The 576716-nt window shown below is 46.3% G+C and overlaps 2 protein-coding genes across 5 annotated transcripts; both read left to right on the forward strand.

The window, feature by feature from the left end:
* Nucleotides 1–110488: 110488 nt before the first annotated feature.
* E2F4 (E2F transcription factor 4) lies at nucleotides 110489–392427 on the forward strand. Its single transcript, XM_069217276.1, has 10 exons — nucleotides 110489–110840; nucleotides 132149–132258; nucleotides 176350–176511; nucleotides 212833–212876; nucleotides 213344–213405; nucleotides 221935–222235; nucleotides 336347–336553; nucleotides 389530–389577; nucleotides 389894–389938; nucleotides 390940–392427. The coding sequence occupies exons 1-10, from the start codon at nucleotides 110715–110717 to the stop codon at nucleotides 391053–391055; spliced, it is 1221 nt and encodes a 406-aa protein (XP_069073377.1). The 5' UTR covers nucleotides 110489–110714; the 3' UTR covers nucleotides 391056–392427.
* A 22526-nt stretch (nucleotides 392428–414953) lies between these two features.
* LOC138267976 (uncharacterized) lies at nucleotides 414954–430732 on the forward strand. Of its 4 annotated transcripts, XM_069217279.1 has the most exons (7): nucleotides 414954–416816; nucleotides 421157–421208; nucleotides 421291–421354; nucleotides 424450–424512; nucleotides 424596–424659; nucleotides 424746–424786; nucleotides 425037–430732. In XM_069217279.1, exons 5-7 carry the CDS (start codon nucleotides 424635–424637, stop codon nucleotides 425760–425762), a joined length of 792 nt encoding a protein of 263 aa, XP_069073380.1. In that variant the 5' UTR covers nucleotides 414954–416816; nucleotides 421157–421208; nucleotides 421291–421354; nucleotides 424450–424512; nucleotides 424596–424634; the 3' UTR covers nucleotides 425763–430732. The 4 variants fall into 4 exon arrangements, 3 of the variants coding, with proteins under 3 accessions (XP_069073380.1, XP_069073378.1, XP_069073379.1); XM_069217277.1 differs by having other exon boundaries at nucleotides 421157–421354; XR_011199898.1 differs by having other exon boundaries at nucleotides 415145–416816; nucleotides 421157–421354; nucleotides 424746–424809.
* The last annotated feature ends 145984 nt before the right edge of the window (nucleotides 430733–576716 follow it).

Here is a 576716-nt window from a genome sequence, read left to right on the forward strand (position 1 = left end):
CAAGGAGGGGTGACTTGCAGGGCTCGGACCAGGTTCTGTTACCCAGAATCCTTTGCAAACCTCAAAATTTGGCTAAAAAAACACATGTTTCTCACATTTCTGTGGCAGAAAGTTCTGGAATCTGAGAGGAGCTACAAATTTCCTTCCACCCAGCGTTCCCCCAAGTCTCCCGATAAAAATGATACCTCACTTGCGTGGGTAGGCCTAGCGCCGGCGACAGGAAACACCCCAAAGCGCAACGTGGACACATCCTAAATTTTGGAAAAAAACAGAGGTGTTTTTTGCGAAGTGCCTACCCGTAGATTTTGGCCTCTAGCTCAGCCGGTACCTAGGGAAACTTACCAAACCTGTGCATTTCTGAAAACTAGAGACCTAGGGGAATCCAAGGAGGGGTGACTTGCGGAGCTCGGACCAGGTTCTGTTACCCAGAATCCTTTGCAAACCTCAAAATTTGGCTAAAAAAACACATGTTCCTCACATTTCTGTGGCAGAAAGTTCTGGAATCTGAGAGGAGCTACAAATTTCCTTCCACCCAGCGTTCCCCCAAGTCTCCCGATAAAAATGATACCTCACTTGCGTGGGTAGGCCTAGCGCCGGCGACAGGAAACACCCCAAAGCGCAACGTGGACACATCCTAAATTTTGGAAAAAAACAGAGGTGTTTTTTGCGAAGTGCCTACCCGTAGATTTTGGCCTCTAGCTCAGCCGGTACCTAGGGAAACCTACCAAACCTGTGCATTTCTGAAAACTAGAGACCTAGGGGAATCCAAGAAGGGGTGACTTGCGGAGCTCGGACCAGGTTCTGTTACCCAGAATCCTTTGCAAACCTCAAAATTTGGCTAAAAAAACACATGTTCCTCACATTTCTGTGGCAGAAAGTTCTGGAATCTGAGAGGAGCTACAAATTTCCTTCCACCCAGCGTTCCCCCAAGTCTCCCGATAAAAATGATACCTCACTTGCGTGGGTAGGCCTAGCGCTGGTGACAGGAAACACCCCAAAGCGCAACGTGGACACATCCTAAATTTTGGAAAAAAACAGAGGTGTTTTTTGCGAAGTGCCTACCTGTAGATTTTGGCCTCTAGCTCAGCCGGCACCTAGGGAAACCTACCAAACCTGTGCATTTCTGAAAACTAGAGACCTAGGGGAATCCAAGGAGGGGTGACTTGCGGGGCTCGGACCAGGTTCTGTTACCCAGAATCCTTTGCAAACCTCAAAATTTGGCTAAAAAAACACATGTTCCTCACATTTCTGTGGCAGAAAGTTCTGGAATCTGAGAGGAGCTACGAATTTCCTTCCACCCAGCGTTCCTCCAAGTCTCCCGATAAAAATGATACCTCACTTGTGTGGGTAGGCCTAGCGCCGGCGACAGGAAACACCCCAAAGCGCAACGTGGACACATCCTAAATTTTGGAAAAAAACAGAGGTGTTTTTTGCGAAGTGCCTACCTGTAGATTTTGGCCTCTAGCTCAGCCGGCACCTAGGGAAACCTACCAAACCTGTGCATTTCTGAAAACTAGAGACCTAGGGGAATCCAAGGAGGGGTGACTTGCGGGGGTCAGACCAGGTTCTGTTACCCAGAATCCTTTGCAAACCTCAAAATTTGGCTAAAAAAACACATGTTCCTCACATTTCTGTGGCAGAAAGTTCTGGAATCTGAGAGGAGCTACAAATTTCCTTCCACCCAGCGTTCCCCCAAGTCTCCCGATAAAAATGATACCTCACTTGCATGGGTAGGCCTAGCGCCGGCGACAGGAAACACCCCAAAGCGCAACGTGGACACATCCTAAATTTTGGGAGAAAACAGAGGTGTTTTTGCGAAGTGCCTACCTGTAGATTTTGGCCTCTAGCTCAGCCGGCACCTAGGGAAACCTACCAAACCTGTGCATTTCTGAAAACTAGAGACCTAGGGGAATCCAAGGAGGGGTGACTTGCGGGGCTCGGACCAGGTTCTGTTACCCAGAATCCTTTGCAAACCTCAAAATTTGGCTAAAAAAACACATGTTCCTCACATTTCTGTGGCAGAAAGTTCTGGAATCTGAGAGGAGCTACAAATTTCCCTCCACCCAGCGTTCCCCCAAGTCTCCCGATAAAAATGATACCTCACTTGCGTGGGTAGGCCTAGCGCCGGCGACAGGAAACACCCCAAAGCGCAACGTGGACACATCCTAAATTTTGGAAAAAAACAGAGGTGTTTTTTGCGAAGTGCCTACCTGTAGATTTTGGCCTCTAGCTCAGCCGGCACCTAGGGAAACCTACCAAACCTGTGCATTTCTGAAAACTAGAGACCTAGGGGAATCCAAGGAGGGGTGACTTGCGGGGCTCAGACCAGGTTCTGTTACCCAGAATCCTTTGCAAACCTCAAAATTTGGCTAAAAAAACACATGTTCCTCACATTTCTGTGGCAGAAAGTTCTGGAATCTGAGAGGAGCTACAAATTTCCTTCCACCCAGCGTTCCCCCAAGTCTCCCGATAAAAATGATACCTCACTTGCATGGGTAGGCCTAGCGCCGGCGACAGGTAACACCCCAAAGCGCAACGTGGACACATCCTAAATTTTGGGAGAAAACAGAGGTGTTTTTGCGAAGTGCCTACCTGTAGATTTTGGCCTCTAGCTCAGCCGGCACCTAGGGAAACCTACCAAACCTGTGCATTTCTGAAAACTAGAGACCTAGGGGAATCCAAGGAGGGGTGACTTGCGGGGCTCGGACCAGGTTCTGTTACCCAGAATCCTTTGCAAACCTCAAAATTTGGCTAAAAAAACACATGTTCCTCACATTTCTGTGGCAGAAAGTTCTGGAATCTGAGAGGAGCTACAAATTTCCCTCCACCCAGCGTTCCTCCAAGTCTCCCGATAAAAATGATACCTCACTTGTGTGGGTAGGCCTAGCGCCGGCGACAGGAAACACCCCAAAGCGCAACGTGGACACATCCTAAATTTTGGAAAAAAACAGAGGTGTTTTTTGCGAAGTGCCTACCTGTAGATTTTGGCCTCTAGCTCAGCCGGCACCTAGGGAAACCTACCAAACCTGTGCATTTCTGAAAACTAGAGACCTAGGGGAATCCAAGGAGGGGTGACTTGCGGGGCTCAGACCAGGTTCTGTTACCCAGAATCCTTTGCAAACCTCAAAATTTGGCTAAAAAAACACATGTTCCTCACATTTCTGTGGCAGAAAGTTCTGGAATCTGAGAGGAGCTACAAATTTCCTTCCACCCAGCGTTCCCCCAAGTCTCCCGATAAAAATGATACCTCACTTGCATGGGTAGGCCTAGCGCCGGCGACAGGAAACACCCCAAAGCGCAACGTGGACACATCCTAAATTTTGGGAGAAAACAGAGGTGTTTTTGCGAAGTGCCTACCTGTAGATTTTGGCCTCTAGCTCAGCCGGCACCTAGGGAAACCTACCAAACCTGTGCATTTCTGAAAACTAGAGACCTAGGGGAATCCAAGGAGGGGTGACTTGCGGGGCTCGGACCAGGTTCTGTTACCCAGAATCCTTTGCAAACCTCAAAATTTGGCTAAAAAAACACATGTTCCTCACATTTCTGTGGCAGAAAGTTCTGGAATCTGAGAGGAGCTACAAATTTCCCTCCACCCAGCGTTCCCCCAAGTCTCCCGATAAAAATGATACCTCACTTGCGTGGGTAGGCCTAGCGCCGGCGACAGGAAACACCCCAAAGCGCAACGTGGACACATCCTAAATTTTGGAAAAAAACAGAGGTGTTTTTTGCGAAGTGCCTACCTGTAGATTTTGGCCTCTAGCTCAGCCGGCACCTAGGGAAACCTACCAAACCTGTGCATTTCTGAAAACTAGAGACCTAGGGGAATCCAAGGAGGGGTGACTTGCGGGGCTCAGACCAGGTTCTGTTACCCAGAATCCTTTGCAAACCTCAAAATTTGGCTAAAAAAACACATGTTCCTCACATTTCTGTGGCAGAAAGTTCTGAAATCTGAGAGGAGCTACAAATTTCCTTCCACCCAGCGTTCCCCCAAGTCTCCCGATAAAAATGATACCTCACTTGCGTGGGTAGGCCTAGCGCCGGCGACAGGAAACACCCCAAAGCGCAACGTGGACACATCCTAAATTTTGGAAAAAAACAGAGGTGTTTTTTGCGAAGTGCCTACCTGTAGATTTTGGCCTCTAGCTCAGCCGGCACCTAGGGAAACCTACCAAACCTGTGCATTTCTGAAAACTAGAGACCTAGGGGAATCCAAGGAGGGGTGACTTGCGGGGCTCGGACCAGGTTCTGTTACCCAGAATCCTTTGCAAACCTCAAAATTTGGCTAAAAAAACACATGTTCCTCACATTTCTGTGGCAGAAAGTTCTGGAATCTGAGAGGAGCTACAAATTTCCTTCCACCCAGCGTTCCCCCAAGTCTCCCGATAAAAATGATACCTCACTTGCGTGGGTAGGGCTAGCGCCGGCGACAGGAAACACCCCAAAGCGCAACGTGGACACATCCTAAATTTTGGGAGAAAACAGAGGTGTTTTTGCGAAGTGCCTACCTGTAGATTTTGGCCTCTAGCTCAGCCGGCACCTAGGGAAACCTACCAAACCTGTGCATTTCTGAAAACTAGAGACCTAGGGGAATCCAAGGAGGGGTGACTTGCGGGGCTCGGACCAGGTTCTGTTACCCAGAATCCTTTGCAAACCTCAAAATTTGGCTAAAAAAACACATGTTCCTCACATTTCTGTGGCAGAAAGTTCTGGAATCTGAGAGGAGCTACAAATTTCCTTCCACCCAGCGTTCCCCCAAGTCTCCCGATCAAAATGATACCTCACTTGCGTGGGTAGGCCTAGCGCCGGCTACAGGAAACACCCCAAAGCGCAACGTGGACACATCCTAAATTTTGGAAAAAAACAGAGGGGTTTTTTGCGAAGTGCCTACCCGTAGATTTTGGCCTCTAGCTCAGCCGGCACCTAGGGAAACCTACCAAACCTGTGCATTTCTGAAAACTAGAGACCTAGGGGAATCCAAGGAGGGGTGACTTGCAGGGCTCGGACCAGGTTCTGTTACCCAGAATCCTTTGCAAACCTCAAAATTTGGCTAAAAAAACACATGTTTCTCACATTTCTGTGGCAGAAAGTTCTGGAATCTGAGAGGAGCTACAAATTTCCTTCCACCCAGCGTTCCCCCAAGTCTCCCGATAAAAATGATACCTCACTTGCGTGGGTAGGCCTAGCGCCGGCGACAGGAAACACCCCAAAGCGCAACGTGGACACATCCTAAATTTTGGAAAAAAACAGAGGTGTTTTTTGCGAAGTGCCTACCCGTAGATTTTGGCCTCTAGCTCAGCCGGTACCTAGGAAAACCTACCAAACCTGTGCATTTCTGAAAACTAGAGACCTAGGGGAATCCAAGGAGGGGTGACTTGCGGAGCTCGGACCAGGTTCTGTTACCCAGAATCCTTTGCAAACCTCAAAATTTGGCTAAAAAAACACATGTTCCTCACATTTCTGTGGCAGAAAGTTCTGGAATCTGAGAGGAGCTACAAATTTCCTTCCACCCAGCGTTCCCCCAAGTCTCCCGATAAAAATGATACCTCACTTGCGTGGGTAGGCCTAGCGCTGGCGACAGGAAACACCCCAAAGCGCAACGTGGACACATCCTAAATTTTGGAAAAAAACAGAGGTGTTTTTTGCGAAGTGCCTACCTGTAGATTTTGGCCTCTAGCTCAGCCGGCACCTAGGGAAACCTACCAAACCTGTGCATTTCTGAAAACTAGAGACCTAGGGGAATCCAAGGAGGGGTGACTTGCGGGGCTCGGACCAGGTTCTGTTACCCAGAATCCTTTGCAAACCTCAAAATTTGGCTAAAAAAACACATGTTCCTCACATTTCTGTGGCAGAAAGTTCTGGAATCTGAGAGGAGCTACAAATTTCCTTCCACCCAGCGTTCCCCCAAGTCTCCCGATAAAAATGATACCTCACTTGCGTGGGTAGGCCTAGCGCCGGCGACAGGAAACACCCCAAAGCGCAACGTGGACACATCCTAAATTTTGGGAGAAAACAGAGGTGTTTTTGCGAAGTGCCTACCTGTAGATTTTGGCCTCTAGCTCAGCCGGCACCTAGGGAAACCTACCAAACCTGTGCATTTCTGAAAACTAGAGACCTAGGGGAATCCAAGGAGGGGTGACTTGCGGGGCTCGGACCAGGTTCTGTTACCCAGAATCCTTTGCAAACCTCAAAATTTGGCTAAAAAAACACATGTTCCTCACATTTCTGTGGCAGAAAGTTCTGGAATCTGAGAGGAGCTACAAATTTCCTTCCACCCAGCGTTCCCCCAAGTCTCCCGATCAAAATGATACCTCACTTGCGTGGGTAGGCCTAGCGCCGGCTACAGGAAACACCCCAAAGCGCAACGTGGACACATCCTAAATTTTGGAAAAAAACAGAGGTGTTTTTTGCGAAGTGCCTACCCGTAGATTTTGGCCTCTAGCTCAGCCGGCACCTAGGGAAACCTACCAAACCTGTGCATTTCTGAAAACTAGAGACCTAGAGGAATCCAAGGAGGGGTGACTTGCAGGGCTCGGACCAGGTTCTGTTACCCAGAATCCTTTGCAAACCTCAAAATTTGGCTAAAAAAACACATGTTTCTCACATTTCTGTGGCAGAAAGTTCTGGAATCTGAGAGGAGCTACAAATTTCCTTCCACCCAGCGTTCCCCCAAGTCTCCCGATAAAAATGATACCTCACTTGCGTGGGTAGGCCTAGCGCCGGCGACAGGAAACACCCCAAAGCGCAACGTGGACACATCCTAAATTTTGGGAGAAAACAGAGGTGTTTTTTGCGAAGTGCCTACCTGTAGATTTTGGCCTCTAGCTCAGCCGGCACCTAGGGAAACCTACCAAACCTGTGCATTTCTGAAAACTAGAGACCTAGGGGAATCCAAGGAGGGGTGACTTGCGGGGCTCGGACCAGGTTCTGTTACCCAGAATCCTTTGCAAACCTCAAAATTTGGCTAAAAAAACACATGTTCCTCACATTTCTGTGGCAGAAAGTTCTGGAATCTGAGAGGAGGTACAAATTTCCTTCCACCCAGCGTTCCCCCAAGTCTCCCGATAAAAATGATACCTCACTTGCGTGGGTAGGCCTAGCGCTGGCGACAGGAAACACCCCAAAGCGCAACGTGGACACATCCTAAATTTTGGAAAAAAACAGAGGTGTTTTTGGCGAAGTGCCTACCTGTAGATTTTGGCCTCTAGCTCAGCCGGCACCTAGGGAAACCTACCAAACCTGTGCATTTCTGAAAACTAGAGACCTAGGGGAATCCAAGGAGGGGTGACTTGCGGGGCTCGGACCAGGTTCTGTTACCCAGAATCCTTTGCAAACCTCAAAATTTGGCTAAAAAAACACATTTTCCTCACATTTCTGTGGCAGAAAGTTCTGGAATCTGAGAGGAGCTACAAATTTCCTTCCACCCAGCGTTCCCCCAAGTCTCCCGATAAAAATGATACCTCACTTGCGTGGGTAGGCCTAGCGCCGGCGACAGGAAACACCCCAAAGCGCAACGTGGACACATCCTAAATTTTGGAAAAAAACAGAGGTGTTTTTTGCGAAGTGCCTACCCGTAGATTTTGGCCTCTAGCTCAGCCGGTACCTAGGGAAACCTACCAAACCTGTGCATTTCTGAAAACTAGAGACCTAGGGGAATCCAAGGAGGGGTGACTTGCGGAGCTCGGACCAGGTTCTGTTACCCAGAATCCTTTGCAAACCTCAAAATTTGGCTAAAAAAACACATGTTCCTCACATTTCTGTGGCAGAAAGTTCTGGAATCTGAGAGGAGCTACAAATTTCCTTCCACCCAGCGTTCCCCCAAGTCTCCCGATAAAAATGATACCTCACTTGCGTGGGTAGGCCTAGCGCTGGTGACAGGAAACACCCCAAAGCGCAACGTGGACACATCCTAAATTTTGGAAAAAAACAGAGGTGTTTTTTGCGAAGTGCCTACCTGTAGATTTTGGCCTCTAGCTCAGCCGGCACCTAGGGAAACCTACCAAACCTGTGCATTTCTGAAAACTAGAGACCTAGGGGAATCCAAGGAGGGGTGACTTGCGGGGCTCGGACCAGGTTCTGTTACCCAGAATCCTTTGCAAACCTCAAAATTTGGCTAAAAAAACACATGTCCCTCACATTTCTGTGGCAGAAAGTTCTGGAATCTGAGAGGAGCTACAAATTTCCTTCCACCCAGCGTTCCCCCAAGTCTCCCGATAAAAATGATACCTCACTTGCGTGGGTAGGCCTAGCGCCGGCGACAGGAAACACCCCAAAGCGCAACGTGGACACATCCTAAATTTTGGAAAAAAACAGAGGTGTTTTTTGCGAAGTGCCTACCTGTAGATTTTGGCCTCTAGCTCAGCCGGCACCTAGGGAAACCTACCAAACCTGTGCATTTCTGAAAACTAGAGACCTAGGGGAATCCAAGGAGGGGTGACTTGCGGGGCTCGGACCAGGTTCTGTTACCCAGAATCCTTTGCAAACCTCAAAATTTGGCTAAAAAAACACATGTTCCTCACATTTCTGTGGCAGAAAGTTCTGGAATCTGAGAGGAGCTACAAATTTCCTTCCACCCAGCGTTCCCCCAAGTCTCCCGATAAAAATGATACCTCACTTGCGTGGGTAGGCCTAGCGCCGGCGACAGGAAACACCCCAAAGCGCAACGTGGACACATCCTAAATTTTGGAAAAAAACAGAGGTGTTTTTTGCGAAGTGCCTACCTGTAGACTTTGGCCTCTAGCTCAGCCGGCACCTAGGGAAATGTGACCGGGTCGGCCCGATCTCCGCCGAGGCGCCTGCAGGACAAGAGTCGATTCCGCGTTCCCATGTTGCCATGGGAACGCTTTCACTGCGAGGCCGGCGTTCGGAGGTTGCCTCGGCAACCTCCGATGACGATGACTCCTCGGATTGGCCGGCGGGAGGCCAAATGCCAGGAAATCTCCCAGAGAGAGGAGGAGCAGGGCGAGAGGAGGACGGCGGCGGCAACAGCGGGAGAAGCAGAGAGTGGAAAGCGAGCAGAAAGGAACCCCGGGAAGGAGAGGAGAAAGGCGGCGGCGGCGGTCGGAAAGGGCAGCCACACCATCCTGACGGCAACCTCGTGGACGGAGGGCAGCCCCAGTGGTCAGAATCCTACGGAGACAACGCCAGGAGGAACAGAGCTGCACAGGAATCCAAGGGGACCAGACCAGACGACAACAGGACAGGAAACCAACGAGAGGACCTCCACAGAGCCAGCCACGGCCCCGGAGGGTCGTGGCTCGGGAAGGTACGGTCCTTGTGGACAAACCGAGGGGCACTGTAAAGGGAGACAAGCTGGGGAAGGGAGGGAGGCAGGGCGAGGGGAGGACAGGGAGGTAATCAGAGGGCACAACAAAGACAGGAGCACGTAAAAAGCACCAAAAGCAAGCACATTTAGTATATAAAGTAATAGGCACATAGCCCACAGTCCTCACTGGCACCCCCCCCCCCTCCTTAACCCATTCCTCAGTATTTCAAATAATTAAGGGACGTATGTAAAGACCTTCATTCCACTCACCCGCGGTATTTGTTCCCTCTTTTCCTATATGGTACCCGGGACCCCATGAGGAAGATCCAAAACGACACCTAAAGGAAGAAGAAGAGGGATACCCATTAGGAAGAAGAAGCTCACCACTCAAAGAAGAAATAGACTCTAAACCGTTTTGAGGATCCGATACATCATTCCTTTGAAATTAACAAATAAATACTTACCTTAATAATCCAAACCTACCTCTACTGTGTGTCTATACTGTGGGGACTGCTACAGTGGTGTCAGAAGTGGGATTTCGTTAACCCCCCCCCCCATTTGCAGTCCAAACAGTATCCACAATGAGTGAAAGTCCGTCATTAGAGACCATGGTCAAGCAGCTAGCAGAAGGGCAAAGACACTTACAGCTGGTATGGGAGGCCCAACAGCGAGAAGCCAAAGAAGACCAAGAGGCCCTACAATCCGCACTGAAGAGTCAGGCGACCATACTGGCGAATAACCAGCTAGTCCATGAAAGCGCGATGAAAAAACTAACTGAGACTATTGCCGCTAGTAAGGTACATCCGAATGTACCTAGTTCGGTACTACAGAAATATCAGGAGGGAGAGGATCCAGAGTCCTTTTTTACCAATTTTGAAAGAGTGGCTTCCTCCGCCCTGTGGCCGGAAGATAAGTGGGGGCAGTATGTTGCTCCCTTGCTCACAGGTATCTTACAATCAGCATATCAAGCAGCCAACCCGGGCGGTGTCACCCCTTATCAAGACATAAAAACTAGTATACTAGAAAGGGTGGGCCACGACACAGAATATTACCGGGTTAAATTCCGTAAAATCAAATGGGGCGTCAATGAAGATCCCAGAACCTTTTATTTTCGAGTAAAGGATTTGGCATTGAAGTGGTTAGGCCATGTTGGAAATAGTCGGGAGGAGGTTATCAAAACCATCATACTAGAACAATATCTAGACTGTCTACCCCCATCCACAAAACACTGGATCAGGCAACACCCAAAGGTAGACACTGAGACGGCCATTGATCTCGCCTGTGCTTTCCATCGGTCTACCGATGTCAGGAACCCTCCAACGCGAAACACCCTTAAACCGATTCTTCCGAATCAAAAGCCTTTTTTTAAAAATCCACCAGACCACATAGTACCACAAAGATTTCCGGAAGGCCCACCCACAATGGGACCCCAATGCTATAATTGTGGCGAATGGGGACACATTGCACATATGTGTCCCCAAAAACAAGATATCGGGGAACCAATGGAGATAGGAATGACAAAACGAAGGGTACTATGTACGGGAAAGGGTGCCCTCAAATTTAAACTAATGATAACCGTTAACGGGAAAAGGGTGTATGCCCTGGTTGATTCCGGCTGTAGCCAATCGGTAATCAGAAAAGACTTGATGCATGATGACACAGAAGAGAAACAATGGGTATCTATATGTTGTATACATGGAGATAAGGCCCAGTATCCTATAAAGGTGCTCCAGATCGTGTGGGGACCCTATCGGGATTTCCTGCCAGTGGGAATAATGCCCCAATTAATCGAGGAGTGTATCATCGGGACAGACTATATCCACTTCCAAGAGTTGTTGGATCCCGTCAGAGATAACAAGGTAGTCAAAGATTGGTGGAGAGAGGCTCCTTTTGCAGAGAGTTTCATTGAGTGTCCAGCTGATCGTAGAAAATTGTCACGAAGAGAAAAATGACATGAGAGGGAGGAATATCGGAAAAGTACAGGTGGAAATTCTTGCGGAGAAATAGTCGCAGAACTCCATGAAGCTCCTAGTAGTTTTAGCCAACAACAGAGAGAGGACCCCTCCCTTACCCATGCTTGGAGGTCGGCCGTACCAGAGGAGACTGAGGAGGTGGGTCCCTACTTTGTAGTACATAAAAACTTATTGTATCGGGTAACTACCACCCGGCTGGGTGTACGTAAACTCCAACTTCTAGTACCTACCGACTATCGGGATCATGTCCTCACACTAGCACATAATCACCCAGGGGGAGGACACTTTGGGAGAGAGAAAACCGAAGAATATTTGCTCAGAAAATTTTACTGGCCTGGGGTATACGCCCACATACGAAGGTATTGCGCCCAATGTCCCCGATGTCAGTTAACCGAACCTGGTAGGCCTAGGAAGGCACCTCTTTTACCCCTTCCCATTATAGACATTCCCTTCAAAAGAATAGGGATGGACTTGGTCGGACCCCTAATTCCTTCATCAAAAGGACATACCTACATCCTAGTCATTGTGGACTATGCCACACGATACCCCGAGGCTATTCCCCTGACGAGTATGACGACCAAGACTGTTGCCCAAGCAATGATTAATGTCTTTGCTCGACTTGGGTTTCCCCATGAAATCCTTACAGACCAGGGTACCCCTTTTATGTCCACCCTAATGAAACAAGTGTGCAAAACATTGGGGATAGCTCAGATCAGAACCTCCGTATACCATCCTCAAACAGACGGACTAGTAGAACGATATAATCGAACCATTAAAACGCTACTTAGAAAAATTGTCAATGAGACAGGGAAAGATTGGGATCAAAAGTTGCCACTCGTTCTGTACGCCATACGAACACACGAGCAAGCATCCACTGGGCATAGCCCATTTGAGTTGGTGTTTGGACGCCAACCTCGCTCCCTGCTAGACATGGCGGTAGAAACCTGGGAGGCTGAGGCTGAAGAAGGGGGAACTCCTTTGTTAGAATATGCTCAAAAATTGAGAAAACACCTACACAGCTTATGGGCCGACGTACATGCGAACATGGAACAGGCCCAACAAACTCAGAAGGTCCAATATGACAAAGGAAGCAAACTACGAGTTTTCCAACCCGAGGACCAGGTCCTAATAATGAGGCCCACCTCCGAACACAAACTCCTCGCCAAGTGGCAAGGGCCACATCGAATAATCAAAGCAGTTTCCTCCGTCACCTACCTTATTGAAATATCCTCCCATCCGAGGAAAACACAAATATACCATGTAAACCTGCTAAAAAAATGGGAGACACCCGAACAGCCTGACCGTACCGTAGAAATGGGTCAGTTTATGTGTCCCAACAAGACATTAGATATCGAGTTTTACCCTACCACCCCATCCACGGAGGTTACTCTACCCTCAGTGGACGATACTTTATCTGAGGGGCAAAAACAACAAGCACATAAAATATTAAAACAGTGGCAACCGTTGTTTTCGGAAAAACCGGGAAAAACTTTCCTAATCCACCATAACATACGAACAAATCCCGGTATTATCACTAGAGAGCGTCCATATCGCGTTCCAGAAGCTAGAAAACAATTAATTGAGGAGGAAATCAAAAAGATGTTAACCTTAGGAGTCATCGAACCGTCCAATAGTCCCTGGTGTTCACCAGTAGTCCTAGAACCAAAACCTGACGGTAGTGTCAGGTTCTGTATCGATTTCCGCAAACTTAACGCGAGCTCCCTGTTCGACACCTATCCCATCCCGAGGGTAGACGACGTTCTCGAAAAACTAGGAAGAGCAAAATACATGTCCACTATCGATTTAACAAAAGGATATTGGCAGATTCCCCTAGCTGCTCAGGATAAAGAAAAAACAGCCTTTTCCACCCAGTCAGGGTTGTATCAATTCACAGTACTGCCGTTTGGGCTTCATGGAGCACCAGCAACCTTTCAGAGGTTGATGGATAGGATCTTAAAACCCTATCCTACATTCTCCGCCGCATATCTAGACGATGTAGTCATTTTTAGCGAATCATGGGACGACCATTTAGTACACCTACAGAAAATATTCCACGCCCTTAAAACAGCCGGCTTAACAGCCAATCCCAAGAAATGTATCATAGGTAAGACAGACATCTCCTATCTGGGTTATCGGATTAATCAGGGTACACTCCAACCTCAAAATCCGAAAGTGGATGCTATTTTGCATGCCCCTCTTCCGCACACTAAAAAGGATTTACGCTCATTTTTAGGATTAGTGGGCTATTATCGACGTTTCGTTCCGCATTACTCCACCATAGCAGCCCCTCTTATGGACCTCCTCGCTAAACACCATCCCAATCGGCTTTTGCCTTTTTCGGAGACACAAAGTGCGAGTTTTGAACAACTAAGGAACTCCTTAACCTCTAACCCCATCCTACGCTGCCCGGATTTTACAAAACCCTTCCACCTTTACACCGACGCCTCGGATGTTGGGCTTGGAGGGGTTCTAACGCAACCTGATGATGAGGGGCATGACCACCCCGTAGTCTACATCAGCAGGAAGCTATTTCCTCGAGAACGTAATTACCCAGTTATTGAGAGGGAATGTTTAGCTATAAAATGGGCCATCGACTGTTTACAATACTACCTCCTGGGTCGGCCTTTTATACTATTCACGGATCACGCTCCTCTTACGTGGTTAGCTGCACATAAGGATACAAACTCCAGAATACTCCGCTGGTTCCTTGAACTCCAACCATTCTCTTTTCAGGTCCGCCACGTACCCGGATCTCGCCAGGCCCCCGCAGATTATCTATCTCGGTTTCCCCTGTCTGCAACTGTCCTAGAGTAGGACAGTTCTTGGGGAAGGGTGTGTGACCGGGTCAGCCCGATCTCCGCCGAGGCGCCTGCAGGACAAGAGTCGATTCCGCGTTCCCATGTTGCCATGGGAACGCTTTCACTGCGAGGCCGGCGTTCGGAGGTTGCCTCGGCAACCTCCGATGATGATGACTCCGCGGATTGGCCGGCGGGAGGCCAAATGCCGGGAAATCTCCCAGAGAGAGGAGGAGCAGGGCGAGAGGATGACGGCGGCGGCAACAGCGGGAGAAGCAGAGAGTGGAAAGCGAGCAGAAAGGAACCCCGGGAAGGAGAGGAGAAAGGCGGCGGCGGCGGTCGGAAAGGGCAGCCACACCATCCTGACGGCAACCTCGTGGACGGAGGGCAGCCCCAGTGGTCAGAATCCTACGGAGACAACGCCAGGAGGAACAGAGCTGCACAGGAATCCAAGGGGACCAGACCAGACGACAACAGGACAGGAGACCAACGAGAGGACCTCCACAGAGCCAGCCACGGCCCGGAGGGTCGTGGCTCGGGAAGGTACGGTCCTTGTGGACAAACCGAGGGGCACTGTAAAGGGAGACAAGCTGGGGAAGGGAGGGAGGCAGGGCGAGGGGAGGACAGGGAGGTAATCAGAGGGCACAACAAAGACAGGAGCACGTAAAAAGCACCAAAAGCAAGCACATTTAGTATATAAAGTAATAGGCACATAGCCCACAGTCCTCACTGGCACCCCCCCCTCCTTAACCCATTCCTCAGTATTTCAAATAATTAAGGGACGTATGTAAAGACCTTCATTCCACTCACCCGCGGTATTTGTTCCCTCTTTTCCTATATGGTACCCGGGACCCCCATGAGGAAGATCCAAAACGACACCTAAAGGAAGAAGAAGAGGGATACCCATTAGGAAGAAGAAGCTCACCACTCAAAGAAGAAATAGACTCTAAACCGTTTTGAGGATCTGATACATCATTCCTTTGAAATTAACAAATAAATACTTACCTTAATAATCCAAACCTACCTCTACTGTGTGTCTATACTGTGGGGACTGCTACAGGAAACCTACCAAACCTGTGCATTTCTGAAAACTAGAGACCTAGGGGAATCCAAGGAGGGGTGACTTGCGGGGCTCGGACCAGGTTCTGTTACCCAGAATCCTTTGCAAACCTCAAAATTTGGCTAAAAAAACACATGTTCCTCACATTTCTGTGGCAGAAAGTTCTGGAATCTGAGAGGAGCTACAAATTTCCTTCCACCCAGCGTTCCCCCAAGTCTCCCGATAAAAATGATACCTCACTTGTGTGGGTAGGCCTAGCGCCGGCGACAGGAAACACCCCAAAGCGCAACGTGGACACATCCTAAATTTTGGAAAAAAACAGAGGTGTTTTTTTGCGAAGTGCCTACCTGTAGATTTTGGCCTCTAGCTCAGCCGGCACCTAGGGAAACCTACCAAACCTGTGCATTTCTGAAAACTAGAGACCTAGGGGAATCCAAGGAGGGGTGACTTGCGGGGCTCGGACCAGGTTCTGTTACCCAGAATCCTTTGCAAACCTCAAAATTTGGCTAAAAAAACACATGCTCCTCACATTTTTGTGGCAGAAAGTTCTGGAATCTGAGAGGAGCTACAAATTTCCTTCCACCCAGCGTTCCCCCAAGTCTCCCGATAAAAATGATACCTCACTTGCGTGGGTAGGCCTAGCGCCCGCAACAGGAAACGCCCCAAAACGCAACGTGGACACATCCCATTTTTTGAAAGAAAACAGTGCCTACCTGTGCATTTTGGCCTGTAGCTCACCCGGCACCTAGGGAAACCTACCAAACCTGTGCATTTCTGAAAACTAGAGACCTAGGGGAATCCAAGATGGGGTGACTTGCGGGGCTCGGACCAGGTTCTGTTACCCAGAATCCTTTGCAAACCTCAAAATGTGGCTAAAAAAACACATGTTCCTCACATTTCTGTGGCAGAAAGTTCTGGAATCTGAGAGGAGCCACAAATTTCCTTCCACCCAGCGTTCCCCTAAGTCTCTCAATAAAAATGGTACCTCACTTCTGTGGGTAGGCCTAGCGCCCACGAAAGGAAATGGCCCAAAACACAACGTGGACAGAACATATTTTTTCACAGAAAACAGAGGTGTTTTTTGCAAAGTGCCTACCTGTGGAGTTTGGCCTCTAGCTCAGCCGGCCCCGGGAGGGGGGGGGCAGAAATGCCCTAAAATAAATGTGCCCCCCCCAGCCCCCACCCGGAGCGACCCTTGCCCTGGTGCCTAGAGGGTTCTGCCCCCCCTGGGGGCAGTTCGGCCTAATAATAGGCCGATCTGCCCCCAGGGGGGGCAGAAATGGCCTAAAAAAAAAAATCCCCCCCCCCGGGAGCGACCCTTGCCTACGGGGTCGCTCCCCCTGCGTGACATTGGCGCCAAAAAACAAATCCCCGGTGCCTAGTGGTTTCTGCCCCCTTGGGGGCAGATTGACCTAAAATCGGCCAATATGCCCCCAAGGGGGGCAGAAATGGCCTAAATACAATTTGCCCCCCAGGGGAACGACCCTTGCCTGATGGGTCGCTCCCCATCTCGAAAAAAACAAACAAACAAAAAAAAAAAACACAACAAAAAAATTTGCCCTGGTGCCTAGAGGGTTCTGCCCCCCCTGGGGGCAGTTCGGCCTAATAATAGGCCGATCTGCCCCCAGGGGGGGCAGAAATGGCCTAAAATAAATTTGCCCCCCCCCAGCCCCCACCCCCCCCCGGAGCAACCCTTGCCTACGGGGTCGCTTCCCCTGCGTGACATTGGCGCCAAAAAACAAATCCCCGGTGCCTAGTGGTTTCTGCCCCCTTGGGGGCAGATTGACCTAAAATCGGCCAATATGCCCCCAAGGGGGGCAGAAATAGCCTAAATACAATTTGCCCCCCAGGGGAGCGACCCTTGCCTGATGGGTCGCTCCCCATCTCGAAAAAAACAAACAAACAAAAAAAAAACAACACAACAAAAAAAAATTCTCTGGTGCCTAGAGGGTCCTGCCCTCCCTGGGGGCAGAAATGGCCTAAAATAAATTTGCCCCCCCCAGAATACCAACCCCCCCCCCCCCGGGAGCGACCCTTGCCTACGGGGTCGCTCCCCCGCGTGACATTGGCGCCAAAAAACAAATCCCCGGTGCCTAGTGGTTTCTGCCCCCTTGGGGGCAGATTGACCAAAAATCGGCCAATCTGCCCCCAAGGGGGGCAGAAATGGCCTAAATACAATTTGCCCCCCAGGGGAGCGACCCTTGCCTGATGGGTCGCTCCCCATCTCGAAAAAAACAAAAAAAATAAAAAAACACAACAAAAAAATTTGCCCTGGTGCCCTGAGGGTTCTGCCCCCCCCTGGGGGCAGTTCGGCCTAATAATAGGCCGATCTGCTCCCAGGGGGGGCAGAAATGGCCTAAAATAAATTTGCCCCCCCCAGCCCCCACCCCCCCGGGAGCGACCCTTGCCTACAGGGTCGCTCCCCCTGCATGACATTGGCGCCAAAAACCAAATCCCCGGTGCCTAGTGGTTTCTGCCCCCTTGGCGGCAGATTGACCTAAAATCGGCCAATCTGCCCCCAAGGGGGGCAGAAATGGCCTAAATACAATTTGCCCCCCAGGGGAGCGACCCTTGCCTGATGGGTCGCTCCCCATCTCGAAAAAAACAAACAAACAAAAAAAAAACACAACAAAAAAATTTGCCCTGGTGCCTAGAGGGTTCTGCCCCCCCGGGGGGCAGAAATGGCCTAAAATACATTTGCCCCCCCCAGCCCCCACCCCCCCCAGGAGCGACCCTTGCCTACGGGGTCGCTCCCCCTGCGTGACATTGGCGCCAAAAAACAAATCCCCGGTGCCTAGTGGTTTCTGCCCCCTTGGGGGCAGATTGACCTAAAATCGGCCAATCTGCCCCCAAGGGGGGCAGAAATGGCCTAAATACAATTTGCCCCCCAGGGGAGCGACCCTTGCCTGATAGGTCGCTCCCCATCTCGAAAAAAACAAACAAACAAAAAAAAAACAACACAAAAAAAAAAAATCCCTGGTGCCTAGAGGGTTCTGCCCCCCCGGGGGCAGTTCGGCCTAATAATAGGCCGATCTGCCCCCAGGGGGGGCAGAAATGGCCTAAAATAAATTTGCCCCCCCCAGCCCCCACCCCCCCCCCCGGGAGCGACCCTTGCCTACGGGGTCGCTCCCCCTGCGTGACATTGGCGCCAAAAACCAAATCCCCGGTGCCTAGTGGATTTCTGCCCCCTTGGGGGCAGATTGACCTAAAATCGGCCAATCTGCCCCCAAGGGGGGCAGAAATGGCCTAAATACAATTTGCCCCCCAGGGGAGCGACCCTTGCCTGATGGGTCGCTCCCCATCTCGAAAAAAACAAACAAACAAAAAAAAAAACACAACAAAAAAATTTGCCCTGGTGACCTGAGGGTTCTGCCCCCCCCTGGGGGCAGTTCGGCCTAATATTAGGCCGATCTGCCCCCGGGGGGGCAGAAATGGCCTAAAATAAATTTGTCCCCCCCCCGGCCCCCACCCCCCCCGGGAGCGACCCTTGCCTACGGGGTCGCTCCCCCTGCGTGACATTGGCGCCAAAAAACAAATCCCCGGTGCCTAGTGGTTTCTGCCCCCTTGGGGGCAGATTGACCTAAAATCGGCCAATCTGCCCCCAGGGGGGCAGAAATGGCCTAAATACAATTTGCCCCCCAAGGGGAGCGACCCTTGCCTGATGGGTCGCTCCCCATCTCTAAAAAAACAAACAAACAAACAAAAAAAAAATTGCCCTGGCGCCTAGAGGTTTCTGCCCCCCCGGGGGCAGATCAGCCTAATATTAGGCCGATCTGCCCCCGGGGGGGCAGAAATGGCCTAAAATAAATTTGCCCCCCCCAACCCCCACCCCACCCGGGAGCGACCCTTGCCTACGGGGTCGCTCCCCCTGCGTGACATTGGCGCCACAAAACAAATCCCCGGTGCCTAGTGGTTTCTGCCCCCTTGGGGGCAGATTGACCTAAAATCGTCCAATCTGCCCCCAGGGGGGCAGAAATGGTCTAAATACAATTTGCCCCCCAGGGGAGCGACCCTTGCCTGATGGGTCGCTCCCCATCTCTAAAAAAAGAAGAAAAAAAAAAAAAAACACAACAAAAAAAAATTGCCCTGGCGCCTAGAGGTTTCTGCCCCCCCTGGGGGCAGATCGGCCTAATAATAGGCCGATCTGCCCCCAGGGGGGGCAGAAATGGCCTAAAATAAATTGCCCTCCCCCCCAGGGAGCGACCCTTGCCTAAGGGGTCGCTCCCTTTGCGTGAAATTCACGCAAAGAAAAAATTCCCTGGTGTCTAGTGGTTTCTACCCCCCTTGGGGGCAGATTGGCCTCATCAAAATAGGCCAATCTGCCCCCAAGGGGGGCAGAAATGGCCAAAATATAATTTTCCCCCAAGGGGAGCGACCCTTGCCTAAGGGGTCGCTCCCCACCCAAAAAAAAAGAAATGAAACATAAAAAAAAAAAAAGGCAGAAAAGGCCTTCTCAAAAAAATGCCCCCCCTGGGAGCGACCCTTGCCCAAGGGGTCGCTCCCTTTTGTCTGTTTCAATAAAAATAAAAAAAATCCCTGGTGTCTAGTGGGGTTTCAAAAGCCGGATTGCAAGCAATCCGGCTTTTGAAACCCTCGGAGGGACTTCAAAGGGAAGGAAATACTTTTCCTTCCCTTTGAAGCCCCTCCGGGCCTCCCAAGTGATTGAAAAAGAAATGCTTTTGCATTTCTTTTTCAATCGCGCTGGAAGCAGAGCTTCCAGCGCGACTAGGGAGGCCCCTGTGACAAATCAGCACGCGCTCGCGCGCTGACGTCACAGGGGGGGGTGGGGGGGGGGTCGGGGGTGGAAGGGGAAGGTCTTCCCCTTCCATCCTGACTTGGGGGGGGGGAAGGGGGGTGCACGGGGGGCGCGCTAGCGCGCCCCCAAGTTCCCCTGTGCCTAGGACGAGATGATCTCGTCCAAGGCACAGGGGAACTGTAGCCTTGGACGAGATCATCTCGTCCAAGGCACAGAAGGGGTTAATATTACTATTCTAGAAATGCCACTTTTAGAAAGTGAGCATTTCTTTGCACTTAAATCTTTCTGTGCCTTACAATCCACGTCTGGCTGGGCTTAGTTGACAGCTCCTTGTGCATTCACTCAGACCCACCCCAAACACAGGGTACTCAGCCTCACTTGCATACATCTGCATTTTGAATGGGTCTTCCTGGGCTGGGAGGGTGGAGGGCCTGCTCTCACACAAATGACTGCCACACCCCCTACTGGGACCCTGGCAGACAGGATTGAACTGAAAGGGGACCTGGTGCACTTCTTAGCCACTCTTTGAAGTCTCCCCGACTTCAAAGGCACATTTGGGTATAAAACAGGGCCTCTCCCCTACCTCATCAGACACTTGCTGGAGAAGAAATCTGAACCAGAAACTACATCCTGACAAGAAGAACTGCCTGGCTGCTCAAAGGACTCACCTGTCTGCTTTCTACAAAGGACTGTTGCCTTGCTGTTGGCCTGCTGCCTTGCTGAACTCTTGCCTGGCTGTGAAAGTGCTCTCCAAGGGCTTGGATAGAGCTTGCCTCCTGTTCCCTGAAGTCTCAGGACCAAAACGACTTCTCTTTTTCACTTGGACGCTTCGTACGGCGAAATTTTCGACGCACAGCTTGTTCCGCGGCGAGAAAAACGCCGCACACCGACGCTGATCGACGCGACCCCTGTGGGACAACCGGAACTTCGACGCACGGCCTCGCAAGGACAACGCCGCCCGACCTCCAGAGGAGAAATCTACGCGACGCCTGCCGTGAGAGCGAAACTTCGACGCGCAGCCCCGCAGAACGACGCGCAGCCGGAAAACAAGCAGGAGAATCCACGCACAGACCCGGGACATCTGGTAATCCCCGCGATCCACAGAAAGAGACTGTCCGCGCGCCGGAAAACAACGCACGACTTCCCCACGTGAAAAATAACGACGCAAGTCCGTGTGTGCTGGGGAGAAATTGACGCACGCACCATTTTTCCACGTATCTCTTCTTCTGTGGCCCTCTGAGGAGATTTTCCACTCCAAACCAGGTACTTTGTGCTTGAAAGAGACTTTTTTTGCTTTTTAAAGACTTAAGACACTATGGCCCTCATTCCGACCCTGGCGGTTTCAAACCACCAGGGTGGAGGACCGCGGGAGCACCGCCGACAGGCCGGCGGTGCTCCAATGGGCATTCCGACCGCGGCGGTAAAGCCGCGGTCGGACCGGCAACACTGGCGGTCTCCCGCCAGTGTACCGCCGCCCATAGGAATCCTCCAAGGTGGCGCAGCTAGCTGCGCCGCCGAGGGGATTCCGACCCCCCCTACCGCCATCCAGTTCCCGGCGGTTCTCCCGCCGGGAACCGGATGGCGGTAGGGGGGGGTCGCGGGGCCCCTGGGGGCCCCTGCAGTGCCCATGCCACTGGCATGGGCACTGCAGGGGCCCCCGTAAGAGGGCCCCTAAATGTATTTCACTGTCTGCTTCGCAGACAGTGAAATACGCGACGGGTGCAACTGCACCCGTCGCACAGCTTCCACTCCGCCGGCTCGATTCCGAGCCGGCTTCATCGTGGAAGCCTCTTTCCCACTGGGCTGGCGGGCGGCCTGAAGGCGGCCGCCCGCCAGCCCAGCGGGAAAGTCAGAATCACCGCCGCGGTCTTTCGACCGCGGAACGGTATTCTGGCGGCCCCCGACAGGCCGGCGGCGACCGCCGCCGGCCAATGTCGGAATGAGGGCCTATATATCACTTTTCAGTGATATCTCTACAAATTCACATTGCAACTTTATTCGTCTTGACCTACAATTATCCTGATAAATATTATATATTTTTCTAAACACTGTGTGGTGTATTTTTGTGGTGCTATATGGTGGTATTGTATGATTTATTGCACAAATACTTTACACATTGCCTTCTAAGTTAAGCCTGACTGCTTGGGCCAAACTACCAGAGGGTGGGCACAGGATAATCTTGGATTGTGTATGATTTACCCTGACTAGAGTGAGGGCTTTTGCTTGGACAGGGGGTAACCTGACTGCCAACCAAAAACCGCATTTCTAACAGAATGGAACTGATATGTAACTTTAACAATGTCTCCTCAACAATACTCAGTAACATTAAAGGGGAAGCAGTAGTGTTGGCTATACACAGCTGGAACAGGAGCGTCAACTACTGAAGATTATTACCGAAACCTATAATAGTATAGGATGGGATAGTTTGGAAATCAAGCCAAAGAAGTATGAAATTCAAAATACCACCTGCAAGGAGAGTACTAAACAAGCACAGGAGGGTTCTAAAACAATGCTGGGATAAACAAAAACAAAATAAAGATAGAAGAAGTCAGAGAGCAAACTCTCTGCATCCAGAGAGCTCCTAAAGGAGATATAATCTCAGAAATATAGAAACTTTAAAGGCTCCTGACAGATATACTGGTACATGTCCCTCTCGTTCCTTTCAGGACATGCCAGAGAGACAGAGTGAGAGAGTGGGCCGGTCAGAGCAACGCACTGACTATGTGAAACAGAAGAAAGACTCACAGCATTCCTCAGACAAGAAGGAGGACAAATCCCCACAACAAAAGCCACAATTCAGAAAGATGAAGGTAGCAGCGATTTCAATAACACATGCCTATAAACTTGAGAACATTGCTGAGGAACAAGGCGTGGGCATTGACCCTCCTGAACAGTGAGGCACAAGTCACAATATGTCACCAGAGAATGAAAGATTATCTTGATGTGACAGCAACTAACGACTTTCTTGTAGTCAAGACAGCGGACGGGTGCAATTTAAATATCCAAATTGAAGGAGACATAGAGCGCCCTATTGGTTTTATTTTTTGGGAAGAACTTAATTGTGATATCCTATAGGCAGAAAAAGATTGGCCACCTGAGTACGTCCCCAAGCTCCCACATGAGGAAGATGTAATTTTGCCTTCTTTCTCAGATCTTGTTCTGAATGCAGTAAAAGAAGTCGGTGCTGTTGACTGGGCTTTGGCGCAACCACGCAGGGTGAGATAAGAATTCCCCCTACCATGTAATAACTATCAGGTCTAAACCCCAGTCTTAGCCCCAATATCCTGTCAAACATGAGGATAAAGCCCCAATGAGAGAGATCCTCACTCAACTCAAGTACTGGGGAGTAAGGGAGCCCTGGGTCTCTGCAATGAATAAACAGTTATTCCCTGTTACAAAACCAGACCATTCATATAGAATAGTCTTAGATTACAGGCACTTAATTACACATGCACATACACAATACAAAATGCACAGAGCACTGCACTAATTAACAACGTAGTGCATAAAAAATACAAAACAACCTTGGATATTTCCAACGTTTTTTTTCTACCAAAACTTAGCGTATGAAAGTCAGAACCTGAGTGCATTCTCATTTGGCTCACAAAAATGTTTTTGTTGTTTGCCCCAGGGCTATAAGTAAAGCCCAGGACTGTTTTCTGCCTGTGTAAGATCAATATTACATGATATTGATCCTGAGGCGTTGTCTTATGTGGGTGACAATCTCACAGATGCCGACCTCAACATTCATCTCGCCAAGGTCATTCGGATCGTCTTAGGATTCGCCACCTTGGGTTACAAATTCAATTTTAAGAAAACTAAAATAGGTTTTCTCAGTGTATTGTTCCTGGGATACAAGCTATCAGGTGAGGAAAAGAGCCTGGCCTGCACTTTTTTTCAGAAAAATGCGCTTAACTTCAACCACCAAATACCATCAAGAAACTAAGTACTTACTTGGTTTCTTTAACTTTGGCAGGACTTACATTTCAGATTATGCACAACACATAAAACGACTGTATGATTTATTACCCCCAGATTTCTCAAGCAGAAACTGGAGAGTTGAACACAAGCACATCCTTAGAGGATTGCAGCAAGACATGCTAGAAGCAAAACATTAACACACATGTGACAACAAAAATGTGGTCATCAGAATAATTGCTGGTGCCATCGGTTCACCTCTGTCACCTTTAATGAGGGCGACACAGTTCCCATAGCATACAAATCACATTTGTACTCAAACACAGAACAATGCTCTGCAGCCACAGAAATGATTCAAACTGCCATACAGATGGCTGTCATTAAGCAGAGGCCACTTGTGCAAGGGAAACACATTTTTGACGTTACCCCGGTGGCGGCCCGAGAGGCTTTCACCAACGCAAGCATTCCTAATGCTAAAGCATTACATCCATGTTCAATTCAATAGGTAACCTCCCTGACTGCCACTGATGTTGACTACATCTTTGACCCAAACCTTTAAACACAAGAACTTCTCCAATACGAACAGGAGTACCCAGCACCTACTAACATCTTTTCACTTGACAGCTATCAACTATTTACACTGATGTTATGTACAACCAGCTGTAAGTACAAAACATCTATACCCAGCTGCTTGTGCAGCTGTGAGCAGAGTCATAAAGGATGGTGTATTCCACCCTCAACATACATACCTACACGCAGACCCTGGGGGACTGCACCACTTAGTTGGCTGAGCTTAAAACTCTTATCCTGGCACTGGAACATACAGATTCAGAACATCTCACATTGATTGTGTGTGATTCGCACTACTGTGTTCAGTCCTACAATGATTATCTCAATCACTGGAGGTTGAACAGGTTAAGAGACACAAAGGAGAACACCATAAAACACAGAACTCTGTGGGGGATGGTGGCTGATCTAAAGGATATGCTTCCAAATGCTCATGTAGTACATACACTGGGCCATCAACGTGTAGAAGTACACGTAGGAAACACTTTGGCTGATGGAGCGGCCAAATCCGCAGTAGCTACGGCTTCTGCTCCTGTAATGACTCGTTCCAATACGACATTGAATAATGAGATTCAGGCTGCCATAAAAGCTACGGCTGAAGGCAACCTCTTTCCAAAAGCATACCCTACAAAATATTCCCACCATAACAGTGCAAAGAATGTTGCCTTTGTGACAATTCCTGGGCTAGGAGATCGAGTGGTCCCCATCGAAGACCAGAGATTAGATCTCATCAAAGCAGCGTATGAGTGTGTTCCATCTGCTTGAGCTAGTGTGGCAGCCACAATATCACTCTTACAGAAACACTTCTGGTGGCTGGGTCTATAAAACAGACCAAGAAATATGTCCTTTGTTGTGCCATTTTCCAGCAAATAAAGGGCTCCAACATCAAACACCCACTGTAGACATCTCTCTTGGTGTCCAATAGGCCACTACAATGTGTGTACCAGGACCATTGTGGTCCCATACAACCTGATGGTGCATACAAACACATCTTAGTCGCTGCTGATTCTTGTTCTAGATTCCTGTGGGTATGGCCACAGCGGTCAGCTGACACTCCAACTGTTATAAAAGACTTGCTAGTCTTTATCGGTACATATGCGGTTGGAGCGTTCCACTCGGACCAGGTCCCTGCTTTTGCCTCCAGGGCATTCAGGGACACCATGAAGACGATGGGTGCTGAACTCCATTACTCTTCCCCATATCACCCTGGGAAATTCTGTTGAGAAGAGGAGAAATTGTGACCTAAAGTAGTCTTTTAACAGCAAGAGTATTTGGTTCAGACCGCAGCTGGCTTCATCACATATATATGGTTCAGAGACCGCATAATAATATGCCAAGACGGTCCTTGGGGGGTCACACTCCTTATGAGGTCCTTTATGGGATACCTATGTATGTCCCAGATCTAGATGGCCCTGGTATGGTGGCGGCAGACACACCTTTTGACATACATAAGCATCTCACTGTCCTGCATGAACTTCAACAATTTAGTGATGATAATTCATCTGCCAGTGCCGCCACCTTAATGATAAGGGATTTGCCAACAACTTCTACAGGCTGGATTCCTAAAGTTGGGGATCTGGTTTGTGAGAAGATTGCTGTGAAAAAGGAATTCAGCCCATCTTACAGAGCATCACTCCTAGTCCTGGGGAATCAAGGGACCAGAACTGTCATTCTACCATCGCTGCAAGATTCCAAAGGGAACAGATTTGTCTCAATTGACAACATCAAATTTCACATTGTGGCTGATCCTGCACAGTAGTCCCTTGGGTAGTTCCTGGTCCCCTCTCATTACCCAACAGGGTATACCTCTTCAAAGAAGAAACAACAAATCTTCTGAATATACCAGCATGTACAACAATGCACCAAATGCCTCCTCGAGCACAGACAGGGTAGGGAATGAGCTTCTGCTAATTCCTGCTACCACTTCACTGACAAGAACTGTCCAAGATATGGCTGTTTATTTCCCCAATGCAACACAAATGGACAACATCGTCTACTATGAACATCCACGGGAAGTGGATCCATCCACCAGCAAACACAGTTCCTGTGTTTGAACATACTGCTTCTGGTTACTTCATCGACCAAGATGACTTTTCTTCAAATTCATCTACATCTGCATCTGAAAGTATGTCAAAGAGACATAAATTGTATATATGTTTTAAAAATAACTATTTGGTCTATCTATGGCATTATCTGTGGATACTGTTTACATTGATTGCCTTTCTGTTATGGATTGGTTTTGTGACTGTTTTCTTTCCCTTGATAAATGGCCATTAACTTCCTGAACGCTCTTCTGTCTAGCCAGTGGATGAAGTTCTAACACCATATCTCGTCTCATATAAGGTCCGAAGAGACTTGTCCCTTGTGAACATTTCAGCAGTACCAATTTTGGATGGGATTGTCTGGGATAAAGTACCATTTGATATATATGGGCCTACTGAGGGTATCCAAATTCCCTATGTATTTAAATTTCAATGACTGATGTAATTACACCTGGTGTTGCTTCTGATGACGGGGATGTTAGAACAGTTGATTCTATGCTGTCTGAACTGCAGGATGTTAATGTATTTGAAAGTGAAGATGAGCACAGCGAATTATGGGGAAATATTCTGTTATCATCATTGGGGGGATTACTTTCTGCACCTAGCAACTAGACATAGAGCAGTGTTTAATTACACAAAATGGTGAGCCCCAGAACATATGTAGACAAATTCACATATTTTCTGGGCATGACACTACAAATCAGTCATATTATTTAAAATTAACACCTTCTGAAATGTGGAAAATGTTGCTAACCAACACCAAAAGAATCTATTCAGATTCCTTTGTTTCCCGGCTTGTGTTGAAGGTTATGAATACTGGAAGAGCACTATAGATATGAAAAGAGTATGGAGAACACAAGACTGGCAAATTCAGGTTAGAGAGGCTTTGTTTAGAGCATGCCTTATTCCTGTACAAATGATATTTTTAAATGACACAGCTCAGCAAACTTTCTGCTTAGGGTTAGTAAAAATAAAAGAAATTAATGTGCCCAATAGCCCTACAAATAAATCAAAAGGGTACACTGTTCCACAAAGACAGAAATCCACTGGGCACTTCGTAAACTAGAAGCATAACCCTCACACATCCATTAGGATGTCAAGCTTCATCATAGGTTATGCTACGCATCAGACTGATATACAGTAAGCATTCGGGAAATGTGGCCGGCGTATAGGTTCCCTGCTGTGGAATCTCACCCTTAACTAGGCAAAGCCAGTCCTGGGCTGGCATTATCTTATGGAGCACTGTCCCAAATTGAGGATGGCACACATCGACTTAGATTTTTAGGTGTGTAGCTCTAAGAGTAAGTTATTTATTTTCATTCCTCCAGTACACATTTTTGCAATTAGCATAATGTATGAGTCCACTATTTTTGGTTTCTGATTTTTTTGATTTTGGTCCTAAAGAAACACCATCTGATTCGTAAGAACATCTTAGGCGTGAAACACGTTGACCTTCTTTGGTGATTGAAGAAAGTTTTCCTTCTCACCCTCATATTTCGGTTGAGTGGTGGAACATTATTTCCTACCCACTCCCCATTACATTTTTAACCTTGACAAAGACCCTCAACAATCAATAAATTTGGGTTTGTGAGGTTCTTGAGCCAATTGTAATACTTTTTTTTTTACTGTAGGTCTAAGATTACTCCTACTAATCTTTGATCATGGCACGCATGACCAGATAAGATCTCCGGCAAAGAGCCCCCGAGGGGCCCGTCAGATATTGCAGTGCCAGTCTGACGAGGAGCATACCCAATGATAAAGCATGACATTCTAATGGATGTGTGAGGGTTGTGCTTCTGGTTTATGAAGTACCCAGTGGGTTTCTGTCTTTGTGGAACAGTGTACATTTTTGATTTATATGTTACATTGGGAGACTGTACAATGGGCCAAATAAACCTCCCTGTCCCTCTTATGGTTAGGTATTCTTGCCCAGTATCCCTACACCAGCCAAATTCACCAATTGGCACCGAGGAAGAACTAAATGCTTGGGTTCAGAATGGTACCTTTAATTCCACACTTTCAAGTCCTTGTGGGTGGCTATTGTGGCCTTTGGACACAAATGGGTATCAGACATGTTTTCTTAATTACTTAGGGGGGTTCAAGATTAGCCGACCAGACCCTTGCTTTGTCTTGAGTCAACGCTGGTATAGTTGCATCATACAGTGTGGGAAAACTGTGTCAACAATGGGTACGCACTAATTCCTTACTAGCAGTTAAAGAACATCTTAGTCTCCTATCAGAGGAAGCAGACTTGCAGGACTTCTTGTTAGGTCCTAGGAAACCTTGCTCGAAACGATGCCCATATGCCTAATACAATGAGATCTGGAAGCTTTCTCAAACGAAAGCAGCTGCACGTTTAAGGCAGATAGATAAAGAAAATATAGAAAAGGCTTTAGCTGCTGTCGATAATGGCATGAACACTCTGTCCAATAGAATATATACACTCAATAATATTGTGGCATCTATGATTGACATAATTCGAATGGCATGTCCCTTTTACAACATGGGTAAAGTCAGCTGCATTCCATTATGCAGTTGGGTTGGACACTGCAGATTCTGAAAAATGGCCACGTCCCTCGGGAACACATAAACAGTAGTGACTTGTTTGCTGCTTTTAATTTATCCAGGGAGCAACAGATAATGGCTAAGAAGGAAGCAAGTTACACCATGCTATTGCGTTGGCTCTCATTATACTAGTGAGGCTGCTGGATTTAGGTGACAGCATCACCTGACTTGTAGGTAACTGAGTCCATTCTCATACCATGTGACAACTGTCAGCCTAATCTGTTTTTTGCCAGCCAGCAGCGCCTCATCTTTGCCCAACAGCAGAGATGATGTGTGGCAACCGGGTGCATGACATTATGGCTTCTCAGGGAAATCGTGGTAAATCTCATCCTTTTCTCTCAGTTACTTTAGTCTCACGCACGTAAAGACAAACAGAGACAGACAATCGTTCAATACGATTTATTGAATCAACTCTGTCTTAGGTAAAATGGCATGAAGTGCAATAATAAGAATGATGAAACATACTAGAAGTAAAATAATGGCAAGAAAAGTGAAACACAAGAAAAGTCCAACCATATCGTCACTATGCACAATATATGCAATTCCTACCTAAACTATTTTTAGAGCACAGCAGGATAAGCCCTAATCCGCCTTTCAGGATTCCCCCCGGTAAGCCATTATCTCCCATACCTGATGAAAGAGTGAAGAGGCCTGTTATCTAAAGAGATACCATCCCCATGTGGGTCAGGGAACTAGTGGTCTCAGCAAGCAGCAGAAACAAAGTCAGACAGCACGCAGTCATGGTCATCTGGCTGGAACCTCCCTCTAACGTGCAAGAGACAGGGAAATATTTTGATAATAAAACAATTGATGTTCTGAGAAAATGTCCTCTCGTAAAAATACAAATGTTTCTGTGAAAGTTAGAGATGCAGTGTACCACTTGTGCTGGCAATCCTATCTTGCTGCAGCCTTGAGGAAAGCACAGTCAAAAAATGTTGTGCTAAGAAATGTAATGCTTTCCTAGGCGAAAGGACAACTAGATAAAGAAAATTAAACATCACCACAAATGTGGGTGAATCTTAAATAATAAAATTAAGTAAAATAAAATTTTACTAGGCTAAAGGGCACAAGCAGCAGGCCTAGTTATTAAAATAATGTGCCCAGAGACATCACTAAAATAGCTCTACAACAATGCTTAACTTTGAAAAGTTAGAAAAGCTGCCTTTCACCGTAGCAGAGACACCATCAACAGTATGGCTCGTATATGGGTATATAAATCTGCCAATTTTCACCTCTCGTTTCACAAAATGATTGAAACAATTTGCTGTGGGAAGATACAAGCGTCTAGGAGATAGCTATATTAAGGAAGAGTGGGAGTTGCCTTTTGAGTTCAATGTCTGAATGGCGAAACAGAGGTCTTTCTGAGTGGAACCGAATATGAGACTCCTGTTAGTCATTCAATGATTTGTAAGCAGGTGTCCCTTGATGGCTTCTGCAATACGGAGGTCACAAACTTCGCATGCTTTCTAAAGGGTACTCCTGTCCCTTTCATTTGCCAAGTATTTCATATACTTTCAAATGTAAACTATGTGGTTCTGAATTATCAGAATTGCTGCAGAATGAGACCAGGAATTGCCTGCGCAATTTCAGTTTCTCAAATTGTAACTTGTTGTGGACATGTTTTAGTCCCCCCCACACAAGAGATTAGAGTAGCAAAAAATGTGGCCTCACATTGATACTAGTAATGTACATTTTAACAAGTTGAGCAGGCCAAAGGTGCTACTATTCCAAAAACAAGTGACGTTGACATCAGCCAAGGAGAAGTACACTCTCCGGATTGCGAGATCCTCAGCCAAGATACAAGCCTTATTAAATACCAACTTCCCAAAACACTTTGGAGAGCTGGTCTGCAGAATTTTCAATGCCTCAAGCACTGCAGGGATTGTACACTTCTTTAAGGCTGTTGGGTCTGGATTTGTTTCCACCTTTCAGACCATCTTCGGAGTCCTTCCTTCAGCTATCCATTCATTCACTTCAAATGTGTTTGGCAGATTTCCTTTAATTTTGGCGCCGTTTGGCAGACTATTGCTACTGCTATTCCTAATACACAGTGGTTGTGCTTTCTCAGCTAAGCGAAGTGATGGTGCTACCACCAGCCCAGCTGTGTCATGACTGCATGCCGCAGTACTTTGGTGCTACGTTGCTGGGTGAATTGGAGCATGATTGGTCATTGTCATTCCGACCAGTCCTGTGGTGTGTGCAACCTGTCTTTCATTGCACCTGATGCCTCTTTGAGTGTCTCCGGTTGGTGTGTCTTGCTATACAGCCAGTGCCTCCTGTGGACGAGGAACTGTTAATGTTCCTGATGAGGGTGTATTCACGGTCATGCCCAATGAGACAGAAGTTGATTCCCAAGACCACTTATGAGCCACTGCTTGTGGATTACTTGGCTCCAATGACATCTGGCAGTATGGATGGTTCTGCCTATGCGGGTGATCCTGCGTCTGAGGCATATGTGCACTTCTGCTTTGTGGATTATTCTGCTAATCCTGTGATCAATCTGACATCTGCCAAAGTGGAGTCTTTACTGGACGCACTCTCATTTGATGAGTTCATAGATATTCTACAAGACTATGCCTATTGTTGAATAAATTCGATCATTGGCTTTTTCAAAACATAAAATGTAATACAAAATCGCTTTTCTATTCGGCCTGTATTTGGCCTGCCTTGCCTGTCATATTTGACAATGTATTTCGTATGTATGTATTTAGCTTAGTTTTTAATTAGATTTAAGACTTTTAGCTCAGAGCATTTTAAGTTCTGGACTCATGCACCCCTGCTAGTGAGTTAGCATCCTTGTTTCGACAAATGGGGAGGGTGTGGTGAATCCTTTTTAGTATCCACATGGGACACAGGAGTCATCTTAGCCTGTGCTTGCAGGCCTGTGCCCCCGTCACCTAGTGAGCTTTTAGCTACTTAGCATGCTATGTCTTGTTTCATTTATTGTATTATTTTTTTAAGCTTTTGCCATGTGCTTAAATTTTATAAGAAATCTTTTGATTTTCATTCAGTGCCATTCTGAGAAGGCGTCATTATCAGTGATACACGTAGGTATTCTCATCATGTCCATTTTTCACTTAGGTGTGATAGGAAAATCATGCACACTTGTTAGGGATTGTTTATGCAATTGCCAACACAAGTCGCCACATTATCAATTGTTTAGGAACTTACCTACTCCAGGGATCCTACATGATCTGTATAAATACACCTCATACGGACAAGGTCATTAGAGGGGTACCTTCCAGATGCCATCTACTGCTCGTCACCTTGCTACGGAACTCAGCCTTTGTGTCACCACAGAGTCTGACCGCTAGACCTCATTACAAGGTAACAAGTTTTGGAGGCACTTCTCATGGACATGGTACAGGTAGATTAGGTTTATCATATCTAGCTCTTACCAGGGTAGAGAATTAGGCTTCCCTGGTTATGAATTTTTTATCACATTTTATTGTAAGTTGGGGGGGTTTATATTTACAATTCTCTTCTTCACAATTCTGCTTTTATTTCTGTTCATTATCCTAATCATTGCAGCACATGCGTTTTATTGCAGATTGCAGTCTTTTCAATAAATATATTGAAAATTCTCCTGCATCACCTTAATTGCCTATGTGTGTATAATACTTGTTGATAACGAGAGAAAAGGGTTACTTCCATTCCACCACGACTTCCCTGAGAGGTCTTATTTAGAGTCCATGCGTAAAAGCTGACAGAAATCACCTTTGCTGTCTACGTTTTGGTGAGCTACTGCTTGTGAGCCAGGAGGGTTGGGCCAACAGTTGCGGCTTGTTTGTAGGAGTGACTCAGTCGCTTACAAAGGTGCTGTTATCCCCAAACGAGAAGTCTCGCTAAGGAGTGAGAGTCCAACTATGACAGTGGCAATTGTGAATATCAGAATTACCCTAGGGCAGTTTTCCACACACTGTGTCGCTTCCCCGATTTTTGATAGGTTGGGAAAGTGCAAGCAACATATAACAATGTCTTTAAATTCTGTGTTTATCTTGCCACATTTGCCGGTATTTCAATGACAGAAGTCAAATGACAGACCATGTCTCCTGACAAATTGCAAGTTATTCTTTTAAAGTGGTTTTAACTTTTCTTTTTCTGACTGCAAAGTGAGAGGAGTTTCTAAAGTGAATTATGTGGAGGGGTGCAGGTTGGCAACAGAGTAGCAGCTTCTCTTCTGAACTACGTGCCCAGCCTCACATCCAAAGGTATTGCTTCCCCAGCGGCGTGCAGGAGAAACTGCCCTGACCTCATGGAAAGGGGCAACTGAGGCACCCCCTCCCATCCGAGGCAAATAGTGCTGTGAAACGTTCATCACTTACACTGAGCTTCTGGCATGATAGTCGATCGTGAGCCGAAAGAGTGCAGCGGCTGAGGGACTGGTTGCAGTCTACCAAAGGGGCCTCTCAGCCACACAAATGTGACTGCACAAGGGACAGTCCCAGCCCACAGACTTGAAGAGGGACAGTCTGCTGTGGACCTGCGCTGAGGCAGGTGTGCCCCCAGTGACACTGAGGGCATTGGAGGCCTCATTCTGCAACAATCAACACAAGTGACACAAGAGAGGGTTTGGAGGCCCGGTGAGGGTGGCATGCTCCCTGGAGAGAGAGCAGTACAAGCCTGGCAGGGGATCCCAGAGTTGATTTACAAGAGAAAGGGCCAAGGTGCATGCTGCGAAGCCTGAAACGGGAACTGGCCCAGGCGATGAAAGGGAAGACATAGCCTGTCCAAATGGAGAGACTTTGATCCGGGCCCTCTGGACTTCTGCCCTAACCCGCACATCTGCTTCTTGGGTGGATGAGAGTGACTAAACACCGGAGGACATTGAGGGCCTGGCTATCATTGGTGACGCCCCAGGCCTAAGAAGATATTGGCGCTCTGGCACCGGAGCCTGTGCGACATATCAGAGAGACTAGACACCACAGATGGGAAGCCATCAGAAGCACACACTGTGCATGTAGGAAACTGGCCTGGTGTGTGGTGGGTACCTAAGGTACTTACACTTTATACCACGTCCAGGTATCCCCTATTAGTGACATGTAGGCAGTGTCTAGAAGCCAGGCTCTGTACAGGTAGCTGTGGATGAGCAGACAAGGCTTATATAGGAGACATGCAAAACCACTGTGGCCACACAGCACTTACACACATGAAAGAAACACTAAGTTGTACAAAAATAAAGGTAATTTAATTTAGGTCACACAATACCACAAAATACTAGAGAGGCAAACGTCCAATAGGAGGTAAGTAATACAGTAATTATATACCATAATAAACAGTAATAGGCACAGAAAAGGATAGAAAACAGTGCAAATAGAAATAACCAAAAATGACCCTAGGGGGAGCCCAAACCATATAATAAATACATGGAATGTGAACACAGGACATGCACCTATGTAAGTAGAATGTGTAGAGAGGAGAGTACTAGAAAACCACAGAGGTAACACAGTACCCCCAGCAACCAGGAAAGCAGGAGTAAATCACTGGAATTTCCCCAAACCACCCAAAAGGAAGGAAAATAAGAAAAGACTGCAAGAAACCAGTAGTGGATTCCTTGAAAGTAAGACCTGTGGAGAGAGCGGACCAAGTCCAAGAGTCACAGTGGAGTCCAGAAGGAGTAGGAGCTACTACCCACCCAGTTGTACTTGCAGGAGTTGGTCGACAGTGAGGAAGAAAAGGTCAGTACTCCAGCCCTGGAGCCGGAGAAGAGTTCCTGAGGGATGCAGAAGATGTCCCATGCTCGAATGAAGATTGCAGATGGGTGTCGGTGCAGAAATTTCACCAACAAGTCTTGGCAAGGGCAAATTTGTGGTCAGTGGAAAAGTGGAGGTGCTGGGGACCAGCAAGGCCCAGGAGGACTCAACCCAGGAGGGGGAGTCAGAGGTGACCCTCAGCAACACAGAGAGCCCAAAGGAGCAAAGGCAGCACCCACAGAAGACCCACAGGACGGGGACACAGAAGTCACAGAAGGAGCCCATACAGCACTACAGAAAGGGATCCCATACCGCAGGAGAACCACGCAGAGGGTTGTGCGTCACAAGAAGGAGTGCTGAGGGCTGGAGCTGCACGTAGCCTAAAGGTCCCTTGGAGGAAATGCAAACAAGCCTTGGCAGCTGCAAGAGACGCAGTGCACGGGGGTACTGTCCTGCAAGGGAAGGCAAGGACTTACCTCCCCCAAAGTTGGATAGCTGGCAGAGAGGACCAAGAGGACTTCTCCGGACCACCACCCGTGATGCAGGATCCACGCAGCTGAAGATGAGGGGAGATCCATGCAGCCAGTCATCATTGCAGTAGGTGCCTGTGGATGCAGGGGAGTGACTCCTTCACTCCAAGAGAGATTCCTTCTTCCTGCTCGTGCAGACTGAAGACTTGCCACCCTCAGAGGATACACACCTGGGGAAATGTTGAAGAAGAAAGGAGCCGTGGAAACAATGTTGCAAGAAGAGTCTTCTTTGTGGATGCAGACTGTCGGTTCCTGGAGGGTCCAGTCGCAGTTCTAGTGGGTAGAAATTGAAGTGGAGTTTGCAGAGGAGTCCTGCTGGGGTCTTGCAAGCTGAATCTGAGGACCCACCCCAGAGGAAGACCCTAAATAGCCCTAAGAGTGGGCTTCGTCACCAAGGTGACCACCTCTCAGGAGGTGCCTCTGTCGTCACCTGCCTGGCCTGGCCATTCAGGTGCTCCCAGATTTCCCTGCCAACCTTGGAAACAAGATAGCAGAACTCACGGACCTTCTGGGGGAGCTCTGAGCACCACCCCTGGGGTGGTGATGGATAGGGGAGTGGTCACTCCCCTTTCCATTGTCCAATTTCGTGTGCCAGGGCAGGGACTGAGGGTTCCTGAACAAGTGTGCACTGGTTTATGCACAGAGGTCACTAAATGTGCCCTTCAAATCATACGAGGTAGATACTGTATCCACCAGAAAAAGCTTTACCAAAGTTAAGTAACTTGTTCTTCTTATGGATACATTTACCTGTGGCTTCCTCACCTTCTGAATAGAGTCCAGAAGCAGTCCCGCACTCAGAGGTGGGTGCCTGTCTGCCTATACCAAGAAATCCTATAGCAGTGAAAGGGCAAAGTGGCCGTTTCTCCTAATTTCTGAGTCCAAGCAGTAATGTTTTGTGGAGAGAAGCCCAGGTTGCTGCCTTGCAAATGTCAACAACTGGTACACCTCTAGCCAAATCTGAAGAAGTAGCCTTTGCTCTGGTGGAATGAGCCCTAATGCCCTCAGTAGGATCTTTCTTTGCCAGCACATAACGTGGTTAATGCAAAGGATGGCCCAACTTGACAACATTCTTTTGTGGACGACTTTGCCCTTCATTTTGCCCAAGTATCCGACGAACAGCTGATCGTCCGTCCTGTCCATGTAGAAGCTCAACTCTCTCTTTGGGTCCAGAGTATACAGCCTCCTCCTCCTTAGAGGGGTGGGCAGGAGGGTAAAAAAACAGAAGGGTGATGGACACCCCTAAATGAAAAGCAGTCACTACCTTTGGCAGGAAAGCCGCCCTGGTTCTCAAAACCACCTTGCTCGCATGGGAAGTGGTAAATGGGGATTTTACACTCAGAACTTGCAACTCACTAACACGTCGAGCCAACATGATTGCTATGAGAAAAACAGCTTTAAACGTAAGGAGCCTCAACGGGCAACTATGTAACTGTTCAAATGGTGTACCCATCAGGTACATTGCAACTAAATTTAAATCCCACTGAGGAATTATAAATGGAGTGGGAGGAAACTTATTAGTCAAACCCTTACAAAACCTTGAAACTACAAGGGACTTAAACAATGAGGGTTGGTTAGGTAAACAAATAAATTCAGACAGTGCAGAGAGATAGCCCTTCAATGTTGCAACTGCACAACCTTGCTGTGCCAGGAAAAGAGCAAGCTGCAAACACTCGATAAGTGGGGCCTTGAAGGGTCCACGTGTATGTCCTCACACCATTTCCCAAACTTGGCCCATCTACCAGCCTAGACAGTTTTGGTGGAATGTCGCCCGCCAGATAAAATAACATCCACCACTTCAGGAGGGAGAGAAAATGAATTCAGGTTGCCCCATTCAATCTCAGCCATGTAGCTGCAGGCTCTGCGGGTGGGGTTGTAGAACCTCCCCCGTGACAGCGAGAGGAGGTGTGCCCTGTGAGGGAGACTGAGTGGAGGGCACAGTGTGTGAGCTGGAGGCGGTCCATGTACCACACCCTTTTTGGCCAACCTGGAGCTATCAATATGACTTGGACCTGGTCTTGGTGAATCTTCCTGAGAACTCGAGGAATCAAGGGTATGGGGGAGAAAAGCGTAAAGCAGCCGGTTGCTCCAGCTCAACTGAAACGCATCCCCCAGTGTTCCCTGTAGAACAATGAGCAGTGTGCGATCTCATGAGCAGGGCAGCTCCTCCATTTGGGCGGAGAAGTGTCCCCCGCCAGCAGTGGCAGCTGCTAAGCCTTTTAAAGAAAGCCATAATAAAACCCTCCCTCCCCTTCCCCCCCAAGCCTCCCTGCCCCTTCTGCTACCCGCTACTGCTCATGAGTGGCAAACAGGTCTATCTGATGTGTCCCCTATAACTGGAAGACATGAAGAACCACCTCCGGATAAAGTCGCCACTCGCGTTCGGCTGAAAAGTCCCGGCTGAGACTGTCCGCACATACATGCAGAACTCAAGCCAAATGGTTTGCTGCTATGCAAATCCGATGGTCCTGATCCCAGGACCAGAGTTGAAGAGACTTTCTGCAGAAAAGATACAACCCTACTCCTCCCTGTTTGCAGATGTACCACATCGCTGTAGTGTCTTCCGTCAAAACCTGTACCGACTGACTACGAATGGAAGGGAGGAAGGCCAGATATATCACCCACAACTCCAACAGATTGATATGTAACATCTGTTCTTCCGGAGACCAAAGAGCCTTGATCTCCAGATCCTCCAGATGAGCTCCCCACCCTAGAGTGGAAGCATCCGTTACCACTGTGGTAACTGGAGGTGGTAGGTAAAATGGCCTCCCTTGAGTCAGGTTGCCGTCCACAGTCCACTATTGAAGATCTGTCGCTGTGCTTCTGGAGATCATTATAGACTCTTTGAGATCTCTGTTTTATTGAAACCACTGCTTGCAGAAGCACCACAGGAGTGCCCTCATGTGCCAGCATGCATGAGTGACCAACAGAATGCAGGAAGCAAACAGACCAAGCAGACCATATGACCCTTAGGAATGGAACAAACGCCCCATTCTGAAACATTGGAATCATAGCCCAAATGTCCTGAATCCTTTGTGGAGGAGGAATGGCACAATTCACTGTGGTGTCCAGAACTCCCCCTGTGAAAAGGATGCGCCGAGAGAGCTCCAGGTGAGATTTGGGGATACTGATTGAAAACCCCAGATTGAACAACAGATGCGTTGTCACTTGCAAATGATGCTGCACCAACTTTGGAGACTTGGCTTTTAGCAACCAATTGTCTAGGTAAACGAATACTGGTATTCCCCACCTTCTGAGATGTGCTGCAACCATTGCTATCACCCTTTGTGAAGACTTGAAGTGGGGAAGTAAGACCAAAAGGAAGGACAGCAAACTGGTAGTGTTGCGTTCCTACAGTGAACCTACTTCCTGTGTGACTGCAGAATGGGGATGTGAAAATACGCATCCTGCAAGTCGATGGAAACCATCCAGTCTTCCTTGTCCAGCACAAGAAGCACCTGTGCTAAGGTCACCATTTTGAATTTCTCCTGTTTGAAGAACCAATTCAAAATCCTCAGGTCCAGGGTTGAGGCGCAAACGCCCATCCTTTTTGGGGATCAGGAAATATCTTGAATAACATCCCTGACCCCTTTCCCGCTCTGGAACTAACTCCACTGACCCCTTTAAAAGAAAAGCACATTTTGTATTTCCTGCTGAAGCAGCAGCAGATGTCTCCCGAACACAAATTTTGCTGGGGAGTGAAGGGAGGAGGAAACTCCTGAAAGGGAGGGGCATACCCATTTCCTACAATGTCTAACATCCAACTGTCTGTTGTTATTGACTCACACTTTTGGAGGAAATAAATTAGCCTCCCTCCTACAGGTAACACATGCTCTTGAAAGGAGGGAGAACTAGGGTTTCTTCCCTGAAAGGTTTCTGGTAGAGAAGGAGGTAGGCTGATAGACTGTACCACGCTGACTGGGTCTTTCACGACCTCTATAGCATTTATTAAGGAGGTTGGCAGACTGCTGACGTTGGAATTGCTTCTGCCTCCCGTGAAAGGAGGAGCAGTGAAGCAGTGGCCGAACCCCCTAAACCTACGGAAAGGTCTGTAGGTCGAGGAGAGTGTCTGAAGGCCTAGAGACTTAGCTGTGGCATTACTCTCGATAAAATGACCCTGCACATCCTGCAGCAGTTTGAGGATAACCTCTTTGGCCTAATCCATCCGTGCATGGCTATACCTGCCCAAAGACATGTAGCATTCACTCAATCTGACGCCATACTTCCTGACAAAAAGATCTTCTTCGCCCACTGCTCCATGCGTTTCAACTCCCTGTCTGCAGGAGACGTGGGGAAGGAACCAAGTGTAGCTTTAGATGAACAAGAAGCCTGCACCACCAGGCTTTTAGTTGTTGGATGCTGTCTCAGAAATTGTGGGTTACCTTGTGCAGCTCCATACATCCTGGCAACAAACTAAGAAACTCTGGGAGTAGTAACAGGTTTCTGCCACAGATCCAAGACTGGATCCGACAAAGCCTCATTAAATGGCAGGAGAGGCTCTGCTGCAGCAGAAGAAGGGTGAAGAACCTTGGCTAGAATTATTGATTTTTATTTCCGTAGTGGGCTGTTGTAAATCCAGAAGTTCTGCTGCCTTCCTGATTACCCCATGATATAAGGTAACCTCTGGAGGTGGTATATATACAGGGGACAACAGTTCCTACTCAGGAGAAGTGTCCAACCCACTTGCTACCTCAATACCTTCAAATTTGTCTGAAGACAAATGAATCTCTCCTTCCTCAAGGTCCTGCTGCTCTTCCAAGTACTGTTGTTCCTCCAAGAGCCTCAAGGTTTCCCTCCTCAACCTTAACCTGGATTCTAGCCGCAGAGTGAATGTGTCAACATCAAGGAAGCCTGCTGTGGTGCCGGGAACTTACTCCTGGCAAGTATAAATTGACCTGATGGCAGATGAGATCTGCCCGACAGCAGAATTGGTGCCAGCGGCGCCGACATCCCCGAAGGAGATGGTATTGTTGTCTGCACCGTCCCCGACCACTGAAATGGAGTCGTAGGTAAGGAAGGCATGAAAGGAGACTGCCTATACGGTGCCATGAAGCTCCATTTTTAAAGATAAAAGGACCAGTGGGGCCTGCAGGTGCACCAGATGGGGCCATCGCTGTATTAAAAATGCTATACTTAGTGTTGGAAATGGGATCTCTAGTTGGCAAAGGTATATACCCTTGTCCAAGCAGTGACCACAATCCTAGTCAGGGTAAGACACAAACAATCCAAATTATCCTGTGCCAACCCCCTGATAGCTTGGCACTGAGCAGTCAGTGTTAATGTAGAAGGCAATGTGTAAAGTATTTGTGCAATAAATCATGCAACACCACAAAAAGACACCACACAGGTTTAGAAAAATATAAGATATGTATTTATCTGATTAAATTAAGGTCAAGGTGTGTGTCGGATTACCCGACGCGGCACAGACGATGTATTGCTTCTTCCCATGCTGAAAGGGCTTTGAATCGATTTCCAGCATGCTGTCTTGGATCCTTACTGTGATGCAGGGTCTTTGGATGCCCAGGGACGATGCGTGGAAATCCTGGGCGTGCAGGACGAAGTCAGAGGTGTCGTGTCGATCCGGTGGGCAGTGCAGAGTTTCTGTCACATGATCGGCACTGCGTTGATCCTTCACTCAGGAAGTCGGGCTGCGTCATTCCGGCTCGGCTGTGCTTCGATCCAGTATGGCTGTGCGTGGAAGTTCCGGTCGCAACACAGGTGCTGCGTCAATCTCCACTTGGGGAGCGAGGCTGCAACATTCTGGTTCGGCGATGCAGCGGTTTTCTCATTGCTGGGCAGGCTGTGCATCGTTTCCGGCAGGCTGTGCATTGATTTTTGCCGCACAAGGAATTTCCTTGAAGAGAGGAAGTCTTTTTGGCCCTGAAGTGTCTGATTTGGTGGTGTCAGGGACCAAGTTTATATACCCAAAAATTACTTTGAAGTGGATGAGACTTCAAAGAGTGGTTTTGAAGTGCACAAGGTCCACATTCAGCACAGGTCTGTCTTCCAGGGTCCCAGTAGGGGGTTTGGCAGTCCATTGTGTGAGGGCAAGCCACTAGCCTTTGAAATGTGTCAGGCCCCTTCACCCTTGCAGCCCAGGAAGACCTATTCAGTATGCAGATGCGTGCAGGTGTGACTGAGTATCCTGTGTTTGTGGTTGCCTGGGTGAAATGCACAAGGGAGCTGTCAACCAGCCCAACCCAGACTTGGATTGGAGACAGGTTGATATTCTATTACAATTCTGGCCATATTAAACAGGACTTGTTTACCCCTTTCTGATCAGAATCTACCACTCAAACAGTATATGAGGGTAGCCCTAATGTTATCCTGTGAAAGGAGCAGGTCTCACAGAAGTGGAAAATTTATTTAGGAGTTTTCCACTACCAGGACAAATAAAACACACATTTTTACCTACATTGCACCCCCTATGGGTTACCTAGGACATACCTTAGGGGTGACTTATATGTAGAAAAAGGGATGTTTAAGGCTTGGCAAGCACTTTCAAATGCCAAGTCGAAGTGGCAGAGAAACTGCACACACAGGCCTTGCAATGGCAGGCCTGAGACATGGTTAAGGGTCTACTTCTGTGGGTGGCGCAATCAGTGCTGCAGGGCCACTAGTAGCATTCAATTTAAAGGCCCTGGGCACATGTAGTGCACTTTACTAGGGACTTACAAATGGATCAAATATGCCAATTGGGTATGAACCAATGTTACCATGTTTAAGGGAGATAGCATATGCACTTTAGCACTGATTAGCAGTGGTAAAGTGTGCAGAGTCCTAAAACCATCAAAACAGTGCCAGAAAAGTGGTGATGGCAGGCAAAAAGTTGGGGGATGACCACCCTAATGCTATCAGGTCTAACACATAGCATTTAAGAAGTTGGATGGGTCCATCCCCAGGGCCGGAAAGATAGGATACTCCTGTTCCTGTTGTGGAAGCTGGACCTGACCTGTCATCTGTTCTTCCATCTCCTGAGCTGACGGAGCTACAGGAGAAAACTGTGCCACAGGACTCGAGTGCGACGCCGAGATTTCCACCAAAGAAGGCACCGGTGACATCTCTGGTGACTTTGGTTGAGGAGGAGATAGAGTAGGACTCACTTCCCAAGTCGAACGGTACCAAGACTTTGAAAATGGAGACAAAGACCGTGGGCTGGTATCTGAGTATGAGCGAGGCCGTGAGGTATGGCGACGCCGCTTCTTGTGTGACCTCAAAGACCTGTAGGAAGATAGCTCCTCTTGAGGTCTGGAACTTCAACGGCCCGCTTCTCCTTCTTAGCTTTCACCAGGAGCAGCTCTGCCTCCCTTTCTTTAAGTGCCTTTGGGTTCATGCTTTGGCAAGAAGAGCATCCCCAGACGTCATGGTCCAAACGTAGGCACCAGAGACAGTTTTCGTGAGGGTCAGTAACTGACATGTGACTTCCACACTCTCTACAAGGCTTAAAGCCTGACTTCTTGGGCAGAGACATTGTCGCACTCGACATAGAAGCTCTTTGATACAGTGTAACCACCTGGAGAGGCAAGAAAACCATTAGCGTTGAAGGTGCAGAAAACAGGGAACTGACATCAGCACGCCAGGAGAACTTCTTATGGCTCCAATGACGTCAGAAGGAGTCGTGTGCCGAGCCGTTCCATTGTGAGGTCCTCGTCGAACTGGAGAGCTAGAAAGAAAACATTTCTGTTGATTTCTGGCAGTATTCAAAAGGTGAGGAATCACCAGGTAGATGTATCCATCAGAAAAGAAGGGTAGGGTGGTGATTCAACTAGCTAATAAATTTAAGAGTAAAATAATATCTCAGGTTGCTGAAATCCCAGGTAGGATACTGGCGATACAAATACTGCATCAAACATATCCTTTTACTCTCTGAAACGCCCCCAAAGTTAACCAGAAGGGCTTCCTCTATGAGGCCGTCTCACTGTCTCTGAGAACCCCCAATGCTGCAGTGCTCATAGGAGGGGACATTAATATGATAATGGACTCTGATCTTGACTGCTCAGCACAACGAGTGGGACTGAAGGGGGCGATGTCAGACACAGGGAAAGCATGGCTTCAAGACCTGTTGCTAGTGGATATTTGGTGGGTACATCACTCCACGGAGAGAGATTACACATCAGATATATGCCAACTGGACTACTACCTAGGCACATCTCACCCCACAGCAAAGATAGAACAGTTCGACATTGGAGTCATCTCCCTCTCAGATCATGCCCCTGTACTCCTGACACTTCGAGACTCTCATGATTTACTATGACAGACACATTGGCGACTCAATGATAATCTCTTTAAAAGTCCAGATGTGTGGAATCCATTCGCACCTGTATCACCAGTTATCCGTGGGACAACCAAAGGCCATTTTCCCAGTTGTTTACTCTCTGGGATGCTCTTAATGTGGTTATACGATGGAGCTTATACCTAATGTGGCTAAACTATGCAGAAAAGAGGGGGAAATGGGAAGAGCCTAAGGGGAATCTGCGTGCCCTTACGAGCCTACACAAGCTCACAGGCTCCTGTAAAATTTGGTGCCGGCTCACAACAGCCAGACAACAGCTTAAAGCAACAGACTAGAAGGTCTCAGAATATGTTCTGCTGTGCTTGAAACAGAGATGCTATATTGAGGGGGTAGGGGACAAGGTAGGCAAACTGCTGGCATGCAAATTCCAGGGTAAGCAGCAGAGCGCCACTGTAGCTTCTATCACTACTTCCACAGGAATGTCGACAAGTACCCAAGAAGGGATAGCAGAGGCATTCCAACTTTACTACAGTACACTTTACGCTGTGGACTCATCTTCCATTAGCATGATCCAGAGCTATCTGGACTCAGTACCACTCCGATGCATTACACCACAAATACCAGACACACTAGAGAGCAATATCACTGTGCAGGAAGTAATAACAAGCATACCTTGCTTGCCAATTAGGAAAACACCTGGCCCAGAGGGGTTTACCTCCGTCTTCTATAAGACTTTCTGTGCACAATTGGCCACTAAACTGACAAAGCTATATAACTCTTTTGCTTACACTGCAACACTTACTCCCTTGATACAAGTGGTGGTAATTGAAGTCAAGCCCAAACCAGGTTAAGACCCATCAGCCGGCACATTATACCACGCCATCTCTCTCCTGAAAACAGACAGGAAGATCTTCACGACCACCCTAGCCTGATGCTTAGCTCCATATATGCAAGATCTAGTGGGACCGGACCAAACAAAGTTAATTCCAGAAAGGGTGCGCCTCAATAACAGAAAATGCATACTTCACATTATGAACAAAATAACACAACTCGAATTCCAACTTTTTTTTACTATCTATTGATGTAGAGAATTAATTCGATAGACCTCACTGCCCTTACTTTCGAGCAGTCCTTAATAAGAGTGGAGTGGGGTACTAATTCCAGAAATTGGTATTTTGCATGTATCAGAAACCCGAGGAGAGGATACAGGTGAATGGCACAACCTCTGTCCCCATCTACATACAACGGGGAACAGGACAGGGGTGCCCCTGTCACCTCTCGTTTGCCCTATATATGCAAACCCTTGGCTGAGGCAATTTGCAGAAACCCCCAGATTACCGGGGGTCACGTTTGGCAGGACAGAACACAAAAAGCACTCTATGCGGATGATGTTCTATTGACAGTGACAAATCCACTGACCACCTTTCCAATCTTGCTCTGGGAGCTAGAGGAAGTTGGCTCACACTCAGGGTTCAAGTTGAACACACAGAAATCACAGGTCTTGGTGCCCCTAGAGATCATCAAATCATTATCCAGACACCATCTCTATTCTTCTGGGCACAACGCCATATCACATACCTTGGGGTTAACCTTTGCACAACAATAGAAGGTATGGCCAAGCAGAACTATACTGATATTCTCTGCACAGCATGTAGTGATCTGCAGACCTAGCAGATTGGGGGGGGAGGGGTGCTTTTGTACTTGGGTCACGTAGCAGCTATAAAGACAACGTTAAGTCTGAGATTATAAGGGGTATCTTTCAAGTATGTGGAGAACTGGATTAATTGTTCAACGTATCCATCCCATCATATAGCCAAATGTGTCTTTTTAGTTTCTCCAATCTAAAGATTTTTCTTTTAGACCTTAAATAATTCCGCTGCCATCCTTTCCCTGTCATCCAATGTAGTATCCATTATAATTTTGGTATTTGCTGCTAATCACTATTTGAATCAATAAGTAATAGGGTGGCTAGAGCTTAGATCAGCGAAACACACCACACACACACTTCAATATTTAAGTTATCAGCTGTTGTAATCTCAGAGTGCTTAATGCAGATAATAGAGGGATGTCACCCCAGTACCTTCCAATGTCCAGGAAAATCCCCAAACTCAGTCTGGAATGTTGAAGATTGCTGAACAAAACATATGTTCGCTAGCTGATGGTGAGGAAGAAAAATAAAAAAAGGAGCTGTTTGACACAGTGAAAAGGCCTTTATGTGTGATGCCTGATTGAGCTCACATGGTTACCCACATATATAAAGAATCCCTGTTCACAAAGGAAATACCTTCTGGGGTCTAAAACTATAGGCACATTCCTTTGATCCTTCCACACCAATAACAAGAGGCACTTTTGTGGAACATAAATTTGCAGCAGTATATCTATTATACTCTGTGCAACAGTCCTGAATTAACCACATTTGTCAATAGATTTGTCACTGTATCCCTTCGACTAACAGCTGAAGAAAGTAACTTCTTTCTCAATTTTGCTCTAAACCTACTTTCCTAGGCCTTTTCTACAACAATGGTGGTCCAAGTCAAACTTTATTGTCTATAGCTAAAATCCATAACAACATTAAAATATACATATAAAAATCATAAAAATAATAGCACCACTTAATAACAAGACATTCATAAAAGAGTTAAATATTACATTACTCTTTACATCACAATTCAAATACAAATTATTTTCTCAAACTATAATTGTCCATGTGGCCCAGATTTAAGAAGCCACAGCCCTATAAATTAACTCCATATTGGACCTATAGCACAGGGCCTAAACAGCAGTATACCGTTCTAGTTCATATTTCTTAAAAAGGGGCACCAGCCACCTTTTGCGGATAGACATTGTTTTAGAGCAGATCGTAACATTTTCAATAGTATTTTTGCCCTCAAAAGTAAACATAGGCCATTTTAGTAAACTGCTGGGTAACATTTAACCAAATATTCTCAAGTAGGTAATATTCTAACCAACATTTAAGGTAGAGAGTGTGATGAGCTTGCAGGTAGATTTGTTCAGATATTGCTTGCCATCCAAACATTTTCATAAGTAAGGTAGCAAGTTGTCATTAGCCCATGATCTACTTAGTTAAGAAGCTTATATGCTTATTATGCCAAGATTTGTTCTTCAGCTTTTGAATAAAATAGGATTTTGCTCTGGAGGGGTTAGACCAAAGGTCCTCAAAAGTCATTTCACTCAGGTCAGAATCAAACTGCTGAAACCAAGATTTTCTATTAGCTTTGAAGCTAAGCCATCTCAAGCATGAGTTAATACTGAGCCCATGGGAAAATATAGTTAGGGGGTACCTTGACATAAGATAAGCAGTGTTCTTTGAAAGATGTTCTCCACTCTTTCTCCTGTTCTGAAATCAGGAGTCCATCAAGCTACCATGCTTCCTGGAAAATAATATAATATCTGAAAAAATATCATCAAATGAGAAAAGGTTGGGTTATGGGAATATTTGTAGATGACAAAACATGTCATTTTCAAGTCAGTCAAGTCTTCTTACTGATAAACCACAGTTGCCTCTAAAATCTAAACAGAAGTGTTTTAAAATGTAGCATTAGTACATACTACAACACTCCGTCAAAGGACACACTTGTTTACAGCATTCCCTCAGTGATTCGAAAACTGAATGCACTAGTTAAGCATCGCATGCAACTTTGCTATGTCTCTGTGAGAAGGATGTTGGTGAAATGTGGTGCAACATGCTTACCAATGGCACACAATGGATGTGTTTAATCCACAGCAATTGTGGGTCCAAGGGGAATATATATTCCAGCATGTCTAAAGGCAACATGTGATGGTTTACCATTTTCTATTGTCTCTGTAGGTTGTATATCTATTCTGAGTGCCAACTACTAAGACAGCAAAATCACACTTTATACCTCTGCCCTGCTCTAGCTCAACAAAATGTATAATTGTTTTCCGAGATACCACCAAGGTCACCACAAAGGTCACCAGGTCAATGGTCAGTTGTGCCTGGTCAAAACCCAGTCAGTTCGCATGTGCACTTGCTTTCTGTGGCCATGAATCTGATGGATGAGGACAGGACAAGAACACAATAGTCTGAAACGCACAATGCTTGCAGCCAAAAACATTTCTTCAACACAAAAATAGACATAAAAGGAAGAGACTGAGTACAAATGTGTGCAACTTTTGCAGATTTGTTGGCTTTCCTAACAAGGGCTGCAAAGTAGCCTGGTAGACACAGACTTATAAGGAGGATGCGGGGAAGGACTAAGGAGTTCTCCAAGGAAGTATATAGGCCTGTTTGTGCACCGTGGGAGAGCTTTGGATCTTGCTTTATGTAGCAGTGATGCTCTCAATAAACCTGATCAGGATACTTTGAACCTCTGAGAGTGTTTGCCTTCATTCAGGAATCTCTATCTATTGTGCTTCACATTACTGAAAGGCGCAGACTTATAGTCCAGTCGGACATTTGGTGGCAATTTAACTGACTCTAAGAATCATCCTGATAAAAATTTGAGCAGTCCCCTGTGAGGAATCCAGACAAGGTCTGTTGAGAGACCAGGGTTGGTGTATGGTGGTAAGCAGTGTGTAAATCTGTCACCTGTGAGCACAGTCTATGAAGACAGCATCCCAAGCAGACATCTAAGGTTTGCATTGCTTTGTGTTTTGTTGTCTTAAAGAGTCAACAGCCTTGTGTGACTCAGGGGGCACTTTGCCCTCAGATCATGGAAAAAACAAGACATTGTGCAAAAACGTTTAGATAGCTTGGGTGTTCCAGTCGCATGGATAGATGTGAAGTCTGTTCCCAAAACGTCAGTGAAAGCATGCATGAAAATATTATATACCACTTACTCAACTTTTAAAAAGAAACAGAAAGGTCCAATGATCTTTCAGGCACTAAGGTGTTTAGCCTAGTGCCTAGAAGGTGTAAAACAAGAATTGGCACTAACTGCAAGCCAAGTACTACAGAATATAGATTTGTGTGCAGAGTCAGATGCAGCTGTTTAGTCATGCACACTAGTGCTTTAAAAGGGCAGGTACTGCCCAGTACTGAGTACCTGAACTTCTTTAATAAGAAAGGGAGAGTACCTGCACTTCTCAGCACTGCTACAATACATTTAATGTGAGAGTACCAGCACTTTTTTTTAGAAGCAAAACAGGTACTCTGGATTGTGAGTACCAGAACTTCGGTATTTCCAATTAGTCATGTGTCAGAAGCCAGATATGTCCTACAGATTGCTGTACCTTTATACTAAACAGCTCTAGTATCGCCTAAGCAACCTCCTCCATATAACCCAAAAGCCCAGACACATCCACAGATACCTTATACCGCACAGACCAGTGGTGGAAAAGATCAAACATACATAGATTTAGAGGATATTAAGGAGGCCCTACATAAAGGGGCAAAAGCACGCCGAACTAGTAATATCTTAAAATTACAAAAGGCATTAGCATGTACACAAAAACATTAGGACTGGCAAGCTACACCATGAATAATCCACCACGAATTTCTGAACTACACTAAGTACACCCTTTAAATAAGTACCATATAACAACAGACCACTACCATGCTAGCATATCTAAGGCTATCAGGTCCAGCCACAGTGCTTACACATCTCCTGCCCACCAGACACATTCACGTCCAGTACACAAACACAACATATTAAGCACGTACAATCGAATAATGGATAATGAGAAGGTTTGCCAACTTCTGACAAAGCAAACGAAAGATACATATAATGGGCTCACCATCATGCTGCATGACATATACAATATATTAAATGAAAAGAACTTAAACAGAGAGGAGGAAGCCTCATTATTGATGAAAGCCATAAACACACACAAACAGTACATGCCAGGATTAACCAAGCTCCAGATTACTGATATTAGACCTCCAGGCATGGCGAACAACCCTATACCGCCACATCCTATGTGGTGGATACACAATGATAGTCTCAAACTTATGGCAAAAATAAAATACCAGATCCTCATCACAGCAGACATAGGGCCTCATTACAACATTGGCGGGCGGCAAGCACCGCGCGCCAAGTTGTAACCGCTGGGCGGCCGCCAATGCGGCCGCACTCCTGCGGTGCCCATTTTGACATCCCCGCTGGGCCAGCGGGCGGAAACCAAGTTTATGCCCGCCGGCCCAGCGGGGATGTGGGCCGCAGCATGGGAGCCGGCTCCATATGAAGCCGGCGGTGTTGCGGCCGTACGACGGGTGCAGTTGCAACAATATAACAGTAGGAAAAGAGGCAGAGAAGCGGCTGAAGTAGGGGAGACCGAAAAATTCCTTAAAGAAAAGATGATAGGATAACCCCAGGGAAATGTTGAGATGTAGAAAATAATACTTTCATGGTCATAACTGCACAGGGTACCATCAAACCATGGTAGGATAACCAGTATCAAGCATCAAAGGATGCAGAAGAAGCCCTAGTCAGCGTTCAGAATTACAAAAGGTAATACATTAAGAGCAGTACCAGTGGCTGTCTTTAACTCTGTAGACAATGAGAACTTCATGGACCCTTACGTCCCAAAGGGAGAATCAGAAGTAGCAGACTAACATAGTAATAAGTTACCCTTGCCCCAAGTGTTAATCAAAATGGCAACGGGATGACACAAACTTTGCTAGTGGCAAAGCATATGAGGCAGCACCACTGTGTTATAGATATGTCCAATATGATCCTATAACAGTGGCCACAGGGGACACAGTCAGACCTACTTATACTGCCATTATAACCTCAGATACAGATGATTGCATCTACTCAACCCACTCTCACAACCACTATGAAAATAAGTTACTTACCTGTAACTGCAGTTCTCCAGTATTGGTATCTTTCATAGATTCACATGCTTAAATCATTCCCGTCGTCGAGATGGGAGTCCCCGATAACTTAATAAAGCAGTAGATTATATATATATATATATATATATATATATGTGTGTATATATATATATATATATATATATATATATATATATATATATATATACCACTATTATAGGCTGGAATGGCAATGAAAAGGTCAGTTTAATAGCCCATCCATGTCCTTTTTCAAAAAAGGACCAAACTTGAACTATAACCAATCAGGCGACAGCACACTCTAGAACACTTCCAACAGAGGCTGAGTCCCTCAGATTTTCAAGCACAAGTGGGAATAGATAATCCTAACCTATGAGGGAAGCCTGTCTGGGAAAGAGGGTGGGTTGCATGTGAATCTATGAAATATACCAATACTGGAGAACTGCAGTTACAGGTAAGTAACTTATTTTCTTCGCCAGTATTGGATCTTTCATAGATTCACATGCTTGAATCAGAATAGCAAGCAGTTACTGTATTTGTATATCTTACAGTATTAGAGCAAATAGTGGATGGTGGATAGAAAATATATACATAACATTCATATGCAATATAATAAATGTATGTGTGTGTATATATATATATATATATATATATATATATATACACCTCCTACATTAAAATCTGCATGAATACATAAACACATGGATCAAAAGAGGCTCCCCTTAATAAAATAAGTGGTAAAGTAAAACCAAACCAAACGCTGTATGAAAATTGAGATCTTTGGATTGATGGAATTTAGGAGCTGTGCGCCTAAGAGGAGAAAAGTCAGGTCAGGATGAAGGGCCTGGCCTTAGTTTATCATCAAAGGTTTACAGAATGTTGGTAGGTGAATGTGGTTGTATTCTGATAGCAGGAGAAGCTCAGTGAACCAATGCTGAACTAGCCACCTGGGGGCTACCAGGACAAGAGAACACTGTTTTGTTTTCCTCTTGGTGAGAATCTTTGGTATTAAAGGTATTGTGGAAAAGGGTAGATATAGATCCTGGAGCATCTCTCAAAAGGCATTCCACCAAGATCCTGGATGTGGATGCCAACTTGCAAAGAACTGGAGTAGAGACCACTTTCCTCGAATTAGAGGTTCTGTAGATGACTGCCCCAGCTTTCCAGGAAAGTACTTGTTGTCTGAGACTGCCAGACTATAGCTTCCATCACCTATGTGAAAATTCATCAGGCCCTGAAATGATTTGTTTGATTGAATCTATTGTTTTGTAGCTGCTTCTGTAAGGCATTCATTTTCAGGCGTACAAGAGGGATCCTATTGATCAGTGAGGACCTGACACCCAAAAGATAATCAAACAGAAAGTATCTTCTTTGATGGAGGAGTTTATTATCTCTGATAATTCACAAGGAGACAGCCTGTGAAACAACTTTAGGCAAGCCTCTGTGGCCTTGGATGCTTGAAATGCCGTTGGTGCTTTTATCAACGAATGGTCGAAGTTGGGGAAACTCTTCCTGAAAAAGCTGATCTGAAGCCAAATGGAAGAACTCTGATGAGTGGGAATGCAAAAACAAAAATATATATCCTGTGCTGAAGGAGACTATATAAAAGGATTGTTTCCGGAAATACTTGTTAATTTTTGGAGATGTATGGTGGATGGACACTCTGCTGTTTTCTGGTTTATGAGGCAAAACCAAGAATAGAAGCCTCTTTCTTGCTGAGAATGTGGCTTTCTCTCTATGGACCCTTTGGTCAGAGTAGCTAGCACTTCCTTCAGAAGGTAGATGGCGGAATCTGGGTGAACTGCAACATATATGTGTATGTGACGAGATCCTGGACTTATTTGTCCGATGCTATTTTCTGCCATGGATGACAACATTTTTGGAATTGTTTTTCCTACTGGATGGTGTAATCAGCAGTTAGTTTAGTTTAGTTTAGTTTTATGGACTTACAAAGCGCGTAGCTACCCTAGGGCATCCCAGCGCTAAAGGTACACAACAACTCTCGAGAAGACCAAAGAGAACAGATTAACTACAAAAAAGGATAGTTTTCAGCTTCTTCCTAAAAAGAAGTTCTGATGGTTCGTGGCGAAGTTCAGAGGGCAGGGCATTCCAGAGACGGGCAGCCTTGATGGTAATAGAGTTACCTCCCCATGATCTCTTGACACAAGGTATATAAATCTGCCGAGTAGAAAGTGATCTCAAGCGTCTAGAGGGGACATAAATAAAGATCCGTCTTCCAAAGAAAAGCGGGCCCCTATCATGTAAGGCTCTATGGGTAATGCACATAGATTTAAAATGAATACGCTGTTTAATTGGAAGCCAATGAAGTGCTACAAGAGCCGGTTTGGCAGAGAGGTGCCTGGGGGAGTTAGTAAGAAGTCTAGCTGCCGCATTCTGCACAATCTGCAACCTCCTTATTACGTACTCTGGGGAACTGAGATAAAGAGAGTTCCCATAGTCCAGGCGGGAAAGAATCAACGCTTGGATAAGAATTCTTCTAGCTGTAAAGGGTAGAAGATTAAAAATCTTCCTAAGAGCTCTGATAAGACCGAAACAGACAGAAGAGATTCTTTTTACTTGCAATTCCATCGTCAAACGAGGGTCAAGAAAAAAAACTAGGCTTTTTACCTGCGCCTTTGGAGGAGGCAGACTATTAAAGGCCTCCGAATGCAGTGCCAAAGGAGAGGCAGGGGGGCCGTTGCCTACAATCAGTACTTCAGATTTACCATCATTAAATTTAAGTTTAGACTGGGTCATCCAGTCACCAATATCCTTCCTACAACAGGCCAGATTAGCAGAAAAAGAATCCCCAGTACTAGAAAGGGATACCACTAACTGGGTGTCGTCAGCATAGGTGACCATTGAAAGCTTATGGGGAGTGACCACTTTAGCCAAAGACGATAAATAAATATTAAAAAGAGTTGGGCTCAGGGAGGAGCCCTGAGGGACTCCGCAAGTCAGAGGGACAGTATCAGACAAAAAAGAACGATCCAAAACTTGGAAAGATCTTCCTATGAGGAAAAAGGAAAGCCAGGAAAGAGCCATGCCTCCTAACCCTATCTTAGAGAGTCTGTTGCAGAGGAGACTGTGATCAACAGTATCGAAGGCTGCACTAAGTTCAAGAAGGATGATAGCAGCATGACCCCCTTGATCTAAAAGTTAACGAGCAGACTCAGTCACAGTAAGGAGCGCCAACTCCGTGTTGTGTTGAGCTCTGAAGCCCATTTGAGTGGGATGTAAGAGCTCATGGCTCTCAAGATAGCTGGTCAGTTGCAAGTTTACATGTTTCTCCAGGATCTTAGCTAAAATAGGAAGAAGAGCGATAGGTCTGTAGTTATCCAAAAAGGAGGGATCGAGCTTTGGCTTTTTCAGAAGGGGTTTTATAATAGCATGCACCAGAACGTTGTCACTGTAGGTAAGCTAGCCTAAGTGCTATTGAGCGGGTTGCTAAGTCAGATACTTAGCAATGGATAATTGTATTTTTTGAGTCCCTCTAATGATTGTTTCATTTCAAATTGTAATGCCCTAAAAGATGATGCAATGTCAAGAGTTACTGTCGACTGCTTCCAAGTAGTCGTCAAGATGCATACAGAGCATCGGCATGGTGCTATAAAATATTAGGTATATTTGTACCTCAAATTTTTTTATGTTGTGGCCTTGATCCATAATATCCAAGGACCACTGACCCTGCCAGTTGTGGGAATACTATTGAAGTTTATCTAGAGCACAGTCTATACTGACATCTCACTCCACTACAGCAGCATTTTTTATTGTTTTTCCAATCTTCTGACAAACATTTTATTTATGTGGCGTTGTCTGACCACATCTGGTGGCTATACTTCCCCCGTATTACCAGTGAATTGGCAGCTCGTATAGTAGTCTGGACCTAGATGAAAACGTGTCCTGGCTGGTTAGGCGGAATTATGAATGACAGGGTTTTCCATGATTGTAATTCCTCCTGGATATTTGAGAAATTGGAATAGGTTTTACAGCTTTCCTATTTAAATTCCTAAAGAAAAAGCAAACTCATTTCTTGTTTGCTATAGGAAACTGGAAGTGTTTGGTTGCTCGCTCCAAAGTGTATGGAAACCACCAAAATAAATCTGGTGAGGAAATCCACCAGTTGCGGCTGTAATATGCTCTGAAGCTCTAGTATGAGATACCTGGACCTGACCCATGCTCTGCATTTGGAGGCGGAGTGGTGTAATTGCTCCATATATTGCCGCTCAATATATTGATTGTTGAAGACATGCTCATATTGGTACCTCAATGCTTGACACTAAATTATTCTGGATTATGTGTGCTTTGCTCTTGTTGACACTAAAGTGTTTTCGTCTTAATTTGTATTGTGATCAAGTTCAATGAGGCGGATGTAAACGACTAGGCTCATGTGGACAATGTGTGTTGTTGATAAGGCCTTCACCGCAGATGAGGCCTTCGTAGAGGATGCAGTCATAGACAAGGCTGTCATCGACAAAGCATACAGAGAGAAGACCATCGTAGATGTGGTTCCGTAGACTAGGTCATTGTAGGCAAGGTCGTAGTAGTAGACAACCATCAGAAGAGGCTGTCGCAGATGAACATCGTAGATGAGACTATTACAGATGACTATCATAGAAGAGGCAGTTGTATATGATCGTCGTAGAGGACCATCGTAGATGAGGTTGTCATAGACTAGCATCATAGATGAGGTCACCGTAGATGACCATTGTAGATGATATTGCCATCATATATGAGGCTGTCATAGACGGCCATCATAGATGAGGCTGTTGTAGATGGCCACCATAGATGAGGCTGTCATATAGAACCATCATAGATGAGGATGTCAGACAACCATCATAGATGAGGATGTCATAGATAACTGTCATAGATGAGGATGTCATAGACAACTATCATAGATGAGGATGTTAGAGACAAACATCATCATTAATGAGGCTGTTGTGGATGACTGTCGTAGATGAGCATCGTAGATGAGGCCATCGTAAGCGACCATCATAGATGAGGCTTTCGTCGATGACCATCGTAGACGACCGTCGTCGATGACCACCCTAGGTGACAGTCATCTATGACCACCGTAGATGACACCGCAGACGAGCGTCATCGACGACCACCATAGACGAGCGTCGACGACGACCATCGTAGACGACCGTCGTCGACGACCACTGTAGATGACTGTCGTAGACGATCGTCATGGATGAGGCCATAGTAGACGACCATCGTAGATGAGGCCACTGTACATGAAGCCCTTCGTAGATGAGGCCATCATAGACCACTGTAGATGACTGTCATAGACGACCACTGTAGATGAGTGTGGTAGACGACCATCATAAATGAGGCCATAGTAGATGACCATCGTAGATGAGGCCACCATAGATGAGGCCCTTCGTAGATGAGGACTGTAGATGACCATTGTAGATGATCACTGTAGATGACCGTCGTAGACGATCACTGTAGATGACTGTCGTAGACGACTGTCATAGATGAGGCCGTCATAGATGACCATCGTAGATGAGGCCATCGTTGACAAGGCCATTCGTAGATAAGGCCATCGTAGACGAGGCCCTTCGTAGATGAGGTAATAATAGTCAACAGTGTCATCAACCACCTCAAAGTAATTCCTGTGATTTAGAGGCGGTTTTCAGACACCCCACTGAAAGGTTATGAGGGTCTCTCTGATGTATGTTCAGAGTTGGGGATCTTTTTCAATTTTTTTTTTCTTTCTCTCTGTGAGAGTGCCTTATGAAGACTCACGGTAAGTCTTTTTATGGCTTTTCTGCATGCCTTTTGGAGAGCCTGGTGCAACATCTCCCTCTGACCTCTCCTGTGAGGTGAAGGAATCCTCACTGTCCTAATTATTAGTGACAGATTTAAGATTTTGTAATCCCAGCCAGCAATAGCCTCATCTCTCAGAACGTGAGAGTTTTTGAGGAAAATGTTAGACATATTAATGTAGTCTTTTACCTTGTTTACTGCTACTCTGACATGTTAGTGCCAGGGTTAGAGAAATGAAACAGGAAATACAATCTTGAATGATCCAAAAAGAAGTAAAAGCTGAAGAACTGAGTAGACCTCAGGGAGACTCCCTTCACATGACGTGTGGTAGAAAATCTGAGGGACTCGGCCTCTGTTGGGAGTGTTCTAGAGGGTGCTGTTGCCTGATTGGTTACAGCTCAAGTTTGGTCCTTTTTTTAAAAGGACATGGATGGGCTAATAAACGGACCTTTTCATTGCCATTATAGCCTATAATAGTGATATATATATATAGAGCTTTATTAAGTTACCGGGGGCATCCATCTCGACGGCGGGGAATGATTCAAGCATGTGAATCTATGAAAGATCCAATACTGGAGAAAGACCAGCAATTCCAAAACACCCTTACACCATGTAGCCTGATTATGAGTACAAACAAAATGAGCGAAGGCAAGATAAATGTATAGACAGAGATTAAAATAATGAGAGATCCATTGCAAAAGAGGAGTACCCCATTCCTAGAGACAGCATACCCAGCATTAGTGCAGTAACTACTGCAGCATAATGTGATTGCACTCGCACCTACACAGGTGATCTTCTACGCCAGCTGCTGGCCAGTAACAAAAAAGAAAAAGACTAATGTAGAGCACGATTCCTCTTATATGTAGATTCCCTGGATCTAAATAATTGTCTAGCCTCTATGGCACAGCTAGCGGCCGCTTTTCTTGAACGCATTGCAAAGATTAGCCCAAGCCACAATATGCTCTTCAATGGACGTAAGAAATGGGTTTTGGAATTACCCCCTCATTGAAAGTAGCAGAGAGTATACCGCCTTCCAATTCTGCAGTAATCTGTATTTCTAAAATGTGCTTCTCCGAGTCTGACAACATTACTGACCATTTCCCACAGAATAATAGCAGAGATCCTTGCAAATATCACCAGCCATGAAAACGTTGTACAGTATGAGGGTGACATACTTACTGCCAGTGGAAATGAAGTGCAATACCTGTTTGACATGCTGAGGTGCCTGGTTGTCCACCAGGGTGGGCTATTGATGCATAAACACTAGTGCTAACCAGACACTAGCAAGCCCATCAATAAAGGTTTTGCATCCCACAATACACCAGAAATGGAGATCCACTACACAAGACAGGGTGCATGCTATAATGGCGCTGCCCCTGACCACATGTTAGTGAGTCCCTGTTAGGAAAATTAGGGTTTTTCAAAAACATTCACAGCTTTGTTGGTATACTATGCTAATCTCTTGTATGGCCCATTACATGCTAAGACATGGATGTAGATACAATCACATACCAATGCAGCTTCTAAATTAAAGCACTGCTTAGAGGATGCACCAGCATTAGTCAGCCCCAACTCTGAATTCCTATATAGGTTATGGCCCATTTCAACTACTGACTGTATGCCAATGATGATATCACAATTACTGGGAGACAAACGTGTTACAATATGATTTGTTTCTAAATACTATCCGCAGTAGAACAGAGCAACACCAGCTGTGAGCGGAAAGCTTTAACTGTGTATTGGGCATTGGCCAAGTTCCACTGCATTACTGGGAACCAATTAATTATTAAGGCCCCTCACACACCACTGAAAGTTCTAATATCAGGGAAGTTGAATCTAAGGAATGTCAGCAGCGTCAGAATAGTCAAATGGACAGCTGCTTTACACAGCAGAGACATCAAGTGTTTTCTAGTCATCCCTTCCGATTCCGTCCTGACTGGCATCTCATTGCAGGGCACTCATCACAAATGCACCGAAGAAGTCCTATTATTTTGCATGTGTCATTGGAACCATAGTCGGCCCAAGAGACAAAACGGTAAAGATATGTTCCTAAACCTCAGGTAGTGCCCTCATTGGCGAAGGATCTACAGAGTTATAATTAACATTTGTTCATCCTGCTTAAGACATGAACAAACACACAAGAGGAAAGGTCCCCTACAACAGCGACCAGACCACCAGCAGATGAACCGTAGCAAGTAATATATATTACCTTCATAGGCCCTTAACCAAGAACTAAGCAAGGATATACATCTTAGTTATGATAGGCAGCTTCACCAGGTGGACAAAGGCTATCCCTACTGTAGACTGCTCTGCACTCACAACATGCACAGTGATGATGAAGGATATATTCTGCAGGTTCAGATTGGCCCTTTGCATTTCGACAGCCAATGGGTCCCACTGCAAGTCCAAAACTAATGAAATCTTTTGTCAAGTGTTGGGGATAGAACACGAACTTCACATCCCCATAGAATAGAATGCAAAGGCAAAGTAGAGAGACTGAATTCTGAACTGAAAAGAGGGATGAAAAAAGGAAGTGATTCAAAAGGAGCTTGATGGGAAGAGGCGCTACCACACATTCTGCAACAACTGTGCAGACAAAGGCCCTCAAATTAGAATAGTGAGCCCATGTAAAGCATTATTTGAAAAAAAAACATGCCAGGGTGGGATAACTGGCACAAGCCACCCAAAAAACACAACAGAAAAGGAGTTTGAGATAGTCTGAGATGAGAATGTCAAGAAAGTCATGCAAATAATAGAAGAGATGCACGTGCACAAGGTACAGTGTGATGAAAGTCAGCAAACCATAATGAAGCAATACTTCAATAAGCACAGTTACAGGAAAGAAATGCAGGTTGGTGGCGTGTATAATCCGTAGGCAAGAACATCACCTCCCCTTCCTGGCAGCTGTCTGGGAGCGTCCTCTCACAACAACAGATAAATTGTCACTCTTTATGTACGAGGGACACGTTGGGGACTGAGATACTGATATGTCCATATGTCACAGATAAAGTCTATCACAATAAGGAAAGTTAAAAATGCACCTCAAACTTATAAGCAGGTCAAAGAGGAGAAAAATCAGCAAGGCCGACAGAATAGGCAGAACAAAAAGCAATAAAAGGGCTTGAAAATGGAAAAAATAATGATCGGTGCGGTAGACCTCAAAACATTTCTCCTTCCTATTCATAGGATTCATTTGGCCAGCAACACTGACTCTGCAGCCATCACAAGGAATGCCAAGCATCAACACAATTCATCAGCCAACAGCACAAGCATCGCAGGCAACAACAGCCATGGAACACATCACAATGCCAGGACAAGTCCAAAGACTATGGCCCTCATTCTGACCTTGGCGGGCGGCGGAGGCCGCCCGCCAAAGTCCCGCCGTCAGGTTACCGTTCCGCGGTCGAAAGACCGCGGCGGTAATTCTGACTTTCCCGCTGGGCTGGCGGGCGGTCGCCTTCAGACCGCCAGCCAGCCCAGCGGGAAAGAGGCTTCCACGAGGAAGCCGGCTCGGAATCGAGCCGGCGGAGTGGAAGCTGTGCGACGGGTGCAGTTGCACCCGTCGCGTATTTCACTGTCTGCGCAGCAGACAGTGAAATACTTGTAGGGGCCCTCTTACGGGGGCCCCTGCAATGCCCATGCCAGTGGCATGGGCACTGCAGGGGCCCCCAGGGGCCCCGCGACCCCCCCTACCGCCATCCGGATCTCGGCGGTCCGACCGCCGGGATCTGGATGGCGGTAGGGGGGGTCGGAATCCCCGCGGCGGTGCAGCAAGCTGCGCCGCCGCGGAGGATTCAATGGGGCCGCGGTACACTGGCGGGACCCCGCCAGTGGTGCCGGTCCGACCGCGGCTTTACCGCCGCGGTCGGAATCCCCATTGGAGCACCGCCGGCCTGTCGGCGGTGCTCCCGCGGTCCTCCGCCCTGGCGGTCAAAGACCGCCAGGGTCAGAATGACCACCAAAGTACCAACATCAACCATACACTAGAAAAGTTATATGTTACAAACCAATATTGATTCTTGTATATCTGGTATACGTCACTGATATTTTCAAAGTTTGCGCCAACCAGGCAGAGCTAAGGAGAGGGAACTATGACTGTTCACCATCTTCATTTGGAGGAAAAAGGCTGGTCTTTGCCTTAGACTCATATTAGCGTAAAGGGGGTTGAACTGTACAAGTTTCCTTGTTGTACTAAGGGTAAATGCAACAATTTGTAGGAATCCAATAGTAATGATAGTTGACTTCACCTCTCGCTCACAGCTACTGGTCACACACAGATCAATGCAGCACTGCTTTTTTTCAGACGGCAGTTGAGCTGGTACCCATGGCTAAAGTAAATGATGGAAGATGACACATTTTATGAAAAATATGCAGCTAATTATGACAAGGGAGGGTATATACTCATCACCTTCAGAGCTCAACTACCTGATAAGGAACAAGAACTGTCAGTATTTGAAAATAGCTATAAATGTGCTGTGAACTGCCCTAAACCAGTACCACCTCAGATTGATGAAAAAGGAAAAACTGGAATACAAAATAATGTTACCATAAAATTATGCTTCCACCCTGCCTCGAGCTGCAAGGTCACACAACTTCTGGCAGCCACTCCGGACTTAACCTGCTGCCACAGACACTGGTTAAAGCCTGCATTGGTGTGATTTTTATCCTACTGTTGATATAATGTCCTCTTGCCTTGACCAACTGATTATTTGAATGGAATGTGCTGTGTCTTGCTGGATGTTACGTATGATGGCAATTGCATTGCTGTCTATTCAACTTGCCGATGTTTGCCTCATTATCCGTCTATGCACAGCGTATTTGTGCCATTAATTGCTGATGTACTTGCAAATCTTTGATTACATCTGATTGTAGTGTTCTGTCCTACTCTGCCTGATTTCTAAATAAAGTGTTAAGAAATTACTGATACCACTACAAATGCATATGTCGTGGCTGAACGGCCAAAGAACAACCCAATCAGTTTAAGGGAACAGACATGCGTATATTTTAACACTGGTTATCTGCAAACACCTGTAGAATTCAATTTCTCTATGTATAATAGGCCTGATAAATGTAGACATTTACAAGGAATTTGGGAAGCTACATGTATTGTTTAATAAAATACCTAAAACTATACAATGACACTGGGAAAGGCAAAAGGGATTTGTGGAACTTACTCACTACAGGAGGAGGGACTGGCAACTCAACAGCTCTCATAACTGTAAATTAAAGATTAAACAATTTGGTACAAGGAGTAGGTAAAGCAGTAGACCATCAAATGTCTGCAAACTACCTATAACTAGATCAACCTCAATTAACTGTTAATGCTTTTCATGAAATACTATACAACATAATACAAATACAACAAAGCATAGCCAGCAACGATACTAATCTAAGGGTGGGAAGTAGCAGAATTAACAGATATGAACTGCCTCTTGACTCCTTTATCATATCATGGTATGGCAACATGGGTGAGTGCAAAGGTAAGGAGGATTGCTTTGGGCAGGAGTGATGCCATTGCCAATGCCTCTGCCTTCCTGCAATGGATGCATCACATGGGCACACCAATAAATGCGGACCAGTTATGCTTAGCTACTATTGATTCACCCGTGTATGCATCAGATGGTTGGCTGACTGCAGCCACTCCAACAGTCCTGGCACGGGAGGGTGGAGCAGATAAAGACATAATGGTCTGATATCTCGCCACATGGATACACAACTGCTCAATCTCTTCGAGACATGTTCCAGCAGTAAAACATTTTGACAGGCCTCTGAAAGGAGAATTGAACCGGAACGTTGCAACCAAAAAGAGGGTATATGGCTGAGGTACTGTACTACCAAAAGACTTAACTGAATGGGCACATGCTCATAGCAACCAAAATCTCAAAGGGTATTGTCAAGGTGAACAACCCATTATACATACATGGACACAGAGCACCAAAGGCCAGCTCAGAGGAAAAGAAAGGGCCAGAGATCATCGTTTTGCACAATTTGATAGTCAATGGAGAAGACAGTTTCATATAAGCACGCACTAATGCTTTCAGAGGGGTACAGGACATCCAGGAACTTTACACTGAGAGTGAAAATCAACAACTGTTACTGAAGGCATTCAAAGAGAATTTGTTTGAGCAACCTCATAATACTGTGATACATGCATCTTGAGAGAGACAAGTAATCAATAATTTGATATTTCAAGCGAGGCACCTTTTGGGTCACGCCAAGAACATTTACGACAACACTGTCCAGAAAGCATTAAAAAACGTATAAAGCTTATAAAACCCATCACTTCGACACCCCTTATGAGTAAATTAAAATGTTCAAATCCATTTTTCTTTATAGTACACATCTGTACTTTAGTTCTGTGTATTTTTACCTGAATGTCATGATAAGAAGCAGACACAAGATGTAAGTTAAGAAAAAAGAAATAAAAATGAAAACAATTATCATTGAGAAAAGAATAGCTTCATATAAAAAATGTTTTCATGTGGATGGAAGGAGTTTATAGACGTCAGTAAATGTAAGGGCAATACATGATGTTTTACCATGTTCTATTTTCACTGTAAGCTCTATATTTACTCTGCGTGCCAACTGCGATAATAGCAAAATCATGCAATGTACCTCTGCCCTGTAATAGAGCAACAAAGGGGGTCATTACAACATTGGCGGTAAAAGGCGATTACCGCCGTGCAGAAGACCGCCAATACACCGCCGCTGCGGCGGTATTCCGCCACAGCTATTATGACACACATCTTGGAATCCGCCGAAATTCAGACACCCACACAACACCGCCACACCAAAGGTCAGTGATAAACTGGCAGAAACAAATCCTCCACCTCCACGCCAACAGAAACACGCCCATGCTATTACGACCCACGAATCCACGCGGCAGTCTTTCAACCGCGGTATTCCAATGGCGGTACACACCGCCGCGCTCAAAATACACACACATCTCCAAAACACCGCCACATTGGACAATTCCAAATACACACACCTGATACACATACAACAAACACTCCCACACACCCAACGCAATATAAAACACATCACCCACAAACCCCTACGACCAAAAAATCACAAACGAAGGCCAGAGAGAGAGCACAGAATAGACAACCCCATCACACAGAGGCACACAACACCATCACCCACACAACATCCACGCACAAAACACCACTACACTCACCACACTCATCACCACATACACCACCCCACACATCACCCACACCACCCCATGTCACGCCAAAGACACCCCCGCTTCTCCGAGGAGGAGCTGAGGGTCATGGTGGAGGAAATTGTCCGGGCAGAGCCACAGCTATTTGGCTCACAGGTACAGCACACATCAATAGCCAGGAAGATGGAGTTATGGCGCAGAATATTGGACAGGGTGAACGCCGTGGGACAGCACCCAAGAAATAGGGAGGACATCAGGAAGAGGTGGAACGACCTACGGGGAAGGTGCGTTCAACGGTCTCCAGGCACAACATCGCGGTACAGAGGACTGGCGGCGGACCCCCACCTCCTCCCCCACAACTAACAACATGGGAGGAGCAAGTCTTGACCATCATGCATCCAGAGGGCCTCGGAGGAGTCGGTGGAGGATGTGACACCTGGTAAGTCAAATCTTAACTATCAAATCCCCCACCCTACCTGCATGCTATCACACACCCCCACCCTCACATCCTCCCCTATCACTCCAAATCCTCACTAATCTACCCATAACACAAACTACCCATCCCAACACCAAGCCCTGCATGACACAACTAAGCATGGACACCCCTCACTAAAGCGTGCCCACTGCACATACCCAGAACACCCCCCCAACCATCATCACACAAACCCACACACAGGAATGCTTGCACTGGGGTACACAAACACCCACCCATTGCACACCATTACACACACAAATGCAATAATCATGCTCTTATGCCCCTGCAGGAACACGAAGGACCGTCACCACACCAGAGGGTCCAGACAACACCACTCCACCCCCAGAAGAGGCCCACAGTGAGGAGAGCAGCTCTGCCCTACTGGATCCTGATGACCAGCCCGGACCATCGTGGGCCTCGGGACAGTCGGTTCCCCTTGCACAGGCACAGCCCAACACCGACCTTCCACCCTCTGGTAACACCAGCACAGAACCCACCCAGCGGGCCCAAACCTCCCTACCCAGGACAGGTCAATCAGCGGTGTGTCCACCACTACAGGGAACCCAGGATAACCCGCCACCCCAACAGCAACAGGGACCTGGGGGCAGTGGTAGTGGGCACACGGTCCAGGGAACGGAGGCACTGGAACACAGGGGAACTGGGAGGGCTGCTGTGCGACAGGGGGCGGACAGGCCAAAGGAACCCACTCTCCACGAGGCCCTATCCTCCATCATGGGAGCATACCACCACTCCCAGGAGACAATGGCCACGGTCCTGGACAAGTTGCAGGAGACCCTGCGCCTGCCGGACAAACTGTATTTGGGTTTCAGGAAGGAGCTCAGAACCATCAGCTCCGCCCTAGGCACCATCGTAGGGGTGCTGAAGGACATCCAGCAGACCTTAAGGGACACCGTGGCACTCCAAGGGGCCCCTGACACTAGCCAGGACGATGAACTGCCCACCACCTCCGCCGGCGCTAGCGGACAGGACGCCCCGCCACAGGACCAACACACCAGCACCCCACCCCCTGCAGACGGACAACCACCACGCAAGCGGGCCCTGAGATCCAGGAACAGGACAGAGCAAGATGGCAAGACCCCCGCCAGGAAATGAGACCACCCTGATTGTCACCCCACTGTCCCACTTTGTTACCCTGTCCATACTTAAACTGCACCAGCTCCACTTCCTATGCCCAGATGGGCAGTGCACCTGTGAGACTAATAGACTGGACTCTGCCATGGACATTCCTCCGCCATCACCCATCCTCATTTTACAAACCCCTCACATTTCAGAGCACTTCAATAAACACCCTTGAAACACAAAACAATCTGGAGTCAGTCTGTGATTTAGTAAATATGTATTATCAATGACAGTGTCATAATGGGTTTACCATTGTAAGGCTAACATACCTATGTCACACATCACAAGCACTTGAAGGATGCAAGCAGTTGACACATAGGTAACCACACCTGTGAAACCGTAATGGAAGGGTACAACTCAGTTTCCAAATAGTGATTTAAATCGAGAAAGAGGATAGAGGTAGACGTGTGAAAGTTCATGTAATGCTAAAAATGAAAATGTTCTCACCTGTGTCTCACTGGAAATATTGCTGTATGACTGACTCCCTGTTGTCGTTGTCTTCTTCCTCAGCTTCATCCTCATCACTGTCCACAGGCTCCACAGACTCCACAGCTGCTACAACACCGTCATCTGGATCATCCTCCTGCAGAAAAGGCACCTGGCGTCGCAAAGCCAAATTATGGAGCATGGAGCAGGCGATGATGATGTTGCACACCTTCTTCGGTGAGTAGAATAGGGATCCACCTGTCATATGGAGGCACCTGAACCTGGCCTTCAGGTGGCCGAAGGTGCGTTCGATCACCCTCCTAGTCCGCCCATGGGCCTCATTGTACCGTTCCTCTGCCCTGGTCCTGGGATTCCTCACTGGGGTCAATAGCCAGGAAAGGTTGGGGTAACCAGAGTCCCCCAATAGCCATACACGGTGCCTGTGGAGTTGACCCATCATATCAGGGATGCTGCTATTCCGCAGGATGCAGGCGTCATGCACTGAGCCAGGGAACACAGCATTTACCTGCGAGATGTACTGGTCTGCCAAACAGACCATCTGGACATTCATGGAATGATAACTCTTCCTGTTCCTGTACACCTGTTCACTCCTGTGGGGGGGGACCAGAGCTACATGGGTGCCATCAATGGCACTGATGACGTTGGGGATATGTCCAAGGGCATAGAAGTCACCTTTCACTGTAGGCAAATCCTCCTCCTGAGGGAAAATGATGTATCTCCTTACGTGTTTCAGCAGGGCAGACAACACTCTGGACAACACGTTGGAAAACATAGGCTGGGCCATCCCTGATGCCTGATGCCATGGCCACTGTTGTCTGAAAAGACCCACTTGCAAGGAAATGGAGCACTGACAGCACCTGCACGTCAGGGGGGATTCCAGTCGAATGGCGGATTGGTGACATCAGGTCTGGCTCCAACTGGGTACATAGTTCCTGGATTGTGGCACGGTCAAACCGGTAGGTGACGATGACATGTCTCTCTTCCATTGTCAACAGGTCCACCAGCGGTCGGTACACCGGAGGATTCTGCCATCTTTTCATATGTCCCAGCTGACGGTGCCTACGAAGGACAACAGCGAAGAACCAGTCATTATTCCTCCAGGTATGTACCCACAGTTACACATAAGACTACACCACTCACAAAACCCTTCCTGTATGTGTGTTGAGTGTAGGCCTAGCTATGTGTGACGCAGTAGTAAATGAAGCCATGTGGGCCCCTGAAATGGCGGCTGCCTGACCTCTAAACTGGGACAATGGGATTGTGGGGTAACAGCACTGGCGTTGCACACCGTCGCAGTAGGCGGTCGTAGACCGCGGCGCAATGCTGCATTGGTTAACATTGGACCCTATGGGTCCAAGGAGCCAATGAACAGGTGCGCCGGCGGTGATGATGCGCCCCACCGCGGACGTCACCACCGCGGACGTGACCGCCATTTTCTGTCTGTTCAATCACTAGATACCTGACCTTCGACAGGAGAGGACCTACACTGCAAGTGCTGCTGTGATCTCGGTCTGGAAGCGACGATGGCTGCTGCGTCTGGGGAAAGGGCCCCTGCCTTCACTGCACAGGAGTTGGAGAAACTGGTAGACGGGGTCCTCCCCCAGTACACGCTACTCTACGGTCCTCCAAACCAACAGGTTAGTACACAGGGAGCACGTTGTATGGGCTAGGCCTGGGTGGAGAGGGCTGGTTGGAAGAGGGAAGGGGGCAGAGTTCATAGAACAACAATGCATGGGAATGAATGGACCACATGGCCAGAGTAGGGAGGGGGCCACTCACAACGACGGTGCAGTTGTGAATGACTGTTCCTCTTCCCTTGTGCATGTCATGTAGGTCAGGGCCCACCAGAAGAGGGACATTTGGCGTGCCATCGCCAAGGAGGTCCGGACCCTGGGGGGCCACCAGAGACGGGGCACCCACTGCCGTAAGAGATGGGAGAACATTCGCCGCTGCAGCAAGAAGATGGCGGAGGCTCAGCTGGGGATGGCCTCCCAACGTGGGAGGGGTGTCTGTCGCACCATGACCCCCCTGATGTTCCGGATCCTGGCGGTGGCCTACCCGGAGTTGGATGGGCGCTTGAGGGCATCACAGCAGACACAAGGGGGTGAGTACAACCTCATTCTGCTGACTTTGCGCGTAGTGGAGGGGTCTGGGTGGGGGAGGTGGGCTGTGGGTGTCCCTAGGCCATGGCGAGTTAGGTAGGCAAGGCCCCTCCGTAATGTAGGCCATGTGGCACTCTACCCCACCTCAGCAGAGTGCCAAGTCGAGGTACAGTTGTCCCTGTGGCATACATGTGCGCAGATGTCCACCATTGCCATGTAGGCCATATCCCAGAAATTGCATGTGCAGAGGGCAGGAGCACGGTGTAATGCAGGGGGCTGCTGCGTCTGTCTTGTCCGCCAACGGTAGCGGTAATCCATGCACTAAAACTCTCTTTCTTCTGTCTCCCCCCCTTTTTCTGCTCTCCCTGTCCTTTTGTACATCAGCATCAACAGGCGGAGGTACAGTGGCACCGGAGCACGAGGGAGCTGCATCCCACATGGCCATGGAGGGCCACACCACAGACTCTGAATGCACCAGTGGGACGGAGGGCGAGGGGAGCTTCACGTCGGCCACCGGATCACCAAGCAGCGACATGGACTCGTCCGCCGATGGGGGCTCCCTTGTGGTGGCGGCACCATCTGTGCCCCCCACCTCTACAGGTACAGCCGCCACCTCCCCTACCAGCCCCGCCCTCCCAGCAGCCCCTCAGCGTTCGCCCCGTGCCCGCTCACCCAGGAGGGTGGGCATCATCTTCGCCCCAGGCACCTCAGGCCCTGCCCCAGTCACCCCTGCTGCCCTCAGTGAGGAGGCCATTGACCTCCTCAGGTCACTCACTGTTGGGCAGTCTACCATTGTGAATGCCATCCAGGGTGTAGAACGAGAGTTGCAACACGGTAATGCATTCCTGGAGGGCATTCATTCTGGTCAGGCTGTCCTTCAGCGAACGCTGCAATCTCTGGCCTCAGCACTGATGGCAGCCATTGTCCCTGTCTCTAGCCTCCCCCCTCCAACTTCCTCCACCCAGACACAATCTCCTGTACCCCAGCCCATCCCAAGCACACCTACAGACCAGCATGCACACAAGTCAACACACACAAGTAGCTCAAGCAAACATAGGCACCACACACACCACAGGCACTCACGCAAGCCTTACCCACGTACAGACACAGCAACATCCACTGCCTCCACTGTGTCCCCCTCCTCCTCTTCTCCCTCCTCCCTCCCAGTCTCGTCTACACACACACCTGCATGCACCACATCTACAGGCACCATGAATCGCACAAGGACACCCAGCACCACAAGTCGCTCACCTGCACTCACCACCTCCACTGCCATTTACACGTCCCCTGTGTCCTCTCCCAGTGTGTCTGTGACGCCCCCTCCCAAAGTACACAAACGCCGGCAATCACTCACCCAACATCCATCCACCTCACGACAGCCTCCACTACCTGCACCCAAAACACCTAAAGTGACACCTCCGACAACCACCTCCTCTTCCTCCACTCTCAGACCCCCTCCAACTACCCATCCCAGTGTTCGGCAGAAACTGTCCCTCTGTAAAGTTGACCTTTTTGCCCCCACCCCACCCCCTCCAATTCATCAGTCCCGTCGTAGCGCCTCAGCCAAAAAGTCTCCAATACCAGTGGTGCCTGTTCAAGGTTTGTGGAGTGCACCGGCCACCAGGGCAGGCAGTAGGACCCGGAGCCAAGGCACTGGCAGCCCACCCCCTGTAAAGGCTCTAAAATTGGAGAGTGGACGACGGGACTGTGTTAAGACTCCTGGTGGGAAAACAACTGACATGGATTCCAAGGGGATTGGAGAGTCAGCTGTGACTCCACCAAAGGTGGGGAAGGGCCAGAGGAAGTCTGCCCAGCCTGTTGTGAGTGTCACGGCGGAGAAGTGCGCCATCATTTCTGGTGGTCGACACACAACCGCCAGCACCGTCGTCACTGGTCAGGAGACCACCGCCGGAGTCACAGCCCAGGAGGGCCCAAGTATCGTCACTGGTCCAGAGACCACCGCCAGAGTCACAGCCCAGGAGGGCCCAAATATCGTCACTGGTCAGGAGACCACCGCCGGAGTCACAGCCCAGGAGGGCCCAAGTATCGTCACTGGTCCAGTGACCACCGCCAGAGTCACAGCCCAGGAGGGCCCAAGTATCGTCACTGGTCCAGAGACCACCGCCAGAGTCACAGCCCAGGAGGGCCCAAGTATCGTCACTGGTCCAAAGACCACCGCCAGAGTCACAGCCCAGGAGGGCCCAAGTATCATCACTGGTCAGGAGACCACCGCCAGAGTCACAGCCCAGGAGGGCCCAATTATCGTCACTGGTCCAGAGACCACCGCCAGAGTCACAGCTCAGGAGGGCCCAAGTATCGTCACTGGTCAGGAGACCACCGCCAGAGTCACAGCCCAGGAGGGCCCAAGTATCGTCACTGGTCCAGAGACCACCGCCGGAGTCACAGCCCAGGAGGGCACAAGTATCGTCACTGGTCCAGAGACCACCGCCGGAGTCAGTGCCCTGGAGGGCCCCGGCTGCCACAGCCCCGCTGGGCAATGATGGAATGTCATGCCACACACCAATGCCCAGTGTAGAGAACGTCATGCCACACACCAATGCCCAGTGTAGAGAACGTCATGCCACACACCAATGTCCGTAGCAGAACCGCCATGTCAAAGCACCACTGAACAGGCCGGAACCGCCATGGCAAAGCACCGCTGAACAGGGCAAAGACCGCCATGGCAACGCACCGCTGAACAGTCCGGAACCGCCATGGCAAAGCACCGCTGAACAGGGCAAAGACCGCCATGGCAAAGCACCGCTGAACATGGCAAAGACCGCCATGTCAAAGCACCGCTGAACAGTCCGGAACCGCCATGGCAAAGCACCACTGAACAGGGCAAAGAACGCCATGGCAAAGCACCGCTGAACAGTCCGGAACCGCCATGGCAAAGCACCGCTGAACAGGGCAAAGACCGCCATGGCAAAGCACTGCTGAACAGGGCAAAGACCGCCATGTCAAAGCACCGCTGAACAGTCCGGAACCGCCATGGCAAAGCACCGCTGAACAGGGCAAAGACCGCCATGGCAAAGCACCGCTGAAAAGGGCAAGCACCGGGTAGGAATGAATGGCCCGCCACATCAGGCATCCTTATCCCATGTGCAGCTGGGACAATGACAGGACAGGAACTTTCACGGAGAGACTCATCCAGTCTGGGCACCAGTCCCCCCCAGTAACACTAGAGACCTGCATCTACTTGAGTGACTTTGCACTCCCCAGGATGGTAGAGTGGGCAACCCACCCACTGTAGAGACTTGAGAGACTGTGGCTTTGCACTCCCCAGGATGGCACAGTGGGCAAGCCACCCACTGTAGAGACTTGAGAGACTGTGGCTTTGCACTTCCCAGGATGGCACAGTGGGCACCCCACCCACTGTAGAGACTTGAGAGACTGTGGCTTTGCACTCCCCAGGATGGTAGAGTGGGCACCCCACCCACTGTAGAGACTTGAGAGACTGTGGCTTTGCACTCCCCAGGATGGCACAGTGGGCAAGCCACCCACTGTAGAGACTGTGGCTTTGCACTCCCCAGGATGGCACAGTGGGCACCACACCCACTGTAGAGACTTGAGAGACTGTGGCTTTGCACTCCCCAGGATGGTAGAGTGGGCACCCCACCCACTGTAGAGACTTGAGAGACTGTGGCTTTACACTCCCCAGGATGGCACAGTGGGCAAGCCACCCAATGTAGAGACTGGAGAGACTGTGGCTTTGCACTCCCCAGGATGGCACAGTGGGCACCACACCCACTGTAGAGACTTGAGAGACTGTGGCTTTGCACTCCCCAGGATACATCAATGGGCATGGAGCCCCGTCGTGGATCTGGCTTTGCAGTCATCCGGCTGAGGTGCCCCCCCTTCCCTTCCCCCTGAGGGGCCTGTAGTATTTCTGTCTGATGCCCCGGCAGTGTTCTCTCCGATTGTGGTCAGGTATCCTTTGTGGGCCTCGCCCATGCATTTTTGGATTGTTGGTGCACGGACATTGTTATTTACATATCTGCACTACTTCTCGTATTGTATATAATTATGACTGATTTTCAAATATATATCTGTATATTTTTGTATGACATGTATATTGCCACATTACAATGTTTGACCGAATTTCGCATTGTCTTTTCATTCTTCCGGGGGGATTGTGGGTTGTTACTGTGATTTTTGTGAATTGATTGGTGTGTATGTTGTAATATGCGAGGGTGGGGGTGTTTGGTGGGTGTCCCCCTAACTTTTGCCTCCCCTATGTCGTAGGTGCAGTACTCACCGTTGTCTTCTGCGCCTACGTAGCTGTTGGTCATAGAGGAGCAGAAACACGAGGGCAGGTAGTATTTGGAGTTCCGGCTCCATGGAGTCCTCGTTCCTCGTGGGATGTGTTCAGGTGAGCGTTTTCCCATAGCAAAAGCTGTTTCTGCCGTGTTTTTATCCACGGAGAATCCGTCCCGGAAAAGGTGGCGGATTGGCGGGTTGTAATACTGTGGGCGGTACATTGTCTCCCGCCTGTCTGTTGGCGGTGACCGCCGCGCTGCTTGTTTGCACCGCTGTGGCGGGTGGTGTGTTAAAGTGGCTGTCTTTGTTGGCGGTTTCCGCCAGGGTCATAATTCCCTTTTTTTGTCCGCCGGCCTGTTTGCGGTATTTCCGCAGCTTTAACACCGTCTGCCAGGGTTGTAATGACCACCAAAATGTATTCTTGGTTTCACATATACTTCAAAGGGTACCATGTCAACTGTCAGCTGTGTCTGGTCAAAACTCAGTTCATAAATACACTTGCCTTCCTCAACCTGTGCTCATAAATCTAACAAGAACACAAAGTCAGCCTGAACACATAATCCTTGCAGCTAACATTTCTGGGACACGAAAAGAGCATAAAAAGAACAGATTTGTTAGATTTGGCTTTCCTAACAAGGATTTCAATGAAGCCTGGAAATAGAGACAGACTTAGAAGAATGTTGGAGAGGGCTAAGGAGTTCTCCTGAACATGTATATAAAACTGCTGTTTGTGCACCATGGAGAGGTTTGGCTCTTGCATGTTGCAGCACTGATGCTCTCATTAAACCTGATCTGGATACTTTGAACCTCTGAGAGTGTTTGTTTTCATTAGGGAAGCTGTGTCTACTGGGCTTCACATTAACACCAGCCGCTGACTTATAGTCCAGTGAGACCTTTGGCAGCAATTGAACCGACGCTAAGAGTCAACCTGCTGGATTCCGAATTTGTGCAGTACCATGCAGGGAATCAAAAGGAAGTCTCTTGAGAGGCAAAGCTTGATGGCAATTATTAATTGCTTAATAAAACACGCCAGGCTTGTGTGCTCCACTGAAATACTGATGGGTAATGCAGCTGAAGATTCTGCATGCTCATAGGTGCATTATATCTTCTGAATTATAACATTTCAGTATTACAGAGCTCTCATTCCTAGAATGGTTTCTTAAACCATATATTACTTCACAAGACAGTCTGCTACACTGAACATAAATTCCCAACTGACTGGGTTTATCATCCTATTTAGGGAAACTTGGCAAGGCTGTTCCCAGCTCACAAATGAAAAGCAGCCACTTCACAGTGGCATTATTCACCCTTGATAATTTATATTACCTCACAAACCCTGCTCAATCTGTTCTGCACTACTAGACTCAGGGTTCAAAAAAATCTTTAAAAAGCTATAGAGAAGATAGTGATGGGGAAGGATGCACCTATGTATCTCCTTCCCGATCTGCAGGAAATAAACGCTAGTCTCCCCACCATTCACCATTCTGCAAAATCTCAGAACCCCAAACATCCCGCTTGCCCGCAGTGGGTGAACGGCCCAAAACGTCCATGACTAGTGTTCCAGCAAATCTGGGACGTGGATCGTGAGCCTCAGTTCCCGTACATAAAATGGCAGCCTGCACCAGGGACTAGCAAGCAGAGCCTGCTGATGTGGACCGCCCTGATTCGTGCTCCCAGAGCTGCATCACAGAAAGGAAGCTGAGGCAGCTAAAACAAATTGTTGGTTCCACTGCCTATGATGCTGACGTGTAGTAACATATTACTGTGGTCTGGCGACTAGAACGGACCTTGTGCCAAGGCAACATACTCCAGAGGCGCACCAATGTCCTTGCTGGCCCAAAGCCTCCTCATACCCCCTGGCTTTGAGCACATAAGAGGAGGAGCCTGGCCATGGAGACCCTGTCTTAGGCACTCCACTACCCTGAGCAGCACTGAAAGCTCTAGAGACCAGGATCAGATGGTGATAAGCTGGGAGGGAGGTGCATAGGTGCAGCGGGACTCGAGTGGCCTAGAGACCCTGAAGACATTTAAGACAGTGGAAAAGTCCTCAGCAGAGGTGACGGTTCTCACCAGCGTGATCCCTTCTACCTTGCCTCTTACTGCTGCCCGTGCACGGACTTGAGGTGCGAAGACTTGAAACACCTTGGGGACAGGAGGTCTGAAGCACCTCTCTGCTGTAGGAAAACCCTTTTGGGGGCGTCCCGGACACCTAGCTTACCTCAACAATTAGGTTTACTCATTCCCGCACTCAGATTTACTTTGAAAGCCATGGCATCCAGCAAAGGAAGGAATGAGTTGATTATCAAAGTTAGCTATCTAAACCTCACAGCTCTAAACAGGACCTGCCAACACATTCGCCAGACCCTGCCATGGACGAGACGCTAATATGGGCCAGCCGCTCCGGCAGAGACCCGACTGACACAGGCATTTATGGAACACCTTTTCGGTGCTTGAGAGTGGACTTCTCAACTTTGAAAGAGGAACTGAGATCAGACATCCAATAACTAATAAAGAATATGAAGTAGATAGGCAACAGTGCAGACACATTGGAAGCGTTGTGTGATGCTAGAGAGGAGAAAACTGCATTTTTGAAGTAAGAACTTCTCATCCTTAAAGACCGTATGGAAAACCTGCAGGCCCACATGCAAAACAATGAAAATCGCTCTTGGCGACATAACATCAGTCTCGGTCAGCAGAGAGAAAGACTCAGAGGCTCTGTGAATAAAGACTTTTTAGGCAGATACTTCCTAGCCTGGCTGAGAGAGACATCATCCTGGACCGCATATATCGTGCCACCTCACGCCCCACAGAGCAAAGCTGTACCCTAATATTCTGACCTGTCTCCACCATTTTCTCCAAATAGAGAACATCATGGAAGCAGAAAGAAACTTAGATAAGATTGTGTTTAAAGGACATACTCTAGAGTTATACCATGATTTGTCAATGCTCACTTTGCAAAAAAGACATGAATTTCGCCCAGCTATGGAATCCTTAAATTCCAAAGGTGTTCACTACAGTTGGGGACGAACACTGAGATTGACCTTCACGTGGAAAGGCCCTGTCTACCAGCTGAGATCACTGAAAGAAACTTACCAAATCCTGTGGTTGGATGACCATCAGAAGATGACAATGCCTACTACATGGCCCTGGTCGAAGACACTTGAACGCCCCCCTACAGCTGGCCGCAATTGATAAAAAAAAAAAAACTTTCGAAGCCCCCAGCAGACATCACCATCTTCTCAGCTTTCAGGAACATGCAGAGATTAACCAAAAAAACATTTTTTTTACCACAGTTCTGGAATTTTTCTAAGAGGTATCCTATTTTCAATATATTTTTTGCTCTCAACCTACTTCCAGTTTGTGGTGGAAACGAGACCCATGGGTAATCTAGAAAAGCTCTAGATTTCTGAAAGAAGACAAAATTTCAAATTCAGCAAGGGGTCATATGTGTCGATCCTTCAAGGTTTTCCCAAGAAAAATAACTGTTGAAATAAAGAAATATTGAAAATGAGTAGGAAAAAAACGTGCATTTGTGGCAACATTTTCATCTGTAACTTTTTGTCACAATGACCGCTTGACAAAAGCAAATTACCATTACATCTGCTAGACCATTCTGGTTGTGGGGATATAAAGGTTTTGTAGGTTCTCCAAGAGCCTAGGTACCTACAGCAAACAAATGAGTTGCACCGTACAAAGGTTTTTCATTGAGTACCGAGTATAGACCAATTCTTATAGCAAAATAGGCAGTGAAAAATGGGCACCAAGGAAACTTATGTATTTCCAAAATGGGAAAAAGATATAGAGTTTAGAAGCAGTGGTTATTTCTACATCTCTAAATTTGTGGGTACCCGTACTAGCGTATAATTTGGAAGATATTTTTCAAAATGTCATCTTTCTTATCCTCTGGCTTACATTTGAAAGGCACGAATGCAGCAAAATCCACTTGGTATTAACAAATGTTCTACTATTTTATGCTCCTACAAGTCTCCTGATAAAAAATGGTACCTCAATTGTGTGGGTAGACTTAGTGCCCATGACAGGAAGCGGCTCAAAACTCAACATGGACACAGCACATTTTCCCACCGAAAACTGGCTGTCTTTTTCTGATGTGGGTAGCTCAAGATTTTGGATCTCAGCTCAGCTGGCAACTAAAGAAATGTAGCCAACCTGTACGCTTTTGAAAACTAGATACCTAGGAATATCCAGGGTTGGCTAACTAATGTTGCTCGCCACATTTTTTTGTTACCCAGAATCCCCAGCAAGCCTCAAACATTGACTACAAAAAACACATTTCCTCACATTTCTGTGATGGAAAGTTCTGGCAACTGCGGACAGCCACAAATTTTTTTCAACATAACATTCTCCCAAGTCTTCCAATAAAAATGTAACCTCACTTGTGTGGGTAGACCTAGTGCCCGCAAAAGGAAACGGCCCAAAACACAACATAGAGGCAGGACATTTTTCCCCTGAAAACTCACCTTTTTCCGAAGTGGGTAGCTCTAGATTTTGGACTCTAGCTCTGTGGTCCTAGGGAAACCTAGTCAATCTGTACATTTTTTTAAACTAGACTTATGTGGATCCCATTAGGTTTTTATTTACCCACAATGCCCTGCAAACCTCAAACTTCTCCTGAAATCACACATTTTCCTCATATTTTTCTGATGGAAACTCCCGGAATCCACAGGCATCCACAAAGTTCCTACCACCCAGCATTGCCCCACTTGTGACAATAAAAATGCTGCCCCATTTGTGTGGCTGAGTCTACTGCTGCAACAGGAACCCATCAAAACAAAAAGACTTCGGCCTTCATTTATTTGGGTTGGGGGTATGGCCATGCCCATAGTGGGCAGCCCCCACCCCTCTTTTATGAAAAGAAAAAATTATTACCTTGTGTTCAGTGGGCTTTCTGCACCCCCCCTTCGGGGCAAAATCAAGGGTAATTACCCCCATCTACCACCCGGGGATGCAGAAATCCTGTGCCCATTTGTTTTTTGGGGAAGAGGGACATTAGCATGCCCGTTCTAAGCAGTCTCCATTCCCTACACTACCAAACAAATAGTCCTTGGTGCCTAGAGAGCTTTCTGCTCATCAAATATTGGCACAGAATGAGCTCCAGGTGGGTCCTGCAGCAGTACTTCTAAAAACCCTAAGAAAAAAGTAGGAGTGGCAATTCTATTAACACACACATTTAAGTGGAGCATGCAGAATATTGTCTTGGATACTAGTGGGAGGGCTTTGGCTTTAAGCCTGTCCTTAGAAGATTACACATTCACAGTAGCATCCTTCTATGTTTCTAACAATGATCAGGAACAATTCCTTAGGGCAGCGATTATGCACATTGTGAAATCACCTTACCCAAATATTGTCATTGGGGGAGGGGGGAGGACACCTCCATCTTTTGATGAGTAACAAGCAGGATAGATTTATGCAATGGGAGAGACAGGTGGGTGCAATCTCGCCAAAACTGAGGGCTTGGCTCCAAGGGATGGGATTGCATAATATGTGGCAACACTTTCACCCTTACAAATGAGATTACACACGCTTCTCAGTAGCTCATAAATCCTACATAGGGCTTGTTCACTCTCTGGGTACCTCTACAATGCTAAACCTGCTAGACGATTAGAGATAGAAGCATCAGCACTGCATGACCACGGTTGAGAATGAGTAATGCCCCGGTGTACAGGCCCCTAGTCGACCTTTCCACCCAGGAGGAGCATCACATCATATAGACCTATCACCAGAACCATGTGACCATAGTGGAACTAGTGGCCCAGTTGAAGCCAGATCTGTTGCTTGCCATTCTATGTCCCAATGCCATCTCACCCACAGTACAGGTGTTGTCAGTCCTCCACTACCTTGCCTCTGGCTCCTTCCAAGTCACAGTGGGCCTCACAAGTGGGATGTCGCAGCCTATATTCAGCAACGTCCTGAGGGATGTACTGTGTGCCCTGATAAAACATATGGCCAGCTACATCCGGTTCCCCCGACATGCAGAATTGCCCACTTTCAAGGCTGCGTTCTACAATGTGGCACACGTCCCACGTCATTGGTGTTGTTGTTGGCACACACATTGTTCTGGTGCCACCCAGGAGGAATGAACAGGTGTACTTAAACCGCAAAAACTTTCATTCGGTCAATGTGCAGGTGATTTGTCTTGCTGACACGTACATCTCCCAGGTGACGGCCAAGGATGTGGGCCACTGTGTCCTGGGTGTGCTGGTATACACCCAGGACTTGGTTGAGGCCCTCCTGGGCAGTCAATTGGCGTGGCTGCGCCGAACCTTGGGTCACGGTTCCCCTCCCACTAGCCCCCTGTGCCTTTGCCCCTGGCACAGTATGACCACTCCCAGGATCAGCAGGGCCATCATCTTCTAGGGTGGGTACCCTTGACCCTGGCTGCTGTACTACGGGGCACACCTCTGATTGTTGGGTCCCTGGGGCACAAGTTTGGGGCTCAGGGTCTGGCTGTGGTGTTGTTGCCACATTGGTAGGGTCTTCCAGTGTGTCTAGGGTGGATGTGCCGTTGGTGGACTGCCCAGTGGCCCCAGTTGGCCCAGGCAAGTAGTCCTCATCCAGACATCCAGTTGGGCCTTCATCCTGGGGGGGCTGTCTAAGCCTGGCATCCTCTGCAGGGTGTCAGTGGCAAGGGTACCTGTAGATGGATAATGTAGATGTTAGTGTTGTTGTGTCCCTGTTGTGATGCATGCAGTGGCTCAACTTGTTACCCAGTGATCGCAATGACAGCTGCTGCACTGCAGACATGGGTTTGGATTGGATTTTGGGAGTTGTGATTCTTCCACATTGTGCTTGACATCCCTGCATTCAGGGTGTGTGAGTGAGGATGGTGGGAGTGGGGTGGTGTAGCATGCAGATGAAGGGCATGGGGGGTTTGGGACAGGGTCAGTGGTGTAGGTTGCATTGGGTTGGAGAGTGGTGGGGAGGCATGCTGGGCAATGGGTGGTTGGTGCTTGTAGGGTTTTGCTGACTTACCAGAGCGAGCCCTCCACTGATGCCAATCAGGCTCTCAGGATACATGATGTCAAGGACCTTCTCCTCCCAGGTTGTCAGCTGGAGGGGAGGAGGTGGGGGCCCACCGCCGGTCTTTTTACTGGCTATCCTACGCCTGGACGCCATGGCCGGGACCTTCCCCCTGAGGTCGTTCCACCTCTTTCTGATTTCCTCCCTTGTGCATGGGTATGTTCGACTGCACTGACTCTGTCGACGAACCTCTGCCATAACTCCGTCTTTCTGGCTATTGATGTTTGTTGTACCTGGACTCCCATGAGCTGTGGCTCTACTCTGATTATCTCATCCACCAAGACTTGCCACTCATTGTCCGTGAATCGTGGGTGCCTCTGGCATGACATGTTATGGGGTGGGTATGTGAAGTGCGTGTTGGGTGAAGTACCGGGTGTGTGGTGAAATGGGGGTGTTTGGCTGTGTGTACTGGTGGGCTGCAGTGTTGAGTTGTGCAATGTGTGCAATGTGATGTTTGTTAGCTGTGTTTGGGTTATGCTTGTTCTAGGGTTTGGCTGTGGTTGCCTGGTTCTGATGCAGTCGATTGTTTGTCGGGGGGCTTATATGGTGGTGTGGTTAGTTGTCCATGGTGTGAGTATGGTTATCAGGTGTGTGTTATGTGAACTGGCCAATGTGGTGTTGGGTACTTTCCGTGGTGCCTTTTTGTTCCACTGTAGTGAGAACTGCCAGCATTTTCTGCCGTGCATGTTCGGCTGTGTTGGTGGTTGCCTCATAAAATGGCGGTCGGAAAGGTGTCTGTGTGGCAGGGCCAGCGGTTTATCAGTCACTCTTTCGTCGTGGGTTGACCTGGCGGTGTTGATTTTGTGTCTGTATTTGGGCGGTTTGTGTTTTGGGACTCGTAATATGGTGGTCTCTTTACCGCCACCACTGCCGGTATGGTGGCAACATTTTGCATGGTGGTCTTGCCCGGAGCCCGCCAAACTCGTAATTTGGGCCTGAGTGTCTATGCGGATGATGTCTTACTGACTTAATCCAACCCAGAGTTATCCTTCTCAGCAGTACTCTTTGAGCCTTACTGCTCTGGAGAGGTCTCAGGCTTTAAACCAATACCCATAAAATCCCAGCTGCTTGGCCTGGCTCTACCAAGAGGCTGTAATCACAGCTCTTGCTCCCATCTGCGCAAGATAGTATATGCTAAATAGGGATACACATAACCACTACCATTCAAAAGTAGCCGGGGATAACTATGACAGATTGGTCTGCAAGCTGAAATCTGGTGTAACGGAGTGGCTACAGAACGCACGGAGAAAGTCAACCATACGACGAGTAACTCTTCAAGTTACCCCGGGGCACCACGAAGAGCCCGCGAGACGGAAGCGAGGAGCAGTGCTTCCAGGGTAGAACAGGGAGAAAAGAGGCAGAGGAGAATGACAGCGCGACGTGGGAAGGAAAAGGAGACAGAGAAGAAGCGGGACCCGAAATGTAAGAGGACGACAACACCTGCTAGGATGACACAGACGCCGGAAAGCAGCAAGACCCAGCGTGAAGGACCCAGACGCGGAGGAGACCCTGTCCGAGAGTGAAGCGGTCGCAATACCGAGAGGAGGTGAAACTTCCAATACCGAGCCACACTCCTGGTGGAGCGTGGCTACACAAGGTACGGTTGTACTTCAGGTGGGGCAACGGATTAGGGGAATTAAACAGGAAGGGGTGCGAGTGGGGCAGAGAGAAGGGAAAAGGGGGAAGGCTTACAGCACCTTCAAGAGCACGGTGGTGGAGCATGATGGCAATGCATGCTGGACACCACTAATTACCCTGTACCCATGGTTGAAGGCCTTCTTTTCTCTCACGAGCACCCCTACTTTCTTTTCTCTAAAAGAAACCCTTTGAGACAAACTCGTGCTTGACAACGTATATGTCCCTTTTTCCCCGAGCTGGGCTGACGCCAGCCCAGCAGCTCCAGGGAGATGACGCCAACCCCAGGGTACAGAGAATCCGGCATGAGAAAACACAGAAGTACTGGAAGGGAATCCCAGAGAGAGAAGAAAGGACGGACATGAAATCTGGCCTCGCAGACAGGGAATTGGAAAAGACCAGAAACTTAATAATAATAAAGGGAAGGAGCAATCCAAAACGCTGGCTGATGACTCTTCTTATATAGGGAAACCCGCCACATCTGACTTCCAGGCTTGGCATGGCACTGGCCTGTCATGGTTGGGGCATATTGCTGCAGCCAAGATTACAGTTTTGCCACGTTTTCTATTCCTGGCCCAATCAACACCTTTGGTCCTGTCTAAAAGCACGCTGACCTATGTCCAACAACTCTTTAATAATTTAATCCGGGCCGGGAAACACTCCAGACTTGCTGCTAGACAAATGTTCTGATTGATATATCATCCCTCATCATCCCCCCTATCACCAATTACACCTCTAAATTATGCTATGCATTAGACTGACATAGGAAGGAAAGTGAAAAACACTGGTATTTCATGGACCAATCTATTGCCAGAATGCATATATGGAAACCTCTATGGCTTCCTAAATGACAGCAGTCATGGGGCCTGGAGTCCTCCGTGGTCATGCATGCAACAGCAGCAGCTTGGGACAGGGGCATAGTGAAAAAAGGCCTGGCCACGATGCACTTTCCAATCACTCCAATATTTCACAACCCCAATTTTACCCCAGGCCTCAAAGAGGCAGTCGTTGCGCGTAGAGCTGGCTATTAAAGGATTGGTGACCCCATTTCACCTTAGGTGGCTTAAGTATTTTGAGCAAGTAAGGAATGATTATTGAGTGCTCGAAGGGGAGAGGTTCCGGTATTGTCCAATCCAACACTGGGACACCAACCTTGCAATTAAATTAGCGGCCAACCGCTTGCTGCTCCCAATAGAACAATAAGTTGTTTTCATAATTTAAGGGCAAGCACATCCTTTCCGACATATATAAGCACCTCACACACTGAAGGGTATTTTGGATGACGACTGGCCGGTTGCAGTTGGAGAGACGGATTTGGGTACAAGAGCGGAGGAAAAGTCTTCCAATGAATAAAAACAACAGCAGGTGCAGCTATTAAGGTAACCTTAATTTCCTACTGGTATTACACCCAGGAGCAGTTAAGTGCATGGAACACCACTAAGGTTAGTGCTTGCTAGGGAGGCTGTGGGAACACGGGGTCACTGTTACATTTGCTGTAGCACTGCCCGAAACCTACTAAGAATTAGAATGAGGTATTAAAAGACATGGATGCTGTGTTTGACAACAAGAACTAAAGCTTCCAGAATACATAATCCTTGTGGCTGATGACAGCTTTTCTTACCCTCTACAATCTCTGAGAGGTAAGCTGAAAAAATTCTTCTGTGTGCAGCCAAGCAAGTGATTCCAGGTAATAGGGGAACTGTCAATATACCAGATCACAGGCAATTGTATAAGATATGGGATCTAGTGGGCATGGGAAAAAACTTTCCATGACATCTGAGCAAAAGGGATGTGACATTGCAAAGTACTGGAAACCTTGTCTGGAATTACTCTCCTCTGAGTTTTGAGAACTAACCTGCCCCGCTCCATTAGGGTTCTCAGACTGGCCATACATGAGGATGTGAGGAACAGTGCTGATCACTTAAAACATGACAAAAGCGATGGGACAGCAGGAGATGACAGACTTCCCAGAAACAGGAATGGGGGAAAGGGCCACTGGTTGGGAGAGATGGTCGAGGTGGGGTAGGGAAAGAGAGTTAAGTTTCCTTTACGGATTTTTGTTTTCTTTTCTCTCTTTCCCGCTTTTTTTGACAAGGCAGCCAGGTGGTTGTTAACGGTGTATGCTGTATCTCTATTGCAGAATAAAACCCAATAAAACAAAATTGATTTTAAAAATCTAGAGGGGTGTGAGTGATGGTTAAGCTATAAGACACCGAGAGGAACAATATTTAATAATGGATAGGGTGGGTGGCTTGTGTATCTGGAAATGACAGTCATGTAGCCTCGACAAAATTGCTAAAGGTAACACTAGTTGGTTACTGGATTTGCTATGTAAAAGATTTACAGCATTGGAGGAAGTTAGGAATACTTTAAAAAGGCAGAATAAATTGTATAAATTGTACTGACACTTCTATTTGTGGCATGGATAATACCTTTTTATTTTCCAGATGACAGCCTTAAGGTGATACAAAACAAGCTCATGGTATTCACATGGGCAAGTAAAACTCTATATATCACATTTTTTAAAGTCACCGTAAAAGTGCGGATTAGAGGTTCCACACACTGTTATATTTTAGATGTGCAACTACAGCCTGCAATATTGGATCTGTGAACCTCTAGGTAAGCTTGATACGGTGTGGAGCAACCACATACACTCTATTTTTGTAATCTGGTTTGGGGTTTTTATTGTTTGACATTATGAATTTATTACTGTATTGGTACTGCATAAATACTTTGCATATTGCTCTAAAGCAGGGGTCTTAAAACTGGGGGGCAAACCTCCCTAGGGGGACATCAAGTAATCCCAGGGGGGCCAAAAGAAACATTATGCAGTGCTTTGTTTTAAGCAGAATAATGTATTGCATTTTTAGAAAGGTAACAGAACTTAACTGCAATGTTTAAATAAGTCTAAACATATTTAAACATTGCCAACTTAATAGAATAATTGTGAAAAATTCTGAGGAGGGCCTATGATGTGTTTTTTCCCCACTGGGAGGGTGCAGCGTTAAAAAGTTTGTCAACCACTGCTATAAGGTAAGCCTGTCAGCTCAAGCTATTGAGCTCAGGTCAATTTATTGACTTGGAGAATTCCCCTTGACAAGGGTTGTGATTATTCCTTGAACTGGGCAGATGCCAACCCCAAATAACAATCCATTTTCTTACAGTGAGTCACTAAAGGGTTGACCCAGATGTTTGGATCTGACATGACTGAATGCCCACTCTGACTCCCAGGCCACAGATGAGCTGAGCTGTCTTGGGGCCACTGCCTCCTTTCCACATTATTCCTCAAGCCCATGGGTGCCGCAGAGCAGAGGCTGGCCGACTACATGGGCTCTTTGCATTTTCATTATGGGATACTCAAAATGCACACAGCCTTGTAGTTCTGGCCAGCTCACTCTCTATGGTACCCAAGGAGGCCCAGCCCAGCACGGCATACATCCTGCAGTTCTTGTCTAACACAGGAAGAAACAAAGCAGGCCGTGTATTGCTTCTCCAGTGATAGACATACTGTTTCCAGTGCTGCTGTGCTAAAGACTGCAGCCGCTATAAAAATAGTATAACTTTTTATTTATTATTTTTTACAGTTCATGGCTCAGAGGTGCCTCTGATTCTCAGGGAGCAGAAGAAAGATGGAGAGACAAGAAGAGTGAGATACAGTAAAAAGTGATAACAGGGTGTGTGAAAGGAAAAAAGCAAGTACGGGAGAGAGGAGACATAAAGCGAGAGAGAGATTTAGAGGAACAGTGGAGACAGAGAATAGAAAATGGATGAAAGAGAGAGAAGCATAGAGAGTGGCCTTAACTTAGAGAGAGTAACCAAGAGTAAAAGAAGCAAATGTGCACGGGGGTTGTGTATAAGGCAGAAATGGAGCACACTTCATATAACCTAGAAAGTCTTCACTTTTTTTGTTAGCTTGTAGAGCCATTCCAGACCACTGGCTTGGCTGTGGTTCTTCCTGTTAATTCTCTGGCTTGCCCACCTCCACACAAACATTACACATAAGCACAAACATAAGCCCTGCCATCTACAGTTAGTGAAATACTTATTGGAGACACACCCCACTTGGTTGCCCTCCCGGATCCCACAAACTCAGACCACCCCAGTTAATATATATGGAAGAATTGAGGCCGCAGTTTATTTAGGCAATTTCCAAATTACAAAGGATCCTTACACACTATTTAGTTTCCTTACTCACTGAGCCTGTGCCTTTCTGAACATACCCGCAAGCACTGTGCCCTACATTCAGTGTCCTTACCATACCCATAAGCAATGTCCTACATTCAGTGCTCTCTATTGCTTCAGCCCTTGTGCCCTGGGCAAGCATATTATCTGCTTCCAGCCCAGCCGGATAACCTTTTTACCTTCTACTTGTGGGCAAGCATATGCTTCCAGCCTGCCGGTGACCATTCACTCAGTATACTATTTTATCTTTTCCTTCCTGTCAAGCGTCTGATTCCAGTATACCGGGTAACCATTCACTTCCGCTGTACCATTTTATTTTCTACTTCCAGCAGGCATCTACTTCCAGCCTACTTGGTGACCATTCACTTCCAGTGTAACATTCACCTACTTCTGGGCAAGCATCTGCTTCCAGCCCGCCGGGTGACCATTCACTTTTGGCATAACCTTTTAACTTCTACTTCCATGCAAGCGTTTGCGTCCAACCCGTTGAGTGACCTAGTCATCTATGTACCAAATTCTTCTGGGCCACAGGCTCCAAAAGTTAGAATTAACTTCTGGTTCAAAACTGTAAGCCCTTGCAGTATACTGCAGTATATTGCCAGTATCCCATTGGCTCTGACCATTACATGCTGCACCATGTTTCCCTTCGACTGCCTGTCTCTTTTCTTATGATCATTTTGCAAGAACCGCCATGCATTGATGGCTGCTTTTGCCATCAGCAACGCCCCCACCATAGCTGCGCCACAATTCTTCTAACCTCTACCCAAAGATGCACTCCATCAGAACTGTAAATTGTTGAGTGCCACAAATTAATTAAGATATGCTTATCCCAACCTAGGTCTGTGCCCAAGTGGAATTTAGCCAGAGGCATATAGCTTCTGCACCCTAAGGCAGTTAGGGATTTCTTCCCAGATTAAAAAACAAACCACCATTACCTTTGGTACAAAGTCTATTCCACACCATCAATCGAAAACCAGGACAATTGTGTTATTGGCCCTATCAAGTAACTTCTCAAATTTGTCCCCACCGCTACCATGACACCCGTAATGAATCCACCCATGTGCCTTGGCACAGGAACACCGGACTCCCCCACTCTTGCCAAGTTTTTCCGCCGCCCTGAACACAAAGAAGTGCCTGGTGACCTTCACAGTTTTGCTTTCAGATTTGTTGTTTTACTTTAATGGGTCTAGTGTGGGAGCCTGCTCCGGATAATATTTTAAATTTCTGACCTCTAACAGAGCAACGGCTCCCAACTCAATTACAGTAGTCCCCTTCAGCATAACCCGTTTCCTCTCCTTGCTTTTTTTCACCGGATTAGTGCAACTCCTGTTGTCTGCTTACCTGCGAATCTATTCCAATAGCGTGAAAATAATTATACATTTTCTCTTCCATACTCCTTATTTGACTTCTAAAAGAATATGCCATGCCAGTGTGTGCCTCCCGCTCAATCTCAATAACTATCCTTTGCATTCCAGAGTAGTATTTTCACTAAGGACTCCTGCCTTTGTGGCTGCGGGGTGGGGGGTGGAAGAGAGGCCTTCACTGAATGTATTGGGCTTCCCAATCTCATCCCTACTACTTTTCCTTGATTTTCCACCACCTTCGGTTCCCTTCACCAATCTCACAAACTTCATTAGGAGTCCCACCTTTTTTCCAATCTGACAGCCTCCACTGGCTGCACTTTTAGCTTTCACAACGTATTTGCCATTGTGCCAGGAAACTTACCCAATTAATTGACTTTTAACTCTACTCTGTATTGGAGGGGGAGCCTCTGGCTACAGTACCCTTTGTGTGTGATATTCCTTTCCTACTCCCATGGTCAGAACTATAACTGATGAACAAGACTAAGAGGGTCTGTATTTCTGTTCCTTTTAGCCCCAGCCACCACCATGAATTTCCAATGGTTTTGAATTATTTTTCACAGTCGGGCCGTACCTCCAGGTCGGTGCCCCTCTTGCCGATATCCACTTGGTTCTTTCATTGGCAAGGAGAAAGTCTATTGCAGCCTCTGTTCTTTGAATGTCCACTCTCATGTGAGGGTTTGGGTCTGACTGACTTAATGGGCTCAATCCTCTCTTGCAGCATTTTAATGTACCTTGTGGAACGGCACATTTATTCAGTGAACCTGCCATACGACCCTACCCCTGTTGGACTGTGAACTCAGCTGCCCATTTATGATTTGGTGTAACTGTCACCCATCCTGCAGTGCAAACATTTGGAAAACATTACTTAGCTGTTGACTAGGCACTCCCAATACCAGCTGTCATCTTGCCATCTCAAACATTTGTTGCTGGGCCTGCACCACCAAATGTTTGCTGCTGTGCCAAACCTATCCAAGCATGGTGTTGCCCCTGGCCCCCTAAAGAAGGATAATGGCTTAGCCCCATCCTAGATCCTTGCCACAGAGAACCCCCCTCCCTCCAAGGGTTGAGAGGCTGCCACAAGATTGAAGGTTGTGTTTGAACCTAACCTGCCTGTTGTTCCTGAAAGCCAGCAATTAACTGTTGAGCTAATCCTCAGTGAGTGCTTGCCAAAGATTGTTGGCATACCATTTACTGGCGATCCATGCCCCCATAGTGGAAAAAGGCCACTGCTGTATTCCCAATCCTGACCTATACAACTCTACTGCATATACCCCATCAGTCCCTTAGACCCGACAGTCTTAGGGTGGTCATTCCCCAACTTTTTGCCTGCCTTCCTCCATTTTTCTGACCTTGTTGCTGGTTTTAGGACTCTGCACACTTTACACTGCTGACCAGTGCTAAAGTGCACGTGCTCTCTCCCCTAAACATGGTAACATTGGTTCCTGCCCAATTTACATATTTAATGTACCTATAAATCCCTAGTAACGTGCACTGCATGTGCCCAGGGCCTGTAAATGAAATGCTACTAGTGGGCCCACAGCAGTGATTGTGCCACCCACATAAGTAATCCCTTAACCATGTCTCAGGCCTGCCATTGCAAGGCCTATGTGTGCAGTTTTGCTGCCACTTTGACTTGGCATTTAAAACAACTTGCTAAGCCTTATACTCCACTTTTTCTTCATAACATTCACACCTAAGGTAGGGCCTAGATAAACCCTAGGGCAGGGTGCTATGCAAGTAAAAGGCAGGACATGCACTTATGTGGTGTACATGTCCAGGTAGTGAAAAACTCACAAATTCATTTTCCACTACTGTGAAGCCTGCTCCTCTCGTAGACTAGCATTAGAACTGCCCTTATACACTTTTAAGTAGTAGATTCTGATCTGTAAGGAGTAGTCCTGTCATGTTTAGGATAACCAGAACGGAAATAGAAAATCCTGCTCATTGGCGAAATTGGATTTCTTATTACTATTTTAAAAAGTGTCCATTTCTCCACACTTATTGCCATCTGTGCCTTAAAGCCTGTCTCCAATCCACATCTGGTATGTGCTGGTTGACAGCTCCCTTTGTGAATTCCACCCAGACAACCATGAACACAGGACACTCAGTCACATCTGCATTCATCTGCATACTGAATGGGGCTCCCTGGGCAGGAAGGGTGGAGGGGTTCTCTCTTACATTTCAAAGGAGAGTGGCCTGCCCTCACACAAAGGACTGATAACCTCCCCACAGGGATCCTGGCAGACAGGGCCGGGCTGAAAAGGGCACTTGTGCACTTCAACAGCACACTTCAAAGGCATTTTGGGGTACGTAAACTGGGTCTCTGACCCCACCAAATCAGGCACTTCTGGACCCATACCAGGACTCTGTCAAAGAGACTGCCTGGCTGCCCAAAGGACTCATCTGGACTGTTTTGCTGAAGGATTGCTTTCCTGCTTGTTGCCCTGCTGCCTGGTGCTCCTGACTCAGCTGGAAGGACTCTGCCTTCCTAAAGTGCTCTCCAAAGGCTTGGATTGAGCTTGCCTCCTGTTTCTAAAGTCTCAGGGCCAACAAAGGCTTCACCCTTTCAGGAAATCCTTGTGCAATGGAAAATTGACCCAATGCCTGCAGAAATAACGCAGCACCTGTGTCGCGGCTAGAAAATCGCTGCACCGCTGACCAGAACGATGCAGCACCGGATTTGCAACTGGAAATCTAACACAGCGCCTGCCTCGCAGCTGAAAAATCACTGCTGTGCCTACTGGATCGACGCAGCATCTGCTCCTTTCTACCAGCGCATCCAGGATTTTCAACGCATTGTCCATGGGGGTCAAAATATCCCCGCATTGGGCGTTCACCCAATGGCACAGAAAGACACCATACTAACCACCTGATGATAAGTTTTACCTGGAGACGCTCATTGTAAGATTTTAGAGTGAGGAGGGAAGATGACGCTGGCAGTGATCACCATCTAGTGATCGCTCTTGTGAAACTGAAGCTCAGAAAAACAGATTGCAAAACATAAGGAGGACAGCACTTTGATGTGGCCAAGATAAAGGACCCCAAGGCTGAGAAGGCATTTATCATACAAATGAAAAACAAGTTCCAACTCCTGGCAGACACAGATTTGCCTGAGCCATGAGCAGACACAGTCAACAAGAAATGGGACTAAGTCTCCAGTATATGAGAAGAGCAGTGAGACAAGCCTGGGGAACAAGATAAGGAAGAGGAAAGAATGAATAAACAAGAAGCGTGACAAGCTATTGAAGACAGGAGGTCAGCAAAAAAGATACCTGTGGAGGCCAAATCTGTAAGGCTGCATGAGAACTACAAGCAGCAGTACATATACTCAAACAGAATCGTCAAAAGAATAACAAGAGCAGACAAGAAGGCTTACATGGATAACCTTGCCAGCCAAGCAGAGGAGGCAGACAGAGGAGAACTAGGAAAGATCTTCAAGATCACACAGCTAGTCAGTGGTAACCCCTGTGCAACAAATAACACTCCTACCATCAACAAGCAATGCAGGCAACTCACAACAGAGAAAGAGCAGGAAGCACGCTAGGCTGAGCACTTCAAAGAAGTCTTGAATAAACCAGTACCAATAAGTGAAGCAGACATCAACTTGCATATGAACACTGCCCCACCACTGAAAGAAGAATTTCTCACTGCCATTTGATCTAAAAAAACTGAAAAGCTCCTGGCCAAGACAATCTGAATGCAGAAATATTCAAGGCAGTCCCTGAAACATGAACCGAGATCCTACAACCAATGTTTACATGGATTTGTGAGGGAAAGAAAATACCAGATGGCTGGAACCAAGGCATCATCATCATCAATATCCCAAAGGAGGGAGCATTAATCAACTGTAACAATTGGTGTGAAATTACCCTTCTGTCAATCCTGAGTAAAATCCTGGTGAAAATCATTATACAGCACATTTCCGATGCCACGTCCAAGTGGTTAAGGAAAGAACAGGCTGGGTTCCCAAGGGCAGAGGCTATGCTGATCAGATCCTTACCCTATGTAACATCATAGAACAGTGCACTGTGTGGCACAGACAAATATATACCAACGTCATAAATTTTGAGAAAGTCTTTGAGGGTGTCCATCATGACTGCCTCTGGTGTGTACTGTAAGCCTATGGCATACCACAGCAGCTAGGCCTCCTCATCAAGAGCTTCTATGAAAAGTTTACCTGCAAGGTGGAAGATATTGAGTACATCTTCCAAATCAAGACTGGTGTGAAACAGAAAAGCATGATGTCAGTGTTGCTCTTCCACCTAGTGATGCAACACACAACTGAGGACCAGACCAGAGGAATCAGATGGAACTTATTCTCAGCACTGGTAGACCCCGACTACGTGAATGAACAGGATATGCGGGAAAAGACATCAAACCTCAACACCTCTGCACAGCAAGTGGGAAGATCAACTCATAGAAATCAGAAGTCATGCCACTCAAAATCCCAAACCCTTCAACAATCAAGGTGGATGGAGAGGACCTAGCCATAACCGAAGAGCTCACCTACTTAAGAAGTACTATCAGACATGATGGAGGTGCAGGGAGTGACATCAAGAAGGCCAGGAATGCCTTTAGGATGATGAACAATGTGTGGACGTCATTTCAGAACAGCAGCAACTCCAAGCTGAGGCTTTACCAGACCTGTGTTTTGTCCACACACTTGTATGGATCAGAATGCTGTTAGATGATAAAAAGCAACATCACCAAACTGCCAGCCTCCCACACCAGTAACCTGAGAAGAACTGTGCACACTTTCTGGCTGCATACCATCTTCAACCAGGAACTACTCACCAGATGCAAGCAAGAGAGCATGGACACCATTGTTATGAGAAAAAGATGGAGATGGATAGGACGTATCATCAGAGAACAAGACTCCATCACAAGAATAGCTCTCCATTGGACCCCAGAATGCAAACGGAAGAAAGGCAGGCCAAAGAAGACCTGTGGAAACAGAAACAAAGACCCTGAACAATAGCTGGGGCACTAGACAGAAACATGCCCAAGACATACAGAAGTGTAGGTTCTTTGTTACTGCCCTACAGTAACAAAGGACCTCCACTTCTGTATGTAGTAAAAGAAAGTAAACACAGGATGTACTGAAAAGACTATTATTAGGCAGGCAATGACTTAGATATACTGAGGGGAGCTTTCAGAAATGTGGGGAGAAAAGATACGTAAGTGGGCAACAGTGAGAGAAAAGTTGACCAGCTATCTGTAAATTAAACGGACTGTCTATAATGTCAGCTTGATATCTGTTGTTTGTTATTGAAATAATAACGGACAGCATTTGTTCATAATTTCAGCACTGTTACTTTCACAGCTTTGTGTTTTTTTGTGCACCTGTCAGCTAGTGATGCAGGTATCGGAACTGGGTTCTAGTGCAGTCTCAAAAGCTACTGAACACTGCATGGAACAGAGAACTATTTCTAACATAACAAAATAACATTGTAGGGCATTTGAAACATTAAGGGCCAGATGTAGCAAGCATTTTGCATGGTGCAAACTGCGAAAACCGTAGTTTGCGCTATGCAAAATGCCGTTTGTGATGCTCATTCACAATTTGCGAGTCGGTACCGACTCGCAATCGCAAATAGGGAGGGGTGTTCCCTTCCTATTTGCGACTCGCATCGCTATGCTAAATTGCTTTGTGACGCGAATGCGGTCGCAAAGCAATTCGCAGTTACCACCAGTGTCACACTGGTGGTAACCCATTCGCAAAAGGGAAGGGCTCCCCTTCCCCTTTGTGAATGTTGCCAAAAAGTGTTTTTCAGAGCAGGCAGTGGTCCAATGGACCACTGCCTACTCTGAAAAACCGAAACCAAAAGGTTTCGTTATTTTGTTTTATTTTGCAACTCGTTTTCCTTTAAGGAAAACGGGCTGCAAAATAAATTAAAAAAACTTCTTCATTTAAAAAGCAGTCACAGACATGGAGGTCTGCTGACTTCAGCAGGCCACCATCCCTGTGAGTGCAGGGACTAGCTATGGGGTTGCAAAATGCGACCCACCTCATTAATATTAATGAGGTGGGTCTTTGCAACCCCATAGCGACTCGCAGAAGGTGTCTAAGACACCATTCTGCATATGGTTTTGCGACTCGGAAATTGCGAGTCGCCCCGAGTCGCAATTTCCGAGTCGCAAAACCTAGTTTTGCTACATCTGGCCCTTAGACTGTTTGTTTTTGTTCCAGCTTTTATTAGTATGGAGTTCCAAATTATTGTCTTTTTTAATTTTAATCTCACATAATATGGCTTTAAGAGTATTTCTTACATAGCAGGTTTAATTTAACTTGAGCACTGTGATGTTTCTATTACTATTGTTGGAGATGGATAGGTGTTGGTAAATGGATGGATGAACAGAGGGATAGATGGATGAATAGGGGGTGGATTGATGAAGGGATGACGAATGTGGACATGAATGAAGAGGGTGTAAATGGGAGGATGTCTGAATAGATGGTTGAACTGGTGGGGCAGATGGATGGATCAATGGATGGACGAATCTTAATAGATGGATGATTCTTAATGACTTGTGAAGTAGATGGACAAATGGAAGGCGATGGGTGCATGTGTGGATGGATGGGTGGATAGAGATGGATGAATTGATTTATATGTGGATAGATGATAAGACAGGTGCTTGGGTGGCTTGATGAATGAAAATGGGTAAATGGAAGGATCTTGGTGGGTGGACTGAAGGATGGATCTTGATGACTGCAAATATGGACATGTGGAAGAATGGATGCTTGGCTTGTATGATGGATACTTTATACAAAACAATGCATCAATAAATATAGAATTATATATTACTAACATAAAAACAGTAAAACTGAAATTCTCATAAAAGACATCAAAGACTAATTGATCTCTAGTCTTCTAAGGTACTCCATTTCTTATATACCCTGTATTGCTTGTCAAAATATATTACTACGGCCGTCTCTGTGAGGGTTTTGTTAGTTCCACATAATCAGCTTATAAATCCTTAAAACCTTTTTGGCAATTAAAAACACCAGTCTGAAACATGTATGCCCCTCCTACACTACCACCAATGCTCATTCAAAGCATGGCTTCTATGTTAGCTATACAACTAGTCCACTATCGATCCTTGTAAAGTGGCAGTGCAACAACGAGCCTATCACAGGCCTTACTTTACCAAAGTCCTTCAGCCCCTTCGCATGCCCCCTCCCGAGCCAGAGACCTATCTCTTCTGATCCACACACCCAGGAGAAAACGGCTCATAGGATAGACTAAAGTCTTGCCTGTACTTGTCTTAAAGAGGCACATCGCCACTTGATAATCCCCAATCCCCAGGGATAAGCAAACTGGCCTAAGCCACCACAACCTTGAGGCTCGATGCCCAGGGCAGACAATAACAAATTGATTGACCGTTTCAGGCTTAGAATTACACAGGAGGCATAAGACAGATGGCCTATCTCCTCGCCACGAACTACAGAAAGCTTTTAAGGGCGAGCAGCCGTATCTAAATCGCAGATTATACTTTTGGCGCTCCCCAATATACTGCCAGTAAGCCACCTTAACTATCTGTTTGTCTTCACAGCGGATTTGGTTCGGCTGTTCCCAAAGTGCCTCAAGCTTCAACTTTTTAAACCATGCGAAGACAAAGCCCAGCCAAGGGACTTTCCGAGCTAGGTCTAGCCTTACCAGGTGTCTTAGACATGCACTATACATGGCCAACTCAGGGTTAGACCAAACCCATACCCAATAGAGTAGGGGTTTTAGCTGTATTTGATCAATCACCCAATTAATACCCATATCATACCTCAAGGATTTAAGCGGGGAACTAGGTGGTATGGCCACTAGCGCCCTAATAAAATTGTTTTCAGCTATCTCTATCCTATGTGAGTTCGCATACCCCCATATTTCTGCTCCAGAGGTTGCTGCATTGAGGGCCTTAGCTCGATAAGCCTCAAGCGCTGGTGAGATGGAGCGAGTGCTAGTGGCTCTGAAGAATCGAAGAATGGCGTTAGATTTATGTGCTAGTGTTAGGGAACTTCTTACTACTTGAGGGTCCCATTTTAATTTTGGGTACAAGGTGATACCTAGATAATCAAATTCTGACACCCTTTCAAGGTTGGAATCACCCACTTTTATGCTCCTCGTTCTGACTGTAGAATTTTCAAAGACCATAAACTTGGTCTTAGAGCAGTGTATCTCCATCCCCCTTTCTGTACAAAAGAACCTGAATTTTAACACCAGATTTTGCAGTCCCATTGGAGACTTGGAAATTAGCAGTGAGCCCTCTGCAAACAGAAGGATGAGGATTTTCCCCATCACAAATGGTGGGAGAATCATTTATACACTGTCCAAGATATTCGGTGATGTCATTCATATATAGAGAAAACAGCGTAGAGGCCAGCACACAACCTTGAAGAACCCCCCGGCCGATCGGAATTCTAGATGTCACTTCTCCTTGCCCACCCCAGCGGACCTGGGCGTAGTTTCCACAATGTAGTCTAATCAAGATGTCCACTAGACTACTGGAGACTCCCATCTTACTTAGAACTTGCCACAGTTTTTCACGTGGGATTAAGTCAAAAGCAGCTCGCAGATCAACAAAGGCTACATATAACCTCTGACATTGGAGGAGGACCTGTTTCCAGTACAATACTGAAAACCTAAATACCTTATCGATAGTACTTGTCTTGGGCCAAAACCCTGCCTGCAAGGGCGAGAATATCTCTATGCTAGCCGCCCAGCCCAACAGCTTGTCAAGAACCTGCCTAGCAAATATATTTGGGAGATTATCCAGCAGGCTAATAGGGCGATAGTTTTCAGGGCAGCTCTGGTTTCCTTTTCTAAACACAGGAATAATTTCGGCCTCCTTCTAGGTATCCGGCAATCTTCCCCGCTTACTATTGCATTTGAAAGAAGATTTATATACCCTGCCCACACTCGTGGATCAGACTTGTATAGGTCTCTGTAAATTCCATCCAAGCCTGGAGATTTAACGGGTTTCAGACTATCGATAGCTGCCAGCGTGTCTTCCATTGAAAAATGAAAAATTAGAAGACTATCTGCCTCACCTGCCCCACCCAAAGCTATACAAGGGTTCTCCGCTAAGGTCTACTAAGGGGCTCCCTGTGTGTTGATGTTGGGTACCATCAGAGACCTCCCCCTTAACATTTACACTCACCGAATATAAAGCACCAAAGTATTCCTCTCACTTATCTGGTGCAACGTTACAGAGCCTCAAAATACCCAATTCACCAGTTCCATCTGATATTATGGCCCAGAAGGCATGCATATATATTAGCCTCAATGCCTTAAGTAGCTTTTGCCAGCTTTCCTCATCTCTATCTTTCCTTGCCACCCTTTGAGCCTTTTTATACATTGCTTGTGCATACTTAATATCTGCTCGATTACACTCCCATATGGCGGTTACCAGTGCCCGCTTAGCCATCCTACAATCCCGATTAAACCAATGTGGATGTTTTGCTCCCTACCTATGGCTGCCTCGGTATTCACTAGAGAAAATAAATGTAAGTTTATCAAACAGTAGACCATGCGTTTGTAAAAAAGAGTTTGGGGTCTATATGCAGATCTTCAAATTCATCTAAAAACTGTACGAACCACTAATAGATCTCAGCATGTGCTTCCAGATCAGCCAGGACTCTGGGCCACGTTACTGATCACTGATTATTAGAGATACTGGGTTCTGGCAGGTCTGAAAGTCCCCAGTTGGGAGACCTAACAAATTTCCCTCCATTAAGCCATACTGCTTGCGGGCGATGGTCACTCTCAGTGGTGCCAAGTACCTCCATAGCTACCAGATCCGGCCATAATCGCACATCCAACAAGATATAATCAATCACACTCCTCTGGTGCCCCCTTCTAAAAGTGGGTGCTCATGCTTGATCCGAGTTTGGTCTCCCATTACAGGCACGTAGCCTGTGGGCCGCCACCATTGCCACTATCTGCAGGGCCATGTGGGAAAGATGACTTATTGGCCTACCTACCAGCTGTGGGACACCCCATTGCTCATCCTCTTCCCCGATTACCATGTTGAGGGCAAGACTTGGTTCAAATGAGGTATTGAAGTCTCCAGCCACTATTAGGCTAGGCTTACTTTTATAAGTTTCCACTAGCGTTTCAAACATTGCCAAAACCGAGGACTCTCTGTTTGCTGACAAACTACGTGCATACACATTTTATATAACCAAGGTTAATCCCCTTGGGAATCGTAAGCTAATGCCTATTAGGTCGGGGGAGTCTATCCTCAGTAATTCATGCCTACAGACTATGGTGGTCATTACAACCCTGGCAGACGGTGTTAAGTAAGACCGCCAACAGGCCGGCAGTAAAAAAATTGCAATTACGACCGTGGTGGAACCCGCCAACAAAGGCAGCCACTTTAACACTCCGACCGCCACGGCGGTACAAACAAACAGCGCGGCGGTCACCGCCAACAGACAGGCGGAGGGCAAAGTACCGCCCACAGTATCACAACCTATCAATCGGCCACCTTTTCCGGGGCGGATTCACCGCGGACAAAAACACGGCGGATATAGGACTTCGAAGGGAAAACGCTCACCTCTACACACCCCACGAGGAATCTGGACACCATGGAACCAGAGCTGCAGATCCTGCCAGCCCTTATCTTCTTGCTCCTCTACCAGGAGCATGAACGCCGGCGGCGAAGACAACGGTGAGTACTGCACCTACAACACAGGGGAGGGGGGAGGGGGGAGGGAAAAAACAGGGACACGCAACACCCCCACCCCGTCAACACACACACTAATATAGCATGATACATTATAGTTACACCCCCCAACCCCCCCGGGAAAAATGCAAAGACAAAAGAAAATGAGTGTAACCACTGTAATATATTAAATTCAAGTACGCAAAAATATATATATACACTATAAACAAAATATACACCAAGCTTAGTAGTCCAGGTAGTGCTCCAATGAAGTCCGTGGAACACTGGGCTCACACAGTATGGGCGAGGCCCACACAAGATCGCCGACCATGATGGAGAGAACACTGCAGGGGCATCAGAGAGCAACTAAACAGGCACCTCAGGGGGAGGGAAAGGGGGGGCACCTCATCCGGTTGATTGCACGACACCAAATCCACGAGAGGGCCACATGCCCACTGTTCCATCCTGGGGAGTGCAAAGCCACAGTCTCTCACAGTCTCTCAAGTCTCTACAGTGGGTGGTTTGCCCACTGCTTGGTCCTGGGGAGTGCAAAGCCACAGTCTCTCAAGTGGGTGGGTTGCCCACTGCTTGGTCCTGGGGAGTGCAAAGCCACAGTCTCACAAGTGGATGACAGTCTCCACTGGTTGTGGAGGGGGCATGGTGCCCAGAGTGCTTCATCCTGCTAAGGACTGAGGTAGTGGATGTGAATCTCCACTGGTTCTGGAGGGGGCATGGTGCCCAGATTGCTTCATCCTGCTAAGGACTGAGGTAGTGGATGCATCTCTCCACTGGTTCTGGAGGGGACATGGTGACGGACTCAGTAGCGTCAGTGCCATTGGCACTCATGGGCCAGCGGTGCTTGTGGCGGCGGTGCCCTGTTCAGCGGTGCATGTGGTGGTGGTGCCCTGTTCAGCGGTGCTTGTGGCGGCGGTGCCCTGTTCAGCAGTGCTTGTGGCGGCGGTGCCCTGTTCAGCGGTGCTTGTGGCGGCGGTGTCCTTTGCAGTGACTCAGTTGCTGGCGGTCCTGTCTGGCTCAGCGGGGCTGGTGCTGGCGGTCCTGTCTGGCCCAGCGGGGCTGGTGCTGGCGGTCCTGTCTGGCCCAGCGGGGCTGGTGCTGGCGGTCCTGTCTGGCCCAGTAGGGCAGGCGCTGGCGGTGGCCTCTTGAGCAGCAGGGCAGGTGCTGGCGGTGGTCTCTTGGGCAGCAGGGCAGGTGCGGACGGTGGGCTCCTGGGCAGCGGGGATGATGGCGGTGGGCTCCTGGGCAGAGGGGATGATGGCGGTCTTCTCCGCCGTGCTGCTCTTCCCAGACCTGCTGACTTTCTTGTGGCCCTTCCCCACCTTGGAAGGTGTCGCAGCTGACTCCACACTCCCACCTGTACCTCTGGGAGCGGCTTTGGTGGCTGGAGTCTTCCCCCTCTCCCGCCGGGCACTGGCCAACATTAGATGCTTCACAGGTGGGGGACTGTCCGTGCTGTGGCTCCGTGCCACACTGGCTGCCCCGGTGGCCAGTGCACTCCAGATTCCGGTGACTACAGGCACCACTGGTCCCGGAGATGTTGTGGCTGAGGTGCTAGTTTGGGACATGGAGAGTCGGGCCGTAGGAGGCGAACGGGGTGGGGGAGGTGTGGGAAAGAGGTCAAGGTTGGACAGGAAAAGTTTTTGGGAAACACTGGGACAGGTAGCTAGAGGGGGTTTGGGAGTAGAGGAAGAGGTTGTGGTTGTAGGAGGTGTTGGTTTGGTGACTTTGGGTGAAGGTGCATGCGCTGGAGGCTGTCGTGAGGTGGATGGCCGTTGGGTGGGTGTGTGCCTGCGTTTGTGTATCTTGGGAGGTGGCGTCACAGACACACTGGGAGAGGACACAGGGGAAGTGTGAATGGCAGTGGGAGTGGTGACTGCACGTGAGTGGGGTGTGGTGGCGTGTGTGCTGGTGATGGCAGTAGTGGCTGTAGATGTAGTGCATGCAGGTGTGAGTCGAGACGAGACTGGGAGGGAGGAGGGAGACGAGGAGGAGGGGGACACAGGGGAGGCAGTGGATGTTGGTGTGTCTGCATGTGTGTGATGCTTGTGTGAGTGCCTGTGGGATGTGTGGTGCTTATGTTTGCTTGAGCCTCCCTTGTGTGTTGAGGTGTGTGCATGCTGGTCTGAAGGTGTGCTTGGGATAGGCTAAGGTACACGGGGTTTGGGTCTGGGTGGAGGAAGTTGGAGGGGGGAGGCTAGAGACAGGGACAATGGCTGCCATCAGTGCTGAGGCCAGAGTCTGAAAAGCTCGCTGAAGGGCCGCCTGACCAGAATGAATGCCCTCCAGGAATGCATTTGTTGACTGGGGCAGTGCCTGAGGTGCCTGGGGTGAAGGTGATGCCCACCCTCCTGGGTGAGCGGGCACGGGGCAAAGGCTGAGGGGCTGCTGGGAGGGCAGTGCTGGTAGGGGGGGTGGCGGCTGTACCTGTAGATGCGGGGGGCACAGATGTTGCCGCCACCACAAGGGAGCTCCCATCAGAAGACGAGTCCGTGTCACTGGTGTCAGCTCCTGTCCCCACCGTGGAGCTCCCCTCGCCCTCCGTCCCACTGGTGTACTCCGACTCCGTTCTCTCGCCCTTCAGGGCCATGTGGGATGCAGCTCTCTCCTGCTCCATTGCCACTGCTCCTTCGCCTGATGAGGCTAATGCACACAAGAACAGGGAGACCACAAAAAATGGGGGACGACAGAAGGACGTTTTGAGTGCATGCATTACCGCTACCGTTGGCGGACACGACAGACACAGAAGCCCCCTGCACTACGCCGCGCACTTGGCCTCCACTGTTCAATCCCTGGGACATGGCCTACAAGGCTATGGACGACATCTGCGCACATCGATTTTACAGGAGCCTGACAAGGTGTACTTGTCACTGTACACAGGTGGGGTGCCACAAGCTCTGCCAGCACAAGGGGACCTTGCCTCCTAAACTCACCCTGGCCTAGGGAAACCCACAGCCCACCTCCCCCACCCAGACACCTCCACTGCACGCAAAATCAGCAGAATGAGAGTGTACTCATCCCCTTGTGGCTGCTGTGATGCCCCCAAGCACCCATCCAACTCTGGGTACGCCACCGCCAGGATCCTGAACATCAGGGGGGTTATGGTGTGTCGGGCACCCCTCCCAGGTTGGGAGGCCATCCCCAGCTGGGCCTCAGCCGTCTTCTTGCTCCAGCGACGAATGTCCTCCCATCTTTTACGGCAGTGGGTGCTCCGTCTGTGGTAGACCCCCAGGGTCCGGACGTCCTTGGCAATGGCACGCCAAATATCTTTTTTCTGGTTGGTGCTGACCTACGTGAATTGTACAGGGGGAAAAGAAAAGTTATTACCAAATGCACAGTCACAGGGGCCCTTTCCCCAGTCGCACGAGCCATTGTCTCTTCCAGACCGAGGTCACAGCAGCACTTGCAATGTAGGTCCTCTCCTGTCGAAGATCAGGTATCAAGAGATTGAACAGATAGAAAATGGCGGTCACGTCCGCAGCGGTGCGTACTGTCACCGCTGGCGTGCATCGTCATTGGCTCCTGGCACCCATAGGGTCCAATGTTAACCAATGCAGGATTGCGCCGCGGTCTTCGACCGCCTACCACGACGGTGTACAACGCCAGAGCAGCTACCTCACATCCCATTATCCCACTTTACAGGTCAGGCAGCCGCCATTTCGGGGGCCCACATGGCTTCATTTTTAACTGCGTCACACATACCTAGGCCTAGCCTCAACACACATACAGGCCAAATGTCGGATTATGATTCGTGTTCGGTTTAAGCTGTGTTTACGTACCTCTGAGTTGTTTGACTCTGTGCTCGCTGTTGTCCTTCAAAGGCACCGACCGCTGGGACATGTGAGGAGATGGCGGCATCCTCCAGTGTACAAACCGCTGGTGGACCTGTTGACAATGGAGGAAAGACATGTGATCATCACCTACAGGCTTGACCGTGCCACAATCCAGGAACTGTGGGCCAAGTTGGAGCCAGACCTGATGTCAGCTATCCGCCATCCCACAGGAATCCCCCCTCAAGTGCAGGTGCTGTCACTACTCCATTTCCTTGCAAGTGGGTCATTTCAAACAACAGTGGCCATAGCATCAGGGATGTCCGAGCCTATGTTTTCCAACATGTTGTCCAGAGTGTTGTCTGCCCTGCTGAAACACATGCGGAGCTACATCGTTTTCCCTCAGGTAGAGGATTTGCCTACAGTGAAAGGAGACTTCTATGCCCTGGGACATATATCCCCAACATCATAGGTGCCATTGATAAGACACATGTGGCTTTGGTACCCCCCGCAGGAGTGAACAGGTGTACAGAAACTGGAAGAGTTATCATTCCATGAATGTGCAGATGGTGTGTTTGGCAGACCAGTACATCTCCCATGTGAATGCCAAATTCCCTGGCTCAGTGCATGACGCTTACATCCTGCGAAACAGAGGCATCCCTTATGTGATGGGTCAACTCCAGAGGCACCGTGTGTGGCTATTAGGTGAGCACCTGGAAGCAAGTCAGTTGGAATGGTTGTCTGGGTCTGGGGATATCCCTAAAGGTTAGTGTGTGTCTAACAGTTGTCCCTTGCCATTTGCAGGTGACTTTGGTTACGGCAAACTGTCATGGCTACTGACCCCAGTGAGGAATCCCAGGACAAGGGCAGAGGAACGCTACAATGAGGCCCATGGGTGAACTCGGCGGATAATAGAGCGGACCTTCGGCCTCCTGAAGGCCAGGTTCAGGTGCCTCCATATGACAGGTAGATCCCTATTCTACTCACCAAAGAAGGTGTGCCAGATCATCGTGGCCTGCTGTATACTTCACAACTTAGCTTTGCGACGACAGGTGCCTTTTCTGCAGGAGGATGGTCCAGATGGCGGTGTTGTTGCAGCTGTGGAGCCTGTGGACAGTGAAGACGAGGAAGCAGAAGAAGAAGACATGGACAACAGGAACTCGGTGATCCAGCAATATTTCCAGTGAGACACAGGTAAGAATACAAACCTGCCTACTACATGTACTTTAACACTACTACCTCTCTACTGTCTGTCGTTTTTACCCAGTGTATGGTCACTGAGTTGTCACTTTCCCTTACGATTTCACAGATGTGGGTCCCACTGTGTGACATCTGCTTTGATTCCTCATGGACTACAGCTGTGTGACATAGGTATGTTGACATTACAATTGAAATAGCATTTTGCCACAGTAATTGCTAATACACTATTCCGAAATCACAGACTGACTCCAGATTGTTTTGTGCTTCAAGGGTTTTTATTTAAGTCCAGTCTATTAGTCTCACAGGTGCATTGCCCAAATGGGCATAGGAAGTATAGCTGGGGCAGTTTAAGGATGGACAGGGTGACAAAGTGGGACAGAAGGATGACATTCAGGGTGGTCTCATTTCTTGGCGGGGGTCTTGGCATCGTTCTCTGTCTTTGTCCTGGATCTCAGGGACCGTTTGCTGGGTGGTTCTCCCTCTGCAGGGGGTAGTGTGCTGGTATGGTGGTCCTGTGGCGGTGCCTCCTGTCCACTAGCACCGGCGGAGGTGGTGGACAGTTCATCATCCATGCTAGTGTCAGGGGCCCCTTGTAGTGCCACAGTGTCCCTCCTGGTGTTGAGTACTTCCTTCAGCACCCCTACGATGGTGCCCAGGGTGGAATTGATGGTTCCGAGTTCCTCCCTGAAGCCCAAATACTGTTCCTCCTGCAGGCGCTGGGTCACCTGAAACTTGGCCAGTACCGTTGCCACCGTCTCCTGGGAGTGGTGGTAGGCTCCCATGATGGAGGAGAGGGCCTCGTTGGAGAGTGGGTTCCCGGGGCCTGTCCTCCCCCTGTCGCACAGCAGCCCCCCCCAGTTCCCCTGTGTTCCTGGGCCTCCGTCCCCTGGACTGTGTGCCCACTACCACTGCCCCAGGTCCCTGTTGTTGTTGGGGTGGTGGGTTAGCCTGGGTTCCCTCTAGTGGTGGACACACTGCTGATTGATATGTCCTGGGGACAGCGGGATGGGCCCGCTGGGTGGGTGCTGTGCTGGTGTTTCCAGAGGGGGAAGCTCTGTGGTGGCCTGTGACTCTGTGAGGGGAACCAACTGTCCAGAGGTCCCCGATGGGCCGGGCTGGTCATCTAGATCCAGTTGGACAGAACTGCTGTCATCACTGTGGGCCTCTTCTGTTGGTGGTGTGGACTTGTGTGGACCCTCCTGTCCGGTGAGGTTGGGTAGGGGTCCTGCAGGGGTATAAAAGGATGTTTATTACATCTGTGTGTGCCATGGTGTGCAATGGGTGGGTGTCCGTGTACCCCAGTGCTTGCATTCCTGTGTAGGACCTTGTGTGATTATGGTTTAGGGGGGTGTATGGGTATGTGCAGTGGCCATGCTTTGTTGTTGCATGCAGGGCTTGGTGTTGGGATGTGTGGGTTGTGATAGTGGAACATTTGTGAGGAGTAGGAGTGGTGAGGGTGAGGGTGGGGGTATGAGAAGGCATGCAGCTAGGGTGGGGGATGTAATAGTTAAGATTTGACTTACCAGAGTCCATTCCTCCATCTACTCCTTCGAGGCCCTCAGGATGCAGAATCGCCAAGACCTGCTCCTCCCATGTTGTTAGTTGTGGGGGAGGAGGTGGGGGTCTGCCGCCAGTCCGCTGAACCGCTATGTGGTGTCTTGAGACCACGGAACGCACCTTCCCCCGTAGGCCGTTCCACCTCTTCCTGATGTCATCCCGATTTCTTGGGTGCTGTCCCACTGCTTTGACCCTGTCCACGATTCTTCGCCATAGCTCCATCTTCCTAGCAATGGAGGTGTGCTGCACCTGTGATCCGAATAGCTGTGGCTCTACCCGGACGATTTCCTCCACCATGACCCTGAGTTCCTCCTCCGAGAACCTGGGATGTCTTTGCCGTGCCATGGGGTGGTGTGGGTGATGTGTGGGGTGATGTGTGTGGTGATAGGTGGGGTGATATTTAGTGGTGTGTTGTGTGAGGTGCGTGGAAGTTCTGTGGGTGATGGCATTGTGTGCCTGTGGATGCTTGGTAGCTGTTTGTGGTGTCTCTCTCTGGCCTTCGTTCGGGATTATTGGTCATAGGGGTTTGTGGGTGATGTCGGTGTGTGTTTTATATTGTATTGAGTGTGTGGGCGTGGTGTATGTATGTGTATCAGGTGTGTGTATTTGGAGCTGTCCAATGTGGCTGTGTTTTGTATATGTGTGTGTATTTTGAGCGCGGCGGTGTGTACCGCCAATGAAATACCACGGTTGAAAGACCCCTGCGTGGATTCGTGTGTCGTGACAGTGTGGGCGTATTTCTGTTGGCGTGGCGGTGGACGTTTTGTTATCGCCAGTTTATCACTGACCTTTGGTGCGGCGGACTTGTGTGGGTGTCTGAACTTAGGTGGATTCCGTGCTGTGGGTCATAATAGCTGTGGCGGGGTTCCGCAGCTGCGGCGGTGTGTTGGCGGTTTTCGGCACGGCGGTAAGCGGCTTTTACCGCCAATGTTGTAATGAGGGCCTATGTCATTTCTGACCAAGATCGTAAGTCCCCCCATTGCCCGGCCCATTTTCCTTGGTGGCAGGGCCTCAACGCTATAAGAGGTAAATCCTTTGACAAAGACCTTGTTAACAGCCGATGTTTCTTGGAACACACAGACATGATATTTCCCTATAAGGGAGTTCCATGCTTTGTCAGCTACCTTAGGGTTCACCCCGCCACATTCCAGGAGATTAGTGATAAGTTTGTCCTGTATTCAGCCACCTTTTCAGGAGGATCACCCCTTTCTCCATCGCCCATCGATATACAAGATGCCCCCCCCCTAATGGGAGCCTCCAGGGTTGATTTGGTGTCCTTCCGTAACCCCAAAGGACCTAATCAGTCTAACTGGTCTAGTGTGGATAGTGGGTAGTAATGGTTCTGAATAGGTACCTTAAAGGTAGTATGTGGTACACACCCGGTTTGTAGTGATCGATGTTGGTCAGACACTATATTCCCAAAACCCCTTGCTACTGGGGGATAAAAACCAAAGGGTAACACTCTAATACCCCCATTCACTTGGTTTTTAGCACAAAATCATATTTAACAGGGATTGGACACTGCTAGGTGACTTGAGGTTCACAATTATACAGTCCCCATGTGAAGCTTTTGGCGTAGGACCCACCCACGCCACCCTTCGGGTAGTGAGAATTTGCTCACAGAGGACCTGTGGCCAGCCTGACTCTTTCCGTAACCAGTGTGCAACTTTATTTAGTAATTGTAGGAGGCTGGCCTGGCTTGTAGTGGGTACCAAGGGGTACTTACACCTTGCACCAGGTCCAGGTATCCCTTATTAGTGTAGAGGGGTGTCTAGCAGCTTAGGCTGATTAAAAAGGTAGCTTAGCAGAGCAGCTTAGGCTGAACTAGGAGACGAGTGAAGCTCCTACAGTACCACTAGTGTCATAGGCACAATATCATAAGAAAACACAATACACAGATATACTAAAAATAAAGGTACTTTATTTTTATGACAATATGCCAAAGTATCTCAGTGAGTACCCTCAGTATGAGGATAGCAAATATACACAAGATATATGTACAGAATACCAAAATATGCAGTAATAGCAATAGAAAACAGTGCAAACAATGTATAGTCACAATAGAATGCAATGGGGGCACATAGGGATAGGGGCAACACAAACCATATACTCTAGAAGTGGAATGCGAACCAAGAATGGACCCCAAACCTATGTGACCTTGTAGAGGGTCGCTGGGACTGTAAGGAAACAGTGAGGGTTAGAAAAATAGCCCACCCCAAGACCCTGAAAGGTGGGTGCAAAGTGCACCTAAGTTCCCCAGAGAGCACAGAAGTCGTGATAGGGGAATTCTGCAAGAAAGACCAACACCAGCAATGCAACAACAATGGATTTCCAGGCGAGAGTACCTGTGGAACAAGGGGACCAAGTCCAAGAGTCACGATCAAGTCGGGAGTGGGCAGATGCCCAGGAAATGCCAGCTGTGGGTGCAAAGAAGCTGCCACCGGATGGTAGAAGCTGTGGATTCTGCAAGAACGAAGAGGGCTAGAAACTTCCCCTTTGGAGGATGGATGTCCCACGTCGTGAAGAAGCTTGCAGAGGTGTTTTCGTGCAAAAAGACCGCCAACAAGCCTTGCTAGTTGCAAGGGTCGCGATTAGGGTTTTTGGATGCTGCTGTGGCCAGGAGGGACCAGGATGTCGCCAATTGCGTGAGGAGACAGAGGGGGCGTTCAGCGAGACAAAGAGCCCACTCAGAAGCAAGCAGCACCCGCAGAAGTGCCGGAACAGGCACTACGAAGTGGAGTGAACCGGAGCTCACCCGAAGTCACAAAGGAAGGTCCCACGACGCCAGAGGTCGTGCACTGCAGGTTAGAGTGTCGGGGACCCAGGCTTGGCTGTGCACAAAGGAAATCCTGGAAGAGTGCACAGGAGCCGGAGCAGCTGCCAATCACGCGGTACCCAGCAATGCAGTCTAGCGTGGGGAGGCAAGGACTTACCTCCACCAAACTTGGACTGAAGAGTCACTGGACTGTGGGAGTCACTTGGACAGAGTTGCTGAGTTCAAGGGACCTCACTCGTTGTGCTGAGAGGAGACCCAGAGGACCGTTGATGCAGTCTTTTGGTGCCTGCGGTTGCAGGGGGAAGATTCCGTCGACCCACAGGAGATTTCTTCGGAGCTTCTAGTGCAGAGAGGAGGCAGACTACCCCCACAGCATGCACCACCAGGAAAACAGTCGAGAAGGCGGCCGGATCAGCGTTACAAGGTCGCAGTAGTCGTCTTTGCTACTTTGTTGCAGTTTTGCAGGCTTCCAGAGCAGTCAGCGGTCGATTCCGTGGCAGAAGGTGAAGAGAGAGATGCAGAGGAACTCTGATGAGCTCTTGCATTCGTTATCTAAAGAATTCCCCAAAGCAGAGACCCTAAATAGCCAGAAAAGGAGGTTTGGCTATTTAGGAGAGAGGATAGGCTAGCAACCTCTGGAGGAGCCTATCAGAAGGAGTCTCTGACGTCACCTGCTGGCACTGGCCACTCAGAGCAGTCCAGTGTGCCAGCAGCACCTCTGTTTCCAAGATGGCAGAGGTCTGGAGCACACTGGAGGAGCTCTGGGCACCTCCCAGGGGAGGTGCAGGTCAGGGGAGTGGTCACTCCCCTTTCCTTTGTCCAGTTTCGCGCCAGAGCAGGGCTGGGGGATCCCTGAACTGGTGTAGTCTGGCTTATGCAGAGATGGGCACCATCTGTGCCCATCAAAGCATTTCTAGAGGCTGGGGGAGGCTACTCCTCCCCAGCCCTGACACCTTTTTCCAAAGGGAGAGGGTGTAACACCCTCTCTCTGAGGAAGTCCTTTGTTCTGCCTTCCTGGGCCAAGCCTGGCTGGACCCCAGGAGGGCAGAAACCTGTGTGAGGGGTTGGCAGCAGCAGCGGCTGCAGTGAAACCCCGGGAAAGGTAGTTTGGCAGTACCCGGGTCTGTGCTAGAGACTCTGGGGATCATGGAATTGTCTCCCCAATCCCAGAATAGCATTGGGGTGACAATTCCATGATCTTAGACATGTTACATGGCCATGTTCGGAGTTACCATTGTGACGCCATACATATGTCGTGACATATGTATAGTGCACGCGTGAAATGGTGTCCCCGCACTCGCAAAGTCCGGGGAATTTGCCCTGAACAATGTGGGAGCACCTTGGCTAGTGCCAGGGTGCCCACACACTAAGTAACTTAGCACCCAACCTTTACCATGTAAAGGTTAGACATATAGGTGACTTATAAGTTACTTAAGTGCAGTGGTAACTGGCTGTGAAATAACGTGGACGTTATTTCACTCAGGCTGCAAGGGCAGGCCTGTGTAAGAATTGTCAGAGCTCCCTATGGGTGGCAAAAGAAATGCTGCAGCCCATAGGGATCTCCTGGAACCCCAATACCCTGAGTACCTCAGTACCATATACTAGGGAATTATAAGGGTGTTCCAGTATGCCAATGTAAATTGGTGAAATTGGTCACTAGCCTGTTAGTGACAATTTGGAAAGAAATGAGCCTCAGAACCTCATAACCACTGAGGTTCTGGATAGCAGAGCCTCAGTGAGACAGTTAGTCATAACACAGGTAACACATACAGGGCACACTTATGAGCACTGGGGCCCTGGCTGGCAGGGTCCCAGTGACACATACAACTAAAACAACATATATACAGTGAAATATGGGGGAAACATGCCAGGCAAGATGGTACTTTCCTACAGTAATGAGTTATGCGACTCACTTGTTCCTCTAGGTAACAGAGGAACATTCTCTAGGATAATAATGTAGGGGGTATACTCCGGAGGAATGCTAGGTCGTATATCAAAGGTGTCAGTACGCAAACACACAGACCCAGCTTCCTCAGATCCGCTGCCACAGTCTCCTACCTCTTCCTCATTACCCACACTGTGTACACTACTTGGGCATTGGAAAAGTCCCTTAGGGGGTTCATTAAATACAGGTGGACCTCTTCCTTTACTTGTTGCTTGGTGGATCAACTATTCTTCTCCGTTCCCTCTCAGGCGTACTCTCTGGGTGTCAGGAATTCCACCTGGCTCATGGGTCCTGCCACAACCTTCTTCCCTAGGCTTGGTAAAGGGATCTCTGTTGTTGTGGCTAAACTCAAATTGTTTAATCATAGCCTCTATTGAGTTGAGACGCTCGATTAGAGGCTGCAAGTCAAAGATGCTACATAATTTTAATTCCATCTGTACAAACATCTCCCCCTGAGCCTGCCCTCGCCCCTGCCCCTTCCCATTACCTGCCCCCTCTTTTTTTTAGAATGGATGGAGCATTGGGCTGCCCCATCTTTTTTTAAAGGAACAGAGCGTTGGACTGCCAACAGGATACTACCACAACTTAAGCGATTATCATTCCTCTTCTCTCTTGTTACCAGCTCATCACCTGTATTATTAGTGGGAACTAAATCCAGGACTCCAAACTCAAGGGGATCATACTCCTGCCTCTGAGCCTGATCTGGCTTGCCCATGCTCCCCTGAATCTTAACTGCCACATGATCATCACAGGGCATCACCTCACTACTACCTCCCCTCCCAACCAGCTCTTCATCATTAGAAGCTCCTATTAATGAGGCCCTCAGCACCCCCAGGGGCGGGGAACATAGGAAGGATACAGAAAGCCGACGCTCTGCCAGGTCAATTTCCTTATCGATTATCCCACCAGCCCTTATTATAAATTTGTCCATACTCAACTTGCAGGGACTTACTTGACCTATAGAGTTCATAGGCCCGGGGGCAGCCTTACTAGTTGTCTTACGACAAGATGTCTTAGCTCTAGGCTTGCTGCGAGATTAAAGTAAGGGGCCCCACAAGCACAAACCAGAGGTTCAAGCACTTATCTCCTAGCAAACTTCCCACTGCTCATGAGATTGCAAATAAGAATTGAAAAAGTGAGCCCAGCCCCTTCTGTGGCCCCCAACTGCAGGAAGCGGAGATCATTCAGTGCACCTAAGATCGCCGCAGGAGGCGGTATGCAGCTTCCCCTGCCGCCTGGACTGCTGTCGGATATAGTGCAGACCCTCCGTCGATTTGACAAGTTCTTAATGATGGATGTTAAAGGGGTGGCCCAGCCCAGCCTCCTTCTGGCGTCCAGCGCTGCGTATTCCCCCTGGCGCTTTATAACGCTGCTGGCGAGGTGAGTAGGGACAGCTAGTGCAGTGAGATGGCTGCCTCCTGTGGCCTAGAGCAGTATGGGACACGTAATCCCCCTTCCAATGTTCAGCGCGTCACTCACTACGTTGTCCCCCTGGTGCTTTATAGCACTGCTGGCAAGGTGATTAGGGGCAGCTGGTGCAGTGAGATGGCCGCCTCCTGGGGCCTATAGCAGTCTGGGATTCGTAGTCCCACTTCCAATGTTCAGCACGTCCCGCTCTGCATTGTCCCCCTGGCGCTTTATAGCGCTGCTGGCGAGATGATTAGGGGCAGCTGGTGCAGTGAGATGCCTGCCTCCTGGGGCCTAGAGCAGTCTGGAACTCGTAGTTCCCCTTCCAATGTTCAGCGTGTTCCCATGGACATTCTTTAGGGTTCTGAAAAAGTGGACAAGAACTGAAGGTAATTTGGAGGGCATAGCATCAAGACAAGTGTCATTGTGTTTTCAGATGCGTTATTTGAACTGTTGCTTCAACACTGGGGACAACCAGGCAGTGTGCAAGGAAGTGTTCTGTGGTACAAACGGTGTTCAGTAGCTTGGATGTGGTGTAGTCTCACAGACTGTAGTCCATTGTTCTGAGGGTGACAGAGGAGTGTACCTAAGGCTGGCGTCCACTGTGCTAAGGGTGCCCATCCACTGTTCTGTGGTAGTAGTGCATTGTGCTGTGTGTGACGGAGCACTAAGCCATTGGTGGGGTTACACTACGCAGCGGTTAAGGAATGTGGTGCAATGTTGCTAAGGGTGTAGTTGAAAGTGCTATTGGTGGAGATGCACTGTTCTGTAACTGACAGTGCCCTGCGCGATGCGGGCTGGTGCACTATGCCATTGGTTAGGGTACAAGACAAAGAGGGTAATCGTGCACTAAGAGGTGCATGGTGGTGAGCTGGTTGGCATATCCCTGCTATGATTTTGGTGAACATGTATGGGATTTTTTGACATTGTTCTTTGTGCTCCGTTTCTACATCTCGTTCAAGTTTCAAGGTTTGGTTTGACCTGTAATTGGTTCAGCCTTCTTCAATCAATATAGTATCTTCTTTGCCTCAGAAACCATCAGCTATTGACGTGAGACGTTGCCAATCATTACTTGGAGTTGACCACTGCAGTATTTTAGTTTCACATTCCTTTTATTTACTGTTTCGTGTATCCAGCTGCTCCCTGAAAAGTATACATTAATTACTTTGCGGCACAGTGTGAATCCAAACGTCACACATTTGTCAATAGAATGTCACTCACACACATGGCAGATGGTAGTTCTGTCCTGTTCCTTTGCTCTTGAACCCTACGGGCTTGTTATCTCCCCGTCTCTTGCCTGGTCTGTAGTCCTGCCTTATGTGTGTGTTTCGCTTATACCCTCACGATGCCTCTCTCTGCACTTGCGCCGCAGTCCTCGCTTGAGCTGATGTTCAAACCCTTCCCAAGCTGCAACGCGACGATAACGGCTCTTGGGGGAAGCGAGCGTGCATCTTCCACCGACCTCGTGCCCCAGTCTCTAGCGCGCCCCTCAGCGGGGGCGAGCACTCCCTCTCCCCGAACTTTTGTACCTTTTCATCCAGCGCGTGGTCCCCTTACCGACCACCTGCAGTGCCCTACTACACGGTGCGAGCACGCCCCCTTCCCCCACGCGCTCCCGTGACCCGGAAGCGCTACCGACCTGAAGATGGCGGACTCGGCTCAGCAGCTACCGGCCACCCCGAGCCGGCACGAGAAGAGTCTCGGCCTCCTAACTACCAAGTTTGTCTCCCTCCTGCAGGAAGCGAAGGATGGCGTGCTGGACCTCAAAGTGGTGAGAGGGAAAGTACGGCGTGAGGGGGCAGCATGAAGAGTGCAGATCATAAATGGTGAAGAGAGCATGGAAAGTGTTCAAAGTGTTGAGGAAAGTCCTGAACGGAGAAAGGCGAAGAGGGGGGGATGGAGATGACTAGCATCACATAAGTGAACGTAAAGCATGGCGTGTCATACGAAACACCGGAGGCTTGGGGCAGCGGGGAGTGCTGCAGTTACGGCTGTCAGGGTAGTCACTGGGAGTGATGGATTAAAAGTGAGGATTGGAGGCGAACATCTAGACCGCAAGGTGATTAGTGTAGGCACTGTCTTCTGGGGAACTGAAGCTTTGATCATACTGTAAAACAAGGAGCGAGCGAGTGGAGCATGGAACTGCTAGACCTGTTGTGATGCGAAACTGTATGGTTAGTGGCACTGAAAGTGCTGGGCATGTAGTGTGAGGCAGATATCTTTCTAGGCGCTGAACCTGTAGTGTGAGGATGTGGACGGCAGGATCTGTGGCAGTTGGAGAGACTTGTGGTGTTAAGTGGACGTGGAGAGTACTGGAAGGAGGATGTAGTGGACAAAACCTGTGGGAGCTCGCATACTCACAATCATTCTGTGACCAAAAAGGGTTGATTTGTTTTTCACGTTTTAAAAGTACTAATAAGTGTAACGGAGACACCCTTGGAAACTACATTAGACAATTTTTGGCACTGTGATAACAGCACAAGGATTCACATGTTAGGACCAGAGAAAAAAAAACACGTAGCATCTGACACATGTTGCATCAATGGACATATGCAGTGACATACATGCATGCGTTTTGTGCATGGTTTTCAGATTTATTATCACCAGCACACCTCCTAATCAACAAATATGACTGTGCAGTATTAAAAAGTCATTGCATCAGTTGACATTACTGTTGTATTGAGGAGGCTTGACCTTCCTCGGTCATTATTATTTTTTTTGTAGGTGGGGGGGGGGGGGTGCATCTATCTGAGCGAACTCTAGGAAGTTACCCAAGTCATTTTTTTGCAGCATCTAGTTATTAAGGTTAATATTGCATTGGAGCAGTCCCAACATATAGTTTTGTGTACTTCCGTGTTGCCATAGGTTATAACAAACACCTGTGTTTTGACAGCACAACTTGTGTATTGATGGCGCAAGGGTGTCATGATTGTTACATTGAATCTAAGTCATAGGTTATAAGTGGAAAAAAGTGAATAGAAGTCATACGTTTGGTGCTACCTCATGCAACTAATCAAATTCTGTGTTCCATTTTTAATTATGATAATTTTATTAGTCCCCCAATCTTATCCCACAGTTAGAATTATTTTTAAGGACTAGCGTGACTGTGCAGCTGTTGGTGACTTTATGTGAGCAACAGGAAATAGGTTTCACATGTAGTACTGGGAGAGGGACTGTGTTCCACCTACATGTTGGTTGTCTCGAGTACAGCATTTGAATAGGCAGAAAATGTTATTCTTGCCTTATGGGAAAGCTTGTGTCCAGTTTTGCAGTACTGTGTTGAGGATGGTGTAAATCAGCAATCCTAGTCCTAGTCACAAGACTGTGTATTGTGAATAGTTATAATAAAGCCAGTAGGCTTGACATATTTATTTTGTAAAACAAATGTTAATGTCAGTAAGCATTTGAGGGTGAGTTGTAATTACTCCATATTAATGAATGCAAAGAGGCATTTTGTTACATGAAATATTCAGATTACCACAGTAGGCAAGAGTTTTGATATTGGTTCCCCTGACAAACCATAAGGATAGACAATTTGGAAAGGTATAATTCTTGTTATGCCCTTTTATGAACGATAGTATTTTGCTTTGATAAATGTAGTTTTGTATAGATTTGTAATTTTGTGTCTGTATGCCTGATAGCTGCTTTGTGGGAAACTTTCTTAGTACAGTAGGCCTGATTTGTTTTATTTCTCCACTGTGAAAATTTGGCCAGTGCCATATGTCTGATCAGGTTTATTTTGAAAAGTTATGACAAAATACATTAGTTCCAGTGCATCGTGTTAAAGCCATTAGACCTTTAAAGATAGATTGTTATACTTATGTACAGGCTGTAGACAAGTATTTTGTTACATTAGTAGGGAAATATATGGTGTTTGTCTCTCCCCTCTGACAAACACAGAGTTAAGATTTTCACTATGTTAATTCTTTTTGGGACTTTTTGAGAGAGGCTGTATATTTTTTGCCAACTGTAAATTTGTTCATATTTATAATAATTGTATAACTGTATGCCTAATGGTTATGCACACCTCAGTAGGCCTGTGTTGTTTGTAGTGTCAGTCTGTTGGTAACGGCTACAGGCGATATTACTGGATTGGCAAAACTATGTCAGATTCCATAAATTGGTCTGTGCATCCTAAAAAATTGAGCCAAAGCGAATAGTTGTGACTTCCTTTGGAAAGCATGTTAAGATATAGTAAATACAAACCTGCATGTAACAATATTTAAATCCGAGCTTCGGCTATTAACTAGAATCTGTGTCAACAAAAATGATCTCAGGTACCCGAGTTCTAAAGGATCAACTCAATTTTTGAGAAGATCTCAGCAAAACACTGAAGTGTTTCCATATAGTGAAGGTCTACCCAAAGCATCATTGAGGCGAGGCAGTAGCAGTAGTAGTTTGACATATCGAAGTATATAATTTCATAGCCATACAGAAAAAATGCCAGATGTCAAAATCCAAAAAGAAAAAAACAGACATCATATAAGTGCTAGTGCAAATAAATTACCACTAACTTTGCAACAGTATGATTTTAAAATTGATTAGAATTAAAACCTTATAAAAAGAAGGGCCCTTCCAGCCTAAGGCTGGGAGTTTACCCAAATGTAAACTTTCGTGATATAACATTATGAGCATAATAGTAAAAAAAATAATGCTAAGAGGAAAGACAATTTTGGTAAATAGATTTGATTCACAACCTATTACAGCTAGCAGCTTTAAGTTACAATGGTACTAGCGCCTGTGCAGTACGGTGTGAGCAACCACAGGAGCAAAGTGCATGGTGCAATATATCGCTGAAGCAAAGAATTGTAATTGTAGCCGCTGCAATTACTTGATCAAATGAAGCCAGGTACAGCTGTTCCTAGCAAAGGCTGGAGTGCTAGCCATATGCTGAGCTTCAGAGATGGATCTTTAGGTAGTCAATGATGATAAAACAGTGATAAAAAAAATGAGATTCCTATTTACATTTCTGACCTACTAAAGTCGTCTCATGTCCCTAAGCAAATGTTGTACAGCTGAAGGTCTCTGAGCTTAAACAATCCTATCAAGATACTACGAAAGCTCCACAACATTAGAGCTAAGAACTCTTCTTCTTGTCCTGGGCCTTCCTGCCTAGTGTTGAAAGCAACCTACGGCGTATGGACCAGGCAGCTGACCGGTATTTAACCGGTTCTGTGCCAAGGACGTAATGGTTATGTCCTGCGGCACAGTGCTGCTGTGCCCAGGACGTAACCATTACGTCCTGGGCACCCAGCCCAGAGGGAGCGCTAGCGCTCCCTCTGTGGGGTCCCCCCCCCCCAAGTCAGGATGGAAGGGAAACCCTTCCCCTTCCCCCCCCTCCACCAACCCCCTGTGACGTCATCGCGCCGACAATCACAATGCCTCCTCCTTTGCGCTGGAAGCTCAGCTTCCAGCGCGATGTTTGCATTTCTCTTCCGATCACGGGGAGGAGGCAGAGAGGCTTCAAAGGGAAGGAAATGTATTTCCTTCCCTTTGAAGTCTCTCTCTGCGTTTTGGCAGCCGGATTGTAAAGCAATCCGGCTGTCAAAACTCCCACTGGACACCAGGGATGTCTTTTTTTATAAATGAAACTGACAGGAGGGAGCGACCCCTTGGGCAAGGGTTGCATCCAGGGGGGGCATTTTTTTTAAGGCCTTTTCTGCCCCCGGGGGGGGGGGGGGCGCAGAAACCTCTAGGCACCAGGGATAAAAAAAAAAAATGTTCGTTGTTATTTTTTTGTTTTTTGAGGTGGGGAGCGACCCCTTAGGCAAGGGTCGCTCCCCTAGGGGGCAAATTATATTTAGGCCATTTCTGCCCCCCTTGGGGGCAGATTGGCCTATTTTTATGAGGCCAGTCTGCCCCCAAGGGGGGCAGAAACCACTAGACACCAGGGAGTTTTTTTTTGTTTGTTTTTCACGTAAGGGGAGCGACCCCTTAGGCAAGGGTCGTTCCCCTGGGGGGCAAATTTATTTTAGGCCATTTCTGCCCCCCATGGGGGCAGATCAGCCTATTTTAATTTTTGTTTTTTGTTTTTTTAGAGATGGGGAGCGACCCCTTAGGCAAGGGTCGCTCCCCTGGAGGGGCAAATTGTATTTATTTTAGGCCCTTTCTGCCCCCCCGGGGGCAGAGCGGCCTATTGGTATTAGGCCGGTCTGCCCCCAGGGGGGGCAGTAACCTCCAGACGCCAGGGCACATTTTTTTTTTTTGATTTTGTTTTTTTAGAGATGGGGAGTGACTCATTAGGCAAGGGTAGCTCCCCTGGGGGGCAAATTGTATTTAGACCATTTCTGCCCCCCTTGGGGGCAGATTGGCCGATTTTAGGTCAATCTGCCCCCAAGGGGGCAGAAACCACTAGGCACCGGGGATTTTTTTTTTTTTGGCGCCAATGTCACGCAGGTGGAGCGACCCCATAGGCAAGGGTCGCTCCTGGGTGGGGACAAATTTATTTTAGGCCATTTCTGCCCCCCCCCTTGGGGCCGGCTGAGCCAGAGGCCAAAGTCCACAGGTAGGCACTGTTTTCTATGAAAAAATGTGATGTGTCCACGTTGTGTTTTGGGCCATTTCCTGTCGCGGGCGCTAGGCCTACCCACACAAGTGAGGTATCATTTTTATCGGGAGACTTGGGGGAACGCTGGGTGGCAGGAAATTTGTGGCTCCTCTCAGATTCTAGAACTTTCTGTCACCGAAATGTGAGGAAAACGTGTTTTTTTTTTTTAGCCACATTTTGAGATTTGCAAAGGATTCTGGGTAACAGAACCTGGTCAGAGCCCCACAAGTCACCCCATCTTGGATTCCCCTAGGTCTCTAGTTTTACAAAATGCACAGGTTTGGTAGGTTTCCCTAGGTGCCGGCTGAGCTAGAGGCCAAAATCTACAGGTAGGCACTTTGCAAAAAAACCTCTGTTTTCTGTACAAAAAAAAAAAAGAAAAAATGGGATGTGTCCACGTTGTGTTTTGGGGCATTTCCTGTCGCAGGCGCTAGGCCTACCCACAGAAGTGAGGTATCTTTTTTATCGGGAGACTTGGGGGAACATAGAATAGCAAAACAAGTGTTATTGCCCCTTGTCTTTCTCTACATTTTTTCCTTCCAAATATAAGAGAGTGTGTAAAATAGACGTCTATTTGAGAAATGCCGTGTAATTCACATGCTAGTATAGGCACCCCAGAATTCAGAGATGTGCAAATAACCACTGCTCCTCAACACCTTATCTTGTGCCCATTTTGGAAATATAAAGGTTTTCTTGATAGCTATTTATCACTCTTTATATTTCAGCAAATGAATTGCTGTATACCCGGTATAGAATGAAAACGCACTGCAGGGTGCAGCTCATTTATTGGCTCTGAGTACCTAGGGTTCTTGATGAACTTGGGGTAAAATCTGATGATAGGCTTACCTTTTGTCTTCACGGCCCTTTGTTGACTCGGTTGTGTTTTGCTGTGCTTTACACGTGAGAAAGACATTCAAATTTGTTCCAGTTGAAGCATGGAAAGCCATTGTATACACAGTTATTACCTCTAAATTGGATTTCAGGAATGTTTTATTTTTAAGTCTTTGGGTCCTATTGTATTAAACATTTGCAGGTAATTCAAAATGCAGCACCTAGGTTGATTCTGGGAGTCCCAACACGGCACTCAATAGCAGGTCATCTTCAGGAATTACACTGATGATCTTTAAGGGATTAGTGCCTGCTTATCACTCTTTTCATGGGGTGGCACCTAAGTGTATTTATAAGAGACTCTGGTGGTCATTACAACCCTGGCGGTCGGTGTTAAAGCGGCGGTAACATTTTTGCAATTACGACCATGGCTGAAACAGCCAACAAATACAGCCATTTTAACACTCCGACCGCCACGGCGGTACAAACAAACAGCGCGGCAGTCACCGCCAACAGACAGGCGGAGGACAATGTACCGCCCACACTATTATGACAGGCCAATCCGCCACCTTTTCCGGGGCGGATTCACCGCGGATAAAAACACGGCGGAAACAGGAATTTCGAAGGGAAAACGCTCACCTCTACACACTCAACGAGGACACCATGGACCCGGAACTCCAAATCCTACCTGCGATAGTCTTCCTGCTCCTGTACCAGGAGCACCAACGCCGTCGGCGAAGACCACGGTGAGTACTGCACCTACGACACAGGGGAGGGGGGAGGCAAAAAACAGGGACACACACACGCAACACCCTCACCCACTACAACACACACACACACACTAATACATATCTATACATTATAGTAACACCCCCCAACCCCCCCCGGAAGAATGCAAAGACAAAAGGAAATGAGTGTAACCATTGTAATATATTAAAATGCAGTACGCAAAAATATACATATATACACTATTAACAAAATATACACCAAGAATAGTAGTCCAGGTATTGCACCATTCATAGTCCGTGGACAACTGGGCCCAAAATGCATGGGAGAGGCCCAAACTCTATACCAGATCAAAACAGAGAGAACACTGCAGGGGCATCAGATAGAAATACAACAGGCACCTCAGGGGGAAGGGGGGGGGCGGGGCACCTCAGCCTGATGAGTGCACAACGCCAGATCCACGAGGGGGCTCTATGCCCATTGATGTATACTGGGGAGTGCAAAGCCACAGTCTCTCAAGTCTCTAAAGTCTCTACAGTGGGTGGTTTGCCCACTGTTCAATCCTGGGGAGTGCAAAGCCACAGTCTCTCAAGTCCATACAGTGGGTGGTTTGCCCACTGTTCAACCCTGGGGAGTGCAAAGCCACAGTCTCTCAAGTCCATACAGTGGGTGGTTTGCCCACTGTTCAACCCCGGGGAGTGCAAAGCCACAGTCTCAAGTCCATACACTGGGTGGTTTGCCCACTGTTCAATCCTGGGGAGTGCAAAGCCACAGTCTCTCAAGTCCATACAGTGGGTGGTTTGCCCACTGTTCAATCCTGGGGAGTGCAAAGCCACAGTCTCTCAAGTCTCTACAGTGGGTGGGTTGCCCACTGCATTACCCTGGGGAGTGCAAAGCCACAGTCTCTCAAGTGGATAACAGTCTCCACTGGTTCTGGAGGGGGACTGGTGCCCAGAGTGCTTCATCCTGTGAAGGACAGACGGTGTGGGTGCATGTCTCCACTGGTTCTGGAGGGGGACTGGTGCCCAGAGTGCTTCATCCTGTGAAGGACGGACGGAGTGGATGTAACTCTCCACTGGTTCTGGAGGGGGACTGGTGCCCAGAGTGCTTCATCCTGTGAAGGACAGACAGAGTGGATGTATGTCTCCACTGGTTCTGGAGGGGGACTGGTGCCCAGAGTGCATCACGCACCCCGTGACGGTCCCAGTTGCGTCAGTGCCCCTGCCGCTCATGGGCTAGCAGTGCTTGAGTTGGCGGTGCCCTGTTCAGCGGTGCTTGAGTTGGCGGTGCCCTGTTCAGCGGTGCTTGAGTTGGCGGTGCCCTGTTCAGCGGTGCTTGAGTTGGCGGTGCCCTGTTCAGCGGTGCTTGAGTTGGCGGTGCCCTGTTCAGCGATGCTTGAGTTGCCGGTCCTTCATTGCCAAGCTGGGCTGGGGCTGGCGGTCCTTCATTGCCAAGCTGGGCTGGGGCTGGTGGTCCTTCATTGGGCAGCTGGGCTGTGGCTGGCGGGGCCCTCCTGGGCAGCTGGGCTGTGGCTGGCGGGGCCCTCCTGGGCAGCTGGGCTGTGGCTGGCGGGGCCCTCCTGGGCAGCGAGGATGGGGCTGCCGGTGGCCTCCTGTGCAGCGAGGATGGGGCTGCCGGTGGCCTCCTGGGCAGCGGGGATGATGGCGGTCTTCTCAGCCGTGCTGCTCCTCCCAGACTTGCCGGGTTTCTTGTGGCCCTTCCCCCACCTTGGGAGGAGTCACAGCTGAGCCCACACTCCCACCGGGACCCCTGGGAGAGCGGCTTGGGTGGCTGGAGTCTTCCCCCTCTCCCGCCGGACACTGGCCAACTTCTGGTGCTTCACAGGGGGGGGACTGGCTGTGCTGTGGCTCCGAGCCACACTGGCTGTCCTGGTGGCCGGTGCACTCCACATACCTGTGACAACAGGCACCACTGGTCCCGGAGATGTTGTGGCTGAGGTGCTAGTTCGGGACCTATGAGTTGGACGGGGGGAATAGGTCAAGGCTGGACAGGAAACGTTTTTTTGGACACACTGGGACGGGTAGCTGGAGGGGGTTTGGGAGTGGAGGAAAAGGTGGTGGTTGTAGGAGGTGTACGTTTTGTGGCTTTGGGTGCAGGTGCATGCGCGGGAGGCTGTCGTGAGGTGGATGGCTGTTGGGTGGGTGTGTACCTGCGTTTGTGTATCTTGGGAGGGGGCGTCACAGACACACTGGGAGAGGACACAGGGGACGTGTGTATGGTAGTGAGGGTGGTGACTGCAGGTGAGCGGGTTGTTCTGGTGGGTGTGCTGGTGAGGGACTAGTGGCTGTAGAGGTAGTGCATGCTGGTGTGAGTGTAGACGAGACTGGGAGGGAGGAGGGAGACGACGAGGAGGGGGACACAGTGGAGGCAGTGGATGTTGGTGTGTCTGTATGTGTGTGATGCTTGCGTGAGTGCTTGTGGGATGTGTGGTGTTTATGTTTGCCTGAGCTTCCCTTGTATGGTGAGGTTTGTGCAGGCTGGTCTGATGGTGTGCTTGGGATAGGCAGAGGTACAGGGGATTGGGTCTGGGTGGAGGAAGTTTGAGGAGGGAGGCTAGACACAGGGACAATGGCTGCCATCAGTGCTGAGGCCAGAGTTTGAAAGGCTCGGTGAAGGGCCGCCTGACCAGAATGAATGCCCTCCAGGAATGCATTTGTTTGTTGCAACTGCCTTTCTACACCCTGGATGGCATTCAACATGGTAGACTGCCCAACAGTGAGGGACCTGAGGAGGTCAATGGCCTCCTCACTGAGGGCAGCAGGGGTGACTGGGGCAGACCCTGAGGTGCCTGGGGCGAAGGTGATGCCCAACCTCCTGGGTGAGCGGGCACGGGGCGAAGGCTGAGGGGCTGCTGGGAGGGCGGTGCTGGTAGGGTGGGTGGCGGCTGTACCTGTAGATGCGGGGGGCACAGATGTTGCTGCCACCACAAGGGAGCTCCCATCAGAGGACGAGTCCGTGTCGCTGGTTTTAGCTCCTGTCCCCGCCGTGGTGCTCCCCTCGCCCTCCGTCCCACTGGTGAATTCTGAGTCTGTAGTGTGGCCCTCCATGGCCATGTAGGATGCAGCTCCCTTGTGCTCCGGTGCCACTGCTCCTCCGCCTGATGATGCTAATGCACACAAGAACAGGGAGACCACAAAAAAGGGGGGGGAGGAACAGAAGAAAGACATGTTGAGTGCATGGATTACTGCTACCGTTGGCGGACAAGACAGACACAGAAGCCCCCTGCACTACGTCGCGCTCTTGGGCTCTACAGTGCAATTTATGGGAAATGGCCTTCAAGGCTATGGACGACATCTGCACACATAGATGACACAGGTGCATGAATAGCTGTACTTGGCACTCTACAGAGGTGGGGTGGGGGGGCCACAGGGCCATGCCTTATGGAGGGGCCTAGCCTACGGAACTCGCCGTGGCATAGGGAAACCCACAGCCCTCCTCCCCCACCCAGACACCTCCACTGCGCGCAAAGTCAGCTGAATGAGAGTGTACTTACCGCCTTGTGTCTGCTGTGATGCCCTCAAGCGCCCATCCAACTCCGGGTAGGCCACCGCCAGGATCCTGAACATCAGGGGGGTCATGGTTCGACGGGCACCCCTCCCACGTTGGGAGGCCATCCCCAGCTGAGCCTCCGCCGTCTTCTTGCTCCAGCGGCGAATGTCCTCCCATCTTTTCCGGCAGTGGGTGCTCCGTCTGTGGTGGACCCCCAAGGTCCGGACGTCCTTGGCGATGGCACGCCAAATATCCTTCTTCTGGTGGGCGCTGACCTACATGAAATGTACAGGGGAAGAAGAGAAGTCATTACCAACTGCGCCGTCAAAGTGAGTGGCCCCCATCCCTGCCCTTGCCATGTGGCACATGCACCCACCGTCTTTCATGCACGCAGAACTCTGCCCCCTTCCTTCTTACAACCAGCCCTCTCCACACAGGCATAGCCCATACAACATGCTCCCTGTGTACTTACCTGTTGGTCTGGAGGACCGCAGAGTAGCGTGTACTGGGGGAGGACCCCATCGACGAGCTTCTCCAACTCCTCCGATGTGAAGGCAGGGGCCCTTTCCCCAGACGCGCAAGCCATTGTCTCTTCCAGACCGAGGTCACAGCAGCACTAGCAGTGTAGGTCCTCTCCTGTCGAAGATCAGGTATCGAGTGATTATACAGATAGAAAATGGCGGTCACGTCCGCGGCGGTATATACCATCACCGCCGGCGTACATCGTCATTGGCTCCTGGGAGCCATAGGGTCCAATGTTAACCAATGCAGCATTGCGCTGCGGTCTTCGACCGCCTACCGCGACAGTGTACAACGCCAGCGCAGTTACCTCACATCCCGTTGTCCCACTTTAGAGGTCAGGCAGCTGCCATTTCAGGGGCCCACATGGCCTAATTTCCAAATGCGTCACACATACCTAGGCCTAGTCTCAACAAACATACAGGCCACATTTTGTGTATGATTGGTGTTCTGTGTAGACTGTGGGTACATACCTCTGAGTTGTTTGACTCTGTGGTCGCTGTTGTCCTTCATAGGCACCGTCTGCTGGGACATGTGAGGAGATGGCGAAATCTTCAGGTGTACCGACCGCTGGTGGACCTGTCGACAATGGATGAAAGAAATTTGATTATCACCTACAGGTTTGACCGTGCCACAATCCAGGAACTGTGTACCCAGTTGGAGCCTGACCTGATGTCAGCAATCCGCCATCCCACAGGAATCCCCCCTCAAGTGCAGGTGCTATCAGTGCTCCATTTCCTTGCAAGTGGGTCTTTTCAAACAACAGTGGCCATGGCACCAGGGATGTCCCAGCCTATGTTTTCCAACGTATTGTCCAGAGTGTTGTCTGCCCTGCTGAAAACACATGCAGAGCTACATCGTTTTTCCTCAGGTGGAGGATTTGCCTACAGTGAAAGGTGACTTGCATGCCCTTGGACATATCCCCAACATCATAGGTGCCATTGATGGGACCATGTGACTTTGCCCCCCCCCCCCCCCCCACATGAGTGAACAGGTGTACAGAAACCGGAAGAGTTATCATTCCATGAATGTACAGATGGTATGTTTGGCAGACCAGTACATCTTCCATGTGAATGCCATGTTCCCTGGCTCAGTGCATGACGACTACATCCTGCGGAATAGCAGCATCCCTTATGTGATGGGTCAACTCCAGAGGCACCGTGTGTGGCTATTACGTGACTCTGGTTACCCCAACCTGTCATGGCTACTGACCCCAGTGAGGAATCCCAGGACAAGGGCAGAGGAACGCTACAATATGGCCCATGGGCGAACTAGGAGGGTGATCAAGCGGACCTTAAGCCTCCAGAAGGCCATGTTCGGGTGTCTGCATATGACAGGTGGATCCCTATTCTACTTACCAAAGAAGGTGTGCCAGATCATTGTGGCCTGCTGTATGCTTCACAACTTGGCTTTGCGACGACAGGTGCCTTTTCTGCAGGAGGATGGTCCAGATGGCGGTGTTGTGGCGTCTGTGGACAGTGATGAGGATGAAGCAGAGGAAGAAGACATGCAGAAGAGGGACTCCGTGATCCAGCAATATTTCCAGTGAAACACAGGTGAGAGTACATTCCTCTATCCTGCCTGTCGTTTTCACCCAGTGTATGGTCACTGAGTTGACACTTTCCCTTACGGTTTCACAGATGTGGGTCCCAGCATGTGTCATCTGCTTAGATTCCTCATGGACTAGAGCTGTGTGACATAGGTATGTTGACATTACTATTTCAAGAACATTTTGTCACTGTAATTGCAAATACACTATTTCGAAGTCACAGACAGACTCCAGATCTTTTGGTGCTTTAGGTGTGTTTATTTTAATACAAAATATTGGAGGGTGAAGTTAAATGGTGAGGGGTGATGGCGGAGGAGTGTCCATGGCAGAGTCCAGTCTATTAGTCTCACAGGTGCATTGCCCATATGGGAATAGGAAGTGGAGCTGGGGCAGTTTCAATATGGACAGGGTGACAAAGTGGGACAGTGGGTTGACAATCAGGGTGGTCTCCTTTCTTGGCGGGGGTCTTGGTATCGTGCTCTGTCTTGTTCCTGGATCTCAGGGACCGTTTGCGGGGTGGTTCTCCGTCTGCAGGGGGTGGGGTGCTGGTGTGGTGGTCCTGTGGTGGTGCCTCCTGTCCACTAGCGCCGGCGGAGGTGGTGGGCAGTTCATCGTCTATGCTAGTGTCAGGGGCCCCTTGTAGTGCCACAATGTCCCTCCTGGTGTTGAGTACTTCCTTCAGCACGCCTAGGATGGTGCCCAGGGTGGAGCTGATGGTTCTGAGTTCCTCCCTGAACCCCAAATACTGTTCCTCCTGCATCCGCTGGGTCTCCTGAAACTTGGCCAGTACTGTTGCCATTGTCTCCTTGGAGTGGTGGTAGGCTCCCATGATGGAGGAGAGGGCCTCGTGGAGAGTGGGTTCCCTTGGCCTGTCCGCCCCCTGTCGCACAGCAGCCCTCCCAGTTCCCCTGTGTTCCTGGGCCTCCGTCCCCTGGACCGTGTGCCCACTGCCCCCAGGTCCCTGGTGTTGTTGGGGTGGTGGGTTATCCTGGGTTCCCTGTAGTGGTGGACACACAGCTGATTGATGTGCCCTGGGGACGGAGGTATGGGCCCGCTGGGTGGGTGCTGTGCTGGTGTTTCGTGAGGGGGGGAAGGACTGTGGTGGCCTGTGCCTGTGTGAGGGAAACAGACTGTCCCGAGGCCCCCGATGGTCCGGGCTGGTCATCTAGATCCAGGTGGACAGAGGTGCTGTCATCACTGTGGGCCTCTTCTGTGGGTGGAGTGGACATGTCTGGACCCTCCTGTCTGGTGACGTTGTGTAGTGGTCCTGCAGGTGTGGAAAGGCATGATTATTGCATGTGTGTGGCATGGTGTGCAATGGGTAGGTGACCGTGTACCCCAGTGCTGGCATTCCTGTGTGTGAGCTTGTGTGATGATGGTTTAGGGGGGTGTAAAGGTATGTGCAGTGGGCATGCTTTAGTGATGGGTGTCCATGCGTTGTTGTTGCATGCAGGGCTTGGTGTTGGGATGTGTGGTTTGTGATATTGGTACATTTGTGGGGAGTTGGAGTGATGGGGATGAGGGTGGGGGTATGTGATGGCATGCAGGTAGGGTGGGGGATGTAATAGTTAAGATTTGACTTACCAGAGTCCATTCCTCCACCGACTCCTGCGAGGCCCTCAGGATGCAGAATCACCAAGACCTGCTCCTCCCATGTTGTTAGTTGTGGATGGGGAGGTGGGGGTCCGCCGCCAGTCCGCTGAACCACCTGGTGGTGTCTTGAGACCACGGAACGCACTTTCCCCCGTAGGTCGTTTCACCTTTTCCTGATGTCCTCCCGATTTCTTGGGTGTTGTCCCACTGCGTTGACCTTGTCGACTATTTTCGCCATAGCTCCATCTTCCTTGCAATTGTGGTGTGCTGCACCTGGGATCCAAATAGCTTTGGCTCTACCCGGACGATTTTCTCCACCATGACCCTGAGCTCCTCCTCTGAGAACCTGGGCAGTCTTTTCCGTGCCATGGGGTGGTGTAGGTGATGTGTGGGGTGGTGTGTGTGGTGTGTGTGGTGTGTGTGGTGATGAGTGTGGTGATGAGTGTGGTGATATGTAGTGGTGAGGTGTATGGAAGTTGTGTGGGTGATGGTGTTGTGTGCCTGTGGATGCTCGTTTGTAGATGGTGGTCTCTCTCTGGCCTTCGGTCGTGAATTGTGGTCGTAGGGGTTTGTGGGTGATGTGGGTGTGTGTTTTATATTGTATTGGGTGTGGTGTGTGTATGTGTATCAGGTGTGTGTATTTCAAATTGTCCAGTGTGGCTGTGTTTTGTTAGAGTGTGTGTATTTTGAGCGTGGCGGTGTGTACCGCCGATGGAATACCGCGGTTGAAAGACCGCCGCGTGGATTCGTGTGGGCGTATTTCTGTTGGCGTGACGGTGTTGGTTTTGTTATCGCCAGTTTATCACTGACCTTTGGTGTGGCAGACTTGTGTGGGTGTCTGAATTTTGGCGGATTCCGAGATATGGGTCATAATAGCTGTGGCGGAATGCCGCGGCTGTGTGTTGGCGGTCTTCTGCATGGCGATAAGCGGATTTTACCACATATGTTGTAATGACGCCCTCTTTCTTTATATTGGTGTTCACCCTCTTAGATCAAGAAATGTACTGTTACTGACAACCCCCAGGTTCTGCCGGACATCTTGGAGTATTCACTCCTTCACTTATTTGGCCTCCAAGGCCTGGAAGGAGTTGCCTCTCCTGCCTAGAGCCTCTACTGAATTGCAGTTTAGAAGACAGCTTACAACTGGGTGTCTTTGCCAGTTAAGAGTTATTTGGGTTGGCAATACTGATTGATGCTAGCTCCGGGACACCTTTTTTTTTGTAAGCTGTGCCCTTTACCAGTATTATTGTATTGTATTATATGAGAAGGAGTGGTGCTTCAACCAACCTTGAAAAAAAGATGCCTTTCCTCCATCGTGGTATCCACTGGGCCAGTATGAAATTTTTGTTCAAGTGACATTATTCTGCATAAATTCCCAGATTTTGCATAGATGTGCCAAAATGACCACCATTTTAAATATAAACTTGTGATGGTTTCCGAAGCTGGGCAATAGCAAATGAACAAAATACGTCTCATCAAGGTTGCCATTTTTGTTTTCACTCATCACAAGCCATATGCTTGGTTGCTGCTTCTGCTGGAAGGCTGTTCACACTCGCAAGCCTTTCTTTGGAAAAAATATTGCTAGGTAATTATTTCTGTTTCGCTTTCAATTTCATGTTATGACCTATATGCTTGTTCTGCTTCACTACAGACCAAGCGGTAATACTCAAACACTGAAAGGAACTTATGGAATACGACACTCTAAGTCTGAGAATTGCATTTATTAAAATGCAACTCGGGGTCTCCTTCCTGCACTGGCCACAAGTCTAGAGCCTGTTGAATTGCTTCTTTGCCTAATCAAAAGAACACTGCTGCTGCTTGCCCCATACATACTGATGTTTCTGTCTTGTCACTTTGTAGAAAGGGGTCAAGATCTGACTCAAATGATGTCTTCAAAAACCAAACAATTCAATGAATCGCTGTGTCTCTTGCTTAGTGCGGGGAGTGGCAAACAAGAGGATCTTTAGTTCCGCTTGCGGCAACACCTCTCTGTGTCCCTGATTCCACTAAATCCCTAGAAACTTCACATTTTGAGAGGATCCTTGTGTCTTGTCTGTATTAATCATCCAACCTTTGCTCTGCAAGAGTTCTACCGCCCGCTCCACCTGAGTCTGCACCTGTTCTTCTGTCTCTCCCTGAATCATCACATCATCAATGTAGTGGGTTAATTGCACAGCTGGGATGATAGATACTTCATCCAGGTGTTCTGCCACCAGCCGATGACAGATGGTGGGCTATGTAAATACCTTTGGAGGAGCTTTTGCATCCGGAATTGTGTGTCGGCATGTGAAAAGGAAAATTGTTCTTGACATTCTGGGGCCTAGGGTAAAGGCAAGAACGCATTGGCTATGTCAATAGTTGCATACCATGTCCTTTTAAGTTTCTGTATTCATTCAATCAAAGTGTTGGTGTCTGGGACTGCGGCTGTCAGAGGGGGCGTATATTTATTCAGCTTGTGGTAATCAATTGTCATTCTGTATCGCCCGTCAGATCGACAAACGGGCTAGAGGGGATTGTTCCATTAAGTGGTGGTTGGCTCTTTTACACCAGCTTCAATCATATCTTTTATAGTTTCACTTATTTCCTCGTCCCCTCCGGAAATGCAGTACTGATTCAAATAAATTACCTTAGTGGCCGGGGGCACCTTCACTGGAGATATCTTCAGATGACCTACTCTTATGGCTGCCTGTGGAATGTATCTTTTTGACCCAAACTGATGATAACCATCATCCAAATACAAAAGTAATTCCTTCTAAGATGTCAATTCCTAGTATGTATTCTAAAAGAGGCACAATCAAAACAGTATATTTTCTTTTTGGTGTTCTCCCTATTTTTATTTGCACAGTAATTTGCACAGCTGGGGTCTGTTTTCCCCCAACCCTGTGATGGTGTAACGCTGCCCTTTACTTTTCTTTGGGTTTCCATAAATTAGAGAGGCCTCCGCTCCAGTGTCCTTTAATGCTCGAACTATTTGCACATTTATGTGTCTCCAGTGTATTTCTAAATCAACATGGGGACTGTTATCTTTACGAGCCCAACCTTGTACTGGAGCTTGGCCAGTTTCCAAGTTTGATTTAAACTTGTCGACTTTTGCCCATGTGAGGTCTTGATACATGCTTCCATATTTGCGAGAAGGCTTGCTTTCGTCCCTGTTCTCAAAAGTTAACCGGTCACTGTTAAGACATTCTTCGTCTTTCTCTTGTGAATAAACATTTTTCTCTCTTTCTTTTCCTTCCTCTTGCAGATAGAGCTGGTTCTGACGTTTAATATCTTGCTTGTTTACCTTTCTGCTACCTTCCCTCTGAGCCAAACCTCTTTTATGGTACATCTCCCACAAGCTTTTGGTATCTGTTGCTGACACCATCCTTTAGTAATTCCATAAACATATCTCTCCTGGACACTCTCTTGTTATCTGTGCAGCCCTCAGAACGTGAAGCTCTCTCTGGTTTGTCCCACTGCCCTAAATCAGTTAACTCCCTGACTGCTTCAAGCACATCCTGTCTGATCAATTAGGAAAGTCATGATTGCTTGCTTATAGGCTGGGGAAGCAAGACTGGTAATTCTGTTGCCCACTGAGACCTCAAGCAGTCCGTCTAATAGATGGTGCGCATCATTCAGGAAGATAGTAGTCTTCATACCTTCCTCTTTAATTCTTTGCATACCATCTCTTAATTGGTACCAGGGGTTATCATTTGGTGGCCAATCTGATTCTGTAGGGTACTTATGGTTACACCCCTCAGATGCTAACTGCAGCAGGGTGATATGTTGTGGACCCTGATAACTTCTAAACTGTTCTTGTATAAGTGGGTCTAAGCAAAGTGTGCAGAATTTAGGGGTGCCTCCTACATCAAGCATTACCCCATGGCTCCAAAATCAAATAAACGCACCATCCAAGTAAGTACTGTTCCCCAGCCTGCTGCTTAAATCTGTCTATAAAATCGTTGACTTCTTGCTGGGTGTAATCTTCTAGGGAATGCATTTCAGTTCCTGCCGGATTCTGTGGTGTGTGTTGCAATTATCGGCTAAATAGTGGCTTTGCATAAACCACATTCTGCTCCTCTGGCTCACACTGGCCCCCACCTTTTTTTACCTTTTCATCACTAGAGTTTGAAAAATCACTGCTGTCCCAAATGTTGGTGTCCCACAAATCTGAGCTCCAGTCCAAACCAGGTTTGGCAATGGCTAAATTAACCTTTTTATGATTTTTTTTCTACCTCTGAGTTTACGTAATTTGTTCTGGGCAACTTTGACCACTGCATGCTCACCGATGGTTTGGTATGAGTCGCCTTGTCCTATCATAACTTATTCTGGCAAGACAGCATAGTTACAGTATTTTTTTTGTCAACAAGTTGTTTTTCTAATTGCTGATTTTCTTTTTCTAACTGCTTGCACTTCTCATGCATTTTCCTGTAAGCAGACAAAAGTATCCACCCCGTCTGCCCAGAACTGAAATATCATCCTTTTTTCAAACATAATAAAACATGTTGTGGCCCTGCCTCTCCTAAACATTTATCCAAACATTCCGATAGTCCAGATAAATATGAAAGCTCATTTGCTAAAACATTATAAGGTTCCCATACTCATCCAGGAATTTTGCTTTTCTCACACACGTTTTTAGAAGCATAAGGCGAGGCTGCTTTTGACTTTCTGCCAAACATATTTCACTTTTAAATCGTACACTTCCAACTATTAATCCCTTCCTCAAAACTGTCTGACTACGTTGGTCTGGTGTTTAAAGCTACATTACAGGCAAAATGGAGTCTGTAATCAGAATGAAGCTGGTGGTCACCAATGTGACTGTGTGCAGCTATGCGAAGTGGAGTCAGTGGTCAAGATGGAGCAATGATTAAATACAAATATCATTACAACACTCTAGGACTGTGCTTGCACTAAAATGATCCTCCTATACACTCTTGGTAAAAATGTAATTTGTGATTACATGCACTTTCTTGCATCCACAAGTGTCTCCTCATGAAACGTGTACAGTTAGTTACAAGTTTAGGTGACTGATCTCTTTACTACCACCAAATACACAGCATGGACCCTTCTATAGATATGTTTTTCAGAATTTGATGAAAAGCTCCAGATGGGACCTAATTAGTGATGTGTATAGTTTTTCTGCTTATGATCCCTCATAAATATCAGCATTTTCTGCCCCGCAAGGCCTTCCTAAATTACCCGGCCGCATGATACTAGCCGTAAATGAGACTGGCTGTGTTGAAACTGGAGTTTTTACTTGTTAGAACACACTAACAACTTTCTAAAGTCAAGTTTTGTTTTCCTCTTCTTCCTAGGTATGTATCCTCTAAAGATGTTCGAACAGTTGTAAATACTTTCACCTCAAATATCAGCTCCTCATGAATGTTATCCTTATATTCTCCAAGGAGCGCAGAGCTATAACATTCAGTTTATCAAGTTTTTTTTTTTTTTGCCATTTTCTCTTCCTAAATTGCCCTTGTGATACATCAATGCAGCCCTTGACCCTGCAGCCATGTTACTTCATGGTGGATTACTGATTTTCATTTTGAGTACTTTTATTTTTCGCTGCTTATACAGGACTGACTAACCTGTATTTAATGCTATTCATCATCCTTGCCCTTAGTTGAAACATGCCTCTTCATCAGCCTATCTCCTTCTTTACCCTTTGGAGGAAATTGTGTGGAATTGTTTTTGGTGGCATACCTAAAGTCCTTCAATATTTCAAGGTATTTCACAGTAGTCCATTCTTAGTCACCTTCTGGTCTGTAATGGCCAGGAATCATTTTTCCTATTTTACCCACTCTGAGGCTTTTATCTCATTTGTTTTGCTGAATCCTAAAAAACCTTCTGGGTCAACAGCCATCCTTCTCATGGTTTTCTCAGCAATGTTTTCCTTCCTTTTGTTTCTACTTCACAGCCCAGCCCTAACACTTGCCATTGCACTGGTGTATTTTAAACGTGTTATCTGCTCTACATGTTTAGGCATATTCTCTTCAAATTGCCTTTCTCCCCTGATCACTCTTCTTTTTCCTCCCTATATATACTTCTCTCTATTCTTGCTATTCGAAGTCCCGGTGTCTCCTAATGGTGTCTGTATATCTGTTGATTAGTATTATTGTTATATACCTCTTTTGGGAATTGAAACTTCAACAGCATTGTAATTTAAAACATTTTTAAACAAAACATTTTCTGCATCAAGGTTCTCCCCTTAGGGAATTCCTCGTCTTTGCAGAGTTGGCTTTTCCACAATATAGGTTAAGAAATTCCATGGACATATTAGTGCCCCAATGTGAAAGCAGGGTAGTGTAATGGGATTGCTCTGTGATGCTAGATGAATCCCTTAATTATGAAATACTTATTATTGTTGAAAATGGTCATTGATGTATACAGAGTCCCCACAGCTAGAATTACTAAAGGAAAGTAGGACACTATTAAGAAAGCCTGCTTTTGATTCTTCATCTTATTGTTTACTAAATCTGACACTGTTCTTTTTCAAGTGGACTTGTATTATTAGTTCATGATCATGACAGTTGCATTTAGGAAATGTTTCCATTTTATTTATTTTCTTCCATTATAATAGACAATGTGTTCTGAAGGACTAAAACATGAGACGGTTTTAGAGAATGGTTACAGAAAATAAAATTAAACACTTGCCTAAATGAGACAGCTTAGATTTGTTTTAAGTGCTAAGTGTTTCATGGTATGGGGACAGTTCTTCATGATGATAAATATGCCAACATAGATACCAGTATGTGAGTGACAAGTTTGAGCACCCTTATCATTGCCAGCTCCTTGGCAGACCTCTCTAGCTTTTGAAGTACCAACACTCAAACATACATTTTAAGTGTTCATCATGTAGTAAAAGCAATATTTATTCTAACCGAAATTCCCAGAGTGACATGACAAGGCCCTCATTATTATCAGCATCTCAAAAACTCTCTCCATCCCTTCAAATATCAGCACTCTACACGTTCTACCCACAAGCATTATACATTTTGTGCTTTGTCCATTCACATCCTTGCACATTTTGTTCTGACCGATAGCACAGCAACATTTGCATACCCTAATAACAAACATTTGCTCCATTTCTCAACTACCTAACCACCTACTCCTTAGTAAAATCCTTAGATGTCAGAGGCTTTCAACACTCCCTTAAACCTACCTACTTCTACCCCCAACAACACCATCCAACTCAAGAATTCCAACTGTACTTCTAGTTGCAAAATTACCCAACTTTCATTTTGGCAGCATATCTTTTCCTAACGGAACTGAAATAAAATGTGTTCAAAATGGATCACTCATTGGTTTCTACTTCTGTGTTACCTTCGGCATTACCTATGTACAAGGTAAAAACCAGATGTGCACACCTCTCATTGAAAGGTCACAGCACAGCAATTTTCAAAATAAGTATTGTGTTTTTATTTTAAATTAGTATTATTTCTTATAAGTTATAGTTTGTTTTGTGTCTTGGACAAAAATAATAATTCTAACTATGGCTCAAATATGTTTGATTCATTTAGCCAGTAACACATATGTTCACCTACATCCCAAGGCTGGTGAGGCTCAACAGTAGGAGGTGACTAACCAGGGTAGGATTGGTAAGGGGCGGGGTAGGTTGTGGGAGGGGGTGGTATTAGTCACAGAGACAGAAGGGTTGAGACATGAGTAGTCCAAATGGAGAATAATGTTAAATGTCAGTACATCATGGGGTCCAATTTATTGATCGGACTGTTGAGATCACTGTGAAGGCTTAATAACTTGTCATCATTTGAGGGTTGATGTTTTCCAGTTCCATATCTGAAAGAACTGTGCATTTGTTTTCTTACAGGCTGCTGACACTTTGGCTGTGAGGCAAAAACGACGTATTTATGATATCACAAATGTTCTCGAAGGAATTGGACTGATTGAGAAGAAATCCAAGAACAGTATACAGTGGAAGTAAGTGACTGCTGTATTAGCATCTCAACCAACAGAATGATTTCATAAAAGCTCCTGCATACTGGTTTGGTTTGTCCACTTCATATACATACAAATATCTATAAAATTATCTCTGACTACATTCTGTTAAGAAGAATACCTACAGCTGATTGATCCTCACTCATTTCTAAATTCATTTTAATGTTATTGATTTTACAGTTTGCTGTTTTCCTTTAGAATACACTCCTATTTTGAAGGGTTTAACTGAAAATCATTTTTCTTTGAAGGTACAACTGTTAGGTCGATCACATTTCAATTAATTTATACTTTAGCGCTTCGGTGAGGGGGATATCCTCGGTTGTGGTTTTGTACTTAGGGTGGCAATTGGAGTTTCGTGGTAAGATATTTGGCCCGAGGCCAATACATAAGAGTGGTGTGGAGTAGGAAATTCATCTTTTTGCTGTGAAGTTGGTGCCTCTTAAACAATTCCTCACTGTATGCACGTTTTTCTAAAACTGAAAGATGTTTTTCAATTAAATTGACATTTTTGTAAGTCACATGTAGTAAGTTTACAGAACGCACAATCTACACATAAATCAAACGCTAAATGTAATGGTAATGTAATGAAAGCTTTCTCCACATTCATTTGGGAAACCTGGGTTGAAACACAGCAACATATCAGCACAGTGTAGACCTCTGCTTAAAATAAAGTTGGTTTTGCATTAGAATGTTAAATTTACCACTACAAATTCAGCTGTAAACATGCACATATACGTTATGAACAGCTGGGGGGCGTGGCCGGCAAGATGGACGATCGGCAGCACTAGGAGAGTGCTCCCGGCTCACTTATCCTACACAATCCTGCCACCCCGGACCTGGCAGAAGGGTTCTGGAGTTCCCAGGGGCAGGGGGGAAGACACGAGGAGCTGCTGAAAAACGAAGTCTGGTGCCGCAGGGGAGCGTGTGGGAAGAGTACTTGACCCCAAGATGGCAGCCGCAAATGCAATCAGAAATTTGGCAAAAATCAACTACATGAGGCAGTGGAGCGGCGAGGTCTAGAGGAGGGCGATCCTGATGGGTGGGCCCTCATGGTGAGGAGTCTGTTGATATTTGGCGCCACCCCTCCCTTGGCCCCTTCACATCCCCCCCCACCCCGAGGACTAGTTTTTGGGGGTGTGCTCCCCGGCGATGGTGTTCTGACTGAGTGGGCTTGGGGGGTCCAGTTCCTTTAGTGCAGGACTGGCAGGATGCGAGACAGATACGTTTGGCTGAGTAAGACACTTACACTTCTCCTGCCTGTGCCGGCATTCCCCCTCCCCCCCATACCCCCCCCCCCCCCCCCCCCCCCAGGGAAAGGTTCGGTGGAGGCAGTTAGAGACCGAGCGACGTTGGGTGGCGAAGACACGGAGCTCGACTGCTGGCACTGCGCCTGGCATCTGGTATGTTCATTTGTAGCTGGTGCTCCATCAGGTGAACACCATGGGCAAAGACAGAACGAATAAGGGAACGCAGCAAACTCAGATGGACCAATACACGGCGCAGAGCTCAGGAACGAGTCTGCAAAAAGATCCCCAGGCCCTTTGGAGAAGGGAGCGGAGCCCACCGGGGCGCAAATCCTGGCTGCAGTTGAGTCATCGCGGCATGCAATGCACGCTCAGATTGTGGCCATAGCGGTCAATGTCAACCCACTGAGAGCCAATCTGAGAGTGGTGGCGGAACGATCAGTGCCCACTGAGAAAGAAGTGACTTGCCTGCAGACTGATATGGGCGCGCTGAAGACCTCTGTGGCTATCCTCAAAGCTAAAACACACAAACTGGAAGCGAGGGTCGAGGATGCGGAGGGTAGGGCGAGACGGTGTAATCTCCACATAGTAGGCTTCCCCGAAGGTGTAGAGGGGGCAAATGTTGAGGCATTCCTAGAAGACTGGGTCCGCAAAGCGTTGCCTGATGCCCCCTTGTCAGCTCTATTTTTGGTGGAGCGTGCGCACAGGGCCTTAGCAGCGCCGCTGGGAGCCCTTCCACGAACGATTATAGCCAAGGTCCTTAACTGCAGGGACCAAGATGTAATTTTGCAGGAGGTGCGCAAACATGGAGATCCTACATTTGAGAATCACACCATCCGCTTTTTTTCCTGACTACACCAGGGCAGTGCAGCTCCGAAGACAATCATATGCTGGTGTTAAACATAAGCTAAAAGAACTGGGCTATATTTATATGCTGCTGCATCCAGCCAAGTTGAAAGTTCTCCATGGGGCCGCTCGCATTTCTTTCAATCTCCTGAAGCGGAATCTGACTGGTTGGAGCAGAATGATGAGACAGGAACGCCGGACTCCCTGTATGGGGAGATTAGCGGGAGACCCCGAGGAACAGCGGAGTGCATACTGCAGCCCACAGAAGCACCAGACGCCATTGCACCGGCCAAGGAAGCAGAGTGATTATTCCCTCGGACAGAACCCTGAGTCTTGAACGTCGGAGGCAGGAGCGCAAGGAGGGTAAACTGTTGGTTCAAACTGTCACATCGGAGGCGTCCTCGCACCCTTGGTCCAACTGTGTCACGGGCTGACTGTCTCCAGAAGTAGGAACTGAGGACACCTGAGTGATTCATTGGTCCTTCTGTTGTGGCTGGAGTCAAGTACTTTAGTTTTGGATTGGTATTAGGAGTATTCCCTCTGTTGGCTTCTCTCTCTCACTCTCTCTCTCTCTCTCTCTCTCACTCTCTCTCACTCTCTCTCACTCTCTCTCACTCTCTCTCACTCTCTCTCACTCTCTCTCACTCTCTCTCACTCTCTCTCACTGTCTCTCACTCTCTCTCTGACTCTCTCCTCTCCTATTTCCTTCTGCCTTTGGTGCTGGGTGGCCGGGGTCCAGGTTGATGATTGTTCCGGGGTCTGTGGCGAAGTGGTAGGCCTGAGCTTAACCCCCTCTGTTTTTGGTTAACTTTGTGGGTACAGTGTGTGTGCGGGCCAGACGATTGGCATGTGGTGGGAGTGTTGGAGCACAGTCCGGACCTGAATCTGGCTATCGAGTGGGAACGGCGATTGCTCCCCACTTCTGGGCTATAGAGGTGATAGCCGGGTACACACACAATTGGGCAGACACTAGTTGTGGGAGGTGTTTACCCGGGGTGGGATGGGGAAATTTCATGCGGGTTCTTGTTTTAGTTGGAGTTCTGTATTTGACACTGTGAGAACTGCGGGCATTCTTCTGTTTAGGGGGCATCAACTTACCTGGTTGCGCATGCACCGGGCTGGGGGATTGTGCTGTGGGGGCTGCGTGTGGGTGGGGAGGGGACGGGCGGGAGGAGTGGAGGGGCATGTGGATTGAATCAGAGTATGGTGGGCACCCTGACTCGCATAGTTACATGGAACGTTAGAGGGTTGAACTCCTTTGTGAAGCGCTACAGAGTATGTACATATCTTAGACGGCTTGGCATACGTTTTGCTCTCCTACAGGAGACTCATTTGGTAGAGAACGAAGTGCAGAAAAAGTGGAGGGGGCAGCTTTATTCGGCGACCTATTCCTCCTACGCTAGGGGGGTTTCTATTTGGGTTGCCCCTGGGACTCCCTTTACATTAAGAAGCCTAAAAGCGGATGTGCAAGGCTGATACATATTTCTACACGTCGTACTAGATAGCCGTAAGCTCTGTCTTTTGAATATTTATGCCCCTAACACTGATGATGCAGCTCCAACATTTAATTAATATCTTACACTGGGATTCCCATTCTGTGGGCTGGCGACTTTAATTGCGTCCTAGACGGAGCACTAGATAGGGACCCACCAAAGATAAATACAAATACACATATGACTGCCAAACTGCAGAGCATTATGAGGAATCTACACTTTGTAGAAGTGTGGAGAGAAATGTACCCCACAGCTAAAGTATTTTTGTGTTATACACCCACCGGTGGGGCTTACAGCCGACTGGATTAGATTTCTCCTTGCTAATGATGGCTCACTGGACGTTCACCAGGTTGTTTACCAGGTCCAGTTTTTATCGGACCAAGCCCCCCTCCTTTTGGAATGTGTGAGACACATACCCAAGCCTGCGATTTCCCCTGTGGCATTTGCGTCTGGACTTACTTAGGCGATCCTGAATACAAAAAAGATCTTCAGGCTGTACTAGATGGTTATCTTAGTACAAATTGGGGTACAGCTACGACTCGAGGCTTAGGACGGGAGGTGCTGAAAGTAGTTATCAGAGGGGGAAGCCTTAGTAAAATATGGTATCAAGCAACACCTGGATCGGGAGTTCACACAGCAGGAGGAAGTACTGGCAGCCATACAGCGCCAAGTAGATAATGGCGATGCTTCGGAGGTGTATTCCCTTGAGGTGCGAGGTAGAATTGTGGACCTCTGGGATAGACTGGATAATTATGTTCGCCGGAACTATAGGCAGCGACTATTTCGGGAAGGGGACCGCTCGGGTGGTTGTTGGCTTGGCTCCTCCGGCGGGAGCATCCAGTCCCCATTATCCAGATGATCTGCGGTTCTTCTGGGGAAAAGATTTTAGGGCAGTTGCGGGTAAATTCGCACTTGAATGTGCACTTGGGGAATATCTATGCCTCACCATGGAGTGTGGGCGTGACCAGGATACAGGAGTACTTGGATGGCCTCCGGATACCTCACCTTACAGAGGCCCAGGTGGAGGAATTGGAGGGGGAGGTGTCATTGGAAGACCTAGTGGAGGTGTTTGGTGGTATGGCGTCCGGAAAAGCACCTGGTCCAGACGGGCTACCAGTCGAATTTTATTGAAGCTATTCCACTGGGCTTCTTCCACTGTTGTTGGAAATACTCCATGAGGCACGAAGTGAGGGTCGTCTTCCAGAGCATATACGGAAGGCTTTGAAAGTCATGCTTCCGAAGCCAGGGAAGGAGGCTGATGACCAGGTGCATACTGGGGCAATAGTGTCAGATTCCTTTATCTTCGAACGAGGCACGCAACATGGATGCCCCTTGTCATCACTGCTGTTCGCGTTGGCCACTGAGCCTCTGGCCATACAACTACGGACTGGCTTGGATAGATGGGCCATCCGGGTGGGGACGAGAACGCACATAATACCATTGTATGCAGATGACGCTCTACTGTATGTCATGGACCCTGAACGGGCGGTCCCCCTCTTGTTGGGTATGATGGACATTTTTGGGCAGATGTCGGGCCTCCGAGTTAACCGCACAAAACTGTGTTATTCCTGTTGGCAGGTCTGTCGGCGTTAGCAGCATCAGAGTTGCTCCAATTGGGTCTGTCCTGGGAGACTGAGTCCTTTTCATATTTAGGCATCCGGGTTGCGCACTCCCCGCAACTGCAATTTACTTTAAACATGGGAAGAGTACTGGAGGGCCTCCGTGCCTCTATTCAATTTTGGACCTCTCTCCCATTATCGGTTATGGGTAGAATCGCACTTAATAAAATTATCTTACTACCTCGTTGCCTGTATGTTATGTAGAATTCACTCTGTGAGCTCCCTCTTTCGATATTCTGGCAGCTTGATAAATTGCAATTATCTCTAGTCTGGGCGGGTAAAAGATGTAGAGTCCGCATGGAAGTTTTGAAGTTAGACCTGGTTATGGGAGTCCTGGGGCTGCCAGATCTATATTTATATTACTTAGCCGGGTTACTACAGTATGCAGTCCGGTGGTGTGAGGATGCTTCCATTTGGGAAAAGGATTTGTTAGCAGGCTCTGTCTGTGTAGAGCGCCTCCCGCATATACTAATGGGTGGCTCTGGGGTTCCGCAGGGTGCTCCCTACCTGGTGAAGTAGGTGTCGAGAGCTTGTGAGAGTGCGGTCAAGAGGCGAGGAGGATCAAAGCTGCTGTTTTATCCTCAGTCGAGGAGGGTTCAAATGTGGTCGGTGGCTGCAATCAGGGTAGTTTCCTTGCTGTGGAAGCCAGATTGGGAGGCGTTGAGTAGCTGGTTCTGCTCTAGGGATACAATGAGTTGCTTGTTGATGATCTTTTCCAGTACTTTCGCTGGGAATGGGAACAGAGATTGTCCAATGGTTTTTGGGTTTGCAGGGGTCGTCGTAGGGGTTTTTGACTAGTGGTCTGACTTTGGCATGTTTCCGGGCATCAGGAAATGTTGCGGAGGTGTTGAACAGGGTTGTGAGTTCCTGGCCGATTCTTTGGTTTCTAAGGTTGAAGAAGTGGTGCAGGCATTAGTCTGTGGGAGCTCCTGAGTGGATGGATTTCATGGTGAAAGTGATGTCCTGGGTGTAGAGTGCTTGAAGGTCATTTATACAATGAACCAAGTGTGTTTTTAGAGTCAAAAAGCGTAGTGGGCAACTGTGCATTGGCCCAAGAGTTGCAGAACCATATTCAAGCCCCACTGTGACTTCACAAAGGGCTCTGGTTGGAACATATATTGTAAACTTTAAAGAAAAGAAACCTCTTTACCAGAGGTGGTTTGAACAAGGAAGGCTGATCCGGCAAGCGCACAAAAAAAAAGGGCCAACCCAGTAGCCTACCAGTGTCCAGCGCCAAACCTTGCTGTGTAAAAGATAAGACAAACTACAAAATGTCTGTGCATACGACCTGTGATGGGCCTGTGTAATGGGTGCTTCACTAAATCAAAAAATTGCCCTGTATCCAGGAAGGCTTTGATGAACAGGAGCATTTGCGAAGGATTTGGGTGTATCTTCAGTCAGCAAGTTGATAGTAAACCCTAACAAGATTAGTAGTTTTACCCACATTTCGAGGTGGCCTGCAGTTGCCTCCTGAGAGCCTGCCTTCAGCTGCTAGTCCGAGTTAGAGGAAGCCTGGAGCCCCCTCCAAACTCCGCAGGTGTTTTGACTGTCATCCTATTCAGGAAAACTTAATGGGCACTGGTGACGTCAAAAGAGGTCACCACAGACTTGAAATGCTCTTGATACACTGTGAACCTCAGTGCCTCTGGATCTGCAGGACATGAATATTGAAATATTTGTCTTGCTGGTCTTATTTTGCCATCCACTCTCCAGAATCCAGGGCAGGCAGCCCCTGATTGAGCTTGAGTATCTTGATTTTGTCCTGTCACAGGAAGGCATTGCAAGGGCTGACTTCTAAAATAGGATGTCACCCCAACCTCCTTTGGCATGAGGAAGTGGCAGTAATAGCACCCAGTCCAGGCTTTCGAGGCTGGAACTCTTTCTATGCCCCTTTGGCCAAATGGGCCTGCACGGCAAAAAGGAGATGTACCATCCGTTATTCACCATGCTGTGGATGGAAGGTGCAGATAGACATATAGAATGAAAAATAGAGAGTATAGCCTCATTGGACAATTTGTACGATCCATCTGTTAGACATGGTGTCTTGCCACACCTGGAGGGGATGACAGATTTTGCCATTTTGCCTCCTACAGGGTGGCTGTGCATTTGAAAGGATACTATGAAGTGGACTTGGAGTTGTGGTTGCTGGAAGGCCCTGAGCTCTGTCTCTATCAATCTTGACCTTTAAAAGAATTAAAAGTTTGCTAAGCGGACACCGGGATCTGATGTTGACATTGTTTGAAACTGGCAGGCGAGTATCAATAGACCCAAGGAATGAGCTGTGGCGCGACTCTACATAAAGTGTTCCAGGGGCAAATCTGCCTTCTTACCAAAAAGTTGAGAGCCATCAAACGGCATATCCATTAAGGGTGCTAAGACGTCCCCTGAAAAGCCTGTGTACCTCATCTAAGCATGGTGCTGAAGCACCACACTTGTGCCAGTTGCCCTTCCTAAGCAGTCAGCTGTGGGCAGGTCAGATCGGATAGCAGATTTCATTGCATCCCAGCCACCCTGAATGGTTTTGGTTAAAGACCCTTGTAGGTCATGTGGAAATGCCAGTAAGATCTGACCGACCATGTTCCATAGTGCCTTTGTGTAGCGACCAAAGAAATATTTATCATTTACTGAACATAATGCAAGGATGGCAGAAGACAACATATGCTTGCCAAAGGTTACTATATGTTTGGATTTGCAGTCAGGTGGAGTTGTAGGGAAGAAGTTATGGTTGATTTTACTGGTGGACGCCTGAACCACCAAGCTCTCTGGTGTTGGATGCTATGTGAGTGATTCAGGGGCGTCATGAGCTGTTTTGTGGTGACAAACTACCTGCCTGTTGACCAGAACATTGTTTTGCCCTTGTGCCCAAGATGGTGTTAGCGCGTCGGTCCTTAATAAGTAAACTTACAAGGTGACGCGTATAGGTCGATGCACCTTTTGTTTCGCATGGAGCATCCTAACTATACTGTGATGAGTATACACAATTTATCCATGTACAATTCAATATCAATAATCAACACATTAGCAATTTAATAAAAAAACACAATATTAATTGACGCACCATGACCTTACAGTCATGAATAACCACACCTCAGGTTATACGTTTAGCAATTTTATTGCCCTTTGGTTACAGTTCTATGTCATAGGGTTAATTCAAACTTTATTCAATTCAATAAACACAACTAATCAATCAAAAGATGCCATGAACATAATCTAATCAAAGCTTGCATCAAGATACATTCTAGAGCATTAGCACAAATCAACAAGAAGATCGATCCCAATAACCCAGTCAGTGGCATAAGTTCAGCAGAATTTGTCCATCAATCAATGGTCAAAAACTCATGTCAAGTACCGTCATGTAGAGTGACCTTAACTAAACGAAATCAGCATTAGAATGTGGGGTGTCATGCGAAAAAAATTTAGAACACAAATTTGAAGAAAATATCTAACTGAGGTATGCTAGATAGGAAAAGCAATGCATTACAGTCACTTTGTCATAACTACCTATCCTCGGTATGGGTCTGCAACAGAGTCAGCCTTCGTCATCAATCGATCAGCATCACATCAGGCTCTCGGTCAGAGAGTCGAGCCCAATGACAAAATCTTGAGTTGAGGGGTGAAAATTAGATAAAATCTGCTCCCCTCTCCCTATCCATCTGAAGTCTTTTTCTTCAGTCACAATGTTATATCAAAGTCACCCAGACTGTCCCCTAACTCGTAATTGGCCAATTAGTCACAAGTTTAATTTCATAACCAATGGATAAAACACAACAAATCTATAGATTCTAAAATTTCATGTACCCAAGGTGTTGATTGGTTCGTCTTGCAATGTCCTCATCATCCGTCTCGTCCGGTATCGAAAATGTTGCATCTTCCTCTCCAGTCAGTGTCTCCATTGTTTGAGTCCTGGGAAAGTACATCTTGTCTGCTTTACACAGTCCTTGTTACATTTGATTCCATCGTCTCCTGTCCTTCGGTTCACCGCAGAAAAATCCTAACTAAGCAGACTTTCATTAAACAACGATCAGTTCATGGTCATTTCAGCACATTAGCTTCTCTACATTACATGATTATTCATCTTCTGCAGGAGGCCTGGCAGAACTAGGCTGCAACTTCGGTTAAGTTAGTTCTACAATATAATGCAAAACATATATTATACATCGCAATATGACATATTACTACTTCAGTATTAGGCTTTTTCAATATTTTACACATTTTAGTCACTTTAATATTATTCGTGCATCTTGGTGACCACTCTGTGGGCACATTTTCAAACGTGCACATTAATTCCCTGTTATTTGATTCTACATTATTTCCTTTATTCAAAATACATAAACATTAATATTTCTCATTACCATATCTGCTTCAGCAATCCCTCCGCTGACTAAATATACCATCACACTACTTTCATTATTGATATTTTCACAGTTCTCTCTCTTCAGTGTTTTGTCTCCTTCTCAAATGTTCTCTATAGATTCTTTCCCTGTTTCGTTCTTCCCTCCTCTGATTATTTTTAGAACTTCTCAATTTTATCTTTTGGCATAATTTGCATAATCCCCATAAGCCGAATAAACAAGCAATTGCGATTAATATTCCCTGTGTAATTGTTAAGAACACCCCATTCCATATTTAACTAAGCCAATTTCCCACTGATGCAAATCCTTTTCCATCCGTTTCCCAAACTCCTGGTTCTTTCAATTCCTTCAAATCACTACTCGAGTTAGTCAGGTTAGTAAGTAAGTCTCTTATCGCCTTACTGTTAGGGATGTACGAGCAGCAATGCCTAGAGTTAATAATTGTACAGACCCTACTGTCCTGCGCTAAAAGGATGTCTAAAGCAAGGAGATTTTGAAGCTTCATAGCTCTATCCGCAGCTAATTCAGTATCAATCAGGAGTATTGCCTCTGTAAAATTAGTCAGCATGTTATCCACAATAGTAGACAACTTTCAAATCTTGATCGAATTCAGGATGACTCCTAGTGAAGGAATCACCACACCAAATATATCTCCTACAACCGCACAAGAGGATTCCCTCCTCTGTTGCTTACAATGTAATTCAGTCAATTTTGGAAACTTTTTCAAGTCATCTATCTGGTAAATCTTCTCGACATACTCACTCAGCAAGCGATAGAACATGTTAGAAGAAAGTTATCTTTGAGCATTAGTATAATCATGCAAATACTTTTCATCTAGCTTAAGTAGTAGTCTCAAAAACAATTGTATTGTTGACATCTTTCATATCAAGAACAGACATTCCCACAATCACCACAACAAACAAAATTCCACACATACTTGCCATACCAATACTCATATATTTACAGCGCTTGAGATCTCTAACCTTATTGTTTAGCTCAGCCATGATCTGTAAAGAATCAGAAAGCAGAAGTATTGATCACTCTCAATGCAAAACTTGTACATGTATTGTCTTTTTCTGACATCAGATCCCACTTGTCCTTGAATGATATACAGTTTAATGCACAAAATTTTGCGACTTGATCTGCATATCCATTTCCCATTGAGATGTAATCCTGTGACTTTAGATGTACACTGCATTTCACCACAGCAATTTCTTCTGGCAACTGTATTGCATACAACAACTCTTATTTTCCCACCATTCCTTACTGGCGAACCAGTAGAGGTCAGGAAACCTCTCTGTGACCACAATTGACCAAAATAATGAACAATTCCAAATCCATATTGGCTGCCAGTATAGATTGTGACTCTCAGCCTTGCAGAGACATGGCACGCTCTGGTAAGAGCTACCATTTCTGCTACTTGTGCAGAATACACTCCTCGAAACCAGGAGGCTTCTAAAGTCCCTGTAATTGTCCATACAACATATCCTGCTCTCAAAGTTCCTGTACCATCTCCGAGACAAGAACCATCAACAAAGACAATTTGGTCATTTTCTTCCAATCGAATATCTCTAATGTCAGGGCTTGGATAATGCACAATTCAGTTACCTCAAGACAATCGTTCTCAATGTCTTCTTCTTTTTCAATTTCAACAGTATTACTTGGAAGTAATGTTGCCGGGTTCAGCTCTGTACATCTTTTCAATGTTACATTTGGAGCACCTAGAATGTTCGTCTCATTCCTTGTCAGTCTGGCACCAGTCAAATACTACATTTTCGTTCTTGTCAGTAAAATTTAAATTGAGTGAGGGACCATTACCATCAGGGGATATCCCATCACATTGTGAAAGGCTTTGACCAACTGCGGCTACTCCACGCAAACAACCTGGTAAAGCTGCTGAAACCGAGTCCAAGGTAGCTGAAAAATATGCTACTGGGTGATGAGCACCTCCATGGACCTGAGTCAAGACAGACAAAGAACATGCATCAAGTTCATGACAGAACAACGTGAATGGCTTTGTGTAATCAGGCATACCTAAAGCTGGAGCTCTGCACAAACTCTCTCTCAATTCAGTGAACACTTTCATCTGCTCTTCATCTAAGGTTATGGGATCAGTAACATCCTTGTGTCAATTTCTGCAATGGCTTGGAGATTTCAGCAAAATTTGGAATCCACTGTTGACAATAACCTACCATTCCCAGAAACATCCTAACATCTCTTTGTGAAGGCGGAGGACTTCTCTGCAAAATAATTGTAATCCTCTCTCTGGATATTTTCCTTGACCCTTTTTTAATTTGGTGACCCAGGTACTTTACCATTTTCTGACAGTACTGTAATTTCAATGGTGACACCTTATGGCCAAACTTTACCAATTGATTCAGTAGGGCAATCGAGTCGTACTTACACTCATCCCTTGCCCTTGAAGCAATCAATAAATCATCAATGGATTGTACCAGAGTCGATTGATATGGTAATTTCGTTGACTCCAGATTCTTTTTCAAGATCTGATTAAACAAGGATGGTGTCTCGGTGTACTCTTGAGGAAGCCTGCACCAGCTGTAGACTCTGTCTAGGAACTTGAAACTGAAAAGACAATATCCTCTTGAAAAGGCACAGAAAAGAAAGCTTGTGACAAGTCATCCACTGTGAACCATTCTGCATTGCATGGTATCTGACACATTATTACCTCTGGCACTACGGGACAACACTTCACCACCATGTCGTGTACTTTCCCACACGGCTTCTTCAAACCCTTATCAGTGAATTACATGGGCTGCTCAACACTTCTTTTAAAACTCCCTGCGTTACGAAGTCTCCAATTATCTCTGCCACTTTCATCAGTACATCTTGTGCCATGTTGTATTGGGGAAGCCGCGGAAATACCACATTTGGCTTCAAAGTGATTTTAATTGGTTCTACTCCTTTGATCAAACCTGCTTCTTTTCCTGTCAGATCCCTCACATTTTCCTGTACTGTTCCCTGTAAATATGCATTTAGTACTTTCACTGTGAACACAGGGAAAAACTCAATCAATGGATATTCCTCATTTGTCCCTTCACATTCTGTTTCAGGAGCTGTGTCCTCACTATTTGTCTGAATTTCAATTCCATCTGTTGAACAAGAGATTGATAATCTCATTTTACACAACAAGTCCCTTCCCAGTAGGGATACCAGACTTGAGTCGCAAACCACAAACTTGCGCAACCCCTGGAAATAGCCATTTTCAACTTGTACTCGGTCTGTAATCGAATTGATCAGTTGCTTAATTGCTACTCCGATCACATGAACTGTTCTTCCCGAAAGAGGTAAATTCGGCACTTCTGCACTTCTGACAGTTGAGCGTGTAGCTCCTGTATACACTAAGAATAAAACCTTGTGGCCCATTACTTTTCCCTTCACATAAGGTCCTCGCTGATCTACTTCTAAGGAGGCTGCAAGCATACATGTCTCCTTATCTGAACTATCACTCATCCATTCTCCGATTATTTCATTCTCACTGTGTAACGGGAATTGGTGTTCTGTGTCTTGTCTCTGACCCGTGACTTGTGGAGTAAGTATTATCTGTTGCTGTGCCATCGGGGCTTGAGGTATCTGCATTTGCTGTCTAGGTACCATTGGAACCTGCTGCTGCACTGGTTGTAACTGTGTTATCTGTGCTCTTGGCACTTTCATTTGCTGCATCAGCTGTACATTTTTAATCTGCTTCATATTATTCTGAACATTTTGATTAACACCTCTCATTCTGGGCATTCTGACATTTTGCAATTTATATGTTTTATTGTATGAGCACGGTTTTGTTTACGTTTTATGTAGAAGGATTACTTTTATGGTTTTAAATAACTAATAAAATAAACAACCACCTTTGCATTGTATTGACATCACCACTCTGCTGAAAAACACCTTCTTGTACCGCCAACGGATACTCCCGCTTCCAGTGTCCCACGTTTCCCCAAAGATGACACAGTAACAACTTCTTCATCCCTTGCACATCATTTTGAGCCACCACAGTACTCAAATCGGGACCACGATTCACATTAATTCCACATCCCCTACCTCTCATTTATGGCTGAAACATAACAGTTCCCTGTTCCTGAGGTATCTGCTGCACAAAAGTTCCCTGTACTCCTGTTTGGGCTGCCTTAATCTGCATAGTCATTGCCTTTTCCTTTAACGTCTTCGGCTTAAATTCAATCGCGTCACTACAGTATTTCGCATACTGCAATACCTCATCAATTGGCTTTGCTTGCCAACAAATCAAATGACTTCTAATCATCCGACCTATTTCAGGTCTCAGTCCTTTCACGAACCTGAACACAAAGTGCAACATGTCTTTCGTCTCAAACGCTTCCTTGCCGCTGTACTCCTTCAAGCTTTTAGCAATCTCTCATAGTGCGCATGTATCGACTCTTTTACCTCCTGTACTGTCCTGTCAATTCTCTGTAAATATTTTGAGGCGAAATTCTCTTTTTCAGGAACTCAGTCACCTTATAATGCTTCATTACTTCAGGTGATGGTGCACCTGTAGTCCTGTCTCTTTTTGGTTCACTTGTTGGACAATCTACTGCTCTTTTACATTCGACCCATAAATCAGCTGGAACCACTATTTCCAATAAATTGCTCAAATCTTCCGAAAGGCATTTCGAGAGCTTCACAAACCTGTCTGTCTGCTGATACCACTCAACTGGTTTCTCCCTTAGTTTTGGATAATCATTCGTAAAGGACAGAATATCACTCCTGTAAGGAAATGGCTCCCTGTTGCAGTTACCCCCCACTTTTTGCCTGATACTGATGCTGACTTGACTGAGAAGTGTGCTGGGACCCTGCTAACCAGGCCCCAGCACCAGTGTTCTTTCACCTAAAATGTACCATTGTTTCCACAATTGGCACACCCCTGGCACACAGATAAGTCCCTTGTAAAAGGTACCAGTGGTACCAAGGGCCCTGTGACCAGGGAAGGTCCCTAAGGGCTGCAGCATATGTTGTGCCACCCTCAGGGACCCCTCGCCTAACACATGCACACAGCCATTGCAGATTGTTTGTGTTGGTGGGGAGAAAAAGGCAAAGTCGATATGGCATCCCCCTCAGGATGCCATGCACACAAAATACTGCCTGTGGCATAGGTAAGTCACCCCTCTAGCAGGCCTTACAGCCCTAAGGCAGGGTGCACTATACCACAGGTGAGGGCATAGCTGCATGAGCAATATGCCCCTACAGTGTCTAAATATATTCTTAGACATTGTAAGTACAGTTGTGTCCATATTAAGTATATGGTCTGGGAGTTTGTCAGAAACGAACTCCACAGCTCCATAATGGCTACACTGAATACTGGGAAGTTTGGTATCAAACTTCTCAGAATAATAAACCCACACTGATGCCAGTGTTGGATTTATTAAAAAATCCACACAGAGAGCATCTTAGAGATGCCCCCTGTATTTTACCCAATTGTTCAGTGCAGGACTGACTGGTCTGTGCCAGCCTGCTGCTGAGAGACGAGTTTCTGACCCCATGTGGTGAGGGCCTTTGTGCTCTTTGAGGACAGAAACAAAAGCCTGCTCTGGGTGGACGTGCTTCACACCTCCCCCCTGCAGGAACTGTAACACCTAGCAGTGAGCCTCAAAGGCTCAGGCTTCGTGTTACAATGCCCCAGGGCACTCCAGCTACTGGAGATGCCCGCCCCCTGGACACAGACCCCACTTTTGGCGGCATGTCCAGGGGAGATAATGAGAAAAACAAGGAGGAGTCACCCACCAGTCAGGACAGCCCCTAAGGTGTCCTGAGCTGAGGTGACCCCTACCTTTAGAAATCCTCCATGTTTATTTTGGAGGATTCCCCCAATAGGAATAGGGATGTGCCCCCCTCCCCTCAGGGAGGAGGCACAAGGAGGGTGTAGCCACCCTCAAGGACAGTAGCCATTGGCTACTGCCCTCCCAGACCTAAACACACCGCTAAATTCAGTATTTAGGGGCTCCCCAGAACCTAGCAAACTAGATTCCTGCAACCTAAGACGAAGAAGGACTGCTGACCTGAAGCCCTGCAGAGAAGACGGAGACACCAACTGTTTTGGCCCCAGCCCTACCGGCCTGTCTCCCCACTTCGAGAAAAACTGCAACAGTGACGTGTTCCCCAGGGTCCAGTGACCTCTGAAGCCTCAGAGGATTACCCTGCATCTAAAAGGACCAAGAACTCCAGAGGACAGCAGCCCTGTTCCAAAGAAGCTACAACTTTGCAACAAAGAAACAACTTTTAAAGGACTGCACGTTTCCCGCCGGAAGCGTGAGACTTTCCACTCTGCACCCAACGCCCCAGGCTCGACCTGTGGAGAAACAACACTACAGGGAGGACTCCCCGGCGACTACGACCCTGTGAGTAGCCAGAGTTGACCCCCCTGAGCCCCCACAGCGACGCCTGAAGAGGGAATCCAGAGGCTCCCCCTGACCGCGACTGCCTGCTTCCAAGAACACGACGCCTGGTAAAGACACTGCACCCGCAGCCCCCAGGACCTGAAGGATCCGACCTCCAGTGCAGAAGCGACCCCCAGGTGTCCCTCTCCCATTGTAACCTATTGCAAACCCGATGCCTGTTTGCACTCTGCACCCGGCCGCCCCTATGCCGCTGAGGGTGTACTTTTTGTGCTGACTTGTGTCCCCCCCGGTGCCCTACAAAACCCCCCTGGTCTGCCCTCCGAAGTCACGGGTACTTACCTGCTGGCAGACTGGAACCGGGGCACCCCCTTCTCCATTGAAGCCTATGCGTTTTGGGCACCACTTTGACCTCTGCACCTGACCGGCCCTGAGCTGCTGGTGTGGTAACTTTGGGGTTGCCCTGAACCCCCAATGGTGGGCTACTTTGGACCCAACTTTGAACCCTGTAGGTGTTTTACTTACCTGCAAAAACTAACCAAAACTTACCTCCCCCAGGAACTGTTGAAAATTGCACTGTCTAGTTTTAAAATAGCTTATTGCCATTTTTGCTAAAACTGTATATGATATTGTGTTGATTCAAAGTTCCTAAGATACCTGAGTGAAATACCTTTCATTTAAAGTATTGTGTGTAAATCTTGAACCTGTGGTTCTTAAAATAAACTAAGAAAATATATTTTTCTATATAAAAACCTATTGGCCTGGAATTGTCTTTGAGTGTGTGTTCCTCATTTATTGCTTGTGTGTTTGTACAACAAATGCTTAACACTACCCTCCGATAAGCCTACTGCTCGACCAAACTACCACAAAATAGAGCATTAGAATTATCTCTTTTTGCCACTATCTTACCTCTAAGGGGAACCCTTGAACTCTGTGCATGCTATTTCTTACTTTGAAATAGTACATACAGAGCCAACTTCCTACAACTCCTATGTCAAGGAACGTGAACAAATTGTCCTCCCGGAATCTCTCTCATCTGTAAAATCTTTACTGGATCCTTATTCTCCTGTACAGCTTCAGACCCTTCTTGTGAATCCCGTTTCCACTTATCCTTCTGTTTTGCCCATCTGCCTTCCCACTTCTCTAAGGCTCCCCAAGTTTGTGCACTCTGCAATAACTCCTTAAGGTGTGCCTTCATTCTGGCTGATCTCATATGTTCAAAATCCTTTGCCTCGAAATCTAATCTGTAGCTCCTTTTCAAGTGCTTTGTTTTCTTAATATCTGTCATGTTTTTCTGCTAGATCTGCCAATTTCTGATGCACTTTGCTCACTTCCCTCGTAATTCTGGGACAAATAGAATTCTAACCTATTCACTCCCATTGACCCTTCAGCTAGTTCAGTCGCTTCAGTGATCAACTTGATTCGATCATTCCCCCTTGAAAGCATTTTCCGATGTCTTCAAACTATCTAACCACTCATTCATCTGTTGTGCTGTAAATCCCTTTAACAAAATGTTACTCCCATTCGGGGTAGATACTTACTGCACCACTGCTCTCGGTGTCTGTGGAGTCAGTAACTTCAGGTTTTGACCTGTGCTCGTACTATTAGCTACATCCGGAAGTGTGACAAATGGACTAAGATCTATCAAAGACATTGTTCCATCAAAAGTCTGACCCATGGAAGAGACTAGCTGAACCTTGTTCACTTATTTCCATTCTTACTAGGCATTGGGACATCTCTCCCTGTTCTGCTGCAATCGGTTTCTACTGCACGAATAAGGGTAGCACTGGACCAACAGTAATAAGCAGCGATATTGCATCTGGACCTGCTCTGGCACTATCACTGTGGGAGTGCTACTCCCATACTCTGATGCATAACTGGAGTCAAATCTGAGTGTGTCCCTGTCATTGATGTGAACCTCGGTGTTAGAAATGGGGTCTCTAGTTGGCAGTCGGTTTGCACCCTGTCCAAGTAGGGACCCTCACTCTAATCAAGATAAGGGAGATACCCGCTCAGATAACCTCTGCTCACCCCCTTGGTAGCTTGGCACGAGCAGTCAGGCTTATCTCAGAAGCAATGTGTAAAGCATTTTGGCACATAACACACAGTAATAAGTGAAAACACTACAAAAGGACACCACACCACTTTTAGAAAAATAGCCAATATTTATCTATATAAAGCAAGACCAAATACGATAAAAGAAATCCAACATACAGTAATAAAAATATGAAAGCTGCAAGATGTACTTAACAATACAGTTCCTTGAAGTCGATAACGCCATCTGGGGCTATCACGGCATCGTGAACAACAAAACCAAAAGTTTTGGCTGGCCTCGGCGTCGTGGGCCAGCTGCGGTGTCGGGAAGACCCAAAAACAGTACCTTGGATTCGCAGGGCATTGTGATCCTTGCTATGAGCTCTGGAGAGCGGCGTCGCTGGCGTTGGTTCCGAAGTCGGTGCAGGAGCCGGCGGGCCCTTGAAGTCACGCACCTCTGGGATCGAACTCCGGGCTGATGAAATCAGATGCGCTGGCGGGGATGGCGGTGGGGCTGCGGTGCGAAGCGGGACGATGCGGCGTGCGGTGCCCGCAGGTCACGGTGCAGGCAACGGCTCGGTGACGGCGTCCAGCGGAGTCGGTAAGACCAGGGCTGCGGTGTGAAGCAGGGCGGTGCAATGTGCAGTGTCCACAGGTCACAGTGCAGGCAGCGTCGACATCGTTGCGGAAGCGATGTCGTCTGTAGGCCCAAGCCAGCGGTGCCGGACGGGACAGTGCTTCGTGACCCTCAGGAGCGGTGTCCACAGGCCACAGTGCAGGCAAGGATGCCTGATGACGACACTGGAGCCGATGGTGCTGGCGTCGGTGGACCGGGGCTGCGGCGCAGAACGGGACGGTGCTTCGCGCTCCTCACGAGCGGTGTCCACAGGCCACTGTGCAGGCAGCGGCGCCGGTATCAGCAGGAGCGACGACGTCAGGGATGCCCAGGCTGCGGTGTGAGCAGGTGACGCCGGAGTGCGGGGCCCACAGGTTGCGGTGCAAGCAGCGGCTCGGTGAAGTCATCCGATGACGGTGTCGGTGAGACCAGGGTCGCGAAGCGGGGCAATGCGACTCCATGCGGCGTCGGCAGGTCACGGTGCAGGCCAGCGGCGTCGTTGGCGGCGTCGCAGTGGTTTCTCCTCTTGGACAGCACAAAACATACAGTTCCCAGTGCTGCAGGTCGAGAAAACTGAAGTCTTTGGTGTCTCTGAGACTTCCAACAGGAGGCAAGCTCTACTCCAATCCCTTGGAGAATTTTGTCAAGCAGGAGACACAGCAAAGTTCACCCTTTGCACTCTTTTCAGGGTGAAGCAGCAACTACAGGCCAGTCCAGCAAAGCAACACAGCAAAGGGACAGTACTCCTCCTTCAGCTCTTCAGCTCTTCTCCTGGGCAGAGGTTCCTCTTGATTCCAGAAAGATTCTAAAAGTCTGGGGTTTTGGGTCTGCTTCTTATACCCAGTTCTGCCTTTGAAGTTTGCAAACTTCAAAGCAAAGTCTCAAGTGTTTGCAAGATCCTTCCTTGTCCAGGCCAGCCCACAGACACTCACCAGGGGGTCGGAGATGGCATTGTGTGAGGGCGGGAACAGTCCTTTCAGATGTGAGTGACCACTCCTCCCCTCCCCTCCAGCACAGATGGCTAATCAAGATATGCAGGCTACACCCCAGCCCCATTTGTGTCACTGTCTAGAGGAGAGGTGTGAAAAGCCCAACTGTCAAACTGACCCAGGCAATCCATAAACAGGCAGAGTCACAGAATGGATTAAGCAAGAAAATGCCTTACTTTCTAAAAGTGGCATTTTCAAACTCACAATCTTAAAATCAACTTTAGTAAAAGATGTATTTTTAAATTTTGAGCTCCGAGACCCCAAACTCCACATGTCCGTCCGCTCCCAAAGGGAATCTACACTTAATCAGATTTAAGGTAGCCCCCATGTTAACCTATGAGAAGGATAGGCCTTGCAACAGTGAAAAACGAATTTAGCAATATTTCACTGTCAGGACATATAAACCACATTACTATATGTCCTACCTTAACCATACACAGCACCCTGCCCTTGGGGCTACCTAGGGCCTAACTTAGGGGTGCCTTACATGTAAGAAAAGGGAAGGTTTAGGCCTGGCAAGTGGGTACACTTGCCAAGTTGAAGTAACACTCATAACTGCACACAGACACTGCAGTGGCAGGTCTGAGACATGATTACAGAGCTACTTGTGTGGGTGGCACAACCAGTGAGCCACTGAAATATTCAAAACACTAGAGTCGCCCTGTATCCCATTCGGGACTTGCTCACCATTAGTCTGCACTGGACTCACCGTCCCCGTAGCCCGTACTGGGGCTGTTGGAGCAGAACTAGCAATAGGACTCCCTCGTTCACCGCACATGATGGAGGTTGATCCCTCAATGTCTGCATAATAAGATCCTCTACATCCAAATCCTCCTCTTCTATGTAGGTCTTTTTCTTCTTTTTACCCCCAAGTGTGCTCTTATCACTTTTGTTAGTCTCATCTTTTCCTTCTGACTCATCTTCCTCTGCAATAGCAGGGAATAATTTAACACCTTGCAATGTCTCCATTGTCCACTTTTTCTGTTTCCAGTCCCATCTCGCTTCCGCTAAAGACTTCTCTACTCTCCTTATCCTCCTCTGGAATTTCAGTGTGTTGTTGCCTTGCTATCAGCTCCCAAACAGCTAATTCCTCAAATTGTGCCAGCCTTGGAAGCGGTTTCATGTCATAAAGTGACATTCGTAACTGATCCAAAATTCTCAAATTAAATGTCCCATGCTCTGGAAACGCTAAGGCTCCCTGTTTCTCTGTCAATTTGCACCATTGCTTTAACCAAAGACACGGCGTGACACCTCTCTCCTCCATCACAATATGAGCTGGAGAATTTTCTGGTGGGGTAGGCTCCCCTACGGTTGCTTTAATATACACATCTCCCTTTAGAGCACTCCTCGATGCCTTGAAAAACTTAATTTTGCTTCTGTTTGTATTACTTGATTCAAATCAGGAAATGACTTTTACTCCCAGGATTCCCTTCACCTGCTTTCTCAACCAATTGCCTCTCACGGACGGCTGGCAATCTGCTCGCTACTCTTCTTACTAACTAACCTATCCCAGCGTGGCTCACTCTGACGTCACACGTACTGCGACTGACAAAGTCTTGCAGCTTGTCCTCCTAAACTCAAGTCTCTCATAACTAGTGCGAAATTTTGCGAGCACTAATCAAATACCAATAACGAAAACAAACCTGCAGGTTTACTACAGGAAATGTAACGCAATCGCTTCACAAACCTTACGGATTTTCACTGATGGCACTTTAGCTTATGCAGCTTGTCCTATTTCTTGGTTCCCCAGATTTGCAAGGAAAATTCGACCTGCAAATTTCACTCTCAACTGGTCAAAGGGTCTGTCCTGGTGCACAATGGACTCGCCAGATCTCAGTCGCAATTTTCCTTACTCGCCTTAACTCACACACCGACTTGTTGACCATACCCGATCAACCTACTAAACCAGACAGATTACAACATATACCCACGTGTCTGTGTCTTATACACTTGTCTATAGACTCCGGAGTCTTAGACCACTCAGGGTCCGTACATCACCAATAACCATGTGGACAATTTTTTAGCACAAAGCGCCACATACACATGAAGTTCGACTTCCCTACTCTCACACTGCGGAGTACGCACACTCCTACTAAACCTTACCTGGAGTACGCAGACTCCCTACTTACCTCAAATACATCACAAATTCACCTGCGGTTTGCTTAAGCTTGTGCAAGCTCAACCTACCACTTTTACACTATCTCAAAATACACCAAGAACATACCCAACTCCACTAACAGGATCCAGGATCTGGGAAAAGTCATTTCTAGGCTTATAGGGAGATCATCCTTGCTACAATTGCCATTTCAGAAAAACTAAAATCAAACCTATAAAAATATGAACAACTAATCCTAACTTTAACTACTACCATAACCAATAATCACCACCTAACCAGTTCCCCAAAGAAACTAACCATCAAGCTGCTGCCAAAAACTGCTAGCGCGCCTGGTCCTTAGTAAGTAAACTTACAAGGGGACGCGTATAGGTCGATGAATCTTTAGAATCGCATGGAGTATCCTAGTCATGCAGTGACTATTGAATCAATAACTAGAATCTATAATCAGGAAAACCATTTATGAAATCACAAGTTAAACCATACTAATCAAGAATAACCACTATTAAAATAAGGGTTAACAAGTTTTATTTCCCTATTGCTTACAATTCTAAATCATCTGTTAGATCAACTTTATTCAAATCAACTCTTTTATTAATTCATTAATAAAGACATTATCTCTTGAAGAAAACATATGCGTCAAAGCAACAACCTAAGCTATGAATACCAGCATTAATACGGTAATTCAGCAATCTAGTTTGTCAGTCATTTGTCACCGTCAATGTCACCCCTAGTAGCCTACCTAACCAAGATTAGCATTATCATGGGGGTCTTCATGTGAAAACAATTTAGAGAAAAAATTAATTTGGAAAAATCTACCTAAGAGAGAGACTCTATAAACAGTGCAGTTGGTACCTAGAAGAAAAGGCACAAAAATCATCTGTCACATTTCATAGCTACCTATCCAGGATAGATCAGCAACAAGTCAGTCTTCGTCTTCAGGTCATCAATTAGCTACAGGTGAAGCTCAGAGTATGAGCCCAATATCAGCACCTCGGACAGCGTCTCCTGACGTCATCAATTTTCTCCCTGCAGTTCTGATTCTTTGCCCCTTGTCATGACTTTTTATTAGGGTCTCCCAGTCCATTCCCCTGATTGCTAATTGGTCAGTCGGTCAGCAGATATGACTTTAACCTATAGTTTTTGTTTACTGAATCTACTAATTTTCATAAACTTCAAGTTACACGAAATAGGCTGGTTCTTCTTGCAATGCCCTCATCATCCGGCCCTTCAGGTACCAAAATTGTTGCATATGGCTCTCCAGTCAGTGCCTCTATTGTTCAAGTCCTGGGAAAGTACATTTAGCTTGCTCTACATGTAATTGCATCAAATTGTCTTCATCATCTCCTGTCCGCCGGTACATTGCAGAAAATTCTAGCTAAGTAACTTGAACTTCGAACTGGTCAAGGCTGCAGTCCAAGATTTCCAGTCCTTTGCAAGGTGTCTGGTTTCTCCATGTTCAGAGTGTGCGAGGCCCAGCCTTTAGTTCAGCTAACTTAATAATACAAAACAGAGGTTATGCGTCTCACATTACTACATTTCTCTCATATATTTTCATTATTTTTCTCATTTTCAGTCGTTTTAGTACACATGGTGGCCATACCCGAGGGTAATTTTTTTTTCAAACATGCACGTTATTTTTCTACAATTCATTTCTCTATGCATTTTCACATTAGTAACACCATATAGATCATTTTTAATTTTCTCAATTAGCATATCTGCTTCAACAATTCCATCTTGGTTTAAATTTTTACCAACAACTGCCTACTGAATATTTAGTGAGAATTATCTATCACGTTAATCAGCTGGGTTATCTTTATCTCATTTTTTAGGTTTTGCCTCCACGGGCTCAGTTTTGCTTGCGCACTGTGCTTGCAAAATCTCTCCATGGTAAATGGAATGTAGATGGCCAGTGAACAGGTAACATTCGGAGAGTGGGGGTGGGGGTTACTGTTGAGAGCTCACCAAGGCTGTGGTCAATAAACCTGTGTCTTAAGAAACCGTCTCCATGTGATATGTTGGCATGCCACACTATCATTAATTTGGCAACAATAGCGTGGCCAAACCAGCGTTAATGGCGGACGCGAGCTGAAGAAGCTCCGCGTCTCGCTCGGCTTACCCGAAGACACACGGGGGTTCGGAGGCTGGCCACGCCTAGTTGGAGGAGGTGCTGAGCAGCGGTGGGGCCCCGGGCCGTGGCGGGATCAGGCGCCGGCTATCCGGAGTGGCGCGGAGCAAATTCGGGCCGGCCCACGTGGTTCCGCGGCCCACCAAGCTCGGGTGAGCGGCGGGTGTGGACTCGCTGCGCCGTGCGCACGCGACGCGGTGAGGCCTGGTGGTGGAAGCCTGCCTGGAGTGGGCCCCTGAAAGCACGGTGCCCCATCGGGGGCGAAAAGGAGCCCGGATACCCTGCAGGCGCGCGGAGGGGGGCGCTATCCTCCCACACGGGGCGCTTCCTTGGAAGGGGAGAGCCGGGCCCACCATTCGCGCAGCCTGGATTGCTGGCCTGTCCCTGCCTCAACTACTGGGCTAAGGCCTTAGCGGCCTGGAGTCGGTGCCCAGCGGCCTGGAGGCGGGTGGTAGGAGGAAGGCACCGGTGTGATCGAGGGCTGGGCTGCTCGTGCTGCTGAACAGCACCTCCCTGGGTGCGCAAGCAAGCGGGCCCAGCCCGGTTTGGAGACCGGGTGAGGAGCTTGCATGTTTGACCTTGGAGAAGCCTGGGTGGCGGATTTGTTAACGGATGCAAAGTTGGCTGCGGGGAGTCGTTCCCCCTTGATGTCCGGTGCTGAGGAAACCGGTCTGTGTGGTTGCTGACTGTGAGGAGCTGGAGACTGCCCTGGAGGGCCCACTCTGCCGTGTGGCTGCCGCATTGGTTACACAGGTCTCCTGACCTGGTGTCTTCCCGCCAGTTGGGTGTACCAGGAGACTCTAGGTTGCCGTAGCTGGTGGTGTGTTGGCTGATGAGCGGAGTGGCGTTGGCTGGAACCTGCAGCGGCGCTGATCATGGCTGGGGCGGGTCACCTTCGCTCTGGCACTGGAGCTGGGAGGTCGCAGGACGCTACAGCGCAAGACAGCCAGAAGTTAGATGCTATGCTGGCTGCGGTGAAGCGCATTGGCGACTCGCTGGAACGGACTTGCACATCCTTGGAAGCCAAGATTGACAAGGTAGCCAGTGATCTTGTCCTGCTACACGCTGACCACCGCAAGTTGGCGGATAAAACAGGTAGGATAGAGGCGCGAGTAGATGAACTGACACCAGTGGCATCTCGCTTGGAGTCTACAGTGGGGGATACTCTAGCACGTGTGGCAGAACTGGAGCATCGAGTGGAAGATGCGGAGGGCTGCAACAGGAGAAATAACATACGGGTGGTTGGACTGCCGGAAGGCGTGGAGGGCCGTGACGCGGTGGCATACTCTGAGAGCTGGCTACGGGGACTGGTACCGGCTGGAACATTAACCCCCTTTTTTCTGTAGAGCGGGCTCATCTAATCCCCACGCGGCCAAGGCCCCCTGGAAGTGGCCCGTCCCTTTATAATTCGCCTGCTCCACTATGCGGATCGAGATATAATATTTAAAACTGTGAGATCCTGCCCGCCGCCTCGAGTAGACGATGCACAAGTAATGCTGTTTCCAGACTATACTCTGGAGGTAAAAAAGGACCGGGCCTCCTACTTGCCCTTGAAGCGTAGACTTCGAGCTCTGAGCCTGGAATACTCTCTACTATTTCCCACCAAACTCCGCATCGTGGCTGAGAATAAATCCCACTTCTTCACCACGCCAGAAGCGGCGTGGGAGTGGCTGGAGTCCACAGGCTGCGCTTCGAGCCGTGAAGTGGAGAGAAACCCACCTGTATCAAGAAGCAGTCGTGCGAGGCATGGCCATAAGGGCGGTGGTGCGACCACGGAGGCTGCGACCCATGCCCTTGACTTGGAACAGCTCATACAGGAGCGGCGTGAGGCGATACAATCGGCTGCGGCTATCAGTGCCTCTCCGGCGGCGGCGGAATCGGAAACTGAAATTTCACAGCCTCCCAGTGACAGACCTGTTACACCGGATAGGCTCTTGGAGTTGGGCTTTCCAGAGTGCCCGCCTGTAACGTCTGCCACGGCGGATGAACTTTTTTAGGCTCTGCAGGAACCAATTTGGATGGACTGGTAAAGATGTACCCATCTGCTTGGAGTAGATGGGCCGCCTGGACTACAGGGATGATGTATTGCTGAATATGAGCTGATAATCGGCCCGGCTGCCAAGCATGGGAAACCCTTATGGGTGGGCTGAACAGGGTGTTGCCGGTCCTGTAGCCAGCTTTGATTGCTGTTGGACTGCAGTTAGCCGCTGCCCCCCCTCTGTTATCCACTATAGCCGGGTTGTTTGGCTTAGTGAGTGCTTGCTTCCTTGAGTGATTTGACCTACCCCACTCTCCTGCTAACGGAGAATTAAAATGTGTGATTATGTTGTTGAATGTCTAAGTTGTTGGGTTTGGGCGGAGACCGGTTGTCTATCTGCTCTGATGGTATTGGTTATGTTCTGGTTATGCTGGAGGCTATATGCAGAGCATCTGACCGGGTGATGGGAACCTGCTAATGCGCGTGCAGCCTTGCGCTTAAGGGCGGGACGGGTGGTGGGGGGGGGCGGGTATGCCAGATTGGTGTTGCTATGAATCCATATATCGTGATCACTTGGAATGTGCGCGGCATACACACGCCCAGGTGCAAGTACTCCATATACTGATTTCTTGGAAGGCAGTCAGTCCACCTCGCTTTTTTTTTTGGTTGCAGGAAACCCATTTGGTGCTCTCAGAACTCCCGCACTTGCAGCGGCGCTGGAGGGGGCAGCTGTATGCAACAGGTCACTCCACTTATGCCAGGGGTGCCCTGAACTGGATTAAAGCAGGTGTCCCCTTTTGTAGCAGAGGAGCAGATCATACTCGCAAGGGAGATTTGCCCTGGTCCGTGGACGGCTTGCGGGCCGGGCCATAGTGCTGGGCTCTATATATGCCCCAAATGTAGATTAGGCTTCCTTTCTGCATAATTTGTCTCACCACTTGGCGGGTTGAAGTGACTACCCCTGGTTACTGGGAGGGGACTTTAACAGTGTAATGGATACTTACTTAGATCGCTCCTCCCCTACCTATGTCCCCTGCTGTGGCAGCCGCGCGTGGGTTGGTGAGTTGGATGCAACATTGGCACCTGATAGATATATGGCAGCAACGGAATGCTGCAGACAGAATTTACTCGTATTATTCTGCCCCGCACTCCCTGCATGTACGTCTCGATAGGATGCTCTGCACACAGAACTTGGCCTTTGCGGTCGTTGGTTTAGATTACTTGGGACGCACACACTCAGATCACAACCCACAGATTCTGCGTTTGGGTTGGGATCCCCCCCCCCGGCTGTCCCTACCTGGAAACTCAGGCCTGAGCTCTTGGAGGATGCTGCTTTTAGGGCATCACTGGACACAGCGATCCCCAATTTTTTTTAGCATAATTATGGTACTGCCTCTACCGGCCTGCTGGAGTGGGATGCCTTTAAGGTCTTCACCCGAGGTCACTGCATGGGGACTCAGTAGAATTTGCACCGCTCGATTGAGTATGACCTGACTCGAATGGAGTGAGACTCGCTGCGCCCGGAGAGGGAGGCTGCTAGGAGCCCCGCAGAGGAGGCCTTGTTATCCAGGGCCCATGCTGAGCGGTTGTCGCTACTTGAGCGGTTGCGTTATCTGAATTATGCTGCACACTCAGCGAGAACGCATGCTCAGGAAGACAAGTCGAGCAGACTTCTGGCCTGGCTGGTTAGAGGTGATCGCGATCATGGCCCGATTATGGAGGTCCGCTCGGAGGCCGGTGGTCTGTTGCATACGCCTGGGGAAATACATTCTGCGTTTACGCAGCATTACCAGGCGCTGTATGCCTTGAGGGCGCTTCCCCTGAACGGTCTTGTGAGGAGTTTCTCGCTGGTGTGGAACTCCCATGTCTGACGGCGGACCAGGGACAGGCACTGGAGGAGCCTCTTGATCTTGTTGAGATACAGGCCAGTATTGGAGAGTTAGCGTCTGGCAAAACGCCGGGCCCGGATAGTGTGCCGGCTGATTTTTACAAGGCATTTACTTCCATACTTGCGCCCATGCTGCTCTGCGTTTATAAGGAGGCAGCGCGGAGGGGATGCCTGACGGCATCTCAGAGGGAGATGCTGCTTATGTCTCTTCCCAAGCTTGGTAAGGACCCAGTGGACTTGGGATCGTACCGACCACTAGCGATGCTCAATACGGACTATAAAATACTGGCCACAGCACTAGCTGTGCGTCTTGTGCCTATAACACCGGGCTTGGTACATCCTGACCAAAATGGGCTTGTGCCGGCAAGAGATACATCACACAATATCAGGCGGCTGTTTTGCGTCATGCACTATGCGAGGCGGGATTGGCCACGGGTGGGATGTCTAGTCCTTGACATGGAGAAGGCCTCTGATTCCCTAGAATGGCCCTATCTTTTTAGGGTCTTGCAGCGGTTTGGCAGTGGACCCCACTTCACTCAGTTGGTTAAGTTGCTCTACACTAATCCTCAGGTCCGGGTTAGGCTGGGGGGCATTTTTTCAGACACAGTCAATGTGTGTAGAGGTACGAGGCAGGGTTGCCCCCTTTCCCTGCTGCTGTTTTCCCTTGCCAAGGAGCCACTGGCAGCGGTTTTGCGCGACAGAGGAGCTGGTTGTGGTATAACCCTGGGAGATGGCCTGCACGTGGCATCGCTGTATGCTGATGACCTTTTGTTGTATTTTAGGGATATTACGCGAATACCCCCAGAGGTTGGAACCCTGTTGCAGCGATTTGCCTTGTTATCTGGCCTCAAGGTCAATTGGTCCAAATCATGTCTCTTCCCTTTTGACTCTAAGTTATCGAACCCAGACCTTTGTCTTGCTGGGAGTGTGGTCCCATGGCACCCACATGCATTCAGGTACCTAGGCATCCTTATTTATCACCGGGATGAAGACCTAGTTAATGGAAATCTAAAGAGGGCGGTTTCTTCAATCAAATCCCAGATGGCTTTTTGGCAGACGCTGCCGCTGTCGGTGGCAGGCAGGATAGCACTACTGAAAATGATCGTCTTACCACGCCTATTATATTACTTTTCTAATCTCCCGCACTATATCCCCCCAGTTTCTTCAGGAGTCTGGAGTCACCTTTGAGGCAATTCATTTGGAATGGGGGTCGCTGCAGAGTCGAGCTGAAAAAACTGTATTTGCCGCTGGAGAGAGGTGGCCTGGCGGTTCCTAATCTGGAGCATTACTATCTGGCCTCTCAACTCCAGTGGGTGTCCAAGTGGCTGGCAGGTCTTCATCTCACAGACACGGCAACCACGGAAGGCCCTTGGTCCCTCATGCAGGTGTCGCACTTATTTCACCCACTCACACGTGGCATTGCCGGGACAAATATTCCTTAAGTAGGCTTACAGCTGTTATCGTAGGTCCCTGCGCCTCACCGGGGGGGGGTCCATTTGCTTCAGCTTTGGTGTTGTTGGGCATTCCTCGGGCCCTAGGTTTACGTTGGGCCCTGAGCTGCGTGCGTGGCATGAGGCGGAGTTATACACATTGGGGGACCTCTATGATGATGATAAGCTTATTCCGTGTCCTATACTGGTTCAGGAGTCGGGGCTGCCTGTAGGACAGTTTCTGTTATGTAACTCAGTGTTGAGGTCTTTAACATCTGGATGGGGAGATGTGTCGGTGGGTTTCCCACGCATTTGCTGATACAGTACATACAGGTGATGGGGCAGGGACGACACCTAATTAGATGGTACAATGCCGTGCTGCGCATACACACAGCCCTAGACTGTGACGCGCTACGTGCGGCTTGGGACAGGGATGCGACCACCTCAGTCACAGATGTGCAGTGGAAATCAGTTATCTCCGGACACCCTAATGTACCCCGCAACTCTAGATTCCGTTTGATCCAATTCTATATCATTCACAGGGCCTACCTCACTCCGGCCCGAGTAAACCGATATTTTGCTCGTCAAGATGCAGCATGCCCCCGTTGTTCATATATAGATGCAGACATGTTACACATGCTATGGTCCTGCCCATCCTTGCATCGCTTCTGGAAGGCAGCGGTGTGCCGCCTATCAGAGTGCATGTCGCGCCCAGTTACACTTACCTGGGATGCTTGTGTGCTGGGCCTTTTTCCCAGGGGCGAGCAGCACAGAGCTGCGGCACGTTTTCTGGATTTGGGCCTGATAACGGCTAAGCGACTATTAACCCGCAGGTGAAAGTCAGCCGACCCACCAGCTGAGCTGGCCTGGAAAGGCTCATTTGAGGTGTGGGCAAATGCGGAGGTAGTGGCGTTGAAAAGAGAAGACGTGTTAGGGCTACGCAAGTATCCGTTGTCGGACAGTTGGGAAGAAATGTCAAATCTGCGGAGTATGGGTCGGGTCTCTGATGCAGAGGAATTAGTTTAACTGCTGGAGTGGATGCGCACCTGAGCTCGGCACGGGAGCGTGAAGGGGGGTGGGGGGTGCTTGTGTCTGGGTGGCCGGTCCGGTCTCCTCTTGTTTGGGGATGGGGCTGGATGCTATTGGGTCGGTAGGTGGTGGGGACTTGCATGTACCCACATCCTACACTGGTGCGTATGGATAATGTAGGAAGTTCCCACGCCTACGGCGGCACGTTTTACTTGCAACCTATTGACTGTATAAATAGTACACCAGCGGTCGTTCATGTTTCTATTGTTACCTATGATTTGCTTAAGCTATATACCTGCCAGCATAAAATTGTATGAACAAGCTGCTTCTCAGGAATGGTTTGCAGATGTGGGGAGCTATTTGTCATCCTAATTGTCTGTAGGCTTCAAGATTTTAATATATGACTCCTCTCTGTGGACTTCGTGTGTCCGTTAATCCTGTGCTATGTGAGCCCGGGCAAGAAATTATTAAGTATTTGAACTGGAGGGCTAATTATTTGCTGGTTTGGTGCCTACATTTCTCTGATGTGCGTATTCAATCAACTTGTAATTGCGCACATTTTGTTATCCTGCTGTTGATGTAAGTCAAAATGTTAAAGCACACTGAAAATAATAATAAACAGATCTTTGGGAGAAAAAAAAAAACATTAATTTGGCAACGAGCTGGCCACAGTGAAGAAACCCATGTGTATGCTGTGAAACTGGACCAGTGATGATTAAAAGTATTTCACAGAACCAAGAAAAACAAGAATTCAGGCCTGTATCTTATTTGTTTTTGTCTGCGTGGTATGCCAGCGAAAGTCAAGGGGATCGTTATTTTGACATTTGGAAACTGAACAGTTGTTGCAACAAATAATTTCGAAACATTTACTCCATTGGTTCTTGATGTGGTGCGAGTGCTGCTTTGAACTGCAATTCTTTTGTTGCATTGCAACTATTCTTGTGCTTCTCTGAACACGCACAAGTCTTGACTTATCTCGCACCCCCTTCCACGCACCCATAGAATCCCCTCACATTTGGAATTTTAGCCTTGCAACAATCTCTCTTATCTTGAGTCATTCCGCAGTTCATCACCTCGCGTAGGATAGGTCTTTAAGGTTACGCCAGATGCTGGGCTAAACCGTTGACAAACGAGGATACAGTGAGATACACACACATTAATACTGCGCATACATAAGAACCAACCCAAGTTATTACGCAAGCACACTCGAAAAATGACAGAATTTAATAACAATATTGTACATAACGGTGATGCACAGACACAAGCTTGGCGGCAGGAAACTCCTGTGATAACGCACACATATTTTGTGCACTCTGTGATGCTCACACATTACTACAATACTTACTTAAACAACATTTATTTATCAATACGATGTACTCGTGAGTGGTAACACTCCATTGCCCGTGACATTTCGAAATACGAAGACGGGAAGGCGTATTACATGACGCTCTCTTATAAGACAGACGAAAGAAAGAGGAGACTGGTTTGGAATTAGCATTGAACATTCAATTCCAACTCCATAGTATAATTCAAATCTAGACTATAATTTATAGTGTTATACAGAGCTACTTACAACAGTTGAAAGAAGCCCTGAAGAAGTCTGTGGGGGAGATATGAACCCAGATGAAACACGTGGTGGCTTGGCTGTGGCTACGAAATAAGAACAAATAAAGAAGAGGATAAACGTCACAAATGGACTAATGGACTTGTGAATCTATTGTTTTACGTATAAGGCTTGAGTGCTTCCATTGTTTTTATATATTTTATGATGCGCACACCCCCCTAAAAGGACTTTTTGATAGACAACTTTCTGCAAAAGTCAGCAGCAACCTCCTGTGATGACAGACACTCACGAACTTAATGCGTTTGAAAATATTTATAAGAAGAAATACTTAACAGGACTTTCTGTGATGCGCACACATTATTACAGCACTCATTTATACAACACATCAAAACACAATGTTAAACCCAGACACTGAAAGACATTGTAATAGATAATATTCAGAGAAAGAATGTTCTTACTAGTTTAGTGTGTATAATTGTAGTATTTGACCAATTTATTCAAAAAGGTAGTGTTTGGGTATTTACTACCGAAAGAGTACATTTTTAGATCACTGAGAAATTTTGTGTGCAGATAATTGTATGGTATACTTACATGTTATATTTTCGTGGTTTGTAGTTTAGTACCCTAACAGTTAAACAATATGCAGAATGTCAACGCACCTCCACCCACCCATCCCATAGCAAAATTAGTACAGAGCTTTTACAAAATACCTTGGGGTTCTAGGGGGCAACAGATATTGCCCTGAACAAGAGAGAGATTTACTAGAACACAATTTAGGTTTTGAGGGCCAGTCTGTATACCAGCACTTAAAGCACCTTACGAAGTACCCGAGGGTGAAGAAAACATTGATAAATATCAGTTAACAGTTAAAAAATAGGAAAAACAATTTGATGTTGAAACCAGTTTAATTGCAAGTAGGCATAAAGTTTTTTTGTTGTTTTTGCTACACACTTGCAACAGAATGTGAATTTGAAGGTTTCATATCTCGACTCCTTCAGAATCAAATTGTTGTTCATTGTTGGGACAAAAAAGCCCAGGAAAAGTTACTGACATTGAAGAATTCTACACTTATGGAAACAATAGATATGGTGAAGAGAGTAGAGTTGTCAGCATGTCGAGCAAAGAGTTGATGCAGAAAAAGCAAAATGGTATGTCTGTAGTTAAAGAAAATTCCAATAATAATTTGAAAGGCTAAGTAAGAAGTTAAGTATGAAAAAAGAGGCAAGGGAAGGATTTATTAGTCAGAATTTTTTTTGTTTCAGGTGTGGATGCAGCAGAAATAGGCCAAGCAGTCGCCCCTGTCCGGCTAAGAATGCAAAGTGTAGAGTTTGTGGCAAACTGGGGCATTTTTAAAAGTCTGCCAATCTGATAAAAATAAGGATAACGCTAACTCTGTACTGGACCATGAGTTTAGGCAAGATTCAGAGAATTAACTAAATGTAGAAAGGGATTTAGTAGAGGTGGTACGGGGTGGAGAATGCAACTCTGGACTCCTATGAGAAATTCACGGTTGATGTTAAGGTGTTAGATTTGTTGATAGATTCGGGTGCCAGGATAACCATGCTTACTGAGGAATTATTTCATCAGACATGGGGTGAAATCAAATTACTCCCTTCAAATAGAAACCCTGTGACCTATGATGGATGGAAGATTGAACTTGTGGGATATTTTGAATGTCACATGAAATATAAAACCAAAGTCGTTTTTGGAAAGCTATACATGGCCAGGAGGAGTTGAACATTCTAGAACTGTATCATCGGGGATTGTTCGGTATGATACTTTGGCCAGGAAGGAAGGTACAAGTTTCTTTAGTTACTGATGATCACGTATCTAGTAAACAAAATGTAGAGAATTGTTGGAAGAATCATTATAAAGAAGTATTTAGTGATAAAATTGGGTAAGATCACTGGATTTAAACAGAAAAATAGAGTGCAAAGTAGAGTCACACCCATTAAGCACAAAATGAGGAATGCGGCGTTCAGTGTCTGTAAAGACCTAGCAGAAATACTAAAAATGCCTGAGGCAGTTCAAAACAAAATTGATGTGAACGACACAGTAGGAAGCATGCTGTGGTCTCATTGGTCAAGTCCCAATGCAGTGAGAGGGATAAGTTCTTTTGAAGTAGTGAGAGGGAGAGCTCCAGCATCTTTGTGTCGTGCATGGTTGAGGGAGCACCAACAAAACTCTGACCGAGCACATTCGCTTGATAAGATCATACGACCCTGAGTAAAGTTGTTTCAAGAAAAAATGAAAAAGGAGTACAATATCAGGCAAAGAGTTAAGGGAGAGAGATCAAAATTGGTGACTGGATGGTAGTGAAATATCCCATTCATGTCAGTAAAGGGAAGTCTAAATTTAGGCCCCCACAAAGAGTGAACACAGTTTTTTATAAAAATGGTTCACATAAAAGAACACGAATGGTGGAACAGAAGTAGAGTATGGAAAGTGAACCCTAGAGATGAAAATGTTTATTTGCATGACTGAGTCAAGTGTGGTAAGCTCACTAATTCAACACCACGCAGAAGCAAACGATTGATGGTAAAACCAGCTAGATATTGAGATGTCTGATGGTTAAAGTATGAAAAGTGTACTTCCTTGAGGAATATGGTGTTATTATAACATTATGCAACTATCTTGTATAAAAATGTATAGTTTAAATCAATTTTAGGAAAACTCTTTATTGTTTATGGATTATGTTTTGTTTCCACAGTATTGAGGATCATTTTAATGTTCATATTTGTTTGAAGAAAAACACTTATGTTTTATGGTTCATATGTTGTTCACATATTATTTCATTATATGAGAGGGAAGATGTTGTGCTAATTTGATCTATCTACATTCTATGTTATTAATTCCATCTCCGTGGTGAATGGAATTTAGATAGTGCAGTGAACAGATCAGTCGATCAATCAAACCAATTTCTTAAGTGCACTACTCACCTGGTACGGTCTCAGGGCACAGGGGGGTGGGGGGGCGCTTAATGCTCGAAAAGCCATGTTTTGAGGTGCTTTCTGAAGGTTCGGAGGTCCTGGGTCTTGCGTAGGTTGGTGGGGAGGGAGTTCTAGGTTTTGGCAGCGTTGTGGGAGAAGGATCTGCCTCCGGAGGTGGTGTGTTGGATGCGGGGGACTGTAGCGAGGGCGAGGTTGGCGGAGCGGAGCTGTCGAGTTGGTTTGTGGAAGTTGATTCGCTCGTTGAGGTAGGCCGGTACGGTGTCGTGGAGGGCCTTGTGAGCGTGGACAAGGATTTTGAAAGTGATCCTTTTGTTGATGGGCAGCCAGTGTAGGGATCTGAGGTGTGTGGAGATGTGTGCGTGGCGAGGGAGGTTGAGGATGAGATGTGCGGCTACGTTCTGGATTCGCTGGAGTTTTCTCTGAAGCTTGGCTGTGGTCCCTGCGTAGAGGGTGTTGCCGTAGTCCAGTCTGCTGCTTATGAGGGCGTGGGTGAATGTTCTTCTGGTTTTTAAAGGAATCCATTTGAAAGTCTTGCGTAGCATGCAAAGGGTGTTGAAGCAGGAGGATGATAGGGCGTTGATTTGCTGAGTCATGGAGAGAGATGAGTCCAGTAGGATGCTGAGAATGCGTGCGTGGGTGGTGGGTGTTGGGGGTGGTCCAAGGGTGGTGGGCCACCAAGAGTCATTCCATGCTGTCTTGTTGGGACTGAAGACAATGATCTCGTTTTTTTCTGAGTTCAATTTGAGGTGGATTGCTGTCATCCAGTTAGCGATGGCGAGTAGTCCGGTGTGTAGGTTATTCTTGGCGGTAGATGGGTTCTTCGTGAGGGAGATGATGAGCTGGGTGTCGTCAGCATATGAAATGATGGTGAGGCTGTGGGGGCGGATGATGTTGGCGAGAGAAGCCATGTAGATATTGAAAAGGGTGAAGTTGAGAGAGGATCCTTGGGGGACCCCACAGATGGTCATGGTGGCTGTAGACCGGAAAGGAGGGAGGCAAACTCTTTGTGTTCTTTCGGAGAGGAAGGAGGTGAGCCAGTCCAGGGCTTTGTGGTGAATTCTGGCATCGAAGAGGCGTGTGTGGAGGGTTTGATGGCATACGGTGTTGAAAGCTGCGGAGAGGTCTAGGAGGATGAGGGCGACGGTTTCGCCTTTGTCCAAACTGGTCCTGATGTCGTCTGTATAGGCGATGAGGGCGGTCTTGGTGCTGTGGTTTTTGTGGAATCCAGACTGGGAAACGTCGAGTACGTTGTCTTCTACGAAGCGAGATAGGTGTATGTTTACTATCTACTCTATGACCTGTGCGGCGAAGGGGAGTAGAGAGATGGGTCGGTAGTTTGTGAGGTCTTCAGGGTCTGCTTTGGGTTTTTTGAGAAGAGCGTTGACTTTGGTGTGTTTCCAAATGTCTGGGAAGGTTGCAGTCTCGAAGGAACTGTTGATGGCTGCCCGGAGCTGGGGAGCGATGATTTGGCTGGCATTGTTGAAGATGTGGTGGGGGCAAGGGTCTGTTGGGGAGCCTGAGTGGATGGAGCTCATGGTTTTGCTGATTTCTTCGTCGTTGGTGGGGGTCCAGGTGTTTAGTAGGTCAGTGCAGCAGGGTGCTGTGGTGTTGGTTGTGTCGGTGGTGGTGGTGATGGTGGGTGATGACGATGTGAAGCTGTTGTATATGTCTGCGATCTTGTGGTGGAAGTAGCTGGAGAGGTAGTTGCAGAGGTCATGGGAGTGTGGAGGGTCGATGGTGCAGGTGACATTCTAGAGGGGGCAGTTGCTGTCACGTGCTGACCAAGACTGTGGCCATTAAACTTGTGTCTTAGAAACCGTTTCAGTGTGATATGTCCGTGTGTCACACTACCACAACCGCCCATTACTTAAAATTGGGTAGGTCCAACGCCACTCTCTTTTCCTTACTACTTATTGGTCAGCTAGTCATCTGGTTTTACTCTGCAGGTCTTCCTGCTCTGCTCTGCTTTCTGTTCATACCGTGGAGCGTGGCCGAAGTACAACCTCCAGTCATTCAGCATTGGCTGCTGACCAGTGTACTTCCCCTGGCTACGCAGTCTGAATGCACTATTTTTAGGGTTGAGCCTGCGTCGCTTGCGAGATGCTTTAGGAGTTACAAAAGGGTCAGTGCCCCGTCCACGTCATGTCGGTGTCTTCCATTGGTTCGTGGGCTTGCCTGTTAATATCTTCTTGCTTTCATTAGTGGAAGGCACGCATATGTCATGCCTTTTCCGGTGGTTAGCCCTCCTCGAGCACAGTGACCAAGTACTGAAAACATGCAGGTTTGTGGACTACTTTTTCTCTATTTTCGCAGCGCGATCTCGCTTGGCATAAGTCGAACGCTTTGCATAATATCGACCCCGGTACATAGTTAATTGCACTTTTGGCAGTGACGTAGATAATTGCACTTTTGCCAATAGGTTTCATTACAAGTGAACTGTAGCAGCGCAATCGTGCTGTTTTTTTCTTTCAATCTGGCAAGAAAAATCCGGTTGGGAGTTTAAAACTGGTGATAGCTGTAACTCGGACAAATGCGAGACCCTAGTGCATTGCAAATGCCTGTTTCTTATTTGCGATCTACCACGTTGGCCATTTTGGAATGGTTAGTATTTGTGAAATAAAGGGTGGGTGGCATGATTTTAAAATTGGCCATTTTCTAGTCAAACAACACTACTTGCTTCTAGTCTTGCTGAACCCAAATATGTTATGCAGTTACCTACCCAGTTGTACCATTTCCGGGACTCCAACCTCTTACACAGATCTCCAACCTCTTACACAGATCTCCACAGAATGTGTCTTCAAGAAATTACCTTAAATTCTGGCGCACGGAAGGCCTAGGACTTGTTGCCTGGCCCATCAGTTTGTAAATGTTGCCATGATATTACACACGACGTTGCCATGGGGGGGGGGGGGGGGTGTGTGTATGTTGGCCACAAGATGGCGTTGTACCGGTGAGCAGCACCACATTGTGAAGGTGGTTTCAACTGCTGGCAGCAAGCCCGCCACAACCATGACACCGCGATTTCAGTGCAGTATTGGCAGGTGCGCTGTGACGTTTCACCCCTGGGAGAATAGGAAGTTGTGGCGGTCAAGGTCCGGGACATAACAATCTGCACTCCTAGGGTTACTGTGCAGGACGGGCGACAAAAATACAGTAATAAAGATAAAACGTGCTTCTGTGGTGATCGGTTTGTGATAGGAGCAGCTAATTTTGGTGCGGTCGAAGTAGAGATGCATGTGGCAGGAGCTGCAGCATCCATCAGATAACCTTACAGGAGCTTAGATGCGGATAAGCAACACAGACCCCTTTAAATTGTGTTGTTGTCACATTTGATGTGAGGACTTTGGTCAAGGAAAAGTGTCCGTATCATGTCTTATCGTTTGATAAACTGTTGCTTAATTAGCAAGGAAAATTGTCGTTACTTTACTTTTCCTTGTTTGAAGAGTGTGGGGAATTTTGTTATGTGAACCAAGTGACAGTCTTTCTGGCCTACAGGAAGTATGAAAGTAAAGGTTGCTGGACGTCAAACGTTTTCTGACGCACAAAATTTAAATACTTTTATATAAACTTTGAAATTATTTCAAAATATCTGCAGCAGGAAAAGTTCAAACGAAGTACTTTTCTTGTAATTTTGAAATGTGACAGAATCAAAGATTCCTTTCTCTTCCTTTCTCTTTGGTGGTCTTGGAACAACAGGGATGCTAGAAGAAGATGTGGCGTAAGAGCCAGAGCTGCCGTTTTTGGAACTGGGAAACTTGGTTCAAGTCCCAGACTCAGCTCATCATCCTGTGATTCGGGGCAAAGCACTTTTTCCCTGTGCTTGAAAACGCAAAAACAAAATTAATGTGTCCTTGTTTTAATGTAAAGAGCTCCAAAACCGTTGGGTCGAGTTTGCACTATTTAAAACTGCAAAAAAAGTGAGTTGACCGTGTTTCCGCAGTCTCCCTATTCCAAAAAGTACTGTTTCCCCGTGTAATTGCGAATATTTTATTTACTAACATTCATACCAATTACTTGAAATAAAGCTATTTTTATATGCCACAACTTTGTAATTAATAAACTAAACACAATCATGTTGATGACTAAAGGGCACAACTTAGGTCAGTTTATTGCATCTCGTGAAACAGAAAACAATGTTTAGGTTTCAGATTTCAAACTAAAAAAATCACTTACTTAAAATTCATTATAGCTCAAATACCAGGATCTGTGAGAAACCTGAAATGCCTATGAGCACACTGTTTATCGAAGAACTCTTACTTTACAGACGTTGCACGAGTGTTGCATATTTATTCCGGTTGCTTGTATATGTTTTGTTTTTACCTAAATCCAGAACAGTGAAGATCAATGAAAATATTAACAAAGCCAATAGCTATTCCGTAGGCGAAACCGATTGGTTTTGCCAATGCCTGTTTATGGATTGGAATTATTTCTGCTCCTCTCCATGTTTCTGGTATTTCTGAGCCTCTGGCTATGGTATTGGATATTACATTCAATATAAAGCCCCATACAACCGGCTTGGTACCATAGATATCTTCTGGTATCTTGTCCAACTCTGGGGCTTACCCCGTTTTCATGCTATCTATGGCTGTCAAAGTCTCTTCCACAGAAAAAGAAACTGGAGGAGTACACTCAGTCATGCACATATTCAGATCGTTGCCCTCAGAATCTGCACCCTCACTCCCGTTCTGATCAGAGTGGAGATCAGTGAAATAGTCAAATGAGTCAGTGAAATATTGTCCCCAAATATGTGGCTGGTTGTAAAACTCCTCAGCCCTTTTAGCATAGGATGTTTTATTTGCGAGTATGTGCCAAAAACCTTTATCTTTCATAATTGCAGCTGCAAGCATTTCTCACCAATTCCCTTCCTCCCAGTTCTTCTTGGCCACCAAATGCATGTTTTGTATACCATTTCCTTCCCTGAACTATAGAATCTCCTTTGCCATTTTTAATAGTGGCTTTAGTTTTTGTTTGGTCTATCTGCATTGTTTATCAGATCGGAGGGTGTCTTTCTGTTTATATGATCTTGCCTTCAAGCTTCTGTACCAATGCACCATAATTGATTCAAGTAATTCCTTGAAAGTATGCATAGCAGAGACTTCTTTCTGTGCTGGGTCATTAAATAAATATAAAGCATCAACAACTAACGTATAAATATTTGCAAGTGTTGTCCATATTAAGGCAATATAGTAGGGCAATGATTCTGCCTTTTGTTGTTAGAGTAATAAATTGGAGCTCCAACTGGTAAGCTCATTTGTTGAAAGTTTAACAAGGGAATATTCCTCAATACCAGGCAGAGGGCGTTATGGTCACTATCATTTCTGTTCCCAACTTTCCTATCCTGCAGTGTGGACCATAAATGCAAATTGAGTAGGACATTCTCGACTCTACTTCCAATAGCGCCTTGGTCTCTATCAGGTGGCATACTGCCATTAAACACACGCAAGCTGATGCAACTCACAATGCAACCTTTGACCCTTTTTTTTTAAAAAAAAAAAAAAAAAAAAAAAGGAAAGGGTAATTTGTTAACATAGATGCAGGCATAGCAAAATACAAATGAAAACATGGACATCATTGCTGGCAAGAACAGATTGTATGTTTGATGGCAGAGGTTTGAGGTTTGTGGTAGCGATGGTGAGCATGGGGTTTCCCCTACATACCTTTGCTAAACTGAGAAGTTTAGTTGCAAGCCAATATCCTAACAAAGCAATGAGATTAATGTAACAGTCAAACAATGATGCTGCTACAAACAGGTAGCTTTATGTAGTGGATCATAGGATATGTAAAGAACAAGCAATTTGTATACATTCTCCTGGATCCCAATCAGGTTACCTCTGATCAAGGTACAGATGTTCTTTGTGCTCAGACGCTCAGTGAGGCTTGACTTCCAGTTGACCATTCTGAAACCTATTGCCGCCGGAGAGGATATGACCTTTAACCTATGTACTTTGAATGGGGCATATGTCATTTTGTATTGGGATGTGAGTGGCAGCACATACTTTACATATACTCCAATGTCCAATATCCATACACCTTCTCTCTCTCAGCAATTAAAATGCAACATAAAAAGACAAAATGAAACGGGTTGTATAAGAAGAGGCACAATAAAAACATGCAAGTCTGTTGAATAATGCTCAAGATTATAGTACATTAGCAGTGGAATACAAACTAAAAGATCATTACAAAATTAAAACAAATAAAATCCTATGCTAGCACAGAACATCCCACCACAACCTACATTGCATTTTTTGCAGAGGAAACATCCATTATTAATCACTCGCAATCCAGAATGACAACCTGAAATGCACATTTAATGCCGAAAAAGCACAAAGGCTTGACAAGGGGTGCCTGATACCTTACCAATATCTGGTACCTTGTAGTCCTTGCAGAAAGGCTATCAAGCCTAGGAAAAAGCCCTGACGCCCAACAGTGGTTGCTTGGATTACCCCATGTATTTGGTACCTTTTAACACTAAAAAAATAATGAATTTCATTACTTTTAGCCTTTAACAGTACAAGAATGGCAGTTCCCCCAACACACATCACTCTGTAATATGAGCATTTGGGTGGTAATTTACAGCTCTGTGCAGCCGGATCCATGCCATAAAATGGCTATGCTCTTGCCTCACTTAAGCTGTAGTTTGACCATTCTACTTAGAATCTGGGGCAGGACTGGACATAATCGAGTGGAGCCTAAGCTGTTCCCCTCAGTGTAAACTAGTGACCTGGCACCTGTCAATGACAATGTCACCAAGTCACAGTGGTGCTTGACCTTCCTGTTTAGGGCAGGGTGACAGTCACTCATTCCTGTACTCAGGGCTACCCTGTGAGGCAGTGCAGAGAAAATGCACAGTGGGATGCCACAAAAATAACCCTGTTCACTAGAGTCGTTGTTTTTTGTTTTTCTTTTTCTGAAGAAATAAAAAAACTCTCGCTTTGGGGTTTGTTTTCAGACAATACAAATCTTTGCTAAGTGGGACAATAAACAATGCCTGTTAAGCAACACATCAGGTTACTTAATAGAGCTGCTGCTGCAGCTGCTCCATTGAAGACAAAGAGATAAACGTCTTATTGACGGGGGGTCTCTGAATGTGGTGGGGGTAATCTGCTAGAGGAGCAGAGGCTGTAACTTCCACTGACTTTGCAGTCCAGTGGGCCGTCCTGTTGTTTTGCTGCTAAAGTTAATCATCAACCCTATGGAAGTTTCTAATATAACATTTCCTTTTGTAACCCTGCTTCAGTTAAAACAGCTTATCAGGAACGACATACTCTTAACCATAAATCATTTGTGCTTGAAAAAAATGGCGATACTCCTAGAACTGAAATTGCAACACACATCACCCAAGAATGAATCCATAAGAATAGCGAGGAAACTTCTTAAGTAGAGATCGAAATCAAGAGCTAACCCCAAGCTTAACTATTAGTTATGCGTGAAGGCACACCCCCTTCCCAAAATATCTCCTCCTGTGGAATTTATACATGTTTTTAAATCATGCACTGTACAAAAAATGAGAACAGAAAGAATAACAATTAAGGTAAAGATGTACATCTTTGTTATTAAAGTAACTAAAGATTTTGTGTATTAAACCTATATGTAAGTATGCTACATATAAACATAGAACTAACCATATGTAAACACACCTGCAGTAAATTGCAACAAACGTTTCATAAGCAGACTATATCTATATATATGTGTGTGTGTGTATATATATATATTTTTTCTTCAAACATTTCCATCCAGAACTGCCAAACTCAAGACAGGTGCTATATCCATAATAATTAGAGTGGAAATGCAGTGTTTATTCCAACAGCAGACGCGTTTCGCTGAAGTGCCTTCATCAATGCGTACAGAAATAAAAGGCAGCCGACACTGTTTTAAAAAATCACTTAAACTCTTCCCATTGGAGGATTCCATGTGGTTAGCAAAAGAGGACTGTCGCCATCCCGGTTCTGATTCCATATATCTGGCTGCCATTTTAACGTAACATTTTTGTGTTTTACTCCAATTGGCAGTGACGACATTTGATGCATTCTTTTAATTAAAATTCAATATTTCCATAAACTCTAAACATGAAACAGATTTCCCCCAAACGTTCAAACACTGGTGAAAGTGTCCATACGTAAAAAGGCCTTAGTATGCATTTCTCACATTTAATTCCACCCTGAATCGGCTGCCATAATCCCATCATGTACCATGTCTTCATTCACCACACCCCTCGCCATAGCCACAATATATTGATTGTCACATACCCGTAGGCAGCAGTCCAATGACTGGTGTCCTTAAATTCACTAATTCAAGACCAAAGTAAATGGAGTTGTTTCACATTTGAGGTTCAGGCAGTTTGTCAATTTAAAATTTTCAAACATTTTCACCCAAAACTGCTGCGCTCAAGACGGGTCCTTCATCCGTAATCGTGAGAGTGGAACTCACGGTAACTATTCAAGGAAGCTGCATGGAGTTCTCACTGGGTATTAAATACAGAGGTTTCCAACTGCATACTCATTTCGGCGAAGTGCCTTCATCCATGCTTACAGAAATAAAATTGAGTCGACACTTTGTTTTAAAAATCACATTAACCTTTCCCATTGAAGGATTCCATGTGGTTAGCAAAAGAGGACTGTCGCCATCCTGGTTCTGATACCTATATCTGGCTGTCATTTTAGCATAACATTTCAGTGTTTTACTCCAATTGGCAGTGACGAAGTTTGATGCATTCCTTTCATAAAAAATCAATATTGTCATAAACTCTATTCATGGAACATATTTCCCCAAACGTTCAAACACTGTGCAGTAATGGGATGAAAGGCTTACAATTTGAGCACATTTTGTTTTATTAAACTGAATCCACAGAGATGCAATGCACTCCCATTGCCGCAGAACGTCCAGTGTATCAACCAGGTCAATCAGTGCATTATCATGTAGTGTAAGCAACAGATCCTGGCTGTGTAACTCCATTTTAACATGACACAGTAAATTTGGAGTAGGATACAAGATGAGACACGGATACCTTGTATATACTAATACATGCACAGCGCAGCACACCAAGATCAGTGCTTACACCATTCTAGAAATGACCATCTGAAATGTGAATGAGTGTACTGTTATCTGTAGCCTACTGCACCTTTCATTAAGGGAGGTATATATCCTATTGTTTAATGGTTTATGCATCAGCTCTTGTGTTAGCAGAGGATCTCATTGTTTGCGACTGTTGTCTTTGTCTCATATATTTGGCAGCAAATTTGTACTATACATTCCTAAAAAGCACTTGTTAAACGTATCCTAATCACATGCCTTCGTAAGACTATTTAAAAAGTGCATTTTTTCTCTATGTGGCATAGTGCATGACTGCAGTGTTGTATCTCTGAAGTTTAACAGATGCAGCATCAAACAAGATCAGTTTATAAATGACAATGCTTTTGATTTACATGCCGTTTCTCTTTCAGGGGTGTAGGTCCAGGCTGCAACACCCGAGAAATTGCAGACAAACTTATTGACCTCAAGACTGAGCTTGCAGACCTCGAACAACGAGAACAAGAACTGGATCAACAGAGAATCTGGGTTCAACAAAGCATAAAAAATGTCACAGATGATGTTTTAAATAGCAGATATCCTTTGTGTGTTAAATCAGTCACTAGAAACAGCACAAACCTCTGTGCATGCAAAGCCAAAACATTACTTCAAAACTGTGTATCCAGTTGCAGACCCACATCTAAGTACTTCCTGATTTCAAGAAGGAGTCACCGTTTAGCATAACTGCTGCCTGATAAGTATTCATGTGGACAGTGGCTATTACTCTACAATCAGGACCAAGGGAATTATGTGGCAGGAGTGGGCGATATTATGCGTCAGGGTTGAGTAAATTATGCAACAAGAAAATGCAAATTAGGGGGCATTAATGCTGCACATTTTTTAATAATATTCCTCAATTATGTTGTCATTTTTAATCTTGGTAATACTTTCTAGGCATTGGTGGCACCTTAATATTACCAGTTTATTATTCAAATACAGCAATAAGCAACAGAAAGGTGAGTAGTGCAGTTTTGCAAAGGATCTTCCAGGGCACGGCAACATGTGTTGCTGCATTTTTAGTACCTTTTGAACTGTTTGAGCTAGAAACAAAACTTTTTTGAGCTTAAAATCTGCAGGTTATACAACAAACAATGGATTATATGGCACATGCAGCAAATGTACAATTATGCGAAAACCGCCACAGCCGTAGCATCGTCTTAATTCCAGTGGCCGTGTCTATAATTACCAGCCAACTAGCTGCAAATTGCAGTAGTCTCTGAAGGACACAGTGTCTGACAACATACAGCAACTTAAAAAAAAATAAAAAATCCTTTCATTTCCACCTAAATTGACTCTAAGTCAGAACATACAAAACACCATATCTCCCATTCAGTCTGCTTACAACCAGTTTACAAGCAGTGCAGCATAGATGATTACAGTACAGCTACCTAAAAAAAACAATTGCAGCCACTGGTCACAGTTCATCTTAGAATAAAAGCGCAGCAACACATAACCTCACATTCTGATGGGTGCCTCTACTAGTGTTTTTCACATCTCTTGAATCTCCAGATGCAAGAATGAATCCAGATATTTTCAGTAGCTCTTCCACACCGGTAAGGGGGTATGGCTCCACATTGGCACCCAAAATTATACCTCTGTGATATCACTGGAGCCTTAATGGGACCACCCTGCTACCCTGACATTGATTTTATATTTTTATTTTTCTGTGCCCTTTTTAAGCGGATCCGGAGCTCTCTTTCTTGTTTGAGAGTGTTGATTCTCCTCCCAAACCTTCAGGGTTCAAACCCTGTAGGGATTTCAGTGGTCATGTGGCAATTAGAGACCGTCCATGATGATAGTTTGTGTTGTCTGGGGTTGGAGCTTGACACAAGATTGTGTAGCTCCTCCCTCTGCATGTATCCAAAGGCAATCAAGGAGAGGCCAAACGATTTATAACAGGTTCAAACATGAGCTTCATTCTAAATGTCAGTACTGAGTTTAGTTTAATTATCCAGTTTTGGATCTTTCATAAATTCACATGCTTGAATCATCTTCTTTGTCGAAATGGGAGTCCTACGGTATCCTAAAAAATCAGTAAGAAAGAATACCCATAGGTTATAATGCTAGCAAACTCAAACATCTAGCCTATCCATGTCCTTTTATAAAAAACAAAACAAAAAAACACACACTTGACCTTTGACCAATAAGGCACTAGCACCCTCTAGAATATTCCCAAAAGAGGATCATTCCCTCAAATTTTCTTCCGCATGTCATGGGAAGGGAGTTTCCCTGAGCTCTGCTCAGTTTTTACCTGTCAGAACAACTTTCTTTCTCAGAAAACGTCTGATACTTTCAAGAAAGGCCTTTTCCCCCTTGTAAGACCTGTGGTAAGAAAAGGCTCTATGTGGATAATCCACATAAAGATTGTCTGTACTGCCTGCATCCCAAGCATCAGCTGAAAGACTGCAAAATATGCCGCACCTTCTCTGCTACAACTCAGAGACAGAGAAGGAATACTTCTAATATGGTTACAGGCAAAATCCTGTACTTCAGGTGAGGAGAGTGACTTCGAGCCAAGGCTTCATAAAAGGTCTAGATCTTCTGACCCGGGGCAGGCTGAGGAAGGCAGGAAACACCACAAAACACACCATAAAGACCCTTCCAAAACCTTATCCGGGTCAGCCCCCTCCCAGCCATCCTCTCCATGTCACAAGAAGGAACTCTGTCACGTTCTCTTTCGTCAGAGCCATCCACATTTAAAAAGGTACCACTTGGAAGTCGACGAAGCTATTGTGGCGATGACGACTACCACAGTTATCGTTGACACCGTCTCGTCGACGAGACCCTCGTAGTCTATGACAATGTCTGTTGTGAAAGCTCCAATCTCATCAGTTCGGGTGAGTGAGAAAAAAACTTCCATTGATTGAGCCGTCAGTGAAAATTTCCTCCGCCACCAACGACTTAATCGCCGACAAAGAGAACCTCAGAAAAGCCTTCGTCGGTGAGGGCCTTGTCGACAAACGTTAAATCGACGAAGGTGCCATCGATGACATCACCGTCGACGAGACTATCAACTCCCACACCGAAGATACCAACGATGGCTACACTGTCGACATTAGCCCTTCCGAGACCATCGTTGGCGACGCCATCAACAACACCACCGTCGTCGACAATACCATCATCTATGAAAGCACTTGTTCCTACCGTTCAAGACAATGTGGTCCCCACTTCTCCTGGATCTCCTGACCTTAAAGCAACAGTCAAGATCTTACATTCCGCAGATACACCTCCTAGTTAAAGTAACATCATTACTGCCTAGCCACTTGCTGGACTGCGAAGAGTCGGAGGACGAAGGGCCTTTTGGGGACGCAGAGGCAGTCCATCACAATTACATGTAAAATATCAAGAGGCCGATGAATACAGACAACAGTATCAATCTTATTATCCGCATCAATTATGTTACTCTGAGCCATTGCATCAGCAGAGAGAGACAGTACAAATGCCTGCTTCCTTAATGCAGGACTTACAGTCCATGCTCCAAGACTATAAAAGGAGATTTCCAACTGCAGCTGAGGAGCAGCCGCATCAACCTTCCTCCCCGGCTACACCGAGGAATATGCCTCACCTCCTGCAACACCCAGGGTCACACCTGCGTCAGCAATAGCTACACCCCCCCCGACCCCCCCAGAGGAAGATGAAAGGGAAGAAGGAGAAATTCTTCTCCTCAACATCCTAACGATGAATGGGATGACTAGCCCCTACAACTTCACTGTCCCCTCCGCATCCATCAGATTCTCCTCCGGAGGATTTAGGATTTTTCCATAATCTAATGGATAGAGCCCCTACACGTTTCCATTTACACATCTGTCCCGCATTCTGAATGTTTCCTCAATGATTTTAAGGAACAGGCAAGAAAAATCGATGAGGGCAATCCCAATCATAGACTTTATCTGGAGTGAAGGTCTAAAGATTATGTAAAATCGATTATATGACGGAACACCGAATTAAAAACAACTACTAACCTTAACAACGAGGTCGGAACACCGACCTCGTCCTTACTACTAATGATTTTACCACGAATGCCTTAACAACGATATTTTGTTGTAAAGGCATTCCTGATAAAATCATTAGCAATAGGCACCATTCACCCTACATCCCTCACCCCCCCCCCCCCAACCCCACCCCAAAACCTAAAACCCCCAGACCCCCCACCCACTCCCCAAAACCAAAAACGCCCCACCCTAAAACCCCCTGACCCCCGACCCCCCACCCACTCCCCAAAACCAAAAACGCCCCAATCCCACCCTAAAACCCCCTGACCCCCCACCCACTCCCCAAAACCAAAAACGCCCCACCCCAACCCCACCCCAAGACCTAAAACCCCCCGACCCCCTCCCCAAAACCAAAAACGCCCCACCCCCAACCCCACCCCAAAACCTAAAACCCCCTAACCCCCCTCCCCTCCCTTCCCCAAAACCAAAAACGCCCCACCCCCCCAACCCCACCCCAAAACCTAAAACCCCCTAACCCCCCTCCCCAAAACCGCCCCACCCCCCCAACCCCAACCCCACCCCAAAACCTAAAACCCCCTCCCCCTCACCAAAAACGACCCACCCCCCCAACCCCACCCCAAAACCTAAAACCCCCTGACCCCCCCACCCCCTCCCCAAAACCAAAAACGCCCCACCCCCCCAACCCCACCCCAAAACCTAAACACACCACTTACCTTCGCCAACTCCCTTCTTTGTACCTTAACCACGCATGTTCGTTGTTCAGAACATACGTAGTTAAGGCACAAAAATACGAAGTCGTGGTTAAAAAAAGCGTTGTTACGCTTTCGTTAACCACGACTTTCGTAATAAAAAAGTCGTAAAAAAGGATGTTTCCCTGTAAAATCCATTCACAGTCCTCCCAGTTCCACCTAAACTGGATAAAAAAGTATACGGCTACAAACAACTCGCCAGCCTGTTTAACAGGGCACCCAAAATCAGATTCTGTCATATCTCAGGCTGCCCAAAGACGCTCTAAGAATCCTTCCATGCCCATTTCTGCCCCACCAGACAAGGAAGGCATACGTCTGGACAACGTGGGCAGGAGGTTTTCATCCATGTCAGCCATTTCTGTGCGTGCTGCCAACACCCTGGCTATCTTAGGTCACTATGACCGTCAGATGTGGTCTGACGTGAATGCTTTTATTGATCTCATACCAGAAGATAAACAACCTGAGGCCCAAACAATACTACAGGAAGGGGAGTGCACATCGGCAGAAATATTCATCTGAGCCCTGGACATAGCTTCCACAGGTTTCCGACAGTTAGCGGCAGCAGCGGTGTTGCGCCGCTAAGGTTGGTTAAAGGCGGCCTCTTTCAGGCTCAAAGTCTAATCCAGAAATTAGACATGGTCTATGATGGTGTGAAACCCCTTTTGTGAAACACATAGATGATGCCCTACTAGCCATCAAGACGGCTACAGGGACTGCACAGTCTCTGGCTACTCTACAGTACAAGAAGCAGCCCTTTCGGGGAGCCAGAGGAAGAGATTTCTCGTCATTTCGAGGTACCTTCCATAGACAATACGAGCAGTCACAGGACAGACCAGCTTATCAACAGTCTTATCGACAGCCATCTACAGCAGCCTACATCAGACAAGGCGAAAGACGAAAATAGACCCTACAAGCCTGGGATCAAAGCCATAAACAGTGATCCTCATCCGGTGCTGGCAATGCTATCCACAAATCAATCCAGTGGGGGCAAACATCTCAAATTATCAACAGATTTGGGAAAGAAAACATCAGACAAATCGGTGCTGGATATAGTGGCTCACGGTCATACGCTAGAATTTGTACAGAAACCATCCTCCTGGGAAATTGCATTTACTTAATCTTCACTTGCTAAAGCAAGAAGTATTCCAAATGCTCTCCAAGGGTGCAGTAGAAAAGGTCCCTGTTCTCCATAGAGGCCTAGGATTTTATTCTTGTTTTTTTTCTCATAAGAAAAGTCAGAAGAATGGAGGCCGATCCTAGACCTCAGACAGCTAAACAAATTTCTGAGGAAAAAATCCTTCTGTATGATCACTCTGTCGGATAACCTTAACCTTCTCAACAGTGGAGATTACATGACATTGTTTGATCTCCACGGTGCCTATGTCCACATCCCCATACACTCCAGGCATCACAAATACCCCGCTTCACCGTAGCCAGTGCCCATTATCAATTCAAGGTTCTCCTGTTCGGATTGAAGTCAGCACCAAGAATTTTCACAAAGTGTCTTGTGCCTGTGGCAGCTACTCTCTGCATCGAATGCTTTCAAATTTTCCCGTATTTGGACAATTGGCTGCAGCAGGCCTCCAAGGCAGTCTGACGGTAAACAACCAAAAATCATCTACTCTTCCAATACACAAGATGGTCTTTTTAGGTGCAAAACGTGACACAGACAAGACCAAGGCTTATCTTTCAATAGGAAGACAACAAAAACTGTCCAACATGGCTTCCACGATCTAATAAAGAACGTCTGTCTCAGTGAGAATATTCAAGTCGCTTCTAGGAATGATTTCTTCATCAATCAACTTGTCCATCTGGCGAGACTAAAAATGAGACCATTACAAGAGGAATTTCAACTGCAATGGATCAAGTCTCAAGGGTCCTTCGGAGACTTAATCAATATCACACCAAAGAAGGTGGAGAATTTGCGTTGGTGGTCCCAAACCAGTCATATCTCTCAAGGGTTGAGCTTCCTAACTCCAATGCCTAATTTCATAATAACAATGGATGCTTCTCTGGAAGGCTGGGGAGGTCGTTTACAAGACATGTGCATTCAGGGGAAATAGTCTGATTTTCAGAAGAAAATGCACATAAATCTATTAGAATTAAAAGCGATATCTCGTACTCTGAAAGCGTTCCTCCCTTGGATTTCATGATCCTCAGTATTGATCCGTACAGACAACACAGAAGCATGTATTGCGTCAACAAACATGGAGGAACATGATCTCTGTCCCTCTCCAGAGAAGCACAAGCTCTCTGGGAATGGCTCACTGTCCACAAATTGTTTCTGAGAGGGGAACACATTCCGGGTATCAACAATGCCCTGGCGGACTCTCAGCAGGACGGTCGACAGTGGCTACGAATGGGAGCTCAATCAGAAAGAAGTAGCCAAGATCTTTTAGTGTTGGGACGGCCAAACTTAGATCTTTTTGCCACCAATGAGAACACCAAATACCAATTGTACGCCAGTCGATACCTACACCCAGGGTCGTGGGGGAATCCTCTTTCGATGCGATGGTCCAGGTTCTTTGCTTATGCTTTTCCCCCTTTCCATTGATCCCCAGACGTCTCAAGAAGATGAAATCAGAGGGTTGCAGGCTCATACTTATAATACCCAAGTGGCCCAGGCAGCATTGGTACACTGAGCTCATTCTCCTGTTGGTGGCCAATCCCTTACGACTTCCCAGCAAGCACAACCTTCTAAAGAAGAGACAAGGGCAGATATTTCATCCAGAACCAGCCTCTCTCCAATTGCATGCATGGTTCCTGAGTTCCAGGGCGTGAACATTGACGAAGAATGCAAAGTAATTCTGTCTAGAGTGCGAGCTGATAGTACAAACAAAACTTACAGGCTGAAGTGGCGAAGGTTTTGTATCTGGTGCCAACAAAACAATATGCATCTGTTAAAGGTTCTACCAGACCAAAATATATCATACCTCCTTGCTCTATCTAAAACTGGGCTCGGACATGCCTCAGTTAAGGTTCACCTGGCAACTGTATCCCTATACAGATGCCCTGCTAGTGCACCCTCCCTTGGGTCATCCAGGCTCATAAAATGTTTCATGAAAGGTCTGTATCACACTTTTCCTCTGGTGCAACCACCTCCTCAATGGCATCTAAACATTGTCCTTTTCAATTAATGAAAGCTCTGTTAGAGCCCATACACAGAGAGCAGATCACATGGAAAGTGACAACCCCACTTGCACTTACATCCTCTAGGAGTGTCAGTGACGTATAGGCCTTTACCACCAAGGAACCCTTCCTCACTTTCTCAGACGACTTTGTTCTTCTCAGAACAAACCCAAGATACATTCCTTAAGTGCCTTCATCTTTTCACCTAAACGAACCAGTGATATTGAGAACTTTCTTCCCGAATCCATCCACTGTGCCCGAAAGAACGCTCCACATATTGGATACCAAACGATGTTGAAGTTCTACCTTCAGCGTACTAAACAACTCCGTAAGACAGACCAATTACTAGTCTCTTACAGCCAAGGTCGTCCGGGTACAGGAGTTACTAAAGCAATGATAGCCACATGGCTTGCATCCACCGTTCAGTTTTGTCATACGAATGCTATTAAACCACTAATCAGGCAGCCTAAAGCACACTCTACAAGAGCAATCTCAAAATCAGTTGCTCTGTTTCAAGGCATCGCCTTAGACAAGATATGTCAAGCTGCAACGTGGAAGACCACACATTCTTTTGCGCAGCGTTATTGTTTGGAATCGACACAACAAACCAATTTAGTCATGGGACAGGCGGTCCTAAGTCATCTATTTCATTAAGGTGAGCCTCTTTTGAATGTATATGTTTAATTTGATAGGCAATTGCTTCTAACACCTGCTCAATTATTGTATGACAATATACATAGATAAGTAAATGTATATAGATAGATAGATAGAAGCTGAAATGCTCGCACCCACCATCCACTACGAGCATAGCAGTTATTTTGATTACTGCTGGCTATTCAGATTCAAGCATCTGAATTTATGAACGATCAGTACTGGGTAAGAAAACAAGTTACTTACCTGTAACTACAGTTATCCAGTATAGGTATCTTTCATAAGTTCACATGCGACCCACCCTCCTCCCCATTGAGGCTCATCTTCCTTTTTTCAGTATATACTCTTCAATCTAATGCTAGAAAATCTGAGGGAATGAGCCTCTTTTGGGAATATTCTAGAGGGTGCTGGCGCCTGATTGGTCATAGGTCAAGGTTGGTTCTGTTTTTTGTTTTTTTATAAAAGGACATGGATAGGCTATATGTTTTGAGTTTGCTAGCATTATAGCCTATGTATATTCTTACTTACTGCTTTTTTAGGATACCGTGGGACTCCCACTTCAACGGGGATGATTCAAGCATCTGAATTTATGAAAGATACCAATACTGGATAACTGTAGTTACAGGTAAGTAACTTGTTTTCTTCACCCTCCTCCCCTTCAAGGTTATTCAGGAGAAAATGCCACTACTGGTCTTCTTTTTGGTGTCCGAGATGCTCTCCAGTCTCCTCCTGATTCGTTGTCTGGCCTGTAGCTGGTGATTATTTTACCTCCCTGATACCACTGCAGTATCCCATGCCTACCTTGCGTTACCTGCTCTTGGGGCATATACTTCCTCCTTCATTAACAGTGTGTTTGGGGGAATAGGACTTGTCGTCTCTGGAGCACCTTTGGGCCCTCTGGTAAACTTTAAGACCCATAGGTTCATGCAGGCAGGTCCATCTCCACCATTGTTCGGCTGTAGTATTCCCCCGGTAATGGCTGAGGCTGTACCAATAAAGACGTTTTCACTAGTGAACCCACCTCCAGTGCCACAATTGATGCGTTTCTGGAGGCGTTTGATGACAACTGCATCAGCAGCACAGCCAACTCCGGCGTCTCCAATACCCACTCTGCTTGGTCCTATCAAGTTTGCTCTCATTATACTAATGAGAATGCTGGATTTGGGCGGCAGCGCCACTAGGCTTTAGGAAACTGAGTCAAATTCCACACCATGTGACAACTGTCGGTCTGACCCTTCTGGCCTGCTAGCAGTACCTCACCAGCATCTCATCTAAGTGGCATTGATTTGTGGCAGCCATGCGCATGACATTTTAATTTTCTCAGGGAAATCGTGGCCTAACAGATCTCAATCTTTTCTCTCAGTAACATTTGTCTCAAACATTCGAAGACAAACAGAAGTAAGACCTGGTTCAGTGTATTTTATTGAATCAACTGCGTTCTAGATAAAATGGCATGTACTGTAATGATTAGGATGACAAAACATAATAGGAGCAATGCAGTGGCAAAGGAAGTGAAAAATAAGAAAACTCCCACTATAGTGTCAGAATTCCAAATCTTAGAATTCCTTCCTATGGTACTAAGGTACTACTAGAGCACAGCAGTTTTAGCCCTAATTCTCTTTACAGGATCCCTAGGAAGACGCCATCTTCCATACCTATGGTAGTAGCGAAGAGGGCAAATGAGTCCTCTCCCACGTAGGGGAGAAAATACATCAAGTCTCAGCAGACAGCTGCAGTGAAGCAACAGCATTTAGTGGCAATTCTTCTGGCTGGAGCTCTCCTGTTAAAATATACGGGGGCAGAGGGATGGTTTATTTAAAAAAAAAAAAAAAACAGCTAGTTTTCAGAGAAAACTGCCCTAACGTAAGAATGCGTATGTTTCTCATGAAGTGGCAAAGATTGTGGTGTTACACTTTGTACTGACAACAATATCAGTCAATACAGCCTTGAGCAGAGCACAGAGAGAGAAAGTCAGAGTAAAAAAGAAAGAAAACAGTTCCTAGGCTAAGAGTGTATGAGATAAAAGAAATAAAACATCAATGCAGAATGAAGCTTCTGCTCAGAAAATAAAATGTATGAAATAATTTGTTGTTAGGCTAAAGGGCACAGACAGCTGGCATATGGCTAAATTACGTGCCAATAAAAAGCTCACTAAAATGACCTCAAGACACTCCCCTGTAGATAATGCGCAGGTCCAGAAGGGAGATCCACCAGCTATAGAAGAGCAACCATTGAGGAACGAGCAGGCAAAGGTCGCACAAGTACAGAATTAGAAAACTGTGCATGACCTCTTTGGTGGCCCCACTGAAACCAGAAAAAAACAGGACCACCACACGAGCCAGCTGGTTCACCACAGAGCTCCAAACCGCAAATGTTACTAATTTGAAAGCGATGGCGCACCACCAAGAACCCTGCCGACAGAGCCACCTCCAAAGCAGCCCTCAACACCTACCACTGACTTATCAAAGAGGCCAAGAAAGCAGCCCTCGCCACCCCCATCAACTCAGCAGCCAACCACACCAAGGAATTTTTCAAATTAGTCAAAGATTTTTCCAACCCACAGCCACAGAGAACACCCTTCCAAGAACTCTGTGACACCCTCTCCGATTGGCAACATCTATCACAGTCTCAACTCCCAACCAGCTACCTTCAACCCCGGCTACCTGAACCAACAGGCTGGCATCAGCCAGACCATCACCACCTGGCCCCAACTCACCACCTCAGCCACCATGACCTTCATCCATTCTGGTGCACCCACCGACCCCTGCCCCTACCACCTCTACAACCTTGGAACCAACCCGATCAGCACCTCACCAGCATCAATGCATCAATCTCCACTGCGACCTTCCCGGACAACTTGAAACATGCGGACGTCAGACCCCTCCTGAAGAAACCCTCTGCTGACACACCTTCCCCCACATCAAAAACTACCACCCGATCTCCCTCCTCCCCTTTCCGGCTAAGGTTCTAGAGAAGGCCATCAGCCTCCAACTCGCCACCTTTCTAGAACACAACCACTTCCTGAACACCTCAGTCAGGATTTCGCACAAACTACAGCACTGAGACTGCTCTGATCGCCGCCACAAACCACATCAGAAGACACCTCAACCGTGGAAAAACAGCTGCTCTGGTCCTACTCGACCTCTCTGCAGCTTTCAACACAGTCTCTCAGACACCCTTATCAACAGACTCCACAGCTTAGGAATACAAGAACACGTCCTCAAGTGGATCACCTCCTTCCTCACAGGATGTACCCAAAGCATCTGCCTACACCCTTTACTTTAGCATCCAAAGACATCATCTGCGGCTAGCCCTACCCTGTTGGCCCACCTCAAATCTCATCCAATCCCATGGCATCAGCATCATCTCCTATGCCGCAGGTATGCAACCTATCCTCAGCGATGACTTGGCCAACACCAAAACCAACCTCTCGAACGCCATGACCCATATAGCCAACTGGATAAAAGACAACCACCTCAAGCTGAACTCCAACAAAACTGAAATACTCATCTTCGGGAGCAACACCTTCGCCTGGGACAACAGCTGGAGGCCAACCCAACTCTAATCCAACCCTACCCCTACAGACCACGCCCACAACCTAGGGATCGTGTTAGACAGTCAACCGAACATGAAACACCAGGTCAACATTGTTGCCTCCTCCTTCTTCCACACCCTTCGAATGCTCTGCAGAATCTTTAAATGGATCCCCACCGAAACCAGGAAGACCGTCACTCAAGTCCTAGTCACCAGCTGCCTCGACTACGGCAATGGCCTCTACGCTGGCATCTCCACCCAGTTACGCAGAAGACTGCAGATCATTCAGAACGCGGCAGCCCGACTTGTCCTGGACTTCCCAAGATGCACTCAATTCACCCCTCACCTGAGGAGCCTCCACCAATTGAAGCTCCTCACCCCCACCTACAAGGCCCTCCACAACCTTGGACCCTCCGAATCGATCATCAATCAGCATACAGTTGTGGTTTCTGGCTGGAATCTCCCTCTAACATGTATGGGACAAGGAAGTGTTTTTATAATAAAACAACTGATGTTCTGAGAAAATATCCCTACGTAAGGATGTGTGTGTTTCTATGAATACCAGAGACAAAACGTTTACCACGTTTATCGGCAACCTATCTTATTGTAGCTTTGAGAGAAGCACAGAGTACTTGTTTAAGAACACAGTGCTGGCCTAAGCAAAGAACAGTTAGAGAGGAATAAAATAAGACTGCAAATGTGGCTATTGTTAAAATAAAAACGAAGCTGAAGAAAGTATATCTAGGTTAAATTGCACAGAGACAGGCCTCGGGTGCTAAAATAACGTGCATGGAGCTATAACTAAAATGGCTACACAACAACATCAACCAACGTCTTAAGTTCCACCAACCCTCCAGACACCTCTGCTCCACCTCTCTCACCCACACCCACATATGTTGTAGCCGCTGTGGCGGCCGTGCCTTTTCATACATCGCTGCAAGAGCCTGGAACGACCTGCCACCCTGCCTCCGTACATCCCCCTCACTGACAGACTTCAGGGAGAAGCTTAAGACCTGGCTCTACGACTAGGCACAGCACCCAGATACCCCGTGGTGTGATAGCGTGTGCTATACAAATGCGTATTTATTGATTGATTGGGTCAGCTTCTGATCCCATTGAGATTCTGAGATTGTGCACCATGACCCATAATGGCAGTGGTGAGTCGGCGGTCCTCATACATCTCTTGCCCACTAATACAGTTGACTATCTCGTATTAAGGAATGCAAGTTGCCTGAACTCATCATCAGAGGCTGACTTGAAGTTCCTTTCTCGACATTCCCCACGGGGTGACATATTTTCACTCAGTGATTTGCATGGCTGATATGATAGAGAGCCAATCCAACTGACAGAACTTCTGTAGCCGTCTTTGCAAGTGTCTGAACTACTGTTGCCTTTCAACAAGGCTCTCTTAGACCCAGTGATGGCAGCCTGAGGGTTATAGGTCTGCTCCGGGACAGCCTCCATTCCTTCATGTCCATCCATCCCAACAGAGCTTGTTAGTGCAGGCTTTATGCGGTCCAAAGACGGATTACTGGCAAACTTCCAAGAGCCCAGGCGAATAGGGATTCTAAGAAACTTAGTCTAACCTGAAAATCATTGAATGTCTCATGCCTACTGGAAAGATATTGCCTTGTGTGATATGACCATATGGTTATTCTTCACCTACCATATCACCTCAAGGAGCATTTTTCAGAGCTAGTAAGGGAGGGTCAGAATACTTCTAAGCACATTATTAAGGCTAGCTTGGACATAGCTGACTGTTGCAAGGGCTATTGGATCTTAAGTGGGCATTCATCAGCACACCTGGGTGAGGTCTTCAGGTTTTTCAAATGGTGTCCAGGGTACCATAAAGGATGTCCATTTTGATGGTGCCAAATTATTTAGATCAGTGGACTCCATACTTTTCTGTTGTGAGAGTTACTTCTGATCAGTGAAAATTGTGAGCTATTAAAGGCCAAGCAATTCACACATTGCTCCTAGAGAACACCCGCACCTATAAGGACATTGAGGCGACAGAGAGGACTCATGCCAACAGATGTCTGCAGAATATCCAGAGGCCCTAATCCTGCCCCACCCTATGTGTGTATGATACTAGAAATGAGAGATCAGAATCCTACAAATCACATCTCTGTCAGGATTCTGCCTCACTCAACCAACCTCAGCCCGTTTACTATCCACACAGGTGCCCCTGCTCTACTTCCCAGTGCCCCTGCTCTACTATTGCACTTACTGCTGTGGGCAGAGCTTGGAAACTGCACACCATGTTCCTGTCCTAAGGTTGTTGTCAGACCCCCTGGGGTGTTGTTGCTGCTGACCCCTGCTGTTGTATTTGTAGAGTCATAGCATATGATCTGACCGCACCCCTCTCGGGATGAATGAGGGCAGCACATCTCCAGGCCCCTCTTGCCATACCATAAGCTCCTGTCTCATAAAGCCACCTTGGAGGGCAGGGCTAATTGAGTGCAGCAGGCCTCCATGCACCTCTTGCCACCTTGACAAGAAGGCATCCTCTCACATTTTCTACCATGGAGGCCATAGTAAGAGATGGCCCTTGCGCCATGTCCCCAGTCACCTCTGAGGCACCTCCTGCACCATGTGTTACTGCGCTTGCATATTTTGGATGCCATACCTTGTTGCACAAGCATGGACGTAATGCTCTTGGTGCTGCTCAAAAGCATTCCTGTGGGTGTATGAATACACCAGTATCTCGTCAAGGTAGCACTTTACACATTTACCCTCTTTGGTAGTACAGATGACCTCCGGAGCAGCTATCTGTAGCCATTGGTGGTAAGGGAAAGGCTTTCCACGTACCATCCAACCTCAGCAAAGAAGTGTTTATGTCTGTGTTTGAAGCACCAGAAGAATGCTAGGCGTGAAACCAGACTAGCCTGTCATTTGTTTAAGCTGGTGAGGGACACCAGATGGACTTTATCGAATGGAGGCGGCAAAGAGACAGAGGTTAACTTACACAGACACCCACAGGAAGTTGTAGCAGGCTGAGGCTGGTAAGGTTGGGAAATAGGTCGGCCTTTTGGTGTTTCAGTAGATAATAAAAAAAAATGTATGATGTGATGCTAATCTCCAAACTGTGGGAAAGCGGTGCCCCTGCTACCTAATGCATACTGCCCACATTCCGATAACTGGCTGCTCAATAAATGTTTCCTTACTATAAAAACTGTTGAGCAGGCAAAATTTAAACAGTGGGGAGAATCGCCATAGTCCGCGGTAGCATATTTATGCTTATGGTTTAGACTACTGCTTTCCCCATATGCTCCACCTTTACATTTAAAATTCAGATGTTCATTATAATTTTCTCCAATGTAAATATCTTGCTGCCAGTAGGCACGCTCCCATTGCTATTTTAAACATGCTTCCGTTGATAAATAAACATGCTTCTATTCTTTGTATATATTTTTCAAAGAACCTCCGTGAAGCTGCTCCTCCAGATATAAGAGCCCCACCCTGGTGTTAACTCACAAAGCAGATTGTCTTCCTGCGCAGGGCCTGAGGCCTCTGTAGAGACCCCTTTCACTCCCCCCTGCTGAGAGCTGATTAAGCCAAGTGACTGGGATCTATGATGGACGCCGGTAACAGCCACAGTCCAGGGCATATTCCAAATCTCTGGTGCTATGCTACCTTTTGGTCCCACTCGGGCCTTTGAGCAAGGCAGAGCCCAGCAGGAGCTTGAAGGCTGCAGCAGACATGGTTGTGCAGAGTCCTTCAGCGAGGTTCCGTGCAACGTAAGGTACATGGAGTGGCACTGCATAATGAAGGGAATTATAAAATGTGTAACCTGTCCCCTTTGCAGCAGTAGGTATGGGTGAGGGCTGACAAGCACTGAATTACCTCTATCTAGCATCAGGCGCCTTTTCAAATATAAAATGCACTGTTAATTCTAAACATGACTGGGCCTCGTCAGTAAAGCTGCAAGTGACTCAGAGGGTATTAGTGAGCTACCAGTACCTGGGTTAGAAGAAGGTAGACTCTGCTTTAGAAAGAGCTACAGCTTGTTCTTTTGGCTTGCATTCACTCCACAGGGACTCCTACCAGTACCAGGCGTTTTGTGGCTTGTCAAAGATATTTGTTTTTTGGCACCAGCAGCAGCAACTTCAAACCCCTCTGTTTAAACTGTAGGGGCAAAGGCTAAGTTCATGGCGCCCAACAGGTAGCCCACTCCATGTTCTTCTCCCCCACACTATCAGGAAAGCAGCTCTAGTTCGCCCTTACCTGCGTTTGTGAGGCCCGTGGGAGGACAGATGGCTTCCTTTCTACATGCCTGAAAGGCATTAACCTCAGACCTGTGGGTCTTTCTAATTGCTGAAAGGGGAGGATTCCCTATCATTCCAACAAACCCCTTCCCAGATTCCTCTTTGTAAATCCCTCAGACAGAAGACCATCTCATTATACTTCAGTGGGAAGCGGCAGCCCAGTTGCAGAAAGGAGCAGTGGAGTTGGTGCCAGAACAGGAAATTGGGTAATCCTGCTACTCACAGTACTTTCTGGTTCCAAAAAAGGACGGTAGTACTTGACCAATCTTGGACCTCAGGGTCTTCAACTTTTTATTCTGAAAAGTATAGTTCAAGGTGCTGTCCTTGGCTCAGGTTCTCTTGGAATGTGGCGGATGTCTGTTGAACACTGACCTGGATGACCCTTCACACTTTCTCCAAACATTATTGTGAAAACGGATGGTAATTTTGCATGTTCACTGCTGCAGAATTTATAAGAGTAACCATGCCTTCAGACCCACCTTCTGGTTGATATTTCCTTGTAATCTATTCAAAAGCTGAGGGATCTACAGGTAAACGTATTCCAAATTAACTTCAGTAGCAATGCTCCTTGCGGATACTTCATCTATCTGCATAGACCTCACCGATTCTCTCCCACCTTCCTGTTTTGAAGGATGGGTAGAGATAGAATTATTAAAAGGTTCAAATTAGGTTGTTGCACTGCACAGGCTTAAAGTGATGTCATTCTCCTGATCACTGTCTGGATGGACTCTGGGGGGTAAAAAATGGATGGGGGAAACTGACATCATGGTGTGCGCTTTGTTCCTTAAGTGACGTCACCATGACATTGTTTCCAGCACCAACATGGAGCCAGAACCCCCTACCACTGTGGAAGAGCAATTGAAAGTTTTCAGATCCAGTCTGGCTCCTGCAGTATTCAAGAAGTGAGGAATTTGGACGTAGCATGTGTTGCCAACGGTAACTAACTTTCTAATATTGTCTTTAATGTATACCTGCACCATCAATTGCTGGACAGTAACTTGTCCTCCGGTACTGATACTTATACCAGATCTGCGCTCATTGCTATACCTTCTATACATAAAAGTATAAATTACATTCATTAAAAAAGATTGCCGTAAATACATGTTACAGGTGATCATAGTGAGGGATAGATCTACCGAATAATGCCCTACTATTAAAAATACACTGAAAAAGATTGTGAGATTAGATCTCTGTACTTGTTGTGAGAGAAAACGTTGTCCTTTTGTACAAAATATAGTAATGACAATGAGACTGCAAACAACACCTTAATTAGAGACCTTTAAATGTTTTCAATAAGGCCACTAATTTATATTTAATTAAAATGCATACAGGTTGAAATAATTTCAAATTATACGTAATTTAACTTCACAAAGATCATCACCTTGGATTGCATTGATGCACCTTTTCCAAATTATTCTTTCACTCCAGATAAAGGCAGACCACTTTAAAAATCTTCAGTCCACGTTGTTGAGCCAATAAGCTTCTGCTTCTGACTCAGACTGGCTGACCGCAGCCATGTGGTGATCTGGAGACTCACTATTTGGGAAGAAGCTGGTCCTTTCCCACCAAATGACCCTCGCAAAAATGTTTCCATGATAAGGTTTGCAAACCTTTTTGTGGTTCATAAGCTTCAGAAATTAGTAGGTGTGGCTAAATAAACAGTTTTGCTTTAGCTAGTCATATACCACATTCACGCTTGACTGTTTAAAATTAACAATCAGTTAATAGTTTCTGTGTTGTTTGCTCTATGGTTATATTTTATAGAGGAGCAACATTGCAGAACAGAACTGTACCAAGTTTGCTAAAGCACACAGAAGATGGTGGCCTTTCTTGTGCCCAAGTGAAATTTAGCTTGGCCCTTTTTGTGCTATTAGTGAGAACAGGAGTTTCATATACTCATCTCTATTTTGTCTGATCTGAATCTAGCTGTGGATTCCGTACCTTAGAATTTCCTTGCGTCCGTTTGGAATCCAGATTATTTTTTGCTGAGCAGCACCCTGCGTGCGCAGTCGGGTGGCGTTGTTCGGATGCATGTGCATCGTTCGGATCTGTGTGGCGTTGGTGGAGCGGTCTGTGATGTCGCAGTCACCTTTGGCATTCTAGCTAAAAGTTTGAAATTTTAGTTCATAGTTCATTATCCTATTAGGAATCAGACAATAGTGCGTTATGTGGTTGATTTTTAAAGTATGTGCAGATTTGTCAATCTGTGTAAAAGATGTCAAACAAATAATGCCTACCGACTTAACCATAAGCAGAAGCTCATAAATAGCTGTTCTTCTCTTTCAGCCTTTGCTTCACTGGCAAACTTGCCCCTTTAGGTCTCTCCATCAGCTTTTTTTCCCTTTCATTTTTAAGACTTTGTTTTTTTTTCTTTTCAGAATAGCCATTAAGTGTCACAGTGATGCCAGACAGGATGCAGTATAATATTCCAACTTCAGTGAAATAAATTGACTCTTTATGTTCCATAAATATAGATTTTATGTGTTCAGATTTCTGTCAGCACAACAAAATCATCACAACAAGAACTTATGCAAGAAACACCAACTTAACATATATTAGATGTATTTGTATTGTTGCTCTATCTACACTACCATTTTGTCTGTAATTTTATCTAAAAAAAGTAAATATGTAACTACATTTCAAAATAACCACTTAAACGAATAATCAGATGTACAAGTAAGTAAATGGAAAGTGAAATTGGAATATAATGTAAGAAATGCATCCAAGTCCTCTGCATTTGAGGAATTGTGAGCAAGTGTCTTTGTGCTAGACTTCTGTCTGTTAGCCTATGTGTCATTTCTTCCATAATTCATAGGTTTCTGAATCAACTTTGTAATTGGTTGTTTTGAGGTTTTCATTGTTTGCATCCTTCAATGACATTTATGGGTCCTTCAATTCCCAGATTATCTTTTCTGTTTTTGGTGCCGTAGTGGACATTATTCCATGTTGTGAAGGGCCACGTAAACATTGGCTAATTGAGCTGCACCCTAAAAGGCATTTAAAATTAAATATTGCCAAGGAATCACTGGTCCACACATGGAACCATGCTCCTCAGAAAATAGCAGTAATTGATTCCTTGTGCAGTTATGATTAGAAAAGTGCACCAAGTTGAAAAGATAATTGCATTTTCATCATCTTTAAAACTCTGTTACTTAATCCACTTACCAAACTGAGGTGGTGCCCTAGCTTTGTACACATTGCTGGAAGTATAGGATTTTCTTGGATTTCAAAAGTTCCACCCACCCTCCACACAGACACGTCTCCATCAAGCATTGTTTACCATTTTTTTTTATTTTTTAAGCTTTTTTTATTGGATTTGCACAACAGGGTTAAAGCAGTTACAACAAGATTTTGGCAAAGGATGTACTCACGAACATTAATGCAGAATATATATTACACAGTAGAGAGTCTTGTACATCCAGAGTTTTGAAGTATGAATTTTGCAGTGCGACCACTTGTGTGTTCATCTGCCCAAAGGTGATAGAGGCAGTGCAGTTAGGCCAGCAGATGTCTTGTCAGATGAGCTGTGGTGGGAAATGTGGGAGAAAACTGTGGGCAGAACTTGTGTGTGAGGTTGCAGTTAGGTACAACACACCCTATGCGGTGCTTTAATTGGTGCAGTGATTACGCAGATGGGTCGACTATGCCATATTTGAGGAACAAGGTTTGGAAGGTGGGGGGGACAAATTGGATATACTGTACGTGAACCCTTGGGGGATAGGTGTGTTTAGCACCATTGGCATGTTGTAGGAACTGTGACAGGAGTGTGGCCCACTGCAGGGAGAGGGACGTTTACAGAGGACCCGTGCTTCCTGAAAGATTGTTTGTCATATTCTCACATCTGCAAACTAGTTTTTTTAAATTTAGCAGGCACTCAGTGTACTCTGACTGACTTGCTGTGCTTTAAATGGGCAATGAAAATTGTTTGTGTTTTATTTATTTAGAGCAACAATTCTTCATTTTCACAGGGCATTTTCATTAGTCAGCAGTTATTGACATTAATACTGGGCTTTGAAATGGTACATGTTGGTTTAGGTTTTTTTCATGACCATATTAAGAAGGGTATTTCTTATTATTAACATTTGTTGATATTACTAACGTTCATTTCTGCCAAGAGGGAGGACTAGAAATTGAAATAGCTTTATGCTGTTTCCAGTACCGTGTGTGCATTGTATTTGGCACACCTTCCCCTCCATGTCCATAGACAAAGGTTCCCAGTTGCTTTAAAAAAAAAAAAATGAAAAAGGAGCCATTCAGTGTGTTGTTTGCTGAAGTCTGGGGTGCTGGAGGGTGTTAATATTGGTAAGCAGATTAGAAGTTATCTAGTCATCAGAAAGGTTACTTTATCCTACTCCTCCATCCTAGCTCTTTTCCTTTCTCAGCATGTGGGCAGATCCAACAGCTATGAGAAATAGAATGTGATGCTGAGCCTGTAGAATCGGGCATCGTAGGCAAATATTTGAGGAAGGACTCCGTGGGCAAAACACATTTCATGGAAGCCTCAGCAGTGTAATATTGAAAGAATGTTTGGGGGATAGACCATGTAAACTTACAGGGTTATTTCTCTTGACAAGCTCATGATTGGATAATGCTGTGAAGTGACTCGCCTCGGATGGCATGTGCTTGTTCACAGAATGGAGGTTTAGTCCCCTACAAAGTGTTGAATAGATTGATACTGGAAGTAAACAATCTTGTATTGATAGTTACAGCACCCACTCCGCGGTCACCTTTGTCTCCAGCGTTCAACACGTTAATCGAAAGAATGTAGAACCATTATTGCAATAATGTAAAAGCACCTGTCATTTCACTTCATAACATATCTGTAATTTTCCTTGCTGCATTTCCTTCAGCCACCTAGGCAGAATTTTTTTTTTCATTTGCTTCAGTCATTACACAGGTGTACACACCTCTTTCTCCAAAGAGTATTCTAATCATCTGAAGGCCAGTTTGAGTTACAGTGCTGTTTTCTAATAGTTTCAGAATGCTTGGACATAATAGCATCTAATATACAATGTCCCTCAGTATGATATCTAGGTTGACTGACCAAGTAGCAATTGAAAGTTAGTGGATTGTTCAACAAAGGAAATGTCACTTTTTTCAAACGGTCTGCACTTGTGAGCATGAAGAAATTGTCTAGTGTTTTCAATCAGTTATTTCATCCACAAACTACACATTTTAATTGAGGATGGGAACTGTTCATTTATGGCCCTGCGGTTTCAATGCCATTGCTGTCTGCTGTGAAACGACTTGTTCAGCAATGTGGGTGTACTCTGGATGTTCGACAACCCTAAAACTTGACATCCAAGAAGAAAGCAATGTTTTGTTTGAACATTTAGATTCATGGTTGGCACCTTGCTTTTAAAAGTTCATGCATTTTTTGTTTCATCTCATTTTGCTCTCCAATAGCACAATTGTGTAACTTTTTCCCTGATCTCAAGTCTTAGTTCAGCAGGAAGGAATGACTCTGTCAGCCCCCTTTTGTTATAAAAAGTGAGAGCCTAGTTCTTGAAAAAAGAAGGTCTTTAGCAGTTTATAACGTGTGGCTTGCTTTCTAGATCTAGGCCCATACGTTAGCAAGTTGTTCTTGAAAATTGTTTTCAAGTTACGAGACCTGTTGTGACCCCCCCCCCCCCCCCCCCTTTCCCGGTCAACAATGAACCAGGACAAGAAGTCCATATCAGAATGTTTTCATCTGCCATCGAGTTCACATGGTCAAGTGCTGGACAGTAGAATCTTTCAGTAGGAACTTGGAGGCGGTGACCGTTGAAGCATCAACCCAGAGGACATTTCTTTACTCTTCCGCCAGCTGTGTGGACCTAGTTCTACCAGTATGGGATGTGTAACATGCTTGTCTCTCGAGCACACTGTGGCTTTCTGCAGTGCTTGTAAGGCATTCCTGTACGAGAAGACCCTTTAGTAACAAAGGGAAAGGCACTGTGTGCATCATAAGATTCAGCACCAGCAAGACACCGAACATCTTCTGAAAGGAGGACAGTTTTGGCACAGAGAGGGAGGCCCATCTGGTCTCCAGCTGCGCAAGGGGGAGAGATCCCAGATGTGTTGTCCTCTGAGTCCTCGAAATCTGAGTCCCAGCATTAGGCCCTGTCCTTTCTCAAACGTAAAAAGGTTCCTCCCCCAACCAGATCGATCCGGAAACCATCCCAGGCTGAAGCAAATAACTGCAACTGAGGGAATCCGGCATCATGCCTGATGAGGCACAGACTTTCAGGTCTTAATCTGCCAGCAGGAGCCACTCGAAACAGAGAGCCTCCCAGAGGTACTGAAAAGCCGATCTCCACACTGAAATTGCTGCTGTGAGTTTCAGCCAAATGTCTTGAGATCAGGACTGTAAGAACTCTCAACAATGAGGTTGAAGTTGAGCAAGGGACTGCTTACGTTTCAGTTGCTGGGGTTCCGAGGCTCAAGGCAGAAAAATATCCGCACCCTTCCACAAACACCCATGATACACCCTTCAGGTTCCTCAAGAAATAAGCACTTGCATTTGAGGAAGAACCCTCCTTTTGGCCGTCCAAACCTTCTTTTAGCCATTTACCCTTGGAATTCCCAGGAAGGATTAGGGGGAGGACCATCATCCCACCACCACTGCCGCCTGCCTCTAGGAGTTCTCCATCACCACTGTGCCCTTGCACACCTCCCTGGCCTCAATCCCTGAACTTGCTTCCACATTCACTTAATACCGACATTGATCCAGGAAGACCATGCCACCTTGGGGGCCCATATCACAAGCCTTTAGAGTCAAGGGATGGTGAAGATCTATGTGAAGACAACAGAGCTGATCCTCCTGATGGCCCAGACCTGGAATCTTACCTCTCAAAGGCTTTCCCATCAGATAAGACTACTGCCTACCATGCTGTAAGCCAAAGGGGGGGGGTACACAACCACAGTGTTGAGATCCGCGGGGCGGGCAAGGGAGAACAACAACTTTATAGAAACATTCTCCATCGTAGAGAAGTCAGTACAGAATCTAAGTGTGCTTAAGGACATGGTGAAATACGCCATTGAAAAATTCAAAGAACCGGTGAAAGATAGTATCTGAAAGAGATATATAGTTTCATATTCCTTACCTTAGAATTTCCCCCAGGCATCACTCTGGATCCAGGGATTATTTTCTCGAGTAGTACCCCCTGCACGCCATTAGGTGGCGTCAATCGGCTCCAGGTCCATCGTCCACGCCGGATAGGGCGTTGCGGGATCGTATATGGGTGCTACCCTGGCACATTGACATCAGTTTTTTTCTTTCCACACCTGTTAACACTGATCTGAAGAAAGAACTCCCCCCCTCAGTTATTTTTTGACTGGTCATTTTTTTACTTTTTGTTGAAGTTTTGTGAGTTGTTTAACTCCTGGCGCGTCAAAGGATATCTTTGAGGAAGTCCGGGCCCAAGCCCTGCACTTTTCTGTCATCGGGCGATGCCCATGACTGATCGGCACCTCATGTGCCTTTGGTAGGTGGAGCCCTACCAGGACCCAAAGTCGTCCTCTGAATGTCAGGACATGCATCCGAAGTCTTAGAGGTAATGGTCCCTAAAGCAGATGGCCGCCAGACGCTCAACTCCATGCAAGTCACGGTCCCAGTCAAGAGGAAGTTCCTGGAAGCGGTCACAGAGTCTTCCGTCATCGTCTGCTCACTCCAGGTCCTTGGGACGATTTGGTAAGTCGAGGCTTAAGGAAAGGTTGAAGAAAACTAAACGCTCTTCGACTTCATCTTGTCCGTCTGCCCACGAGACGAGGAAGCGGAAGCGTTGTCGCTCTAGGCCTCCGTCTGCAGAGCCTGTGTCCGGGCCGACTCCACGCCTCCCCGAGTTTCCAGGAGCCGGACTGCCCCCTGCTCAATTTAAAGAATTCTATGAGACCATGCGCCTCAATTTTGGGCAGTCTGATACCACTGGAGCGCCATCGGACCCTGAGGAGTCAGAAGGGGCCACCTAGAGTTCCACACTGGCCGCTTTGGCCTCAGCTCTGAGGGGCACTCAGGGATCCATGCATGGACCCGGTCTGACGTTGGTCATACTACCTCGACCTTACCCGACGCTGGTCCTGAGGCCGACAATCCTGGTGCCACCCGCACCCCTGGGCAGCACCATTCCCATCCTCATTGCCGACTCTGACACAGAGCCAGATGGGTGTCGTACGGGGCCGACAGAGGCCTTGGCCCCCATGTCAGATCCTGAGCTTTTTTTCCTGTGGGCTAGGTTACAGTGAAGAATGGGAGGGGTCTCTGGATCCTTTAGAATACCAGCTCCAAGACCCTATGCACTGGCAGTACAGACTTAGGTGACGCCAGTGGACTGGATACCCCACAGATACTGACATGCTTTCTTCTCCTATCGCCACTGCGGAGGAGGGAGCTTCATTGACTCTGGTGGTGCGAAGAGCAGCTGAGGTCCTGGACCATAAGCTGCCTTCAGTGGCAGTCAGTACTAACCTCCTGACAGCGGTGCTTCAGCTTGGAGCTTCCTCTTCTAAATCACTGCTCCCCTTTAATGCAGCCCTTACAGATGTCCTACTGGGTACCTGGTTCAAACCCAACACAGGGGTTCCTGGTAACAGTACAATTGCCCGCCGGCATCGCCCACTCTGGATGACCCAAATTTCCTTAGGCAACACCTACCCCTGAGAGCTTGGTCATCCAAGTCTTTACCTCCCATGGCACGTTCACTTCCGCAATCCCGGATAGGGAATCTAAAGGGCACACTGGGAAGATGATATTTTCTTCCTGCAGTCTGGCATTGCAGTCCGTGGACACTGTATGTCTTTTGGGCCATTTTTCCCATACTCTGTGGGGGTACGGTTGCGCAAGTGCTGCTACAGGTCCTGGTGGAGGCCCGGCCTGTACTTTCCCAAGAAGATGCTGATGGGAGAAACGCAGCACAGTTCACAATCTGATGTGTACTGGACACAACTGATTCACTGGACTGCGCTTGGTTGAGGATGTCTGGCTTTTTGGAGGATGTCAAGCCAACCTTATGGACATGCCCTTTGATGGCATCATCTCTTTGGAGAGAAAGCAGATTCAGAGCTCGAGCGCTTCAAGGTTTCTTGTACTATGGCCAGGTCCGTGGGCCTTGCGACAGCCCCTCGTCCCCCCGAGTCTGCTTTTTGCCCCTTTCATGGCTGCGCTCGTGTCCAGCTACCATGCTGTGCATGCCGCCCAGCCTCTGTGTGGCCAGGGATGTGGAATCCACAGCCCCTGTGGATCAGGGAGCCAGCGGTCTGGCCAGTCAACCTGCAGCCTCCCCGTGCAGCTGACTCCAAACCTACCTAGCCTGACTCTTTCCTATCAGGGACCAGTCAGAAGAAGGATCTGCCATCACCTGCTCCATTGGCAATCCATCACGTCAGACAGGTGGGTTCTACAGATAGTCTGAAGGGGCTACTCCCTCCCCTTTGATACTTCAATCCATGCCACCATCCTGCGATCGGATGATGGAAGATCACTTGGCACGTCTTCGAGAGGAAGTTACAGCTGTCAAGGCCAAGGGAGCTATAGAGAGGGTTCCTGTGACAAAAGTAGGTTGTGTTTGCTATTCCCACAACCTTCTGGTAACCAAAAAGGAAAAAGGCCTCTGCCCTATCTTACAGCTTCGGTCCCTTAGTCTTTTCCTCACCCTCAGGAAGGAGAAGTTCCAAATGCTCACTCTGGCTCGGGTTCTTTCTGCCCTGGACCCAGAAACTGGGTGGTAGCTTTGGACTTGCAGGACGCTTATTTCCATATTCCCGTCCTGCTTGCCCACAGACTGTACTTGTGGTTCATGGTAGGCCATGAGCATTTTCAGTTCACCGTGCTCCCCTTTGGCCTTAGCAGCGCCCCTCAGGTGTTCACCAAGGTGATGGATGGGGGTGGTCGTAGCTAATCTGCGTGGGTCAGGGGTTTAGTCTTCCCCCTATCTCAATGACTGGCTGTTGAAAACAGGTTTGCCCCAGGCTGTCTTCTCCCACCTCCTGACTATTGCTGACCACCATTCGTTCGGGTTCACTATAAACGTGCCAAAGTCACACCTGACTCCCTCTCAGATGCTCCCTTTCATTGGAGCTGTTATGGACACAGTGAGGTTTTGGGCTTATCCTCCCGAGTGCCAATTTCAGGATATTCAGGCTATGATACTGATGTTTTGGCCTCTAGCCTGGATTTTGGTGAGAATCACTGTGAGACTGGTCATGGCCCCCTATGCATTCTGCTGATGACACATGCCAGACTGCATATGCAGGCTGTACAGTGGGACCTGAAGTTCCAGTGGGCACAGCATCAGGGGAATCTCTCCAGCATGGTCCAGATCTTGGAGGGAACTGCGCAGGCTCTGCAGTGGTGGCTAACGAACCAGGATTGGGTCTCCCTTTCCCAACCAGGTTTGACAGTTGTCACAGATGTGTATCTCCTGGGCTGTGGCAGGCAGATCTGAGGCATCTGGTCTCCTGGGAGAGCTCCAACAGGTTGATGTGGAATCTGGACTCCGCCGATCAGACTAGCATTGAAAGAATTTCCTCCCTCTCTCAAGGGATAGGTAGTAGTGCAGGTGTTCCTGGACAACACCACTGCCATGTGGTACTGCAGCAAGCAGGTTGGGCTAAGGTTGTGGACCCTTTGTCAGGAGGCTCTGTGCCTCTGGACATGGCTGGAATATCAGGGCATTTTCCTGGTGGTTCACCATGTGGCGGGCTCTCTGAATACCAGGGCGAATGAACCCAACTGACAATGCTTAGTTGATCACCAATGGCGTGTCTATCCAGAGGTGGCGCAAGGTCTCTTTCAGAAGTGGGGAGAGCCTTGGTTAGATCCGTTTGCCTATGCAGAAACTGTGCAGGTATTGCTCGTTGGAGTTTCCAATGCAGCAATTGCTTGGCAGCGCTTTTTGTCTCGAGTTGAACTCAGGCTTTCTGTCTGCCTTTCTGCCCATAGCACTTCTGCCCAGGTTCTCAAAAAGATCAAGAATGACTGTTCCTAACTAATCCTTGTGGTTCCGGTCTGGGCACGAAGAGTCTGGTATCCCCAACTGCTGAGCATGGCCGCCGATCCTCCGATCAGACTGCCTCTTCTGGAGTATCGTCTGTTGCGGCATCAGGGCAGGGTTCTCCACCTGAACCTGTTCAGTCTCTTCCTTCTTGCATGGAAATTGGAGCGTCGGCAGTTAACAACTTTTGACCTTCCACTCAATGTCTGTAACGTAATCTCTGCAGCAGACATCTCTCCAGCAAAACGGTATAACCCCGCGGTTGGAAGAAATTTGTGGCATGGTACAAAGACAAATCTTTTGACCGCCCTTTCTTTGGCCCAGCAGGGCTCTCCTATGAGGACTCTCAAAGGTTATCTGTATGCCATTTCTACTTTTTTGGTGGTTGCCTGACCAACCTTCCTTGTTTGTCTCCTATTGTGAATAGGGGCCAGATGTAGGAAGGTAAAAATTTGAGAGTCGGAAATTGCGAGTCATTGCGACTCGCAATTTCCGACTCGAAAAATGGGATCCAACTAAAAAAAAGCGACATCAATTTGCGACTCGCAAATGATGTCGCACCGCAGATTGCGAGTCCGCTGTTAGCGAGGTCGCTTTTTGCGACCTCGCTAAAAACGAACTCGCAATTTGCGAGTCTGGTGTCGCAAATTGCGACTGTGTGGCAAATTGCATGCAGGTGCAGCAAAACAGTTGGAAAAACACTTCCTGGCTCTTGCTGATGACATCAGAGCCAGGAAGACATCAAATACACCTGGGAGGAGGGAGGACCACTCCCTTTTCAAACTGCTGAGCAACTACCTGGAGGAACAGCTGTAACCATGGAAGACACAGGCAGTGCAGGAAGGAAGAGGAAATTAAAATTCTCTGAGAAGGAACTTGAGGTGCTGACAGAGGAATGCTGCCAGCACCATGACCAGCTTTTTGGAAAGGCATCCCTGAGTGTCCCAGACACTGAAAAGAGGAGGATCTGGCAGGAAATCCAGAAGAGGATCAATGCCATAGGGGTGAGCCACAGAAGCATTGAAGAAATTAAAAAACGGTGGTATGACCTGCGCTCCAGGACAAACAAGAGGGTGGCAGAGCGCCTTCGGGAGATGAGGGGCACAGGAGGAGGCCCATCCACCATCCCATCACCCACAGCCATGGAGGAATTGGTGGAGCAGACCCTGGAGCCTGAGGCAGTGTCAGGAATGGGAGCACTGGACACGTCAGCGCAAGGGACATCCAAAAGTGAGTACCATGAAACATGCATGTACACCTATAAATGCTATACCCGCACTCACCCAGTACACAGCAGCATGCACAACCAGACTAGCTCCATGCCAGACTAGCAACCACCAGAATGGTGCATTATGGGCAATGTAGTACAGTAGGCAGCATATAGGCAAATGTTTATTAGGAGGCATACAACAGATGTTAGAGACTGACAGTGTGTTCCCTATGTCCCACAGGTCTCCCACAAGACACCCCCACCAGCCACTCCATCCAGGGTGAAGACAGCAGGCCACAGGCAGGGCAGGAGGCTGCAGCAGCCAATACAGGGCCCAGCACAACACCACCACAGTTCCCTCCAGATGAAGAAGTGGACATGGAGGAAAGAGACACGACACCTGGTCCCAGCCACACTGTGAGACAGCAAGAGCCAGAAGCACCACCGCGTCGCAGAGTCCAGGTCCAGGCAGTGGCCCAGGAGGATATAGGGGAGGCATCCATGTCTGCAGTTGAGGCATCCCTCCTATTTGGTCAGCGCCTGCAAACAAAGCAATTGAGGATTATTTCTGGGGCAATGCAGAGGATGGAACACAATTTCACTCAAGGCCTGGCAGAAGTGAACACACAGTTCACAAGACTGAATGACAATGTCCGTGACCTAGCACTATCAATACGCCAACAGGTGACGGAACTGGTGGCTGAGAGACAAAGTGCAAGGCGCCGTGAGCGCCAACTAGTGCAGAGATTTGACCGCATGGCAGCGTCCATTGTCTGTCTTGCAATGAACACCACAGGCCTGTCACGACGGACAGTGAGCCTGCAGGTGGACCTTGGGCCACTTTGCAGGGGATGTGGCGCGGGGATTGGGCCGCATTAGCCACGCTGTGGACATGTTGGAGGCCAGGCAGGTGGCAAGGGGCACGGCTGAGACCCCTCAGGACACTGAGGAGGGGTCCACTATCAGCAGTGCATCTGCCACAGACACACGTGTTCTGCGGAGTGGCAGTGCACGTCAGGGGTCTGCTGACCCACCTGGCACGAGCCATGCTGGGCGTACCAGGAGGAGGTGTTAGGCACAAACGCTGCAGGACTCATGAGGCACATGCAGTTAATGTGTCCTCATTAAGGGTGGACATGTGCAGCCCCTTACCGACAGTTCTGTTCTTTAGTTATTAGGGTCACTTATTAAAATGTTTTGTTTGATCCACTTCACAACTGGGTTCTTTGTGTGTGACATTAGTGAGTGTGGTGACAGTTGTCACATACCTTCCAAAGTATTGGTTTGCAATGCGGTCCCGTCTGTCTGTCTGGATTTGCAATGCTTCTATCCCCAGGCTGGCGATGTGGTAGCTCTTGCTCGTCATCCTCCGAATCTTGGTCTTCAGGGATGAGATGTAGCCCACGTCTGGTGGCAATGTTGTGCAGTAAAGCGCATGCGCCAACTATCCTGAATGCTGTTATTGGGGCATACTGGAGCGCACCTCCACTTCTGTGGTGGCATCGGAATCTTGCCTTTAACAGTCCAAAGGTCCTCTCTATGACATTTCTGGTCCGCCTATGTGCACTGTTATATCGCCTCTCATTCTCATTGCTGGGTGTTAGGTACGGGGTAAGTATCCATGGTCGTAGCGCATATGCACTGTCACCTGTTTGGCAAAAATTAACAATAATAGAAGGGCATGGATGGTTTCTACAGTGACCTGTGTGTATGGTTCAGGGTGTCTGCAACAATACCTAATAGATATCCGTCTCCAAACTCCCCACGTTCTAGGCGTTGGTGTATCCAACTGTGCCTGAAAATGTAAGAGTCATGTGTACTCCCTGGAAATTTGGCTACCATGTCAGTGATGACATAATGGGCGTCACATACCACCTGGATGTTCAGTGAGTGTGTACACTTCCGATTGCGGAACAGATATTCCAGATTTGCAGGAGGGCATATTTGTATATGTGTCCCGTCTACACACCCTATTACATGTGGGAAGTTGGCAATTCTGTAGAATTCCAACTTGGTGCTGTTTCTTTCTGTCTCATTCCTGGGTAGGTATATGTATCTGGACATGTGTGTGAATATGGCATCCAGGAAACATCTGAAGAACCGTGAGAGTGCACTTTGGGATACCCCACCTGCCACAGCAATGACCCCCTGATAGCTACCCGAGGCCAAGAGGTGCAGTAAGCATAGCACCTGCACATGTGTGGGGATGGCGCTGCCGCGCACAGTCTGTCGTTGAAGCTGCGGATTGAGTAGATCAATGAATTCTAATATTGCTGCACTGCTGAGTCTGTATTTGTCATAAATCTCCTCCTCAGTTTGTTGGAAAAGTGTCTGTCTGGTTCTGTATAACCTCTCCTGTCTCTGGCTCCTCTTCCTCCTCTGCTGGGTGGCGTGGACTCTCCTCCTTGCTATCACATATATTTCAGACATTTTGAGTAACCCAGATGCCTTCTGGGTCTCCTTTTATACTTTGGTTATGGTTACCACCTGCTCTGACTTAGCGGTAATGTGGGTGTGCAAAATGGGCTTTTTGCGACTGGCTTTTTCATATGGTTTGCGACTCGCAAATTGCGTCTTCCTATTTGCAGGTCGCACAATGGGGTCGCGATTTTTGCGAGTCGGTAATGGCTCGCATCGCAATTTGCACTGCGGAAATGGGATTTTTGCATCCCATTTCCGATTTTGCGGGTTCACAAATTGCGATTCGGGCTATTTGCGACTCGCAAATTTTTGCTACCTCTGGCCCCAGTTTCCTTAATGGCCTTACTCATATGTTTCCTCCATCTCCATTCATTGTTCCCCAGTAGGATTTGAATTTAGTTTTGACATTTCTGATGTAGGCTCCTGTCGAGCATCTCTACAATTGTCCTCTCTGGCTTCTCACTTTGAAAGAAGCCTTCCTTGTGGCCATTCCATCTGCCCGCACGGTGAGTGAGCTGCAGGCATTGTCATCTAAGCCCCGCCTGACAAAGTGGTGCTTCACACTAAAGCCTCATTTTTTCCATAAGTGGTTATGCCCTTTCATGGAGGCCAATCAATCACCTTGCCTACTTTTTACGCACCCTTCACATCCTTCCATGGAAGAGGAGAGACTCCATTGCCTGGATCCAAAAAGAGCATTGGCGTTCTACATTGATCATACCAAAGAATTCCAGGTGAATGATCAACTCTTTGTTGGTTATGTGCCTGTAAAGAAAGGTTGGACAATGCAGACAAGAACAGTCTCCAGATGGGTCATACTCTGCATTAAAATGTGCTACACACTTGTTAAAAAGAAACCCACTTTAGGGTTTGTGGGCTTATTCTACCAGAGCTAAAGCTGCGGCCACTGCGTTGGCAAGCAGAGTTCCAGTCTTTGACATCTGTCAGGGGGGCAACGTGGGCATCTCTGCACATGTTTACCAAACACTACTACCTAGACAGTTGGGGCACTTTGCCTGTTCATCCCTGCAGGACTTTCTAGTATGATCTTATTTCACAGACCCACATCCGGGGATACTATTGCTTGGGTATCCATTCTAAGATCAGGAATCTGCAACTAGATGTCTCTATCAGATGGACTTGTTACTTACCTTCAGTAACGCCTTATCTGGTAGAGAGTATCTAGATGCAGATTCCTTACCGACCCACCTGTCCTCCCCACTCTGCAAACTGATTTCTAAGGACAGGGTCTCCCTTTCAGGGCCCTAGTTTTGAGGCACCCAGTGGTCAGTATTCTTCATGGCTCTGCGTTTCTGACGTGGAAAGTTGTGAAAAGAAACTGATGTCACCACAATGGGGTGGTGCTTATATAGGACCCGCAATGTCATATCTGGCGCGGGCGGTTTAGACGACAGAGGCAGAGCCAGTTGATGCCACCTCACTGCACATAGGGGTACTGCTCGAGGAAAATCTCTGTATCCAGACTGACACCTGGGAGAAATTCTAAAGTATGGAATCTGCAACTAGAAATTGTCTCTACCAGATAAGGAGTTACTGAAGGTAAGCATCTTCCTACTCCATGTTTGGAGAAGAACTGCAGGCCTGCTCCTGAACTTCCCAGTATCCATATGAGATCCGGTTCCGCTTGGCTCCCTTGTAGTTGACACAGTCAGGTGGTGTGCCTCAGCCAAGGCACTTGGAACAATCCCCATCCCCTAGAGAAGATGAAGAAGATTGATGCAGCACAGAAGCCTTTGGCTGTGGGGGGTGCTACAACCGGCTGCATCGCCAGCTCAGCCCATTGCTCTCTTGGTATGACCACTACCATTGGGAGGAAATGGAGGAGGCACCAGATCATCATCTATACCATCTGGCCCACCCTGCAGAATGACATCACACTAAAATGAGGGGACTTCAGAGTGCCACTCGATACTTCTATTTTCACATCGCCCATGCATGTAGCCCACCACCGCTACCTATGCTCCGTTGGAAGTGGACAATTCTATAAATTTAAAGTTCTGGTCTCTGATTTCACTGTGGCCTTGTGGGTGTTCACAAAGTGTTCAGTGCAATGCTTAACATGAGCTTGTGGTTTCCGGTGTGGGGCACCAGCACTTATTTTTCTGCCTCAAGCATTTACTGCGAGCAAAAGACACATATGGGATAGACGGAGGAAGAAAAAAACGAAAAAACTCCACGAAGGGAGAAAGCAGAATGCTACAAGAGTGAGCTGTAGGGGCAGGGAGTGGCTGTAAATTGATTAAAGAAGCCCGAGATGGCTTCAGTATTACGCTGCCTCAGTATTCTGTTCTCGCACATTTATGTTCAGCAGCCGCTTGTTTTAGAGAAGAGCTTTGGGCACTGGCATGTTTGGTTCAGCGGTGGTGATGGCATATCAGTACAGAAACTTTTTTCATGTATTTCCGTAACCTCAGTGACTTGCTTATCAAGAGCAAGGCCTAGCGCACACTCGGCTGTGTCCTTGCTCCAAAAGCTAGAGTTCGGACCCATCCCTTCTTAGTGTTGATCATAAATGCCATCAAAGGTAAGGCTTACCCCAACCAAGGGAAGGTGATGGCGTTCCAAAATCTGCTTCCTGTTTTGCAGAGATTATATACTCTTTCGGTGAGAATGGTATTGAGGCAGTAGGGTATGATGGCTCCATGTATTGCAGGAGTGCCTCACAAGGCAATTGACACCAGTGGAAGGTCATTGAAGGATCTAGTATTGGTAAACCCCAGAACTCAGTGCACTCTCAAATGATGGAAGAGTAACTGTAACCACAGTCGCCTCACTTGGGGGGGGGGGGAGGGGGGGAGGGGCGGGGGTGGTGAGGGGTAGGAATCGCACCTCAGCCCCATGACTGTTCAGGGTACCTGCTGACTAAAACATTAGGTATGCCATCTCAAATACAAGGAATTCTTGGTCTTCTCTCTAGCGCTTAGAGCCCTTTTCAAGCTCACGTAAGACAAAACAATCCTTATAAGGAAGGACCACATGACAGCCAAGTATTACATCTAGAAGCTGGGGGAGGCAAAGTGCTTACGCTTTGCCGTGGGTGGGCAAACTTCTTTGCAGACCTTCCAAGCAGGACTAATTCACATGTCCATGAAAAGGAGCTCAAGCCAGCAAGTCCTTCTAAAGTACTTCCTTCAGTGGAGCACTCTAACCATCGATTTTTTTGCCACTCTCAAAAACACAAATTGCTAAACATACCCACACCCACAGTCTTTAGGGAATCGACTGTGTATGAAGTAGTGTAGGATATTTGCTTACGCTTTTCCTCCTTTTCCTTTAATCCTGTATGTGGTGAAAATGAGGCAAATGTTAATGATGCTCATCCTGGCTGCCCCAGTGTGGGCCAGGCAACCCTGGTATTCGATGCTCCTCAAAATGTCAATGAGACCACATGAGAAACCAAAGCCGAGGCTGAACTTTCTTACTCTTCATCAGAGTCAGCTCAGGCATTCGGACCCTAGGCAACACAATAGATAAATCTGGCAAGACATTGATTACTTCAAACTCAAAGAGGGATCTATGCAATTCCTGCACGTGGTGCGTAAACTCACCATGCATGCCTGTTATGTGGCCATGTGGAAATAGTTTTTTCACTACTGCATCTGCAAGGACATCAACCCACTCCCCAGAAAGTTTCTGTGTAGTATTATCTAGTACCTCTTGCATTTGCAAAAAGCTTGATTAGCCTGCACTTCCATCCTTTTGTATTTAGCCACAGTTTTCGCATACATAAGAAATGGAGAGGATTCATCAAATTTTGAAAAATCTATTGGAAAGGACTTCATGGAGGGCCTCAAAAGAGTCCCATATCATAGTACTCCAGCTTCTTGAATCCAGTCCTCACGTGGCTCATGGACCCCTCTATTCCTGTGGCATACAGTTCTTGGCTTGAAAGTTGGCCTTTCAATGGCTATCACCTCTTAGCAACATATCCGTGAGCTACAAGCATTGACAATAAAGAAATCCTTTATCAAGCTTCATAAAGATAGGATGATCCTTAAAACTAGCCCTAAATTCCTACCCAAGGTGGTCTCTTTATTTCACGTCACCCGAATAATCACGCTGCCCTTCTTCCTGCACTCAGGACTTTATAGCAGAGAGGGCTTAACATGTATGTGTGTAAAAAGGGCACTCATACTATCTTGATTGAACAAAGCCTTTCTCAAAACAAAGCAGTTCTTCATAGCTTTTGCTAAGCCTCACACAGGATAACCCATCTCTAAAGCTGGCATTGCTAGGCTGATTGTCAAATGCATCCAAAACAGCTATGCCAGAACAAAGTAAATACTGACTGTCCCTCCAAAAGCACATTCCATGTGTTAAAAAAGGCTCTATTATGGCCTTTTTGGGAAACATTCCTTTTGCAGATATCTATAAAGTTTGCCACTTGGTGAACACCACACAGGTTTACTAAACACCACTGTGTGGATGTCGAAGTCCACCAGCAGGATGTAGTTGGCCAGACTATATTGTCTGCTCACTAGCTACTGCTTTGTGGAGAAATGCTTACAGTCTAATCAGAACATGTGCATCTACAGTCACACATGATCTAAGTGGAAAATATTATGTTTTCTGTAACTATCTGTTTTGTGCACACCCTCCCCTGGAAGACAGCGATGATCTCCGATATCTTCCTATCAACTCCACTTGGCTCTACATTAAATACTTTACGTTATCTTTGTCTTCAACATTGCATTCCGTTGACATTACTCAACCAATGAGTGGACAACTATCTGAAGTGGAGTCTTCATCTTGGTACACTGTTGTCCGAAGGTGGATTCACAAAAGGTCATTGACTTGATAATACCTTTGAAGAAAAACAACTTGCAAACATATGAGCCCAACTCTAGAAGGTGGGACATGCATAGCATGTGGCTATACAGAACTACACACTGCGAAAATATGGTTATAGGGTAAGTAATATTCCCTTATCCATGCTGATGCCTGTTAGAAACTAGAACTGCCATTGTGTTTGCAGCCATGACAGATTTCAGTAGACTTCAATATACGCAAATGTCTTTGCTCTTGTTATTTGTTGATTGTTGCCTCTAACTCCTAGCCTCCTCGTTGATGATGAAGCACTGAGGTTAATCCTTGGAAGCCCAGGTTTCTATACCTGTCTTATTGCCCACCCTAGGAGCAGAGATCAACCCCCTCCTGTTATGAAAAGCACCTCAAGCTAAGCTCTTTAGTTAGGGTCAGCAGATTGCATTTGTGTACAAGAGCTTTTACTTGTTTACAACACTGTACAGTTTTTAATTAAAAATGTTTCAGTCCTGCTCCGAAGCAAGTCAGTAGATTTTGCTAGTAATTTACTAAAACAGTAACTACTTTAAGTATTGACAGTTAAATTTAATCCACATACTTTCCAAGATTTTACTCATTCACTGTGATGGGTGAGAAGGTAGACAAACCTTGTGTAAAACCAAATATTAATTTTTTGGGGAAACTAGCTTTTTTAAAGTCTGTGCTAACACAACAGGTACTCACTAAAGAGGCTAATATTACAGTTCTTTTACTCTGAAGTCTGTCCTCCCTAATCCCAAAGCGCTTTCAGATGTAGTATAAATGAGGCTACATCACAAGTTTGAAACTCTTCTCATTATTGAAATATATACTTAACTTGGAAGTCTCACATATACTTCTATACTTAACCAACTCAGCGGTCTTCTTTTTTCGATTGATAGGCTGAATAGGAGATTACGAACACCTTTTACCTACAGCATTACAAAGCAGTAAAAAGCTGCAATAGCAGTTGGCAAATAAATCAACCACATAGAAGGAAGCAAATTCACATACTATGGCCATGGTCTTGGACAGAATAGTGGCTATCGGGCTCCCAACCCCTTACAGAACAAGTAACTGCCAGTAACTAGTGCACAAAGCAATAGGTCTTGTTAGTATTGCCACCTTCATTAGTATCAACATAGGTCAGGTTCCTTAACCTCATGAACGCTATCATATGTGACCCATGAGGACATCTGCATGTGCTTCAAAGGTGAGTGAAAATGTACATTCCTTGAAGACTTAATGTCATAAATGATTTGCCTAGTAATGGAACAGGGTCACCTCAGAAAGGTCTTTTCAGTTACATAGCCTTGTCTGGGAAGGTATTTAATAACCTTATGGACAGATGGATGGGAAAGACGATTGTACCCCTGTCTGGCACAGTTTCCATGTATGCCTTTAATGTTTTAGGTTTTGAGAAAGGATGTGTTCTCATAGGTAAGCTCTTGGGTTAAAGTTATACAATAAATGGGCAGAATGTCAGTATTTTTAAAAAATTCATGGGTGGGATCAAGATGTATTTTTGTCCTTTCCTTTGAATGGTCCCTTCTTAAAAGAAAAAAGCATAGATAAATGGTAGTATTTTCTCTTAGAGGCTGTGTTTCTGTTTATGCAGAGATAAATAACCCTTTGCTAGGTATTGGGTACTGTATTTCTCATGTGGAATTTCTCTTTTAGGGGACACGCTTTTAGCCATTCGAGCTCCTTCTGGCACCCGCTTAGAAGTTCCAATTCCAGAGGTAGGTGATGTTCAACCTTTATATGCAAGGATAATCAGCCCACAGTGCAAGGTTTGGATTGGTATGAACTTGAACAAAAGTTTGCAAATTAGCCCTTCTGTTCCAGGCTGCAAGTTGTCTAAAATAAGCAGAGGATTGGGGGTGTAGTCAGAGAGATGCTCGAGTCATTAAAAACTGTTTACTACACTGACCCATGTAAAGTTTTGTGTTAACCCCTGGAAATCTTAATACAGCCTTTAGACCGCCCTCACAAGATAGCCAAAACAAATCTCTTCCTGTTTTGATGATGGTGTTGGGCATTGTGTGGCACTTTTCCCCACAGTGGCATTCTTGGTGGACACCCACCACAAACACCCCCCTGCCCACCAGGATGGTGTCATTTTAGTGCCAGTCGAAGAACCACACTGGGCAGCAGAGCACTACACACTGTCATCCAAAAAAGATCAGAAATTGCCATTGTACCGAACAGGTGCGAAGAACAGTTCTAGGCGAATAAAATAGAGCAAAACTTAATAGAATTGACAGTTCCAAATATATCTGAAACAGCCCATTTCACGAGCCAAGGCCTAAAGGCCAGATGTATCAAAGGTGGTCTAAAAACCACATTTAATCAAGGCGACTGATGCACTGGACCAAATAAATCTCCAATTTTTGTTTACCCCTTTTTCTCTTTTTTTTGTGTTGTGTGGAGGGAACATCATTATGGGGAAAGTGATTATTTGTTTTTCCACCATTTACATGCCTGTTACTGTAGAATAGACTAAGTGTTTGTTTGACAATAGAGTAATCTGTGGCAAACCGTTCTCTGCTATATTTTGCATACATGCAACATTGCACTATACACATCTTCCCAAAATGGAGGTTGAGGGCCCAAGGGTTCTGGGAGACTCCGATTATAAGACAGTATTGCACACAAAAATACCCCCTACTTCAGGGACATCTGGCACACCTTGCCTCTGAGCTATTGAATAGGACACAGTGAATGTGGTAATTCATGGAGTTGTGGCCAAGGAAGACCTATGGAACAACTGCATAGTGTAAAACAGACCTGGGGGAGGTAGCGATCAGAGGACTCTGGTCTCCAGTAAAGAGCTGTCTATACATCAGTCTGTGAGAGCTGTGGGCCATTCACCTGGTCCAGAGGGCATTCCTGCTGTCTACGGGAGTCTCTCAGTGGACAACACAACTAACATGTGGTACTGCAACAAGCAGGGCACAGTGGATTCAAGTGTCCTGTACCAGAAGGCTTTGTCTTTGTACTTGATAGATGCGCCATGGCATATTTCTGGCCGCCAGTCACCTGGTGGGGTCCCTGACTGCCAGGGTGGACAAACTAAGCAAATAGTGAGTGACGTTTGCATCCTGAGGTGACTCGGAACATCTTGCATTAGTGGTGAGAAGCCTGGCTATATCTTCTTGCCACCGGGAAGAACTTAGTGTCATCAATTTAGCATGTTGTAGTTTCCCAAGAGCACTCGTTTGGAGACACATTTTGACTGCAATAGAACAAGGGACTCCTGCACGCATTCACTCCACTGGCTCTCTTGCCATAAGTTCTAAAAACGTCCTAGAACTGGGCCCAAGTCATCCTAGTGACCCTATATAGGGCCATAGGAGTGTGGTATCTGGAACTTCTGGGATGATTAATGGCCTTCAGTAGACTGCCTCTTCGCGAGGGGCTCCTGTCTCAGCAACACGGTAGGGTACCTGAATGTATACAATCTATACCTCCATGTGTGGCAACTGAATGGCGACAGTTGACTTTGTTTGATTTGCTACCTGGTGTAGTGGACAGCTTCCTGGCCATCAGATGCACCTCCAAGAGATCGATTTTTGCTTTGCACTGGGACACATTTTTAACCTGATGTGCTGCCCAGGACACTGACCGCAAGGCCTTACAGTAGAGACTTTAAAAGGTTATTTGTCAACCATTTCAGCCTTTCTATGTTTGCTGGACCATCTGTCTTGTTCAGATCACCTGTTGTGATGAGGTTTGTTAAAGGTTTGACACACATGTTCCCTCCCAAGTAGTTTGCAATGCTACAGTGGTACCTTAACTTGATCTTGAACTTGCTTACATGTATGTCCTTGAAGCCTATGCGTAGCTGCCTGGTATAATGTAAGCTTGTCATAACAGCTTGCACTGTCATTGGAACCCTGCAAAACCATGTTTTTCTAGACAAAGTAGTGCTGAGGAGCAAATCAGTCTCCTTACCAAAAGTCGTGAATCCCATGTTGGACAGTCAATCATTGTATCGGCATTCTTTTCTCCACTTAACATTCAAACGAGCAGGAGAGGTTCAATTGTTTGGACCCGCTAGGAAATCCACCTTTTCTGCATGCTCACCCCAGATTTTTCACCTTTTGCTGGACTCAATATTCTTGCTGGCTTACGCACTCTGTGCACTGTACCCAAACTAACCAGATGTAACGTACTTGGAACCCCCCCCACACCCCGCTTAAACATGGTTGGATGGGCATATTCCCATTTGGTATATTTAACTTGCTTATAAGTCACTGATATCTGTTGTTTGAAGTAGACCTAGGGTATGAAAGGTAAGTTTTACTAGTGGACTGCAGCACCTATTGTGCCATCCGTTACAGTGGCAAAGGAAGCATGACTTCAGGCGTACTCAGTGTAGCCTGACTGTTGCAGTGCACCCTGTTAAACTAACCTATTTTTGCAAGTAGAAATGTCCCTTTTACATATTAGTAAGTCACATCTATGCGTGTCTTGTAGCTCACAAGGTAGTGTGCATGATATTTACAAGTGGGAGATGTTGAAAATTAACATTACCATGCCCCTACAGTGAAAAATCCCTAAAAGATATTTTCACTGTAGCAGCCTAACTTTTCCTTGTAGAACACCAGAGTACAGACTAAAAGACTAATAATCCCTTATATTGGGAATAGGACCAAGGGACTAATGAAAAAAACTTAACTATTACCTTTGATGGCTGTTAAAGCACATTACTTGTGCCAGTTAGGTGTATGCCAATTTTACTGTGTTTAAATCAGAAAGCACAAGCACTTTACCACTGGTTAGCAGGAGTAAAGAGCACAGAGTCCTATGACCAACAGTTAAAGAATGCAAAAATGTAGGGAATACCGTGCAAAAGACTGGCATTACTGAGAGCACTATTATCTCTAGTGTCTGTGGGTTGACGTGTTTCAGCCAACTTTTCTGCCCTTAATTATCATTTGGCTTTCTTCAGGAACAACTCTAGATCCCTAGATACCTCCAATTTGGGTTTATTTGTATCATTCCTGCCTTCCCACTATGTGTGGATGTTTTCTACATCATTCTTGCCAGGCATACATTCAGGCATGCCACACATGCAAACCTACTGCTCGTATTCTTCAGTAGGATATATGGTGGTTAAGAGAGCTATCATTAATAATTTCAGAGCTGTATATGTGTGTTGTGTGTCACGCAGTGAGCACTGCACTCAACTATCAAAGTGTGGTGACGCTGTGCAGAAACATTGTGAAAGAACCTTTTCATAAGGTTTGCAAATATCTTTGAGAATCATATCCAGTATATGTGTTTCCATGTATCAATAAGCAGGCATCCTTTAATTTCTTCGTCTAGAGAAAAAATTTGCTGGTATCATTAGCTCTTTGTGTCTCACGAGGGCATTAGAGGCTGGCAGACCTTATTATTACAGAATGATGGAGGAAAAATACAAAACCAAGATATCGTATTAATGTGTTGCCTCGTGTTTTTTTTAGCTAATCCTCCCCATTTCACTTCTTCAGAGGCCCGCACCCACTGCTTTACCCATTTGGATCCATTGGTCTTTGAATGTTGCTTGTGGGATTTTTTCTTATTTCTGTTGTCTTGCGTTTTCCAAATCACATGAACAGTGTACAACATGCCTGCGAAAGCATGTTGGCATCATTCATTATTCCATCTCTTTTGTTAGAAAATAGCTTAAACATCAGTGAAAGCACATAGTAATAGTTTCTATGATGATTCTTAAGAAGCATAACCTAGTTTCCTAAATCTTATATTCATCCTATGAACTTTGAAATCAATACCTTCTTAATTTAAGAATATCATATCAAAACAGTATTTTTCATAATGTAATTTGTTAGCTATCCAGACATCATGGGCCGATTCAGAGACCTGGACATAATTATTTTTAATGCACGGAACAGCTCTTCGGTTTATATTAATAACATCAATACACACTGCAGTTAATGCTTATCCTTCTCACTGAGGACCAGATTAGCATATGTGTTCTTGATCGGCAATGTGTGTAAGTGTTGCCTTTATCAAATCAGGGCGCTATTTTTTTTTTTTCTTTTTCTTTTTTTAACAGTCTTATGTATTTTCGATGCAGATCACAGCAATATTATGCAGCCTACATCTCCAACGGGTGTTGAATCTGGCTGTACCTCCCTAGATTCAGGATAGATTATCTCTGCAGGAACACCCATGGGATTTCATTATTTAACCCTTTGCTGTTGGTTGATAGACAGTAAATCCAGCGCCTTTCTATTTTAGAGAGTACTTAATCTTAATTGTTTCTATCTCTGGCTCTGATTGTTAGAGCACTTCCTATTTTAGATCTTTTTCAAGATGTCCCTTAATGATATAATAATTGGACTTCTTAGTTGGGCTCAGTCTGCACCTCAAATTACTGCAGTGCTTGCAGATACAAGCTTTTACTTTTCTCATCGTATTGTCCACATAATTTAAAAGGCATAGACAGGTGATCATAGTGACCACCCGCGTCGGGTTACAGTTAGTATGCCTTATGTCTTTCCATAGAGTCTTCAAGCCCAAGTCTAATATTTGGTTTTGAGCTATTAGGCTACAGACACTGCAGTGTTTGCAGTGGGACTGACTCCGTTTTCGGCATATTCCACAAAGTAGGTGTGGAACTGATGGCTCCTTTGAATGATATAGTTCTCGTGTGTACTAGACATTCCCTTAGACTCGTATCCTTTATATGTGGAACTAATGATTTGTTCAATGTGAGTGTGCTTGTTTTCAGTAGATGCCAGTTCTCGTTGAAGAACATTCTCATATGACTTGATGCTCTGTTGTGTACGTGGTCGTACAAATCCTTCTGTTCTCTTGTTCCGATTTAGGTGTCTCCTCTAATAGGGCCTCTCTATTCTGATTCTTCGCTCTCTTTATTGACCTCTAAATAATTGTAACATGTAGTTTCTTGCCTTTCTGACTGCATTTAAGTCTGAACGAGCCAGCTTTTAAGAAACCGATTAAAACTTGTTTTTTCTGATTCAGCGTCAGGTCACCTATGAAATTCAGCAGGTTCATTCAGTACTGGGAACTGAAGTGCTTGTTGGGCAGCCATGCGCTCTATAAATCAAGACAATGCACACATTTCTATTGACACCAGGTTTGGTACTCCAAACACAAATTTATACATATACCTTACCTATGCTGGCTCATACCCGAATCTCAACACTCACTCCACACGTATTTGGACAGCTGTTTGCAAGACCTGCATCACACCTTCACACCATATGCTTATTTCATATACACAATGCGGAAATTGTAGAGTGATGACTGACTATGGAAAAAAGGTGGTGTCACACTTGGGACAAGTAGACGTGGAAGCAGTTAGTCTGTCGCCTTATCCATATCTGCTTGGGGTACAGCCCAGAATGATGGCCTGATCACATATCCTAGCAAAGAGGTGTATTGCGATACACTGTCTTCATGAATCTCGCCAGTCACTCAAAGCATGGATCAAATACCTATTGGAATGGTTACAAGCTAAATTAATCTGAATGTAAATTGTAGGCATGGATCTGAGGGTGGCAGAAGATTTACTCGAATGGAGAGTAATGTATGCAGAGTTAACTGAGGTGCTAGATGAACATCCACTGTCTGAAATAGAAGAATTATAGTGTCTTAAAGTGAAAAGTTGAAGATTTAAACAAAGCTACAGTTTTTCTTAGGGATATAGTAGTTATTAATTACACAAGTGCCCGCCCCCGTTTAGATCATGAATGTGAACCGTGACATGTAATGCCTGTGGGAACAACTAAAGTTTAACAATCTACAGTACCAAAAAGACAAAGTACTTCTAAACATATTGGAACATGCTTGATTTACTTCTGTTGTAATATTATTTGTCTACTCAATTTGTGATGTTTAGCTATGTTTTAATTATTTTTCTCTTTTCTTTTTATCTGGCAGCTATGCTGCTACATGCAACCTCATTGAATAAAACACCTTGCTAAGAGGCATGATGAACTGTTAAGTGCAAGCACTGTAACTGCATAGGATAAAAATATTGTTACGTTTATTCAAATTTCTGACCATTCACTTGATATTTTGTATATCATATTACTTGAATACATGAATAAAAAGGAGAGGTTAGACATATTTAGTAAAACTCACAAATTATTTTAAATATTAAAACTATAGCCTTTAATATGAAACAAATAGTTAATATATTCAGTAACCAATAATGAACATAGAGGAATTAATGTGTGAATGCCCAGCACAATTATTGAAGAACATTTTGATGACCCCAATTTTAAAATGGAAAATATATACATTATTGTTGGAAGCTGGAGTCCTTTCACAGTTAACACTTGGAACCACCAGCAAAGTAAGATACAGAATTTAAATGCAGGGTCAGCCTTGTAAAGTTGACATTATCCTTGGCACGAGATGTGTGGGACCATATTGAGGCAACAAGATATACAATATTGTGTCCACTTGCCAAAATAGTGTGATGCACAAGGGAATGACTAAATCACAAAGCCAAAACGCATGCATTTATCACTGTGCTTCAGTAAGGAAGGATCAAAGCAGTACACTATTACACGCTCAGGAAAATAGGTTCAACTACAGAAAAACAGAAGAATTTCATGAAATGCTTGTGATTAGCAACTGGTCGAACTACTGAGCTCTTCAGAAAGGACTTTCATCTTGGTTCAAGCAACTTGAAGTCTAGATTAAATTCAGAAACGTTCCAGGTGACCTTCTTGACAAGGGGACAGTGACAGTACTGAACATCACACAAAACGCACAGTGTTATGCAGCTAAACCATAACTATCAGCACATCATTGCACAGAGAACCACCTTAGGTGTGACCCACTACACCCCCCCCCCCCCAAAAAGAGCCATACCGTATCAAACAACACAATACCTCTTTAACATTAACACCTAGCACCGTTGAACATTCACTTCATTGTCACAGACTGCCACAAACCTTCAAAAAAAAGTCTACTCTATGATCCACACAAAAAGAATATTCAGAAGGGTTATGGTTAAAAAGGTGAAGGAATATTGGAAATCCTCAGGCAGGGAACCTAAAACAAATTAAGCCCTCAGCAACTGGGATCGAGGAACCAAAATAAGGGGACTCAAGGCAAAATATAAAGGTGAATAATGAAACAGTGATACTGGAGACATGCAGTTGGATAGAACACCAGATTAATACCCACCAGACCAAACAAAATTATCAGAAAGTAATTAAAACCATGAATGCATCACATCAGGGAGTCGATTCCTCGGTCTAAGGAAAAGAAAAGGCTACCCAGTTATTGTTCAATCTTCAGTCCCAGCTAAAGAACATCTACACCAGGGTCAGACTGGAACAAAAAAAATCGGCCCAGGCACTAAAACAAAAGTGGTCCCCATTAGCAAACCAGATAGCTAAAATAAAGTGCCCCACATTTGCAAATCGGGCCAGTTTTGAACTTGTTAAGAGAGGCTGTATGCAAATTGTGCGTAGTATGGAAGACTGCCTGTAAGTGTGTTCACTGCAGGCAGTATTTGTGGTCAAATCGGGGGAATTGGCAGTAAAAACAGGCCCACCTGCCCATAAAACAGGCCCACTCACTGATTCTTCAGACCAGCCCATCGGGCACTGCCCCATTGCCTTATAGACCAATCCAACACTGATCTGCACGAAGGTAAGTGTCAACTTATACCTCTGTTAGTCCATCAACAGATTCACATATATTACAGGGAGCTTCACCATTCTGTGCAGGACTGGTTCCGAAAAGAACTCTAGCTTCAGACTGTTATGAAAACTAGCACGAATAAGGAGTTTGGAGAGTAGGCCTGCTTGCTGTAGAACTAACCAAACCATTCAGTTACTCCACACAGATGAGGACAGCGAATTGCAAGACCCACCTGTTTTCTATGAAACTCAACCACAGAATCCGCACTGCGCCGTAATCACACAAAGCGCATTCATTGAATCCAAAGCTTCACTGAGGAAACTGGCGCCCCCCCAACACACCCCAACATAGGATAGGCAAGCACTACATTGAATAGCACTAAGAATCCAAGTAATTTATGAACTTACACTGTCTAAAACCACGTTGCATAACAAGACAAATGTGTACTAGCATATGAAGATCTTTCGCATTTTTAATATTTTTTTATTTGTGTGCATTTTATAGTTTTATGAATGTTCTTTACAAGTTTTGCATAAGTTGGACTTTGTGCTGAATGTAAGGTACATCCTTGTTGGGTTCTTATCTTAGTGACACGTATTTGATACATCTACTCTTTGTTTTCAAACCAGGGTCTCAACGGGCAGAGAAAATATCAAATCCATTTAAAAAGCACAACAGGTCCGATTGAAGTTCTTTTGGTGAACAAGGATGCATATAATTCAACCCCAGTTGTTGTACCTGTACCTCCGCCTGAAGACCTTATCCAATGTCACTCCACAGCAACACCTGCACAGCCTGCTGTGACATCTTCTCCGCAGAGGCCATCTCTAACACAGCAACAAGATTCAACAGAGGCTACTAAAAGTCAGTCTGCAGAGCACAGCCCTCAAAGCAGCCACAGTCCAAGGACACCCACAAACAGAAGCACGGGTATGTCTGCAGCTCTAGGCACGTTCTTCTTTTTCAGACTCCCATACCATATCTGTGCTGATTAAAAGGTATCCAAAAGTCCTACACTCCCTCCCTCAGTTACTTATGACACTGGTGCCAGAATGCCACTCCCATCCTAAAGAGCGTGCCTTAAACAAAGAGGACCTCACACCTCTCTGCGCACCAGGTCCCCCGTCTAGTTTCTGTATCACAAATAATCCAAAATCCCCTCCTCTTTATTCATGCACATTATGGGGTAAAACATGCTCTTTTCCAGGGCTGTCTTCCCCCCTCTACTTAGTTTGGTGTCAGTTTTGCACTTCACTTATTTATTTTAATGCTTAGACTGGCTTTTGAATTTGATTTTCTGGAGATAAAAAAATTCACACTGTACACCACACAGTGCCTACTCGGACAACATATTCGTTGTTTAGGGCAGTTCTTTGTGGCTGAACTACACAATTATTTTATTTAAAATTTCTGTAAAGATCAAACCTAAAGAAAACGTAATTTAGTGCTGAACAACACAGACATTTGACAGTTCAATCAGAAAAAAACAAGCTGTTTTGCATAGAGAACTAATACAATTATATGTGTAGTGTGTATTGCACTTCAGCTTTAATATAGCACTTAATACCCTTATGTAGGACGCTGAAGAGCTTGCCTGTATGAATAGCATGCTACACAATGTAGGGAGTGTGGTTGGAAGGATGTTTTTGCATTGAATCGTATGTGGGAACTGTTTCCATGTTGTGCGTGATGACCACAGAGTTGCGGTTATCATGTTATGGGATGCAGCACATAGCAGTGTGTTGGATGATGAAGTATAAGATAGCCATGCAGGTTCATGTTTTTTAGTATGCTTTTAGCTTAGAACAGCTCTGCGGGTTCCTTTATGGTATTTCATATGCTATAGTCTGCTTAGCTGGTTACTGCACCGAATTGTCCAATCTGAGATTTTGTGAGTAGTTGTGGTCTTAAGCTGGCATGGTTGGAGAGGGAGAGAAGTGGAGGGATCTGAATGGATGGGGATTATTAGTATCGCCCCATATATGAGTTTGTATGTGAGATGTAAAAAAGCAGTCAGATTGTATAGATGTTTGGGACCTGCAGTGAATGGACTATATTAAAGTTCTCCAAAAGTGCCCAGTAATGTGTGACCGTTCTCTTCAGTTTATCCATGCCTGTTCATTTGGTGAAGTTTAGTTTTTTGGCTGTACAGTGCTGGTGATGGGCAACCCCCATAGCAGATATGTATTATTTATAAGTTAGTTTGTTACTGACTGCTTACTTATAATGTTTTTAGCATTATTTGTGTGGGATATAACAGTTCTATATGGAAGTACAACACTACATAATGTCACTGCAACCCCTAGGTTAGCCTATTTGTTTGCTTACCTGCATAATGAAAGCAGTTTGCTGGTTGAGTTGTTTGCAATCTTTGGGTTATAAGCTGAAGACTGGGCTTGAGGGTGTGACTGTATTCTAGACTCTGTGTTTTTCTTTCTGTAGATGGTGTACTTATCTATGAAAGGGTGGTAGTGAGTTTCAGAGTTTAGCAGCTTGTATTGAGAAAGCAGGGTCTGCTAAGGATTTCTTATGGTAAATAAATGATAAATGCTGTAAGCCTGGAGTGCAGTGTACTGTTTGGTTTGCAATGCTTGAGTTCAAGTTGGAGGTATAGTGATCCATTTCCTTAGAAAGGCCCTCTAAACAATGCAGAGTGTCTTGAACATTGTTCCTCTAGCTATAGGTAGCCAGTAGAGAAGTTGTGGGACTGGGGGTCGTGCAATCTTTTTGGTGAAGGTGGAGAATAAGCCTTGCCACTGCATTTTGGATGAGTTGTATTTTGCATACAGTAAATGCTGGTGAACCAAGGTTTTTGCTATTTGCATAGTCTAGTTTGGAGCTTACGAGAATGAGAAGAGTTTGTTACGAAAGGTATGGGATGATGCTCTGAGTAGTTTCATGGTGTAGAAGGCACTCTTTGTGACCTTTATTATAATGAGGTATTAAGGATAAGTCTGAATTAGTAGTTACTCCTATGATTCTAACTTCTCTTGATGTTGTCGGAGGGGCGTCAAGTTCCTTAGGCCATATTGTGGTAGGTTGGTAGTTTTGCCATTGTCCGGAAGTCATGATCTCGGTCTTTAAGGTGTTGAGCATTACTGTGCTACATCATCCATGTATACATGGCTCAAAAGCAGTCATCCATTTTGAATTGTAGAGGTCTTCAGGGCTATCTATTTTTAAAAAATGATATGGGTATGCATAGTTGTAACGTGAGGTTATTAGATTTTGATTGGAATTAGTAAGGGAGAGTTAGGTAGATGTTGTGTTGAATAATAGAGGGGATATGATGGACCCCTGAGGAACGCAACAGTGTTGTGTTATGGAAGGTGATGTGAAAAGGGGTTAGGTGAACTACACTTTGTGAAATAAGAAGCATCCATTTTAAAGCATCTTCATGGACTCCAGTATTATAAAGTTGTTGCAGTTGGGTTTGGTGGTGGCCAGTGTCAAATACAGCTGAAAAATCCAGAAGTGGTAAGGCAGCTACTCTGTTTTGGTCCACTGTGAGTTGTAGATTATTGCAAATGGGTATAATGGCTAATTCTGTGCCTCTGCATGATCTCCAACCAGACTGTTGGTCTGACAGTAAGCCATAATGCTCAGAAAAATTAGATTTGAGTAAACACTGCTCCCTCAAATTTTTCTCCTAAGAATGTGTTTTTTTTTTTTTTATATGGGCCTGTAATTTGCTGTATCAAATGGGTTAAGTATTTTCTTTTCTTTTTGAGGAGAGGTCTAATGAAGGAGGTTTTGAACTCGGGTGAGAATGAACCTTGTTGCAGGAGATAACCCCCCTTTCAGAGGTCATCTCATCTAAGAAGCTTTCATTAGTACCTTTATGAGGAAAAATATTGGTCATTATAGCAAGTTTTGTAATCCTGACTCAAGAAATGGTAGCTGACACTGCTTTGATATCAACCTTTGCAAGCTCTGGTCTTCTTGGAGTCGTTCAGGTTTCTGATGAATTCCTTCCCACTCCCCCCGTTGAAGGTTGGTCAGGCACTGGATTATTCCAATGATTTCGAAGTTGGACACCACTCCCTGCACTTCCTAAGAATACATGATTATTCACTTTTGCTCAAACTGAGATTACAAATATGTGTAAAAAGTTGAAGGCATGACTTACAAATCCAATGTTTAGACATCATACCTAGATCTTCTTCCCTTGAACCACATTGTGACATTCTTCTGTAACGTAAATGAAATTCAGAGATGAAAAACAATGAAGCATTCTTTATTGGTAAAGTCATTGGTACACACTTCTGTTTTGGTAGCAGATATGGTTCAAACCATTTTTGCTAAGCTAAACATGCATAGTCAGTAGCAGAGTGCAACACTGGCCTATTCTGCTGTCTGGAAAACATGAATAACTGGCTAAAGAGAGGCAGTTATGTAAAAAAAAAAAAAAAAAAAGAGGAAGATTTTTCTTTTGCATTGCGTTTCAGAAGTCTCCCCTAGGTGGAGCAATTTACTGTTGAGAACCAGCGTTACATTTAAGTAACTTGTCTGTTTCGGCTTGAAAATTGGAATTTTGACACTGGATAGTTTCCAAAGATGTACCAAGATTTCCTGGCAAAGACTTGTGGGTCCTTCTCGCGTGCCTCTAATGCCTCTGGTGCACCTCTAAGCATAAGTGATGAGAAGTGTTAAGCCAAGCCCTTGCTTAATTTAGCATTGTAACACCAGTATGTGTTTGTTACCCTTGGAGGTACCTAGCTTTATGTTTTAATTTAAATGGTAGGGTCTTGTATATCAATTCAAATGAGTCCTTTTTCAAATACTCACTTTTTTTTATGATTCATCCAGTAAGCATCAGTCATTTTGCCTGGTGTTTGTTCTTTCTTAATTGTTAGATTAGATAATAAAATCCATCAACAAGATACAGAATAAACAATTTTTAACATCTGCATAGTCATGCTACTACATTTGGAAGAAAACCGAATATTCCTAACATCCTAAAATTACTTGGTAAAAACATTTGGGCAAGAAAAAACATTTAGGACAACAGATACTTGTTATAAAGTGCTAGTATCCAATTTTCCTAGTGTTCTAGATCTTACCAGCCCTGCTACATAAAGAAATATAGAGGCGGAGTACATAATATATATTCTTGAGTCAGTTCTACTCATTCTTAGCGTGTTTATACTGTCTGATGCACCCATGATCCATCATGCAGTGCAACCCATTTAACCCTAGGTCTAGAATAAGCAGCATGAAAAAACAATAGACTTTCCTCAGATTCGTCTGCCATGAGGCATACAGAGTGTAAGTTGGAGACAGAGGCAGATGGTGACCAAGTGAATGTGAACTTAACTAAAGGTAGGACACCGTATCTACATTTCGAATACATAGATCTTAAAAGTAGTGGGTTAATATATTCAAAAATTCCTCACACTTGAATGGGGCAATAACGCTTAAGATGAAATGCCTAACGCTGCAGAATGTTCTCTATTTTCCATTAATGATTCAAAGTACCTAGCCTTCACTCTGGTGGCTGCCTTTGGGCAAATAGAAGATGGACTATAAGAGTAGTCGCTCAGGCCAAGTTTTATTAGGTATGTTTTGATGTAACTTAGCCTAGGGATCCTCGAAGACTGAGTAATATCATGAAGCACATTCCTAAATGGACTTAACCTATTGATGCTCCAAAAGCGTATCCAATAGAATTCTAGGCTTTAACCAGGTGAGCTCTGCAATGGGCTTTAGTGCGAGATCTAATCTTAGAGGGATGAGAGGAGTATTCTGGGCAAGTTTCATGACCTTATAAATGGTATCCTCTTCAATCCCAAGGTTTGAGAGATTGCAGTGCCCCCAAAGTTCAGCACCATAAAGAGCAGCATTAATTGCTTTTGCTTTGTAAATTTTTATTGGCGGGAAGATAGAATACGATGTAATATGATTAGCAAACCTAACAACAGCAAGGCCCTGTACTTTGAGGAGAGAGCCTTTTGTAATTTGAGACATCCATGAATTAGTTGTTTAACCTATACCCCAGATAATCGCATTCAGTGACTCTCCGGTGGAAGTTGTCTTACAACCTCCTAACCTCCCTGAAATTGTTCCTGAAATTAAAATACATGAATTTGGTATTCTGATCGTTTACATTCAGCACATGCATATCACAAAAATTAGAGAAGCTGCAGAGAAGGTTTTGGAGCCCCTTTGGGGATTTCAAAATGAGCAGAGTATCATTGACAAAGAGTAAGGCCAGAATACTCTCCCCAGCTAGCCTTGGGGCACCATTTTTGCAACTAGACAAAAAACGGATATAGACACTGATTAAAAAAAAAAGAAGAAAAAAGGTACTGGTTAAAATGCAGTCCTGGCAAACACCGATGTCGACACTGATTTTGCTTGTGAGTTCAGCCTTTGTGTCCCACATGACCTGAGCAAAATTATCTTTGTGGAGGCGAATTGTAATTTTTACTAGATCAGTAGAACACTCAATTTTTCAATACTTCCCACAGCCTCCTCCTTGGAACCAGGTCAAATGCGAGTCTGAGATTGACGAACGCAACATAAAGGTTCCCACTACAAATGCCTACCGTTCTCCATTCAATCATAAGGAATCTGAGCACCTGGTCAACAGTTCTGTTTTTTTCCCTGAAGCCTCCTTGACAGTGGTTTAAAATATTGTTTTCCTTAACTCTGTTAACTTATCTGGTACTTATTTGGAAAAAAGACTTTTGGATGTGTAAGGAAATGCCTCCTTGGCATGGTTACCCCCTGACTTTTTGCCTTTGCTGATGCTATGTTTTGAATTGAAAGTGTGCTGAGGCCTGCTAACCAGGCCCCAGCACCAGTGTTCTTTCCCTAACCTGTACTTTTGTTTACACAATTGGCACACCCTGGCATCCAGGTAAGTCCCTTGTAACTGGTACCCCTGATACCAAGGGCCCTGATGCCAGGGAAGGTCTCTAAGGGCTGCAGCATATCTTATGCCACCCTGGGGACCCCTCACTCAGCACAGACACACTGCTTGCCAGCTTGTGTTTGCTGGTGAGGACAAAACGAGTAAGTCGACATGGCACTCCCCTCAGGGTGCCATGCCAACCTCACACTGCCTATGCAGTATAGATAAGTCACCCCTCTAGCAGGCCTTACAGCCCTAAGGCAGGGTGCACTATACCATAAGTGAGGGCACCAGTGCATGAGCACTGTGCCCCTACAGTGTCTAAGCCAAACCTTAGACATTGTAAGTGCAGGGTAGCCATAAGAGTATATGGTCTTGGGAGTCTGTCAAACACAAACTCCACAGCATCATAATGGCTACACTGAAAACTGGGAAGTTTGGTATCAAACTTCTCAGCACAATAAATGCACACTGATGCCAGTGTACATTTTATTGTAAACTACACCCCAGAGGGCACCTTAGAGGTGCCCCCTGAAACCTTAACCAACTACCTGTGTAGGCTGACTGGTTTTAGCAGCCTGCCACACTCGAGACATGTTGCTGGCCACATGGGGAGAGTGCCTTTATCACTCTGTGGCTAGTAACAAAGCCTGCACTGGGTGGAGATGCTATCACCTCCCCCTTGCAGGAGCTGTAACACCTGGCTGTGAGCCTCAAAGGCTCGCCCCCTTTGTTCCAGCACCACAGGGCATTCCAGCTAGTGGAGTTGCCCGCCCCCTCCGGCCACGGCCCCACTTTTGGTGGCAAGGCCAGAGGAGATAATGAGAAAAACAAGGAGGAGTCACTGACCAGTCAGGACAGCCCCTAAGGCAACCTGAGCTGAAGTGACTCTGACTTTTAGGAATCCTCCATCTTGCAGCTGGAGGATCCCCCCAATAGGGATAGGAATGTGACCCCCTCCCCTTGGGAGGAGGCACAAAGAGGGTGTAGCCATCCTCAGGGCTAGTAGCCATTGGCTACTGCCCTCCCTGACCTAAACACCCCCCTAAATTCTGTATTTAGGGGCTCCCCTGAACCTAGGAACTCAGATTCCTGCAACCTAAGAAGAAGAGGACTGCTGAGCTGAAAAACCCTGCAGAGAAGACGGAGACACCAACTGCTTTGGCCCCAGCCCTACCGGCCTGTCTCCCCCCTTCGGAAGAAAACTGCTCCAGCAACGCTTTCCCCAGGACCAGCGACCTCTGAATCCTCAGAGGACTGCCCTGCTCTAAAAGGACCAAGAAACTCCTGAGAACAGCGGCCCTGTTCACCCAAGACTGCAACTTTGTTTCCAAAGGAGCAACTTTAAAGACCCCTGCAATTCCCGCCAGAAGCGTGAGACTTGCAACACTGCACCCGGCGACCCCGACTCGACTGGTGGAGAAACAACGCTACAGAGAGGACCCTCTGGCAACTCCAAGACTGTGAGTAACCAAAGTTGTCCCCCCTGAGCCCCCACAGCGACGCCTGTAGAGGGAATCCCGAGGCTCCCCCCAATCCCGACGCCTGGAAGAGACCCTGCACCCGCAGCCCCCAGGACCTGAAGGATCGGAACTCCAGTGCAGGAGTGACCCCCAGGAGGCCCTCTCCCTTGCCCAGGTGGTGGCTACCCCGAGGAGCCCCCCCCTTGCCTGCCTGCATCGCTGAAGAGACCCCTTGGTCTCCCATTGAAACCTATTGAAAACCCGACGCTTGTTTGCACACTGCACCCGGCCGCCCCCGCGCTGCTGAGGGTGTACTTTCTGTGTGGACTTGTGCCCCCCCCCGGTGCCCTACAAAACCCCCCTGGTCTGCCCTCCGAAGACGCGGGTACTTACCTGCTGGCAGACTGGAACCGGGACACCCCCTTCTCCATTAAAGCCTATGCGTTTTGAGCACCACTTTGAACTCTGCACCTGACCGGCCCTGAGCTGCTGGTGTGGTAACTTTGGGGTTGCTCTGAACCCCCAAAGGTGGGCTACCTTGGACCCCAATTTGAACCCCGTAGGTGGTTTACTTACCTGCAAGAACTAACAATAACTTACCTCCCCTAGGAACTGTGAAAATTGCACTAAGTGTCTAGTTTTAAAATAGCTATATGTGTTTTATTTGAAAAGTATATATGCTAGTGTGATTATTCAAAGTTCCTAAAGTACTTACCTGCAATACCTTTCATGCAAAGTATTACATGTAGAATTTGAACCTGTGGTTCTTAAAATAAACTAAGAAAATATATTTTTCTATACAAAAACCTATTGGCCTGGAATTGTCTCTGAGTGTGTGTTCCTCATTTATTGCCTGTGTGTATGTACAACAAATGCTTAACACTACTCCTTTGATAAGCCTACTGCTAGACCACACTACCACAAAATAGAGCATTAGTATTATCTCTTTTTGCCACTATCTTACCTCTAAGGGGAACCCTTGGACTCTGCATACTATTCCTTACTTTAAAATAGTGCATACAGAGCCAACTTCCTACAGGATGTTTTCAAGAGTTTAATGGGGCAGTAGTTTCCTGGCTAGTTTCTACAAACCTCTTTGTTAATAGGGATAGTCTGCTTCCTTCCACGATGAAGGGATTGGGGCACCAGCAGCTGTGGTGCTTGAAATAAGAGTTACATTAGGCACCCAGATTTTGGGCTCTGAACGTAAGTCCACGGGGACCCTGTCTAAACCTTGGAAAACAACTGCATTCTCTGTGTCTTACAAAGAGAAGGTAATGAAGTGTGTGTTGGCAGTTTGTTTAAAGTTATTATTCTCACCATGTGGGGAGATCCAGTTGGTGAGACAAGGTTGCACTGACGTAAAGAGATTCAGAGTGAATTACTGAAGGAAGCTAGCTCTTTACATAGTGGACTAAAAAGAGGTTTGCTGTGTAAAGAGTCCAAGCAAACCAAAAGGAATTAGAGGCACAAGTGACACCCCAAATGCTTGCTTTTATGGTTGTGTGGGTGAAGATTTACGCATATCAGAGGGTAGTGCTAAGCAGGTAAGGCACACATATAGGCAATAAGTGAGGCACACTCAATAAAGACATTCGCCACCAATTTATAAAGTTAATACATACTTTTATATAAATTTAAATACCAAGATCAGTGAAATTTGGTGAGTACTTCTCGAAATAGGAATTTTTAGAGTTTTCAAAAGTCAACACAGTGCATTTTTCTGCAGTTGCAATGTTGCTCAATGGGAGAGAAAACATACATGGCAAAGAGGTACTTTGGAACAACTTACAGGTCCAATCTTCTTGACTTGAGGTGAGTACAGATAAGGGTCCTAGGCCACATCAACAGGTCACCTCGGGCGGCCAAATGCAGTGGTGAATTTCAGCGTCGGGTGCCTCTTGTAAGTTGGAGGGAATCAGTCCGGTCACAAAGATGCTGCAGGGGTGGGCTGAGAGTCCAGTCTGGGTGAACAACCAAGGGGTGTTCTGTTTTTGCGATGATTGGGGACAAGGGGCCATCAGTGGTTCTCTTTTCCTCAGTCTGGGGTGGCTGGGTGCAGAGGTATCTTGGGCCATCAGGTTTCTGTCACCGGAATCGGTCGCAGTGGAGGGGGCCTACAGAAACAGGCTGCAGGCATCGACTGAGGGTTCAGTCTGGCCGAACTGACAAGTGGGCTCAGGTCTCATGAGCCTGGGAGACGCAGGCACACTAGTAGACCGCTTTTCCTTGGTCTGGGGCATCCGGATGCAGAGATGCAGTGGACCGTCGGGTCTCTGTCACCGGAGGTAGACCGGGTGAAGGGGGCTTGCAGACAGAGGCTGCAGGTGCTGTTTGGAAGACCACAGTGGGCGAGCTCAAGGTGGGCTTCATCTCTGGATGGCTTGGGAACCATGTTGACACCCGTTGGTCTACTTCAGCTTGGGCTAGGAGTGCAGTGGTGATGTCCGGCGTCAGGTTTTGGCAGTCCCGGTTCTTCACAGTTCTTTTTTGGTTGCCTGCAGATTCAGAGAAGCAGCTCCTCTGCTCCAAGGGAGTCCTTTTTTGGCAATTTGTGAACCACTGGCAGCTCTCCTAGTTTCTTGGAGGCTGCAGAGGCAGGACAGGTCAGTTGCTGCACAAGAGTTTGTTGTGCTCCATGATTCCCGGGTCAGCAGGCTTCTTGTCCACGCCTTCTTTTGTGTCCAGCAATGATCTGAGGATCCTGGTATCAGGTAGTCCCCTAAATGCTCAATTTAAGGAGAGTGAAGGGTAGTAGCCAGTGGGATACTTACCTTTGGAGGGGAGGGGGTTACTAACACCCCTTAGATGACCACTTCCTTTGGGGAGTGGGCTTCACCCTGTTCCAGAATTCCGAATTCCACCACACACAAGATGGTGGCATTTCTTATGCTGTGTTTATTTCAGTCTTGTCACCCTAGAGGTGTGTCGAGCCTGAAAATGCAACACACATCCTCCATAGCTCATTTTCCTGCCTGTCCAGATGCTAAATGGGTCCTGGGGCTGGGGGGCTGGCGTCTCCTTTCTGAGGGAAGCTAGATCTGCATACCAAAGGCAGTGGGCTCCTTTGAATCCTCCTGCCTTGGAATGCAGATTTGAAGGTCATCCTGTTGGGAGGCATGTTTGGCAGCCCTGCCAGAGCAGACTTTATTCCTGACCGCCCAAGAGCAAAGGCTCTCACCCTTGAGGGTCAGAAATCAGTCTGGTGGTGGCAAGCTGGCTAGAACTAGTCAGTTAGCCCACCAGTAGTTGGTAGGTTTTCAGGGGGCACCTTTAAGGTACACTCTAAGTGCACATATTAATAAATCCATCACTGGAATCAATGAGAGTTTATTCATACGAGATGTTTAATACCAAATATCCCTATTTTCAGTGAAGCCATCATGTAGATAGGGAACTTGTAATGACCTGTGTACAGCACATGCATTTAGAATGGCTTCCACTTTCACTTACTATGGGGGTCATTCTAAGTCTGGCGGGCGGCAGAGGCCGCCCGCCGGACTTCCCCCACCAAAATACCGCTCCGCGGTCGAAAGACCGCTGAGGGTATTTTGGGATTTGCCCTGGGCTGGCGGGCGACCGCCAAAAGGCCGCCCGCCAGCCCAGGGCAAATCAACCTTCCCACGAGGACCCCGGCTCAGAATTGAGCCGGCGGAGTGGGAAGGTGCGACGGGTGCAGTGGCACCCGTCGCGTATTTCAGTGTCTGCAAAGCAGACACTGAAATACAGAGTGGGGCCCTCTTACGGGGGCCCCTGCAGTGCCCATGCCATTGGCATGGGCACTGCAGAGGCCCCCAGGGGCCCTGCGGCACCCCCTACCGCCATCCTGTTCCTGGCGGGAGACCCGCCAGGAACAGGATGGCGGCACCCCCTACCGCCATCCTGTTCCTGGCGGGAGACCCGCCAGGAACAGGATGGCGGTAGGGGGTGTCAGAATCCCCATGGCGGCGGAGCGCGCTCCGCCGCCATGGAGGATTCTCAAGGGCAGCGGAAAACCGGCGGGAGACCGCCGGTTTTCCAAATCCGCGGTCAGAATGCCCTGCGGGGCACCGCCGGCCTGTCGGCAGTGCTCCCGCCGAGACCGCCGGGGTCCGAATCAGGGCCTATGTCTGAGAATTGACAAAGATATAGTAGGGGCCTATTTGCTCATGTATATATGCCCTCCCCTATATTACAACACTCCCTGCCTTAGGGCTGTAAGTCCTGCTGTAAGGGTGACTTACAAATATTACAGGCAGTGTCAGGGGACATGGCACACAGGTGTGCCCCATGTTGTGTTTCACTTTTTGGAACACCTTGCCACTCAGCCTGCAGTAGCAGTCGGCATGAGTTTGGAGCTGGGTCCCTTCGAGTGGCACAAGATATGCTGCAGCTCTTGGGAATCCTCTTTAGGACCTATGTCCTAAGTACCAGAGGCACCCTTCACTATGGATTTACTATAGGTGCTAAAGGGCAGGTCAATTGGGAATGAAGTAACCAGGGGATACTGAGGACTTGGTTAGCAGGAACCCTGTTCACTCCAGTCAAAGCTGCATCAAAACCAGGCAAAACGTGGGAGGGCTTCTGCAACCAGAACCCAGTTTGTAACAGTTTCCTATTCATCGGGCTGGATGTGAAACTCTGGTTTCATGACAGTCACAGCCTCCACGGCTCACTATACGCCAGAAAACGTTACCATCATTAGGTTTGGCTGCATTTAATAAATCCTCCCACCTTCTTTTTTCCAGCCCCTTTATGCAGAGCGTTGCATAGCCTTATAAATTGTCTTGGCTTCCACAATAATGGCCCTGTCTCCCTGTTTGATTGTTGCCAAAAGCATATTCTCTGCAATTCTGTAAGTTGAGGTAAACCATTCTTGAAGCTTGGGAGCTCTGGAAGCAGACTTATATTCTTTCTCGAAAATAACTTTTCGTTTTTTTAAAGAGGTTAGCATGAGTTTCTAGAATTACATTGGGGTTGTCCAGTTTATCATCTGTCTTCATGCAGAACCTAGAGTATCATAAATCTCTGAAACAAAATTATTGGACTTGTCAAGAGCTTTCCATCTAATGGTCCTATTGTTATTACTAGTTGTCAAGTTGCCTAAGTAACTAGGGGAGGACGATAGATACCTGATCGACGGAAAACATAGGGTGCATTTTTAGGATAATGCCCACTCTCTTCTCTTTTTACAACCATTATATTGGTCATGGGGCTACAAACCCTTGCGTCCAAAAGAATGTAATGTATGCTGCTTCTGTAGAATCCTCCCCCTTCGAAAGTTCAGAGAGGCGTAAGTGTCGGATGGAGAATAGCCATTGAATGTGCACAGGCCGTGAGTGCAGTCAGTCATTTGTAAAACTTGTCTGCTCTGTGCATCATAGATGCAGTTGATAAGTGTGGTATATCCCATAATGCATCTTCATCTTTATTACATCGTGTGACAGTGGATCGTATGTTAAATAATAACCTGTAACTGTACGATGATGGTTACTAGAGTGAGTGATCAAAAGTGCTTTGAGGAGTTGGAGTGTGGCCGATTTGATTTGGGCATTTGTACCTCTATTATAGATATCAGTTATAATGGTTTATCTTGGTCATGTGTAACCCTCAGACCCTGGATGTCTGGTGAGCCCGTGGTTACCTCTCTTACAGGATACTGTAAATATGTTTTTATTCATATCACAAGGCATTCAGAGGCTCCCAGTCTGTGTTGGTAGGGCAGACACAAAGAAACTCCTAAAGCCAACCTTGTGACCATTCTAACCCTTGTCTCTTGAAACATACATAGTTTATATTCTTCAATAAAATCACCCCAGTCTCTATCAGTCAAGTCCATCCGTATTCCAGCCGATGAAGGATACGTAACCTCTGGAATGTGGAGGGCTGATTAGAGCCCTGTGGGTGCCCATGCCTTAAGTCTTGTCAATACCAACGCATTGGTGGCTTTTAGTACTGGCATCTGACTCCTCCCCTCCCAAAACCTCCTCTAATAGATGGCTAGTGTTTAATTACTGGTTTCTAACAGTCAAGCATTTTCTTTTTATCAATAACTTAATCATTTCCTTTGGTTTGCCAGTTCCCATTCCACTTAATCACATTTTTTCTCAACTCATCATGCTTTGGGCAGTTAGAATATTTATACAGTGATTCTGAGCCTACCTTTGTATTTTTTTTAACAGGAACGCTCATGATCTTCCCTATTTACATTGGTGTTCTCAGTGAACGTGGCACCCTATCTTCTCTGTGTCCCCTGTTTGTCTATTTACTCCACCTTTGCAATGCTTTTTCCATTGAGCAGCTAATATATCTTTGTTTGATGTGTAGCAGAAACCTGAGACTGCACAACTTATTTGCTTCAGAGACATTTTATGTTTATAATATAGAGAAAGAGGGATGGTTCAACCGGTCCAAAGTGTGTTTTGAACTAGTGTTACCCGGATCGATAATCCCTCCTCCTCTGTCAACCAAGAAGTATAAGGTTCCTTCATTTGTGCTAAAACACCTTCTTAATGTATATAAGTGATCCACTAGTAAAACGAGCACATGCTTTTGGGTGTACAGCAACTTAACATCTAGAATTTAGAAGTCCTAATTTCAACTTTCCTTGTTAACGAGTAGGTAGAAAAAGAAAAAAGGGTATTACAAAGGTCTGAACGCGTTACTCTCCGTGAGAGCAGGTGACACAGGTGTCCTAGCTTCAGAAGAGTAAGCCCTAAGACAGGAGTCTGACAATACATTGGATGTCTTTGTATGGTTACCTTTGTAGCCCACCCAGAGCCCTGTTAGTGGCCAACACAGTAATGTTAGCTCTCTTGGGTGGTGGTGTTGGGCAGGTGGTTGGGGATGTGTTCTGTCCTGAAACATATTGAAAGCCAATGTCTCAAGACTTTAGAATGTTTTGACACAGATGCTCTACAATTATGGTGTTTCCAAGGTCCTTTTCCTATTTTCCTTTAGGCTGTGCAGTAATTCAGTGTGTAAGTAAAATGAAATAATGTGCCAATGCCAAACATTTTCATGGATTACGTTGTACACTCCACTACAGGTGTGGCCCACTTCCACCACAGTCACAGCTCACTTTCCTACTGACATTGATCCCTCCTTTCCCTCCTTTCTATCCTCTACCCCCTGCTATCAGTCCACTCTATTTTTGTTCTACTGTGAATTCCCACTCCACTCCTTCTCACTTTCCTATTTCACACATCTGGCCCATCTCTCCTCTAGTTCTAGTTTGCCTTCTTACCTCTCTCAACTCAACTCCTTCCTCTCTGTTTCTGTCCATGCACTTTACGTCTGCTCTGTTTTTTTTCCCTGTACCCCTTCTCTGATATTTCAAATTTCTCCTTTTCTCTACATTCCTGCTCCCTCCTATGTTGACATCTCTCTTTTACTCCTTGTGGGCCTTCTCCCTCCCCCCACCCCTTGATTTACTCTCCTTTATGCTCTACCCTTCTCTGTTTTACATTTGTTTTAGTTTATCTCTCCTTTCAACTGTCTTTTTTTCATTATTGTTTTCTCTCACATTCGTCAGTGTTCTCGTTCAGGATCTGGAGTTTTAAAGGTCTGTGGCATTCTTTTGTTGCAAATGGGGAGCTAGAGATTAATACTTAATATGGGTGTCACTCTGCAAATGTGTCTGATTTTTAAATGTATGGCAGTATTAAAATGTGTTAAAATTGCAGAGAATTCTTTATGTATTATACAACTTTATATGTGCCTTACACTTTTACAAACATGTTTTAACAACATTAAATGCACAAACTTCTCAGTGAAAATTGTGAGTTGTACCCAAAGCATTTAAGCTAAAAAAAACAATGTTTATGTTGCTGACAGATATGGATGGGCGTCTCCATCATTTCTGTTGATTTTTCTTTTTCCACTTATTTTTTTCTCTGAATGATTCTGGTATCTTTTATTTTTTTTAATTTTTTTATTTTTAACAGATTTTCTTTAGCATTAAAGCAGCAGTATAAGGTAAGCCAACAGGAAGCATCATGGAGTACACTAACAGTGCAAACTGATATGTTGTAACTCCCAACTATGGCGACCCCCTGTCCACCACCCCAAAGTCTTGTTTAAAAATCAGCTCATCGAATGCATTCATATTTCCCAGTATGGGTGTGCATATGCAAAAGATTAAGATTAAAGGTCAACTGTAGTCGGTTTTGGAAAGCTAACACACTAGTGTGCACACAACAGGGGATGGAATCATAATCCTAGTAGGCAGATCAGTCAGTGGTTAGGGTTTACCGGGCTGCCGGGGGACGCCGCCTTCGATTGGACAGGTGTGGGGGGTCCAGGCCTTTTAAGCTGTCAAATACCTTCCAGGCCCCTGGCCCCCTCCATGAAACCACACCCCCAGCACTCCTGTCTAATTCCCTACATCAAGTTGCAGCTTGGGCCCCTAGTAGTTTTCCAATTTCACATGGTTTCCCTTTTCACTAATGGTAAAAGACGGGTCCTAGAATTTGATGGTCCCTTTGGTTTTGGCGAGTGGGAGAACCAGCTCAATAGGCATTGTCCTGGGGTACGGGGGACCTCCCTTAGTGTAATGTCTGTGAGTGTATGCATAATTTCCTCCCAGTAGTATGCTAGTGATGGCAATTCCATAGCATGTGGAAGAATTCTGTTCCCACCGCCCCACATCGCGGACACTGCGCCTCGGTTATGTTGATATACATGTTTATTTTCTCTGTGGCGAGGTATGCCATTTGTAGGATACAGAAATTGATCAGTTTAAGTGGAGCATTCCTTGATTCTCTAGGGACTTGCTCCAACAACGTCGTCCCTGATTCCTATATGTATGCAGAAGACAGCTTTGAACGTGCTGAGGACATTAACAGATACTGGCACGCTTGTGAGGAGCGGGTTGTGAGAAACCTGCACCCCAATGCTTCTGAACCGTAGCAGTCACTGCCTTATGTATCATGGAGTGTCCCTGGGGTAAATCAAACTCCAACACACACACCCCATGTGATAGCAGCTCCAATGTTTGAAAGGGTATGTCAAGTGATTGGGACCTGCTTTCAAGTTTTTTGTAAGCTCCTGAACCAATAGCACCGCAGCACTTGGAAGTCTGAAGTATCTTTAGCCTGGGGTAGCCCTATCAGTAGGAGTTCTCCAAACAGCTTGTGCAGGTCAGGTACAAACTGGCCATCCTTGGGTCACTCTCCCTGCTTACTACTGAGCAAGCCACTGGAGCTGCACCACAATGTAGTATGTTTCAAACTCTGGGACACCTATACCACCCTCTCCCACAGGATTCTGTAACATTGTCAGAACCACTCTCCTATGTCCCGTCTGTCATATAAAGGCAATAATGAGGGAATCCATTTCCTAGAACAGCACCAAGAGGATCCAGAGAGGTAGACCCACAAAGAAGTGCAACAGTCAATGGAGGCCAAACATTTTAAGAAGAGAATCCGTCTCCCCACTGACAGGGGAAGCATTTTCCAGAAATCAGTGCATGCTCGAAGCATATGAACTGCTATCCCGGCATTCCCATCCAGCAGGTTTGGCTGGTCATGGAGCACTTTTACCCCAAGGTACTGCAGGCATCAAGGTCCCCATTGCTGCACCCCCAAGCACCCCAGAGGACTGTGATTCACAAGCATCGGGGACAGGTGAGATGTCTGCCGCTTGACCCTCAGTCCGGACATCAAACCAAAGTCTTTGAATAGGTGTCTGGCACCGACTAGGTCCTTCGTCGTGTCTCTGAGAAATATTCAGAGGCCATAGGCATAAAAAGCAATGTGATGCTGTTGTGAGTTTATTTTAATGGCTATTTATATAGGCATGTTATTTTAGCTCTAAGTCTGCAGTTTTTGCCCTTTAGTTTATTTACAAATTATTTGTATTCATTTTATTATCTGAGCAGAAGCTTCATTCTGCAGTAATGTTTTATCTCATGTGCATTTAGCCTAGAAACTGTTTTAATTCTTCTTAGTCTGATATTCTCATTCTGTACTCTACTCAACGCTATATTCAATATTGTTGCTGTACAAAGTGGAACACCACAATCTTTGCCACTTCATGAGAAACTTATGTATTCTTAGGTTAGGGCAGTTTTCTCAGAACACCAGCTGTTTCATTATAAAAATAAACTCTGCCCCTTACACGTTACGAGGGAGAGTTCCAGCCAGACGAACTGCCACTGCATGCTGTTGCTTCACTGCTGAGACCTGATGTCTTCTCTGCCTACATGGGAGAGGACTCTCAGTTGACCAACAGCCCTCTTCACTACTACTATATTCAGGGTTGGGGGAAGGTGTCTTCCTAGGGATCCTTCCTGAAGGGTGGATTATGGCTAGCACTGCTGTACTCTAGTAGTACCTTACTGACGTATGTCTGAATTCCAATACTTAACATTCTGACACTAGGTTGGGACTTTTCTTAGGTTTCACTTTCTTTGTCACTCGATTGTTTGTATTATATTTTATCATCCTAATCATTGCAATACCTGCCAGTTGATTCATTAAAATAAATTGAACCAATTTCTGCTTCTTTTTCTTTTCATGCTTGAGACAAATGTAACTGAGAGAAAGGGATGAGATGTGTTACACCACGATTTCCATGAGAAATCAGAATGTAACGGGCACAGTTCCTTGAAATCACCGGCACTTCCAGGTGCTGGTGAGGTACTGCTAGCTGGCTGTAAGTATCAGGCCGACAGTTGTCACAAGATGTGGAATTGGATTCAGTTCCCACAACCTGGTGGTGCTGCCACCCAAATCCAGCAGTCTCATTAATATAATGAGAGCCAGCATGACAATGCTGCTGATCACTAACTGATATTCCTTGATACCTGCCCCATGATTTAGCGCAGCTAGCAAGTGGTTCCATTGCGAGTACAAAAGTAAGGGTGACAGGGGGCAGCCCTATCCGGTCCCATGGCCCACAATATATCTTTCCGAGATAATTCTAGCTGTCCTCACTTGGACTGTGTGATTTGTATATAACAGCCTTGTCCAAGCCCCGAATCCTCACCCTAAGTGCAAGTGCTCCATCACAGTTTAGAGGAAGTCCCACTCTAGGGTATCAAAGGCTTTCTCTCTATTAACTGTAAACACCGCAGTTTCCCCTCGGTCATAAGTGTTAGATTCCAGCGAGGTAAAGAGTCTCCTAATATTAGTTGCAGTGTTGCGGCCAGGAATAAACACTGCTTGGTCTCAGTAGTCTAGTTTGGTCATGAAGGGGAGAAGTCTGATTGTCAGGACCTAGCTAAGAACTTTACAGTCTATGTTAAGCATCATCAGTGGCCTATATGCTTTATACTCATGTGCCAGTCTCCCTGTTTTGAGGAATGGAACCACTAGAGCCTCCATAGTGGAAGGCGGGGGATGGCCAGAGTTCTTAGCTGCCTTGTAAAGCTTCACCAATTTGGGGGCTAATGTGGCGAAGGATTAATCGGGGAGCCCATCGGGCCTAGGTATTTTCCTCATCACCATATTCTTCAGCACCAACCTTATCTCCTGCAGTGTGATATCCACCACTCCCAAACTCCTCAGCTTGTGAGAGCCCACAAGAGTAATGGAGCCAAGAAATTCCCAAATGGCGTTTTCTGTTTATCTAGATGCGCTTGTGTAGAGGCAAGCTTACTAGTGTTGAAAATGTTGGTAAATATGTCCACCTGTGTATAAAGCCGAGCCCCTTGTTTTTCTCAAGTTCCACAGTGAACGAGCCACGTTGAACGGCGTAGGCAAGCCAGGCTAGGAGCAAGCTGGTTCATGTGCACATGTAGCATATATTCTCTGTAGTCAAAGCATCTTAGTTTTTCAACTTACCGCGCTACATGCTCTTTGGTATCTAACAGGGCCTTGTGTAAACCTGGGAGACATGAACTGTCCTTCCCAATGTCTTTCAGTTCAGACTCTGATATCATACCTTCACCTAGTGAAGTGTGCCTCACCCTCACTGTTTCTGCTATGCACTTCCCCCTGCTCACTGTCTTAAAAGCGTTCCACTCCACCAATGGGAGGACGTTCTTTTAGTATTGTCTTCAGGATATTGTCAGATGTAATCCTCAATGGTGTCCTGAAAGACTCTATCTTCCTGGGATTTTGGCTTCAGTCGCCATGTAGGGATACAGGGTCGCTCTTATTCCCATCCAGACAGAGGAAGACTGGATTATGGTCAGAGATGGTCCTAGCTAGATCTTCCACCGCTTGCCCTGTACAACTGGAGTGCAGAGGAATGCTTTTAGGCATGCATGGAGTCCATAGAGCCCCAAGAAAAAGGAGTAGTCTCTTGATAGTGGGTGTATACAGCTCCATGTGTCAGTTAGCCCCCATTTAGTCCGCCAGTCTGTAAATGACTGGGCCGTCCTATGAACCGGGTGAGTTCCTCTTTGTGGGTGGGAGTGATCTAGGGCAGGGTCTGCCACACAATTGTAGTCCTCCCCCACCCCCCATAATAACTGACTGCACCAGGTAGGGGGGGAGGGGGTCAATGTCCTGGACAGTTTCCCAGGCAGGTTCTATGATCCACATTTGGGGCATATACATTGATAATCGCTGTATCCGGGCCAGCAAGCCTACCCACTACTACGACGGCCTTCGGCCTGTGGAGTCTATCAAGTCCCCAGTATGGAAGGGGGACCCCCCCCACCGTACCATGATAAGTACCCCTCTTGTATAAGCTGAATAAGTAGTCTAAGAGGCCTGACTGCGCCATCTTCTCTGCAATGCCAATCCCTCCTTAGCTGTCAGGTGTGTTACTTGCAGCAGTGCAATATGGACCCCCCACCTATTGAGGTATGAAAAGACTTTGTATCATTTGGCAATATTACTCATCCCCTAATTGTTCCAGGATATGAATTTATAACTCAGGGTGGTTGCCATCACATTGAGCTACAGTCCCCTAGGGGTGTCCACTGTCTGGCCACGATGGCCACTTAGAGCACAGTTGCCTGGGACTTGGGCAAAACTTGGGAAGTCAATAGATCGTAACTAACATACCCTCAAACTACTTACAAACAACACTCATCCCAACTCCCACGCTCCAGGACAAGTAGACACCGACCTCAAAGTTTCATTCAAAACCTTGGCCAAGGGGTCTAAGGAGAGATTGCAGGTAATCCTCAGGCCACCCCCAGTAAGACACAGCACAAGCCATTATGATCATAATACCAACAAAGTAGCTGTTCTAGATGAGTTAATCGGCAGTCCCGGGCATTACAGTGAGCAGTTCCATGTCAGAACACTTGGACAGGCTGGATCTACGATCAGAGTCTGAGACTCAGCGGGCTATCCTCCCCCACTGTTGATGAGGGACTCTCTCCACTGCAGCTCATCATCGCCACCACCTCTGCAGCTCGTGTTTGTTCCTGTTGAACTTCCTGTCTGGTGGGGGCCGCTCTGCCAGTGGTATTAGACATTGGTCCTACTGTGTTGTAACACCTGTCTTGCAGCTGCCTAACTGAATGGCGTTCCATTCATCCTTGCTAAGTACTGAATCCAACCCTTAAAAAAGGAAGCTCTCCAGAAACTAATTGGTACTCAAGGTTCGAGTTCACTAATTTCCATTAGTAGTGTCTGGTGTTCAGCTGCCATTGTTTTGGGTAAGGGTTCATCTATCAGTAACATCTCAGGATACTCAGACCAGAGCAAGCAAGAGAACTACTTTTATATATAGAGGTAAATTCCAGCTGCCTGAAAGTGGTGGTGTCCTATTGCTTATCGGTTTCTTTTAGCACCACTTTCTGGTCATTTAAACCAAGGTCTCTAGTACAGAGGTTTGAGTTCTTGATGCTCTAGTCCACTACCTCTGATACCAGTTCCTTTGGCACTGGTTTGCATGTTAGATCTGCTCCCATAACTGCCTCTTCTCTGGCGAGGCCCTCCAGCAGGGCTCCATCCAGTTGAGCCCAAGCCACCTATTCACTAGATGCCAGAGTTGTTAGACTGCGATATAAACAAAGATGCGGTTTCCACTGGTTGATGATGTAAGAACAAGATACCTGTGGCTGTCCATTGAAACACCTGCTTTATTTCCAAATATTAGATGTTCTTCCTCCAAACCCTTCCCTCCATGTGGAGCCATAGTTCTTTAGACAGGCACAGAAACTCATGCAAGCCTGCTATTTTGGCCGCAAAACAATTGAGTGAATCTATGCTTATTACTTCAATTGCTCCAAGTAATTTATTTTTTATTGGAGCTCATTTACTTTCACTGGCATACCAAATATAGTTTATGCCCAGAGTGTGATATGTTATATATAACCATTATTTAGTGTTAAAAGGGGCATGACCCACGAAGTCTGCATTACAGTGTAAAATATAAAACACACAGACTTCTGGTGTAAGGACCTAGATGGAACACGAAACATAGGCTTTAATCTGAGATATTATAATTGCCTGCTACAAACGCACAGAACCAGAGCAGTGCTCGTAGCCTGACTTAAGAACTATCCGAATCAAAAAAGTCCTAGTGGTAACAGATGTAGAGGTCAGTATTGATAAATAGAGAACTTCAACATTGTCAAACCAGGGTGGATGGATATGACAGAGAATTGGGTAGTTCACTATGGGCTTGGTTGCCTTCATTGGTATAGAACTTATCATCTGGTGTCAGTATGTAGTGCTGTGCAGCAGATGTGTGTCTCTGAGTGGCATAGTACAGGGGGACCTGTGCATTCCATATTGGAAGCCCACGATCTTGAGGAAGGACTGCCTGCATTCTAGACAGGTGGGTGGAACACGTACACCCTGGAGGAAGGGAGAGCTAGCCTTTCATGTGCACTTGAAAAAGATTATTTGATTCTGAAAAGGTCACTGGTCAGTGGGGTCTGGGCACATCTCAGCAAGGCAGTGGGACTGATAAGGGAATCATAAAGTATAAGGCCTTTGTAACCTTTTGACAGGCATATATCAGTGAGGCTGACGTCCCAGTGCTATATTCTGGTCACTCCCATGGCCTGTATTGTAGGACTATCAGATTAGAGTTGCTCCTGCTGTGATGGACTGCTTCCGGAACAAGGTCAGCGGAATCTGCACTTTAAAGTGGGCACCCTGTACAACCCAAACTTCAAAGTTTAGTGTAGGAAGTTGGCTCTGTATGCACTATTTCAAAGTTAGAAATAGTATGCACAGAGTCCAAGGGTTCCCCTTAGAGGTAAGATAGTGGCAAAAAGAGATAATACTAATGCTCTATTTTGTGGTAGTGTGGTCGAGCAGTAGGCTTATCAAAGGAGTAGTGTTAAGCATTTGTTGTACATACACACAGTCAATAAATGAGGAACACACACTCAGAAACAATTCCAGGCCAATAGGTTTTTGTTATAGAAAAATATATTTTCTTAGTTTATTTTAAGAACCACGGGTTCAAATTCTACATGTAACATCTCATTTGAAAGGTATTGCAGGTAAGTACTTTAGGAACTTTGAATAATTACAATAACATATATACTTTTTGCATAAAACACATTTAGCTGTTTTAAAAGTGGACACTTAGTGCAATTTTCACAGTTCCTGGGGGAGGTAAAGTATTGTTATGTTTTGCAGGTAAGTACACCACCTATGGGGTTAAGATTGGGGTCCAAGGTAGCCCACCGTTGGGGGTTCAGAGCAACCCCAAAGTCACCACACCAGCAGCTCAGGGCCGGTCAGGTGCAGAGTTCAAAGTGGTGCCCAAAACGCATAGGCTTCAATGGAGAGAAGGGGGTGCCCCGGTTCCAGTCTGCCAGCAGGTAAGTACCCGCGTCTTCGGAGGGCGGACCAGGGGGGGACACAAGCTCACACAAAAAGTACACCCTCAGCGGCACTGGGGCGGCCGGGTGCAGTGTGCAAACACGTGTCAGGTTTCCAATGGATTTCAATGAGAGACCAAGGGGTCTCTTCAGCGGTGCAGGCAGGCAAGGGGGGGGCTCCTCGGGGTAGCCACCACCTGGGCAAGGGAGAGGGCCTCCTGGGGGTCACTCCTGCACTGAAGTTCCGATCCTTCAGGTGCTGGGGGCTGCGGGTGCAGGGTCTTTTCCAGCCGTCGGGATTTTAGAGTCAGGCAGTCGCGGTCAGGGGGAGCCTGGGGATTCCCTCTGCAGGCGTCGCTGTGGGGTCTCAGGGGGGACAACTTTGGTTACTCATAGTCTCGGAGTCGCCGGAGGGTCCTCCCTGAGGTGTTGTTTCTCTTCTTCGGTAAGTTGCAGGAATCTAAATTCTTAGGTTCAGGGGAGCCCTTAAATACTAAATTTAAGGGCGTGTTTAGGTCTGGGGGGTTAGTAGCCAATGGCTACTAGCCCTGAGGGTGGGTACACCCTCTTTGCGCCTCCTCCCAAGGGGAGGGGGTCACATTCCTATCCCTATTGGGGGAATCCTCCATCTGCAAGATGGAGGATTTCTAAAAGTTGGAGTCACTTCAGCTCAGGACACCTTAGGGGCTGTCCTGACTGGCCAGTGACTCCTCCTTGTTATTCTCAATATCTCCTCCGGCCTTGCCGCCAAAAGTGGGGCCGTGGTCGGAGGGGGCGGGCAACTCCACTAGCTGGAGTGCCCTGTGGTGCTGGAACAAAGGGGGTAAGCCTTTAAGGCTCACCGCCAGGTATTACAGCTCCTGCCTGGGGGAGGTGATAGCATCTCCACCCAGTGCAGGCTTTGTTACTGGCCACAGAGTGACAAAGGCACTCTCCCCATGTGGCCAGCAACATGTCTCGAGTGTGGCAGGCTGCTAGAACCAGTCAGCCTACACGGGTAGTTGGTTTAAGTTTCAGGGGGCACCTCTAAGGTGCCCTCTGGGGTGTAGTTTACAATAAAATGTACACTGGCATCAGTGTGCATTTATTGTGCTGAGAAGTTTGATACCAAACTTCCCAGTTTTCAGTGTAGCCATTATGGTGCTGTGGAGTTCGTGTTTGACAGACTCCCAGACCATATACTCTTATGGCTACCCTGCACTTACAATGCCTAAGGTTTGGCTTAGATGCTGTAGGGGCACAGTGCTCATGCACTGGTGCCCTCACCTATGGTATAGTGCACCCTGCCTTAGGGCTGTAAGGCCTACTAGAGGGGTGACTTTTCTATACTGCATAGGCAGTGTGAGGTTGGCATGGCACCCTGAGGGGAGTGCCATGTCGACTTACTCGTTTTGTCCTCACCAGCACACACAAGCTGGCAAGCAGTGTGTCTGTGCTGAGTGAGGGGTCCCCAGGGTGGCATAAGATATGCTGCAGCCCTTAGAGACCTTCCCTGGCATCAGGGCCCTTGGTACCAGGGGTACTAGTTACAATGGACTTACCTGGATGCCAGGGTGTGCCAATTGTGGAATCAAAAGTACAGGTTAGGGAAAGAACACTGGTGCTGGGGCCTGGTTAGCAGGCCTCAGCACACTTTCAATTCAAAACATAGCATCAGCAAAGGCAAAAAGTCAGGGGGTAACCATGCCAAGGAGGCATTTCCTTACACAACCCCCCCCCCCCCCCCCCCCCCCCCCCAAACGAAAGAGGATGAGACTAACCTTTCCCAAGAGAGTCTTCATTTTCTAAGTGGAAGAACCTGGAAAGGCCATCTGCATTGGCATGGGCAGTCCCAGGTCTGTGTTCCACTATAAAGTCCATTCCCTGTAGGGAGATGGACCACCTCAACAGTTTTGGATTCTCGCCTTTCATTTGCATCAGCCATCTGAGAGGTCTGTGGTCAGTTTGAACTAGGAAGTGAGTACCAAAGAGGTATGGTCTCAGCTTCTTCAGGGACCAAACCACAGCAAAGGCCTCCCTCTCAATGGCACTCCAACGCTGCTCCCTGGGGAGTAACCTCCTGCTAATGAAAGCAACAGGCTGGTCAAGGCCATCATCATTTGTTTGGGACAAAACTGCCCCTATCCCATGTTCAGAGGCCTCTGTCTGCACAATGAACTGCTTGGAGTAATCTAGAGCTTTCAGAACTGGTGCTGTGCACATTGCTTGTTTCAGGGTGTCAAAGGCCTGTTGGCATTCTACAGTCCAGTTTACCTTCTTGGGCATTTTCTTGGAGGTGAGTTCTGTGAGGGCTGTCACAATGGATCCATATCCCTTCACAAACTTCCTATAGTACCCAGTCAAGCCAAGGAATGCCCTGACTTGAGTCTGGGTTTTTGGAGCTGCCCAGTCCAGAATAGTCTGGATCTTAGGCTGGAGTGGCTGAACTTGGCCTCCACCTACAAGGTGTCCCAAGTAAACCACAGTTCCCTGCCCTATCTGGCATTTGGATGCCTTGATAGAGAGGCCCGCAGATTGCAGAGCCTTCAAAACCTTCTTCAGGTGGACCAGGTGATCCTGCCAGTTGGAGCTAAAGACAGCAATATCGTCAAGATAAGCTGCACTAAAGGACTCCAAGCCAGCAAGGACTTGATTCACCAACCTTTGGAAGGTGGCAGGGGCATTCTTTAAACCAAAGGGCATAACAGTGAACTGATAATGCCCATCAGGTGTGGAGAATGCTGTCTTTTCTTTTGCTCCAGGTGCCATTTTGATTTGCCAGTACCCTGCTGTTAAGTCAAAGGTACTTAAGAATTTGGCAGCACCTAATTTGTCTATCAGTTCATCAGCTCTAGGAATGGGATGGGCATCTGTCTTGGTGACCGAATTAAGTCCTCTGTAGTCCACACAAAACCTCATCTCTCTCTTTCCATCTTTGGTGTGAGGTTTGGGGACTAAGACCACTGGGCTAGCCCAGGGGCTGTCAGAGTGCTCAATTACTCCCAATTCCAGCATCTTGTGGACTTCCCCCTTGATGCTTTCCTTAACTTGATCAGACTGTCTGAATATTTTGTTTTTGACAGGCATGCTGTCTCCTGTGTCCACATCATGGGTACACAGGTGTGTCTGACCAGGGGTTAGGGAAAAGAGCTCAGCAAACTGTTGCAGGACCTTCCTACAGTCAGATTGCTGTTGGCCAGAGAGGGTGTCTGAATATATCACTCCATCTACTGAGCCATCATTAGGGTCTGATGACAGAAGATCAGGGAGAGGCTCACTCTCAGCTTCCTGATCCTCATCTGTTACCATTAACAGATTCACATCAGCTCTGTCATGGAAGAGCTTAAGGCGGTTCACATGGATCACCCTCTTGGGGCTCCTGCTTGTGCCCAGGTCCACCAGGTAGGTGACCTGACTCTTCCTCTCTAGCACTGGGTAAGAGTCACTCCATTTGTCCTGAAGTGCCCTGGGAGCCACAGGCTCCAGAACCCAGACTTTCTGCCCTGGTTGAAATTCAACCAGTGCAGCCTTTTGGTCATACCAAAACTTCTGGAGCTGTTGGCTGGCCTCAAGGTTTTTACTTGCCTTTTCCATGTACTCTGCCATCCTTGAGCGAAGGCCAAGTACATAGTCCACTATGTCTTGTTTAGGCTCATGAAGAGGTCTCTCCCAGCCTTCTTTCACAAGAGCTAGTGGTCCCCTTACAGGGTGGCCAAACAGAAGTTCAAAGGGTGAGAATCCTACTCCCTTCTGAGGCACCTCTCTGTAAGCGAAGAGCAGACATGGCAGGAGGACGTCCCATCTCCTTTTGAGTTTTTCTGGGAGCCCCATGATCATGCCCTTTAATGTCTTGTTGAATCTCTCAACAAGGCCATTAGTTTGTGGATGATAGGGTGTAGTGAATTTATAAGTCACTCCACACTCATTCCACATGTGTTTCAGGTATGCTGACATGAAGTTGGTACCTCTGTCAGACACCACCTCCTTAGGGACGCCCACTCTGGTAAAGATACCAATGAGGGCCTTGGCTACTGCAGGGGCAGTAGTCGACCTAAGGGGAATAGCTTCAGGATACCTAGTAGCATGATCCACTACTACTAGGATGTACATATTTCCTGAGGCTGTGGGAGGTTCAAGGGGACCCACTATGTCCACACCCACTCTTTCAAAGGGGACCCCCACCACTGGAAGTGGAATGAGGGGGGCCTTTGTTATGTCCACCTTGCTTACCACTGGCTTGACAGGTGGTACAGGAGACACAAAACTCCTTAACTTTCTGGGACGTATTGGGCCAGTAGAAGTGGTTGACTAGTCTCTCCCACGTCTTGGTTTGTCCCAAATGCCCAGCAAGGGGAATATCATGGGCTAAGGTCCGTATGAACTCTCTGAACTCCTGAGGCACTACCACTCTCCTAGTGGCACCAGGTTTGAGATCTCTTGCCTCAGTGTACAGGAGCCCATCTTCCCAATAGACCCTATGTGTTCCAGTTTTCTTGCCATTGGACTCTTCAGCAGCTTGCTGCCTAAGGCCATCAAGAGAGGGACAGGTTTCTTGCCCCTTACACAACTGCTCCCTTGAGGGTCCCCCTGGGTCTAAGAGCTCAACCTGATAAGGTTCTAACTCCATAGGCTCAGTTCCCTCAGAGGGCAGAACTTCTTCCTGAGAAGAGAGGTTCTCTTTTTGTTGTTGTGTTGCAGCTGGTTTCCCAGCTGACTTTCCTTTTCTCTTGGTAGGCTGGGCCCTTTTTCCAGACTCCAGCTCTACTTTTTCACCCTGTGCCTTGCACTGTGCCCTTGTCTTGACATACACCAGTTCAGGGATACCCAGCATGGCTGCATGGGTTTTCAGTTCTACCTCAGCCCATGCTGAGGACTCCAGGTCATTTCCAAGCAAACAGTCTACTGGGATATTTGAGGAGACCACCACCTGTTTCAGGCCATTGACCCCTCCCCACTCTAAAGTTACCATAGCCATGGGATGTACTTTAGTCTGATTGTCAGCGTTGGTGACTGGATAAGTTTGTCCAGCCAGGTGCTGACCAGGGGAAACCAGCTTCTCTGTCACCATGGTGACACTGGCACCTGTATCCCTCAGGCCTTCTACACTTGTCCCATTAATTAAGAGCTGCTGCCTGTATTTTTGCATGTTAGGAGGCCAGGCAGCCAGTGTGGCTAAATCCACCCCACCCTCAGAGACTAATGTAGCTTCAGTGTGACACCTGATTTGCTCTGGGCACACTGTTGATCCCACTTGGAGACTGGCCATTCCAGTTTTAGCTGGAGTGGAGTTAGAAGTGGTACTGTTCTTGGGACAGGCCTTGTCTCCAGTTTGGTGTCCAGGCTGATTACAGCTACGACACCAGGCCTTTTTGGGATCAAAGTTTTTACCCTTGTACCCAAAATTGGTTTGTGAAGAGGCTCTGGGCCCACCCTCCTGTGCAGGTTTTTGGGGGCCTGTAGAAGACTCTTTACTATTTTTGTTTTTGGATGTCTCAACACTCTTCCCCTGGGGAGGCTTTGTGACCCCTTTCTTTTGGTCACCCCCTGTGGAAGTCTTGGTCACCCTAGTCTTGACCCAATGGTCCGCCTTCTTTCCCAATTCTTGGGGAGAAATTGGTCCTAGGTCTACCAGATGCTGATGCAGTTTATCATTGAAACAATTACTTAACAGGTGTTCTTTCACAAATAAATTGTACAGCCCATCATAATTATTTACACCACTGCCTTGAATCCAACCATCCAGTGTTTTCACTGAGTAGTCTACAAAATCAACCCAGGTCTGGCTCGAGGATTTTTTAGCCCCCCTGAATCTAATCCTATACTCCTCAGTGGAGAATCCAAAGCCCTCAATCAGGGTTCCCTTCATGAGGTCATAAGATTCTGCATCTTTTCCAGAGAGTGTGAGGAGTCTATCCCTACACTTTCCAGTGAACATTTCCCAAAGGAGAGCACCCCAGTGAGATTTGTTCACTTTTCTGGTTACACAAGCCCTCTCAAAAGCTATGAACCATTTGGTGATGTCATCACCATCTTCATATTTAGTTACAATCCCTTTAGGGATTTTCAACATGTCAGGAGAATCTCTGACCCTAGTTATGTTGCTGCCACCATTGATGGGTCCTAGGCCCATCTCTTGTCTTTCCCTTTCTATGGCTAAGATCTGTCTTTCCAAAGCCAATCTTTTGGCCATCCTGGCTAGCTGGATGTCCTCTTCACTGGAGTTATCCTTAGTGATTTCAGAGAGGTTGGTCCCTCCTGTGAGGGAACCAGCATCTCTGACTATTATGTTTGGAGACAGGGCTTGAGAGGCCCTGTTCTCCCTAGTTAGGACTGGTAGGGGGGAATTTTCCTCCAAGTCACTATCTTCATCCTCTGTGTTGCCATCCTCAGAGGGGTTGGCCTTTTCAAACTCCGCCAAAAGCTCCTGGAGCTGTAGTTTGGAAGGTCTGGGGCCCATTGTTATTTTCTTTATTTTACAGAGTGACCTTAGCTCCCTCATCTTAAGATGGAGGTAAGGGGTGGTGTCGAGTTCCACCACATTAATCTCTGTACTAGACATTATGCTTCTAAAAGTCGGAATACTTTTTAAGAATCTAAAACTAGTTCTAGGTTTTAATTCAAACTTTCACAACTTTTAAACTCTAAAAGAAATGCTAACAGGGACTAACACAAGGCCCTAGCAGGACTTTTAAAAATTTAGAAAAATAGCTCAAATTGCAAAAATCAATTTCTAATGAAAATTTTTGGAATTTGTCGTGTGATCAGGTATTGGCTGAGTAGTCCAGCAAATGCAAAGTCTTGTACCCCACCGCTGATCCACCAATGTAGGAAGTTGGCTCTGTATGCACTATTTCAAAGTAAGAAATAGTATGCACAGAGTCCAAGGGTTCCCCTTAGAGGTAAGATAGTGGCAAAAAGAGATAATACTAATGCTCTATTTTGTGGTAGTGTGGTCGAGCAGTAGGCTTATCAAAGGAGTAGTGTTAAGCATTTGTTGTACATACACACAGGCAATAAATGAGGAACACACACTCAGAAACAATTCCAGGCCAATAGGTTTTTGTTATAGAAAAATATATTTTCTTAGTTTATTTTAAGAACCACAGGTTCAAATTCTACATGTAATATCTCATTTGAAAGGTATTGCAGGTAAGTACTTTAGGAACTTTGAATAATTACAATAACATATATACTTTTTACATAAAACACATTTAGCTGTTTTAAAAGTGGACACAGTGCAATTTTCACAGTTCCTGGGGGAGGTAAAGTATTGTTAGGTTTTGCAGGTAAGTACACCACCTACGGGGTTAAGATTGGGGTCCAAGTTAGCCCACCGTTGGGGGTTCAGAGCAACCCCAAAGTCACCACACCAGCAGCTCAGGGCCGGTAAGGTGCAGAGTTCAAAGTGGTGCCCAAAACGCATAGGCTTCAATGGAGAGAAGGGGGTGCCCCGGTTCCAGTCTGCCAGCAGGTAAGTACCCGCGTCTTCGGAGGGCAGACCAGGGGGGTTTTGTAGGGCACCGGGGGACACACAAGCTCACACAAAAAGTACACCCTCAGCGGCACTGGGGCGGCCTGGTGCAGTGTGCAAACACGCGTCGGGTTGCCAGTGGATTTCAATGAGAGACCAAGGGGTCTCTTCAGCGGTGCAGGCAGGCAAGGGGGGGGGGCTCCTCGGGGTAGCCACCACCTGGGCAAGGGAGAGGGCCTCCTGGGGGTCACTCCTGCACTGAAGTTCCGATCCTTCAGGTGCTGGGGGCTGCGGGTGCAGGGTCTTTTCCAGCCGTCTGGATTTTAGAGTCAGGCAGTCACGGTCAGGGGGAGCCTCGGGATTCCCTCTGCAGGCGTCGCTGTGGGGGCTCAGGGGGGACAACTTTGGTTACTCACAGTCTCGGAGTTGCCGGAGGGTCCTCCCTGAGGTGTTGTTTCTCCACCAGTCGAGTTGGGATCGCCGGGTGCAGTGTTGCAAGTCTCACGCTTCTTGCGGGGATTGCAGGGGTCTTTAAATCTGCTCCTCTGGATACAAAGTTGCAGTCTTTGTTGAACAGGGCCGCTGTTCTCGGGAGTTTCTTGGTCTCTTGGAAGCAGGGCAGTCCTCTGAGGATTCAGAGGTCGATGGTCCTGGAGAAAGCGTCGCTGGAGCAGGTTTCTTTAGAAGGCAGGAGACAGGCCGGTAGGACTGGGGCCAAAGCAGTTGGTGTCTTCTTTCTTCTTCTGCAGGGGTTTTCAGCTCAGCAGTCTTCTTCTTCGGTAAGTTGCAGGAATCTAAATTCTTAGGTTCAGGGGAGCCCTTAAATACTAAATTTAAGGGTGTGTTTAGGTCTGGGGGGTTAGTAGCCAATGGCTACTAGCCCTGAGGGTGGGTACACCCTCTTTGCGCCAACTCCCAAGGGGAGGCGGTCACATTCCTATCCCTATTGGGGGAATCCTCCATCTGCAAGATGGAGGATTTCTAAAAGTTAGAGTCACTTCAGCTCAGGACACCTTAGGGGCTGTCCTGACTGGCCAGTGACTCCTCCTTGTTATTCTCATTATCTCCTCCGGCCTTGCCGCCAAAAGTGGGGCCTTGGCCGGAGGGGGCGGGCAACTCCACTAGCTGGAGTGCCCTGTGGTGCTGGAACAAAGGGGGTAAGCCTTTGAGGCTCACCGCCAGGTGTTACAGCTCCTGCCTGGGGGAGGTGATAGCATCTCCACCCAGTGAAGGCTTTGTTACTGGCCACAGAGTGACAAAGGCACTCTCCCCATGTGGCCAGCAACATGTCTCGAGTGTGGCAGGCTGCTAGAACCAGTCAGCCTACACGGGTAGTTGGTTTAAGTTTCAGGGGGCACCTCTAAGGTGCCCTCTGGGGTGTAGTTTACAATAAAATGTACACTGGCATAAGTGTGCATTTATTGTGCTGAGAAGTTTGATACCAAACTTCCCAGTTTTCAGTGTAGCCATTATGGTGCTGTGGAGTTCGTGTTTGACAGACTCCCAGACCATATACTCTTATGGCTACCCTGCACTTACAATGTCTAAGGTTTGCTTAGACGCTGTAGGGGCACAGTGCTCATGCACTGGTGCCCTCACCTATGGTATAGTGCACCCTGCCTTAGGGCTGTAAGGCCTACTAGAGGGGTGACTTATCTATACTGCATAGGCAGTGTGAGGTTGGCATGGCACCCTGAGGGGAGTGCCATGTCGACTTACTCGTTTTGTCCTCACCAGCACACACAAGCTGGCAAGCAGTGTGTCTGTGCTGAGTGAGGGGTCCCCAGGGTGGCATAAGATATGCTGCAGCCCTTAGAGACCTTCCCTGGCATCAGGGCCCTTGGTACCAGGGGTACCAGTTACAAGGGACTTACCTGGATGCCAGGGTGTGCCAATTGTGGAATCAAAAGTACAGGTTAGGGAAAGAACACTGGTGCTGGGGCCTGGTTAGCAGGCCTCAGCACACTTTCAATTCAAAACATAGCATCAGCAAAGGCAAAAAGTCAGGGGGTAACCATGCCAAGGAGGCATTTCCTTACATTTAGGCACTAAATAACATCTGTGCCTTTTAAAGGATTATTTAAAAAAAGCATCTTGAGCCTCTCAAAATTATCAAACTGAAGCTGTACCTCACCGTGGAGAAGCTCAGCACGACTTCTGCCTGTTGTGCCCTAGGAATGGGGACCAGAACTGCTGATCTCCCTGTTGGTTGAGGGGATATCACCCAGGAGAATCACAACCACTCGGCCTGGAACCTGGAGCTACAGTGATGCAGAGACCAGAGGACACTGCGAGGAAGATGAGTGACTGGAATAGTGCAGTCAAGTGTTTTTTTGAAGCAGAGTCCAATTTGGGTCGGTATTGAGGAGTGCAGCACCGATCAAGCTTTCAACGCGAGTGCTGCTGTAGCGTTCCCAGTATGCCAGGTGGGAGCCAGGATGAAGATAAAGGGCCATGGCTTTAGTGCAGCTGGTGACGAGAATGGGCCATCTTCTTATGTTGCAATACTCATATGCCAAGTCGGGGTTAGGGGGAAGATAAGGGTGCTAAACCAGGTGCAGTGCTGTGCATGAAGAGGGCGGTCACTTTGTGCATTGTTGTGACCCAAAGGGGTTTAGCTTTGTGTGCTGTTTGCCTCCTCCATATGCCAGGTGGGGGCTGTGTTAAGGTAAAGACCATAGTACTGGTGCATCTCTGTGATAAGAAGTGGGTGGTCCCCGTCTGTAGTGTTGTTATCTGGAGGGACCATCGCCCTGAGTGTTCTTATCCCGACCATTTTATGCCAGGTGGAGGTTGTTGTGAAGAGAGATGGCTGTCCCTCTGGAGCAGCGTGTGACAGTGAAGCATAGTGGATTGCAAAACCAGAGCATATATTTAATCAACTGAACCCAGATCCACCCAGGTCTAGCAACCAGACTCTGGAGGACTTACTACACGATGGGAGGAGCTTTGTGACATGCACTTGAGCCTGCCAAACCACAGGGGCACTGAGACTAGCTAAGACTCATTGCTGGGCCACTGAGCCTTAGGGGAAACTTGTGCTAACTAAAAGAGCTATGGCGCTGAGACCCTTGACTTTTGAAAAGATATTTCGGAACTTCTAAGACTTACTTGTACTTACTAGCAGGACCTCAACTCATTATTGCATCAAGTGAAAGGGAGGATAAGCACCTTCCATGAACAAGGAAGAGGGCTCAGGGACTTAACCTGATGCCGCTAGAGTGTTATTCTTACGAAGACTGTGTGCAGTATTTGTTGTGTACCGTATTTAATTTTGTGCTTGTATATAATACTATTTTTTAAATAAAGCAACTATCTGGCTAGATATTCATTAATTGGGGTGCTGTGTGTGTGTTTGAGTTGTGAGGCTGTGTACACTTTGCACCTACCTCCACCCCTGAAATGCCTTAGATTTCTCGACTTGTGCTACCTCAGAGTCAAATGCTGAAGGGGTAGTGATTGACCCTATTGCTCTGAGTCGATAGTAAGTCGGGCCCTGGGGCATCAGAAGTAAAGGGCCACAGCCCCCATGGTTTATCTCAACAGCTCCTGCTTGTCCGTGGACCTCTAAAAGGGATTCTGACTCTGTTGTTACTTGATTGAGTTGGGGTTGGATAAGGGGAAATGGATGAGGGAGAGAAACTATCTGCTGATCGTTCAACCTGGTGGAAAAAGTTTACGAAGTGAGATAACCCTAAAACTAAAAGACACATTTTAACATTTAACATCGGGGAAGTAAACTCCACAACTACAAGAGAGTAGACCTGAGAAAGTTAAGAGTTTCAGGGTCAACGGAACACGCTCCTAGTGAAGAAGTAAGAAAAGGCACTGTTAACCCTGAAAAGCAAAACATTAAAAAAAAAATTGCATTAAAGCCCATGCCTTGTTTACATACACTCTGCAAGTGAGGGGAAGAAGGAAGGCCATTTGTGGAATCAAAAGACAGTATGGGGAACTGATCTTTGGAGATGGAGAACAGAGTGCAATCTATTGGGAGCTTTATAGGCCACTCTATGATAATTGGAAAGAATCGTTGGAGAGCCAGACAAGCATGCTTGAGAGGGACTGAGTTTTGCCAGGCTGTTCAACAGGCCAGAGAGAAAGTCTAGAGAGTCCTTCTTAACTGAAGAATTTGCACCTTTAAAGCACGAGGGCCAGACTGGCTTATGGGTGAATTTTATAGAATGTTTAAAAATAATTTGACACCACCCCAACACAGACATTCTAACCTGTAGCAGACAAAGGAGACACACAAATCATTGAGCAAAGCAGATGTGGTTGTCCTACCAAAACTGGGAGCAGAACATATGATGTGCCACTAGCTTTGTTAAATATAGACTTTAAACTCTGTATGAAGATTTTTGACTATATATTGATTCAGGTCCTGCTGAATCTGATATATCAATACAGTGAGGCTTCATTTACAACAGACATTTGACAAAATTAGAATGGTTCTTAGTAGAAAAATCCAATAAAAATATATCTGCTGCTCTTTTGGTGTCAGATGCAGAAAGATATTTAACAGTGTGAGCTAGTCCTTCATAAAATGAGTGATGGAAAAATGTGGACTTTGGGAAAATTGGGCTAGAGTGACTATGGCTCAATATGCAGGACCGAGAGCCAGGATTATCAAAGGAGTTTTTTCTTGAAGATTTAGTTTCAGAATTGGCATGAGGAAGGGATTTCTGAAGTCTTCTTTACTATAGGACACTAGACCAGCTGTCTCCAACCAGTAGATCGCTAGCTACCAGTAGCTCCCAGACAGATTCAGAGTAGCTCTTAGCCTTGATTTCATTTTTAAATAAGCCCAAGGTCATACTTTCCTTTTAAAGTTATGGAAGGGCTGTGTCTGTTTTACATTACCATCATCAGGCTGCAGATAGCAGGGCCTGAGAATGAGCAGTGCTCAATCTGATTTATGACCCAATCTGAGAGAAATTTAAAATGCAGAAAAATGGTCCATATTTTGGACATTTTTGGAGAACATTTTTCAGTGCTTTAAATAATTTCTTTCATTTAAAAAAAAAAAAAAGGATTGTATGTTTTTGTTATACATGTAACTGTGCCACACATGGCAAAAGGTATGTCCAGTGCTGCAAGTACATATGACACAGGCTCTGTCACCCATACAAATATATATTTCATTTTTACGAACACATGTTCATAAATCCCTTGCGGTCACTGACACCTGGCAGCCCTGTCAGTGCCCCTAGTCAGAGTATATTGTTTAAACTATAGAACCTGGCTCTTTGGTCATTGGGCTTAAAGTAAATGAATCTGAGTGTGGGGGTGTCTGTTAGCAGGTGATTTTCACTGATCAGAAGTAGCTCTCACTGAAGATAATGTGGGAGACCCCTGTGCTAAACACTCTGACATTGTCACCATAGCATATTGTGGCTATGTGAGTGTCCGAATTTGGCATTATTGAACATAAGATCTCACTTTTCTGTATGACGTTCTTATTTATTTAAATGAACCTGTGCCCTCTATACACCCACTACTGAGCTTGTTGGAGCAACTTGTTGGAGCAACTTTGGAAAGCCTCAGTATATACATGACTGAACGCGTGAAACTGTAAAGAAACGCTCCTTAAAGGAAAAATTTGTGAAATACATGGGGGTCAATGGACTTAAGAACTCTTTATTGTTGCCATAATAACCTATAAAGTGATGATTATATTTTGTGGCTGGGAGATCAACTAGAAAAAAATGGTCGAAGTACTGAGACTTATTTGCATTTTTCTGGTGCTACCAATTAGCATAGAAAGAGGGACCTTCTAACCTATACAAAAACATGTGATAGCCTAGATGTACCAGAGAAAGGTCCTTGATGATCTGACAGTGTGTTAAAAATAGGAAAGGATTTGTACAGAGCAGCAGTTGGTAAGACAATATGTTTTTTTTTTTTTTTTTTTTATAAACTTCCCTAGACTTCAAGACACTATATTATTACCAGATTGTCAGCAGAGGAGATATGGAACTTCATAGATCTAAAGGAAAGGACTGCCAGAATTTCCCTCCCCATTGACTACTATATTATCTGGACCTATGACCAGAGGGGTCTATATAGGCCAAAGAATCGACTCTGATTTTCCAACTTCTGGTCTCAGTGAAAGCAGTAATCACTTACCTTCAGGACCTGGTGACGTTACCCATATTGAACTCTTGGTATAATAAAATCTGGTATACCATGGCAGTGGAAAGACTCTTCACACATCTAACTAAACACAAAGATTGCTTCCTTTCAGTGTGAATATTAGAATTGATGTGTATGGAAAAAAAATGAAAAGATGTCAGTTTTCCTCTCCCTCACCCCGTTAAAACACCGACCACACACGTTTGTTTGTTTAACCCCTTCGTTGCCAGGCCTTTTCCGCCACCTGTGCCAGGCCTTTTTTTTTTTTTTTGCCTTTTTGGAATAGTTCTCGCTTAGGCCCTCATAACTTTTTGTCCACATAAGCTACCCACGCCAAATTTGCGTTCTTTTTTTCCTGCATCCTAGGGATTCTAGAGGTACCAGACTTTGTGGGTTCCCCTGAAGGAGGCCAAGAAATTAGCCAAAATACAGTGACAATTTTGTTTTTTTTCCCAAAAAATTGGAAAAAGGGGCTGCAGAAGAAGGCTTGTGTTTTTTTCCCTGAAAATGGCATCAACAAAGGGTTTGCGGTGCTAAAATCACCAGCTTCCCAGCTTTCAGGAACAGGCAGACTTGAATCAGAAAACCCAATTTTTCAACACCATTTTGGCATTTTACTGGGACATAACCCATTTTTACGATTTTTTGTGCTTTCAGCCTCCTTCCAGTCAGTGACAGAAATGGGTGTGAAACCAATGCTGGATCCCAGAAACCTAACCATTTCTGAAATGTAGACAAAATTCTCAATTCAGCAAGGGGTAATTTGTGTAGATTCTACAAGGGTTTCCTACAGAAAATAACAACTGGAAGAAAAAAAATATTGAAATTGAGGTGAAAAAAACAGCAGTTTTTCTCTACGTTTTACTCTGTAACTTTTTCCTGCAATGTCAGATTTTTTAAAGCTATATACCGTTACGTCTGCTGGACTCTTCTGGTTGTGGGTATATATAAGGCTTGTAGGTTCATCAAGATCCCTAGGTACCCAGAGCCAATAAATGAGCTGCACCCTGCAGTGGGTTTTCATTCTATACCGGGTATACAGCAATTCATTTGCTGAAATATAAAGAGTGAAAAATAGCTATCAAGAAAACCTTTGTATTTCCAAAATGGGCACAAGAAAAGGTGTTGAGGAGCAGTGGTTATTTGCACATCTCTGAATTCCGGGGTGCCCATACTAGCATGTGAATTACAGGGCATTTCTCAAATAGACTTCTTTTTTACACACTCTCTTATATTTGGAAGGAAAAAATGTAGAGAAAGACAAGGGGCAGTAACACTTGTTTTGCTGTTCTATGTTCCCCCAAGTCTCCCGATAAAAAATGATACCTCACTTGTGTGGGTTGGCCTAGCACCCGCGACAGGAAATGCCCCAAAACACAACGTGGACAAATCCCATTTTTTGACAGAAAACAGAGGTGTTTTTTGCAAAGTGCCCACCTGTAGATTTTGGCCTCTAGCTCAGCCGGCACCTAGGGAAACCTACCAAACCTGTGCATTTTTTTAAAACTAGAGACCTAGGGGAATCCAAGATGAGGTGACTTGTGGGGCTCTGACCAGGTTCTGTTACCCAGAATCCTTTGCAAACCTCAAAATGTGGCTAGAAGAACACGTTTTCCTCACATTTCGGTGACAAAGTTCTGGAATCTGAGAGGAGCCACAAATTTCCTTCCACCCAGCGTTCCCCCAAGTCTCCCGATAAAAATGATACCTCACTTGTGTGGGTGGGCCAGGTGCCTGCAACAGAATAAGGCCAAAAACTTGTAGAGATAGAGGGGATAGCACAGCGAGTTGATAAGAACATATTCTTCTTTTATACATCTTTAGGCTGACTCTGCTTTGGGGACCCACACACGTGAGGTGTCATTTTACTTGGGAGACTGAGGGGAACACTGGGGAGTAGGAATTTTGTGCTGGAGCGGTGATCGTACAAACGAAAGTCAGGAAAATATGCTTTTTTAAGCAAATTTTGAGGTTTGCAGAGGAGTCTGGGTAAGAAAATGTTGGGGAATCCACGCAAGCCACACCTCCCTTGGGGTGTCTAGTTTTAAAAAATGTCTGGGTTTGGTAGGTTTCCCTACATGAAGGCTGCACCCAGGACCAAAAACATAGGTGCCCCCCCCCCTCAAACACAGGTAGTTTTGTAATATATAATTTTGATGTGTCCACATACATCTGTGATGTGCCAAACACTAAAATTGTGAAAAGAAACGCACTTAGGTTATGTGAAAAAGACCCCTCACCCACCAACCAAGTTGGTGGCATGCTTCGTCATTGGGGTCCCACCTGAGACACCTAGTGTGTCTCAAGTGTGCTGCGACGCCTGATTACAGCGGAGCAGGTTTTGTCATTTGTACCACACATACTGGTTGGATTTGGCACGAGGGTGAGTGATGGTTCAGTAGATCAAATTTTATTAACAAGAGATTTCACCAAAGTGAACTGCACAGGTAATAACTGAAAGGCCAAAAAACTGAACCAATGACTTGCAGCTCGTGAGCTGTAAAGCCACGGCAAGGCACCAACCGCTTTACAGTCCATTCACACACCTTTCATACATGACATGCACAAGACCATTCACGCCGCCAGCCACGGGCCCAGCACATTACAACACTAATCGACAGACAGCGCCAGTCAAGGGCCCATCAGGCCCACATGCCTGATACAGCAATCACACCAGCTGATGAGTGTGTGGACTGGCGTTCGGCTGGCACCGCTAGCCAAGCGCCACCCTACCCATAGCGCTAGCCAAGCGCCACCCCAAGCACACCGCCAGCCAAGCGCCACCCCAAGCACACCGCCAGCCAAGCGCCACCCCACCCATACCGCCAGCCAAGCGCCACCCAACCCATACCGCCAGCCAAGCGCCACCCCCACCCCAAGCACACCGCCAGCCAAGCGCCACCCCACCCCACCCATACCGCCACCCCACGCACACGCCAGCCAAGCGCCACCCCACGCACACGCCAGCCAAGCGCCACCCCACGCACACCGCCAGCCGAGCGCCACCCCACGCACACCGCCATCACTTTTTTTGTTTTGTTTATAAACAACAAAGAAACCACTAACGACTTATAAAATAAGTACAAAACTACAAATACAAAAGCTCAAACTAAATACAGGACAGTTATGCCAACCGTGAAACTGAACATATGAAAATATAAAACAGGCAGTTTACGCTCACGGTATTTCCCAAAAATGAATCCTTGTGTGGTAACTTCTAAAACAGCGGGGAACACACAGCCCAGGCTTTGAAGGGCATTCGGGGCAGTACATCCGGCTCTCCCTCTGGATTGATCTCCGGGCACATACTCTACATTTCTTTGTGGGCAAGTCTTTTTTTGGGAGTCGGAGGAATGTGATCTGGAAAGTGGCGATCTTTCAATCTAGCCACTTCCTCCACCACTTCTACTCTAGGAACTGTTGCCCATTCCACCACAATAAGGCTCTCTATCACTGACTCCTGAAATTTAACAAATATCATCCTTGACTCAGGTGAACAATCCTTGAATACAATAAAAGCATTAAAAGTTGCCAAATGAAATAAATGTAGGGCCAACTTTTTATACCACATGTAAGACTTACGAAGAGCAGTGTAAGGTTCCAACCTCTGATCTACTCTATCAACGCCACCCATGGGCCTATTGTAGTCCAAAATGCACGAAGGTTTGCGCACTTTGGCAATCTGACCCCAAACAGTCACAGGGGAAGTACTCTCATCATGGATGGTAGATAGCATGTACACATCCCTCCTGTCTGAAAATTTCAGAGCTAGCAGCTCATTATTCCGCAAGTTACTGTCCCCTCTCAAGATTTGTTTACAGACGAGCTCCCTTGGATAGCCTTTCCGGTTAGAATGGATTGTGCCACAAGCAACAGTGTCCACTCTAAACAAATCCTTGAACAACTGCACTCCAGTGTAGAAATTATCTACGTACAAATGGTGACCTTTGTTAAACAGTCATCTACCAAGTTCCCACACAATTTTTTCGCTGACTCCAAAAGTGGCCGGACAACCAGGAGGGTCAATACTGGAATCCATACCAGTGTAGACCCGGAAATTATACACATATCCTGTACTGCTTTCTGACAGCATATACAATTTAATCCCATACCGTGCCCTCTTACTAGGAATGTACTGCTTAAAAACTAAACGCCCCTTGAAAAGGACCAAAGACTCGTCCACACTTATCTCTTTGCCTGGAACATAGACCTCTGAAAACCGATCTACAAAATGATCAAGGGCAGGCCTAATCTTAAAAAGACGGTCACAATCAGGGTGATCTCGTGGCAAGGCTAAAGCATTGTCTACAAAATGCAGCATACGAAGAAGAAGCAAATAGCGGTTACATGTCATAGTTGCATGAAATATAGCCATTGCTGTTAAGGGACTTGTAGACCAATAAGAAGCCAGTGACGGCTTCCTGATCAACCCCATCAAAAAAGTCAAACCTACAAACTTTTTCATCTCTTCCAGATATGTGGGAACCCACTGAGTAGCTCTAGACTGAGGCCTAAGTCTGGCAGCGTTGTCCCTCAAATATTGCTCTGCATACAAATTAGTCTGCTCTACAATCTCTTCCAAAAATACATTGTCCATAAACAAGTGAAAGAAATGGACAGGCAAAAAGTTTTCCGTATTGACGCTACACCCTGGGAGACCACTAAATGCGGGTAACTGTGGCTGCTCCATATTTGGGGCAATCCAGGTGTCCAGTCTTCTAGTGGGAAACCCTTCAGCCCCAGGCTGCTGCACTATTGGCACATCAATGTCCTCCTCTACAACAGGCCCTTCATCTGCACTGAGAGTAGCTTCCTGATCCAGAAGAATACTCTCAGACAGAAAACTCACTGCAAGAATCTCTCACTTCCTCCTCTGCCTCAGATGCAGTCAGTCTCGTAATCATGGTCTGAAGACAACTCAAAGAGCATGCCAACAACCTGCTGAGCGGTCACTCTGCGGCTAGCCATGATCCTCACTAGCAACAAATGGATTGCCAACAACAACTAGCACTAAATTAAATAATAAACGAAGTGTAGCTTTATCGCAAAGAGTTATGTACTAAAAACCTATACCACTCACTTGCCTGAAAAAGCTACTCACCAGCAGCTACTCTGCACAGACACAGCAATCACCAATCATATCCCACTAAAAAGAAAAAAGCTAATTAGACATATGACAACACAAATATCATTGTGCTCAAATCGAAGGACAATTTCACACACAATACTGCATTTAGTACACCACCTACAAACATGTCATTCATGCATGTCAACAATACTCCTTTGGAGTAAATTGCTTTCACTTACCTAAAACATGCAACTATGCAAACCGCAGGACAACTACTGCCAAGACCGCAAGGGTCCACAGCAAAGGAAGCAAAAGCTTTGAACAAGAACAAAAAGAAGAAATAAACTGTTATAATCACAAATACAAATACTTCGCCAGTTGACAAACACCCCACCACCAAGAACTTAGAAATTGTCCCTGGTGCCTATGTGGCTTCTGCCCCACTAGGAGGCAGATGGGCCTAAAAAAAAAAGGCTGATCTGCCTCCAAGGTGGGCAGAAATGGCCATCAGTAACGTGCCCCCTTTGGGGGGCGACCCTTGACAAAGGTGCCGCCCCCCCCCCACAAAACAAACAAACACACACACTCACTCTCACTCACACACACACTCCCTGGTGCCTAAGTGGATTCTGCTCCCCTTGGGGGCAGATGGGCGTAAAAAGAATTGGCCGATCTGCCCCCAAGGAGGGCAGAAATGGCCAACAACTCTGTGCCCACTTTAGGGACGACCCTTGCCAAAGGGGGCAAACGGGGGGCACCCCCAGCACTAAACAAAATATGGGGGAACCCAAAAAAAAATCCCTTCCATATTGGTGGTTTCTGCCCTTCTTGGGGGCAGATGGGCCTACAAAAATAGGCCCATTTGCCCCCAAGGGGGGCAGAGATGGCCAATACGAAATTTCCCCCCTTTGGGGGGGCGACCGTTGCCCAAGGGGTGCCCCAAAACACACACACACCTCACAATCCCTGGCGCCTAGTGGGTTTCGACCCCCCCTCCCCGGGGGCCAGATCGGCCAAAAACATGGCCTATCTAGCCCTGGGGGGGGGGGGGGGGGGCGAAACATATAAAAATAACTATTGCCCCCGGGGCAGCGACCCTTGCCTAAGGGGTCGCTGCCCTAAAACAAAGAAAATAATTTCCCTGGTGTCTAGTGGTTTTCGGCCCCCCTGGGGGCAGATCGGCCAAAAAAAAATTCGATCTGCCCCCAGGGGGGGGCGAAATAAGCTAAAAAATTAGCCCCCAGTGGGAGCGACCCTTGCCCAAGGGGTCGCTCCCTAAAATGCATGCCCAACATAATTTCCCTGGTGTCTAGTGGATTTCGGCCCCCAGGGGGGTCCGAAATAAAGAAAAAATGAGCCCCCAATGGGAGCGACCCTTGCCCAAGGGGTCTCCCCCAAAACTAACACCAAATGGAAATCTCTGGTGCCTAGTGGGGATTCCTGCTCCACGATCGTGGGCCCCGCCCGCGATCGTGGAGCAGGAATCCACTGAAAACAGGCACAGGGGGAAAGGAAAAACCCTTTCCTTTCCCCCTGTGTCTGTTCCCCCCCACCCTCAAAGAGGGAAGGACTTGCCTGAAGGCCCTGTTCCCTCGACGTGCTGGAAGCAAATGGCTTCCAGCGTGTCCCTCGGCAATATTTGATGACGGAGCAATGTGAGCGCGCTGACGACATCGGATTGCCGAGGGGGGATGGGGGGGTGGAAGGGGAAGGGCTTCCCCTCCATCCACGACCGGGGGGTGGGGGTGGGGGGCCCATGGGGGGGAGCGCTAGCGCTCCCCCCGGTTCTTGGGTGCAGGATGAGGTGATCTCGTCCAAGGCACCCGGGAACCGGTGCCTTGGACGAGATCACCTCGTCCAAGGCACAGAAGCTGTTAAGAACGGAAGTATTTTTCGTAGTGTATATATAACCAGTCCTTAATCAGCCTGAAAGACAGAATGGTACAACTTTGGCACTTGCTTTAAGAAGACATGAATCGCAATACTAGGAAAGTTAGATAAGGGTGGAGGGAGATGAGTGGGACAGTTTTTTTTTTTTTGTATGCTTATTTGTTGACTGAAACAGCATGACATGAGCACCAGTGATAGTAGAATAGTAGCTGGACTGCGTTTTGGTGTACATTTCAATTATTAGAGAAAAACAATGGGATGAAGTGCACTTTCAAGCTGACAAGTGTTTGAAAAACAGTAATGAAACCTCATGAAATTTTGTTTATATATTTTCTATGTTTTTTTCTATGACTGTATGTCATTCTCCTTATTAAGACATCAAGCAATATGTACTTTGTGGTGGATTAGGCCTCCTATGAAAAGGAACCTGCCTCATTTTCTGCTCAGTACGGATTTGTTATGTTTTTCTATTTTGAGCCAGCACATTTTGTGTTATCAAGCAAATGGTGATCAGTCTGTCAGGCAGTGGTTGCCACTCTTGTTGCATGGATCAGTAATTTTAAATGTCCTTGATTATTAATTATCACTTATTATTGGTATTTTAGATCTTAATATGAAACCAGTCAAGATTGTGTCCTCTTGGCATATGTATCAGGATTTAAAATAAAATCTATTTATTTATTTGGTCATGATCAAGGCAGGTAGCCGAAAGGCGTTGACCGGACCACAGTAATCAAATCACTAGAGGAATAAAGGCAGATAGTCTTTGTTTATTGGGTGAAGTCTAATGTGTGGGTGGGTGGAAATATATATATTGATGTATTTATATATAGATATGTATGTATCCTCCCAAAAGCTGGTGTGTTTCACCTTACACCAGATGCAGCACTATCAACCGAGTCCAAATACTTGATTGATTATTTATTTGCACAACATCGCCAATAACTCATATTGGCTGTTCCCCGAGCCTTGTTCATATCGGACGGTACCGCCCCATGAGACATTTACATTGTGAGTGAATATATTTTCCGTAGACACTGAAAAGATACTATGAACATATTTTACACTCTGTAACTCATGCACTGCCTTTGTGCTTTCAAAGCAGCTTGTCAGCATATATATTGTCTCCCTAACAAATAATTTCATTCTCTACCTGATAAGCAAAATATGTTACTTTGATGAAAATTACATACTGTTGTGCGAATTTCAGAAAATCATTACCTAGTAAAGTGGATGTGTTAATCAGTCTGAAAAAATAAATTCTTTGCATTCATCGCATACTACGCACTATCAAATGTACATTCAAAATAAAGTTCAACCAATGGAGCAGTGCTTAAAATAGTGATTAAATGATGTATCAGACACAATTCAGAATGTCAGATCACATTTGAGTGCAGTGTGCAATATATCGGGATTACCTATCTTCTTCCTACTCACAATAAAATTGTGCCCCTCTGGACATATTATTTCCATTTGTGCATGTACCTCCTGATCTTGGGTGTCCTGTCATACTCTACTGTTCTGTAGTTGAACCTGTCAACCCCTATGTGTGGTGAAAAAACATCACTTTCCAGTACTTTACTCAAGTGTTCAATTTTGTCTCTCTAACAGCAATCAAAGTTAATTCACTTGACAGCAAACTAATTTATCCAAACCATAACTCCAAAAGATAATTCTCTTCTCCTGTTCATAAGTGGGCGTATAGCTCCTCATCCAAATTAACACCCTTTTGGGGTTTTTGCACCTGATCTCAATATGTACAGCAGCTCCATTCTTCTAAGTGTGTTCTCCCAGTCCCCAAACCTGATCGTTTTAGGAATTACATCCAACAATAAATATTTGAGGCTCTTGACATCATTATTATGTGTCTCCATAAAATCTCTTGCCACTGGGTTGGACTTACCTTTGTTCTTAATAACTCTTATGTGTTGCAATATCCTTTTGTGTGCTGGGTGCTTGGTGTTCCCTACATATTGCAACATGGGCATTCCAGCACATATATTGCGTACTCCGTCTTACATATGAGTGCCCTTTGGATCTTTTTTGGGTCTTTTTCTAGGGCCGATTGAAATTGTGTTGCACCTACCCCAAACTCACATGCTCTGTATTTACTTCCCCTCCAAAAACTGCACACACCTTTGAGCCAGTTTCCTTTTGCAGAGCTTATAGGGTCATTCCTGACTAAGGAATCCCTCTTTGATCTGGCTCTCCTGTAAGTGCATCTCATTCTCTGGGGTAACATCTGGCCTATTACTGAATCATTTTTAATCAAGTGCCAGTGTGTGTGTTCAAGATCTTCCTCATAGTGTTGTGCGCCATACTGAACTGAGTGATAAACCTTTCCTGGGCCATGCTGCAATGTTTGTACCTACATGATTTGAAGAGGATCTCCTCTCTGGATCATCTTATTTCTGTATATAACTCTGTTAAACATCTCTTCATAGTATTCTCTCTCTGTGAATCTTCCTTTTAAAACTTCGACTGCTCTATCATATTCTATCCCACTGCAGTTTATCCGCATTCTTAGTGCCTCCCCGTATGGTGTACTGCCTGTTAAATTCTCAGTGTGAAAACTGCTTGCATGCAAAATTGTATTTCCTGCTGTGGGCCTTCATTATGTCTTTGACTCTAATTGATTATTTTTAGCATATACCAAGGGATCCAGGAAAGCTATCGGTTTGTTGTTAGTCGAACCAGTAAAATGCAGGTCTAAATCATTCTCGTTGATGCTTGTTACAAAATCTTAAGCATCCGCTTCTGTCCCCCTCCAAAGTATAAACACATTGTCTATAAAATGGGACCATTTCACTGTGTTCTCATTCCAGGTCTTACTGTACTGCGTTCTGAGCACCTGCTCCTCCCACCAGCCCATATGCATATTAGCATAACTGGGGTTGAAGCATGTATCCATCGCTGTACCCTTCAGTTGTTTATATATCTAATTCATAAAAAAAATGTTTTCTAGACACAATTTTGCCATGCTGATCAACATTCCAGATTCAACATTGGAGCTATATAGTTACTTCTGTTAGTGTCTGGAATGCCTTGAACTTCATTCTCCAGTAGTCGCAACTTGACCAGTAACTTCAAATCTCATACTTCCAAATTATAGTTCTCACCTGAGAGTGCGCTTTGTCTTTTAGTTTGGCTAGTACTCCTCTTGGTTAAATTTCATGAGTTTCAACTTCCGAATAAACTTGAACACATCAACACAAGTCTGTCTGTAATTAAAACTCCTTCCTAGGCAGTACGACAGCCCTAATGCTAAAATTTGCTCTTCAGCTCAGCTTAAAGTGTCATTAGTTAAATTGATGAAAAATGTATTTTTTGTGCTTACTTGCAGTGTACTTGCACCTTGCTTTCACTTCCTGGGTGGCTGTCGGGGGCTTTTCCACCCCTGTGTCTATTTATTTTTCTCTGCTTTTTTTTCTGATCTTTCTTTTCTGATCTCAAGTTGTTGAGTCCTGTCCACACTTAAAAAATACAACTCATCCACATTCTGTTGGTCTCTGTTGACCTGCTCTTCCAGATCAGTAACCACCTCTGAGCTTACTAATGTGGTGGAGTCACTGAGGTATGGTTCTTCTCTATGCATGTTCTGCTCTGAGAGCCTTTGCCTCCTAATAGTGTCAGAATGGCAGGCAAAAGTGAATATTTGGCTTCACTTGTAATTACACTTATCCTGTTGATTTTTTTTTTTTTTTGTTAATGACCATTAAATCTTGTATTCTCAACCTGACGTTCATTGCCTCCTTGAATTGTTTATTTTATTTTATTGTGGTCTGTTTCCTGATTCAATTCCACCTTCCAACTTGATAATTTTCTGCAGTATTGCATGCCAGTCTATTTCTGCATATTTAATCAGTATGTGTACAAGACTGAGAGATGTCTCCATATTACTCTCTGCCCATTCCTTTAACATATCCAGGAGTGTATTTTCAAAGCTTGGTCCCAACAGAATACACAACCCCTGGTAATTCTTCTTACCTCCATGTATTGTAACAATTTGCTCTCCCACCACTTTGAGTTCATATTTGGCTAGTTTTTCTAGCTTTTTCAATTTTGTGTTGAGGTTGCCCCCCTGTGCTCTCCTAATGTATTTCACCTGTGCAGCCTTCCTCATCGCGTGCTATGTTCTCAAACGCTGATTTCGCTCTCATCATCCTCCTTGAGGGCGTGGCAGACATGTTTGTGCTGTAAATAGAATCTCCTCTTGTTGACTGTCATGCATTGAAATTAAGCGCTTGTGCGCCTCTCCTGAAGTGAAGCCTTCTCACCTGAAAGGAGACAACCAGTCACCGAGTGTCATTCGACACACCTACCTCCCCCGCTCTACTTCCAGGTATTATGGGGGCTCTGCGGTGTTATCCTTGCGAAGAATGCTTGTTCATAGTTGCCGCCTTCCACGGTGCATGAGGCTGAGGCTACGGATCAGACATGCGCAAATATCTCCTCCCAAACCCTGGTGTGCTTTACACCAGATGCAGCATGACCACAGTGTCCAAATGCTTGATTGATCCTTTATTCGCATGACATTGCCAGTAACACGTTTCGGCTTTTCTACTAGCCTTGTTCACCCTTGAGACAACAGATTTACGTTGTGCGTGATGACATTATCAGTAGACACTGAAAAGATACCAGGAACATATTTTACACTCTATCTCATGCACTGCCTTTGTGCCTTCAAACCAACTTGTCAGGTTATATATTGTCTCTAACACAAATATATATGTAGATAGATACATACACACATAGCTAGATAGATATATTCATTCACTGGGGTAAAAGAATTTAAGTTAGTTATGGTTCCATAAACATAGAACTGAAAAAATGCTGAAATTGTTATGATATACAGCGGACATTATAACTCATGCCCCACCATGCTGAGCACACTCCATTGCAGAAGGCACATGGAAAATGGCTGTGTTCCAACAGCAAAACAAGGCAAGAGGCATTAATTAAAATGCCCTTTGTGTATTGCATTTCATAACTGGTGAATATCAGGGTTTTTTCCATTTTTTTATTTGCTTAATTTATATGATGGCTTCATGCACAAAAATGTGTGAATATACAGTATACAGCTTAGTGCATTTTTCACTATTTTTCCTACAATTCGCCAATCATATTAACCTTACTGTGCTTAAAGCTATACCCCCACTTCTGTCTGTGATTTCTTTTTTCCTACAACACAGATGTTTGCTAATTTCTTGGGTCGTAAGAATGCATGTATATCAGGACCTAGTTTACATAGTAAAAGTGTTTTTTAAATGCTTCTTTGGCATTGCATGCTGAATCTACCCACAATTTTCCTCCAAAAAAGTGTCAAGTTGAGTCTTGTTGTGCATGGAAAGTTTTTTGGTGATCTATCAAGCTGGGGCCGAGAAAAAAGGGGAGGGGTCAAAAGAAGTATGTTTCCCATGTTAATTCCTGTAAACTCTTTAGACATGCCTGCAGCCCGAACTGCTGGATAGAACTCCACCAAAGTTGGCAACAAGGTAGCTTTTGGTCCACAGATCACCTTTTTTTATTTGAAGTAAATGCGTTCAGTAGTTTGAGATATTAAAAGGAAGATACATTTTTATATCAAGGGCTGCAGATTCAGGAATATCTCCTGCTGAATTCTGATTGGCTGCCAACCCTTCAAACAAATAGTGTTGGCAGTCATTTTGTTACTCTGTTTCAGCCGAGTCCCAAAACAAAGTTCTGTTTGTCGTATCCCTCACTTTTTGCCTGGTTTTCGATGCAACTTTAACAGAAGTGCACAGGGTTACTGCTAACCAGGTTCCCGGTGCCAGTATTTCTTCCCCAAAACAAGACAACTGGTCACTTGAGCCTCAAATGGCCAGACACTTTTGCACCTCTGTAAGTTCATAGTAAATGATATCCCTGGTACCTAGGGCATAGGTACTGAAGAGGGACCCTAAGAGCTGCAGCACAACTTGTGCCACTCTAAGGGACCCAACACCAAACTCATCCAAACTGCAATTGCAGGCTGGTAGACAAGGTGCTCCCTAAAAGTGAAAACATGACATGGTATACACACAGTGTATCATGTCCCCTAAACACTGCATGTAATATTTGTAAGTCACCTTTACAGCAGGCCTTACAGCCCTCAAGCAAGGTGCATTATATTACATGTGAAGACATATCTGCACAAGCAGATATGCACCAGCTATATCTTTGTCGGTTATTAGACATAGTAAGTGAACAAGGAAGCCATTTATAAACCATGTGTTGGACGCTGGTCAATACATGTTTCCCAGCTACATGATGGCTTCAATGAAACTAGGGATGTTTGGTATCAAACATCTTGTATTAATAAACTCTCACTCATTCCAGTGATGGATTTATTAATAAATACACCCACAAGGCACCTTACAGGTGCCCCCTGAAACCTACCAACTGCTAGTGAGCTCACTGACCAGTTCTGGCCAGTCTGCCACCAACAGTTGAGAATCTAACACCCCAGAATGAGAGCCTTTGCTCTCTGGAGGTCTGAAACAAGTGCCTGTCCCGGCTGGGGTGTTAATTCACTCTTCCCAACAGGATGACCGCAAAGCTGCATTCCAAGGCATGGGGCTTCAAAGAAGCCCGCCGCCTTTAGTATGCAGAACTGGCTTTCCTCAGAAGAGGGTGCTGACTCCCCCGAGGCCCATCCGGCACCTGTACAGGCAGGAAATTAGACATGCAGGAGACATGTCTCCCTTCCAGACTGGACACACCCCTAGGGTGACCAGCCTGAAGCGCACACCACTTAGGAAATTCCGCCATCTTGTGCGTGGTGGAATTTAGGAACTCTGGACAGGGTGATGCCCAATCCCTGCAGGAAGTGGTCATCTAGGGGTGTGAAGTGACCCCAGAGGTAAGTAGCTTATTGGCTACTACCCTTTACTTCTGTTAATGCCCCCTAAATTGAGTATTTAGGGATCTCCCCTATACCAGATTCTCAGATCTTCACTGGACACAAAAGGAGTAGACCAGAAGCCTGCTGAACCCGAGAACCGAGTAGGACTGACTTGGCGCCAACCCTGCTGGCCTGCCTGCCTGCAGCAGCCGACCCTCAAGGAGCAACTGTCCTGCCGCTGCAGCCTCCAAGACACAGGGAGAGCTTCCAGTGGTTCGCAAATTGCCAAGAAGAACTCATGTGGAGTAGAGGAGCTGCTCCCCTGCATCTGCAGACACCCAAGAAAGAACTGAGAGGACTTGGACCACCAAAAAGCCAATGCCGGACATCACCACTGTACCTGAGCCCCTAGCCTGTGTTGAAGTGGGTCAGTGGTGTGAGCGTGATCCCCCAGGTCCTCCAGAGACAAAGCCCACCTAGAGTGCGCCCACTGTGGACTACCTGAAGGCATCTGCAGTCTGTTTCTTCCGATCCATCTGCAACTGAGAGTGACCAGGGGACAAAGACCCGATACCTCAGTACACCTCTGCACCCGTCCACCTCGGATCGAAGAGAAGAGGACCAAGAGTATCCCCATGTCTCCCAGCTTCGTGTGACCTAAGCCTACTTGTTGGCTTGGTCAGACTGGACCCCTAGTCCATAACTGCAAAGTGTTTCTGTGGGCCCCCCTGCAACTGCAAGGAACTCCAGCACCAGACATGACGCCAGAAGACACCACTGCATCCGTGCCCTACAGCCTGAGAAAGAGTGGACCGACTGTGTCCTCATGTGCCCAAGGACCTCCACGTTCACCTGAACTGACATTCCTGTCCATCCCTGCAGCAACTTTGTGACGTGACTGTTCTCTATTGAAGTGAATGGGACACGCGACACCGTAGCACACCTGTGCACCCGGATGCCCCAGAGCCTTCTGAGGTGACCTGTTAGTATGGCCTTGAACCTTGCCCCATACTCACCTTAAGTCTCAGAGAACAGTCCCGTAAGTTGCTATAAAGTGTCCGAATGCAGTACATGTTTTTCCTCCACAAGGTAACATTTCCACACCTAAAAATTGCACAACTTTTAAAAACGTTTTAAAATCTAGATCTTGAAAAGTACTCACCTGATTCCTGTGATCTTGATATCAAAGCTTATATAAAAGTATGTGTTGTTTTTATAAATTGGTGTTGGATTTCTTTATCGACTGTGTCTCACTCACTGTATGAGGTGTGTGCCTTTCATGCTTAGCACTACCCTTTGATGTGTCTAAATGCTTGACCACACTAACCAAAAAGAGAGCATTTGGGATGTCATTTGTGCCTCTGTGATACTTCTGGGGATTGCTAGAACTCTTTGCACAGTGTACATCATTTCAGTCCACTATATAAAGAGCCAGTTTCCTGCACCCACCCCCACAAGCCTTAAAAGTATTATTTTTTTTGTATCATAGAAATCCATGTCTGGACCTGGGGATCTTACCGTGACGTAAAAAAAACAAATGGTCTCCTGTGGTATAAACTGATATTGCCCAGAGTAGGCCAGGTCCTGGGGTCATTTGGGCCTTATAAAATTGAGGAGAGGGCACATGGGGCCTTCCTCCTAGGGCTTACTAAAGCTCCAGAGACCTCCATCTACACGGGGCTATTCGTTAAATGTATCCGAGAGGGCCTACCACCTTCCTGGGGCAATATTTCAATAAATTAGTAGGGTGTGGTCCTGCTGATCCCCTGGGCCCCAGAGACCTCCACCTCCCCAGGGCTATTTGTAAAAAGTGTGCAGGGGTTGCGCAGGGCGCATGACCTCCCTCGCAGGGGAACCACCACCTCCCAGGGAAAGGAAAAAAAAAAGAAAAAGCATTTGCAATGCAAAAGGTCTCGCATTTACTTGAGTTGGAGCTATTGACATCGTAAATTTATAACTGATATTTTTTTGCCACATTAATTGGTAAACCCTGCTGCATATTTTGGTCCTTTCTGCCACATAATTCCAGTGACCTTGTATACAACTAAAGGACTAGGAGTCCTACTGGTATATCTTTTTAAACAAGGCCGTTAAAGCAAAAAGTACTGCCAGGTGCAAAAAGTTCCAGCCATAAGAGAGCTTACAAATACTCTGAATGGTGGGATGGGTTATTATTTGGGGGACCCCACTAACCTAGTTTGGGGACCCAGGAATGATCTTGACAGAAAGAGCACATTGTGATGAACAAGTTTTGAAGGTGGTCCCTGTGTCCTAGACATGAGCAAAAGTGTTTTGAAAAAAGAGTGCCCTGCAAAGCCTTGTGGGGCAAGTTTCTGAGTACTGCAAATAATGTAGTATGTTGACTCTAATGCTCAGAACAGCCCCTAGAGGGCACCACAATAACAATAATCTTTATAAGAAACATGATCATGTAACCATATAGTTATCCCCTAGAGGGCATAACCACATGAAAACAAAGGCAGAAAATAATGCAGTCAACCATATATTTAGCCCCTAGAGGGCGTAGTGCATTACACATTTTTAGGGCTGGCAGGCCTATTGCAACAATATTACAAACAAGGCCCTTAACATATTAACTACTTTTAGTTGTAAAACAAAAGTTCCAGCCATGAGAGAGCTTTTAAAGACCCTTAGTGGTGGGAGGGGTTATTATTTTGGGGTCACCAATAACTTAGTGTGGGGACCCAGAGATGATCTAGACAGGAAGAGTGTTGTGTTAAACGTTTTATTGGTGGTCCTAGGACCACAACAGGCTGAGTAATGGGCAAAAATGTTTTGTGTAAAAAAAAAAAAAAAAAAAAATGCTTGCAAAGCATTATAGGGCGAGTTTCCCTAGTGCAGTGAATATTGTAGTGTCTACTCTTCCGCTGTGCCCAGAGAGGAGCTATGAGGATGTCCTTTTTTTTTTTTTTTTTTTTTTTTTTTTTTTTTTTTTTTAACGTAAAGCATTTATCAATTGCAAGTGTTTTTGGGAAAGCTATGGAGTGTGAAGGGGAGAGCCAAAAGAAATTACTGATTAGGTAACAGTGTGAACAATGTGACAAGTGCTTCAATACTGCTGATGGAGTTTGTTCTGCTGTACTGCGCTGAGTGCGCCTTGGAGCATGGGGAGAGACAAAAAAAAGAAAAAAATTGTTCACCCACACTGAAGTATATCAGCAATTGTGACAGGGTCAGTCTGCAAGGTGGTAACAAACCTCCCCAAGGCGGGACAAAAGTAAAGCATCTACCAATGACATCAAGGAATTTTTGAAAGGCAAGCCCACAAACAAATGAAAGTGATGTGCGTGGTTAAAAGCCCACAGAATACTTAAAACAAGTTGAAAAGTGGTTGTGTCCTCGACTTCAAAATAGGGGGGTCCTGCAGACTCCCCGGGGACCACCAAATCCCTGGAGCTACAAATAGTTTTAATTAAAGGATACATGTGGGCTCCCGCCCCCAGGGACCACCACCTCCCCAGGGCCAAATTTAAAAGATTGGGGGTGCTGTCTCCAGGGCCGGCTCCTGCTACCTTCAAGGTGCCCACCCTCTGGAAGTAGCGGTTTGTTTTTGCTTGGCGGGAGCTGACAGCAAAAGCAGACATTCTGCTTTCAGCAAGCAGGAGCTTTAAAATGCTCCTGCTTGCTGAAAGCGGAGTTTTCATCTCTTTCCCTGCCCGCTAACATGCAAGCAGAGATAGAGATTGAAACATTGCTCCCTTACGCTGGGAGCTGCTATTTGTAGCAGCTCCCTGCGGGCAAGAGCAGTGCCATCTCGTGCAGGAGATTGGAGCTTGCGGGACCTTTGGCGCCTTAAGGCTCCCCCTGCGGTCCCCATAACTTTAGACTGGTTGCCCGGAGCACCCAGTAACATGTAGTAGGGACTCTGGGATGGGGTCCCTGAGGCTCAATTTTAAAGGAAGTATTTGGCCCCAGTGCGGTTGTGGTCCCCAGGGCCTGAGTGGGTCACTGCGACCTCCCCCCATAAATAATTGAAAGATAACCCCATGAACGCAGTGGTCCCTGGGGAGGTGGAGGGGGTCAGAGCAACCATATTTATTTAAAATGTAGACCCGGGGAGGCAGCCCCCTCCACAGTTTTTTAAAATGTATTTTATTTTTATTATGTATCCCTTGGCAGGTTGTGGGCCTGGGGGTGTCTGTGCACCCACCCCCATATAGTTAGGTCAAGTGCGCAAGCGCTCTGACTGTGCAGCCTCCCCATATATTGGTGGTGATCCCTGGTCTCCGAGGCGGGTTTGCGTGGCCTCCTTCACCCCCCACACACCGCCCAAGAAAAATTTTATTGGGTAGCCGCTGGAAGGTGTAAGCAAGAGTGATGATTCTTTGCTTTCAAATAAAATGTTCAGGAAAAAAGCAGGAAAAGAAAATATCACTACTATGAAATCTTAGGTGCTATTTCTTTGAAGCGCCATTTAGTAAAATGTATTTGATGCATGCTATTATTTCCAAAAAATATTCCTAATGGAAAATAAGTGTAACCATTTTCAACAAGATTATGGGAAGCATGAAAATAAAAAAGCACTGGCAACATTTGTTTTAGTCAATGCGTGTCTTGTTTTTTGACATGGCTTTTGTAACACTTTATTGTTGTTAGAGCTGCCAGGCCCCTCACCATTGTAACGAACACTGGCAAAAAGCAAAAAAGTTTTTTTGGTCTCAAAAAGTACACATTGCCACCAGTAGCATAACTACAGGGCCCCCCCCTCAGCAGAGACCCTGCCCTAAATGAGTCTGGAAGGGGGGGGTCTCCATGTTCTTTGCAGGAGGGCTCCTTCCAGTTCCTTAAACCTCTGATTGACACAGTAGTTCCTGACACTTAACAAAACTACTTTGTGTGCCAGTATGCTCCTTGTAGAAGAGCAGAATGTGATCACTCTCAGTAAAGCCAACCCATAGATAGAGAATTAGAAGTTTAATAAAAAAACAAAATGTCTTGGTTAACGGCAGACCTAATTAAAATCCCAATCCTTAAAGAAAGTCACAGACGTACACCCATGGCTTTTCATAATTCACAATAACTTACAGAAATAGACCAGGAAATTGTACTCCTAGAAAATATTTGTGAACTGTATTGTAGCATGAGCAAATATGTATATGCAGATTGGCACATGTGAAAATCTATTGAGTTTTTACAAGCGTACTTTCCCCTCAACCACTTTTTTCCCCAACCCTGGAAGAACTTTTACTTCTGCCCTTGCCAGAAGTAAATTTCCAACCTTTTTCAATATGGGTAAAGATTAGAGAAGAGCTGATGAAATTCCTTAAACTTCCAAGTTAGTAGGTTTGCAGACTCAAAGGCATTCCAGGCCTGAAACTATTGCTTACTGCTTTCTCCAGGCCCAGTATGTGCAAGGGTCGAAAAATCTACTCGACCACTCGCTATGGCGAGTTTTCATTTATGAGTTTAAGCTATTTTAAGATTCCACTCCACCCTTCTGGTGAGTGGACAAAGAACAGGTGTTCTGTTCAGTCAGAAACTGAATTAGCAATTAAGATGCCTTTAAATCATATTCTTGTCACATTTGCTCTGTGTTCAGAGACAGAGATCAAAAGACAGTTTGTCTTCTTGCAGTGCAAATACTTTTCCTTGCAACTGCAGAGTTCCAGGATTTTGTAAGGTGAACTGTTCGACCTATGTGAAATGAAAGGCTTTTGGTATCAGTGTTTTGCTCACACACAACATTTATATAACTAAGTCAAATTTACAAACATTTCAAAATATACTTCAGTAGCTGTGAAAGACCATTTTTCTACTTCTGTGTGATGAAAAAAATGTAATAGGATGAAAAAGTCAGAACACTTTATTGGTGATGTGTAAATAATAAATGTTTTCTGATACCCAATTTTCACAGATTATTGTTAATGCACTTATATAGTTTTGTCAGTAAAGCTGCAAGTTAGTGGAAAGGGTTTTGGACATTTCTTGGACATTTACTGTCCTTAAATGACCGTGCACTACCACATCGTGCTTTAGTAGTATATTTATTAAATGTGAGTGTTTAACCATAAACTGAGAAACACTCCTGCCCTGATATCAACAATATTAGTAAACTATGTGGCAAGTCATGCAGAGATCATGTATACCCTACATGTGGGCTAGATTTATTATACACGGAGCAAATGTTCAATTTATTTAATCAAACAAAAGAGGTTTTTTTTTTTTTACAGCAGAAATACTGAACTCACATATGTGAAGGTGCACTCATGTGCGAGTATGAAGAATAAGGCGATTGTAAAATACAATATTTGCCTAGGATCCCATGATTTGAGACCCGTTTCCGGGTCAAGTACATTACAGTTAGGTTGAGTAGATTATTCAAGCTACTTGACCTGCAGGTCTAGTAACATTTTTATGATTTTTCGAGGCCTGATGTAGATCTGCAAAAAGGTGGCAAAATAAGAAAATTGTGATATTAGGGATTGCAATTGCAAGTGTTCAAGCCCTACTGAAGTAGTAGCCCTGGCATCATCAAAGAGGCTATTATAAGAGCCCTTACTTAATGAGATAGTTGCCATAATTTGTTGCTGAACTACATGGCACCAAAGTAGATTTTTTTACGGGACAAGTAAATTTAAGAAGCAACCTGTCGAATGGACAAGTAGATACTTAATTAAATTTCACACCCCTGATATTTAATGTTGCCACATTTAAGCTTCAAACCCTTTCAGCTGTGCATGTTGCGAGTTTGGTGTGATTATAGGGTGTTGGCCGCAGGGCTTGGCTACACTCCAGGCACTGTAGCCAACCCCATTTTGAAAAGCCAAAGGCTGTGGGATGCCGGATTTTGTGGTTAAAGGAGGTTGGCTGCAGGCCAGGCCTGTGGCTGACCCATGCTGCACATGGCCATAGACCCTGCGTGGATTGGGGTTGGATGGTTATGGGGTGGGGCTGCCAGCAAGTCCTTGCCCAAGGCCAGGCCCTGCAGGCAATACCCACCATGCACTGTACTGCTAATTACCCCACACATTACATCAGTCATGACATCTTTTATGACATCATTGATGATATCACTGCAATGTGAAATACAATTGTTGCTGGGAAAACTGTGCATGACTTGGGCGCAAGTTCCACTTACCTTAGGTCGCGAGTTATAGTTACTTGGCATAACTATAATTGCTGAATCTCTGTTTTTTCGCGAGTAAGTTCAGAACCTAAGTATAACGTCCCTGTAACCTTTGGGTTTAAGTGAATTTCTGTGTTCTTTGTATTTTTAAATTCTGTTTCCTATTTATAACATCCTTGTAACCATTGGTTTCTTCAGTGAACATATGTATATATATCTGCTAGAAACTTCTAGTTGCAGATGCCTTACCTTAGAATTTCCCCCAGGCATCAGACTGGATCTCTGGAGATTTTTCTTCGAGCAGTACCCCTGCACGCTGTTTGGTGGCGTTGGTCAACTCAGCAGGTGTTGTGGTCGCCGCAATGACATCGCGGGGATATATAGGCACCATCTTGGCATGCTGACCTCAGTTCTTTTCTTTCCAAGCCAGCTTACATGCAGATCCGGAGAATAGCTACCCCTGGTCATTTTTTGACTAACTGCAACACTTTTGTCAAAACTTTTTGACAAGTTTTGGATGTGTTGAGGTATGTCCTGAAAGACCGTATTCAAGCCCTGGCTCCTGTTACCGAATGATGCCGGTGACGGATCCTCATTGGCCTCTGGTGTCTGTAGCGCGACTAGGACCCAAAGTCATGCTCAGAGTGTCAGGCCATGAACCCGAAAGTTTTGAGGGAGCGGTCCCTGAAGTTCATGGCGGCTTGACACTCGACTCCGCGTCACTCCTGGTTTCGTTCGAGAGGAAGGTCAGGAGATCGGTTGTGGAGTCATCACCACTCCTCCTCGTCTTAAATCATCTGGACTGTTGGGTCACAAGAAGATGATGAAGAAGGCCAAACATTCTTCACCCCATCGCTCGGACAATGCGACATGGCCTCCTTCTTTGGAGCCTCTGTCTGTGTCAGCTCCATGTCTCCCCGAGAGCTGGTGCCACATCTGCCCAACTCAAAGAATTTTATGAGGCCATGTGCCTCATCTTTGGGAAGTTCGACCAAGTACCTTCGGGCCCAGGGGAGTCGGTGAGGGCCCCCTCGGTTTCAGCCCCGACTCCAGTGGGCACCTCCTGATCCGTTCCCGGATCCATCCCGGCTCCGGTCGTGTAAACGTGGCCTTTCCCGTTGTTGCGGACAGACGTTGACCCTCCCCGTTGGGCCCACAGTTGACATCGATCCTATACTGATCCCTGACGACCCAGAGCTGGAACGGCGTTGCTAGATGCCAATTCAGTTTTCCATGGGATCTCTTGGGCCCAGGGCAGAACCTGACCCCTATTGCTATGGATATGGGGATAGTGTACAGGGGTCGGTGGACCCTTTAGAATACCAGCTTGACCCTGACACAGACTGGGTTCAGGATTTGGGTGATGCCAGCGGGTTAGACGCTGGCATGCTTTCTCCCCCTACCGTGGCTACGGAGGAGGGAGCGTCATACTCTATAGTGATGAGAAGGGCTGCTGAGGTTTTGGACCTCGCGCTTCCCTCTGTGGAGGTCAGCACTAACCTCCTGATCGAGTTGCTTCAGCCTGGGGCCTCCAATTCGGAGCCCCTCCTTCCCTTCATTGAAGCCCTTGCGGAGGTCTTTCGGAGTACCTGGTCCAAACCCAGCAAAGGGGCTCCTGTGAATAGGACGGTTGCCCGCGGCCATCGGCCTGCACCGACCGACCCAAAATTCTTGACCCAATACCCTACGCCTGCGAGCCTTGTCATCCAGGGTTCGTCATCCTAGGGAGCATTCCTTACCACTCCCCCAGACAGGGAATCAAAAAGACTGGATAACTTGGAAGAAAAAGTTTTCTTCCACCAGTCTAGTGCTGCGGTCCATGAACACCACATACCTTTTGGGTTGATATTCCCATACTCTCTGGGATACGTTCACACAAGTGCTCCCTCGAGTCCTGGAGGAAGCCCGGACTGTTCTCTTCCAACCTGTTATGGCCAGGAGAGATGCAGCAGAGTTCATGATTTGTTGTGGACTGGGTACAACCGACTCACTGGGCAGATCGGTTGCATTGACGGTGGCATTGAGGCACCACGCCTGGTTGATGACGTCTGGCTTTTCAGGGGACGTCCAGCAAACCTTGATGGACATGCCCTTTGATGGCACCCGTCTCTTTGGAGCAAAAGTGGACTCTGGGCTCGAGCGCTTTAAGGATTCCCGGGCTACGGCTTGGTCCCTTGGTCTCGTAGCTGCTACTCGACCCCCACAGTCCTCTTTTTGCTCCTTTTGTGACTAAGGAAGGGGCCCCCCACTTAGTTCCTTTCCACCCGGCAACCAACCTGCGCTTGCTGTACAGCCTCTGCACGGCAGTGGGATCCCACGAGCTCGTGGATCAGGGAGCCAGCAGTCCACTCCCGTCCCCTCCTCTGCCTCCAAGCCTACCTAGTCCATTGAAACATCCAGGACCAGTTGGCGGCAGGATCCGCCATCTCCTGCCCCACTGGGAATCCATTACCACTGACAGGTGAGTGTTACAAATTGTCCGAAGGGGTTACTCCCTCTTCTTCGAGCCCTCGTCCGGCCATGTCACCATCACACGATCATCTATTGGAGGATCATTTGGCACTTCTCCGCTATGAGGTCACAGCTCTATTGCCAAGGGAGCCATAGAGAGGGTCCCTGCGCCAGAAGTAGGTTGTCTGTTATTTCTGCTACTTTTCTGGTGCCCAAAAAGGACAAGGGCATTTTCCTAGATCTCCAGTCCCTCAATCTCTTTTGCAAGGAGAAGTTAAAAATGCTAACCCAGCTCTGGTCCTTTCTTCCCTGGACCCTAGAGACTGGATGGTAGTGTTGGACTTGCGGGACAACTTTTCCTGCCGGCCCACAGATGTTCTTTGCAATTCGTGGTAGGTTACGAGCTCTTTCAGTTCACTGTGCTCCTCTTTGGCCTTACCAGAGCCCCTCGGATGTTCACAAAGGTGATGGTAGTGGTTGCAGCTCATCTGCGCATGTGATGGTGTTTCAGTCTTCCCCTACCTCGACGACTGGCTGTTGATGCCGGACACTCTCCAGAAAGTCGTCTCCCACCTCCAGACTATGGCGAACCTCCTGCATTCAATAGGGTTCACTATAAACGTGGCAAAGTCACACCTGATTCCCTCTCAGACGCGCCCTTTTTACCGGAGCTGTTCTGGACACAGTGTAGTTTCTAGCTTATCCTCCCGAAAAGCGAGTCCAGGATATTTGTGCTATGATCCCGATGTTTCAGCCTCTATCCTAGATTTCAGTGAGAATGAATCTGAGGCTGCTGGGCCTCATGGCCTCCTGAATCCTGCTGGTCCAACAGGCCAGATGGCATTTATGGGCTCTGCAGTGGGACCTGAAGTTCCAGTGGGCGCAGCAGGGGAATCTCTCCGACCTGGTCCAGATCTTGGAGAGAACTGGAAAAGACCTGCAGGGGTGGTTGTTGAATCAAGATTATGTCAATGGCAGATCCCTATCCCTTCCCCAATGAGATCTCACAGGAGTCACAGATGCAGCTCTCTTGGGATGGGACGGCCACATAGGCCTCTTGTCTCCGGCAGAGTCTGGGCTCCACATCAGTCTTTTGGAGCTCCAGGTGATCTGACTTGCATTGAAAACATACCTTCCCCCTCTCAAAGGGAAAGTGGTGCAGGTGTTCACTGACAACACCACCGCCATGTGGTACTGCAACAAGCAGGGTGGAGTGGGGTCGTTGACCATTTGTCAAGAGGCTCTTCGCCTCTGGATATAGCTGGAACACCAGGGCATTTCACTGGTGGCTCAACATCTGGCAGCGTTTCTTAACATCAGAACAGACAAACTCAGCCATCGATGCATAGTCGATCATGAATGGCGTCTCTTTCAGCAGTGGGGAGAGACTTGGTTAGATCTGTTTGTCTCCGCAGAGAAAGCAAAATGTCAGCTGTTTTGCACTTTGGAGTTTTCAAGGATGCACTCGCTCTGCAACGCTTTTTGTCACGAGTGGTGCTCAGGCCTCCTGTACGCCTTGCCGCCAATACCACTTCTGCCCAGAGTTCTGAAGAAGATCAGGCAGAACCGGGCCCAAGTAATCCTGGTGGCTCTGGACTGGACAGGAAGAGTCTGGAAATCCGAACTATTGAGCATGGCCATCGATCCTCCGATCAGACTACCCCTTTGGTAGGACCTTCTGTCGCAGCAGCAGGAGACAGTCATTCACTTGAACTTGTTCAGTCCCCGCCTCCTTTTCCGGAGATTGAGGGTGGCAGTTGACGGCTTTCAACCTTCCGCCCTAAGTCTGTGATGTTATCATGGCAGTCAGGCGTCCCTCCACCACAACGGTATACGCCTGTCAGTAAGAAAGGAACGGTGATGCAGAAGAGGACTCTCTCTCAAAGGGTAGTCCTCTGCATCAAAATGTTCTACGCTTTGGTGAAAAAGCAACCCCCTTGAGGGTTTGCACACTCATTGTACCAGAGCAACTGCTGCTACCACGGCATTAGCACGCGGAGATCCAGTCCTGGATATCTGTTTGTCGGCAACATTGGCATCTTTGCATACGTTCACCAATCTGTACTGCCTGGACAGTCGGATCCACAGAGACTGCTACTTTGGCCATTTGGTCCTGCAGGAAACTATGGTGTGATCTTAGTTTGCAGCTCACCACCGAGGATGGTATTGCTCTGGTATCTATTCGCAGGTAAAGAATCTGCAACTAGAAGTCTCTATTAGATATACAAGTTACTTACCTTCAGTAACAATATATCTGATAGAGACATATTCTAGTTGCAGATTCCTTTCCGAGCCGCCCATCTTCCCCACCCTGCAAACTGATTTTTGGTTCACAAACTTCCCTTTAAAGGGCTCTAATTTTGGTGAACCATTCTCAGTGTTCTTCCTGGTTCTGCACTACTGAAGTGGAAAGTCGTGAAAAGACGTCAGCGCGCCTGCAGTGTCAGCAGGGTGACCACGACGCAAATGAATCCCACGGAGTCGACCAACACCACCTGGCGCGCAGGGGTACTGCTCGAAGAAAAATCACTAGATCCAGTCTGACGCCTGGGGGAAAATCTAAGGTAAGGGATCTGCAAGAAGAATATGTCTCAGCCAGATATATTGTTACAGAAGGTAAGTAACTTGTGTGTGTGTGTGTGTGTATATGTGTATATATATATATATATATATATATATATATATATATATATGTGTGTGTGTGTGTATACATATATGCAATGGCATGTGTAGCTGCAGATACAGATGCTATGCATATTTCATCCGACATCTAGTGTTGGGCTCGGTGTGTTACAAGTTGTTTTTCTTCGAAGAAGTCTTTTCGGAGTCACGTGATCAAGTGACTCCTCCTCTCGGTTCCATTGCGCATGGGCATCGATCCCATTGTTAGATTGTTTTCTTTCTGCGGTCGAGTTCGAACGTGTTTCCTCACGCTCTGAGATTTCAGTTCGGAAAACCACAGAAAACCTTCCCTTTTGTTGGTATTATTTCGATCACGTTTCCCATCTAGCATAGAACCGGTAGTACCGTCGGAACCTTCATTTTCACCCTTCGGGGCACGTGCGTCCGACTCTGGCCTGTTTGGGCCTATGGCATGGAAAGGCTGATGGATCGGACTCCATTCCAATTCCACGCGAAGCACCTCTATACAGACCAACACTTGGTTTGTAATTTGTGCCTTTCTCTAGACCATCGGGCTGAAGATTGTGAAGCCTGTCGATCATTTCGATCAAAGAAGACCCTCCGAGATCGCAGAGCCCGAAGACTCGAAATGGCGTTGAAAAGCACCGAACATCTCAACGTCATGGAAGTAGAGCAGGCGCAGACAGCAGTCTCCATCTGAGACACAGACTACGAACATGAATCGGAAGACGACAGAATCATCACAGCTGGCCAGCAGGTGAGTACATCTGCCCCTACACCCCTGCACAAAAAACATCTAAAGGCCTTGGGTACACCACGGCCAGAAGGCCATGGTTCAGCCCGAAAAAAGACTGTTGGTGATCGTCCTTCAGGGTCCGCGCTGAAAAAAGCCACTCCTCCCTCCACTTCGGAGTCAAGCAAATCTGTTAAAAACTCCAATAAAAGAGCCCATTCGTCAGAGTCGAAAATATGGCAGTCGGCTTCAGAGCCGAGAACTTCAAAGACCTTTTCCGCATCGAAAAAACTACACACGTCAGAGTCGAAAAATCCTCTTATACAGAGAAACAGGGACTTTAAAAAAAATTAAGGGAATCTCATAAGACTTCTGAGGAAGAGCCTTAGATTGAACCAATTTGACAGTTTATGGATGAGAAACATTCCAGAATCCATATTCATAAGGGGACAGGAAGAATTATCACTGCACCTCTTTTAAAAACAAAAAGAAAGCTGGCTTTCCAAGAGGAACTGGACTCTGCAGCCACCAGCGAAGGTGCAAAAACTAAAGGAGATGCCAATACCTCTCCATACTTCTCCTCCTCAGTCTCCACAACCATCTTTCTCACCTCAGAACAGCCCACCACCACTGCCTTCGCCAACACATTCTTTATATGCACAGTGAGGTACAGCAGACCCATGGGATCTCTATGACCCTGATCCCATCCCAGACATTTACCCATCAAAACCTTCTCCTCCAGAAGATACCACTGCATACACCAAGATAATATCTAGGGCAGCATCTTTTCATTGAGTAACCATGCACTCTGAGCCATTAGCAGAAGATTTTTTATTTAATACACTGTCTATTGCACATTCCAGGTGCCAGTGCCTCCCAATCTTACCAGGAATGGTTAAACACGCAGACCAAATTTTTAGCGAGCCTGTAAAAGCTAGGATTATCACCCCTAGAATTGATAAGAAGTATAAGCCTGCACCTTCTGACCCAGATTTCATCACTCACCAGGTCCCTCCAGACTCAGTGGTAGTCAGTGCAGCGAGAAAGAGGGCAAATAGCCAGTCTTCAGGAGACGCACCGCCTCCTGATAAGGAGAGTAGAACATTTGACGCAGCAGGGAAAAGAGTTGCTACACAAGCAGTAAATCAGTGGAGAATTGCAAATTCTCAGGCACTTCTAGCCAGGTATGATAGGGCCAATTGGGATGAAATGCAAGATATTATACAGCATCTCCCAAAAGACCACCAGAAAATGGCACAGCAAGTAGTAGAAGAGGGGCAAGCGATTAGAAATAATCAGATAAGATCTGCCCTCGATGCTGCTGCTACAGGTGCAAGGAGTGTAAACACCGCCATCATGATCATAAGACATACATGGCTGCGCTCCTCTGGTGTTGCAAGAAAGTTGCAGATTGTTGAACAGGGCCGCTGTTCACTGGAGTTTCTTGGTCCTTGGTTGCAGGGCAGTCCCCTGAGGCCTCAGAGGTCGCTGGTCCCTGTTGGATGCGTCGCTGTGGCAGTTTTCTCCGAAGTTGGGAGACAGGCCGGTAGGGCTGGGGCCAAAGCAGTTGTTGTTTCAGTCTTCACTGCAGGGCTTCAGGTCAGCAGTCCTTCTTGTTAAGGTTGCTGGAATCTAGTTTCCTAGACTCTAGGGTGCCCCTAAATACTGAATTTAGGGGGGTGTTTTAGGTCTGGGAGGGCAGTAGCCAATGGCTACTGTCCTGGAGGGTGGCTACACCCTCTTTGTGCCTCCTCCCTGTGGGGAGGGGGGGCACATCCCTAATCCTATTGGGGGGAATCCTCCATCCACAAGATGGAGGATTTCTAAAAGTAAGAGTAGCCTCATCTCAGGACACCTTAGAGGCTGTCCTGACTGGTGTGTGGTGACTCCTTGTTTTCCTCATTATCTCCTCCAGCCTTGCCGCCAAAAGTGGGGGCAGTGGCCGGAGGGGCGGGCATCTCCACTAGGTGGGATGCCCTGTGGCGCTGTAACAAAGGGTGTGAGGCTTTGAGGCTCACCGCCAGGTGTTACAGTTCCTGCAGGGGGAGGTGAGAAGCACCTCCACCCAGTGCAGGCTTTGTTCCTGGCCACAGAGTGACAAAGGCACTCTCCCCGTGTGGCCAGTAACATGTCTGGTGTGTGGCAGGCTGGCAGAAACTAGTCAGCCTACACTGGAAGTCGGGTATGTTTTCAGGGGGCATCTCTAAGATGCCCTCTGGGTGTATTTTACAATAAATTGCACACTAGCCTCAGTGTGCATTTATTGTGCTGAGAAGTTTGATACCAAACTTCCCAGTTGTCAGTGTAGCCATTATAGTGCTGTGGAGTTCGTGTTTGACAAACTCCCAGACCATATACTCTTATGGCTACCCTGCACTTACAATGTCTACGGTTTTGCTTAGGCACTGTAGGGGCATAGTGCTCATGCACCTATGCCCCCACCTGTGGTATAGTGCACCCTGCCTTAGGGCTGTAAGGCCTGCTAGAGGGGTGACTTTCCTATGCCACAGGCAGTGTGTGGTTGGCATTGCACTCTGAGGGGAGTGCCATGTCGACTTAGTCATTTTTCTCCCCACCAGCACACACAAGTTGTGAAGCAGTGTGCATGTGCTGAGTGAGGGGCCTCTAGGGTGGCATAAGACATGCTGCAGCCCTTAGAGACCTTCGCTGGCATCAGGGCCTTTGGTACCAGGGGTACCAGTTACAAGGGACTTACCTGAGTGCCAGGGTTGTGCCAATTGTGGAGACAAAGGTACAGTTTAGGGAAAGAACACTTGTGCTGGGGCCTGGTTAGCAGGGTCCCAACACACTTTCAAATCATAACTTAGCATCAGCAAAGGCAAAATGTCAGGGGGTAACCATGCCAAGGAGGCATTTCCTTACAATGCTGATCAAATATTTAATAAGCCAGTTAAAGGAAGGATAATTACTCCCAGGATAGAGAAAAAATACAAACCATCTCCCTCTGATCCTGATTACATAACTCAACAAATACCTCCAGATTTGGTAGTAGTAAGCGCTGCCAGAAAAAGGGCAAAATCACTGTCATCAGGTGATGCACCCCCACCAGACAAAGAAAGCAGGAAGTTGGACGCTGCAGGGAAGAGGGTTGCATCCCAGGCAGCGAATCAATGGAGGATAGCCAACTCACAGGCGTTGTTAGCTAGATATGACAGGGCCCATTGGGATGAGATGCAAGACATAATTCAGCATCTCCCCAAAGAACATCAAAAAAGGGCACGCAAATAGTGGAGGAAGGGCAAGCCATCACCAATTATCAGATTAGGTCTGCCCTAGATGCAGCAGACACAGCTGCGAGGAGTGTCAACACTGCTGTGACAATTAGGAGGCATGCATGGCTCAGGTCCTCGGGTTTTAAACCTGAAATCCAGCAATCGGTGTTAAATATGTCGTTCAATAAAAAACTACTTTTTGGCCCAGAAGTTGGCACAGCAATTGAGAAATTGCGCAAAGATTCAGACACCGCAAAAGTAATGGGTGCACTATACACCACACCATACAGGCAATCCTTTCGGAAACCTCAGTTTAGAGGTGGATTTAGAGCTCAAACAGCAGAGGCATCCACTTTGCAGGCAAAACCAACCTACCAACGAGGTGGTTTTAGTGGCACATACAGGGGAAGTATCCCAAAAATAGAGGAAAGTTTCAAACTTCTAAACAAACTCCACAGCACCCTAAGCAGTGATGTGGCTTATCTCCTTCCACTCAACTCCTCTCCTGTGTGTGGGGGGGGGGGTGGAGGAGACTGCAACAGTTCCACAACAATTGGCAAAACATTACCACAGACAGTTGGGTACTATCAATTATCCACAATGGTTATTGCCTAAAATTGATACAAACTCCCCAAAACATTGCACCAAAACAACACAAACTATCCACAGAACACATCCATCTGTTACAGGAAGAAGTCAAATCTCTATTACTGAAACAAGCAATAGAACCCGTCCCACAAGATCAAGTAGGAACAGGAGTTTATTCTCTGTACTTCCTGATTTCCAAAAAAGATGGCACCCTCAGACCAATATTAGATCTCAGGACCCTCAATCTTTACATTCTGTCAGAACATTTTCACATGGTAACTCTTCAAGATGTTATCCCACTACTCCAAAAACACGGTTTCATGGCAACATTAGACCTCGAGGATCCGTATTTTCATATACCCATCCATCCTGCGCACAAAAAAACATCTCAGGTTTAACATTCAAGGAAAGCACTATCAGTTCAAAGTGTTGCCCTTTGGGATAACAGCACCCAGGGTATTCACAAAGTGCCTAGCGAAGGTCACAGCCTACCTAAGAAGACAACATATGCATGTCTTTCCATATCTAGACAATTGGCTAATAACATCAGACAGTTATACGCAGGGTCAAAACCATATGTATTACGTTATACAAACCCTGCACACACTAGGGTTCTCAAATTACCAAAAATCGCATCTACAGCCTGCACAAATACAACAGTATCTGGGAGCAATACTAAAACTCAAAAAGCGCTAGCATGTCCAAATACGCAAAGTATACAAGCATTCCAGGACATAATCTCACAGATACAGACAAATCAACAGTACACTGTCAGATTTGTCATGAAAATTTTAGGCATGATGGCATCATGTATTGCAGTTGTTCCACACACAAGACTAAACATGCGGCCCTTACAACAGTGCCTTGCACAACAATGGTCACAAGCACATGGTCAACTTCAAGATCTAGTGTTGATAAACCGCCAAACATGCATGTCCCTTCAGTGGTGGAATTCCACAAATCTAAACAAAGGGCGGCCATTTCAAGACCATGTGCCTCAGACAATAATTACAACAGATGCATCCATGATTGGTTGGGGAGCTCACCTCAACAGTCACAACATTCAAGGACAATGGGATGCAAAACACAACAGCTACACATAAATCACTTGGAATTTGTTACCTGTCTTCCTAGCACACAAAGCTTTTCAGCCTCTTCTCACACAGAAGAATGTCCTTATCAAAACAGACAATATGACAACCATGCATTACCTAAACAAACAAGGATGGACACATTTGTCCCAACGCTCCCATCTAGCCCAGAAAATTTGGAAATGGGCAATCCACAACCAAATTCAACTGGTAACACAATACGTTTCAGGGAAACACAACCAATTGTCAGATGTTCTCAGCAGAAATCATCAGCAAACATACAAGTGGGAAATTCATCCTCAAGTACTTCAGAAATACTTTCAACAATGGGGAACACCAAACATAGACCTGTTCACCACAAGCGAAAACGCAAAATCCCAAAACTTCACATCCAGACACCCATATCCCCTATCCAAGGGCAATGCTGTATGGATCAAATGGTCAGGGATACTTGCTTACGTGTTTCTCCCTCTCCCACTCACTCCGTTTGTAGTCAACAAGTTGCGTCAAACCGCTCTCAATATGATACGTATAGCACCAATGTGGGCCCGTCAACCGTGGTACACAACATTGTTAGACCGGTCAGTAGTACCACACTCCAAACTCCCAAACAGGCCAGACCTGTTGACACAAAACAAAGGACAAATCAGGCACCCAAATCCCAAAACACTCAATCTGGCGATTTAGCTCCTGAGGTCATAGAGTTTGGATATTTACAACTGCCATCAGAGTGTATGGATGTTATAAAACAAGCAGGAAAACCCACTACTAGACAGTGCTATGCTAACAAATGGAAAATATTTATATGTTAGTGTCAATCTAAACAGATTGACCCTCTTAAACCATCAATACAAGATATTGTATGCTGTTTACTTCATTAACAGAAATGAAATTTAGCATTCTCTTCCATAAAAATACATCTTACTGCAATTTCAGCATATTTACAAAATATACAGCACTGCTCCTTATTTAGAGTTCCTGTTATTAAAGCTTTCACAGAAGGCTTAAAACGCATCATTCCACCTAATCCTTTGCATGTGTAAATTGGGGTTTGGGGGCGAGATGAGCCCTGCAGTGCGTCGCAAGTCAGCCATAAAAAATCAGGCAATTTTTCGCTCCTGACCCCTCCATGTGTTGTATGGGTTCAGGCAATCCCTGTTTCCTGAACCCTTCTATGTTTTACACTGTTTTTATCTCACCCCCCAGCCAACGCGAGAAAACAAAATAGCGGCCACAACTTTTCTGTCCGGTTGCGGCCAGCCAGTCAGTGCCTTGCTTTCCTCCGGTTCCTCAAATCCTCTGCGAGTGGATCAACAAAGGGTATGCAACTCTAGATTTGCTAATTACCTTTAATAACTCCGAAACTACTGAACAGATTTACTTGAAATCACAAAAAGCACAATCTGTGGACCAAGATCTAGCTTCCTGCCATATTTAGTGTAATTGAGTTCAGGGGTTCAGGCTGTAGCCGTTTCTAAATAATACAAAATCCCGATAGAGACACATTGAGAAAAAAAGTGTTTTGGGACTCCCCTTTTTCTCAGCCCCTGCTGGATGAATCACCCCGAAACGCTAGAGATGGCAGCTGAACTAGTTAGTGTAGTAGTTTTGAAAATTTCATGAAGTTGTCAAATGGCGCCAAAGTTATTGGCAAAACAAAAAATTATTCATCTATGGGACAAGTTGGCCTTAACTATAACTACCAACTGGCTATTCCCAGTAGGTGAGATATATATATGCAAAACAGAAGCAGGGAACTCCGGGTAGCTCCATAGATTAAGTGGAGAGCAGCTCCTACATATAGCACCCTACAACACCAGGTACACTCTAAAAATTGCTCACCTCAAATGTATGTTTTTGTAGCAAACTTGTTAAGAATAAGATTAGCACAATGCCAGCCACGCTGAGCTAGAAAGGGAAAAAGTATTTTGCCATTCATACAGAAAAGTCTAAGTTTATGCTTAGCACATGGCCATCCACGCCAAGCTATAAAATGACAGTCTTCTACCACTCCAGGCACAGTATTACAGCTTTCGTTTGGTAAAATACCATTCAAACCTATCTGGAATGATTAAAAACAACCCCTGACACCTGCTACAATATCATTATAGTTCTTCAGAGATCTTTAGCTTTGTCCAAACACAAGGGAGCACCCTGTATTATTTAAACTCTGTTTATTGGCATTTTCACTTAGTACATCATACAGTGTAGTATCTTGTATTATAATGCTGGTATTACAGATTGGGAAGGATGTCCATTCCATGGAACTCTTGGCAGTGGGGATGGGCACCTGTCCTAAGAGTATCAAAATCAGAGTAGTAAAGAACTGTGTGCATGTTATAGATGAACCTTCATACAAATCAGCAAAAACATTGCATGCCCAATATCTTAGATACCTTAATGTTCATTTTGAAACTAAAAACAACTCTGAACATAGCACCAGTGTGTTCCATCATTTCCGGAGTATGTGTGTTATGTTGCGAGGGGGAGGGAGAGTTATACTTAGTGGGGAAGGAGCATCTCGCCCTGGACGCCGAAGCATACCAGTCGTTACGCCTCACCAATAAGGGAGCACCACCAGCCCCTCCAGGAGCCGGTACCTTGCTGGGGGGCATCATAGCTTGGCGGGTTATCCTTTGTTGCCTACACTCACCTGTTGGCAAGGTGCGCCGTGTCAGAGTGTCAATGCTGCAGTCCCCGCATCTGGCTCCCCTGGGTCCAGTGGCTGAGTCTAGCTCTGCCTGCGGTCAACATTTGCATCTTCCCCCACCTGGTCCAACAACCTAAACACCCCCCCCCCCCCCCCCCTCCCTCCCGAGTTCCCAGACATCCACCACCTCTGTCCACATTGGGTCAATGGGGTGGGTACAGACCCCACGCGCCTCTTCTCTCTGTAATGCCCGCTCCTGTGCCCATTTCGTTTCATCCTTTCCCCATACCTCAAGTGTCAGGCCATTGTGGGACTTCCAGGCCACGACACCCGGTGTTTAGCCAGCACCAGGGCTAGGAATCTATTCCCAACTCCTTTGGGGTTCGGCATGGGAAATAAACCCAGTAAGTAATGGGAGCGGTTTTTCGCTAGTGGTTGGCCCAAAGTGTCACCAAGTCTTCCCAGGACCCCATCTCTGAAGCATTGCAAGAGATGGCAGCCCCAGGTCATGTGATCAAAGTCTGGATCCAAAGCGTCACATCGGGGGCATCCTTTGGGTTTGCCTGCGTAAATGGTTCTGAGCCTGTGTGGTGTTGAGTATGTCCTGTGGGTGTAGTTATATTGTAGATATTTAAATCGTGAATTGCAGGATACCCTATGGGGACAGGCCAGGACTTTCTTCCATTCAGGGTCCGTGATTTCTGTCCCCAGTGCTGTGTCCCAACATATTTTAAGGGTGTCTAGGGACTTCATAGCCAGCTCATTTAAGGTTGCATAAAACTAGGTTACTAAATGGGAGCCCTCTACCATAGTCAGCAGTAACTGGAGAACTTTGTGCATGTCATGTTCTGCATTCACTGTGTCCCACAGGTTCTGCATGGCACTGGTTAATGCACAGTAGGTATGAAACTGTCCCACCGGAAAGCTGGTCTGCTCCACCAGGTCTCCAAATGAGACAGTAACACCAGCTTGGAAGCAGTCTTCTGACTTCTCCAATCCCACCACCGTCGACGGTTCCATCTGCCTTATAGAAAAGCTCCCCACCAGTGTACAGTGAGAGATTCCCACCAGTGGCAGCTCAGGTGTGTACTATGGGCCCGCACCTCAGTGTGCCTCAGTCCCTGCCTCTAGCAGGGCAGTGCCACAGTCAGCAGAATGTGTGGAGCCGCGACCCGGTCCCTGTGATCTAACAGTGTGACCAGCCATAAGCCCCCACCGGTTTCTCCACCCCCCAAACCTGCTCAGAAAGGTTCTTACCCGCTAGCCACCGTGCAATCCACTGAAGTTGGGCAGATAAGTAATATAATTCAAAGTCTGGCATCCCTAGTCCTCCCTCCTCCGTGGGCTGATGGAGTTTGGACAGAGATGTTCATTGGCTGCCTCCATCCCATATTAGGTCTCTAAGGAGTGCAGCAAGATATAATAGGCTGGGCAGGATAATCATTTTGGAAATGGCCACCCTCACCATCACGTGGAGCCTGAGGGAGCGCTAGAACGCCACACTGGTCCTGAGAGCTTTACCTAGATTTCTGTCCCAGAGGTCCACCAGGTCATGGAAGATTTGTATCCCAGGTATTTAAATGTGTGGAGGGACCAGAGTATGTTGGAGGGGCAGGAGGCAGGCCGGGCAGTCTCCGCATTCAGTAGGAAAAGAGACACATTTCATTTCTGTTCACCCCCAAGTCAGAGGAGCCGCCAAATTCTACCAGTACTTGTAGGGCTCAGGGGGGTCCCCATCAGGTAAATAGATCAACAGGTCATCCGCATATACAGAGATGATGTGGTGAGTGTCTCTGTCTACCACTTCCATATATTGGCCATGTTGGTGGAACTGCGCTGCCAGAGATTCACTGGCAATGGCGAAAAGGAGGGGTGAGAGGGAGCAGCCCTGTCTGGTGCCGCAGAATATTTTGTAAATGTCGGAGATCATTTTCCCAGTCCTCACACTCGCCATGGGTTGGTTATACGAGGATCCACCCATTGCACCCAGTGGGCCCCTAGTCCCATGCAGCTCATTACCACTTTCAGGTAGTCCCAAACCAGCAAATAAAATGCTTTCTCCAAGTCAACTGATATGAGTATTGCATTGGGATACTGTGGGTTTTGTGGAGCATAGAGGAGGGAGTACAGTTGCCGAAGATTAAGGGCAGTGTTGCGAGTGGGAATGAAGCTGTTTTGGTCTTCGTATAGAAGCTGTTGCATGTGAAGTAGCAGCCGGTTTGCCAGGTTCTTACTCAAGATTTTAAAGTCACAGTTCAGCAGGGATAGAGAGGGTATGCTGGAACAAGATTTGGTCTTAACTTGGTGAATATATGCAACCCAAGGTCACGTGTATACAATGTAGCCTGCCCTCCACCAAGATGTAGCAGCCTACTTCACCTGTCTGTGGTGATGGCTTCGAAAGGGACTCCCTCCCTTACCCACACCAGTACACCTCGAGCATAGACAATACGTGGTGGCGAACACCTGGCCAATCCGCCTGCGCTGCAAGCGCTTGGCCTCCTGAGTAGTAATGTGTGTTTCTTGGAGTAGGGCAATGTGGACCCCACGCCATTTAAGATATGCCAGTATCTTATGGCGCTTGGTAACTGACCCCAAACCCGGGCATTCCACTTCATCAGTTTATAATCAGACAACATGTTGGTCATGGCATAGATATGTAGTAAAACAGTGGCATGGGGGCACCCAGTCCCTGGTCTCCCACTCCCTCGTCCCCCTCCCTCGACCTCTCAGTGTGACAATAGCGGGAAACGCAGGTCCAAACTTACAAACAGGCTAATGGCCCAACATCCCCACTCCAGGGCAAACCCGCAACAGATGGTTGCCCAACCCATAGTATTCAAACATAACTGATGAATCAGATCAGACAACAATCTCGCCATCAGCTGAGTAGTGTGGCAAGAGGTGGGGGAGATCACTGGGTGCCATGGCCCAGTAAAGAGTTCCTCTGGTGGGCCAGCGACCTATACAGGGATGGTGGAGTTGGCCGTTACATAAGATCATCCGCCGTTTGCGGTGTCCCCCCCGGAGCTCCATCAGTTTAATGGGAGTCTGTATCAGTAGAGTTTTGCTTGGTTGGAATCGCCATCCCTGTCCCCGGTCTGTAGTTTGAGGTCCTGAAGTCCTGGAACAGGATCACCAGTCCTTTGCTCACCTTTAAGGCAGCCCACTTCTCTCGCCTGCAGCAGTAATATGTCTCTTTCTCTGTAGTGCAATAGTTTTGCCACCACCGGTCGGGGTGGACGGCCAGGGGCCTGAGGCCTGGCCTGAACCCGGTGCGCCCGCTCCAATGCAAAAGAAGAGGTGACTTGTGTTGGAGCAACTGCCTTCTTCAGCCTCTTCTCTAAGTAGACCACCAAGTTGGTACCATCCAGGAGGTCAATTATGTGCACATTATTTCAGCGTCTGTGACCCTCTGTGTCCTCTACTCTGTGCTTTAGGCAGTGGATCCAGTCTGCATATGCTTTTTTCTTGGCTTGATGAGAGGGATTCAGGTTGGCAATGGCATGTCTGGTGGCCTGAACCCTGTCAGATAGTTTCTAGTGGTCAGCCTTCAGCAAACTCAGTTCAATGGACACTTGGCTGATCTTGAGCTGGAGTGTCATCTTGAAGTCCTCGATGGCCCCCAGGATGTGAACCAGAATATCCTGTAGGAGGCCCGACGGGTTCCCGGTCCATCACCGCAGTACGGTCCAGCACATTCAGCTGGTGCTCTCCCTGGTGTTTAGACCTCAGCTTACCCTTGTTGTCATCAGTGAGACAAGGGGGGCACCCCATGAGTCCCCTAATCCTTCCTTCACTGGGGTCAGCGATCGCACCCCCCCTTGCTAGTGGGGCTGCCCACAGGGCAGGGGGCAGGTGAGCCCAACAGGCCCGGTCCTGCTGGGGCACTCGCTCCCCCAGGAACAGGTCCAGCACTCAACTCCCAGGCCGGGGGACGTGGCACCCAGGGCGCAACATGGGACAGGTAAGCAGTTAGTCAATAGGGAGTGCTGCCTCTTGCCACCAACGTTAGCTGCCTCCTCTGCCGAGAGTTAGCCCCTTGCCAACATCGTTAGCTGCTTTTTGCCGACTGGTCCTCAGGATGCTGAAACACCACTGGTTCACAGGTAGGTAAAGGCAGGCAACAGCAGCCCCACCCAGTCACTTCCTAGCTGCGTTTAGTGCGGGCCCGGCTGGTTTGCTCCACTCCGCTTCCAAGGCAAGGGGCCTGACTTGGCACCTAAGAGCAGGTTGCCAGTCCCGTTCAACAACAAGATAAGCAGAGTCCAGGGCACCAGCGGCAGCACCACACTACTCTCCTTGGAGACCCACCTCTGGCCCTCACCAGTACAGTCACACTCCAACCCCCACCAGACAGTTCATGGAGGGGGTGTTGGGAGACTCCGGTTGGGGCTGTCCTGCCTTCCTTAATTTGACTCCTCAGCCAGCCGGGGTAAACACACCAACTTTCACCCAGCTCGCCTCTGCTGGGCTACCCCCCAGGCGGATCCACGCACATCCGGCCGGGGAGGCCAAGGCACCACTCAGTCTCTCTGCTGCGTTGAGGGCCTCTTTCTGTTGTCTTTGACCCCCAGCGTGGCAAAGCCTCAACCCAGCTGCAAGGCAGGCCCGATCAATAGCCTCACCAGTGCCGAACTCGGGTCGAGCCAGGCACTAGATGGGCCAGCCCACCTCCAGCCGCCAATCCCCGCTATCTGGGGAGGGGCCAGGGAAAGCCTCCTGCGCTGCTCCACAGCACCACCAATGCTGCGTCTCTCCCTCCTAGCGTCTACGTCTCTCTGGGGGGGGCTGCCGGGGCCTCTCACGCCACCAACAAGCTGCACTCCATCCGGTCTGGCAACATCTCATCGCCCGCACACCAGGCTCCCCTGGCAGCCTCCCAAACGCTCCATGGCTGAGCCAACCTGGTCACCGGCCATTCGCACAGGGAAGGCCCCTCAACCGATGTCACGGCCCAACCGGGACCCGATGCACAATTGTGGTCTGCGTCTGCCTCCCGTGACGGCAACGGGTCAGGTCAGATACCACTCCCTTTCTGCATTCCACCGCTGCCCAGCAAGGTTAAAATGGGGCCTGATGGAGGTGCTATGGTCAGGATTCTGTTCGGGCTGGTGAGGAGCTAACACACTACGCCTCAGCCAATATGGCCGGCTAGGCTCCTCCCTCAAGGGAGCATCCAGTGTAAGTTTCCTTAGGAAAACCAATTTTTGATTTGCTAATAACTTCAGCTGCTGTCTGGAAAGTTTTGTGGTGATCAGTCAACTGGGGGCTGAGAAAAAAAAAGGGGGGGGGGGGGGGGAGTCCCAAAACACGTTTTTCACATTCATTTTTCCATATTTTGATATTGAACAGTGATAGCCCCCAAACCACTGGACAGAATTGGACCAAATTTGGCAGAAAGGTAGCTATTGGTCCAGAAAGAGCCTATTTATTTATGTGGTGTATATCCATTCAGTAGTTTTAGAGAAATTAAATAAAATCCAAGTTTGTACACATAGGGATGAGAAGGCTTCGCGAACCCTCCTGATCTCGTGCTGAGATCTGATTGGCTGTCAACACTTCAACAACAAAGTGTTGGCAGCTGACTTCTTAGCTCTGGTACTGGGGTCCCGGAGGGACACCCCCACAGAGATCATTTTTAAAAAAAATTGTGAACTTTCACCGCGATTCGTGGCAGACCCGTGGATCTGCCGAAATAAAAATAAAAAAAAAAAGCAGACTCCTGTGCTTGCTAGTTTTGAAGCCCTTGGGTGGTCCAAGTCCCGGGGCCATTCTCATTTTAATGTGTAGGGGACTGCTGCCCCCTCTCCCTTGCCCCGGTCCCTCACAATGAAAGTTGAGGGTTCTAGTCCAGGTGTTGGTGGTCATTTCTCTACTTTCATTTCTTTTAAAGTTTAAGGTTCATAATAAACCTCACTGTTATTAATTGACAAATAGATGGTTCTTTTCAATTTGTCGAGAAATATTTAATTCTAAGTGTATCATTCATCAAAGCTTAAACTCTTGACTCTCTCTCTTCTCTCAATTTTTCTTTTTCAATCTTTCTCCCACTCGCACACCCACTCAGACCCTTACGCTCCCACTCACAGACCCACTGAGACACTCATGCACCCACTCTCACACCCAAACTGACTCACACACCTACTCATACTCCCAATCACACTCCCACTTACAGACCTACTGAAATCCTCACACACCCACTCACCCGCACACACTGATGCACCCACTCTCACATCCAGACAGACCCTCTCACAACCACTGTCACCCCCAGATGCCAAAGTGTCATGCGCAGCGTGGAGTTGGGTGGTTAGGTGGGGGTTGGAAGCAGGGTCCGGCTGCAGGCCAGGCCCCTGCAGCCTACCACAATGGCTGTGCACGGCGGTGGTCGGATTAATGTATTGTAATGAAAATTACGTTAGAAAAACCATAGAAATTCACTGAAAGAACCAAAGGTTACAGGGATGTTATAGTTAGGAAATAACATTTTTTTAAAACATAGAAATTCACTTTTTAAAAAACCCAAAGGTTACAGGGACGTTATAGTTAGGCTCACATTTCAAACGCTCAAAATCATAGAAATATACCTGTTATAGTTAGTTATGTGAAGTAACAATAACTTGTGCACTAAGGTAGCTATAACGCACTCCCTTGCCATGCACTGCTGTTTGCCCCATAAATAACTTCACTTGAAAACTTTGATAACATCACTAATAACATTAATGTAATATTTGCAGTAGAATTGTTGAGTTTTGAGTAAAAAACTGTGCATGGCGGGGCGCAAATTATAGCTACCTTAGGGCACAAGTTATAGTTACTTGAGATAACTGTAACTATAACAGGTGAATTTTTTATGTCTTGGTATGTTTAAAATGTGAGCCCGATTGTAACATCCCTGTAACCCTTAGGTTTTTAAGGTGAATTTCTGTGTTTTTTTTAATTCTATTTCCTATATATAGCATCCCTGTAACCTTTGTTTTTTCAGTGAAAAAAAATATATATATATATATATGTTCGAAGGCATGTGTAGCTGCGGATACACATGCTATGCATATCCATTCCAACATCTAGTGTTGGGCTCGGAGTGTTACAAGTTGTTTATCTTCGAAGAAGTCTTTTCGGAGTCACGGGATCGAGTGACTCCTCCTCTCGGTTCCATTGCACATGGGCATCGACTCCATTCTTAGATTGCTTTCTTTCCTCCAACGGGTTCGGACGTGTTTCCTCTCGCTCCGAGATTTTGATTCGGAAAACTTTAGAAAACCTTCCCTTTCGTCGGTATTGTCTCGATCGCGTTCTCCATCTAGCATCGAACCAGTAGTACCGTCGGAAGATCACTTTGTTTGCCCTTCGTGTACGCACGCCCAACTCTGGCCTATTCGGGCCGACCACGTAGAGAGCCTAATGGATCGGACTCCATTCTGATTCTGCCCTCGGTGCCACGCCAAGTACCCATAGACAGACCAGAATTTGGTTTGCAACTTGTGCCTTTCTCCAGACCATTGGGAAGAAAACTGTGAGGCCTGTTGATCATTTAGATCAAAAAAGACTCTTAGAGATCGAAGAGCACGAAGGCTTGAAATGGTGTCGAAGAGCAGTGAACATCTCGATGTCACCGAAGAAGGGCAGGCGCAGACAGCAGTCGCTATCCGAGACAAAGACTTCGAATAGGAATCCAAAGACGACAGACCCATCACAGCTGGCCAGCATGTGAGTATGTCTGTCCCTGCACCTCCACACAAGAAACATCCTAAGGCCTTGGGTACACCACTGCCGGAAGGCCATGGTTCGGTCTGAAAAAAGACTGTTGGCAACCGACCTCCGGGTTCGGCGCCAAAAAAGGACACTCCTCTGACTACGTCGAAGTCAAGTAAAACTATAAAGGGCTCCATTTCGGACTCCAGCGGGAAACTCCAAGTTTTGGAGTCGAAAATTTGAAAGGCAGCTTTGGAGTCGAGACCTTCCCCAACATTTTCGATACCGAAAAAACAACAGACTTCAGAAGCGGAAAAGACATCTTATACAGTGGAGCAAGGACTTTCCAAAAAATTACGAGAAAGCCATAAAGACTCTGAGGAAGAGTCGGACATTGAGCCCATTCTACAAATTATGGATGAGAGACAATCTGGGTCAGAGGGAGCAGGCTTATATTTCTTTTCTATTCTAGGTGTGATGATTCTGGATTTCACAGGCTCATTAAAAATGTACTCTGCGTGTTTTACCACGCCTGGTAACATTGGGAGGCATTGGTACCTAGAATGTGTTGAAGGTAATGTATTAAACAAAAAATCTTCTTCCAGTGGTTTAGTGTGCATTGTTACCCCATGATAAGCTGCAGCCCTGGCTATGACCTGATTGTATACTGTGGTATCCTCAGGTGGAGATGGTTTGGATGGGCAGGTATCTGGGTCGTTATCTGGAATGGTATCAGGATCATAAAGGTCCCATGTATCTACTATGTCTTCTTGTGGATAAAAAGTGTGTGTTGGAGAAGGCATTAGTTGAGGACTGGTGTGAGGAGAGTCAGATAGCTGTGGAGAATGAGGAGGAGAAGACTGAGGAGGTACTAACTTCCCTTTATGCTTTTGCACTTTAGCTGGTGGCTGTGAAGTGTCTAGTTCTAGGAATGCCAGCTTTCTCTTTGTGTTTAGAGGAGGTGCTGTAATAATTCTCACTGTCTCACTATTACTCATCAGGTGCATCCAGATTCAGTGGTGGTTAGTGCAGCACGAAAGCAGGCAAATAGCCAATCTTCAGGAGATGCATCCCCGCCTGATAAAGAAAGCAGGACATTTGATGCTGCATGGAAAAGAGTTGCGTCCAAGCGGCAAATCAATGGAGAATAGCTTATTCTCAAGCACTACTAGCCCGCTATGATTGAGCTCATTGTGATGAGATGCAGGATATCATACAGCATCTCCCAAAAGAACACCAAAAGTGGGCACAAGAAGTAATGAGGAAGGGCAAGCCATCAGTAACAATCAAATAAGACCTGCCCTTGATGCTGCTGATACCGCTGCAATGGCGTTAAGACAGCCATTACCACCAGAAGACATGCATGGCTGCGCTCCTCTGGTTTTAAACCAGAAATCCAACAGGCTGTGTTAAACATGCCTTTTGATTAAAACACACCTCTTTGGCCCAGAAGTGAACACTACAATAGAGAAATTACAAAAAGACTCTGATACACCAAAGGCAATGGGTGCTCTGTGTACTACACCATATACAGGGTCATTTCGTAAGCCTCAGTTTCGAGGAGTTTTTAGAGCACAATCCTCCGAGGCTTCTACTTCACAAACAAAATAGCCATATCAAACCCAGTACCAGCGAGGTGGGTTTAGATTAACAGACAGAGGCCAATACTCTAGAAATAGAGATAAATTCCAAACCTTTAAACAATCAACAGCACAACCAAAGCAGTTACTTCCTTCCCTCCCTTCCATTCCACACATCTCCTGTGGGGGGGAAGACTATAGCAGTTCTACTCTCATTGGCAAAATATCCCCACAGACAACTGGGTATTATCAATTATCCGCAATGGCTATTGCCTAGAATTGATAAACACCCCACCAAGATATCACAAGTTATACCCAGAACATACAGTTCTGTTACAATAGGTTCAATCTCTACTACTCAGACAAGCTGTATAATTAGTTCCACAGTCTCAACAGGGAACAGGGGTATACTCACTAGACTTCCTAATTCCCAAAAAAGATGGCACCCTCAGGCCAATATTAGACCTCAGGGCCCTCAATTTGTACGTCTTATCAGAACAGTTTCACATGGTAACTCTGCAAGATGTTATTCCACTGCTACAAAAACAAGATTTTATGACGGCCCTAGACCTCAAAGATGTGTGTTTCCACAAACCCATCCACCCAGCTCACAGAAAATACCTCAGGTTTGTCATACAAGGAAAACACTACCAGTTCAAGGTGTTACCTTTCGGCATAACAACAGCTTCAAGTGTGTTCACAAAGTGTCTAGCAGTAGTAGCAGCATACTTAAGAAGACAACACATCCATGTCTTTCCATATCTAGACGATTGGCTAATAAAATCAAACAATCGTACCCAATGCCGAAAACATACATGTTACATGATAGAACCTCTACACACACTAGGATTTTCTATAAACTACCAGAAGTCACACCTTCAACCAGCACAAGTACAACCGTATTTAGGTGCCATCCTAAATACTCAACTAGCTCTAGCGTATCCAAATAAACAAAGGATACAAGCTTTCCAAAATCTAATTCCACTTATACAGCCAAATCAACAATACACTGTAAGATTTATCATGAAGATCTTAGTAATGATGGCATCTTGCATAGGAATAGTCCCACATGCAAGATTAAACATGAGACCCTTACAACAGTGCCTTTTACAACAATGGTCACAGGCACACGGTCAACTTTAAGATCTAGTGTTGATGGACTGCCAAACACATATGTCCCTTTAATGGTGGAATTGCAGCAATTTAATGCAGGGGCGGTCGTTTCAAGCCCCTGTGCCTCAGACCATGATCACAACTGATGCATCAATGATTGGTTGGGAAGCTCAACTAAACAATCACACCATTCAAAGGCAATGGGATATCAAACAGAAACAGCTACACATAAACCAGTTAGAGATATTAGCTGTATTCCTTGCCCTAAAATCATTTCAACCTCTTCTCAAACAGAAGAATGTTCTTATGAAGACAGACAACATGACAACCATGTATTATCTCAACAAACAGGGAGGGGGACATTCATCTCAATTGTCCCTTCTAGCTCAAACAATTTGGAAATGGGCAATTCACAATCAAATTCACCTAATAGCACAGTACATTCCAGGGATAGACAATCAGTTGGCAGATGTCCTCTGCAGAAATCACCAACAAACACACAATTGGGAGATTCACCCCCAAGTACTTCAAAAGTACTTTCAAAAGTGGGGAACACCAGACATAGATCTATTTGCAACACGCAAAAACACAAAATGGCAAAACTTTGCATCCAGACACCCACATCCCCTATCCAGGGGCAATGCTCTATGGATCAATTGGTCAGGGATATTTGCATAAGCTTTTCCCCCTCTGCCACTCCTTCCATTTCTGGTCAACACATTGCGTCAAACGTCACTCAACATGATACTCCTAGCACCAAAAAGGGCATGTCAGCCTTGGTACACAACACTACTAGACCTATCTGTAGTACCTCGCTCCAAACTCCAAAACAGACCAGATTTGTTAACACAAAACAAAGGTCAATTCAGGCATCCAAATCTCAATGCTCTCAGTCTAGCGATTTGGCTCTTGAAGTCATAGAATTTTGATACTTAAAACGTCCATCTGAATGTATGGAAGTCATTAAACAAGCACGAAAACCCACTACTAGACAGTGCTACGCAAACAAGTGGGAAAGGTTTGTATACTATTGTTAATCTAAAACCATAGATCCATTTACAGCATCAATACAAGATATTGTATGTTACTTACTTCATTTACAAAATTCACATTTGACTTTTTCCTCCATAAAAATAAATCTTACTGCAATATCTGCATATTTACAAAATATTCAACATAGTTCTTTATTCAGAGTTCCTGTTATTAAAGCCGTCATGGAAGGATTAAAACGATCATTCCACCTAGAACACCACCAGTTCCATCTTGGAATTTAAATATTGTACTTACAAGACTTATAGGACCACCTTTTGAACCCATGCACTCTTGCCAAATTCAATTTCTAACATTAAAGGTTGCCTTCCTTATTGCCATTACTTCTTTAACAAGAGTTAGTGAAATACAAGCATTCACTCTTGAAGAACCTTTTTTCCAAGTACACAAACATAAGGTTGTACTAAGAACAAATCCCAAATTTCTACCAAAAGTAGTATCTCCTTTTCACATCAATCAAACAGTGGAATTGCCAGTCTGCTTTCCACAGCCAGATTCTGTGGCAGAAAGAGCTCTTCATACCCTAGATCTCAAAAGAGCTCTTATGTGCTACACAGACAGAACTAAACAGTTCAGGAAAACAAAACAACTTTTTGTACCTTTCAAACAACCACATACAGGCAATCCTATATCAGAACAAGGTTTAGCAAGATGGATTGTTAGATGTATACAAACATGTTATCTCAAAGCAAAAATACAACTTTTAGTCACTCCTAAAGCATATTCTACAAGAAAGAAAGGTGCAACAATGGCTTCTTTAGAAAACATACCAGTGGTTGATATATGTGAAGCAGTTACATGGTCAGCCCCTCAAACATTTATTAAACACTACTGTGTTGATGTTTTCTCACAACAACAAGCCACTATAGGACAAGCTGTCCAAAGAACATTATTTCAAACAACTCCAACTCCTACATGCTAGCCACCGCTTTTTGGGAGGACTAACTGCTTTGTAGTCTATGCATAGCATGTGTATCTGTAGCTACACATGCCATAGAACGGAAAATGTCACTTACCAAGTGTACATCTGTTCGTGGCATGTTGTGCTGCAGATTCACATGCACCCTCGCTCCTCCCCAGAAGCCTGTAGTCGTTTAAGTTAATAACAAGATGTACACTGGGTAAGAGACATTTTCCATATATATAATAGATCTGATAGAGATTTCTAGCTCCAGATTCCTTGCCTTTAGAATTTCCGTCCGCTTGGAATCCGGAACTTTCGCTGAGCAATACCCCTTCTGTATCATCACTGTCGCCTGTAAAGGAACCTCCCAGGTGTGCGTACATCAGCTCTTTTCCTTCTGTGCCGCTTAAGCGCAGATCAGGAATAGAGCTACCTCTCTGTCTTTTTTGACAGGCCTTTTTCGACCGTTTTTTTGAGTGTTTTCATCTGTGTGAAGGATGACTTTGCGGAAGATGATATTCAAGCCGTGTGTTACCTGCTGTCCCGCCATGATGGGTGTGACTTCTCGGAGGTCATAGTCCTGGTCGAGGAGAAGGTTGCGAGACTGCTTCAGAAGCCCCAGGTCCTCTTCATCCCACTCGAAAGCCTGCGGACACTCGGGAAGAGACACAAAAATTAGAAGTCCAAACAGACTTTGACGCCGTATCACCCGTCGGCTGAGGAGGTGACTTGGGAATATCAGTGTTCCAGGCACAGTTCAGTGGAATTGTTGCCAGAGAGCTAACTCCGCGCCTCCCTCCCTTTCTGGAAGTCGGTGCAACCCACGCTCAGTTAAAGGAGTTTTAAGAGGCCATGCACCTTCTATTTAAGCGGCCCGGTCTTCACCACTGCGGGGTAGCCAGAGGCCCCATCAGGATTGGCCTCTGCTTCTATGGGGTCTTGTGGATCCAATCCCGGAACGGCACTGGCTTTACACAGTCTTCATTCTCCAGGGCTGCTACCGGCGCCACTGGCATTCTCATCACCGCTTATCTGGAGCCAGTGTTTATTTTGCCAATAACTTTGCCACCATTTGATGAATCTTCAAGAAATTTTCAAAACTACTGTGCCTGTCGATGCAGCTGCTATGTGAGACATTTCAGGGTGATTTGTCAAGCAGGAGCTGAGGGTAAAAAGGGGCAAGTGTCCCAAAACCCGTTTTCCTCATGCAATTTCCCATAGGGAGTTTAGACACAACCACAGCTTGAACGGCTGAACGGAACTACACCAGATTTGGCAGAAAGGTAGATCTTGGTCCAGAAAGATCTTTTTGTAATTTGGTGTAAATCGGTTAAATAGTTTTGGCATTATTAAAGAAAAAAGATGTATGTATATCTAGAGACATGGATCCATGCACCAAAAGCAATGCTGTGATTGGCTGACCACAACCTGAGAGAAGAGTTACAGCCACCATTTTGTGATTCAGAACACGTTTTTATCATGGGGCTGTGGGAGGAATAGAGAGTAAATAGGATGTAGAGCAGTGGTCTCCAAATGTTTTAATGCATGCGACCCCCCAGTTGAAAAATAAAAATCATTGGGCCTCCCTTCAGAATTTTTCACAAGTATTTTAAAGAGTTGACAGTGTTTAAATATGTCTAGATGTATTTAAACATTGCAGTTAAGTACTGTTGCCCTTTTAAAAAGGCAATAACATGTTTCTGCTTAAAACACTTATCTGTGAAATGCTTGTTTTGGCCAGAGCCTGGCACCCCGCCCTGAGATCATTTGAGGCTCCCCTGGGGGGCCTGCCCCCCAGTTTGAAGACCCCTGATATAGAGCGTCAGGATAGAGGATCCAGACTCTGAGACTGATGTAGGGGTCTCTGAGGGACCCCTCATGGGCAAGAAATAGCCCAAAAATATTTTTGGGGGGTGCATGAGGATCCGCAGATCCTCTATGATTTTCACTCCTACCACCGTGTGAATCTGCAGTGGATCCGCGGATCCAGACCCCAATTTATAGAAAATTAAAAAAAAAAAATACATCGACTCATAACACATTCTTACACACTCACAGACCCACAAAACCTTTCACACACCCACTCACACATGCTTACACACCCACAAAGCCACTCAAACACACTCCCAAAACTATTCACATATCCACTCACAGACCCTTGCACCCACTTACGCACCCACTCGCACACCCACTTGCACTCCCACACAACTACTGAGACACCCATTTGGCCATGTCAGGGGTAGGGGGGTATGCTGCAGGCCCTCTGGCATACCCCCACACAGGCAGCCAACCTCACACTGCGCACAGCCTTTGGCTGTGCACAGCAGGGTGTGGGCAATTCCCCCTGTAGGCAAAGAACCGCACACAGCCTTTTGTCGTGCCCAGCATGGGGTTGGTGTTTGTCCACCTCCCCGTGGGCAGCCAATCTCACGTCTTTGGTTGTACATGGTGTTGGGGGTTAGCCGCAGGACCTGTCTTTAAGCCAGGCCCTGCTTCCCAGTCCCTTCAAGCAGCCATCTCCATGCTGTGTACAGCAGGGATTGGCCACAGGGCTTGGCCTGTGGCCAGATCCCTAGCAGGCTGCCAACCGCATGCTAAGCACAGTCTTTGGCGTGCACAGGCTTGGGTTGGCCTTCAGAACTTGGGGCCCCAATCCTCTTGAGCTAAAACAGTATATTAAGGGGTGGGCATACAGCCACCTCCCTGACCCTTAGTTCACCCTGGAAATCCCATTGTCGGGTGTCAAACCAGTAAAGGGGAGGGACACCATCCTGCAGGGCCTTTTTTGGTTCAAAAGGGGAGGGGCTGTATGGTCCCACTTCCCCAAGTCTTCTTGCGCCCTCGTGACCCCATCCCCGAAATCTAAAGTGAGGTGGGAATGCAGCCCACTGCATGAGCCTTATTAGGCCCTGGAACTCCACCACCTAGAGCCAAATATAACAAAATATTACAAGAAAGGGAAGGGAGTCGCCCCGCCACCCTCCTCAAGCCTTCATAGGCCCTGGGGACCCCATCCGTTCGGGCCCCTTTTTTATGTTTAAAAGGGCAGGAGAGCTGCATGGCCTCCTCCCCAAGACTTCTCAAAATCCTGGGACCCCGTCCCCCAGGCCCAAGCCAATTAGAAAGGGGAGGGGGCATTCCCCCTCCCTGAGCTGTCATAGGCCTCAGAGATCCGATCCAACAGGGCCTGTTTTTATAATAGGTGGGTGTCCCAGTGCCCAACCAGGACACCCACCATGCACACGTAAGTTGTGGGGGAAGCCACAGGGCCCCATGGCCACAGCAGGCTCCCAGTATGGCACAGAAGCCAGCATTGCTCCCGCCGCCAGATTGAGCAGCTATTTATGCTGCTCCCTTTGGGTGGGTGCAATATGTTGTTTTGTTTCCCTGTCCGTATCAGTGCAGGCAAACAGAACACAAGTCTGTTCCCAGCTTGCGAGAACATTTTTAAAGCTCCCACCAGCTGCTAGCTGACTTTGTGTTTTCTCATTTTTGGCTGAAGATTGAAAAATGTTCCCACCAGACCGAAACATACACAGGTTTCCATGCCTGCGCCAGTGCGGGCAGGGTAACTACTGTTACCTAATGGTGGGCCCCCGAGACACACCGAGTGAGCCGGCTCCTGGAATGCTGTCCCCCTCTTCTTAACGATGAATGCTGCCCTGGGGGATAGGCTCCCTTGGGACTGTGCTGACTTGGGGAGGAGGGCCACGCACCTCCCTAAGGCCCAAATTGATGTCCCTACTGAGGCCCCCCTCATTTAAATATTAAAGAAAATGGCGACAACCATTTTCTTTACTTTTTTTTGTTTTGTTTTGTTTTTGCCACCTCTACGCGCAAAGCCCTGCAAACCTAAAGCTTTGCCTGAATCTCATTGTTATTGCCTTTCTGTGATTGAAACTTCTGAAAACAGCATGGATCCACAAGATTTCGACATACCCAGTCTTTTAGGAGTCACAATGCCTTTAGTTGTATAAAGTATAGCCCAATGCCATGGTGGGCTGCCTATTTTTTACCTTTTTTTTTTTGGTGGGGGCTTACACCCATATCTGCCTTCGGGAGAACCATGGCTAGATCTATTTATCTATTTGCCACTGCAAAGAAAGTGCAATGTCAGCACTTCTGCACTCTGGATTTTCCAAAGCGACACTTGTTCTGAGCCGCATCTGTCTCGAGTGGAGCTGAGACCTCTTGTATGCCTTTCTTCCCAGAGTTCTCAAGAAGGTCAGGAACCACAGAGCCCAAGTGATTCTTGTAGTTCCGGATTGGGCACTAAGAGTTTTGTATTCCATAGTCATAAGCATTGGTCTCCGTTCAGACTACTCCTTCGGGAGGATATCCTGTCACAGGAACAGGGCATGACTCTGGACCTGAACTTACCCAGACACACTCCACCTTCATGCATGGATATGGAGTGCTGGCAATGGATAGTTTATAACTTTGCTGCCGAAGTCTGCAGTGGAATTCTGGCAGCCAGGCGTCCCCCAACCAACACAGTATATGCCTACCATTAGGACAAGTTTGTGAGCTGGTGTGCTACCAAAAATGTTGATCTGTTGTCTGCACCTTGTGCCTGAGGTGTTATTTGTGCTCTTGTTAGCCCGGTGAAGCTTTACTTTGGGCTTAGTTAAAGGGTATCTTACGCCTATATCCGCATTCGTGCGGTTGCCGGACCAGATCTCCCTGTTAATCACCTGTTGTGACCCATTTTCTAAAAGTACTACAAAGCTTGTTCCCTCCAAATCCCTTTATCATGCCCCAATGTGACTTGAACTTAGCCTTGATGTTCTTTATGTGCTCCCCTTCAAGCCCATGCACAACTGCCCTTTATGATTTTTTAACATTAAAACTGTTTTTTCTAGTGCCCATTAAATCGACCATGGAGGGTAGTAAACTGCAGGCACTCTACGTGCACCCTCCATACACAACATTCTTTCCAGACAAACTGGTTCTAAGAACACGGACCTCTTTACTGCCGCAAGTGGTTACACTCTTCCATGTCGGCCAGACCAATTTAGTACCAACCTTCTTTGATTTGCCTCATCACTCCAAATAGGAGAGACTTGTTTGCCTGCTCCCAAAAAGAGCAATATCGTTCTACGTTGATCGTATCGAGGAATACCGGCTGGACAATCATCTCTTCATTGAGCTCGTCAGAGCAAAGAAAGTAAAAGCCATGCAGAAAAGGACCATCTCACAATGGATTGTGGCCTGCGTTAACAGTTGCTATGTACTGGCCAAGAATCAACCCCCTGAGGGCTTTGCATCCTCATTCCACCAGAGCCAAGGTTGCAATCACTGCCTTACATCGCAGAGTCTATGTCCTGGACATCTGTCAGGCTGCGACATTGGCATCTCTGCACAGGTTTACCAAGCACTACTGCCTGGACAGTCACGTCCTTTGTGATGGCGGCCTTGCCTGTTAGGTCCTCCCGAGCTTCCTGGTCTAAATCTGTTTGCTGAGCCACTTCTGGAGAGTCATTGCTTGGTTATCTGTTCTAAGTTAAGGAATCTGCAGCTAGAAGGCTCCATCAGACGAACTAGTTAATGTCCTTCAGTAATGCATTTGTTTTGGTAGAGAATCTTCTTAGCTGCAGATTCCTAATGGATCCTCCCCGCTCTGCAAACTGATTTCTCCACGTGGGGTGACCATTGTAGGTCCTTAGTGTCTGCACACTGGTCCATCAGTGTTCTGTTGTGGCTCCATACTTCTGACACAGAAATATCACGAGAAGAAACTGATGTCTGTGTGCTGGGGTTGCCCCTGTATAGGCACAGCACACATCACTTTTTGTGCGAACAGTGACACTGAGCTTAACAATGCCACCTATTGTCAGCAGAGGGACTGTTAGCAAAATTCTGGATCAATCTGGCACCTCTGTAATATTCTAGAGGCAGAGGATCTGCAGCTAGAGAATCTCTACCAGATAAAGCATTACCTAAGGTAAACAGACCATTCAGTCAGATGCATACTGCTATGCTGGCTACCCAAAACAAACTATCCCTTTGAAAGGTAAGTTACTAGCAGTTTTGCTGTGGAGCAACATACATGCGTTGCTGCTCACTATGGTACATCTTTTCAGCAGATGTTTGCCTCACTTTTTCCCGATTAAAATTTAAAATTCCTCATGTTTTTATAGGCATATGGACTTTGCCCTGTATAAACTGTCTTTCCTGTTTCCTATAATTATCACACTTAAATATCTTAATTTCTTTAATTATGACATCTCAACCTTTTCTTCAGCACCCCTTTCCCATCGGCTCAGTAGTTCCATGGCCACACTACAAATTATTATAAAAAATATTTGTAGTGATTCTTGTTCAATCCGCTTTTCCCCCACATGCTGTGAATGTATGACTGGGTGGTTTAGTGTTAGGATTATGTGTAACTATAATTTTGTCACAGTAGTTTGGGCAATTAATGATTTTGTAATTTTAGAACGTTTATGAAATTAGGATTAGAGTTCCAATTCCTCCCCAGAAGGCATTTTTTGTTTGGAAAATTCTACTAATTGGGTTTTGTAAACGTCTAAAAATATTTCACTTATTTAGTTCGAAAAACCAGTCAAAATTAAATTTTCAGGTTTTATTCTCTACAAAACCTACTGTGAAAACATATGCTTGCACATATTGAAAGTAGCAGTAGAAACACATTTAAAACCTGTCTTTTAAAGTTAACACACAATTTCATATACTAAAACATTAACAAATCACAATAATTCCAAATTCAATAATATTAATACCACTGCACAAATTATATCTAATTTAAAATAAATCTTGATGTACAAAAATCCTGTGTTTTAAATTTTTGCTGTAAAACGCTCCTCAAGGGTAAAAAGTATAAACATTCTAGAAACCTATGCAGGGTAGAGCACCACATTATGAAACCAGAGCATAATTTCCCTTCATTGTTTAAGAAGGGTACCAGTCCCTCCTGTCTAGCATGGAAAGGATGTAAATCTATTCTAAATTTCAATATAGCATTTATAATTGTTGGATTTGATACATAAAGGTACGTGGTGAAATCTTTCCATGAGTCAAATAAATGGAGGGTTTGACTCTTTTGGGTGAAGTAGTAAAAGTCCCTAAACTTAGATCCTGCTAAACTCCATTCATTAGGTACCTTCTTGGTGACTGTTATAGGATTTTCTGTCATAAAAATATTAAAATCAAAATATCTAGCAATCAATATAATTTGAGGGTGTAATGACCTTGCCTATCCTAATTAACTTCAAATTTTTTAATATCTGCAATAGCTAGACATTTTTGACTTGGGGCAGTAAACTGCTTACACTAAAAATGAAGGCTCTGAGTTAATGCAGTACAATGCAAAATTTCCTAGCTGTTGTAACAGAAAGTTTTCAATTCCATTATAGCACAGAGACAAATTTATGCTATCCTTTCTTTGCTTAATTGTAATAGCTGCAATCACTTAGTAAAAATAAACACAACATATTCATTTCCCAAGAAAACTAGGGAAACAGATCAAAGTCCATCCAATTGCATTGCTGGGTATTCCTTATAGTCCTTTGTCTCCTTTGATCCTCCTCTTTATTTAGCAACTTCAGCACGCCAGCCATAGAATCTAGTCCTATTTCGATATTTTGTTCCCTATGAAAAACACCAACACCAGTTACTGAAGTGAAATTTTTCGTCTACCAGCCTTATGCAGCATTCTCTCAATATCAATCCCAATCAGTCGACTGTACACCGCAACGTCATGAAACTTAACTCCATGAAAAATCAAGAACTTACCACAGAACAACGTGTATCCTCTCCCCTGTGTCATTAATAAAATTGAAAGCTTTCCAATATGATAGCTTGGACATTTTGTATTCTGTGTCAGGTTCAGAGGCTAGGATTACGCTGATTTAAAGCTAACCAACCACCAAGGAAGCCCTGTTCATCCCTGTGTTGAAATAATATATTTTGAACTTCGAGTCTGATGACCAATCTGCTGTGGCTCCAGAAACACCAGTATCAGTGCCTACTTCTTGCCTGACCAGCGTTGGTTGGAGAGGAAACCATATTGAAAGGTTTTTTCATGATATAAGAAGCTTATGCTGTCTTGGATGACAGGACTCCACCATCATTTCCCTGTAGGCTATGATGTATCACACCACACAGAGCTTATGATTATTCTCAAAAGAAAGGTACAACACCACTCTGGAATTTGTCTTCTTTCTCCTAATATGTATATGGAAATTCAGGAGTAAATGTCTTCCTGTAATACCCAGTGCCTGGACATGCGAAACCCACTTACAGGAAACAAGACAGAGTAACATAGCTAGCCTACCTGATAACTCTTTCCTCAAGAGATATCTTTCTTCTTGCCAGGAGATGAACAGGACGGTATTTACATACCACAAGACAGAGTATCTGGGTTCAGGACGTCTGGTCAAGTGGCCCCTCGCAGTAACGTTCGGACTTTTGAGCGTTTTCCCACGAAGACACCCTCTACGGGGTTGCGACCCACTGAAATGGCTCAATGAAAGCATTTACCTGCCTGAAAGCCATACTTTTGGTTGCCAGCTTGGAAAGAAAATTCATGATTTGAGCAGTTTTGGACCCATGGGATTCACAGTCCTCTGCATACACTAATCCATCCAGCGTGACTAAGCAGATCGGTATCTCTTGGAGGTGCAGTCTGCCCACGCTTAGAAAAAGAAAGACTGAGCCTGTTCTGAAAGACCTGGAACTATCCATTGTTGCCAGTAATCCGCCACTATCAGACAGTGGATCCCTCTTGAATGAACTTGTGATCTTGAAGGAGGTCCTGTATCAGGGGTAGGCAGATTGGAGAACCTATAGAAAGTTCCATCAGAACTAGATACCAGACTGGAGTTCTCCAAAGGGTGTCACAGTTATGTCTGCTTGCTGCCTTCTCAGCTGTGTGGATATCTGCATTATCATCGAGTAAGAAGGGAATGCATACACCCTCTCCCTGCTCCAGTCCTGAAGGAATGCATCTGTACTCGCTGCCGGGGGGGGCCGGCCTTCAGCTGAAGAATCTGTTATTCTGGTGATCCAGTCTTGAGGGAAACAGGCCCACTGAAAAGGGGTCTCATGGCCTGGACAGGGCTCGTAATAGATACAGAGGTTCCGCTTCCACATGCTGGCATCTGTGAAATGTCTGAAGTGCCAGTCTGCAATCTTGTTACAGGATCCCAGAATATATTCCGCCATCAATGAGATCTTGATGTTGAGCCAAAATTCCCACAGGTTCCTGGCGAGGCTCAAGAGCAGTTTAGATTGGGTTTTACCAAGGTGATTGGCATAACAAACTTCTGAGTCTTTGTCCATCTGTAGAAGAACAGAACATTGGACTGTTTTCCTGGTCCAACAGTGGATGGAGATGGAGCCCGCCAACAACTCTAAACAGTAGATGTGTAGTCTTTGTTCTTGGGAGGACCAAATTCTGCCTGTGGATAGCTCCTCACAATGAGCTCCCTAGCCCATCCTGCTGGCATCTGAATCAGTGACTATATCTTGGTTGGATCCCATTATGTTGCTCCTATTCCAGAATTCCAGCCACCATCTTATCTCCTCTTTAGCATCCACTTCAGGATCACTTCAAAGTATGTTAACACATTCTGAAGATGGGATGCGTACATGCATGTAGCTCTCAGTAGTGCAGTGGACATGTTCTGGCCTGGATGGAGAGAGAGAGAGAGAGAGACCGAGAGAGAGAGAGACCGAGAGAGAGAGAGACCGAGAGAGAGAGAGACCGAGAGAGAGACCGAGAGAGAGAGAGAGACCGAGAGAGAGAGAGAGACCGAGAGAGAGAGAGAGACCGAGAGAGAGAGAGAGAGACCGAGAGAGAGAGAGAGACCGAGAGAGAGAGAGAGAGACCGAGAGAGAGAGAGAGAGACCGAGAGAGAGAGAGAGAGACCGAGAGAGAGAGAGAGACACCGAGAGAGAGAGAGAGACACCGAGAGAGAGAGAGAGAGACACCGAGAGAGAGAGAGAGAGACACCGAGAGAGAGAGAGAGAGACACCGAGAGAGAGAGAGAGAGACACCGAGAGAGAGAGAGAGAGACACCGAGAGAGAGAGAGACACCGAGAGAGAGAGAGAGACCGAGAGAGAGAGACCGAGAGAGAGAGACCGACCATGAATCTTGGCAGGTCAGCTGCTGGGTTGGCATCAAATACGACTTTTCCTTGTTTATCAGAAAGCCCAAAGACTGGGAGAGCAACATTGCCGCCTGTAGATATTCCGCTAGCTTTCATGGGCATTGGTCCATCAGAAGAGGTGGTGGGGAGGAATGTTGCCTAGATAGACGATAAGCCAAACCCACCAGCCCACAAGTACTGGATTTCTGGCCTAAGTATCTTAGTGAAACTCCAGGGCACTGAGGACAGGTTGAAAGGTAGGGCTGTGAATTTTAATACCTGGTCTTTCCACCTCAAATTAAGGAACCGTTGGTGTGGAGGATAGGTAGAGATAACCAGGTAGGCGTCCTTGAGGTCCGGTTCAACCAACGTTTGTCCCTTTGGTGAAGCAAATCGTGGAGGAGGTGGATGCCACTATTTGGAAGTGGTGGAATATCAGCCACTCGTTGAAATCCTTCAAATTAATGACCGGGCACTGGCCACTGTCCATCTTCTCCACCAGGGAAGCGAAATTGAAGACATTGCCCCTTAGTCAAAGAGGGCCCTGACTTCCTTGTCGAGCAGATGCGAATTGTACTTGGAGAATTGCTTAGAGGTGGGGATTCTGAGCTGGGGAAGAGAACCATAAAACTTCATATGTAACCCCTGCACCATTTGCAATACCCATACGTTTTTAGTGAGTGTACCCTAATTGTGAATCAGTCTTCCACCTACTTACAAGAAAGGATTTTGGGCGGATCCATGACCCTTTAAAATGTCCCCGAGATCCTCATTGGCATGGACCCCTCTGGAGGGGATGAAGTCCTACCATTGCCCTCTCTTGGAGCCTTGCCCTCTGGAAGGGGCTTGGGAGGTGAAGCGGATGGTCGGTGAAAACCCTAAAGGTGAAACTCCGCTTCATGGAGGCCTGGGCTTTAGCTGGAAAAGAGACCGTAGCAACAAACATGCCCAGTTCCTTGGCGAACAGATCGCCAAAAGGGCAGCATTGCATCACCGCCCCACCTCTCAGGTGGCCAGGTCTCAGGTCTCAGAGCTCGGAGCGTACTCTGACAAGGAGAGACCGGTGACGCTCTGCCAGTAAGGCACAGTAGCGTTCCCCAAAAGGATTATGACTCACGGTGTCCAGAGGATGTCTGGTGAAACTAGGGATCCAGACACCTTTGCCTTCTCTGCCATATACAAGATGTTGGTTAAGGGCACGGTGACATCCAGGAGATTATCCTGGCAAGAACGCTAGTAACGGTATGAACTCTTTTCGGGGTCACAAATATGTTTGCCCAGGAATGTGGCGATCCTGGGGCCTGTCTCGGGAGAGAGAACCACATTTACCTCTAAGCACGGGCACTCCGCTCTAAGACGTTTATGCACCTCCTTAAAAAGGGGTTGAATAAGACACCACTTTATGCCAGGGATCCCACTCCGTAGATCGCGGCAGGAGTAAATTGTCTGGGTCCAGCATATCGCTTGTCGCTACCCCCCCCCCCCCCCCCCCCTCCCCACACACACACACACACACACACCTACCTACACACACACACCTACCTACACACACACACACCTACCTACACACACACACACCTACCTACACACACACACACACACACCTACCTACACACACACACACCTACCTACACACACCTACCTACACACACACACACACACCTACCTACACACACACACACCTACCTACACACACCTACACACACACACACACCTACCTACACACACACACACCTACCTACACACACACACACACACACACCTACCTACACACACACCTACCTACACACACACTGTAGGAAGTTGGCTCTGTATGTGCTATTTCAAAGTAAGGAATAGCATGCACAGAGTCCAAGGGTTCCCCTTAGAGGTAAAATAGTGGTAAAAATAGATAATACTAATGCTCTATTTTGTGGTAGTGTGGTCGAGCAGTAGGCTTATCCAAGGAGTAGTGTTAAGCATTTGTTGTACATACACATAGACAATAAATGAGGTACACACACTCAGAGACAAATCCAGCCAATAGGTTTTGTTATAGAAAAATATCTTTTCTTAGTTTATTTTAAGAACCACAGGTTCAAATTCTACATGTAATAGCTCATTTGAAAGGTATTGCAGGTAAGTACTTTAGGAACTTTAAGTCATAAAAATTGCATGTATACTTTTCAAGTTATTGACAAATAGCTGTTTTAAAAGTGGACACTTAGTGCAATTTTCACAGTTCCTAGGGGAGGTAAGTTTTGGTTAGTTTTACCAGGTAAGTAAGACACTTACAGGGTTCAGTTCTTGGTCCAAGGTAGCCCACCGTTGGGGGTTCAGAGCAACCCCAAAGTCACCACACCAGCAGCTCAGGGCCGGTCAGGTGCAGAGTTCAAAGTGGTGCCCAAAACACATAGGCTAGAATGGAGAGAAGGGGGTGCCCCGGTTCCGGTCTGCTTGCAGGTAAGTACCCGCGTCTTCGGAGGGCAGACCAGGGGGGTGTTGTAGGGCACCGGGGGGGGACACAAGCCCACACAGAAATTTCACCCTCAGCAGCGCGGGGGCGGCCGGGTGCAGTGTAGAAACAAGCGTCGGGTTTGTAATGGAAGTCAATGGGAGATCTAGGGATCTCTTCAGCGCTGCAGGCAGGCAAGGGGGGGGGTTCCTCGGGGAAACCTCCACTTGGTCAAGGGAGAGGGACTCCTGGGGGTCACTCCTCCAGTGAAAGTCCGGTCCTTCAGGTCCTGGGGGCTGCGGGTGCAGGGTCTCTCCCAGGCGTCGGGACTTTAGGTTCAACGAGTCGCGGTCAGGGGAAGCCTCGGGATTCCCTCTGCAGGCGGCGCTGTGGGGGCTCAGGGGGGACAGGTTTTGGTACTCACAGTATCAGAGTAGTCCTGGGGTCCCTCCTGAGGTGTCGGATCTCCACCAGCCGAGTCGGGGTCGCCGGGTGCAGTGTTGCAAATCTCACGCTTCTTGCGGGGAGCTTGCAGGGTTCTTTAAAGCTGCTGGAAACAAAGTTGCAGCTTTTCTTGGAGCAGGTCCGCTGTCCTCGGGAGTTCCTTGTCTTTTCGAAGCAGGGGCAGTCCTCAGAGGATGTCGAGGTCGCTGGTCCCTTTGGAAGGCGTCGCTGGAGCAGGATCTTTGGAAGGCAGGAGACAGGCCGGTGAGTTTCTGGAGCCAAGGCAGTTGTCGTCTTCTGGTCTTCCGCTGCGGGGGTTTTCAGCTAGGCAGTCCTTCTTCTTGTAGTTGCAGGAATCTAATTTTCTAGGGTTCAGGGTAGCCCTTAAATACTAAATTTAAGGGCGTGTTTAGGTCTGGGGGGTTAGTAGCCAATGGCTACTAGCCCTGAGGGTGGGTACACCCTCTTTGTGCCTCCTCCCAAGGGGAGGGGGTCACAATCCTAACCCTATTGGGGGAATCCTCCATCTGCAAGATGGAGGATTTCTAAAAGTTAGAGTCACTTCAGCTCAGGACACCTTAGGGGCTGTCCTGACTGGTCAGTGACTCCTCCTTGTTTTTCTCATTATCTTCTCCGGCCTTGCCGCCAAAAGTGGGGCCTGGCCGGAGGGGGCGGGCAACTCCACTAGCTGGAGTGTCCTGCTGGGTTGGCACAAAGGAGGTGAGCCTTTGAGGCTCACCGCCAGGTGTGACAATTCCTGCCTGGGGGAGGTGTTAGCATCTCCACCCAGTGCAGGCTTTGTTACTGGCCTCAGAGTGACAAAGGCACTCTCCCCATGGGGCCAGCAACATGTCTCTAGTGTGGCAGGCTGCTGGAACTAGTCAGCCTACACAGACAGTCGGTTAAGTTTCAGGGGGCACCTCTAAGGTGCCCTCTGGGGTGTATTTTGCAATAAAATGTACACTGGCATCAGTGTGCATTTATTGTGCTGAGAAGTTTGATACCAAACTTCCCAGTTTTCAGTGTAGCCATTATGGTGCTGTGGAGTTCGTGTTTGACCGACTCCCAGACCATATACTCTTATGGCTACCCTGCACTTACAATGTCTAAGGTTTTGTTTAGACACTGTAGGGGTACCATGCTCATGCACTGGTACCCTCACCTATGGTATAGTGCACCCTGCCTTAGGGCTGTAAGGCCTGCTAGAGGGGTGTCTTACCTATACTGCATAGGCAGTGAGAGGCTGGCATGGCACCCTGAGGGGAGTGCCATGTCGACTTACTCGTTTTGTCCTCACTAGCACACACAAGCTGGCAAGCAGTGTGTCTGTGCTGAGTGAGAGGTCCCCAGGGTGGCATAAGACATGCTGCAGCCCTTAGAGACCTTCCTTGGCATCAGGGCCCTTGGTACCAGAAGTACCAGTTACAAGGGACTTATCTGGATGCCAGGGTCTGCCAATTGTGGATACAAAAAGTACAGGTTAGGGAAAGAACACTGGTGCTGGGGCCTGGTTAGCAGGCCTCAGCACACTTTCAATTGTAAACATAGCATCAGCAAAGGCAAAAAGTCAGGGGGCAACCATGCCAAGGAGGCATTTCCTTACACAACCCCCCCCCCCCAAACGAAAGAGGATGAGACTAACCTTTCCCAAGAGAGTCTTCATTTTCTAAGTGGAAGAACCTGGAAAGGCCATCTGCATTGGCATGGGCAGTCCCAGGTCTGTGTTCCACTATAAAGTCCATTCCCTGTAGGGAGATGGACCACCTCAACAGTTTAGGATTTTCACCTTTCATTTGCATCAGCCATTTGAGAGGTCTGTGGTCAGTTTGAACTAGGAAGTGAGTCCCAAAGAGGTATGGTCTCAGCTTCTTCAGGGACCAAACCACAGCAAAGGCCTCCCTCTCAATGGCACTCCAACGCTGCTCCCTGGGGAGTAACCTCCTGCTAATGAAAGCAACAGGCTGGTCAAGGCCATCATCATTTGTTTGGGACAAAACTGCCCCTATCCCATGTTCAGAGGCATCAGTCTGCACAATGAACTGCTTAGAATAATCTGGAGCTTTGAGAACTGGTGCTGAGCACATTGCTTGTTTCAGGGTGTCAAAGGCCTGTTGGCATTCCACAGTCCAGTTCACTTTCTTGGGCATTTTCTTGGAGGTGAGTTCAGTGAGGGCTGTCACAATGGATCCATATCCCTTCACAAACCTCCTGTAATACCCAGTCAAGCCAAGGAATGCCCTGACTTGAGTCTGGGTTTTTGGAGCTACCCAGTCCAGAATAGTCTGGATCTTGGGTTGGAGTGGCTGAACTTGGCCTCCACCTACAAGGTGTCCCAAGTAAACCACAGTTCCCTGCCCTATCTGGCATTTGGATGCCTTGATAGAGAGGCCTGCAGATTGCAGAGCCTTCAAAATCTTCTTCAGGTGGACCAGGTGATCCTGCCAGGTGGAGCTAAAGACAGCAATATCATCAAGATAAGCTGTGCTAAAGGACTCCAAGCCAGCAAGGACTTGATTCACCAACCTTTGGAAGGTGGCAGGGGCATTCTTTAAACCAAAGGGCATAACAGTAAACTGATAATGCCCATCAGGTGTGGAGAATGCTGTCTTTTCTTTTGCTCCAGGTGCCATTTTTATTTGCCAGTACCCTGCTGTCAAGTCAAAGGTACTTAGAAATTTGGCAGCACCTAATTTATCAATGAGCTCATCAGCTCTTGGAATCGGATGGGCATCTGTCTTGGTGACAGAATTGAGCCCTCTGTAGTCCACACAAAACCTCATCTCTTTCTTTCCATCTTTGGTGTGAGGTTTGGGGACTAAGACCACTGGGCTAGCCCAGGGGCTGTCAGAGCGCTCAATTACTCCCAATTCCAGCATCTTGTGGACTTCCACCTTGATGCTTTCCTTAACATGGTCAGACTGTCTAAAGATTTTGTTTTTGACAGGCATGCTGTCTCCTGTGTCCACATCATGGGTACACAGGTGTGTCTGACCAGGGGTCAAGGAGAAGAGTTCAGGAAACTGTTGTAGGACTCTCCTACAATCAGCTTGCTGTTGGCCAGAGAGGGTGTCTGAGTAGACCACTCCATCTACTGTGCCATCTTTTGGGTCTGATGACAGAAGATCAGGGAGAGGTTCACTCTCTGCCTCCTGATCCTCATCTGTTACCATCAACAGATTCACATCAGCCCTGTCATGGAAGAGCTTAAGGCGGTTCACATGGATCACCCTCTTGGGGCTCCTGCTTGTGCCCAGGTCCACCAGGTAGGTGACCTGACTCTTCCTTTCTAGCACTGGGTAAGGGCCACTCCATTTGTCCTGGAGTGCCCTGGGAGCCACAGGCTCCAGAACCCAGACTTTCTGCCCTGGTTGGAACTCAACCAGTGCAGCCTTTTGGTCATACCAAAACTTCTGGAGCTGTTGGCTGGCCTCAAGGTTTTTGGTTGCCTTTTCCATGTACTCTGCCATTCTAGAGCGAAGGCCAAGTACATAGTCCACTATGTCCTGTTTAGGCTCATGGAGAGGTCTCTCCCAGCCTTCTTTAACAAGGGCAAGTGGTCCCCTTACAGGATGACCAAACAGAAGTTCAAAGGGTGAGAATCCTACTCCCTTCTGTGGCACCTCTCTGTAAGCGAAAAGCAGACATGGCAAGAGGACATCCCATCTCCTTTTGAGCTTTTCTGGGAGCCCCATGATCATGCCTTTTAATGTCTTGTTGAATCTCTCAACCAAGCCATTAGTTTGTGGATGGTATGGTGTAGTGAATTTATAAGTCACTCCACACTCATTCCACATGTGCTTTAGGTATGCTGACATGAAGTTGGTACCTCTGTCAGACACCACCTCCTTAGGGAAACCCACTCTGGTAAAGATACCAATGAGGGCCTTGGCTACTGCAGGGGCAGTAGTCGACCTAAGGGGAATAGCTTCAGGATACCTGGTAGCATGATCCACTACTACCAGGATATACATATTTCCTGAGGCTGTGGGAGGTTCCAGTGGACCAACTATGTCCACACCCACTCTTTCAAAGGGAACCCCCACCACTGGAAGTGGAATGAGGGGGGCCTTTGGATGCCCACCTGTCTTACCACTGGCTTGACAGGTGGGGCAGGAGAGGCAAAACTCCTTAACCATGTTGGACATATTGGGCCAGTAGAAGTGGTTGACTAACCTCTCCCACGTCTTGGTTTGTCCCAAATGTCCAGCAAGGGGAATGTCATGGGCCAATGTTAGGATGAACTTCCTGAACAGCTGAGGCACTACCACTCTCCTAGTGGCACCAGGTTTGGGGTCTCTGGCCTCAGTGTACAGGAGTCCATCTTCCCAATAGACCCTATGCGTTCCAGTTTTCTTGCCTTTGGACTCTTCAGCAGCTTGCTGCCTAAGGCCTTCAAGAGAGGGACAGGTTTCTTGCCCCTTACACAGCTCTTCCCTTGAGGGTCCCCCTGGGCCTAAGAGCTCAACCTGATAAGGTTCAAGCTCCAAAGGCTCAGTTCCCTCAGAGGGCAGAACTTCTTCCTGAGAAGAGAGGTTCCCTTTCTTTTGCTGTGTTGCAGTTGGTTTCCCAACTGACTTTCCTGTTCTCTTGGTAGGCTGGGCCATTCTTCCAGACTCCAGCTCTACTTGTTCACCCTGTGCCTTGCACTGTGCTCTTGTTTTCACACACACCAGTTCAGGGATGCCCAGCATTGCTGCATGGGTTTTTAGTTCTACCTCAGCCCATGCTGAGGACTCCAGGTCATTTCCAAGCAGACAGTCCACTGGGATATTTGAGGAGACCACCACCTGTTTCAGGCCATTGACCCCTCCCCATTCTAAAGTAACCATTGCCATGGGATGTACTTTTCTCTGATTGTCAGCGTTGGTGACTGTGTAAGTTTTTCCAGTCAGGTATTGGCCAGGGGAAACCAGTTTCTCTGTCACCATGGTGACACTGGCACCTGTATCCCTCAGGCCCTCTATTCTAGTCCCATTAATTAAGAGTTGCTGTCTGTATTTTTGCATGTTAGGCGGCCAGACAGCTAGTGTGGCTAAATCCACCCCACCCTCAGAAACTAGAGTAGCTTCAGTGTGGACCCTGATTTGCTCTGGGCACACTGTTGATCCCACTTGGAGACTAGCCATACCAGTGTTACCTGGATGGGAGTTTGGAGTGGAACCTTTCTTGGGACAGGCCTTGTCTCCAGTTTGGTGCCCATGCTGTTTACAGCTATGACACCAGGCCTTTTTGGGATCAAAGTTTTTACCCTTGTACCCATTGTTTTGTGAAGAGGCTCTGGGCCCACCCTCCTGTGCAGGTTTTTGGGGGCCTGTAGAAGACTCTTTACTATTTTTAGTTTTGGTTGTCTCATCACCCTTCCCCTGGGGAGTCTTTGTGACCCCTTTCTTTTGGTCACCCCCTGTTGAAGTCTTGGACACCCTTGTCTTGACCCAATGGTCCGCCTTCTTTCCCAATTCTTGGGGAGAAATTGGTCCTAGGTCTACCAGATGCTGATGCAGTTTATCATTGAAACAATTACTTAACAGGTGTTCTTTCACAAATAAATTGTACAGCCCATCATAATTACTTACACCACTGCCTTGAATCCAACCATCTAGTGTTTTCACTGAGTAGTCTACAAAGTCAACCCAGGTCTGGCTCGAGGATTTTTGAGCCCCCCTGAATCTAATCCTATACTCCTCAGTGGAGAATCCAAAGCCCTCAATCAGGGTACCCTTCATGAGGTCATAAGATTCTGCATCTGGTCCAGAGAGTGTGAGGAGTCTATCCCTACACTTTCCTGTGAACATTTCCCAAAGGAGAGCACCCCAGTGAGATCTGTTCACTTTTCTGGTTACACAAGCCCTCTCAAAAGCTGTGAACCATTTGGTGATGTCATCACCATCTTCATATTTAGTTACAATCCCTTTAGGGATTTTCAACATGTCAGGAGAATCTCTGACCCTATTTATGTTGCTGCCACCATTGATGGGTCCTGGCCCATCTCTTGTCTTTCCCTCTCTATGGCTAGGATCTGTCTTTCCAAAGCCAACCTTTTGGCCATCCTGGCTAACTGGATGTCCTCTTCACTGGGGCTATCCTCAGTGATTTCAGAGGTGTTGGTCTCTCCTGTGAGGGAACCAGCATCTCTGACTATTATTTTTGGAGTCAGGGTTTGAGGGACCCTGTTCTCCCTAGATAGGACTGGTAGGGGGGAATTGTCCTCCAAGTCACTATCCTCTTCCTCTGAGTTGCCACCCTCAGAGGGGTTGGCCTTTTCAAACTCTGCCAAAAGCTCCTGGAGCTGTATTTTGGTAGGTTTGGGGCCCATTGTTATTTTCTTTATTTTACAGAGTGACCTTAGCTCCCTCATCTTAAGATGGAGGTAAGGTGTGGTGTCGAGTTCCACCACAGTCACATCTGTGCTAGACATTTTGCTTCTAAAAGTTGGAATACTTTTTAAGAATCTACAACTGGTTCTAGAATCTAATTCAAACTTTTACAAACTTTTAAACTCTAAAAGAAATGCTAAACAGGGACTTAACACACAAGGCCCTAGCAGGACTTTTAAGAATTTAGAAAAATTTCAAATTGCAAAAATGAATTTCTAATGACAATTTTGGAATTTGTCGTGTGATCAGGTATTGGCTGAGTAGTCCAGCAAATGCAAAGTCTTGTACCCCACCGCTGATCCACCAATGTAGGAAGTTGGCTCTGTATGTGCTATTTCAAAGTAAGGAATAGCATGCACAGAGTCCAAGGGTTCCCCTTAGAGGTAAAATAGTGGTAAAAATAGATAATACTAATGCTCTATTTTGTGGTAGTGTGGTCGAGCAGTAGGCTTATCCAAGGAGTAGTGTTAAGCATTTGTTGTACATACACATAGACAATAAATGAGGTACACACACTCAGAGACAAATCCAGCCAATAGGTTTTGTTATAGAAAAATATATTTTCTTAGTTTATTTTAAGAACCACAGGTTCAAATTCTACATGTAATAGCTCATTTGAAAGGTATTGCAGGTAAGTACTTTAGGAACTTTAAGTCATAAAAATTGCATGTATACTTTTCAAGTTATTGACAAATAGCTGTTTTAAAAGTGGACACTTAGTGCAATTTTCACAGTTCCTAGGGGAGGTAAGTTTTGGTTAGTTTTACCAGGTAAGTAAGACACTTACAGGGTTCAGTTCTTGGTCCAAGGTAGCCCACCGTTGGGGGTTCAGAGCAACCCCAAAGTCACCACAACAGCAGCTCAGGGCCGGTCAGGTGCAGAGTTCAAAGTGGTGCCCAAAACACATAGGCTAGAATGGAGAGAAGGGGGTGCCCCGGTTCCGGTCTGCTTGCAGGTAAGTACCCGCGTCTTCGGAGGGCAGACCAGGGGGGTGTTGTAGGGCACCGGGGGGGGACACAAGCCCACACAGAAATTTCACCCTCAGCAGCGCGGGGGCGGCCGGGTGCAGTGTAGAAACAAGCGTCGGGTTTGTAATGGAAGTCAATGGGAGATCTAGGGATCTCTTCAGCGCTGCAGGCAGGCAAGGGGGGGGGTTCCTCGGGGAAACCTCCACTTGGTCAAGGGAGAGGGACTCCTGGGGGTCACTCCTCCAGTGAAAGTCCGGTCCTTCAGGTCCTGGGGGCTGCGGGTGCAGGGTCTCTCCCAGGCGTCGGGACTTTAGGTTCAACGAGTCGCGGTCAGGGGAAGCCTCGGGATTCCCTCTGCAGGCGGCGCTGTGGGGGCTCAGGGGGGACAGGTTTTGGTACTCACAGTATCAGAGTAGTCCTGGGGTCCCTCCTGAGGTGTCGGATCTCCACCAGCCGAGTCGGGGTCGCCGGGTGCAGTGTTGCAAATCTCACGCTTCTTGCGGGGAGCTTGCAGGGTTCTTTAAAGCTGCTGGAAACAAAGTTGCAGCTTTTCTTGGAGCAGGTCCGCTGTCCTCGGGAGTTCCTTGTCTTTTCGAAGCAGGGGCAGTCCTCAGAGGATGTCGAGGTCGCTGGTCCCTTTGGAAGGCGTCGCTGGAGCAGGATCTTTGGAAGGCAGGAGACAGGCCGGTGAGTTTCTGGAGCCAAGGCAGTTGTCGTCTTCTGGTCTTCCGCTGCAGGGGTTTTCAGCTGGGCAGTCCTTCTTCTTGTAGTTGCAGGAATCTAATTTTCTAGGGTTCAGGGTAGCCCTTAAATACTAAATTTAAGGGCGTGTTTAGGTCTGGGGGGTTAGTAGCCAATGGCTACTAGCCCTGAGGGTGGGTACACCCTCTTTGTGCCTCCTCCCAAGGGGAGGGGGTCACAATCCTAACCCTATTGGGGGAATCCTCCATCTGCAAGATGGAGGATTTCTAAAAGTTAGAGTCACTTCAGCTCAGGACACCTTAGGGGCTGTCCTGACTGGTCAGTGACTCCTCCTTGTTTTTCTCATTATCTTCTCCGGCCTTGCCGCCAAAAGTGGGGCCTGGCCGGAGGGGGCGGGCAACTCCACTAGCTGGAGTGTCCTGCTGGGTTGGCACAAAGGAGGTGAGCCTTTGAGGCTCACCGCCAGGTGTGACAATTCCTGCCTGGGGGAGGTGTTAGCATCTCCACCCAGTGCAGGCTTTGTTACTGGCCTCAGAGTGACAAAGGCACTCTCCCCATGGGGCCAGCAACATGTCTCTAGTGTGGCAGGCTGCTGGAACTAGTCAGCCTACACAGACAGTCGGTTAAGTTTCAGGGGGCACCTCTAAGGTGCCCTCTGGGGTGTATTTTGCAATAAAATGTACACTGGCATCAGTGTGCATTTATTGTGCTGAGAAGTTTGATACCAAACTTCCCAGTTTTCAGTGTAGCCATTATGGTGCTGTGGAGTTCGTGTTTGACCGACTCCCAGACCATATACTCTTATGGCTACCCTGCACTTACAATGTCTAAGGTTTTGTTTAGACACTGTAGGGGTACCATGCTCATGCACTGGTACCCTCACCTATGGTATAGTGCACCCTGCCTTAGGGCTGTAAGGCCTGCTAGAGGGGTGTCTTACCTATACTGCATAGGCAGTGAGAGGCTGGCATGGCACCCTGAGGGGAGTGCCATGTCGACTTACTCGTTTTGTCCTCACTAGCACACACAAGCTGGCAAGCAGTGTGTCTGTGCTGAGTGAGAGGTCCCCAGGGTGGCATAAGACATGCTGCAGCCCTTAGAGACCTTCCTTGGCATCAGGGCCCTTGGTACCAGAAGTACCAGTTACAAGGGACTTATCTGGATGCCAGGGTCTGCCAATTGTGGATACAAAAAGTACAGGTTAGGGAAAGAACACTGGTGCTGGGGCCTGGTTAGCAGGCCTCAGCACACTTTCAATTGTAAACATAGCATCAGCAAAGGCAAAAAGTCAGGGGGCAACCATGCCAAGGAGGCATTTCCTTACACACACCTACCTACACACACACCTACCTACACACACCTACCTACACACACCTACACACACACCTACCTACACACACACACACCCCTACCTACACACACCCCTACCTACACACCTACACACCTGCCAAACCACACTGTAAGAGTGTGTCTTACTAGGCCGGCGCTGCTACAGGCAAACCTGTGAAGAAAAAAACAAGACATAAACATAATTTCCTAGTGGCCCAACACCCAGTCAAGCAAACACCCTCAATGACGGGGAAGCTCTGTTTTGGAGTACTTAAATGGCCGGCTGAGCAGCAAGGAAAGAGGAAGATCAAAAGACTATGAGAAATATCCATCAATGGATTGGATGGACTTTATTTCCGTTTGCCTAGGTTTCATGGGAAACATAGTTTGTGATACATATATATTTTAAGTGATGGCTGCTGTTAAAGTAAAGCAAAGAAAAGACAGCATAATTCTCACCCCTGGTCCTGACAGAATTCCAAGACTATAATTTCACCCTGACTACGTGAATCATTTTGGAAAGCAGAACATAGTTTATAGTCAATGGCCTTCCATCTAATCCCAATCAGATGTCACACCCATACTTGTAAACGCTCATCCATATAACATTTGTGATGGAAACATAGCGTTATATGGTGTTAATACTGGCTTTGACATGCTGTTTTAATCTCTTAAATGTTCTTAACCCTCCTATTGTTACAGTACAAAATCCTACATTTTCTATGAATTTCCTAATTCAGCTTGGTATTCTGCTTATTTCGATGTGTATATATACAATGAAACTTCCATTATTGTCATTTTCCAATAGATCAATAAAAGGTTTACTTTTCTTGTTGAAAACCAAAATTATATATTTTTTTCCATGTTAATCACTAAAATATTCACCATATATTTCTAATACATTTTATTTCCTTTGAAGGCCGATTTGTGTCATATCCATTAAAACTAGGTCATTGTCATGAAGTAGACAGTGGACATGGTGGCTCCCCCTTCCTTGAAGACAATTAATGAACTTTTTAAAGATAGAAACTGGTAGATCTGCAAGATAAAGTGTGAAGAGTGGAGGAGGTAATAAAGATCCCTGAAGTAAACGATTCTTTGTAGGGATTTTACTTGATAGTGAGCCACATCCAGCTCTGCTCCTGCCCAGTTATCCCTGTATAGTTTTTTTTTTAACTCGGAGCAAGCCTAGGGGCTTTTTTTTTAATACTTTATCATTTTTCCCACAAGAACTTCTGGTTTGATCTAACTAAATCAAAACAAGGTTGAAAATCAACAAAACAACAACATAAATTGCCCTGTATTTCAATTTATTTTTGGACCATTGTCCAAAGACTAAAACAGTGATCTGTGTTCAAGTGCCCTCCCTTAACTCCTCCATATTAAGTTGGTATAAGCGCATTATGGTCTATCCCATCTTTCCTATATAGTACTATTGCTTTAGCATAAACAGTTATTTGCTGCACCGCCTACCAAGCTGATTACGAAATCGTTTTTATATCCACCGGATCCTTTTTGTTTTTAATAATGGTCTTAACTAATGCCCATTCCAACTTCAGAAGAGCTGTCCATTTTTTTTTCATAATTGAAAAGGCCACTGTAGACCATCTTGACCACCAATCTGCCTTTGTGTTTTTTAATTATAATTGTAGGCAGTTCACCAGGGCCTGCTTTCTTTGTGAAGTGAAGACTTGATATTATTTTTTTATTGTAACTACCGTTAGGTATGTGGATAATTCCTTTTCACATATATGGGCATGAACTGAAACTTCATCGTTTCCACCAGCATATAGTTTCCTCAGGTATTAAATTCTTCTTTTATCAGGGCATTATAATCTGTAATAGATTCACTAATTTTTGATCACACATTCAGCCTTATTGTCACCAATGTTCTTCATTAGCTTCCGCAGTTGCTTTTTTATATATTGACACTGGGCTTCAAATCATATCCTATTTTATTGCCTCAGCTGAATTTTTGAGAATTGGATCTTTTTGATCACATTAACTTTGGGACAATTACCAAGTGCCTTAATAACTTTGTTCTACCAAACAGCGTTATCCATCTCATTTACCTCCAAATTCTCAAGATCAGAGTTACTTAAACAAATTGCTTGGAACTTGTAAAGTCAGTTTTGCACAATCCTACTTAGGATTAGAATGCAGAAGATGGCCTTATAAAGTTAGTGTTCTAAATGTTTGGTCTTTATCTGCGGACAGTAGCTGTTGAAGGTACTTCTGCTAGGCACTATAGTTACAGATGAATAACCTGTTCTTGTTTATATCTGATAGAGACTTCTAGCTGCAGATTCCTTACTTTTGAATTATCTCCAGACAGACTGGATTTTGAAGATTTTCATGAGCAGTACCCCTTCATGCCGTCAGGTGGCGTCAATCCGTTCCGCGTCCATAGTCTGTGCCAGATAGGATGTTGCGGGTCCTATATCTGTGCCATCCCGGCCCGCTGAAGTCTGTTCTTTTCTTTCTGCACCAGACAGTGCTGATCTGAAGAGAGCTACCCCTCAGTCAATTTTTGACTGGCTTTTTTTTACTTTTTGTCGACTCTTTTTGAGTTTCTACTCCGGTTGCTTCAAGGGTGCCCTCCAGAAAGGCCAGCTTCAAGTCCTGTGGATTCTGTTATAGAGGGATATCCGTGACAGATCCGCACCTTCTGTCTCTTTGTTGCTTGGAGCGTGACCAGGACCTGAAGTCTTACTCCAAATGCCAGACATGTATCCGAAGGTTTTGAGAGTGTGGTCCCTGAAGCTGATGGCAGCCCTGCGTTCAACTCCACACAAGTCAAGATCTCGGCCAAGAGGACGGTGTCCCAGGATCGGTCATGGAGTCCTTGATCATTGTTATCCCACTCGAAGTCCTTGGGGCAATCTAGTAAGTTGAGGCACAAAAAAAATCCAAGAACTCAAAGCGTTTTCCAACTTCTTCTTATCCGAAGGCGGGTGAGACGAGGGAGCAACGGCGGTCTAGCCCTCGTCCGGTGGAACCAGTGCTTGGGCCTAATCCACGCCTCCCTGAGTTTTCAGGAGCTGGAGCGACTCCTGCCCACCTCTGAGAGTTTTATAAGGCCATGTGCCTCATTTTTGGCAGCCACATACTGCTGGAGCACCTTCAGGTCCCGCAAAGTCAGAAGAGGCCCCTTCAGGTTCTGCACTGGCAGCTTTAGCACCGAAGGGCATCTAGGGATCCAGTTTGGGATCCGGATCGGTGCCAGTCATGCCACCTCGACCTTCCCAGACACTGGTCCTCAAGCCTACAACCCCATATACTGGCATGCTTTCTCCCCCTACCGTGGCAGCGGAGGAGCAAGCATCTTATGGTGGTGAGAAGGAAGGGCTGAGGTCCTGGAACTTCAGCTGCCTATGTTGGCCGTCAAGACTAATCTCTTGACAGAGGGGCTGCACCCAGGAGCTTCCACCTCATAACCCCTGCTCCCATTCAGTGAGGCCCTCACTGACACTCTACTGGGTTCCTGGTCCAATCCCAGCACAGGGGATCCAGTGAACAGGACGACTACCCACCACTTTCACCACATACCTGGGGACCCAAGTTTCTTGATGCAAAACCTCACCCCTGAGAGCTTGGTGGCCCAAGCCTCTACCTCCCAGGGTGCGTTCCCTTACCCCCACCTGGATAGGGAATCCAAAAGGTTGGGCTCACATGGGAAGATGTTTTCTTCAACCAGCCTTGCATTGCGTCTATGAACACAGCATGTCATTTGGGCAGCTGTTCCCACACAGTGTGGGATACAGTTGCCCAAGTGCTGCCACAGGTCCCGGAGGAGACCCGGGCTGTAGTATCTCAGGCTGTTGCTGATGAGAGAGATGCAACAAAGTTCACAATTCGCTGCGGATTGGAAACAACCGACTAGCTACACAAAGGGGTTTCTTCAACACTGGCCCTGAGGCGCGATGCTTGGCTGGGGACGCATGGCTTTTCCAGCGATTTCCACGCTTTCTTGATGGGTATGCCTTTGATGGCACTTGTCTTTTCAGAGACGGGGCAGACTGCGCTAAAGTGCTTCAATAATTCTCTAGCTACAGCCCGGCCCTTGGACCTCTTCGGCAGCCCTACGTCCCTCAAACCTCCTTTCCACCCTTTTCGTGGCACGGAAGGGGCCTCGAACTGTGTCCATTCCCAGCCAGCCACCGTGCTGCCCATCCTCTGCGAGGGCATGGGATCCATCGACCTTGTGGATCAGGTGGTCAGTGTCCCAACTCACCCCTTTACAGCAGCCTCCAAACCTTTCTAGTATCACTCTTCCCTACCATGGGCTAGTTTGCGGCAGGATTCACCATCACATGCTGAGCTAGCAATCCATTTGTCATACAGGTGGGTTTTCTAGATAGTCCGAAGGGGGCTACTCCCTCTCCTTCAAGAATACCCCTCCATCCATGCCACCATCCTACGATCAAGTGACGGAGGATCATTTGTCCCTTCTCTGCAACAAAGGTATGTCTCACTTGACCAAGGGAGCCATGGACCAGGTTCCATACCAGAAGGCTATGGTTGTTATTCCCAGTACTTTCTGGTCCCCAGAAAGGAGAAGGGTCCCTGCCCTATCCTAGACCTTTGGTCCCTCAAGCTCTCCTCAAGAAGAAGTTCAAGATGCTCACATTGGCTCAGTTTCTATCTGACTTGAATCCAGGAGACTGGATGGTAGCGTTGGACTTCCAGGAAAGTTATTTTCATGTCCCCGTCCTGCCTGCCCACAGACTTTACTTGTGGTTCACAGTAGGCGACGAGCACCTTCAGTTCACTGTGTTCCCCTTTGGCCTTACCTGCTCCCCTCAAATGTTCACCAAGGTGATGGCAGTGGTGACAGCTCTTCTGTGGAGATTAGGGGTTTCAGTCTTCCCATGTCTTGACAACTGACTGTTGAAGGCGGGCTCGCACCTGGCAGTTGCCTCCTACCTGCATTCTCTTGGGTTCATTATAAACATGCTGAAGACACACCTGACTTCCTCTCAGATGCTCCCTTAAATCAGAGCGGTTCTGGACACAGTGCAGTTTCGGGCTTATCCTGCCGAGTGCGGAGTACAGGATATTCAGGCTGTGATACCGATGTTTTAGCCTCTATCCTGGATTTGGGTGAGAATGACTCTGAGGCTCCTGAGCCTCAGTGCCTCCTGCATCCTGCTGGTGACACATGCCAGATGACAAAGGCAGGCTCTGCAGTGGGACCTGAAGTTCCAGTCGGCGCTGGGGTGGCCATCTAGGGAGGTGGAGAGCAGAGGCATCTGGTCTACAGCAGAAACCTGCCTCCACATCAGCCTGTAAAATCTCTGTGCAATCTGGCTGGCAATGAAAGCCTTTCTTCCCTCTAACAAGGAAAAGATGGTGCAGGTGTTTACAAACACCACCACCACCGTGTGGTATTGCAACAGGCAGACGGGTGGGGTTGTGGACGGTTTGTCAAGAGACTGCACCTCTGGACGTGGCTGGAACAGCAGGGCATATCCCTGGTGGTTCAGCATCTACCGGGATCTGTGAACACCAGAGAGGACAAACTCAGCTGAAAATGCATAGAGGATCATGAATGGTGTCCGCCTGGAGGTGGCGCAAGGTCTCTTTCAGCAGTGAGGAGAACCTTGGTTAGATCTGTGCGCCTCTGCGGAAAACACTCAATGTCAGGAGTTTTGTGCGTTGGAGTTTCAAAGGCAGCAATCTCTCTGACACACTTTTTGTCTTGCGTGGCACTTGGGCCTCCTGTACACCTTTCTGCTCATATCACTTTTGCCCAGAGTTCTCAAGAAGATCAAGAACAACTTGGCTCAAGTAATCTTTGTGGATCCAGACTGAGCACAGGGAGTTTTGTATCCAGAGTCAGTGCTCCAGTCAAACTGCCTCTTCGGGAGGACCTTCTGTTGCAGCAGCAGGGGAGGTTCTGCACCCAAACCTATCCACTGTCCGTCTTCTTGCGTGGAGGTCGAGCCGAGACAGGTCGCAGCTTTTGACCTTCCTCCCGAAGTCTGTAACGTAATCTTGGCAGCCAGGCATCCCTCGACCAAAACGGTATACACTTGTAATTGGAAGAAATTTGTGGTGCAGTTCACAGACAAATCTGACCCCACCTCTTCTGCCCCTCTATGAGGTCCTGATGTTTATCCTTTCCCTGGTCCAGCAGGGCTTTGCTGTGGGCTCTCTTAAAGGATATTTGTCTGCTAATTTGACCTTTTTTGAGGTTGTCTGAACAACCTTCTTTGTTTAAGTGCCCTATTGTACATAGGTCCCTTAAAGGCCTTGCGCATCATTTTCCTACATTTCATTTATTATACCCCAATGAGATCTTAATTTGTTTTTGACCTTTCTGATATGCGCTCCTTTCAAGCCTCTCCACATTTGTCTTCTCCATCATATCCTATGCAGACGACACCCAACTCGTCATCTCCCTAACCAGGAACCCCATCACCGCCAAGACCAACCTCCACGCCGGACTCCTAGACACCGCCGAAGGGATGACAGCAAGTCACCTCAAACTAAACTCCAAAAAAAACAAAATCATCATCTTCAGCACCAACAAAACAATATGGGACGACTCCTGGTGGCCCACCGCCCTAGAATCACCCCCAACACCCGCCACCCACGCACGCAACCTCAGCGTCATCTTAGATTCTTCTCTCTCTCCATGACCCAGCAAATCAACTCTATCAACTCCTCCTGTTTCAACACCCTCCGCATGCTGTGAAAAACCTTCAAATGGATACTCATAGAAACCAGAAAAACCATCACTCATGCACTCATCAGCAGCAGGCTAGACTATGGAAACGCCCACAACGCTGGCACTACAGTCAATCTTCAGCAGAAACTCCAGAGGATCCAGAACGCAGCCGCACGCCTCATCTTGAACCACCCACGCCATGAACACCTCTGCACCCACCTCCGATCCCTTCACTGGCTTCCTATTGACAAAAGGGTAATCTTCAAAGTCCTCATCCACGCACACAAATCCCTCCACAACACTGGACCAGCCTACCTCAACGAAAGAGTGAACTTCCAAATTCCCACTCGCCACCTCCTCGCCGCCGACCTCGCCACAGTCCCACGCATCCAACGCACTACCTCCGGAGGCAGATCCTTCTCCTACCTCGCCCCCAAAACCTGGAACTCCCTCCCCACCAACCTTCGCAAGACCCAGGACCTCCTGTCCTTCAGAAAACACCTCATCAAGACTTGGCTTTTCAAACAGTAAAACGTCAGCCCCCTCCCCATATTGCCCCTCCACCCCCACCACCCTCCCCCTCCACCCCCCGCCCAGCGCCTTGAGACCCTTATGGTTGAATAGCGCGCTCTATACATTCTTTTGATTGATTGATTCTCAGGCTTCTTACTTGGAAAACTGCCTTCCATGTGGCCAATACATCTGCACGGAGGTTAAGTGAGCTGCAGGCATTGTCACTGAGGCCACCTATTTTTCTGTCTATCCTGACAAAGTGGTGCTTTGCACCAGGGTCTCTTTTCTGCCAAAAGTGGTTTCACCCTTTCCTTTAGGCCAATCTATCACCTTGTCTACTTTTTACGCACCCTCACATCCTTCTCCAAAAAGAGCGTTGACATCCTACCTTAATTGTACAAAATAATTCTGTGTGGATGACCAACTGTTTGGTAGGGTATGTGGGTGTGAAGGAAGGTTGGGCAGTGCGAAATCGGTCCATCTCCAGATGGGTGGTACTCTGCATTAAGATATGCTACGCACTGGCCAGAAAGCAACCCCCTGAGGTTTTGTGTGCTCATTCTGCCCGAGCTAAAGCTGCTGCAACTGCGTTAGCAAGCAGTGTTCCAGTCTTTACATCTGTCAGATGGCAATGTGGGCATCTCTGCACACATTTAGCAGAAACTGCTCCCTGGACAGTCGGGCCAGACGGATAGGAACTTTGCTCGTTCAATTCTGCGGGACTTCTAATGTGGACTTGGTTCGCAGACCCACCTCCGGAGATGGTATTGCTTGAGTATCTATTCAAAGGTACGAAATCTGCAGCCAGAAGTCCCTGTCAGATGAACAAGTTACCTACCTTCTGTAATGCCTTATTTGGTAAAAAGATTCCTTACCGACCCTCCCAACTTCCCCGCTCTGCGAACTGATTTTCTAAGTGCAGGGACCCTCCTTTTCAGGGCCTTAGTCTTGCTGCACCAGTAGTCAGTTCTTCATGTCTCTGCACTTCTGGCGTGGAAAGTCATGAAAAGAAACTGACATCAGCCCACCGCGGTGGCGCCTATATAGGACCTGCAATGTTATATCCAGCGTGGATGACAGTGGACGATCAACACCACCTAATGGCGCGCAGGGGTACTGCTCACGAAAATCTTCCGGATCCAGTCTGATGTCCGGGGAAAATTCAAAGGTAATGAATCTGTAGTTTGATATTGTCTCTACCAGATAAGGTGTTACCGAAGGTAAGTAACTTGTTCTACATTCTGACAGGTTTTATATTATCTAAAGTTTGAACTGTCATTTGTTGCCATCCTTCTTCCAGGTCCGAGATTTGCAGCCGCAGAGTCCCAGAGCAGGAGCAGCACAAACAGTACACTCAGCTTTGACTCTCCAAGTCCCACATCCACGAAGAGTCCAGGAACATCCTTGGATACTCAGCCTCTCCAGTCATCGGCCTCCCTGGACAGTTGTACAACGCTGCCTAACTCCTCTACCTCCTTTGTGCCAATTAAGTCCGAGCCCTCAGAACGTGAGTTCAGATGTTGGGAGAGGGTGGGTGTTTCCCCTTAGTCAGTTTACATGGTGAGAGGAAGGTCTTCCTTTTTAGAGATCTACCGCTTTCTAAACAGTGTAACCATGTGTATGTTTATTCAGTTTACTTTCAAATGGATGCTGTATTCATTTCAGTACCATAGTGTGTGCTGCCTGTAGATTTTTACCTGTTTGATTACCCAAAAAAGGTAATTTTAATTATTTTGGTATGTTTGTGTTCAGTTGTGAAGGTTTCTTGATATATCAGAATGAAGCTAAAATAACACTTGTAATAAGATTTATTTTTTTAACATTTGTCTTGACAAGATTACAAGCACACCTGTGTTTAAGAACCAGGTGTAAGGTTTGCTACAGCATTGCAGTACTAATTTGTCACTTAGTGTCATCTGACAAAGCTGAGGAAAGTGGATAGTAAATTGTGTTTACCTGAATCATTTGTGAAAAAGCCGTCCCTTGGTAAGAAAAATGACTTGCTCTAAGCCTTGGTGTTAAGCACATCTCAGCAAAAGGGCAGCAGGGACATGAGGACTCACTCTAGTTGAGCCTAGTTAGTGTCAGTTATACCTACAGCAGCCTGCCTGCAGTCGCCTTTGAATTTGTTCGCACAGCCTGTTTGTTTAGTGTAACCGGATGTTGTTATCCTTTAGCTCACAGAAAATAACAGAAATAAATGAAAAGGGGCGTGACTACCACTGTAGGTTTGTACCAAGACCTCCCTTGACAGTAACGTCTTTGGAACATACCTTCTTTAGCATGAGTCTGTTATAAAGTGTGGGATTTAGTGTTTCCCCTCATTGATGATTGAAACCATTACTTGGATTGTCCACCAACCTCAGGCTCCTATGTTTAGCCTGGTGTTCCTGATTTTTTTAATATATTTTTTTATTTCAAGCATTTAGTTCCTTGGATCTAGCTGGTGTTTTTCTGATGGATGCATCTTCCTGCAGATTAATCACCTTATAAATACCCCTTTATGTGCTAGAGGGATCCAGAAAACTTTCCACCAGCCATAACACTACAGCACCACCTGGTGGAATTATTATTATGATGACATCAGAGTATATTGAATGCCAGCCCGCTCATTTACTTCGCTTGTGGTGACATCTTCCGATGGTGTGACTCCTTGGATTAGTCGCCTGGAAAGTAGTTGAAGCTTGCCAGGGTGCCATTACCACTTTCGTTGGCTCCTTAGGTACACAGCTCCTTCAGGTCTGAATATAGTTCTGCCTTCGAAGTCTATTAAGTGGCGAACTTTATCTGGCAGTGTATCTGTAATATTTGTCCAGATGGACCATTTGAAACAGACCCTAAGGTAAAATACGGATGCTGGCATATATCATGATTTGCAAAACGCAAGTGGCTGGGATACTTCAACCGAAGGGGATGTCACTAATCCCTCTGGCCCTCCTTCAGAAGAGGTCTTTGTTGTGGTACTAAAAAGGTTTGGACTTGGTCCTGCCCCTTGCAGTAGCTAAGTCTAATGTCCTCAAAATGAGGAATAAAGTAACAAAAATATTTACTGAGCTGGTGAAACTAATGATTTTTCTGTCACTCAGTTTCTTTTTTTGGCAGGCCTTGTGTGATTGGTCGATGCTGTAATGATTTTCACTTGTTGATGGGTGTGGCAGTCATTACTGTTAACTCCCTCACACCACCTCTGTTCTTGTAGTTGGTTTTCATGTGTTTTAAGCCTTGTTGGAATATATTTGTTATATATTACTTATAGATAAAATTAATGTTTTTATTTTTAAAGGTTTTTAATACATACAAAAATTATTTAATTTAAAAACAAATATAGACATTCAGAAATATTTTATAACTTATTTTTCCCTCTGTGAAGATAATGTTATCTATTACCTACTTAAATTCAGTAGAGGGTGTTTCTCTATTAGTGGCTGGCCATGTGTGGTGCTTGAATTACGAAGAAAACACACAGAGGGCCAGGGAAGCAAATACAAAAAATGTTAAGTTTGAGCATTTTTGTTTAGCTTTATTTGATATATAATAAAAGGTAGTGTTTCTATGTTTGATTTGTATTTTATAATAACGTTTTCCTTTGTAATTTAGATTGGAGAGGAGTTTCTAATTTTTTTGTATGGTGCTTGAATTACTCCACTCTGGCTGGCGTAGATTTGAGCCTGTTTTGTCAGTTGTGCAACTGCAGTAGATTCATGTGCATCTTTTGTAACTAGCCATTGCCGTACTCATTTGTAGATTTGTTTTAATACATGCATGAATATGTTTTAATATGTGCATGCCCCTTCTTAAACCCTACTTAAATTGATTTTTCCCCACCCATTTAGTAGTAAATATTCCAGATTTTCTAGCCATTTCCCCTGTCTACATTTACGAAAAAGTATATCTCCGAGTACAGACCTCTCTGCACTTGTGGCAGAGCTATCCATACAAGTGTTGGGAGAGGCAGAGATTTTCAGCTAGAGATTCTGGGCTAGCATTTGAAAGTATGAGAAGTAGTACTACTGGAGTATTACTAATCACACTCACAAATTACCTTTGTAAGTGGAGCCATAATATTTCAGCCCTTGATCTTATTTAATGAAGCTCTTCTGGTACCTGTGTTGTCTGCATTAAATAAGAAACCATTTTCAAGCCCAGGAGGCTATGGAATATTACCTGACAACATTAACCAGCCTCAGATGACCCACAGTTTCTGTTGACTCACACTTCACTAGAAAATCTACTGGTGTACACTTCTCCATCAAAACTACATTTAAATACCTTTCCCGCCGCACCTCCAGATAGTTGGTAGGGCAGAGAAAATATAACTCTGACCTGGCAATTCTTCACCTCCGGCAGATGTGCCCTTCAAACGGCGATCACTACATGTCCCCTTGGCTGATATGCACATAATTTGTGGAAAATGACAAAATATAGAGGATGGTGACTGTGAGTCCATGTGAAAAAGTAATTTGCTGATCTAATCACTGACATTTTGGACACCTCCAGTTTGGATGGACTTTGTGGACACCTTAGCTTGATTATCAGCATTGCTGTCATGCTTGGTCACATTGTAGTGTGGCTTCTTAGATACCTTTCAGTTACAAGCAGCTGATAAGAGAGAAAGGCAGACTTCAAACGGGAAGGCTTCAATAACAGCAAAGTTAGGGATCCCTTACAGGGCTTATCCTCCCCAGAGAGGCAGTTCCGCCAGCCGTATAGAGAGCTTCAAGTCTAATTGCCCTTCACCACTGTTCAGCAGGGACAAAAGTCTCAACTGATTGAGGTGCCCCAACAAATATACTTCTCCTTTCAAGGCTGGGGTGAATCTGTTAGATTCTGTCAGCAGCCGCAGCGGATCCAGCTCCTACCATCTTCTGCTAACTCTTCTGCCTCAAACTCTGACCCATCCCCTCATTCTTTTACTTCACCATCTTTTGATGGAAATGCGCCCTCTATTTCTTCTAACTTGGTACATGTTCACAATATCTCACTTGGCAATCAGGTTAATGGCCAAGGGCTACACTCCATCTTTCTTGTCCCTCCTTCTGAACCGTCCTTCCACAAAGAGATGCGATCTGACACACACCTTGATTTTGAATGTGAAAGCCCTTACACTGCTGAACAAACTGACCATAGAAGTGGTGCACCGAAATGAGTGTGACAGGTTTCTACTGGCTTTACTTCTTGGCCCTGAAGAAGCATGGCAGTTTGAGAGGTGAACTGTATTGCCACCTTCTGGACTTATTAATTGGTCGGGTGATTATGAGATGCAGGCCTTAGGCCAAGGATTACTGGCTCTGAAAGTTGGTTTGTGGGGCTAGTTGTTTTCTCTGGACCTCCATAATGTCTATTTCTACCTTCAGATCCTTCCCACTCACTTTTGAGTGGCAGCTACAATCACATTTTTATGAATGTGCTGGCAGTTGTGTCGACTTCACTACGAAGGTTCGGAGTCCGTGTTTTTCCATATCTAGACTGCTGGCTGTCAGAAGCAAAGCCTTACGCATTTCTCGAAAGAACATCTTCAGCACACAGTGACCGTTGTTGAAGACTTGGTCTTTATCATCAATGTTCATAAATCACATCTCATTCCCACACAGACACTGACCATTACGGGGGCAGTCCTAAACACAATCCTCATGAAATCCTGTTCTCCACCACAAAGAGTCTCAAATATTTGGAATATGATTCCAAAGCTTCTGACACAGACAGATCCAGCTCTGCACATCTTACATGTTCTTGGTCTTGTGACCTTATGTATCCCTTTGGCATCCCATGTCAGGTGAGGGCCTTTCAGTGGTGCCTGAGAAAATGGTGACTACAGCATCAAAGGAGTCTCTTTGCTCATGTGCAGATCTTCCAGTGATTTAATCCACATCTGAGCGAATAGATGGACACCTCCAAACTAGGGTGGGTTGTCTTTTCAGCCTTCCACAGGCACGGTCTGCCGTAGTCACGTAAACCACCTCATTGGGCAAGAATACCCATCTGGGTGATATTTCAGTGCATGGCAATTGCTCTGTCTCCTCAGTGTCTGCATATAAATGTGGTGGAGCTACAGGCAGTCTGTGTTACCAGGATTACATTTCTCCCTTTCATATCAGGGAAAGTTCAGTCAGTATCTGTCAGATAAGTGTCACCAACCCTTCATCCACAGACAGGGCAGTGTGGGGGCAGAGGATCCTCTGTTGGGAGGGGATTCCTTTGTGGCAGTGGATGCAGCAATAGGAGTTCTTTTTACCAATAGCAGTTCACCTTTCAGGTTTCATCCACACTAGAGCTGACTCTGTTGCATCTTGTAGGCTGAAAAACCACTAGCTTGAACTACACTCTGAAGTGGTGGAGGTGATCTTCTTTAACTTGGAGTGTCAATATTTGGATCTTTTCGCCACAGCCTAAAAGAAGAAATGTCCCCAGTTTGTGGCATACACTTCCTTCTTAACCACTTCGCTGCCAGGCCTTTTCCCCCTCCTGTGCCAGGCCTTTTTTTGCCTATTTGGGGCAGTTCGCGCTTAGGCCCTCATAACTTTTTGTCCACATAAGCTAACCAAGCCAAATTTGCGTCCTTTTTTTCCAACATCCTAGCGATTCTAAAGGTACCCAGACTTTGTGGGTTCCCCTGAAGGAGGCCAAGAAATTGGCCAAAATACAGTGAAAATTTCGTTTTTTTCAAAAAAATTGGAAAAAGGGGCTGCAGAAGAAGGCTTGTGGTTTTTCCCCTGAAAATGGCATCAACAAAGGGTTTGCGGTGCTAAACTCAGCAGCTTCCCAGCTTTCAGGAACAGGCAGACTTGAATCCGAAAACCCAATTTTTCAACACAATTTTGGCATTTTACTGGGGCATACCCCATTTGTGCAATTTTTTGTGCTTTCAGCCTCCTTCCAGTCAGTGACCGGAATGGTCATGAAACCAATGCTGGATCCCAGAAACCTAAACATTTCTGAAAAGTAGACAAAATTCTGAATTCAGCAAGGGGTCATTTATGTAGATCCTACAAGGGTTTCCTACAGAAAATAACAGCTGAAAAAGAAAAATATTGAAATTGAGGTGAAAAAAACATCAATTTTTCTCTACTTTTTACTCTGTAACTTTTCCCTGCAATGTCAGATTATCGAAAGCAATATACCGTTACGTCTGCTGGACTCCTCTGGTTGCGGGGATATATAGGGTTTGTAGGTTCATCAAGAACCCGAGGAACCCAGAGCCAATAAATGAGCTGCACCCTGCAGTGCGTTTTCATTCTATACCGGGTATACAGTAATTCATTTGCTGAAATATAAGGAGTAAAAAATAGCTATCAAGAAAACCTTTGCATTTCCAAAAAGGGCACAAGATAAGGTGTTGAGGAGCAGTGGTTATTTGCACATCTCTGAATTCCGGGGTGACCATAGTAGCACGTGAATTACATGGAATTTCTCAAATAGATGTCTTTTTTACACACACCCCTATATTTGGAAGGAATAAATGTAGAGAAAGACAAGGGGCAATAACACTTGTTTTGCTATTCTATGTTCCCCCAAGTCTCCCGATAAAAATGATACCTCACTTGTTTGGGTAGGCCTAGCGCCCGCGACAGGATATGCCCCAAAACACAACGTGGACATATCACAGAAAACAGAGCTGTTTTTAGCAAAGTGACTACCTGTAGATTTTGGCCTCTAGCTCAGCCGGCACCTAGGGAAACCTACCAAACCTGTGCATTTCTGAAAACTAGAGACCTAGGGGAATCCAAGGAGGAGTGACTTGTGTGGCTCGGACCAGGTTCTGTTACCCAGAATCCTTTGCAAACCTCAAAATTTGGCTAAAAAAACACATGTTCCTCACATTTCTGTGGCAGAAAGTTCTGGAATCTGAGAGGAGCTACAAATTTCCTTCCACCCAGCGTTCCCCCACGTCTCCCGATAAAAATGATACCTCACTTGTGTGGGTAGTCCTAGCGCCCGCGACAGGATATGCCCCAAAACACAACGTGGACATATCACAGAAAACAGAGCTGTTTTTAGCAAAGTGACTACCTGTAGATTTTGGCCTCTAGCTCAGCCGCCACCTAGGGAAACCTACCAAACCTGTGCATTTCTGAAAACTAGAGACCTAGGGGGATCCAAGGAGGGGTGACTTGCGGGGCTCGGACCAGGTTCTGTTACCCAGAATCCTTTGCAAACCTCAAAATTTGGCTAAAAAAACACATGTTCCTCACATTTCTGTGGCAGAAAGTTCTGGAATCTGAGAGGAGCTACAAATTTCCTTCCACCCAGTGTTCCCCCAAGTCTCCCGATAAAAATGATACCTCACTTGCGTGGGTAGGCCTAGCGCCGGCGACAGGAAACACCCCAAAGCGCAACGTGGACACATCCTAAATTTTGGAAAAAAACAGAGGTGTTTTTTTGCGAAGTGCCTACCTGTAGATTTTGGCCTCTAGCTCAGCCGGCACCTAGGGAAACCTACCAAACCTGTGCATTTCTGAAAACTAGAGACCTAGGGGAATCCAAGGAGGGGTGACTTGCGGGGCTCGGACCAGGTTCTGTTACCCAGAATCCTTTGCAAACCTCAAAATTTGGCTAAAAAAACACATGTTCCTCACATTTCTGTGGCAGAAAGTTCTGGAATCTGAGAGGAGCTACAAATTTCCTTCCACCCAGCGTTCCCCCACGTCTCCCGATAAAAATGATACCTCACTTGTGTGGGTAGGCCTAGCGCCCGCGACAGGATATGCCCCAAAACACAACGTGGACATATCACAGAAAACAGAGCTGTTTTTAGCAAAGTGACTACCTGTAGATTTTGGCCTCTAGCTCAGCCGCCACCTAGGGAAACCTACCAAACCTGTGCATTTCTGAAAACTAGAGACCTAGGGGGATCCAAGGAGGGGTGACTTGCGGGGCTCGGACCAGGTTCTGTTACCCAGAATCCTTTGCAAACCTCAAAATTTGGCTAAAAAAACACATGTTCCTCACATTTCTGTGGCAGAAAGTTCTGGAATCTGAGAGGAGCTACAAATTTCCTTCCACCCAGCGTTCCCCCACGTCTCCCGATAAAAATGATACCTCACTTGTGTGGGTAGGCCTAGCGCCCGCGACAGGATATGCCCCAAAACACAACGTGGACATATCACAGAAAACAGAGCTGTTTTTAGCAAAGTGACTACCTGTAGATTTTGGCCTCTAGCTCAGCCGCCACCTAGGGAAACCTACCAAACCTGTGCATTTCTGAAAACTAGAGACCTAGGGGGATCCAAGGAGGGGTGACTTGCGGGGCTCGGACCAGGTTCTGTTACCCAGAATCCTTTGCAAACCTCAAAATTTGGCTAAAAAAACACATGTTCCTCACATTTCTGTGGCAGAAAGTTCTGGAATCTGAGAGGAGCTACAAATTTCCTTCCACCCAGCGTTCCCCCACGTCTCCCGATAAAAATGATACCTCACTTGTGTGGGTAGGCCTAGCGCCCGCGACAGGATATGCCCCAAAACACAACGTGGACATATCACAGAAAACAGAGCTGTTTTTAGCAAAGTGACTACCTGTAGATTTTGGCCTCTAGCTCAGCCGCCACCTAGGGAAACCTACCAAACCTGTGCATTTCTGAAAACTAGAGACCTAGGGGGATCCAAGGAGGGGTGACTTGCGGGGCTCGGACCAGGTTCTGTTACCCAGAATCCTTTGCAAACCTCAAAATTTGGCTAAAAAAACACATGTTCCTCACATTTCTGTGGCAGAAAGTTCTGGAATCTGAGAGGAGCCACAAATTTTCTTCCACCCAGCGTTCCCCCACGTCTCCCGATAAAAATGATACCTCACCTGTGTGGGTAGGCCTAGCGCCCGCGACAGGATATGCCCCAAAACACAACGTGGACATATCACAGAAAACAGAGCTGTTTTTAGCAAAGTGACTACCTGTAGATTTTGGCCTCTAGCTCAGCCGCCACCTAGGGAAACCTACCAAACCTGTGCATTTCTGAAAACTAGAGACCTAGGGGGATCCAAGGAGGGGTGACTTGCGGGGCTCGGACCAGGTTCTGTTACCCAGAATCCTTTGCAAACCTCAAAATTTGGCTAAAAAAACACATGTTCCTCACATTTCTGTGGCAGAAAGTTCTGAAATCTGAGAGGAGCTACAAATTTCCTTCCACCCAGCGTTCCCCCAAGTCTCCCGATAAAAATGATACCTCACTTGCGTGGGTAGGCCTAGCGCCTGCGACATGAAACACCCCAAAGCGCAACGTGGACACATCCACAATTTTGGGAGAAAACAGTGCCTACCTGCGGATTTTGGCCTGTAGCTCACCCGGCGCCTAGGGAAACCTACCAAACCAGTGCATTTCTGAAAACTAGAGACCTAGGGGAATCCAAGGAGGGGTGACTTGCGGGGCTCGGACCAGGTTCTGTTACCCAGAATCCTTTGCAAACCTCAAAATTTGGCTAAAAAAACACATGTTCCTCACATTTCTGTGGCAGAAAGTTCTGGAATCTGATAGGAGCCACAAATTTCCTTCCACCCAGCGTTCCCCCAAGTCTCCCGATAAAAATGATACCTCACTTGTGTGGGTGGCCCAGGTGCCTGCAACATAATAAGGCCCAAAACCTGAAGGGATAGCACAGCAAGTTTATAAGGGCATATTCTTTTATACATCTTTAGACGGACTCTGCTTTGGGGACCCACATAAGTGAGGTGTCATTTTACTTGGGAGACTGAGGGGAAAACTGGGGAGTAGGAATTTTGTGCTGGAGCGGTGATCCTACTAAGAAAAATCAGGAAAATATGCTTTTTTATGCAAATTGTGAGGTTTACAGAGGAGTCTGGGTAAGAAAATGTTGGGGGAGCCACACAAGCCACACCTCCCTAGACTCCTTGGGGTGCCTAGTTTTAAAAAGTTTCTGGGTTTTGTAGGTTTCCCTACATGACGGCCGCACCCAGGACCAAAAACATAGGTGGGCCCTCCCCCCCAAACACAGGTATTTTTGGAATATATCACTTTGATGTGTGCACATACGTCCGTGATGTGCCAAACACTAAAATTGTGAAAAGAAACACACTTAGGTTATGTGAAGAAGACCCCTCACCCACCAACCAAGTTGGTGGCATGCTTCATCATCGGGGTCCCACCTGAGGCACCTAGCGTGTCTCAAGTGTGCTGCGACGCCTGATTACAGCGGAGCAGGTTTTGTCATTTGTACCACACATACTGGTTGGATTTGGCACGAGGGTGAGTGATGGTTCAGTAGATCAAATTTTATTAACAAGAGATTTCACAAAAGTGAAATGCACTGGTAATAACTGAAAGGCCAAAAAACTGAACCAATGACTCACAGCTCGTGAGCTGTAAAGCCACGACAAGGCACCAACCGCTTTACAGTCCATTCACACACCTTTCATACATGACATGCACTAGACCATTCACGCCGCCAGCCACGGGCCCAGCACATTACAAGACTCGCATCCACAGACCGCGCCAGTCAAGGGCCCATCACTTTCATACGCCCACATGCCTGATACAGCAATCACACCAGCTGATGAGTGTGTGGACTGGCGTTTGGCCGGCACTGCCAGCCAAGCGCCACCCCACCCACACCGCCAGCCCAGCGCCACCCCACACACACCGCCAGCCCAGCGCCACCCCACACACACCGCCAGCCCAGCGCCACCCCACACACACCGCCAGCCAAGCGCCACCCCACACACACCGCCAGCCAAGCGCCACCCCACACACACCGCCAGCCAAGCGCCACCACACCCACGCCGCCAGCCAAGCGCCACTCTACACATGCCATCCCCTTTTTTTTGTTTTTAAACAACAAAGAAACCACTAATCATAAATTAGTACAAAACTACAAACACAAAAGCTCTAACTGAATACATGACTAATGCCAACCGTGAAACCGAACATATAAAAATATAAAACACCAGTTTACGCTCACGGAATTTCCCAATAATTCTTCTGTGTGTGGTAGCTCCTGAAACAGCCACCCACACACAGCCCAGGCTTTGAAGGACAATCAGGGCAGTACATCCTAGTCTCCTTCCTGATACCTCTTCGAGCACAGACTCTACATCTCTTAGCAGGAAAGTTTTTTTTGGCCGTGGGAGGAATGTGCTCAGCAAAGTGACGATCTTTCAATCTAGCCACATCCTCCACCACTGCTTCTCTAGGAACTCTTGCCTGTTCCAGCACAACAAGGCTAGCTATGATAGACTCCTGAAATTTCACAAATGTCATCCTTGACTCTGGAGAACTATCCTTAAACACAACAAAAGCATTAAAAGTTGCCAAGTGGAACAAGTGAAGCGCTAATTTCTTATACCACACATAAGACTTACGAGCAGCAGTGTAAGGTTCTAACCTCTGATCTACTCTATCAACACCACCCATGTGCTTATTATAGTCTAAGATGCACACAGGTTTGCGCACTTCGGCAACCTGACCCCAAACAGCCACAGGTGAAGTACTCTCATCATGGATGGTGCTTAGCATGTATACATCCCTCTTGTCTACAAATTTCAGAGCTAGCAGCTCATCATTCCGCAAGGCACTGCACTGTCCCTTCTCAAGTTTTTTACAGACAAGCTCTTTTGGATAGCCTTTCCGATTAGAGCGGATTGTGCCACAAGCAACAGTGTCCACTCTGAACAACTCCTTGAACAACCGAACTCCAGTGTAGAAGTTATCTACATATAAATGGTGACCTTTGTTAAACAGTCGTCTACCAAGTTCCCACACAATTTTCTCACTAACTCCAAAAGTGGGAGGACAACCAGGGGGGTCAATATTGGAATCCCTACCAGTGTAGACCCGGAAATTATAAACATATCCTGTACTACTTTCTGACAGCATATACAATTTAATTCCATACCGTGCCCTCTTGCTAGGAATGTACTGCCTAAAAACCAAACGACCCTTGAACAGGACCAAAGACTCATCTACAGATATTTCTTTCCCTGGAACATAGATCTCTGAAAACCGATCTACCAAATGATCAAGGACAGGTCTAATCTTAAAAAGACGGTCAGAATCAGGATGATCTCGTGGCAAGGCTAAAGCATTATCTACAAAATGCAACATCCGAAGAAGAAGCTCATACCGGTTACGACTCATGATGGCAGGAAATATAGCAGTTGCCATCAAGGGACTAGTAGACCAATATGAAGACAGCGACGGCTTCCTTATCAGCCCCATCAAAAAAGTTAAACCCAAGAACTTTTTCAACTCTTCCAGATTTGTGGGAATCCACCGGCTAGCTCTAGAGTGTGGCCTAAGTCTGGCAGCGTTGTCCCTCAAAAACTGCTCTGCATACAAATTAGTCTGCTCAACAATCTCTTCCAAAAATATATCGTCCATAAACAACTCAAAAAAGTTGACGGGCAAAAAGTTTTCCGTATTAACTCGACACCCTGGAAAACCAGTAAACGCAGGCAACTGTGGCTGCTCCATGTTTGGTGCAACCCATGCGTCAGGTCTTCCAATGGGAAGCCTTTCAGCCGCTGGCTCCTGCACCATTGGCACATCACTGTCCTCCTCTAAAACAGGCCCTTCATCAGCACTGAGAGTGGCTTCATCATCAGATGATTCATCTCTGACAGAAAATTCACTTCCAGAATCCTGCACTTCCTCCTCTGCCTCAGATGCAGAGTCAGTCTCATATTCATGGTCAGAAGATGACTCAAAAAGCACACTAACAACCTGCTGAGCGGTCATCCTACGGCTGGCCATGATCCTTCCTACTAAAATTAACTGGACAAATACACCACCAACAACCAGCACTGTGTAAGATAAGTAACAAAGTATAGGTTTATCACTAAGAATTATAAACTCAAAAACTATACTGCTCACTTGCCTGAAAAAGCTTGACTCACCAGCAACTACTCTGCACAGCCACAGCAATCACCAACGATATCCCACTAAAAAGAGAAAAAAAAAAAGCAAATTAGACATAAGACAACACAATAATCATTGTGCATAACTCTAAGGACAATTTCACACACAATCCTGCATTCAGTACACCACCTACAAACATGTCATTCATGCATTGCAACAATACTCACTTGGAGTAAATTTATTTACTTACCTAAAACATGCAACTACGCAAACCGCAGGACAACTACTGCCAAAACTGCAACAAGCCACAGCAAAGTCAGCAAAAGCTTTGAACTAAAACAAAAAGGAGAAAAACTGTTATTATCATAAAAGTAAATACTTCGCCAGTTGACAAACACTCCGCCACTAACCATTTTTTCATTTTCCCGTGTCTAGTCTTCTCTGCTTGGGGGAAGATGGGCCTAAAAAAAGAAATAGGCCAATCTACCCCCAAGGGGAGGGGGCAGAAATCACCCAGATTACATTGCACCCTTTGGGGGGGGGCGACCCTTGCCCAAGGTGCCACACCCCCACACAAAGCACACACACACATACATAGTATCCCTGGCGCTATGGGGATTCTGCCCCCCTTGGGGACAGAAAGGCCTAAAAAATAGGCATATCTGCCCCCTAGGGGGGCAGAACTGCCCAAAAATACATGTGGGCCCCTGGGGGCGACCCTTGCCCAAGGGGCCACCCCCCAACACAAAAAATAAAAATCAACAATAAAATCCCTGGTGTCTAGTGGCTTTCTGCCCCCCTTGGGGGCAGATCGGCCTAAAAATAGGGCCAATCTGCCCCCAAGGGGGGCAGAAACGACAATAAATACATTGCGCCCCTGGGGGGAGCGACCCTTGCCCAAGGGGCCACCCCCCAACACAAAGCACACATACATACATACTATTTCTGGCGCTATTGGGATTCTGCCCCCCTTGGGGGCAGAAAGGCCTAAAAAAAATAGGCCTCTCTGCCCCCAAGGGGGGCAGAACTGCCCAAAAATACATGAGGGCCCCTGGGGGCGACCATTGCCCAAGGGGCCGCCCCCCAACACAAAAAATACACATCAACAATAAAATCCCTGGTGTCTAGTGGCTTTCTGCCCCCCTTGGGGGCAGATCGGCCTAAAAATAGGGCCAATCTGCCCCCAAGGGGGGCAGAAACGACAATAAATACATTGCGCCCCTGGGGGGAGCGACCCTTGCCCAAGGGGCCACCCCCCAACACAAAGCACACATACATACATACTATTTCTGGCGCTATTGGGATTCTGCCCCCCTTGGGGGCAGAAAGACCTAAAAAAAATAGGCCTCTCTGCCCCCAAGGGGGGCAGAACTGCCCAAAAATACATGAGGGCCCCTGGGGGCGACCCTTGCCCAAGGGGCCGCCCCCCAACACAAAAAATACACATCAACAATAAAATCCCTGGTGTCTAGTGGCTTTCTGCCCCCCTTGGGGGCAGATCGGCCTAAAAATAGGGCCAATCTGCCCCCAGGGGGGGCAGAAACGACGTAAAATACATTTGCCCCCAAAGGGGAGCGACCCTTGCCCAAGGGGCCGCCCCCCAACACAAAAAATACAAATCAACAATAAAATCCCTGGTGTCTAGTGGCTTTCTGCCCCCCTTGGGGGCAGATCGGCCTAAAAATAGGGCCAATCTGCCCCCAGGGGGGGCAGAAACGACGTAAAATACATGTGCCCCCAAAGGGGAGCGACCCTTGCCCAAGGGGCCACCCCCCAACACAAAAAATACACAGCAACAATAAAATCCCTGGTGTCTAGTGGCTTTCTGCCCCCCTTGGGGGCAGATCGGCCTAAAAATAGGGCCAATCTGCCCCCAGGGGGGGCAGAAACGACGTAAAAAGCATGTGCCCCCAAAGGGGAGCGACCCTTGCCCAAGGGGTCGCTCCCCTACACTAATATTCACTCACACACACACACACATACAGAAATCCCTGGTGTCTAGTGGGCATTCCTGCTGCCCGATCGCATCGCGATCGGGCAGCAGGAATGCTCAAAGAGACATCGAGGGAAAGGAAAACCCTTTCCTTTCCCTCGATGCCTCTCTGAGAGCACCCCCACCCCGCACGAAGGTGAAATACTCACCTTCTCCCTTGACGCGCTGGAAGCAAATGGCTTCCAGCGCGTCATTCCCCGTTTCCATGAAATCAGCGCGCGATTGCGCGCTGACGTCATGGGGGGGGGGCGGGGGGGGTGGGCGTGAAAGGGGAAGGGATTCCCCTTTCAGCCCTGGCCTGGGGGTGTTGGGGGGCGGCCCTCGGGGGAAGCGCTAGCGCTTCCCCCGACTGCCAGTCCCTGGACGTAATGGTTACGTCCATGGCGCCACACGGGCGCTGCCATGGACGTAACCATTACGTCCGTGGCGGGGAAGGGGTTAATGGCTGTCTAGGGAATGCCCCTAGGTTCATTTCTCAGGGCTTGCTGTACTTGTTTCCACTATTTCCTCTTCTGGTGAAAGTACTGTGGAACGCATGAAGGATGAAGCACAGTTGATCCTGATTGCATTAGAGTTGACAATGAGGATCTGGTATGCCAGTCTGAAAGCATTCCTCATTCTGCCACATTTTACATTTTGCACTGTGGAGCTGCTCTTGTAGCACTATGGTCAGGTTTGTCCATCCTATCCGCAAGTGATGTGGCTACATGTGTGGAGACTGAGCGGTGCCATCTAAAATCCTCTTGCCTTCCTGATGAAATTGGGGATGTCATCTTGACTGCCAAGAGACCCGCTGCAAAATCCATTTATTTAAATCACTGGTACAAAGGCCAAATCCTTTAAAGGCCTGTTTTTACAAAATCCTGCAATTTCTCGGTTTCTTACTTTGCAGGATCTAGCAGTGATTACAGTTAAGAGCTATTTGACTGCAAAGTCCACATTAATTTGTCTCTATAATGAGCCATACATGTTTAGATCACCACTAGTGATGTGTTTCTTAATTTACTTGTTCCTTCCATCTCTGTTCAATATTCCTCAGTGGATAACTCCATTTAATTCTTACACAGTGGTTCGAATTCTCTCTCCGCAGACTTTATTATCGTCACAATAACTTCAGCCCACTTATTTCGTCTGTGTTTCATGTTTTATTACCCAATCAAGGTAGTGCTTTCTATCTTCCCATCTTTCTAGCCGAAAGTGTTATCTGCAGTTGACATGGTCAGTCAGTGGCTACATGGACTGGACCCCAGATGTGCTGTGTGGTATGCTTCTGGACACTTGGGAGGATTGAGTATATAATCTGCTTTTTGTGTGTTTTCTGGGAACTAAAAAGAAAGGTGGTAACCAAATACGCAATTTCTTGTTGGATCTTCATCAAGTTCTGGTATGTTTTAGCCAAAAGAGACTCTTTATGGGGTATTTTGACCACTCCACTAGTCTTTGGCTGCTTCTGTGGCACCTACCAGAGGCATTACACTGGTTCACATATGCCCAGTGGCCACAAGGTCACTTCCGTGTACCTTAGACACTATTGCCTCACAGCTCAGACTTGCAGTGATAAGTATTTATAAGTGATAAGTGTTTGACATATTGATTAATAGCACCTCCAGGCCTCAAAAATCATAAAAATGTTACTAGACTTGCAGGTCGAGTAGCTTGAATAATTAACTGTAATGTACTGGACCAGGAACCGGGTCTCAAATTGTGTGATCCTAGGCAAAAAATTTATTTTACAGTTGCCTTTTTCTTTATTCTCACATATGAGTGCACCTTTAAATATGTGAGTTCAGAATTTCTGCTGTAAAAAAAAAAAAAAAAACTTTTTTGTTAAATACATGAAACTTTTGCTCCATAGACCTCAGCCTAGTATGAGTGAAACGCATTATTAATAGCTTCCTGGGTATTGAGCATGTTGCCTGTCCAGTTACGTATAGCGGTAATGGGAACACTGGGATTTGAAGCGGAGAAGGCAAGCCAAAAGCCTCCCCGTCTTGTCGTCCTCGTGTGTCCGATTTGTTATTCCATGTAGTCTAGCCTGCTCAGTTGTTCTGATGCTTAGGTGTGTGCCAGTCGCGCTCTTGCCAATGGGCCAGTGGCCATCTGGTCTTCTGGCAACCTCTGCTCATGTCTTCGGTTGTCAGATTCTACGGTGAGCAATTCCCTGCACAACACCATCTTAGTAACATACACTGTCTTCATTGTGTGCCCTCATAAGACTAATTTAAAGGTATCCCACCCTATCCCCTCATTGTCTGCAAAGTAGGAGGTGATACTTTCAGATAGGGTGTTACGAAAAGCTTCATCTTGTAGGGCGTCAGCAGGAAGGTGCCAAGTCTGTATACTGGCGCTTCCATGGCCCATGTGAGCTGGAGTTGCAAAGGTCAGTGGTCTGACGTGGTGTGCAGCCTAAATACTCTGTCTTGACAACCCTTGTGAGAGCCTCATTGCTGCAGTAAATGAGATCAGTTCTTGTGTGAAAATCGCACAGTCCAGAACAGAAAGAATATTCTTGTAGCAAGGGATGGAGGCTGCACCATGCATCTATTAACTGATTGTGCAGTACCCTGTGTGCAGGATGTTGGGTGAGTATTGCTGAGTGTGTCCCCAATACTAGTTGGGGGGGGGTGGGGGGGTGAGCAGTCCGATTCAAGGGATGATACGCAATTAAAGCTTCCAGTAACAAAAAGTGCAAGTGCATTGCTGAGCCGGCCCAGTGTGAGGGACTGTAAAAAGTGGGTCTGATTGGTGTTTGGAACATATAAAGAAATGAAGGTTACTGAGAGCCCGTCTTCCAGCACTGCATATCTCCCCTGTGGGTCTACTTTTGTGTGCAACACCTCTAGTGGAGCTCTTGGTGCCACCCAAATAAGCGCGCCTCTGGCATATCGGGAATATGTAGTGCCTACCAGTGTGCGATGCCAGCATCCCTGCATGGTCTCTAGGTCTTTTGTAGTCAGATATGTCTCTTGTAGGAGTGCGACCTGAACTTTGCACCTGCGCAGGTATTGGTGAATGCAATAATGCTTCCATAGCTCTCCAGCCCCCTTACATTCTAGGTGAGTTACAGGTATTGCTTTCACGTTACCACAACTTTCACGGCCATCCAGGAACATTCATACAGCGGAGCAGTTAGTGCTCTTTTTTGTTTTGTTTGCCAATGTGTGGGCACATCGTTAAAGCGGCATGAGGGGAACTGTACTGTAGACAAAGTCCTATGCCCCACCCCAGAAGGGTCATGAGGCGGCAGCCCCCCCGTGCGGATGTGTGCCATTGCATTCCTAAACATCAGGTATAGGTGTGTTGAGTCAGTAAACACCTGATTATAAGCGCACAAGGAATTAATTGGTTGGGCCCCTGCTACCCCATGTTGGTGCCCTATGTCCGCTGGGGGAGAACACCTGAGGTACCAAGCACAGTACCTTATGAACGCTGTTTCAGATTGCCCTAGATTCCCTGGCATCTGCCGGAGGGGCAATCAGTGACCGATGTTCAATCGGAGCGATGAGCGGCTCTGTCGAGACCCCATCTGTTTGGGAACGAGGCCCCAGCACTCTCTGCACCAGGTTCCATTGCTTTGTTATGACTGCGGGAGGAAAGGGAAGCTCGGCCTTCTCGCATGTAGTGCGAGGCGTCCGTTGCCTTAGATCAAGTAATTCAGGACTTACAAGGTTGGTGCAGCCCATAGCCCAGCCTCTTCCTCTGTGACCCTGCTGCTGCACAGGCACACCGAACGTGTGCGGTCAGTACCACCAAGTATGGCGACAGGTGTCTGGTGGGGGCTGTAATGTCTGGACCTTCCGACATTTAGTTTTGAGCAATAAACGACTCAGGACACGTTGGTGTGGTTCAGAGTGCCATGGCCGAGGTTGGTTGGCAGCGGCTGCTTAAACAGATCTGACCCCCTGTGCCGTATCGCCTGCTGTAACCACCCCAGACACACCCTTTATTTATCCTCTACCCTACGACCTCAGGGCAGACCATTCACAGTAATACAAATGGTGGAAAATACATTTGGTAGGAATGAATGAAGCCACTCCCTTCAACCACACCTTCACACTAATGGTTCCCTCAGCAGCACTTTATCACCAACCTTGAGGTCTGATGACACAGCTCGTCTCCTGCGGCTTGCATAGTTGTTCGTTGCCGACCGTCATTCTTGGATTTGGTCACGATTTATAAACGGAGGAACCCAGGTCCAGTGATGTGGGATGGGGTCAACCACTGCTCGTCCAAAGGCTACATGCCCAGGAGCTCGTTTAGTCGTGGAATGAGGGGTCTGGCGATAGTTGCGCAAAAATGAATAAATGGCATAGTCACTGGTTTGACCGCTAGCATGAGCGATGCATATCACTTTGTTTAGGGTTCTCATAAAACGCTCAACTTCACCGTTGGCCTGGGGCCACCGGGGCGTAATCAGACAATGTGGAATACCTGTGCTCTCAAAGTACCCAGCCATTTCCCGACTCTGGAAGGGCGGGCTGTTATCGGTTTTAACTTCAGAGATGAGACCATGTGTGGCCGTGATCTTTTCCATGTCGGATAACACCACTTCAGCTGTGAGAGCAGGTATGATCTCCACCTCTGGATATTTGGAAAAGTCAGCGATCCAAAACCATGGTGTGGCGACCATCTGGGAGGCTCCCAAAATCGAGACTTGCTGACATCCATGGTGCTTCAGGGCCTGGCTCAGTTTCAACGGGACTAGTACTGGGCTCTCCAGAGGCATGGCACCACACACATGACCTCACTACATCCTCCACTTGCTCATCGATGAGGGGAAACCATACTTTTGATCTCAGGCGGCTCTTGGTCTTGACCATGCCCTGATGGCCATTGTGAGCCAGCTGCACCACTCTTGCTGTGAGAGACGACGGTATAACCAATCTGCACCCTCTGAGCAGACATCCATCCGCATCCACGACGAGTTCATCTTGATCATCGTACAAGCTTCCTAGAATACGTTGGGAATCAGAAGTAAGGGTTGGCAGCTGTTTCTTCACAACGTACCACTGGTTGGTCTGGATAGCAGTTAACACCTTTTGGAGGCATTCGTCACTTGGCCGTAGCTTGGACTATCTCACTTACCAAGAGAGGTAACTGTCTAGACCGGTCTGAAACATATTTTACATATTCTTCCGTCTCTTGGGCGTCATGCACCTCTTCGTCTGAAGCTGCTCGGGGGTGTCTTGACAAATAGTCTGCAGGATTCTCAGACCCGGGGCGATACTCCAACTGACACCTCTAGTCCTGTAATTGGAGCATCCATTTCTCTATCTGGGGAGGAGACTTTGACACGGTGCTGTTGAACAAAGGTATTAGGAGTTTGTGGTCAGTTATTACTACAAAGGGACGTCCGTAGACATAGATGTGAAAATGTCTGCAACCCCAGTGCACAGCGATTGTTTCCTTTTCTATTTGAGAGTATCTTTGTTCTTTTTCAATTAAAGATCTGCTGGCATAAGCTACTGGGGAACAGTCCCCGCTGTCTTGTTCTTGGAATAGCACAGCTCCTAGTCCTTTTGGACCTGCCTCGACTGCAACCTTGGTCTCTTCACTGGGGTTGAAATACCTCAGGGTAGTATCACTGGACAAAGCGTCCTTGATGGCTTCAAACGCTGCTTGTTCAGCAGAGCCCCAAGTCCACGATTCTGATATTTTGGTCAAAATCCGGAATGACTGGGTGAGTGCTGATAAGTCCTTAATGAATCGGCCACAGTAATTTACCATGCCGAAAAAGCTTCTAACCTCGGTCACGCACGTGGGAGGCTGTGCATTATTGACATAACGCATTTTTGCTGGGACTGGTGCAACGCCATTGGGCGAGAACACATTTCCAAAAAACTGTATTTTGTCTTTCAAGAATTCGCATTTTCTGCATTGTAACGTTAGTCCAGACTCTTGGATTCTCTGTAACACACCTCTGAGGCAGAAGTGATGTTTGGCAATGGAAGGTGCGTGGATCAGGATGTTGTCACTGACATTAATCGTCCCTGGTAGATCTGCTAATAGTTTATGTATCACATTTTGGAAGACTTCAGCGGCACTGGAGATTCCAAAGTTTAGGCGTTTGTATCCCCTCAGTCCTATGTGAGTGGAAAAGGTCATAATGTATCACAACTCTTTTGATAACACCAATTGATGGTACCCTGAACGTAGGTCGAGTTTTGAAAACTAGCAAGACCCACTGAGCTCACCTATGATGTCGTCGATTGTGGGTGTCAAATGTCTTTCACGTTTGATGGCGGTGTGAGGGAGGCGCATATCCACACAGATGTGGACTTCTCTAGGGTGCTTGGGTTTGCGTGCGACAGCGATTTGGGAAACCCACGGCGTGGGTCCTGTCACACACGGCACTGTCCTGTCGATATGTAGCTTCACCTCTTTGCTCTTCAAGCATCTAATTCCTTCAAATACTCCTGAGTACTGGGCCAGAAGCTCTGTTATCGACTCCTGATGTATGCTGAATGCAAAGGACTTCTGCGGTCTTGCAGCCTAACAGCATTCCGCATCCTCCTTCTGTCACATAGATTTTAGCCAGGATTGTTTTGGACTCATGGGTGATGGTAGTTTGGAACACCCCCTTCAGGGAAAGTGGCATGCTGTGTCTGTAGTTATAGACTTTGACCTTGGCTCTGGTCAATGCTGGAACTGGGATCATTTTACAGTGTTCGTCCGCGGCCAAAATGTTAATTGATGCTCCTGTGTCGACCACTGCCAGAATCTCGTGGGTGCCTACTTGGACCTGGCATTTTGGTAGCTTCGTCGACAGATGGGTAGTGTTTCCAACAGTGAACAATGAATGAATGACGTGCACTTCGGCTTCGTCGTCATCCATGTCGCTACCATGTTCAGACTTGCCTGTCGTCACGTTGATGGAGGCATTTCCGGTTCGGGTTTTGCTTGACCTACACACCCTTTACAAAGTGGTGTAGTTTTCCGCAGCCAGCACAGTAGTTGCCCTTTGCTGGGAATTCGGATGATATGTGTGAGGGTCTGCCGCAGTACCCACATTGTCTTGTTGGCGGTTTCTTTGCGCCTTATCTTGTTTTGCTCGTGGTTGGAGCTACTGTGTTGGCGGCCTCCTCTTTTTATGGGTCTCTGGAGGGCTGCTTCCATATGAGATGTCCGGGACTTAGATAAATCTTTTGTGCATCCCATCTGTAGAATGTCGGGTTGGGCCCTTCCTGACTCTTCCAGGATTCTTTCTCTAAGTTCTATTGATGAACATCCTTTAATGATTTGCCCTCTTATCTCTTTGGCAAATCTGCACATACTGGCCAGACCTCTCAGTCTCATGTGGAAGGAGTCTAGTGACTCTTCTGCTTGTTGACGGGCTTGTCTGAAAACAAAACGCTCATAGTCTGTATTGGCCATGGGCTCGAAGTGCCTATTTAGGACGGCAATTCAAGTGGTGTGTGTTCTGGGAGCATCTTCAATGAGGTTTTTTTGATATCTTGTTGATGTCCTTTCCCCCTAAATGCAGGATCATGACGCTCCTGAGCGTCCTCCACCTTAGTGGCCTAAAAAAATAATAGGATCCTCTCCACCAAGTCTCTCCACTTAGGGGCCAGGGCAGAAGGGGCCCCATCAATGAGGAATGAGTCCACGGCCGGTATGATCGACATGGCAGTGGTGGGTAGGTACACCTGCAGTGAGCCTGTGCAGTATTAGTGCAAATTCACTGTCTATTGCACTCACCGGGCTTCTACTAGCACTGATGAGCATGGTGCTGAACTGTGAGGTGAGTCCCACATCGAGCCGTCGTGCTGTGGGCTTGGGGGCGTGTGGATGCCCTTCTGCGAGGACGTGGAACAGGTGGGGGGCCGCCGCAGCAGGAAAACCGGCCTCGCTTTGAGGCCTCAGTGAGCGAGAGGTAGCAGCAGCAAGCCGAAGGCTGGGCAGGATGCGGTGGGCGGGGCCATCTGGCATAGGCCGCACCAAAACAGCGTGTTCTTTCAGACACTCGCAGGCCTGTCACCTAGCAGGATCGCGAGGTTGGATACAGACCTCCGCAGTCAGTGGCAACAGCAGGGATCGTCCGCTGAGGGGCCGGCAGGAGGAAACAACGCTGCCTCGCGTCAGCCCACGTGGCACTAGCACTGGGACTGGAGCGGCCACCCAGGGGCGAAGCAGCATGGTGGGTCACACCATACACCCTCATCGCCAAATGTAATGTTGGCACCTTCCGACATTCAGTTGTGAGCAATAAACGACTCGGACACGTTAGTGTGGTTCAGAGTGCCGTGGCCGAGGTTGGTTGGCAGTGGCTGCTTAAACAGATCCAGCTGCCTGTACCGTGCCATATCGCCTGCTGTAACCAAACCCAGACACGCCCTTTTTTTATCCTCTACCCTACGACCTCAGGGCAGACCATTAACAGTAATACAAATGGGGAAAAATACATTTTGTAGGAATAAATGTAGGCACTCCCTTCAACCACGCCTTCACACTAATGGTAGTTGCCGGTGACCAGTTATGTCACTGGTACGCGACACTACAGGGGCCATGGGTAGCCTGTGTGGTTGCCACTCTCTGCCTCGCTGTCCCAGGTAATCAGGAATGTCTCTCAGTGCGCCGTCGCAGCCCGTCCGGATTGTGGCATCTGTTCCCTTTAGGCCACATCTGTGTCGGGATCACACGCTTGCCTGCGGCTGCTTCTCTGCAGCATCGTGAGCCGGCAAAAGGAAAGAAAAGGGCTTCCAGCTCCGACTGTGGGCAGGAGGTATTTTCAGTGGGTCAGGATTATTTTGTGATGGCCGAGGCCTGCAAAGCTGCATGTTGTGCGACCTACATCGTCGCCATCTTGGCCACCATAATACCTTTGAGTCCCAAGAAGAAACTCTATCTTAGTTGACAAAGGAGAGATGGTGAATAAAAGGGAGAACAAGTAGAAGGAAAATGTGAGCTAGAGGAAAACTGTGGGGACAAATGAGATGACTGTATTTTGTTAGGGCTGGTCTAGTGATTTTTCTCTCCCTCCTGCAACTTTCCCCCTTTATTTCTTCTCCAGATTGCCTCATTCAGCTGGATAGTAAGTAAATTATTGCATCCCTGGTCTCAGCACGTCTTTTCATCTCTTCATCAACACACTGAGGATGATGGTCAACACAGTTGTCTGTAGGCTGTGGAAGGCCCTCTGAGTATAAAGACCCTAATTTCCAGAATAGTGCAATACAAGTGGTGACACATTTTACAAAAAATCATAGGGTATTCCACAATGTTCAGATGCCACTCAGAATCTGTTGCTGTAAAAACAGCTGCAGTATTGAGAAGATTAGTCGTTTACTCAGACCCTCCATTTGTTCTTTCTGATCGAGAACAAAGACGTATTGACTCTTTATGTAAGACTTTCACATCAATAGCGGCAGTGGTTGTGGACGCAGACAATGCTCTTGCTTTCATAGCTGGATTACTTGGGTTTCTTGCGCAAGACAAGGGCCTAAGCTAAAGTTATCATGATGGGCCAAACTTGAAAATTACTTGATGTGTTCCCCTTGAGTTCAACCAGATCATTTTTTGTGATCTACAAAGCTAAACACACAAATGAAAACACTAGTGGGGGCTAACTCCAGTTATCTGACAATACAGCCCATTGTATGTCCATGACCAGGCTAGAGATCCAGAAGGTGAAGAAAGAACAAACCCAACATTAAGCTTTCTCTGCCTGCAAAGCTAGAATGCACTTTCTTCTCAGCCTAATCTTGTCTCCTATGTGCATCATTTCAGAAGATACCTGAAAGCCACTATTTTTCGTGCCTACTAATTTATTCGGACCCATCCAGCTGATGATTAACTGCTTTTCTACATTAAAACTACCTACAACTCTAAGTGTTGAGCACAATTAGACCATCTCCTTGCACACACTCTTTAAAAATGTATATACTACATCGCTATGTAAATGTTCTTGCAGGTTGTCAATAACCTTCAATGTATATTCTTGTCACTATGTAAAACTTTCTACTACTGTGGACGCTAGGTCCAGGCTATATCATTTTTGCATTATATGACAAGTGGGTGCAAATTGGTGTACAGCTAATGCAATTATAATAGCAGTAAAACTTGAAAACAATTGTGTCAGCAACATAATAAAGCAATGTTAAGGCAACAGAGATGCCTTAAATATATCTTTTTTTAATGTTTGATCAGATAAAAATATCCATCAACATATAAAAACAAAAACTGACATTAAAACAAACCATTCATTTTATTCATGTACCTCAGACTTAGAATTCATAAAACTTTCTTTAAAACAGCTAAGCAATATGCAGTCCAGCAGTTGGTATCATAGTACAATATTTCCTCACTTGGTTAACCAAGTCCATTGGCCTAATATACCAAACTAATTGAAGGAACTTCAGTACAGTAAATACTGGGAAGACACTGTTGTCGATCTTGCATATTCCTGAGTCTTCTCAATACTGTCTTATTCCTGTAGACTGATATAAAGGAGCAATCCAGTTTGCTCTCTGCCTCTTCTTGGTCCTATAAAATAACAGCAGATGTTCCTCGCTTTCACTTGTGAGGCAACACTTAGGTACAATTTAGTTTCAGACGTACAGGTAGACCGAAAGCTGGTAAAAGTGCCAAGTGGAAGAGTGCCTAATCTAAATTTTATGGGAAATGCCCTAATCGAAGGATAATAACTATAATCCATAAATTCTTCAAATTTAAAATCAGTCTTTAAAGAGAGAAAACGGTTACACTGATTCCACATTGAAGATGTAGTTACCCGTTTCTCCAAGGCAAGTTACCAAACCCCTGACTTCACAATATTCATGCCACTGATAGGGATCAACAAGGGGTTTGACCGATACTTGCCCAACCCCAAAGTACCCAGCAAAGTCTTAATATAGCTCAACCAAGGGTTCTTAGCTGCATGTGGTCTACTCATAACATCAAATAAGACATCCAATACAACTCCAACTCTCTAGTTGACAAGGTAAGCATCCAATACAGTTCACCCTCACGACATTGATTCTAAAGCCATAGTGAGAGCAGCACGGTGCTCAAGGGGAGTTTCAGCAATAATCTCATAAAGTTATTTTCATCCTTTCCAAGAGCATATATTTACAGTTTCCCTAAAGCTCTGAACCGCATAGAGCAATACTAACTGGCTGCGTGCTCTATATCTTGTATGGAGGAAGGGTAAGATAGGAAATTGCACTATTTACATACTTGAGAATTGTGTCTGCTTTATTCAGAATAATTGAGCTTTTTATAATTTGCAGTATAATTTTCCATGACCATGTGTGCAAATCTGAGTTGTGTCTGTGTTCTCCAAAAAAACAATATCTCCCACGTATATTTGAACCCTAACATTTTTATATGGGTTCAAAATCCTAAATTACATTTTTAAGGCTTTGATCTCTATACCATGTGATGCACAAAATTGGTGAAAATTCTCCAATAAGATCTGATGTCCACTTGGTGTTTTTGAGATTAACAAGGTATCATCCACAGAGAGTGTGGCTGGAATCTGTTAGCTCGCTTGTTCAGACAAATCACCTTTGCAGTCCACTAGAAAATAAATACGACCATTGATAAAATTCAAAAGAGGGCTGCACTCCTGCACACCTCTTTTTAAATTGATTTTGTCTGTGAGTTCGCTTTTAACACCTCACTGTACATTTGCAAAATAATTTTATAAAGTTGCATAATTGTCTGTAACAGGCATGGTGGTAAGCACTTCTTAAAACTTTGTGCTTAAGACTGGTTTAAAAACATCATGTAGGCCTACGAAAGCAACAGATAAAGTGCCCTAGCTGATGTCTACTGCCTTCCATTAGGCCAAGATAAGGTGAAAGGCCTAGTCCACCGTACTAGTTTTCAATCTAAATCCAGCCTGGTGGTGACTTAGAATGGCGATTCTCCTAATGTGGTGAATAGAGAATCTAGGTTTCATTAAAGACACAGAAGCTAACATTATATATTAATTCCTTTAATGCCACTCTACAGCAGCACATCTTAAAGAAAAAATTGCATCAGAAACAAGACGTTCCAGAATAGAATTTTAAATCCTATAAATAGTCTCTGAATTGCAGCAACATCCTATTTTAATAGTGAATCCAAGGTGGAAAACTCCAATGGAACAACCTCGCCTAAACACCAGGTCGCAAATCACAATCTTGCTATATATAATTTTCTGAAAATAGAGTACACCAATCAAAATCAATAGAAAGTAAAGAGTTGAAAATAAAACCACAATAATCCTGTAAAATGCCTTATAGCCAAATCCTCAATTCCACAATTCATTTTATTTATTTCATGAATTGGAACTCCTAAGAGGTCCACATGCATAGCTAATACAAAAATGCCATAAAACAATAAAGATAAAATTCCTGAATAAAACAAAATATTAATCGCATTTTCTATAAAATGATGTAGGCTCAATACCGCCCGTCAGACATTATATTTCAAAGTCTATCGCAAGAAAATATATAAATTTATGCAAGTGAAACAAACTAGGAAAATTAGCTTCCTTGTGCAAACATTAAACTCAACCCCACTAGCTCTTTACGGAATACGCCTATAAAGCGCATCATACAGTGCAGAAAAGGAGTACCCTAGAAAGGCCTCTCTTATTAGATTCCCTAGTAGCATTATCTTCAATAAGGACAAATATAAAGCATAAACTTAAGATCCAAGATAAAAAATTATCTGTAAGATACAAAACAACCAGCCCACATCATATCAGGCCTGCATTATAAAACATTATCGTGCTCTGCCACTCAGTAGAAGAAACCCCCTCTCCCTTGATACATAATAAATCAAATAATAAACCTAAAAACTGCCTTGGCGGTTCACTTGTTACCGCCAATACAAGAAAACTCAATATAAATTTTAAAATGATTTAAAAAAAAAAAAAATCCTAAAACTATTTCATTTGGTGGATTATGTAGAAATTCCAAAGCCTCGCGGGCAGAGAGCATCTTAAGATTCAAATAGAGGGGTTTCAATCATTTTTCCTAAATGTTGTTAAAGCCGGACAAACAAATAATACATGCTTAAGATTCTCTACCCCCGATTGACAAAGATCACAAATGTTATCAGATCCGTCCCATTTAGAGGTTAATTCTCTGAGAAGCAGTCTATCTAATCTCAACAGAATGAAAAAGCACCTCAACCCATGAGGGGAGATCCCAGGCAAGGTATGGCTGAGGCGGCTTAAAAGTCACTGATTTAGTTAATATAGCAAGTCTCCTCTTAAGGCGACAGGACTCAAAATCTAGGGAGAAGCCTTTAGACCATGACGCCTCTCTCAAGATTTCTTTTAAGACAGTAGGCGGTAACAATGGAATCAGGTCCGGGTCAAGTTCAAGCAATTGCACAGCAAGATTATAGTTTCAAAAAAAAAAAAATAACTCTGATTTTTCTTTTAATCTGCTGAAGATTTCTACAAAGGCTAAGTATCTTAGTGTGGATTCCATACTATGGGCTAGGCAGTAAGCGCTGCAGACCACCACCACTAGGCCCTGTACAAAGGTTTTTTTAATACCAAATTCAAGCCTTAGAGCAGCCACCGAGGCCAATTTGTCACAAAAGGCTAGGCGTCTTAGGATCTGCCCTTCTATCTTATAAAGGAAATCCCATTTGGAGATCTCTGTACACTCTAAAGCATACAAGAGGGTGGCCGGTATCTTTGTTTCATAAGCAGTTGTTAGATGATGAAAATGGTGCTGGCCAATTGCGTTGAAGAAGGCAGCTAAACCTTGTGCTTGAGATAGAGCCTTACTAACGTTATTACAGATGTGATCTTGGTCATTGGGTGAGCAGGATAAAGTTTTCCCCAAGAAGCGATAGGTTTTTACCTGCTCTAACTTATGTTGACCCAGGAATTAAGAAAAATGATTTTTCTTACCCATTTTTTTCCCTAGAAAACATATGACTTGGGACTTAGATATATTAATTTTCAAATTATGCTGTTGAGTAGTGATTTAAAGCAGCCAGACGCTGATTTAGACCTTTTGGAGTGAGGTTGATCACAACTATATCATCAGTGCATAAAAGGCAGGAGATTGAGCGCCCTCCAATTTTGGATGCAAAGCTTTCCGCATTCTGCAAGTCGCCAGTCAGATCATAGACGTATAAAGAAAATAGCAGTGGTGCCAAAAAACTACCTTGCTTCGAACCATTTTTTGTGGGGAATTTAGACAACAGGCCCGACCTCCTCCTAACAAAATTTTGCACAAGGTTGAGTGCAGAGCTATACCCAAATGTAACAGTTTTGGAGGTACATCCAACTCATAAAATTTCTTCCATAAAATGTTCCTATCTACCCTATCAAAAGCCATAGAGAAGTCTATAAATGTACTTTATTACTTTATTCTATTCCGCCCCTGATGTGAATATAATTTTCATTTATAATTTGCATTATTATTATTATTATATATTATTTAAAGTATAATGTTCCTTTCTAAAACCTGCTTGTTCCGGAGGGAGTATTGCGTTTTCCTCAACCCAAAAAGTTAAATGCATGAATATACTTTTTGCAAATATCTTTCCAGTTGCGTCCAGCAGTGCAATTTGACAGTAATTTATGGGAAGAGATTTATCTCCCTTTCTATATAGGGGGACTATGACACTCCCAATCCAGGAGTCCAAGACTCTACCTTGTGAATAGCAGGTGCAGAAGACCAGGTGGAGAATTCTTGCTCAGATTAATGGTTCCTGTTTAATTAATGCCATCGGAACCTCATCAGGGCCAATTGCTCCAGATGCCCGCATCAACCTTATAAACCCCTCGATCTCGGGCACAGAGGGGGGACCACAGCTATCCAAGTCAGTTCTATCCTTTGTGCTCAAGTCCCTTTCCCATGATTCCATTTCCCGATTTTCTGTATGTAGGGAGAGTATATACTTCCTCCAGTCGGCCTCAGCTATCAGAGGGGCACTAGAAGATTTACGGTTTCCACAACCTTTAGTAATAATAGCCCAAAATTTATGGGAGTTTTTTGTCACCACAGCTTCCCTCAATGCAACCCACTTTTATTCAGCCTCTTCCTTCTTTATACCTAGCTTCACTTGCACTCTTCTTCTTTTTAGTAAGAATATCCTCCTACTCCTATCCTTAGACTCCCATTCATACTGTTACCTTACCAATTTATTAAGTTCTCTATTCAACAATAAGACAGCTAGCTTTACTTTCGTTTGAGAAGGCTTACTACGCTAAGGCAGATCTTTGAGTTATATATTCAATAAGTTTGAAGTAATTTAACGGATCCACATTCCATTCATCAATATCTCACACTTCGCATTCAAGTACTTCTTTAACAGATTACATTTTGGCAAGTGTCCAATAGATTCTACCCGTTTTCCCATTAAAAGTAATGTCCTTGTCCATAAAATTCCAGGACTCTACAGAGGATAACTGCATTTTTAATGATAAAATAAGGATCTTATGATCACTAAAAGATGTATCCTTGACTATCATATCCTCCACTGATTGGGCGATAACCTAGGAAGCCAAAATGTAATCAATAATGGAGCTACTCTGTGGAGATTTGTGTGTAAATGCTGCAGGAGAATATGAACAAAAACGCCCATTTAAGATGATACAACAGAGGCCCTTCAAACCTTTCAATAAGATGAGCCCCCTTTTGTCCGTCCTGATTCAAGGAGGGAATAAGATGGAAGGAATATTAAAAGCGGTTTCCCTCTCTAAAGCGCAAAAGATGGAAAGTTTTACAGTTTAAATCTCACATTATCAGTAACTCATCAGCACTTTCATGTGGATTTGAACATATTGCAGAAATATGACTAAACATTTGTAATAGAGCTGTATCATAGACCTTATCAGATGGGATACACACATTTACTATTAGCAGGGGGTTTTCCTGCCATTCTCCAATATTGGATACACTCACTATCTGAAAAATATTTGAGGAGACTGGGAGACTAACGTATTCCCATTTATGGTTGTTGCTTAACAGCATAGCAATATCCCCTTTTGCATGCCCTTTCTTAGAAGGCTGTACCTTTATACACAGGACTGAATACACAGGGTAGATGAAATCAGATATGCTCCAGGTCTCTTGGATACAAATTAAGTCTGCCTGTAGAGGACAAATAAAATCTAGTTTTCCAGAATTCTTCCTTAATCCTACAGCATTCCAAAAGACAACGGAGAGATCATGGTTAATGGCCAGGTTGTGAAAACATTTCCTTCGCCTGTGTGCTATTTAGAGCTCCCGCCAACCAACTCCAATTTTCCAGTTTGGCACCTGAAGGACACGAAGGGGCATCCTCCGTGAACTTAACACCTCTTTCGCCATGGGAAAGTGAAACTTTCACATTTTCCATGGGGGAAGCAATATGAACAGGCATTTGGTGAGGATTAATACCATTTGAATATAAAACAGGAGGGGACTACTGCCAATTAAATGGAATTTCCTTTCCCCATACTGGGACCACGCCTATACCTCTACACTGTAACTGCTCACAATTAACTAGAATCAGATTTATGACAGTTTTAGAGAAGACCCAAACTTTTGTCGTTATCACTCCTACACTTTGATCAAGAGATAGCCCTGCTTTCAATACATTTTAGCTCAATTCCTGTAAAACAAGAAATTAATAAAGAACGGTTTAAAATTAAATTCAAATCAAATAAAGCGGAAAACTCGAAACATTCAGGGGTCTCTGTATGACCTTTAGTGACCTCCTCCCTACTGTGTGCTTCCCCACGTTTATGAAGAGCAGAAGTACAGTTAGATGACACTGCATTAGCGTTCACATTACAAAATGAAACAGCACAAGGATTTAGATCAGATATCACGCTCAAAGTTGCTGGAGGAAAAGTCTATTGCACACCCCATTAAGGGGTTGAGTCTTGTTCTCCCCGTGGGGGAAGAGATCCGACAGTTCCCAAGCCCTTGAGCCTCTCCTTCCTTTGGACCAGTTTCTGTTCTTTCCAGTAAGAGGAAGTTCCAGGGGGGCCCTTTTCCTCGAACGTAACCTTTCTTGGGTTCTTTTTAGAAATTCACTGTTTCCCCCTCCCTTTTTTCTCTTTTCTTTTTTCCCCATTTTTTCCCCCATTTTCCTCTCTTTAGCAGATTTTACAGCCATAAACCCCTTATGCTCCACTATCGACGAGTCAGGGTGTACTTTGGGCAGATAAATTGGAAAAGGGGCCACTGGAGGATTTAGCTTGTTTTTTTTTAAGTAACAGGTCAGAGACAATAGAGGCCGCATTACTCATAGAAAGTGGGCTAGAAAAAAAGATTTTCCAAGGAATAAACAACACTCTTGAATAAAGGAATCCTATGAATTTGAATATTTCCACTGAACTTGTGGTTTTCCCACCTAAGTTCCCTGATCAGAATGAGAGGGCTAAAAAGATGAATTCACAGGCACACGGGAGTCCCAGGAGAGCAAAAGTGGAGTAGAATCTTGACACCCCAACTTTTGGAGAGCGACCTCTGCGGCCATCGAAATTTTCTCACCCCGGCCCAATATAATTTTTTTTTGATCTAACAAGACTTTCAATATAGGTAGTAATATGTCTTGAATATGATCAGAATTGTTAATTGATTTCTCTAAGAGTACCAAGATCGACAGTAAAATTCTCGCAAGACATTTAAAGGACTCCAGAAGCCCTCCTGGTAGCTCAACGAAGCGCAGGCCACACTGACCTAATGGCAACCTTTTCCGAGCGACCACAGGGGGTTTCAGCTCAAATTTCAACTTCTCCCCCAAGTTAGGTTCTTTACCGCTCCTTCACTGCTCTTATTCAGATGTAATTCAGTCCCTTATTTGCGCCTCTACACACTTCCCCACCTTTTAGCTCTCCACTTTAATGTCACTGGGTTATACAGGGTTCACAATCTTGGCTCGGCACTCCACATTCCAGGCTGTTCTTACGAGTAACTCTGCTTCATTTCCTCATTTCTTCGTTAGCAAATCACGTCCAGCATGCGTCGGGCAGCGTCAAGGCAGGCATGGATCAGGAAACAAATGGCAGGTCTCCACTTCCACACACAAGGCTGGGACAGAGCTGAGACCTAGAAGACTAGAGAGCCTTGGATCCAAGGGCATACTCAGAAGTGCTCAGGAGTACTCAGAAGTTCTTAGGGGTGCTTAGGGATACTTAGGGGTGCTCCTTGCACCATCCACATACACCTGTCTGTTCCCGAAACTCCGCTCTGGCCACCAGACTGGGTGGGGTTCACACTCCTTTCACAGCTGCTGGACTGGGCTGCTACCTCCCTAGAGATCCAACACCGGGGGGGGAGGACGGAAGGGGTGCAACACTTCCTTCCGTCCTTCTTCACGGCTAGTCATCCTGCCGCATCTTCCTCCTTCCAAAACTACGGCAGTTAAACAGTGTCATGCTCACTTTCTGCAACCGGACTGCGGCTGGAAGATACAGGAAGTTACTGGCTGGAAAGTGCTTGCAGCTCTTCCTCCTGCCGCGTTGGTTTAATTTTCCCTGCTGGCACGAACTCTGGCAACTGAATGAGCCGGCACCTGGGGCTAACGTATAGGTCCGGAAAATGGACGGATTTGTCAGTAAAGCTCGGGTGGGCGAGCTTATAGGGGTAGCGTGCAGTTTCCGAGCTGCACCGAGCACGCCGCTACACCTTCCTCTCTTTCCTCCTCACATCACGTCCTACTTGCTTACACCCGGAGAAAGGAGCTTCTTAGATCAGAAAGATGACAGGAGAAAAGCACACAACTCCACGCCTCTGAATGTGTTTCGCTTCTTCACAAAGTGCATGCGCCTCTTAATTTATTTTGTGATTGGCGTCCAAATAAGTTTATAACTCAATAATGGCACACATTTCTCTCTCCCTTTTTTTTTTTTTTTTTTTTACGTCTGGAAAGATCACTAAATAACTTTAGAATACAGGACACGGAGAAAGGCATAATGCTAGCCTCCGTGTCTTTAATGAAATCTAGATTCTCTTTACACTACATTAGCAGAATTGACATTTCAATACAAGACCGGAGGCTATCATTATGCATGTTGATAGCTCTCAGGCACCACTCTAGACATATGTTCAATTGGGCTACTGTGATTAGCAAACATAGCAGCATTGGACCTATCCACTGCCTTCAGAATCTCTTCTACTTACGTCTACTCCAGTAAACTTTAGTGACCATGGCTCCTCTCAATGAGTCCGCTGTAAACCTGTTCACATCCACACCTGCTTATTGCACTGCCCATTTTACCCATCTTGCGATAGTAGTTGTAACCGCTTTTGTATGGCTTTAAAAATGATATCAATAACTAATTTTCAGCACAAGGTCTGACTTCTTGAGTTATCGATATGTATTCTTTCATGCAGTGTACCACACACAGATCTTTGCATGAATTATATATAGGATAAAATATAGTTTCTGACATAGACTTACTTTGTTTTGAGACTTCAATAGTTACCACAAGTGGGCCATACACCATATTACTTACCTCCAAACCCTTTATATCAGAAACACCGAGGCATGAAATAAAAAATAACAGAGAAACTAGTTTCATAGACAGTTTCTTGGAATCCAGATATTTATTACATGACCAAGATGTAAACATAGATCATATCTTATTTACATCCCACAACTCTCTGTATCTTAATGTAGGAGATCTCCTTAATCTAATACTTTTCATAACTCTGCAGACTAACACATTACATCCTATACTTCGCCCTTCTATTAACAAATGACTAGCAGCAATTGCTGATCTATAACAATTAATAGTTATGTAAGATAAACCGTTCTCAAATAATTTCACTAGAAAATTCACAACTTCTACTATAGGAGCCTCCACAGGATCCAAACCCCTTTCCGTGCACCAACACACTCATTTGTTCCAAATGCCTTTATATCTACATCTGGTACGTAGAGCCCATGACTCCTCCAATAACAATTATTCAGCCAATCCCGAAAGTCCTGACACATCTGAAGATCCCCTGATACTTTCCAAGCAAGAAGGTTCAAAACCCCTGACTGTGCCATAGGAAAATCCTCCTCTTCTGTGTTTAATAAAATACCATGTGTAGCTGGGATGTAAAATGGAATGTCGCATGCCTTCTCCAGCAGCATGGGAAACCATGCTTGAGATATCCAAAAGGGAGTTAATAACACCAGGCAACATTTTTCTCTCCTCACCATCTGTAGCACCCTCTGAATCATGGAAAATGGCGGTAAGCATAAAGTCTCATCCCTTTCCATCTGTGTTGGAAATCATCTATTGCAAAGGCTCCCAGGTTTAGCAACCAACTGAAGTACTTTTGTAACTAACAAGTCAGCCTGCTTGCTAACAAATCTATCTCCAAAGGACCCCAATAGATATCCAGTTCTTGAAATTTTTCTGAACATAGCTTCCAATCTGGGTAATTCCTCAAATATCTTGGGCTCCAATCCACAGACACATTTTCCTTTCCAGTAAATATTCTGCCTTCAGATCTAGCTTGTGCTTTAAAGAAAAAGTCCAAATCTCTTTTGCTAACTCAAAGTCCATGGTATCGACATCCTCCTAATCGATTTATATATGCCACCGCAGAAACATTGTCCATTTTTAGAAGCATTGAGGTACCTTTCAACACATCTCTGAAACTCAGGAGCACATAAAGAATCACCTTCATTTCCAAACAATTAATATGAGACACTTTCTGCTGGCTTGACCATAAACAACTAGCCTCCTGCGCACCCATATGTGCACCCCAACCTGACAGACTGGCACACGTCTCCATCACAAAATCAGGAACACATCTGAAAATTGCAAGGCCATTCCAGGCTTCCAAATTCTGCAACCCCCATGTCAACTCTGACCTTGCTTCTGAATCCAAAGTTATGTTGTCCCCATACCAGAGACCAGAATGAAGTGCTGGGACGTGATTGCCTACCCCAATATATCTGGGGAGCCGGTAGGAATCTGTTTAGTTGAACCAGCCATCTAAGACCTAACCGAAATAATCAAGCCACCTGAGGCTTTGCCAGCCTTTCAATCATTCAGGATTTATAAAGCATGGCTAATCACCCGATATGGTGTCCAGGCCGTTGCAGGTCCCAGAGTGTTATTCGAACAGCCAGGTCTTGAGGGCCATTCGGAATTGTGGAAGTGAAGTGATGGTCCGGAGGTGTGTGTGGGAGTCTGATCCAGGTTTTTGCTCCAATATGAGAGGAGGGTCCTCTTCTTTTGGTAGATGCGGGGAGTATGGGCAAGTGAAAAGGAGGCTGAGCGTAGTCTACTCAATGACTGGTGGAAGTTCAGGCGGTGGTTAATTTACGTGGGTCCTTGGTTGTGTAGAGCCTTGTGTGCGTGGGTCAGTAGCTTAAATAGGCATCCCTTCTGTACAGGGAGCCAGAGCAGTTGCCTGAGGTGTGGTGTGATGTGGGTTTGTCAGGGAAGGCCTAGGATGAGTGGCTGCGGTATTCTGTATGATCTGAAGTCTCTGTAGGAGTTGTATAGTGATTCCTACACAGAGGCTTTTTGCCATAGTCCTGTCTGCTGGTAATGAGGGCCTGTGTCATGGTGCATCTCGTGTGTAGGGGTAGCAACTTGAAGATCTTACATAGCATGCACAAAGTGATGAAGCAGGCGGAGGAGATGGTGTTGATCTGTGATTTCATGGTGAGCTTGTTGTCAGGGATGATTCAGAGGTTTCTGGTATGGTCAGAGGGAGTAGGTGCGGGTCCTAGGTCTGATGGCTACCAGGAGCTGTTCCATGTGTTGCTGCTATTGCAAAAGATCAGCACTTCTGTATTGTCTGTGCTCGGTTGCAGGCAGTTGTTCTTCATCCAGTCAGCAACGCTTGTCATGCATCTGTGGAAGTTGATTCTTGATGTGGTCTGCATAAGAAATTATGTTGAGGCTGTGGGATCCGATGACGTTGGGCAGCGGGGTTATATATGTGTTGAAGAGCGTGGGGCTGAAGGATGAGCCCTGGGGGGCACCACAGGTGATATCCTTCGGGTTCAGAGGTCAATGTTTGGAGGTGGATCCGCTGGGTTCTTCCAGTGCGGAAGGAGGTGATCCAGCTGAGCGCATCCCCTTGGATGCCAATGTGGTGGAGTCTTTTGATCAGCATGTGGTGGGATAAAGTGTTGAAGGCTGCCAAGGGGTTAGAGGAGGATCAAAGCTGCTGTTTCTCCTCTGTCAAGGAGAGATTGGATGTCGTCGATGGCCGTGATAAGGGCCGTTGTGGTGTTGTGATTGCTGCAGAAACCGGATTGGGATGCGTTGAATAGATGGTTCTGATCCAGGTGTGTCATGAGATGCTTGTTGATGATCTTTTCCAGTACCTTCACTGAAAAAGGGAGAAGGGAGATTGGCTGGTAGTTTTTGGGTGCGCTGGGTTTGGTGGAGGGTTTTTTGAGTAATGGGATGACTTCCTCTTGTTTCCAGGTGTCAGGAAATGTTGCGTTGGTGATAGATGTGTTGAGCAGGGTAGTGAGTTCCTGGCCGATCCTTTGGTTTCCAAGGTTGAAGATGTGGTGCGGGCATTGGTCTGTGGGAGCCCCTGAGTGGATGGATTTCATGGTGGAGGTCAGCTTGTGGTTCGTGTCCGTTATGGTGGTGGCGTACTGTCGAGCAACTCTCTAGGTATGGGTTGGGGTTTGATGTTTCTGTATATGGTTGCGATTTTGTCGTGGAAGAAATGGGCAAGGTTGTCGCACTGCTCCTGTGAAGTTGTGATGTTGTTTTGCTGGCAGCCGGGTTGGAGAATTCCTTAACGATGTTGAACAGTTCCTTGGTGGTGTTGGCGCTGGTTTTGATGCATGCGGCAAGGGCTGTCTTCTTTGTTGCCCTCAGGAGGCGGTGGTAGAGGCTGAGTAAGTCTTGAAGGCTGCTCTGTCCGAGGCATCCTTGCTGGCGCACCAACACCTCTCCAGCCGCTTGCTGTCTTGTTTGCTGTTCTGAGTTCTTGGGTGAACCAGTTGGCCTTTTTGGAGGATTTTCTCTTTTGCTGCTGTTGATGGGAACAATTCTGTTGGTGCAATTGGTGATCCAGGCATCAAAGTTTTTCCCTCCGTGTTCGAGGTTTATGGCGATAGTGGGCTTGGAGGTGCTGAGGGCATCTGCCTAGCTGATGTCTGAGATTTAGGGCCAGATGTAGCAAAGGTTTTTACCCATTCTGTGTCTATGGGAAAAAGTGTTCGTACATATGGCCCTTAGTTCCACCTCTGTTGGGGGGGCGCTGGTCATCTTGAGCCTTTGAGTTTTGAATCTTGATACTATAACGCTTAAAGCTTAACCTGTGAACTGGTTCAGTAGCTCAGCTTTCTTGGAAAAGATACAAGTGTAATCAATTACTAAATTGTCCCCAGTCGCTAGCTAAAAATTGTTGTTTGTAAGTCTACAATTTCCCAGTAAATCATGGAGATGTTAAGATTAGCCGCAAGCTTAGGATGACCCCATTTCCCACATTTCTCAAACTGGTATATTTACATATAGAATTTAAAGTTTTACTAACCAAACTGGGGGATCCCCAAGCCCTTCAGTTGGAGAATCTATTTTAAAAACTCTAGGAAGGTGCTCCTTAGACTTTAAGGACAAACGGTGGCAATGAGTTTTTAGACAAAATAGTTCTGCAGGGTCTCTTGAACATTTGTTTTCCATCGGGAAAAGTCATTTGCTTGTTGTTACAGCCACCTCGGGGTGTAGAAATTAATAAAATATCTACTTGCCCATAGGACATGTTCTTTCATAAATGTACTTGTCCTGTCCAAAAATCTACTTTTTCCTTTGGTGCCATGTGTAGCAGCGACAATTCATGGCAGCAGTCTCCTTATATAAGAACTCTGATAATTGCCTCTCTGATTATGCCAGAGGTAGTACTATAGAAAGGCATGAATTGTACCAATTTGCTTATTTTGCTACCTTTCAGCAGATCTACATACTTGGGCTGGAGGTAGCGGTAAACAAAAGTTCAAGTGTAGGTAATGCCTTTTTGAGTCTGTGCAAACCTACTAGCTTGCATGTTCTATGGGTTTTCACAGGCTCTTCTCTAATATTTTTATATACTGGGAAATGTTGTGTATTCACTCTTAACAAGGGCAGAAGTGTACAGGGTTGGGGAATAAAGTAGTTAGAGGTAAAGTGAGCTTGTAAACACTCAACATATTTTTGAATGAGCAAATCTACACGTGCATCTTTGCTCGTGCTAAAATGTAGTTCACAAATATTATTACAAATATTTCCTGGTTTACTTCTGTACATTGTTGTGAATTCATGAAATCTGTAAATCTGCACTAATGCAAAGACACATACCATGGGTCTATAATTTTGACTTTCTTTAACAATTGATCCACTGTTTAGGTCTGGCATTAACCAAGACCTTTTGTTTTTATTAAAATACTCTTTCTCTCTCTCTATCTTTTGACTGCCTTCCCTGTGAGCGATGGCAGTCTGCTCTTTCACAGAGAGTATATTGTCCTTCAAAGTATTTTTGTTCAGTGCCAGAAACTGCTGTGGCGTTGTGCAATTTTTGAGACAAGAAAATTGTTTTGCGTTTTGCCAGTGTTTGTTACAATGCTAAAGGCCCACAGATCCCACAACAGTAATGTTTTACAAAAGTCATGTCAAAATAAGACATGCATTGACAAAACCAAAAGACTGACCACAGATGTCAGATCGGTTGGCTTTGCCAATGCTTGTTTATTTTCATGTTTGGCATAATCTTGTTGAAACTGATTTTCCATTATGAATATTTCTTTGGAAATACTACCCTGCATCAAAACAGTTTACTGACTGATGCTTCAAAGAAATAGTACCTAAAATTGTAATTGCAAAATAGTTGAATTTTTTTACAAACATTTTATTTTGAAAACAAAGAATCATCACTCTTGCTTTCATACTTCTGCAAATATTTGCATCTAATCGGAGAGCATTGTGGGAGCATTACATCTAGCATCCCATTGTGAAATGTTTGGACACATTTTTTCACAGTAGTGGGGTCCAAGCTTACAACAGCTAAATACCTCACCTTAGTAACAAAGGCTTTTGCATTAATGAACCACAAATACAGGGTCGAACAACATAAACATATGGACACAAGTATTACCTCAACTGCAGACAATTCTCTTCCCTGCTCTTAAATGTGGTACTGTAAACTAGCAGCCAAAGGGTTTGTGCTGCAGGGGGTCGGGCCTACTTGTACCAAGGACAAATGAAACATCAAAACATGTTGTCCTTGATCCCAGACACTATGTCCTGGGCGTCAGGCTATAGAAATTCCACACCCCTGTACCTCTTTCTAAATTTGGGCTGGCATCCTGGTAGTTACTTTATCCTAACACCCCAGATACTTAGATATTTGGGAGGACCCAGATTAATCTGCATCTGTAAACCCACAGGTGGAAATGTCCGAAGATTGAGCATAATTAACTCCCAAGCTAGTAGTGCTTCTGCTAGATTTATCTCACTGAAGCCCTATCTTTTCTTAGGGTCTCTACAGGGCTTAACAGATACAACGTTTGAATAAGTTATCAAATAACAAAATCCTACATTAGAAATCAAATGGGCTACTTCTTCAACAGTACCTGATTTTCAGAGGCATCATGTGGTAGCGTGTAGACTTGTCGTAAAAACAAGATCCTTATTAAGTAATCTAGGACTGCAGCAGCCTTGTAAGTCCAGGATAGAGCTACCAGGATATAACTCTTTAAAGGCTATCTCGTACTTGGCCCTTTCATTGGTGCAGGCTCATTTGTGGAATGCATTTACTGCAGGCCAAAATGTTACTTTTCTTCTGCCATGTAAAGAATCTGGATGTAAGGACTGATCTCCCTTTTGCATCTTATGGCTGTAAACCCATTAATGACAGTTAGACCTGTTGCCGTTCTGAGGTGTATCAACTTTTGACCATACATGCAAGCAAGAATGACAGTTGACAAATGAGTCGTATGGTTAAAATTTTTACAGTTTAGCAGACTATCAAAGCTGCCTAGGCATACCTGGACCAGTGGTAATACTAAAGCATCAAGATCCTTTTCTGCTACTTTTGTGGTGCTGGATGAAGTGTCTCAGGAACAAGATGAAATAATAAAAATAAAAAAAAGTAATTGGTGGAACGTTTGAAATTATCTCAACAATTGGTCAGGCCACATCCCAGACTATCTAAACCAGAACTGAAACAACCTAAGAGTGTTTTCGCCGTAGATTGGGCTCTGCGGTCAGGTGCAGGGTGGTTCAAATGGGACAGGGATCTGGGCATAACCATCTCACTTAGGGTGTTACACTGAAGTAAACAAAAATGTAAAGGGTAGAATTAATCTTAGCTACTGGTAATTACTCAGAGCTGCATCCAAGTCCATCGTTTTTTTGGGACTTTTTTTTTTGCCCACCGTGCTACTTCAGTTTAAACCCAGGAATGGGCAAATCCGTTTTTTTGTTTACTTGCCCCACCCTAAGTGTTACAGGTATGTGCAGACTTGGGTTCTGTGCTTACTGTCATTGGAGTCGATCTACATACAAATAAAGACCTCCATCTAGGGCAAAACTGGTCTTGGGTTGCTTGTGTTCCAGTTCAGAGAGGACCTGGCTTGGTAGCTTGGGCCAAAAGCTTCCATATAGACAGCCATTTGGATCACTTTGTGACACCAAAGAACACAATCTACCAAAATCACACAAGTAGGTTTAGGTTTTCTGTTCACCAGGGAAGTATTTTCGATTCCCTGTTCAGGGATATTTGCGGACACTTTTCCCTGATACCTCTAGACCCAAGAATTCTGTGGAAGTTGAAAAATTTACCTTGTATGTTGATACTCAATGTCCCAGCATGGGCCAGGTCATTTTGATGTACAGGGCTGTTGATTCTATCAATAGAAATACTGATCCAATTCACAATTGACTCATACCTTTGATTCAAGAATCGAGGACAGATGTTACATCACAACCCAGAATCTCTGCACATAACTGCCTGACTGCTACAGACCTAGATTAGCGATCCCTTAACATGCAATCGAACTGGAGAGAGATTCTCCAGGCAGCTAGAGTCCAGTTAGGTTTAATCCTCTAAAAGGGAAATAATTCTGTTTGATGCGTTAACATGAGATACTGCCCTATCTCATTCATCTAGTACAGTCTGGCTAACTAATTCTTGAATTAGGGTACAACTAGTGGCTATATCTGGATACCCTATGACCCTCATCGCTCTGTCTTTCTTCGCTAGAGTGGTTAAGGAATATGAGATGTCTTTTTCACATCGTCCCTCCTCTAGCAAAAAAATCCACCAGCTTAAAAACTCAGTTGGGTGATCTGAAGTCTTATCAAACCTTTTAAGACTATACCTAAGGCATACCTTCTAATGCTGTCACAGAAGACTGCTTTCTTATTAGTAATAACATGTATAAGACGAATCAGCAAAATACAAATGTCTTTTCTAAACCAGCCTAATCCAAAATTTGACAAGAAACAGGTCGCTATTTATACATATTCTAAACTCATACCATAGCTACCAACATTGTCCCATCTGAATGAGAATATTAATGTACCATTTATTTTTTCTATAACCATCTACAGCTGCAGAAATGTTAGTAAATTCTTGAAATTTGAAAAGGGTTTTGCAAGACTGATCAACTATTTATTTCATATGGAAATATTTTAGCAAGTGGTACTCTTTGTCAAGACAAAAGAAAAAAAAATAGTGATGGCTGGCCTGCTTTAATTACTAGCAGCCATTGGTAATTACTCTGGGACACAATCAAGTCCATTTGTTTGCCCATCGTGCCAGCTCAGATATGAATCAGCAAAATTCAACTCAGTCTTTGTTCTGTTCGAATGGAACTCTCCAGCCCAAACTTGAATGGCCAGGTCTCCTCTCAATGGGAACACAAGCATTGCTATACCTGTTAAGCTTTTGACAGTAGGGTACAACCGGAGTCATATGGCACAGTGAGCATGGGACCCAAGTTTTGGCATACCTGGTGCACTGAGTGCATCACACTAAAGAAAATTCTGCTACTGGTAATTACTATAAGTCACAGTATAGCCCACCTTTTTTTGCCTAACATCTCATCTTAGACAGAAACTAGCCATATGCAAGTCAGCCTTGGTCCTGCTCCAGAAATAATAGGGCAGTCAGAACTACTAGGCCAGGTCCTAACACACCAGGAACACAATAAACACCATACTATTTTGTGGCCTAATTCAGCCTCATCAGTAGGGTGCAGCTTGAGTTGTATGGCACAGTGAGCACAGGACCTACATCTGGGTATACTAGTCCTACTTAGGACGTCACACTGAAGAAAACAAAAAAAGCGATTGCCGGATTGATGGAGTTAATCTCAGCCACTGGTATTTACTATGGGCTATTATAATCCAGAATGAACGGCTAGGCCAGGACCCCCCTCAACAGAAACACAGGCAAGTCCAGAATACTTTCGGTCTATTTAGGCTTCATCCCTTCTTTTTTTTTCTTTTGTCAAAACAGAACATAGCACCCTGGTTCTCAGCGTGCATCTCCCACTGCATTGCTAAAGCTGGTTGCCCTCTCAGAGACTGAATAGGAGTGCATTCAGTGAGATGCATAACTGCCACAGATGCCATGTTTATTGGAGTGTCTTAGAGGAGTGACTTGGTTTTGTACCCACTTCTCCAAATAGCATTATTGTCTTGATGGCAAGGCAGTGGTGCACAACTTAATTCATTAAGGTGATCTATATTTCCTCCCATGCATTAGACCTAATGTGATATGCCGGTTTAGTAATCTTATGGTTGATGGCATGGGTGACTGTCGATTCACATGCTCTGCATACTCCTGCAATCTAGTGTTCGTTCTGGAGTAGTGCAAGTTGTTTTTCTTCATAGAAGTGTTTTGAGTCACTGGATTGAGTGACTCCCCTCTCTGTGATAGTGCGTGTGGGCATCAACTCCTTTGTTAGATTGTTTTCTCTCTGCAATCGGTTTTGAATGTGTGTCGTAACTCAGTCTTTGACTTGATCCTGTTTGAAATCTTTCTTCTATTTTACCCTCTCTCTCTATGGTATTGTTTTGTGATAGCACTTCTTCCATCCTAGAGCTTGATTTGAATTGTCAGCCCACGCACCAACCGCATGCCCTTCGGGGCTTCTATACCCAACTCGGGCCTATCTTCCACACAGCACTGATGAACATGTTGACCTGACAGTACGGATGCCATTCTGTTTCTGTCTTAATTGCCTGGCAAAATTTCAACAAATAGACCAACATCTGGTGTGTAATATTTGCCTCTCTCCTGAACCTGTGACACCTGCAAATCTTTACAGTCAAAGTAGATGCTTTGGGACCGAAGAGCACATCGATTGGAAATGGCACACATGACTCCGGTCGACGCTTCAGACATCTTTGGGGAGGAGCATACACAGGAGGAGCCCCAGCAGGAGGAAACCCTTTCCATCCAGGACTCTTCCGACTCCGACACTCAATTGGACATCAAAAGTCATGAGATTAACTCTGCGCAACCCGTGAGTAAAGTGGTCCCCTCTGCCCACCCCAAGACCCTTAAAAGGCCCCTTCTCGAGGTCACTGGTCTGCTACTGCCACTAGGCCATCGTCAGACCTGGAAGGATACTTCAGCTGTGCTGCCTCCGGGCTCAGCACCGAAAACAACTTCCAAGACCAAGCATTCGGCTTCAGATTCAACCTCCTTCTCATCGGACTGAGAGATTGTCTCCATCTCAATTTGAGCTTCGGCTTCGGTGCAGAGCAAACCGCACCAATCAAAATCTTCATTGCCAAAACACAAGAACCAAAATCATCTGAACAGAAGGACTCAAGCCAGTCTTCTGCTACTCCTTCACCAATGGAGTCCATATTGTCGAATATGGATGCCTATTAGCACTAACTCCAAATTCCATCAGATATGCAGAATCCTAGATCTTTACCCAGAATGCATAGTTTTGTGATTTATTGTAAATTCATTTAGTAGTTATGATGGAATTCTGGTTCAAAATTTATAGATATATTGACGATTGGTCTGAAATTCTAAAGTTCAAGCCTTCTGATTAGCTGAGGGTTTTTATGGAGAGAGCGCTCTGACTGGCTGACCGCAACGTCACCTGAAATATTACTATAACCATTAAAGGTTCATGGGGGAACTTGCCCTGCAAATGTTTTTTTTTAAAAAAAAGAACATAAGGAGTCAGGATAATGGTGCTCTGACCCTCTTGCCCTTGTGGTGAGAGTCCTACTTAGATTCCTCCGGCATCAATTCCTTTTTCCCCTGGTGTTGTGCGGTCCCGGTGTTGTGCAGGTTTCTTAATACACCCAGGTTCAGCCTGAGGTCAGCGCATCTGTGATTACGTATCATTTTGGGAAAAGGGGACTGTATATCCATTGATGGTTCCTACAGTCGTGCCCTTCGTGTGGGCTGATTTGCACATTTGTAGGCCCTTATTCTGGGTAGGGACACCACCAACATGTTACAAAAATGTGGAGGGTACATTGAGTGCTGCAGCCCCCTAGAAATCATTTACTGAATGTAATCCTATGCTCTTGTGGTGCATACAACGTGACACTTGGAAACATTTATGGTACCGCATAACTGATGTAATTGTGTATGTCATGAGTGATGTAATGTTTGCGGTCATTTTCAATGTTTTTTGTTTTGTTTAAAACTGTATTTTTAACTGATTTTCAGCTAACTGTGAAGTCATTTTAAGCTTTAGTTTTTATGTGACGTTATAGTTAGGAATGTTAATAAGATGTAAGGTTACGTTAAAATAAACCTTAGAAATTCACTTAGAAAAAATGTAACGTTATAGTTAGATGTTGAAATGAGTTAAAAGCAAAAGAAATGCTGAAATTCGCCAGCTATAGTTAAGTGAGGTAATTACAACCTGTGCTCCCACCCCACCACCATGCACTGCTTATGATCTTTCAAATTACACCTGTATGGCCTGCTGTGCTGGCACAGCCCCTCCTGCCTTCCCTGTGTGGTAAATATGGTGCCCTTTCCCCCTTCTTTTGTCAGAGTCCAGCCCTTACCCCCTACCTTCTGCCTTCCTTGGTCTTTTGTGCATGCACCAACCCCACCCTCTTGCCCACCATGGTCTGTTGTGCTGCCATCAACCCTCCTGCCCACATAAGTAGTCCATTGTGCACTGTGCTGCCACTGCCTCTCCCACCTGCCCTGCTTGCTGCCCTTGACCACCTCCCATCTGCCGTTCTTGTGCAGCTCCAGTCCCCTCCCTCCTGCCTTCTATGATGCGTTGTGCTTCCACTGCGTCTCTTGCATTCCCTGCATGAATAACTGGCTGCTTCTCCCCTCCATTGTCTATTTACATGCTGCCCCTGCCCTCCTCTCCTACCTCAATGATTTGTGCTGCCGCTGCCCCTCCTGCCTGCCCTGCATAGTCTCATGTGCTGCCACTGCCCATTGCACCTACCCTGTGTGTTCAGCTTGCTGCCCCTGTCCCCTCAACATTGCCTTTTGTGGTCAGAGTCCATGCCCTTACCCCCCTTCCCTCTTGCCCTCCATGGTCCTTTGGCATGGCCCTACCCCCTTCCTCCTGTCCTCCATACTTTGTTGGTCTGCTGTTGCCCCTGCAGCCTGCCTTGTGTGGTCATAGTGCTACCTTTGCCTCCCTTCCCCCACACCCACTATTGTCCGTGTGCATGCCCCTGCCCCTTCTTCCTGCTCTTTATGGTCCAGTGTGCTGCCACTGCCACTCCGACTTCTCCTGCGTGGTCAGCTTGCTCCCCCTGTCTACTTCCATCTGCCCTTTTTTGCCATGTGTGTTCCCCTCTTCCCTACCTTTTGTCATCCAAGATCTGTTATGCAGCCATCCCACATACGGAGTGTGGTCTATTGTGCTGCCACATTCCTTGCTGCATGCAATACATGGTCAGCTGCTGTGCCTACAACATCAGTCCTGCCCTCTGTTTCATTGTCCTGGCAAAACCTGTCTGGCCTCTCCTGCGTAATTGACTGGTGGCTCTTGCCCCCGTCCCTGGACCTTCATGATCCGTTGTTCTGCTGCTGCACCGCCTACCCGTCCTTTGTGGTCCATTGTGCAGCCACTACCCCTCCCTCCTTCCTGGCAAACCTGCTGCCTCTGCTCCTTTCCCCTTTGTTGGCCAAATCCCTGTACCGCCTGTCCCTTCCCTCTCTGGGTTCTCATGACTAACCACAGCGCTAACATTTTGTATTTATGACAAAGGTGTGGCACACCTGAAGTTATCTTGATGAAATCAAAACTGTAAAATCTAATGCATTTCCTTCAGAAATTAACAAAACAAGTGTTTTATCCCTCAAATTACAGTTAGAGCTCTACAAAGCTAAAATCAGGACACATTTTCTGAGTTTGCAAATAGAGTATTTAAACATTTTTTGTATCCAGTTCATCACTCATTTGTTGCACAAGTTACTTAAGCATTCTGAACGCTTCTATCATTAGGCTATATTTAGGCTACCCTTGGTTGTTATTTAGGCTACATTTGACCCCCCACCCCCTTTCTGGAGGCCACCTTTGGAGACCATTTTTGTTAACAAGCTCCCTTATTTATTGTATATGACAGACTTCTAGTTGCAGATTCCTTACCTTTGAATTTCCCCAGGCATCAGACTGGATCCGGAGAATTTTTCTTCGCGCAGTACCCCTGCAAGCCATTAGGTGGCATTGGTTGACTCCGTGGGCGTTGTTGGCGTCGTGATGACGTTGTGGTCGTATATAGGTGCCACCTCAGTGCTCACATCGGTTCTTTTCTTTCTGCGCCAGCCTATGCGCAGATCCGGAGAAGCGCTACCCCAGTCATTTTTTTTTCTAACTACGACATTTTGTCGAATTAGTTTTTGATGAGTTGAGATGCGTTGAGGGATTTCCTGTTCGATCGGATTTAAGCCCTGCGACTCCTGTCACTGCATGATGTCGGTGACCGGTCTACACCTTGTGTGCCTCTGGTGTTTGGAACACGACCACGACCCGAAGTCGTGCTCCGAGTGACGTGACATGAACCCGAAAGCTTTGAGGGAGAGGTCCCTGAAGCTCATCGCAGCCCGACACTCGACTCCGTGTCATTCCTGGTCCCTTTTGAGAGGAAGAGCAGGAGAGTGGTCGCAGAGTCACCACCATTCTTCTTTGTCCAAGTCATCTGGACATTCGGGTAAGAAGTCAAAGAAGGCGAAACATTCTTCGATTTAGGCCCGTCGCTCGCATGACGCTACGTGGGAAAAGCGTCTATGTTTTAGGCCTCTGTCTTCGGAGCCTCACTCCGGGTCCGCTGATCGGTTGCATCGATGGTGGCACTGAGATGCCACGCCTGGATGAGGACGTATGGCTTTTTGATGGATGTCCAGCAATTTTTGATGGACATGTCCTTTGGCACTTGTCTCTTCTGAGACAAGCTAGAGTCAGCGCTCCAGCGGATTAAGGATTGACTGGCTACGGCTCGGTCCCTTGGCCTCGCAGGTGCTCCTCGTCCCCTTCAGTCCACCTCTCGCTCCTTTCATGGCAACGGATGGGGCACCCAACCGTGTCCATTTCCACTGCAAAGCCCCTGAGCGGACGCGGGATCCACCGAGCTCATGGATCAGGGAGTCAGCGGGCCGCCCAGTCCACCATGCCCTCTCCTCTGCCTCAAAACCTTCCTAGTCTGTTGGGACATCCAGGGCCAGTTGGCGGCAGAATTCACCATCATCTGCCTCACTGGGAATCCATCACCACGGACAGGTGGGTTCTACAGATTGTCCGAAGGGCTAGTCCCTCCCCTTCGAGACTTCTGCTCCAGCCATGCCACCATCTTTCGATCACCTGTAGTAGGATCATTTGGCACTTCCCCGTGAGGAAGTCATGACTCTCCTGGCCAAGGTAGCTATAGAGAGGGTCCCTGCACCAGAAGTAGGTCGTGGTTGCTATTCCTGCTACTTTCTGGTGCCCAAAAATGACAAGGGTCTTTGCCCTATCCTAGACCTCCAATCCCTCAATCTCTTCCTCAAGAAGGAGAAGTTCAAGATGTTAACCCTGGCTCAGGTCCTTTCTGCCCTGGATCCTGGATGGTTGCATTGGACTTGCATGATGCCTATTTCCATATTCCTGTCCTGCCGGCCCACAGACGCTACCTACGATTCGTGGTAGGTCACAAGCACTTTCGGTTTTCGGTTCACCGTGCTCCCCCTTGGCCTTACCAGTGCCCCAAAGCTGTTCAGGAAAGGGATGGTAGTGGTTGCAGCTCATCTGTGCAGGTTAGGGGTCCCAGTCTTCCCCTAATGCGACGATGGCTGTTGAAGGCGGACACGCCCCAGAAAGTCGTCTCCCAACTCCAGACTACAGTGAACACCCTGCATTCGCTGGGGTTGACTGTCAACGTGCCGAAGTCACACCTGACTCCTTCTCGGACACTCCCTTTCATTGGAACTGTTCTGGACACAGTGCAGTTTCGGGCTTATCCTCCCGAAAAGCGAGTCCAGGATATTCGGGCTACGATACTGGTGTTTCACCCTCTATCCTGGATTTCAGTGACAATGATTCTGAGGCTGCTGGGCCTCAAGGCCTCCTACATTCTGCTGGTCTAACATGCCAGATGGCATATGCGGCTCTGCAGTGGGACCTGCAGTTCCAGTGGGCGCAGCATCAGGGGTATCTCTCAGACATGGCTCAGATCTCAGAGGGAACTGCGAAAGACCTGCAGTGGTGGTTGTTGAATCCAGATTGGGTCAACGGCAGATCCCTCTCCCTTCCCCAGCCAGATCTCACAGCAGTGACATATGCATCACTCCTGGGATGGGGCAGCTACATGGGAGAGGTGGAGATCAGAGGCCTCTGGTCTCCATATCAACCTTTTGGAGCTCCGGGCAATCGGACTTGCATTGAAAGCATTCCTTCCTTCTCTCAAAGGGAAAGTGGTGCAGGTGTTCACTGACAAAACCACCGCCATGTGGTATTGCAACAAGAAGGGCGGAGTGGTGTTGTGGACCCTTTGTCAAGAGGCTCTTCACTTCTGGACATGGCTGGAACGGCAGGGCATTTCCCTGGTGGTTCAACATCTGGCATCCTTTATGAAAGCCAGAGCAGACAAACTCAGCTGTTGATGCGTAGTTGATCACGAATGGTGTCTCCATCCGGAGGTGGCTCAAGGTCTCTTTCAGCAGTGGGAGCAGATCCTCCCGAAAGGGCAGTCTGATCGGAGAAACAACGGCCATGCTCAAGAGCTCAGGATACCAGACTCTGTGTGCCTAGTCCAGAGCTACCACGATTACTTGGGCCAGGTTTTGCCTTTATCTTCTTCAGGCCTCCACAGAGAACGCGCAATGTCAACTGCTTTGCACATTGAAGTTTCCAAGGCAGCACTCGCTCAGCGATGCTTTTCGTCACAAGTGGAATTCAGGACTCCTGTACGCCTTCCTGCCATTACTACTTCTGCCCAGAGTTCTGAAGAATATAAAGGCAAAACCTGGCCCAAGTAATCTTGGTAGCTCTGGACTAGGCACAAAGAGTCTGGTATCCTGAGCTCTTGAGCATGGCCGTTGTTTCTCCGATCAGACTGCCCCTTCGGGAGGATCTTCTGTCGCAGTAGCAGGGGACGGTTTCCACCTGAACCTGTCCAGTCTCCGCCTCCTTGTGTGGAGATTGAGTGGTGACAGTTGACAGCGTTTGACCTTTGCACCCGAAGTCTGTAATGTCATCTTGGCAGCCAGGCGTCCCTCCACCAAAACGGTATACGCCTGTAATTGGAAGAAATTTGTGGCATGGTGTATCAACAAATCTGTTGATCCCCTCTCTGCACCTCTCTCAGAGATTCTCCTCTTTATTCTGTCTCTTGCCCAGCAGGGCTCTAGTCTAAGCATCCTCAAGGAATATTTGTCTGCCATCACTGCATTCTTAAGGCTACTAGACCAACCTTCTCTTTTCAAATCTCCCATTGTTGGGAGGTTTGTTAAAGGCCTCACTCATGTTTCCTCCTGTGCCGTTCATCATGCCCCAATGGGATTTGAACTTGTTCCTCACATAACTCATATGCTTCCCTTTCGAAGTACTCCACAACTGTCCTTTATGGCTATTAACCCTTAAAACAGCTCTCTTGATTGCCATCACCTCTGCTCTCAGAGTAAGTGAGCTTCAGGCTCTTTCTTCGAAGCCGCCATTCCTAGCAGTGCATCCTGACAAATTGGTGCTTCGTACTAGAGCTTCCTTTCTTCCCAAAGTGGTACCACCGTTTCACGTAGGCCAATCTATCACCTTACCTACTTTTTACGCACCCCCCACATCCCTCTCATGAGGAGGAGAGACTCGACCATCTGAATCCAAAAAGAGCGTTAGTGTTCTATCAAGTTCGTACTAAAGATTTCCGGGTGGACGATCAACTTTTTGTAGGATATGTGGGTGCGAAGAAAGGGAAGGCGGTGCAGCAGAGGACCATCTTACGATGGGTAGTCCTCTGCATCAAGATGTGCTACGAATTGGTGAAAAAGCAACCCCCTGAGCGTTTGCGCGCTCATTCTACCAGAGCAACTGCTGCTACCACAGCGTTAGCATGCGGAGTTCCAGTCCTGGATATCGGTCAAGCCTCAACGTGGGCGCCCTTACATATGTTCACCAAGCACTACTGCCTAGACAGTCAGGTCCGCAGGGATGGCTATTTTGGCCATTTGGTCCTGCAGGATTTTTTTGGTTTTATCTTAATTCGCAGCCCACCACCAGGGATAGTATTGCTCGGGTATCAATTCAAAGGTAAGGAATCTGCAACTAGACGTCTCTATCACATGTACAAGTTACTTATCTTCGGTACCTATACATCTGGTAGAGACATATTCTAGTTGCAGATTCCTTACCGACTCACCCATCCTCCCCATACTGTAAACTGATTTCTAGGGTCAGGTACTTCCCTCTAGGGACCGTAGTTTTGGTTCACCATTCTCCGTGTTCTTCATGGCTCTGCACTGCTAGTGTGTAAAGTTGTGATAAGAAACTGACGTCAGCGTGCCAGGGTGACACCTATATACGACCACAACATAATCACGGCGACCACCATGCCAGTGACGCCCGCGGATTACACCGATGCCACCTAATGGCACGCAGGGGTACTGCTCGAAGAAAAATTCTTCTTATCGAGTCTGATGCCTGGGGAAATTCAAAGGTAAGAAATCTTCAACTAGAATATGTCTCTACCAGATATATCATTACTGAAGGTCAGTAACTTATACTTTACTGCATTATCCTTTGTAGAAAGTGCTTTCAGTTTTACAGATTCCATTAAGGTGGCATTCAGGTGTGCCACATTTTTTTCGTAACTACAGACATTGTCATCTAGGACACTAGATGCTCATTAGGACAGTGTGGTAAATCTGTAGTTAATCTCCAGGAAATTAACTGGCCTTCTTCTGCTGGTCGTGACAGTACATGTTACAGTCTGGATGTCAGAATGTTCTACTGATGTGAATGAGTAAGGTATTTGAGAACTCATAAACATATATCCTATTTTTGCTTCCTACAGCCCTAAACATAATTTCTACAATGTTTCACATCTTTGATTCAATCAAGATGCCTTCGGGTGTGCTAGACTTTTGTCATCAATAATGTAGCGCTCTAGTTGTCAGAACGCTCTGTGAGGCTGCAATAGAACACTGAGGAATCAACTGACAGGCTGCTGCTGTTGGAAGTAGGTTTCTTACAGTATGTCATACTTAATTTTCACATGGCTGTGGAAGATAGTGTTAGAGCTCACAAAATGTGCTCTTGTTTTAGCTTCTGGAGCACCTACCATAACCTTTGAGGTTCAAGTGCCAGCAAAGGATTAGCATTTTGCACAGGGCGAAATCACCTTAGAATATACCACTACTATGATATTTCAAAAAATGTATATTGTAACTAAAATCTGTAAATCTGTTATCAGCCCTTATATGTGCTACTTTTTGTGACCTTCACAAAAATTCAACACTAAGATGGGAACCATGGTCCCCATGCTCTTTGGGGTCAGGGTGGGCTCACCTTGCCACCTTAATTTTTTTTTCATTCATTTTCAGGACACAGGGATCGTGTCTCTGATTCCTGTAATGGCTGTCACAACAGATTGTGACCAACCAACCAGAATTGACTAGTCCCCTTTAAAGTGGCCAATCCGAGGGTATCTGGATACCAACTGTCAAGATGTCACTAACTTTGTACACCACAAAACACTGCTTGTGAATAAAGATATAGCTTTCTGCCAAATTTGGTGTAATTCTGTTTAAACATTTTTTCTCTAAAAAGCTATCTAAAATTGCTGTTGGAAATTTCATGAGGAAAAATGTGTTTTGGGAACTGCCTTTTTTTTCCTCAATCCCCTGCTTGACTGATCACCCCAAAATATGAACTGAGAAATAACTGAGGTGGATGAACTTTTTGTATTGGCAGAAACTTTTTGCATTGACCCAAAAAGAACTGAAGTTGATGAACTTTTTGTGTGGCAAGTATCATGACAATTCGGCAGACAGTTCTAAAGTTATTAGCAAAACTAAAAAACGCTCTCCCAATAGAATGTGTGACATAACGGTAGCTACAATGAGGTAACCACCAGTGTGTAATATGTAGGCATATGCGAGTCATAAGCAGTTAATGAGATGGCTCAGTAAACCATAAATGTGAATATCAGATTATTTTTTTTTTAATTTTAAAGTTTTAGTTTTTACCTCATTTCAACACCTTACTAAAATGTCACTTTAATCTTTTTTTTAAATCTTTTTAGTTTTTTCCAGTAAATATATTTGTTTATTCCAGACATTCATGCTGGTGCTAAATGCAAGTACAGTTGGTGAATTGTTTTCTACCAGTTGTTAAATAACCTGTCTCTCTTCTTTCAGTGTTGGAATTTCCCAAAGACTTATCAGACATGTTTGATCCAACAAAAGGTTTGTCCTTCCGTCTCCTCTTCCTTACACCCACCCATAACCTGTGCGCCGGTTGTGCCAAACACTTGACACTTCATTAATTTCCCTTAAGTGCTTTGTTTACCACTTCTCTATACATTACTGGCCTATCGGTCTTGATACGATCTCTCTGCCCAGTCTGGCCAGTATTGCTCTTTTTTCTTTCCTACTTACATGTCATACACCTACCTCCATATAGTATTTCTTCATCATCTCAGATTATTTTCAGTTTTCATGAATTCAAGTTACTTTATTGCGTCATCTGGAACATTTCTTAAGGACCTGTTTTCTTTTCCAGAATGTCTCGCCTCTGACTTGTTAGAAGAATTGATGTCCTCAGAGGGTGAGTATTTTTTCATTCTCACTTGACTTTTCAGAAGTACATCTCATTGAGCACCTTTTTCGGTGGCCTCTAACATTAGCTAGTTATTTCACTAATCTATTCCACAGCTTAGTCTTTGTAGCACCTGTGCATCTCTTTCAAATGAGTTGATGTATGCTAGGGTGTAAATAAAGCATACGAAGTAGTAGTTGTGGTAGCAGTAAAAAAAAAAAAAAAGGTGTATGAGGAATCCATAATGTGGTTTCACAATTCCATGGGTGTGTTGAGTGTTGGGGACGAATAGCTATAACAGGTAATTTAGGTGGTTTTGATCTACATTTAGAAGAACCTTGCATGGTTGTTGATTTTGAAGACTTATAAAGGGCATCAAGAGTGTAAAGATACACGCTAAGGCAAAGGTGTTCGGATCAAATGGAGAGAGTTGATTGGTAAAAGAAGATTAATGATAGATGCATGCAAGGGCTTATGGAAGGAGCTAGAGGTTTGAACAGTAGTTGGGGTTTATGGTGGTGGTGTATGCTGGTGAGGAAAATATTGGGGTATTTTTCCATTTACTTAAATTTTTCATGATATGTTATTTATCTCCTCTATTAGTCCCGTTTCCTGCATTCCTACTATCTTCTTTTCAATATTGTGATTCTCCATTTATCACTACACTTATATTCGTCCCTCCTTTCTGCATGCCGGTGCACTCTGAGAACTGGCTTTTCTGATTCTTCTTTGTACCACCATTTGGATTGGACACCCTTCCTGTATCCGTCCCTTGCTCTTGCACTCTGTTTTCCATCCCATTCCAATAATTTCTTACTCTATCCATTCCTTTTCTTTTTCTTCTCCTTTTACGATTAAACAACCTTAAATCCTCCTACTGAAAATTTTTCCAATTCCTTTTTCACTGCCCTCCCTTTTATCTCCATTTAACTGAATATTTTGTTTCTTCAGCCTCTTTTGATTATCTTTTCGTTTCTTATCTTACACATATTATGACCTTCTTTTCTTAGTGTTTATCCCTTTGCTTCGACTCTCGCCTCCTCCTGGAGATCATGACTACATCTACAACTTGGATGAGAGTGAAGGCGTCTGCGACCTCTTTGATGTACCCAACCTCCCCCTCTGACCTTTGAACTGCGCCATTTGGCTTTGTGAATACAGACTGTTTTTTAACAAATTTGGATAAGATATATATTTTTGGATTCATTGTGTGAATGGCGACTTAGCAAAAGGAAATAATCCTTTATGGCTTTTCGTTTTGCCTGAACTGGAAATCTCTCTTCTGAAGATACGTGGTGGAAGCTCTAGCAAACCCCTTTGGGTGCCCTGTCTTCACGAGAGATGCAGATCTTCTCACCACTCACAGCATAACCTGGATTTGACATGTATTTGTAGGAGGTACTTCTAATTCACTCTGGGTGTCGGAGATATCTACGTGGCACAGAGAAATTGCTCACGCTGGGTGTGACAAATCTCATATGACATGCACAGATTGCTTTTTATTCGCATAATTTGACTCTTCCATTACTATGCCATGCAATAATCTTTCACAATGTGCTTTTTTACCAGAGTTGCGGGAACAACACACTTTTTTGTGTGATGAGGAAACATTTCAGATTCAATCCAGTGATGCTGTGCCCTCTGCTGTTGCAGTGTATAGCTACAGTTTTACGTTTGTGATCTCTCTTCCCATCGACTATGTAACAAGCATACATTCTAAAGCTGATAGGAACGCTGGCAATACCAGCAAATTCCGGAACCGTCCACTAACGACTCTGGCTGAGAATTCTAATACTGGGCTACATATAAAAAGTTGTTGTATTCCCATAGACATTGATGAAGATGTTTTAGAAATCCAGTCACTAACTATCCACATGTTTTCTGAGTCGGCTTAGTTGCCCAATGCATTCACAGTGCTTCAGGATCAAGAACAACTCCCGGTATACACTGGCTGTCAAGTCTCTTCACCTCACATTCTTGCCTGTACATGATGCTTTCAGGGTAACACATCTCTTAACTAGATACATCCATTAAGTTGCTCATTGTGTCTGACAAATCTTTTTGCATTTTTGCAAATCCAATACATGAACTGTGGATTTTTCAGTTTCTGGAGCTGCTTAACGGAGTACATTCACAGACTGCACATGATTCACTCCAGGAAGCATAAGAAACCAATATTAAAGATCTGAAACACCATCAATTTGACAGCCATCTATTTTCAGTATCTACTGGAGGAAGGGTGCGGAGAGAAAATCATTAGTATCACACAGCTAATTTCCTGTCCTGCTACCCTTTTGCTTCATGAAATATGTATTCTACAGTCCTAGTTCTGTGATAGAATGTGGCACTGATGCAGTTGTGATGCTTTTCAGTAGACTTTACACCCTACTGCTACTTGATCAAGTTATATTGTACTGCAGGTTTGGTACTGTGTGATAATGTACAGTGTCATTATGTTGCAGTCCTAAAGCTATGTGATAAAAGCAGATTTCCTTGTACTGAAGTCCCTGGTGCTCTGTGATTGAATGGAATGCCGTTTCAATTTCCCTTATTAATACAATTTCTTGCTACTGTGCTACTCAATTTTTCATTATAATGCATTGGGATAACCTAACCCTTGCACTACATGCTGAATTTGTTAAACCAGTGCCTTTTTTAAATAACTTTTGGATATCTTTGTTTTTAATACAAGGTGTCCTGATTTTGTCTGTCCCCCCTATGTTTGCAAAATAGAATACCAAGATGGGCAATATGTGTGTGTAAATAGTCATGCTCGTATTTAACCAGCACAAAAATTGTCACAACCAATAATTTGTTTTTTTTCTGTTCTGCCTTCATGGAAGGTGTGATATAATTCCCTGATTCAGTGGTATGTGTTCCGTTGTTAGCCCCCAACCATTTGTAGTTTTGTACATGATGCAGAAACTGTATTTTTCCCCTCCTGCATGTGCAGCAAGAAAAAACGTTCAAATTGACTACTTACTTTAATAGTTAAACCAGTGAAAATGTTATGATCTTGGGAGACCATTATACCAAGAGAACTTGTATTTACAGGTTTAGCTTCTGTGGCTGAGACAACACCAATGAACCATCAGTCAGGAGCAGGGTGGGTAGGACGTGTGGTACTCTCACATGGGTGTTATAATCCTGAAGCTGTGAAGGATTCTTTGGAAAATCATATTTATTGAGGGCATCATTATCCACAAAGTTCATTTGTGTATGGTTCACTACAGAAGAACTACATGGCAGTTGTTGCTAAGTTATGTTGTAGTCTCAAGTAAAGGTCATTAGTTACGGGGAAATATATGTAAAAATACAACTACAGTTGCTGCAGTAACTGGACCGTAGTAAGGTGCACAGGAGAGGTAGTTCCAAAGAACATTACAACAGGATGCAGTGACGGTCTACTCTCACTCTTAGAAAGCATTTAACCCTCTAGTTATATGACTAACGTTGCATTTGACTCAATAAAATACTGCTGACTTTGTTAGGTTTGCACTATACAAATGCCACTTGAGTGCTAAGGATCAGTGCCCTGCCTGAAGCTTGCTCCATCTTCAGGAAGATTTTGCCAGATCCCAACTGTTAAGAAGGCAATAGTGATTTAGAACCATGTGAGCTAAACAGGACCACAAGCACACTCGGATAAGACCTAGCCCTAACCGTGACTCAATATATTGCCTTTCCTTTGAAATAAAAGAAATAAAACTACATCACCCCATCACTTCAGCTGAAGACTACTACTGTGGAGACCACAAAACACATTATACATGTTTTCTTGCCTACTTGTTGCCGTGCACCCAAATCAAACAAAAACTCAAACTCTACACCAGGGCAGCAGTACTCTCTATATACCTGCATTAGTAAGCAGAAGCCAGTGACTTGATGAACATCCTCCTTTGAATCTAGAAAGCCATCAGAACTGGTTGTCTGCCAACTACATCATCCTTCGAGACTTGCTCTGAAGTATAAAGAATGCGCTTAGGTGCACTCATGAACACAATATACCACACCCAAGTAATGCTGGAGAACATGGATGCGTAGTGAAAGAAACCACCAGCCAAGTCAGTCAGTTGAAAGGAAATGCGCAGTGCATTCACCTCACTTAAGCTTATAAAACATAATATAACTTAAATACTCGTTATCATAGTGCACTAACAACAAAAAAGCTTCAATTCCCCTTCCTGATCAGTTTCACAGCAAAGCTTTCTTTTCACAGAAAATACAGTAGTCCCTTTCACTCACCATGACTGAAACTGCAAACTTCACACCAGCAAGTCACAATAAAACATGTATATTGTACAGCAGTTGTCCACAAAACCACCCTTCGTCAGTATTGTATCTTTCATAGATTCATATGTGTGAATCATCCCTGTCTTTGAAGTAGGACTCCCATGATATATTAACATACCAGTATACATCATTACCAGAGGCGCTAATGGAAATGAACAGTCTCTTTAATAACATGTCCTTTTAAAAAATAATTTAAAAAAAGAACCAAACTTGACTTATGACCAATCAGGTGACAGCACCCTCCAGAACACTCTCAAGAGTCTGATTCCCTCAGATTTTGTACTGCTTTTTGTGTGAGAGGGAGTCTCCCTGGGCTCTGCCCAGTTGTTTTCTTCATATTTCAGGTATTTCAGATTAGATATGACTGACACCTAAAAATGGATTATTTTGATCCTGTTCTACATGTGAGAAAAAGAGATTACATATAATTGATCCTCATATCATTGGTCCAAGGATTGTGAATACTGCCTGCATCTTCACCACAAGGTGAAGGACTGCAAGATTTTCTGCAAATCTTTATCGAAAACTTGCGAAGCTAGACTCTTATTATGGCTACAAAAATCTCAGGCCACAATATCATTCAGTTCGGAAGAGGACTCTGACTCTTCTACTATTCCTCACAAAAAGACATCAAAAAGGTAAATATTCTGTGAGGAACAACCTGAGTCTTCAAAGAAAGCCTTAAAATGTCTCATTGTGAGATTTCCAAAGGCACAACTAATAAACACAAAAAAAAGGCATGCAGCTAGTCAGAGTGAATCTCATCCTTCTACTCCATCCAGAAAGGCTGTCACCTCTTCTAAACCGTCTTCAGAACCATTGATGGCAAAATTAGCTTTGAAGTTCTCTTCCACGGCAACATTGCTGATGGTTAGGACAAATACATTAACATCGACTATGATGTCATCAAGGACGACACCATCGACGTTCGCACTGATGCCTGTACCGTCGACAACCATTCCGGTTACATCATAAGCATTGCTGCCGACGAAGGCTCTAACCAAGAAGACGACTCTGCCGTCATCGGCATCACCATCGACGATGCTACTGACGACAGTTCCACTATTGTTGATCCCACTGTCGACATCCTTACCGCAGACGACCTCGTCGACAATGGATTCAATTACAAAACTGCCACCGCTTCCAATTCTACAACCCTCATCAACGACACCTTCAAGGGTTATCAAGATGTCAAAAAAGATCATTAGACCAGAGTTTACCTCTCCCGGCAAGGTTTCTACTTATTCTCCTAGCCACCTTTTGGATATAGACGATTTTGACGTGAGGGTCCGTTCAGGACAGCATATAGCCCTTTGCAGCTACGGATAGAATGCCAAGATTTGGGCGCGGATGTTCATGATTATGACCAATATTATGAAGGCTACTATCAATAACCAAAATGCGCTAGTAGACCTTCCCTTCTCAGTGTTATAGATTACTAGAGCAACCTCAGGTGCCTCAAGACTTGGTACAAGTACCTGTAACATTACTGCAAGATTTGCAAACAATGTTAAAGGATTACCAAACTAGGTACCCAGATGCACCTTGCCAACCAGATACAGATCAGGTACCTGCTCCACCTCCGCAACAGCCAACAACTCCAGAGCACTTTCCTCCTCCGATTACACCGAGAATGTCCCCACTATCTAAAATTGCTGTTCCTCCGAGAGATGATCCTTTTTTCATCTAGTAATGAGCCCAAAGAAGGCGAAATTCAGGATACTCACCATGAGTGGAATGAATACCTTTTGCCAACACCATCCTCACTGCCGTACCATCCAGTAGATTCCCCACCCGAAGATATTGGTGTGTTTCATGCAATCATGGAAAGGGCTGCTGACAAGTTCCATCTCCCCATGTCAGTAAAGCAGACAGACTGCTTCTTGTGTGATTTTAAAGAAGCTAAAAAAAATCAGTAAGGGCCATACCGATAATTTATTATATTTGGCAGGAAGGAGTAATAATTATGCAAAATCCAGCCACAGTGCCTGCTGTAATACCAAGACTGGAAAAGAAGTACAAAGGCCCTGATGAAGCGCCAGCCTGCTTAGTAGGCCAGCCAAGAGTGGATTCCGTAATTGTTCAAACAGCACACCGCCGCTCCAAAAATCCAGCAATGCCTATTTCAGCTTCTCTTGATAAAGAAGGCAGGCACCTCAATAACATAAGAAAAAGGTTCACCACAATATCTGCAGTTACATTAAGAGCAGCCAATGCTCTGGCTATCCAGGTATGCTATGACAGACAAATATGCTCTGACATTTTGGATTTTCTCGAATTCATTCCAGATGAAAGGAGAGCAGCAGCAAGAAGATTGCTGCCAGGAGAAAACATCCTCGGAAATAATCGATTTTGTTATGGATATAGCAACAATGCAGGAGCTGCAGTCTTGGGGAGACAAGGATGGCTGAACTGTACTCTATTAGGCCGGAAGTACAAAGATTTTAGACATGGGTTTTTACGGACAAGCACTTTATGGGAAACTCGTTGATGAGGTGCTACAGACTATAAAGGCCGAGCCCCTGTTGCTGCCATGCTCAGAAGTTCAGGACATCATATATTCCCATATATCAACGATTGGTTGATCAAAGCACCATCGATTGCTCAGGCAACCGAATCCACCTTAGCCGGCCTGAAACTCTTCAACAACCTAGGATTAACAGTCCGCCGTCTCAAATCCGCCGCTGAACCAACAACGCAAATACTATTTCCTGGAGCAATTCTAGATACCCAACAAGACAAAACATACTCATAGTAGGACAAGCAACAAAGATTACAATTTCTGGCAGTGAAAATTCAAACAAAGTGTGTTTCAGTATGCATGTACAAATTGCTTTTGGGGGATGATGTCCTCTTGTATAGATCTCCTACCCTTCGCTCGGCTGAAGATGAGACCCTTGCAGGAAGAGCTCGACAAACAGTGGTTGCAAGTAGCACGGTCTTTTAAAGATACAATCAAGATGACAACCTCAAATGATATCAGCATTTGCTTGGTGGACAGTTACGCAACATCTAGTCAAAGACTTCTCATTTCTTCCTCTGCTCCCTGACTACATTATCACAATGGATGCGTCTCTGGAGGGATGGGAAAGACACTTACAAGAATTACAGGTCCAAGGACAGTGGTGGACTGCAGCTTTAAAAAAACTGCATATCAACCACCTAGAACGTTGGGCGATTTAATCTTCAAGCCTTCCCACAGAGAATAGAAAATACTTCAGTCCTCTTGCATACAGAGAACAACACAACAGGCATGTTTTACATAAACAAGCAAGGAGGTATCAGATCGTTACCCCTATTGTCAGAAGCGCAAAAGATTTGGAATTTGGGCGATGAAGCACGGCATCACTCTCAGAGCAGAGCACGTTCCCGGACTCAACAACACTTTAGCAGACAGCCTCAGCAGAATGACCCCAACCTGCCACAAATGGGAACTGGATCAAGCCACTTTGGACCACATATTCCCTCTATGGAGCAAGCCTACACTATACCTCTTTGTGACACCACAGAATAGCAAATGTCAGTACTTCACAAGCTGGCATCCCCATCCAGGATTGTGGGGGGATGCATTTTTGATAAGAGGGTCAGCAATCTTTGCTCACTCTTTTCCCCCAATACCTGTGGTCCTAAAGGTTCTCAGAAGAACCAAATCAGAGAGGTGTTAAAATCATACGGATAGCTTCCAGGTGACCCAGACAACACTGGTTCACGGAGTTTCTCCTGCTATCAACCACATTTACCTCAAGCCAGTGCCTCACCTGTTATCGATGAACAGCGGCCAAGTACATCATCCAGACACAGCATTTCTTCACTTGTGTGCACAGCTCATGAATTCAAGGACCTGAACATCTCGCAGTAGTGAGGAGAGATTTTATCTAAGGCGCGATCAGACTCAAATATCACTGGAACAGCTACTGCTTACCTGTTCTCTCTGGCTCAGTCAAGTCTGGCTTATTCTTCTATAAAAGTACATCTGGCTGCAATCTCCAGATATGCTTGTTCACATGGTTCTGTCTCCGTATACTCCAGCAGAGTCATTAAACAGTTCCTTAAAGGCCTCTTCAGAGTTTTTCCTCCAGTGAGGGTTCCACCACCTGAATGGCACCTGAACATAGTTTTAGCACAACTAATAAAGCCACTGTTCAAGCCCATTCACAAGGCTGACCTCAAGTTCCTCACCTGTAAGGTCTATTTACTCCTGGCTCTTACAAGCACCAGAAGAATAAGTGAAATTCGGGCTTTCACCGCACAGGAACCTTTCTTGCGCTTCCCAGATGACGCATTCTTTCTTCGAAAGAATTTGAGATTCATTCTTAAAGTGCCTTCTGATTTCCATCTTAATGAACCTATAATTCTTTTTTTTTTGTAAATTTTTTATAGAGAAAAATATAAGACAATACACAATATGCATTGATATTTTTCAGTAATCCGTGGTTCAGATGGTAATTTTACAAATGATATCTGAATATACATTGTCTAATAGGTACATTGATTCGTCGACGTAGACTATGGTTTGAAAATTAGGGAGGGTGCGGGGAAGGGGGGTAGAGGTTATTGGGGGGTCAAATTGTAATAGAGGGGAGCAGGAGAGAGAGAAGAGTGATAGAGAGGAGAACGGGGAAGTAGGAGGGTTAGGTAGGATATTAGAGGGGAAAGGCAAATATTTTGGCTCAGTGTTTCTGGGTTATTAGATGGATATTCCGGTTGTTCCTCGTCATTTGCCGACGATCTTATAGGATTGTGCCATGTGATACATTTATCAACGTGTATTGTAGGGTGGGCCAAGAGGGTACATTTATGGGGGGGAGAGGGCCATTCCAGGGGAGGGTAGACCAGGGAGAGTATCTGTGTAGATTCAGGATTAGATGTATAAAGAATCCGGTCTTGCCTACTAATGTTGGACAGTTAGCCTCTGATCGAGCAAAACCAAGAAGGATAGTTTCTAGTACGTATTTAAGCGGGTCGATATGGCATGGTGTAAAGGATGTTCTCTGGGATGAATAGTCTCCGGAGTGGAGGAAAGGGGTAGGAGAGCGGGGAGGGAAGCGAAGGAAGGAGAGAAAAGAAGATGGTGGGGTGTCAACCCACCATCAGCCAGCTGCCTCATGGTCTTGTCAGGAAGGGGCTCCAAATTTCTGTAAATAGGGCCGCTTGATCCTGTAGGTTATAAATGGCTCGCTCATGGGTAGCTGTTTGGAACATGGCTGTCATCCATTCCGTTGGTGTTGGGGCAACAGCAGACCTCCAGTGTCGAAGAATACAGATTTTTGCTGTGGCAATTGTCGTGTGAAGTAGTCGTTTATGGGGGCGTGATAGGGAGGGGTATGGGCGCATGTCGTGTAAGATAATGAGTGTTATCGGTGACGGGTTTGGTATTGATATGAAATCCCTAAGTGTCTGGAACACAGCTTCCCATAGGGGCTGTATCGTCGGACAGTGGCACAGAATATGAAGTAGATCACAATGGAGCTCTGCACATCGCCAACACCTCACATGTGGTATCAGACCTGCCCTGAAGAGTTTTGTGGGGGTCCAGTACCAGTCCTGGAGGATTTTGAAGAGACAGAATTTCAGGCGGGCCTCGCGGACCCCTCTGTCTAGGGCTTCGATTATGTCTTGCCAATCTTCTTCTGTGTAGGCTATTGCTAGTCGATCTTGCCATCTGAGACGCAGTCGTTCTAGGAGGGGTTGCGAGTAAAGATGGTTCGTAATCTCAGCGTATAGACCGGCCATAACTCCTCTGTGCCGGCCCCATTTCTGCAGGTAATTGACAACGGGTGAGGTTTTGATCGTCCACGGGGGGGGTCCTAGGGCCTTGCGCATACAGTGCATGAGTTGCATGTATCTCCATTCCTGAGTTTTGTGGATTCCGAACTCTTCCCGTAGGGATTCAAAGGACCGGAAATCATTGCCATCTATTATTTGAGTTATGTTGTGGATACCAGCGTCGTTCCACTGGGGCCATCTTAGGGTACTTCCCCCTATTTTTATACATTTGTTTCCCGCTAAAGGGGCTTGAGCATGTAGAGAAGGGTGCACTCCCAGTAGCCGGTGGGCTCTGCGCCACGCTGTATTTGTGGCCGTGAGGATAGGATTGGACGAGTGAGAGTAGTCAGTATATATCCCGCCTAGTTCGGAGTGTTGTCCCTGTATGTGTTTCTCCGTGATTGTCCATTGTGGGGGGTCTGGAGTGCCTGGTAGTGTGTAGGCTAGTTGTGATAGTTGTAGGGCTAGAGCGTATTGTTCTACTGAGGGTAGACCTAGTCCTCCATAGGGTCTGCGCGCTAATATTGTCCCCGGTTTTAGTCTTGGCCGTATAGAACCCCAGACAAAGGACCTTATCAAAGTATCAATCCTTCGGAGAAGAGAGAGCAGAATCTGTAGGGGGAGCATGCCTAAAACATATGTGAAGCGGGGAGGGTGACCATCCTAACCGCCTGTGTTCTGCCACACATAGATAGGCCGAGTAAGGTCCACTTGGCAAAGTCCTGTTTCATCCGGGATATAAGAGGGTCTAGGTTATCCCTGACCATGTGTTCTAAGCCTCGGTTAATATATGTCCCCAGATATTTGAGGTGGGTTGGGGTCCATTTAAATGGGCGGCCATTGATTGCAGCTCTCGTTGTTACGCGAGATAGGGGCAACGATTCACTCTTGTCCCAGTTTACTCGATACCCGGACAAGGGTGCAAAGCTTTCTATGATAGAGAGTAGGGATGGGATGGATCTTTCTAAGTCAGACAAGGTTAACAGAATATCGTCTGCATATAGATAGATTTTGGAGGAACCCCCTGGTAAGGAGGTACCTGTTATCTGTTGAGAATTCCTTATAGTTGCCACCAGCGGTTCCATTGCTAGTAGGAATAAGAGCGGAGACAAGGGGCAGCCCTGTCGAGTGCCCCTTCCGATGGGGAATGGGTCCGACAGAAAGCCCCCGCAGTTAACTTGTGCCGTAGGGTGATCGTATAATAATCGGACTTTGGAAATAAATTGATCTCCGAGACCAAAATGTTTCATGGTGGTGAATAGATAGGGCCATTCGATGCGGTCGAATGCTTTCTCCGCGTCGAGGGATAGTGCCAAGGCTTCTTCTGGTAGGTTTAACGATTCAAGCAGGGTGTGGCATAGTGTGCGCATATGGTTTCTGGAAGTGCAGCCCGGTACGAATCCCACCTGGGTATTATGGATTAGGGACGGTATGACTTTGCGTAGATATGCTGCAAGGACACTAGCTAGTAATTTAACGTCTCCGTTTAAAAGGGAGATGGGGCGATAGCTCCTGCAAAGTAGGGGGTCCCTTCCAGGTTTAGGCAGGACGACAATCGTGGCCCTGTTGGACAGGGCACCCAGAGAGCCCTCCTGGCACGCCTCCATGAGTGCCTCGTATACTGCCGTGGTTGTCTCCTCTCCTGACCATCTGTAAAATTCCGCTGGGAATCCATCTTCGCCCGAGGATTTATGGTATGGGAATTTTGTGATAACCTGTATAATTTCTTCCTTGCTTATATCGCCCTCAAGGAGAGCTCGGCCGGCTTCTAATAGGCAGGGCAATTTTGCCGCAGTGAGAAATGCCTCTGTCTGTGCCTGGTTGGTCGGGGTTTCGGGTGTGTAAAGGAGTTGATAATATGTAGCAAATTCATTCACAATGTCTTGCGGACGGGTCAGTACTGCTCCGGAGGGAGACGTGATAGCTGAGGCAGCATCTCTCTGTCAGAGCTGTGCCGCTAAGAGGCGTCCGGCCTTTTCTCCTTGTTCATAGTGGCGTTGACGTAATCTTTGTAGTGCATATTCTGCCTGCGTTGTGTAAAGATCGTTGTGTGCCATTCGGGCTTGTTCGAGGGAGCGGCGTAGCGCTGGGGACGACGGAGTAGTGTATTGTTTGGTGAGGCGTTGGATCGTGTCTTCTAGGGTGCGGTAGCGGACCTCCCTATCTCTATTGGCCAGTGCTGCGTCCCTCATCATGTTCCCTCTCAGAGTGGCCTTAGCTGCTGCCCATAAGACCCGCTTGGATGTCACAGAGCCTATGTTTTCGGTCATGTATGTGGATATGTGGGCCTTGAGTTGCTCTTTCCCCTTGGGGGAACGGTATCTGTGTATGGCAAAGCGCCATGGTTTACGACCAGGAGAGTTCAAGCCCACCTGAATAGAGAGTAAAATCGGGGAATGGTCTGAGAGTCCGCTATCTAAGATGTTAGTGTCTAGTATTTGGGGGATTATGGTGTGTGATACAAGAAAATAGTCTAGGCGTGATTGGGTGCCATGGACGGACGAAATGAATGTGAATTCCTTGTCCTTTGGGTGTGTTAGTCTCCAGCAGTCGACTAGACCTACATCTGCTGTGATGTCCGTCAGTAAGGCCCTATCGGGATTATTGCCCACATCGATAGGGCCTGTCCTGTCCAGTATGGCATCTCTAGCAAGATTCCAATCCCCTCCGATGATATAGCGTGTGGTCCCTATTTCGGTCAGTTCGCGATTGAGTTGTAGGAAGAAGGAACGCTTTGGTCCGGTTGGTGCATAGACAGAGCCCACACATAGGAAGGTATTTCCTTTTCAGTTTGACAAATGTATATCTCCCTTCTGTGTCATTCCATGTTTTAATGATCGTGGTCGGCAGGGATTTACGTATTAGTATCGCCACGCCACATTTACGAGGTGTGCCTCCCTTGATTCCCTGATCTTCTGGACAGCAGCTGAAGAGGACCTTTCCTACCCAGTCACGTCTAAGTTTGTCGGACTCTATATTATCAAGATGTGTTTCTTGGATCAGGGCTAAGTCTGCTTTTTTAGATTGGAAATATGACAAGATCTTTTTCCGTTTGATGTAATTAGTCATGCCATGAACATTCCAGGAGAGGATTCGTAGAGGGTGTGCTATGTGGGGGGTTGTCTCTGGCATACTGAGTTGGAGGAAGGAATTTCAGCAATACTGGGGGTGGTAGTCGTGTGGTACTGTGTTCGCTGTAATATGAATATTTGGGAGTTCGAGGGGTAAGACAGAGGCAGCTGATGAGGGTCGGGTACCCCAACAAGAAAAGGGGGTGGGGGGAGGAGAATGTAAATGTAAATGTAAATTAGCACTTGTATAGCGCACTACTCACTTTTCAGGGTCTGCCGCTCTAACCAGAAACAAGAACGTGTAGGGGTTGGTGAGGGAGGGGAAAGGGATAATATGGGAGGAAAGGAGACTAGAGTTAGCGTTTGTCTGTAAAGGGGAATGGATGTGATGATTAGGAGGGGAAGAGGTTAGAGGGATATAGGGAGGACCGGGAGTACTTTGCTCCCTTAGGGACGGTCTGTAAACGGCGAGACCGAGTCCTATCCGACCTCCTAATGCCGTCAATGCAGCCTCTCTGCCGAGGAGGCGGCGTTGGGGCATGGGGAGGCCAGTATTGATCCAAGGTGGTCGAATGCACAGGTTCTGATCTGAGCTCCGGAGGAGGGGAACGGATATGGGGGGTAGCCATGGGCATATTATGGAAGGGGGGGGGGGCGGGAGAGGACAGTAGCTATGTTGATGAGGGAGGGTATGATGTGTAGATAATGGGGGGGGGGATTTGGTGACATAATTTTAATATGGTGAGGGTGGGTACAGTGGGAAAGGTGGTAGAGGGGGAGTTCGCACTGGCCTGGATTAAGAGATGGAGAAGGATCCAGTTGATACCTCGCAGTGTCCAGTGTCTAAGTTAATAGGGTAAATGTTTATCCTATTTTCGAGTGAAAGGGGGCTAGCGATCACTGTACTTGATGTATGTCATCGCGATGGGTTCTATGTTGTGAGGGTATATTGGTCGAGGAGGGGGATGGGTGTGGATCAGGGTGTGTATTTGTAATCATGATTATAATGATAGATATAAATGTGGTGATGGTTGTAATGTAGATGTTACCGTAGGTGTTGGTATTTGTGTAAGGGGGGGAGAAGTGATTTGCGGGATCAAGGGGTGGGTGTCTAAAGGGCCGGAGAAGAGGAGAGGGCGGGGGGGGGAGGGTGTTAAGTAACATAATGCCGGTTCAGGTCAGGATATTGGAGTAAATTTGCACATAATAACAGTTGAAATATTACTATACTTATATAGCATAATATCGCTATGTCAAACAACATAATGTCAAACAGCATAATGTCACTGCAATCTGTTAATTTGTAGAACATAACATAGTATAATATAGCATAACGTAACGCAATATAACTTATTTCCACACAGGTAATCTTATTACATTCTATTAGTTTATATGTCGTGGGACCAGCCCCGGGGTGGGGGGTGTTATTGAAGGGTGGAACATGGGTTGTGTATACAAGTGGTTGGTCTACTGCTCATCATCTACGTGGTCAGGTGTCATCGCGAGTATATGGGGGGGTTGCATCCCCCTCATGGGGAGGATTCTGGGGAATACGTATGAATGTCGACCTGTTTGTCATGTCTCCATGGAGATATAGTGTTCCCGTAAGAAGTAGTGGTGCATCTCCGTAATATGTAATGTTGTGTTGTATTATATCTTATCGTCACCTGTGGCAGGTGATCATGTTGTGCAAGTACTCTAGTGTATTATTGCGTGTAGATTATATTACATTCGTCTAGTTTCCCGGAACGGCCGTTTAAGGGAGAAGTGGAGGGTGGTAGATTTAGCTGAGAGGGGACAGCATTAAGACTTGTCTGCAGGATCGGGCCTGTTCATGTAGTCTTGTTGTTATTGTGTGGTGTTGTGTTGTCGAATATTCTATATTGTAGTAGTGCTGTGAGGGGGTGAATGACAGCTTCTCTTTAGGTGTTGGAACTTGTCCCTACTGAGCAAGGTCCCGATGTATGTATTTGCATCACCTGTGGGGTCTGCAAGATCCGGCTCGTGCGTTTCGTGTTATACAGTGGATGTCTATGCAACAGTGTTATAGAATAAAGCCCCGTGTTATCTTGTAGAAGATAATGTATGTAAACATAATGGTCATCTAATGTTGTTAAAAAGGTTATTGACGATTGTTAAGTAATAATGGTTACAAACAAAACCCGGGCTTGTACTCATCCTTCCGTGAGTTCTCGTCGTTCCAGTTTCAATGTCTTGTAATCATCTCACATGCACCCAACGAGGGATCGGTGTCTCAGGGGGCACAGTCATTGGTTTTAGAGGTGATCTGGATTTGTCTCTTTCTGACAGTTGGGTGTAGGTTGCCACAGCGTGGAGAACCTGACCCCTGTCGTCGTGTAGTCTGGCTAGCCTCTCTGCGTCCCTGCCCCTTTGATTGAGGTCGGTGTCATGATGGAGTGGGCCTTCTTTCTCTGGGCCCGGGGGTAAGAGTCCTCCCCCTTCGTTTTCTCTCCCGGTATCTTGTGAACAGTCTGGATTGGTAGAGTCCATAGGCTGATGTTGAAAAGAGTCAAGGAAAAGGCTCAGTTCGTCTGTATTATAGAAGTCTTTGGATATACTGTTATTGGTGGCCCACATTCTGGCGGGGTCGAAGAGGCCGAATTTCATCCCCATTTGGCAAAGTCGAGGTCTTGGAGCTAGGAAGGCTTTTCTTCGTTCGTTGGTGTCCTTGGAGTAATCAGCCGTTATTCGGATGTCATGTTGGCCTATCCAGAAAGGGCCCTGTTTACGCGCCGTTTGTAATATCTGTCGGGCATGGTTGTGGCGTAATAGACAAGCGATTATCGGTCTGGGTCTTAAAGATGTATCAGAACGTTTCGGGCCTACTCTGTGTGCTCTTTGGAATTCCAGCGGTGGGTCGAAGTCCAGGGAGGTTAGTTTGGGGAGAACGGAGCCCAGGAAGGCCTGCATGTCTGTACCTTCTTCATGCTCCGGGATTCCCAGTAGGCAAATGTTATCTCTTCGGCTCCTATCCTCTAGGTCTGTGAGTTTACTCCTAAGGTAAAGGAGGTCTTGGTCTCTGTCTCGATAAGTGGTCATCTGCGTTTCTAATGAGCCCATGCGGTGTTCCAAGCCTGTCACCCTGGTTTGAAAACCTTCAATGTCTGATCTCATAGATTTGGTTTCCAGGGTCAGTGAAGACAGAGAAGCGTCCATTCCCTCTATTCGGCGGCTGACAGCTGTGATCTCCTGTAGTATTTTTTCCATGGTTATGGATTGTTCCTTGTCAGACATTGCGGTGGATTGTGTTGGGGAGGGTGGTGAGTGAGGTCCTGTTATCGTAGATATTGGACGCCTGTGATGGAGAGCCGTAATGGTAGGGAGGCCGGCTCCTCTCTCGGCTCGAGAGCGCGGCTCCTCCCCCGCAGTTGGGCCTACCTCGATATTGTGCACCCTAGATCCCCTGGTGCTCCGGAGCGTGTCCCCACTCAAGATCGGAGGTCCTGGGCTTTGGGAGGCTCCTCAGGGTCTTCCGGACTGGGTTCCTCCGTCCTTAAGAGAGCTGGTTTTCTGGTCGAGGAGACGCGTTCCGCCCTCTCTGTAGGCCATTTTTCCCCCTTTCCCTCAGAGGCGCGCTGTCGGCCGATAGGGTCTCGGCGGCCAGTTGTTGAGGTTCGGACGGAAGCTCGAGGTTGTGGGAGGGTTTCGGCGTGCGTTAAGGCGATTTTTCGGCCTCCATAGGGCCCCCGCCGCCTCCTCTGGGCCACTGCGGCGCGGAGCTCGGGACTTAGGCGGCCATCTTCTTTCGTGGCCCAGCCACGCCCCCCATGAACCTATAATTCTAAGAACTTTCTTCCTGAATACAAGTTCACAAGCAAAAAGATTTCTACATACCTTGGATCTCAAAAGAGCCCTCAAGTTTTACTTGCATCACACACAAGCTCTCAGGACGACTACTCAACTATTGGTATCCTATAGGCAAATGTGTATGGGAATTCCAATGACTAAAACAATAGCCAGATGGATTTCAGCCGCAATACAGTTTTGTCACTGTAAACTGGTCAATCTTAGTCGAGCATTGTCAGAGCCCTCTCAACCAGGGCAGTGTCTACATCTACATCTACAGCCCTCTTTGCTGGTGTGCCTTCGGACAAGATATGTCGGGTGGCAATATGGATAAGAATGCAGTCCTTCACACAGCACTATTGCCTAGGATCAGCTCAACGGACTGATGCTCAGTTGGTTAAGCAGTGATACGCCATCTCTTTCAAAAAGGTGAGCCTCCATTGTTTATACTTCTAGATCAATATTTTGAAATAGTTGCTTTCAATGATTTTTATTATTAGCGAGATTATAATTGTTCTTACTGTTATTATTATTTTATATATTGATATCGATATATATGTACAGTTTATTATATACATAGGTATATGTATACATGTTTATATTGCTATAGGCATGTTACCTTACCAATATGTTTCATTTTAGGACCCACCATCCACTAATCTACACTAGACAAATGTTCTATTTGCTACTTGCTAATCGGATTCAAGCATGTTAATCTATGAAAGATCCAATACTGGAGAAGAAAATGACTTACTTACCTGTAACTGCAGTTCTTCAGTATTGGTATCTTTCATAGCTTCACATGTGACCCACCTTCCTCCTTAAAGAGGCTCCACTTATATTTAGAGAGATAAATTCATGCTTCCACTCGAAAATCTAAGGGAATCTGCCTCTCTTGGGAGTGTTCTAGAGGGTGCTGTTGTCTGATTGGTCGTAAGTCAAGTTTGGTCAATCTATTTTTATTTATTTTTTATTTTAAAAAAAGTCATGAATATGTTAGTAAAGAGACTATTCATTGCCATTCAGGCCTATGGTAACGATATATACTGCTATGTTAATATACTGTGGGACTCCTACTTTGACAGGGATGATTCAAGTGTTTGAATCTATGAAAGATACCAATACTGGGGAACTGAAGTTACAGGTAAGTAACTAATTTTCTTAGCAAGCTACCAGGAAGGGTTTAGTATTCAGAATTCAATACTAGTATGCACAATCGTTTTTAGATACAGCACTCATAACCGTTGCTATATAATGGATCTCTGTAGACGTCAGTCAGGAAAACCAGAGCTTCACTTGATTCATGAGGACCAGGTAACAATTGAACGAGCAATTAAATGAGACTATGAAAATGTATATCTCACCCGAAATTAAAGACCAACACACAGACTCATTACATGCATGCATTTCACGAACACTGAAGATAACATCCACTGCTACTTCACAAATAAAGTAGCATAGTGGAAACCAGGTAGAAATTAATCTTCCCCTGTGAATGGGCAAGGATAAGACATAAAACTTGAACAGCTGAAAACCTGCACACAAGAAAAATCAGCACAAATAAACACATTCAATTGTGTAACGATTGCAAAAGTAAGTGCCATTTAATATGGACACATGGCAAGAGGGAAACATTAAATATACTGAAAACTCAACTTATTTTCAAAATTGAAAGCACATCTTAAAAAATGTTGGAATGCTTAGTTCTTACATACCAAAGAGCCAATAGCAGGACAGTGAAACTAAAATACTACTCTGGGCAGAGCCAAGATGTGAGTTAGTGTCTCAAGCCAATAACTGAAGCAAGATAGCCAGTGGTTTGAAGGGGCTGATCCAAAGCCCACTATTGTGTTCACTGAATACAATCGAATGGTGATCACTTCGTCATACCTAACAAGTTTAAAAAAACATTTAAAAATAAAAATTAATAATTAGCATTTTTATATTCTTTCTCCAAAGGCCTGGCTTGCATGCTCCACGTACATCTTGGTAATAAGTTTACTCTTCTTTTATGTCTCAACACTGAAACGATGCAGATGACCTCTTTAATAGCAAATTAAAGAATTAAATCAAAGTTTTTTTTAATTACAGTGCTGGTTTATTGGAGCCATATACACAATGCTTTGACACTTTCTCAAATATCTGGATATGTTTTGCAGATATCCCCCTGTAACAACTCCAGTTAGTCGCTGATAGAATAGACAAACTGCATTTGTGGACAGAGATTTGCGCAACTCACAAAGTGACTGTTTTCTGATGCTGATGAATACCTTATCCGGAAGACTTGTCACCTAAAGAAATGTTCTCACAGGTGTGAGACTGGCCTACAAAGCTTTTATGTATACCCAGAGCTCTCTAATGATGCCTGGGGTGCCATAAGGCTTCAGCTGTGACTCTGGCTGCGAGACATGACAACACTGGCATATGATAGATGCCAGTTAGTGCACTGATGTCCTTTCCTGATTTTCTGCACCTCAGCAACCCAGTCTGTGCGCTTTCTTTCTCAGTGGTTTACTGAAGAATCATTCCCAAGCTTCATCGGTGACTAGGTTTAATGTCACCACAGGATTTGGATATCTTTATCAGCTCCACATAACATCTGCATGTGTTGTCTTGACTTCAACCATGACTCCACAGCATGCAACTCATCTTTCCCTGATGCATTGGAAGGAAAACAGGGATCTGGAGGCCAACCTGTTTTGGACCAGTACGAGCAGGATTCTTCAAAGTGTACCCCTTACTCTTAGGTAAGTTTGCTGATAGGGAACTTCCAAAGAAGTCTGTCCATTTAAAGCCTCATAGTCCAGAAACCTGGATGGTTTCCTTGACTCAACTTTTATTCCTACTGTAGGAAAGTACCCTCTTTTTGGCATGGTTACCCACACTTTTTTCCTGCTATCAGTATGCTTGCACTATTTTCACTGGGATCCTGCTAACCATGACCCAAGTAAATGTGCGTTCTCCCTCTAAATTTGGTTGCTTAGGACTTTGCACACCCCACAATTGGCATACTGGTGCCCCCATACAAGTCCGTATGGTACTTAGGTAACCAGGGCATTGGGGCACCAGGGGTTCCAATGGGATGCAGCAGTGTATTGTGCCAGCCATGGGACCCCCTGCAAAATGTGTCTGAAGGCCTGCCATTGCAGCCCTTTCACTACAGGTCACTGTAAGTCACCTCTATGGTAGGCCCTCCTAGCCCAGAGTGCTGGTTGCAGATACCTGTGTGTGAGGGCACCTCTTTATGAGCAGAGGTGCCCCTAGGAACTCCAGTTCCATTGCACTGGACTTCGTAAGTGCGGGGAAGGCATTTTACCCATGCACTGGACACAGGTCACCTCTGTCCAGCTACATAATGGTAACTCCAAACATGGGCATGTTTGTTATCAAACAAGTCAGAATTATACCCCAATAATGTTGCAGGTATTAGTTTCATGATTCCATGCACTTTGGGGGCTCCTTAGAGGACCCTCCAGCATTGCTCTTACCAGTATACTGGAGTTTTCTGGGCAGCCTGCGCTGCTGCCACACTACAGACAGGTTTCTGGCCTCCTGCTGCTTGACCAGCTCAAGCAGGGGAAAGCAGAACAAAGGATTTCCTGTGGTAGAGGGAAGCAACACCCTCTCCCCTTGGAAATGGCTGTTACATTGCTTGGGAGGGGTAACCTCCCCAAGCCATTGGTTTGCTTTGAAGGGCACATTTGGTGCCCTCCTTGCCTAAACCAGTTTTCCCCAGTCCAGGGACCCTTGGTCTTTGCTCTGGTGCGAAACTGGACGAAGGAAAGGTGAGTGACCACCCCTGTCCATCACCACCCCAGGGGTAAAGCCAGAGCTCCTCTAGGTGGCCACTTGATTCTGCCATCATGAATACAAGGGGTCTCCCTCTTTGGTGGGTCCTCAGAGTTGACATGCAAGATTCCACCAGGACTCCTCTGCATCGTTTACTTCATCTTCTGGCCACCAGAACCGCAAATGGACTCTACAGGAACAACGGCTCCTTCCAGCAACTGTAACAGTTCCCTGGCTGTGAATCCTCTGAAGTCGACGAGACTCCAGCCTGCACCAAGAAGGAAGAAGGAATCTCCCTTGGAGTGAAGGAGTCACTCCCCTGGATCTGCAGGCACCAACTGCAACGACGACCGGCTGCGTGGATCTTCCCTTCTCCAGAACTGCGTGGATCCTCCATCACAGGTCATGGTCTTGAGTGGTACCCCCTTGGTCCTCTTTGGCAGCTGTCCAACTTGGGAGACAGCCCTTTCCTGTCCTTGCAGAACTGTACCCCTGTGCACCACAACTCTTGCAGCTACCAAGGCTTGTTTTCTCCTGCTCTAAGGGATCTTCAGGCTTTGTGTAGCCTTGGCCCCCAGCACCTTTTCCTGCCAAGCAGTCTCCTCTCGGCTGCTTCAGCGACGTGTGACTCCTCTTCAGATATGCTGTGTGTGCCTCACTGCGACTTGCTGTGCCTGCCTGCTGCCAGTAGGTTGCTTTTTGGGGCTGCATCCTCTTCTGGTGACTCTCCCGACTACAAAGGATCACCCCACACTCCCCTCCTTGGGTCGAGTCCCCTGGGCCTTGCTGGTCCTCTTCAGCCTTGCAACTCATCTTATTCTTCTTGTGCGTTTGCCAAGTTTTGTTGGTGGTTCCCCTGCACCATTGACCCACTGTAACCCGACGGCCAATGTGGGACACCATCTACATCACTTCAGGGACTCTTCATCTCCTGTGCTGCACAGCTGGTCTTCTTCATCCCTTGTTGACCTGGTCCTGAATCCACAAAAAGATGGGTAGTGGCTCCTGCTACGACCGAACACTTCATCACAAACTGGACAGGGTCCCCTTCCTTTGCAGGTCCTCTTCTGCCAAAATCCACCTTTGGGTTCTTCCAGTCGGGTCTGGGTCTTGCACAATCCTTTTCCTAAGTCCTTCTGTTGGTTTTGGAGACAACCAGGTACTTACCTCTGCTCTCCGGGTTGAGGAGGGTCACTCTGGAACTCACCTCTTGGGGTTCCTAGTTCCTCCCGCTCCCGTCTAAGGATTCCACATCCTTGAGTGTGGGACTGTATCTTGCATTCCACCTATTATGTATATGGTTTGGCCCTCCCCTGTGGCTTACACTGTTTTTTAATACTTTTGCCAATGCCTGTTGCTTTTATGCTCTTTACTGATTGCTAATGTGTATATAATTAGTGTGTTTACTTACCTCCAGTTGGGGGACTGCCTGTTAGTATTCTAGTATTTGTGTTACCATCATAAAGTACCTTTATTTTTGTAACACTGTGGGGTTCTTTCATGTGTGGTAGTGCTTTGTGACTATGGCGATATTGCTTACGCTTTGCATGTTTCCTAAAGAAGTTTTGACTGCTCATCCACTGCTACATTTAGAGAGCCCTGGCTTCCTAGACACTGCCTAGTGTACTTCACTAATAGGTGATATCAGGACTGGTATAAGGTGATAACTCCATAGGTGCTCACCACACACCAGGCCAGCTTCCTACACCTACTACACATCTTATTGTTGTCAGACCCCTGGTACGCGTGTTCCCTCAGTGTCTCTTTCTGCCGCAAAACAGGCACCTCTCAGTTTCTTTGGAGAAAGAATAATCTGAAGGAATGCCTGCACTAAGAGAGGTTTAATAGCTTACTTTTGAATAATATATATATAATTTGTTTGCATTAGCAATACAAAAAAGAGAGAAATCCCTTATTGGCAGATCTGACACCTCCTAGGCACCCAAAGTTTTCTAATTGCATTAGTAATATCTTTAAATAGCAGATGTAGAAGCAGTATTCAGTGACCATTGCCAGGATTACTCAAGGTACATTTTCTGTCCATCCATCCACATACTCCATCCCACCTTTTATTCAGTTCCCTTATCGACTTGCGATTAAGTCCCTCTCCACCCGGGGCGACCCTAAGTTATCATTCCGCAATTCTGTCCAAGCACTAAAAATTTTGATAAACTTATTTGGGCATCTTTGTTCTTTAAACACTGTTTCTTCTACCTTTAAACACCAGTTCATACTAGCCATCTATTGCTCCAGCACTGGGGCGGTGCCACTTCCCCTGATTCTGACAGTTTCCCTTCTGGATACCATTAACACTGTGGTCCAAAATATCAGTGTATGTTTGGATAATGTTTGGTCTCTCCATATCCCCAAGAATGTGGAAGGGAGGGGATGGGGTGAAGGGGTTAAAATCTGTTTTTCATCCATTACTGTTGAAACCTGTTGGCCCACCTTTACCCAGAACTGCTGGACCCACAGGCAGCTCCACAGAGCGTGTTCTAGTTCTGATTGCAACCTCTAAGGCATCTGTTGTCTACTCTCCCCACGTTGTGGTTTAATATCCACAGTGCAATCTTTTGAGTGTACTTGGCAGAACCTGGCTTTGACAGTAACTTCTCTTGGGTATTTACTTCCTGCCCTAGTCTTCCTCCTCTAGGATCCCAGGAGCATGCTTCCATCTGCTCTTCACAATGTCCAGAGGGGTCTGACTATTATTTAGTAGTATTTTGATTATTTGTGAAATGTCATGTTTGTGTGTGGTGTGACTCTAATATGTCCCCTAACTTGGAGGTACTTGCAATGTCCCATTTCTTAAGGCCCTGAAGCTTAATCTAGTCTGTGAGGATGCTGGAGTCCCATGGGGTTATTTGCAGCTTTAGCCCCAATTCCACCTCGCCCCCCCAAACCACCCTGCACCCCTTGTTTTTGTTCAGTGGCTGTCTTAAAAAAAAATGTAATCACTTTTGCTATTGGAGTGGGCTGTTTGGCAGTATGGCACCCTACCATACACTATTGTTACATGCGCTCTAGGCTTCATAGCTCTGCTGTCTGCTTGATTCTTGTGTAGAAAAAGCCCAGTAGCTCACGATCAGTCAATGGGCTCCCCAGTAAAGCAATTTCATTTTTGGCAAGGTGACCCTACCTTCATAGGGTCTCCTTGTTGGAGTTACACAGTGAAGTCCTACGGCAACTCCATCCAAAAGCAAGGATCGCATCACCCTACTGTCACTACGAACTTGTCTGGGAGCACATTCAGCATTTTCTGTAGCATCTGCATCTGCTTTTTCTTCTGGGTTTCTGCCCAGGTTGTACTGCATGAATTCAGCATCAGACCTTTGTTATGTATACCCCCGGATATATGAAATATTCTTGTGTCCATTTCAGTAGACTCTGTCGTCTGACAGTTGCCAGGGGTGTAGTAGTCTGGCTGTGCTTGGTATAAGAGCAGGTTATCTGTATAGAGGGAGATGACATTGCCCCAACTTGGGTTCCATTTAAGGCCTTGGGTCAACGCGTCTTCTCTCAACCAGTTCACCAGAGGTTCCATTACAGAAGCAAACCTGGGAGAGAGTAGACAGCTATTTCTTGTCCTCCATCCCAGGTGGAACTGTCCAGAAAGAATGACATTTTTCCAGATCCTGGACAGGAACTCTGGGCCGAAGCCAATTTTCCTTAGATTTGCCATCAGATATGGCCATTCCAGTGAATCAAATGCCTTTTTGGTACTGAAGCTATACAGTTGGCTCTTGTATTCTGTGGTGCCTTGACAGGCATCCGTACAAGTATTTGAGGCTCATGTGTACATATGTGGGGCATGAATCCTTACTGTTTTTTTTTTGCTATTGATTTGTTGACCTTTGGCACTATTTTGGCCTTGACATTGAGCAATGAGAGATGGGTCTATACATGGTGCATTCTTCTGGTTGTTTTTCTTTTTTTTGTGAATGAGTACTATGGCAGCTCTCCTGTGGCAAGATGCTCTCTTGCCGCTGGGGCATTATAGCATGTTTTTATGCAGCCCACCCAACTTCATTCCGATGTACCTAAAGAACTTGGTCAGCAGGCCTTTGGGCCCCAGGGTTTCCATGCTTCTAAGTTGCTTAATCGTCTCTAAGTTCCTCTACTTATATTTTGTTGTCCAGTAGTGCTCAATCTTCTGTATTTAAAGTGGAAGAAAGGATTCCCCCGCACATTTTCTCATCTCTTCAATGGACCATATAAATCTTTATTGGTATAATTTGACTAAGGTATACCTTCTCCACCAAATCTACTAGTACACCTCCTTCTGTGTTCATTCTGCAAAACCCACCTTTTGAATCTCTTCACTTGGCGCCAGCCAGGCCAGTAGTTTGCTTGGTCTGATATTTTGCCTTCTATGCCCTCTCCACCAACCACCTGTACTCATCTCTGGCTAGAGCAATCCAATGTGATAAGTTGGCCTTTGGCTGTACTATATATGCTCTGCTTTCCACTGTCCTAGTTAATGTTCAAGGTTTACCACCTCTTTGGCTCTTTCTTTGCATTTAGCAGCAGTGAAGGCTATGAACTGACTGTTTTTTTATGCCTCCCAAATGTCCAACTCTGATTGCAACATTCTAATGTTTATAATAAAATAGAGTTTTTGCTTTTAACGGGTAACCCCGGTTAGCCCAGTTTTTCAGTTCCCCGGGATCCAATCTCCATTCAGACCATCTTTTAGTGGCTGGAGTTTTGGGCCTCGTGCATAGTAGAGAATACTCTTGTCAGAAAATGCATATCCCTATACCTTCCCCCACTGCGTCAGTGGCACCGAGGTATAGTACAGTCTTGAAAACGATTTCCTACAGTTAGATGCAAACTTTGCCTTATTTTGAGTTGTGCCCTATTCCAGAGATCCAGTAGCCCTAAAACTGTCATGAAATTTAACTGCCACTTATATTTCATACTCGTCTATTTGTTTACAGTAATCCTGTCCAGTCCCACCTTTGAAATTGACATCCCCCTAATAAACAGGACTGGTTCCGGAGATTTTTCTATTTCCCCATCTTTTCCAACATGGTCGTCTGCAATCCAGAGGCAGTAGTATCAGATCGCTATATCTTGTCTGGGAAGAAATTTTAGTATTACCCTTCTCTTTAGCTTGTGGCTGAGGCTGTTCACATTTCATGATAATATATTAAGATCCATCCTCTGAGGTCTTGTCTTTCTCACTGTGGTCATCACCTACACCTATTAGGTGGTTATCTATTCAAACCCCCTCTTCTGGCTTAGGCATCTTGGATATAGTCAGGAAAAACCATAATGGTGTAAGTTTTGAACCCTCAGTATTGTGTCGCCGTCTCTGAATTTGAGGGCTCAGATGATAAGCCTCGGCTTAACCCCAGGTTTTAGCAGCATCCCAGGAACGCGGTGTAGCCCCTCAATCACTAATTGGCAGGAACGATCTCCAGGTTTCACTATGGTGTTAGTAAAGTTTTGGCTGAATCGCTCTGGCAAGGCACCGTCTGACTTCTTGACGGACCCACCAGATAGATATTATTGTGTCTGGATTGCCCCTCAGCATCATTTGCTTTGGCATGCAAGCAGTTTTAGACATCACTAAGGTGGCCAACCTCTCATATCTATCTGATAGTGTTCTAGCCACAGATTCCTTTCCTCAGGGATATCCCCAAGATTTTCAACTGGTTCTGGAAATTTTCGAGCAGTACCTTGGTGCACCGGTAGGTGACATCTGTCTGCTCCATGTCAGCTTCTTCACCGTTGATTGTGTTGTGCACAATGCCTTTATAGGCACTGCCCTGGCGCGCTAACATCGTTTCTTTTCTTTCTGCGCCATTAGCGCAAATCAGAAAAGAGCTACCTCATTACTTTTTTCTTTTTTTTTTGTGGGGGGGGGGGGGGTACTTTTTTTGATGTTTTGTCAAACTTTTAAACTGGTCTCCTACGCCCAATGTTCCCTGTAAGGTGCGCGCGCGGGCAAGCGCACATCCTTCCTTCCCCCACCGCTCAAGCCTCTTTCCCAAGCGCACACTTTTTAGCCACGTCACTTCCTGCATAACGCAGGAGAGTGAAACCGTACGTCAGCGCTGCGCTTTAAAAACAGACCGCGCGAAATCACGGCCACTCTCTTCGCGGCAGGACAAGGTGGCTCAAGCAGTTCTGGAAGTCAGCGTGGTAGGAATGAGGTGAGTGCGGCAATACAAGAGCCTGTAATGGGCCCTAACTTCAACAAAGTGAAAGGTCAAGAAGGTGCTGGGTTAGGGCTGTATCTTAATGAGTCTGGGCATCAGAACGTCTCATGACGTTTTATTAATAAATCTCTTTGAAGGGAGGTGAAAGCAGCAGAGCCGAGGAGGACAATCGCATGAACAGACCCCAAATGAGTTCGTATAACCTGATCTTTCATTCCTTTTCCCCATTCGTGAGTAAAAATGAAAAGAGTATGTGGACTCCTGCCAGTCTGTGCTAAACTTAAAACTATATCCAGAATGCTTATCAGCCACCGTCCAGTTCATGGACTACAGTTTAGAGGCAATTGTTTCAGAACTGAAAAGTTTACATTTTGGTTTCATCTGAAGGTCGAATGTGCAGATTTGTTGCACACCTGCAATACCCTCGTCGAGCTGGTGTATTCCACCTCGTCGTGCTAAGTGTATTCTACATGATCTTCATCTGAGAAATTTATGAACATCTGTGCTTTAGCGTTTCATGTTCAGCAGGCGAATGATGGGCCTCTTTTCACCCGAATCTGACTCTCTGAGCTTGAATTTACTGTGTAATAATTCATCAAGAATCAGTCTTCAAGTAGGCACATAAAAATATTTTCTTCTACAGCAGACAAATGGCTTATGGCATTATGTAGTCCAGGGATGCAGGTAGGCTACTGTAACATACTTTTTAGCATTACGTATTCCAGGTGTCCACAGGGCGCCTTTGGTCCTGGCCGTTACCTATTGGCATCAGGGTGAAATCTGTTTTAGTTTCTTTAACATAACACCTTTTATTTTCCACTAAATGAGTGTTGCCTAATGAGTATGTGAAGTGGTGCTGACTTTGAAGGTTTTCACTCAAATAAGAACTAACATCGTAGTTCAACCATGCAAATTAAAGTTTGCTTGGCGCCTCTCCCTCTTTTGCACATTGCTGCTTGTCATTGCCTCTTTGAGCTTTAAAATCCATGTTTCATGTCTATTTTATTTTCTGTAGTCTGTTTTTTTTGAGTGAGGAACTGTGAATTTTTAGCCAGCCTCCTACCTTCGTGATGCTATAGCTGCAGTGTTGATAGTTCAGTCCCAGCTCTTACAGTTGATATTTTATCCTGTTTATTGTACACTCAAAACCTTGATCTTTTCTGATCCTTATATACAAGCCTCTTTGTGTAATGGTATGTTTAGTCTCATGAAGTTCCACCACTGCGAAACCGTCATGCCACCATTACAACACTATAACTTGCACTTTGTGAGCTCGGAAATAATTATTTATGTGAAAGGACCCGGGTGCTTTGTCGCTGAGTGAATTAAAAGCAAATAATAAAGTAAAGAGATGTGACTAGACTGCTGGAGCTTCAGAGGTCCTGCCAATGGAGCGTCTTCTTCAGGCACCCTTGCATTGGGATTTTTACATGTGTATACTAATGAGGTAGTTCTAAATAATCCAGACTTGTGGGAGGAAAATGTAGGTGTGAAAACATGCAGCACATATGGCATCTCTAAAATACTTTTCCTGCAAGCAGATACATGATTTATCCAAAAATAAAACTTGTGAAAATGAGTGTTACACATTTCTGTATTTTTGAGAGCCCATGCACAATTCTAAGGCATTAAGTCTTCGTGGGAGAGTGCCATGCCATGGAGGTTTCCACAGACAGAATTTCAAATAGAAAGAGCCATAACTCCTACAAGACCAGAACATAATTCCTTTTTTCCTCGGTCTCTAGTTTCACATCTTGTACGGATATGTGTCTCAGACCACTTAGTGAAGGACTCCATTGACCAACCCAGTTTTTAGTTCAGCAGCATTTGCTTTTTAGTCATTGCTAAGAACAGTTCCTCCATTATGGCCTTCTTACTCAGCTCTGGAGCAGGTGTTGGCTGCGTGTGGTTGTCACATTTCCTTCACGTCAGAAGACTGTCACATGCAGTCACATACACAGCTACATACTCGAGCCTTCCATCTGAGGACATCTTTTTGCCAGTAAATACCAATGCAAACCTTTTGTTATGGCCAAATCAAAGATATCTTCAAAACTAATCCTTAAATGCTTTAAAATATTGAAACATATGTGCAGCAGTCAATTCCACCAACAACTCTCATACTTTGCAACCGTTTCTAAACTTAGAGTGGCACAGAGCTTTGAACAAGCCAGTAAGATGAATCTCACATACTGTGCCTCAGTCACATGCATGCTCCAAACAAGGGTAAGTCATGGTCAACCATGGCTGAGCACGTGCTGACCCATGTTCCCTGTAAGGTGCGCTCACCATTCCTTCCCCCACTGCACGGGCCTCTTTGCCAAGCACGCACTTTTCAGCCACGTCGCTGCCTGCATCACACGAGAGTGAAACCGTACATCAGCACTGCATTTAAAAAACAAACAGCGCATCATTCTATAACAAATTAAGGACTGCATGTAGTACTTGGAGCGCCTGCTGCAACATGCCCAGGAGCAAAACACAAGTTACTTTAGGTCCTCCTACAAGAATATGTTTAGCACATGGCTGTGAGACCACTAGACAGGCTGCATGTAGGCGCCATACAAAAACCCACACACATGCGTTAATATATGGCATGAAAAACAAGTGCAGTTAATATCTTGCCCATTGAATAAACTGTGGAGTTTGGATTAAAAAGTCCTGGTTTTTAATATCGACTGGTCCACTTGATGACGGTGTTAATATCCTAAAAAATGCTGAGAGCAAGTGGAAATATGAGAAAAAACTGACATTATCTTACCTCTAGGCCTCTCTGCTGAGACTGCTTGCAGCTGAGGGCAGGGAGCCTGGAGTCCGGTCTCGGTCGCTTACAGGAGCTACAGTTGCATCTATGCAGCAGTGGGGGGGCACCTTCTTATACCTGGGCGGTAAGCCTCAGGCGGGTAACATCTGGGAGCCCCCTGATTGGCGGACACAGCGTCTAAACATAGCTGTGCTGCCTTAGAAAGCCCCTGTCAGGCCCACACCCACCGGCCGTGGCTTTGGAAGATGGGACCACTACTTCATCAACGTGCCCTTCTTAAAAGGATTAAAGCTGGACCGCTGAAAGGGGGCCCTGTTTGCATGAGGCTGGGGTCTGTTTTGCCAGGACACACGGTCAAAGGACTCACGGCAAGGGTGTTTGATTAGGAATGCTTGGTATTGTGGGGTCAAATCTGCCATTCACAGCCGCACACAAAAGAGTTTATACCCAGCTGTGATGAAGAAAACAGTCAGAGCCACCAACCCAGATGAGCCCGACCTATGCATAGTTTGGCTCCAGCACCTTATGACTTCCTGTAACTTACCAGTCCAAAGCCCTCGTTGGCAAGTTCCCCCAAAAATCTTTTGACACTCTCCAGACCCTGTCCCAACTGAGCACCCCTACGTCCACTATATTTACCGCTTGTTCACCCACTGCCAACTTGGACTCCATCTTGTCTCATTTTGCTCATCCGCAAAGGCCCCTCTAAACCCCAGACACCCTCATCTGTCTAGAGTGCCCTTCAAACACCACCATTGGAGGTGCCAAGCCCCCTCCTTGCCCCTTGGCACCCGAATGTCCCATGCTTCTATCAGCTCTACTCGACATTCCTATGTGCCTTCAGCAACCTTGACCATCTCAAGCACATTCTGACCCCTCCCACCATCCACGCCTGTCCTTAGCATATTCCAGACATCCAGCAGGACACCTCCCTCAACTCATGGATCCCCTTGGCCTGTCCTATCTGTCATGCCACTCATGGCATGTCCAAAACTATTTTTGCATCCTCTGCATGCCCCGGTCATGCTCCAGGACTGCTTATACCAACTACTCTCTCAGTGCCACCTTAAGGCTTTTTGGAACCCCAGGCAACATATAAATTGGTGCCCTCTGTACCAACAACCTTGTATGTATTTTCCTTTTTCAGATATTTCTTTTACAATAAGGTGGCCGAGCGAGGCCAAAATCGCTGCCCCAAATTTACAATGTGGCGCAATGCATGCATTGTGTCACTTTGTAACCCTTTCCACTACATTATGTCTGCGCCAGACATAATATATGTAAATGGGGCATTCCCCGGTTGGGGAGGGGGCTGAAAAAATGGCACAAAAATGCTTATAAAATCCGATTAGTCATGGTGAGTGGGTGAGCAGATAACTTGAGGCCTGTAAAGGCTGCACCATCGAAGGTCTACTAATGCATGACATAGGTTTGTAAATGGATGATAATATGGAACAGGAGTTCAGCTAAACTGAAACCCCAGGTAACTATTCAATTGCTCTGGAACTGTCATGCATAATGTTTTTGTAACTCCTATAACCTATGCTAAATATCTTCTTCCCAATTACAGACGGTCTGCATTTGGATTTGAACGGGCAGGCGTGAGTACCAAGGAAGCCCAGGTAATTCTGTAGACGTTTCAGGTGGGATTAAGGGTCTCTAGATCAATCACATTCATGATCCACTCCTTTGCTTCTATTACAGGTTTGCTGGACTGAGCATGTTATCGATTTTAATGGACCGACATGTGTAGAAGCATAAGGACCAGGTAATTATTTGTTCGGTACCCCATCTGGGTCACCTGGCACATTATAATATGACAACATACTGTAACCAACTGTTAACCATCTTTTCATGTTCAATTTTACACAACTTACATACGGAGACATAGTTTCGTCTCTCGCATTAGCAATTTCTTCTCTGTCTTCTGATCTTAACGCTTCAATCAGGGTGCTTTTGGCCTCTCTACATCTCTTATCAAACCACTTGTTGCTAGGATGGGAGGGGAGATGGGCTGTTACCCTGACAGATTTAAAAAACAAGTTTTTGAGGGTGGCAAAAAAATCCAAATGGAAGGACATGACCTCGAGTAGGGTAAGTGTGAGATGGTCATCAAAAAGCTGGTGGCTGTAGATTGTAGCACATAATTTGCCCCATAATTTATTGAAGTTCTGGAAAGAGTCCCATCTAACCGCATGCTTATTGCTAGACATCTTCAGGACACCAGTAGATACAAGATCGGGGGAAGACGCAGCTCCTAGTAAAAATTGTCTATCGTATACGATTTGAAGAGGAGCATGGTCGCTATTGTACTGGTTGCCCACTTTCACATCTTTTATGTAGTGCCAGACCCTTAAGTCAAAAAGAACAAAGTCCAAGGTACTGCTATATGACCCCCTGAAAAAAGTTGGTCTGGCAGGACTGTCAGCTTGAAAGCGTCCATTACCAGGGCAAAGACCAAGGAGTATCATAAGGTCTATTATCTGGAAGGTCCTAATGCCAACTTTGGATGTATTTGACTGGAGTGAGTGAGGAGGGATATTCCATATATCGTCTTCGGTCTGCATGGCCTCGATGAATGCAGAATTGGGCTCAATTGGTGCATTAAAATCCCCGGCTATAATAATGCGATACTTTAGACGAAGATCCAATATTATAGTATTCAGAAGCTCTATGGTAGCTGACCGCTGGTTGGGAGAGCCTGGTCTATTGTAAATATTTATACACAAAACAGGGGGACCTGGGTTTGGCTGTATAACTATAGCCAAAATGTCAGGGGAATCTACATATAACTCCTTTACTACACCCATCTCTGTCATTTTTACCCAAATACAGAGGCCCCCTGCTGCTCTACCAGCAGAAGACGTTGTAGCATTTTAAAAAATCATAACAGAACCCCTGCCTATGCATGCTATGAGTAGCCCATGTTTCCTGAAACATACAGATATTTAAATTATCAACGTATAACCCCCAATCAGTATCAGCTAGTTTGCTATTAATACCAGCCACATTCCAGGACAGGAACTTCGCAGTTGAGTGAGCAATAGAACAATTACATTTGTAAGAGATATCAGCGGACTAAGGACTGTTAATATGCTCAGTAAAGAGTGTGGTTTTGGAGATGTCAATAGAGTCGGGTTGCGATTTTCATAAAGGGGCGACTCCTGGAATTGGGAAATTTTTGGAAAATGATAAAGCAGATGGACCAGAACTAATATTTATATTGTAGGACCCAGATAGGCATAATCAGTCAATATCAGAAGTGGCCCCCTGGAAGTCAAGTTCACATGCATTATTTCCTTTGAGGGCAGGTCCCGTATCATTCGTGAGGACCGGGCCAGGTATTGGCCCATTAGAAACATAGTGTCCCATAACGCTGCTCAATGCCGTGGAGGCCGTGGTTGATGGAGATTTCGGTCTCAAAATGCCAGCAACGGGCCAACTATCGCTAAGGAAAATAGCAGTTCCCTTTCTTGATTGATTACGTGCTTCCATGTGCAACAGACCCTTTACCAATTGGGGGCTGATAAGGTTAAGTTTTATAACATCCCGGTCACCAGATGGACTGCTTAAGCTGTCAGCTGATAAAATGTCTGCATGAATAATTGAACCGCAGCCTCTAACATGGCGTAGCCAGTGCGAGGCCTTGTTGATAAGTGAAAATGTATCTTCCCACGATTTTAGAGGTAAAGAAGGGACATTGCACATATAAATGTATTTGCCACTATTAGTGTGTGAGCTATGGCTATGTGCTGATGTTATGTCCCATTTCAGTTCCACACGAGGATAGGATTTACCTGTAGAGGACATAGTGCTTTCAGAAGTAATCATAGAGGATCTGCTGTGATGCGTTGATTTTTTTTTTAAGGCCTGGGGCGTCCTCAGACATTGGCAAGGGACTGAGAGCGGGAGGATAATCAGTATTCGAGGGGGTTGTCTTAGTTCCATGAAGGCAAAAAAGGATCTTTCCTCGAGACAGTAAGTTTGAGGGAATTGAGAATTTCTGTCATTAGGATTTTCAACTCTCCTACTTCGTTCTTTAAACTGATCACCAAAGCTGTTAAATCCTCATGAGGAGGGTCGCTTTCAGATTTAGATAAGGATAAACTAGCATAATGCAATGGTACAGTAGAAGTTGATTGGGGATGGTCCAAGTCTTGTGTGTCCAGTAAAGAAAAACGATTAGAACAAGGGATTTCATGAATAATCACATCTGTTTTTGGCACTTCAAATATGGGATAAGTTGCATGATGTGTAGGGGGGCTAGCATTCATGAAAGTGCTTTGGGAAGCCAGCACCTGGTGAGAGGCATTGGTAGGTTGTAAGTCATTATTAGCATGGGGTCCGGCAGTTAAAAACGGAATAAGGGTGCCCGGCCTCGGCCCTTTCTGTGGATTTCTCTCCTTTTTATTTAAAATCAGTTCCACTTCTTCAATTAGATTATTAATCTCTTTAGTTACGTTGTTTGAGAGAGGTTGCATAGCTTTAATAAGTTTTGGAATCTTCGGCTTAACAGGGCCCAGGGCAGGACTGCCCCTCGCCTTGCACTTCCCCATTATAAGAGGAAATGCTCAGCACAAATACAAAATGATACTTTAACAATCGCAGGCGCAGAGAGGGCCCAATGCCGTACCTTAGGGCCCAGAGGGGGAGCCCAGCCTGGCCTCAGACGGCCCCGTATTTCCTCACCTGGGGGGGACTCTAAGTCCCAGGATTCACTGGTGCTGCCTGCTGCCTGCTGCCTGCCTCTACCAACGCGGGCGCTATAAAGCGCACCGCCACTGCGCGTGACGCGCACGGTCAAAGCCCGGGGCGGAGGGGCCCGTCCGCCAGAGACCGTAACCATCTTTTCTTTTATTGCAGGCATCTCAGACAGTACTGTTCATAGATGAGGACGGGCAGACTGGATAGCAGCAGAAAGAGAAGGTTATTATTTGCTTGTTTTCCTTATGGTGCATCTGAGACATTGAAACGATTAGGTGCTTTAATCATGTTTTCTTCTTTTACAGGCATCTTAGACCCTGCTACACAGAAATTTGAACAGGCATATGCGAGTAGAAGCAGTAAGACAAGGTAGTAATCTAGCAGATTTTCATTCTGGTGCACCTAGTACAGTGGAATATGACAACCTACTTTAATCACCTTTTCTTCTGTTGCAGGCATCTCCGACAGCACTACTCCTAGAGTACAAACGGCACATGTGAGTAGAAGCAGAAAGACAAGGTAGTTATTTGGTTGATTTCACTTGTGATGCACCTTGTACATTATAACATAACAATCGTCAACCCCTTTTTTTTTGCTACATCTACAGGCAGGTGTGAGAACAAATATTTCCAAGAGATAGCTTAGACTTGTCTGGTAGATTGCATGCAATAGCATAAGAACCAACTTTAAATAATGTTGCTCACTTTAAATAATGTTCCTCTTTTTTGATTTTTGTTTTTTTGCAGGTTTTGCAGCATAGTAGGCTCAGACTGATTGCCACCAAAATGTTCAAGCGCAAAGCTGTGACTTCTGCAGAAAGCAGTGCTTTGCCACAAAGGAAGAAATGCTGTCTTGTGTTCAAAGAAGAATGGCTGAAAGAAATTGGGGAGACTGAGATACAGAAGTCACGGAGCAAGGTTCGCGTACAACTGGGAGAGATATTTGTATACAATCCAGAAGTAGGCCTGATGTGCAAAGTATGTGCAGAAGCAAAGATTGCAGGGAACCTTTCTACTGGGAAGAAATGGAGTGATGGATGGAAGCTGGACTACTTGAAATGCCATCTATTCAGAAAAGTTCACGAATCTGCCTTGGTGACCCTAAGAAATAAAAGTGCTGCTGCCAGGCTGGGTTTTGGAGTGCGCAACATGCTGACGAAAACCGCCAGTGACAGAGGAAACAGATTAGAAGTGGCTGAACCGCATAGATCCAAGCCTGAGGAGATAAAGATTCTCATCAACAATGTGTTACTAGCAGTCAAAATGAACACGTCAATGTTATCTGTTCAAGACATCCATGACCACGTCGCATTGCATGTGAAGATACCAGACAGCTGGAGGAGCAAAAACTGTGCCTTTGAGTTTTTGGAGGCCATCAACAGCGTGATACGCTCTGACTTCATGGCAGAACTTCGCAGTGCTCGGTATCACACATTGATAATTGATGAGAGCACAGATATTTCAGTTACATAAATGCTCATCCTCTACTTCAAATTCCGATCTGTAACATCAACAGAGCACAAAACAGTGTTTGGGGGAATTGTAACTCTGAGCACATGCAATGCTCTATCACTATAGCTGTTAAAGACTTCTACTCTGTCAATAAACTGGACTTTATTAAAATGGTCATGTTTACATCAGATGGTGCATAAGTGAAGCTGGGAAAGAACAATGGTGTTGCTATCCACCTCAAACAATCCATTCCCCATCTAGTTGAGCAGCACTGTGTTGCGCACAGAGAGGATTTGGGAGTTGATGATGCCTGGAAAAAAGTGCTGATGATCAGGGAAATGGAAACACTACTGAGGACTGTCTACACTGTGTTCTCCCGCTCACCTGTAAGGAAGTCCAATCTGGACGAAATTGCTTTGGTCACTGAATGTGAAGCGGTCTCCTTTCGGCCACTCAATGAAGTGCAGTGGCTTTCAAGGCATTTTGCTGTTGGTGCACTCTTGCGTAATTATAAGGTTGCTCTCAAATACTTTGATCATGAAAGAGTTGAGGAGAATCACTCTTGCGTAATTATAAGGTTGCTCTCAAATACTTTGATCATGAAAGAGTTGAGGAGAATGACCCAATTGGTAAATATTGCTACAAAAAACTATCTGACTCAAACTATCATATTTCCTTTGCAGCACAGAACGACATTCTGGGTGAAATTGCATCTTTGTGCAAGTTGTTTCAAAAAAGCACATTGACCACTGTTGAAGCTGTACTGTGTATGCAAGAGCAAAAATTGGCCAAATAAAGGGACAGTACTTGGGCAACACTGCCTTTTGGAGCAACACAGTAAGAGATCTGATGGCTTTGTACAGAGAGTATGATAGTGAGCCGATGTTATCTTTCATTAAACTTCTTTGTGAGCACATGGAAAGAAGGTTCCCAGAAGATGAATTGAAGGAATGGACAAGCTTTGATTTCCATGTAGTAACAACACAATCACAGTTTGATTTTGGGACTGAGAATATACAAAGACTTGTTGAAAAGTATAAGAAGGTCTCGGTCCGGGGTGATTGTGACACCCCTGATGATGTTGTTGAGCAATAACGAGATTATAAATATGTGGTGGCAGAACATATAAAAAGCGTATTGTTTAGGACCTTTCAAGACATGGTGAATTTCACTCTGCGGAATGCTGCACAGTATAGTGTTGTATCTCAGCTTATTGATGTCTGTGCAACTTTCCAGCCTCATGAACTCAATCAAGTCCAAATTAAGAAACAGACTTGAAGAGAGTCACCTAGATATGCTCATGAGGACAAAGGCCTACCTCTCAAATGGGAATGTTGACTTAGAACGAGTTTATCAGCACTGGAAGAATGGCAAGGACCGGCGAGAAAAACAAACATGTCACACATCTAATGTTGGCACCTGACTTGTCTAAACTTTGATGCGGCTTCTCCTACAGGCACTCCATATGCTTTTCATTGTCGGATAAGTCCAGGAAAAATCTAAGAAGTCAAAGCGGCTTTTAGGATTTCCTGGAGTGATCACCACCATCCAACTAAAAGAGTTCTGCGAGGCCATGCAGCTGATATTTGGGTGGGCAGGCCCCTCTGGAGCGCCTTTGGGCTCTACAGATTCAGCCAGGTACCCTCACTGGATTCCTGCTGGCATGTCTGCCCTCAATGGCATTCGGCCTCTTGGATCCGGTTCTGGACCAGATCGGATCCATTGATGCAACTGCAACTTTCCCCAGAACCCGTTCCAGTGATTTTGTTCCCAGCGGCACTGATCCAACTGCAATATAGAGCCATACTGGCATCGCCCAACTCTGCACCGGCCGGAACATAACCTTCCAAGTTATAGCCAGGGCTCACTTTTTTCGAGCCCTGCGCGGAGATCTGAGGATCCTTTTGCGTGCTGTAATCCCTTGGAGGAGCCTGAAGATAACTGGTACGAAGAACTGGTGGATGCCACTGGTTTGGATCCCTCCCCATACATTGGCTTTGTCTCTCCTCCTAGTGTGCCTATGGAGAAAGTGGCTTCATTTGCCATGGTGGTGAGGATGGTGGCTGAGGTCCTGGACATTGGCACAGCCTCTGTGCAGTCAAGGCAACTGTCTTGACAGAGGTGTTTTAGTCTGAAGTCACCCTCACAGAACCTTTTTTCCCTTTCAATGAAGCCCTTGGGGATGCCCTGCCTGGGGCATGGGCCATGCTCTACACAGGGGCTCCTGTGCACAGGACGATTGCCCACCGCCCATGGTGACCGAGCTTTCCTCACCTAGCAACCCACCCCAGAGAGTCCAGTTGTCCAGACCACCTCATCTAGAGACAACTGTGGCATGTTCCCTGCTGTAGTACCTCTGGATAGGGAATCCAAGTGGCTGGCTACCATTGGCAAGAGGATGTTCTCTTCCCCCAGCCTTGCACTGCAGTCAGTAAACACCGCCTGCCTTCTCGGCAGATACACCAAGTTTTGGTTGTGCAAGTGCTGCCCATGATCTCAGAGGTGGCCTGACTCATCCCACTGCAGGCTATTGCTGATGGTAGGGATGGCGTAAAGTTCCCCATACACTGCGGACTGGATACGACCAACTCGCTGGGCAGAGCGATTGTGTCTTCACTGCCACTGGCTGAGATCAACTGGCTTTTCTGATGATTCCCAGGCATTTTCAGTGACACCTGTCTGTAGGAAACAGTGCTTCTCTGCAGATGCCCCTCAATTTTTGCCCCTTTTTACTAGTACTAGAGGCTGATTTTGCACTCTGACAGTGCACTGAGGCCTGCTAATCACCTCAGTGCAAGTGCTAAAACCTTAGTACCAGTGCTCGTTCCTTTAAACAAAGTATGTCTGATTGTTTCTCTATTGGCACTGGACTTTAGCACCCCTGTAATTCCCTAGTAAATGGTACTGCTGATACCTAGGGCATGAGTACTAAAGAGGGTCCATAAGGGACCTACACACCAATTGCACATTGTCACAGACTGCATGTCAGGGTGCAAACCCTGAGTGGATATAAGACATGGCATATTAATTGTGTGCCATGCCAAAGTCACTCCTACAGCAGACATTAAGAGCCCTAAGGCAGCATGCATTATAATACATGTGAGGACATATCTGCATGAGCAGATATGCCCCTGTGATGTCTAGTTCTATTCCTAGACATTGCAAGTGACCGGGCAGCCAACCTTCAAGCATGTACTGGACAGTGGTCCGCACAGGTGCCCCAGCTACATAATGGCTGCAGAGAAAGTAGTGTTGTTTGGTATCAAACACCTCATCCTAATAAATCTATACTGATGCTAGTATTGGATTTATTTGACATGCACCCAGTGGGGACCTTAAGGGTGCCCCCTGAAACCTACTAGTTCTGTGGTGTGCTGGCTGACTGGTATCGACCAGCTTGACACCACAGACATGTTTCTGACCCCCTGGAAGTGAGAGCCTCTGCTCTCTGATTTTAGAAATAGTGGCTGTTTTGGCAGGAGGTGTTATCACCTCCATCAACAGGATGGCTGGTAAATCTGCATACCAAGGCCAGGGACTTCAATGTCCCTGCTGACTTTGGTATGAGGCCACCAGCTTCACCCAGATCTGGGAGAGGCAACCCCCTGCCCTATGGCCCATTTGGCACTAGAACAGGCAAGAAAATTAGCTATGCTAGGAGGTGTCATACTTACAGGCTAAGCACACCCCTAACATGAGCAGCCTGAATTATACACGAAAAAAGGAATTACACCATCTTGCGTGTGGTGGAATTAGTTATTCAGGGACTGGGTGAATGCCCACTCCCCACAGGAAGTGGTCATCTAGGGGTTGTAGTGACCCCGAGGTTAAGTAGTCCATTGGCTACTACCCTTCACTCCCCTTAACATCCCTAAATTAAGTATTTAGGGGCCCCTGTGACCCTAAAATAGCAGGTCGAGTCATTCAACTACTGGGGAATGAGGAAGAAAGAAGACTGACCGAAGAGAGTGAGAACTGAAGATCTGTCGCACAGGTTTGCACAAAACCCCGCCATGCTGCTTCTACTTTGACAGTCACTGGACTAACTTTACCAAGAGCTGGACAACCTCCCCAAAACCCTTGGAGGACTGTCAGTCCCTCAACAACTGGGAAAGATCTCCCTTGGAGGAGAGAAGCTTACTCCCCTTTCATCTGTAGGCACTGCAAGCAGCTGTTCGGTCCACCATGTTGCTGACAATCTACTCACCTGAGGGAGCAAGCTACCAGGACGATGTCACCATAACCGAGGAAAACCGACTTGCACATAGAAGGGCTGAGGGACAGTGAGACCCACGTCAAGAGTGGCCCAGCTGTTGTGTTTTCACCCTCTACTGCAGAACCAAGATACCTCCAAGTACCTCGGCACCCATCGCCTGAGTCTGAGACAGGTGACGGTGCCAATGGGGTTCTGAGACCCAAACTGAGGCCCACTCTTGGATTTGGCAAGACTGGACTCTCAATTCTCCACCTGCAGCCTCTATCTGCTGGCCCCCTCCAACCCCGAGTATCTACTGCAACGCAACCCGACACCAAAAGGCACCTCTGCATCCTAGCTCCACAGCTTGAGGACTAGTGGACTAACGGTGTCTCTATGTGCCTGAGCATCTCAAGGATTGAGGCACCCCAGTGAGTTCACTTGGACTGGCCCCTCAGTCCCAGTTTGTAGCCTTTTTGTAACTATACCGATCCCCATTGACTTAAATGGGGCATCGGACGACAAAAATCACCTCCACACCCGGACGCCCCAGTGCCGCCTGAGGTGACCTGTTGGTGCTGCCTTGGACCTTGCCCCATACTCAGCGTAAGTCCAGGAGGAGATACAAGTGCCTGAATGCAGTATATGGTTTCCCCCCATAAGATAACATCACTGCTCCAGAAATTGCACTGTGTGAATTTTTGGAACCTATAAAAATTGCTAACTCAAAAAGTACTAACCCGATTACGATGGTCTTGGTGTCTCAATTCATATAAAAACCTGTTATTTTTCTAAATTGGTGTCAGATTCCTTTGAGTGTATGTCTCTCTTGCTGACTCTGTGAGTGCAATAAATGATTAACACTATCATCTGATAGGCCTAACTGCTTGCCGTCACTATCACAAAAGAGAGCTTTTAAGGTCATTATTTTAACCCTTGCCAGCCAATAAAGGTTGCCTGGGACTATCTGCATTGTGTCCCCTCAGATTGGTTCACTACATAGCTTGCCAGCTTTCTACAATTCCTCTTTGGCAATGAGGCAGATTCTGCACTTAAAGGACAGCAGGGACACTGCCCAGTCGCTGGGTATTGTCATGGCCTCATGCTTGCTCCATTTAGCCTTTTGGCCCTTCCGTGGCAACAGTAGGGACTACCAGCCACGTCTATTTCCACCAGCCACAAGGCCAACAGGTTTCCAGTCCTTTTATGGTTGAGAACATAGCTTCCCAAGCCTCGTGGGACCAAAGGCCAGTGGTCTGCACCGTCCGTCACCTACCACCGGTAGCCTCTAAAACCTTTTAGTTTGCCCTTTCACCTTCAAAGGCAACCGGCCAGTGGCAGGATCCAGCACCACCTGCCCAGCTAGAAGTCCATAACATTGGTCAAATGGGTGCGCCACATTGTTCCGTGGGTTTACAACTTCCCATTCACAGAAATCCTGTCACTCATGCCACCATCCTCAGACTGGCTGATGGAGATCCACCACTCCCTGCTCCATCAGGAAGTGCAGTCTGTTTTGGCCAAAGGTGCTATTGTGAGAGTGCAGGCATCAGAAGTAGGTTCTGGTAGCTTCCCTCTACTTTTTGTTGCCCATGAAGGGCTGAGACCACCTTCCATATTAGATCTGTAACCCTCAACTTCTTTGTGAAGAAGGAGAAATTCAACATGCTCATGTTGGCTTGTCCTTGGCACTTTCAGTTCACCGTGCTCCCCTTGGACCTCAACATTACCGATTGGGTGCTCACCAAGTGATGGTGGTGGTTGTAGCCCATCTGCAGAGGTCGAGAGTTCCAGTCATCCCCGATCTCTCTGACTGGCTGTTGAAGACAGGCTCGCCCCCAGGTAGTAGTTTCCCACCTTCAGACTACAGCAGGCCTCCTGCACTTGCTGGGGTTCACTATCAACTTGAGGAAGTTATTTCTGACTCTCTTTCCGACACTCCATTTCACCAGAGCACTGCTGGACACAGTGCTGGTGTTGGGACTATGCTCCAGAAGGACGAGTCCAGGATTTTCAGGCTATGATTTTGATATTTCAGCTGCTATCCTAGATTTCAGTAACATTGGCTGAGGCTGCTGAGCCTCATAGCCTCCTGCATCCTGCTGATAACACATGCCTGCTATCATATGCATCCCCAGCAGTGGGACCTGAAGTCCCAGTAGGCACAGTATTAGAGGAATCACTCTGACCTGATCTGGATTTTGGAAGGAACTGCAAAATATCTGGAGTGATGGTTGACGGACCGCAGTTGGATCAGCGGGACATTCCTTTTCTTTCCCCACCAAGAGCCTACTGTGTTGACAGATGTCACTCCTGGGGTGTGGTGGACATCTGGGAGAGGTGGAGATCAGAGGACTCTGGTCACCAGCAGAATCTCGGCTCCACATATACCTGCTGGAGTTGAGAGTGATTTCAGGCAAATCCTGTCTACCTCCATCAAGAGAAGGCTGGTTCAGGTGTTCATGGACAACATCTCCGCTATGTGGTAGTGCAACGAGCGGGGTGGGGTCATGGAGTCTATGTGGCTGGACTGAGGGAGAAAATAGGCCTGGTTACCAAAATAAATGTGGCCCCCATTAGTGAATTAGGAAACTTAAAAATTGGTGCGTGCTTGCAAATTGTTGCAGTTTTGAATTTGGAAAGACACGCTTGTTGCATCTGGCCCTTTTTGCAGGGTCATCCCCAGTCTTTTTGCCTCTTTCCTCTTAATATTTCTGATCAGTTTTTGTGGGCTTTAGGACTCTGGGCACTTTCACTGCTAAAACAGTGCTAAAGTGCATATGCTTTCTATGTACATTGTACTGTTGATTGGTTTATCCATGATTGGCATATTTGATTTACTGGTAAGTCCCTAGTAAAGTTCACTGGTGGTGCCCAGGGCCTGAAAAATCAAATGCTACTAGTGAGCCTGCCTCACTGCTTGTGCCACCCACATTAGTAGCACTGTAAACATGGCTCAGACCTGCCACTGCAGTGTCTGTGTGTGCAGTTTTAAACTGCCAATTTGACTTGGCAAGTGTACCCACTTCCCAGGCTTGAACCTTCCCTTTTACTACATGTCAGGCACCCCTAAGGTAGGCCCTAGGTAGCCCCAGGGGCAGGGTGCAGTGTGTGTATATATAAGGTAGGACATATACCAGTGTGTTTTATATGCCCTAACAGTGAAGTACTGCTAAATTCGGTCTTCATTGTGCAAGGCCTATCTCTCTCATAGATTAACATGGCGGCGGCCTTTAAATACCCTTAAAGTTAATATTTCCATTGAGAGCAGACAAAATTGTAGAGTTTAGGGTCTGTGAACTCACAATTTAAAAATACATCTTCTAGTGAAGTTGTTTTTTAAATTGTCTGTTTGAAAATGCCACTTCTAGAAAGTAGGCATTTCCTTGCTTAAACCATTCTGTGACTCTTCCTGTTTGTGGATTGTCTGTCTGGGTCAGTTTGATAGTTTGGCTGTTTTGCACCTCTAGACAGTGACACAAAGGGGGTAGGGTTGTAGCCTTCATATCCTGATGAGCCATCTGAGCTAGAGGGGAGGGAGGAGTGGTTGTTCACACCTGAAAGGATTGTGCCTGCTCTACCATAATGCAGTCTCCAACCCCCTGGTGTGTGTCTGGGGCCTGGCCTGGACAGGGAAGGATCTCACAAACACTTGAGACTTTGTTTTGAAGTTTGCCACCTTCAAAGGCAGAAAGGGGTAGAGGAAGAAGACCCAAAACCCCAGTCTTTTAGAATCTTTCTGGAATCTAGAGGAACCTCTGCACAGAAGAGCTGAAGAGCTGGAGGAGGAGTAATGCCCTTTTGCTGTGTTGCTTTGCTGGACTGGCCTGCAGCTGCTGCTTCTGCCTGAAAAGAGTGCAAAGGGTGTACTTTGCTGTGTGGCCTGCTTGAGAAAGTTATCAGAGGAGTAGAGCTTTCCTTCTGTTGAAAGTCTCAGGGATATCAAAGACTTCCGTTTCCTCTTCCTACAGCACCTGGAACTGTGTGTTTTGTGCTGTTCAGGGAGAAAACCCACTGTGACGCTGTCAACGATGCAGCTGGCATGCACCGTGACCTGCTGAAACCGCACTAGGTGCACTGCCCCATTTTGCACTACAATGCTGGTCTCACCGCATTCATCAGATGACTTCACCGAGCCGCTGCTTGCACCGCGACTTTTGGGCCCCGCACTCTGGCATTGCCTGCTCACACTGCACCCTGGGCATCCCCGACAACAACGCTCCTGCTGACACCGGCACTGCTGCCTGCACCGTGGCCTGCGTGAGGTACAGGTACTGTCCCATTCCATACTGCAGCCCCGGTCCACAGACGTCAACACCATCGACTCCAGTTTCGTCACCAGGCATCCCTGCCTGCACCGTGACTTGGTGACACCACATGTCTTACCGCTCCGCTTCACACTGCAGCCCTGGTCTCAATGACGCCGCTGGACTCCATCACCGAGCCGCTGACTGCACCTTGACCTGTGGGCACCGCACGTCGCATCGTAGCCCTGACGCCTTCACTCCTGACTTCATCAGCCCGGAGTTCGATCTGCAACACTTGTGACATCAAGGGCCCGACGACTCCGGAACCGACACCGCAACGCTGCTCTCACTGCATGGATCACGGTGCCCTGCAATTCCAAAGGTACTCTTGTTGGGTCTCCTTGACACCGTAGCTGGCCTGCGGTGCCACGGCCAGCCTGAACTGTTGGTTTTGTTGATCTCGATGCCATGATAGCCCCAGGTGGAGCTATTGACTTTAAGGAACTGTATTTTTGAGTAAATCTTGCAAAATTCATATTGTTAGCACTGTATGTTGGATTTTTATCATTTTGGTCTTGTTTTACACAGATAAATATTGGTTATTTTTCTAAAACTGCTGTGGTGTCCTTTTGTAGTGTTTTCACTTATTACTGTGTGTTATGTGCAAATGCTTTATACATTGCTTCTGAGATAAGCCTGACTGCTCGTGCCAAGCTACCAAGGGGTTGAGCAGGTGTTATCTGAGTGGGTATCTCCCTTATACTGACTAGAGTGAGGATCCCTACCTGGCAGGGGTGCAAACAGAGTGCCAACTAGAGACCCCATTTCTAACAACACTGAATAAGTGTTTTGCACAGCATGGAAGACTGCGTTGATGTGAGTTTGCAGCAGGCAATGTTTGTTTTAATATCTGGGAAATCAGCAGTAAAAACCAGCCCAGCAGATCATAAAAAGGGCTAAAAAACGGCCAATAAACTGGCTCATAAACTGACCAGTCAGACCAGCCAATCGGGCACTGTCTGATTACCCTGTAGGTCAGTCTGACCGTGCCTGCGTCTCTGGACAGGGCTGGAATGTCAGGACATGTTCCTGGTCACACAACACTTAGCAGGATCTCTGAATGCCAGGGCAAAAAAACTCAGTCATCAATGCCTCGTGGATCACCAGTGGCATCTACACCCGGAGGTGGTGCAATGTTTCTTCCCAGATTGAAGAGAATCTTGGTTAGATCTATTTGCCACAGCCAAGAACGTGCAATGTCAGCACTTCTGTGTGCTGGCTTATCAGATAGAACCTTCTAGTTGCAGATTCCTTCCCTTTGAATTTCCCTCAGATGTCCGGCTGGATCCAGAGAATTTTCTTAGTAAGTAGCCCTGTTTGCCGTTAGGTGTTTCAGTCGGCTCTGCATCCGTCATCGGCATCATCCACACCAGATGACATTGTTGGTCCTATAAAGGTGCAACCCCAGCACGTTGACGTCAGTTCTCATCTTTCTGCGCACGCCGATCTGAAGAGAGCGACACCTTTATTTATTTATTTTTGAACTTTTTCTCTATTTTTTTGAGTTTTCTACTCCTGGTGCGTCGAGGATGTCGATGAGGAAGACGAGGTTCAAATCCTGCAGTTACTGTCATAGGGTGATGTCTGTAACAGATCCGCAACTTGTGTGTCTTTGGTGCCTGGAGGGCGACCACAACCCGAAATCGTGCTCCGAGTGCAGGGCCATGCATCCAGAGGCTTTGAGGGAGCAGTCCCTGAACCTGAAGCCAGCCCGACGCTCAACTTCACTCAAGTCGAGGTCCCAGTCACGAGGAAGATCTTGTGAGCGGTGACGGAGTCCCAAACCGTCCCACTCCAATTCCTCAGGGTGATTGGGTAAGTTGAAGCACAAGAAGAAGAGCAAGAAGTTGAGTGTTATTCAACTTCTTCTCGTATGTCCGCCGACGAGACAAGGGAGAATCGGTGCTCTAGTCCACCTTCTGAGGAACCTGTGCCTGGGCCGACATTGCACCTCCCTGAGTTTCTAAGAGCAAGGGTGAACGCTGCCCAACTCAGAGTTTTATGAGGCCATGCGCCTCTTTTTTGGGCTGCCTGACTCCTCTGGAGCACCTTCAGGCCCGCGGAGTCGGAAGGGGCCACTTGGATTTCCACACCTTCGGCTTTGGCCTCAGTGCCAAGGGGCATCCATGAGCAGGGTCCCGGATCTGGACCGGTGTCGGTTGTACCACCCTGACCTTCCCCGGTGCCAGTACTGGTGCCAGTGCTCCCGGCCCCACCTGCGCCAATGGGTGGCGCCATTCCCATTCTCATTGCTGACACGGAGCCGCATGAGCATCATACGCCACCTCAGACGCTGGTAGAATCCTTGCCTCCTAAGTTGGATCCTGAGCCCCTTTCTTATGGGCTAGGTTACTGTGAAGAATGGGACGGGTTGTTCTACCCTTTAGAATACTTGGGAAGAAGACGTTTTCTTCCTCCAACCTATCATTGCGGGCCATGAACACCAAATGCCTTGTGCGAAGTTATTCCCACACACTGGGATACGGTTGCACAAGTGCTGCCACTGGTCCTGGAGGAGGCTCGGGCTGTACTCTCTCAGACAGCTGCCAATGGGAGTGACACAGCAAAGTTCACTATCAGTTGTGGACTGGACATGACTGACTCACCAGGCTGAGTGGTTTCGTCAACATTGGCCCGTAGGCACGACTCCTGGTTGAGGACGTTTGCCTTTCAAGAGATGTCCAGGCTACTGTGATTGATGGACATGCCCTTAGATGGCACCCAACTCTTCAAAGACAATGCAGAATCGGTGCTCGAGCGCCTACTGGATTCTTGTGCTGCGGCCACGTCCATCAGCTTTGCGGTGACCCCTCATACCCCTCAGTCTGCCTTTTGTCTCCTTTCGTGGCTATGGAAGGGGTCTCCGACTGCGTCCATTCCTGGCCAGCCACCGTGCCGCACATACTGCCCAGCCTCTGTGTGGCGAAGGGCATGGGATACACCGGCCTCATAGATTAGGGGGCCCGTGGTCTGGCCAGTCCACACAAATCAATCAAAGAGACTTATAGAGCGTGCTACTCGCCTGTGAGGGTCTCAAGGCGCTGGGGGGGGGGGGGAAGGAAGGGGTTGCGTGGGGGAGGGGCGATCACTGTTCGAAAAGCCAGGTCTTAAGGTTCTTCCTGAAGAGTAGGAGGTCATGGGTCTTGCGGAGGTGGGTGGGGAGGGAGTTCCAGGCCCTGGGGGCTAAGTAGGAGAAAGATCTGCCTCCGGTGGTGGTGTGTTTTGATGCGAGGGACAGTGGCGAGAGAGAGGTCAGCGGAGCGGAGGTGGCGAGTGGGTGTGTGGAAGGGCACTTTTTCGTTAAGGTAGGTTGGGCCGGTGTTGTGGAGCGATTTATGTGCGTGGATGAGGATTTTAAAGGTGATCCTTTTGTCTATGGGGAGCCAGTGGAGGGATTTGAGGTGTGGTGAGATGTGTTCCTGTCTGGGGAGGTCGAGGATGAGTCGTGCTGCTGAGTTCTGGATTCGCTGTAGCTTGCGGTTGAGTTTTTGTGTGGTGCCGGCGTAGAGGGCGTTGTCGTAGTCTAGCCTGCTACTGATGAGTGCGTGGGTGACTGCCTTTCTGGTCTCTGTGGGGATCCACTTGAATGTTTTTTTCAGTGTGCGGAGTGTGTTGAAGCATGAGGAGGGGAGGGCGTTGATTTGTTGGGTCATCGAGAGGGAGGAGTCCAGAATGATGCCGAGGTTGTGTGCGTGGTTTGCGGGGGTGGGTGCGGGGCCTAGCGTGGTGGGCCACCACGAGGGGTCCCAGGTGTTTTTGTGTGGGCCAAAGATGATTATTTCGGTCTCCCTCCCTCCTGCACTGCAGGCAGTAGCTTTTAAGCCTTCCTGGTCTGACTCCCCATCAAGTGCCAGTACCTGCTCCGTACTGCAGATGACAAGAAGGGGCTACACCCTCCCCTTCGAGACTACCATTCCATCCATGCCACCATCATACGATCGGATGACAGAGGATGATTTGCCCCTTCTCCATAAGGAAGTTATGGCTCTCTTGGCCAAGGGAGTTATAGAGAGGGGTCCCATGCCAGAAGTAGGCTGTGTGGCTATTCCTGCTACTTTCTGGTGCCCTAAAAGGACAAGGGCCTCCACCCTATCATAGACCTGTGATCCCTCAGCCTCTTCCTCAAGAAGTTAAAAATGCTCACTGTCGCTCCGGCTTTAGCTGCCCTGGACCCAGGAGACTGGATGGTAGCTTTGGACTTGCAGGATGCTTATTTTCATATTTTCATCCTACCTGCCCACACACGTAACTTGCGGTGCACAGTAGGCAACAAGCACTTTCAGTTCACTGTGCTCCCCTTTGGCCTTATCCGTGCCCGTTTGATGTTCACCAAGGTGATAGCGGTGTTCGCAGCTCACCTGCTCAGACCAGGGGTTTCAATCTTCCCTTATCTCGGCAACTGGCTTTTGAAGGCGGGCTCTCCCCAGGCTGTTGTCTCCCACCTCCAGATTACAGCAGACCACCTGCATTCACTAGGGTTCACTATAAAGGTGCTGAAGTCACACCTGTATATTTTCAGGCTTATACTCCAGAGCAGCGAGTCCAGCATATTTAGGCTATGATACCTATGTTTTAACCTCTGTCCTTGATTTCGGTGAGAATGATTCTAAGGCTGCTGGGACTCATGGCCTCCTGCTGTTGACGCATGGCATATGTGGGTTATGCAGTAGGACCTGAAGTTCAAGTCAGCGCAGCATCAGGGGAATCTCTCTGACAAGGTCCAGATCTCGGAGGGAATTGTGCAAGATCTGCAGTGGTGGCTAACAAGCTGCAATTGGGCCAGAGGCAGATCCCTCTCCCTTCTCCACCCAGATCTGACAGTGGTGACAAACACATCATTACTGGGATGGGGGGGGCATCTGGGCGAGGTGGAGATCAGAGGCATCTGATCTCCGGCGAAGGCCGGGCCCCACATCAACCTTTTCTGAACTCTGTGCGATCTGGCTAGCGTTGAAGGCATTTCTTCCCTCTGTCAAGGGGAAGATGGTGCAGGTGTTCACGGACAGCACTTTCATGTGGTACTGCAGCAAGCACAGCGGAATGGGGTTGTGGACCCTGTGAGAAGAGCCTCTGTTTCTCTGGACTTGGCTGGAATAGCTTGGCATATCCCTGGTGGTTCAACATCCGGCAGGCTCTCTGAGCACCATGGCAGACTAACTCCGCCGAAAATGTCTATCAGATCACGTATGGTGTCTCTGTCTGGAGGTGGTGCAAAGTCTCTTTCAGCAGTGGGGAGAGGCTTGGTGAGATCTGTTTGCCTCCACAGACAAAATGCAATGTCAGCGGTTTTGCGTGTTGGAGTTTCCAAGGCGGCAATCATTTGGAGTTGCTTTTTGCCTTGAGTTGAACTCAGGCCTCCTGTATACCTTCCGCCCATGCCACTTCTGCCCAGAGTTTTCAAGAACGACCGGGCCCAAGTAATCCTTGTGGCTCTGGACTAGGCATGGAGAGTCTGGTATCCTGAGCTGTTGAACATGTCCATTGATCCTCCGATCAGACTGGCCCTTTGGGAGGATCTTCTGGCACAGCAGCAGGAGAGGGTTCTGCACCCAAACCTGTCCACTCTCTGCCTTCTTGCATGGAGATTGGGTGGCGATAGTTGAACAGCTTTTGACCTTCCACCCGAAGTCTGTAACTTCAAGTTAGCAGCCAGGTGTCCCGCCACCAGAACAGTAAACGCCAATCAGAAGAAATTTGTGGCAGGGTGGACAGACAGGTTTGTTGACACCCCCTTCCCCTCCCCCCACCCTTTCTGCCCCACTCTTTGAGGTCCTGTTCATACTTTCTGTGGCCCAGCAGGGGTCTGCTATGGGCACTCAATGGTTATTTGTTTGTAATTTCTGCTTTTTTGAAGTTGCCTAATCAACCTTCCTTTTTTAAGTCCCCTATTGTTCATAGGTTCCTTAAAGGTCTTACACATGTTTCCTCTGTCCCCATTCATTATGCCCCAATGGGATCTGAATTTGGCTTTGACATTTCTGATGTGCACTCCTTTCAAGCCTCTCCACAATTGTCCTCTCATCCTTCTCACTCTGAAAACCTCCTTCCTTGAAGCCATTACATATGCCCACAGGGGGAGTGAGCTGCAGGCATTGTCATCTAAGCTGTCCTACCTTTCTATCTAGCCGGACAACGGGGTGGCTTTCACTAGAGCTTCTTTTCTAGCGAAAGTGTTCACGTCCTTTCATGTAGGTCAGTCTGTCCCATTGCCTACTTTTTACACCCCCCACTTCATTCTAAGAAAGAGGAGAGACTACATTGCCTGGACCCAGAAAGTGCATTGGTGTTCTACCTTAAGCATACAAAAGAGGGTCGGTGGATGATCATCAACTCTTTGTTGGTTATGTGGGTGCAAAGAAAGGTTGGCAGTGCAGAAGCGGACCCTCTCCAGATAAGCCATACTCTGCATCAAGATCTGCTGCACAATGGCCAAAAAGCAACTACCTGAGGGTTTGTGTGCGCATTCTACCTCAGCTACAGCTGCGATCACTGCTTTCCAGTCTTTGACATCTGTCAGGTGGCAATGTGTGCTTCTCTGCACATATCTAGCAAACACTGTGGCCTGGACAGTCAGGTCTGAAGTGATGGGTACTTTGCCTGTTCAGTCCTGCAGGACTTTCTAGTATTGGCTTGGTTTGCACACCCACAGCCGGGGATAGTATTGCTTGGGTATCTATTCAAAGGTAAAGAATCTGCAACTAGAAGTCTCCATAAGATACACAAGTTACTTACCTTCAGTAACGCCTTAGCTGGTAGAGACATATTCTAGTTGCAGAGTCCTTACTGACCCACCTATACTCTGTGCTCTGCAAGCTGATTTCTTGGGACTGGGACTCCCCCTTAAGGGCCTTAGTTTTTACGCACCAGTAGTCAGTGTTCTTCATGGCTCTGTGCTTCTGTCTTGAAATGTTGTGAAAAGAAACGGACATCGGCACTCCAGGGTCGTGCTATATGTTAGCAGTTGGGTCTCTAGGTGGCAGGGGTATACACCCTTGTCCAGATAGGGACCACAATCCTAGTCAGGCTAAGTCACAACACAATCCAAATTGTCCTGTGCTCACCATCTGGTAGTTTGGCACAGAGCAGGCATGCTTAACATAGAAGGCAATGTGTAAAGTATTTGTGCAATAACTCGTACAGTAACAGTGAAAACACCACAAAAAGTACTCAACAACTATTTAGAAAAATAGATAATATTTATCTGAATAAAATCAAATCAAACTGACAAAAATCCGCAAGTCGAGCTATCACTTTTTAAAGGTTTAAAAGAGTCTCAATCCTTAAGAATCAGTGGTTGTACCCTTGTAACACACAGTACATGGGACGCGTCAAAAATAACAATGCACTGGGGACGCAGAGGAGGAGATGTGTTGAAAAATGAGACACTGTGTTGGATTGTCAGGCGCGGCACAGACTATGGCCCTCATTCTGACCTTGCCAAAGTCCCGCCGTCAGATTACCGTTCCGCGGTCGAAAGACCGCGGCGGTAATTCTGACTTTCCCGCTGGGCTGGCGGGCGGTCGCCTTCAGACCGCCCGCCAGCCCAGCGGGAAAGAGGCTTCCACGATGAAGCCGGCTCGGAATCGAGCCGGCGGAGTGGAAGCTGTGCGACGGGTGCAGTTGCACCCGTCGCGTATTTCACTGTCTGCGCAGCAGACAGTGAAATACATGTAGGGGCCCTCTTACGGGGGCCCCTGCAATGCCCATGCCAGTGGCATGGGCACTGCAGGGGCCCCGCGACCCCCCCTACCGCCATCCGGATCCCGGCGGTCCGACCGCCGGGATCTGGATGGCGGTAGGGGGGGTCGGAATCCCCGCGGTGGTGCAGCAAGCTGCGCCGCCGCGGAGGATTCAATGGGGCGGCGGTACACTGGCGGGACCCCGCCAGTGGTGCCGGTCCGACCGCGGCTTTACCGCCGCGGTCGGAATCCCCATTGGAGCACCGCCGGCCTGTCGGCGGTGCTCCCGCGGTCCTCCGCCCTGGCGGTCAAAGACCGCCAGGGTCAGAATGACCACCTATGTGTTGTGTCTTTTCATGCTGCAAGGTGATGACTCGATTTGCAGGAGCGCAGCCTTCGTCGTTCACTGCGATGCAGGGATATTTTGACGCACAGGGTCGATGCCTTGAAAATTCATGAATCGCTGGTAGAAGGAGTAGGTGCTGCATCTATCTGGTAGGTGATGCAGCGATTTTTCCACCGTGAGGCAGGCGCTGGGTCGATTTCTGCAGGGGTTGTGTCTGTTTTCTGACCTATGGGGATTTTCTTCTCTGGGGTGAAGTCTTTGTGGCCCTGAGACTTCAAAACAGGAGGAAAGCTCAATCCAAGCCTGTGTAGAGCATTGTGGGGAAGGCAGAGTCGTTTCAGCAGAGTCGGCAGCAGAGCACAAGCAGAGCAGCAGTCCTTCTCTGCAAAGCAGTCTAGATGAGTCCTCTGGGCAGCCGGGCAGTCCCTCTGACAGAGTCCAGGTCTAGATCCCGAAGTGTCTGATTGGCTGGGGGTCAGAGACCCAGTATATATACCCATAAATGCCTTTGAAATGTGTGAAATGTCAGAGTGGTTTTGAAGTGCACAAGTTCCGCTTTCAGCCCAGTCCTGACTGCCAGTGTCCCTGTTGGGAGGGGGAGGGGGGGGGATTTTATCAGTCCTTTGTGTGAGGGCAGGCCACTGGCCTTTGAAGTGTAAGAGAGAAGCCCCTCCACTCTTCCTGCCTGGGGGGGGACCCATTCATTAAGCAAATGATTTCAAATGTGATTGAGTGTCCAGAGTTTATGGCTGTCTGAGTGGAATGCACAAGAGGAGCTGTCAACCAGCACAGACCAGATGTGGATTGGAGACAGACTGTAAGGCACAGATGGCAGTATATGCAGAGAAATGCCCACTTTCTAAAAGTGGCATTTCTAAAATAGTAATATTAAATCCAACTTCACCAGTAAGCAGGATTTTCTATTAACATTATGGCCATAACAAACATGGCAGAATTACTCCTTTCAGATCAGAATCGACAACTTAAAAGTATATGAGGATAGTTCTAATGCTGGTCTATGAGAGGAGCAGGCCTCGCAGTAGTGGCAAACAAATTTGTTAGGTTTTTCACTACCAGGACATGTAAAACACATAAGTAGATGACCTGCCTTTTACTTACCTACACTATGGGTTTCCTAGGGCCTACCTTAGAGGTGACCGATAAGTAGGAAAAGGGGAGTTTGAAGCTTAGAAGGTAGATTTAAATGTCAAATCGAAGTGGCAGTGAAACTGCACACACAGGCCTTGCAATAGCAGGCCTGAGACATGGTTAAGGGGCCACTTATGTGGCAGGCACAATCAGTGCTGCAGGCCATCCAGTAGCATTTAATGTACAGGCCCTGGGCACATATAATGTACTTTACTAGGGACTTACAGGTAAAATAAAGTTGCCTGTTGGGTAGGAACCCATGTTACCTTGTTTAGGGGAGAGAGCATATGCCCTTTCGTACTGGTCAGCGGTGTTAAAGTGCGCAGAGACCTAAAACCAACAAAAACCATGTCAGAGAAATGGATGGATGATGCAAAATGTTTGGAAATGACTACCCTAAGGCTGTCAGGTCTAACACTATAAAAGACCCACAATGTCATATCCGGCGCAGATGATGACATACGGGGAGCTGATCAATGCCATTTAACGGAATCCAGGGTTACTGCTCAGAAAATTCTCTATATCCAATTTGACACTTGGCGGGAAATTCAAAGGTAAGGAATCCGCAAATAGACTATGTCTCTACCAGATAAGGCATTACCGAAGATAAGTAACTTGTTCTTCCAAGGTGGCTCTCGCTCGAAGGTGCATTGTGGCTCAAGTGGATTTCAGGCCTCCTGTACATCTTTCTGCTAATTCCACTCCTGCCCAGAGTTCTCAGGAACAACTAGGTGCAAGTCGGGCTTGTGGCTCGAGATTGGGCATGGAGAGTACCATATCTTGAACTCATGAGCATTGGTACCCCTATCAGACTTCCCTTTGGGGAGAATATACTGTCGCAGCAACAGTGCTGGGTCCTGCACCCGAACCTGTGCAAACTTCAGCTTCATTCATGGAGACTGAACAGCAGCAACTGACAGGTTGTTTTTTTTTTTTAACCTTTTTTCTGAAGTCTTTAATGACATTCTGCCACCCAATTCTCTCTTCAGCAAGACAGTATACTCCTGCCATTGGGACAAAGTTGTGGCTTGGTGTGCTACTAAAATTATTGATCCCCTCTTGGAACCTTTGTCCAAGGTGGTGTTATTTGTTCTAAGGCTTTGTTTTAGGTTTTGTTAAAGGGGATATTTTAGCCTTATCTGCTTTCTTGAGGTTGCCGGATCAGCTCTCTCTGTTCAAGTCACCTGTTCTGACTAATTTTCTAAAAAGACTCCAACACACCTTTCCTCCAAAACCCTTCATCATGCCCCAGTGGGACCTGAACTTAGTTTTGACTTTTGATGTGCTCGCCCTTCGTCCTTTGTACAACTGCCCTCTATGGCTTCTGACCCTGAAAACAGCCTTTCTAGTGGCCATTAGTTTGGCTAGGAGGGTTAGCAAGCTGCAGGTACTCTCCATACACTACATTATTTCCAGACAAACTGGTTCCGAGAACACATACATCTATTGTGCCGAAAATGGTGACACCCTTGCACGCCAGAAAGACCATCACGCTGCCAACTTTCTTTGCTCTGCCTCACCCTTCCAAAGAGCAGGAGAGACTCCATTGCCCGGACCGAGAAAGAAGCATTATTGTTCTACATTGTTCATAGTAAGGAACATCAGGTAAACAATTGATGCTTCATTGGGTTTGCTGGAACAAATAAAGGTAAAGCCGTGCAGAAACTGGCCCCCCTCGAGATGGATTGTACTCTGCATTAAGATCTGCTACACAGTGGCTAAAAAGCAACCCTCTGAGGATCTCCAGGATCAATGTACAAGAGCCAAAGCTGCAACCACTGTTAGCTCGTCGAGTCCCCGTCCTGGACAACGGTCAGGCTGCAACAAGGGCATCTCTACACATATTGACAAAGCACTACTGCCTGGACATTCAAATCTGTTATGACAAGCATTTTACCTGTTCAGTCCTCAAGGTCTTCCTAGTCTGAATTTAGTCTATTTATTTAACTAGGGAAGGGCTGCTGTAGGCCCTTAGTATCTCCACACTGGTTCATCAGCTTTCTGTTGTGGCTTCATGCTTCTAGCGGGGAAATGGTACGAAAAGAAACTGATGTCAACATGCTGAGGTGACGCTTATGGAGACACCCTGCATGTCACATGTGGTGGTGCTGATGTGGAGCTGACCAACGCCACCTACTGGTGCTCAGAGGTGCTGATCAAAAATGTCCATATCTAGTCTGACACCTAAGGAATATTCTAAGGTAAGGAATCTGTGACTAGATAAGGTGTTACTGAATGTAGTAACTTGTTCTTTAATTGACTTTGTTTGGTTGTTCAAGGTGAATTCCGTCTTGTTGACTCTGGCCAATATTTTCTTAGCATTTGTGCACAAAAGGTTGATGTCTACAGCCACCGTTTACATGTTCTGTTCTAGGGTGGGCCTGGTCTCCCTGATTAGCTGAAACAGCTCTGTGAGTGAAGGATCTTGGTCACCAGCGCTTCTTTGATCTGGTTAAGGGGGCAAGTTGGAGGCTGTGTGGAAGCAGAGGCCCTCTGCAGCTGTGTTACGGGTAGATGCAACAGAAGGAAACAAGGATCACAAAATGCTGCATCTTTTGCCACACTGTCCTTGAAGGCATATTTCTCCGATTTGCTGGACTGCAGCATTTTGTGATCCTTGTTTCGGACTGTCTCACCCCCCAGTTTTGTCAGAGAGACAGAAGTGGGGTTCTGGTGAAACTAACATCACCAACACTCCACTAGACTAGCTGAGAGGAGCCTTCTAGACAGTCTGCTGGCCATCTTATGACCGTGCTATGCCTGCAGCCTCACTGTGCATCCTGAGGGCCTGGCCCCGCCTGCCCACCATAGAACTTCACAAATGGGTGGAGGGGAGGGAGTGGTGGGGCCTCAGACTTGTTCCATCCTCAGAGTCCTCCATGCAGTGCTTGCGCATAACTGCTTCACGAGAGGGGCCCAAGGACGGGCAGTGTTATCCCCAAGCTCTGAGTACATGCAGGGCCCCAATCTGTTGCATCTACCCGTAACACAGCTGCAGAGGGCCTCTGCTTCCACACAGCCTCCACCTTGCTGGATGGTCCACAGAAGACCAACGGTTGCTGCAGTTATTTAGTGTTTTTCTTGATTAGGTGCCCTGCCAGGGCTTAATGTTTCCTGGCTGGTCACCATTTTGCGAGACTGGTGGGTGAGGGTCCTAATCATCACTTTTCATCTGCTATTGTCCCCAGTCTTGGCATCTCCCTCTCATATCTGCAACTGTGTCTGGTGGTCAGCTCCCCAAGGACTGACTGATGAGTGTCGGATTCGGTCCTCAGAAGCAGCAGGTCCTCATTAAGTTTCTATCTTGTCACAGTGCCTTGGCCACCCTTCCTACTAGCATACTCTTGAGGAGTCGGGTTTCTTCAGACATGCTCCTTTTTCAAGGAGCAAAAGCTTAGTTTTAATAAAAACAAATACAACTTTCCTACTCCAACACCACGAAGGACGAATATGCACCACATATGAATCAAGAAGAACTACACGCTGCGAAACCATTGTTACAATTAAGTAACTGCTTCTTCCTCAAGGAAACAACCCTGTTCCCTGGACAGTTCAGAGTGACAGTGCCATTCCCCAACACTGGTCTCTGACTCGTCATTGAAGCCCATTCCAAAACAAAACGCCGAAATAGCCAGCTCGAAATTTCCTCCATCTGCCATTCTACATAATGCAAGGATTTCATTCAATTCAGCCACGTTGACTATCTTTAGGACAATTCTAGTATTCTGTGGGCCACTCCCCAAGGTCTGATCCACTCATTCAGACTTTTTGGCTCCCTTGGCTCTAACCCCAAGGCCCATAGGCTCCATACCGCCAGAGGCTCTGGCCTAAGCACCTAGAGGGAAATAATTGACCTTGGAGCCATTCCCAATCAGTCCAGCACGTCCAAGACACTGCATTCAGAGTCAATCTAGGTGCCGTCCTCTTAATTCGAGTAAAACACTTTGGGCCTGATTACAACTTTGGAGTAGGGTGTTAATCCGTCCCAAATGTGACAGATATCCTGCCCCACCGTATTACGAGTTCCATAGGATATAATAGACTCATAATACGGAGGGCGGCATATCCTTCACATTTGGGACGGATTAACACCCTCCTCCAAAGTATGTTATCAGGCCCTTTGTGTGGTAAAAGAGGTCAGAGCTGGTTTTGATGAACAGGTTTTTCCTAGCGCGCAGAACTTTGCCCTGAAGGAGGAGTTATTCTGATCCGACTGGCCAGTTAAAGTTGATTGAAAGATGGACAATCTGCCTCCTCCTCCTTACTCTGATGCTGGCTGTTATCTTTACAAAATGTCAGTGGTCTAGAAGCCTCTCCAGATGGAGACATTCCTTACTCCTCTGTGCTCAAGGTAGAGGAAGTAGCCTCCTTTACCAAAAGGGTGCTGAAAGCTACAGAAACTCTAGGTCTAACTTTGCTCTCAGCAGAGCCAAAGTCGTGACATTGTGACAGAAATCTTGCAACCTACTTTATCAGTTATGGAGCCCTTGCGTCCATTTAGTCCGGCACCTCTGGAACCGTTTGGGGCTGTATGTCTGAAGCCATTCTTGGGCCCAGCAGTTCACAAGCAAAAAAAAAAAATGGACAAGAGTCACCAGCTCCAGGCGAGCCAAAGTCCTTGTTCCCAAACCTGTCAGCGGAGAGCATGGTGGTTCAGGTTTCAATCGCCATACTTCTGTTAGTAGGTATGACACATGATCCTTCAAGCACACACCTCAGAGGTTCTTCGAGGCGCTGGATACTAAGGGTTCTGTAAGCACCTGTTGCGCAGTTGTATTAGTAGGGAGTAGAGATTTGCCTAAGCATATTCCTGTCAGGCTGCCCTAAGCACATGCCATGAAGACTTCATGAGAGTGTGATGCACAGGTTCCTATAAACACTTGTTGCACAGGCAAACAAGTGAACGTCTCAAGGCCTTCCATTATTGCTTTGTGCAGAGGTAAGGTGTTGTGCATTTACTAGAGCCGTCATGATTTTTCAAAATATGTCTCGCCCATTTTCACTAAAGTTATCCCGTGTACATATTTTAAGAGATTCAAGTGAACATGGAAGGAGGTTTTCAAGTATTCTAATGCAGAATTAGCAGCCCCTAGCAGAAAGCAAGTTAATTAACATAAAATATACTGTGTAATAGTTTTTATTTATTGAGCAGGATGTTAGTTAAAGAGAAAGTAAACATTTCATTGAGACCAAAGATAGAAACGTTGCAAAAAAAGAATGCATTGAAAGGCTAGTGCAGTAGATACTTCACATAATTTGATTTCAGGATTTCATAAATGAAATCTACATACTAAAGTGCCACAGTACTCGTAGTGCAAAATCCAAAGTTCATATTATCAGTACTCAATGGTTCTCTGAGTGATCAAAAGACACAATTCGATTGAATCGGCTTTATCAATCCTGCTAAACCATTTGATCAAATCTCAGAATCTCTTCTTAGCAGCAACAACATAGATCTAGAAACAAAACTTAAATTTGTGCAGCTCAGACATCCATCAACATTATAATATACAATACTACATGCATAAAGTTAAAAAAAAATCACAAATTCCTAACCAGGTTATCAATTCACAAAAGAAAATAGGCCCAACATTTAGAGTGCAAAGAAACATTAAAGTGCAGATTAAGGTGAAACCAAGTGCATTCAAAGTTGCTGAAATCCACATTCAACATTTGACAAGGCACACATCCACATTCAACATTGGACAAAAAATTGTGATGCTAAAATGCAAAAGAGTATTATAAAGTGCAAGCTAGAAACTGAATAAAGTACATTGATAGTCCAGACAAGCACGTATAATGAGAGCATTGAAACCGAATTAACAGTAGAATCTAAAAAATGTGGGTTACACCAGAGTCATGTAGTTTTGACACTACGCGATTACAGCACCATAATGGAAGTTCCACAGCACTAAATAATCTCATAAATACTATTTATTGATAGAGCCGGGAAAACGGTACCCTAGTAGCCTTAACTCTCTGAAAAGTCCCTACTTGCTTAGCTTAAGCCTCCTCAAAAGTTTGCGTATGTGCCATTTTGCCTCGCCATCGCAAATATGATGGAACTGTCCGTGTTTTCCAACACTGTAAGATCAATGAATATGTCACTTCAATAGCTATTGATATGAAATATTGCTGGTAGGAAGAGCCAAACAAGACTAGCATTGATGATGGGGCTAACATGATTTCAGTGAAATGGCTAATTGCATGAAAAACCACACCCTAGAATTGCTGTAAGCTGGAACAATAACAAAAAAACGTATGGACCCAATCTCCCATATCACTAGCCTTACAGCTAAAGCACTGGTTGGGGAGGAGGAAAACATCTTATGTAACCTGTGTCGCTTGTAAAAATCAAGCCACCTTGATAGAAATGCCATTCTTTTAACATTGGAGGCTCTTGATGATCTATGTCCTATTTCACACAGACTCTGCCATTTTTCAATATTAAACCTACAGGCGATTTCCTTGAAGTTTTTTTAGAGCAATCCCAGTAGTAATTTCTGGTTCAAAAGTTGTTTTTAAGTAGTAAATAATTTTATTAGTTAATAAAAACCATAAAACATTCCAATCCCAAAGCAAACATAGCTCAGGTTATTATCAGAACAATAAAACATCTGAACCCCAAAATTCAATTTTAAGCTAACAGCCAATCCTATTTAACAATAAGACAAATATTATCACAAACTAGCCTTTTCTGATGGATACAACTACCTGTGGATTCCTCACCTGATGAATACTCCCATGGCGCCAGCATTTGACGGAAATCTTCTTACTAGTCTCTGCACGTCGACGAGGACGTCACTCTAGCCCACGCGACGCCGTCTGACGTCATACAGGCAATAAGAAGTCCTCGCCGACGTGCCGATGACAGTTCCCTTTTTTCCGTGCATTCGAAACGGTTATCTTCGAGGGAGTTACTGTTACCTTCGTGGTTACAGTGTATTGTCTGCTGCGTAGTCTTCTCTGCGGTAACAATGTCTCAGAGGAAGTCGGGTTTCAAGCCCTGTCGAGAGTGTGGGGGCAAGATGTCAGTTACAGATCCTCACTCCGACTGTCTATGGTGTTTGAGCTCCGACCACGACGTCTCGACTTGCGATTCATGTCAACACATGAATCCGAAGGCCCTCAAAGAGCGCGAGGCCAAGTTATTCATGGCAAAGTCAAAGAAGAAGGAGAAACATCATAAGAAGTCTTCTTCGCCAAGGTCTCACCGGCGTCATCGAGACTCCCGGCGCCGTAGAGACTCACGACGTCACTCCAGCAAGGAGTCTCATTCGAGGTCACCTTCGGCTCGGCGTCGGAGGACTTGGGAGGTCAGCCCCACGGTCACGCCGCATCCATCGACGCCGTTGCCCTCTCCGGCGTCACCGACTTCACCTGGTCAGGCGTCAGTGATTGAGGTGGTGCAGCCTCTTGTGTTTTCTCCGGCGTCGCAGACGTCGAGGCCGGCGTCGGGGTCGCCTTCGATCCAGGCACCCCAGTATCCGGCTTTTCCCACTCCTGGAGCCGATAGTACCGCGTTTCTTAATGCGATGTATACCATCTTTCAGCAGATGGCTCCAGGAGCTGCTCCGGCTGGTCCTTCGGGGCCCTTGGCCTTTTCGTTGGGTGATCCTGCGCCTCTTCGGCCGGCACCCTTTATGCCCTTTCTCCCTTTTGGGAATGTGGGCTCGGCGCCGGTGCCGGCGTCGGTGGCCGCTCCGGTGGCTTCGGATGTTTCGGCCCCGGAGGTTGCCCCTCCGTCGAAGTCAGGATTTTGCCCTGTGACTCCGGTTGGTCCATCGGCTCCAAGACCTCGTCCTCCGGCTCCTGCCTCGGCGCCGAAGCTGCCTGTGGCGCCGGACGCGGCGTCAGATGCTTCTGGAGATCGGCGCCGTTCTTCGACGTCGGCGGAGGCCATGTCGACTCCGCGTATCGAGGAGAGACTTCATTCGAGGAGGCGTGCTCTCCGTCTTTTAGAAGAGCAAGAGTACCAGCGAGTCCTAGAGGAGGGAGAGATTGAGGACTCTGGAGACGGACTGCATGGTCTGGATACAGCCAGTGGGCTGGACACTTCCCCTGAGTGGGACCTTTCATCTCCAGGGGAATATACGGAGGAGGCTGCTTCCTTTCATGCTGTGGTGAGGAAGGCAGCGAGCTTTTTGGACCTGCCTTTGCCGGTGGCAGAGGCAAAGCAGAATTTGCTGACAGAGGTATTGCATCCGGCCTCTGCTGCAGCTGAGCCTCTCTTGCCATTTAATGAGGCTTTGCTGGATCCGGTGTTGGAGGTGTGGAAGAAGCCGGTGTCTTCCTCGGCCGTTCATAGGGCTGTGGCCAGGAGGTATCGAGCTGCACCATCTGACCCTGGCTTTCTCTCTAGACACCCTACGCCGGAGAGCTTGGTGGTGCAAGCCTCCTGTTCCTCAAAGTCAGCGCCTGGTTCCTTCCCGACGGTGCCTGGAGACAGAGACTCCAAGAAACTGGATGCGCAGTCCAAGAAAATATTTTCGTCATGCAGTTTGGCGTTGAAGGCCACCAACGCCACGTGCATTCTGGGGAGGTACATCCATGCGCTGATGGATGATATTTCGTCTTCATTCACGGAGCTTCCCCAGGGTCTTTTGGATGTGGTCTCGGACGCCCAGGCTGCCGCGACCCAGATTATCCAGTCTGGGCTGGACACGACCGACTCGGTGGCCAGGGCGATGGGCACGGCTGTGGTGGCAAGAAGACAGGCCTGGCTCCGAAACTCAGGGTTCTCTGCGGATGTGCAGTCGACCCTGCTGGACCTCCCGTTTGATGGGGACAGACTGTTTGGAGCCAAGGCAGATTCGGCCTTGGAACGATTTAAGGAGAGCAGAGCCACAGCCAAATCGTTAGGACTGCAAGCTCCTTCTTCCTCTGCCTCTTCTAGAATTTTCAGGAGGTTTCGGGGATTTGGGCGTGGCTCTTATTCCTCTTCCTTTCGGGGGAGGTTCCAGCAACCCGCCTCTTCCCTCCCCTATAGGTCATTTAGAGGGAGGGGGAGGGGTGGGGTCCGTACCAGAGGAGCCTCTCAACAGCACTCTGCCTCTTCCTCGTCCTCTGGAGGGGTGCAGCAGGGGAAGCAGCCTTAGGCTTCCACCGTTTCCCACTCACTCCTCTCCTGTAGGGGGAAGATTACAGCGTTTTCTCCACAAGTGGAGGTCTATCACAACGGACACTTGGGTTCTCGGCATTGTGGGAAAAGGCTACGCCCTTCCCTTTCGGGAGTTCCCGCCCCTCATCCCGCCCCGCCCATCTTATTGTTCAGAAGAACACCTCCTGTTGCTAGAACAGGAGGTTCAAGTCCTCCTTTCAAAGGGCGCGGTAGAGTTGGTCCCAGAGCAGGAAAAGGGTCGAGGTTGTTACTCAAGATACTTCCTGATTCCCAAAAAGGATGGTCAGTTGAGACCAATCCTGGATCTGAGGATCTTGAATTGGTTCCTCAAACAGGAAAAGTTCAAGATGCTGACCCTAGCACAGGTGCTTTTGGCGTTGAACAAGGAAGATTGGATGGTGTCTGTCGACTTGCAGGATGCTTACTTTCATATCCCGATACTCAAGTCGCACAGGAAGTATCTCCGGTTTGTGGTAGGGTCGCAGCACTATCAGTTTGCGGTCCTCCCGTTTGGTCTTACTTCAGCACCTCGAGTCTTCACAAAGGTGATGTCAGTGGTTGCGGCGGAGCTCAGAAGGAAGGGGATAGCAGTATTCCCTTACTTGGACGACTGGTTGATCAAAGCCAAGTCCCCGGAGCTTGTGTCGCATCATCTGCAGTCAACAACCCAGTTGTTGTTCGACCTGGGCTTTTCGGTGAACGTGCCCAAATCTCACCTGGAGCCCTCTCAGCGCCTCCTGTTCATAGGGGCAGTACTGGATACAACATTGAGTCGAGCCTTTCCTCCGCCTCAGCGGATTCAAGATATTCAGGAATTGGTTCCAATGTTTCGAAATGGAGCGGTAGTTCCAGTCCTCAAGGTCCTTCGTCTGCTCGGTCTGTTCGCCTCCTGCATTCTGTTGGTCACGCATGCTCGCTGGCACATGAGGGCTCTTCAGTGGTGCCTCCGAAGGCAGTGGTCTCAACACAAGGGAGATTTAGAAGGTACTGTCAAGATCTCCAGAGATGCTGCTGTGGAATTGAAGTGGTGGATTGCGGGCAACAATCTTTCACAGGGGAAGCCGTTCGCGCAGTCGCCACCAGTGGCCACGGTAATAACGGATGCCTCCACCCTAGGATGGGGAGCTCATCTGGGGGATCTGGAGATCAAAGGGCTTTGGTCTCCAGAGGAACAGGTGTTTCATATCAATCTGTTGGAGTTACGGGCTGTACGTTTGGCTCTCAAGGCCTTCCTCCCATCCCTTCGTGGTCAGTCGGTACAGGTCCTGACGGACAATACTACCACGATGTGGTACATAAACAAACAGGGAGGAGTAGGGTCGTACCTTCTCTGCAGAGAAGCTCTTCGGCTATGGTCCTGGGCAAAGGACCATCAGATTTGCTTGGTGGCAAATCATCTGGCCGGGGTCTTGAATGTACGTGCGGACAGTCTCAGTCGCCAATTCTCGGCAGACCACGAGTGGCGTCTCCATCCAGATCAAGTCTGTTTAATCTTCCAGATGTGGGGGTTTCCTCGGATAGATCTGTTTGCCACTCGGGAGAACGCGCATTGCCCGTTATTCTGCAGCCTCCAGTATCCGATGCAGGGAGCGTTGGGGGACGCGTTTCAGATAACCTGGTGCGACCAGTTGCTTTACGCGTTTCCCCCCATACCCTTGATTCCTCGAGTGTTGAGGAAAATTCGCCAAGACCGGGCCCAAGTCATCTTAATAGCTCCGGATTGGCCAAGGCGGGTATGGTACTCCGACCTTCTCCAACTCTCACTGTGCCCTCCGCTCTGTCTCCCTCTCAGGGCAGACCTCCTCTCGCAGTCGCAGGGGCAGGTTTTACACCCCAACCTCCAGAGTCTGCACCTACATGCTTGGAGATTGAACGGGGCAACCTGAGTTCCTTCTCTCTCCCGCCTGATGTAGTGGATGTTATCTTAGCGGCCAGGCGACACTCCACTAAATCTATCTACGCTAATAGGTGGTCTAAATTTGTTATGTGGTGTGGAGAGAGACAGATTGATCCCTTACATGCTCATCTGTCACATGTTTTGTCTTTTGCACTGTCTCTAGCGCAGAAAGGTTGTGCAGTAGCTACCATTAAGGGTTATTTGTCGGCCTTGTCAGCCTTCATTTGTCTTCCAGACCAACCATCGTTATTTAAATCCCCTATTGTTCTCAGATTCTTGAAAGGTCTTCTGAATCAATATCCTCCAAAACCATTCGTTATGCCTCAATGGGATTTGTCCTTGGTCCTGACTTTCCTTATGGGGTCCCCTTTTGAGCCTATGCATTCTTGCCCCTTAAGGTATTTGGTTATTAAAACAGTATTCCTGGTAGCTATAACATCTGCAAGGAGAGTGAGTGAGTTGCAGGCCTTATCGGTTAAACCCCCTTATATAACGTTTTATGGGGATAAGGTGGTGTTGAGGACCAAGGCTGCTTTCCTTCCGAAGGTTGTTTCACCCTTCCATTTGGCTCAGACAATCACTTTGTCCACGTTTTATCCTCCGCCTCATCCTTCAAAGGAGGAAGAAAGACTACATCGCCTGGACCCAAAAAGGGCGTTGAGCTTCTATATCGACAGAATGAAGGATATCAGGCTGGAGGATCAGCTGTTTGTCGGATACGTGGGCAAGAGGAGAGGAAAGGCAGTCCACAAGAGAACACTCTCCAGGTGGGTTGTTCTTTGCATTAAAATCTGTTACTCTTTGGCAAAGAAGGATCCGCCTGAGGGCATTAGAGCTCACTCCACCAGAGCTAAGTCGGCCTCTTCGGCCTTGGCCAGGGGTGTTCCTGTGGTTGACATCTGCAAGGCCGCAACTTGGTCGTCCCTTCACACTTTTGTGAAACATTACTGTTTGGACTCTGAGGTCAGAAGGGACGGTCATTTTGCACGGTCAGTGCTGCAGGATTTCTTGGTTTGACCATTTAGGCACCCACCGCCGGGCGTGGTACTGCTTTGGGACTCTATTCATCAGGTGAGGAATCCACAGGTAGTTGTATCCATCAGAAGAACGAGTTACTTACCTTCGGTAACGACTTTTCTGGTGGATACATTAGCTACCTGTGGATTCCTCACGGTCCCACCCGCCTCCCCGTTGCCTTTTTGGTCTCTCCAAGCAATCCTTGAGTGTGCTCCTTTTGGTCTTCAAAGTTGCAATACATTTTGCATGTATGATATTTGTATATATGTGTATATGTATATATAAATCTATATATATATTGGGTATATACATGATTCGTATGTATAAATATATTTATTTGTTTAAAAAAAAAAAAAAAAAAAAGGTTATATTAAATCTACAGCTATTTTATTGCAATGTTGTGTGATTTACAATATTAAGAGATGTTGCTTTGCTCTTTCATTGCATTGGGTTATTATTATTATTCTCATGCACGTAAAAAATGTTGGTACTGTCATCGGCACGTCGGCGAGGACTTCTTATTGCCTGTATGACGTCAGACGGCGTCGCGTGGGCTAGAGTGACGTCCTCGTCGACGTGCAGAGACTAGTAAGAAGATTTCCGTCAAATGCTGGCGCCATGGGAGTATTCATCAGGTGAGGAATCCACAGGTAGCTAATGTATCCACCAGAAAAGTCGTTACCGAAGGTAAGTAACTCGTTCCTCTCAGCCATTCGTAATCCACCAGGATTGATGTGCAAATCAGGCTAGCAATCATGGTTTTCACATATTACTTGGCCATAGCCCTAATGTCTTTTAGTCTTCTTTCCTAGGAAGCAGAGTATCTGGGTGATTTGCATTAAGAAATGCTAACATTAATAATGTGCAAAATCATGCAAAGTGTACACAACAGAACATCTGCACATTATGCTAAACATATTGAACCTAGAAGGTATGTTAAATCTTGTGACTAGGTACAGAATATCAAAACAATTAAAATGCTAGCATTGAAATGTGCAAAGTGGTGCTAAAGAGCATAGCATTACATCTGTGAAGTAAATAAGTGCCAATTGAATTTAATAATTAAATCCTAACAAAATATCCAAGACTGACCCATATTTGTTTTCTATACTAACACAAAACCTGGGCAAAGTTGGACTGAAAGGGCGTTGGGCTCAGGATGAACAACATAAAAGTACCTAAGCAGTTAAATATGAGCACTTAACTTGGTGACCAGGCACAAACCTAGCTCCAGAACTCCATATTAATACCTTCACTAATACATAGTGTTAGTGCCTCATACTTCAACTTCATAAGAACCGCATATTAGTACTTTCACTGACTAATAGTGAACTAATAAATTGGGAGGGTGTCTCCCCTTCCATCGATTTAGAAGGCAATTATCGGGGTATTTGGGAGTAAGCAAACAGAGCCCCATTATCAGGTTCAAGAGTTGATGAAGCAAATAATACCAGTTCCCCACTCATACAAGCTTGGTGACACCCATATGGCATACTAAGGTAAGGTTGTTGCCGTCCATGAAGACATAGCTAGTTTTCAAGAAACTAGCAATCTGCATAAAGCTAAACAAAAGTGCTGCATTCTGGGTGCCACACTGTTGACTTACAGAATCCCACGAAATTAAATTAGGGCCATTATAAAAGGTCCTGAGTTTCTGAAATCCCTACGCCTCTACGACTGTAAGGTGCCTTTAGATGTCAGACCCCACACTTCAAAGTCTTGTAGTGGAATATAAGCGGGGCATATCGAAACACCTTGGGTTGTAAAAAAAAAAAAAAAGAAAAACCTCGATGCATGCAACCAACTGAGTACCACATTTTTTGGGGAAGTTTGGCAGTTCGCAAAAATACAGCAATGCAATTGCACTTTCTGTGATCATAGAAACCAGTAAAAATTTATCATAAAACGGGGATGCTGCTGCTAAAGAACCCATGTGAACTAGTGAGGCCTGGTAAGATGTGTGGAAACGTGGTAATGCCAGTCCCCCCAGGCTGCCTCAAGCTGTAAAGTGGACATATTCACTCTGGGCTGTTTACTAGTTCAGACAAAATTTCTGACAGTATTATCTAACTCCTTGAAATATGGACTAGGGATTTTCAGCGGGAGGTTCACAAACAAAAGTAAAAACAGGGGAAGAATAGACATTTCGATTAAAGCGACTCGACCAATTTAAGACTGGGGCAGACGGGTCCAACGTTCAAACAACTTTTTTTTTCTTAATGAACATAGCCTAATAGTTAAGCTCTAATAATTGGGAGAAGTTATATGTAACGTAAAATCCTAAACATCTAGTAGAACATTGTGGTATATTCAACATACAAGCAGGGAGCTCAGCACGAGTAGTGTTGAACAAAAGTAGCTCCGTTTCGGCTTGATTGACTCTATAGTGCTCACCTTGTGAAACCTGTAATAGTATCAATGGCATTCTGGATATTTCCTCTCTCAGCCTTTAAATATAAAATCACATTGTCTGCAAAAATGTTTAGTTCGATGGCATCTGTCGCTGTAGATACACATGGTATGCATGAGCTCGCCATCTGGTGTTGGGTCGGAGTGTTACAAGTTGTTTTTCTTCGAAGAAGTGTTTTCGAGTCACGGGACCGAGTGACTCCACCTTCTGTGCTCATTGCGCATGGGCGTCGACTCCATCTTCGATTGTTTTCTTTCCGCCATCGGGTTCGGACGTGTTCCTGTCGCTCCGAGTTTCGGAACGGAAAGTTAGCTGAAGACGGAAGATTTTCGACGGTATCGTTGCGATCCGGTTAGAGATAGACACATACGACGACGCGTTCAACATCGAAGCGCCTCGGTGCCCTTCGGGGTAGATTTCGGCACCCCGTCGGGGCCTAGTCGGCCCGACCGCGTGGAGGACAACGCCGATGGATCGGACCCCGTTTCGATTCTGCCCCGAATGCCACAACAAATATCCTTATACGGACCTACACTCGGTCTGTAATCTGTGCCTGTCACCCGAGCACAGCGAAGAATCCTGTGAGGCCTGTCGGGCGTTCCGGTCCCGAAAAACTCTGCGCGACCGTCGAGCGAGAAGACTCCAGATGGCGTCCACGCCAAAAGAGCGTCCACAGTTCGAGACAGAAGAGGAACAGGAGGAATCCTTTTCCATCCAGGATTCAGACTCCGACGAGCTACACTCTACAAGAACTGTGAGTAAGACGTCGAGATCAAACCTTAAAAAAGGAAAGAAGGCCCAGGGGACGCCACTGCCAACCGGCCATGGCTCCACCCAAATTCTCGGTGACCAACAATCGGCACCGAAAAAGGCCCATTCAGTGTCGAGATCGTCCGACTTCGGTCGAGACACCGGCACGCAGCCTCCTCGGGACCGAGAGAGTGCTAAACAGAAGCATCGACACCGAGAGTTCGGTGTCGACACCGATCGACGCCGAGACAGTGGCGCCGAAGACCATAGAGGCCAAGAATTTTCGGCACAGAAAAAGAGGAAGGTTACCTCGGAGCCGAAAAAACAATCGACAGGGCTTTCGGAGCCGAAAAAAGCGACATCAGACCCTGTTTCTGGCTCCTATACCGAAGAGCATTCTATGTCTTCTCAAATGAAGAAACATAGATTTGAACAAGAACTGCAATCCACTGACGTGGATCACACGCAAAAGCGTATCTTTATTCAGCAGGGGACTGGGAAGATCAGTACCCTCCCACCTGTCAAACGAAAGAGAACGCTTCAGTTTACTCCTCAGCAACAAACAACACAAAAGGTAACACCTCCTCCCTCGCCTCCACCTGTAACTCCGGCTTCGCCAACTTACACCCCGTCACATTCGCCAGCTCACACCGCCATGAGCCACGACGACCAAGATCAGGATGCGTGGGACTTGTACGACGCACCAGTGTCTGATAACAGCCCAGACACATACCCAACTAGGCCATCACCACCGGAAGACAGCACAGCCTACTCGCAAGTGGTGGCTAGAGCAGCTCTATTCCATAATGTGGAACTACACTCGGAACAAGTAGAGGATGATTTTTTATTTAACACCCTCTCCTCAACCCACAGCTCCTACCAAAGCCTGCCGATGCTCCCAGGCATGCTACGCCATGCAAAGGACATTTTCAAGGAGCCAGTTAAAAGTAGGGCAGTGACGCCTAGGGTGGACAAAAAGTATAAGGCGCCTCCTACGGACCCTGTCTTCATCACCTCTCAGCTGCCACCAGACTCTGTGGTGGTAGGGGCTGCCAGAAAACGGGCAAACTCACACACTTCTGGGGATGCACCTCCCCCAGATAAAGAAAGTAGGAAGTTCGATGCAGCCGGGAAGAGGGTTGCTGTCCAAGCAGCAAACCAGTGGCGCATCGCAAATTCACAAGCGCTGCTAGCGCGATACGACAGAGCCCACTGGGATGAGATGCAGCATCTCATTGAACATCTCCCAAAAGATCTGCAAAAAAGAGCAAAACAGGTTGTTGAGGAGGGTCAAAACATTTCCAACAATCAAATACGCTCCTCCATGGATGCAGCAGACACGGCCGCAAGAACCATTAATACGTCGGTTACCATCCGTAGGCACGCATGGCTCAGAACGTCTGGATTCAAGCCAGAAATTCAGCAGGCAGTGCTTAACATGCCAGTAAACGAGAAACTTCTGTTCGGTCCGGAGGTCGACACAGCTATAGAAAAGCTCAAGAAGGACACTGACACTGCCAAGGCCCTGGGCGCACTCTACTCCCCGCAGAGCAGAGGATCTTATAACACCTTCCGCAAAACACCTTTTAGAGGAGGGTTTCGGGGTCAGGCCACACAAGCTAGCACCTCACAGTCCGCACCGCCCACCTACCAGGGACAGTACAGGGGAGGTTTTCGGGGCCAGTATAGAGGGGGGCAATTCCCTAGGAATAGGGGAAGATTTCAAAGCCCCAAAACCACTACCAACAAGCAGTGACTCATATGTCACACACCCCTCCCACACAACACCAGTGGGGGGGAGGATACGTCAATATTACGAAGCATGGGACAAAATAACTACAGACACATGGGTCCTAGCAATTATCCAGCATGGTTATTGCATAGAATTCCTGCAATTCCCTCCAGACATACCACCAAAATCACAAAATTTAACAAAATACCATTCACAGCTTCTAGAGATAGAAGTTCAAGCACTACTGCAAAAAAATGCAATAGAATTAGTACCAAGCACACAAATAAACACAGGAGTTTATTCACTGTACTTCTTGATACCAAAAAAGGACGAAACACTGAGACCAATTCTAGACCTCAGAGTAGTAAACACATTCATCAAATCAGACCACTTTCACATGGTCACACTACAAGAAGTGTTACCATTGCTCAAAAAACACGACTACATGACAACCCTAGACCTCAAGGACGCATATTTCCATATACCAATACATCAATCACACAGGAAATATCTAAGGTTTGTATTCAAAGGAATACATTACCAATTCAAAGTATTGCCTTTTGGTTTAACAACCGCTCCAAGAGTATTCACAAAATGCCTAGCAGTAGTCGCTGCACACATCAGAAGGCAGCAAATACATGTGTTCCCGTATCTAGACGACTGGCTAATCAAAACCAGTTCGCTCACACAATGCTCAAACCACACAAATCAAGTCATACAAACCCTCTACAAACTAGGGTTCACCGTCAACTTTGCAAAATCAAACATTCTGCCAAGCAAAGTACAGCAATATCTAGGAGCCATAATAGACACGACAAAAGGAGTAGCAACGCCAACTCCACAAAGGATCCACAATTTCAACAGGGTCATTCAACACATGTCTCCAAACCAAACAATACAAGCAAGAACAATACTACAGCTCCTAGGCATGATGTCCTCATGCATAGCCATTGTCCCAAACGCAAGACTGCACATGAGGCCCTTACAACAGTGCCTAGCCTCACAGTGGTCTCAAGCACAGGGTCACCTTCTAGATCTGGTGTTGCTAGACCGCCAAACTTACCTCTCGCTTCTATGGTGGAACAGTATAAATTTAAACATAGGGCGGCCTTTCCAAGACCCAGTGCCAGAGTACGTAATAACAACAGATGCTTCCATGACAGGGTGGGGAGCACATCTCAATCAACACAACATAAGAGGACAATGGAACATACATCAAACAAAACTGCATATAAATCATCTAGAATTATTAGCAGTTTTTCAAGCACTAAAAGCTTTCCAACCAATCATAACCCACAAATACATCCTTGTCAAAACAGACAACATGACAACGATGTATTATCTAAACAAACAAGGAGGAACACATTCAACGCAGTTAAGCTTGTTAGCTCAAAAAATATGGAAGTGGGCAATACACCATCAGATTGGTCTAATAGCACAGTTTATTCCGGGGATCCAGAATCAGCTGGCAGACAATCTCTCTCGAGATCACCAGCAAGTCCACGAATGGGAAATCCACCCACAGATTCTGTACACCTACTTCACACTCTGGGGAACACCACAAATAGACTTATTTGCAACAAAAGAGAACGCAAAATGCCAAAACTTCGCGTCCAGATACCCACACAAGCAATCCCAAGGCAATGCCCTATGGATGAACTGGTCAGGAATATTTGCTTACGCTTTTCCTCCTCTCCCTCTCCTTCCTTACCTAGTAAACAAATTGAGTCAAAACAAACTCAAACTCATTTTAATAGCACCAACTTGGGCAAGACAACCCTGGTACACAACACTGCTAGATCTGTCTGTAGTACCACACATCAAACTGCCCAACAAACCAGATCTGTTAACGCAACACAACCAACAGATCAGACACCCGGACCCAGCATCGCTGAATCTAGCAATCTGGCTCCTGAAATCCTAGAATTCGGACACTTACAACTTAGCCAAGAGTGTATGGAAGTCATAAAGCAGGCCAGAAGGCCATCCACTAGACACTGCTACGCAAGTAAGTGGAAAAGATTTGTTTGGTACTGCCATCATAATCAGATACAACCGCTAGATGCAACTCCAAAACATATAGTAAATTACTTGCTCCATTTACAAAAAGCAAAGCTAGCCTTCTCTTCTATTAAAATACACCTTGCAGCAATATCTGCATACCTGCAAACTACCTATTCAACTTCCTTGTATAGGATACCAGTTATCAAAGCATTTATAGAAGGGCTTAAAAGAATTATACCACCAAGAACACCACCTGTTCCTTCATGGAACCTAAACGTGGTTCTAACAAGACTCATGGGCCCACCTTTCGAACCCATGCACTCTTGCGGAATACAATTCCTAACCTGGAAAGTTGCCTTTCTCATCGCCATTACATCTCTAAGAAGAGTAAGTGAAATTCAAGCGTTCACAACACAAGAGCCTTTTATACAAATACATAAAAATAAGGTCGTCCTACGACCTAATCCAAAATTTTTACCAAAAGTTATTTCACCATTCCATCTAAATCAAACGGTAGAACTACCAGTATTTTTCCCACAGCCAGATTCTGTGGCTGAAAGAGCACTACATACATTAGATGTCAAAAGAGCATTAATGTACTACATTGACAGAACAAAGAACATCAGAAAAACTAAACAGCTATTTATTGCATTCCAAAAACCTCATGCAGGTAACCCAATATCAAAACAAGGTATAGCCAGATGGATAGTTAAATGCATCCAAATCTGCTACCTTAAAGCAAAAAGACAACTGCCCATTACTCCCAGGGCACATTCAACAAGGAAAAAAGGTGCTTCAATGGCCTTTTTAGGAAACATCCCAATGCAGGAAATATGTAAGGCAGCCACTTGGTCTACGCCTCACACATTCACCAAACACTACTGTATAGATGTGCTATCCGCACAACAAGCTACAGTAGGTCAAGCTGTATTAAGAACTCTATTTCAGACAACTTCTACTCCTACAGGCTAAACCACCGCTTATGGGGAACTAACTGCTTACTAGTCTATGCATACCATGTGTATCTACAGCGACAGATGCCATCGAACTGAAAATGTCACTTACCCAGTGTACATCTGTTCGTGGCATCAGTCGCTGAGATTCACATGGACCCACCCACCTCCCCGGAAGCCTGTAGCAGTTCAGAAGTTACCTTCAATTTTGTACATTTGTATATATTACTTAATCCTTTAATAGGTACATACTTACATTTTTCATTGCGCGGGCACTATTACTATAGTACAACTCCTACCTCACCCTCTGCGGGGAAAACAATCGAAGATGGAGTCGACGCCCATGCGCAATGAGCACAGAAGGTGGAGTCACTCGGTCCCGTGACTCGAAAACACTTCTTCGAAGAAAAACAACTTGTAACACTCCGACCCAACACCAGATGGCGAGCTCATGCATACCATGTGAATCTCAGCGACTGATGCCACGAACAGATGTACACTGGGTAAGTGACATTTTCATTTTTTGCCATACCCTCCATAGGTGGCTGAATCGATTGATCTGAACGAAGCCTAACCGTTACGGGTTCTATGAAAAAGGACAAAGAGAAGTAAAGACAATGGACACCCCTGACGAGTACCCCGCTTAATCTACACTGCACCTGACTCCTTGGTGTTTACGATTATCTTAGCCTGGGCCCCATTATAAAGCTCCTTGAGCATATTTATGGTAGGAAATGGAAACCCAAACTTCGTGAGACTAAAGAATATCACATTCTAATCAATGAGGTCAAAGGCCTTCTCAGCATCCATCACTAATACTGCTGCCTTCTCCTCGACTGAAAAAAGATTCATGGCTTGTATCAGAAAGAATGTATTGGCAACCATTGACAGTGACAGATTTTCGACCACTATCAATGTTAAACTGTGACTTTAAAATTTTGAGTAAACTATTGGCCAACAGACTCCTCAGCCACATCCCCAATTTAATACATGAAGATCAAAATGGATTTATCCCAGCGCGAAGCACCTCCCTAAATTTGAGGCACCTGTTTAATCTTTTACATATGCCGCAAGCTGCAAAGCCAGAGGGGTCGACACTGTTGGCAATAGATTTTGAAAAAGCCTTTTACTCGATATGATGGGATTTCCTGCGCTCCGTGATGCTCCAGATGGGGATGGGTGAGGGCTGGGTGCGTTGGGTGGATCTGCTATACACGAATCCCCTGGCGCGAGTGAGAATGGGTAAAATAATTTCGGAGACGTACCCTGTACACAGGGGGACTAGACAAGGATGCCCATTATCCCCTTTGTTGATTGCCCTGGCAATCGAACCACTAGCAGCCCGGTTCCGGATAGAGGGAAGGGGGCACGGAGTGGAGTGGGGACAAACTGAACACATCATCGCACTCTACGCGGACAATGTATTAATTTATCTGAGAGATGGCGAGACTCGTTACCAACGCCATTGAGAATATTAGATGACTTTGGTGCTGTTTCTGGACTCCGCCATAATCGTGGTAAGACCTTTGTCTTTCTCATGGTAGAGGGCAGTGAGTGACCCTCCTCTTGCCCCGGGGATGTAGTGTGGGCTCCGCGCACCTTTAAGTACCTCGGTGTACAGGTGTTTCACAACTTAAAAGACCTCCGTGAAGGTAATTTGGGCAAGGCGTTGCGCTCGCTCCGCTCCTCGGTGAGATTCTGGAGATCACTCAGACTAACCATATCAGCTAGGGTGTCCCTTTCTAAGATGATCATGCTCCCACGCCTTCTCTATTTCTTTGCCAACCTCCCGGTGCTTGTGCCTTCGACATGGTTTCACGAACTAAATAAACTTCTCAGGGATCTGGTGTGGGATGGAGGCCGGAAGCGCACATCCCTATCAGCCCTGACTAGGCCAGTACTCATGGGGGGTCTGGGAGTACCAGACTTTGAACTGTACTACCTGGCCTGTCAACGCCAGTGGACAGCAGGATGGCTAAGGGGAAGAGGCCAACTGGACAGATGCACTGACACTGGAGTGCAGGATATAGGCAAGTATACTAGCACACATGATTGCTCGAGGTGGAGCACGGGGGGAGGAAAGTGCCCTAATGAAGGTTGCGGCAACCTGCTGGAAACACTGCTCGAGACGAGTAGGGGTGGGAGTAGCTTATTCACCAGCCCTTCCGTTAACAGTACTGGTGCAAACCTCCCCAGATAAAACATTAATTGGCCATGGTCTGGGAGTCTGGGTGCGGGCCGGGGTACAGACAGTTGGAGATTTCTTCCATGACGGGATAATGAGGACTTTCACAGACATGACTGATAAAAATAAGTCCCGGGCAGGAGGTTTCTGTTGTATCAATACCTAACACACCGCATAAAATCACTCTGGGACACTGTGAACGTGGAACCCGAGGTTCATAAGATCCTTCATTACCTCCTAACACAGGGTGATGAATCCCACTTGGTAGCTAAATTATATAAGGCCCAAACGGAATGCTCCATGAAGACGTTACAGTTGTTAAGAGAACGTTGGGGAAAAACTCTAGGGGAAGACTTAACGGACTCGGCCTGGAAGAGTGCACTGTCCTACGCAGAGATGGTATCGCGAAACACACGACTGCGCTATATCCAATACAACTACCTACACAGGACGTACCTTACCCCACATAGACTAAATATCATTTACGGAAGCGAAACTAGAGCATGCCCCAGGTGTGGGGAACTAGATGCAGACCTGGACCATATGCTGTGGTGGTGCTCTGAGATCCGACATGCCTGGGGAGAGGTGCTAGACAAGCTGAGGTCGCTGCTGGAAAGGGAACTGGATCAATCCCCAGCGGCATGTCTGATGGGACTGCATGCCGGAACAGCGGCTGGATCGGTAAGAACAGGATTCTTAGACCTGGCTCTGGTACTATTTAGGAGACAGATTGCCATTAGATGGAAATCTTCTGAAAGCCCCCCTCTGGAGGTCTGGAGAAGAGATGTCTCGAGGTGGGCGAGAGCTGAGCTTCAGGCACTGAGGCGAGAGGAGATGAAGGGGCTACGCCTGAAACCCATTGCTCCTGACTGGGAGGAAATCTTAGATAAATGGGAGCGGGAAATTCAGGAAAGGGGAACCAATGGAGAGACGACGGACCCTCCTCCTTAGAATAGAAATCAGGAGCAAGGAGCACACAGTGGCAAGCTGGGTAGATAGGGGAAGGGAAGGCAGGTCTAGTAGCAACATAGTAGGCACAAGAAGAAAGAGTCGGACTGCACCACAGCATAACGGACCTGGTGGAGGAGTGAGCATAATGGCATAAGCACATTGCAAGCACATGTAGAGACCTTCCCCCTACATTACTAGATTCAGTAATTAAGGATTTACTCAGAACTGAATAAACTAATGTCAATGGACCCTCCCCCAACCCAACACAGCACCGTACTAGCACTGCATACCGCCATCGTGTACATAGTTCTGAAAGGAATCAGAAAGGCAACTACTACATATATGATTATGAAAAATCACTGCCTATATGCATGAGAAGTATCTCAACCACGAAAGATTTGTTACCAAAATTAGTCTGATATTGATGCATAACCCAAAATGTATGACTAAGCAATAAGGGTGAACATAGAAACAAGTAATGTAAACTGTACTGAAATTATGTCTGTTTGTAAGTAAAATGTTAATAAAAAATATATATAAAAAAAAAAAATCAACCCTTGGAAATCCCTCCATCTGTGAACTGTTGCAATGGATAAATAATAAAACACTCTAACAACTACATTGTCAGCAGTAACAAAGGATTTTTGACAAATTGCTGCCACCAAGATCTGTTCCTTGATACAAAGTCAGAGAAGTTCACCAAGATCGTCTGCAGATATTTTTCTTCTTGTATCAGATGGGCTGGAACTCTATGAGCTTTCAGTATGGTCAAGTTGGAAGGTGCTCCTGGTAGGATGAACTTCTTGATCAATTAATCCATTAGCTGCAGTACATTCTGTATATTGCCTCGCATTTCACTACCCTCTGGAATGCTGGGAAAGCAAAGATTAGAGCATCTAGAATGATTCTCCATTTCCTCCACCTTAGCCCAAAGATGTTGCATCTTTTTCTGATTCATGAACGTGTCCTGCTAAAGTAGCTGGCTTTCTTCTATATCCAATATTCTTGGTCTCCTGGAGCCGCTTAGGTAAATGATTCATGCTCTCCTCAATTGCTCGCCTCATCTATGCCCCATGATAGATTGCTCGTTGGCGTTTCTTTCCTGCATCCCTTTAGGGAGTGATTTGAAATAAAGGGTAGTCCTTTGGTGACCGTCATTTTGGGGCTAGACGTTGGCTCAGTTGGTTCAACCTCTGCCTGCTGTTGTAAAGGGGACTGAGAGCTGCCCGACTGAGGCAGACTTTGAGTTTTAGCGGGATTAGCAAGCAGTGATGAGGTTTCCCCCCGATGGACTCTGGGCTAAACTTGCTCATTACTTTGTGGCTGGAGGATCGAATTTTTCATGCTGCTGCCACCTTCTCTACAAGGGACCGCGCAAGTTTTTAGAGCCTTCCGCCTTATTTTTGCTCCAGGGTTACTTTGAACTAACAGTTAGACACAGGACTGCCACATGTTAACTGGAGAAGTGAGCAACTTCGGAGTCCCTCAAGCAGAGCCCTCTCTGCCACTCCTTGCCGCTGGTACCACCTACCTCAGAACTGCATTGGGCTGCTCGCTACCCCAGCTTCCGCGTCAACAGCTTCCTCAGGCTCCCGTAACTTTTGACCTCCAGGGCTTTCTCCACACCGTGTCTCAGCCACCAAAGCGCAACATCACAGTACACAATGGGTTTTACAGGCAGCAACTTGCGGGCTTACTGTGAGGGTCACCTCCGACAATGCCAAAGTTATCATTCGCCTCAAGTCACCTCTGAGCCTGGGCAGGAGCACAAGACATTCATGGAACGGTACACCGCAGAGACGTGGAGTGACTGTGTCTGATGTAATCAGGAGGTGGAGTCACGTTGAGCAAGCACGTAACGACATGCCATGCGGGTTACACCTACTTTCCTCCCTCTGTGTGTAAAAGTTACTTTTTATTTCCCTCAGTGTCTCATCACCTGTTTTTTTTCTCTGCCAGTGAGTGCTGTTAGACTATTCTGTGTCCTTTAGCCAGTTCAAAATTGACATTCCGGTTTTTTTTTGGGTTTTCAGAGGCTGTAAGGGTTTGCATAGGCTGTCACAAGCTTGTATTGGACAGACTGCATTTGTCAGGGGTATACAACCTAACAATAGTGGGTGTCACACAGGCTTCTTTACTATGTAGCACAGTCTTAATATCGCCTGATTTCCCTTTAAACTCTGTCACAGTACATATACCTGAGTAAAAAGTCAGTGGAACTTCTCTGTATAGCCACTGGTATTGGGTGTGAGGCCTGCATTCCCTTCACTAGCCACACTTGTATCCCTTCTTCAGAACATAGCCTGACTAGTTCTTTATGGCTCTCTTGGCCGTCCTTGACTTCACTTGTTCAGGGTAGACTCTACCCCGATGTAGGAAAGTACTCTCTTTTTGCCATAGCTACCCCCCATTTTCTGCCTGATGTCAGTGTGATTGACTGTGTTCCTGCTAACCAGGACCCCAGTGATTACGCTCTCTTGCCTTTAAATTTGGTTGTTTCATACTGGTAACCCAGTATTTCACCCACAATTGGTATACTAGTGCCCCTTATAAGTCCCTTCTATATGGTACTTAGGTACCCAGGGCATTGGGGTTCCAGGTTATCCCTATGGGCTGCAACATATCTTTTGCCACCCATAGGGAGCCCATGAAAAGGTGCATGCACCCTTTCACTGCCATTTACACTGCACCAGGTCACTTACAAGTCACCCCTATAGCAGGCCTTCCAGCCCTGAGGGCAGGTGCAGAGTATCTGTGTGAGGGCACCCCTGCACTAGCAAAGGTGCTCCCATGACCTCCAGGACTATTTTCCTGGGCTTTGTGAGTGTGGGGATGCCATTTACGTGTGTACTAGACAGGTCACTACCAAATGGTAACTCCGAACATAAGCATGTTTGGTATCAAATATGTTGGAAACATACCCCAAGGCTTTTGCAAGTATTGGTTGTATGATTCCATTCACTCTGGGGGCTCCTTAGAAGACACCCAGTATTGCCATTCCAGCCTTATGAGGTTTTCCAGGTAGCCCCAGCTGCTGCCACCTCTCAGACAGCTGGAGCCCAGGAAGGCAGAACAAAGGATTTCCTTTGGGTGAGGGATGTTACATCCTCTCTTTTTGGAAATAGGTGTTACAGGCTTGGGAGGGTTAGCCTTCCCATGCCACTGGAAATGCTTTGAAGGGCACATTTAGTGCCCTCCTTGCATAATCCAGTCTACACTGATTCAGGGACCCCCAGTCCCTGCTCTGAAGCAAAACTGGACAAAGGAGAGGGGAGTTACCACCCCCCTGTCCATCACCACCCCCCTGTCCATCACCACCCCAGGGTGGTGCTCAGAGCTCCTCCAGAGGGTCCCTGAGTTTTGCCATCTTGGATTCCAAGTTGACAGGGAACTTTGGGAGCATCTGAGTGGCCAGTGCCAGCAGGAGATGTCAGAGCCCTCCATTGATAGGTGCTTACCTGTTTCACTGACCAATCCCCCTTTCAGGGCTATTTAGGGTCTCTCCTTTGGGTGGTTTTTCAGATTCGAATCGCAAGACTCCAACAGGAATTCTCTGCGTCCTTCACTTCACCTTCTCACTGAGGAGACTGCATCTGGACCCTCCAGGAACTCTACAAACTGCAATAAAGAAGTAAAGATGACTTCTGCAACATTGTATCTTCAGCTCCTGCCAGCAACTGCAACTGTTTCCCTGTCGTGCATCCTCAGAGGACAGCCTGTCTTCAGCCTGCACCAGAAGAGCGAAGGAATCTCCCTTGGAATGAAGGAGTCACTCCCCTGCTTCAGCAGGCACCACTCCAACGAAGACCGGCTTTGTGGATCCCTCTCCTGCTGAGCTGTGTGGATCCTGCATCACAGGTGGTGGACTGAAGTGGTCCTAACGTCCTACTGTCCAACTTTGGTAGCGGTAAGAGCTTGCCTCCCAACGTAAGACAGTACTCCCGTGAGCCGCATGTTTTGCAGTTGCCAAGGCTTGTTGACATCCTTCCACAAAGTTCTTTGTGCACCGTGCTGCTCCGGCCCCAGCACTCTATCCTGTGACGCACATCTTCCTGAGTGATTCTCTGGCAGCGTGGGAGCCTTTGTCGTGGTGCTGCATGTGCCTCCCTTTGCACCGCCTTTGTACCCGTACTGTTGGACTCCTGTGCGCGCTGCCTGGTCTTCTGTGGGTTCTCGGAGTTGCTGAGAGCCCCCTCTGATTCCTCCTTATGGGTATAGTCAACTTGGTGCTTCCTGGTCCCGGGCAGTGCCATTTTCTGCTAACTGAGAGCTTTGTGTGTGCCAGGGCTTGTTTGTGGACTCCAGCAACGCAAACCAGACTGCAATCCTCCATCCGGCGTGGGACATCACTTGCACCAACCAGGAACCCGAATCCATCTTCTTGGGTGCAGTAATGACTTTTCTTCACCGGTGGTTCTTCTTTTGCACCTCCATCTGGGTTAGCAGGGGCTCCTGTTCTTCCTGGACTCTTCTGTGCTTCTTGAACTTGGTCCCCCTTCTTCCACAGGTCTTCAGGTCCAGGAATCTACTGTTGGTGTCTTGCAGTCTCTTCTGGTTCTTGCATAATCTTCTTTCTCATGTTTCTGTGTGTTCTGGGAAAGATACTGTGTTTTACTCTTGCTTTCCTGGGCTCTGGAGTGGGTTCTTTGGTTTTTTCTAGTACTCCCAGCGCCCCTCTACACATTATACTTGCCTAGGTGGGAACTGACATTCGCATTTCACTTTCATAACATATGGTTTGTGTTCCCTCCAGGCCCATTTCTAACTATTGTGATTTCCACTATTGCACTGTTTTCTAACTGTTTTTACACCTGTTCGCATACTAGTGTATATAATTTGTGTATTACCTACCTCCTGAGGTAGTAGTGTCTATGGTATTTGTGGGCATTTGTGTAACCAAAATAAAGTACCTTTATTTTTGTAACAGAGTATTTTCTTTTGTGTGTGTGAGTGCTGTGTGACCACAGTGGTATTGCATGAGCTTTGCATATCTCCTAGATAAGCCTTGGCTGCTCAGCTCCCTCTAGAGAGCCTGGCTTCTACACATTGCCTACATTTCACTAATAAGGGATAACTGGACCTGGTATAAGGTTTAAGTGCCATAGGTCCCCACTACAAACCAGGCCAGCCTTCTACACCCGATCCATAGACCTACTCTTACTTTTCAAATTATCCTCTATGAGTAGTTCCTGTTGTCCACAGCACTTGACCTGCTACATGCATCAAGGGTCTCTTGCAGTGCGCATGCGAGCTGCAAAGAGCACAGTATATAAAACCATCCTTTCAGTGCCGCACACCTGCAGTTAGACCTTACCCTCCTTGTGTCTGCACGTTCAGCGCTGTAAAATGTTGGCAGCACCTGGATGCCTACTATGATGACACTGTTGGTTGCCCTCCCAGTATAATCATGCTTTAATCCAACAGCTGTGTTAATAGCCTTCCTTAAACACTACTTCAGGGATGTTTTGGCTATTTAAATCCCATTTCTATAACTTCTTGTTGCTCTAAAAAGTAGTTTCCATTTCGCTTTGGGCCTCCCAATCTATCATAATCTGTACTGTTTTGCCAATATATTCCTCCAAAGGTTATTTGTTTCAACTCGGCCAGGGCTGCTTCCACAGCTCATATGAGAGACCTTGCAGTGGCTGATATCTGCTAGGCATCAGTCTGCTGTGTATACTAAACATTACTGCCCATAGCAAGCACTTAGTGATTGATACTGTGCCAGGGCTGTGCTTTGTGACTTTCCTGGTTAATCAGCTGCACTCATTTCAGCTTCTGTAGAGTACTGCTTTCGGACTCGTCCTTAATGTATAAAATCTGCAGGAAGATCTATCAGAATTAAGTAACTTAATTTTTACTACAATATAGCTAGTGGATTCACATTCTTCCTGCATATTCCTTACCACCCTCCCTTCTCGTCTGATGAATCAAGGCCTTAAGTAATAAGGCACAGAAAAGGTTTCAAGAACAGACGAAAGTGCACAGGTTTCCACCAACTATAAGCTAATGTTTTGTTCAGTGGATGGAGTTGTGGCTGACTCTGCCTGTTACCACTGTTGGGGGACTATGTTTTCTGGGTCAGTGACGATTCGGAGGGTAATCTTAAGGTGACGAATCTGCAGGCAACTACGTTTTATACATACATACTCATTTCCGGTGGCAGAATAAAACACAAGGTTTGTAAATGTCTGCAGAACCCTACATTGGCTATATAATAACATATCATGTGTTAACTTTTATGTTTTTTTTAAGTCAGACTTATTGGCACCAATATCCATACAGTAAATTTGGTTCTGGCCCTTTGACCCATTGGTTTATTTAGCCAACCTCTTCAAGCCATTGACTTGATACATTGTTATTCACATCTTGACTCAGCCCAGTGGAGTATAACTTATTTCCGTGTTGCTGTTGGCTGATTGTGTTTCCATCTCAACTTGAATGCTGGCATTGAACTGCATGAGGGACTACCTTACAATTTTATCTTTCTCTCCACTCCTGCTGGCTTCCTCCTTTGTGTGTTACTATAAAGTGCTAACCCTTTATTAAACCCAGTCGTACTTGCTTTGTCAATACATGTTTATTTTACATGGATTTTTGGTGCAGTTACCATGACAACTATGATTGTTCCCCAAAGCAAGAATATTTTTATTGAAACAAGTTAAACTGTGACCTATGCTCATGCCTATAGTAAAAAGAAAAGTAATTATGTAGTTAAGAATACAGGAATCTATAAAATGCATGCTGTTATTTGTTAAAGACCACATTCTTTGATTCTTGAGGCTGTTCCCAGCAAGGTAGTGCTCACACTTGGCCTCAGTTCAAATTAGAATGACCAGGTTTTGCTTAGCTTTCATGAAGAGATTGCTAACAATCAGCAGTGGTGAAGCTTTGTTGAGTGGTTTGTGGCTGTCATCACCTAAATGCACCGTCATGTGTAGAAACTAATCAGCTGGAAGCAGGGGCGGCTCCTCCGCCAAGGCGGTGGAGCGTCACCCTGCTGCTTTCAAGCAGCAGAGGAAGAAAAAAAAAAATGATAATAACAAAGTGTTAGTATCATTTTATTCTTCCTGGTAGGCGGATTGGGCAGGGCGGGGCTGGGCTGGAGGGGGAGTGTTATGTGGCCAATAAGTGTGCATGTCTGTTGGAAGGAATCCCTATTTCAAATGTATATGTGATACAACATTCTTACCATGGTGTATGTCGGTTTTTGTTCTGCGGCTTTTGTGCAATAAAAAAAACCATTTAATATATATATCATCTTAGAGTGGTGAAACTAATGTGCATGCAGCAAAGCTTGTGCTCATCTGTGCACGTGGGTGATATGTGACTACTGATTTGCACTCATCTCTGTCAGAGTGATGATGCTTGTACTGATCAGAACAAGCCATAAAGTGACTGCGGGGACCTGAACATGTTGCAGAGAGGACAAGATCTGCAAGTAAACTGGGACAAGTGGCAAAAGAAAAATAGGCATGCCCCCAGGTAAAGTATTGCCTGGGCTCCTACGTCTTACAGCTTCATGGCAGCCTGTCTTGTAAGTTAAACTCATTGCATATGTAGAGGGGAAGATATTTCTAGATTAATAGGGTTACTGTGGAGAAAGACTCTTAACTTGAAATCAGATGCAGCCCGCTTTGAGCTGGCGTATCACTCTTCAACAGGGTGTAACTGCAAATGTAGTCAGCCACGCCCTGGGACCAACCTCTACCTCCTTAACACTCCCTTTTAATTTCCTATTATTGGGCACCCGCTGGTGTAGGCATGGCCTTGTGACCGCTGTCTGGGTGGATTTGCCCAATGTCTTTCAGCCCCCTAGGAATATTCTCTTGTTAAATAATTATATTTAATGGGCAAATACTCAAAAAGCATTTTCCTTCGGCTAGCCATAAATGTGTTGTATCCAATGTCCATATGTGTTAGATTAGTTTTTTTCTTTTCTTTAAATAAAGACAAAATAGCAGCCACATTAGTCCAGGCAACAGTGATCCTCTGCCAGTATATTCTTGGCATCAGTAAAGGGTGTAATGAAACCCATCTGGCAAACTCTAGGGGCCCGATTAACAAAGGTAAACTTAGACCTTTAGTCTAAACATATACCAAACATCTAAGTTCCGCCCCAAGTGCAGCCGTAAAGATACTACTCGTAAATGCCCTTTGTGAATTCCCGAAGTAGTAAATTTAAGGTTTGGTCTACGACTTTGGCAATTCACAAAGGGCTTTTATAAGTAGTATCTTTATGCCGGTACTCGAGGCAGAGATCTGTCCTGAGTGTGGACGTAAAGATACTACTCGTAAATGCTCTTTGTGACGTCCCAAAATCGTAAACGTAGACGTTTGGTCTAAGTTTAGACCAAGCATCTAAGTTTACCTTTGTGAATCGGGACTAGGAGTATTGTCTCTGGCATAGATCACGGAGCTAATACCATAATTTAAGGTGCCTCTCCTCGGCGGACTACCACACAAACTTCAGCTCTAAGGGAACACGGCTGTCCTCCTTCCAATTATGATAGTTAGCGTCATTTATATGCAGTGATATGCTATAAAAATGACAGTTTTAACTTGTGTACGCATATAGCTAATGCGGTGAATCAGTGTGAAAAATAAAATAAATAAAAACTGTTGGCAGAGGTGAGGGATCAGTAATTCACTACCTGCTTGTGGCAGCATGTAAAAGAAAATGTAAGAGTTGTGTCCACAACCACCTAACTAGAAATGTGATTTACTTGTATTGCACAAGTTAATAAATATGACCTTGCGTACTTGAAGAAATTATTGATCATCCACTCACGTCTTTGGGTAAGTTGAAGGAAAAAAAAAAGTCAAAGCGGGCATTGTCCCCATCCCACCACTCTTAAACCCCTGAGAGGGCATCAGCGTGTCTCCTTGTCTTGCTTCTGATCTCGATCAGACCCAATTCTGAGTCCAGTCCTGATGTAATCCAAGTTCCTTGGTTCGTCACAGAAAGTAGATGCCTTCAGAGACACCATTCTGCTCATCTTTGCCACTTTACCAGTTCTGTGTGGCATGCCTTCAAGCTTCAAGGATCTGCAAGGTCATCCAGTTGGGCTTCCACCGGCATGTCTGTCCTATCTATGCCCCTTGAATCCACATCAGGTTTAACACTAGCTCCGGTACTGACTTTAATCCTGACGTCACCCCCTGTGCCATTTGCCTTTGCATAGAGGAGGATTTGCAAACCATTGTGTTATCTGACATCAAACAAAATCCACCATGACAGACCACACCTGGCTCTGACTGGTACGCAGCCAACATACATTGCTTCTGATTCGGACACTGTGACCTTAACATGCTGTAGAGCCCAAACTTTGCACAATCTTTTCAGGCAGTAACGCAAACATTTACAATTATGGGAATAATTATATCTCACAATATGATGTGAAGAACTGGAATGAAGACCTTCAGGATGCATACTCCTGATACTGGCCTTGTTTCCCATCTTGGTCCTGTAGTTATGCTTAGGGCAACGGAAGTCTTAGACTTGCAGCTCCCTATTAAAAAGTTGAATAATAGTTTGGCTCAAGAACTTCAGCCTGGTCAGGCACCTAGTGAACCTATGTTTTTTTTTTTTTAATTGAGTCCCTCACAGATCCCCTTTTGGGCACTTGGGGTAAACGGTGTTCAGTTCCACCTGTTAATAGGCATGTTGTTCATCTCCATCATCCTGTGCTGTACCAGATGACCCAGCCTTATTTGCATAACATCTGATGCCAGAGATTTTGGTGGCACAGGCATGCACTACTGAAGTCAATCTTAATGCCTTCCCTGCCACCCCACATGATCATGACAGGAAATAAATGAAAACATTTGGCAAGCAGATTTCCTCCTCTATGAGCCTTTCTCTGAGGTCAGTGAATACCAGGTGTCTTCTAGGACACTACTCAAATGCCCTTTGGGATGCAGTGGTTTTATCATCTCTTCCGGACAACCTTTACTCAAGCAATTCAGGATGGATGCCATGCAGCAAAGTTTGTAATATGTTCTGGCTTGGACACTCCTGACTGCTTAGGTCAAGCTATGGGTAGACTTTGGGGCCATGCCTGGATGGGGTATACAGGTTTCTCATAGGATGTTCAAGCATCCTTAACGGACATGCTGTTTGATGGCTCTCGCCTGTTTGGCAACAAAGCAGATTCAGCCCCAGAATGGTTTAAGAACAGTGGGGTCACAGCACTTTTTCTGTCCCAGCTAGACAATTCCAACAACAATTTTGCCTTTTCCGTGGCTGTGGTTGAGGGTTTTCAGTTTAGCAAACACCAGGCCTCTCCACCAGCCCAGAAGCCTTTTTATCCATTTTGTGGCTGAGTCTGCAGTTATCAAAGACTACTCCTTGTACAGAAGGAACACCCTGCAGCTCAAGCACCCTCCCCTCCCACATCAGCAGCTGCAAAATCACTTTGTGTGTCTTTTTCCTACACACAGCCTCCCTGTTGGAGACAGTATCTGGAATTTCTTTCAAGGTTGACAGGCCATCACTTCAGACAAGTGGGTACTCTAAATTGTACATTGGTACTACACCCTTGAATTTCTTTCCACCCAGCCGCACCCTCCACCAGCATCAGGACAGCTGATGGAGGACCACTTGTCCATCTTGCAGGATGAAGTGTGATTTGTCTTTGCCAAAGGGGCTATAGGGAGTTCCCCCATCAGACATATGAGCTCAATGCTACTTCCGCTACTTCCTTGAAGGTCTGAGAAGTTTGTTTTATTTTAGATCTTTGCTCTCCTAACGTTTTCATGTGGAAGGCCAATTTCAAGATGCTCATGCTAGCCCAGGTCCTGTCTCTCCTGAAACCTATGGACTGGATGGTAGCATTGGAGTTGCAGGACTCTTATTTCCTGTGATTCACAGTGGGCCAGAAGCATTTTCAGTTTGCAGTTCTCCCTTCTGGCATCATTGTGCCCCTCAGGTGTTCAGGAAAGTGATGGTGGTGGTCACAGCACATGTTCAGAGTCAGGGTACTAGTCTTCCCCCGCCTCAAAGACTGACTGTTGAAGGTGGGCTCGCCCTAGGCAGTCTTCACCCACCTCAAGATGATGGCAGACCTCCTGATGTTGGGGGTTACTGTCAATGTGCTTAAGTCACACTTGACTTATTCGCAGATGCTCACATTCATTGGAGTCATTCCAGATATAATACAGTTTCATGCCTTTACCCTGGAGAGCCTCGAACACTTGGATAGAGACTTCTAGCCATGGATTCCTCACCTTTTTAATCTTCCCCAGGAGTCAGACTGGCTCTGGAAACCTTTCAGCAGTACCTTGGTGCGCCGTCAGGTGGCACTGTGAGGCTCCACGCTGAAGATGTTCTGCTTTGAAGAGGACGTGAGCCTACGTAGGCATCACACCTGCCTGCTAACATCAGCTCTTTTCTTTGTACATTGCCAGATATGAATCCAGAGATCCCTTCATGTCTCTCATACACATTTACCTCGAAATGTCTTCAGTGTAATGGATGTCTCCCAACACAAATAACAGGTTTCAAGCCCTGTATGGACTATTGGAAACAAATGTATTTGACACATCACCACCAGGTATGCCTGTGGTGTGTAGGGTAATGCAGTCACTCCAAGGTCTGCAGTGACTATGTGTCAGCTAACCCGAAGGCCATCAGGTAATGTGAGGCAACGCTTTACATTGTCAAGCACAAGGAGAGTCTTTACTGGGACCTCTCCAAGTCGCTGTGTGCGTCAAAAGTCCGAACCCATTCTCACTCAAGGAGTCGACTCAGCCACTCAAGATGCCTGTCTTTGTCGCTGTCAGAATAATCCGGTCAATCAAAAAAGAGGCATAAGAAATCGAAGCAGAATTCTGCTCCCTCGCTCCACTCACATTCACTTGAGGAGGTGCTGAGGAGGCAGCACACCTCTTGATTTCACTCCTGAAGTCTGCAAACTATGAGCCGATCCTGCAACAGGTTCTGGCTCAACCTGAGTTTCCAGGGCAAACAGAAACACTACGTCAGTTTGAAGTGTTCTGTGTAGGAGTGCTCCAGCTCTTCGGATTCTTACAAACTCCCTCTGGCCCCAAGGAGCCAAGAGGAATTCCATCTGGAGTACCCCCAGCGGCTTTGCCCCATCTTGCTTCCGACTCCACTACCTTCAACAGTCCCCAGCACTTCGACGCCAAATCCGCACCAGTCCAACCTTGACCAAAGTCGCACCAGATTCCACCTGAGACACCACTTCCCCCACTTGCATTACCACCTTACAAGGGATATAACACACTCTGGCCCTCATTACAACATTGGTGGTAAATGCCGCCTACCGCCGTGCTGACGGCCGCCAACATACCGTGACCGCGGCGGTATACCGCTACGGGTATTATGGCCCACACAGAGAAATCTGCCACTATACAGACACCCACACAAGTCCGCCAGCCCAAAGGTCAGTGATAAACTGGCGGTACCAAAACCCACACTGTTACGGCAACAGAAATACGCCCACAGTATCAGGACCCACAAATCACAGCGGCGGTCTTTCAACCTCAGTAAACCATTGGCGGTACACACCGCCGCACTCAAAATACACATACACTTACAAATCTACACCACATTGGACAATTCAAACTAAACACACCTGACACACATACACACAGCACACCCACACACCCACAGCACTATAAAACACAAACCCACATTACCCACAACCCTTTCAAGGAAAAGAAAGATTGCTAACAGAGACAAGCCAGGAGCACCCACTCAATCTGAGCCCCACAGAACACCATCACCCATACACCATCCACACACCTCACAGCACACACCACAACACATCACCCCACACATCCTCACACATACCACTCACACCACATCTATGGCACCACAAAGACACCCCAGGTTTTCAGAGGAGGAGCTAAGGGTCATGATGGAGAAAATCATCCTGGTAGAGCCACAGCTATTCGGATCACAGGTGCAGCAGACGTCCCTTGCAAGGAAGATGGAGCTATGGCGGAGAGTCGTGGACAGGGTCAACGCCGTGGGACAGCACCCCAGAACAAGGGATGACATCAGGAAGAGGTGGAACGACCTACGGGGGAAGATGCGTTCTGTGGTTGCAAGACACCAGGTAGCTGTACAGAGGACTGGCGGTGGACTCCCACAGCCTCCCCATAACTAACATGGGAGGAGCAAGTCTTGGCAATCATGCATCCTGAGTGCCTCGCAGGAGCAGCAGGAGGACTGGACTTTGGTAAGTCAAATCTGTACTACTATATCCCCCACCCTACCTGCATGCCATCACAAACTCCTACCCTTACCCTCACCTCCATCACCTCACAACCCACCCATCCCAATACCAAGCCCTGCGTGCAACACCAATGCATGGACACCCATCACAGACCTGCATGGACACCCATCACTAAAGAATGCCCATTAGAGAAAATCACCTAGCCCACAAAATCACCACGCACACAAGGCAAAGCTGGCAGGGCAATCACAACCACACAGGGAAACATACCCATGCACAAGATGGCACACACAGATACAATAACACTGCATTTACATCCCCACAGGACCCCCACTCAATGTCACCGTAGAAGAGGTGTCACTAACATCCAGTCCCCCCGACAGAAGAGGCCGACAGTGAAGACAGCAGCTCTGCACGCCTGGATCACGATGACCAACCTGGCCCATCAGGGACCTCTGGACATTCGGTTACCCTGCCACAGTCCCATACCACCACAGACCCTTCCCCCTCATGAAACACCAGCACAGACCCCACCCAGCAGGCCCACACCACTGTCCCCAGGACACGTCAATCAGCAGTGTGTCCACCACTACAGGGACCCCAGGCAGCCCCACAAACCCAGGACGATCAGGAACCTGGGGTCAGTGCAGTGGGCACACGATTCAGGGGACAGAGGCACAGGACAGCAGGGAAGCTGGGAGGACTGCTGTGCGACGGGGAGGACAGGCCCAGGGAACCCACTCTCCACGAGGCACTCACCAACATCCTGGGAGCATACCACCATTCCCAGGAGACCTTGGGCCAGATACTCGCCAAGTTGCAGGAGACCCAGTAGCTGCAGGAGGGACAGTACCTGGGGATCAGGGAGGACCTCAAACACATCTACACCATCCTGGTCACCATTGCAGGGGTACTGGCTGACATGGCCAACACCATGAGGGAGGCAGTGGCACACCAATGGGCCCCTGACACTAGCCACACCGAAGAACAGCCCTCCACCTCTGCCGGCGCTAGTGGACAGGAGGCCCCGCCACTGGAATAACAGGCCACCAGCACCCCACCCCTGCAGAAGGAGAACCACCCCGCAAATGGTCCCTGTGATCCAGGCAGAAGCCAGAGAACATTGCCAAGACACCTGCCAGGAAATAAGACTCTCCGGATTGTCACCCTCGTGTCCCACTCTGTTACCCTGTCCACCTTGAACTGCCATTGCTCCCCTTCCTATGCCTCATTGGACAATGCACCTGTGATACAAAGAGACTGGACTCTAACTGGACATTCCTCCACCATCACCCCAGCCCATTGCACATCCCCCTCAACCTCTTAGCACTAAAATAAACACCCGTGGAACAAATACAAGTCTGGATTCTGTCAATTGATTGAAATACGTATTAGTTCAACAATCTGTAAACATTGCAATTCATATGTACAGTTATATATACTTTGGTATGACCTGTACTGGGCAGCAGTAAACACCAGGACTTGAGTGGGGCACAGAGATCTGAAAATAGAGATGCCAAGGGGTACAGTAAGTGGCCATAGACATCGGGAAATCATGCTGCCATGTCCAATGTCCAACAGAAAACTGCAATGTAAAGTGAAGTTACAGTGTCTTACCTGTGTGTCACTGGAAGTACTGCTGTATGAGAGAACTTCTGTTGTTCACATCTTCATCCTCTGCCTCCTCTTCCTCACTGTTCACATGCTCCACTGCTGCCATAAGACCATCTCCAGGCCCATCCTCCTGCAGAAAAGGCACCTCAAGGCCAGGTTGTGCAACATGCAACAATGATCTGTCACACCTTCTTGGGTGAGTAGTACAGGGATTCACCAATCAGATGGAGGCACCTGAACCTGGCCTTCAGGCGGCCGAAGGTTCTCTCAATTATCCTCCGTGTTCGCCCATGTGCCTCATTGTAACGTTCCTCTGCCCTTGTCCTGGCATTCCTCACTGGGGTCAGTAGCCATGAGAGGTTGGGGTAACCAGAGTCACCTGCAAATATTGAGGAATACCTGTTAGCCACACACTCACCCTTAGGGACACCCCCATACCCATACACCAACATATACTGGGTGGGGACCTTGGGCTCACCTATTAGCCACACCCGGTGCCTCTGGAGTTGAGCCATCACATATGGGATGCTGCTATTCCTCAAGATAAAGGCGTTTTGCACAGAGCCAGGATACCTGGCATTCAAATGGGAGATGTAGTGGTCCGCCAAACACACCATCTGCCCATTCAGAGAGTGATAGCCATTTCTATTCCTGAACACTTGTTCATTTTTTCGGTGGGGGGACAAATGCTACATGTGTACCATCAGTGGCACCAGTGATGTTGGGGTTATGTCCCAGGGCACAAAAGTCAGCTTTCACTGTGTCCAAATCCTCCACCTGGGGCAATACGATGTAGCTGCGCATGTGTTTCAGCAGGGTAGACAACACTCTAGTCAACACGTTGGAGAACATTGGCTGGGACATCCCTGATGCCATTGCCACTGTTGTTTGGAAGGAACCACTTGCCAGGTAATGGATCACTGACAGGACCTGCACTAGAGGGGAGATACCTGTGGGGTGCGAATAGCTGAAATCAGGTGTAGCTCCAATTGGGCACACAGTTCTTGGATTGTGGCCCGATCAAGTCTGTAGGTGAGGATTATGTGCCTGTACTCCATAGTCGCCAGATCCTCCAGGGGTCTGTACATTGGGGGGGATGTCTCCATCTCTTATTCATCCTCAGCGGTTGAACTCTACGGTGGAAAATGGTGAGCAGAGGGTCATATTCACACATGTGTTGCAATAAAAATGCATTTCTTCCTTTACAGAAACCGTATGTGAATTTGAAAATCAGTTGATGTGCCAATGTCTGCTGTGACGCAGTTAGGTGCCATGGCCTGTGCCCCCCTGAAATGGCAGTTGCCTGACCTCTGAGGAGAGACGAGTGGCAATGGGGTAATTCTGCTGGCATTGTGCGCTGTTGTGGTTAGCTGTCGATGACAGATGCGTAACTTCGCATTGGTTATCATTGAGCCCTATGGGTTCCAGGAGCCAATGGCGATGTACGCCGGCGGTGACGGTACGCACCGACGCGGACGTGACTGTAATTTTCTAACTGTTCAATCACTTACTACCTGACCTTCAACAGGAGAGGACCTATACTGCAAGTGCTGCTGTTACCTGTGTCTGGAAGCGACAATGGATCGAGTGCTAGGAAAAGGGCCCCCGCCTTCACTTCGGAGGAGTTGGAGAGACTGGTGGATGGGGTCCTATACCAGTATACTTCACTCTATGGTCCTGCAGACAAACAGGTGAGTACACTGTGAGTATGATGTGTGGGCCATGAATATATGGAGTGCTGTGTGTGTATGCCTCGTGTGGGGGGGGGGCTGGGGGGTCCTGGGTAGAGTGCTGCATGTCTGATGGTCAATGTCTGCGTGGAAAGGGATGGGAGGGATATTGTGGGACTGGAGAGTAACAGGTCAGACGGTATTACTAATCCCTTTTTTCTATACATATTTCCCTGCAGGTCAGCGCCCTTCAGAAAAAGGGTATTTGGAGGTGCAGACCCTGGGAGTCTTTGACAGGCGGAGCACCCACTGCTGCAAACAGTGGGAAGACATGCGCCGCTGGGCAAGGAAGACAGCAGAGGCCCAGCTGGGGCTGGCCTCCCAACGAGGAAAGGGTGCTCGTCGTACCCTGAACACCCCTGATGTTCTGCATCCTGGCAGTGGCCTATCCAGAGTTGGATGGGCGCTTGAAGGCATCACAGCAGCCACAAGGGGGTGAGTACAGATTCAGAATCATGACTTTGCGCGCGTTAAGGTTTTACCTGAGTGGGGGATGTGGGCTTTGGGTGCCCCTAGGCCAGGGCGAACTGGCAGGGTTGGTCCCTTGTTGGGCAGGCTCTGAAGCAGTCAAACCCCAATAGTGTTAATGGGCATCTACTACTCGGCAGGGTCCTGTGGGTTTCAGGTGTGCAGCTCATGGTGTTAGGCATTGTACCCCATGGGATGGTGACTAGCTGTGTACCTGGTAGTGCATGGTGTGGTAAATAATTTAAAATACCTCTGAATTTGCCTTGTAAGTTAAATAAATAATAGAAAAAGGAAAGAGACGGGGTCCGAGATGTAGAGAATAATCGGGATTTATTCAATAACTCGAGTTAAGGGAGAGCTCCTTCACCAAGCGGGTTAGGGAGTAGTCTGTCTTACTTCGCGCAGCATAGAGCTTTTATATATTTTTCTACTACATGCAAACAAATGGCAGAGGTTCAATCATTTTCCACTAGTTAGGTATAAAAACATTTGTATGCCTCAGGGGAGAGGAGTGGGAGATTGCTTACAAACAAAAATGTGCAAACAGCTGAAGAGTATAATAGTGTATAGTAAATGGCAGGTATGACCTTGTTCCAATTGCAGGTTATTCCGTGGAAATTAGTTTTTCTCAAAATTGGCTTAACCGCAGGTATGTGGCCGGTCTGGTATTCGGCCTTAGGCATATTACACGATGTAGCTGCTTTCAAGCTGCATCTTTTTCTGCCTATTTCCTCTGCGACGGGTTGTTTAAAACACTCACAAAATGGATGCCATATTCAATATGGTTGTCCTGATGTCAAATGAACAGTGGTTGCACGAAGGGTGAGAAACTATTTTTCCACAATGGCCTAGTGCATAGGGCAGCTCCCTGTGTGTTGTGTACGCCAACGGTAGTGGTGTTGCTGGCATTGACCAAATGCATCCTCTGTCTCTCCACCCCCTTTTTGTTTTGTCACCCTGTCCTTGCGTGCATTAGCATCATCTGGCGGAGGAGCAGAGGCACCGGCGATGGAGGGAGCTGCATCCCACATGGGCCTGGAGGCCGAATCCACCGACAGTGAGGGCACCAGTGGGACAGAGGGCGAGGGGAGCACCACGACGGAGACAGGAGGGAATACTACAGACAGCGGCGACTCCGATGGAAGCTCCCTGGCGGTGGCGGACACCACTGTGCCCACCCCAACAACAGGTACAGCCGCCACCCCCCCACCAGCACCACCCTCCCACCAGCCCCTCAGCATGTTTCCCGTGCCCGCTCACCCAGGAGGGTGGGCATCTCCTGCGCCCCAGACACCTCAGGCCCTGCCTCAGTCAGCCCTGCTGCCCTGAGTGAGGAGGCTATTGACCTTCTGAGATCCCTCACTGTTGGGCAGTCAACCATTCTGAATGCCATCCAGGGTATCGAGAGGCATTTGCAACAAACAAATGCATACCTGGAGGGCATTCACTCTGGTGTGGCGGTCCAATAGAGAGCATTTCAGGCTCTGGCCTCTGCACTGATCCAGCTATTGTCCCAGTCTCCAGCCTTCCCCCTCCACCTTCCTCTACCCAGTCCCAGTCCCCTCCCCCCAACCTATCCTAAGCACACCTTCAGACCAGCATTCACCCAAATCAACACACAGAAGTGGCTCAGGCAAACACAAGCACCACACATCATCCCACAGGCACTCTCACAAGCACCATTCAGAAGCAGACACTCCAACATCCACTGCCTCCACTGTGTCCCCCTCCTCCTCCTCCTCGTCCACCTCCCTCCCAGTAGTGTCTCCACTCACACCTGCAATCACTACATCCTCATCCACTACCTCCATCACCAGCATGCCTATCACTACACGCCCCTCACTGGCAGTCAACCCCAACATCCATGCACACATCCCCTGTGTCCTCTCCCACTGTGTCTGTGACCCCTCCTCCCAAACTACACAAACGCAAACACACACACACACACCCAACAGCCATCCACCTCACAACATCATCCAGCTCATGCACCTGCACCCAAACGCAGCAGACTGACACCTCCTACAACCACTCCCTCTTCCTCTACTCCCGAACCTTCACCCTCTTCCCGCCCCAGTGTCCCTAAGAAGCTTTTCCTCGCCACCCTTGACCTATTCCCTACTCCTCCTCCCCACTGGCAGCAACGCTACCTGCACCGCCACCTGCATCGTGGCCACCACCACCAGCTGCCCCGGGGCCAGCACCGCCACTTGCACTGCGGGACAGCAGCACCGCCTCCAGCAGCAGCCCCAGTGGCCAGCCATCTGAGGCTGCAGGGGAAGGGCTGGAGCCTTCCCCCCTCTACTGGCAGCACCGCCAGCTGCACAGCGGCCAGCACCGCCACCTGCACTGTCGCAAGCACCGCCGCAAGCAGCACCGCCACCAGCAGCCGCAGTGGGCAGCCATCCGAGGCTGCAGGGGAACGGCTGGAGCCTCCCCCCACCCCTGGCAGCACCGCCACCTGCACCGGCACTGCAACTACTGTACAGCCATCCCGTCGGCGGATGGACTATAGTCATGCATCCATGGTGTGTCATGCATCCTGCCCACAGAAAATCATGTGGATCTGACACCCAGGTTAGTGACTGTGACCTTGCACAACCCATGTGCTGCATCACTGGGCACCAAGCCCCCTCCAGAACCAGTGGAAGAAGGCATCCACTCACCCTGTCCTTGGCAGGATGAAGCACACTGGGCACCAAGCCCCCTCCAGAACCAGTGGAAGAAGGTATCCACTCACCCTATCCTTGGCAGGATGAAGCACACTGGGCACTAAGCCCACTCCAGAACCAGTGGAAGAAGGCATCCACTCACCCTATCCTTGGCAGGATGAAGCACACTGGGCACCAAGCCCCCTCCAGAACCTTCACTCCCCAGGACCAAGCAGTGGGCAAACCACCCACTTGAGAGACTGTGGCCTTGCACTCCACAGGACCAAGCAGTGGGCAAACCACCCACTTGAGAGACAGTGGCTTTGCACTCCCCAGGACCAAGCAGTGGGCAAACCACCCACTTGAGAGACTGTGGCTTTTCACTCCCCAGGACCAAGCAGTTGGCAAACCACCCACTTGAGAGACTGTGGCTTTGCACTCCCCAGGACATCGCTGTGGGAATGGAGCCCCCTCCAGGAGCAGTGGCGTTGTACCATTTCCCGGCTGAGGTGCCCCACCACCTTCCTCGTCCCTCTGAGGTGCCTGTTTGTTTTCGACCTGATACCCCTGCAGTGTTCTCTCCTTATTGAGGCAGGAGTCAAGTGTGGGCTTGGCCTATGTGTTTTGGCCCAGTGGGCCACAGACATTTGGAGTGGACATCGTCCCACCTTTTGTACATATTGTATATTTTGTAAATACTGTTTTTGAATTAACGTATTTCGAAGTATTTCTAATATAACACTCATTTGACTCAATTAGTTTTGTCTTTGCATTATTCCAGAGGGTTACGGTGTGTATATGTAATGTTGTTGCATGTGTTTATGGTGTTGGGGGTGAGGGTGGGGGTTTTGCGTGTGTATGTCACTCTCTTTTTCCTCCCCCTATCCCCTGTGTGCTAGGTGCAGTACTCACTATGGTCGTCGCCGCCGCAGTTGGTACTCCTGGTTAATGAGTAGAAACACCAACATGGGGAAGACCTGCAGCTTGGGCTCCATAGCGTCCTGGTTCTTCCTTGAGTGTCGAGAGGTGAGTGTTTTCCCTTAAAAGTACTGTTTCCGCCGTGCTTTTGATGGTGTTGGGACCGCCCCGGAAAAGCTGGCAGGTTGTAATGGGGTGGGCGGTACATTGTCTTCTGCCTGGCTGTTGGCAGTGTTTGTTGCTACCACCATGGCGGACTGAGTGTTAAAGTGGCTGTATCTGCTGGCGGTTTCCGCTGTGGTCATGATTCCATTTTTGTTACCGCCGGCTTGTTGGCGGTATTACCGCCACTTTAACACCGACCACCAGGGTTGTAATGAGGACCTCTACATTGTCTTTTTGGAACAGGCTCTGATGGTGCCTATGATTTGAGTTCACTGAACCCAAAAGAAGGCTGGTGGTCTCAATAACTCCCAGGGAACTGGTCTCCTCTTACATGTTCCCCGGCCTCTCACCCCTAATACCACCCAAAGGAGAATCTGCTTCCTACGCCATGGTGATGCGTTGGGCGCCTGAAGTCCTTGACCTCCATCTTCCTACTTTATAGGTTAAAACCAGTGTCTTGTCAGAGGTCCTCCAACTGGGACGAACTTTTTCTGACACTAAAGGACACTTCACTGGTGGCTTGGGCCAAACCTTTTTCTGCCACTACCCCTCCCAAGTCAATCGACAAATTGCCAGGCATTATGACCCTGCTTTTTGTTTGTGGTGCCCTTCGCCTGAAAGCCTAGTTGTGCAAGCCTCCACAAGTCTCTCTAATCCCAGCATATTTTCTACCACTTCCTTCAGAAGTTGGTGGAAATGTTTGGCAAACATTTTTTTTCTTCCACCACTCTGATGCTCCGATCTGTTAATGCCAGCTGCTTATTGGGCGTTACTCCCACACCTTTTGGGATTTGGCTGCACAGGTACTCTCTGGTGTGCCTGAAGACCATCAACCAGTCCTCCTTCAGGCGATTCAGAGCAGCCTACATGAATCCAAGTTCACAATTCGCCATGGTTTGGACACCACCAATTCCATGGGACTTGTCATAGGCACCAGTGTTGCCATGCATGGCTCACGATCAACTGGGTTTTCAGGCAATGTCCAGTCCTCACTGATGTGCATGCCCTTAAACAGGACTCTCCTTTTTGGAGACAAGCAGTGTTAAGAGAGCAGGGCTACCACACACTCTCTGGGCCTTTTCACACCATCTCACCAAAAGCAGCAGTTCCACTGTTCCTTTCGTGGCTTTGGCTGAGGTGCCCCATACAGCCAACCTGCCCAGACTCCATGGGGAACCCAGCAGTTTTATGGTTGAGACCATGGTGCCCAATGCACCCATGGCAAAAATCAATGTGCTGCCAAATCTGCCTCCTTTGGTTCTGCCACACCTGCCTAATCTCTTCTGTGTGCCCTTGCATTAGCACAGCCACTAGTTGGGGGGGAGACTCCACTAATTTTCATGTGGGGTGGCAGGGAACAAATACAGAAGGTGGGTTCTACAGATTGTTTGCAAGGGCTACACTTTACCCCACCTTCCTTCCCTGCTGCATCTTCCACCATCACCCCAGTAACTGACAGAGGACCTTCTCTACATTTTGTGGCAGGAAGTGCAAGCCATTTTGGTCAAAGGGAGTACCAAGAAAGACTGGGGGTTGGTTTTATACCTGCACACTCTCAACGCATTCCTCTGGAAGAAGACATTTAAAAAGCTCACATTATCCCAGGCCTTGTCTGCAGTTGACACTGGAGGCTGGATGGTGGCATTTAACCTGCAGGATGCCTATTTCCTTATCCCCGTCCTGCTAGCCACCAGCCCTGCCTGTTCACAAAAGTGATGGTGGTGGCAGCACTCATTTGGATATCAGAGGTGCCAGTCATTCTCTACCTCGACGACTGACTGTTGAGGGTGGGTTCACCCCAGGTAGTTGTTAGCCAGCTCCAGACTACCAGGACCTTCTGTCATCTTTGGGGTTCACTATGAATGTGCCGAAATCATACCGGACTCCTTTCCAGATGCTCCCTTGCATTAGGGCCATTCTGGGCACTGTTTGGTTTTGTGCATTTCAACGGGGAGCGATTCCAGGAAATTTAGGTTATGATACCTATCTTTCAGCCTGGGCCACGTATTTCAGTGAGGTTGACTCAGGCTGCTGGGGCTGATAGTCTCCTGCATCCTGTCAGTCGAGCATGCCAGATGCATTATGATGGCACTGCAGTGGGATCTGGAGTCCTAGTGGGCCCAAGATCCCGGGGACGTCTCTCCAACCACGTTCAGATTTCGGAGGCGACTGGAAAACATCTGCAGTGGTGCTTATTGGACTGCGATGTTGTCAGTGGCAGACCCCTTTCCCTTCCTCATCCAGATCAGACAGTAGTGACTGATGCATCACTTCTAGTTTGGGCCGACCACTTGGGAGTGTGAGATCAGTGGCGGAGTACAGGCTCCATATCAACCTGCTGGAGCTGAGGGCTATCTGCTTGGCAGTGAAATCCTTCTGTCCTCCATTAAAGGGAGGCTGGTTGAGGTGCTCATGTACAACAAAACTGCCAAGTGGTCCCACAAAAAACAGAGTGGGTTAGGGTTGGGGTAACAAACCCTGTCCTTGGAGTTCTTGCATCTCTGGAAATAGCTGGGCCACCAAGGAATTTTCCTGGTGGTGAAGCACCTGACAACTCTTTGAATGCTAGGGCAGACAAACTAAACAATCAACGCCTAGCATATCACAGGTGGCATGTACACCCAGAGGGTGGTGCAAGGTTTCTTCCACAAATGGGAAGGACCTTGGCTAGATCTGTTCATCACTGCTGTGAACGTGCAGTGGCAGCACTTCTGCGCTTAGCAGTTTTCTGGCCAACTGTTGCTCTGAGACCTGATTTGCCTTGATTGGAACTTCAGACTCCTGCATTCCTTTCTGCGGATATAACTCCTATCCTGAGTTCGCAAGAAGATCAGGCCCAAGTCAACCTAGTAGGGATCCTGCTCAAGTAAATGCCAGTGACTGAGATTAATTCAGGCATTCCATCCATCTTTTTTTGGTATAGTTTAGAAAGCTATCCTAGTGGCTCTGGATTAGCCACAGAGATTATGGTATCCCAAACTCGTGGGCTTGAGCATCTGTTGTCCCATCAAGCTGTCCCTCTGGGAGGACCTGCTGTCGCAGCCACAGGGCAGGGTTCTGCATCTGTGCCTTCACAATCTCTGCCTTCATGCTTGGAAGTGGTGACAGCCAACCTACTTCGACCTTCCTCTGTGGGTGGTTGATGTCGTCTTGGCAGCCAGGTGTCCCTCAACGACAATTGTATATGCCTGTTGTTGAAATAAATTTGTGGTTTTGTGAGACGCATGCTATATAGACCCCAAATGGCCAAACTATATGTCTTTTGCCAAGTAAGGCCTTTTCTTTGAGCACAGATAAAGGTTTTCTTTTGGCCTAATTGCGGTTGCAAGTTCAGTCCTCGTTGTTTAAGTTACCAGTTGTAATGCAATTTTTGCAGGGGATTTAACATTTGTTCCTGCCTTCTCCTTTTGTAATGCCTCAATGGAGCCTTAATCTTGCCCTTACTTTTCTGATGTGCACTCAGTTCGATCCACTTCACAGCTGCCCCTTATGGCTCCTTACTGTTAAATGTGTTCCTCGTCGCCATCACCTTGGCACAGTGTCAGTGAGCTTCAAGCTTTTTGTGTGACTCCACTATACACCACTTACTTCCCAAGCAAACTGGTTCTGTTGACTCTGGCATCCTTTGTGTCTAAGATTGTGACGCCATTTTGTGTTTATCAACCCATCACTCTGCTGGCATTCTATTCTGTGCCTCACACCTGTGAGGAGGAAAGACTCCATTTCTTGGATCCCAAAAAACCACTGAGCTTCCACATAGATTGTACCAAATAACACCGTCTGGGCAATCAGCTCTTTGTGGGGTTCTGTGGAACAAAAAAAAAGGCAAGGCTTTGCAGAAGAGAATCATGTCATACTGGTTCATGCTCTTTACTAAGAACTGGGGGGGCGTGGCTGAGGCGTCAAAATGGCGGTTGCACTTTAGAAGTGCTCCCTACTCCCTCCATCATCTGCCTCAATCCGTGCCTTATCTTACTGCAATCCTCAGGGAGTGAAATGAGCGGACCATTACGGAGGAGTCCTGTGTTGCTGCTCTCACCTGTTCCGGAGCCAGAGGACACGGACGATGCGTTTTCTTTACCAGCTGCGGCCCTTCTTAAAATGGCAGCCGCCATCTAATGCACCTGAGGCACCCACCGCAAAGCAATACTGTGGATGGCTGGGGTGAACTGGAACCCCCATGGTAGCAGAACATATTGGGTTGAGTGCAGGTGCAAACCCAACTTGCTAATACCTCCTCCAGCATCCTCCCTCCCTCCCCCTGCTATACCTGGCGAGTATTGGATCTGGAAGGGCAAAGCCCCACAATGAGGCAGCACCAGAGGGAACACTGGACGCCTTGTAGATGCCCGGGCCTTGGAGATGTGGAGAGGCCTGCAGTGAGACCAAGGTTTTTGAAACACGTTGCAGGCTTGTCCTCGCCTGAGAGTGGGGATAGGAGGAGCATCCTGCGACCACTGAACTCCCGCGCTGCAACTTGTGGCGTTACACGGCCACCCCGCTGGCTGAACTAGATTGCCCGGGACCAGTGGAAGAGCCATAACAAACCCTGCCACATTCCAGTTCTTTAACCAGAGAGACAGATACCGTTCTGCAGGAAGCCCGTTCCCCGGGGAGAGTTGAGCTGCAAGGGAGCGAAGGTTCTCCTATTCCCAGATTACACTAATGAAGTCCAGCAGCAACACAGATCTTACACAGAAGTCAAACAGAAGTTGAGGGTGATGGAGGCGTCATACCGCCTTCTCTTCCCGGCCAGGCTCCGAGTGGTATATGCTGACAAAACATACTTTTTCGACACCCCTGCGGTGGCATGGACTTGGCTTAACGAGGAGTGACCATTGGTTTCCTCGGAGGTGGTCTCCGAGTGAAGCAACCTAGCTGCGGCCCAGGAGCGTTGCTAACCGAGGCCTGGGACCCAGCAGAAACGTACCCGATCTTGGCGAGGAAGAGTTCTCCGTGAATCCAGCTCGGGGTCCCCTTTGCTCCATCTAGGAGGAGGGACTGCAAGCGCTAGGCCGACTGGGGAAGCAGCAGTGTCTGCTGTTCATGGCCTAATTATGGTGCTGCCAATAGAAGGATCTCCAATGGCCCTGTGGAGCCCTCCAATGATACCGGCTCATCTGGGAGTCCACTGCTGTTTACTAGTATCTACGGAACTGCCTGAGAAGCCGGCGTGTTCTTACCACTGTACTTTTATTTATATTACTCTACGATCAATTCTAATTATACTTATTGGAGGTGTCCACCATTCCGCAACAGTTTGGGGTTCCGAGTTATGAGAAACAAAGGTTATGTAAGGGCAACAGACACTTCTGGGCAGAGGTGTAGGGAGGGGAGGGAGTTGAGGGTGCAATGAGATGCTGTATGGTACGTTTTGGTTGTGGGGTTTTGATCAAGTTTGATGATGTTTGTTATTTTACCTCTTTGGTCCGCTGTGGACCTCAGCACACACATCTGCAGGCGAGACAGAGCCACAGGCACAAACATGGTATTCCTGGGACCACCCCACATAACGCTGCAGCACCCTGGGAGGGAGGGGGAACAGATGTAACGATACCCGTGCTTTCCATTACCATAGAGGGTGGGGTATATACAAACTCTTTCATGGAATGTTAATGGTTTTCCTGGATAAAATAAAACACACAGCGGTCCTGGCATATGCAGAGCGTAATTACCCCGGCGTGCTCATGCTCCAGGAGACCCACCTCCTGGGTGAGCAATGCCCCTTTCTGGCCCGCAAGGGATTTGGCAGGGTCTATCATGCTGGGTTTGTCCACGGAGTAGCCATACTCGTGCCCCGCTCCTTTCCCATGATGGTCACAAAGGTACACAGAGAAAGCAAGGGCGTTTCCTGGCCTTATCTGGATGCGTTGAAGGGCTTATGCTCAATTTAGTGAGCGTCTACACCTCACCAGTGGCCCTCTGCATTTTCTTAAATAACTTTACTAAATTACTACTAGACCTGCCTCAGGGGATTACTCTTCTGGGCAGGGACTTTAACACGGTCCCTGACCCCATATGGGACACATCAAGCCCCCCTTCGACTCATAGGCACACTATGGCCTATAATCTATCGAACTGGATGTTGGCCCAGGGGCTTTGTGATGCTTGGAGAGTGTGGCACCCACAGAGCTGGCAATTCACCCACACATCCGCAGCTCATAACACACAATCCAGGATAGACCAGATCCTCTTACCGCGGTGGACTGCTGCCATTTCACTCATATTGAGATCCTCCCTAGGAGCATCTCAGATCATGTGCCTCTTTGACTGGTAATTGGATCCACCAAAAAGGTTACCCACCCCATGTGGCAACTAAATGCATGGTACCTGCAGCACAAATACTGTACCCAATATCTGTACAAAGTAATACAGGATTATTTTGATAGCAGTGAAGGTTTAGTCTCTTCAGTGGGCACCCTGTGGGAGGCTGTCATAAGGGGTATGGTTCGAAGCTTCATCCGGTCCCAAGAGCGTAAACACTCTTTACACATTACTCTGTTTGAGGCCCAGGCCCTCCGATTGGAATCCGTTCAGGTAACGCATCAAACAGAGAATACAACCCGCCAGCTTTCGCTTCCACAGGAAGAAATTTGTGATTGCTCACTATAGGCCGCTAAACATCTTTGGCAAGCATCTACTGCCCAGATGCATGGATGGGGGAATAAAAATGGAAAGCTACTTTACTGGTTGATCTCTCTTCATCAGTCAGCCAGAATTGTCCCAAAGATCATCAGTGAACAGGGGGAAACGGCTATTAAATTGAAGGATGTTGCCAGGTCATTTGCTAACTATTATAGTGCGCTGTATAGGACCTCTCTGGCAGTTTACCCAGAGTATGCTCAACAGTTTCTTGCAGATGTTCCTCTTCCCCTTTTACCAAAAAAGGGCACAAATATTCTAGATGAACCTATCTCTAGCAAGGAAATCTCTGGGGCTATTTCCTTACTGGCAACCAGGAAGACTCCTGGCCCGACGACTTTCTGTCAGAGTACTATGCAGTATTTCAGGACTCTCTAACACCGAGACTCATGGCCCTGTATGACAAGGTGGACCAGCTGGATTCCTTCCCAGTGGAACTGGGTGTAGCCACCATTGTAGCAGTTCTCTAAACTCATCCACCGTCACGATCATGTGCAGATTATAGGACGATTTTGATTATTAACAGCTAAATTAAGATTGAAGCAATGATTCTGCCAACCCACCTTAAAGGGTACTACCACTTCTAATTCACCCTGACCAGATTTATGACCAACTGGAGCACACGCCACTGTATACATCGCCTGCATGCAGCATTGACTGACACTGCGCCACCAGCTGCCCTCCAGTCTTGCCCTTCTTTTGATTGAATTTTAGAAGGCGTTAGATATGGTGGACTGGGACTACTTACAAGTGCTTCTTTGATGAGCTGGACTGGAGCCCAGGTTCTGAAGATTGATTCAGGCTCTATATGTCAACCCAAAGGCCCTTGTTCAGATTGAGGGAGTTTTATCTCATATCTTTCCTATTCGGGGGAGAGCACGTCATGGCTACCCTTTGTTCCCTCTTCTTTTTGCCTAAGCCATTGAGCCACTTGTGGTAAAGACAGACCCTCTGTATCGGGGTGGCATGGGACTCCATTCACGAAGATCATCTAGCATTATATGCTGATGACATTCTTCTCTATGTGGTAGACACCCTTGACACTGGCCCTAGAAGCTTTAATCTTTTACGCTACTTTGAAGAGGCATCGGGACTCTGTATGAACTCGTCCAAATTAGTCTTGGTGCCACTGGCTTTATCTTGTGACTGCTAATCTTGGCAAGATACGGTGCCTATACGCCGACTGAGTTTTAAGTACCTAGGCATTTGGTAGTCTCTTCTCCCGGACTTGACATGGTCCTTAAACCTTACACCAGTGGTACGTAGGGCCAAGAAGGACCTGATAAAATGGCAGACTTTCCCCTTGAATGTCCTAGGCCGGGTGGAGCTGTATAAAATGATGATTCTTTCCTGGTTTTTATATGTAATTCAAAATTTCCATTCCCAATTCCACGCTCGTGTTTCTGAGCTCTGGATAGAGCTGCAGCTTCATTCCTCTGGCATGGAACCGGACAACGGATTGCACTGCAATATTGCCAGAGAGGGGTCTGTGACGGGGGATTGTGCATGGCCAGTCCTTACCTCTACTACTTGGCGATTCAACTCGTAGTGGTCCATGACTGGTTTAATGGGGGACGGGCAGATCCAGCTTATCAGCTTGAACTTGCCTCCCTTAGATTTTCACGGATTCTGGGTCTGCCATACGGCTCCCCACTCCCCAGTAATATGGAGTCAATGACCAAAGTGGTATTCCTAGCTTTGCTACTAGATACTAGATGGACAAACACTCTCACCCAGCAAACACCCCTTTGGCAGGGCACTTGGTTATAGGAATACGCCAACTTACAAGGGTTTGGGAGGTGGGACTTGTTGGCCATTTCTCAACTTGGGAACGTGTGGACCAGAACAGCCCTTAAGTCCTTCCAGGATTTGCAAACCACATACCAATTATCCCACGCCCAGTTCTACAAGTATCTTCAGTTTCGCCATGCCCTAAGCAGGCACTTGTCCCATCCTGGCACCCTCCCAGAGTATAGCCTGCTTTAGGCTAAGCTACTTATGGGGGACATGTGAGGGGTTGGGGGGGGTATTTTTCTGATCTCTAAAATGTTAATTAATAATGCACCACATGGCCTGACTTACCTTAGAGCTAGATGAGAACAGTGGTTAGGTCCTCTCGAGGATGCAGATTAGAGAGAAGCCTTGATGGTGCAAGACTATTAACGATGTTGTCGAGACTACGAATGATACAGTTATATATTTTCTGCATGGGTCATATCTTTCACCCACCAGACTATATCGGGCAGGACGTCTTCCCAACTCTCACTGCCCTAGATGTTCTGAGAACTCTGCAGACTTCTTTGATATGACTTGGGAATTTCCCAACATTGCACAGTATTGGTTGATGCTCCTATGGGAATTAGCAGAAGTACTGGGACGGGCACTCCTGATGTCACCAAAGATGGTTCTTTTGGGTGTGATGGAGGATGTGGGTGGTTTACAAGCTGACCGTGCTTTTGTTGGAACTGCCTTGATGGTGGCGAAAAGAGACAATGTGACCAATTGGATTTCCTCGACTACATCGCCCCTCTCCAAATGGAGGTGAGGGGTAAGCTGCTGTGCAAGACAAGAAAAGCCAGTTTATAAAGCAAGAGGATGTCCTCGCCAACATGCCAGAGTGTGGGGTGGGGAAGGAAATGGCTAGGACAACTCCTATAAAATCCAGGGGGATCCAGAAGTTTGAGGATCCTGTGACTAGGAGCTTTTAATGTATTGGATTGCAGAAACTTGTACTGGACAAATATTTGCCTAATGTTGACCAGGGTCTAGAGGTTGTGTGTGCTTTTCTTTGTGCTGTTTTTCTTGAAAAATTTATTTAAATTGTTTATCGAAAAATAAAATACAATTATTTTAAAAGGCTGTGTACTCAGTATCTACTGCGGGTCCGCAAAGCAGTAAAACTATATTTCACTATTGCATGGATGACTACCTCACTGCCCATATTGTGGAAATATGCGAAGGCTAAGTCATAGGACCTAATCCTGACACTATTAATTTTGGCTTCAGGAACTGCCTTCTTTGTGCTGTATATAAGGTGCAAGATAATATAAGGTGTTACGTGCTCTGTTGCGAGATGCCATAACACAGACAGTGGGGTAATGCTGGAAACCATGTACCTTGCACCGGGAAAGCCACCAGAAAATGTATAGTGTTGAGGCAGAATCTTGCCAGCAAAAATTTGGGCCTCTCATTTTCAGTTATTTGGCGGTACAGTGCAGGATTCAGGGTTTGGCTCTGCTGATGGAAGAGCTGTTTAACCGTTCGTGCTGCACTGGGTGCAAGGGTATCTGGACTACGGAAAAGTTCTACGACACCTAAGGTTGTCATTGTAGCCTTAACATATTTAAGCCATGTTCTATCTAGTGCACTGTCCAGGATTACGCAATCAGCCAAAACCGATCTACAAAAATGTGCATTCAGGTTATTCCACAGTCTAAGCCAGAGTAACAATGGCTGTTGTTTAATAATATCCTCAGCAAACCCTAGCCCAACTTCATAATGACAAAACAACGTGGAGGTCGACTGTGGAACTGTCAGCAACCTTCGTATAAATATATTCTCTACAATTCGAATAGAGCTGCTGTTAGCATAACCCCAGACACCCGCACCAAAAAGAGACAATGAACAAACAGTTAGTTTAAAAAAATGCAAAATAACTCATTCACAGGCTTATGCCCCAACCTCTTAGAAAATCTAAAAACAGCATCAACAGACCTTTGAAATTGCAACACTCTGAGGCTCACTAAAAATGTCCATTTAAAATCAATATCCATAGGTACACCCAGTAACAATCTCAGCGCCCCCAAGTATAAACACCCTCATTTTGGGTACGTTTGGGCCACATTTCATTATGAATTATTTTGTTCTGTTAGTCAACAGGTCCACGTCATAAAACTATTGAAGTCATCTAGCTGGGTTTCGAGCCTCTTAGCTTTTCTTGATATAAGGACTGCATTGTCTGCGTAGAGCAGGACAGGAGCTTGGTGTGAATGAAGTAATGGTAAATCCCCACACTACATAGATGGTCCTTGAGGCCATTCATGTATAGAAGGAAAAGAAAAGGGGCTAAAACACAACCTTGTCTGACCCCCATTGTCAAAATGAGTTTGTCTGTCAAGTCACCTTCTTTTCTGTACTACACTTTTGCTGTTGTATGTGAATAGCCATCTGGAGAACTGCTAAATTGAAGAATCATGCACCACATCAAATGTTTGTCAGATGTTGCAAGGTGTCTACCTTTATACAGAGGTTTTTCAAGCCTGAACCAATGCCCATAGCCCAAAAAGGTTAGAAGAGCCCACACAGACTTGGTGATGCTGCCGAAACAAAGGAAGGTGTGGTGGTACAAGGAGCAACATCCCATGCCACACATAAGAATCCTAGATGTTGGGGGACTAAATATGATTTTAGCCCGTTCACTTGTATCACAGTGCTTTGGGGGATTGTAACGAAAAACACTATTACTTTGAAACCGCTCATCCCAGTTGGATCTTTTGCATTTGCTGGGCGTGTCACAGCTCCAGAGGCGCTGACTGTTGGCGGGGGACAAATGCAGTTTAGGAGATGGGGTTTTAAACACTCCAATCCTTGCAACAACACAATAAATATGAACTGGGTCTGAGCCATTGAGAGCAGCAAATGCTCACCTACCTACAGCTTTGACTTCTCCAGGCTGGGAGATAAGACCAAGGTCTTGTGCTACTTACTGATGGTGCACACAGGTATCCCTGCAGTTCTGGTGGGGTCAGAAACGAAAATGAGGATCACCAAACACCCTACAGGCTACTAGCGTTCCCCTAAACCTGAGGTTATTTGAACTTTGCATGGTAATTTGTCCTCCTGCACAACAGCTGAACTGCCTCTTGTTCTGATGAAACGCAGACCCCATAACCGGTCCCAAAGATCCTCAGGCACCTGGGTTGGTGAACTCCTTCCTTGCATGCTGTCCTCTTTAGGATGCAATCCAGAAACACCTTTTTCAGTGGGCAGGCAGCACTTCTAGCAGGAGTCTTTACGCAAACTCAGGCCAAAGTCTTAAAGGAGGACTGAAGTCAGTAGAGTCGTGCTCTGGAACTCAGCAGCTCTCCCACTGTACAGCTCATTGCTTTGTCAGTGAGGGATGGTGGAACAAATGACTTGTCAAGTTGGCCAGTACTGCACCATTTGTCTGTCGTGCATAGTTCAAATTTTAGAAAGCTCCACTAATTCAATACTTCATGATCTCTGTCAGGGAAAAAGACCTTCATGAAATGGTTCCAACCAGTGCAGGTGTTTGTGTATGAGGGTCCAGACAGTAGGCCAATCCTTTGTGGGGCAGGTAAGGCAGGGGTAGGGGACACAACTGCAGGCTAACTACAAGGGGAGGGTGCTAATAGTCTCACCCACAGGAAACTGCGTCCTCTACTGCAGGACAGTGGGGAAAGGAAGGGATACAAAAGTACTTCTGGCTCCGAGATCAGCAGAGACATGAGCAGTCTTGCACAACCTCTTCTACTGTTTTATGTTGCCACATGCACAGTAAAGCCAAAATGTATTCACACAGAGTACAAAGGATCGTTCACTATGCTCCAATAAAAGTGAAAATGTAAGGCCGGTTGGTATCTTCCCATTAAAAGCAAAGCTAAAAATGTACCTTCCTGGGCTTAAAGTATACTACCTTGAGAGGAAACCACCCACTCTTGCAAAGAAGCGGCATTTTTGGGTGCTCACCTCGACATTGGAGCACTCTTTTGCGTTCTCACTGTTAGAGGGCGTCCCCACAGTGAGATAGTCTGTTGGGCTTACTGGGCTGCACACGGGAAACATGATAGGAAAGCAGAGTATGCTGTCCCGATCTGTGCATGAGACTTTCCATCCAAATAAGACACTTTCGAAGTAGAGACACTAAAGAGTTTATTAGAAATCAGCAACTTTCTCCCTTTTTGTAGAGCAATCAGTCAGGAGCCGAGAATGCAGGGCTATGGTTGTTCCCATGAAATTTCTTATATGTGTGTTTTTGCGTTTTGAGAACAAGGTAATTTTGCTTGCACTTCCAACTAGCCTCTCTGAAAGGTTTCTGGAAATGTGAAGATTTTGGACCTGAATAGTAATTGTGGAAACTGGTTGTAAAGGGACACTGGCTTTGTGAAGGACAGCAAAATCAGTCATTTCCAAAGGCAGATGGCCTGTCACTAGTCGTGCAGTTTCAGGGTACCACTTAAACTGGCACCCAGAAAAGCCCCTGTCCAGCATACATAAATTTGTAGCTGGGATTCAAGGCGTTTGGACACTTCCTCCAAAGTAAATTCAGATATTTCTCAAACGGCTGACTGTCTCTAGGGGACTTTCTTCCTCAGTCTCACTATACGGCCTCCTGTCAGCACGGACCCAGGATGCACCAGAAAGGTTCTTCCCAGGAAAAAGACTATCTTTAGCTACCCCCTTTGTGAACTCATCTTTTTTCATTACCTCAGGCCTCCCCAAATATGTGGAGAGCACGACAAGGCAATTTGTTACTTCTTGCCTAACAAATTGCTACTGGGAGGTTTTCATGTAGAGTAGGCCTCTGTCTGATGAAAGTGCCACTATACTTTCATACCAGGTGTTAGTGGGACTGTTGGTGGTAGCTGATTGTAGTTTCATGGACACAGGAGTTTTAATTTACTGCCTAGAGGAGGCAACCTACCAGTTCATGGTAGATGGTTTCTCCAAAGAAGGCACAGTACGTCTCTAAAGACATTTCCCTCCAGATTGTCATCTTCAGAGAGACAGTTGCCTGGAACAACACCTTTCTGTTTGCTGTTTTTCTAAGGCCGAAAATCAGTCTAGGACTTAGAGAAACCCAGCTCTTGCACCCTGCCTTGGAACATAAAGCTGTATGACCCAGTGTGAGAAAAGGAGCAATTTATCGTCGGGAAGGACAGAACCGAGGCTCAGCTGACTGCAGCTGAAAGGAAACTATCCAGGACCCACACAGATAGTGGAGTTCAGAAGACTGGGACCGAATCAAGAAGCCTTTAACAAAAGGTGAGGATGTTTAGATAATCATTCCAGGACTGTATATTTGGTGAGCTTGCAGTGTCCTCACACCACCTCCCAGCATCTTTGATCTAAGAGGAGCTTTTGTTTGCCCATATGAATCCCAAATGACACATATGTTTTTCTTCTTTAACTTGGGTCTTAAGGTAGTGTTCCACTGTCTTTGATACCTTATCCATTTGTTATCATTCTTGTCCTTCAGGGATGGAACATAACTCTATTCAGTTTGTGGTTGGGCCCTTAGATTTATCCCACTTCCATAGTACTAGCTGGTGATCCTGTGGGCCCAATTGGTGCCACTGATAAACCTCTTACCTCCAGTCCAGTGAGTGTGCATTTATAACAGCCCCTCATAATGTACTGGAAGTATCTGAGGTATTTCAGGCTATTCAGTATTGTCCCTCTGACAAATCTCGTGGCCCAGATAGAATTCCAGCTGATATATATAAAGCTTTGCCTGAATTTTTGCCCCCTCTTCTCAACAACGTTTTGAGGGCCGCTATGATGGGCCCCTTGGTAGACACCTGGAGTGAGGAGATAATTGTGCCCATTTTTAAGAAGTGGGACAGCAGATCTGCAGTATTATTGCCCAATTTCTCTTTTAGATAGTTCTGTCAAGATTCTAGGGCGAGTGCTATTGAGTAAGTTAGAATACAGGGCTAAGGAGACCAACAGCCAATCGAAGGTCCAGTTTGGGTTTCGACCGGGGTTCTGTACAATTGAAGACTCTCAACTTAACCCTGATAGTACAGAAATACACCAAGGCTAAAAAAGGCTGTCTCCATCTAGCCCTTATGGACTTATCCTGTGCTTTCGACACAGTTGACAGACATAAATTGTGGTCTGTCATGTCGGATATGGGAGTTGATGAAGACCTGATCTCCTTACTCAGTAGACTTCATGCCTACACTACCCCATCCGGGTTCGTTTAAGCCAGGACGGCGATCTTACTGAAGAATTACCCTCTTTGAAGGGGGTTAGACATGGGTGCATGTTGGCCCCTTTTCTCTTTCTGCTCTATATTAATGACTTAGCAGATTTTTTTTATTTAAGATGGGGAAGGACCCGCCTATTATTAATTCTCAGCCACTACCAGTATTACTCTACATGGATGATGCTGTCCTTATCTCAAGGACAGCATATAGCCTGCAATCCCTATTAGACGCTTTTATTATTTTTATGGGAAATCTTAGCCTTAAAATGAATAGAACAAAATCATTTGTGAAGAAGTGTGGTCCAAAGTATTCAAAAAGTGAAATATTTGCTTTGGAGGCTGCAGAAATACTTAAGGTTCATAATTTTACTTATCTGGGGATCCCAATTGATGTTGATTTTAATTGGAAATTTTAAATAAATGTTCGTATTTTGCAGTTTCAAAGAGCCATTGATGCAGTTTTTAGGTTTTCAAAGAAACTGGCACATAAACCAGTTAAGGAAATTATGACTATTTTTAAAAGCAAATGTCTTTCAATTGCCTCATTTGAGCTGGGGTGTGGGGTTACACACACTGCTCAAGTCTACAGGTAGTGGAAAATATGTTTCTGAGAAGGTTGTTAGCAGTCTCTCAATCCACTCCGGCTGCTTTTTGCCATGAAGTGGGGTTGAAGGATATAGACGACTATATAAGAGTGCAACCTTTACTGCTCTGGTTAAGAGTATGGCTAAATCCTGAAGCTCACTTGTGCAGATCTGTGATCAGGGACTGTTTGTCACTGACGCGTTTTATGGATAGCCCTTGGATTAGATACGTAAATTCCATGTTCGCAAGCCTTGGGGTAGAGAAATATTTCCAGGATCCCAACTCCTTGCCGGGGGGTGGGGTGGGGGGGTGTTATAGAGAGTTATAGAGGGAACTAAGGATTTGTACTGGCACTCTAATCACTACAAGGATCAAAAAACCTGGTTCCAGAAACTGCCCCCATGTGGCTGTGATGGTACATCGCATCGAAGCACCTTTCATTTTATCCTTTTTTGTACTTTATACAGAGTCCCCAGAAGAAGGTTTTTACGCCCGGCCCTTCTTTCCTGGGGTATCAGATGTAGTTATCCTGCCTTTTCTTATTTACAGGACCTGGGTAGAGAGGAGACAATAGAGGCAGTGCAACATTTTATAAATGCTGCTATCCGAATTTGTAATTGCTATTAACTGTTTTAATCTGTTTTTATATTTGACATTGTTATTTATTTCTATTTATTAAGGCTTTTTTCTGATTATGATGTTTGTAATTGACTGTGTCTTTTATGGCTCTTTTGAGCCGAATAAAGTATTTTGATGATGAGTGTCTCTGCCAGCTGAACAATTGCTGTAAGACAAGCCAGTTTCCTCTTAGGAGTCACTGAAGTTTAGTAAACCAGAGGAATTTACCTTCAGGGTTGCTTTTTCCAGTTCCAGTAGTTGTCCTGCATTGACTTGTGGCCAGTTGGGCCTACAACTGGTCTTTCCTTGAACTGTGTGGGCATCCCAGGTACTGGTGTAGCATACACTACATACACCCTGTTAACTGGACTATGAGATAAGTCCCCAAGCCCCTTGGTATCCTGATCATCAACTTGAACTAACCAGGGAGGGCTCCTGTTATTATGTACGTTGAGGGTGATATGGTTACTAGCGTGTATTTGTTTGTGCTTTGAACTCATCCACCAAGACTCAATGCCTAAGTTGTCCAGCCTTGCACTCATTGAGACTGACAAGCTACAAGAGATACATCATCACTGTCTCAAACATTGCAACATTCTGTCTGAAATATTTACTGCTTTGACAGGGGTAAAGTGACACTATAAAACGGAAACTTGAAAATATTTGTAGAGGGCACCCAAAAATTGCCAATGAACTACTGTTGACAGGAGGGTTTCTTTTTTCTGTCATATACCAACTTACTCTTTAGGTTCTGCAGTAGTGTTTGGGCTCTTCTCACAGCCTCAGGAGGTCCTTGGACCTTGTCTTCTTGTGTTGACCTGTTTTCCTGCTCTATTTTTCCTACAAGCAAATTAAGACCTATTCTTTTTCAGATATGTAGCGTTTACAAGAAGTTGAGTTTATTAAGTGTAATTACTTGTGTCATTGAGTAGTAGTGTTCTAACCTTTCTACCACCTTGGTTAAATTTCACTGCTCATACTTACTATTTTTTGGATGTCAGGTGCATAAAGGGAAAACCTTTGTTATCCAAGGAGAGAGCACGAGGCTGTAGACAATGATACCCACCACAGATATTGCTCACTAACTACTGATTGCTCCAGCATCAAACCCTTTAAACAATGTCGTTTTCCTTAACAACTCGATGTGGGAATAAATCCCTCTTAGCAGAACAAAGGGGTGTTTGGGGGATCGGAGCTTATTTCATAAAAAGCATTCATTTTCAAATCAGACGCAATAAACATTCATATTGAGATGGATTACAAATATGTAATTTAATATGACATTTGTTCAACTAAACTCGCTGTTAGAAATGTTATAATACAAATTGAATTGGTTTGCACCAATGTGGGCAGAAGAACTGCATCATTAGCCATCTCTCAGCTAATCTGCTGATCAGTTCACGCACCAATAGCATTGAGTGTCTGGTATTCGCATTTGTGCATCCAATGACGATGCTGTGTAAGTTGTGATTAACGTTGCTACTCAAGTAGATACTATATGCATGTCACCAGTTTTTGTTTTTATTAAAACCTGGAATAGCACTGTAAGGTAGTTGGGCTAATTATTTAGCAGTAATAAGCAACAAGGGATGCCTGTAAAGGTCCTGGCACCAGAGGAAATGGAAAATATGTGAAACAATTGTTCCTTGTGGGATTATCAGTTATAAACAAACCAATTAAATTTACTCATATGTAGATATAAAATTAGACAAGCAAAACAAAGGTGACATTAGTCATACATAAAATGTTTGTTTTGCATCTCAACCTTGTCTGGAGTTCAAGTAATCACACAGTGAGTGAGTTAATATAAAGAGAGGCTATGGAACAATGTATTTCTGATGGATAGCTCTAACCACAGATTCCTCACTTTTTGAATAGTCTCCAGGACTAAAAATGGAACCGGAAATTTTCAAGCAGTACTCCTGAACGCCAGTAGAAAGCGTTGTCTGGCTCTGTGCTGACATCACTTCACTCTGGAAGTGATGTGTGAAACCGCATATAAGTGTCACCCAAACATTCTATCAGTTCCTTTCTTCCTGCACCACCAGACGCAGATCCAGACGTACCCCTCATATCTTAACAAGACTTTCTCAAAATATAACTTTAAGTAGTGTGTGAAAGAGAAAATGTCGACCTCTAAAACCCCAGGGGTCAAACCGTGTAGGTACTGTTGCAAGCAAATGTCTGTAACAGATCCCCATCAGATTTGTCTTTGATGCTTGAGTTCACACCAAAACTCCAAAATCTAGCGACTGTGCCTTGCCATCCGGGACCACAAGGTGAAGCTGTATTTTGTCAACACACCGGAGGACGCCATTACATAACCAATCGAAGGGAAGGCCCTCTTCCCATGGTAGGTGTTCACTGCGATCTAAGTAATTGGTTAAGTCAAAACAGAGGCATAAGAAGACCAAGCGGGGTGGCCAGGCAGCAAATGGAGTAGGGCAGAGGATCCCGGAGCTCCAGATAGCCGGGCCCCATTGGACCCCATCCTGGGCCATCCTGAGCCCAGTGAGCACTCCTCAGGGACCCCCAATCTCCTGTGAGATCCAGGAGTATTCCGAGGAGGCCTGGGGCACGGCTAAAGAGTGTAGTGCCGCAGTCCAGTGGCTGGCCTAGAGCACTCATGCCCCTGCAAGATGATGGGGCCTTCATTCCTCGGACGTGAGGGGTGGTTATGGGCCTGGCGATCATGCCGCATCTTGAGAGGAGCCCCATCTTATGCTGGGCCAGCGGCAGTGACTGTGGGGAAGGTCAGGCGGCGTGACCAGCAAGTGGTCCCTGACGGCCACGGTGCAGGGGGGCCGGTCGGATGGCCTCCATGGCCAGGCCTGCTTGTGGCGGGTGGGTGCCACGATACACAGATAATCACCCGCCTGCTGGTGCCGGCATCAGAGAGGGGCCCAAAGGCGCCGGGGCCGACTTCATCGCCTCTCCTCCCCAGGTAGCCTGCCACTCATCACATTTGAAACTGCATGGAGAGTGGCTGGTGGGCCTGCGAAGGGCCTGCGGGGCCTTCTCCATCCTCAAGACGCGGGCTGCCAAGAGGAGGGTTAGTGGTGGCCTGGCCATCATAATCCAGGACCTACAGGGGGCTCACTGAACGACAGTCCGTTACCATGGGTGGCCCGAGGTGAGGAGATAGGGAAGGCCTGCGATAATGCATTAGGAAGTGCACCCTCCCTCCTCCCCACCACTGCAGAGAGGAGAAAACACACTTAGAGGACCCCAGTGGAGAGAGTGGGGCCTGTCGCTGAGCCCCAGAGGCCCCAAAGGAGAATGCTGACAGAGGCAGAATTACCAGGGTCCCCTGCTGGGCCTGGCAAGAGACTGACTCCCCTCCCCCCGCCCCCCCCCCCCCAGTGCAGGACAGTATCCCATCGAAGTTGGGGATCAGTGAGTTCCACCCCATTTGGCCTGATACTACTGGTAGGGCTATACTGGGGGGGGGGGGTACCCTTCATCCTTCCCTTTTGAAGTAGCGGTTGAGCCGCCCAGAGAATCCTGTGAACCAGGGTGGGGCTCACAACCAGGCGCTACAAAGAGGAGCCACAGCAGGCAGAGGCTAAACACTTGACCAATTCATAGGAAACAGATCTGGTCAAGAGCACCAAAAAGTGAGGCGCAGAGCTGGGAGAACTGTGGCGGGGTGGCTCGCTACCTGCTTGCTCTGCACAGTGTGAGCCTTCTAATCAGGGGTAGGTGCACCTTGCTCCCACTCTTCAAGATGTGTTGCGGGCCGTTTCTGCCCCCAGGGAGGCCCTGGAGTCCAAAATCGATGCACTGAGTACAGACCTGGGCCTCTTACGGGATGACCATCGGTGCCTAGCGGAGCAGGGCACAGCAACGGAAAGGGAACTCTCGGAAACAACTCCTGTAATGCTAGAATCAAGCAACCGGATGAATGTTATTGAAGCTCGCCTGAAAACTGTTGAGAACAGGGTAGAAGATGCTGAAAATAGGATCGCGGTAACAACAGAGTGGTCAACCTGTCAGAAAGGGTAGAGGGGAGTGATTTGTTGCACTATTTGGAGGCCTGGCTCAGTCATGAGGTGGCACCAGAGGATCTATCCCATTTCTTTGCGCTGTAGCGTGCACATAGAGTCCCATCCAGCCCACTTCCTCTGGGCGCCACACCATGGCCAGTAGTGGTAAGACTGCTGCATTTCAGGGACTGGGACTTCATTCTCCACAGGCCCGCAACAAGGAGAACCTCTTGATCGAGAACCATAAAGTGATGATTTCCCCCGATTTTTCAAGAGAAATGCAACACCAGCGGGTGGCATTTAGCGAGATGAAAAAGAAGCTGCGGGGACTGGGAGTGGAGTACTCCCTGCATTTCCCAGCCAGACTCAGGGTACAGTTCTTCTCCTCTCTCCAAGAGGCTTGATCGTGGGCAGAATGTCAGCCTCGACCAGGTCCAAGTGGGGAATCAAGCGTCCAGAAGTGAAGGCACCGATCACACTTCGGTCAACATAGGACACGGCAGCTGAGGTCCAGTGTGAGCGTCAGAGGGCAGTCGAAGTGGTGGCTTCTCTAAGTAGATCGGCGCCTGGAAACAGACTCAGTCGCAGTGGGACAGCAAGGAAAGATCAGACTCAGATAGGGACTCCATCATGTCAGATTCGTCCAGTGTGCGTTTACTGGTGGTGATCCCCAGAACGGCTGATGAATTTATATGATATTTCACCCTGGAAATGGTCCCTGTCTTCTCTTGGCTAGGGAAATGTTCTTTGTTATGTTTCCTGGGTTCTGTGGCCTGATTTTAAACTGCCTGCTTCTTTCTCCCGAGATTGAGTTGCGCAGGCTTATAAAATGCAAAGCATTGCATATGGGTGGGTGGCGCCAGGTAACTCTGGAACCGGGTGCTGCTCAGTGTCATCTCCCCGAAAGTTTACTAAGGAACAGAACTGGTTATTGGTATGCATATTGGTTCCTCCCTGTCCTGGGGTGCAGGAGTTGGGCTTAAAGTTTTGCTAGTTGATTTTTGGGGATACCCACTGGGTCGGAAGCTTGAGATTGCTAATATTTTGATGCAGGGTGGAGTAATGGCTTCTTATCCATAACATGGATGGGTAGACCCCTAAGTGGAGAAGTAGTGCTTTGCTCATGGCTCAGAAGCATTGTTATAAACAGATATCCTGGAATGTTAGGGGCATTCACACCATGACCAAGCGGTATAAGGTATTCCCGTATCTGTAGAGGCGAGGAGTCAGCATAACTCTTTTGCAGGAAATGCACATGACCGCTAGGGAAGGTGCAGCCCTACAACGGCTCTGGAGAGGGCAACTTTTTTATACAACTTTCTCAGCATATGCTAGAGGGACGCTAATATGGAATAAGGCGTGATTACCTTTCTCATTTGCACATGCTGAGGTAGATCCAGAAGGGAGGTATGTGGCCGTGGTGGGAAAATTGAATGGGCAGAATATTTTGTTGATTATTTTGTATGGCCCCTACACTAATCAGTCTGCCTTTTTTGATCAGCTGACCTCCCGGCTCTCTCATATACTGGTGGGGAAGGTGATTGTCGGGGAGTACTTTAACTGTGTTGGTGAATCCTTGCCTAGATCGCTCCCACCCTCCATTGCTGGACTCACCCATATATCAGGCAGCAGGATCATTTTGCGATTGGCTTGAGCATTGGGGGCTCTGGGATAGCTGGCGCACCTTTCACTTCCTGGAAAGGCATTATTCTTTTTTCTTGTCAATGTATGAGTTGCATATACGAACTGATTCTTTTTTATGCTCCCCAGATGCCCATACTGCAGTGGAGGGAATCGAGTACCTATTCCAAACGCTGTCATATCATAATCCAGTATCGCTTCTGCTGGCATGGGGCAGGCATCTCATGTCGATCCCAACTTGGAGGCTGAAGCCGGAGGCCATCAAGGACCCTCCATTTAGGGATGCTGCCCATCGTCAGATAATGAATTATTTTACTGACATCGTGGGATCGGCTTCCAACTTTCACTCAGAATGGGAGGCGTTTAAAGTAGTGATCCGAGGGCATTGTCTCTCTGAGTCCATAGGAATTTGCTCCACCCTCCTGCGAGAGAGCATTGTTGCAGAGTCCAGACTCAGATCATTAGAATTAGACAAACCAGGCCACCCAGCCCTTAACCAGAGTCTGCTGGAGGCCCGGGAGGAGATCGCGGAGCACACGAGCGTCTTCACTCCTTCAACTATAAGGCATACTCGGAATGCTTACATGACGAGAGGTACCGGGTAGAGTGACTATTAGCGTGGCTTGCTAACCCAGCCCGTCAAGGTTCCTTTACAGTGGAATTGACTGCGAACAGCGGTGAGTCCCTAGTGACTCAAGAAGTGACACTAGTAGGCTATCTCTGGATGAACCAGAACATGCTTGGTTCCTCCGGGCCGTCATTGCCCCACATTTGAATCCCATAGAAGCTAAGAAGCTAATGTCCTGGGTGAGGAAATCACCTTACCGGAGGTCCTGGGGGCAATTAAGAGAATGGCTCGCAGCAAAGTCCCAGAATTGGATGGCCTGCTGGTCAAGTTTTATTGCACCTATGCAGAAGAATTGGCCCCGCAGTTGGTGAAGTTATACAATGAGGCAGAAGCAGGAGATTGTTTGCCTCCAACTAGTAGAGAGGCGTTGATTGTCCCCCTGCTAAAGCTGGGGAAAACGACCACAGAGGTAGGGGCAGATTGCCCACAATCCAATGTCAATTACAATCTTTTGAGCGGGGTTTTGGCCTCCCAGCTCCTCCCCTTTATGACGGTGCTGATCCATCATGACCAGATGGTCTTAATTTCCAAACACAACACTGCCTTTAATTTTAGGCACTTCATGGCCATCCTAGAAGATGACTCGTATGATCGGAATAAAGCTGCTGTATTGACAGTTGATATTGAGAATGCGTTTGTGAGCCTTGAATGGGACTATTTAGTTGATGTCATGGGTCTTATGGGAATAGGTCCATTCTTTATAGCCTGGACGCATCTCCTCTACACTAGCCCCATAGCCAGAGTGCAGATGGGCCTACACATCTCGGAGAGCTTTGCAGTGGAGAGGGGCACGTAGCAGGGGTGCCCACTGTCCCTATTACTTTTGCTATTGCTATGAAGCCTATGGTGGTGTTGGCTAGCTCGGGGACCTATTACGGGGGCATTAGAGCGAGGATGCTATGTAGCGGATAGCTCTGTACACTGATGACCTTCATATGTTTCTGCGGGATACAGAGGAGGACCTACAGGGAGCCAGATCCCTGCTGGAGATTTTTTGCAGTGGTAGCTGGGCTGAGAGTAAACTGGTCGAAGACTAAACTTTTCTCCACTGGTACTGCAGGCAAATAACTCTATCAGATTGTCCTTGCAAGCCCACAAAACCATGCAGAAATGCTGGGTGAAAGTTATGAGAAAGTCTGGCATTAGAATGCCCTATTCTCTGGAGTTACCCTTTTCCATCTTCCCATTGCTGAAGGGTGGGAATAGGTGGAAAGGACTGACGACCTGGACTGCAGCAGTTATTAGGCGAGAAGGCAGACTCCAGCCTAGAGGCCTTTACAGATAGCAGGGCCACGGCATAGTGCTTGGGCTTGTCTGCTCCAGTGCATCAGTTCCACCCCTGCCTGACTATGCTAGGGGCATTAAATAACACCAGCACACCAGCACCCAGCCATGCATTCAGCCTAGGAGACCCTACAACTTTTTTGTGGTTGAGGCCACGGCACACACCGAACACATGGACTACAGGGTCAGGAAGACGCCCAGTCCCCATCCCCATTTCCCCCCACTGTGCTCCCTTTTGGCCTCTCCGGTGCCCCTCGAGTGATCATGAATGTGATGGCAGTGTTTGTAGTGCCTATTTGGAGGTAAGGGGTTCCACTCTTTCCCCTATCTTGATGACAGGCAGCTGAAGGTGGGCTCGCCCAAAGCAGTCAACACACCTCCAGACTACCACAAACCTTTAAACATCATTGGGCTTCACTATGAACGTGCCGAAGTCGCACCTGGCTCCTTCACAGAGCTAGTAGCTACTCTGGGAACAGCGTGGTTTGGTGCCTTTCCCCCCACAGAGTGGAAAGTCCAGGATATTCAGGGCATGATCCCAATGTTTTTGCCTCTGCTGTGGATCTCAGTGAGGATTACTCTGCGGCTGTTTGGGCTCCAGGCCTCCTGCTGGTAAAGCATGCCAGATAACATCTGCAGGCTCTGCTGTGGGATCTGAAGTACCAATGGGCTCAGCATTTAGGGGATCTGTCCAATTATTTCAAGATTTTGGAGGAGACTGCAAAAGATCTGCAGTGGTGGGTGCTGGACAGTGATTGGTCAGTGGCAGACCCCTCTCCCCACCCCTTTCTGAGTTAATTGGTAGTGGCCGATTCTTTCTTTCTGGTTTGAGGTGGCAATCTGGGAGAGGTGGAGATCAGAGGCATCAATCTCCTGGAGTTATGAGCCATTCCCTTGTTGATGAAAGCCTTCCTGCCACTCATCAGAGGCTGGTGCAGGTGCTCTTAGACAACAACACCACCACCATTAGTACTGCAACAAGCAGGACAGGTGCCAACGTAGATCATGTGTCAGGAGGTGCTACACCTCTAGAAGTGGAACACCAGGAGATTATCCTGTGGCACATCCCTGGGTGGGATCTTTGAACATTAGGGCAGACAAATTCAGGAATGACTAGGCGCAAGTCATCCTAGTGGCACTAGATTGGACAAGGAGTGTGTGGTACCTGGAATTACTGGGCATGAGCATCTGTCCTCCGATAAGGCTGCCGCTTCCAGAGAATGTCCTGTTGCAGCTGCAAGGCATGGTCCTGTACCAGAGCCTACGGAATCTTCATCTCTATGCATGGAGATTGAGCTGCATCAGTTATTCTCCTGAAGTAGTTGATGTAATTCAGGCTGCCAAGTATCCCTCTATGAAATCAGTATACACCTGCCACTGGAACAAGTTTGTAATTTGATGAGGTACTTGTCACACTGGCCCACTTGACGCCAAACTGTCTGATATATTGCCCTTTGTGTTTTCTCTAGCCCAGCAAGGCCTTGCTTTTGGCATAGTTATAGATTATTTGTAGTTTTTTTGGCTCTTTTGCAGTTGCTAGACCAGCCGTATTTATTTAGATCACCTGTAATAATGTGTCTTTTGAAAGGACTGCAGTATTTGTTTCTTCCTACTCCTTTTATTATGCCCCAGTAGGGCCTGAATCTAGTTCTCAGATTCCTAATTTGTACTCACTTTGAACCCCTGGACAGCTGTCTATTGAGGCTTTTTACTCTAAAGACAGTTTTCCGCATCGCCATAGCCTCAGTGAAGCATGTGAAAGAGCTACAAGTCCTCTCTGTCAGCCTACGGTGCACGACATTCTTTCCAGACAAGCTGGCATTAAAGACCTGAGCCTCTTTTCTGTCAACCTACAGTGCACGAGATTCTTTCCAGGCGAGCTGGCGTTGAAGACCTGAGCCTCATTTCTACTGAAAGTGGTAACTCCATTTTATGTTGGGCAAAACAGCACTCTTTCAGTATTATTCGCTCTACCTCACCCCTCTATGGAGGAGAATGGACTACATGAGCAAGTTCTCAGAAGAGCTCTGAGCTTCTACATTGATCGTGCCAGGGAACATCATGTGGACAATCAGCTCATTGTTGGATTTGCTCAATCGAAGAAGGACATAAAAGTGCAGAAAAAGGACTATTTCTTGCTTGAGCGATCTTTGCATCAAACACATTCACAAAGCGTCTGGACAACCAGGTCTGACAAGAAGAGCACTTTGCCCACTTGGCCCTGCAGGACATTTTGGTATGAGCCAATTCATCTACTAACCACCTAGAAGGTACTGCTTTGATATCTATTCAAAGATTGAGGAATCTGTAGTTAGAAGTGTCCATTAGAAGAACAAGACAGTTACCTTCCATAATGCTCTTTCGAATAGATACTCTAACCACAGATTCCTCAGTGACCCTCCTACCTCCCCATTTTGTGAACTGGACTCTTTTCCAACTAGAAAGCTCCCAAGACTAGAGATCTGCACACTCGTCAAGATCAATCTACTGTTGGACTCTGCATCTGGGTGAATGGACATCTTAGAAAGCAACTGATTTCAGTGTGTTTAGGTGGTGCTAATATGTGGCTCCACAAATCACTTCCTGAGATGAACTATGTTACAAGGAGCCGCACAACATCACCTACCCATGCACATAGGTGCTGTTAAAAAAAATTCTAGTTCCAGTCTTACACCTGGGAAATATTAAATGGTGAGGAATCTGCGGTTAGATTTCATTGTTGGTGGTACTCCTTAAATCGTAGGCAGGGGCAATAGAATTATGCAGCAGGGGAGGGCCGAATTATGTGGCAGAGTTAAGTAAATTATGTGGCAAGAAAAGGCAAAATATGCTGCATATGTTGTGATAGTATTGCCTTCATTATTTTGTCATTTTGAAACTTGTTACCATTGTCTGTCTGGGCATTAGTTGCGCTTTATTAATACCAGTTTAACACCTAAATATAGGAGTAGGCTACAAAAAGGTAGCCAGTCAACCTTTGCAAAAGGCCTTCCACTGTGCAGCAACATGTGTTGCTGCATTTTTAGTAACTTTTGAGCCGTTTGAGCTGTTCTTTTTTTGTTTTGTTAACATCTGCAGATTATGTGTCATATGCTGGAGTAGGTGGCAAATGTGGCAAATCTAAAGTTATCTGAAAACTGCCACAGCCACACAATTGCATAATTCCAGTGGCCCTGATAATAGGTATCAAAACAATAAAAATACCTATTCAGAGAAAGGCCCAATTGCCCCAGACGTCAATGGTGTTTCAACCATCACACTGATTAGAGGAGGATCAAATTCATCAGATTTAGGGAGCATCAGCCATACTCTGTCAATAGACAAAGTGCAGTAGGTCAAGAACTGTATACATCTAATTGTAAGAAAAAAATACAAAAAAATAACATTAAGGGCCATGTCTCGAGAGCTAGTTATTGATGCACTTGATCTCAATAAACCTACAAATGAGGCACAATCATTGTAAAGGGGCAGTTCATTACTGCAAAAAGTGAGCCATCATGAAACGTTAATGAGGCTTACTTGAGAATTATTGTTCAGTCAGTCATCTTTATTCAATTTATAAAGCACACAAACCATTAAAGAACATGCATTAAAACATAATTACATACCTTATTTTAAAACAGTAAACTCCATAAAACCTTCAAGAAGCTGCAGCCTATAATGGTCAAAAGATACATACTACAATTCATGATTTATACATTCCAGATGGGTTCAACATTTTATTATATGCACAGCCTGCAAAAAAAATGTACAACCCCACTACAGACTATTGGATCTCCTAAATTAATCAAGTACACCAGTGCTTGTCTGTACATAGTAAAATTTATTTGTAAAAATAGTGGTTTTAACAGTTTCATTTTACGCTCACTGTACAATTTACAAAATAATATAAAGCGCATAGTAGATTGGAGGGATATCCTATCGCAAGGACACAGAAACTTATCATTGTTCCAATGTCTAATCCTAGGGAATGCCACCAGATGATGAACTAAACCTAAACAAAATTGTGTAAGTAAACATCTAAGGAATGTATTAGGAATATTTAAAAGATGGAGTTGAACACTATCCAGGTAAACCGTATGAACAACATCTATACATGATTCAACATGAGCTCGCTCTTGTCCTCTGGTGGCAATACATAATAACTTAAATTCCTTTCTTGAGTAACTATTTATGAAAGTTGGTGTATGCAAGAGCTTGTGAATCGCCTGATTTTTTTTTTTTTTTTAAATATGTAATGTTTTTTAGCCAGGGAATCCTATTGACATGATCCAAAGCAAGGCAATCATTTAATATCTCTCTTGTTAATGATATTTCTGGTTTCGTCCATATTGCGTGCCAGAAGAGTGCTGGCTTAACACACAGAGCGTCTTCATCAAAGGGTATACTTTACTCCTTATGTGTAAGATTTCGGGAGAGCAAACAAGCATCCACGAAACGTGTTCTCTTCTCTCTGTATTATTATTAATAGCAGCCAAAGCCCCATAGGCTCGCCTCATGCAGGTCCTAATCATACATTTGATGTTATAAATGGCTAGCATTTTTCTTATGGGTTTGGAGCCTAATTTTTTAGTGCAATCAATTGATAGAGAGGTGTTCTTTGTGCCTGCTAGTTATGAGAATGTTGATATTCTCATTATATGCTCCCTGTGTATATGGTGTGTTTGGCCTACCCTTACCATAGATCATAGTAAAACTCTTCTTAAGGTTAATCCTTACATCCCTCCTTTCCACAAATGCACTAAAGGTATTAATTAGGTACTGTAATCCATTCGCTGTTTCTGATATCAGTACAGCATCATTTGCGTATAACAGTAGAGGCACCTTTCGGTTTCTTATTCTGGGACCATCGGTGATGAGTGACTGCCAATCTGAGTACACACCATTTATATAAATGGAGAAACAAAATGTATAAGCACACATCCATGTCTTACACCCCTCTTAATTCCAAAAGGTGAGGTACATTCACCTTTGGAACTATAGCGAACCCTTGCAGATAAGTATGAGTACATCCTTGATAAAAGAACTACCAGTGCTTCCGGAGCACCTAATGTTTTCATGCTCAACCACTACTTATTTTGGTTGACTAAGTCAAAAGCACAGTTCAGGTCCATAAAACACAAATGAAGTAAACCAGGTTTCACCCTTCTATATTTCCTCACTAATAAATTAAGGTTCAGTGCTTGTTCTGTTGTGCCCAAGCTCTTTCTAAAACCATATAGAAATTTTGTTAAAATCGAGTGCTTCTTTGCCCAAAGCTCCATCATCTCTAGCATGATTCTACCTATGAGCAGAGATGAAGGGTCCAAAAGTGATATTAGGTGATAACATGAGGGGTCACCCTTGTTACCCTTTTAAAAAATTGGAATAATAATAGGCCCCTGCTGCTTTGAGTACATTAGTTAAAAGTGGGGCCCACAGGTCCTTGGTATTTTTATTGATGTCACTTGGGCCTGCTGCCTTCCGTTTACGGCTTTCATCGAGGGCGGTTATAGCTTCATTCAGAGAGAAAAGGATTCTGGTTTCTGGAACAATTTTGAACCAATTTTGTCTGTTCATTGTTTAAAATAACATTGTCTTTTAAAGGATCAAGTACTTTTGTGAAGTGATTAATCCAGTCTTGGGGAGCAATACAACACTCCATTGAGAATGGCAATTTAGCCCCCAAAAACTGCCATTTATTGTTTTCCAAGCAAGGAGATATCATTGGTTTCTGCTGCTTGTAAGAGAGTAACCCAGGCTTCTTCCTGGAGCTGCTTCCTCTTGAGAGCCATTGCATGCTTGTACGTTGCCCCAAGACTACAGATCTCCACCCTGTCCCTGGTGTAAAATGTAAAGCAATTTGTAGGTTCCTAAGTGTGGTTGCACAAGTCTTGTCAAACCAGCCCTTGGCTTTGCCTTTACGAATGCATAATTGATTGTTTCGGAGATGTTAATATGTGAGTGCACCATGGAAGTGCGATCTGCAGTGGGATCTAAGCATACCATTGCATCCTGTTTATACTCCTTAATAATTAAAGCAATAAATTAATCAGGATTTGCACCAGGCCATTCATTCTCATTCCCTTGGATTCCATATTTGAAATTCTCCTCGATAGTTGCTTTGCATATAAAGGGACCTGACAATTATTGTTAATTTGAAAGAAAGCATTTTTTAGCATCCAAGGATCGCCAGCAAAAGGACAGACTATGCTATGCTGTTCTAGGATAGGAGTGAGGGGTACAAAATGAAATTACTGTTTGATACCTATAAAGGGAATTCTGTTTACGTATCTGAAGAAAGTACCAACATGATAATTTCTCAGATACGCTCGCCAAAATCTAAGGATAGCCTAAAAATCGAAAAGTAAAAGTAAAAAAAAAAGTACTGGAGGGCGAGGAAAAGATAATGATTCAATGACACAGTTCTTCATCAACTTTATGTGAGGGTTGACTTTCCAAAGGGCCACAACACCACTACCGGGACTCCTTGTTCCAGTTCTGACTCAGATAAGAAGTGCCTGTGCTAATGAGCTTCTCAAGTTAAAAATGGCTGCTACGTGCAGCAGAGAATAGAGATAGAAGAATCTATATTGGACCAACTGAAACAGGAAGGGCAGGGTTCCTAATTGTGAAATGGTATATAATAGTTATTATTATTTAGTGAGTAATAAAAAGTTAATTGGAATATTTGAAGTAATTGGCCCAGGCAAAAGGGATAAAAGACTACCATGAGAAGGCAGTGTGTGCCAATTTGGGATACATCATAGTGCTCAATTGCTTTACTCGCCATCGGAAGTTGGGGTATTGATAAATCATGTGGAATACACAGATTGCAAAATGTACAGCATGAATCAGTTTTCACAACATAAAATATACAGTGTGAATCAAATCTATTAACATATGATACATGTATGATATTTGAGTCAGATAAACACAGTTAACAGCATTAGTAATGGAAGAGGACACAAGTATGCAAAAGTTGTGGAGTTACATTTACACACAGTGTTTAATTTATTCACAGTGTTGTCAAATTTTGAAATCCAACAACATTCAACCTTGTTCAGCAATAATTGAAAATCACCACCCTGTGGTGGCTTGACAATGAGTTAGATGTCTTGCCATCACATATCGTTCTCAAAATGATTCAGTTCTGAAAAGTGGGCAACAAGAGGGACAGACAAGATAATTCTGCTGCAGTGTTGACTATCCTGGTCTTCATTGTTTGTTTTTATATAGAGTAGCTTGCATGGGCACCAGATAGTCTAGATTAAGTTACTAGAATTTGAGTTTGAATGATGTCTGATTGGGTGTCTGACAGCACCGTTTGAAACATGTTCTGTTTACACATTTCCCACAGCCATAATTGCCTACTGTTTTGTTCTGCTCCCAAAGTGTCACAAGGTCTGTTGGTTTAACTCTCTGGATACTGGTGTGGACCAAAGTTCCCTTTTCTGAAGGAGTATGTGGGGGTCATTGGTGAGGCCTATGGCTTGAATCAATTATCAATATTTCTTGATTATTTTTGTCAGTGTATTTCGGTAGCACAGATACATAGAAAGTGGCATATTGAAGCCCATCCTTGAGTACTGTAGAAGGGTATTGCATTCGGGTGGTTTAAGGGACAGTGTTGCCCCAAAATGGCCATCAACAGGAATTATTGTTATGTCAAGGAAGTCAAATAACAGCTTGCTGTAATTTTAGGTAAAATAAAAGTCCATGGTCGGGAAATTCAATTCTGTAAAAAAGCAACCATTGTGCTTTTGTCACCTCTGCAGAAGAAAACTGTCATCTATGAATCTCTTTCAAAGACGAATGTGTAAAAGCAGTTAACTTCTATATTGGAGATGAACTTACACTCAAAGTCATTGACATACAATATATCAAAGAGTGGGGAAAAGAAGAACCCATTGAAATGCCTTTAGTTTTCAAAAGTCTGTACTATCAAGTATAATCATTTTCAGTGAAGGCTAAATATAAAAGCTGCGAAGTTTTCAGTGAGGAAAATGACAGGCACTGGGCAATAGTCCAACAATTCAGCAATTATTTGAATGCCAGCCCCTTCGAGGACATTGGTATACAATGACTCAGTATCAATGGACACCATATATTATGGTATATCTGTATTAAAGGAGATTTCATCCATCCTAATAAAAGAGTCTTCACTGTTACATATATAACGCTCAGTGAGAGGTATAAAATCATTTAGGAAACTATCAATGTATCTCCCCACGGATTCATGTACTGATCCACAGCCTGAAACTATTGGTCTACCAGCAGGCAAGCTCTTATGAATTTTCAGAACAGTTTAACGAATTGTTGTGCACAGGGATTTCTCAATAAGATCCAAAAATTAATGATTGCTAAGAAAGCCATCTTCTCTTGCTTTAGTTCTGAACTTAGTGTATTTTTGAATTTGTGGAAAGAACTTTCAGTTAATGGAGCATTATGATCACAACTACACAATTGTCTTAAACTTTCTTGCTTAGATGATGGTGTGTTTTGAGTTATAGTGTCTCCACCCTTGTCTGCAAGTTTGATAATGATGAAGTTTTATTTTTTCAAATTGATAAGGGCCTGTCTCTGATCCAATGTGACATTGAATGTAAAATACTCATGGAAAGATTTAGGTTTGGAGATTACTGCCAGAGCCACATTCCCAAAAGCTCATTGGTAATTTGGCACTAGGAGAGTTGGAGACAGAAGTTTGTCTGAGCCCTGTAGAATTTAAAGTTTTGGTGTATGGATTCTTAGGGAAAAAACGATTCCATTTGAAATGTTCCGAAAGACTGAAAGTACCATAGGAATATTGGAAAAAAAACAGTCATTTCACTCGGAAGGAAAGGCAGCCTTTCGGTCAGTAAAAAAAATATCTGTAATAGACAATACATAGTTTGACAGATTGAAAACGGGTATTGTCTTCATTTTCAGTCATCATAGTGGGTGTCATGCCTGCATCTCTAGTAACTGTTGTGGGCCCACAAGTAATAGTTTTGCCTAACCATGGACATACATTTTACCTCCAATTACAGCATGATGTTTACTGGCTAATTTGACCTAACTGTAATCTCCTTTGAGGCAACATTGTTCCATAAACCAACTGTAAAACATTGAGTTACTGGTCGAGGGGTCTATAACCTTTCTCAAACAACAACCACAATTCTCCTCAGGTGAAGTCACAGGCAAACCCTAAATTAACCTCTGCTTACCCATGGGTAGCTTGAAACAGAGCAGTCAGGCTTAACTTATAGGCAATATGTAAAGTATTTGTGCAACACTTCAAATAGTAAAACAGTGAAAACACATCACAAAATAAGCCCACAACAGAGTTAGAGTAATAGAGTAGATTTCAATAAATAAAACAACAACAAAACAACAAAAATCCAGTTAGTAAAACTTGAGATATTGATTTTTAAAATGTTTAGCACCAATACTGCCAAATGGTGTAAAGTGCCAACTATGGATATGTGGCTGTGCCACATTGGGGCAAAGTGACAAATTCAGGGCAACCAGGTTGGAGCGTGGGCCAGCTACAGGGACCCCTTTAGTCCGGCTGAACAAAAGTAACTGAAATCCTGGTTTGCAGAGCATTGCATCGAAGATGTGTCACGCAGCGGAAGCAAAGTGTCGGCGTTGCTGATCCTATCAACGAGGTTTGCAGTGTGAAGTGTGGCGATGAGGATGTGACATGCAGTTGAGGCAATGCCTTTGTTCCGAAGAGCTGCGATGCAGAGTCCAGAGTCATCATCAACGCTGCTGTCAACGAGGGATGCGAGGACCTGCGCTGAGGATGTGTCACACAGCGGTGGTTCTGAAGGTAGTGTGGGCTGAGGCAGTGATGTGGGTCTTTACGACGGGTCTAATTCCCTCAGTAGCGGAGAGAAGCTGGTTGTGTTTGGGGTTGTGCCATGCAGCAGAGGAGATGCGTTGGTTCGTCTAGATCCACAGAGGCTGCCAATGCACGTTAAGCTCACTTCCAAGGGTCCAGGACTGGAGTGGCACTACTTGGCAGGGTAGGCTCAGAGCTGGCAGAGCCCAGGTGGAGATGGAAGGTTGTTAGAAGCCTGTTATGTGCCTGAGGCTTCAGATCATAAGGCCAGCCGGCCAGCCAGCCAGCCCTTGCGGTCACTTCTGAGTTCAAGAGATGCAAGTCCAGTCCTTCTCACTCAGGCAAGAGAGCAGCAGGTCTGCACAGCCAAGCAGGAGTTCAGCAGTGTGCAGTGCAGCGGAGTGGTGTTTTTCAGCAACACAGCAGTCCTTCTTCCTGACAGAGTATCCACTGGGCTAGCCATGGACTGAAATGGTGGTGTCTCAGGTCCAGTATTTATACCCAGTTGTGCCTTTGAAGTGGGGAAGAAGATTCTAGAAGTTTCCCTTTGAAGCACCCGTCGATCCTGCCTTCTCTGCCCTGGCTCCAGGCAAACTACCGGGGGTATCCAGCCCTTTGTGTGGAGTCAGTATACAACCTACTCATGTGTAAGTGGGACTGTGACAACAAAACCCCTGAAGAGAGGTGAGAGGAAAAACTTCCTTGTCCAACCTCCCAATATATCAACCACTATCACTAAAGGACAAGAAAAACCAGTGCATCTACCCTGCCAAAGGGGGGTGACCACCAGTGTGGAAAAAACTGCCCTCACCCACTAATTGTGGCATGTTTCATTATAGGGCCACTGCTAACGCACTCCTACGTAATCCCACGTTGGAGTGGAGCAGAAAGAGGGGGGAAACACAAATTGTCATGCAACAAACATAAAACACAAACGTGGACCAAAACAAACAATGGAACAAGAAAACTCTTGGGGAATGGCCACTTCCTTAATTTTATTATGGGACCACCTGGATAGGATTAAAATTAGACCCCTGGTGGTGATCTCAGGATGCCATTACCTGTTCACCCCAGTATCTGTTTATAGGTCAACATGTTTCAGCCGTTTCCTCTTGCCCTTTTGGGTAAATCAGCCTTCATCAGGACCTCCACAGATCCCCGTTATAACTCTTCCCTACCTGTCATCGATCAGGGCTTATATCATTCTGTGTATCCGGGAACATTTCTCTTTGTTCGTATACACACTGTGGATTATCTATAATGTAAAGGGGTAGAGAATCACAAAATCACACAAACAAATATTCTTATTGTGTTGGAGAGTATATTTCATCCACTCTCTCCCTACCCGCCAAAAATTATTTTCTTGTTATCTACTTCTCCACATATCCATGTGGATGCGTGCATTAACTTCCCCGCTCTCAAAATAAATCCTTTTCACCTCAAGAAATCTCTGTGGTTTTTAACTATCACCCAAGTTCAGCAGCAAGTAGTGAGCTTATCACAATCAAATAAAAACCGTTTTGCACTCACCGAGTTTTCATTAGTTCTGTTTTCAACCCGATACCAGGTTTATATCTAAGCACAGGTCCCAGATCACAAAATTGGGAGTATTTAAATTCACGAAGCATATAATGTGCCAGTTGACCCTCATGGGTCCTCGTTCCTTCCTTTCCCCCAATATTTGTATTACTAGTATTCGTAGGGAATGTTTGGCAGACTGCAATGAGCTGCACGATAAATCACCCTCCCATCTGTGGATGTCAAAACATCACCCAACACCCCCTCCTCCTCCTTGCTTCATCAAGGGACCAGTGCCTCCTCATACACCGCCGCCTGGCTCCGTGCATGTAACCGGGCCAGTTGTTCACAGCCTCTAATATTCCTCCTCTGATGGCAGTGCGTCATCACGTTGTCTGTCTCCACCCTCTACCAGGCGGCGAAACAAATCCCGTTGTTAGTTATTGGCCCACTTTGGTGGCCATGTTGGAGATATAATTCATGGGCAAAATCCGCAGCCATTTTTGAAGAAGTATTCACATCTGAGATGTCCCCAAACGAATATGTATTTGTATACCGGAAGGAGCAAAAGAATATATTATATAACAATTAAATTGGAAATATAACTTGAAGAAACTGAAATGCAAATAATTATTCAGTGCTCTAATGCTCCTGGTCTCTCCACTCAGTGCCCACACCTAATCAGTAAGGGCCCTCCTCCCCCACTGAATTAATATAACAGTAAATCGAAAAATGGGGAAAGAAGGGGGAGAATCCAGGAAAAAGGAAAATAAAGTAGAGAAGATAAGAATTGGGGAAAATGTATATATATATATAGGAAGTGGGCCATGAGGCCCTGGAGGGGCCAGAGAGGAGGAGGGGAGTGGTTTGGGACTATCACCTCTGGATGGGAAATGGAGACATCCTATCTTTAAATACTACTGTGTTGACCAGTGGTAATCTACATCACTCATGTTGTCCATCTGTCCATTTACTCTAGCGGCCCCCTTAATGACAATTTAATTGATGCCAGGGGATATCATCATTCAAACCCTGTATGTGACTACAGATTTGAAAGATCCATCGTTGTTCATGGTTAAATAAAAATGTACTTATATCTGTGCCATGGGTTGGTAGGGTTGGTTTGTCTAATACCATCCAGGTCAGATCATCTATTCGATGACCCATTTCAACAAAGTGTGTTAGCATTTTAGTATTCACTTTTTTACATCTGATGTTACTCCTATGTTCCATAATTAGAACTTTCTCTCTCCGAGTTGTCATTCCTACATAAGGAAGATTACACGGGCACCAAATCAAGTATATCACATTTTCTGAATTACAATTTGTATGCTTCATCTGTACCCAGGGTGAAGCCAACCCTATGTAAATTGCTTTAGTATTCCTTGTCAGATGACACACACTGCATGAGCCGCACAATGTGTGACCCCTTACTGGTGGTAAGTCCCAAATCATAGGTTCTTTCTTAAGAATTTAATTTTGGGGTCTAGTGTGAACTAATAAATTATGTAAATTTGCACTTTTTCTGAAGGAAAACATCGGTTTCTCTATCCCTAGACAATCACTGTTAAGAATCCTCCAGTTCTTGTTCATAATTCTTTTGATCTGGTTGGAGGCTGTATTGAATGCCATGACACAGACTGGTCGGTTCATAAGTGGTCTGGTCCTTTCTTCCAGGAGAGTCTCCCTGTCACAGTGTCTCACTCTTTTTTGGGCCCTTTGAATTATTCTCAATGGATAATCTCGTTCCATCAATTTCTGTTCGAGGGCCCCAGATTCCTCTTTAAAGTCTCTTAATTCAGAACAGTTTCTCCTGATGCGGAGAAATTGTCCATACGGTAAATTTTCCTTTAAGGATTTCTGGTGGAAACTTTTAAAAGATAATAAGCCATTTCTATTTGTTGGTTTATGATTAACTTTGGTAATCATGTCCCCCTTTCTGTTTTGATTTCTAAATCCAGAAAGGGTAATGACTCATTTGTAATGGTGGCTGTGAACAAAAGAAGTGGATTACGCTCATTCAACCACTTAATAAATTGATCCAAGGATTGTCTGTCCCCTCTCCAAATAAGGAGGACATCATCTATGAACCAACGCCACAATCTTATCGAATTCTGTCAAGGTTGTTCATCATTAAAAATAAATCTATGCTCAAAGTCCGCCACATACAGACAGGCTAAGCTCGGGGCAAAGGTACTGCCCATTGACGCGCCGTGGAGCTGAAGGTAGATTGTCCCATCATATTCAAACTTTTTTTTCCATTAAGGCCAGGAGTGCCAGATCGAGGATAAAAGCTCTTGGTGTATTATAATGCCAAATCTTGTTGATACAAAATATCCTCAATAACCCTCAAAGTATCTGTCTGGGGAATGTTGGTATACAAAGACTCAATGTCAAGTCCCACTAAAAAAATATCTATCCCGGTCAAAATCCATTTTATTAATCCGATTTAACACAGCTCTAGTGTCTTTTGACATAGGAGTGACTCTTCCATACCAATGGTTTCAGAAAAGAAAATCACCAAATTGCAATAAAGGTTTCAAAAGGGACCCGATCCCCGATGCTATATGGCGGCCAGGAGGAGGTCTGGTGGGTTTATGGACTTTCGAGAGAATATAAAAGTAAGGGATCACTGGTCTTTTATTACATACAAACAACCCTTCCTTGTCCATAATCCACCCATTAGTGACTGCCTCCTCTGCCAGAGTTCAAATATCCATCTGGATATCCCTGGTGGGGTCCACTGTCAGAATCTTGTAATTCCAGGCATCCAATAGGAGCCATAAACATTTCTGATGGTATGGTTCCCTGTTCTGGATCACAATTGCCCCTCCTTTATTTCGTGGTTTTATAATGATATCTGAGTTTTGATTAAGTTCCCGTATGGCCTCCTTTTTGGTTCTAGATAAATTCATAAATGCATGTTCTTTATTACCCCCGAGGGCCTCTACATCATGAATCACTGCCCGTTGAAAAACCGCCACTTCGTCTGGTAACTGAGCCAATGGTGTGAAAGTCGATTTTGGTCGAAAATTAATATCTCCTTGAGGTTGAGTGCTCTCTTCATTTTTATCAAAAAATACTCTCGGATGAATTTGTCTAAAAAACTCTGCTAGCTTCTGTCTCAGTTTAAAGCTGTCCATCCTATTCATGAGAACAAAACCTAGTGGGACTGTGCCCAGCTTCTCCCTCCCATCTTGACAGTGATGGCCCATCCAGGCACACATAAGCTCCCTAATGTGTGTGGCTGTCAAGAATGAGTGTAGGAAGTTTGGCGGCCGGGGGATATATCTCCCCCCAGATTTTGTAGTGGAGGAACACGGGGGACAAGGGTGGGGGACAAGGGGACAAAAGAATTTCCCCCTCTCTTCTGTGATTCACAGGCCATTAGCTAGCGAAATTACTACCTGTACTGGCTCTGCACTTGAACTGTGACCAATCTGATGGTCTGAGCATAAGGGTGACGTCACAAAAGCCACTCGCCCTCTGCCCTTTTGTTGTGCTGCAACACACAAGCTGTTCTTTTTCACCTTGCTGCCACAGCTGCCAGCAGTTTGCACTTGTAAGAATAAAGGGAAAGACGAGAGAGGCCCTTTGTTGATTGCTGCCTGCATCCCATCCCTCTTCAGCCCTACCGTTCTTGCCACCTTAAAGAGAACGCCGACCATGGTGTTATGTTTTAAAGTCTGAATTTGTGTTCTCCAGACAAAGCACTCTTAATCTATACTTGCTACCAGTACAGATGTGTGACTCCTACACCTTGCAGCCCTCTGTTTTATGTAACATTTCTTATACACTGATTTACATCCATTTGATGATTGTCTCTGTGGAATGTCTATGTGATGTAATGTGCTCTGACACCCTATATTGGTATGAGTGGTGCTATAAAACTAATTAAATGCCTCTGAGAGAGAGTGGTTATGGATGGTAGTAAGGGAATCCGTGAGGGAGGTGGTCATTGGGGATCACCAACAAACATTGTCGCACAGGGCGACACCAGTGTTAAGTCTGGCCCTGTCAGATAAAACAGCAGTTCATAGGAAGGCAGCAGCACAGTGACTGCCCCTTGACAGTCTGACAAGGACCTAGCAGCAATCATAGGCCTTATACGACTTCATAGGCACGCGGGGAACTAGAGACTGACACTGCCTGACTAGAATGAAAGCTCCCAACAGGCAGCACAGTGCATGGCAGGCAGCACAGAAATCGACAGGAAGCACTGCACCCAGCAGGCAGCACAGGCCTCTTAGGACTTTACAGGCGGACAGCAGCACAGAGCCTGTCACTGGCTAACTGCAGCAAAGGGCCCAGCAGAAAGGGAATGTCAGGCTGCACAGGACGCGACTGGAAGCGCTGGGCCCGGCAGGCAGTGCATCCTTATAAAGACATCATAGGCAGGCGCCAGCACACAGCCTGCCACCGCTTGACAAGCAGAAAGGGCCCAACCAGTGGAACTGCACCTGCCAAGCAGCAGTTAACAGGGAAGATGTACATTACTTGGCAGGCAGCACGAGCATAGAGGGTTTCACTGGCTGATGGTGCAAGGCAGCCTGATACTACCTAGCATTCAGCAAAGGACCTTACAGTCAGCAGCACAGTGCCTGGCACACTGCCTCAGACCTTAAGGAAGTCCGGGAACCAGATGCCAGCGATCGCTTGCAACTCCCGCACCCTTGGATGTTGCCTTCGATTCCCTGCCAGCACTTGTTGGAGGGTCCCATGACCTTGCTGTCCTTCTCAAGTAAGAAAGGTAAACTGAATTGCCCCCCCAATCATGATCTCACTTTACCCTAAAATACATAAAATAGGACACAAAGTATACTTTCAGAACGTTGCCATCCGCGCAGTCAGGGAACAAAAAAGTGGTGATGCATTAAGTGTGTCTCCATCCTCCAACCACAGAAACACAGGCTATTATCTAGTATTTGAAAAACCTTTCTTGTTCTCCATCATGTGCCCTTCTAAACCACACGTGTCAAATGCTCACTGTACACACACACCGCACACACACTAAACAGGTACATGGGATGTTGGTTCCTGTGTGTTTCACCATTCTCAATTTCCCTTGAAACTGTGTGGAGTTTTAAGACTGATGGTGGTTTGGCCCAAGGTACTGTTGTTGAAGGTTAGGTCTCAAGCCCCTCATTTTTTTTCCTTAAGTGTACCACTGTTTAATAACTGAGCGGGACCATCTTAGTGCCTCCCTTGAGTAACCAGCATCTCTTCCAACTCGAAGTCCACAGACTGAGCTCTGGCTCACCTGAACTGTTACTTGGTAGTAAGTCTCCAGAGTCCCTTAGCAGAAGGAAAGCCAGTGCCACCAGCCACCAGAAGCCAGTATCAGCCAGACCAACAACCTACAGTCAGTGAGTGGATCAAGATAATCACAAAAAGGGCCACTGCTACTACTACTGCTGCTAATAAGTAAGTGCACTATAGAGTTGTGTCTAGTGTAAAAAAAATTAATCATTTTTGCGCTATCTGTTTGGATACTTTTTAGTCAAATTATGATAATGCACTTCCTTTTGTAGCATCACATCATTTGTGCATTTTCTCTTTCTGTGCTGTGTACTGAACTATTATGTAGTACTGTACTTGTATTACTGTGACACAAAATCAAACACCTTACAGTGTCATATGATATTCCCCAACAGATTCCTTTTTGCCACAAGTACAAAAATACTTGAATTTTGGAGACCTGCTTGACTGCATTGTCTGTCATCTTCAGCTAAAGGAAATGTTTCAGCTAGGTTCCTCTACCACTATTAAATATATGCTGCAGTGTTATATGTATTGCTGAAACATTGTAGTCAGGTACGTTGCTGAGTAGAATGCTCTTCTTGCTGTGGAAACCTAATGGTGTTATAAAGCTTCTGGATAAACCTTCTAGGAAGCCTTTGCACATACTAGCATCACTCCCCCTCACTGTCGTGCAACACTGGGAGAGGATCCTTATGCTGGAGGCTGGTTTTGCTCCTAACACTTCCTTTGTTAATTACGTGTGCGGATGCACATATAAAGTCTGTAACTTTTAAACTGCACTTAATTAATCTGTATGTTCCCAAATTACAACTGTTAGAAACTTACCTTTTCTCTTTTCCCTAGAATGGACATCTGAAAATTCTTTGCAAAGAAACCGCCAAGTGAAGTGCCCCTATATTCGGACACTTGAGGAACTAATACAGCCCATTACAATGATATGCCGGAGCTGCAGTCTGCAATTCAAAATGGAGTTGGGGCAGCAGATTTAGAAATATCAATTGATTATGCCCCGGTCCCAGGAACATTTTGTGAAGTTGTCACTACCTCAGATGAATCAAGCAACAGTTCTTCTGCATCAGCAACCAGTCTTCAGGATAACGAGGAAACACTTGAAAGAGTAGGGACACCAAACCAACCACATGAGGGCACCATGCCTGTTCAAATCATTAAAACATAGTCGTGAAACTAAGAAAAAATGCATTCTGCATTTTCAAGGAAGGTGGTTTCAGGATTTCCCTTGGCTACATTACAGCGACAGAGGGGCAGGAGGACTATGCTTCCACTGTGCAAAAGCTAAGTCGCTCAAATTAACAGCTTTCCAAGAACGCAGAGGAAGCATTCTGCAGTACTGGTTATACCATCTGGAAAAAGGCCATAGAAAGGTTCAATAAGCACCATAGCAGTTATGCTCATTCTTAGTACAGTATAGAGGGTGCCAAACAATCAATTATCACAGCAAGTCAAACAACAGAAGTGTGGCTTTTTTCTTAACAAAATCATTCATACCATTGCTCTTCTGGCAAAACAAGGCCTTGCACTTCGAGGCCATGATGACAGCGAAGGAAATTTCCATCAATTTCTTACTGCATGAGCAGAGGAGCAAATCGAGCAGAATATCTCAACCAAGACATCCAAAATAAAGTCCTTCAGTTCTTGTCCCATGCAATTTTGCATCAGCTTTGTTCGAATATTGGTGACAGTCCATACGAAGTAATTGTTGATGGCACACAAGATATATCTGGTCAGGAACAAGAAAGCATTTGTATTCGTTACAATGACCAAGATCTGTGCCCTCATGAGCATTTTAATGGACTTTATCAGGCTGATAATATCACTGGTTCTGCAATTGCTACAATTGTAAAAGATGTTTTATGCTGTCATGGTCTTTCTCTGTCACAACTGAGAGCACAATCATATGATGGTGCAGCAAATATGACAGGGAGTTATCATGGTGGACAAGCATTAATTGTCCAAGAACAACCTCTTGCTTTCTATGGCCATTGTGGAGCACACTGTCCAAATTTGGTTGTGCAGGCTACAGCACATAAATGTTCCGTAATGGAAGATGCACTACTTTATGTCCAAGAACTTGGAAATCTGTTTGGCCACAATACAATATTACAATATTTATAATACAATAGTACAATATTTTCAGACCTCATCCAGCACAGCGTAGAAGGCCCTGCAAATGTGTTAAAAATACAGCCACGATGGGGTGTGGCCAAGGCGTCAAGATGGCGGACGCACTTTCATAGTGCTCCGGACCCCTCCGTCATCCGCCTTGAATCCGCCAGGAATCCTCCTCCCCTGGACGTCTCCCTCCCGTCGAGGGAACACCAAGACCGCCTGCCCCGAGACGGGAGAAAAAAAGCGAGGCCTGAGTCCGATCCAGAGGCTCAGGCAGACACACGGAGTCGCGGCCGCGTGGAGCGGCCGGGAACATCGGAGGCCTCGGACGGGGGCGAGACCCACTGGGACAGACCCGGGGAGAGGGGCCGAGGCCGCCTCTGGCCCACTGCCTCCTACCTGCTCTCCTGCGTCCCCCCCATCTCCCCAACGCAGAGGACGAGGTCCAGAGTCGGCACGCGCGGCGGGGGAGAGAGCGGCCCGGGCTGTGAGCGCAAGAGGGCCCGAGCGGACCTGAGGGTTTGCGAACCGCGTCCGGCCACGAAGAAAAGGCGAGAGCGCCGGAGGCGCGAAAGCCCCGGAAAAAAGCGGAACCCGCTGCAGCAGATCCTGGGGGGGGGGGCCGTATCCCCCGTCTTCTCTCCTGCATCCCCCCTCCCCGGCCAGAAAGCCGAGGCCCAGGGCCGGGACGTGGAGATCGGCCCAGATCGCGGCAGTGGATCGGAGGGAAGAGTTCCATCACCGAGACGACCACAAACAGAGGTATTGGGCCGGGGGGGTCTCCATTGTGACTGAAACCTGGGGAGGAGCACTGACACTCTGTTTATTCAGAAGAGAGGGGGCTTTTCCATCAATCATTCGCCCCCTCACTGCTTCTGCCATCATCGGGCCCTCATCTTCCTCTCCCTCTGGAAAGAAGAGGGGAAGAAAACGCACAACACCGGGTTGCCCCTCGGGCTCTTGTATCTACAGCTCATGCACTACAATCTGAGGCCACGAGGAAGAAGGGACACAGAGCCAACCACCAGTCATAAAAGATCGATCAACCTCCCACTGCGTGTGAAACCAGGGAGATCAAAGTAAAAAACAGCCATAACTAGATATACAGAGGCAACAAGAACTTAAACAAGGGCGGCTTCTGATCCTGGCCAAAAACGTAACAAAACCATGGGCAAAGATAAAACATCAAGACAATCGACAGCCCAGACAAAGATAGAACAATATGCCACAAACGCAACGGGGTCCCGAACAGAGGCCCATACCCCGGGCGAAAGAGACAATCAAGCACCAACCTCCAGAGACCTAGAAACAATCCTTCAGGCCATCCACACGTCCCAGGGCGCAGTGGAGGCCAGAGTCGGGGAGGTCAGGGAAGAAGTGACTCTAGTGCGCCAAGACCTACGCAATGCCACAGCCCGCATCACAGAGGCAGAGACCAGAATATCCACTGTGGAGGACGAGGTAAAGACCCTTAAAACACCAGTGTCCGCACTCATATCTCGAACGGCAGAGCTGCACCGAAGGGCAGAAGATGCTGAAAACAGATCAAGGCGGAACAACCTCAGACGGGTTGGGCTCCCAGAAGACACAGCCACAGCGTCTCTTACCGAGTATCTGGAGGAATGGTTTCGCTCCTGGATTCCGAAGGACCGTCTTACCCCGTGGTTCGCTATTGAGCGGGCACACAGAGCCCTTCAGATGAGACCTTCACCAGGATCCCCGCCAAGACCGGTAATTCTCCGCCTCTTCAATTTTAAAGACAGAGACATGATCCTATAGGAAGCACGCACCAGAAGAGATATCCTCTGCAATGGAGATAAGATCCTCCTCTTCCCTGACTACACACGAGATGTACAACAAAAGAGACGCTCCTTTCTAGAAGTCAAGCAAAAACTAAGAACAATGAACATCCAATACCGACTACTATTCCCTGCGAAACTGAGGGTAGTCTATGGCAACAGAACACACTTCTTCGAACAGCCAACCGCAGCATGGACATGGCTAACAGAAGAGTTGCCACTCAGACAGACTGGAGAGCAAACGGATTGGGCACTGAACGGAAACAAACTCAACCATCGGCCAAAACGTACAATCACTAAGGGACACCGCACGAGGTCGAGAAGACGCAGAGGGGGACGGAGTTCCCACTCGCACTCCCCGTCGACAACGGCGGCTCCCACGCCTACTAGCCCGAGAGGCCACAGATCACCACAGACAACTAATGGAAAAGAAGATGGAAGAGACTCGAAACAACAGAGCCCACCCCGGGCCGGGCCGACTCGCCGGGAATCACGGACCTATCCTGCAGCCCGACTATATAACAAAGGGCCTGAGAGGGGTCTTTAGAAGGGGAGAGAGAGGAGAGGGAGAAAGGCGAGCAAATCAAAATACTAATACTGCCGACAAATAACACCAGCAAACGCCTTCAATGCACTGATCCAACACTATGGAGGGGTCCACCACTGCTCAACCAGCTAGTTAGCTTAGTTTAGTTTAGTTTAGTTTGAAAAACCATCTCGCTGGGTTCAAGGCGCGATGGTCAGGGGTCAGGGCGACAGATGCTTCTGCGGGGAAGTATGGGGTGGGGAGGGAGTTGGGGGGATTCAAATGCTACACGTAGTAGCAAAGGGTAAGACACTGTTCATTGTCACGTTGACAAACTTGTTGATTTTAAAAATGGCAGAAACACAGGACAACCAACAAACAAATGGGGAAAAGGTAAAACAGCTCTCGAAGACACCTGGGGAGACCGGGGAGGGAGGCACCCTGTATCTAAAAGAACCACACCCGCAAGGCAGAGCCAAGACAATCTCACAATCAAACCCTGATGCACCCAACACAGGCCATCTCATGGAATGTAAACGGGCTGCTAGATAAGATTAAACGCACAGCAGTGTTCACTTTCGCACATAGACACAAACCCGAGATACTTCTCTTGCAAGAAACACACCTAGCCGGGGAACACTGCCCCTTCCTATCGAGACGGGGATTTGATAGAGTATATCACGCCGGGTTCATGAGGGGTTCGAGAGGTGTAGCGATCCTTTTACACCGTTCCTTCCCCCTGAAGGTGATACAGACCTGGAAGGACAAACAAGGCCGATTCGTGGCCATTACTGGGACAATAGAGGGAATGACAATCAACATAATTAGTACATATATTCCCCCAACCTTACAACGAGGAACTATTAAGGAACTAACACAAATCCTCCTAGACCTACCCTCAGGACTGACTGTTTTGGGAGGCGACTTTAACGCAGTCCCAAACCCTAAATTAGACGTGGAAGGCCCAATAACCGCTCACAGATGGGAAATGGCGACGGGCTTTACGAACTGGATGACAGCAATGGGACTCAGTGACATCTGGCGATTGAGACACCCATGACACAGACAATACACTCACACCTCAGCAGCGCACGGCTCGCAATCCCGAATAGACTTGATACTACTACCCAGTACAGACTGCGGTGCCACATCACATATTGAAATACTGGCAAGAGGCATATCTGACCACGCACCAATACGAATAGCGCTGGGTCAGGCCCGACAGGCAAACCGACCCATGTGGAGATTAAATGCTTGGTACCTACAAGACGAAGAATTTGTAGAACAGCTACCAGAGGCACAAAATGAATATTTTGGCCTGAACGAGGGATCGGTGTCCTCACCTGGCATTTTGTGGGCGGCAGGCAAGGCTGTCCTGAAAGGGTCAGCCAGAGGCCTGATAAGAAAAATAGAACATCAAAAAACTCAAAATATTGAGTCATTAGAGAAACAAGCAGCAGAGTTAGAACTAACGCAAGAAGAGAACCCCAACGGAAGGGGCGTAAGACAGCTGTCCCTGATACGAGAGGAAATCAGAGATCTGTCCCTAGAAGCAGCAAAAGCTCTCTGGCGAGCAAGCACAGCCAGAATATATAAATGGGGGGGACAAAACAGGGAAATTACTACACTGGCTTATCTCCCATCACAGAGCCTCAGCCATTATTTCCGAAATATGGGATGGAGAAAAGGGCAAAGTCGAGAAACACCAAGATATAGCAGAGGCCTTTGCCCGATATTACAAAACATTGTATAAGGCCTCAGACTCCATCGACCCAGCCCATGGCCGTAGACTACTAGACACAATCCCCCTGCCCAGTCTGCCCCCTCCAGAAACGCAGATCTTAGATGAACCTTTGCAAGAAAAAGAGATAAGCAATGCCAGCTCGGGACTGAGAGCTGGGAAAAACCCCAGGCCCTGATGGCTTCCCAGCAGAATACTACAAGAAATACAAGAAGGAGCTGCTGCCACATCTAATGGCCCTTTTCACAGAAGTAGAACAACAGGGGCGTTTCCCGAGAGGGCTAGATGAGGCCACCATAGTAGTGATTCCCAAATCTAACCCTCCATCACCACACTGTGCAGACTATAGACCGATCTCATTGATCAACTGCGAGGTCAAGATCCTAGCCAACATACTCGCAACACGTCTCAAAAGAGTACTACCGCAACTGATCCACGCAGACCAATGTGGGTTTAAGACAGCCCGCAGCACCCGTCACTGTATTCGCCGCCTCCATGTGGCCCTCGATGAAAGACATAAACTACCCCGAGACTTAGCGCTGCTCTTTATTGACTTTGAGAAGGCTTTTGACTCCGTAGACTGGAACTTCCTATTTATGGTGTTACAGAGGGCAGGATTGGGACCAAGATTCTGTCAACTAACCCGAGCGTTATATGCGGACCCCTCGGCCCGAGTACAAATCAATGGAACCCTATCATCACTCTTTGAAGTCAGAAGGGGAACAAGACAAGGATGTCCGCTATCCCCCCTTCTCTTTGACCTAACTATAGAACCCCTGGCCCAGATGTTCCGAACAGACCCGGAATATTGTGGCTGGAAATGGAAACACGCCACAGAAGACAAAATAGCTCTATACGCAGACGATGTATTACTTTATATGGGTACCCCAAGCACATCTGGCCCACGCAGTCTCCAACTCCTTAAGAGCTTTGCAACAGCCTCAGGCCTGAAGATGAACCCAGCCAAATCGGCTTTTGGTCCCTCTAGCACATACTCGAGACTGCTTTGACTGGCAGGACACAATTCCCCTCCGCAGACTGAGCTTTAAATACCTGGGTGTCTGGGTAACCCTTCTACCGGAACTAACCTGGGCAAAGAACGTAGACTCGCTGTTAACACGAGTCAAGACAGACCTACAAAAATGGCAGACACTACCATTAAACATAATGGGGCGGACAGCCTTATATAAAATGATGATTCTACCCAGACTAACATATACCTTTCAGAACTTCCCCCTCCCCATCCCACGTTCATGGTTTCGAACTCTAGAAACAGCGACACTACAATTCCTTTGGGGCGGGAACAGACACCGGGTAGCCACAAAACACTGCAAGAAGGGAACGCACGAGGGAGGCCTGGGGATGTCTGACCCATACCTATACTATTTGGCGACACAAATCTTAACAATACATGACTGGTTCAACGGAGGGTGGTCAGACCCGGCATACCAAATGGAATTAAACACCCTAAGCTTCCCGCGCATCTTGGATGCGCTGTACGGTACACCTCTTCCCCAATGTATGGGTGAGACAACCAGAGCTGCCCTCCTGGCATGGCGGGCTGCACTGAGACACACCCAATGGAATGCAGTAATCACCCTACAGACCCCGCTATGGAGAGGGAAATGGATGAACGCCACCGCCACACTGGAGGGATTTACAGAATGGGATAAACTAGGGATTTCACTGGTGGGAGACATATGGAAGGGAGAAACACTTAAATCCTTTCAGGAACTACAGACAGAGTTCCAACTATCCCGAACACAATTTTTTAAATACCTTCAACTCAGACATGCCATAGGAACGCAGCTCCCCAAAAACCCACTACCGGAATTTAACCCCCTTGAAGCCAAAACTTTAATGGGAAACATGGGAGGGAAAGGGATATCACAACTATATAGAATGTTGATTAACAATACACCAGGAGACGCGAGCTCGATGAGGACGGGGTGGGAGACCTGGACCGGAGCTTTAGAGGACTCGGAATGGGCAGAAGCTTTAGAAGCCCCAAAAACCCTAGCCATATCAGCAAAACTACGTACCATACAATTTTACTACCTACACAAAGCATACTTGGCGCCCAAAAGGCTTTCACAGGCGGGAATATGGCCGAACAGCCGCTGCCCCCGCTGCGACATGGAACACGCAGACTTCTTCCATATGGTCTGGTCTTGTCCGACATTGCAGATCTACTGGGAAAAAGTGCTAAACGAACTAAACAAGACAATAGGAACGAAACTCCAACTCTCCGCCTCCATGGTGTTACTAGGAATCATGGAGGAGAGATTAAGATCACAAACCAATCGAGCGTTCATCGGAACAGCTCTGCTGGTAGCCAAAAGAGACATAACTGCGGCGTGGACTTCGCCTACCGGCCCATCCCTGCAGAAATGGAGAAAGGGAGTAGACTGGTGCGCAATCCAAGAGAAACAAATATATGAATCGAGAGGATGTCCCCGGAAATATTAACAAATATGGGGCCCATGGCTCGAAACACTGTCATAGACTAGATCGAACCACCCTCCTCCTCCTCACCGAACGTGATCAAGGAACTATCTATGCCTTCCCCCGAAAGGAAAAGAAAAACATGTACATAGTAAATGTACCATAATTCTCTGAAAACAATACAATTTGGTTATAAAAAAAAAAAATACGGCCACTGTGTCCAAAACGCTGGACGGTCTGTGTAAAAGCTGTACAAAAAGTAATGGATAACTATGAATCTATTCCTAAAATCCTAGAACAATTAGCAACATCCAAGTCTGGTGGTGATTTGTCTGCTCATGCTCGTGGTTTGCTGGCATACTTTCAGAGAGGAACAACTGTCCTAGGTTTTCAGATTGCTCTCCAAGAACTGCAGCTTCTGGAATGTTTTATTATTGCCATGCAAGGCCACCAATAAATTATACCAGGGCTACTGGCCGCTGTGAATGTAGCAATATACTGAAGCTTCGTAGTGATGTAGTGATGAGTCATTCATCAGTCTGCTCGATTCTAATAACCACATGACTGCTAAGTACCATCTTAATGCCATTGAAGTGCCACGACTGCGGTGAATCCCTAAACGAATAGATGATGGAGCAGCAGAAATGTTTCATCCTGCAACCGTGGGAGACTACTATAGCCCTCAGTACTTTGAACTTTTGGAAACACTTTCTGTTCATCTCACTCAGCGTTTTGTCCAGGAAGTCATCCAAACATATGAAAAACTTGAACAGGTGCTTTTACTAGGCAATGGTATGGACTCTATTACGCAGTACAAAGAAATTGACTCGTTGCTGCTCAAAACTCAATTAACTATATTATCTAGTATGCCCAAGTCCCAGAACTGGCAGACATACTCTGAAAAATGCTTCCAAGAGAAAGAGCTTTCTTTCACAAGTTGAGAAGCTACTGCATATTCTTTTAATTATTCCAGTATCTTCTTGTGAGACTGAGAGAAGCTTCAGTGGTCTCCGCCGACTGAAAACTTGGCTAAGATCAAATATGTCCCAGAAAAGACTGAAATCATGTTGCCATATGCAACATTCATAAAGAGATGATGGACACAGTTGACCTACAGACACGAGCGTAACAATTTTTCCTCCGCACTGAACGCCGCAAGAAATGATTTGGCTTTTCAATTAAAGTTCATAATTTTATTATAGATACCTACAGTGGGTAAGTGCTGTTTTTTATTTTAAATGTGTAATGCATGTGAGTGTAATGCATGTAAGTGTGTAATCTTATAAGTGTAGTGGTTGTGTTTAATTTGTACTTAGTGTTATGGCTTTATTTTGGCTTTTGGATGGAGGGGTGATTTACTTTAGGGTTGTGGAGGGTTGGGGTGTTTTATTATTTTTTGGGAGAAGTGGTGGGGCACTTTGCTCGCCTCAGCATTTTCAAAGGGTATAAGTTGCCACAGCAATTGAGACCAGGCTATCTCAAGATCGCAACAGACTCAAATGTAAAAGCAGAAGTAAAGTCTTGTCCCCACCATTTTGTGCCCACTGATCTGAAATGAATCATTCTGAGAACGATAGGCGATGGGAGGACATTCAGCTTGTAATCACGCCACCATCGGTTGGCGATCTTCAACTGCTACTGAACAAGGCAGGTGTAATTACATTTTGAAATGTGACTAGACTCAATGGGAGAATATTACTCAATAATTTTTGCATGATTTTATCATCCTCCGTTATTCATGCTATGTAACTCTGCTGTTTTTCTTTTGGAACCACAAAAAAACCCACATGAGCTATCAAGATGCTGTTTTCCTGTTATGTGAGATGGCTGCTTTCCAATTTCATTACTTTGCAGCACTAGCTAGAAGGCTAAAATGCCTAATGCCGTACAACTTATTTAGTAACTATACCACTCACACCTTTGCAGATATTTACATTCGTCTCAAATGCTACATGCTGATGGAACGTTTGGATTTGTTATACATCCCAGAAATTTCTGTTATAACAATAGGATCCGTACATGGAACTCCATTCTGAGGCTCTTCAAGCTACCAAAGCAACTAGGCGACAAGCCTATGTGACGTAATGCATCTCTCCCAAACTTTTGTTAAATTAAGGAATATTGAAGCAGGATAAACAAAAAATATTACAGTGTGTGGCACTTATTTAATTATAGTGTTTTCTGATTTTTTTATGATCTCCAGCAAGAATTTGCCATCCTAAACCAGGAGATGTTTTATGTTTTATTTATATTTGCTGCACTGGGGGAACTATGGGATGTTTCTGAAAGTAGACTTTCTTTTTTTATATGTATGTTCTTCCTATTGATTGAACAAAGGAAGTCCCACTGCAAGGGCTGGGAATTAAACGTTTGAGCATGGGAATGCCCTAGAAAGTTTAGGAACACCCACAACCCGTTTCTGACCTACTACCATCCCGGAAAATAAAGGCGTGGTTTGCTTCACTCAAAGGCAGGAGTAAATCTCTTTCCAGTTTGCACCTGGGTTCTAAACCCTCCCAAAAGTTGTGAGGATGTAAGGAAGTAGGAAGTAGGTTACTCAATGCGGAAAAAATGTTTGCCCTTTGGGGATTAAAAATGTGCAATGGCACACATGGAAATGCATTTTTGCAGGTGTAGTTGTACCAGATGTACGACTGTACACATAGTAAGGCCCATGCATTGAACAAATGTAGGAATTTACCATTATTGGTTGTCACAAAGGCTGAAAGAGGTGAGAGGGACAGCCTGGTCTTCAGCCCAACAAAGAGGGCGCACACGTTGTGAGCTGGGTGGCCAGAGGTGTTTCTGAGAGGAGGCCTAGCAAACCCTGATGAACAAATGAGGTATTGTTCAAGGTGTTAACTCTGGCAACTGACAGGGGACCTACAGTGAAGTACAATACTTGGTTCACTTCCAGCAGGCTTCTAAAACTGAACAGGGACTTAAACAATGTGGTGCAAGAGCAATGGTGTGCTGGTGCCCTGAACCTCGAAGACTGGTCACCATGTAACGTGAAGACAATCTTAAAAAATTGGAATAACTTTTGAAAGTCTTTGATGCAGAGTCTGCATGTAACTGGGAATCCTTATCCAGGTGAATGGTCAATTCCATCGGGCAGGGGTCTTCAGTTATAGGATACATTTTGCTCCTCGTGGTAAAAGGAGGTAAAACAGAACAGCCCTGTCTAGTATGTTGCTGTGACACTGTGACAGGCTAGTGGATGGCATATACTATAGTGGATAGTATTTGGATGTGGGCTTGTAAAGAAAGGTTTGTCGTTCTTGCAACATCGGCCAGGTGATTCTGACCTCTGTGCACAGTGTGGCCCATCCAGGCCTTGTAAAACCGTCAAATGAGCTCTTCAGAGGCGCTGTAATGAGTGGGCAGTAGGGTTCTCATATATTTTCTGTGTCTCCTGGGATGACTATCATCAGGAATAACCTGTAGAAGTGAAAAGCAGGCTTTTCTGTCGAATTATTTTCTGTCTAATAATTGGGTTTAGCATGAGCTCTGCCCTGCTTCCCAAAAGATTACAGGGAAGTCAGCAGATCACCTTGACTCGAGGATAGGGTGATCAGTGTCTGTTGTTCAAAATTTCTATAAGGTAGCAGATGACTTGACTGCAGAATGCAATATCAGACAGCAAGCCAGTCCTACCTATGTGACCCTGCACAGTTCTAGGAAAGGCCTAGCAGCTCATGGGTCTTCCATGAAACCAGGGCACTTAGACGTGTACCTCATCCTGTGCTCACTGGCAAGTTGGTGTATACCAGTCTCCACTGATCGGAAATGAGGCAGTACTGCATTCCCTATGCCCATCCCCATTACAATGAGCAGACTAATTTGTCCCTGAGGGGCCCTACCATGTTTCGTGGAAGGGAATTCAATGTCTCTTGTCTGTGCCCCAGCTGCAACTTCACAGGTGTGCCCAAAGCAAGGGTTAGGATGACAGGTACAGTCACCAGATGCAAGAGATGTCAGGCTTTCTCCTTATGGGCAACCAAGGTCTCTTTCTAAGGTGCTGCTCATACAGCTAGACACTTCTTGGGTCAGCTACTGGTAGCCCAGAATGGTTGGCCTCCAGCCCCAGAGTGCTCAACTTCACAGTCGCTTCAGAATCTGACTTGAGCTTTCACATTACTTGTGATACTGCTCTTGCTGCATCTGACACTGCTACATCAGTCAGTGCCACTTCTTACTTGAATTCCATATTTAATGTACAGACTAAGGCTCATTGTGCAACTGTAGGCGTTTTATCCTTCTCAAATTACGTATATGAAAGAAAATGTGAACTAAACAGTGCTTACCAAACCTTTTAGAACCACTTTTTAGTATGACAAACTTTCACAACCCACCTAGATTTAATGGACAGAGGCAGACAATTGTTTATGTGCCTAAAGCATTGTGTGGTACCCCAGTCCCCAAGCTCATACAATAAGCAGAAGATACAGCCTGACATTAGACCTCTGTCTTTGAACTACAGCAAATGTAACAAGATAAATACAGAATTTAAATGCATCTTTATTGCTTAAACTTTTGCGACCCACCACAAATTGGCTTGCAACCCACCAGTGGGCCATGACCCACAGTTTGGGAAACACTGTACTAGGAGGTTATAGGTAAGATAAATACACCAGTTAAGAATATGCCAGTTTGACCATGTTTAAAGGGAGAGCACAGGAACGTCACCACTGGTTAGCAGGGTTAAAGTACAGAATCTCAGAGGTCTAGCAAAAAGGCAAAAAATACAGGATGATCACGTAGAAAGGGTGGATTTTCTACACCATTGATATCTGTACAGGTTCCAAATATCTTTCTTTAGATTCATCATTTTCCCTCTTAAATGTATCATTAGCAACAGTAGTCAAAGCATTCATGTTATCTCTATTCATTGGCCTTTTCCACTTCCAGTTTGTAAAGTGTCAGTAATTCTATGAAAACTAATAATTCTCTAGTGTCTGCAAAACCAAAGCATGTTGTTTGTTGGATTTTGTCATTCAGAAATGTAACATCTTTGTGATCACAGCATTCAAGAAAAAGAGGATCTGTTCATTGGATTTGCCACTTAGTTTCTCACACCATCTGTAAAGGAACTAATTTATTCCACAATACAAACGCCTGCTCAGCGTAGTGATTCAGTAGAGTAGAACAAAAAAGATTCTGTCTGGAAAGAAACACACGAGGCTGGTTTGGGTAATTCTGGTTGTAGAAATAAGTGCCATGTTCAGACTTTTATTTTAATGGTGGTTTGAAGTAAAGGAATGTTGCAATACAATCTAGTTCTCTCTCCCACATCAGCACAGCACAGTGTCCCCACTGATTGCGTGGAAACACCATCCTAGTGCTATTTGAAATGGTTAAAAAATACTCTCATCATACCAGTTGGAGCATTGTAAGTTCCTATAATTATCTCTAGTCAGATGAAGGTCAGTATCATACATTGATGGATGAGATTGTACATCTGCACGTTCCTTATAATATTACCATCCCAGTCGCTGGCAAAGGACCCTTGCAACAAGATTGTATCTAGATTCAAACGAAAAATGTGCTACACTTGTACAATCTCTGTTAGCTCTAGGATAGATATCCTAAGTCCTCCCAATAGACAGCAGGTGTGAATAGTATCTTGGCTGTGACAGTGTAGATCTCCCTGCGTGTCTGACTTCACTACTGAATCTAGATTCTCAGTCTCCAGAAAGTATTCTGCACGCACCATCTGAACAAGTCATACTACCACAGCCAACCAAATAATGAATGAAATCAGCATCAAAGATATAGGTCCAGGGCGGCTTAGCTTAAGTTTCCATTGCAAACCTGAACTCTTTCCATTTACTTTGCCAGTTTCGGTGTCAGATATCTACGATATTCATTTCAAGTCAGCGACTGAGCGAGCAATAAATATTTTGCTTTCAAACATGACAGTGCAGTCCTGAGTTAATATCCCATACCCAATATGAGGCAGGTGTCAGTGTTGGTGTGGATTGTACCTGCATAACTGCATTTTTAAGCATTATAGTGATTACCGCTTTTAATCTGTGGTCGGTCCGGGTTGCTATTCATTTGCAGGGTATTCCAACTCCAGCACACACTGCAACACATTGGTGCACAGCATGTGGTGTTTTTGGCAGTTGCACTCGTCAGCTGTGTAGGATAGGCCACATCATAGGGTTTTGCGTAATCAATTTACATCTGTTTTTTTCTTTTTCTTCCTGAACAGCTGTTGTAGCACCACTGTTTTCATTCCTTTTGTTGTAATTGGCACAGGCTCTCTGTAGGTGGGGCCATACTTTCCTCTTTTTCCCAATTTCTCAGCCACAGGTTTTTTGGCCTTTTGTAACCAGTCAATTACATCAGGCACTGTTGCTGGGGAGGCAGCTTCTTGTACTCACCCAAACTATGTTAGTTAGCTGCAAGTCCTGTTATAGATGACGCCGTGATTGATCACAGGCATTCTCCCTTCCATGCAGGTCAGGATATGCACTTTCATCCCAAACAACATCTCAAAAGGTGTACGGGTCCTCAACGCACGTCTTGGCACAGGCATATTATTTAAGGCTCTCTGTCCACTATATAGATTGCTTAGCAATGGTGCACCCATTACTTAAGATCGTCGCATTCAAGACTTGTTTGACCACACTGTTGGCTCTCTTGACTACCCAGTTTAGACTAGGCTTACAGGTCTGTGAGAATTAAAGGTAAAATCCAGCTAAGAGTGTTTCTCCTAACAGCCTAGCAGTAAAGGCCGTCCCTTAATCTGATTGAAAGGTACACACCCCAACCACCCCAACCAAGTACAAGTCTTTTGCAACTGTGTGAGTAGTGACCTGGATATGTGGTCACACTCATAAAAAACAAGCACAGCAATCTACCAGTATTTATGTTTATTCATTGACTTAAGTGGACTGATGTGCTCGAGAAAAAACGCTTTGAATGGTTGTGATAATTACACAAGGGAGGTTTGTGGTGGAAAAAGGTTTTTTTGCTGGCAGATCTCTCACTGTAAAGCATACTGCCAAACTGATTTGGACATAAATGGCAACCAAAAGTGCCATAGTCCAGATTTCTCTGGGTCAGTAGCTCAAGTTACCCAATTTGCATCAGCAATGGCTCTGCGTGAATATTAACAGAGGTTCAGAGTGGCAAGATGAGGGGAATAGTTTTCGAGAAGGAACAGCAGGGAAGGAAACTTGGAGAGAGGTGTGGGAAATTTTCTGTGTACTTTCAAATTAACATGATGGTTACCTGTGGAAGGGAAAGGCATTTCTACTTCCTAAATCAATCTAATTTTTTGCACCCTCCCCCGGGACCACTATGTGTCCAATTTCTTTTTGGGGTTTGTTTTATTCTCAGGTTCGGATTTTAATTAGTGACTTTGTACCCAGAGCGTCTTTTCTTATGGACACATACAGCTGAAACATAATTTTGGTTGTTCCACTTCTTTTTGGTCTTCCAGAGTTGTGGTGTCTCTTTGTCGAATGGCAAACAAAACCACATCGCTTGTAATATTATCTAACACTATTTAATCTACAGTATCTCTGTTGCAGATTAGTTTCATTGACGGATGTAGCTAGGCTTTTCTAATGACACATGCATGTTACACACAAATAAGGCCTAATAGTATAGCAAACATGAATGGACCAACTGATTAGGAGTAAGTATGTTTCAGATTAGGGCCTAGGAAGCTAATGCTTTGTGCTAGGTAGTCATATTATTTTAGAAACTATCTATTTTCCTTTCTGCCGTTATTTTTATCTACAGAAAAATATGGAAAATAGGTCTTCTTTAGATGATTCTCACTACTGTCAATCAAGAGTGCCAGGTCAGTAGGTGTGCAGTTTAACGCGTAGGAGAGTTTAAAAAAATGAAAAACAGAATTCCTAATGAAGCTTAAATGAGTGCAGATATACAGCTATTAATTGGTCTACAACGTAAATGTTTCTAGATTGCTGTATCGTATATATTGTAATTGTATTGTAATCATATTTATATAGCGCTTACTACCCCTGACGAGGCGTCGAAGCGCTTTTCGAAGAGTAGCACGCTACTCTGGAACCCAACAAGAATTAGTGATGGATTAGTATCGGGAAATAACTAGTACAGTTTTAGTATTATTATGAGTTAATTTGAGCCGCGGATATGAGAGTTTGTTAGTTAGATTGCCTGGAGTAATGGTGGGGTGGAGGAGGAAAGAAATCCAGAAGTGTTAATTGGGAGTATATCCTTCATTTACTCAACCCAAAGGCTTGGGATGAGTAAAGGGGGGTGGAGGAGGGAAGAGTATGTGGAAGGGTTAGGGAGAGCATAGTAGCAGGGTGAGATAAATGCGGGAGAATTTAGTAGGGTTGTGTGGGAGGTCACGGTAGTAGAGTGAGGTTTGGTGAGTTAGATGTGGAAGCGGAGGGAAGAGCTTAGGCAGAGTTATTTAGGAGATGAAAGTAGTAGAAGGGATTTGGGATGAGTCAGAGTGAGAATGGAGGATAGTTTGATGGAGACATGACATGATGATGAGTAGATAAGTGTGATAAGATGAGAGCAGGAATTCATAGATATTTAGTATAACAACCCACCCAGGAGCCTTGCAATGATCCACGAACATGCCAAGCACAGAAACAACATATACACATACATACATATATATATATATATACACACACACACACACACGAATACACACACATATGCCCATACAATACATAATTAGAACCATGGGTAAAAAATACTTAGTCAAACAGGTTTAAAGAGTGTGTGTGTATTTTATTGTTATGACATAGTAGCGATACATATTTTCTAAAGAAACTATAAATAAATAAATAGAAATATACACATAATCTGAAAAAATATTTATCAACATCGGCATATGCAGTTCATAGTTGTTTGAATATGGTGGTTATGAAGGAAAGAGCCAACTCTTGAGTAGTTTTCTGAAGACAAGAAAGTTATCTCTGGCTTTTATAGTTGGGGGTAATGAATTCCATAGTTTGGCTGCTTGGACGGAGAAGGATGTACCACCTGTTGCTGCTACTCATGATGCATTTATTTCTAACAGTGTGGCTTGTACAAAACCATGATACTGTCCATCAGAAGAACAACTCATTGTGTATTTCACGGCCTTGTAACTAGCAGGTAAGTTCATTCAATAACATTAAGACTGGTGTTGCAGGAAATGTACATTTTTGAAAAGCTGCTTTAATTCTTCCAGTATCCTCTGCATACGTCACAAAATTGTTCAACTTAACAACACATGTAGGTGTGATTGTGAATGCACTGGCTGCCTATTCGTGTTGGTTTTTTATTGTAAGTAAAACACTTACTTGCTGTAAGGAGCGGGAACATCCACGGTGACAATTACATTAGAGAGAGATGACTTTACATGGTTCTGCTTTTCTTTCAGGAAGTAAAAGCATCAGAACCTCTGACAGTCCACACGCATACATGTTGTGTGCCCGAACCGGACCAGCAATTTTTTTAAGTAATGGAGAGACGACTCTCGTCAGAAGCTCCTCTGTTAGTGCAGAAGAGGTCCTGGCAGGAGTAATCACAGAAGATGGTCTGTCCAACTGCACAGAGCTTCCGCAACATATAATAATCATCACAGACCAATTATACTTAAAGTTTTACCATTAAAGATGAGTAACATCCAGGAATAACGAGGTTACACTGACAAGCTTTGCATCGTTACAAGAGTGTTTCTTTGTTATTACCGTTTCGCTGCCGGTAACATCGGCGCTCACCGTAAGGTGTCACAATAATTATCGTTAATGTTTAAACTCAGCGTAGCAGTAACATAAATGTCCGGCCGAGAAACCAATGGGCATTTTACTCCTTTGTTGTATTACCTGAAAGTCTCAATTGAGTGCTGAGGGAACCTTTGTCAATCAATCTGGTCATCACCAAAATGGAGGATCAGCGCCAAGTGAAAACTATTCAACAGCAAAAAAAGACTAATAGATCCAGAAATAAAGACCTGGAACCGGAGCTCTAAAACGAATAGCGATAATCTCTTAATCCTCCACAAAATGCATTGGTTAAAATGGCTTACTTGCTGCTGTGTGAAACTCGAAAGATGACTTCTCCAGCATACAAGATGAAGGACGGCAGGCCATGGAGTGTTGCTGTTTGTTCTCATCAAACCATCACCAGCAATGAATTTATATTTAATCAAATATGTAATACACAAAAGGTCGCATTCATAGGTTTGTGCAAATGTGGTCTGATCTCATCAGCGTAAGTGCAGACTGAAAGAGGCATCTGTAATCAAGAGAAGCTAAAGGAAAGCAGCAAATAAACTACCTAACACGACTTGTTCGGTGCTTTCTTTGCTGCTGTAAAACCTCACATCGCACGCATATGGCAGTGGAGGACCAATTATGCGCCAGGGTTAACTAAATTATGTGGCAAGGAAATTAAAATTATGTAGTTCCTTGTTCCGTAAAAAAAATCAGCTCTGCAAAATAGGATGTTAAATGTAATATTAATAATATGTGCGTCTCACACAGAGGTACTTTAGGTATCAATGCATGGGGACCTTACAAGAGGCAACATAGTTGAGATACTTCTAAAGCATGAGTGCCTGGATGAATTGACTGCAGCAGCGAGAACAGCACATGTGATCTCAAGATGAATGAATCTGTGTTAAGAGTAAACAATAACAACAATGAAGGAATTACTTTATCAGCATGTTTGAAATGCATTGCTGTCGGAGGGGCCCAAATAACCAGCCAAACTAATCAATGCTTTTCTGCCATCTGCTATCCCACAAGACCCTCATTAGTGCTTGGAAGTTTCCATCATTTGTATCTCGTATGTGAATAGGCCATGTTAATGTAGGAAAAATCCTTTCTATACAACTTGGCAGCCAGCTATGACCAAACTACCCTAAAAACTGGCATTAATGAAATACGGGACTCCCCTGCATACTTCGCAGTGTTTGATTCGTCCATGGACCAGAAACAGTGGGTGGTTTCCTATATCTAAAACTGTTGGCCATTCAAATGTTAGTATACATTTATTAGTGACTGGAATGTGGAAATACACACTTTACAGCTTTATTTATACACTAAACACAAAATGAAAATGGATAAATATGGAAAAATTAACAAAAATAAGTATGGATTAACATAGACGAAAATGTTAAAACCGGGAGCCCTATCTATGATGCAATGTGCGCTCATGTGCTGGAATTGCAGTGGTGGGGAGAGGTTTCCGGCTAAAAACTAGGGCGCTGTACACTAGCTTGATCTTTTACTTACGGCATGCTGCTTCTACATGTTTCAGGGAATGCTGGGAATGATTCATAAATGGGCGTGGCGGTTTTGCTCAATCACGTTGTGTACATGTCCATATACCTTTCTGGGTTGACCTGGAGTAAGCGGAGTTCGCCTTCTTCAGAAATCCGGAAGGAGCCTGTCTCACATGCTGTTTATATTAAAATACATCTCACCCAGCTGACAGAGAAACCTAGAAAGATCGGCTGCAATCAGTTAAGACTTAACAGCCAAGAACAGAATAGTACGTCGAAATAATGTGTAGCATCTCAGCCACAGATATGAAAGAAACATGTGAAACTCCTGTTTGTTATTAAAAGGGGACATGAAGTGAATATTAAGTTGTTCGTTTTAAACAAAAACTGAGAAAAACGTAGTGTTCCTCCTTAAAGTTTTGTTTAAATATTTCCAACCCTTTCTGACAGGATCAGAATAAAAACATTTCTAGCTATCGCGTCAAGAATTTTCAATTCTATTAAGGACACGGAGGCGAGGAGTATGCTTTTCTCTCTCTTTACTGCCAAAACTCAGCAGCCAACGAAATTTAACAAAACAAAAGAACTACAATTTCCCATAAACACAGTAGTTCCAGTCCACCAATCACCAGTAACCTGTCCATATAACTATCCCTTGCAGCATAGTCCTTCCTCTTTCTTTGCAATAAACCATAAGATTACTCAAAACCGAACTGGACACTCTTGAACCTGTATACAACGTCACTCCTGGGTTGACACCACGTCTTGACGGGGAATATCACCATTCAGGCTATTAGAACTTCAACCGAACCAAACGGAAGATCCAGACTTGATCAAACACCTTTGATTTCCGGGCCTAGGAGAAAAAGAACAAGCCATAATAATATTCATGGAATTTTAGTCTTTCGTCTACATCATTAGGGTGGGAATGTTGCAATTGTAAAGTTAAAATAGGCAATAAACTTTTATTTTTCAGATAAGAAATATAACAGATATTTTAACCATGGGAGGGATAATCCTCGCCTCTGTGTCCTTAATAGAATTAAAAATTCTTGATGCGATAGCTAGATTTTTTTTATTTCTATATCAGGACCGCAGGCTTTAGATTATGCTAGTTCAAAGCTGAGTCACAACATTTGACAGCACATCCACAATTGGTTTATGATAAAATACCTTAAATGTAGAATCCGATGACCAGTCAGCCGCTCTCATAATGTCCTCTAAACGAGAACCATACGAGAATGACTTAGATGCCATCGCTCCCCTGACAGAATGTGCCCCAAATTGCGAAACATCAAACCCAGCTTCTTGCAGGATCCAATGGACCCAACGTGCCAACGTCGCTGCTGAAATAGGACCAAAGGGTTTTTGTAAGGAAATCAACAACTGACCCTGAAAATGTTGGTGTACTTCTCTAGTACGTTCTTCATAAGTTTTTAAACATTTTACAATACATAGCTTTTGATGGTGAGGGAAAGCTGGGTATGCAACACTTCTAAAACAAGTCTTAGTACGATTAGAAATAGTAAACGGGACTCCCGAAGGAGTAAATACTCTACCTGCTAAATTCAGAGCTCCCTCATCCGACACTCTGCGGCATGATAATAAACAGAGCAAAATAGTAAACTTCGCTGAAAGTTGTTTGCGTGAAAGATCCTCGTTGCTTGGCCATGATTTTAAGAATTTTAAAACAATATCTACATCCCACAGGAAAGTATTCTTGCGCTAAGGAGGAGTCACTATGCGAATCCCCCGCAACAGCTTGCACACTAACAGGTGTTCCCCAATCGGTTTACCTTCTATATGGGGGGGTGCCCCGCTGAGATTGCCGATCTGAAATTGTTAACAGTTCTATGAGATAGGCCTTGCGTCGCTAGTTCTGAAAGAAAATTGACGATCATAACAATGGAAGACCCCACGGGATCAATATCTCGTTGATTGCACCAATCCAACCATCTTTTCCAGGTGGATTGATATCGTTTGTGAGTGGAAGGAGCCCAAGATTGTGACAAGAAGAACATTGTGTTGTCCGAAACTCCTGGCACTTGCCAGCGCCTCCGGAAATTCTCCACGCCATGAGATTTAGTTGTTCCCACCATATTAGAGGATGGGGAGATCCTACCGGATCTAGCAATAGTTGAGGGTCCTGGGGAATCGCTACAGGGGGCGTGCAAGACATCAACATTGCCAAAGGGAACCAAGGCTGAGCTTTCCAGATGGGCATCACTGAGATCAATTCCGCCCTCTGTCTCCGGGCCTGAGAGAGTACTCTCTGAATCATGATGAATGGGGGAAACGCATAAAGCATCCCCGACTCCCAGGACTGGAGAAATGCGTCCGTCCCGGCCGCCAACGGGTCCGGTCTCCAACTGAACTGAAGAAACATGTCAGTTGAGTGTTGAGTCTGGAGGCAAAGAGATCTATCACACAAGGACCCCAAAGAGAGTTCAACCTGTTGAATACCAGAGGATCCAGCCTCCAATCGCTGCCATCTCTGAGGAATCGAGAATTCCAGTACACAATGAGATTGGCTCGACCCGGAATGTATTCCGCCTTCACCGATATATGATGGATAATACAAAATTGCCAAAACTCCTTCGCAATCTCCACTAGTACCCGGGACCTGGTCCCGCCCATATGGTTGATGTACTGAACTGCTGAAATGTTGTCCATCCTGAGTAGAATACAACATTTCCCCTGCTGGGGAGACTGAGATCGAATAGCAAAAGCTCCCGATAAAAGTTCTAGGCAATTGATGTGAAAGGTTAGTTCTTCCTGGGACCACCAACCCCCCCGTTTGAACAGAGCCGTAGCGGGCTCCCCAGCCCCACCGGCTGGCATCTGATTCTATAATCATCTGTGGATTTGAAGCGAAGATTGCCCTGCCATTCCAGGCATTCATGTGTTCTAGCCACCAATTGATTTCTGACCTGGCCTCGTCCGTCAGGATAATCTGCTCTGCATATGAAAGGCCCCTGCGAAGGTGAAGAATCTTCAGACGCTGAAGGGCTCGATAATGGTGAGGCCCTGGGAAGATTGCCTGAATTGAGGAAGCTAAAAGACCCACTAGGCGTGCTAGGGTCTTCAATGATATAGTCTGTGAGGCAAGGGCTCTCCTCAATTCTTTCTTGATAGTTTTCCTTTTCGCAAGAGGTAAAAACAACTGTGCTTTGATGAAGTCTACTTGAAACCCTTAGAATTCTACAACCTTGGACGGGATTAAGACCGATTTGTCTACGTTGATGAGAAATCCCAACTCTTGCAAGAGTTGGACTCTCCATGCCAGGTGGAGGAGGACTGACTCTTCTGACTGAGCCATGATCAGGATATCGTCTAAATAAATAATGAGACGAACACCCCTTTCTCTGAGGAGTTGGACCACTAGCCTTAACAGTTTGGTGAAACACCACATGCAGAAGAAAGACCGAAGGGAAGGACGGAGAACTCGTACCAAGTCTCTCGCCAACTGAATTGGAGGAACCGTCTGTGAGGTTCGCAGATGGGAACTGAAAGATAAGCGTCTTTTAGGTCTTATCGAACCAGGAAATCCCCCTCTAACAGAAGGTCTCTTAAGAGGTGGATGCCCTCCATTTTGAAATGACGATAGACCCCCCAGGAATTGAATTCCTTCAGGTTGAGGACTAACCGAGAGCCACCTCCTTTTTTCTGAACCAGGAATATCGAACTTACAAACCCACTTGGGTGTGGCTCGGAGCGGCAAATGGTGCGTTTCTGGAGTAAGCGGGCAATCTCGATGTCTATGAAATGACCGTCTGTTTGGGAAAAAACAAGAGGACGGGGAAAATTTGCTTGAAGCGGCGGAGCATAAAACTCTATCCTGTAACCTTGAACAGTCAGAAGAATCCACGGATCTTGAGATATCCATTCCTAAGCTGCTGTGATCTTTCAATCTCCCTCCCAAGAAAACTTCTGAAAAGGGAATGATTCTCACCTGTAGATGGCCCTTCGACGGAGTTGGCGCCGCCTCTGTTGCGGTAACCGCGGCCTCTGCCTCTGCGGGCTCGGGAGGGGTAGAAGCCCGACCTGGAGTAGTATCCTTGTTGGTTGTAATTGCCTGAGGCCTGATTGAAGCCACAGCCCGGCGCTCGGCCTCTGAAGCGTCCGGCCCTGGCAAAAAGGCCTCTATTAAACATTTTCCTCATGGAGGATTAGGCCTTCTCCAAAGCGGAAAAGGTGGCAACATATTTCCCCAGGTCCTTCACGAATTTGTCACTGAAAAGAAGGCCATTCGCCGCTGGGCCTGCATCATTGGGGGCTAAATCTGCTAGTTTCGGGTCAATTCTCATGAGAAAGGAGCGTCTGCGCTCCGTCGACATGGCGCAGTTCGCATTTCCTAGTAGACAGATTGCTCGTTGAGCCCATTCTAAGATTGTCTGCGGGTCAAGAGACGATTCGGACTCTTTGGCTTGGACAGCCAACTCAAGGATTTTTGTGATGGGGCCAGAGATATCAAGAAGTCGGTCCTGACAATTCTTCCAAGCACGATCTAGACCCTTCTTCGGATCTTTTGAGAATTTTAGCATAAAAGTCGCCATGTTTGGATCCTGGTCTGGAGTCTCTGTTACCTTGCCCTGGAGCGAGGGGCGCTGCATTCCGAACGTAGGGTGTTTCTAACTTCTCGGTCAAACCCTTTACAGATATGATCTTGAACATATTGCGCCACTTCCTCATATGGAAGCCATTCAGTGGACCTTGGATGTATTATATTTTCTGGATCAAAGGAAAGGTTACGATAGGAGGAACTACGCTCTTGTGTGTTGAGATTTGCGTTTGCGCTTTCCTGAAGGTTTGGGGTCCTCTTGTTCCTGATCTGAGGCTGAGGACTGCACAGAGGAAGAGAGGTCGTCTGGCCTAGTCGAGGATTCTCTATTACCTTCTGAAGTGTCTAAGGAGGAATAGACATCATAGCCGTTATCTTGCATCACTGCGGCAGGCATATTCGCTAGTATGTCAGCTGATGATAAAGGTCTTTTTAAGGCTCCCTGGGACACAGCCAGGTCTGGTATTTGGTCGGGTTGCGAACCAGCTTCTAACACAGGGTGACCCCTCAGTTCACGCTGCCCAAATCGTCTTAAGGGCTGAGCAAAGGGTTTAGCGCATTAATAAGAGCCTGGTTTACAGAGTCCTGGGCATGATATCCCAGGGCTTCCACTAGTCTTTCCTCCATGTGTTCATCAGTAAAATCAGGTTGGTCCTGATAGAAATCATTCTCTCTGGCATAGTACGCCATGTTCACAGAGGAAGATGGAGGAGATCACGGGGGAATTGTCTTTCCCAGTAGGAAAACAGGTCAATATTTAATTGACTTGCACACAATTCTTTTTATAATTGTTTAAATTATCATTAATGGCACAACAATAATTCAGGTGTGGAGGGAGCTCCTGCTTAACCCCTCAGCCAAGCTGTTTATGTAATAATCGCCCGTCGGGCATTCTAGGGGTCTAGTGGTTCAGTTGGCTGAGAGAACGAGCTAAAAATAGCCTTCTCTCCGGCTTCGGCGCGCAGCACACAACTCGTTCTCCTCCGATCGGCAGGAACGATGAGTGCGCATGCACGCACATGGAAAAGAAAAGAGGACTCGTCCTCTAGCGTGCGCCGCAGTCTAGGAGTCGGAATGACTCCAAAGCTAGACGCAAGCATGCCCGCCGGCAAAGCTGGTCTCTCAATCAATGAAAAACTGAAAAAGGGAGAGGGCGCGTCACGTGGAAAGAGCACCGCGGCGCGTTCAAAGCCCGCTTCCGCTCCACGTTGTGCCGGATTAGAAAATAATAAAGTACACAATAGTTTTTGTTTTTTTAATGAAGCGTAATGAAGGAAATGGCTGCAGCAGCAAAGAAAGAGGAAGGACTGTGCTGCAAGGGACAGTTATATGGACAGGTTACTGGTGATTGGTGGACTGGAACTACTGTGTTTATGGGAAATGTAGTTCTTTTGTTTTGTTAAATTTCATTGGCTGCTGAGTTTTGGCAGTAAAGAGAGAGAAAAGCATAATCTGAAGCCTCCGTGTCCTGATATAGAATCAGGACTCACAGACGATCCCACAAGCTCTGCACTCTGATGTCAAGGGTCCTGGGAATGTGAAACAAGCATTTGCAATGCAATGGGTCTCGTGTCTGCTCGAGTTAGAGCTATTAGCATTGTAAATTCCTAACAGGATTTTTTTTGCCACATAAATTGAAAATGAAAAGTAAAACAGTTGACATAAGCAAGCTGATTCAAAGCACCACAGCCACCATGAGCATGAGCGCGATAGAGATACAAAAAAGGAATACAAGCATTTACAATACAATAGCTCTCACATATTCTTGAGTTAGAGCTACTGGCATTGTAAATTCATTTGGACTTTTCTAACCACATAAAATGTTCAACCCTGTCTCGTAATTTCATCTTTTCCTACTATGTTTTGATGGTCATTGGTGGCTACTGACATGAGAAATCACAAGCCCTTGAGGAGAGATGAGAAGATGATTGCACTGCCTCGAGCTGTGTAAATGTCTGAACAGAAATTGGAAAATAAGGCCGTAAAAGCATTTTCTTTTTATATTAACAGAATGAAAGTCTTGCAAGCATTCTTGCCTCGCATTTCGATGAGCAGCACAGCCTGAGAAGATTTATGATCCCAAAAAAGGAGAAAAGCAATGCCCTGTGGGCAATGTCGTGACTTGAGACAATGCGAGGCGGAGCAAGTTTCACATCATTACTTCTAGGTTTAGCTACATTCTACCAGAAAGGGCATATTGTGACTTTCGTAAAAGATCGGGTGTTTCTTTTGTAAGATAAGCTTATTTTAGGAGCCAGAGGTAAACAAAGACAACAATGGAATAAAACCAAAACAAATGTCAGCAACAATGGAGGAATAGAATACTGCAATAAAAGGCAGGGAGTTACCAGCCTAAAACACCCACAGTGAAAGGGGAGCACCAAGGAAATAACCAAAATATTATGTCACAGCAACAGATATAGAAACCAAAGTGGAATAATACAGTAGTTGGTCATTGCACTGAAACAGAAAAAGAAGGGAGAAAAAGGCAGCACTGACGACTAGTGAACAAGAAATCTTAAAGGACACTACAACTAACAAAAGAAATCGCTTTAAACAATGAAAAGTATGCTAAAAGTATACAGAAGGTTGAATGCTTACGCTCAACCTAATAAAAGTATACACAAGGTCTAATGCTTATGCTCGACCTAAAGAAGCTCACTCGCAGTCAAACGTATCAGCAAACGTACAATTATCCATGTAACAAGGTCGATGGCCAAGCAGGTAACAAAACTACTTCTAGGAGAGACCAACGTAAAGCATCTACCAACGATAACAAAGGATTTTTGAAAGGCAAGCCTATGAACAAGGATAGAGATGGACGTGCGGTGGGTGTGGTTACACGCCCACAGAGATTACAACATGTCAGAGCTCTTACGCGTTTCACCTAAAAATTGTGGTTTGCATATCCAGGCTTTAGAACAAGGCCTTTTTTGCAGGCCTGTAGCTGCTCCAATTTGAGCGTGTTTAAAGTTAGATTGAGCCTCCCTGAATGGTGGACCTCCTCAAATCCCATCCTTGCTCTCCTTTAAACAGAACATCCGTGGTATCGCCAACCCCCCTCTGATGTCATCACAATGACAAGAGTAAATCTCCCCATTGTGACATTCCCACTTATAAAAGCCTGGTTACCAGGGAGCTGCAGCACCAGAGAAGGCAGGGGAGGGCCGTTGCCGGAGCTGGGGACACCAAGGTGCCTGAGGATGCTGCAGCATCAGACATGACAGCTAAAATGAAGAGGGCAGGGGAATAGGCACATTGAGAGGTGAGTGAATTAACCAAACAATACAGACTGAACTGAAAAATTGAAAACTGACTTGAAACGCAGTTGAAACTAATTCAAAATGCAATTGAACCTTCATTTACCCTCATCCTTACCTCATTCTCCATAGCACCCCTCAGAATCCTCCCACACAAATCAAACCTTGTATTCATCTTGCACTTCCCTCATAATCCACTACCTCCCAAAAACAATACCCCAGTCTATACTCTAACCCCCTTGTATACTGTTTCCTCCTACTCACGTGGCCTCTTATTGTCCAACAACCTCCATCCATACCCGCTTTCTCAAACCTTTTATTTCTATTGCCTCCCTTCCTTCCTTGCACACTATCTGCACCCTACTTTTCCCTCCCTCCTTCCACTAAAATAAGGTTTCTTACCTCTCCCGTATTCCTTCAACTCCTTCAACCTCACCCATCCACTCTAATACTTGTATTCCCTTTCCTGTCCCCAGAAATCCACTCTCACCTTTCACCTTTCCCACTTCTTTCCTTTCTTTTCTCTTCTCTAACACCTCACTACAAGTCAGTCCCACCAACCCTTCCCTCTCCAACCCAGCCTCATACTCCCTCTTCCACACTCCTCCCTCTATTACGTTTACTTACACTCCCCATCCATTTCACATCCATCCCCTATCTTTAACCTGCCCCATGTCACCTTGTTTCCATCATGTTTTCTATTCTTCTCCCCCGTTGATGCTTCTCTTTGTTCCTGTCCAACCCTCATACTTCTAGCTTGCTCTCAATTTCTGAACTTTACGATCCTCCCTGGTCTTTATGTGCATCCTCCTTTCTTCTTTATTCCTCCCACATCTCCCCTCTACTCTCCTTTCTGCCATTTCTCTGTACATTTCCCTTCTACCTTCCTTTTATTCACCCCTTTTCAGTTTCCAATTCTCCCTGACCCATCTCGTCACCAAATTCACCCCTCTCTTCCCAACAATTGCTTTTCCTTCCTCCACTCCACCTTCAGTTTTCTACCTCCTGTCTCTTCCATACTGCTTCCCTACTACTTTCCCATCATTCGCTTTGCTTTCCATTCCCAACTACTTCTCGGCTCCTTTTCCTTTCTTCCTCTTCCTCTAACCTCCACGTCCCCTCCCCTCACCTTCCAAACACCCACCTTCCATTCCCTAATGATCACTTGCCAATTTCTCCTCTATCCTTATCAACCCACACCTATCCATATCTCTTCCCTTCCTTTTTTGTTCACTCTTTTCTCCATAGCTCTCTTCCTTCTATTTTCACCTTCCTTCCTCTCAATCCTCTCACCTCATCCAGTCGACTTCCTTCCCTCCCTTTACCTTTCCTTCCTCTCTTCCTAGCAGCCTTGCCCCTTCCTCATTCCCAGCCTTGTCTTTCCTTCCCACCAGTTTTACATTCTTATCCTCTTTCCCTTGCCACTCATTTCATCCCACCACCCCGTTTCAGTCTCTCACCCAATTCTCTCGTTTGGTCTCCGCTCTCTTTGTGGCCTCCCTGCCTCTTTCACCTTCTCCTCACCTCACCTCACTTTCTGCCCTTCTTCCCATTTCCCTCTCCCATATCCTCTTCGTCCCCCATCGTCCTCCTTCCTGCCCCAACATCTACTTCCTTCCTTCGCCCTCTTCTTCTCCTTCCTTTCTTTACCCTCCACAATCCATTTGTCTTTACACATCCTGGTAAATCTACCTCTCCACTCTTTACCACTATCCTTACTTTCCTCTCACTTTCTTCCTATTCTCCTCTGGGTCCTCAAGTCGCTCCATCTCACCCTAATCCCCTTTCCTTCTCTTTACTGCTTCTTGCCCATTCATCTCCATGCCCATACCTTCCCTTCTTCACTTTTCCATTTCCACCCTCCCCATTAGTTTTTGCAGCTTTATCCTCATTACTTTTTACCACTAAGTCCCTGCCCATAATCACCTCCTAACCTTGTGTACAAACATCTTCTCTCCTGCTTTCCAGTATTCTCTCAACCTCTCTTCCTTTCACCTTCCTCTGACACCATGCATTTACCCCTCCCACCACTTTCTCCTATTCATGACTTTCATGTCCCAGACTGTCCTCTCTGCTTTCCTTCAATCCTACCCCATCTCCCACCCTATCCCTGTCTTCTCTACCCCTTCCCTCACCTACCCCGTTCTTTGCTCCATCCCTTTTCCTTCAAAACCTGCTTTCCAAACCTTCCACCTTCCTCCCACCACTCCCTCCCTTACTTCCTCCTCTAAATATACCCCTTTTCTCACTACTGCTTCCTGTCTATCCCCTTCCCCTTTCTTCCTATTCATCCCTGCTTTAATACCCCCACTCATCACGCTCTTTGTTTCCTAACTACTCCACACTTGTATCCTTTTCTCACTGTCTTCTCTTCGCCACTCAACTCTTCTCTGGTCTTCCAACCCCTCACTTCCCTCCCAACCTCCCCCCTCCCCACATCTCGACTATCATCTCTCTTTTTTCCCTTTCCATCACTTTCCTTTTCTCCGTCTCTCCCTTGAGTTCCATCCCCCTCACCTGACAGACTGTCCTCTCCCCTTTCCCTTAATCCCTCTTCACCACCTCTCCTTAGTTGCATTGTCATATTGTTTTCAAAAACATCTTTTACAGCAACATTGTTTTCCCATAAAAATCTAAAGCTAAATTAATCGTTAGATTCTGTAGTTCAAAAAACAAAATTCAGCCTAAATTTATCAACTTGCACTGAAGAACATGTTGTAACTAATTATAAAAGATTGTAAATATTTTGGCATGGTAAATTAACATTTATGGATAAGTTGATGAACTAAAAAGAATTATAATTCATATAATTAGGAATAAGTTATATACATATATAAATATATGCTTGAGGAAATTGGAAAGAAGGAATAGGAAAAAGATATCTCTATTATATATTCACAGAGGTGCACTATTACAACATTGGCAAAGGACAGCAGCATAATTATCAGACCGGCTGATAAAGGTGGTAATGTAGTGATCATGCCCACAGAAATGTACATTACAGACTCAAAAAGACAGCTACACGACAGTGAGTGTTATACTGTTATTACCACTAGAGAGTATAAAGAGATGGTATCACAATACTGGGATAAATTCAATGGCTGGAAGGATAGGGGCCTCCTGGAGACTGAGAAATATCACTTTTTGAAGAATTTACACCCTAGGATACACTTATTATATCTTCTCTCCAAGGTGCACAAGTCTACCACAAATCCACCAGTAAGACCTATAGACTTCTTTATTGTGAATTTATTAGAGGACACTTCCAAATACATTGATAACTTTCTAATTCCTTTTGTCATCGCCTTACCATCTCATATTGCTGACACCAAAGACTTTCTCAAGAGAATAGATGGTATACACTGGGAGTCTGACTTCTTGTTAATAACTTTGGATATCAAAGCATTGTACACCAGTATTCATCACCAAGATGGTATTAATGCTTGTGAACGTTTTCTGAGAGCCAGAACATAGAATCTTCTGTTACATACCCATATGCTGATTGAAATGTTCACTATCTGTCAAACCAACAACATCTTTTCTTTTAATGGCACCCGGTACAGACAGCTGCAGTTATGCAAATCTTCTCATAGGCTGGTGGGAGGAGCAGGTGTCCACCGCACCTGAGCACAGTGAAGATATGGAAAGGATTATGCGGTGGCTATGATTTAGTGATGATCTTTTCCCGATCTGGCAGGGGAAGTGAAGAGGCGGCTACCAACTTTGTAGAAAGACTCAACAGAAATAACCTGAATTTGGAATTTACAGCACACGTTAGTAGGGAGGGCATAGTCTTTCTGGATGTGGAGATATGCATAGCAGTGCATTATACAGCTCAACACCAAGGCCCCTTATGGTTTAAATTCTGATGAAGAATTACATGTCGACTTGGGGCAATAAGGTAACTTCTGAAGTCCAGATATTCTGTGGGATGACACTTTGTTCTGATATATGACTGCTTACCTGTTCAGGTTCTGTTATATACTTTTTATTGTGCTTATATTTGCCCCAGTATAAATGCAAATATAGGCGCTTTATGTAATTTTGCACAGTTCTAACAGAGCCTCCCCTCTGTTTAGTGTGTAACATATATATTTTTTTATTTTACAGAGAGGAGAGGAAGGGACTCTTACCTGGCGCACTGTGTACAAGGGGAGACCCCTGCTGGGGCACCCTGCACTTTTCTTCCAGCATCTTCTGGAGCACCTGGGTTATATTTTTTGTCTATTACATACATTTTTACACCTGTTGTACCTGATTTGGATTATAGAGAGTATCTTATGTGGGGTGTAATTGCCAGAAAGGAAGTAGTAAAATAAGTGTACTCCCAATATTCTTGTTTGTGGTGAACTACAGTGGGCATAATTCCAGCAGCTCTGCATTTCTTGTTGGGAAGCATTACGAGCCTACTTGAGCTTAATTCCAGCAATTGTGGGTGCCACTCAATTTTGAATTTAGATAGCCCACTCAGGTAGAATTTCCAGTTATATTTGTTTAGTTACTTCTTAAGTTTAGTTCAGTACTCCTTTTGATCTTGATGGGAAGTGGTACTCTTATCCCATTCTGTCGTAACCCTAATAATCGAGGATATCACCTATTTCTTAATCTCCGGACGATGCTTTCATGGAGGTGAGACCCCATTGGCTTGGTTTACCCCAGCGGGACCTATTTCGGTTATTCTTGGATTTCACCAATTATTTCAATACTATAATAATACAATATTGTGTTTATGCCATATTGTTCTAACACCGTGGCATATCACACAACAGGAGTTTATTTTAAGGATAAATTATTGCAAAATGTTCTAAATCATGTCAAATGATACAAACTTTGTTTAACAATATATTGTATTGAATAAGACGGTCATAATATCAATCAGACAGATGAAGTTTGGTTGTGAAGTATGTTTTGTTCTATTTACTTATGCATATATTATTTGACTATGAAATGTTTTCACAGTCCAATATGGTGCTTGTGTTTTGACCAGTATTACATAACAAAATGGTCCTTCCTCAGTGTTTGTTTGTTTGTTTGTTTACATGTTTTTTTTTTTTTTTTTTTTAGAGGTGGGAAGCGACCCCTTAGGCAAGGGTCGCTCCCCTAGGGGGCAAATTACATTTAGGCCATTTCTGCCCCCCTTGGGGGCAGATTGGCCTATTTGTCTGAGGCCAATCTGCCCCCAAGGGGGACAGAAACCACTAGACACCAGGGAGTTTTTTTTTTAATCGTGAATTTCACGCAAGGGGAGCGACCCCTTAGGCAAGGGTCGTTTCCCTGGAGGGCAAATTTATTTTAGGACATTTCTACCCCCCTGGGGGGCAGATCAGCCTATTTTAATTAGGCCGATCTGCCCCCAAGGGGGGCAGAAAATACTAGGCACCGGGGATTTTGTTGTTGTTGTTGTTTTACAGATGGTGAGCGACCCCTTAGGCAAGGGTCGCTCCCCTAGGGGGCAAATTACATTTAGGCCATTTCTGATGCCTTTGGGGGCAGATTCGCCGATTTTAGGTCAATCTGCTACCACAGGGGGCAGAAACCACTAGGCACCGGGGATCTTTTTTTTTGCGCCAATGTCACGCAAGGGGAGCGACCCCGTAGGCAAGGGTCGCTCCCGGGGGAAAGGTTGGGGGGCACATTTATTTTAGGCCATTTCTGCCCCCATGGGGGCTGATCGGCCTATTGTTATTAGGCCGATCTGCCCCCATGGGGGGCAGAAACCTCTAGGCGACAGGGCTAATTCTTTTTGTGTCTTTTTTTTGTTTGTTTGTTTGTTTTTTTTAGAGATAGGGAGCGACCCATTAGGCAAGGGTCGCTTCCCTGGGGGGCAAATTGTACTTAGACCATTTTTGTCCCCCTTGGGGGCAGATCGGCCGATTTTAGGTCAATCTGACCCCAATGGGGGCAGAAACCACTAGGCACCGGGCATTTTTTTTGCGCCAATGTCACACAAGGGGAGCGACCCCGTATGCAAGGGTCGCTCCCGGGGGGGGGGGTTGGGGTTGGGGGAATGGGGGTGCAAATTTTTTTTAGGCCATTTCTGCCACCCGGGGGCAGAAAGCTCTAGGCGCCAGGGCTAAAAAAAAATGTGTGTTTTTTTTTTTGTTTGTTTGTTTTTTTAGAGGTGGGAACCGACCTCTTAGGCAAGGGTCGCTCCCCTATGGGGCACATTACAGTTAGGCCATTTCTGCCCCCCCTTGGGGGCAGAGTGGCCTATTTTTATGAGGCCAATCTGCCCCCAAGGGGGACAGAAACCACTAGACACCAGTGAGTTTTTTTTTTCTTCGTGAATTTCACGCAAGGGGAGCGACCCCTTAGGCAAGGGTCGTTCCCCTGGGGGGCAAATTTATTTTAGACCATTTCTGCCCCCTCCGGGGGCAGAAAGCTCTAGGCGCCAGGGCAAAATTTTTTTGGGTGGTTTTTTTTTTGTTTGTTTGTTTTTTTAGAGATGGGGAGCGACCCATTAGGCAAGGGTCACTCCCCTGGGGGGCAAATTGTATTTAGACCATTTCTGCCCCCCTTGGGGGCAGATCGGACGATTGTTTTTTTAGAGGTGGGAAGTGGCCTCTTAGGCAAGGGTCACTCCCCTATGGGGCAAATTACAGTTAGGCCATTTCTGACCCCCCTTGGGGGCAGATTGGCCTATTTTTATGAGGCCAATCTGCCCCCAAGGGGGACAGAAACCACTAGACACCAGAGAGTTTTTTTTTTCTTCGTGAATTTCACGCAAGGGGAGCGACCCCTTAGGCAAGGGTCATTCCCCTGGGGGGCAAATTTATTTTAGGCCATTTCTGCCCCCCGGGGGCAGAAAGCTCTAGGCGCTAGGGCTAATTGTTTTTTGTGGTTTTTTTTTTGTTTGTTTGTTTTTTTAGAGATGGGGAGCGACCCATTAGGCAAGGGTCGCTCCCCTGGGGGCAAATTGTATTTAGACCATTTCCGCCCCCCTTGGGGGCAGATCGGCCGATTGTTATTAGGCCGATCTGCCCCCAGGGGGCAAAAAGCTCTAGGCACCAGAGCTAAAAAAAAATTGGTGTTTTTTTTTTGTTTGTTTTTTTAGAGGTTGGAAGCGACCCCTTAGGCAAGGGTCGCTCCCCTAGGGGGCAAATTACTGTTAGGCCATTTCTGCCCCCCCTTGGGGGCAGATTGGCCTATTTTTATGAGGCCAATCTGACCCCAAGGGGGACAGAAACCTCTAGACACCAGTGAGTTTTTTTTCTTTCGTGAATTTCACGCAAGGGGAGCGACCCCTTAGGCAAGGGTCGTTCCCCTGGGGGGCAAATTTATTCTAGGCCATTTCTGCCCCCCCTGGGGGCAGAAAGCTCTAGGCGCCAGGGCAATTTTTGTTTTTTTTTGTTTTTTTAGAGATGGGGAGCGACCCATTAGGCAAGGGTCGCTCCCCTGGGGGGCAAATTGTATTTAGACCATTTCTGCCCCCCTTGGGGGCAGATCGGCCGATTGTTATTAGGCCGATCTGCCCCCAGGGGGCAAAAAGCTCTAGGCACCAGGGCTAAAAAAAAATTGGTGTTTTTTTTTCTGTTTGTTTTTTTAGAGGTGGGAAGCGACCCATTAGGCAAGGGTGCTCCCCTGGAGGGGCAAATTGTATTTAGGCCATTTCTGCCGCCTTTGGGGGCAGATCGGCCGATTTTAGGTCAATCTGCCCCCAAAGGGGGCAGAAACCAATAGGCACCGGGGATCTTTTTTTTTGCGCCAATGTCACGCAAGGGGAGCGACCCCGTAGGCAAGGGTCGCTCCCGTGGGGGGGGGGGGGGTCAAATTAATTTTGGGCCATTTCTGCCCCCCTATTGTTATTCGGGCGATCTGCCCCCATGGGGGCAGACAACTCTAGGCGACAGGGCTAATTTTTTTTGTGTCTTTTTTTGTTTGTTTGTTTTTTAGAGATGGGGAGCGACCCATTAGGCAAGGGTCGCTACCCTGGGGGACAAATTGTATTTAGACCATTTCTGTCCCCCTTGGGGGCAGATCGGCCGGTTTTAGGTCAATCTGCCCCCAAAGCGGTAGAAACCACTAGGCACCGGGGATTTTTTTTTTTTGCCAATGTCACACAAGGGGAGCGACCCCGTAGGCAAGGGTTGCTCCCAGGGGGGTTAGGGGGATGGGGGGACAAATTTATTTCAGGCCATTTCTGCACCCCCGGGGGCAGAAAGCTCTAGGCACCAGGGCTAATTTTTTTTGTGTGTTTTTTTTTTTTGTTTGTTTTTTTTAGAGATGGGGAGCGACCCATTAGGCAAGGGTCGCTCCCCTGGGGGGCAAATTGTATTTAGACCATTTCTGCCCCCTTTGGGGGCAGATCGGCCGATTTTAGGTCATTCTGCCCCCAAGGGGGCAGAAACCACTAGGCACTGGGGATTTTTTTTTTGTGCCAATGTCACGCAGGGGGAGCGACCCCGTAGGCAAGAGTCGCTCCCCGGGGGGGTCAGAGGGGGCATATTTATTTTAGGCCATTTCTGCCCCCCCTGGTGCCGGCTGAGCTAGAGGCCAAAATCCACAGGTAGGCACTTTGTAAAAAACACCTCTTTTTTCTGTGAAAAAATGTGATGTGTCCACGTTGTGTTTTGGGCCATTTCCTTTCGTGGGCGCTAGGCCTTCCCACACAAGTGAGGTATAATTTTTATCGGGAGACTTGGGGGAACCCTGGGTGGAAGGAAATATGTGGCTCCTCTCAGATTCCAGAAATTTCTGTCACCGAAATGTGAGGAAAACTTGTTTTTTTAGCCAACTTTTAAGGTTTGCAAAGGATTCTGGGTAACAGAACCTGGTCAGATCCCCACAAGTCACCCCATCTTGAATTCCCCTAGGTCTCTAGTTTAAAAAAATGCACAGGTTTGGTAGGTTTCCCTAGTTTCCGGCTGAGCTCGAGGCCAAAATGTACAGGTAGGCACTTTGCAGAAATCACCTCTGTTTTCTGTCAAAAAATGTGATGTGTCCACATTGTGTTTCGGGGCATTTCCTGTCGCGGGCGCTAGGCCTACCCACACAAGTGAGGTATCATTTTTATCGGGAGACCTGGGGGAACGCTGGGTGGTAGGAAATATGTGGCTCCTCTCAGATTCCAGAACTTTCTGTCACCGAAATGTGAGGAAAACTTGTTTTTTTAGCCAAATTTTAAGGTTTGCAAAGGATTCTGGGTAACAGAACCTGGTCAGAGCCCCACAAGTCACCCCATCTTGAATTCCCCTAGGTCTCTAGTTTTAAAAAATGCACAGGTTTGGTAGGTTTCCCTAGTTTCCGGCTGAGCTCGAGGCCAAAATGTACAGGTAGGCACTTTGCAAAAATCACCTCTGTTTTCTGTCAAAAAATTTGATGTGTCCACGTTGTGTTTTGGGGCATTTCCTTTCGCGGGTGCTATGCCTACCCACACAAATGAGGTATCATTTTTATCGGGAGACTTGGTGGAATGCTGGGTGGAAGGAAATTTGTGGCTCCTCTCAGATTCCAGAACTTTCTGTCACCGAAATGTGAGGAAAACTTGTTTTTTTAGCCAAATTTTGAGGTTTGCAATGGATTCTGGGTAACAGAATCTGGTCAGAGCCCCACAAGTCACCCCATCTTGGATTCCCCTAGGTCTCTAGTTTTTAAAAATGCACAGGTTTGGTAGGTTTCCCTAGGTGCCGGCTGAGCTAGAGGCCAAAATCTACAGGTAGGCACTTTGCAAAAAACACCTCTGTTTTCTTTCAAAAAATGGGATGTGTCCACGTTGTGTTTTGGGGCATTTCCTGTAGCGGGCGCTAGGCCTACCCACACAAGTGAGGTACCATTTTTATCGGGAGACTTGGGGGAACATAGAATAGCAAAACAAGTGTTATTGCGCCTTGTTGTTCTCTACATTTTTTCCTTCCAAATATAAGAGAGTGTTAAAAAAAGACGTCTATTTGAGAAATGCCCTGTAATTCACATACTAGTATGTGCACCCCGGAATTCAGAGATGTGCAAATAACCACTGCTCCTCAACACCTTATCTTGTGCCCATTTTGGAAATACAAAGGTTTTCTTGATAGCTATTTTTTACTCTTTATATTTCAGCAAATGAATTGCTGTATAACCGGTATAGAATGAAAACCCACTGCAGAGTGCAGCTCATTTATTGGCTCTGGGTACCTGGGTTCTTAATGAACCTACCAGCCCTATATATCCCCGCAACCAGAAGAGTCCAGCAGACGTAACGGTATATTGCTTTCAAAAATCTGACATTGCAGAAAAAAGTTACAGAGTAAAACATAGAGAAAAATGTCAATATTATTTTGTTTCAGTTGTTATTTTCTGTAGAAAACCCTTGTAGGATCTACACAAATTACCCCTTGCTGAATTCATAATTTTGTCTACTTTTCAGAAATGTTTAGGTTGCAGGGATGATCCAGCATTGGTTTCATGCCCATTTCTGTCACTGACTGGAAGGAGGCTGAAAGCACAATAAAATCGTAAAAATGGGGTATGTCCCAGTAAAATGCCAAAATTGTGTTGAAAAATTGGGTTTTCTCATTCAAGTCTGCCTGTTCCTGAAAGCTGGGAAGCTGGTGATTTTAGCACTGCAAACCCTTTGTTGGTGCCGTTTTCAGGGAAAAAAACCACAAGCCTTCTTCTGCAGCCCCTTTTCCCATTTTTGGGAACAAAAACGAAATTTTCACTGTATTTTGGCTAATTTATTGGCCTCCTTCAGGGAAACCCACCAAGTCTGGGTACCTATAGAATCCCTAGGATGCTAGAAAAAAAGGACGCAAATTTGGCGTGGGTAGCTTATGTGGACAAAAAGTTATGAGGGCCTAAGCGAGAACTATTCCATATAGGCAAAAAAAAGGCCTGGCACAGGAGTGGGAAAAGGCCTGGCAGCGAAGGGGTTAAGAGGTTTGTGATACACAGCCACCCAGTGCGTAAACAAGGCTTAGTGCCGAAACGCATCGCAGGGGCTGGACTCATTAAAATAAAACAAAATATTCTTTACTCCGAGAGTGCGTGTTTCTTTCTATGGACTATGGTCTCTCTCTCTCTCTCTCTCTCTCTCTATATATATATATATATATATATATATATATATATATATATATATATATATATATATATATACACACACACTATGGAGAGAGAAAGGCAAAATGCACATATAAAACAAATAACAAAGAGGATGTGGTTGGGTTTTGGGAGTATACTCCTCAAAAAGTGACAAACAATATAATACTATAACAAATATAAAATTAATATATATATATATATATATATTAAAAGGTGTTTCACGACTTTCCTCCCCAAATAAATATAACTTTTAAAAAATAATAAAAATATATGAAGGTAAATTGGGGGCTTAGGTAGATATGTGTATGTGTGTGACTAGAAATACAATATCACTAAACAAAATGATGGACGGAGTGTTGAAACGTTTCAAACACTCACCCTCAGTCACAGATCTGGGTTTAATCCATTGTTATTTTGCCTGTCACGCCACCCCAGTTTGGACCCAGCTATATGCAAATCGGTCTTGACCCTGCTCCCAATGGGAGAAGTCCAGCCCGAACTGCCAAGCCATGTCTTCCCTCGACAAGATTGAAGCATCCTGGGACCGGTTTTAGAGTATCACCCTTCATCAGCCAGACTACCTTGAATACAGTGGCGCAGCAAGCAAGGGACCCACGTCTGGGCATACCCTAGCTATTTAGGGCGCACAAGGCAATATCACAAAATAGAATGATGGACGCAGTGTTGAAACTTTTCAAACACTCACCCACAGTCACAGATCTGGGTTTAATCCCTCGTTATTTTGCCTGCCACGTCACCCCAGTTCGGACCCAGCTATATGCAAATCGGTCTTGACCCAGCCCAAAATACCAAGCCAGGTCTTCCCTGGACAAGATTCAAGCATGCTGGGACCAGTTTCAGGGTATCACCCTTCATCAGCCAGACTACCTTGAATCCAGTAGCGCAGCAAGGAACGGACCCACGTCTGGGCATACCCTAGCCACTTAGAGCACACAAGGCAATATCACAAAATAAAATGATGGACGGAGTGTTGAAACTTTTGAAACACTCACCCCCAGTCACAGATCTGGCTTTAATACATCTTTATTTTGCTTGCCACGTCACCCCAGTTCGGACCCAGCTTTATGCATATCAGTCTTGACCCTGCCCCCAAAGGGAGCAGTCCAACCCGAACTGCTGAGCCAGGTCTTCCCTGGACAAGATTCAAGCATCCTGGGACCGGTTTCAGCGTATCGCCCTTCATTAGCCAGACTAGCTTGAATCCAGTGGCGTGGTCCCTTGTTCACTGTGCCACTAGATTCAAGCTATCCTGGCTGATGAAGGGTGATACCTTGAATCCTGTCCCAGGATGCTTGATCCTGTCCAGAGAGGACCAGGCCTGGCAGTTTGGACTGGACTGTTCCCATGGGAAACAGGATGAAGACTGGTTTGCATATGGCTGGGCCAAAACTGTTGTGGCATGGTGAGCAAAAGAACGATGGATTAAATCCAGATCTGTGACAGGGGGCAGTGTTTGAAAAATGTCAACACTCCATCCATCATCCTTTTTGTGTTGCTAATTTGACTAGAAATAGACATGTAAATATAAAAACAGGGTTATACTTAAACACCTAAGTTAAATATATTTAAATACATAAAACTAAATGAAATAAAAAGTACATTAGGGAAGGTTGACATTTATGAAAACATGTTTTGGTCAGGATGATACGCTACACACAAAAACAATGATATTGTAATACTTGTTTTTTTTAAAGTGATTTTTGCAGAGGATGTTTGGACAAAGTTATCACATGGAACCCACCCCTTTCCTCCATACTTGCCCATTCTACTCCATCCTCTATTAATTTCCACTTGTTGGCCATCCTTCTCTCCATTGCACACTTCCTCCTCCCATCTATTCATTTAGCCTCTCACATCTTCGCTTCATCTCCTTCTTTTCCCTGCTATCCAGTCCTTCCTCTTTCTTTTTACCCCTACTTTCCCATGCCTTTCATTCCCTCCTCACTCCTGTGCTTACTTCCTACCCTTCTTTACCCTGTCCTCTCCATCCAACCACCCCTCCTATCTGGGCATTGCTTAATCCCTCAATCCATGCTCCACGCCCCTCTCTACCCTCTAATGACCCACCTACCTCACAGTCTTCCTCTACTCTTCTCCCTGTCATCCGCGCTCCATCTCAGTCTTCTCCCCACCACTCCCTTCTCTTCACTCTCCCTTCAATCACCTCCTTCTTCAGTCTTTTACTTTCCCTATACCACATGCACACTCCGATTACTCCCTCTACTCTCTTCTTTCGTATTCTGTTCTTCCCTATCTGCACTCTACTCCCATTTCCTCTCTCTCTCCTAACTTTCCAATCAGTCTCTTCTTATTCACACTTTGCTTCCACTCTCTCCACTATTGCTTCCTTATTCCCAACGTTTCAAATCATTTCACTCTTTATCTTTCCCTTCTTCTTCCCTCTTCCCGTTCTCTGTCCTTGCATCTTTCCTCAGCCATTCTACCTCTTGATTTAGCTTTCTCTCCTCAACCTGCTTGTCTCGATCCTTATCATCAATTCCCTCTCCATGCTCCATTTCCCCTGCCTTCCCTCCTCCTATACTCCTTTACTGCTCCTTTCCCTACCCAGTCCCCTGTCTCCTCTGCTTTTCCATTGCTGACCCATGTTCCCTCCTGCTCTTCCATAACCCCTTGATTCACACTTCTTTATTCACACACCCTGTACTCTCTTTCATTTCCCATCCCCCTCACATTCTTCTTACATCTGTTTCTTTGTATCTCCCCCACTATTTCCCAACGTTTTATACCTCTCCTCATCTATTACCCATCCACCTTGTTTGGCCAATTTCCATCCTCTCTTATCTCGTATCTCATCACTGTAGGAGGCTGGCCTGGCTTATAGTGGGTACCTTGTGGTACTTACACCCTGTGCCAGGTCCAGTTATCCCTTATTAGTAGAATAGAGGTGTTTCTAGCAGCTTAGGCTGATAGAAGGTAGCTATAGCTTAGGCTGAACTAGGAGACATGCAAAGCTCCTACTATACCACTTATATCATATAGCACAATATCATAAGAAAACACAATACTCAGAGTTACTAAAAATAAAGGTACTTTATTTTTATGACAATATGCCACAAGTATCTCAGTGAGTACCCTCAGGTAGAAGGTAAGAAATATACACAAGTTATATGTACACAAACCCAAAACAGGTAAGTAATAGTAAGAAAAGTAATGCAAACAGTGTAGGATTACAATAGGATGCAATAGGTGAACATAGGTCTAGGGGCAACACAAACCATATACTCCAAAAGTGGAATGCGAATCACAAATGGACCCCAGACCTATGGGAGCTTGTAGAGGGTCGCTGGGACTGTAAGAAAACAGTCAGGGTGTCCAAGATACCCCACCCCAAGACCCTGAAAAGCAGGAGTAAAGTACACCTACTACCCCAATAGGACACAATAGTCGTGATAGGGGGATTCTGCAAGAACCACAAACACCAGCAAAGCACTGAAGACGGATTCCTGGACCTGTGGACCTGCAAGGCAAGGGGACAAAGTCCAGGAGTCGCAATAGTGTCCGGGGGGTTGGGCAGGAGCCCAGGAAACCCCGGATGAAGGTGCAAGAAGGCTGCCTCTAGGAACTTCCCCTTTAGATGGAAGATGTCCCACAGCGTGCTGGAGGTTGCAGAAGTTTTTTCACACCGAAATACCGCAAACAAGCCTTGCTAGCTGCAAGGGTTGCGGTAGACGCTTTTGGGTGCTGCTGGGGACCAGGTAGGACCAGTATGTCGCCCCTTGGAGGAGGAGACAGAAGGGGTGCTCAGCAACTCAGAGAGCCCCCACAGAAGCAGGCAGCACCCGCAGAAGTACCGGAGCTGGCACTTAGAAGATTTGTGAACCGGAGCTGGCTCAGAGTCACAAAGGAGGGTCCCACGATGTCGGAGTCCAACTCAGAGGGTTGAGCACTTCAGAACGGAGTGCTGGATACCCAGGCTAGGCTGTGCACGAAGGAATCCTCGGAGAAGTGCACAGAAGCCGGAGCAGCTGCAAATCACGCAGTACACAGGTTTGCAGTCTAGCGTGCAGAGGCAAGGACTTACCTCCACCAAACTTGGACTGAAGGATCACTGGACTCTGAGGGTCACTTGGATAGAGTTCCTGTGTTCCAGGGACCACGCTCGTCAGGATGGGAGGGGACCCAGAGGAACGGTGATGCAGTCTTTTGGTGCCTGCGTTAGCAAGGGGAAGATTCCGTCGACGCACAGGAGATTTCTTCTTGGCTTCCAGTGCAGGGTGAAGGCAGACAGCCCCCAGAGCATGCACCACCAGGAAACAGTCGAGAAAGCCGGCAGGATGAGGCGCTACAATGTTGCTGGTAGTCATCTTGCTACTTTGTTGTGGTTTTGCAGGCGTCCTGGAGCAGTCAGCGGTCGATCCTTGGCAGAAGTCGAAGAGGGAAGTGCAGAAGAACTCTGGTGAGCTCTTGCATTCGTTATCTGAAGAATACCCCAGAGGAGAGACCCTCTTGGCTACCAAGAAAGGAGGATTGGCTACCAAGAAAGGTAAGAGCCTATCAGAGGGGGTTTCTGACGTCACCTGCTGGCACTGGCCACTCAGAGCAGTCCAGTGTGCCCCCAACACCTCTGTTTCCAAGATGGCAGAGGTCTGGGACACACTGGAGGAGCTCTGGGCACCTCCCCTGGGAGGTACTGGTCAGAGGAGTGATCACTCCCCTTTCCTTTGTCCAGTTTTGTGCCAGAGCAGGGCTGGGGGATCCCTGAACCGGTGTAGACTGGCTTATGCAGAGATGGGCACCATCTGTGCCCATCAAAGCATTTCCAGAGGCTGGGGGAGGCTACTCCTCCCCAGCCCTTCACACCTATTTCCAAAGGGAGAGGGTGTAACACCCTCTCTCACATGAAATCCTTTGTTTTGCCTTTCTGGGCTGGGGCTGCCCAGACCCCAGGAGGGCAGAATCCTCTTTGATGGGCTGGCAGCAGCAGGTGCGGTGAAAACGCCGGAAAGGCAGTTTGGCAGTACCTGGGTTCTGTGCTAGAGACCCGGGGGATCATGGAATTGTCCCCCCAATACCCATGATCTAAGACATGTTACATGCCCATGTTCGGAGTTACCATTGTGACGTTATACATAGGTAGTGACCTATGTATAGTGCACGCGTGTAATGGTGTCCCCGCACTCACAAAGTCCGGGGAATTTGCCCTGAACGATGTTGGGGCACCTTGGCTAGTGCCAGGGTGCCCACACACTAAGTAACTTGGCACCCAACCTTCACCAAGTGAGGGTTAGACATATAGGTGACTTATAAGTTACCTATGTGCAGTGAAAAATGGCTGTGAAATAACGTGGACGTTATTTCACTCAGGCTGCAGTGGCAGGCCTGTGTAAGAATTGTCTGAGCTCCCTATGGGTGGCAAAAGAAATGCCGCAGCCCATAGGGATCTCCTGGAACCCCAATACCCTGGGTACCTAAGTACCATATACAAGCGAATTATATGGGTGTACCAGTGTGCCAATGAGAATTGGTAAATTTAGTCACTAGCCTGCAGTGACAAATTTAGAAAGCAGGGAGAGCATAAACTCTGAGGTTCTGGTTTGCAGAGCCTCAGTGATACAGTTAGGCACCACACAGGGAACACATACAGGGCACATACTATGAGCACTGGGGTCCTGCCTAGCAGGAATCCTAGTGACACAAGGGCTAAAACAAACATACATACAGTGAAAATGGGGGTAACATGCCAGGCAAGATGGTACTTTCCTACAATCATCTTCCCTTTCCTTGCTCTCCAGTTCCTCCAATACATGATTATCCCATCCATGTCTTCCACCTTCCCAACTCTTCTCCTACTCCCCTTTTCTTTACCTTCCCTATATTTCACACCTCCCATTTTTCCAACTCTTCCCCTAAATTATCATCATTATCACTTCTCAAATACAGCTTCTTCTCCCAACAGTCTTTCTCTAGACTGTCGGTCCTTTCCCTCCATTACTCCCTTCCTCTCACCAACCTCTTTTCAATGTTTAGTTTTTAAGGTCCCCTCCATTAACAATCTCTCCTTTCTACCAACTTGTATATTTTAGATCCCTCCCTTCTCTTCCCTATCCCTTTTCTACTGGTCTTCATCTCCCGTCCTTTCTCCGTTCTTTTTTTCCCCTCCCTTCCTTGTCTTTAACCCCCTCTTCGTCATTTTCCTCTCCTTCCCTATTCTGGCCTTACATCCCCTGCCCTGCCACCCAGCCATCTGCTCCCTCACCATTTTCTTTACCTGGCTCCCTCTTTCATGTTTTCTTTCCCTTCACCATTTCTTTCCCATTCCACTTTTACACCTGCCTACCCCTTCGATTTCTGCACCACACTGCTTCCCTTGCACGTACCTATATCCCCATCCCATCTCCTCTCCCTTTTTTCTTATTCAGCAAACTCCCTTTATTTTACTCGCCCACACTTCCCTGCCACACTTGTTCTCTTTGCATTTTCTTCACGCACCCCTTTCCAGTCATCTACTTACATTTCTCCTCTTTCTACGGAAAGGACACGGCAGGAAAATAAATGTGGTCCAATAACAAATGGTATTTGGAGCAATTGTACTTATAAACACACATTTAAATACTTATTACTACTGTGCAAAGGTCAGATTTGAGGTTATTACCACCATAGAGCAAAACCGACGTAAGAAGAACACTTTTTACTGCCTCATAGATGTTATGTGACAATTACTTCATACAAGGAACAACTCTCAGAATAGTCACAAGGTTTCTTCGCCCCTCTTATGGAGGGAGGAAAGAGCATCATACGTGTCAGCCTTTAACCCAGCTAGTAGTTATGAACTAAACAACTAGTGTTGTGACTAGTATCCCAAGGCCTTAGGGTACTGTTGTACATCCGTTGATCTCCAGGGGTTGCACAGTCGAGCAATTAAGAGTTATTCAATGAGCTTGGATCACAATTATACAATGTCAGTGTTCAATTTGTAGCAGAATAGGTGCCAAGGACCAAATGTTTAAATGTTTTCTGTTTGTACTGCCCCACAACATTAATATGAGCAAACCTAACATGTAGTGTGCTATGTAAAAATGTATTGTGCCTGCCGAGGTAGGGATTGGCCGAAAGTCTAATATGCAAACAGTTTTTGAGGCTCCAGACGCTGGAAACAGGGCACTGAGGGGAAGAGGGGACCCTATTAGCATTTAATATCCCTAAGGAGCCCTGGCATAAAGCCACGGCATAAGCTTTGTTGCCATCTATGGCCAGCCTTAGTTGAGGCATACACCATACAGACTCACTGGGATGTATTATTTTAGGTAGAACAGGCAGGATATGGATGCGCAGTGAACAGTGACTGGGTGCAACAGTAAGGGCAACTCTGCAGCTTATGGGCATGGCCAGATAGAGAAATAGTAGCACAATTGCCCAGCTTGTACCACCTGAGTCCCCTCAGCTAAATGTATCAGGCAAAAAGAGCCATTGTGGACCAGGTATCGGTGGACCAGGCTTGCACTGCGGCTCAGAACTGAGTGGTTCACCTGGTGTCCTGTTTGTATGACGCCAGTGACATTGTGAATATGTGTCATATTAGCTGAGTGATGACATGGCCTTTGGAGTTTTTGTGAACGTAATGATTTCATTGGCTCAGTGTTGGCAGAAAGTGGGTGCTGGTATTCAGCATGGGCAAAAACCAGCACAAATGAAGCGCTACACACAACAGAGCTACATCCTATGAAGCGATTAGCTCTTTATTTACACTAGTGAAAATGTTGACGTTGAAAACCTAGATATTCACAGAAACGGCTCCTTCTGGTGCTGAGGTTCATTATCAAAAACTGTCATAGATATTAAATGCAAAGACACTATAAGTTGATGTGTACATTACATGCCATTTCCTATCTTTTCCTGTTTCCAGGGTTTTGAAAGCCTTCAGCAGATCTCAGATGTTTAACATTTGTTCATTCACAAAGGGAAGCCAGTCAATGAAACTAAGGCCAGAAAGGGCTACTGCACAATGGAGGGAATAGGATGGGCATGAGTAGAATGGTAGGTGAATGTTGGTAAAGGGAGATTGTTAAAAGGGTTGTCTAATGAGTGAAAGGAGGAAGAGTAGAAGGAATGAAGGGATTGAAAGGGCAACTTGAGAGGGGTGATGAGAATGGAAAGAAAAGAATATGGTTTAGGTGAAAGGCACATGTAAAGAGGTGAGGTAGCTGTAGATGGGGTGGAAAGTGATGATGAGAGGTGGGGCATAAAGTATTTTCCGAAGAACGAGAGGTGGTTAGAAGGGTAAAGGGGGATTAAAGGAGAGTGTGGAGGATGGGGATAAAAAGGAAAAGTGGCTGTCAGTAGAGAGAATAGTAGAGATTGGAGTCAGGGAGGCCTCCATGGAAGGAAAGGTGGATGGGAAGAGGTAGGATTGGTCAAGGAAGAGGGTGGGAGACTGGTGAAGGACGGGTCGGAAAATGGAATTGAGAAGAAGTAGGTAGGTATGAGGCAAAGTAGAGAGACTGGTTAGGTAGAGGGGAATGGTTAAAAGGTTATGAGGAATGCTCTAGCAGCTGCTGCCAGGAGGTGGTAGGGGGTGGGGCCAGCACACGGATCAGGGGCACAGCAGGCAGTGCGCAGAGCAGGGATGCAGGGGGTAATAAACAAAATAAACTTACCTGCCGCTTCCATGTTCCATCCTTCCAGCCGCCTCAGTTCCTCTCCTCTTCATCCTCCCTCTCCACCCAATCCCAATGCTTCTCTCATGCTGTTACCAGCATAAGAGAAGCCCTGGGATTGGCCTGAGCAGGCAGAAATGCTGCTGAGGGAGGGAGTGAGGCAGTGTTCTTCATCTCCACCCGGCTCAGCAACACAGCCTGGTGGAGAATTCCAAGTGCTCATATCTGTTTAGTCGTTCTCAGATAGCTGGCCAAACTGGAATGCGCCCTTAGAAGCGCTCCACCACTCCCCCCACCCCACCAACCCACTGACGTGGAGGATGCTGGCCCGTCCTAATAAAAGCAGAAAAATAAAATGATAATAAAGTACTTTCATTATCACTTTATTTTTCTACTTTTAGCAGTGTGGTGACGCTCCTATACCATAGCACAGGTACCGCCCCTGAAGGAATGAGACCAAGAGATGGGGAGGATAATGTTTGGGAGGAGTAGTGTTGCATCACTATAAAGATGACAAAAGGCAGATCAGTTATGTGCACATTGTTTATTGAATTTCAGGGATACAGATCCATGTTTGCATCAGACAGCTCTCTCATCCCCGTATTGAGTGCTGCTTCCCTTTGCCCCCCACCCTTTGGTCTTCTGCACTTTCACACCTATCCCTAATTTGTTTCCTGTCCGAAGCTGTGGTGTCCCATACTCAGCTGGATCGCTGACCTGTAACCATGACCATGTCCTTTGGTTGACTCCATTAAATCTTCCTTCTCGCAGGGAAGATGAGGTTTGGTGTGTGTGCGGTGTGTAATGCTGGTGTGAGGCAGGGAGGTATGCCAAGACTCTTCTTTCTTGTGGATCATACCTCTTTGATGAGTCTCATTGGTTTTTCGAGGGCCTTCCACAAATGTCCTGGTGGATCTGTGTTGTCCTTAGGAGTAGTCTGGTTGGTGCTCTCATTGTCTTGTACATCTTCAAATTCAGATTCAGCTAGGGATAATTAAGAGGTTTCATAATATATCTTGAAGTGGGAGATGTTCCTGATTGTTTCTCAGGCCGTTGTCCTCGCTGCTATCACAAGGCTGCTTCCACATCGTGAGTTGCATTGGCTCAGGTTCAAACTTTGAGTCAATGTTCATTGTTTGCCCTTGTTTACCAGTACCCAGACACCCTTGTTGAGGTTTAATGGGTGTGAATGTGCTGCACAGTATCCACAAATTTAGTAGACCTGTGGAATGGCTCAACAAAACTTCAGAATATAGGCACTTAGGGCCTGATTACGACTTGGGCGGAGGGGATTACTCCATCACAAATGTGACAGATTGCCCGCCCACCGAATTACGAGTTCCATGGGATATAATGGACTTGTAATTCGGCGGGCAGGATATCTGTCACATTTGGGATGGAGTAATCCCCTCTGCCGAAGTCGTAATAAGGCCCTAAATCTTCTTTTATAATCAGTAAATGTTGGTTCAGCTAGCTAACAGTACAGCATCTAAGCTCCTTACCTTCCAGAGGTATGGATGTTATCAGTAACTTTGAACATGGCCACTCTGATTCCCAAGGAATTTGAGGAAACAGACCTACCCTTTCGTATGTCACTTTTGTATGCTCCAAGCTTCACAGAGAAAAGAAACAATAATAAATTTTCAAAGGTTTACTGTAAATATATAATCCTTGTAATTAAAACATGAACTGCGGTTTATTACACAGATGAGAAATATTACTGTAACAAACATTACTAGAATGGTGAAAAACACAAATAGTTCAACCATATGTTTTGTACCTAGTTACTCATACCCAGCACTAAGAGTCCTATAATAGTGAGAGCATTTTGCCAGACTTTAGTTGGAATGATCTAACCCCATACCTTCGTGTAGTATCCCAGGAAGCTGGCCACAGTGCATTAACAAGTGTACTCTGTCTCGATGAGCAAATGGGACCTGAAAGGCTGCCTTCTCATTCGCAGCCTTCCACAGCATCCATGATAACTGGTGTGAAGTGTCTCTCATCTGAATTCAAAATGGACGTTGTTTAAATAATAAAACACCAGCCTTATGTAATTCTGCAAGATGCACAGAAGACCAGCTTTGCTTAGTCTTGAGAGAGAAAGAGTAATCTCTTACAAGCACAAAACAAAACCAGGTAAGCTTGACAGTTGGGCTGTTTACACCTCTCCTCTAGATAGTGACACAAAGGGAGTTGGGGTGTAGCCTGCATATCCTGATGAGTCATCTGAGCTAGAGTGGAGAGAGGAG

Source organism: Pleurodeles waltl, chromosome 12, assembly GCF_031143425.1.
Source record: "Pleurodeles waltl isolate 20211129_DDA chromosome 12, aPleWal1.hap1.20221129, whole genome shotgun sequence".
NCBI classification, from domain to species: domain Eukaryota; kingdom Metazoa; phylum Chordata; class Amphibia; order Caudata; family Salamandridae; genus Pleurodeles; species Pleurodeles waltl.

Coding starts and splice junctions, on each gene's coding strand:
- E2F4 (XM_069217276.1), top strand. CDS start 110,715: ATGGCGGACTCGGCTCAGCAGCTACCGGCCACCCCGAGCCGGCACGAG. Junction 110,841..132,148: donor GCGTGCTGGACCTCAAAGTG/GTGAGAGGGAAA, acceptor GTTTTCTTACAG/GCTGCTGACACTTTGGCTGT. Junction 212,877..213,343: donor CATCTGCATGTGCTTCAAAG/GTGAGTGAAAAT, acceptor TTTCTCTTTTAG/GGGACACGCTTTTAGCCATT.
- LOC138267976 (XM_069217277.1), top strand. CDS start 424,635: ATGCGAGTAGAAGCAGTAAGACAAG. Junction 424,660..424,745: donor AGTAGAAGCAGTAAGACAAG/GTAGTAATCTAG, acceptor CTTCTGTTGCAG/GCATCTCCGACAGCACTACT. Junction 424,787..425,036: donor CTAGAGTACAAACGGCACAT/GTGAGTAGAAGC, acceptor GTTTTTTTGCAG/GTTTTGCAGCATAGTAGGCT.